Source organism: Mixophyes fleayi, chromosome 6 (genome assembly GCF_038048845.1).
Source record: "Mixophyes fleayi isolate aMixFle1 chromosome 6, aMixFle1.hap1, whole genome shotgun sequence".
NCBI lineage: Eukaryota > Metazoa > Chordata > Amphibia > Anura > Limnodynastidae > Mixophyes > Mixophyes fleayi.
Window position 1 is genome coordinate 201,669,210 of NC_134407.1, and position 544,093 is coordinate 202,213,302.

General features: G+C 42.0%; 9 protein-coding genes, 78 non-coding genes and 1 pseudogene across 92 annotated transcripts in view; 83 read left to right on the top strand and 5 right to left on the bottom strand.

Moving 5' to 3' along the window:
• Positions 1-1,191, bottom strand: part of LOC142160550 (tripartite motif-containing protein 14-like) — a 2,304-nt gene extending 1,113 nt beyond the window's left edge. The window contains exon 1 of the mRNA XM_075215412.1: positions 1-1,191. This exon is cut by the window's left edge and continues 1,113 nt beyond it. Within this exon, the coding sequence (XP_075071513.1) occupies positions 1-979 (979 nt within the window). The 5' untranslated portion in view covers positions 980-1,191.
• A 21,425-nt stretch (positions 1,192-22,616) lies between these two features.
• AMZ2 (archaelysin family metallopeptidase 2) lies at positions 22,617-32,359 on the top strand. 2 transcript variants are annotated; one of them, XM_075178061.1, is made up of 8 exons: positions 22,618-22,722; positions 24,267-24,300; positions 25,942-26,224; positions 28,615-28,788; positions 29,850-29,978; positions 30,690-30,850; positions 31,161-31,337; positions 31,910-32,359. In XM_075178061.1, the coding sequence occupies exons 2-8, from the start codon at positions 24,298-24,300 to the stop codon at positions 32,051-32,053; spliced, it is 1,071 nt and encodes a 356-aa protein (XP_075034162.1). In that variant the 5' UTR covers positions 22,618-22,722; positions 24,267-24,297; the 3' UTR covers positions 32,054-32,359. The 2 variants fall into 2 exon arrangements, with proteins under 2 accessions (XP_075034163.1, XP_075034162.1); XM_075178062.1 differs by lacking the exon at positions 28,615-28,788 and having other exon boundaries at positions 22,617-22,722.
• Positions 32,360-46,446: 14,087 nt separating this feature from the next.
• LOC142095192 (E3 ubiquitin/ISG15 ligase TRIM25-like) lies at positions 46,447-82,831 on the bottom strand. Its single transcript, XM_075178063.1, has 10 exons — positions 82,016-82,831; positions 76,144-76,239; positions 69,134-69,367; positions 61,168-61,306; positions 60,600-60,662; positions 59,672-59,737; positions 58,797-58,850; positions 51,968-52,042; positions 48,296-51,746; positions 46,447-47,953 (listed from the first exon to the last, which is right to left on the bottom strand). The coding sequence occupies exons 1-9, from the start codon at positions 82,613-82,615 to the stop codon at positions 51,217-51,219; spliced, it is 1,857 nt and encodes a 618-aa protein (XP_075034164.1). The 5' UTR covers positions 82,616-82,831; the 3' UTR covers positions 46,447-47,953; positions 48,296-51,216.
• A 4,628-nt stretch (positions 82,832-87,459) lies between these two features.
• Positions 87,460-100,381, bottom strand: COIL (coilin). Of its 2 annotated transcripts, XM_075178064.1 has the most exons (7): positions 100,080-100,381; positions 97,445-98,450; positions 92,569-92,655; positions 91,540-91,587; positions 89,794-89,863; positions 89,621-89,706; positions 87,460-87,767 (listed from the first exon to the last, which is right to left on the bottom strand). In XM_075178064.1, exons 1-7 carry the CDS (start codon positions 100,364-100,366, stop codon positions 87,675-87,677), a joined length of 1,677 nt encoding a protein of 558 aa, XP_075034165.1. In that variant the 5' UTR covers positions 100,367-100,381; the 3' UTR covers positions 87,460-87,674. The 2 variants fall into 2 exon arrangements, with proteins under 2 accessions (XP_075034165.1, XP_075034166.1); XM_075178065.1 differs by lacking the exons at positions 87,460-87,767; positions 89,621-89,706; positions 89,794-89,863; positions 91,540-91,587; positions 92,569-92,655 and adding an exon at positions 94,175-94,360.
• Positions 100,382-100,429: 48 nt separating this feature from the next.
• SCPEP1 (serine carboxypeptidase 1) lies at positions 100,430-110,305 on the top strand. Its single transcript, XM_075178066.1, has 13 exons — positions 100,430-100,565; positions 101,297-101,439; positions 101,843-101,932; positions 102,335-102,490; positions 103,797-103,871; positions 104,307-104,379; positions 105,211-105,248; positions 105,808-105,936; positions 106,738-106,837; positions 106,961-107,074; positions 107,159-107,296; positions 107,449-107,609; positions 109,983-110,305. The coding sequence occupies exons 1-13, from the start codon at positions 100,499-100,501 to the stop codon at positions 110,043-110,045; spliced, it is 1,347 nt and encodes a 448-aa protein (XP_075034167.1). The 5' UTR covers positions 100,430-100,498; the 3' UTR covers positions 110,046-110,305.
• An 11,614-nt stretch (positions 110,306-121,919) lies between these two features.
• RAB11FIP4 (RAB11 family interacting protein 4) lies at positions 121,920-195,388 on the top strand. Of its 2 annotated transcripts, XM_075178067.1 has the most exons (15): positions 121,920-122,254; positions 145,930-146,017; positions 150,214-150,302; positions 186,371-186,594; positions 186,797-186,979; positions 187,125-187,259; positions 187,876-187,911; positions 188,836-188,935; positions 189,221-189,324; positions 189,652-189,792; positions 190,653-190,734; positions 191,478-191,615; positions 192,021-192,179; positions 193,073-193,216; positions 193,788-195,388. In XM_075178067.1, exons 1-15 carry the CDS (start codon positions 122,096-122,098, stop codon positions 193,902-193,904), a joined length of 1,899 nt encoding a protein of 632 aa, XP_075034168.1. In that variant the 5' UTR covers positions 121,920-122,095; the 3' UTR covers positions 193,905-195,388. The 2 variants fall into 2 exon arrangements, with proteins under 2 accessions (XP_075034168.1, XP_075034170.1); XM_075178069.1 differs by lacking the exons at positions 121,920-122,254; positions 145,930-146,017; positions 150,214-150,302 and adding an exon at positions 176,018-176,209.
• A 7,474-nt stretch (positions 195,389-202,862) lies between these two features.
• TRNAT-UGU (transfer RNA threonine (anticodon UGU)) lies at positions 202,863-202,934 on the top strand. Its single transcript has one exon. It is a non-coding gene; the product is annotated as a tRNA-Thr (tRNA).
• Positions 202,935-203,317: 383 nt separating this feature from the next.
• Positions 203,318-203,389, top strand: TRNAT-CGU (transfer RNA threonine (anticodon CGU)). The gene has a single exon. It is a non-coding gene; the product is annotated as a tRNA-Thr (tRNA).
• A 472-nt stretch (positions 203,390-203,861) lies between these two features.
• On the top strand, positions 203,862-203,933 carry TRNAT-CGU (transfer RNA threonine (anticodon CGU)). The gene has a single exon. It is a non-coding gene; the product is annotated as a tRNA-Thr (tRNA).
• A 785-nt stretch (positions 203,934-204,718) lies between these two features.
• Positions 204,719-204,790, top strand: TRNAT-CGU (transfer RNA threonine (anticodon CGU)). The gene has a single exon. It is a non-coding gene; the product is annotated as a tRNA-Thr (tRNA).
• A 472-nt stretch (positions 204,791-205,262) lies between these two features.
• Positions 205,263-205,334, top strand: TRNAT-CGU (transfer RNA threonine (anticodon CGU)). The gene has a single exon. It is a non-coding gene; the product is annotated as a tRNA-Thr (tRNA).
• A 1,418-nt stretch (positions 205,335-206,752) lies between these two features.
• TRNAT-CGU (transfer RNA threonine (anticodon CGU)) lies at positions 206,753-206,824 on the top strand. The gene has a single exon. It is a non-coding gene; the product is annotated as a tRNA-Thr (tRNA).
• Positions 206,825-207,296: 472 nt separating this feature from the next.
• Positions 207,297-207,368, top strand: TRNAT-CGU (transfer RNA threonine (anticodon CGU)). The gene has a single exon. It is a non-coding gene; the product is annotated as a tRNA-Thr (tRNA).
• Positions 207,369-208,108: 740 nt separating this feature from the next.
• On the top strand, positions 208,109-208,180 carry TRNAT-CGU (transfer RNA threonine (anticodon CGU)). The gene has a single exon. It is a non-coding gene; the product is annotated as a tRNA-Thr (tRNA).
• Positions 208,181-208,652: 472 nt separating this feature from the next.
• On the top strand, positions 208,653-208,724 carry TRNAT-CGU (transfer RNA threonine (anticodon CGU)). The gene has a single exon. It is a non-coding gene; the product is annotated as a tRNA-Thr (tRNA).
• A 472-nt stretch (positions 208,725-209,196) lies between these two features.
• Positions 209,197-209,268, top strand: TRNAT-CGU (transfer RNA threonine (anticodon CGU)). Its single transcript has one exon. It is a non-coding gene; the product is annotated as a tRNA-Thr (tRNA).
• Positions 209,269-210,284: 1,016 nt separating this feature from the next.
• TRNAT-CGU (transfer RNA threonine (anticodon CGU)) lies at positions 210,285-210,356 on the top strand. The gene has a single exon. It is a non-coding gene; the product is annotated as a tRNA-Thr (tRNA).
• A 472-nt stretch (positions 210,357-210,828) lies between these two features.
• Positions 210,829-210,900, top strand: TRNAM-CAU (transfer RNA methionine (anticodon CAU)). The gene has a single exon. It is a non-coding gene; the product is annotated as a tRNA-Met (tRNA).
• Positions 210,901-211,372: 472 nt separating this feature from the next.
• TRNAT-CGU (transfer RNA threonine (anticodon CGU)) lies at positions 211,373-211,444 on the top strand. Its single transcript has one exon. It is a non-coding gene; the product is annotated as a tRNA-Thr (tRNA).
• Positions 211,445-211,916: 472 nt separating this feature from the next.
• TRNAT-CGU (transfer RNA threonine (anticodon CGU)) lies at positions 211,917-211,988 on the top strand. The gene has a single exon. It is a non-coding gene; the product is annotated as a tRNA-Thr (tRNA).
• A 472-nt stretch (positions 211,989-212,460) lies between these two features.
• On the top strand, positions 212,461-212,532 carry TRNAT-UGU (transfer RNA threonine (anticodon UGU)). Its single transcript has one exon. It is a non-coding gene; the product is annotated as a tRNA-Thr (tRNA).
• Positions 212,533-213,004: 472 nt separating this feature from the next.
• Positions 213,005-213,076, top strand: TRNAT-CGU (transfer RNA threonine (anticodon CGU)). The gene has a single exon. It is a non-coding gene; the product is annotated as a tRNA-Thr (tRNA).
• A 472-nt stretch (positions 213,077-213,548) lies between these two features.
• On the top strand, positions 213,549-213,620 carry TRNAT-UGU (transfer RNA threonine (anticodon UGU)). The gene has a single exon. It is a non-coding gene; the product is annotated as a tRNA-Thr (tRNA).
• Positions 213,621-214,092: 472 nt separating this feature from the next.
• Positions 214,093-214,164, top strand: TRNAT-UGU (transfer RNA threonine (anticodon UGU)). Its single transcript has one exon. It is a non-coding gene; the product is annotated as a tRNA-Thr (tRNA).
• A 1,016-nt stretch (positions 214,165-215,180) lies between these two features.
• TRNAT-CGU (transfer RNA threonine (anticodon CGU)) lies at positions 215,181-215,252 on the top strand. The gene has a single exon. It is a non-coding gene; the product is annotated as a tRNA-Thr (tRNA).
• Positions 215,253-216,268: 1,016 nt separating this feature from the next.
• TRNAT-CGU (transfer RNA threonine (anticodon CGU)) lies at positions 216,269-216,340 on the top strand. The gene has a single exon. It is a non-coding gene; the product is annotated as a tRNA-Thr (tRNA).
• Positions 216,341-216,812: 472 nt separating this feature from the next.
• Positions 216,813-216,884, top strand: TRNAT-CGU (transfer RNA threonine (anticodon CGU)). The gene has a single exon. It is a non-coding gene; the product is annotated as a tRNA-Thr (tRNA).
• Positions 216,885-217,900: 1,016 nt separating this feature from the next.
• TRNAT-UGU (transfer RNA threonine (anticodon UGU)) lies at positions 217,901-217,972 on the top strand. Its single transcript has one exon. It is a non-coding gene; the product is annotated as a tRNA-Thr (tRNA).
• A 472-nt stretch (positions 217,973-218,444) lies between these two features.
• TRNAT-CGU (transfer RNA threonine (anticodon CGU)) lies at positions 218,445-218,517 on the top strand. The gene has a single exon. It is a non-coding gene; the product is annotated as a tRNA-Thr (tRNA).
• A 472-nt stretch (positions 218,518-218,989) lies between these two features.
• TRNAT-CGU (transfer RNA threonine (anticodon CGU)) lies at positions 218,990-219,062 on the top strand. Its single transcript has one exon. It is a non-coding gene; the product is annotated as a tRNA-Thr (tRNA).
• Positions 219,063-220,078: 1,016 nt separating this feature from the next.
• TRNAT-UGU (transfer RNA threonine (anticodon UGU)) lies at positions 220,079-220,150 on the top strand. Its single transcript has one exon. It is a non-coding gene; the product is annotated as a tRNA-Thr (tRNA).
• Positions 220,151-220,622: 472 nt separating this feature from the next.
• On the top strand, positions 220,623-220,695 carry TRNAT-CGU (transfer RNA threonine (anticodon CGU)). Its single transcript has one exon. It is a non-coding gene; the product is annotated as a tRNA-Thr (tRNA).
• A 472-nt stretch (positions 220,696-221,167) lies between these two features.
• TRNAT-CGU (transfer RNA threonine (anticodon CGU)) lies at positions 221,168-221,240 on the top strand. The gene has a single exon. It is a non-coding gene; the product is annotated as a tRNA-Thr (tRNA).
• Positions 221,241-222,256: 1,016 nt separating this feature from the next.
• Positions 222,257-222,328, top strand: TRNAT-CGU (transfer RNA threonine (anticodon CGU)). The gene has a single exon. It is a non-coding gene; the product is annotated as a tRNA-Thr (tRNA).
• A 472-nt stretch (positions 222,329-222,800) lies between these two features.
• Positions 222,801-222,873, top strand: TRNAT-CGU (transfer RNA threonine (anticodon CGU)). Its single transcript has one exon. It is a non-coding gene; the product is annotated as a tRNA-Thr (tRNA).
• Positions 222,874-223,347: 474 nt separating this feature from the next.
• On the top strand, positions 223,348-223,419 carry TRNAT-CGU (transfer RNA threonine (anticodon CGU)). Its single transcript has one exon. It is a non-coding gene; the product is annotated as a tRNA-Thr (tRNA).
• A 472-nt stretch (positions 223,420-223,891) lies between these two features.
• Positions 223,892-223,963, top strand: TRNAT-CGU (transfer RNA threonine (anticodon CGU)). Its single transcript has one exon. It is a non-coding gene; the product is annotated as a tRNA-Thr (tRNA).
• A 472-nt stretch (positions 223,964-224,435) lies between these two features.
• TRNAT-UGU (transfer RNA threonine (anticodon UGU)) lies at positions 224,436-224,507 on the top strand. Its single transcript has one exon. It is a non-coding gene; the product is annotated as a tRNA-Thr (tRNA).
• Positions 224,508-224,979: 472 nt separating this feature from the next.
• Positions 224,980-225,051, top strand: TRNAT-UGU (transfer RNA threonine (anticodon UGU)). The gene has a single exon. It is a non-coding gene; the product is annotated as a tRNA-Thr (tRNA).
• Positions 225,052-227,147: 2,096 nt separating this feature from the next.
• On the top strand, positions 227,148-227,219 carry TRNAT-UGU (transfer RNA threonine (anticodon UGU)). Its single transcript has one exon. It is a non-coding gene; the product is annotated as a tRNA-Thr (tRNA).
• Positions 227,220-229,315: 2,096 nt separating this feature from the next.
• TRNAT-CGU (transfer RNA threonine (anticodon CGU)) lies at positions 229,316-229,387 on the top strand. Its single transcript has one exon. It is a non-coding gene; the product is annotated as a tRNA-Thr (tRNA).
• Positions 229,388-230,671: 1,284 nt separating this feature from the next.
• Positions 230,672-230,743, top strand: TRNAT-CGU (transfer RNA threonine (anticodon CGU)). Its single transcript has one exon. It is a non-coding gene; the product is annotated as a tRNA-Thr (tRNA).
• Positions 230,744-231,215: 472 nt separating this feature from the next.
• Positions 231,216-231,287, top strand: TRNAT-CGU (transfer RNA threonine (anticodon CGU)). Its single transcript has one exon. It is a non-coding gene; the product is annotated as a tRNA-Thr (tRNA).
• Positions 231,288-232,303: 1,016 nt separating this feature from the next.
• TRNAM-CAU (transfer RNA methionine (anticodon CAU)) lies at positions 232,304-232,375 on the top strand. The gene has a single exon. It is a non-coding gene; the product is annotated as a tRNA-Met (tRNA).
• A 472-nt stretch (positions 232,376-232,847) lies between these two features.
• On the top strand, positions 232,848-232,919 carry TRNAT-CGU (transfer RNA threonine (anticodon CGU)). The gene has a single exon. It is a non-coding gene; the product is annotated as a tRNA-Thr (tRNA).
• Positions 232,920-233,391: 472 nt separating this feature from the next.
• On the top strand, positions 233,392-233,463 carry TRNAT-CGU (transfer RNA threonine (anticodon CGU)). The gene has a single exon. It is a non-coding gene; the product is annotated as a tRNA-Thr (tRNA).
• A 472-nt stretch (positions 233,464-233,935) lies between these two features.
• TRNAT-CGU (transfer RNA threonine (anticodon CGU)) lies at positions 233,936-234,007 on the top strand. The gene has a single exon. It is a non-coding gene; the product is annotated as a tRNA-Thr (tRNA).
• A 472-nt stretch (positions 234,008-234,479) lies between these two features.
• On the top strand, positions 234,480-234,551 carry TRNAT-CGU (transfer RNA threonine (anticodon CGU)). Its single transcript has one exon. It is a non-coding gene; the product is annotated as a tRNA-Thr (tRNA).
• An 833-nt stretch (positions 234,552-235,384) lies between these two features.
• On the top strand, positions 235,385-235,456 carry TRNAT-CGU (transfer RNA threonine (anticodon CGU)). Its single transcript has one exon. It is a non-coding gene; the product is annotated as a tRNA-Thr (tRNA).
• Positions 235,457-235,928: 472 nt separating this feature from the next.
• TRNAT-CGU (transfer RNA threonine (anticodon CGU)) lies at positions 235,929-236,000 on the top strand. Its single transcript has one exon. It is a non-coding gene; the product is annotated as a tRNA-Thr (tRNA).
• A 1,016-nt stretch (positions 236,001-237,016) lies between these two features.
• TRNAT-CGU (transfer RNA threonine (anticodon CGU)) lies at positions 237,017-237,088 on the top strand. The gene has a single exon. It is a non-coding gene; the product is annotated as a tRNA-Thr (tRNA).
• A 725-nt stretch (positions 237,089-237,813) lies between these two features.
• TRNAT-CGU (transfer RNA threonine (anticodon CGU)) lies at positions 237,814-237,885 on the top strand. The gene has a single exon. It is a non-coding gene; the product is annotated as a tRNA-Thr (tRNA).
• A 472-nt stretch (positions 237,886-238,357) lies between these two features.
• On the top strand, positions 238,358-238,429 carry TRNAT-CGU (transfer RNA threonine (anticodon CGU)). Its single transcript has one exon. It is a non-coding gene; the product is annotated as a tRNA-Thr (tRNA).
• Positions 238,430-238,896: 467 nt separating this feature from the next.
• On the top strand, positions 238,897-238,968 carry TRNAT-CGU (transfer RNA threonine (anticodon CGU)). The gene has a single exon. It is a non-coding gene; the product is annotated as a tRNA-Thr (tRNA).
• Positions 238,969-239,440: 472 nt separating this feature from the next.
• Positions 239,441-239,512, top strand: TRNAT-CGU (transfer RNA threonine (anticodon CGU)). The gene has a single exon. It is a non-coding gene; the product is annotated as a tRNA-Thr (tRNA).
• Positions 239,513-239,984: 472 nt separating this feature from the next.
• TRNAT-CGU (transfer RNA threonine (anticodon CGU)) lies at positions 239,985-240,056 on the top strand. Its single transcript has one exon. It is a non-coding gene; the product is annotated as a tRNA-Thr (tRNA).
• A 472-nt stretch (positions 240,057-240,528) lies between these two features.
• Positions 240,529-240,600, top strand: TRNAT-CGU (transfer RNA threonine (anticodon CGU)). Its single transcript has one exon. It is a non-coding gene; the product is annotated as a tRNA-Thr (tRNA).
• A 472-nt stretch (positions 240,601-241,072) lies between these two features.
• On the top strand, positions 241,073-241,144 carry TRNAT-CGU (transfer RNA threonine (anticodon CGU)). Its single transcript has one exon. It is a non-coding gene; the product is annotated as a tRNA-Thr (tRNA).
• A 472-nt stretch (positions 241,145-241,616) lies between these two features.
• On the top strand, positions 241,617-241,688 carry TRNAT-CGU (transfer RNA threonine (anticodon CGU)). Its single transcript has one exon. It is a non-coding gene; the product is annotated as a tRNA-Thr (tRNA).
• Positions 241,689-242,160: 472 nt separating this feature from the next.
• Positions 242,161-242,232, top strand: TRNAT-CGU (transfer RNA threonine (anticodon CGU)). Its single transcript has one exon. It is a non-coding gene; the product is annotated as a tRNA-Thr (tRNA).
• A 472-nt stretch (positions 242,233-242,704) lies between these two features.
• TRNAT-CGU (transfer RNA threonine (anticodon CGU)) lies at positions 242,705-242,776 on the top strand. Its single transcript has one exon. It is a non-coding gene; the product is annotated as a tRNA-Thr (tRNA).
• Positions 242,777-243,792: 1,016 nt separating this feature from the next.
• TRNAT-CGU (transfer RNA threonine (anticodon CGU)) lies at positions 243,793-243,864 on the top strand. The gene has a single exon. It is a non-coding gene; the product is annotated as a tRNA-Thr (tRNA).
• A 472-nt stretch (positions 243,865-244,336) lies between these two features.
• TRNAT-CGU (transfer RNA threonine (anticodon CGU)) lies at positions 244,337-244,408 on the top strand. The gene has a single exon. It is a non-coding gene; the product is annotated as a tRNA-Thr (tRNA).
• A 472-nt stretch (positions 244,409-244,880) lies between these two features.
• On the top strand, positions 244,881-244,952 carry TRNAT-CGU (transfer RNA threonine (anticodon CGU)). Its single transcript has one exon. It is a non-coding gene; the product is annotated as a tRNA-Thr (tRNA).
• A 472-nt stretch (positions 244,953-245,424) lies between these two features.
• On the top strand, positions 245,425-245,496 carry TRNAT-CGU (transfer RNA threonine (anticodon CGU)). Its single transcript has one exon. It is a non-coding gene; the product is annotated as a tRNA-Thr (tRNA).
• Positions 245,497-245,968: 472 nt separating this feature from the next.
• On the top strand, positions 245,969-246,040 carry TRNAT-CGU (transfer RNA threonine (anticodon CGU)). The gene has a single exon. It is a non-coding gene; the product is annotated as a tRNA-Thr (tRNA).
• Positions 246,041-246,512: 472 nt separating this feature from the next.
• On the top strand, positions 246,513-246,584 carry TRNAT-CGU (transfer RNA threonine (anticodon CGU)). Its single transcript has one exon. It is a non-coding gene; the product is annotated as a tRNA-Thr (tRNA).
• Positions 246,585-247,475: 891 nt separating this feature from the next.
• TRNAT-CGU (transfer RNA threonine (anticodon CGU)) lies at positions 247,476-247,547 on the top strand. Its single transcript has one exon. It is a non-coding gene; the product is annotated as a tRNA-Thr (tRNA).
• Positions 247,548-248,119: 572 nt separating this feature from the next.
• On the top strand, positions 248,120-248,191 carry TRNAT-CGU (transfer RNA threonine (anticodon CGU)). Its single transcript has one exon. It is a non-coding gene; the product is annotated as a tRNA-Thr (tRNA).
• Positions 248,192-248,658: 467 nt separating this feature from the next.
• Positions 248,659-248,730, top strand: TRNAT-CGU (transfer RNA threonine (anticodon CGU)). The gene has a single exon. It is a non-coding gene; the product is annotated as a tRNA-Thr (tRNA).
• Positions 248,731-250,864: 2,134 nt separating this feature from the next.
• On the top strand, positions 250,865-250,936 carry TRNAT-CGU (transfer RNA threonine (anticodon CGU)). The gene has a single exon. It is a non-coding gene; the product is annotated as a tRNA-Thr (tRNA).
• Positions 250,937-252,051: 1,115 nt separating this feature from the next.
• On the top strand, positions 252,052-252,123 carry TRNAT-CGU (transfer RNA threonine (anticodon CGU)). The gene has a single exon. It is a non-coding gene; the product is annotated as a tRNA-Thr (tRNA).
• A 579-nt stretch (positions 252,124-252,702) lies between these two features.
• On the top strand, positions 252,703-252,774 carry TRNAT-CGU (transfer RNA threonine (anticodon CGU)). Its single transcript has one exon. It is a non-coding gene; the product is annotated as a tRNA-Thr (tRNA).
• Positions 252,775-254,908: 2,134 nt separating this feature from the next.
• On the top strand, positions 254,909-254,980 carry TRNAT-CGU (transfer RNA threonine (anticodon CGU)). The gene has a single exon. It is a non-coding gene; the product is annotated as a tRNA-Thr (tRNA).
• Positions 254,981-256,095: 1,115 nt separating this feature from the next.
• Positions 256,096-256,167, top strand: TRNAT-CGU (transfer RNA threonine (anticodon CGU)). Its single transcript has one exon. It is a non-coding gene; the product is annotated as a tRNA-Thr (tRNA).
• Positions 256,168-256,741: 574 nt separating this feature from the next.
• TRNAT-CGU (transfer RNA threonine (anticodon CGU)) lies at positions 256,742-256,813 on the top strand. Its single transcript has one exon. It is a non-coding gene; the product is annotated as a tRNA-Thr (tRNA).
• Positions 256,814-257,285: 472 nt separating this feature from the next.
• Positions 257,286-257,357, top strand: TRNAT-CGU (transfer RNA threonine (anticodon CGU)). The gene has a single exon. It is a non-coding gene; the product is annotated as a tRNA-Thr (tRNA).
• Positions 257,358-258,930: 1,573 nt separating this feature from the next.
• TRNAT-CGU (transfer RNA threonine (anticodon CGU)) lies at positions 258,931-259,002 on the top strand. The gene has a single exon. It is a non-coding gene; the product is annotated as a tRNA-Thr (tRNA).
• A 1,115-nt stretch (positions 259,003-260,117) lies between these two features.
• Positions 260,118-260,189, top strand: TRNAT-CGU (transfer RNA threonine (anticodon CGU)). Its single transcript has one exon. It is a non-coding gene; the product is annotated as a tRNA-Thr (tRNA).
• Positions 260,190-260,870: 681 nt separating this feature from the next.
• Positions 260,871-260,942, top strand: TRNAT-CGU (transfer RNA threonine (anticodon CGU)). Its single transcript has one exon. It is a non-coding gene; the product is annotated as a tRNA-Thr (tRNA).
• A 472-nt stretch (positions 260,943-261,414) lies between these two features.
• TRNAT-CGU (transfer RNA threonine (anticodon CGU)) lies at positions 261,415-261,486 on the top strand. The gene has a single exon. It is a non-coding gene; the product is annotated as a tRNA-Thr (tRNA).
• A 1,675-nt stretch (positions 261,487-263,161) lies between these two features.
• Positions 263,162-263,233, top strand: TRNAT-CGU (transfer RNA threonine (anticodon CGU)). Its single transcript has one exon. It is a non-coding gene; the product is annotated as a tRNA-Thr (tRNA).
• A 572-nt stretch (positions 263,234-263,805) lies between these two features.
• Positions 263,806-263,877, top strand: TRNAT-CGU (transfer RNA threonine (anticodon CGU)). Its single transcript has one exon. It is a non-coding gene; the product is annotated as a tRNA-Thr (tRNA).
• A 379-nt stretch (positions 263,878-264,256) lies between these two features.
• TRNAT-CGU (transfer RNA threonine (anticodon CGU)) lies at positions 264,257-264,328 on the top strand. Its single transcript has one exon. It is a non-coding gene; the product is annotated as a tRNA-Thr (tRNA).
• A 25,407-nt stretch (positions 264,329-289,735) lies between these two features.
• LOC142095975 (U2 spliceosomal RNA) lies at positions 289,736-289,824 on the top strand (annotated as a pseudogene).
• Positions 289,825-363,653: 73,829 nt separating this feature from the next.
• On the bottom strand, positions 363,654-370,095 carry COPRS (coordinator of PRMT5 and differentiation stimulator). Of its 3 annotated transcripts, none has more exons than XM_075178072.1 (5): positions 369,969-370,095; positions 368,351-368,408; positions 367,085-367,210; positions 365,822-366,079; positions 363,654-364,940 (listed from the first exon to the last, which is right to left on the bottom strand). In XM_075178072.1, exons 1-5 carry the CDS (start codon positions 369,978-369,980, stop codon positions 364,759-364,761), a joined length of 636 nt encoding a protein of 211 aa, XP_075034173.1. In that variant the 5' UTR covers positions 369,981-370,095; the 3' UTR covers positions 363,654-364,758. The 3 variants fall into 3 exon arrangements, with proteins under 3 accessions (XP_075034173.1, XP_075034171.1, XP_075034172.1); XM_075178070.1 differs by having other exon boundaries at positions 367,085-367,213; XM_075178071.1 differs by having other exon boundaries at positions 368,348-368,408.
• Positions 370,096-450,405: 80,310 nt separating this feature from the next.
• SUZ12 (SUZ12 polycomb repressive complex 2 subunit) lies at positions 450,406-481,463 on the top strand. The gene is made up of 16 exons (XM_075178073.1): positions 450,406-450,696; positions 464,681-464,727; positions 467,127-467,191; positions 468,884-468,952; positions 470,255-470,304; positions 470,382-470,467; positions 471,320-471,551; positions 472,000-472,099; positions 474,895-475,000; positions 475,561-475,738; positions 477,168-477,259; positions 477,477-477,620; positions 478,521-478,678; positions 478,909-479,107; positions 479,423-479,502; positions 479,660-481,463. Exons 1-16 carry the CDS (start codon positions 450,534-450,536, stop codon positions 480,003-480,005), a joined length of 2,115 nt encoding a protein of 704 aa, XP_075034174.1. The 5' UTR covers positions 450,406-450,533; the 3' UTR covers positions 480,006-481,463.
• Positions 481,464-489,336: 7,873 nt separating this feature from the next.
• CRLF3 (cytokine receptor like factor 3) lies at positions 489,337-506,889 on the bottom strand. Its single transcript, XM_075178074.1, has 8 exons — positions 506,664-506,889; positions 499,182-499,389; positions 497,665-497,749; positions 497,338-497,515; positions 496,227-496,449; positions 495,729-495,861; positions 495,394-495,506; positions 489,337-493,066 (listed from the first exon to the last, which is right to left on the bottom strand). The coding sequence occupies exons 1-8, from the start codon at positions 506,781-506,783 to the stop codon at positions 492,810-492,812; spliced, it is 1,317 nt and encodes a 438-aa protein (XP_075034175.1). The 5' UTR covers positions 506,784-506,889; the 3' UTR covers positions 489,337-492,809.
• Positions 506,890-544,093: the final 37,204 nt, after the last annotated feature.

Consider the following 544,093-nt stretch of genomic DNA (forward strand, 5'->3'; position numbering starts at 1 on the left):
ATCCTGTGTGTAATGTCACCGAGATCAGACCCTCATCCAGACAACAAACTGTATAGATCTGTTTATCATCTATCTCTCTATTCTCATTATCTCTTTCCTCTGTATCATGAAAGGTATGCCTATCTGATTCTTGTATGATCGTTAATGGATCAGTCATGTTACACAGATCCTCCATGTAGTGCATCTCCCTGGACAGCTCGTCCTTCTTTATTTCCAGTTGCTGGATCAGCTTAGAGATTGACTGTGAAACTTGCTCTTCCTGCCTGGAGATCTCACTCAGTGTTTTCTTCTCTAGGTCATCCAGCTGTCTCCTGATGTCTTTAAACAGGGCAGTGACTCTTTCTGTTATGCCAGCTGCTTTCCCTTTAATTTCTCTCCTGCAGTCCTGTTGACTCTTAACTCGTTTCTCAGCCTCCTCCGTCTTTGAGGTAATCCTCCTCAGAACATTTCTGAGCTTCTCCCTCTTCCTCTCGGAGACCGCATCGAACGTTTCCACCCGATGTCCACGGTGATCTCCAAACAAAATGCAGGACACACAGACACAGGTATTATGCTCGGTGCAGTAATATTCCAGGATCTTCTTGTGGACTGAGCATTTTCTGTTCTGTAGGGAAGTGGTGGGTTCGATTAGGACATGTTCTGCTGACTTGCTGTGTACTCTCAGGTGGGTATCACAAAGAGAAGCTTCGCACATCACACAGGATTTAACAGCAGGTACAGGAGAGTCCACGCAGTAAGTGCAGAAGATTCCATTGTCATGTTTCTCTGCTCTGTTATATAGATGTATCTGCTTCTCCCGTACAGGACGGTCTGTTTTGCGTTCAGAACAGGTATGACCTCCAGGCCCCTTTTGTGTATCCAACACACAATCAATACAGACCCAGCAGAAGTTATGTTCGCATTTTAGTGCTACAGGATCAGCATTAGTGTTCAGGCAGTTGGGGCAGCTCAGTTTTTCCTCCGTATCAGCAGATGCCATCTTGGAAAGCAGGAACTAGAAATAAAAATGTATCAAAGGTAGCAGAGAGTTTTGTCTTGCTGTCAAACGGTAATCAATTGGACTTTAGCTTGTTCAAATTATCAAAAGCAAACTCCACCTTTAGTCAAGTTTATCTTTCTGGCAGATTAATTTATATTCATTGTCCTTGGATACTACAACAAATAAGCTTTAGTCTGTTCATTGGAAACAATCTACACAGCAGATCTCTTGTCGTATTTTAGGCCAACAAAAATAGAATCTACGTGAAGGCAATTTACTCAGAAGGTGGAGTTCCATTAATGTTTAACCTTGATACATTTAATGAGTTATCAGGAGATAGTGTATCGTAATAAAAAAAAACATTAAAGTATGTATAGTAGGGTAAGGGTGAAATGGTTAGGAAGCTGAAAGGGAGAAGGGAATTAGACTCATACAGCTACAATTTAGATATGCTACTTTGAATGTTGAAAAATTAGATACAAATGATCTACTATATATACACATCTCCCATTCCTTCCCCTAACCCAGTAGTTCCCAAACTGTACGCCGCGGCTTGCTGGGGTTCCACAGTGATCTCACAGGGGTTCCGCAGTCAAGACCGGTGTTAAGCAAGGCGGAGAACTACTTTGTAATTATTTTGAATTAGGGGCGCCATGAAAAAATTATGGAGACCCTAAGTGTACCTGGAGTTGAGAAAGTTTGGGATCCACTGTCCTAACCATTTGTGCCCTCACCCTACCATACTGTTTAACGTTTTCTTAGCAATTGAAGGGTACAAACACCCCTTCTTAAGCCAGTGTTAACTCGTTGTATTTGGCAAATAGAAGAAAAGCTCTATCGCCGGTAATACCCTCTGGAGCTCAAGTCTAAATCTTACCATGTCTGCCTTCTCCCTTATGCCATTCATCACATCAAACATATTTGTCTTTTTTAGGTGATACAACTTTAGTTTCTGTTCCAGGTCCTTTAATGTCCTGGAATGTCACCGACAAGTTTCATGGAGATATGTCTTTCAGAGTATTTCCCAATTGCTGTCCGCTGCTTGAGGTTCTTATGCAAATCCATGTCTATTCACTGTGATGAATCTGATGTGTCTTTGGTAGACAAATCAGCAATGTGTGCCTTATGTCTTCTGCCTTATGGAAACTTCCTGCAAGTTTTGTGGTTCAACTATTGACAGTGAGAGAAATGAGCCTGCTTTACAGCCACAATTTAGATAAATATTCTATTTTAAGGCCACTGTAAAGGCAATATAAGGAAGCATGTTTTTTTTTTTGTTTAGTCAACAATCTGAACTTGTACGTGTGGATTCTCCATCCAGATTTTCCTTGTACTGTAAAATCCAAGCATTTTTGGAGTACTTACTTTCCTCCTGAAAAATGATGGCATCCCAAAAGCCATAGATCTATGTACTTTTGCAAGAAAAACCTGGCAAACTGGCCAAGCCCTGACTATATGGATATAAAACAAAAAGACAGTTGTTGTCAGCACTTGTCCTTACTATTGCAATCCTGTATGTATCTAGTAAAATTAAAGTATCATCATCATCATCAACATTTATTTATATAGCGCCAGCAAATTCCGTAGTGCTTTATAATTGGGAACAAACATTAATACAATACTGGGTAATACATACAGAGAGGTAAGAGAACCCTGCTCGCAAGTTTACAATCTATGGGACAATGGGAGTTTGAAACACAAGGGCATGTGCTACATCATATTGCACATTGGGCCAGCTAGAAATGCAAAGGTAAAAAGTATTGAGTGGGCTGTGTAATCAGTCACACAGCAATGTTGGTCATAGGGTTGTTGTCTTGTGTTAGCTGTGCAGACGGTGGTAATAGGGTAACCTATTAAGATTAAGATGGTGGTTGAGGAATATCATAAGCTTGCCTGAAGAGGTGAGTTTTCAGAGGACGCTTGAAGGTTTGAAGACTAGAGGAAAGTCTTACAGTGCGAGGGAGGGAATTCCACAAAGTGGGTGCAGCCCGAAAAAAGTCCTGTAACCGAGAATGGGAAGATGTGATGAGAGTGGAAGAGAGACGCAGATCTTGTGCAGAACGGAGGTGTCGAGTTGGGAAATATTTTGAGACAAGTGAGGAGATGTATGTTGGTGCAATTTTGTTGACGGTCTTGTATGTTAGTAGAAGAAAAGTAGAAGAAAAGTTAGTAGTTAGTAGAAGAAAAGTATGAGGTATTAGTTACCATATTTTGATCAAAGCATTGAGCTTATACCCAAGCGTTATGCGTCCTTATTATTGCAAGTCCCACACTAACATATATGCTTCAAACAACACTGAACTGCAGTTAAATTCAAATGAACTCATCTCTCAGGTATGGGGGCTGACATGTACACAATTAATTAGGCTGATGGACAGCAGATAGGAGGACAAAATTAGTCAATATGTTTGGAAACAAAATAGAAAAGGAAAAACCCTTGGCTCAGCAAACTGAGCCTGTGGCTCACTGAACAGAGGCTGCACTGCTACAATCCAGAGTTCACAGTTCAAGTCCAGCAGCACCAGATTCCTCCTAGTCATTGGTGGTGTCAGGTGACACAACAAACCCTGTGTCTGTGGCAGTAGAGCTGCCACGTCATGATATAAAACAGGCACACAAATGGTGTCCCCTTCATGCTGACGGTGAGTCTCTTGGGGCTCACACAGTACGGTAAGTCAGGGACTGCACTAGCACAAGACACTATGGTAATCCAAAATGGAAAAAAATCAATAAATCCTGTTCTGTGTTTGCCCAGTACAGTCATCTCATCAACCTCCTTTAGATTTCTAACAACTCTGAAAATTGCCCAGAACACTCTTCATCTCTGTGGACTACCGCCTGAAGTTGTAATGGACCGTGGTACACTATTTGTATTTAAGTTTTGGAGAGCATTTTGTTGAGCATCAGCCTTAGCTGCTATTCTTACACTCACTATAGACAAACTGAGGCTGAGGGAAATAATCAGGATTTAAAGCCAACCCTCTACATTTCAAGGTAACTCACTAACCTATACATTTTTTCAGATCTTCCTGCCATATTCCCTGTACCAGCTTACAAATCCAACACCAGCAGCCACATTGCAATAAAAAAAAAAGCTGCTAATCATCACCCTATTAAAAGTCATGTATATACTAAAAATCTATGTCTTGAGTTTCATTCTCCAAATTGTGCCCTAAATTTGTGGGGTGTTATGTAGGACCTTTTATATCTCCTTTCACACTTCAAAATTCTAAACTCCTGTCTGTAATGGTGAACAGAAGATCTGACTAATGACTGATCGGACTGCCAAATCCATGAGCAGGAGAGCTGGGAAATCAGAGAGCAGGGAAGCTGGGGTTTGGCTAGGTTACTGGTGACAGCTGGGGCCACTGAACGCGAGGACTAAAATTAGGAACATCTAGGAGCATATATATGTTTTTTATAAACTTTATTAAATACAAGACTGAAGAATCGTCAGACACATACCGGTAAATATTAATTTCCAAAGGATTGCTAACAAATTTCAAAGGAATAGCCGCCGAAAAATAGTGGTCATATTAGGATTGTCAACCATCGTTCTATATTTTTCACAGCTTTGGAAGGGGGAAGAGGAGAATACAGAGTGGAAAGGTGGAATGTCAAGGGAGAAGCAATTAAAGAAGCATCATTTTAATATCATGGCCTTGTGTTGTGACACATGCTTTCAATTTGTTTATGGATTCTTGAGAGCCTTTTGTGAATAAAAGAGATTAGATCTGCACATTCTAATTTCCAGAAGGTATAAATAAAATAAAATACAGTAATGCAACTGTAGCCGTCATCTGTTGGTATTTTCATTTTCAGGTCTTCAATATGTACTTGTAATCTCTGCCCTATATCTTTAATTCATATGCAAGACTCAACCACAATTGCCATATATAGATATAGACACAGACACAGACATATATATATATATATATATATATATATATATATACTGCTAATAATTACATTTCTTTAAATCCTCACGTATAATAGAAGTTATGTTAAAAAAGTGGAGATGTTGTCTATACCAACCAATCAGATTCTAGCTTTCATTTACATTCTACAAAATGACAGCTAGAATCTGGTTGCTATAGCTAACATCTCCCCTTTTTAAACCCACAGTAAAAACACCCCCAAGTGTTCTTTACCAACACAAATGATTCAATCTAAAAATCATTTATTAAAATGAACCATCGAATGTGATTGATATGATTTCATTGAAAAAAATAAAATAAATACAAATATAAGATACAACATAAAAACAAGTCCAATTCAGATTGTCATTATGGAGGACCCAACGTAGTATTATTGATAATCTACTGTCTCTACCTACAGTGCACTTGTAGGGAAATAATCCACACTTGTGTTTAAAAATTGACAATGCTCCAATTGATGTTAAAAATTCCTGGGAGAATTACAAATTAATACAGTTGTTATTAGGGACCATCTACTGTCTCTCTCTATGAATGGAACTTTCAGTTGCTGGAACCTAAATACATACAATTCGTTTCATGAGGAAGAAATAGAAGGTGGAACCTGGCAGCTATGTTGATGGTTTAATGACCCGTCTACTACAGCTGCCTCCAGGCCCTTGTGGTTCACTGCCCTCAGCTGAATAAAACGATAGTTCCTTTTACGCACAAACCGCTTGTTCCAATGGGAGACGATCCACAGATTAAATATCAGGTATCAATAGGATATCTTCCATTCTTTTTTGGAACTCTTAGACAAACGTTGGTCTCATCGAAAGTTGGTTTGATCAGAGATATTTTTGCAAGGAGCTGGACTTCCTTTTAAACAACCTTCAGCCAATCAAATTAGTGGACAAAAATTTTTTAATTTTTGACAGAATGTATCCAATTAAGCCCATTCATTGCATTTCTAACTATTTATTTGTGGTGGTCGATTGTGGTCAAAAATATTCTTTTATATATATTTGTTTAATAATAATCCTTACATCAAAAAAATAATTAAAATAACTATCATAAAAAAGAGAGACCTTTATAAATAATTAAAAATTTAATTACAATCCCATTTTAAAAATTATTCTCGCTCAGGATTCAAACTCTTAACCTTCAGTTCTCTAGACAACTCATTAAACCACTCTGCCATTGGTTTTGTTACTGATACATAAGCTAAAAAGAGGATATAAAAACCCTGATAACAGGACCAATGAATATCATTATCTAGCTTCTTAATATTATATATTTCTCATATTTCACATAATGCAAACTTCTTATTTATTAAAAAAGAATGTTTCATATGAACTTACATACAATGAATGGAATAACCAATAAATGTATCTATATTTCAGATACACATATAAACAATAGTTTATCTCTAGAAGGAATTTAATTCAACACAGACATTTAGCCCTTTTGGGTACATTGAATCTAGTAAATAATTTGATTATGACTAACTTAATTGATAATCTCATTTTAAAAATCATTCTTATCCTCCACCTTCGGTTCTCTAGGCTACTCACTAAACCACTCAGCCATAGACAGACTGCTTATTTAGAAGATATACTGAATTCTTACACATTATGATGAAACCAATAATATTAAAACTTATAGATAGCAGTTTCTGACTTTAGTATTATATATCTTATAGTACAGATATTTTGCTTATTTTTATTATTTCTTGTTTTTCCATGTAGTCATACATGCAAGATAACCAGCTTATGAATGTGTCTATAATATGTATATATATATATATATATATATATATATATAGATCTCTCTCTCTCTCTTTCTCTCTCTGTATATATATATATATTCAAGCTATAGTTTATCTAGAACATATTTAGCTCTACACAATCGTTTAACCCTTTAAGGTGCTTTGAATCTAATGAAAAAATCCAGAATGCTTCCCTTTTACACAGGGAAGCAAATCTATCTCCACCTTTGGTGATTTTTCTTATATGTTTTATAACAGTTACTTGCAAACCATCTAAAATACCTTCATGTTTTGTATAAAATGTCTTGTTGACTGTGTGTACAATTTCCTCTGAAAATATTTCAACTTTGTTAAAGGAATCTCACATTTAGGGTTCTCGTAGTACGGCCTACATATTGAGCACCGGATTTATAGTCTAGTAAATAAATCACAAACTTCAATTGACAATTCATGAAATCATTGATCTCATATCTCTCTTCTGTTATCAAGGAGCAAAAACATGTTTGTTTTTTTTATTTTGAACAAACGTACATGTTATGCAAGATTTCTTGCCACATTTAAATTTGATTTTTCAGGAAGCCAGTCTAATTTAATTGATTAAAATATAAAAGTTCTGCCCAGCATACACCAACAGAAGTTCCAACCAGGACCCTAATCCCCCTAAAACCTGGCCAGGATCCAACTGGACTACCGTGCATTGACTTCATCCCAATCGGTGCATTGGTGTCCGAATGCGTAACTGGACAAACAAACAAATAGAACAATGATTTTTATATATATGATTAGAGACAATCTTATTTCACTTGCTCAATTGTATTTCTATCTGACACTTCAGTAGTATGTTCTGCTCAACGGTTACTTTTTCTTTGTTCTCCTCTGGTAGTGATAAACACTCAAAACTCACCTGTTCCTCAAAGCCTACCAACCTTCTACCTAACCCCGCATCTTCTCCTAATGTTCTACCCTCTCTCCTCCCGGTCCTTCTCCCCATACTTCAACTTCCTCCCATTGTGTCTGCTTAGTTTCACCCACCCTTAGGATGTAAGCTCGTATGAGCAGGGCCTTCTTCCCTCTTGTCTCCACACCTGTTCTTCTGCTCCGCCTCTACTGCATTAACCTGCCTGGAGTTTCTGAAGCATTAGTATTTTTGTTTATTGTTCTGTAATGTCTCACCCTGTATAGTCTACTGTTTGCTCTGTGTACGGCGCTGCGGAAATCTTGTGTCGCCTAGCAAATAAATGATAATAATAATAATAATAAACAATTAATTTCAGTACAGACCAAATTTTAAATATTTGCGTATATAATGCATTTTTTTGTTAAATTTGTGATTCAATTTAGGGCATAATTTAAACACTAACAAAGACAGAAACAGGGACAGACAGAATCACCAGACAGATCGATGGCATCAACATGCAGCTGATAGGGAATATTAGTGTAAATAGAGGTCATATCAAGTGTAAGAAAAGCATAATTTTCCTGACAAGTTATGTTTTTGATGAGATTCAACAGATGAGTGGAATGATGCAGATAGGATCTTAGACAGGTCACCCAAGGTTGTAGGATACCATCAGCATAAAAAGAGAGATTAACAGTAAGAGACCCCAAACAAGAAATAATAGGTTGTCCCGGTGATGCAGATATAGATTTTGGGATTTTAGGCAAATTATAATAACAAGAAGAAACAGAAAGCTCCCTTCCTCTCGAGAGATGACGCATCTGTTAGGGTCTTAGCAGAAAAACTTTTAATTTCTTGTAGGGAACTGCTTGAGGGATTACCCCGGTGGTTTACAATAAAAGGTGATATCCGCTTCCATTGAATAATCTGCCACACCCTGCACCACAACTCCCCCAACCATTATCAGCTTTATAATAGTGGTTGGGTCTGTCTTCAGTTCCCTAAGGACTTTTAATTCAGACTTAGAAATATTTGGGTGAATCTTACATAGCGTAAGACACAAAGCTAAACTTTGCCAGCATTAGCTTATAAAAGCTTTCAATATTGGGTCCTCCATATGTGGTGGCAATGTCCCAAACTTGCTCCTCTCTGGATGGAACTTCGGAATTTTGCATCACAACTACTGCAAATTGACATCCCGTACTATTCCAGGTTTATTTCCTCTTCTCTCTTCGGAGTCCATCTGCTACAAGGCATCAAATGAAGATGTTTCGTCACATAGTTTCTGCTGCCGTCTGTCAAATCGGAAGCAGCCCCTCGCGCCAACACTGCAGACGATTATTAGCAGAATATGGTACTCGTATAAAATGGAACACATGACATGTATCATCCGAAATACCTCTAAATCATTTAACAAAGTGTGGGAGCCATGGACTTCATACTTCCAAATTCATATTCCTTTCGCCACATGACTCTTTCCGCCTGGATCCTCGCCTCTATCCTCCTCCTCACCCTTCCTACCTCTCCGTCCTCTTTTTAATCTTCTACCGCACTACTTCCTTCCTTTCACCTTCTGTCGGCTCGCCACACAGCCCCTCCTCCTTTCTACTCTCTATTCTCTAACTTCCTCCTTTTGTTGTTTCTCCTTTGTTTCTTTACTGTAAAATCGGGTCAATGTCTGTACCTTAAATTATTTTGATTTTTTTAATGGACGCTTTACTACCTGTTTGTTCATAATTTATTCATTAGAGATAGGCACTTTATGCCATATGGTAAAACAAAAACTGTTATGACTTCTGATTAGCGCTTCCTATGGATTGCTGCCTCAGTAAACACCTAGGTGCCAGCTCACTTTTTTACAACAACTGAAAAAAAATGTGAATACCTCAGGCACATACCATACACTTACTACTGGTATAAGGAAGCATATTTTCAACAATGTTTTTAATTAATTTACTGTGGATCATATGAACTGATTCTTGATTGGCTGACCGATATACAAAAACAGTGTCAGCTGAAATTTCCGACATACCTGGACAAAACCATAGATGTTTGGTTTGAAACGCGTTGGTACTAGAGCGGAGCACTGATACAGAAGGGCGGTCAGCTGTTTGCAAACCTGGATTTGTTACATCTACACGCTTACCACTCCATATCATTTGGGTAGGAGCATATTTGCTACTTTTAATAGAGGCTAATCACTTGTGAACATACACATTGTTTTTATCATTTTACTTATGAAGAATAAACTGGAGTTTTAAAGGGTATTATGCCAGATTTCGCTTTGTATTTTTTGCTTCATGCTAATTACTGAAAGATAAAAGATTGGAAGAAAGAATAATAATACTGACATTGGGCGTACCTGTTTGCAGTAACAATTATTAAGACATAGAGCTCCGTGCTCACAAACTAAGTGCATTTGAAAGGGGTTAGTGCTCCGTTTTCAATATTTCTTATGAAAAGTCTCTTCACGTGGTGTGGAATAGTGTTTCACCTCTTGACACAGATCATTGGAAGTGTATTGTAAGCATCATCTTGGGATCTCGCTCTATGGAATCTGCTGGCACTATATAAATAAATGATGATGATGATCTTAATTTTCTGGGACTCAGTGTTGTATCTGTATTAGTTGAAATACTGCACCATGATATTTTTGTTCTTTTATGTACCCTTACAGTGGAGGATCATTTTTGGAACAACTGATGGATTTTGTTAGCTAATGTATAAGGAGAAATTGGTTAAGATCAGTCTGTGATTTGTTTTAGAAGGCATGTAAGAGAATTGTAGCTGTACAAAATCAAGTGGATATATCTGTAGTTATATAACTTCCCTGTACAGGTATGTGCCAGAGGTCATTTTTTTTTCCTACTTTATGTCATATATTGGTAGCTTATTCTTTCCTAAAACATTATCTCCATAATTTACTAAGGGTGGCCAGAGCAAACTACCCTTCATTATCTAACACAATGGAGCAAGATCTTGTGACTTCTTCATCTGTTTTGCTGCAATATATTGTTTGTGACAAAGTGAGTGTGTAAATCTGTTCAATTCCAAAAAATAAATATAACATATTTGGTGTGGAGGTTGGAGCAAAATTAAGACCTTTCAACATATTTTTTTCAAGTTGCAGTAAACACCCATGCCCATATTTTTTAGTTTGGGCAAATTTTTCTTGTACCGCTATTTCTCCCTCTTTCTTCTGAACTTCCTCTGCCTCCTCTGAATCACTTTGGAGTGCCTGGATAGAAGGCCTGAAAGGATTCACATGCTCCAGCTACACATTTTAAAGTTGAGTATGGTCTAAAAATGAAGACTAGTAATATAGGTGGGAGTAGAGTAAGCTCTAATAAAGAGATGGGTTTTCAGAGGGCTTTTAAAAATGCGAACACTGGGTAAGAGGGTGATCATAGTAGGGAATTCCATGGGGCAGATTCAATTCAGCCACGTTAGTCTAGGATTAACACGGCGTTAGCACTATTACCTTTAATATGGTAATTTTAACCCAGCTTTTTAATCGCGGCCCCAAGACAGTAATAGTGCACAGGCTGCGTTATTCCTAGAATAATAAGTGTTTAGTGGCATGGGAGAAGTCCTGGAGGCATGAGGTGGGAATGAGAGGTGGTTATTAGAGACAAGATGATATTTACGTCAGAGGTAGAGCAAAGCTAGATGAAAGATGGCGAGAGCAAGAGCATTTCAAGATGAGATTCATGATTTATAAAGGGTTGTTGTTGTTGACGGCTTTGTAGGTGAGGGTGAATCATTTGAGTTGGATTGAGGAGGACATGGGGAGCAGTGTATGGATTTGCAGAGTTATACAGGAGATGTGAAGTGAGAAGAGAGGAAGGTGCAGTAGTCGAGGTGGGAGATGAGAGAATGGATAAGAGTTTTGGTTGCATCTTGGGTAAAAAAATGGCAAATACTAGCAATTGTAGGTGGAATTGACAGGACTGGGAGAGTAAAATCGTCATGTGTGTATCACTTACTTCTTCATGCGCAGTGCCTCCACCAAGTCTTCTTAGTCTGGGTATGTATGGATGTGGATATAATGACCATTGGGGAGACTTGGGGACCCCCTGTAACCACACACACTTAACACAACTCTGACACACGATAAGATTGTTCTTCTATATAAAAATATTTACTTTGAAAATATATATTTTAGATATATTTACAGTTAGGGAATAAATAATAAATAAAATTACAAACACTTTTATGATGTTGAGTATTAGACTCACTATATATTATATTAATAAATGTGGATGTTACAGAATCTATGTAATTTTGATATTATGCTAACTATTTCTAATAGACTACAAAATTCCCTTTATAAACTAATCACCCATTATAAAATATCATGTCTAACACCTATATATATCACCTATATAGATCATATCACACTAAATTACTTTATAATAGCCTGAAACTAATACTAAATTACACTCATTACTTAGAATAAATATTAACTAATTAATATTATAACCATTAAAATTTCACAGTTCACAGTATTGATTCTTGCACTAGCCCTCACTTCCAGGCGAGGCTGACATTGGTGCACTTATAATGCTGTTGGTAGCTAATTCTCACTTAGTTACTTAGTAATATGTACATTTTATTTTCTCCAGATATGTATTTGAAATCCATATCACTAACGATACAGATGATATCTTGAATGGATCTATATCACAGTCTATGAAATAAATATTTATACTGATGCAGATGATATCTTGACTATATCTATATCACAGTCTTTGATATAAATATTTATACTGATGCAGGTGTTAAATCGTTATCTCCAATTCACTTCAGGTTTATGTAATATAAGGATATGATAGTTTTTCAGGTTTACTCACAAGAACCAGGGTTTCCAATGTCGCTTTTCTCACTGTTTCTTTTCCTAGAGGGTTTTTCTTTTTTTCAAAATGCTGTTTCTCCTCACAGACGTTTTGGCTTCATAGATAATTCTCTTTACATATATTTCTTTCATCAGATGCACAAATACAGCCTTTTACATTTACATATCTTAATATATCAATCTCATTAATATATATATGTCTTCTCACAATGAGTCTTCTTGTCTTAATTAGTTTTCTTCTCCTCACACATAGGTCTGTCTACTCTCTCCCTCACCCTAGTGTTCAGTAAAACCATTTTTCGTCCTCTAACCACTGTAACTGACACACTCCTGTGTCAGTTCTGGTGCGATTGCGCAATATCTTTTCAGCCGCCGGGGACTCTGGGATATGTAGTACCAACTTCTATATTTATTTTTAATATCTGTTCAGTGGCAGATGTGATATAAACAAGATAGTACAGAAGGAGAAAGGTCAGGGGAAGAGAGGTAGTTTTGGGTGTCATATCCAATTGTGAGATAATTAAGGCAATCATGGGATAATGTTGGTCAAGCTGGTAGTTTTATTGGCTGTATGAGTACAGGCTTAAAATAGCCCCAAATTAGCACGCCATAATGGAGCAATTTTCACCAGGATCACTTCTGGCATGGGTGAGCTTAAGCCACAGGGAAACAACATCGGAAACAGAGGAAACAACATCGACATTTGTCCCAGCAGCCAGCAATGCTTGAGTCACTCATAGCCAGGCGCATCCTGATTCAGAAAGGCCTGAGGACAAACACCCCCCCCCCACCACCACAAAAACAAATTCAACTTTTGTTAAAAGTAAGGAGTGTCTGCTTATATATTTTAATTAGCAATACATTGTACTTTTAAAAAACAACACATTGTATAATGTGCATTGAGGGCAGCAAATAGATGTGATTTAAAAAGCACATTTTATGCTGGAGGGGTACAAATGTGTCTCCTCCTTAGAAAGTTTGGAGGGTGGTATCTGTCAGGCACCGTCCTCGCACATTCAGGAAGTGCCGGGGACAAACGCCCTCTTCCTCTGAATAGTCGGGCAACGGGACACGTCCTGATCTCCCAGTTGGCTGACTCTCATCGCCGATCTCCCTGCCACCAATGAAAGAAGCCCTGCATCTATTTAAAGCTGACTCTGGCAAGTATCAAGGTCTACCTTTGCTCCAGCTACTTCGTTCTGTATTCTGCATCGTGACTCTCTTTTGGCTTTTTGACCAGGATTGTCTGACTCTTCTCCCGGATTCCCCTTTGGCTCATATTGGATCTCCTGGTTTGACCCCTGCATTCCTGACTCTACTTTTGCCTGTTCCTCTGGTCCTGTATTCTAGCACGGTTCTGGTGGCTACCTTGGAGGGCCGTGACCTGCATGTCCCAGCCTCGAAGCCCAAACTTCCTTGCGGGGGTTCCTGGCGAAAACCTGTGGCATGTTAGACTCCGTGCCTCCTAGGCTAGCTGCGCCAATACCAGTAGGTGAGTCTGTTTCCCACGATTACGTGACAGTAGCTCTTAATCCAATTAAACAATTAAGTACAAAATCACAACTGACCACTATTTGTATGCCGCATGCATTGTGTGGACAGTATGTATTACTTATTCACATTGGTATCACCTGCATTGCGCATATTCTACCATGATTTCAAAGTTCAGCCTGAAGATGTATTTGGTTTAAACATGTAATCAGACCAAATTATATTGCAAACAATTTTCGGCACATACATGAGGAATACTATCAACCGGTCAAGACAACAAAGTCATCCTTTGTTCAAGCCAAATATTTGTTCTATGACCAATCCGGTGATGATAAGTGCCAAATTGTGTGCCGATTCTGGCTCTGTGGCTGCATGTCTGGTTATATATAGGAACATTTTAAAGGAACAAAAGCAGGTAGCCCAGTGTCCCAGACCAAGGTTGCCCACTATGAGACAGGCACAGGGAGGGGGGATGCCCCCCCCTCCCCCAGCCCAGCCAGCCCCTGGGTAATATATTTGTACCTGGCCATAACATATTGTGCTGCAGGGCTGCAAATGTTTACTATTCAACCTATATACTATGCAGGAACTTACAACACTTTGCACAGCTTTCAGAGCTAAGTTTGATTTTACTCTGCAATAATTATTATCCCTACGTGTGCTTCTGTGTGCTGGGACTATGACATTGGTTTTCTTAGTGATTGCATCTTTTTTCTCCACCCCCGTTAATGCAGCATTATTGTCACAACACTTTGATCTCATACAAAGAGCAATGTGGAAGCTATGGTGCTTTTGTTTGCAGTTGTTTTCCCATTGTTCGGCACTGCGGACCTCATATGGACCCTATAAGTAAAGGTTATTATTATTATTAATAATAATAATAATAATAATAATAATAATAATAATTGGGCTGTGTGTAAATTACTACATACAGGTGATAATTACTGTAAACAAATTAAAAGCAGAAATGAAAAATAGAAGTGAAAACCTATATTTATATTTTCTTAGCAATCCCAAGAGTGTGATTTGCTCTATCTCACAAACGGGTTGTAATAAATTGCACAAACAGCAATGGAAAATTAACCAGGTGTCAGATATCTTATGTATCCGACACCTGTGCCATTTACCAGCATTTCTTTTTTTTGCAGAGATCTGAGGCGATAGCTGAAGATATTACGTGAAAAATTCTTTTATTTGTTTCAATAAAGCATTATTTTTAACGCTGAATGGCACCATCAATATTCATTCTGTTCTATCTTTTTTTTTTTTTTTAAATAAAGTTTCATTGAGAATATCTCTGTTCTATATTTTAAACATTTTAATATTTATTTTTTTAATGTGGAAATGGACGCACACTGTGTTGTGTGAACCAGCCAAGCTGTGTCATGCATGTATGTGGAGATGCCTATAGAACTGAGTGCAGAAGCAGTAAGAATCCTCTTATTGTTGCTGAACCGTATTGCTGAGATGTTGAGTATCAGTCGTCTTCCCCAGCGACGTTTTATTAGTCAAACTGCAGCCATACAAGATTTTCTGCGATAGAAAATGTTAGTTATCTATGAATTATAGTTAATATTGGACAAAATGCATAAAAAAGTAGATAATAAGTAGTAATACTAAGATCATGTCCAGTGGTCAGGTCATGATTGTGGTGTAGTGTGCATGGTGGCTCAGTGGTTAGCACTTCTGCCTCACAGCGCTGGGGTCATGAGTTCAATTCCCAACCATGGCCTTATCTGTGTGGAGTTTGTATGTTCTCCCCGGGTTTCCTCCGCGTGCTCCGGTTTTCCTCCCACACTCCAAAAACATACTAGTAGGTTAATTGGCTGCTAACAAAATTGACCCTAGTCTGTGTGTGTGTGATTTGTATGTTACGGAATTTAGACTGTAAGCTCCAATGGGGCAGGGACTGATGTGAATGAGTTCTCTGTGCAGCGCTACGGAATCAGTGGCGCAATATAAATTGATGATGATGATGATGATGAATTACATAATGATCATATACAGTGGTTGAGGGTTGGGGCGTAGAAATATGCTGAATTTTGTTTTAAAGTGGTTCTTCAACTAGTTTGTGGAATTGTTCCTAAAGTTCAAAATTCTAGAGCTAAATAATTGAGCTTTATTTGAGCAAGGCAAACAGGTTCAACCATGTCTAAGCCAGTTTGAGTCTGAGCTTGCTCAAGCTAAAATGGCTACATTATCTAGTAATTTTATGGTTTTGCATGTGAATACTTAATTCAAACAAACGAAGAAGGTCGCCTCTTATATCCGCAGATGCCATCATTGAAAGCAAGAATGAGAAACACAAGTGAAAGCACCAATTTATATTTCTTAGACAATCCCTAAGGCAGCACAGTGGCCTAGTGGTTAGCACTTCTGCCTCACAGCACTGAGGTCATGAGTTTGATTCCCAACCATGGCCTTATCTGTGTGGAGTTTGTATGTTCTCCCTGTGTTTGCATGGGTTTTCTCCAGGTGCTCCGGTTTCCTCCCACACTCCAAAAACATACTGGTAGGTTAATTGGCTGCTATTTAAATTGACCCTAGTCTCTCCCTGTCTGTGTGAGTGTGTGTTTATACTAAGGAATTTAGACTGTAAGCTCCAATGGGGCAGGGACTGATGTGAGTGAGTTCTCTGTACAGTGCTGTGGAATTAGTGGCGCTATAAAAATAAATGATGATGATGAAATCCCAAGGGCTAGATTTACTAAACTGTGGGTTTGGAAAACTGGAGATGTTGCCTACAGCAACCAATCAGATTCTAGCTTTCATTTATTTAGTGCATTCTACAAAATGACAGCTAGAATCTGATTGGTTGCTATAGGCAACATCTCCACAGTTCAGTAAATATACCCCTAAGATTCTTACAGTGTTTCTCTGTTGCTACCACTTCTTCTTACCCTCTGTTCTGGATGAGGGGCAGCATAAATGTAAAGTACAAAAACTCACTCAATACTTTTCAAAGGGCAAATTGCAGCATATTGTCTTCACTTTTTCAAATCCACAGTTTAGTAAATATACCCCCAAGAGTGTGTTTTGCTCTATTTCACAAACAGGTTATAGCACCCTCATTACATTCAAGAGGAAAAGGGACAAAAATAGAGAGACACACACTGACTACCGTCCAGCCCTGGACTGCGTATATCCATAAGTATACCAAGTACTATTACGCTGCATTATATAGCATTTATTCCCACACCTCTTACTGTAAGCTCATTTGGACATGGCAAACTTTACCTTGTGTTTCATGTTGTGTATGTTATTTATTTCTATCATTATCCACTCAATTTACAGAGCCTGTGTAACAATAGTCCCTGAACATGCGACAGTACTAAGTCAGGCTGGGTACACACTACAGGTTTTTCACCCGATTATTGTGTCAATCACACGATAAACGTCCGTTATGTTCGATATCGCATTAGTGTGTACGCTCCTACGATCATGTTTTATCATTCCAAATCGTATCATTTGATTTGATTTTCTAAAGGGACTAAAAATCTCGATAAACGATGGAACGATGTCGTGCCAATCCTGCAGTATGTATGTACTGATGACCAGAATCTCCATAGAGTTTACAGAGTCACAATCTTTTCAGCCAACGGTTATGACAGATGAAGAGCACAGATCGGAAGGTAAATCGTGTATAGTCTGTACATACGAATCGGCATGCTGATCAGGACTTTCAGTCGTTGCTAAAATCGTTAACGATATAGCATGCGGAGAAATTTTTTGTAGTGTTTACCCAGCTTTAGGCTCAGTATTTCAGTTCCTCTATCACGTTAGGATGTTAGCGTGTGTCTTATCTTATTCTACAAATAATGTAAACACATTATTTGGACTTTAGCCTTCATATTGTTAGCACTATGTGTCCATGTCTGCAGTGTACCTAGTAACCATTGTTAGACCATCACTGGGAAGGAGTGATACAAGTGCTGTGTGGGCTGATACTGCTGCCTGAACTGACATCTGAAATATTTATTAATATCATGTAAAGTTCATCTTTTTTAGCTGTACCATCAATGCAGAAATTTCTCATTTCCAATTAAACTTAAAAAATATGTCCCTACTTTTTATTGACTGTGAAAACATTCAGCCTGAGGCTCGGGCTCCCATAATTTTGAAATGAAAAACTCATGACATGGGATGTGAATTGAGGTTTGTTCAGGCCATAAAATGTATTATGAAAAGTGTAATATTTACTACTGCGATAGATGTACATACAGGTGTCACAGTGAACACTTGTAGTGTCACAAGTATGTACTTTTAATGGCCCCATCAGGAAATTTTAAGTGTTGACATATCATAAAAATATAAATATTGCCCAACTGCTGATTAAATAGTAAGTCATTGTAATAAAAAAAAAAACCCAAACACTTGCATTTACTCTATAATTACATTTGGGCCACTACTTTATTCTTAAAAGAAATTGTGCTCCGTACTAAGTCATAATCATTTTTGCCCTTCTACAACAAAAAAAGATGGCTTATTTAAACTCCCATTGTGCCTCCTGTTATATTAACATTGATCTGCAGTGTAACAGTGATGTGTTTGCCAATCTCGCCTTTAGAAAGCAGCATGTTGTTGTTTCTGGCGATCTTGAATTCGCAGCTTCATACATTTGGTGATTTGTTTAGCTAAAATGGCAAAAAATCGGGGTCGCGATTTGTAGCGATTTTGAAAATGGCGATTTTGAAAGAAACACATCTCTGGCGATTTTATATGAAATCGCCGGTTAATAAATCTGCGATGTAAACTCACCCATGAAAATCGCTGGAAATTTAAAATCGCATCTTGATACATTTACCCCCTCGAGTCAGAAAGTAAACAAGTTTTATATACCTATATATAATGATTAATCTTACTGATATATTTGTGAATCTTATTAATAGCTCTTTTTGTATAAGTCAACTTGTATTTTACGTTTAGTAGTCTTAGGTAACTTTTCCCAATGTTATTTGTATTGTTCAGTGATGTTTATAGGAAGCGCAGGATCTCTGCAAGTTTCTAATCTTTCTTACCATACTGCTAAACCATTACAGCGAGTCAAATTACGCAACAGCTTTTTTCTCAACAGACATTGCAATAAGACGAGTGTATTAATCTGTGTCTTCTGACCGCTCTCTGCAGACTCCAGTGACCTGTAATCCTTATGTTTTATGTCATCTTGCTGAGCATTACTACTGACCATATTACATTATGCTGGACATTATTACTGAACATATTACACATTGCTGGACATTATTACTGACCATATTACATTATGCTGGACATTATTAATGACCATATTACATCTTGCTGGACATTATTACTGACCATATTACATCTTGCTGGACATTATTACTGACCATATTACACATTGCTGGACATTATTACTGACCATATTACATTATGCTGGACATTATTACTGACCATATTACACATTGCTGGACATTATTACTGACCATATTTCATTATGCTGGACATTATTACTGACCATATTACATTATGCTGGACATTATTACTGACCATATTACATTATGCTGGACATTATTACTGACCATATTACATTATGCTGGACATTATTACTGACCATATTACATCTTGCTGGACATTATTACTGACCATATTACACATTGCTGGACATTATTACTGACCATATTACATTATGCTGGACATTATTACTGACCATATTACATCTTGCTGGACATTATTACTGACCATATTACATTATGCTGGACATTATTACTGACCATATTACATCTTGCTGGACATTATTACTGACAATATCACATTGTTAGGCACATAATAGCTTTACAGGATTACATCGGTGACAATGAGATCCAGATGAATACAGACCTGAGAAAGGCATGACCGGACCCGTTATTAGTACCCCCTCCCGCTCTCTCTTGATGCCCCTGGCTACGGTGTCCTACTCCCCTCTGCATGGTCCATGCTCTGTCTGACCAGGGCCGGATTAACGGAATGGAGGCCCCTGGGCTAAGGGGGCCCCCATTCCCCCGTGAGGCCCCCCCCCGTTAGCAGACTGGCCCCCCTGTTAGGCGACCGCCCCCCCTCCCAAGCGCTTACCTTCTCCTGTCACTGCAGTCCTCCTTCCGCGGCGCGCTGTAAGCTGCTTACTGAGGAGATCTCGTGACACTCTCACGAGATCTCCTCAGTAAGGAGATTACTGAGCGCCGGAGAAGGAGGACTGCAGTGACAGAGCTCAGCATTGATCGGGCCGGGGGCGCCCCCATCCCTGTCCCGATCAATAATTTTGCTGAGCTCTGTCAAGAGCCCCCTGGATGCCCGAGGCCCCTGGGCTGTAGCCTAGTTAGACCTCGGGTTAATCCGGCCCTGTGTCTGACCTCCAACACTGCAAGGGATTTGCAGCTCAGGAATGCCATGCATGTAAGCTGGCATTCTGGGGCTCCAGAATTACATTCTGCTCAGAGGGAAAGGGAACTCTCAGCAGGAAGTGGAATGCAGAGTACTGGTGCAGAGTGCACCACAGTAAGCTAAGGGAGGGGAACGTGTCCAAAACATTCGAGCCCCTAAAGTCCTAGTTATGTCCCGTGTCCAAGTGTACATATGTGCCTGGCACAATAGATACACGCTGGAATGACATATAAAGCCTCCAAGGTCACCATCATCCACCTCGTTCTTTACCACACAAATAGGAAGAATAACAGAGACATAGGTGCATGTCACAAACTAGAAGCATAATTTTGCGGCTTTGAACTTGACCCTTACAATGACATGTTAAGTCCCCTACAGTAGAGGCGTTTACACAGACTTGGCTTAAAAGAAAATCTGTGTCAAAGGCGTTATCTGGAATTACCTAAGAGCACATACACACCTCATTTGTTCTCCTTTACCCAGGCAGCTATTGAACTTGTTTACACATGTTTGCAATGGACTTTGAAAGGAATTCATGTAGTAACCGCAATGAATACTGTCTATTGACACAATGGGGGTATTTTATGTAAGAGGAGGAATCTGAAAATGTTCTTAAAAATGTTTTGGGTGGAACGATTATAACATTTGAATAAAAAGTGTTTATGTAGGTTGTAAAAATGACATTTTTTATTTGTTAGTGTATATTTATTTCTGTGCGTAAGAAAATTAACTATTATAGTCATCTTCTGTTCTCTTTAGACAGGATAATTTCCTACTTTATTAATATGTTAAGTAAACCACGCCCTCTTTATACTCATTAGCATAAGAAGTGGCAGCAGTAGAGGAAGAAAATGGTGAGATACTGTTATGATTACGGAATGAATAAAGAACAATTTTAAAAACACGACAATTTTTTTTAATAGAATGTGTATTGCTTAATATTAAAACCATACTTTCCAACATTTGAAATATCCCCTCCGGGAGGGGAGATCTCGCTGCCGTGTCCTGGGGAGTGCCCACGGGTGTCATTAGACCCTGCACCCTCTGCTAAATGACTCCATTTTTGGCCTATTACAGCAGGAGGTGGGGCCAGGGTGATTCACCAATAATCCATACTTGCCAACTCTCCCGGAAAGCCCGGGAGACTCCCGAAATTTGGGTCAGTTTCCCGGGCTCCCACGAGAGCTGGCATTTCTCCCGCATCCCGGGACTCCCTTGTCAAAATGAATCACCAAGAATCGCGTCATTTTGGCCCGCCTACTTCTGCCCATTAGTCACGCCCCTCTCCCGGATGTCGCCTACTAAAAGTAGGTAAGTATGCAATAATTGTGTCACTATGCCCCCCCCCAACACACACTTCACTAAGGACGTGGGGAAGTTGCGGGAGGATGCCCTGTGGGAGAACTCACAAAAATTCAGGAGTCTCCCGGACATTTCGGGAGAGTAGGCAACTATGAATTAAACAATTACCATTTTTAAAACAGGTTTCATGCATTTGCCATTTATAAAAAATATGCACAAACAGCATACGTGTCTATGGACCCTAAGTGAGGTGTTTAAGGTCATTTATTAAATGAAAAAGAATACATAATATGCAGGTGGGAAATGAGTGGTGGGTTAAAGGCACAGTTGCCTACTCTCCCCGACTTTCCAGGAGGCTCCCGAATTTCGAGTAGGCATCCTCCCAGGTCATTGTGGAGGCGGAGCTTAATGACGCATTCACGTTATCAAGTCCCCCTTCCCCCCGCTATGAAATGCAGTGGATTTCAGCAATTCATTGCAGGAGGAGGGACAATGGTGACGTGATGGTGCCACCCCCACACGCACTTGTCACGTGATCTTTCCTCAGGGGTGCACGAAAAAACCCAACTAGGCCAAATACAACCCCCCCCCCTCCAAAATGATGCCCATCCCCTTTGGGCATTGAATCCCCACTCTAGCTGTTTCTAACCTTAGCTGGAGGGATGGGGTAGCATATCATTTGCCCCTCAGTGGTGGTGTGGCACGTCTGTAACATCACAGCCAAGTACCACACTCACTCCTAGCCTATCCCAGACATGGAGGAGCAACAGATGGCAGCTTCACAGGTAAGAAGCTGCCAGATGCTTCTCCTCCATGTGGAGGCACCACAGGGGCATTACAATCAATTAACTTTCCATCCCAAAGAGGTTCTGAGTTCTGTCCAGGACACTCCAGAAAAAAGAGTGGAAACCTTAACAAAGTGTCACAAGTGATGAGTTCTATATTAATACTGAATTGCAAAAGACATATGTCAGTCTGCCAGCAGAGGGCGCACAGTCAGCACAGTTACTGTTATGTAAAAGTCTGAAAACATTGACAACTTCCTGCTGTAAGGGATCGTCTAACAATAACATTCACATACTTGTTTTAGCAGGTTGTACATATATGAATCCGTCTTACAGTGGCTGAATCCAATTGCTGGTAAGGGTAGGAGGAAAGCTTAAGTACTATCAGTTTTATCAATGACACATTGAATGTACAAGGGTACGCTAAGGCTCATAAACACATGCAGTTATACAATGACAGTCAGTGCAATCTTACACACTGACAGAAGGATTTATACATGTCACTGATTTACCAGTTGATCGTTTAGCCTATTCTAGAAGCATATGTATACTATGTGGGTCTGCAGATCAGCCATTTAATACTGTACACATGATATGCACAGACTACATTGCTAAACTGCAATTAGTTCAGATGCATTCTGTATGAACATGAATTTTGATTAATTGCAATGGATCTATGCAGGATATGCATTTCATATATGGTCTTTTGTCCTCCAACAATTGTGTTAAATACTTATGATCAGAGTACCCACAACGACTTATTTATAAACAATAGATGACATTTATAAAAATTGTACAAAGTATAGTAGAAACAACATAAATTGGGAGCCTATTCCTAGTTTCCAAGAATATGATATTCTGCAGACTAAACCAGGAGGCAGTCGGTAGATGGAACAGAGCAATGTTCTGCAGATCTCTACGGAGGTCATTAATTAAACAATCTGCAGAATATTTCAATGCATATCTGTCAGAGTGTGGGCGGAACAGAGGAATGTTCTGCAGATCTCAAGAGAAATAAGGAATCTAATAATCTGCAGAATGCATCAATACATATCTGTCAGGGTGTGGACGGAACAGAGCAATACTCTGCAGATATCTAGAGAGTTTAGTAATCGAATAATCTCCCCAGTTGAAGCAGAGCAATGTTCTGCAGTTCTCTAAAGAGGTCAGTAACCTGAAAAACAGCAGAAAAATTAGTGTGTATAGGTCAGAGGGTCGTTAGAACAAAGAAATGTTCTGCAAATTTCTAGAAAATTCAGTAATCTACTAATCTGAATATATTAATATGTATCTGTCAGGAGATAGCACTTTACTTCAGGCTACAGCGGGCAGGAAATTATTACTTTGATCATCATGTTGGGTTATGACATGTTAATTAGTAACGTTTTGTTTTTTTTTAAAAATGCTTTTTATTGCAAATATCGCAAACAACACAAATAACAAATAACAAAGTAGAAACAAATAGACAACCAGAAATAAATATCAACCTGTAACTAAAATTACCAAACATGAATACAAACAACAATATAGGGAGAGGGGATGAGATAACAGTCAAAGGGGTAAATTTATCAAGCTGCGGGTTTCCGGCAGGTTTGAAAAGTGGAGATGTTGCCTATAGCAACCAATCAGAATCTAATTGTCATTTTGTAGAATGTACTAAATAAATGATAACTAGAATCTAATAGGTTGCTATAGGCAACATTTTCAAAACTGCCGGAAACTTGCAGCTTGATAAATTTGCCCCACGGACACCAGGGAACTTTGAAGAAGACAGAAAGGACCCTGGTTGGAATACAGCCTATGACCCCTTTCTGTGAGGCCGCAATGCTAATCACTGTGTAGTGAAATCTTCATACTCTTCACAACTGTTCATGTTTCTCTCTGCTCCAATCATGACAGGTCTGTTCCTGGCTGCCGTAATGAGTAAAATATGGTGAGTATCACTGTGCTTGTTTACTGATCAAAAATGTTAACAAAGTTTAACAACATATCTCCTTTACCATATATTGTTAAACATTTTTTATGGTTATATTCACATACAAACCTGTTAGAGTGATAGTCTTGTGGCAACCAAGAGCTACCCACATAATTTTCTTTCCTTGTCCCAATAAGAAAGTAGCCCTGATCATGGTGTTATCCGTATGGGGTAGATTTATCAAAAGAGAAGTTGTGTTGCCCATAGCAACCAATCAGATTCTAGCTGTCATTTTCTAGAGTGTACCAGATAAATGATAGCTAGAGTCTGATTGGTGCAATGGGCAACATTTCCACTTCTCCTTTTTTATTTTTGTAAATGCCATATATTTGTAACATCGTATGCAAAATCAGGTTTCAGTGGAAATCCATAAATGGTTATATACAAAGAGACAGGGCAAGTATGATTGCGAGGTGTTTCACATAGAGTCTTCAGTGAACATGCCCTAGGCGTGCTCATGCACAAAATACTTGCAGTGTTCTGGATATTATCAGCCGCGATCTATTCTAATATGCATAACATCAGGGAGAAGGAGGGTGAGTAAGGGAGGGGTAGGAGAGAAGGGGGGCAGAGAAAAGGGGATGAGGATTGGTACAGTGAGAAGGGGAAGGATAGAGAAGAAGTGGAAAGTAACAATCACGCGTCTGATGAGTCGATAAGAGAGAAGAAGGCGTCAGTAGGTTAAATCTGCCTGTGGTAAGAAAGCCCAGCTAGAAGCGGAGCAGAAGCTGATTGTGATATGAAGCCCGAGGGGCCCAGACTTTGTGAAAGGATCAGAGGAGCACCTCAGGATGCTGGTGATATGTTCCCACTGGTAGATATGTCACACCCGGTTGCAGACTGAATGGAGTGTTGGTGTTGAGGGATTCTTCCAGGAAGCAGCAATCTGGCAGGTGGTTGCACTTATGTTGTGTCTAAACAAGTCTATGGGTGTGGGGGAAGAGATCAGATAGAGGAAGAAGGACATGCTTGGGGTCAGTGGGAATGGAGACAACGAGGACAGCAGAAGCGAAGGAGAGGACAGCCGTCCAGAACTGACGTAGCTCCACCATAAATGCAGTTCCAGTGTGGTCGCAGTTCCTCCAACAGGCATCGATTACCTGTGGATAGACGCTATGGAGCCTGGAGGGGATATAGTTCTACCTGTGGAGTAGTTTACATTAATTTTCTTTGATGCGAATATTGATGGAGCAGCGGGCTGTCCATTCAAAGATGTCTGACCAGTCCTCCTGGTGTAAGGGTTCTCACAGGTCCGTCTTCCATTCTAATCAGAAATGGTCCTTGGTATCTGTCGTGAGCGGTAGCTGTGCATTGTATAGTGTAGATACGAGGCCACTTCTCCTTTTTAAAAAGTTTGACAATTTAAACCCCCAATGTGTCCCTGTTTTCCAGGTTGTGCTTTTTGACACTGGCGTCTAGCCACTTGTCTAAATGGATGAAATAAACACATGTGGCATGTGTATGTGATTTGGCTTGAATGGCTGATCTAAGTTTTGTTCGATTTATATCGCACGAGACATTCAAGTGCTATTGCTCAGTTTCCTGTAATGTTATGTTATGTGATTGTTCACTGCTCCTGCAATTCCTTCCTATTTCCAGATGCAGGTGCTCAGACATACATCAGATACACTGCGCCATGCCCTCACATCAGAGGACCCCATGCTGTTGGAGCTCTATGAGCAATATAGTCCTGCTGAGAGGAAAATGCTCAGTGAAGCTTTTCGACCAGACAGCGCCCTCTTCAGGCCGGTGACCATCCACTCACCATCAGACTGGATCCCATCTCATTCGGAGCCTACTGAAACCTTCCAAGAGTTTTATCAGAAACCAAACCGTCATATCCCCACCGTTAAGAGGAAGAGTATTTATGTGCAGACTATAGGTAATAGCCCAAACTATTTATCACTTATACTGCATGGTCAGATGACAGGTACCATTATATCAGGGATATAGGACATGTTTCTAAGGGGAACTTATAGTTATAATTTCTTTTTCATTAGGATCATTAAGTAATGCTCGGAAGCCGCTGGTACATTGCCAGGGCTGTTTCTGGTGAATTTATCAGGTCATTAGTCAAGATACAAGTACCTTGTACCCCTTTGTAGGACTTTAATGCAAACCATTAGCCAGTAGAAATCAATTTGATGGTTCTACTAGAGACCTGTCTAAAATCACCCTTAGATGTAATCTAAGACTTCTGTGGTGTTAAAGGACCAGAGGTATGAATCTACAGAAAATAGGGACTATTTGAGCTGCAGCCTTCCTCATTTGTTTTAATTCATATCTTAAAATTGATGATAGGTTGATCTGCACAACTTTTTTTAAATTTATTTTCTACTCCTTTATTGTTCAACTGAGATTCCAATTTTCAGCTTCTCCTGTTTATCTTCTTGTAAGAGTTAAATGTTTTAAACAGCATAAATACATAACTATTTAGGTTTTAAAAAAAAGTCTTACAGTCATCACGTTCAACCTGTCTTTCTCAAAACTCCCAGTTGATCTAGTGGAAGGATAAAAACATATAAAGCATAGATCAAATTGACTTAAGAGGAGAAAATTACTCCCTGACCTTAACTGGCATTTGAAATCCCTGGATCAATATATTATCATATACGTTTATTAATACCAGTCGCTCTGTATATTCTTCTTTGTACTGAAGATGTCCAATCTTTAAATTTATCTACAGTGTCTGCCAATACCAGTTCAGATGTAAAAGCATTTAATTGCTCTTACTGCAAAGAACCCTTTCATTGTTGTAGAAGAAATCTGTTGTATTCAAATTGCAAGTGGTGGTCTCATGTCCTTTGGGGAGATATTATATTGAACAGGTTGCCACATTATTTTTGGCATGAGCCATTAGAACATATGCTATATAATTTACTATACACAATGACTATGTACTCCTTAATCATTTCTAGACTAAATGAGTCTAATTCAGGCAGTCTTTGTTCATTACTGAGATTTCCATACCTATTATTAACTTAGTTACCCTTCTCTGCGTCATATACCCCACTTATAATCTGTGCGTAGTTTGAGTGTGAATCATTGATAACTACAATCCAGACATGGGGGTAAATGCATTAATCTGCGCTTTCGTCGGTGAGTTTTAAAACGGCACTTTTTTGAAAGGCAAAACTGCTGGGTTTTGCCTTTAATAAAATCGCTGTTTTAAATCCCGCTGCAAAAAATCACTGATTTAAAAAAAAAAAAAGAAAAAAGCCAACTGATACATTTACTCCATTATCTGTTACCAGTTTTCTATACAATTCTATATTGCATTTTATAGACCAGCAGTATTTAATTTACACTTCACGTACCTGGGAGGAACAATGTCATCAAATTCCTTTGAAAAATAGAGATCTGCTAAATCCGCTGACAACTCTGTGTCCAATTTCCTAATCATTTCTTCATAAAATGCAAATTTGTTTGACAAGATCATCTTTCATAATTCCATGTTGGCTGTTGTTGCTCATATTACTTTTTAGAACATATTCTTGAATGTGGCCTTGTACAACCATTTCCCCATTATAGATGCTAAAAGTGCTGGTCTCTAGTAACCAGGCAGAGACCTCAATCTGAACCTTGACCTCAGTGTCAATGTTATCTGATCTAAGACCATTTTGCAGCACTGGTTACAATAATGTAAAAAAGTAACACTAGTCCCGGCTGCTTGCCAAGTTTTGCAGTGCATAAGTAAGAGATAGGGACGTCAGAGCTCAGACTACCATCTTTTCAAACGGAATTTTTACATAAAAAGTCCAGCTCACAAGTAAGTAGGTTAGAACAGCTAAATTAATTATTTTTCCCACCAGAAGGCAGCAGAAAAGTTAATTAACAATTATTTCCTAATGATCTCATAAACTTTTTTGGGAATATGAGTTTTCAAAGCACATCATTCAAAGGAGTAGATTCAATTCCCCGCGCGGCGAAGATCATAACTGTTAGTACGGTAATTTTAACACGGAATTTTGCTTGCGGCTCACAGAGCTGTGAGCAAAAATCAGCGTTGAAATTACCGTACTAACGGTAATAACGCACATATATTAACGTAGTAATGATAATAATAATATGCATCCCGCGGTGTTCTTGTTTGGCGTACATCATTATCGTTACTGCACAATTGAAACTACACCAAAATGTTAAACATTTCAGAAAGATATTGATAATTTAAGAAGTAGATAATAACATTAAAACATTACATTTCATCAGTTAATTTATTATGTTCTTAGTGATATATTTGCACTTCTCATGGATGTATTGTCTGTATCTCAGGTCAATTTGGAGACTCGGATAGACACACTCAGGAGTACATTGGGTGGCTGAAAGGTTACTGCCAGGCGTTCTTTCATGGCTTGCCTGTAAAAGTCCAGGGTCCTGTCCCCATCGCAGACACGGGCTGCACTTTTCGAGTAAATGATTCAACTCACAATCTGCAGGTTCATGCAGGTAAAACACACAGCATGTGTACTACATGTGCAACATACATAGGTAAACTTGGAACTAGTTACAGAACAAGGCAGTTATTGAGTTAACGTTCACACATTGTTTGATATTGTACATGTATATGAATCATTCTTTAGAATCATTCCATAGATGTAATTAAAATAATGCAAATTTATCTGAAATAAATCGCTGATTTGAAAACAAAGTTATTTTGCCCTCAGCCTTTCTTATTAGCTGTGCTTTGAGCTACCTGAGTTATAGTGCTACTTGTTTATTGTACCGTACTGTTCTACCTTGCACTGTCCTATTGTTTGTTCCTGTACGTGCGGCAGACACTTTGCAGCGCCCTATAAATAAAAATGAATAGTAATAACTTTCTTAAAATGGTGAATTTAGCAACTTTCTTAAAATATATTTAAAGGAACAGAGTGACATTTAATGCAGGAATATTCTAGCACTGACAGTAAAATCAGTAGCACCAATGTTGACAGCTCATTGTAGTCATTATTTATACTGCATACATATATATATATATAATTGCATCTTACTCATGTAGAAGACCTGGGGGCCATCAGGTAAGCACAAATAGCTTTTCGAGAGCGAGAGCTGATGAAGGGTAAGATCACGGTAACCTGCTGACTCATATTTATTATATTATACAAAGGCCCAGATATGGCAGCCTACTCGCAAGGAAGTTATGGAGAGTGACAGCCAATGAGAGGGATGGAATGTTCAGGGTTAATGAGAGATTGATGTATAAATTTAGGCAGTTGGAACTTTCAGTGCATAGCATGACAGTTGTACCTGAGTTGTTGAGCATTTTTGGATAACAAAATATGGGAGGGTTTTGTGCCAGTGTTGGAGGGCAGTGGCAGTGCTAATATGAAGAACCACATGCTGCAGAACATACATCCCGGACGAACCCCCAATCACTCTCTACGTTTTTACAAGGATAATATAAATTTATATAAAAACAACAACAACAACAAGCAACAGTAATAAGTGAAGTAATGTTTTGTGATTGTTTTAACTCCATGGTAATTTATTATGACTTGCGCCCTCAGGAGACCTACTGAGGTATCTGAAGACGATAAAGCCAGCAGATGCATTCTGTATTGTTGGAGCCACCATGATAGACCTGTATCCTCGAGACTCCTGGAACTTTGTGTTTGGGACAGCGTCTCTGACAGAGGGTAATTAGATTCTGGGAGATTTTTCTCTAGGTGTTTTGTTCAAGTGTCTGGTCCTTACAATATGTGAACTGGAACTAAGTGAATTAGTGCCCTTTAGCCATCTTTGATAGCAGGATTTGTGGGCACAAGAGAAAAGGTTTTTGTTTTACAATTGCTGCCACTTTCCCAGGAAATAGCATATATTTTATATGCAATCATTTTCTATAACGACCATCCAAAAAGTTGTTATCTGCAGTCCATGGTCCTTCATACTGACATGCATACATAGATCTGTCATCTTGTTATTTTTTTTTACATCATTAAGGCAAATTTAGTTTGCTATCTGTCACATCAAGATATCAACAAATGTATGTACAGTATATGCATAGAATAAGGATATATTGGGGTAACTCTTGGAGAAAGGCAAACTTGGAATATCCATTAAGAAAATGTTGTGCTCGCCCCTTTATTGTAGTTACAAGGTCCACATGTATGTAAAAGGCATGTAGTAAGAATTGAATTGACAGCCTTACATGACAACACGGATTAGATATAAAAGGAACGCAACTAAAGCATGTTCCACAGCCTTCAATTCCTAAACGGCTGATTACGTAGACGTGTACGTAGACTCTGATGGCAGAAGATCCCGTCTAATCTGCCACTTTTTGTGTTATTTATTTTTTTGTAGAAAAAGACATGACTCCAGTGTTCCATGATTTTGTTTTCCTGCAGGAATGGGGGTATTTAGTTTTGCTCGTTATGATGAGGATTTTTACAGTCCCAGTTACAAAGGCCGGATAAAAGGGAGAAGACCAGCACAGGGGGATTATTCAGTGTTTAATGGATATTATACACCGTTGATCACGGACTCGCTCCTCCTCAGGTCCTGCAAGGTGAGTTTTGTGTAGAAGAATAGCTGCCTGCTAACCTGGAAACTAAAGCGTTTATTTTATGTTTTTAGTTAAATTCTGGCTCAATGGCCCTTTGCATCTGTGTATTATACAACTCCAATGACTGATAGAACATACAGCATTGGACGACCTGCATATTAACGGGCCCCATGCTCATTGTAATATTTAGTTCTCTTATCCTAGCAGGATATCCATTTCCTTAGAGTGGAAGAGCGAAGGGGACAATATTTTTGAAGAGAGTCTGGAGGGGCAACAACCGTAACACAGGAACTGACGTGTGTTTATATTTCAGACGCTTACCCACGAGATTGGACACATGTTCGGCCTACGTCATTGCCAATGGCTGCATTGCGTGATGCAGGGGTCCAACCACCTAGAAGAGTCTGACCGGAGACCCCTGGACCTCTGCCCTATCTGTCTACGGAAGCTGCAGTCCGCCATCGGGTTTAACATTGCAGAGCGATACAATGTACCATTTTCTGTTCTTGTTCTTTAAACAGTTGATTATCCATGATGATGTTGTAGTAACAAATTGTTCTTCAGCTAGGTCCATGGTCAGTAACTCCCAGTAGGGCTTCTATGTAACCACCCTTTCTGTCCTGACCATATTAAGTTTTTTTATACTGACATTTATTTAAGAGATTACAGTGTCAACCTCAAATGGTTCATTTTTTAGCATTTAAAAAATATTTAGCCACTCGAGCCTTGTTCATTTTAATAATATGTTAGTGGCTTCAATTTACTCAAAAAGAATGTCTAACTGTGGCGAATATGGTTTACTGAGAGCAAAGAGGGTTTTACAGGTCTACAAATCCCACAAATCATTAAAGCACATTCTGTGTGTTCTGTAGTAGTGTCAGGAGGATGTCACAATTTGTGAAAGGTAATCTGTGGATTTCTTAGAGATTTATATTATTTGGATACTTATTTTCATGCGAATAGTCGTTTCTTAAGCCAGTGTTTGATTTCCACACTAGACACTAATGCAACTCACTAACTGAAGTTTTTCCCGCTTTATTGACATATAATTTCTATATTTAGTCTCTGCTCCAGTGGATTGAAGAGGAAGAAAGTAATTCAGATGCTGGGACCAGTGGTGAAAACCAGCATAGGATCTCTAAACCTGTGGATCGGTTCCAGGAGCACAGAACATGGATTAAAAAGTGTTTGGATCTCCTGACGTAAAAAGTTCAGACATTTTCCCTGAAAACAATGACCTACCTACAATATACTGTATTCATGGCTGCATTACCACACGTATACACCAGATTAGGCATGTCGTAGAACGCAGAGTGACTATCCATTTCAGTGATGGCTCTAGAACATGAAAAAGCAACAACCATCCCATCTGGTCACATTTAGAAGTATCCTAATAGGCAGCTTGTTTATTGAACAATATAATTCTTTATTGAATTTATCTAAACAAAATAACAAAAGCAACACAAAGGAAGCAAAGGTACAGATGTGTACAATAAAGATTTGAGGATTCAAGTTGTCCAGTTCATTATTTAGCTACAAGAGCTTTCTCAGAGTATTATAATAACTACTAAACTATGGCCCCTAATTATCAAAGGGCAAAGTACCACATTGTGTATTAAAATTGCCACTACCCGTTTCTTGCAGTCCGCAGAGGCATAAAACGTTTGAGTGTATAGATGACTTTGGAGATGAGTATGCTGTCCTGTGGGTTGGGACTCCTGAAGGAAAACTATCTGCTCACTCTCTCCTGCAGTCTCCCAGGACCACCATGTTATGAGTCGCGGCGGCTCCGGGCACCGCCGCGACTCACTTCCCCTGCAGGCTCTGTGTCCCGGCCGTCGTCATGACGACCGGGACGTCATTTCCCCCTGGTCCCGGCCGTTGCCTAGGCAACGGTCGGGACACTCTCAGTTTAGTAGCGGCTCGTCCCGGCGTCTAGCTAGCCGGGCGCATGCGCGCTGTTAATTTAGTTATTGCCCAGCTGGGCTAATGTTCCTCCTGCTGTGCAGGACTGCTTTCATTGGCTCACAGTCATTTATAAGGCAGGAAGGGACAAGCCCTCCCTGCCGGTTATAGTTCCTGCTTTAGTGCATACTAGCCTGCTCTCAGTGTTACCTGCTTGCCTTTGTACCTGATTATAGTTGCCGACCCATGCTTGGATATCTGACTACGATTTATTGCCTGTGCCCCTTGATCTATTGCTTGGACTCTTAGGCTGCCTTGTTTTGCCTGTGACCTCTGTCCTCAGCTTGTTTAGTGAATACGCTGTTCGCTGCCGGCTCTCGACCCTCGCCTGGACCTCACTCCGCCTTCCTGGGTTCTCCCCAGCCGGTACACATTTCACGACCCTCTGTCTGTCTGCAGCCAAGTCTGTCCCCACCACCAGGGGCAACAGTGAACACCAGACTTTTGTGGAAAGTTTATCCCTACTGAGTTTCCCCTGTTAGAACGCTGGAATGATTTAGAGGGAGACGGGGGAAGTAAAAGAGGGTCTGGTCACAGAAATAGAGATTATTAGAGTACTCCAATCAGATCATCTTGGTCCCTCAGCTCGCTTGGGATTTACATCCGTTTATTCACTTCAGAGTTACAGGAATTCAGTACATTAGTGTAATACATCAAGTGTGCCATAAAGAATAATTAATCAGAAGTATGAGAGATGCAGTTTTAGTAAATGGCCACAGGCTGGCATCGGAGTACTGTAAAGAGTGCAGTCTGAGCAATCTGATCTTTCAAATCGATTTGTCAAATGTGACAGAGGCCCGGGTTGATCAACCAAAGAAGGATATTCACTGCCCTTGGCATCACAGCGCATTCCAACGATGTCTCAAAGATGTCTCAACTAAATCTCTGGGGCAGTGTGGATTGAGGGATACTCTGATCACTAGCCAGGTGTATGTGGCTTTGGAGGGACGTAGCGGATTCCAGGGGTTCCTGTAGACGGATGGATGATGTGAGCAGACAGAGGCATCTTTTTCAGTGCACGCTGGCATCAGCAGGACTGTCCACACTCAGTACAGCCTAACATGGATGCACAGCACTCAGGCAGGAAGGGAGCTCCCCGTCCGGATGAAGGCCATCAAGTGCAAAAGTCCCTCGCCGCGGGCGAGATCAGGTAAAAAAGGGCTGACTAAAAAGGGTGGTAGTGTCTCCGGGGACAGGCTGACACTCAGATTTAAGAAATTATTATTATGTACCGCGACCACCAGTCGCATATAGCGGCTCCTGGAAAGATTTTCTATGGGGTGAAGTGCTTGGGGTCGGTGTTGGACAGAGCCCTGTAGAGCAGCCGCAGTAGGTCAGATAAAGCAGTCGGATGTACAGTTGGAGTCCTACTTGACCAGGCAAATAAAAACTTTGGAAGAGCACGATGTCGGAGCTAGTGTTGGACACGTCCTGCAGTTATGGCATCCAGACCACGCCCCTCTATGGGAGCCTGTTTTACAAATACCATGGTGAATGATGAAGACTGGCGTTGTGGAAAGTAAACTATTACCCCTCCAGACCAGAATAACCAGGCAGCTGAGTAACCCACAGCTGAATCGGACATATTTGTTTGATAAACTTAGGCCATAAGTGATTTTTTTATAACTGTTGGGGCATCCATTTCTGAACTACATACAACTACAAGGTATTACATGTAGGCCTGTGTAGATGAGAACAAGACTGTAAATAATCACCCACATAGGCACCTACAAAATAATAACATTAATGTGCAGTAAATATGCAATCTGTTTAAGGGGGGAGGGTCATTAAATAAGCAGAGGTGCAGCACAAAATCTGGTTATTTTTGTTTCATTATGTTATACATCTACATATATCGTTCAAACAGAAAGGTTGCCATGGTTGTAAGGGGGGCAAAACTTTGCTCCTTATGGGAAGTCCTGGCTAGACAGAAGCAGATCACCCGATTTCATGGCAGATGCATAATGACTTTTTGCAGCAGATGACATCCTGATAAGGGAGTGGTAACTCAGATTATGGTAGGTGCTTCCATTAAAGGGTGTCTGCAGTGGCTGATTACTACCACCTCAAAGACGGCAATAATCTGATCATGGCCACAGCTCTCACTGCATCATTTTTCATTTTGCATAATATAGGAGGAATTAATAATAATGAATGCATTAGGTATAGTTATTTAATAGGTGTGTGCATATACCAATCAAAATTAGAGATGAGCGGGCTCGGATTCCGCTAATCTGAGCCCACCCGAACAGTGCGGATCCGAACGGGATCCGAGCACTGTTCGGATATTTCCGCCGGGCAAAAAATTTAAAAACGAGGCTCTGTCGTCCAAGTCTCGCGTCGAATCTCGCAAAGGGTTGGGAGGGAGGGCCCAGAACAATTCCATCTTGTACCTCTTTTTTTGGCATTATGTGCTCAAGCTACCTCGGTGCAACCTTTTGGCCTAAAGACAATATTGTGAGGTGTTCAGAATAGACTGGAAATTAGTGGAAATGATTGTTATTGAATGTTATTGAGGTTAATAATAGCGTAGGAGTGAAAAAAAAACCCACAAAACTGGTTTTTAGCACTTTTTATGTTTTTTCAAAATAAATCCGAATCCAAAACCTTAAATCCGAACCAAAACCTTTCGTCAGGTGTTTTGCGAAACAAATCCGAACCCAAAACCTCAAGCAAATCCGAATCCAAAACACAAAACACGAGACACCAAAAGTGGCCGGTGCACATCCCTAATCAAAATGTGAAATTGTGACAATTGAACTAAACACGGTTCTGATATCCCCTTATCCTTAGGTGTTAGTTAACACACAAATGGGGCCTAGTGAGCAACATTTTAGGACAAAAAAGAGAAACCGGAAATATGCAATTAGTTAAAAGAACCAATGGTGTTTATTTTTGTTTTGTTTTTGCTGTATTTAGTGACATGTGAGAATCACTTAACACAGAGGTTAAAATGAGTAGGAGCCGGAAGGTAATTAACTTTTTTGGGGTGAAATTAAATATCAGCCTGTAATGAACCAGAACTCAACTGCATAAATAATCATAAACATGGTTGGATTAAAAACAAAGAAACTTAACTTCATGACTAAACTTATGTTATTCAGGATAAAACCTCCAATGTTCTTAAATCAGTTTATTTCAACGATACAGTTCCTTTAAAATTAACATTGTAAAGATCATTGATATTTAATATTATATAACATACTGATTTTTTTAGAACAACCTTTATGGAATAGTTCCTATTCAATGCCTGTGATGTAATGAATCTCCCAATAGATATTCATACTGACATCAGTATTTCTAACTCCTGATTTTCACCCAGGCATTGTACACACGGAACATAGCATGAAGGGGCTCCGTAAAGATGGCAGTGAAGGTGTATATGTGTCTGATTGGGTCACACAGCTCATAAAAGGACAGCTGACCGGCCTCATAATCCAGATAGATTCCTACTCTACGGCATGAAATATTGTCCGGTAATTTGATCTCTATTCCGTCATGCAGCACTGCATACTGACTATAATACCTGCGTAGACCCCAGGACTTGTAACTACTTCCAATCCATGACTGATCCCCACTCCTGTCTATACTAGGGTAGCTCATTCCTATCCAAGAAATCACTAATTCGCTGGTCTCCACTTCCCAGTAATGTTTTCCTGAGGAAAAACTCTTTGAACTCAATACCTGCTTATAATCTTGAAATCTCACTAGTGTTTCTGGACTAATCTGGTTTATGTTTGTGTGAAATACAGTTTTTAAGTCACCTGATACATGCACTTTATGTGCAGCTGTATTTACATCCAGTAACATGTCTGAGGCTTCTGGTACACAGAAAACTGCCTTTATACCTGTTATTATATCAGATAAGCCTGTGTGTAATATTGCTGAGATCAGACCCATGTCCAGGTATCCTAAATTATGGGCCTTTTTATTTTCTATCTCTCTGCTCTCATCACCCCACTCCGATGAACTGTCCTCATCATCACTCTCCTCAGAACTTTCATCCTTCTTATATGTTTCCTCCACAGAACTGTTTTTCACTTCATCATCTGTCTCCTCATTACTTTCCTCTTTTTTATATCCCTCCTCATATTCTTCATCAGAGCTTTGCTCCTCCTTATCATTATTTGCCTCCTTGTTACTATATATCTTTTTATATTCTTGCTTATCATCATTTCCCTCCTCAGTTCTATACTCTCTAGCATATCCCTCCTCCGAGCTATAGTCCTCCTCCTCATCTCCCTCCTCAGTTCTACACTCTTTATCATATCCCTCCTCTGAGCTATGCTCCTCCCCATAATCTCCCTCCTCAGTTCTATACACTTTAGCATATCCCTCTTCTGAGCTATAGTCCTCCCCATAATCTCCCTCCTCAGTTCTATACACTTTAGCATATCCCTCCTCCGAGCTATAGTCCTCCTCCTCCTCATCTCCCTCCTCAGTTCTACACTCTTTATCATATCCCTCCTCTGAGCTATGCTCCTCCCCATAATCTCCCTCCTCAGTTCTATACACTTTAGCATATCCCTCCTCCAAGCTATGCTCCTCCTCCTCCTCATCTCCCTCCTCAGTTCTACACTCTTTATCATATCCCTTCTCCGAGCTATAGTCCTCCTCATCATCATCTCCCTCCTCAGTTCTATACTCTTTATCATATCCCTTCTCCGAGCTATGCTCCTCTTCATCATCATCTCCCTCCTCAGTTCTACACTCTTTATCATATCCCTTCACCGAGCTATGCTCCTCCTCATCATCATCTCCCTCCTCAGTTCTACACTCTTTATCATATCCCTCCTCCAAGCTATGCTCCTCCTCCTCCTCATCTCCCTCCTCAGTTCTACACTCTTTATCATATCCCTCCTCCAAGCTATGCTCCTCCTCCTCCTCATCTCCCTCCTCAGTTCTACACTCTTTATCATATCCCTCCTCCAAGCTATGCTCCTCCTCCTCCTCATCTCCCTCCTCAGTTCTACACTCTTTATCATATCCCTCCTCCAAGCTATGCTCCTCCTCCTCCTCATCTCCCTCCTCAGTTCTACACTCTTTATCATATCCCTCCTCCAAGCTATGCTCCTCCTCCTCCTCATCTCCCTCCTCAGTTCTACACTCTTTATCATATCCCTCCTCCAAGCTATGCTCCTCCTCCTCATCTCCCTCCTCAGTTCTACACTCTTTATCATATCCCTCCTCCAAGCTATGCTCCTCCTCCTCCTCATCTCCCTCCTCAGTTCTACACTCTTTATCATATCCCTTCTCCGAGCTATGCTCCTCCTCATCATCATCTCCCTCCTCAGTTCTATACTCTTTAGCATATCCCTCCTCTGAGCTATGCTCCACATCATTACCTCCCTCCTCAGAATTATCCACCTTTTTATGTTCCTGATCATCTTTATTCTCAAGAATATTTTCTTTCTTTTTATCATCTTCCCCAGCTGATCTGTCATTATCCCCCCCATCATTATATACATTGTTAGAACTTTCCAATGTATTACTTTGCTCTGCACCATCATTTCCCTTCTCAGAATAATTATTTTTCTCCACAACATGGTCCTTCATATTATCATGTCCCTGTACAATACTGACCCCATGATTGTGTCTCTCCTTTTTATCAATATCCCCCTCAGATCTTTGCACCTCCCAATCATTATCTCCATCCTCAAAACTGTCCACCTTTGTATATTTCTTATCATAGTCTTCCTTTTCAGAACTATTTTCTTCCTCATTGACGTCCCCCTGATTAGAACTGTGCTTGTTGTTACTGCCATATGTAACCTCAGTGCAATCTTTATATTGACTGCCCTGTGCATAATCTAGAAGACTGTCCTTTCCATAGTCATTATTACCTTCTTTCTGAGTATCAGAAAAACTATCTATGTCTGCTTGCTGTTCTTTTAATACATTTAATGGATCATTAACAAATGTATTTATATCTACCAATATATCTGTAGATCCGTGCACGTAGATCCCTGCATTTACAGCTGCTATTATATCAGATAAACCTATGTTTAATGTCTCTCTGATCAGACCCTCAACCAGTTTACCTACATCATGTTTCTCCTTAGAACTGTGCTCTTCATCTTCATTGTGAAAACTGTTTTCTTCAACAACATCACGGTCTTCCTCCTGAGAACTATTATTATAACTTTTCCCCTCGCAATACTCATCATGAGCATATTTCTCGTCAGAACTGTCCTCTTCCTTCTTGGAACTGTCGTCATTATCACCATCTTGAAGACTGTCTTCCCTCAGTTCTATCTTAACCCCTTCTACAGAATCACAAACATCATCTCTGTTTGAGCCATGTTCTTCTATGACAGTCACTGGATCAGTCACGTTACACAGCTCCTCAATGTGAGCCATCTTCCTGGACAGCGCGTCCTTCTTTTTTTGTAGCTGCTGGATCAGATCAGAGACTGGGAGTGAACTCTGCTTTTCCTGCTTGAAGATCTCACTCTGCACTCTCTTCTGTAGTACTTCCAGCTGTCTCCTGAGGTCTCTAAACAAGACATTGACCCTCTCTGTTATATAAGCTGATTTTTCTTTTACTTTTCTCCTGCGCATCTGCAGTTCCTGGAATAGTTTCTCAGTTTCCTCTTGCTCCAAGGTCAGTTTCTTCATAATGTTTCTCGGTTTATCCTTTTTCTTCTCCTTCATGGCCTTAATCAGTAAATCCACCCGGTGTCCTGTCTGATCTCCAGGCAAATGGCAGGGAACAAAAATAGAGGCAGCGTCATCAGTGCAATAATAATTCAGGATCTTGTGGACAGAGCATCTTCTGCTCTCCAGGGAAGTGGGGTCAGTTAGGACATGTTCTGCAGACTTTCTTTGTACTCTAAGGTGACAATCACACATAGAAGATTCACATATCAGGCATGATGTAATAGTAGGTGAAGGTGACTGGACACAGCAAGTAGAAAGGAGACTCTCTTTTTTATTGCGTCGTTCGGTATTGCTCTGCGGGACAAGTTGTTCCTGCAATTCTTCTCTGCATTGAGAACAAGTACAAAGTCCATATGCCTTATTTGCACTAAGTACACGATCAGTACAGACCCGGCAAAAGTTATGTCCACATGCCAGTGTTACAGGATCTGTATAAATGTTCAGACAGAGAGAGCAGCTCACCACATCTTTGAAACCAGCAGACGCCATCATTGGAAAGACAACAGGTGAAAGTTAAAAGTTTTCGTTCTGATATAAAGCCAGTTAGATCCACTTACAGATTTCTGTGCACAAGGGTGTGTGTTTGTTTCTAGCAATGGAATATATGTTACTTCCTCATCTGGTCTGAAAGTTAACCCTATAGCGTGCAGTATGTCAGTACTGTCAATAATATTGTAGTCCAGTGGAAACTGGGCATCTTCCCCGTGGATATTCCATGTTACCAGCGCCTTTCCTTTTCAGATAAGCCTCCACGTACTCTGCTGAAGCCTGGTCTTAGGTGAGAAGAACTCAGGTTTAGCCACAGCAGTCACAAGGAGGATTTAAAGAACCTGGAGGAATCGCATAAGAATTCGAATAATCTCAGTCAGAACCGAAGATCAGGTAGAAAATCAGCAGTCCCAAAGCAGGCAGAGTTCAGGGAGGCAACTGTTAATCAGTCACAACACAAGTATGTGTATATTACACAGGACATAGAGTAGCATAGCACCCAGAAACAAAAAACACAAGTGTGGTGTGTCTGTGTATACGTAAGTCTATGCTTTTGACATGTGTGTGTGTTATGATTAGGATTGTTAATTTCTGTGACACGGTCGGTGTTTAAAGCACCGTTAATACGTACTACACCCCTGTGCAAGTAGCATTCAAACATTTTTTTACTACAAGACTAGAGTTGAACAGAAGAAGGGACTCCAGTCCACTACATTTTTTAAAAAAACAAGTTTATTAGTAATATTAAGAAATATATATTTACGTCTCCACACTTGCTAGGCCTATGACGGTGAAATATTTAAAATAAAGACAAGAAAAATTGTGAACAAAGAGAAATTAAGTCATACTTGTCAACTCTCCCGGAATGTCCGGGAGACTCCCGAAATCCGGGTTGGTCTCCCGGGAGAGCAGGCAAGTCTCCCGCATCCGGCAAATACCTGGCCAAAATAACGTGTTTCGTAGTGAATCGCATCATTTTAGCCCCCGTCCCCCACATCACAACAACATTTTTGCCGCCGGGGGGGGGGGAAGAGGGGTCAAAATGACACGACTGATCGTACCCGCCCCCTCCCGCTATCTAGTCACGCCCCCTGTCCGGGATCTCCCGGACTTCAGTCTCTAAAAGTAGGCAAGTATGAATTAAGTGCTGTGCTGAAACTAGGTCAGACCCTTAGATGGGGCTGGGATACATTTGTCTGGTAAACTCAGGTCTATACTGATTATATTAGTCCCATGTATTTTGTCAACTGCATCTAATCTTGTTATAATCGTATATAGTCTTTATAACCTTATTTAATATGTTACTCAGTTTCTTCTTTGCCTAAAATTGCATAGCTGATAAGTCTTTACACTTGTGTTTTCATTTACTTCCTTGTATCTTCAAACAGGATTTAACCTTTGACCACACTTATTAGTCCACATCATTTCTATACCCAAGATAAGGATTTAGGAGAAAATAACTTTTGATGGAAAACAGGTTTAATTTTATGTATGTCACCACTTACAAATGTGGGTATTCGTACATATATATTTATATATGTTCCCAATCTATTGGGACACTAAAATGTATTCCAGAGAAGTGAGAAACATTAAATTGTTTATTATTTTCAACAATATTTGAGAAGTGACAGTAGAGAAAAATATTTATATAATTTATATAATTGTTATTATCTTATTAATCATATAGACCCATACTTTTATTTATTTTATTACAAATGTGTAAACACCTTAGATAATTTAATTGTGTTTACCCAAACATACACTATGATTATAACTGTGATAGTATAGTCTTTCATTACATCACATTTTCAATAGATTTGTGTCTTAATCAATTAAAATGCTTATAGCATAGTGGATCACCTATGTGGTTAGCAGTATGACTATTCTTAATACATATTTATAATATTACTACTGTTTGTCACAGTTATATATTACTGTATCACTATCGGGAGAAAGTAATCAGGTGTCAGGTAAAAGTATTCAGCTATGCCCCAGCAGATGCCAGCGGGGCACTCACCAGATTGGCAGCATGGGACAGGATCATCTCCTGTAGGCGCCTGAGTATCTAGGTCTTCCTATGCTCCAGTTTGTTTCCCTGCTCTCTGACTGACCTCTTGTGTACCGACCCGGCTATCCCTGGTTCTGCTTCTGGATCTCCCTTCGGCCTGATTGCTCCTGCACTATCTGACCTTTGGCTTACTGACTCCAATTTGCCTTACCCTTTGATACCACGTTAGCCAGTACGGTTTGACCTCTGCCTGCACGACCACATCTGCTCACCATCCACTCCACTGATAGCTAACTTGGAGGGCCGCGACCTGCACATTCCTTGCAGCCAACTCCAGACTCCCTTGCGAAGACCGGAGGCGTGTTTAGACTCCGCACCTCGTAGCTTAGCAGCGCAAATATCAACAGGTTGCCATCAGTCCCTGTGACTCGTGACAGATACAATGTCTACAAAAGTTATAGTTATTGTCAATCTGTTTTCTTTTGTGTGAGCGTATCATTAGTTCTCAGATTGCCATACAAGTCTTTCCAGATAGATTTATACAGTAGTCACAGAAATAATCAGAAGGTCATCATGATGACACGCTCACACAAAAGGAAACAGACTAACAATAACTATAACCGTTGGAGACATCCAGATGTCTTATCTTCATTCAAGTGAAGAATGGAAAACTGGTTTATTGTTTAATGTCAATATCGATTATTTGTACATTACATCAAATAATTGTGTATTAGCAAGATATTACTATTTAATAGCTATGAAAGCTGCAGCTTAGATAAGTTCTGTTTCTTTTATTTTAATTTATTGCAAATGCACTACTGGAATAAAAATTGCTTTATTTAAGAGTATACATAGTTAAGTGTATTAACCACTGCCTTACTCCGCCTTTCTGCGCCAGGGGACATATTGTTTTCAAGTCTACTTGAGGGCTAGAACTCCCCTTCCTCACAATTTGTCATCCAAAGCAGCAGTTTGGTGTTGATTTATACACTCATAAGGAGCGCAGATTCCCAATTTTGTTTTTCTACAAGAGAGAATAGTGTCTTGACCGAGTTATCGATAAATGTGAAAGTTGTAGTTAACATATAAAATGTAATTAATTGGAAACACCCTTACATCCATTGTTTACCGCATTCATAAATCCAATTTCAGCAATCTTCTTTCCTCCGGTAGTGCAAATGAAAATAACAAATAAATCTGAATAGAGGACAACGTGAAATATGATAGTCGCAGCGCTAACGAATGAATGACTGTCAGTTGGAGGAGTCAATACGCAAACAGCCAATAAGAAGCTGATCGATAGTACAGCTGAAGTCAAGCATCCATCTCTTACTATGTCACATCTCCAAGGGGTGTGTTCCACTAATCTTTCTTTGCTCCACTTCCTTCTCTCCAGCCCTAAGGTAGAACAAGTCTAAAATACTCTTAAATCTAATTTTGGTGCATATGTGTAGTGTGGAAATGCATATACTTAAGTACAGCTCCTGTGGCTTCCATATCTGCATAAGCAATAAATCTAATCCAAGTATAAAAATTGATTCTTGTAGAGTGGAACCTGACCACAGAAGTATTAAACAGTACAATTATATATCAAGTGTTTGCAGTGGCTCCTGGAAAACAGAAATTAAGTTTGTCACAATATCAGGACAGACCCCGAATTATAACCCTGTACAAGAAAAGAGTGTCACTGTGACTACCCAGCATTGAACAATTAGGGTGCTTATGTTACAGCCCTTTTTCACTGGCCCTGGTACTGTTACACAGGTAAGTATGCACACCCAGGCAAATGTCAGTAAATAAAGGGTAGCTTTTTAGCTACCGCAAAAGGTTATACACCTTTTAACAAATAAAACATCAAAGCCAAACTGTGCAATATTATACATACAGGAGGGAGTGTGGGAACTTTAGCACAAAAGCCATTCTGAATCAGCTGATCAGCATTCCTTCTGCCCTACTGCCAAAGTGGCAGTGGTTCAGCCCAGATGAGGTTAGATGAGATAGAAGCTGTGTTGCCCAGCCAGTACAAACGATCAAATCTCTCGTTGTTTTCCAGGTTTCAGTTCATATGCATCCCTTTGTCCCCACACTGGACTGTTCTTGGTTCACGGGGTAGATAGTCACTGGTATGGATTAGTGGCCTTTATCTGGAGGGGTTGATCAGGAAACCAAGTCTCCAACTTCTTCCCTTGGTTCCCCATTGAGCCTGGCTCCAGGGAGAAGACAGAGGATTCATACAATGGGGGGAACACATATCGGGAACAATAGCCCATAGTTATTTACTGTAGAGTGTGCTATTGTGTGAAATTCCGGGGGCTTGTCTGTAATCCTTTGGTGGCTTCCAGTGATGTCAATACTGATAGATTGGCCGATCATTACCACTGACAGCAATGGCATAATGAAAAGAGGACCCAGGGTTTTATTATTATGGTTTATATATACATACCACTCTTCTGCCTACATTACCTCCCAGAATCATGTGTACACCTCTACACCCCATCACCCTGGCCCTAAATACCGCTCTCCTTCTTATATTACCTTCCAGCCTTTGCCAGTCCCCCCCCCCCCCACCCCATCACCCTGGCCCTAAACACTGCTCTCCATCCTATAATACCTTCCAGCCTCTGCCAGTACACCTCTCCACCCTGGCCCTAAATACTGCTCTCCTTCTTATATTACCTCCCAGCCTCTGCCAGTACACCTCTCCACCCTGTCCCTAAATACTGCTCTCCTTCTTATATTACCTTCCAGCCTCTGCCAGTACACCTCTCCACCCCATCACCCTGGCCCTAAACACTGCTCTCCTTCTTATATTACCTTCCAGCCTCTGCCAGTACACCTCTCCACCCTGTCCCTTAATACTGCTCTCCTTCTTATATTACCTTCCAGCCTCTGCCAGTACACCTCTCCACCCTGTCCCTAAATACTGCTCTCCTTCTTATATTACCTTCCAGCCTCTGCCAGTACTCCTCTCCACCCCATCACCCTGGCCCTAAACACTGCTCTCCTTCTTATATTACATTCCAGCCTCTGCCAGTACACCTCTCCAACACATCATCCAACTAATAAAGTGCAACCCTCTGGCAAACTTAGATATCTACCCGTGGCTCTCCAACTTTTCCCACTCTGGATGATGAGCATGTCAGAAAGGAATTTAGCTGTCCAACAGGTTATGAACCTATCACAATTTTGTTATCATCTGCATGCCAGAATATGTAACATGCAATTTCCTTCTGTGCATGAGAAATGACAAAGAGCTGCAGAGGGCAGCGATACAGCCACTTCCAGATTAGTGACTCGCTACAGAGGATTTGTGATGTGCAAAAGCCCTTAATAATATTGTCACTCCAGACAATCCCAGGCCTCAGTTTACATTTTGTGAAAAACTACTTTCTCTGTGCTGAACCCCTACCACTCATCCCATCTATATAAAACAAATATGTGGAAATAATACTGCCCTAATTAAACCAATGTTTAAAGCAGCAAAATAAATAATGTATTAAACACGTGACATAAAGCCATCCATATATACACCTTTTCTTTGTGTGGGGGGGACAGGACAAGGACTGCATCAGAAAAACTACAAATGAATGTGGCTCAATTGTGTAAGTGTGCAGAGCTTTGAAACAATTATTTTATACCACCAGAACCCAGGAGACATTGAAATCATTGGCCACAAACAGCAGTGTGTGCTAAATGAACAGAACTAAGCAGACAAATGCATTGCTTGGTTCGGTGTGAGCGAGGAATTGCAGACCTTTTATTACAAGCACCGTTACACTAAACAAGAGGCGGTGCACTTTGAGATAAATAAAAAAAAGAATCGGCACAAGCATTGTGATGGATGTTTTTTTTTTAATTACATACACAACAGCAAAAAGATCATTGATTTGCTTGTTACTTTGTTGTTGACTACATAATTACCAGAAAATACAGATTTCAAACAAGCCAAACAAAAATAAACAGTTTATATTTCTAAAAGTTACTGATGTTTACCACTATACTTGAACATACAGCTATTTAGTTCTAGAAGTGCTGTAATACATATGTTAGATAAGCGGGTAATGGAGACACTGTTCCCTTTATACTGAGTGATTTAGAAACAATTGTATTAAAACCTGGGGAAAAAAAATAAATATCCATTGTGCAGAGTTGCCCTGAACAGCAGATTTTAAAAACAGTCCTTCATTGTGTTCTCATTAGGTTGAACTTTTAGTCACTCTAACTCCACAAATCACTCGGCTAAGGGAGTGTGGAAAGTGTATATCCTCTTGGCCTCTAATTACAATAGCAGTTGCAGAGTATTTAAGGGGAGTCTTCAGTTCATCTCTCTGTCCTGCAAACAGGGACTCTAACCTCAGTGAGCTACATAAAACATACTTTGTTTTTGTTTTGTAAGTTGGAAAGATTTAGCCTTCCAGCTGATAACTAGCAAAGTTTACCATATTAGTGATTGGTTATTTTTTTTTTCTCATTTAAATTTTTTTTAAATCCGCATTTTTTAATCAAACTGCTTGTGTGTCAGTACTGTGTCTGCAGTACAGACGTGCTTGGGTTATTGGGGCTCATAGGCTAGCAGTAATAGCACAGATGATATCTGCACAAAGAGAGAGAAATGTAACATTTGGCATCCAGTAATAAGATACCACCAGTTGTGCAGTCACATTTCTGCTGCCAAAATGCTCCATGCAACATAGAAAAAGATAATTGACTAACTTCCCTTTGGTGCAGTATCACTAATATCATCCACAGCTAGACCTGAGTGCCGGGCAACACTTACAGAACCCTGTCCCCGTCACAACTATAGATGGTGAATAGCGGTGAGGTGGAGGGGACTAGAAAGATGGAGGCTTAGAAGTGGACTGTAAGAGGAGAACAATGACGAGTAGAGGACTGCAAGTAGCAAAGGTTCCACCTCACTGCATTGTCCCTCTAAGCGGGGCAGCTCTGATGCTAATAAAGTACAGAACAGTGGCAACAGGTCTGGTCTTGTAAAGCAGAGGAAGTAACATTGCATGGGAAGGTAACAAAACCCTTCCTCGTCTTCTTCCTCCGGGTTAACCCCATAACGACTTGTTTGGGAATAATTTGAGGTCTCTGGAGTGTCCAGTGTGACAAATCACCAATAGAACTTATTGCTTTTGTACCCTGAACATAGCAGTGACCGTTCAATGTCAATAACTTTCTATTACGTGTCACGTGATATACATTGAGTGGTTTCATCTCCATTTTCTGTCACATAACAATGATATGACAGGGATATTTCCCTGCTGTCTTTCACATGACAATGTGGTGACAGGAATATTTCCCGCTGTACTTCACGTGACAATGATATGACAGAGATATTTCCCACTGTCTTTCACATAACAGTTATAGGACAGGGTTATTTCCCGCTTTTTTGTCACATGACAATAATATGACAGGGATATTTCCCGCTGTGTTTCACATGACGATGATATGACACGGATATTTCCCGCTGTCTTTGACATGACATTGATATGACAGGGATATTTCCCGCTGTCTTTCACATGACGATGATATGACACGGATATTTCCCGCTGTCTGTGACATGACATTGATATGACAGGGATATTTCCCACTGTCTGTCACATGACAGGGATATTTCCCGCTGTGCTTCACATGACGATGATATGACACGGATATTTCCCGCTGTCTGTCACATGACATTGATATGACAGGGATATTTCCCGCTGTCTGTGACATGACATTGATATGACAGGGATATTTCCCGCTGTCTGTCACATGACAACGATAGGACATGGTTATTTCCCGCTGTCTGTCACATGACAACGATAGGACATGGTTATTTCCCGCTGTCTGTCACATGACAATGATAGGACAGGGTTAATCCCCTCTACCTGTCACATGACAATGATATGACAGTCTTAATACACACTGTCTGTCACATGACAATGATATAGGAACCTGTCATATAGCAATGATATGACAGGATTAATACCATCTGCCTTTATGCATACTTGCCAACTCTCCCGGAATGTCCGGGAGACTCCCGCATTTTGTGAGAGTCTCCCGGACTCCCGGGCGAGTGTGGCAATCTCCCGAATTCTGCCCACTTCACTAGGAAGTGCCCCACTTCCTAGTGAAGTGGGCAGAATTAGATCCCAAACGCCGCGATTCCCGGTGAATCGCGGCGTTTGGCCCCGCCCCCGCTGTCAAATGACGCAATTTGCGTCATGACGTCACAGGGGGCGGGGCCGAAATGACGCGATTTCGGCCACCCCGCCCCTTCACGCCCCCCTCCACTGGCTGGCTCCCGGAAGGGAGCTGAAGAAAGTAGGTAAGTATGCCTTTATGACACTGGTAGGACAGGGTTAATTCACCCCAGCTGTAAAGTCAAAGATATTGTGTTAATATTCCCTTTTGCCTGTCACATGACAATTATATGACATGATTAATCCCTGTTGTCTATCACATGACAATGAACTGACAAGGTTAATCCCCACAGCCTGTTACAGTGATATGACAGTATAAATTCATATTAGCTGTAATGACAATGGTGTACCTGATTACCCCCTGTTGTCTGTCACGTGACAATGATATGACAGGGTTAATCCCCTCTACCTGTCACATGACAATGATATGACAGGATTTATACCTACTGTCTGTCACATGACAATGATATGACAGGATTTATACCTACTGTCTGTCACATGACAATGATATGACAGGATTTATACCTACTGTCTGTCACATGACAATGATATGACAGGATTTATACCTACTGTCTGTCACATGACAATGATATGACTGGATTTATACCTACTGTCTGTCACATGACAATAATGTGTCAGGTTTAATCTACACTGCCTGTCATGACAATTATATGACAAGGTTAATTCAAACTGCCTGTAACGACAAGGATGTTCTATGATTAATCCTCGCTGCCTGTCACAACAACAATATGACAGTGTTAATCCCCACTGCCTATCACATGACAGTGATATGACAGCGTAAATCCTCACTGCCTGTCACATGACAATGATATGACAGGGTAAATCCTCACTGCCTGTCACATGACAATGATATGACAGGGTTAATTCCACACTGTTTGTCTCATGACATCAATATGTCATCTCATGAGGTCATAGTATGAAACCATTGTTCTAAGGTGGAGGGTCCCTGGAACAGAAATTAAAAGCTATATGTGTTCTGGGAATACCCTCCCAAGTCTTCTTTCTCCACCCAGTAAGTGGAAGAAATTAAAACTGTAGTCTGGAACAAGTAACACTTCTATGTCACAAAGAGTATAGTCCAACAAGTCAGAAATGTGGAATACCATAAGAGAAAGTTTCCACGTGTAATTTCTGATCTCTTTTCTCGCGCCTTGTTACGTACGGATCGCGATGTAAGAAAATCCTCTGACAGTGCTCATCTGAACAAGGCCTAGTCGTGAATCTGCATCAAGCGATGCAGAACTTTGTCCAATTATTAAAAGCCATTGGGGGAGGGTAAAACCTCCTTGTCCCAATACCATCAGTGACGTGTAGTTTCAATAATCAATAGAGGCAAAGGATTTCACTGTAAATCTCAGTGACCCCTAAATACACATCAGCATGGCCTGTGCATTATTATATCATCATTCATCATGTAAATCGATCTGACCACTGTAAGCCCCTCACAGCTGACAGAACATTAGGATACCCTAGAAACCACAGTTCCCAAGAATCCTGGGGAAGGCTGCAGTATATAACTGCCACGTAGCCCGACTGCTATATCTTACAGGACACGGGCCACAGAATAATCAATTTGGGGTCATGCCACAGTTGACCGAACCCCAATATTTCTCCAAAATGGAAGTGGAGAAAATAACATAACAGTGCTACATCTCCTTTAAATGAGACAGAAGCTCATTTGCTGTCTTGATCAACATATGTCTCCAAAACATTACTGGAAAAAAACAATATGTCTTCCAGTGACCATCTCCAGAGACCTCACCAAGTCGCCGTGGCTTCTCGTACCATAGAATGACATCCTCTGGGATGTGACTCTTGAACTTTGGACCTCTGGAATATTTTTTTTTTCGTGGGTGTTGGGCTACTGGGATGTATTTACAGGCTCAAACAGGTCATACAATGTTCAATCGGTTGGAATGGTGCGGAATTTGATTTGAGGTCTCTGTTGGAGGTTCTAGAACTCTGGACATAACCATGGACCTCCCTGTACTATGGATGGACTTCAGTACATTCTGCAGTGAATACTCAGGAACCTGGACTGCAAGCCAGTTGGTTATGGGCCTGTTTCAATCCCACCTAGACACATCCTTAGAAAATGGTAGAGGTTAGGTTTCCAAGTTATATACACCGAGAAACACCTCCTCACCTCCTACCTGGCAAGATAGTCATGCTGGCATTCTGAATTGTGACATCACAAGGGTTCCTACTGATTTAGCTGTATGCAGGAGTATTTATAACCTTAGAACCAAAGGCAGATAATCTTTTGTGGAAAACATTTCAAAATATATATTAAATTTAAAATTAAAAATAGTTTTATATGTTTATTTAAGGTCTCTGTCATTCCATGCGCGATGAATAAATGCATTTTAAATAATTTTGTCAGCCAACTTTATTTGCACACATGCTGCAATATGGTTGCCAGTTTGATTCAGGTATGCGTGGCCATAATGAGCGATAATTCATTAAGTGACAGGATCAGTCTGCGGCTTTTCGCTGCCTTTGCACTAACTCAAATGTACTATTTGCTGATTTCTCACACTGCGTTCCAAACAACACCGCTCACCTGGCTGAGCCCCAATAATTTGTTCACTTTGTACTTTGAACCCACTGAATTACTGCAGTAATAAGGATGGACCTCTTCATCTGCTCCTATGATAGTAGTGATCAATATTTTACAGAAATAGTGGTTTACACGAGAGACAGTAGTCATGGCAGTAAAAAACATTATAGGACTTTTGTTTAAACCTACATGCTTTTTACCGTTTCAGTTGTATGAATAAATCGCAAGCCCCACTACCATAATATACATGTTTATGGTACATATACTCCTTCTACAAAAGGACTTATATACAGGATATATAATATTTTACTTATTCTGTAGATCTCCCAGTGATGTTTCCAACAGAACACTATTATCCCCTCCTAATTATTACAATCACTGCCCCCCTTCCTAATCACAACCTGCACACTCCCAATTATTTTAATTTGGTCACTGGTCTCTGCCAGTTCGTTATTAGAAAGTCTCACTGCTCCAGTTAGGAGAGTGGGCTAAGAGTCATGGTAGTTGGACTAGAAAAAAGCCAGAACGCAGCATACACTGGTTCTGTAAACTGAGCACGGAAACTATAAATTTTGCTAAATTTTTTTCCAATGCAAAAGAATGAGACCATCCCGCCATCATAATTGAGCAGCACCCCAAATTTGTTTGTGTTGGGAGATGTGAGGTCAGTCTCCTTATCATTATGCCAGGCCTGTAGTTTGCCATTACACCACTCAATACACCAGGACACCTTATTCCGCCCAAGACGGCTCTCGACTCCTGAACGAGCGATACTCTGATAGGCTATACCGATTCCACTGAAGTTTCCACCATCTTTACTGACTTCCCAGTAGTGAGTACCTCCTTTGAAGCCCTGATAACAGAGAGCCTGAGAGCAGCTGACGAACCTCTGGGGATGATCGTGGTAGTTTTGGAAGGATTCACTGACATGCAGCTTGGTGAACCCATCAGATACGACAACCTTCCTGTGTACGGAGTTGTGATTCACTGTCAGTTTCGTAGCATCTGATGAGGAACATTGTACAGGAATATAAAAATTGGAAGTAGCAAAACCAGCAAATTACACCAAACTTAAAAATTCATCCTTCTTTACTGATAATAAACGTTTCTACTCTAAATACAATCATCCCTCTTATTACTGAGGATATATAAATCTGAACACTACCAGCAGGCCACACCGACAGTGTGAGGGTGTCTAGTACCCACTGACTTGCTGTAGAACTTACATGTCAGTAGCTGGTCTCTATTATCTGGAACAATTGGAGCTGTTTGCAGAGCTTGTGGCGGTTTTCGTGGCTTAGCTGAAATATAAAAACACAAAGGTGGTCTTGTTAATGACATCTATACCCTTTTGTACTGTCAGATAAAGAAAGTGTTATGATAATGCAAAAACATTCTTTGCGGGGTATTTAAGTGTGTGCAATGTGCCACCGAACATCGCGGGTGTGCACATTTCCAGGTACTACCCTAGCTCAACATCGCGTGTTTCTCCTCGCACCTCTTTGGGATGTTACATCGCCACAGAGTGCTTTTATGACCATTCTGGCGGCAGTCCGTTGCTAATTGAATTCCCCCCCCTTTGTTACTATTTTGCCACTCGATTCTGCATCTAAACTAGAGGTAGTTTAATTAGTACAACCTTCTACACCACCAGCAACTCATCTTCAGCCTGTACACCACCATCAGCTAACCTGCAGCCTGTACACCACCAGCAGCCTGTACACCACCAGCAGCTCACCTGCAGCCTGTACACCACCAGCAGCTCACCTGCAGCCTGTACACCACCAGCAGCCTGTACACCACCAGCAGCTCATCTGCAGCCTGTACACCACCAGCAGCTCACCTGCAGCCTGTACACCACCAGCAGCTCACCTGCAGCCTGTACACCACCAGCAGCTCACCTGCAGCCTGTACACCACCAGCAGCTCACCTGCAGCCTGTACACCACCAGCAGCTCACCTGCAGCCTGTACACCACCAGCAGCTCACCTGCAGCCTGTACACCACCAGCAGCTCACATGCAGTCTGTACACCACCAGCAGCTCACCTGCAGCCTGTACACCACAAGCAGCTCACCTGCAGCCTGTACACCACCAGCAGCTCACCTGCAGCCTGTACACCACCAGCAGCTCACATGCAGCCTGTACACCACCAGCAGCTCACATGCAGTCTGTACACCACCAGCAGCTCACATGCAGCCTGTACACCACCAGCAGCTCATCTGCAGCCTGTACACCACCAGCAGCTCATCTGCAGCCTGTACACCACCAGCAGCTCACATGCAGTCTGTACACCACCAGCAGCTCACATGCAGCCTGTACACCACCAGCAGCTCATCTGCAGCCTATACACCACCAGCAGCTCACATACAGCCTATACACCACCAGCAGCTCACATACAGCCTATACACCACCAGCAGCTCACATACAGCCTATACACCACCAGCAGCTCACATACAGCCTATACACCACCAGCAGCTCACATACAGCCTATACACCACCAGCAGCTCACATACAGCCTATACACCACCAGCAGCTCACATACAGCCTATACACCACCAGCAGCTCACATACAGCCTATACACCACCAGCAGGTCATCTGCAGCCTGTACACCACCAGCAGTTCATCTTGTAACCCCTCAGTAACCATTTAACATTAAGCCGATGGGCCCAAAACCTTATGCTGTAATAACGATCATTACACGCACTAAAACTACAGACATAGAATATAAACACAGAAAAGATGTCCCTCCCTGTCACTAGCCAATTCTCCTGCAATACTGGCCTTTTTCCAACATTTTGGGGGCAGGATCCTTAGGTCATCTAACACAATGAGGACTTTTTCTCAACACAGTGGTCTCTATTCTATGCATATTCTGTTTTTCCTTATTTTCCACCTAGCCTTATATCTTCTAGCCTCTACCTTACATCACTTGCACCTGTCTTACTTGTCTATTTGCATTATATCCAGGGCCGGATTAAGGGAATGGAGGCCCCTGGGCTAAGGGGGCCTCAATTCCCCCGTGAGGTCCCCCCCGTGATCCGAGCTGCCCGCGCCCAAATGATCCGAGCTGAACCTCCCCCCCCCCCTCCTTCTCCGGCGCGCTGTACGCTCTTTACTGAGGAGATCTCGTGAGAGTGAGACTCACGAGATCTCCTCAGTTAGGAGACTACAGCGCACCGGAGAAGGACCGCAGTGAAAGTGCTCAGCAGCACTGATCGCGCCGGGGGCGCCCCCGCACCCGACCGATCAATACTGCTGCTGAGCACTTTCAAGGGCCCCCTGGATGCCATAGGCCCCTGGGCTGTAGCCCAGTTAGCCCTATGGTTAATCCGGCCCTAATTATATCTTTCTTCGCACTGCTTCCTCTCCCCAGCACTCTTGCATGTCTGCTCCATTGATCTTTCTTCTGTAGGCCTCTCTCACACACCCACTTGCCTTATGTCCTACTTTCTTGCATCCCTCATGGCTCTCCTAGTACTCTGCCAACTATATCTTCCCATTTTCTCAGCTAGACCTATGTGGCCTTATATCTTGCTTCCTGTTTGTTACCTCCGTCCCCAAGTGCTGTCTCCTCCAAATGCTTGTGATTTTCATAGTTCCTTAGTACTGCTCTTCCAGCAAAGTTGTAGGGACACATTACACATGATAGCAAATCACATGGCTGCGTGGCGAGAGTTCTGGCCCGCCCTGCCCCCACCGATGACCAGTCGCACGCGCCCCCCCCCCCCCCCCCCTAATGGCGGCACCCCACCGGCGCAGCTCACAAATCGTACCTGAGAACAGTGCCAGTTTAGAAGTGCCAGTATGACATATGACATACCGTCTCATGCCGGCACATTCGAGCACTGAGATATATATATATATATATATATATATATATATATATATATATATATATATATATATATATACGTTAAATGACTGAATTCATATAAACAAACACAGAATTGGCTTATAAAACAAACAAATATTATATATTCTTTATTTTTTAATTTTTAGTGCCAGTATACAGAACAACAATGAAAGGTAAATTTGCATGTACAAGGTCAATTTTGGTAACCAACAGTGTAGACGAATATGAAGTAGAGACAAGCAACCAGCGGGGAAGGCCTGGTCATATACAAGAAAGGGAAAGAATACGACGGAAAGAAGAGGGGGGGGGGCATAGTACTTGGTGTTGAGTTCGATGAATCAACCGAATAGGCAAGGCCTATCATAATATAGCACCCTCTAAACAAGAAGAAGAAGTCACAACAAAAGACCTGGCAAAAATGCAGAAACAAGCAGGACCAATGGAATTTGCCAGCTGGGAAAAACACGGAGCTTAGGAGTCCTGCACAGGACTCTGGATTAAGGAAAACCTTGTTTGCCTGCCACAAGCCTTATATGCTCCCATGATACAAATAGCACATGGTCCAGACCATATAGGAAATGGTCAGACAGCAGCACAAATACTCCAACATTGGATAGCACCAGGCATCTGTACAGCAGCAGAGGCATTTGTAAAACAGTGTTGGATCTGTGCAGAGAACAATCCAGGACAAAGGGTAAAAACACCAACAGGCAATACTTCAAGAGCCACCTACCCCTTCCAAAGACTACAGATTGACTATATTCAGTTACCCAAATGTGGGACATATGAATATGTTTTAGTGTGCACAGATTTATTCAGTAGATGGGCGGAAGCTTGGCCAATCAGCAAAACCACAGCAAAAAACACTGCAAAAAAGCTGATAGCAGAAGTAGTCTGCAGATATGGGTTTCCTGAAGTAATTGAGTCAGACAGAGGAGCACATTATACGGGAGAAGTTATGCAAAATATAATGACATATTTAAAGATCACACAGGCGTTCCATACTCCTTACAAGCCACAGGCCAGTGGGAGAGTAGAAAGGCTAAATGGTACATTGAAACTGAAAATCCAGAAAGCAATGGGAGAAACTGGGAAAACATGGGTTGAATGTTTGCCTATAGCCTTGTTTGCTGTTAGAACCACACCATTAAAAAAACTGAAGCTGAGCCCCTCTGAAATCTTGTTTGGGTCAGTACCAAAAACAGGTTGTTATTTTACCCAAGAGTTACAGCATAAACATGGGGACTTAACAGGGTATATGCTGTGTCTCACTCAGCAACTTAATAATTTGCATGCACAAATGTCCTCCTCTCTTCCTGATTCAGGTTCCCTGATTAACCCTCACCAACTGAAAACTGGAGACTGGGTGTATCTCAAGAGATTTGTAAGGGGAGCCCTCGAACCGAGACATACTGGACCATATCAAGCTGTGTTGACAACCCCCACATCAGTCAAGGTTCTGGGAAGAGACACTTGGATACACGCATCCCATTGCAAGAAGACCAGAATAACGATCCGGCAGGAAAATGAGATGTTATATCCTTTTTTACATTTCAGTAATATGCATAAGTTATACAGGTGAACAGGAAAATTAGCCAATACAGCTGTACTCGGAGAGATATGTAACACTCAGAAGAGTAGAAATATGTTGGCTATACATGTGTCCCCCCAAAATAGATATGAGAAACCAAATCATGAGAAATTGTTGCAAAAATCCAAAACTGTCTATAGTCCCGCCATTAACAAATAGGGTTAAAAGACAAATAGAAAATAGGGATTGTAAACACCTGCCTCCTATTTCCCGCAAAATAGACATGAGAGACCAATGCATGAGAAATTGTTGCAAAAATCTATCCATAGTCCCAGCATCAACACCTAGGGCCACCCATAGGGTTAGAAGACAAATAGAAAATAGGGACTGTAAACACCTGCCTCCTATTCCCAAATGTATCTGTGAGTATTGTGGAATGCCTCCTGAGAAGAGATGCATCAGGTGGTGTAGCTCTCCAAAATGGCATCCGGAAAACTTATTTTTATACATGCATGAGTCAATCAGCATGATGACAAATCGGTCAGATTGTTGGGTGTGTTCCCATTCCCCTGTTTCAGCAAAAGCAATGGCCTGGATGTTTCTCCCCATAACATGGGACGAATGGGTCACATATGATTTCAATGACACCTTACACATTGAAGCTGCAAATAAATACGTTTTTCAAGATCCTCCTCGAATGAAAGTTAAATTACTCAACCAAACCATACCATTCTGCATTACCATTAGAGCCCCCCGCCCAACCATCTGAAAGGATGCTGCATGGAGACCAAGCAATAACTCCTATTAAAAGATATTTGGGAGGGGCATCATGTAGAGAAGTTCCGATCAGGGTAGGCCATAGGTCACGCCCAGGAAGAAATACACCCCCTTTCAATTACACATGAAAAAACAGTCAGTATTTAACGTATGTGCAAAACAGAATACTAATTTGCACCCCTTGCATTGTAACATGGTTTTGTCCAGGAGACAGAAATAAGAAGTTTCTCAAGTTAAGATCCTTAATGAATCAGGCCCAGAGTTTGGAATACACTGCTGTAATTTCATCCCCAATATCACTGATGAAAATCCTGAAGACACCATATCACACTATATAGACCAGGTTGAAATGTTGAAAGAAGAATTTAGAAAAAAACAGTTATCCTGATGTTGTAAATGATGCATGCATTAATTAGAGTCTTAAACTATATTCAGAAATCGTGCTTTGCATGCTTCCATACGTATGTTGTATCTCCTTAAATCTAAAAGTAGATAATTTATGTTCATGTTCGTCTGCAAGAAAGAAACTAACCGCAAGGGGAACTGGCTGAGCACCTGAGCAAGTAACCTTTGCAGAATCAAGAAGTAATAACAGCCTCAAGGACCTCGGATCTCAGAATCGATAAGGAACTTGATGATCGCTACATTGTTTGTATTTTCAGTTTTATGTTACAGAAACTTTCCATTTCTGTGATTGTTGTTTCCATTTCTGTGATTGTTGTGTATAAATATATGAGCTATTTCAATAGTAAAGAAGTTCAGTTTTTACACCAGAATCTGTGTGGTTTCTCATTTCTGGTCTCCGATCGATAGATATTGCTGCTAGCTGCTACTACATCTGATGACTCTAACACTGGCTTGTCAATTGAAGGTAGTTATATTTATCTGTAAGGTCGCCCCGACAGTGCTTGTAATTATCAAATGCCCAAATCCAGAAATTAGCACAGTGCCTGTATACAAGAACCCTTCAAAACTGAGAAAGCTCCACCCCTTATATCCCATTTTAATAACTTCCGCAAATTGAAAATTTAATTTTGCACTTATGGTGCATAATGATCTCACTGCCTATAGGGAACACATTCATTTGCCCAGATCTGTTGATCACCCTTAGCTTAAAGTTGATCCTTCACAAAAGACCCTGTTCTACCAAGTAAGTTTGTGCACCAAAGCATAAAAATGGGCGCAACAGGCCTAAAAGCCGCTGCCTGAAGAGAATCATTGTTAACCAAGATCACAGATAAATAGATGCAGCACAAGTGAGGTGCGTGTTGAGCTCTGAGCCGAAATGACTGATGCTGCTAATCTACCTGGAGCAGCTAATATAATGATCTTCCTTTATCGATCTACTGGACTAGTACTAATACGCCTTCTATTGCCATCTCACTTATATGTTGCTGTGCAAGGAAAATCATTTTTATCAAATGTACTTATGATTTGTAAATTATTAGTCTAGGAACCTCTCTACAGATTTGCAGAACATTGCACTAGACCCACAGCTCTCTGAAAGATTACAGTAATTGTGGATTGCCACTGTTCAGCATCACTGTGGATCAAGGCTGGCCACACAAGTTGTACCATTGCCAGCGTCATAGGGCAATTGGCCTCTAAAGTAGCGCTATGCCCAATACTAATCCAGTCGAAAGTGACAGGATCGTTATTATTGGGCGTGTTGGTAAAAGCAGTCCGACTTACACTAGACCATCATCTTCTGACCACCTTAAGAGTAGAATAAGCCAGAAGCGACGTGGCCGAACGGCACTCAGAACGATTGGCAGGGTCAGTTTGTGTGTCACCAGCTTAAACTCAAGGCAATTATGTGTGTTGTCAGATAATATCGGACAGAAAAAACGCAAACAGATGACACAGGACAAAGTCAGGAATCGTGCACATACCGTGAGGTGGAGCTCCTCCTGGATCAGCCGCTGGTGAATGAACTTTAGGTTTATCTGAAACACAATTTCGCAATTGAACCAAAGAACAAACTTTTCCTTAGGTTATATTTAAAAGATTAGTTGTACGTGGACAAACTCCTTACATTGAGCGCACCAATGAGCAAGGCTTTGGTGGGAGTACCCTCACCATTACCAGATGCCAGTCACAGGAGGAGAAGCAAGGACCTTGAAACATGGTAAACTGATCTTGGAAGGTGTGTAGTGAACATGGGGCTGGATTACATTACTTATATTCCGTCAGTGTCTGCATTCACGATACACCTCCAGCTGGGTGTGAAATAGTGATCGGGGCCATATTTACCATGTGGTCAACTTAGGTATGTGCCTACGGTGTCTCTGTTCAGGGGTATTAGAAATCGTTTTCTGTTAATTATATTATTTTTCCTTTTAACTTTTATGCTATTTGATGTTTATGAACCACCTATTGTTGTAAATAAAAATAATGGAGAAAAGTTTGACCTGTGGGGTGTAGAATTACTAATATTAGGTGCACTCATGCGCAATCCTTAGAGCAACTGAAAATATATCCCTGCTTGTGATCAAAGCTCTCTGATTCTCCTCTTTGTATCAGCAGCTGCAATTCAGGTATATTTTTGCATAAAATGAGGAAATTTCTCAAAAGAGGACAAACCCTTTAAATTATATCATTTAAACTCCACAATGGGTTCGGCAGTCAGTCACAAACATAAACTCATTTCCTTCCCAGCACTCTCAAAGGCTAATTGGGAAAATATGCATTCACGCTCTTCTCACCTCCTACAGCGAGAATTAAACAGAGAATTACAGATATAATATACAGTGTGACTTCAACTTACGTGCTTTGCGTTGCTTTTCTTCATGGAATTTCATAAGAGGAGGAGGTTTAAATTTGCAAGACTCCTCTATAAGGTGAAAAGAAAACTCGATGAAATTGATACATTTCTGCCAAGACTTGTGTGTGCTCTAATAGACAGCAGTAGAATAGAAGCATCTATATACTGTAAGTTACAGCAGACCCACCCACCAAAGGATTCTGGGAACAAGCTTTGTGAAGGTTAATGTTATTGGCTGGTGACTGTTATTGCGCTCACTCCAAACAAAGGGTAAACAATTGCAAGAGACAGTGGGTTATTTGTAAAATAGAATCATGCCAAGATCTGCCTCATCGGCACAAGCAGTTATTTACAGGAATGTCACACAAAAATTAAATATAATTGAGCATGACTCACTGAGCACTAACAGAGCAGGATGCCATATTAGCTTCTGACCTTGTCTGTTCATTCTACAATTAGATGTGTACTTTGGGGAAAAACAGAAGTGCGGCAGTGAGTAACCAAATAAGGTAGAAGAGATAAGGGAGCTTCAGTCTGCCAAGGGCTCAAGTCACCCATAAATCTGTCAATAACTTCCTTTTACATATATACATTATTAGCCGCACTTTTATATACAATCATGTGAAAAAATGCACACCTTCCTTTAAACCTGTGTTTTTACACATAAGGAAATAATTATCAGTCATCTAGTCCTCACCTAGTCCTAAAACTTGAAAAATGTGCTTTTTTACATGACTAAGACAATTGTATGGACAGAGGGAAAAAAAAGAGACTTAACATTTTTGGAAATAGTGCAGCTGTTTGTAATAATTATGCCAGTGTCTAGCCCGTCTTTGGGCACCAAGTATATAAAAGCCCTTGTGATATGGGACAGCTACAATCTGGAGGAAATTTAGCCACTGATTTTACAATATTTAGATTTTTTTCTTACCTGTTTCCGCCACCGATTCTGCCCCAGCCATTTTCTTTGGGGATTTCCATTCTGATGTTTCGTCTACGTCAAAACAGGAAGAGATTAAATTAGTTTACCTCTCTTGGAGCACAACACAGAAGCATATTGATTGGGGTCAGTGTCTAGGGATACAACACAAATAGTCACAGAAATGTGACAGCATACAGTAAGCAATTTGTGAATGAAGAGAAATCTTCTGACATCCAAGAAACAATTAGACAGTAACCTTCCTCTAGTTGTTCTTAAAGAAAATAAATCAGCATTCTAACACAATTATCTATTAAATAACACAAATGAATATTCTGTAGCGCACAGAGATCCACCAGGACCACGCATGGTGGGTGTGTAGCGCACAGAGATCCACCAGGACCACCCATGGAGATGCGTATAGAGATCCACCTGGACCATGCATGGTGGGAGTGTAGCGCACAGAGATCCACCAGGACCACGCATGGTGGGAGTGTAGCGCACAGAGATCCCCCAGGACCACCCATGGTGGGGATGACAAACGTGATCAGTATAAAGAGAAAATTAACAGTTGTCTTACCTAGTTGTCCGATGTTTGATTTGATGGCATCTTTGAGGCATACAGCCTTTTTGTAGATGTTCTGCATTAATTTATCATCAAACTCTGTCTTTGGCTTAAAGGGGTCTTTGGATAGTGTATCATTCACTTTGGTCGCTTGCTAGATTGAAGCAGAACAGAACAGTTGATCAGCCTGTAAACTACTAATGTCAGTTCGTTGCATATTTGATAGAATATTAAACGTATATTTTTGTTTTTGTCTTTGTCATTTTTAATGTATAGATTGAGGGATAAATGTATAAATATTTTCTTGTTATAGGACCTACATTCTATGATAATTCTAGTTCGCTTGCAAAGCTCAAACAATACACAGGCATACTTGCAAGGACATGTTAGAGGATGGATTGGGGAAAGTGTACATGAGGACAGTAGAGAGGAGGATGATAGAGGTTGTGTGGAAGGGATTATAAGGGAACAGAGTGGAGGTGAGAATGATAGTGGATGGGTGTGGAGAATGTAGAGGGAGGATAGTAGAGTGGATGATAGAGGTTGTGTGGAAGGGGTTATTAGGGAACAAAGTGGAGGTGAGAATGATAGTGGAAGGGTGTGAAGAATGTAGAGAGAGGATAGTAGAGTGGATGATAGAGGTTGTGTGGAAGGGATTATAAGGGAACAGAGTGGAGGTGAGAATGATAGTGGATGGGTGTGGAGAATGTAGAGGGAGGATAGTAGAGTGGATGATAGAGGTTGTGTGGAAGGGATTATAAGGGAACAGAGTGGAGGTGAGAATGATAGTGGATGGGTGTGAAGAATGTAGAGAGAGGATAGTAGAGTGGATGATAGAGGTTGTGTGGAAGGGATTATAAGGGAACAGAGTGGAGGTGAGAATGATAGAGGAAGGGTGTGAAGAATGTAGAGAGAGGATAGTAGAGTGGATGATAGAGGTTGTGTGGAAGGGATTATAAGGGAACAGAGTGGAGGTGAGAATGATAGTGGATGGGTGTGGAGAATGTACAGGGAGGATAGTAGAGTGGATGATAGAGGTTGTGTGGAAGGGGTTATTAGGGAACAAAGTGGAGGTGAGAATGATAGTGGAAGGGTGTGAAGAATGTAGAGAGAGGATAGTAGAGTGGATGATAGAGGTTGTGTGGAAGGGATTATAAGGGAACAGAGTGGAGGTGAGAATGATAGTGGATGGGTGTGGAGAATATAGAGGGAGGATAGTAGAGTGGATGATAGAGGTTGTGTGGAAGGGATTATAAGGGAACAGAGTGGAGGTGAGAATGATAGTGGATGGGTGTGAAGAATGTAGAGAGAGGATAGTAGAGTGGATGATAGAGGTTGTGTGGAAGGGATTATAAGGGAACAGAGTGGAGGTGAGAATGATAGAGGAAGGGTGTGAAGAATGTAGAGAGAGGATAGTAGAGTGGATGATAGAGGTTGTGTGGAAGGGATTATAAGGGAACAGAGTGGAGGTGAGAATGATAGTGGATGGGTGTGGAGAATGTAGAGGGAGGATAGTAGAGTGGATGATAGAGGTTGTGTGGAAGGGATTATAAGGGAACAGAGTGGAGGTGAGAATGATAGTGGATGGGTGTGGAGAATGTAGAGGGAGGATAGTAGAGTGGATGATAGAGGTTGTGTGGAAGGGGTTATTAGGGAACAAAGTGGAGGTGAGAATGTTAGTGGATGGGTGTGGAGAATGTAGAGGGAGGATAGTAGAGTGGATGATAGAGGTTGTGTGGAAGGGGTTATTAGGGAACAAAGTGGAGGTGAGAATGATAGTGGAAGGGTGTGAAGAATGTAGAGAGAGGATAGTAGAGTGGATGATAGAGGTTGTGTGGAAGGGATTATAAGGGAACAGAGTGGAGGTGAGAATGATAGTGGATGGGTGTGGAGAATGTAGAGGGAGGATAGTAGAGTGGATGATAGAGGTTGTGTGGAAGGGATTATAAGGGAACAGAGTGGAGGTGAGAATGATAGTGGATGGGTGTGAAGAATGTAGAGAGAGGATAGTAGAGTGGATGATAGAGGTTGTGTGGAAGGGATTATAAGGGAACAGAGTGGAGGTGAGAATGATAGAGGAAGGGTGTGAAGAATGTAGAGAGAGGATAGTAGAGTGGATGATAGAGGTTGTGTGGAAGGGATTATAAGGGAACAGAGTGGAGGTGAGAATGATAGTGGATGGGTGTGGAGAATGTACAGGGAGGATAGTAGAGTGGATGATAGAGGTTGTGTGGAAGGGGTTATTAGGGAACAAAGTGGAGGTGAGAATGATAGTGGAAGGGTGTGAAGAATGTAGAGAGAGGATAGTAGAGTGGATGATAGAGGTTGTGTGGAAGGGATTATAAGGGAACAGAGTGGAGGTGAGAATGATAGTGGATGGGTGTGGAGAATATAGAGGGAGGATAGTAGAGTGGATGATAGAGGTTGTGTGGAAGGGATTATAAGGGAACAGAGTGGAGGTGAGAATGATAGTGGATGGGTGTGAAGAATGTAGAGAGAGGATAGTAGAGTGGATGATAGAGGTTGTGTGGAAGGGATTATAAGGGAACAGAGTGGAGGTGAGAATGATAGAGGAAGGGTGTGAAGAATGTAGAGAGAGGATAGTAGAGTGGATGATAGAGGTTGTGTGGAAGGGATTATAAGGGAACAGAGTGGAGGTGAGAATGATAGTGGATGGGTGTGGAGAATGTAGAGGGAGGATAGTAGAGTGGATGATAGAGGTTGTGTGGAAGGGATTATAAGGGAACAGAGTGGAGGTGAGAATGATAGTGGATGGGTGTGGAGAATGTAGAGGGAGGATAGTAGAGTGGATGATAGAGGTTGTGTGGAAGGGGTTATTAGGGAACAAAGTGGAGGTGAGAATGTTAGTGGATGGGTGTGGAGAATGTAGAGGGAGGATAGTAGAGTGGATGATAGAGGTTGTGTGGAAGGGGTTATTAGGGAACAGAGTGGAGGTGAGAATGATAGTGGAAGGGTGTGGAGAATGTAGAGGGAGGATAGTAGAGTGGATGATAGAGGTTGTGTGGAAGGGATTATAAGGGAACAGAGTGGAGGTGAGAATGATAGTGGATGGGTGTGGAGAATGTAGAGGGAGGATAGTAGAGTGGATGATAGAGGTTGTGTGGAAGGGGTTATTAGGGAACAGAGTGGAGGTGAGAATGATAGTGGAAGGGTGTGGAGAATGTAGAGGGAGGATAGTAGAGTGGATGATAGAGGTTGTGTGGAAGGGATTATAAGGGAACAGAGTGGAGGTGAGAATGATAGTGGAAGGGTGTGGAGAATGTAGAGGGAGGATAGTAGAGTGGATGATAGAGGTTGTGTGGAAGGGATTATAAGGGAACAGAGTGAAGGTGAGAATGATAGTGAAAGGGTGTGAAGAATGTAGAGAGAGGATAGTGGAGTGGAGAGAAGAATGAAAGCAGATTGTTTTAGGTGAGTGTAAGTAGAGAATGACAGAGGATGGTGGGGGGGAGTGTAGGAGAGGACAGTAATGAGGTAGGTGGATGGACAGGCTAGTAAAGAGCAGGATGATAGCAATTGTAGGAGAGTGATTTTAGGGGGCAGTGAGTGGATGTGTGGGGGTGAATGTAAGGGGGTAGTGTAATGGAGAATGACAATGGCTAGGGGGAGGATAGTAGAGAAAAGGATGGTAGAGGCTGTGTGGGATAGGTTATAGGGGAGAAGAGTCAAGAGAAGAGTGATAGAGAATTGATTGAGGAGAGTGTAAGGAGAAGATAGTGGAGAGAATAACATTGGATGGGTGCCGGAGGGTATAAGGGAGGACAATGGTGAGGTCAGTGATAGAGAATGGGTGCGTAGAGGTTAGTAAAAGGTAGATGATAGAGTTTGGTTGGGAGATTTATATGGAGTGGAGAGTGATAGAGTATGGGTGAGCGAGAATGTAGGGTGAGGATAGTGGAATGGTGAATAACAGAATAGGTGAGGGAGAGTGTAGGGGGGATAGCGGAGAGGAGGATGATAGAAGTTGTGCATGATAGGTTATAGGGAAGGAGAAAAGAATTATATAGGATTGGTTTGAGAGAGTGTAGGGAAAATACAGTGGAGAGAATGATGGGTTGGGTGTACAGGGAAGGACCATGGTGAAGAGAATGAGAAAATGGGCGGGGGATACAGGACAGCAGGATAGGTTTGTGTGGGAATGAACATTAACAAAAAATATACTAAGCCTAACTTTGAAATAAAGCCCATGAAAGTATATGTGCTGAAAGAAATTAAAATTTCTACTAAGCCCCCAAACTAAGTACAAATGTCGTCAGTGGGTCCACAAGCGATAAGACAATACATGCAATACACTTGGGGCCTGAGTCATTAAGGCACGCACTAAACGCATTATGCTCCTGTTTTAAATCGCACCTAAATCGGCTCTGCATACCCACGATCTAAAGATACGTGTGGTGATGACTGCAGGTGTAGTTTTACTCTGCTCTACAAGACCAGACACTGCACAATACGTACAATAACTATGCGGAATATAAAATCTCATAGAACGCACAGGAAAAAAAAATATTAAACAATTCCCTGTCAACAATATAGGCATTTAAAAAGTGGGAGGCACAAATAGAAACCGTTGTAATTCCTACACTGTTCACCTGATTTGGATGTAAATACCCTCAAGTTAAAGCTGAAAGTCTGCAGTTCAGGCACATCTTGTTAGTTTCATTTCAAATCCATTGTGGTGGTGTATAGAGCCCAAAATATGAGAATTGTGTCAATGTCCCAATATTTATGCACTTGACTGTATATGTATTTTTGTTATAGTATATATGTTTGTGTATGTATAGATACATATATAATATATAAAACATTTTATTTTTTCACTATTAGGTTTGGATACATGTTAAATATAGATTCCTTTTATGATAGAATTGGTCTGATTGTCTCCTACTTGTAACTTTCTCTTGGGCATGATGACACTATGCTCTTAATTTAGATCTTAGAGGCCCCTTTGTCTTAAGTGCCCCGGGCCCCCCAAAGCCTTAATTCAACCCTGACTGCATGGGAACGCCCTTACTGTATATTGCCTACATGAATCCGCCCATTCATCACAACGTTCACTTCCCTAAATCATAGGCTGTAGTAAATGTCGCTTGCACTCGAAGCTGACTTGGACGTGGCTGCGTTCTGTTGCGTATAGTCTGGATCTGAGCATGCGCAGCATGATATTTGTGAACAATATGCACAAAACTGACAGATACGTTAATTAATGACTCAGGCACTTGGTGTCACTGTATCTACACATGGAGTGATTTTTAGATACAAAGATATAATAAAAAAAAACCTGATCCATTTGTCTAGCATTGGCTGCTATATCACCCTTTTTATATGATTTTCATAAACTAATGCTAAAATGAAACACACAGATGTACAGCAGGTGGAGTAGAGTGGACAAGCAGACACAGAACAGGTGCTGCAGAATGGATAGGCAGACACAGAACAGGTGGTGCAGAAAAGACAGGCAGACGCACAGCAGGTGGTGCAGAATGGATAGGCAGACACTGAACAGGTGGTACAGAAAAGACAGGCAGACGCACAGCAGGTGGTGCAGAATGGATAGGTAGACGCACAGCAGGTGGTGCAGAATGGATAGGCAGACGCACAGCAGGTGGTGCAGAAAAGACAGGCAGACGCACAGCAGGTGGTGCAGAATGGATAGGCAGACGCACAGCAGGTGGCACAGAATGAACAAGTAGACGCACAGCAGGTGGAGCAGAATAGACAGGCAGAGGCACAGCAGGTGGTGCAGAAAAGACAGGCAGACGCACAGCAGGTGGCACAGAATGAACAAGTAGACGCACAGCAGGTGGAGCAGAATAGACAGGCAGAGGCACAGCAGGTGGTGCAGAAAAGACAGGCAGACACACAGCAGATGGCACAGAATGAACAAGCAGACGCACAGCAGGTGGTGCAGAATAGACAGACAGAGGCACAGCAGGTGGAGCAGAATGAACAAGCAGACACACAGCAGATGGCACAGAATGAACAAGTAGACGCACAGCAGGTGGAGCAGAATAGACAGGCAGAGGCACAACAGGAGGAACAGAATGGATAGGCAGACACACAGCAGTTGGCACAGAATGAACAAGTAGACGCACAGCAGGTGGAGCAGAATAGACAGGCAGAGGCACAACAGGAGGAACAGAATGGATAGGCAGACGCACAGCAGTTGGCACAGAATGAACAAGTAGACGCACAGCAGGTGGAGCAGAATAGACAGGCAGAGGCACAACAGGAGGAACAGAATGGATAGGCAGACGCACAGCAGTTGGCACAGAATGAACAAGTAGACGCACAGCAGGTGGTGCAGAATAGACAGACAGAGGCACAGCAGGTGGAGCAGAAAAGACAGGCAGACGCACAGCAGGTGGTGCAGAATGGATAGGCAGACGCACAGCAGGTGGCACAGAATGAACAAGTAGACGCACAGCAGGTGGAGCAGAATAGACAGGCAGAGGCACAGCAGGTGGTGCAGAAAAGACAGGCAGACGCACAGCAGGTGGCACAGAATGAACAAGTAGACGCACAGCAGGTGGAGCAGAATAGACAGGCAGAGGCACAGCAGGTGGTGCAGAAAAGACAGGCAGACACACAGCAGATGGCACAGAATGAACAAGCAGACGCACAGCAGGTGGTGCAGAATAGACAGACAGAGGTACAGCAGGTGGAGCAGAATGAACAAGCAGACACACAGCAGATGGCACAGAATGAACAAGTAGACGCACAGCAGGTGGAGCAGAATAGACAGGCAGAGGCACAACAGGAGGAACAGAATGGATAGGCAGACGCACAGCAGTTGGCACAGAATGAACAAGTAGACGCACAGCAGGTGGAGCAGAATAGACAGGCAGAGGCACAACAGGAGGAACAGAATGGATAGGCAGACACACAGCAGTTGGCACAGAATGAACAAGTAGACGCACAGCAGGTGGAGCAGAATAGACAGGCAGAGGCACAACAGGAGGAACAGAATGGATAGGCAGACGCATAGCAGTTGGCACAGAATGAACAAGTAGACGCACAGCAGGTGGTGCAGAATAGACAGACAGAGGCACAGCAGGTGGAGCAGAATGGACAAGCAGACACACAGCAGGTGGAACAGAATAGACAGACAGAGGCACAGCAGGTGGCACAGAATGAACAAGTAGACGCACAGCAGGTGGTGCAGAATAGACAGGCAGACACACAGCAGGTGGCACAGAATGAACAAGCAGACGCACAGCAGGTGGAACAGAATAGACAGACAGAGGCACAGCAGGTGGCACAGAATGGACAATCAGATGCACAGCAGGTGGCACAGAATGGATAGGCAGACGCACAGCAGGTGGTGCAGAATGAACAAGTAAACGCACAGCAGGTGGAACAGAATGAACAAGCAGACACACAGCAGGTGGAGCAGAATAGACAGACAGAGGCACAGCAGGTGGCACAGAATGGACAATCAGACGCACAGCAGGTGGCACAGAATGGACAATCAGACGCACAGCAGGTGGCACAGAATGGATAGGCAGACGCACAGCAGGTGGTGCAGAATGAACAAGTAGACGCACAGCAGGTGGAACAGAATGAACAAGCAGACACACAGCAGGTGGAGCAGAATAGACAGACAGAGGCACAGCAGGTGGCACAGAATGGACAATCAGACGCACAGCAGGTGGCACAGAATGGACAATCAGACGCACAGCAGGTGGAGCAGAATGGATAGGCAGATGCACAGCAGGTGGAACAGAATGGATAGGCAGATGCACAACAGGAGGAACAGAATGGATCGGCAGATGCACAGCAGGTGGAACATGGTGGAAAGGCAGACATACGATATGGGGAACAGGATGGACATACAGGTGTACAACACTGGAATATTATGGACAGATAGGCATATAGTAGGTGGAATGGGGTGGAAAGGCAGATGTACTGCAGACACAACGGGATGGACAGGCAGGGGTACAGTAGACCGACAGGAATTCACCTTCAGAAACTGGAGGTCATCCTGCTCCTCCAGCAGATTCTGAACTTTTCTCTTCAGTTGCTGATATTCTTTTTTCTTTTTCTTCAGGACACTCTGCGTGTGACTAAATTTTTGGCTCATTTTCTTCTCCTCCTCCTGGACCTTCTCCATTGCTTTATTCCGTTCCTCATCAATTAGAGCCTTGATCTCCTGAAACTCCTCCTCTACCAGATCCTTCTTCTTCTTAGTGATGTCCTGTATATAAAGACATTTCCACACATTGTTTATCAATTATACAGGCACAGGAGCAGTACTGGTAATCTGCTTTACATGACAATTTCCACCCATGGTAATGTCCACTGTAGAACAGCATCTCCACCTAGTGCTTATAGAGGTACATGAACATATAATAACATATGTTATATAAACATCAATGTCTTTGGGCTGCTTAGACCTATTTGTGTAATATTAATGTAGGAGTCACAGAGCATTTATTCAGTATGAAGTGATCTACAATTAAAGATCATCTCTATTGATCATTGGATTCACTCACAATACTTTTCAGTATGAATGATTAGTGAACTCACCAACGCGTTTCTGTATGAATGATTAGTGAACTCACCAATGCGTTTCAGTATGAATGATTAGTGAACTACCAACGGCGTTTCTGTATGATTAGTGAACTTACCAACAAGTTTCTGTATGAATGATTAGTGAACTCACCAACGCGTTTCTGTATGAATGATTAGTGAACTCACCAACGTGTTTCTGTATGAATGATTGGTGAACTCACCAACGCGTTTCTGTATGAATGATTAGTGAACTCACCAACACGTTTCAGTATGAATGATTAGTGAACTCACCAACACGTTTCTGTATGATTAGTTGTCACGACTGATAGTGGGTGTATGACTGATAGTGGGTACCTGCTGTTGTTGGCGCAACTCAGAGGAAGGCGCGGAGTCTAACGTGCCCCTGGTATTCACCAGGAACCCCCGCAAGGAAGTATGGACTCCGCTGCAGGGACACGCAGGTCGCGGTCCTTCCTAGAGTCCACAGCGAGATACAAGGAGGTGTCAGACAGGCCGGGTCAGCAACGTTCAGGTAGAAGAGGTACAAAGGGAAATCCAGAAGAATGGTGAGGCAAGCCGGGTCGGTAACTTTCAGGGAGCACAGTACAAAGGCAGAATCCAGATAGGGGTGGTCAAACGGTCCGGGTCAAAAGGGTCACAAGCAGCACGAGGATAGTCAGGAACAAATACAGCAACTGGTATACACAAACGCTGGAGACAGGAAGACCTGATACTCTGGCACTGGTGAGAGGGCAGGAAGAGGTTTAAATAATGTGGTGACCCAATCAGAATCAGCGCTGCAGCGCTGTCATACCTGCCGCCGGGAATCCTTCATAGCGTCCCGTTGCCTAGCAAGGGGGCGCGTCATACAGCGAGGTGTCAGACGGCAGGGGGGATCCGGAAGTGATGCGTCTGGTTGCATAGCAACCAGACGCGCTGTCAGGCAGACAGGCGGCCGTGCGGACGGCGCCTGACAGTATACCCTCCTCTTCTTCCTCCTGTTTGAAGGAACTTTTTGAGAATTCTAGGAGCGTGAAGGTCCAGCTTGTCCACCCATGATCTCTCCTCTGGGCCAAATCCTTTCCAATGGACAAGAAATTGCTGTTTGCCACGAAGAATGCGAGAGGCCAAGATCCGATTGACTTCGAATTCAGTTCCAGAAGAGGTTTGTATTGGTGGGGGACGACAGGGAGGTCGACAGAATTTATTGAGTACCACTGGTCGTAGTAATGAGACATGAAAAGTATTATGACATCTCAGAGAAGGAGGAAGTTTCAATTTAAAGCATACAGGATTAATAACTTGCATGATGGTGTACGGGCCAATAAATCGAGGAGCCATCTTCATAGAAGGAACCTTTAGTCTTAGGTCCCGGGTGGATAGCCATACTTGGTCTCCCACCTTTAAGAGAGGAGTGGCCCTCCGATGACGATCTGCAAAGATTTTGTGATGCTGAGTAGCCTTGAGTAAAGCCATCTTAGTCTTAGCCCAAATGAGAGAAAACTCCCGATAAAGAGTATCTACGGCTGGAACCGGTGAAGAGGACACTGGAAAAGGATCCGGAAACACAGGATGACTTCCGTATACAATAAAGAATGGGGAGAATCCGGTAGACTCATGAATGTGTTGGTTATGGGAGAACTCCGCTCAAGGAAGGAATTGAGACCATTTATTCTGGTTGTCGGAGGTAAAACAGCGGAGGAATGTCTCGAGATCCTGATTGATTCGCTCCGTCTGTCCGTTGGTTTGCGGATGGTATCCCGAAGAGAATTTCAATTCTATGTTCAATCTCTTACAAAAGGTTCTCCAAAAATGGGATGTGAATTGGACTCCACGGTCCGAAATGATCTCCTTCGGGCAACCATGTAGTCTGAATATCTCCTTGATAAAGATATCTGCCAGACGACTGGCCGTGGGCAGTCCAGTTAGAGGAATAAAATGTGCCATCTTCGAAAATCGATCAATAACCACCCAGATAGTGGTAAACCCTGCACTGAGGGGTAGGTCTGTGATAAAATCCATGGCCACACTTTCCCAAGGAGCATCGGGGATAGGAAGTGGACGAAGAAGGCCTGCCGGAGCTCTTCTACAAGTTTTGTGTTGAGCACAAGTAGTGCAGGAAGCAATAAATTTACCAACATCGGCACGTACATTAGGCCACCAGAAGCGTCGGCAAAGCAGCGATGTAGTCTTCTTTATTCCAGCATGGCCGGCAATGCGGGATGAATGAGCCCACTGCAGGGTCTTGAGCCGGAGATGAGGTTCCACGAATGACCGGCCTGGAGGAGGAGAGGACGTTTTGGTCCTAGTAAGGGCTACGATATTAGAAGAATCAATAATATGCTGAGGAACCAACGGTCTTAAACGATCGGAATCGTCAAATGAGCGAGATAATGCATCGGCACGTCCGTTCTTGGCTCCCGGGCAGAATGTGAGCTTCATGTTAAATCGAGCAAAGAAGGATGCCCAGCGGGCTTGCCGAGGATTAAGGCAACGAGCCTCTTGAATGAACACTAGGTTCCGATGGTCGGTAAACACAGTAACAGGAAATATAGCCCCCTCCAACAGATGTCGCCATTCCTCCAGAGCCGCCTTGATGGCCAGTAACTCCTTGTCCCCTATTCCATAATTACATTCACTTGGAAGAAATCGTCTGGAGAAAAACCCACACGGGTTGTGTGAGCCAGCCGGAGACTCTTGAAAAAGCACCGCCCCAATGCCTACAGAGGATGCATCTACCTCTAAGAAGAAAGGTCGTTCTTGATCTGGCTGGGACAGAACTGGGGCTGAAGAAAATGCTTTCTTTAACGTTATGAAGGCAGACATGGCTTCCGAGGACCAAACCCTGGGGTTGGCAGTCTTCCTGGTTAAAGCTGTAATGGGGGCTATAATGGTGGAGAATCCCTGAATAAATTGGCGATAATAGTTTGCAAAGCCAATGAACCTTTGAATAGCTTTAAGGCCTTGTGGCTGAGGCCAGTCCAGAATAGCTGACACCTTGGTGGGATCCATACAAAGACCTTGACCCGACACAATGAAACCAAGAAAAGGTACCTGGCTAATCTCAAACACACATTTCTCCAGCTTGCAGTAGAGGTGATGTTTCCGGAGTCTACGTAAGACCTCCTTTACTTGTTCCCGATGAGTCTTCAGATCTTTAGAAAATATTAATATATCGTCTAAATACACTACCACAGAAGTGTATAACAGGTCATGAAAGATATCGTTAACAAAGGTTTGGAAGATGGCTGGGGCGTTGCAGAGGCCGAAGGGCATCACCAGGTACTCGAAATGTCCATCTCTGGTGTTAAAGGCCGTTTTCCATTCGTCTCCCTTTTTGATGCGAATCAAATTATAGGCCCCACGGAGATCTAGTTTGGAAAATATTTGAGATCCACTGAGTTTGTCAAAGAGGTCGGAGATGAGAGGTAGTGGATATCGATTTTTGACAGTGATGCGGTTGAGAGGACGATAATCAATACAAGGCCGAAGAGACCCATCCTTCTTCTTAACGAAAAAAAACCCTGCACCCGCTGGGGAAGTGCATTTGCGGATAAATCCCCGTTTCAGGTTTTCTGAAATATATTGAGACATGGCTGACGTCTCTGGACGAGATAAGGGGTAGGTCCTCCCTTTGGGGATGGGTTGGTCAGGAGATAAAACAATAGCGCAATTCCAGGGACGATGAGGAGGCAAGATCTCCGCTTCCACTTTACTGAATACATCTTGGAATTCTATATAGGCCTCAGGAAGGTGGGTTAGCTCGGAATGAGCCATTACTTGACATTTTGGAGGCAAGACTCTAGACAGACATTCAAAGCGACATCCTGAACCCCACGACATAACTTGAGCGTGGTCCCAATCCATCTGAGGAGAATGTTTTCTCAGCCACGGTAGCCCCAAGATGAGGGGATTAATGGACCTCGGCAACACCAAAAGTTGGATCATTTCGCTATGAAGTACTCCTACCATCAACCGAACAGGAGAAGTCACGGAGGAGATGGAGCCGTGAGTGACACGACTTCCGTCGACTGCCGTCAGAGATAACGGTTGGGGCAATGGGTTTAAAGGTATTTGGAGCTGCGAAGCTAGATCTGCCGAAATGAAGTTCCCGGAGGAGCCGGAGTCCACAAAGGCCGTGGTGGAAAAGGTACCCTTGGGGGTGCTCAGGATGACAGCCATCTGAAATTCTGGGGAGTTTTCTTTAGAATAGGGAGCAACTGTGGATTCTCCTAAAACGGCCTCCCCGCCACCGTTTAGGAGGAAGAGTTTCCCGGTTTCTTAGGACAAACTCTTAGCAGGTGTCCCGGATCTCCACAATACAGACACAGGCGTTGTTTGAAGCGTCTCTCCCTCTCTTCAAGGGATAATTTAGAGCGTCCTACTTGCATTGGTTCGTCCACTGGCAGGATGGGATTTTGGAACTGGGGTGCTAGCCGTGGTATGAACCGTTTGCCAGGAGAGCGTTCCTGCGTGCGCTCTTGGTAGCGCAAATCCACCTTGATGCACATGGAGATGAGAGAATCTAACTCGGCCGGGAGTTCTCTGGAAATTAGCTCATCCTTAATCCGGTCCACCAGACCTTGCCAAAAGGTTGCCACCAGTGCTTCGTTATTCCATTTTAACTCGGAAGCCAGGGTTCGAAATTGAACTGCGTATTGCCCCACGGACAGGTCACCTTGGCGGAGGTTTAATAAGCTAGTAGCTGCAGAAGCAACTCTTCCGGGATCATCGAAGACTTTCCTGAAAGCTTCAATGAAAGAGTTGGAGTTATTAAGAAGTGGACCCCCTTGTTCCCATAAAGGTGAGGCCCAGGCAAGGGCTTGACCACTGAGGAGGGAGATGAGAAAGGCTACTTTGGTGCGTTCTGAAGAAAAGGCCCCTGGGTTGCACTCAAATTGAATGGCACATTGGTTCAGAAAGCCCCTGCACTTCTTGGGATCACCGTCAAACTTTTCGGGTGTCGGGATGCGTACACCGGAGGCCGCTGTAGAGACCGTAACCACACTGGATGCTGTGGATGCCGCAGAGGTTATGGCTGGTGTAGCGGGTGCAGCATTCTGAAATGTATCGAAGCGGGTAGCAATACCTTGGACACATTGTAGAAGATGCGCTTGGGCTGTTTCTTGTTGCTCCACTCGTTGAGCCAAATGCAGGAGTAGGTCACGAGCAGACGGTTCACCAGACCCCTCCGTTGTCATGGCCAGAGTATACTGTCACGACTGATAGTGGGTGTATGACTGATAGTGGGTACCTGCTGTTGTTGGCGCAACTCAGAGGAAGGCGCGGAGTCTAACGTGCCCCTGGTATTCACCAGGAACCCCCGCAAGGAAGTATGGACTCCGCTGCAGGGACACGCAGGTCGCGGTCCTTCCTAGAGTCCACAGCGAGATACAAGGAGGTGTCAGACAGGCCGGGTCAGCAACGTTCAGGTAGAAGAGGTACAAAGGGAAATCCAGAAGAATGGTGAGGCAAGCCGGGTCGGTAACTTTCAGGGAGCACAGTACAAAGGCAGAATCCAGATAGGGGTGGTCAAACGGTCCGGGTCAAAAGGGTCACAAGCAGCACGAGGATAGTCAGGAACAAATACAGCAACTGGTATACACAAACGCTGGAGACAGGAAGACCTGATACTCTGGCACTGGTGAGAGGGCAGGAAGAGGTTTAAATAATGTGGTGACCCAATCAGAATCAGCGCTGCAGCGCTGTCATACCTGCCGCCGGGAATCCTTCATAGCGTCCCGTTGCCTAGCAACGGGGCGCGTCATACAGCGAGGTGTCAGACGGCAGGGGGGATCCGGAAGTGATGCGTCTGGTTGCATAGCAACCAGACGCGCTGTCAGGCAGGCAGGCGGCCGTGCGGACGGCGCCTGACATTAGTGAACTCACGAACAAGCTTCAGTATGAATGATTAGTGAACTACCAACGCGTTTCTGTATGATTAGTGAACTTACCAACAAGTTTCAGTATGAATGATTAGTGAACTCACCAACGCATTTCTGTATGCATAATTAGTGAACTCCGCAACACGTTTCTGTATGACTAGTGAACTCACCAACACGTTTCAGTATGAATGATTAGTGAACTCACCAATGCGTTTCTGTATGAATGATTAGTGAACTCACCAACGCGTTTCTGTATGAATGATTAGTGAACTCACCAACCACGTTTCAGTATGAATGATTAGTGAACTACCCAACACGTTTCTGTATGAATGATTAGTGAACTCACCAACACGTTTCTGTATGATTAGTGAACTCACCAACAAGCTTCAGTATGAATGATTAGTGAACTACCAACGCGTTTCTGTATGATTAGTGAACTTACCAACAAGTTTCAGTATGCATAATTAGTGAACTCCGCAACACATTTCTGTATGACTAGTGAACTCACCAACACGTTTCAGTATGAATGACTAGTGAACTCACCAACGCGTTTCTGTATGATTAGTGAACTTACCAACATTTTTGTCTGTTCACATTGGACCTCCTCCATTGTGCTTGTGACTTTCTCTAATTTCTGATTCAGAGATCGCAGCAGATCAATATAGTGCATCTGTAAATAAAACAGATTATTAGAATAAGGAGGTACAGGAGGTAACAACATATTTTTTCTTGTGTGAATACTGATATAAATTTTGACCTGCATATACTTAGCTACTTGGCTTAGGTTATGATTTCTTGATGAACGGGAAAGAACTGGAAGCTGTAATCCAGTGTGCAGGATAAATGTAAACTGACAGATGATTCAGGTTTCAGATCAATGATTCCCATTACAGGGCTGTTCCTACTTGCGGCAAGTTTAAACAGAGCGGAGCGATGACACATGCATGCATGCAGGGATGTTTAAACTAGAACAAATAATATTTTTGTAAAGCAGGATGAGTGTTGCTACATAACTGTTCCTTAAATATTCAGACACCTGTGACTATGTTAGCAGGCCCCATATTCCTGGTCACTAATTTTTAATCAAGAAACTAACTATGATGATGGAAAACAAAAGATAAAAGAAGTGGATTCCTCTCTTTAGCAGTCTTTTCAAAGCCTTGACGCGTTTCACACTTTCACTGCAAATTAGTGTTTACTTCCCGAAACAGATCCCGAATAACACCTTACAAAATGTAATATGTATAAACACCTATATTAAGGGAGATTAGGCAGCATAAATTGTGCAGTCTACATAGAGATTATGCTTAGTATTGAGATTGTTCTTAACTTGTAGCTTTATATTATATGCATTAGATCAATTTTTATTGTTTATAAATTGTACATTAATAAATGTATAATTTTTCAAATAGAAAAGGTGAAAAGGCTTTAATTTTTATATGAATGTAGATTCTTTTCTCAGGTGGCTAGCTCAAACCCTCTACTTTATTTTTTGCTATTACATCCTGGTGTGAGGTTTGCACATAGCTCCAAGGACAGCAGCTGACTATCTAATAGTCTCAACACTCTATTTTATAATTGACACCCAAGGAAACCTTCACACCTGTATATTTCCTGAGGATGACTAATACCACTCCAGTATTTTTGTAGATGTATAATATATATATTTTTTTTGAATCAAACATTGCTGCATGATTGGATCACTTAGTTCCATTAAGAACCTTTTCCCATTGAAGTCTGACTGGACCAATATGCACAAGGTGGCACTTAGCCACATTTTTCTAATTGCTATTTTCCTATAGATTGTATGTTTGAGAGCAGGGCCCTCTTACTTCTACGTCTGTCTATTAATACCCAGTCTTTTTACTGGATTTGATCATGATTGTAAAGCCCTGCTGAATATTTTGCTACTGTGTAAATAAAGGTTAATTAAAAAATTATTATATGGGCTTTAGGAATTGATATTTCAGTGGAGTATTTAAAATGCAAAACAATATATTATAATCAAGTTGGATGAACATGTCATGATGGAGAATGTAGTGCACCATATAGACCCTATCGCCATAACAAGACAGCCTTGACAAAGACCCAGGTGGGGTTGAAACATGTCGGCAAGCTACATAAGAGACTAAAGATGACTACATACCGCACACTATTCTGGCCATAACAACAAAAGTGTGCACGATAGTTCCTGGGTTGCTACAAATTTGTGCATTCTTTATACTGATAGTGCTATTCCAATATTTGGGGGTATATTTACTAAACTGCGGGTTTGAAAAAGTGGACATGTTGCCTATAGCAACCAATCAGATTCTAGCTGTCATTTTGTAGAATGCACTAAATAAATGAAAACTAGAATCTGATTGGTTGTTATAGGCAACTTCTCTACTTTTCAAACCCCGCAGTTTAGTACCTCTTGGTATCCATACAAAGATGTCTCCTATAATGGTGAGATGCTTTTAATCAGATTTAAATTATTTAAGTTTGTAAGTGACAGATTTTTAAATTAAAATAAAGGATAATGCACAAGATCTGCTCTGACCAGTATACAATGCAGAGCCCCAATCTGCTGACCAGTATACAATGCACAGCCCCAATCTGCTGACCAGTATACAATGCACAGCCCCAATCTGCTGACCAGAATACAATGCAGAGCCCCAATCTGCTGACCAGTATACAATGCACAGCCCCAATCTGCTGACCAGTATACAATGCAGAGCCCCAATCTGCTGACCAGTATACAATGCACAGCCCCAATCTGCTGACCAGTATACAATGCACAGCCCCAATCTGCTGACCAGAATACAATGCACAGCCCCAATCTGCTGACTAGTATGCAATGCACAGCCCCAATCTGCTGACCAGTATACAATGCACAGTCCCAATCTGCTGACCAGTATACAATGCACAGTCCCAATCTGCTGACCAGTATACAATGCACAGCCCCGATCTGCTGACCAGTATACAATGCACAGTCCTACTTAGCTGGCCAGTATACAATGCACAGCCCCGATCTACTGACCAGTATACAATGCACAGCCTTGATCTGCTGACCAGTATACAATGCACAGCCCCGATATGCTGACCAGTATACAATGCACAGCCCCGATCTGCTGACCAGTATACAAGGCACATCCCCAATCTGCTGACCAGTATACAATGCACAGCCCCGATATGCTGACCAGTATACAATGCACAGCCCCGATCTGCTGACCAGTATACAATGCACAACCCCGATCTGCTGACCAGTATACAATGCATAGCCCCGATCTGCTGACCAGTATACAATGCACAGCCCAATCTGCTGACCAGTATACAAGGCACAGCCCCAATCTGCTGACCAGTATACAACGCACAGCCCCAATCTGCTGACCAGTATACAAGGCACAGCCCAAATCTGCTGACCAGTATACAAGGCACAGTCCAATCTGCTGACCAGTATACAATGCACAGCCCTAGTCTGGTCACCACTATACAAAGTCGACACCATTTCTAGTAACCTTGTGAAATGCTGACCTCAGTCTGGTAGCCTCTGGCCGAAACGGGGTCCCACTAGACTGAAGACTTTTTATTCCTCACCCATTTTTCACAGTTACTGCCCCAGCCAGGGGTGGTTTCCTCAGAGAGCCACTATTCAATGTAGAGCTCATTCTGGTGACAAGAACATGGACAGAACCTTATCTGACCATAATATTTACCCCACCAGCAACCAGTTCCTCTAGTTCTGTCCTCAACGTTCAGCTTGATAGCAAAAATGTCCCTTATTATAAGAAACCAGCTGTTTCATTAAGTACACTGGTTGCTTTGTCCTTTAATGTACTCCAGCAACTCTTTACTGAGTGGATGCTAAGGGAGTGGGATGGGGAGGGAAGGGCTTAATTGGTGCCTGAGGGTCATAGGGTGCAGCAGACAATTCATTTGTCAGGCGTCACAAAACTCTGCCGTGTTGCTATGACAAATTATACAAAAAACAAATCATGCATAAAACAGAACAGAAAGATACAATGTTTATTTGGTCAACGGTGATAGGGTGACAGAGCTTAATGAACCGAAAAGAAGCCAATGACAGAGTTTTTTGTTTGTTACTTGTTTAAGTTTTGTGTTGTGTTAACTCAATAATTAAATTGTGCTAGGGATTTTTAACTAGAGTGAAATCAGACCTTTACTAGACCATTGTAGGACATTCACATTTTTGTTCTTGGTGTGTTGCATCTATATATAAAAGGCTAACGCTGCTCCTCACCTTTATAAATACACACACAAACAAATTTTGTAAAATGTTTGCAAATTACTCTTTTGTGTACTTTACTATTCCTACTGACTAGAGTTCCCTCATTTCTTGCTTTTTTTTTGTTTGGTTTATATCGTTTTTTGTGTGGCAGTTACCATTTATAACGACCTTTGCTATTTCAAATTGATCTGATTTTCTATTCATTTGTTTTGTTTGCACTTAGTGTTAAATTAATAGGAATATACTAATTAATTTAATTTAAGCAACAAAGTGTAACTGCGAGGCCACCTAAAAGGCCAGTGGTCAGGGAACAGGGGTAAATTACCCCAAATGGGGCAAAAATGAAATTCCTGGGGTTAATGCTGCCGATTCACATGCTGTCAGTTGGATTGTAGACCCCTTTAAATGTGAAATTGCTTTTGTACCAGAAGAGCATGGTGGTGTAGTGGTTAGCACTTCTGCCTCACAGCACTGGGGTCATGAGTTCAATTCCTGACCATGGCCTTATCTGTGAGGAGTTTGTATGTTCTCCTCGTGTTTGCGTGGGTTTCCTCCAGGTGCTCCAGTTTCCTCCCACTCCAAAAACATACTGGCAGGTTAACTGGCTGCTAAAAACTTGACCCTAGTCTGTCTGTGTATGTGTGTTAGGGAATTTAGACTATAAGCTCCAATGGGGCAGGGACTGATGTGAGTGAGTTCGCTGTACAGCGTTGCAAAATTAGTGGTGCTATATAAACAAATGATGATGATGAAGAGCCTTAAGGGTTGGCAGAGGCACTTCTTGAGCCTCAATGCAATAATATAGCACATATTGTATTTCAAAACAAAGCAGATGTGACATATTTTTGGATGTCAACAGCTGCAAAGGCATCAAAATAGCCCATGAGGAGGCAGTCAAAAAGTTGCTGTCTTTTGCAACAACCTACCTTTTGCGAACAAGGATTTTCCACTCTAACAAACATAAAAACAAAGCAGAGAAATTGATTGGACGCTGAAGACTGTATCCAAATTGCTCTGACATCAAAATGCCCCAATATTGATACTCTCGTATCAAAAATGAAGAAATATCATTTCTCCAAAACCTGAAGTTTTGAAGTTGAAGCTTTCAAAGTAATTTTTAATAGATTAAATACAATTTTGAATTCCAATAATTAATAATATATGATTTCCTTCCTTTAAAATCAAGGGGGTAACGTCGGCGTATCTAAATATATTTGGGGGTAAAAGTTAAAAAAAAGTTCCCTGACCCCTGTAAAAGGCAAATCTCTGCTGTGGGAGTAAGTGCACAGGAAGAAGCAGAAAATATACGAAGGGGCGGAGCGGGATAAAGGCCAACGACAAACTATGACTGATGACCAAAGAGAACGCAAACGTGATCGTCACCGCCATGCAAATATACACTTCAACAAATATACTCAGCAAATTGCCCGTCACAGAGATAACATTTGAAGAGCAAACAGGACAGAGGTGATATCACTCCAACACCTACAAAGTCAGCAAACAAGATGCCACGCCATTCTTGATGTAACTTTGATGAAACAAATATTAATGCTCATAACTGTGGTACCATGAACAGTATTTGTGAATTTTGTCACGCTAAGCATTTTAGGGTTGAGCAGCCATCTGACAAACTATTCAATCAATGCTGCCACACGGGTACAGTCATATTAGGTGCAGCAAGGCAGGGCCGTAACTAGGGCTGTGCGATAGGAGCGACTGCCCAGGGCGCAACGCTGAAGAGGGGCGCAGTTTAGGAATATTTTAGGCTCATTTGGTTAAAATTGGGGGCTAGGGGACGGCATTTGACTTTCTCGCCCCAGGCGCTAGAACTTTAAGTTGCGGCTCTGCAGTAAGGTCTGCCCCTGTTATTGAGCACTTAATGAAAGGACAGCACGAACATTCAAAATATTTCTTTGACAACATTAGATCCGTGCGGAATTTAACAGTTACCAAACAATGGCACAACAGGATCTTACTCTTATTTTTTTCTGTCATTTTGACAGGAATTTAACTAGTATATTATATTGGTCATGGCCTGAGCTATATCTCAGCTCTGTGTATTGCATATGTTATATGGCTCTGCATACTTAATATATAAGTCTTAACCAGAATCCTGTTATGCAGGGATTTAGGAACAAAAAACAAAAGGAAAAAAACTAATATGCATACATTATATGGCATTGTATTACATACATTATACAGCTCAGAGTCTCACCTCTTTCTGCCTTTTGCCCTCCTGCAGGCTGAAGGTCTGGCATTGCTTGTGGGCAAGGGCACAGTAGCAGCAGATACATGTGCTGTGGTTCTGGCAGTAGTGGTCTATTAATTTGTTGTGTTCTGCACACTTCCTCTCCTTCAGGTCCCCCAGAGGCTGGCTGAGCTGGTGGTCCAGGAAAGCTGGGCTGTCTATGTGGGGTTGAAGATGCTCCTGGCAGAAGGAGGCCATGCAGGTCAGACAAGTTTTGGAAGCCTCCGTCTTCCTGCAGCTGTCACACATCACAACCTCTATCTTCTGTTTCTCACGCACTTCCAGCTCAGGCTCTTCCTCCTCTTTACCCTCAGTGGGGGCTTCTCCTTTGGCTTTCACCAGCTGGCTGACCAGATTGCTGAGCAGGGTGTTCTTCCTCAGTTCTGGCTTCTCCAAAAATCCGCATCTGCACTGGGGGCAGCTGTAAGCCGTTGTGTTCTCCCAGGTGAGGTCCATGCAGCTGTAGCAGAAGTTGTGTCCACATGGGATGGTCACTGGGGTGGTGAAGAGACCCAGACAGATGGAGCAGGTCAGCTCCTCGGCCATGTCTTCCAGAGACTGTGCCATGTTGGATACTAATGTCTCCTCTGTGAAGGATCAGGAAACAGCTCAGCTTTAGCCCTCCTCTAAATGCTCTGTAGTTTCGTTTCCTCCTCAGCGATGACAGTGGAAGAGGGAGGGGGGAACCAGTGGGTAACAGGAGGGTGAGGAGAGGAGCACATGTGTCACACCTAGTAGCACTGCACTGCAGAAACCTCTGCAGACTGATAAGTTTCATTTCTAAACCAGTAAGTAATTAGAGTGGAGACAGCTGGACACTGTATTTATGATGGGTGGTAGTTATAAATAGTAATGGCTGTCTGGTCATGTGGCTGCTGCTGCTGCAGTCACATTTTACACAGTGGAGGTTGGTTTACTGCTGCTACAAATACTCCTGTTCCTATGAGGTTGCTGAAAGCACTGGAGGAGAGTCAGATAAGAAGGTGGGGTAATGTGGGGCACACTGGTGGAAAAAGAGACATGTGGAAAATGATTTGTTGAGGAAGGGGCACGTGTGAGAAAAGCTGGTGTGCAGAGAGGCATATGAGGGAATAGCTGGTGTGCAGGGGGACATGTGTGAGAAAAGCTGCTGGGCAGAGCGGCATGTGATAGAAATACTGCTTGGCAGAGTGGCATGGAATAGAAACGCTGCTGGGCAGAGTGGCATGGGATAGAAACACTGCTGGGCAGAATGGCATGGGATAGAAACGCTGCTGGGCAGAGTGGCATGGGATAGAAACAATGCTGGGCAGAGTGGCATGGGATAGAAACGCTGCTGGGCAGAGTGGCATGGGATAGAAACACTGCTGGGCAGAGTGGCTTGGGATAGAAACGCTGCGAGTGGCATGGGATAGAAACGCTGCTGGGCAGAGTGGCATGGGATAGAAACGCTGCTGGGCAGAGTGGCTTGGGATAGAAACGCTGCTGGGCAGAGTGGCTTGGGATAGAAACGCTGCTGGGCAGAGTGGCTTGGGATAGAAACGCTGCTGGGCAGAGTGGCATGGGATAGAAAAGCTGCTGGGCAGAGTGGCTTGGGATAGAAACGCTGCTGGACAGAGTGGCATGGGATAGAAAAGCTTGGACAGGTGGGCATGTGAGGAAAATGCCGGTGTGCTGGAGGGCATGTGTGAGAAAAGCTGCTGAGCAGAGTGGCATAGGATAGAAAAGCTCCTGAGCAGAGTGGCATAGGATAGAAAAGCTGCTGGGCAAGGGTGGCATGTGTAAGAAAAGCTTGAGGACAGGTGGGCATGTGAGGGAAAAGCTAGTTGGCAGGCACGGCATGTGTGAGAAAAGCTTCTGGGCATGTAAGCGAAGCTTTTGCGCCCTGAAATTTAGTGCCATACCGCTGTCTCCACTGTTGCTGCTACATGTGACCTATTTGTTTTTAGAACTTTTTTAAAGCACGTTAAATATATTTGTTCCTATTCCTCCTCCTATTAAAGACAGAACGTCTTCTTTCCTTTTTTGTATGTGTGTGAGAGAGTTTGTCACTATAATGATGTAAAACTACCTTATTATTATTTACATGAAGAATGTATCATATTGAATCTAGCATTTCTATTTTATATATGGATTGAAAAGTAAAAAAAAAAATGGTTTATTAATCTTGTCTCATTGTGTTATTTGTTCCACTTCTGTTTAAAGTAAATCTTAAGCCTGTAGATGGTTTTACAATGATATAAATTCCCTCAGCATTACATGATTCTGAGCTTTCAGAAGAGTTCCTTGTCATCACTGTATAGGTTTCCCCTGCAAAAATCTGCTTTACAATAGGCTCATACTCCAGATAATTACCTACAGTACATCGTCCAATAACAATGACTGTATCAGAAACTTAGTGATTTATCACAATTGTCATCTAAATAACAATGCCATTGTGTAATTGTACATGACTTCTATTACCAGTAGCAATAAATACCTGTGACAGGTTGGGCTTACTCTGCCATCCTGTCTCTCTTGTTTATTTCTGGTTTTACCAAATAATCTTAGGTTCTCTCTTTGTACTGTCAGTAACGTATCAGTACTGACCACGTCTACTGGTGTTACTAGACAATCAGACACTCACCGACTGTGAGTACCATCTGCGCACTAGTTGTAGGAGAGTAGACGCTGCCACCACCAGGCTCCTTCATCGGCACCTGGAACCACTTACATCTGGGTGTTGTGATGCTGCTGCAGCACCTCTTTGCTGGTGACTAGCTAGTTCCCCCTGACCGTTACTTACTGCAGGGAGCAGGCAGAGCATTGTCTCTGGGTGCTGGGTTCAACACAGTACAGATGGGGATGGATTAGACGGCTGAACACTTGTCTATAGGTCACAGGATTACAGCAGATAATTGGTGTCATGCAGGATCTTGTAAGCAGAATGCTCATCGGTAGGTCTTACAGTTGCTGTTACACATCACTATGGTAGTGAAGATGACTCAGAAGTACAAGGTGGTACACAGTTTATTGCCCTTTTATAGTTTTTGCACACATATTGGCAGTGTGTAATCCAGACCCATCTGTGCTCTAACGTGAATCTTTGCCTCGAGGGACTCCCAGGATGTTATGTATATTCTGGATTTCTTTGAATCCTTGAACTGCCATTACAAGCCATTCCAGTGGCACTGTACTGCTGCTGCCTCATAGCTACATGCCACAACCAGGTTCAGAGACAGCTCCTGCGGACCCTACAACCCCGGTACCACCAGGAATATGGATCGGTGGACAACCACTGCTGGAGGACTCAGAGATACAGAAATATTCTAGTCTTTTATGGCAACAAGATTGTAGTCTGAAACCACAAGTTTATTTGGTGGCTCATTTATTCAGTCATCAGAAAAACAACATAGCATGTAATTATCAAGCATCTATAATAAATCATTATCTCTAATCATGCCATCATGTTATTTTATTAATTGAAGGTTGTTTCTGTTGATTCACTGAGCTGCTGGACATTGATATCATTCCATTACTGCATAGTGTTAGGTATAACTAAATTTCAGGAAGCCAATAGAGCACATAATATATGCTATTTGTATTATAAGATTCCAGGGAGTGATAATCTGTCATTAATGCTACTCTTGCATGTCTGAAATAGTCCTACTATGGCAGGGGTGGGCAAACCAGTCCTCAAGGGCCATCAACAGTTCATGTTTTTAGGATTTCTTTAATCATGCACAGCTGAGTTAATCTATTTGGCTGGGTCAGTAATTATCCCAGCTGTTTCTACAGACAGAAATCCTAAAAACATGAACTGTTGTTGGCCCTTGAGGACTGGTTTGCCCACCCCTGTACTATGGTCTTACAGATACTAGTACATGTCTAGAATGTGTTGTCTGGGAGCATCCTTTCTACACTGGATGTGAGAATGTACCATGAGCTTTATCCCTCGAACCATTTGGTACATTGTGCCACACTTTCTCCTGAATGGGCAGTGTTGTGAATAGTAGACCATACTTAATTTTAACCAAAGGCAGTAGGAAGCGTTACTGAGAATGTCAGCAGTGACTAGGTGTCTTATCTTGCAGTCACAGATAGACGAATGTTTGGGTGTTTCAGATGGAATGGCTAGGGGCATCAATGCATAAAGTAAAACACACAATGAAACATTTTGGGAGAGTTTTGTTGATTTTGTTTTCCTTTTCTTGTGTATAAGCAAAAAAAGTGACCAGGCCTGGAACTGTATAGATGGTTAAACTATTAAAAAAAAATATAACATGTGAAAACCCTGTTTGGATAGAGACTGGTTTTCACCCAGAGCTGTATTTTGCAGTTTTCAATACATTTTTTCTGCTTTCCTATAAGGAGACGCTCCACTTTGTGACTCCGCCTACCCATAGGACAGGCTCATGTCATTCTGACTCCTCCTTTCTAGGCTCCCTGGTCGAACTTGTGATGTCACCTGACAAGTGACACATCACAACAACCCTAATGTCAAAATAAATGAGGCACACATCCTGAAAACTTCACTGTTTAGTTTAACCTTGGCTGTATTTCATTATAGACACTTAACATAAATGTGACAAGGTAGACCCTTTTACTGTTAAGCACCAGCATCATTTCCAATATTTTGAATAAAAAAAAATCTGTATATTTGTAAGAGCTGTAGGGCTACAACAAAATGGTACCACCCATAGACTCCAACAACATGGCTGACTTTAGTCAGGTCCTACTAGGCTGCAACTGAGGAGCAGAGGGGAGGATATAAATAGGAGCTTTCCAAGAGGAAAAAGCCATTGGAGAAACTGCAGGAGGGAGAGCCTGTGACAGAAGTGTTTGACCAGAGCAGACAGACCTGTTAGAATGAGGAGAGACTTGAAGAGAAGGGAGACCCGTTGTGATGTTCTCGTATGATCAGCTTAGTAATGCATGCGAGGTACCCAGAGTTACACATCCCAGTATTGTATATTCATGGAATTATTTTGGCTCAGTGGGATCTTGGATGACAATGTGTATGTCAGTAGACTTTTAGGTGGTACACCAGAACTGAAGGTCGGAGGAGTGCAAGTTCAACAGGGGGAGAATGTGGCGGGGCTACAACAAAATGTGGCAGCGTTTAGTGATCTATCTGCATTTCCCAGCGGTCAAGCTGCTGGTGGGAGGATGAAACTATGGAGGGCAGAGGCAGCATCACCTTTCCCTCTGATAACCTGAACTGAGAGAGGAGTACTACAAACAGCATTTCAGCAATACCCCATTCTAGATTGGCGTGAGAGGGTGTTACATATTTTTTGTGTATTGCTCCCCTTTGTTAATGCAATAAAGAAAGGTGGCACTTTTATTAACAACTCCCAGCATCCTCCACTAGTGAAGGCTTCGCTTCCATTATGTGCCAATGAGTGACTGGAAATGTTTAAGAAATCGATACTGGAATTCAGGTGCACATATAATGTCAGAAAACATTTTTAATTACATTTCATAACATAAAAACAGCAATTTCCACACAGGGAATATCCCCAGGAGAACACAATTAGTTCTGTGGACTCCAGATTAATATAACATCCAAGGAAAAAAGATGTTTATCTCCCATTGGGAGAGATCTAAAAACAAATTAAACCCATGTTGAAAAAAAAACAAAAAACGTTCCAACACAGGCAGTGTTTCATATGACTGTTGCCGGCTGTGGTAAATTTCTTTCTGGTCCATTTTCCATAACCAGTCGGGGTTCAATCAGAGAGCTCCAGGCTTGAGTTATCTGTAGAGAGATACAGACATATACATATAGCCTATGTGCCTATTATACACATTCATACAGATAGTTGTATGCAGAAGTTTTAGCTCTCGTACTCAAATTACATTTTTCCACTGACTCTCTAAGCACCTCTGCACAATTACTATTTGCTGGATTCACTAGATTGGAAAAAAATAATAATTAAATCAGTGAATAGGGCAGCACGGTGGCTAAGTGGTTAGCACTTCTGCCTTACAGCACTGGGTCATGAGTTCAATTCCTGACCATGGCCTTATCTGTGTGGAGTTTGTATGTGCGCCCTGTGTTTGCGTGGGTTTCCTCCGGGTGCTCCGGTTTTCTCCCACAATCCAAAAACATACTAGTAGGTTAATTGGCTGCTATCAATATTGATGTGTGTGTGTGTGTGTGTTAGGGGATTCAGACTAAGCTCCAATGGGACAGGGACTGATGTGAGTGAGTTCTCTGTACAGCGCTGCGGAATCAGTGGCGCTATATAAATAAATGGTGATGATGATGAATATGGCATGTGCAAAAGTTCAGGCACAGTATTTAGACTTTCTTAGGCAGAAATCCTAGATCACAAATGATTCTTGTAGCCAGCTAGGAGCCTCTTTCTATTCTTACTTAATTTTTCCCAGCAAAACTCTCCTAGCTCAGAGATATCCATATATATTCTTGCATGTATTGTATGTTTTAAATTTATCCAGAGTTACAATAATATTCCAAAACCTCAATCTTTCATTCCTGTTCTGGATCACTGTCTTGCGAAAATACCCAACCTGTTTTTCAACTTCACTTTCTTCACCGACATTAGCTTTTAGCTTTTCTACCCGGACAATATTTCCTGTACCGCTGGCTATGCACAGTAGCAGAGCATAGTAGATCCAAAGATCCACCCAATATGCTTAACAGTTAGCAATGTGGTTTTTTTCTTCAAATATGGAGCACCTATAACCCAAACTACATAGATAAAACCTGAGCGCAGAAAGTTATACAAACTATATACTGATATTATTATAATAATAATAATAATAATAATAATAATAATAATAATAATAATAATAATAATAATAATTAAAATTGCCTAAACAATCCATAAGAATGGATATAGCGATAGTCTAACGGTTTCCACTACATAGATATGTTATGGATGGTTTTAATTATTAATCTGTTGACTGGACAGGTGCCCAAACCTGCACAACCCACATTTACAGATTTGTTTTTTCAACCTGTTAAATTAAGCAAATACATATATTAAAAGGTGCAGAACTATGTTGTGTTTAAGTTTGCAGGAGATTGTGGTAACGCTTTTTAGAACAGAGATTCAGTGAAACTTGGAATTTGACAAGGGTCAAATTGTATATAACTGTATATATCCATTTAGTGCAACCATTTACATTTCTGACACAGCAAGGATGAAGAGGCCACTAACCCTGAAATAGAGGGTTATGGAAAATAGAAAGCACGATTTCAGAAGCAGGGTGCTTTAACAATGGCTGCACATTTTAGAATCGTAAATGAGATGTCATATCAATGATTCATATATGGTGCTAGCAATTAATTAAATTCGCCACAAATGTGAAAGACTGAGGGGCATATTTACTAAACTGCGGGTTTGAAAAAGTGGAGATGTTGCCTATAGCAACCAGATTCTAAGTGTAATTTTGTAGCATGTACTAAATAAATGATAACTAGAATTAGATTGGTTGCTACAGACAACATCTACACTTTTTCAAACCCGCAGTTTAGTGAATATAGCAGAGTTTCTATAATCGCTATTTGCTCCTTTCATACTTGCATCAGATCTGTAATTATTGTTTTGTATTTTTATGTATAAAAGGAAAGGTGTTCTCTACCTTATAATCTTGGGGTACCGCATATTCCACAATGTCTGTCCCATCTGCACACTCATAGACAAGGTCAAATTTACCCGGCTCTTTCTCTGTTATAAGAAAAACACATTCAGATGTAACTTGTTGTTCTTTGTTTAGTACATTCTACCAGAATATTCTGCGTTTCTTGTACCCACTTTTCAGATGCGACAGAATTTCCACCTCCAGCTGCTGAGAGACAGGATCGTAATTCAGAATCCGACCCTCCTGTGTAAACATAAAAAATACAAATGATTTACTATTCAAGATAAGAGACTGTCGTTCACAAAGACATAACATCCTTGATGTACTGTGCTATTTACCCTTATTTGGAAAATTCCCCACAGATATATATATAAAAAAAATAACTACCCCAGCGATCAGGCCCGGAGAGGGCGGAGCCCAGTGGCGTTGCCCCAGCGATCAGGCCCGGAGAGGGCGGAGCCCAGTGGCGTTGCCCCAGCGATCAGGCCCGGAGAGGGCGGAGCCCAGTGGCGTTGCCCCAGCGATCAGGCCCGGAGAGGGCGGAGCCCAGTGGCGTTGCCCCAGCGATCAGGCCCGGAGAGGGCGGAGCCCAGTGGCGTTGCCCCAGCGATCAGGCCCGGAGAGGGCGGAGCCCAGTGGCGTTGCCCCAGCGATCAGGCCCGGAGAGGGCGGAGCCCAGTGGCGTTGCCCCAGCGATCAGGCCCGGAGAGGGCGGAGCCCAGTGGCGTTGCCCCAGCGATCAGGCCCGGAGAGGGCGGAGCCCAGTGGCGTTGCCCCAGCGATCAGGCCCGGAGAGGGCGGAGCCCAGTGGCGTTGCCCCAGCGATCAGGCCCGGAGAGGGCGGAGCCCAGTGGCGTTACCCCAGCGATCAGGCCCGGAGAGGGCGGAGCCCAGTGGCGTTACCCCAGCGATCAGGCCCGGAGAGGGCGGAGCCCAGTGGCGTTACCCCAGCGATCAGGCCCGGAGAGGGCGGAGCACAGTGGCGTTACCCCAGCGATCAGGCCCGGAGAGGGCGGAGCACAGTGGCGTTACCCCAGCGATCAGGCCCGGAGAGGGCGGAGCTCAGTGGCGTTACCCCAGCGATCAGGCCCGGAGAGGGCGGAGCCCAGTGGCGTTGCCCCAGCGATCAGGCCCGGAGAGGGAGGAGCCCAGTGGCGTTGCCCCAGCGATCAGGCCCGGAGAGGGCGGAGCCCAGTGGCGTTGCCCCAGCGATCAGGCCCGGAGAGGGCGGAGCCCAGTGGCGTTGCCCCAGCGATCAGGCCCGGAGAGGGCGGAGCCCAGTGGCGTTGCCCCAGCGATCAGGCCCGGAGAGGGCGGAGCCCAGTGGCGTTGCCCCAGCGATCAGGCCCGGAGAGGGAGGAGCCCAGTGGCGTTGCCCCAGCGATCAGGCCCGGAGAGGGCGGAGCCCAGTGGCGTTGCCCCAGCGATCAGGCCCGGAGAGGGCGGAGCCCAGTGGCGTTGCCCCAGCGATCAGGCCCGGAGAGGGCGGAGCCCAGTGGCGTTGCCCCAGCGATCAGGCCCGGAGAGGGCGGAGCACAGTGGCGTTACCCCAGCGATCAGGCCCGGAGAGGGCGGAGCACAGTGGCGTTACCCCAGCGATCAGGCCCGGAGAGGGCGGAGCCCAGTGGCGTTACCCCAGCGATCAGGCCCGGAGAGGGAGGAGCACAGTGGCGTTACCCCAGCGATCAGGCCCGGAGAGGGCGGAGCACAGTGGCGTTACCCCAGCGATCAGGCCCGGAGAGGGCGGAGCACAGTGGTGTTACCCCAGCGATCAGGCAAGAGAAGGTGTACAGACTATCCCTTTAATTAAATGGGGAGGGGGGGGGGGGGGGGGGAACAGGATACAGATCACCATAGATTAACCAAGTAAGTGGAACGGTGGAAAGAAATGTACACAGATACAATCTAGAAATCATTACCTTGTAATCGGAGACCTCAGGTGTGTAGTTCTCAGTTAATTCAAGCAGCTGTAAGTAATATGGAATATCATTGATATAAAATATTGTAGAGTTGTAAAGTTATAGATCAATATTGGGTTTTGTATTTTATACTTAGAATAAAATGTTCATATTTGCAGATGATACTAAGCTATGAAGGGTAGTTAACACAGCAGGATCATAACTTGCTACATTAAGAGTTAGAGGAAATGGAAAACTGAGCTGTAATATGGCAAATGAAATGTAATCTAGATATATGGAACTAGGCTGTAGTAATAACTATGCTTATTCCATGTTAAATGGAGGTATTGGAGAAAACAGAGGGAAAAGGACTTAATACCAGCAGACAGAAAGCAGAGTAGCAGCACGGAGTGTCAGGCAGCGACTGCAACAATGTATATAATCTGGGATGCATAAAAACAAAGGAACACATTAAAGAGGTTTAAACGTAGTATTACATTGTATAAGTGACTAGATGGACCACACCTTGGATACAGAGCACTGATGTGGGCACCACATACGAGAACTCGAGATGGATCAGAGGCAAGCAACCTTATTAATAAAGGGGATGGAAGGGCTAAATTATAAACAGAGATTACACAACTTAGCTTTCTTTATTTTGGTAAAAGGGCACCTTAGACGTGACCTAATTAGCATGTATAAATATATTTTAGGTCAATACAAAGATTTGTCTAATTTTTCATACCAAGGACCATTCAGAGGACAAAGTCCTCAGATGTAACCATTATGCGAGGGGGGGATTTGTTTTGCTTTTGTCTGGTTGAATTCCATTACAATTTATGAAACCTGATGGACCTGTGCGTTTTCTCACTGTCACCCCTAATTTTACATTCAATTCCTACAAACTTTGCCTTCTCTGCTATCGGCTCACCAGGAAATGACCTGGTGTAAATTGTTCCTCAGGTGTCCTAAGATATATCTTGTTAAGTCCTGTTATAAATAGTGAGGTAATATGTAAAACTGAACGTGGTTGTGAATATCACTTCTTACTTTGAAAGCAATGATCTTTCCAGCCTGCGGGGGAGCTGCAAGCAGTGGGAGGGTGCTGTAATCCTTTCTGGGAACTTCAGGGGGGTTCTGGAAAACACATGACAGACACAAAGTTCCTGAGGTTGGTTTGATGTCAACTGTTTTGCTGGAATCTCAGCCCCAGGCAACGTTGTTTTTTATACAAGGGGCTTTTATAAAGCGATTAACAACACACACACTAATATATATAATATATCATCATCACCATTTATTTATATAGCGCCACTAATTCCGCAGCGCTGTACAGAGAACTCACTCATATCAGTCCCTTCCCCATTGGAGCTTATAGTCTAAATCCCCGAATATACACACAGACAGAGAGAGAGAAACTAGAGTCAATTAGATAGCCAATTAAGTTACTACCATGTTTTAAACCTACTAGTATGTTTTTATGGAGTGTGGTAGGAAACCAGAACACCCGCAGAAAACACGGGGAGAACATACAAACTCCACACACATATTTTAGATTATAAAAAATATATATATATATATATATATATATATATATATATATATATATATATATATCTCTCACACACCATTCCATTACCAAAAATACAGAAATAAAATATCAAGTTTTATGTTTTCCTCAGTATTATTGATTTGCAATCACTGTGTAGGTTACACTGTGTCTCTACAAGACCCTTTCACATCATTCTCTCCTGGTGATATCTCTACTAACTCGATTATCCTTGACTCAAACTACCTATGCTACAGACAATGCTGGCAGTTAAGCTGGGTACACACTACAGGGTTTTTGTCCAATAATCGGCTCAACCAGTCGGCATACGACTGCTCGTTCAAAAGTCGGGTCAGTGTGTGTAGTGACACAATGGTCGAAAGTCTGCCCAAATAGACGATTATCGCCTCATTTGGTTGGTCGTACCGTTAAATATTTTCCTTCCAATCTCGTTTCCGCTGTGTAGGGTGTATAAACTTCCGACCGATCCACGACGAAATTGCAATCATTGCTCACGACAACATGGCTGTAAAAAGTCGCTAAAGGGACGTCCGCTCTTCCCTTTATCTAAAACAAGGCTAGTGTGTATGCAGTCCATGGACTGAGCGATCGGACCATCGATCGCATGTAAAATCGATCGGCATAAAAAGTTAGTGAAAAATTCTGTAGTGTGTACCCAGCTTTAGTTATTGAAATACAACCACCCATTGTTTCACATGACAGTTAGAAGCAAGAAGACAGACAGAAAAGCTACTGTACTTAATAATAACCTTTTTGTCTCCAACAGGCACATTTATTTCAACAAAAAAAAACCTGTACATGCATATTTCAGGATCATGACAAATAAGGTAATTAACAGATCTTTTCTATCATGTTGACATATCTCCAACATTAAATAACACTGAATCAATGATACAATAAATAATAATATAAACCATAAATAAATAATAAAAAATACTTATATTCAAGTGGTGAGAAGATCCATGTCACAATATAGTGGCCATTCCTTCCTTATAGACTTGTAGTGATACATGACATGTAAAGAAGTATAGAATACAAGATAGTGCAACATCATTTGGGTGATATTAATAGTACAACATTGCAAGAAATATAATTCAATTTTTCTTTAGAAAATTGTTTAGTATAAATCCATCTGATTAATACCACCACGTCCCCTCTCCTGTGTGATTCTACTTACTAGACAGTAGATATATATTCGCCTTAAGTGCTCCAAAGATTATAGTGTGTAATATAGGTTGATCCTTCACCATCCAAATTCTTATGCGAGAGCAACTACAAGAAGGAAATTTGAAATAGGCAGGGTATCAGAATGTCATTGCTCCTATCTTGCATCAGGGATAATCCCTCTAAACCAGGGTTTCCCAAACGCAGTCCTCAGGGCTCCCTAACAGTGCAGGTTTTCCATATCTCCTTGCTGGAGCACAGGTGTATTCATTACTGACTGACACATTGTAACAGATCCACAGGTGATCCAGAAAACCTGCACTGTTAGGAAGCTCTGAGGACTGGGTTTGGAAAACCCTGCTCTAAACAATTTTCTTAAGAAAAATGTAATTATATTTCTTGCAATGTTGTACTATTAATATCACCCAAATGATGTTGCACTATGTTGTATTCTATACTTCTTTACATGTCATGTATCACTACAAGTCTATAAGGAAGGAATGCCCACTATATTGTGACATGGATCTTCTCACCACTTGAATATAAGTATTTTTTTTTATTTATGGTTTATATTATATAAATTATTGTATCAAAATTGATTCAGTGTTATTCAATATTTAATGTTGGAGATATGTGAATACACTCAGTAGCGCAGAATACTCTTTATTAATTTACATATAGATCTGCCATTTTGGGAACATTTGTGTGGTTCCTTTAAGAGAAAACAGCAGCAACTAAGAACAGCGCAGTCCACCATCTTTTATACATATTTTTCCATATATACTTTTCTACCATGTTCTCTAGTGTGCTAGATTCCTGGGGAAGTCATGATGTTGCATTGAGTGGAAAATGGTGGGGCTAGACCTCCCAGCCCCTTCAATCACCCTCTCCATTCCTTTAGCATATTAAACCACATTACGTGATTCACACAAATGCAACTGAATTGGACACAAACTGGTAGATTGAAATAGAAACAATTAATTTGCTGTTGAAACATCTCCGCAGTTGTACTATTGTTAGCCCTCAAAAATGACCCCAAACTTAGATTTCCCCTATATGTCACTGATTCCATTCATCTATTCAAACATTATATCGCTATCACATGCTTTGTTATACCCACACCTCACATGCTTTCTACATACACACTCCTAGTGCATTATACAGGTCTAGCCTGGTACAGAATGTGGACACCTGGCTTATTATACAGGTCTTGCCAGGTACAGAATGTGGACACATGGCGCGCTATACAGGTCTTGCCAGGTACAGAATGTGGACATCTGGTGCATTATACAGGACTAGCCAGGTACAGAATGTGGACATCTGGTGCATTATACAGGACTAGCCAGGTACAGAATGTGGACATCTGGTGCATTATACAGGACTAGCCAGGTACAGAATGTGGACATCTGGTGCATTATACAGGACTAGCCAGGTACAGAATGTGGACATCTGGTGCATTATACAGGACTAGCCAGGTACAGAATGTGGACATCTGGTGCATTATACAGGACTAGCCAGGTACAGAATGTGGACATCTGGTGCATTATACAGGACTAGCCAGGTACAGAATGTGGACATCTGGTGCATTATACAGGACTAGCCAGGTACAGAATGTGGACATCTGGTGCATTATACAGGACTAGCCAGGTATAGAATGTGGACATCTGGTGCATTATACAGGACTAGCCAGGTATAGAATGTGGACATCTGGTGCATTATACAGGACTAGCCAGGTACAGAATGTGGACATCTGGTGCATTATACAGGACTAGCCAGGTACAGAATGTGGACATCTGGTGCATTATACAGGACTAGCCAGGTACAGAATGTGGACATCTGGTGCATTATACAGGACTAGCCAGGTATAGAATGTGGACATCTGGTGCATTATACAGGACTAGCCAGGTACAGAATGTGGACATCTGGTGCATTATACAGGACTAGCCAGGTACAGAATGTGGACATCTGGTGCATTATACAGGACTAGCCAGGTACAGAATGTGGACATCTGGTGCATTATACAGGACTAGCCAGGTACAGAATGTGGACATCTGGTGCATTATACAGGACTAGCCAGGTACAGAATGTGGACATCTGGTGCATTATACAGGACTAGCCAGGTACAGAATGTGGACATCTGGTGCATTATACAGGACTAGCCAGGTACAGAATGTGGACATCTGGTGCATTATACAGGACTAGCCAGGTACAGAATGTGGACATCTGGTGCATTATACAGGACTAGCCAGGTACAGAATGTGGACATCTGGTGCATTATACAGGACTAGCCAGGTATAGAATGTGGACATCTGGTGCATTATACAGGACTAGCCAGGTATAGAATGTGGACATCTGGTGCATTATACAGGACTAGCCAGGTACAGAATGTGGACATCTGGTGCATTATACAGGACTAGCCAGGTACAGAATGTGGACATCTGGTGCATTATACAGGACTAGCCAGGTACAGAATGTGGACATCTGGTGCATTATACAGGACTAGCCAGGTATAGAATGTGGACATCTGGTGCATTATACAGGACTAGCCAGGTACAGAATGTGGACATCTGGTGCATTATACAGGACTAGCCAGGTACAGAATGTGGACATCTGGTGCATTATACAGGACTAGCCAGGTACAGAATGTGGACATCTGGTGCATTATACAGGACTAGCCAGGTACAGAATGTGGACATCTGGTGCATTATACAGGACTAGCCAGGTACAGAATGTGGACATCTGGTGCATTATACAGGACTAGCCAGGTACAGAATGTGGACATCTGGTGCATTATACAGGACTAGCCAGGTACAGAATGTGGACATCTGGTGCATTATACAGGACTCGCATAGTACAGAAAGTGGACATCTGGTGCATTATACAGGACTAGCCAGGTACAGAATGTGGACATCTGGTGCATTATACAGGACTAGCCAGGTACAGAATGTGGACATCTGGTGCATTATACAGGACTAGCCAGGTATAGAATGTGGACATCTGGTGCATTATACAGGACTAGCCAGGTACAGAATGTGGACATCTGGTGCATTATACAGGACTAGCCAGGTACAGAATGTGGACATCTGGTGCATTATACAGGACTAGCCAGGTACAGAATGTGGACATCTGGTGCATTATACAGGACTAGCCAGGTACAGAATGTGGACACTTTTTGCATGATAGAGGACTCACCTGGATTAAAATAGAAGTGTTGGTTGCAGGCTCATTTAACTGCTGCTCTTTTAGCATCTGTGTGTCAGAATTGTAAAAGAATTGATTGCCGTCCCCTCTGCCTCTCCCTTGGTTTCTAAAGTCTCCTCTGCCCCTAAACCCACGGCCCCTCCAAGGAATGTTATCAGTCCCTCGTCCCCTTCCTATCCCACGGCCCAATGCTCCGGGATTATGCAGTGGCCCCTGTTGATTTGTACTCTTTGCAACGTGCCCATTAGTTATACAAGGTGAGACAGCGCCTGGCACAGGTGGCACCGCTATTGGCTTCTTGATAACAAAGTTATCAGAGTCTGAGCTGTCAGAGCTGGATGTCACGTTCTTCTCCAGCGGTTTCTCAGATGTACCGGCCAACGGCGTCACAGTTGCCTCCTTTACGCTCTTTTTTGTGTTGCCTTTTTCACTAGAGTCTGAATCAGAAGAGGAACTCTCCTTCCTCACGGTCTTCCCAGAAGAGCTGATCAGAGTCTTTGTTATAGAAACATTGGAAGAGGGTTTATCTTGAGTTTTTAAAGGCTTCTTTAGTACTGTGGTGGATTCACGGTCACTATCCGATGAAGACAAAGAGGAGTCACTGCTGGAGCTCGGCCGCAATCTCTTGTTTTGAGGTTCACAGTTTGGTTTAGGAAGATTTGTCCTGGATTCTTTAACTGGAGATGGTTCCTTGTGTTTCTTATTCTCTTTAACAGACTTTTTCCTGGGACTTTCAGAGACCTGCTCAGATTGCACAATTTTCTTATCGGAAATAACCTTTTTTTTCTTCTTCTTTTCCTTCCTGACTTTCTCCACAATGTCGGTGTCCGAGGCCAGGCTCTGCAGACGTTTCTGTTTTTTGTGCTTTAAGCCGGTATATTCCTCACTTTCATCTTCAGATTTCTGTCTGTGTCTCTTTTTGGACTTCTTAGGTGGATTGGCTTTACTTGGGCTATTGTCCACGTCTTCTTCTGGATAAGTTTCATCCCACTTTACTCTGAGAGAGTGGAGAACACACGTCAGTGCAATCACTGTATTCACAAAGTCAGACAGCTGTCATTTATAGTGAGATGAAGACTGCAGTTTAAAGACTAAGGGCTAGATTTACTAACTGTGGAAGTGGAGATGTTGCCTATAGCAACCAATCAGATTCTAGCTGTCATTTATTTAGTGCATTCTACAAAATGACAGATAGAATCTGATTCATTGCCATAGGCAACATCTCCACTTTTCCAAACCCGCAGATTAGTAAATCTAGCCCCAAGTCTACCTATAACTATGCCTTAATATAGTATCCCCTAACTTAACTAGCATTCCCCTCAGCCCTTATTATTATAATGTTTACAATGCCCTATTGGTGCCTGTTACAACCTAAGCTACCTTATCCATTCCAGCTAATTAAAATAGACTATCAGCAACAACAAATTTACTACATCTAGTAGCTATGGAATAGCACACTCCATGTGCTGTCAGGATCAATAATATCCTCACGTAAACCCACATTAAGGCTTGTTACCCACTGGCAATTAAACACTGTCTGACTAGTGGTTTTATGCAAGTACAAAGCATGTGACCAACTGTTAAAATAAAACCAGTTCTATTCAATGCATATTTGCATTCACATTGGTTTGCATACGATTGTGATGTAGGTGTTTTGGGGGGGACGTTTCTAGTTTAATTTCAGTACATTCATGTCTATGGGAACATATTGTGTACATACCCTCTAGCGGGGAGATTTACTACAACTTCTAAAAAAGGAAAAAAGTGGAGGTGTTGCCACAGCAACCAATCAGATTCTAGCTATCATCTATCTAGTACATTCTAGAAAATAGCGTAAATCCAATGGGCTGCTATGAGCAACATCTCCACTTTTTTAAAAGTTTTAGTAAATCTACCCCTAGGCATTTACCCAAGCGTTTTAACAAGTGTTGTGCTGTATTTTCCTATTGATTTCTATAGCCCATTCATTTCAATGGCGTTTACATGTTGTAGAAAAGCCACTGAAATGAATGGGCCATAGACATCTATGGAGCTGTACAGCTCTAGTAATTGTATTTCCTACATCAAGAGAGATTCAATTAATCTATACTGATATGTGAACAAAGCAGGGGAGTCCCTCCAACCCTCCCTACCACCAACCAATCACATTGCAGCAAGTGTGAGGAAATCACTAGTGATTGTCTGAGGAGCTAAAGGGAATCCCAATCCAAAAATGTAATTGTAATATTTTCTTGTAAATTTCCAGTAGATTACCATTTGTACTAGAAGGAGAAAATTCAGTTTGGCTTTCCCCTTCAGATTTCAAATTAAAGGTAATTCACTTTGATTAAAAACAATAAAAAAAAAAACTTAAAGAAAACATCAGTTCCCATTGGATTATGGCAGGGTAATAAATTGAATTGAAATTAAACTATTTTTTTTATTGTGTGGGTTTAATCAACTTTCTAACACTATATTTGAATATTGGGCATTGGTTTTAGGGACCTGTTAGAAGAACTAGGACCATTGGGTTGGCATTCATGCCACTCCAGGGATGCCTATTGCCGCCTATGGGAAATGTTATCCTAGGACTGCCAGTGTTGGACCCAGAGCTGTTCTCTGGGGCAGTACCTGACCCCCTGGGTACCTGATGGAGTCGTTATCCCGGATGACTCGGATGTTCTCCCCGGGGAGCAGCAGGCAGTCATCCACATAGAGAGACAGCGCCCCCCGGTGGCTGTAGAAGAAGCGCTGGCGGATGATGCTGGTTAAATCGGTCACCACCCGGCAGCGCTGAGTGTCCAGCAGGATCCAGAACATGCAGCTCTCCGGGATGGCGGGCGGCGGGTACTCGAACATTAGCCGGACTCGTACATCACCACGAGCGGCCGCCGCCATCTTACTAAAGGGTGGGACGCGGTCTGATGACGCCATCGCCTAAAAGAGAACCCGACAGCAGGTCGCATAATACCGACTCTGTGTCAGGTGATCAGCTCTTAGTGTGATCATGTGACCCGAATGGGGAAGACGGAACTTGTGACTGAGTCACATGATTAGTGAGAAGAGATGGAGAGCCTGGTCCTTATTCTTCTTATTATCACTCCCTGCAGTCTCTTCTTGTCCCCAGCCCAGGGTGAGTGCCACAGTCACCCACACCCTCCCCATGTCCCCAGCCCAGGGTGAGTGCCCCAGTCACCCACACCCTCCCCATGTCCTCAGCCCAGGGTGCGTGCCCCAGTCACCCACACCCTCCCCATGTCCCCAGCCCAGGGTGCGTGCTCCAGTCACCCACACCCTCCCCATGTCCCCAGCCCAGGGTGCGTGCCCCAGTCACCCACACCCTCCCCATGTCCTCAGCCCAGGGTGAGTGTCCCAGTCACCCACACTCTCCACCTGTTCACAGCCCAGGGTGAGTGCCCCAGTCACCCACACTCTCCTCCTGTTCACGGCTCAGGGTGAGTGCCCCAGTCACCCACACTCTCCTCCTGTTCACAGCTCAGGGTGAGTGCCCCAGTCACCCACACTCTTCTCCTGTCCTCAGCCCAGGGTGAGTACTCCAGTTATCCACACTTTCCTCCTGTCCCCAGCCCAGGCTGAGAGCCCCAGTTACCCACACTTCCCTCCTGTTCACAGCCCAGATTTCCTCTTGTCAGTCAGTACACCAGGATTAGTATTATTTAGCAGTTGAAATGACTGAATTGCTAGTTCTGGTAATTATTAGAAGTACAGGATGACTAGGGACTACGTTACAGTTTCATGTAAATTTAAGAATTTTGTTTTGCTTGTTATAGGTGCTGGCCACTTATTAGTAATGTTTAAATGCTACTTAGTAATCCTCTCAATGGGTTTTATTTTGTGTTTTAGGTGGGGTAATAAAGAAGACTGAGGCGAAGGAAGACTGGAACTATGTGTCTGTGAGGAGTCATGCTTTCATGTTCTGGTGGCTCTACTATGCCGATCACCCCACCAAAAACTACACAGAGGTGCCGCTGGTATTGTGGCTGCAGGTATGAAGGCATCACAGGCTCAGAAAGGTTCCGCTAATATGTGGGCACTTACTTCAAATTAATATTTGTTGTTCACTTTGACTCTATACCTACATGTCTGTTGCCATCTGTATCAGCTCTTATTATTGCTCTACTGTCGCCTCTACGGGCCATCCTCCTTCTCGCCGCTCTGCCGTCGCCTCTACCCGCTCTCCTCCTTCTCGCCGCTCTGCTGTCGCCTCTACCCGCCCTCCTCCTTCTCCCCGCTCTGCCGCCGACTCTACCGGTCCTTCTTTTTAAAGCCCTGACACCATTACCTGTGTTCTTATTCTCTTTCTCTTTAACTTTTTATTTTTCACCCTGATTTACCTTAACATTGTTTTTTGACACCTGCAAATTGTTCATTGTCTATTTTCTTTTCCAGGGTGGTCCTGGAGGTTCTAGTTGTGGGTTTGGTAACTTTGCAGAGATTGGTCCCCTCGACACTAAACTGGTGCAGAGAAATTCCAGCTGGGTATGTAACTCCTCAGTACTGCAGTACTAGAGTTCTTCTGAAAGATAAAATGTCTGGTCTTTGGTTAGAAGTCATGTGGAAAAGTGATCCCAATGACTGTGGCTGAGACGTAATATATAAGGGGGAGTGAGATAATCTTTGTTCTATATATGTATAAAGCTAAACACAGTAGCTGGGATACAATGTAGAGTGTGAAACAATTGTTCATTGATATAGAATATTAACGTGTAGTGTGAAAATGTTTTTGGGCCCCTCTTAATAATATAATACTTAATATAATAGTTTATATTGTGAATGTTCCCACAACACCCTAAGATTTACAAGTCTCTACCCCAACTCAACCTTTTCAGAAGCCTACTTCGTGCTTGTTCATGCACTCTTATCTCCCAATCTGTCCTACAGGTTCAAGTCGCCAATCTGCTCTTTGTGGACAATCCCGTGGGGACCGGATACAGCTACACCACAGATAGTGGAGCGTTCGCCAAGGATGTTGATACCATTTCTACAGACATGTTGGTTCTTCTCAAAGAATTCTTTGAGTCCAAACCAGAATTCCAGGTGAGCAACCAGTGTGATTTGTGCAAATTCTTCCCTCCCCGATTACAGACTTATGTTAAGTACATTTATATCTCCAATATATATATGGCATTTTTACCATTCGGTTTACATGTAAAAGGAAGTGTCCTCCAGCATTGATATTATATCACTATAAAGCACGTTATTCCTGTCCGCCTAGGATTCCTTTTAATCGTTATGTAGTTTCCCTTTTTGCTAGCAGGTAGGTATCACCGGATGAGCCTCACCATGTTATAAATTGTAATTGTTTACATTATAGGTCCCAAGTACAGTTGGATATGGAGGTCAGAGGTAGATCACAAATATATACTTCCCTGGGGAATATTGTGAGTTAAAGTAACCTCTGTCCCCAACCATCCGTCCTTTCTAAAGGTGGAAAACCCCTTTTGACAACACTTCCGCTATATTAACTATCACATTTCAGAATGGCGCTGCTCCCTTTCTGCAGGTGCTGCTCCCCTTCTGGGAAGACACTGTTCACACTTCTTTCTACAATGAACAATTCATTAATAAGGCAGATTGCAAATAATACATTATCAAATTTAATACCACTGCTAAACATAATAATAATAGTATAACACATCTGAGATCTGGAATTGGCATATTTAACATTCTAGCTGTCACTTCCTTTGACCTCTCCCCCCACCCAGTTCCCCACAGGGAGTCCCTGCAGTCAGCCTTTATAATTGGGAACTAGCTGTACTTTACACCATATTATTTCCACTCCAATACTTTGCACAAGGTCAGAGCTGGAGGTGATAGGGTCTCGTCCAGTACTCTTACTGGGGCCTGTTCAGGGTGTATGTGTTGGAAAAGTGCATTTAAAGGTGCACTCAGAGGAATGTAATGGAGAGTTTCACTCACACTAAAGTGCCATAAGTAATAAAGACAGACTCCATGATTCCTCAGTCCATTTATTTAACCCTTCCAATGCTGGAGAGTCATACATATCTCCATATTATGGCTCATCGTCTTACTACTAGAAGCCATCAAACATTCTCCATCCTGGGGGAGCAGAAGTCTCATTGACTTTACAACTAGCCAAACAGGAAGATAAGTATCTCATTGTGCAATGGGTAAAACCGTGGTACACATCTTCCTGCAGAGAGTATTGATATGGGTTATAGAGAGGGTTCTCCCACGTTCAGATCCAGCCACGGAGGACACGGGAGCAGATTAATATAACTTGATGAGGACGTTTGTGTCTACGTTGTGATTGTGTGCAGTTTATCTTTTATTAGCTGAGTGTATCATGGTAATTGTTAATGGTGCGATTTGCTCCCCCCAGAAAATTCCATTCTACATATTCTCGGAATCGTATGGAGGCAAAATGGCTGCTGCAATCTCCCTAGCACTGCACAAGGTAAGACTATTAGGATGATATAGCTGACTGGGTGTGGGATTGTAGGGTTGGAGAAAGTGTCTAATTCAGGTTATGTGGTCTCAGTGTACACTCTGAACTGTCTGTCTCAGACCTCGGTAGCCCTGTGTGTCTCTCAGGCCTCGGTAGCCCTGTGTGTCTCTCGGGCCTCGGTAGCCCTGTGTGTCTCTCGGGCCTCGGTAGCCCTGTGTGTCTCTCGGGCCTCGGTAGCCCTGTGTGTCTCTCGGGCCTCGGTAGCCCTGTGTGTCTCTCGGGCCTCGGTAGCCCTGTGTGTCTCTCTGGCCTCGGTAGCCCTGTGTGTCTCTCGGGCCTCGGTAGCCCTGCTAGGGTCCCAGACCTCGCTTTATGAGGTAACTGTGTGTTCTCTCACGGTCTATGGCTGTGACCAATGAGATAACTGTGTTTCTCTACCTGTAGGCTATGACAGCGGGGAGCATTAAGTGCAACTTTGGAGGAGTAGCGCTGGGAGACTCGTGGATTTCCCCCATTGGTAGGTTGACAGAGAACAATATGTAATAAGGTGTTATGACAAACTAAGTTCTAGATCTGCATTACCTCATACTGTATAAGGGGAGAAGGGAAGTCATGTAATGGTGAAGGCTGGAAGCAGGCAGCAGCTAAGGAGGTTAATGATGTAGATGAGGGATGTGCGGCACATGCACTGAAACATTGCAGGTTGGACACACATGACAGCTGGGAAGGAGGGAGGGGGAGTTCAGTAATAAGAGGCTGGGAGGAGTCAACCTCTCTGCCTCAGTATGACTGATGCAGCTGGAGCATGATGGGTAGCACACACTGGGGAATTCCAGCGTATAAGGGGAATTGGTCGGTAGAGTTTAGTACAGTGATGGGCAACAGGCAGCACTCTGAACCTTCACCTGCAACCACCAGCATCTTCCTGCTTTATTGCCAGGTTTGTTTGCTATAGCGTGTAATACTTGTTTGAAATGCCTGCTGATACGGTATTACAGATAGGTGTCTATTTCTTTGATTAAATGTATTATTTTAACTTATTACTGAGATTAAGGGTAATGTGCCCTAATGGGCCCCTTTTGAAGGTTAGAGGGCCGCCCTTGTGGCTCCCTGAAGTGTAACCGTTTCCTATCACTGGCATAGTAGATGACTTATGTAGGTGGTTTGCACACACTGAGGCCTTGCTGGGGTACACATTGATGGGGGAGGTGTCCTGTCCTGTCTTCCCACATTTAAACATTCTCGTGCAGGCCAGACACTAAGCACAGTGCAGGGGGGTTTTATAAGTCACGTCATTCCCTGCAGGGGGCGTTGGTGACAACAGTGTATTTTATTTTTCTGTTTACAGACTCTGTGTTAACCTGGGGAACCTACCTGTACAGTATTGTAAGTGGATCTGTGTATTGTGTGTCTTACATTGGTGCTGCATAGTACACATTTCATTGTCTGACTCTCTTATGGAACTCTGTGGCCCTTGTCTCCTCTAATAAAATAGGAATGTGTCTGTTTGTATCTGTTGTCCTGTTTTGCAAGCAATTTGTTGTCCTAAATGTTGGATGTGGAGTTAGATTATAAGTTTTAGTGAACTCGCCCTGTAATTATGGTTTTAATAATGATATATTCAATGTGCCCCCCCTCCTTATTATACAGCGCTGCAGAACATGTTGATATAATAATGATATGTTGTAATGAGTGGGGTCCTTTACTTTCTGTACCATTGCATGTCCCTGTATTGGTATTACAGTATATTCAGTATGCCCCCCCCATATTGTATAGAGTTATGGAATATGTTGGTTCTATAGTGTAAGTTATAATGAGCATGGTCCTCTAGCCTTCTATGTCTGTGTATGTATCTCTATTGTTATAATGGTATATTCAGTGTTTCACTTATTGTGAATGAAGTGTAATAATTTTCTGCCGTGTCTTCTTTTTAACCATTGTCTAGTCACTCCTGGATGAACATGGGTTAAAGGAGGTGCAGAGCTCTGCCAATGCAGTGCAGGATGCCCTCAATAAAGGTCAATTTGTCGAGGCCACAGAATTGTGGTCCAGGACAGAGGATGTGATTGAGCAGGTAAGAGGACATCCTGCAGTACTGCCAGTGTCCAGCAGATGTCATGTGTACTCACTCTTGTGTCAACCTCCTCTATTATATTGGACACCTTCTGGGACTTGCTCTTCTTAGTGTATATAGAGGACCCTGCAGACTTTGGGCTAAATTAACAAAGTAAAGTTAAATCAAAAATAGTGTTAATATGGTTACTTTTCATTTAAGTCAATAATCAATGTCTACACTTTTATTTTTAAGATGGTTATAGTCAAAGTGATGTGTTCTTTAAAACTGGGATTAACTTAAATTGCCTTCAAATTTAATGCTAACATTTGTGAATTCCATGCTTGATACTTCTATAGAATTACTCCATATAATTATTACTAAAAAACCTTACTTTAAATCTGCAGTTACTATTTCCAAATTCACAAAAGTATTCTGCAGCCTGTGAGAATTGGTCTATAAGAGAACCCTTAGATCTGACTATCATATTAGCAAATTGCTTTGTTTTTTTGCATTTATATGAATAATATTTACACTGCTTCAGGTTCTAAAACGGTTGCTCTAAGTTGATAGAACTTAGAACACTCTTAGAACCTAAAGCAAGATAGGCTGTTGTTCCATATAATATGTTTAACAATAGTGTACATTAAATAATCATCACAACAGCATGTCCTTCCTCTCCCACCTCTCTTTCTCGCTTAGCGATTGACGTTACCAGTAAATCTCCCCTGGAATGTGATCATGTGTGGAGTGGTGATATCTGTGAATCAGGACCCATTGAGAAAGGATTGCAGGAAATGTTAATTTTGTGTTTTATTTTAGAATACAGATGGTGTGAACTTTTACAATATTCTAACCAAGGATTCTCTAATGGCCAAAAATACTTTCAGGACAAATAGGAAGTTCAGTAATCCATCTCTAGGTGAGTTAATGGGGCTGGGAATGAGGTGGGAGAACCCTGTGGTATAATTGGCAAAATATCCCTTAATTACCCATAACATCTCAAGCTGGACCATCTTCCATATACTGTCTCCTTGCTCTCCAGCCAAGCTGTACCAGCGCCACGTCCTGCATCTGCAGACAGATGACTTGGATGAGCTGATGAATGGACCAATCAGAGCAAAGTTAAAGATCATCCCTGATTCGGTCACATGGGGAGGTAATTGTTCTGGTCACAGGCTGCATAATGAGAGGTGGGTTTGGAGGGTCATACTTAAGATAAGTAATCTCTTCCATTGCTCAGGACAGTCCTCACAAGTGTTTGAAAACATGGTCGGTGACTTCATGAAACCAGTCATTAGTGTCGTGGATGAGCTTCTATCTGCTGGAATTAATGTCACTGTGTACAACGGACAGCTGGACCTCATTGTGGACACTGTGGGTGAGTAGGAATGGGGGGGACCTTGCAGGAACTGGGCTTTCCACACACCGTCATCACTAATTATGTGTCCATTGTAAGAAGCCAGCGATGAGTGCTTCCAGAGTAAATATATCCTACTGAGTCATTCTATGTATCTCGTGTTTTTCTATCAGGTCAGGAGAACTGGGTGAAACAATTAAAGTGGAAGAAACTTGACCAGTTCAAGAGCTTGCAGTGGACGGCGCTGCATCTACCAGATTCCAGAGAGACTGCCGCCTTCTACAAGTCCTGGGACAACTTCAACTTCTATTGGATCATGAAGGCAGGCCACATGGTCAGTCTGGGTGTCCCTAATGCCTTACTTCCAACAATACAACATACTTATGTACACCTTCTATTTTATGTTGGCATTCCCATATCTCCTACAACAGATTGTCAATCCTCTACAAAATTATAGTTCCAGGACTTCATTGATGCAGAGGTCACCTCCACCCTTAGAAAACCTATTTAAGCTAAAATTCATAAACCCCGGTCTAATTTTGAGCTGGCACCTATTTCACTTCATAGGCTTTCAAGGTCTTTGTAGCTCTAATATTCCTGCCTGTCATTGTCTGTATGTGGTACATCTCTGCTCTGCAGCCTACCGCTGGCACTATCTTTCTGCTCTGCAGCCTACCGCTGGCACTATCTCTCTGCTCTGCGGCCTACCGCTGGCACTATCTTTCTGCTCTGCAGCCTACCGCTGGCACTATCTCTCTGCTCTGCGGCCTACCGCTGGCACTATCTTTCTGCTCTGCGGCCTACCGCTGGCACTATCTTTCTGCTCTGCGGCCTACCGCTGGCACTATCTTTCTGCTCTGCGGCCTACCGCTGGCACTATCTGCTCTGCGGCCTACCGCTGGCACTATCTTTCTGCTCTGCAGCCTACCGCTGGCACTATCTTTCTGCTCTGCAGCCTACCGCTGGCACTATCTTTCTGCTCTGCAGCCTACCGCTGGCACTATCTTTCTGCTCTGCAGCCTACCGCTGGCACTATCTTTCTGCTCTGCAGCCTACCGCTGGCACTATCTTTCTGCTCTGCAGCCTACCGCTGGCACTATCTTTCTGCTCTGCAGCCTGCCGCTGGCACTATCTTTCTGCTCTGCAGCCTACCGCTGGCTCTTTCTTTCTGCTCTGCAGCCTACCGCTGGCACTATCTTTCTGCTCTGCAGCCTACCGCTGGCACTGTCTCTACTTTTTACAGCCTGTGCTTGTAGCTCTCTGCTTGGTGCAGCATACAGGGAGCACATAACATTAGAGCCAGCAGGGGGCAGCAGTGTCCACATTACTTTTATACATTGCAAATGCAGATCTACATTGTTGTTCCCATTCATCATATGTAGTTCTTTATCACTAATCAGCTTGTGGAGGAAATTGTTAAGCAGACTGCTTAAAGCCCAAAAGTTTATTGTAATGAACGTCACTTCTTACTAAAATTCTGGAGTCCCACTAATGTATTGGAGCAGAGATGATTTTTGGATTCACTTTCAATATGGATATTCGGCATCACTGTTTATTTATCTAGTGCCAGCAAATTCCATAGTGCTTTACAATTGGGAACAAACACAGTACTAAAACACTGCTGGGTAATACATACAGAGAGGTAAGAATGCTCTGCCCGCAAGCTTACAATCTATGGGATAATCTAAAAACCCAACTATTGCACAGTGACATCGGTCGCCCACACATGCCATGCTTAGTATGCCATTCTTCAATGACCAGCTGTTTAATTGACATCTTAAAAGGGTTCCTCACCTTATTGGCTTGTGCAGGCCCTCCTGCAAATTTTACCAAATATATGTATATTCTTTCTGCCTTGTGATCTATATCTTTATGCTGTCGGATATGTTCACTGACACAGCACATGAAAAGGCCTATTTTTTTCATTATTGGGGGTGTGAGGACCGTTACATTGCCATAGTGGTGCCTTAGCCATACTCACCTCTTCCTCTGTTCCGCCGGATTTTATCTAGGAGTGGTAGACAGTCACACCCCTGACTAGGACCGCGTTCATCTGCCCAATGAGCCATGCGTGACGTTCAGGAATGGAGGACTGAACTGAGGAGGGCGGATTTTCTACACCAGGCATATTATTACAGTACTGTAATAAATAACAGACTGGCAGCATGGTGACGTAGTGGTTAGCACTTCTGCTTCACAGCGCTGGGGTCATGAGTTCACTTCTCAACCATGGCCTTATCTGTGTGGAGTTTGTATGTTCTCCCTGTGTTTGGGTGGGTTTCCTCCGGGTGCTCCGGTTTCCTCCCACACTCCAAAAACCTACTAGTAGGTTAATTGGCTGCTATCAAAAATTGACGCTAGTCTCTCCCTCTCTGTCTGTCTGTGTATGTTAGGCAATTTAGACTGTAAGCTCCAATGGGGCAGGGACTGATGTGAGTGAGTTCTCTGTACAGCGCTGCAGAAACAGTGGCGCTATATAAATAAATGATGATGATGATAATAAATCGGCATAGCAATAAATAATAAAAAGATGTTTGGAAATGGAACAAATGCAAAAAACAAAGGGAACTATTTTGACCAAACTCATGTTCTTATTGAATAGACTTTCTAAAACGTATAGTTTGCCCGTCCATACAAAGTCCCATTTTACTTCTAAATCTCGTGCGGCTGTCTGATCCTCACCAGAACCTCTCTCCTTATTCTGCAGGTGCCATCCGACCAGCCCAAGACATCGCTGAAAATGCTGAGGATGATCACTAACCAGGAGTAACGGTACAAGAAGCCAGCGGGATCCTGGCTAATGGGAATTAAATGGCCGCCGCCATCACACGGGTTTGCTGTGGATCAGCACTGAATTAATCACTGATGAGCATGTCTGCCTGTAGCACTTGTATGTTATATATCGCAAATTATCTTTCATGATTTTTGATGAGTTTTTGTTGAATGCTAATGTGTGAGGCCTGTTTTGTGAATAACTTACTGACCTTTTTTAAAAATGACAATGAACAATAAAGCGTGAAATAATGTCAATTTCACCTGTGTGGCGTCTTTTGTGTTGCAGCGCAAAACTTCATTTCGTGGGCGAGACTATTGAAATAAAAATTTTGGGGTGTTCCTGAGCAGGGCACGGCCTTGTCTATTCTATAAAAGGTGCGTTTGGAATTTTGAGTTGCACATTGTTGGTGGAGAAACGCGTTTCTAATCCTAGTCCAAGCATTGCAACTCAAAGTTGCCAATACACAAAACTGCCACATGTACTAAAGAGTGATGTTCCCTCACTCTCATGATTAAGCCATAAATGATACTAAACCACTGAGTATTTTAAGAGCATAATGTAAAAGTTTAACTGAAGGAAAGGAGTGATTGTAAAGTGGGAGGGGGTTGGACTTTGTGACATATCCTGTACAGTCTGAAAAAGCAAAATGCACCGCACAGAGTGAATAACAACCCCTCTGTTTCTATATAGTCATGTATTCAAATACCCTGGTTATCAATGAGGGGAGGTGCACCCAACAACACAACATTGTAACATTCGAGAAAAACAATAGAGAGAGAAGAAATTATATTTATGGGGCACTCTAATGTTATAAATAAATTATCCACAATTAAAAATAATATCCTTTATTTGTATGCAATAAAAACAATTATAGTGAAATATTAATAAAAAAAGTGATAATGGAGTGTTGAAATAATATATGGAATACAGATAAAAAGGTAGTAAAACTACCCAGCTGCCTCGCTGTTTGAATGTTGCTGTTTTATAGTAATCCAATCATATACAAGTGTGGTCATAAAGGCCAGTCCTTTATTCACCATTTGTCTCCCTTATTAATTTATTTAGTTGGTACCACGATAAGTTGTTATATTAAGGACTATGAACACCCTTTAAGATTATTTTTGGTTCTAAAAGCTATATAATGAGGAGTAACTCAATATTTATGTGATAAGTGTACCTAAATAAAGATTCCCAATTTGGATATATTATTATTTCAGAACTGAGGGCTAATGGGGAATAGATATAATAAATCTTTCTTTATTGGGTATCAAATGTATCAATATGTTAACACACCAAAGATGCCAGTGACTGTTTTTTAAGCTATAGGCAACCTTGTTAAGGCCTATAGCGAAACGCGTGTTGGTCGGACGCCGTGCTCGCTGTTGGTGCATGTTCTAATCATTAATATCCAGCTCATTTTAGATATATGGTTCAGAGGAGTAGTTGGGACTATGGTTTTTATCCCTCATTTTGGTAAATGTGAGGTGCTACTACCGATTTATTAATTCAGGATTTATCAATAGAAAATTGTATCAACAAATCCTTGGTAGACAGCCCATCTGCAGGGAATCTAATGGGCTGGGATTTAGTTACATTCTTGTAAACTTTACAACCTATTAAGACAGTGTAATGTATCTATCAGGATTATCATTACGGCTGATTGGATGAAACACTAGATGTCGTACAGTATTAAATTAGTTGCAGTTTTGTATGGATTGTGACAGTCAATAGGGCATGTAAAGGCTACAATTGTTAGCAGCATTTTACAACTGTACCATTGTGGTTAATCAAGCCGATTGTATAGATTAAATACAACAGTCATTGGCATCTTCGATGCGTTTATATATTGATTCATTTGATACCCCATAAAGGATGATTTATTATACCTATATCCACATTACCCCTCAATTGTGAAATAATAATAAATCTAATATTGGAATCTTTATTAAGGTACACACATCACATCTATACTGAGCTACTGTTCATTATATAGCTTTTTGAACCAAAAATAATCTTATAGGGTGTTCATAGTCCTTTATATAACTTAGCGTGGTACCAACTAAATAATGTAACAAAGGAGACAAATGGTGGATAAAGGACTGGCCTTTAATGATCACACTTGTATATGAGTGGATTACTATAAAACAGGAACATTCAAACAGCGATGCAGCTGGGTAGTTTTATTACCTTTTTATCTGTGTTCCATTTCTTATTTCAACACTCCATTATCACTTTTTTTTTATTATTTCAGCTATAATTGTTTTTAATGCATAACAATAAAGGATATTATTTTTAATTTTGGATAATTTATTGAACACAATTTCTTCTCTCTCTATTGTTCTCGAATACGCTGTACAGTGTAACTTTAAATTCTTCCATCTGTCCAGAAACCTAATCGCAGTTCTAGTTCACGGACGTGTTTGCCGAGAGTGCAGATTGGACATGTACTTTGATGTGCGCCGGATGGTGTGAAGCTCGTCCTAGTTTTCCGCAAAATATTGGCCCATATGAAGGCCTAAACCTTTCATTGCAGAATTGCTTTTACGGGTTTATGTTAAATTACACTTATCTTAACTCCCTCAGTCAGGGGTTATTGTTGTGTTGGGGCATTCTCATATATTTTAAGACATTAATAAACAGTATTTTAGGTGAAAAAGGAAAAGTTAAAATAAAATAAAGGGTCTGGACCTAACGTGGTTTTAGGAAGGAGTAATGTTCCCACCGTGCACATTTCCAGTTGAACTGACAATCCAGCAACAATAGGTACAAATTGAACCCGGGATATTGCCGGGTGACAGAGCCTCCGACCCCGGCAAATTCTTGGGTCGACCGGGTTCACACTGAACATGGATCTGCAAAAAATAAAAAGAATGAAAAAATGTCCACTTACCATTTATTAGATAGGTAGTATTTCATCGCGCTGCTGTCCGACAGCTACAGGAGGAAATTACATTACTTCTAATGGCCAAGGTGAAAATTATGCTTTTAAAGCGACCTTACGCATGTATAATGTAATCCAGGCATAAGGTAAGCTACTACCGTTCACATTGAGCCTAGACCTGGGGTGTCGGGGCTCACCCCGGCAATAACCCGGGTTTTCCAGCCAGTGTAAACGGGTATCACTCTACTACACGTACAAGACTATGGGTGGACATTGAAGCTAACCTTTTAGATATGCTATCACCATATACTCTCCTGTGGATCTCAATTAAAGACAGACCACCGCCCTTGTCTCTTCCCCCCAGCAACACGTTTCTCTCAGCTTATGGGAATATGGCATGTGTACTTATCAGCTTATACGCAACCTTCCCATGATGACCCCTTTATGGAATAACCCCGCCGTCTCTCCAGGTCAAGATCATAAATCCTTTACGGCTTGGCCCCTGCACAATATAAAGTTCCTACCTGACATTGCCGCTCTGCAGCTCTTACCTGAGTTTTCGGATATCCAACTTCAGTTCCATATCCTGCATAACCATTTCTCCAGTTCTAGCAAATTAGACACCTGTATAACTCAACTTAGTTTACTATGTCAGCTAACCTCCTTAGAGACATTTTGTAAATGTAAGTCAAATCTCAGTGGCCTTATAACTACATTTTATCAACTCCTAATAGCTCACAACCAACCAGATAAAGATAGCTGTGAGCTTAAATGGGAGGAAGACAAGGGGAAGAACTTAGAGCTGGAGGAATGGAAAAGAATTTCCAAGAGCTCTTTTTATGTTCAAAAAACGCTTATAAAGGGCTCTACTCATGGTACTTGGTCCCCACTTGACTCCATGTGATTTATCCCAAATCTTCAAAATCTTGCTGTAGAAACTATGGTCAGGACAGTTCTTTCCGTCATATCTGGTGGAACTGCCCCCAAATTCTGAGTTTCCGGCGATGTATCCAGGACTTAATACTTAGGGGCAGATTTAATTAGCCGTGATATTCTTAGAAACATTGCGACTGCGCATTTTTACCGTTTTTATATGGTATTTCACAAAAAAATATAGTATCTCTAGGCCGTTTCGGGACACTGAACTGAACGACATTTTTTTTACAATTGAATCTTCCCCTTAATGTCACTGACTTCCTGTTTCCAATCTGCCCCTCATATACCCTTCTACACCGTTGCCTTCCAGACACTGACAAATACACATCCGCTCTGATTAGACATATTCCTAAAGCAGCAAAATATGCTGTTGATAGCTAAGTGAACTCCCTATTACTGCAGTAGTTAATAGAATCTGGCAGATATATAGATATAAAGAGAGAAAAAGAATGAATGTGCAAATTCACCTCTTATTAACCATATAATCCAAGTTTAATAATATTAGACCATCAAGATCTCACATATCTATACATATAGAGAATAAATGTATACACAGATCTCTAAGTATGTCACCTTTAATAGTTAAAATACAAATACACAGTATCCAATGAGTGCTCCTTAAGATCTACAAAAAACGGACTCTAGCATCTTGACTCCATATTGTACTGTATAGGAAACGTCTCATTCCATACAGACAAATAAGATAAAATCCTGTATTAGTATAGATATATACAGCAACAGTGTGTCTCCTTAATGAATGAGAGATCCAAACAACTTCACAGTTATTACACACGTTGTATCCGGCAGTGTGAAACCTGATGAAAGTCAATGAATCTACAGACAGTCTTCCTCTGTATAAGAGGTATATGAGATCCCGTTTGTTTAGCAATCCTATGGGTAATAGCCCACGATGTATTTCGGGCATATATATAGATATATTGTTTTCAACCAACCTATTAAATATCCAAGCTATATGGACCCCAGGAGGCCACTGTTTAACCCTCTCCTTCCACTCAGATCATTTTTTTTCTTTGTTTGTGCAAAAATAAAAATATATATACTGTAATAAATAAAAATTAGCATCACATTTATTAAATAGATCTATCTTCCTCCCAACCAACCCCAACATTAAATTAATAACATTCACATTTAGTAAATATATCTATATCCACCAAACATACACAAACTTAAATTATTAAAATTCACATTTATTAAATAGACATACTTCCCCCCTACTTGCCCCAGCATTAAATTTATATTATACACATTTAATAAATACACAAGTTTACCCCAAACAGCCCAGCATTTAAACAATTAGTGTTCTTGTTTAATCAATGGTCCTCCTTCTCCCCAAACTCAACCCCATGTTCAATGAATATCCCCCAAAATATCCTAGCATAAAATTAGTAGTCCCATCACATAAATAATCTACACCATTAAACAAATCGCCTCCACCAAGAAATGAGTAGCTCCCATCCACCATTACCCTACCATTAAACTAATAGCTCACGCCCCCACCAGCTCTACATTAAGAGCCCTTTACAACCCTCTCACCACACTTACACTTTCATTGAAAGCTTCTCCCCCGACACTTACCTTCTGCTTTGTGGTGATGTAGCTTGCTGCCATGGATCTTGCTTTGTACCCACATGCTGTCAGCGGGTAGAGATGGGCAGGCACACACAGCGGTGGAGCACACTATCTAAACAATCGATGGCTGGTCTTAGTGGGAGAGCCCATCCACTCGGAAGTATAAAGTGCCCCAACCTGGGTCTTCAAGCATCACATTCCCGATAAGGTGGTGGTGGGGAGGTTCCAGGCAAATGGAACCCCCCCCCCTCCCCCTTTCCCTAAGTGCACACCTGAAAAGTAATGTTTTATTATCTTATTACATAAGAGCTTGAAGTAACAGAAAAAAATCCTAAACACATGTTAATTAAAGTTGCACTTGCAGACAGTCCTGGCTATCTTCTAAATTCAATGTTTTTAGCTAGGAAGAAGTGTAAATTATAGTTCTGGCGTTGCACAGGTTTATCTTAACTATTTTCTGAACATTGGAAGCCATTATATCACTACTGCAGACTCCGCTCTGGTAATAGTCAGTTTTCTGCTCACGGTTTGAGACGAGAAACTGGATTCTGGTTTCTTAGCAACTGGAAGAGCAGAAATCTAGGAATCAGAGCTAGGACCAGCATACAGCTGTCGCGTGTTCCATATCTGCTCTTTGTTTGTTTGCTACCAAATTGTATGTCTGTGACAGTCTGTCAAATCAATAAACAGCCCTGGTAGAAGCAATGAAGTACACCAAGCTTTTTTTTTATCATTTTACATATGCATTTAAAACAATAATAACATTTTTTTAGGAGCAAATAAAAATTCAATTCTTTGGTTTAGAGATCTCAATTTCACAACTTTTAGTTAGGATAAAGAGTATTTTTTCAGATTTAAAAAATACTATCTATTCCTTTTTTGTATTTTCTTCCTTCTCCATCTGAACTTTTTTATTTTAATCCCCTTCCAGTATCCGCCTCTCGTTTTCTACCTCCACCTCTCACCTCTTCTGCCTTCCATTTCCTGCCATTTCTCCGTGTTCCATTGATTCTTCAACCTTCTTCAGATTTTTTCGGGGCCTCATAGAGCTTGACCTCGGGCCTGGAATAATTAATTTTGTTTTCACTATACCTCTGCATTATACTGTAGAGATTTGAGAAGGACATTCTGGGTTGTGTAATAGGAAGAAATCATCTGCAAATAATTACATTTTTAAATTACTTTCCCATATCCGCCCTCCATGTATATCTTATGGAGATCTAATAACTACAGCTAAGGGTTCAATCACCGAAGCAAAGACTAGAGTCAACAGCGAGCAACCTTGTTAAATGCCAATTCAGATACTAACCCTGTTGGATGGAGGTGCCATTGATCATTTTCACTGCTAATGGATCTAAAGTATAGCAGGGGTTCTTTTAGAGGTTATCCTTCTTTATGTTTTGCCTCTCTCATTCTCGCTGTCCCATCCCCTTGTGTCTCTTTGATCCCTTCCTATTGACCTTTATCTCAAACATTCCCTTACATTATCCACCATACCTTATGATCTTCACCTCTTTCCATTTCCATCTCTTTAGTCACTTGCTTCAAATCCCGAGTGCCCTCAATCATTTGTTTCTCCACTTTTCCTTCCCTTCCACATTTTACCTTCCTCTATCGCTACCTCTTTCCTCCATTAATTACATTTTCCACTTTCCTCTATCTCTAACCCTAATCACCGCACCTAAATCCTTCCTTATCTAACTCTCATTTTTATTACTTGAACTCTCCAACTTTCTCCATCAACTCCTCTTCCCTCCATCCCTACTTGTTACTTTACAGCATTCCTCTTCATCTTGTTTTTATTCTACTCTCTACCGTCTTCTATTTCACCTTCTGTCCTCTACTCTCAAAATACTTTCGCAATGTCTGCTTCTATCTTCCGCATTCCTTCCCCTGTACAACTCCCTCCAATGCATCCTGTCTTCATCATCATTTCTCTCCACATCCATCAACTGTCTACATCTCTCCATCTCACTCTTCTTTCCTCAATTATTTCCATTACCAATCTTCATCCATCTCTACTTATATCCTCCATACCTTCTGCTCTTTACAACTCCCTCTATATCTACCCGTTATCCGTTCCTTTTTTATCTATCTCTACATTTTATTTTTCACACTTTCCGCTCTGCAGCTTTCACTATCTCTCTCTTTCACATGTTCTGCTATGTACTTCACTTACTCTCAGTCCTCTTCCATTTTCAAGGAAATATTTTCTGGTGGTCTCCCTCATTCCTTTCTATCCTACTATTTCCTTTCCTTCCACTCGTCATCTCCCTCTAAATCAACTTCTCCCATTCATTACTTCACTTTCCACCGCTCCATCTTCACCTCCTTCCACAATCCTTTCCTGTCAACTCCACCTCCCCTTCATCTCCACCTTCCTACAGCTCACTTATATTTCCACCCACCTACTCTCCATCTCATTTAACCTATACACTCCATCTCCCTCCATCTATCTATTCTTCATTAGGTCACATACATCTTTAACTTCTCCTACAGTTATTCCTGCCACCAACTCAATTTCTTCCTGTCCCAATCATCACTTACTTTTCATCTCATGACTTCCTTCCATTCTTTACACCTCCACCTAGATCCATATTTACAGCTTTCCTCTATTGCTTTATTTACCTCCATCCACCTTTCCTTAAATCCTTTCTCCCCCATCTACCTAACACAATCTCTCTCTTCCTCTCCTCCCATGTTCTACTTCCCTACATGTCATCATCCCTCCATAACTACTACTGTCTATCTCCCAGTTTATTTTCTACCTCCCACTGTTCATCCACCTTATTAACTCACTCTCTGTCTTCCTGACCCCTGCATCCATTCCATTCCTCCTCAACCCATCTCTTCTTAGTTATTCTTCCTATAACCCTAACTCTATCCTCTACACATTCTGCACTCCTACTTCCCAATCTCTACCTCTATTTTTTTTCTGTCAGGTGGCATTTCATCTATCTCTCTCTCATTTCTATATTGAGCTATAACTTCACCCTTCATTTCCTCTGCTCTCCACTACCATGTTTCTTTTCCTCTTTCTTCACTTCCTTTCACCCTCCATGCACCTACAAAACTTAATCTACCTCATTTATTTATCTTTGCTCACACCTCCCTCTATTTCTCTCCTCTTTCTCTCTCTCTGTGCTCACACATCCCTCCTTCTCTCTCATTCCCTCTCTATCTGCTCAGACATACCTCCTTCTCTCTCTCAATCCCTCTCTATCTGCTCACACATCCCTCCATCTCTCTCAATCCCTCTCTATCTGCTCAGACATCCCTCCTTCTCTCTTAATCCCTCTCTATCTGCTCACACATCCCTCCAACACTCTCATTCTCTCTCTATCTGCTCACACATCACTCCATCTCTCTCTATCCCACTCTATCTGCTGACACATCCCTCCTTCTCTCTCATTCCCTCTCTATCTGCTCAGACATCCCTCCTTCTCTCTTAATCCCTCTCTATCTGCTCACACATCCCTCCATCTCTCTCAATCCCTCTCTATCTGCTCAGGCATCCCTCCTTCTCTCTTAATCCCTCTCTATCTGCTCACACATCTCTCCAACACTCTCATTCTCTCTCTATCTGCTCACACATCACTCCATCTCTCTCTATCCCACTCTATCTGCTGACACATCCTTCCATCTCTCTCAATTCCTCTCTATCTGCTCACACATCCTTCCATTCCCACAATCCCTCTCTATTTGCTCACACCTCCCTCCATCTCTCTCAATCCCTCTATCTGCTCACACATCCCTCCATCTCTCTCAATTCCTCTCTATCTGCTCACACATCCTTCCATTCCCACAATCCCTCTCTATTTGCTCACACCTCCCTCCATCTCTCTCAGTTCCACTCTATCTGCTCACACTTCCCTCTTTTCCTCCTTATATCTCACTTCCCCATCACTATCACTATCTCTCTCTCCGTGCCCACATATCCCTCCATCTCTCTCCTGTATTCCTCTCTCTGCTTACACCCCCTTAATATATCTCCTCTCAATCTCTCCTCACACCTCCCTTCCTCTCTCATCTCTCTCTTAGCTCACACAGTCTCCCGTATCTTTCTCCTCTATCTCACTCTTCTCACACATCCCTCCATCTCTCTCCACTATCCCTCCCTCTCTCTGCTTACACCTGTCCTCATATTTATACTCTACACATCTCTCTCTGTACACACCGCCCTCCATTTCTCTCCTGAATCCCTCTCTGTGCTCACACCCCCTTCATTTCTCTCTATACTTCCACCTCCATACATTTCTCTGTTTATTCCATCCTCTATATCTTTCTTCTCTCTCTCTGTTTAAAGCTCCCTTCATCTCACTTACTTATCCCCCCTCTCTCTCTGCTCACCTCTCTTCATCTCTGTACTCTATTTCTCTATCTCTGCTCACCTCTCTTCATCTCTGTAGTCTATTTCTCTCTCTATCTCTGCTCACATCTCCCTCCATCTCTGTACTCTATTCCTCTCTCTGTCTGCTCACACCTAGCTCCATCTCTCTACTTTCTATCTCTTCTCACACCTTCCTCCATATATTTCCTCTCTGCTCAAACTTCCCTGCATTTAGCTCTCTGCTTCCACTTCCCTCGATTTGTCTCTATTTCTCTCTCTGCTCATACATCCCTCCATCTCTGTACTCTAGTCCTCTCTACCTACTCACACCTCCCTCCATCACAGTACTCTATTCCTCTCTCTCTCCCTCTTTGCTCATATCTCCCTCCATGTCTGTACTCTGTTCCCCCCTCTCTCTCTCTGCTCACACTTTCCTCTGTTGTTGCCTGCTATTTCTTTCTCTCTTTGTGCTCACACCTCCCTCCATCTCTCTCATCTGTTTGTCTGCTCACACCACCTCCACCTCTCTCCTCTATCCCTCTCTCTCTGCTCACACCACCCTCCATCTCTCCCCCCATGCCCACACCTCCTTCCATCTCTCTCCTGTACACCTCTCTCTGCTCCACCTCCTTCATCTCTCTTCTAACCCTTTCTCTCTCTGCTCACACCACACATATCTCTCTCCTCTCTGTGCTCACACATTCTTCCATCTATCTCCTCTATTGCTCTCTGCCTGCTCACACCTCCCTCAATCGGTCTCCTCTATCCCTCTTTCTCTGCTCTCATCTCCCTCTCTCTGCTCAAACCTGCCGTCACCTCTCTCTCCTCTATCCCTTTCTTTCTCTGCTCATACCTCCCTTCATCTCTCACCTCCCTCTCTCTTTCTGCTCACACCTTCCTCTCTTTCTCTGCTCATACCTCCCTCTGTTGTTGCCCTCTATTTCTTTCTCTCTTTGTGCTCACACTTCACTCCATCTCTCTCCTCTGTTTCTCTGCTCACACCACCTTTACCTCTCTCCTCTATCCCCCTCTCTCTGCTTACACCTCCCTCCATCTCTCCCCCTATGCCCACACCTCCTTCCATCTCTCCTGTATACCTCTCTCTCTGCTCCACCTCCTTCATCTCTCTTCTAACCCTTTCTCTCTCTGCTCACACCACACATATCTCTCTCCTCTCTGCTCACACATTCTTCCATCTATCTCCTCTATTGCTCTCTGCCTGCTCACACCTCCCTCAATCGGTCTCCTCTATCCCTCTTTCTTTGCTCTCATCTCCCCCTCTCTGCTCAAACCTGCCGTCACCTCTCTCTCCTCTATCCCTTTCTTTCTCTGCTCATACCTCCCTTCATCTCTCACCTCCCTCTCTCTTTCTGCTCACACCTTCCTCTCTTTCTCTGCTCATACCTCCCTCTGTTGTTGCCCTCTATTTCTTTCTCTCTTTGTGCTCACACTTCACTCCATCTCTCTCCTCTGTTTCTCTGCTCACACCTTTACCTCTCTCCTCTATCCCCCTCTCTCTGCTTACACCTCCCTCCATCTCTCCCCCTATGCCCACACCTCCTTCCATCTCTCCTGTATACCTCTCTCTCTGCTCCACCTCCTTCATCTCTCTTCTAACCCTTTCTCTCTCTGCTCACACCACTCTTATCTCTCTCCTCTCTGTGCTCACACATCCTTCCATCTATCTCCTCTATTGCTCTCTACCTGCTCACACCTCCCTCCATCAGTCTCCTCAATCCCTCACTCTTGCTCTTTCTCTCTGTCTTTCTCTCCTCTCTGTGCTCACACAACCTTCCATCTATCTCCTCTATTGCTCTCTGCCTGTTCACACCTCCCCCCATCAGTCTCCTCAATCCCTTACTCTTGCTCTCTCTCTCTCTGTCTTTCTCTCCTCTCTGTGCTCACACAACCTTCCATCTATCTCCTCTATTGCTCTCTGCCTGTTCACACCTCCCTCCATCGGTCTCCTCTATCCCTCTCTCGCTCTGTCTGTTTCTCTCTCTCTGTGCTCACACATCCTGTCATCTCTCTCCTCTATTGCTCTCTGCCTGCTCACACCTCCCTCCATCGGTCTCCTCTATCCCTCTCTCGCTCTGTTTCTCTCTCTGTGTGCTCACACATCCTGTCATCTCTCTCCTCTATTGCTCTCTGCCTGCTCACACCTCCCTCCATCGGTCTCCTCTATCCCTCATTCTCTGCCCCCACCTCCCTCCCTCTGTCAGGCTGCTCTTGATGTCACACATTGTACTATAGAGGGGAGCTGATGATGGCGGCTGTATCCAGTCTCTCTTCTGTCTAGTCTCCCTGATGGAAAGAGGAGGCAGCTGCCCAGAGGACCAGGGTCATGTCCTACAATTTGTGCAGAAGCTCAAGGAGGTCTTTGACGTGTGCGATGAGGATGCTGATGGAGTCATCAAGGTGGAGCATTTCATAAACCTGGGGCAGCAGTTTGCTCATGGAGATGAGGTGAGATGATGAATGCCATTATTGTTATAGGCTTTATTAACCCAGTGATAACCAGACTTGCAGTCATCTCACCTTTAATTATATGTGCCGTTAATAAAGCATTGTATAGTTATAGCTCATTAACCCTGTGAAAACCAGTCATTTTATTGCTGTCTCATTATCATGATCTGCACTGCCTTATTATTACAAGTCTTGTAATATCTTACTAATGTTATATCACTGTTATAACCTAGTAAACACATAATAACCAGACCTCTCATTATGCTCCATAATGTGTTTTATTATGTTATCAATTCATTACAAGTTTGCATTATTATCATGTAATAACCAGACTCTTGTGAATTGCAAATCCTTGGACATTACTATCTGTCCAACATCCATTAATATTTAACCCTTCCTCCCCCTAAGTCAACAACGTTCATTTATGCAAAACAATATGGACTCTTTCCTTTTTTTTTTAAGCTGTTCGAACACAAAGGTATATAGTGAAACATCAATTGTCTTTTACCAGTAACTTTTTGTTTTTGAGTCAAAAGGGGAACAATAAAAGAGGATTAAAAACAGAGAAAAGTGTCCAACAGTGTACATACAAGTTACAATAGCTATGCTAAATTATCTTGTACAGTGGATTCTTTAAATACAACAAGTAGCGAATATAAAAAATGTTCATGATTGTTTTGCTTTCAATATCTCTTAATTGAACTGCTTTTTTTTTAATGAATGTGTCTAATTATATGCCCTGAAAATTTCAAGATGCATGCCCACTTCACAGACTTGGGGGGGTTAAAACGGGCTTGCATTTGCTGGTTTGTGGATAGTATGGAAGATGCACAGGGAAAAATAGTAAAACGTCCATCAAAGACCAACCTACTTACACTTGAGAACCACCCCCCTCCATTCAGTTCAGCTTTTCAGTTATTCTCCTAAAATACTGCTTAGTTGACCCTCAATTTAATCGGATAGTGAGGGGACATCAGGGGGTACATGTATCAATGTGCCCATTTTGCAACTCGCGAATATCGGTGACTTTGCAGGGAATATTTAAAGCGGCAATGGTTTTAAAGGCATTGTTTTGCGCACATTGATACATTTACCCCCGAGGCCTGTTTATTGCATGTGGCAATTTTGTGTTGTGAAGTCCGGTGATGGATCATAGTCTTATGTTGGAGGCATTTATAAAAAGCAATTATTCAAATATTAATAAAATGTCTTACAATCCATACAGATACAATTCTATAAAATATTATTAACAGAAACTGATAGAAATGCAAATGCTCTTATTTTTTTTATAAAATGTGAACAAATGCTTCATTTATTGTTATTCCATTTATATATTTACAATGTTACAATTACAGGAATAATGTATGAAATCGCCATTTTGCTACTAATTAATATGCCGCAAAGTATATTTACTAAACAGCGGGTTTAAAAAAAAGTGGACATGTTGCCTATAGCAACCAATCAGATTCTAGCTGTCATTTTGTAGAATATATTAAATAAATCATAACTTGATTCTGATTGGTTGTTATAGGCAACATCTCCACTTTGTCAAACCCGGTTTAGTAAATATATCCCTGGGTGTTAGCAAACCGATAAATAGTTAAAAATAGATAAATAAGTGTCACATATTACTTATTGCTTCAGCCAAATTACAATGGGAAATGTGCTTATCGGAGCTTCAATCCAGTCACATAGAAACATTGGCAGCACAGTGGCTTAGTGGTTAGCACTTCTGCATGACAGCACTGGGGTCGTGAGTTTGATTCCCACCCATGGCCTTATCTGTGTGAAGATTGTATGTTCTCCCCGTGTTTGCGTGGGTTTCCTCCGGGTGCTCCGGTTTCCTACCACAATCCAAAAACATAGGGATTTTAGACTAGAAGTTCCAATGGGGCAGGGACTGATGTGAGTGAGTTCTCTATACAGCGCTGCGGAATTAGTGGCGCTATATAAATAGCTGCTGCTGATGATAAACGTTGGTTTGAAGAACAAATGGTTGTTTGAGCATAGAAAGAGAATAAACTGAAGTTAGTTTTGAGTGAACTGTGCAGAGTAGTGGTAGATAAGATTAACCTGGGTAGAATGATGGTTCAGGAATATCATAAGCTGCCTAAAGAGATGAATTTTCAAAGAACACCTAAATGTTTGTAGTGTAAGAAAAAAATCTTGTTGTATAAGGTAGAGAATTACACAGAGTGGGAGCAGCCAAAAAAAAGCCCTGTAACTGGCAACGGAAGCAGGTGAGGAGTGTGGGTGTGAGGTGTAGATATTGGGCAGAACGGAGGGGGCGAGTTAAAAGACATTTTGAGACATTTTGGTGAACGTTTGTTAATGACTTTGCATGTTAGTAGAATTATTTTATAAATGATTCATTAAACAGACAACTAATGAAAGAACTGAGAGAGCAGGGCAGCAGTAGAAGACAATTTTGCGAGAAATATTAGTATAGCCGCTGTATTCAAAATAGATTGTAAGGGTGCAAGTCTGGTTAGGTGAAGACTATTAACAAGGGAACTGCAAAGGTTAAGGCTGGAGATTATGAGCGCATGAATTAAAGTTTTTGCAAATACTTGATTGAGAAACATGCATATTCTGGAAATGTTTCAGAAACACATGTAACAGGATTTGGATACAGATTGTATGTGGGAAAAGAGGACACTTCTGAGGATGCAAGTTTTAGGGGCGTTTTTATTGTCGTGTTGTCAGCAATAACAGATGTCAGGTCAGGTATCTTCTGCCGACTGGTGAGAAGATTATTAGCCCAGTTTTTGAAAATTGCGTTTGTGGTGGCTAGAGAACATCCAAGGTGAAATGTGGGCCAACATAGACGGCAAGTGATCCAAACTAAAAAACGTTTGTGTCACCTGAATAGAATTGATTCTGAAATCCAAAGAACCTTATTCATTTTTGAAGAGAAGTATTGTAGATATCAAAGGCCAGAGGGCCTAGAACTGAATCTTGTTGTGCTACAACTGATAGGAGAGGATGCAGCGAGAAGGTTGATGCAGAGAAAGGAACATTGAAGGAGTGGTTTGGTAAATAGGGTGAGAACCATGATAGAACAGTCTTCTAAACACCTCGGAAATTCAGTCGTTTTATAAGAAGTGAGTGGTCAACAGTGTCAAATGCAGCAGAGAGGTCCAGGATAATTAAAAGCGAGTAGTGGCTTTATAGTTATCAGTGATCATTGACAGCCTTAGTCAGTGCAGTCTCTCAGTAGGATGGATGAGGAAAGGAAGTGTGTGAGCCTCCATTATTAATATGTCCCTTTCATGTCTTATGCTGAATTATGACTGTGTGCTGTACTATTTGTTTACTCACATTATTCACACCTGTATCAGTGTAGGCGGAATTGTACGACTCATTCTTGCATTTCTACCTCACATTGCTGCTATGTGTAATTGCATCCATGCATTTATTGTTATGTCTAGTTGTAACCTCATATCTGTTATTATGCTTACTGCATTCATAAATGTCATATCTCTGTGACGATGTCCGGTGCCATAGAATCTGTGGTGCCCTGTACATAATAAGATTGCTGATGATGATGATGTAATTTCAGATCAGACCTTGTCAATCTTGCCCTTGGAAGCAAGCTCTTGGGCAGTGCTGGTGGTCAGAGGGGTTGGTGGGGGAGGCTTATTATAATTATTATCTGTTATTTATAAGGCGTCATATGGAGTCAACAGCACCATAGGAGATTATACAGGAAGACGGGAAATAAAAGGGGGTAAAGTAGCAAAAGCTGAACCTGTACACATAAAGTGGGAGCAAAAAACAGGATCAGAATCCTTAATCGAGATAAGGATCAACAATAGTGGAACAAAGGAGGACACGAAGGAAGAAGGGTTGAGAAGATCTTTGCTTTCTGGTCACATTCCTATACATTAGCCATCTAAAGTGACATTCTTAGACAAATACCTAACTTGCTGACTGCAGAATATGTGGACATGTGTTGTACGCATATTAGTGCACCTTCCACACACATAGATACACATCAACCTTGCGCCACTCTACGTTGCTCCATGCAGACGCTGTTCTCAGTGATTTGCCGAATTACAGGCCCAGATGGAAATATGCATGGTGGAAAGGTTACAAATGTAATTCACAGTCCAGCTAATTATTGCTTTAGGACATAAAACCATAGAACTTGATGGCAGAAAAGAACTTACTGATACATCTAGTCCCCTCACGCTCATGATTTATCACATTTATGTACATTTTAATGATTTTATTACATTAATACTTCTATTATTATTATTATTATTATTATTAATTTTTATTTATAGGGCGCCACTAGGTGTCCGCGGTGCCGTACAGGGACAAACGAAATTACAATACGAGGTGAGACAGCACAGTACAGTAAACAATAATCACAGTAACTCAGTGAGCTCAAGGCACAGCTAGAGGGGCGGGGGAGGGGAGAGGGGAAGGTCTGCCAACAATGGTCCCAAGGAGGGGGGGCACGTATGAGAGGGAGACCCCCAGGGGGAAGAGGAGGGAGCGAGAGGGGACGGGAGAAGAGGGTCCTCAAGGAGGAAGGCAGGGAAGCTGGCGAGCAGAGTTAAAAGTGGAGAAGACAGGAGGAGAGAAGACCCTGCTCAAAGGAGCGTACAATCTAAGGGGTGGGGTAGACTGACAGAGAGACACAGGGGAGGGAGGGAGGGAGGGAAGGAGGAATGGATAGGGGGAGGGGAATGAAGGGAGTGAAGGCTAGGGGAAGGGGAATGAAATATGTAGAAATTGAAATTTCTACATGTTTCACATTAAAATCATGAACTCATATTCTGAATGTGGTCTAGTGACTTATAAAATGGTAATACTAGGTTTGCAGAATATGCATTTATCCCTTTTTAATGCATTCTAAGGTTTTATTTGCTTTTACAGCCACTGCCTGGCACTGAGTGCTGCTGCTCACTCTCTGTCTGTTAGCATTCTGAAGTCATTTCTAACTTAGTTTTTCCCAATAGCATTCCATTTGATGTGTAAGTAGCATAGCTATGCCACAGTCTAGGTGTACACATCTACATTTATCTACATTACATTTTATCTGCCATTTCACGGCTCAATTTACAATTTTGTGTAAATATTTGTTTAGCATGTTGCTAAGTATTCCTATTTAGTTGAATGTCATAAGCAAATATGGACAACTTACATTCTAGGCAATCTACAAGATCATTAATAAAGAACTTGGAAAGCACAGGACCCAATACAGTGGCCCTGTGGTACACTACTAATAAATGTAGTGTAGTGAATATGGTCCATTTTTAACATCCCTTTGTCGTCTTACCTTCAACCATTTCTCTAACCATAAAACACATATAAACACATACTTATTGAAATTGCAGGTGTTTGTGATTTTGTGATGTAAATACTTTTTAACAAAAAAGAGCATCCAAACCTGTCTAAATTTAGAAAAAATAGACATTAAATTACTAAAATCCAGATGGAAAAATGTCTTACACTCTGATGAGCCCAAGATTTAACTTTTTGGATATGTTGGCACAAAGACAACACAGATCATCAGAGAAGACCATATCTACTGTGAAGGATGATGGTGGCAGCATAATGCTGGGAGAGGGGCACTGGTCAGGATATGGGGCATGATACAGAGCTGCAAATATCAAATGTAATGAATGTTTCTAAACAAATTATAGAGCTAGTGTTGTACACAATGGACCCCATGGCTGCATGAGGTTTAACATGATTAGTAAACTGCATCAACTCAGGAATATCTCCAGGAAGGGGCCATATAAAGTTTGTAGATTGCTAGTTGTGCTAATCCCACATGTATTTAAAAACTCCCCCACATGACCCCCAGACATCTTCACATGAATCTCAGATCCCCACATGCCCATTAGACCTATCAACATGCCCCTAACATACACTTTAGGCCTCTCCAGATTCCCCTTATATGTGAATCAGACCTCCACACATGCCCAACAGACCTCTACCACATGCCCCTTACATGCCAATCAGACCTCTCCCACGTGCCCATCAGGCTTCCCCCACATGCCCATCAGACTTACCCCACATGCTCCTTACATACCAATCATGCCTCCCCCACATGTCCCTTACATGCCAATCAGGCCTCTCCCACATGCCCATCAGACTTACCCCAAATGCCCCTTACATGCCAATCAGGTCTCCCCCACATGCTCCTTACATGCCAATCATGCCTCTCCCATATGCCTCTTACCAGAGCCGTAACTTAGAATTCTAGCGCCCTGGGCGAGAAAGACAAGTTGCGCCCCCTAGCCCTCAATTTTAACCAAATTAACCTAAAATATTCCTAAATTGCGCCCCCCTTCAGCGTTGCGCCCTGGGCGGTCGCCCCTGTGGCACATCCCTAGTTACGGCCCTGCCTCTTACATGCCAATAAGGCCTAACCCACATGACTCTTACATGCCAATCAGGCCTCTTCCACATGCCCACCAGACCTCCCCACATGCCCTTCAGACTTACCCCACATGCCCCTTACATTCTAATCAGACCTCCTCCACATGCCCATCAAAATTACCCTACATGCCCCTTGCATACCAATCAGGCCTCCCCCACATGCCCCTTACATGTCCATCAGGCCTCCCCCACTTGATCATCAAACTTACCCCACATATCTCTTACATGCCAATCAGGCCTCCTCTACATGCCAATCAGGCCTCTCCCACATGCCCCTTACATGCCAATCAGGCATCTCCCACATGCCACTTACATGCCAATCAGGCATCTCCCACATGCCCATCAGGCTTACTCCACATGTCCTTTACATGCCAAGCAGACCTCCCCCACATGCCCCTTACATGCGAATCAGGCCTCCCCTACATGCCCCTTACATGCCAATCAGGCTTCTCCCACATGCCCATCAGACTTACCCCACATGTCCCTTACATGCCAATCAGACCTCTCCCACATGACCATCACACTTAGCCAACATGCCCCTTACATGCCAATCCGCCATCGCACATGCACCTTACATGCCCATCAGACCTCTTCACATGTCACCTGTATGACTGGAATGCAGCCCTGGTTATCACCTCTGTGGGCTGGGCCTGTCTGGGGTAGGAGGAGCCACCAACCTGGTGCTCTCACGCCCCCTTCAGCCACTATGGAAGGGGCCCCAAAAGTTGCTGTACTGGGGCCTGAAACTCCTCTTGTCGGTTTTGGAAACAGTACTCCTGTTACTTCTTGTCTATCTGGAGTGCAGCGCTGGTTATGCCCTATGTGCCCGCAGAGCTGCATGCCTCACCTCACAGTCATTTTCTGTGGCCGGGCAGATCATTGGTTGGAACTGAGAGATGAAATTGGATGAGACAGTGCAGAGCTGGGACACCGGCCAAATAACATCTTACTGTTGATTTTCTGGGCACGGTTACAGTACTAAACATTGCTCCCGGGAAATGCAATCACAGAGCACATCTCCATTGGAGGCGCCTTATCGTGTCATACTGTGATAGAGGTGTGCGGAGAGCTTACACTGCCAGGACTGCTTAAGCGGAGCCAAGGGAATGCTTGATGTTACATAACAACTAGGGAGACTGATGCTGCATGACACATAAGTGACAGCTGGTGAACCTGACACCACATACTACACAAAAGTGACAGCTGGTGAACATGACACCATAACTATACATAACAGGAAAGAGACAGCCGGTGAACATGACACCACATACTACACAAAAGTGACAGCTGGTGAACCTGACACCACATACTACACAAAAGTGACAGCTAGTGAACATGGCACCATAACAGGAAAGAGACAGCTGGTGAACATAACACCATAACTATACATAACAGGAAAGAGACAGCTGGTGAACATGACACCATAACTATACATAACAGGAAAGAGACAGCCGGTGAACATGACACCACATATTACACACAAGTGACAGCTGGTGAACATAACACCATAACTATACATAACATAAAAGAGACAGCTGGTGAACATGACACCACATACTACACAAAAGTGACAGCTGGTGAACCTGACACCACATACTACACAAAAGTGACAGCTGGTGAACATAACACCATAACTATACATAACATAAAAGAGACAGCTGGTGAACATGACACCACATACTACACAAAAGTGACAGCTGGTGAACCTGACACCACATACTACACAAAAGTGACAGCTAGTGAACATGGCACCATAACAGGAAAGAGACAGCTGGTGAACATGACACCATAACTATACATAACAGGAAAGAGACAGCCGGTGAACATGACACCACATACTACACAAAAGTGACAGCTGGTGAACATAACACCATAACTATACATAACATAAAAGAGACAGCTGGTGAACATGACACCACATACTACACAAAAGTGACAGCTGGTGAACCTGACACCACATACTACACAAAAGTGACAGCTAGTGAACATGGCACCATAACAGGAAAGAGACAGCTGGTGAACATAACACCATAACTATACATAACAGGAAAGAGACAGCTGGTGAACATGAAACCATAACTATACATAACAGGAAAGAGACAGCTGGTGAACATGACACCACATACTACACAAAAGTGACAGCTGGTGAACATAACACCATAACTATACATAACATAAAAGAGACAGCCGGTGAACATGACACCACATACTACACAAAAGTGACAGCTGGTGAACCTGACACCACATACTACACAAAAGTGACAGCTAGTGAACATGGCACCATAACAGGAAAGAGACAGCTGGTGAACATAACACCATAACTATACATAACAGGAAAGAGACAGCTGGTGAACATGAAACCATAACTATACATAACAGGAAAGAGACAGCCGGTGAACATGACACCACATATTACACACAAGTGACAGCTAGTGAACATGGCACCATAACAGGAAAGAGACAGCTGGTGAACATAACACCATAACTATACATAACAGGAAAGAGACAGCTGGTGAACATGACACCATAACTATACATAACAGGAAAGAGACAGCCGGTGAACATGACACCACATACTACACAAAAGTGACAGCTGGTGAACATAACACCATAACTATACATAACATAAAAGAGACAGCCGGTGAACATGACACCACATACTACACAAAAGTGACAGCTGGTGAACCTGACACCACATACTACACAAAAGTGACAGCTAGTGAACATGGCACCATAACAGGAAAGAGACAGCTGGTGAACATAACACCATAACTATACATAACATAAAAGAGACAGCCGGTGAACATGACACCACATATTACACAAAAGAGACAGCTGGTGAGCATGACACCATAACTATACATAACACTTAAGAGACAGCTGGAGAATATGACACTATGAGCATACGTAACAGAAAAGAGACAGCTGGGGAATTTGACACTATATATAACGGGAAAGAGACAGCTGGGAAATGTCACTGTATATAATGTGGAAGAGACTGTTGGGGGACATGACACTATATATAACAGGAAGAGACAGATTCAGAAAGACACTATATTATTACATGTATATATACATATATATATATATATATATATATATAATACAATATATATAGATAGATGGATATAGATATACTATATATATGGATATATATTAGTAAAGAGGCTGCTAGCAAATATGAGATCGTATATAATGAGAATGAAACTCATGTTAATCACAGCACTATATGTAATGGGTAATACCACTTTCATACTGCCGCCCCAACAATATCCCGGGTTGTTAACTCGGGATATTGCCGGGGCACAGGGCAGTATAGATAAGAAGATTCCCGGGTCGGGCGGGTTCATACTGCACCTGCCCGACCCGGGTTTTACAAAAAAAAAAGTGTAAAAAAATTATTTTAATTAATAAAAAATACATAACAAATGTTTACTTACCTTATTTTCAGCCAGCGGTGTTTCCGGTGCGTTGCCGGCTGTCAAGGGGACCTCTGGGTACTAAAATGACGTAATTTCTAGTCCATTAGAAATGACGTCATTTTTGTACCCAGAGGTCCCCTGAGTCATTAAGGAGAGCAAAAGCATAAAACAGGAGTAACTTTGCCCTTGGGCAAAACCATGCTGCATTGGAGGGGGAGGTAAATTTAAAATGTGGGGACAGATTTATAGTTGGGGTAGGGCATGTTCTAGATTAACTTTAAATTTCACTGTCAAGTATTTGTGTGCTACATGAAAAAACATCCAGTATTTAACTTACTTGCAAAATAATAATCTAATTTGCACCCCTTGCATTGTAACATGGTTTGTCCAGGAGCAAACTTACTCCTTTTTTTTGCTTTGCTCTCCTTAATGACTCAGGCCTGATATGTGTTTCTAGAGTATTTCTGAAAATGGCTTTTTTTTATTTTAATACAACAATATAACTTTATGTGTATTTGAAAAACACAGTGCATCCACCTTCTCTCATAGACCACTGTGACTCCTCCTACTGCGCTGTCACCCTATGAACACTTGGCCTCCTCCAACTTCACTTGTAACAGGCTGACGATAAGGCCATCCAGTTGGAAGGGTAAAATGTGGTCACCTGACAAAGATAGTGAGGAACTGGCAATACAGAGTATTCATTTGAAGATATCACCAAATTTAACTCCTTTCTTCTTATGCTTCATGCTGGCAAACAATTTCTATATTTTAAATACATTATTTTAATTAATTTAATTCGTATATATTAATTTAAACAAAAACAGTTGTCATTCAACCAATAGTGATTTGATTATAATTTAATATATTTATTTATATTTTACAATAAAAAGAATGTTTAAGGATGCAATCCACAACTCGAATAACACAAGTGAATTAATTACTCATTAATTACATTTATTATAAATAATGATGTTAAGTCTCCAACTGGAATTAAACACTCTCTATCTGACAAGAATTGGAGTAATTAAAACAAGCAGCCAGAATTTAGACCATAGATGTCTACAAAACCCCTGATCCAGTTCTTTCCAAAAGGAATAATGTTGTCGTTACAAAAGCGGATATATTTATGCTGCCTGACTATTCGTCAGCTTTATTACAACAACATTAAGATAAATTGGCTAACTCTCTTGGGAAAAAAAGTGGTTCTGTGGTTAGGGGTAAGAAAGTTCTTAGCCCATTCTTCGGAATGTTGGTGATCCAGGTTTGAATACCAGTGCTGGAAGATATATGGGGGGTGATCATAATTTAATTCCAGCATACTGGTTGAAAAAAATAATTTTTATATAAGCAATAAATATAAGGAAATTGAATAATTCACTTGGTTAAGGTGTTTAAATGAATGGTACAATTATTTATTTTGAATATAGAAGATTTTCCGTAAATTGAAAAATACAAATCTATAAAAGGACTGGTCTCATTTCTTTCCTAAATGTTTTGGGGTGATTTTAAATGATTTTGGGTTCATTCACATGATTACTGTTGAACTCACCTGATTTCTGTAAATTTAGAGAAAATGCTATTAAAACAGGACTGGTTTATAAAACATGTTAAGAAGTCATCTGAAATAAATACACAAAAGTGTCCAGCGCTGGGAATCAACCCTCTGCTTATATACAATCGCTCTTTATAAAATACACACTTTGAGTGAAATACACATATTTATTGGAACTTGAGTTCCTGCAAAAATCACACACTTCCCAAATGGGGAGCTAATATATAAAAACAAACAACAATAATGATGTTTATATTGGGCTGAAAGTGCTAACATAGTCCAACCTTTATATAACATAAGCTATATATTTCTTTCCACTTTCATTTAATGTCATTTTATTTGTATTCTACATTCCCTTGGGGAAACTGTTGTTCCTGGTATTATATGACATTCATTACTGGGCATAAATTGCTGGTCATTGTTCTGTATAATATGCAGAGTAATACTGGCTGTAATATGCTGGTCATTGCTCAGTATAATATGCTGGGCGCTTCTGGTTATACTATGCTGGACATTGCTCGGTATAAAATGCTAAGTAATGCTGGTCATGACATGCTGGGCGCTTCTGGTTATACTATGCTGGCCATTGCTTTGACTTGCATGCTGGTCATTGATAGGTTTAATGCCTAGGCACTGCTAGCTATAATATGTTTGCAATTAATGGTTAGAATTTGATGGTTATAATGTACATGTCATTTCTTGAAAAAATGTGGGTTAGAGCTATGCCTAATATGTTTTATGTTGTTTTGATATGCTTGGCATGGATAATTATATTATGCTAGTATATTATGTAACATTATATACACCTGCACCATGTAAAGCCACTTTTTTTGTCAAGAATACAGGGCAGAGGCAGCAAGTTTATGTGTTATTATAAAATAGGGGTGAGACAGCCAGGTAATGTGTTATCATAAAACACAATGGACTATGGACAGGTAAACAATGACACAGTGAAAACAAAATAAATTGACTATAGTTCTGGCCAGACATTAGAGAGGTTAGATTTGGCATTTTATAAATCATTCTATTGTCGCTATGATATGATCACTGTCGTAAACATCGAGAACTTACAGTTATGTATAAGGGTTAACCCATCACCTAATTGTGCGGAATAAGACCTAAATCATAACTGCAGTGTAAATATGGTATATCAAATGAATCCATTGCTAAATTGAGCTACTAAAGTGTAAAATGTGAAGTCAGATAGTCTGTTGTGTGTGTATTCAGTGACTCTGCACTTCCCAGTGTTAGAAGATAGCAGTGTCACCTGTGGCAGCTTCAAAGGGCCCCTACTGTGAGCTATATCCTGACACAAGTTACACAAGTTACACACGTGAATAGACTTTGTGGGGCCGGTCACAGCTTGACATCCTTGCAGCCAAAGACAGCATTTGAAGGCCTATATGTTAGCAGTCGCAGCGGTGCCCGCGGCCGCCGCGACTCTGTAGAGGCTTCTCGTGACGTCCCGGCCGTCTCCATGATGACTGGGGCGTCACTTCCGGTTAACGCGTCGAGATCCCTGCCGCAGCGCCCGGTCAGCTGTCTCACAGCCGGGCGCATGCGCGCAAGTCAGTTTTTCACTCAGCCGTTTAGGGCTGAGTAGGGGGCAGTCAGTGACGTCTCCATTCCTGTTACTGGCTGCATGCCAGTAATTAATTAAGCAGCATCTTGCTGGGCCTTGGTCTGATTGGTCCATTGCAGTATTTAAGGCAGTGAGGACTGAGCCTCACTGCCGGTTATAGCGTCCTGTTTACAGTTCTGCTGCCTGCTACTTTGTTCCTGTGTTGGTGTTTCAACCTAAGACTGATTACCCGTGTATGACCCTTGCCTGTTCCTGGACTCTGAACCTGTGCTTCTGACCCTGATCTATAGCCTGAACTTGGAATCTGAACCTTTGATAGTGACCCTGATCTTACGCCTGTCCCTGAATTCTGAACCTTTGCCTGCGACCCCTGACCTTGGTTTGTTCTCCGGCTACGTTGTCTGCTGCCAGCACCAATTCTGGCCTGGACCCCACGCTGCTGTCTATCATCACGCTCTATTCCTGGGTTCTCCTTAGCCGGTACGCATCTCTCGACCTTCTGTGTGTCTGCAGCCAAGTCTGTCCCCACCACTAGGGGCAACAGTGAATACCAGACTTCAGAGCAGACTCTGGGTTTTGTTGTACTGGCTGGAGGGGTTCCTAACACTATACAGGTATATAGAAATATGAGCTTCAAAAGGAAAATGTCAGCATAGTTTATATTTTGGGAAATCTGGGTGCTACTGCATACTGAGGAGCACATATCACACCAGGGTTGTGAGTTACAGGTACTGGCAATATCCGGGAACAGCTATAATCACCTGTCTGTAGGAAAGGTATGTCACATTGTCATAATTTCCTCATGTTTGATATTTAAATGTGCAGGAGATTAGGACCGGTTTATTGAAGGGGGAGTTATGTCTCTGGGATATATCTGCGAAGAATTACTAAAGGTCAAACTTTTGGAATATTTGTGAGCAAACTATAGTGACACCCAGGGGATATCCTTGCCCCCATTAGCATTTAACACTGCCCCTGTGAAGACCGTCCCATTTAGTTTTGCTTACAAAACCTGTGTTGGGAAGGGGCAAATTGTCAGTCTTTTGGAAAAATCAATCCACATTGATAAGCTGTCCATCTTCCTAGCCAATTTCCCATGGCACAGATTATACAACTCATGTAAGTTATACTCTGAATGTAACCCCTTTTATTTTAAACTGCTTTGCTTGTGTATGTTATGTCAATTGTTTATTCATTGGTTTTTTTATATCTGAAATAACTGTACCTTTGTATATTAAATGTATAAATTTAGTAAGTTGCGTCCTTGATACTCTAAGAATCCATTAACCTGTTAAGAAGAATATAGCTCAACCAAGTTAACCTTTTGAATGCCGGTGTGTGATTTGTTGATACATTTGATAAACAAGCTTAGTGTGTTCTTGCATTTACATTTGTGTAACAGTCTGTAGGTGTGAAGAGTTAACCCTTTGATTGCTGGTGTGGGATTTGCTAGCCTGTGGGTAGCCGGAAGCCTTGTGTGCCAGTGTGGGACAGTATATTGGGGTCCTATTGCCCGTATTCAATAGGTGGTGTTAAAACCTGACGTGTGTGGGGATGTGAAAGCACTGTTGTGGGGGTCGATTCAGCAGGTCTATAACATGTGTGATAGATAGAGAGAGACCTGAGTGCTGGAATCGTGTGTAACCTCATACAGCGAACCCCCAAAGTCACGGCTGCTGGGAGCGTTTTCGTGACAATCACCACAAATAAGAATTAGTTGGGTAGCAGAAAAGAGATGACTTAGCGACAGTGTGTTGTGAAAACTCACTACTGGACTCAGAGCTAGGAAACAGTTTTCAGTAGTTGGCTGTGAAAGGGTTTAGCCACATATGTGAATGGGAAAGATGCAAGCCTGATAATGGTGCAGATGGTCCGTCAATATGGTCAGTCCTGGATGTAAGCTATAAACACTCATCACAGCATATTGTCCTTGTCACAATATTGTCATGTGTGTTACTTTATTTTTCTATTCATGATGTCTGTTCGTAAAATAATGAGTGACAGAACGGAGGAACATGCTTGGTTAATGATCTGTTCACTACTGTACCAATAAACAAGTATTTCCAGAAACCAGACTGTAATTAATACACGTCAGATGCAATTTTTAACATAATTCATTATCCTCTGGGCTCTAGAAATAGGTTTTTATTGAAGAGTAGAGTTTAATACACTACTATTACATTGAGAAAACAAGGCATGATGACACTGGTAGTACTTCAAGGTCCCCCGAAACACATAACCTACATGGAGGCAGCAAAGTGTCCTTGGGAAATATTATAAAATGTTAATTATGTTGGATATATCCACCTGGACAGTGTTTCTGGTGTGCACAGAGTGTAGACGTGTGAAGGAGTGAGAAAATGATCATATTTCCCATTCCTCACTACTCGGATTCGTATCTGCATGTCTGTAAAAAGCTTCCGTGTGCACCTGTTCTAAGTGGTAGCTAAACGCATTTCGCAATAAAAATGTGATTGCCCCTTGATAAATACACTGTAAAGTATAGCTTTATGCAACAACCAATAAAAGTGCAGGAATTTCTTCATCATTATTCCCAGACTCAGATCGATCTATGCTCCAGGCACCAGTAGCTAGACAATTTTAGAGACTAGCGAGGCTTGTATTGGTTGTTCCCACACTGCTGACTGGATGGGCCAGTGGGCTTTTTAGGGACCTTAGGAGAAGTCTTCACATTAATTCATATAATAAGATGTGAGCAGCAGCATGAAATGTTCACCCAGCCTAAACAATAGATAAATTCGTATAGCTGTCTAGTGAAGCTGGTGAGAAGACATCACCATTTAACCATGGATTAACCCTGCTAAATATACTACAGGGGTCATTTATAGAGGTGTATTAATCCACATTTTTTATTCTCCTTGTCAATTTGCGATGATTCGTTGGATTCTCACACTGTGGCATCTGCAGCAGATGTGTAACTCCAGAATCACCCAAAGAGCATTGAAAGCCATATATTGCCCATGGCCAGTCACTCGACTGTTGTGTACAAACAGATTTAGAGATTTACTACCCTATGTTGGTATCAAAATTGGTATATAAATTGGTATATAAAGTTGCTACAGATTTACTTGAGACACAAAAAAAACTAGGTATTTGCTTTTCCAGCTTGTTAAGCCTACATAACTTCAGGCTGGAAGGAATCTCTAGCATTATTCTATATCCCTTTCTTCACTTTGCTTATGGACAACACCTTATTCTTTATGGGCATCACTGGTGGAATCCAGAATGCTGCACTGTTCCTGTCTGAGGTAAGTCATCCTATGCAGGGTAACATTATCTTCTGTGTCTAGTGGTGGTAATGTCATGTTCCCTAGTTTCTTCTTCCACCATGGCAATTTGAATGTCTAGTATGGTATTCCAGAGCCTCTAGGCTACTCAGACAGCTTCTCCTCACCCCAACTTTTGGGTAACATTACTAAAAGGACCTAGAGATAGGGTGGGGTTAACTCATCTCTGCTTATTGACTATTCCTTTTGCCGACCACCTATACTATAAGGCGAGAAATATCCTTCATCATGGCTAGACTGGCTTCAATGGCTAGCAAGGTGAGGCCTCCTTTTTCTCATCCTTTGATCCCTCCAAACACTTTTCCATGGTGACTTCCCCCTTCACATGTCTTGTGGAAGTGGCACATGTAAAGATCTCCAAACTGGCTTGACAGTGAAATTTGGGGACCAGTCCTTTCACTTAGCAACTTTCCCCCCTCGACTCAATGGAGGCAAGATGCATACAGTGAAAGTACGCAATTACTGCCACATATTTAGGAGGACTATCAGTCTTGACCCCTCCAAACCTTTGGTACAGTGGCATATTCCCCTCCTCAACAAAACTCTTGTCTTAAAAGTCCTCTCTGCAAAGACTCGACAGAGTATCTCCTTCATAACAGGAATTTACATACACTTTTATAGATTATTGGTGTGAAATCTCCCCCATAGGCTGCCTTTGTGTGGTACAGTGTGAGGGTTTCCTTTATGTGCACTGTTTGCATAAAAGTGTTACGTGTGCTACAAATATGGTATCCTCCACCTAGTCAGTCGCTGTTTGTGCTTTATATTTTCAAGATCAGGATGTCCAGATTGGTAAGGCAACATACTTATGGCAGAGCTGTGATTGAAGCATGTGGTGGAGGGTAAATAAGGGAATGAAAATAAAATATAGATTAGAATATAAAAATTATTAACAATTGCATCATTTAACCATAAATGTAAATAATTTACTAGTAATAAAATTAGTAGTAAAAATTAACTTAGTAGTAGCACAAGAAATTATAAAATGTAAATAGATAGAGGGGAAGAGATCATTTCAAGGACTATTTTAAAAATTAAGGGAATAAAAGCATAATACATGTATAAGTAGCATACTAGACAGTGTAAAAAGTTGACAATTAGTAGACAATTAATGCAATTAATGTGTGGGGATATACCTTTATAGCGATGGCAAGTTATTAGTCTTTAATGTAGAGAATTTTGTATGGGTACTAATGGTAGTAAGTCAAATATTAGTGTATAAGCTTATACGATTGAAGATCACCACTTGGCAGAACTTTGTAAACAGTTTCTGAAAACCAGTTATCTATTGGAATTTTGTGAAAAATGTTTGCCACATATTACATTTTTTGGATTCTAAATAAATTGGCACTTTTCTTCATTGCCACTAACACTAGCATTGCTTCATTGCTTATAACTTCTTTAATTATACAATGTACCGGGCACATTTAACCTTTTTTTGTATTTACCAGAATTTTGTTTGGTGGCAATTTCAGATGTACTTTGTTTTCTCGAAAACTTGAGCCTAATATATGGGCCTCAAAGTGTGCAAAGGTGTGGCTAAATAAAGAATTCTGTGTGTCACGATTTGTTAAAGAGAACGATAGAGGTTCATAAGTTTCATTATCTCTCTGAACTGCCAAAGGGCTATCAAGCCATTCATTAAGTAACTAACAATCATTACAATAAACTTGAGTGTGGAGTTTACCAGTACAATATCAGTTTCAATTAGTGTGGATGGACAGACTGACTAAATAGTCAGTGCGTTGTAAATACACCAGTTGAGATGACAATATATTGCCTGTCCACAGCGACATTCCCAGTCTGACAAGAGCAGAAGATTCCGTTTCTCCTGTCTGCTAAATTAAGAAGGAGGATTGGAGCGCCCAAGGTGAAGGGCGCTCCAGCCAGCCCTAGTGATGTGATGTTGTGATTGTGGAATATAAACTATTTTTACACCTTTGTGAATATACTTTACAGAATTCACTTTCACTCATTAACCGCAGGTCTTTTTAGTTGTATATAATACTATACAATATCTTATAGTATAACAGAAGTATAATAGAGGGGAGAGGAACCATCCAGCCAAAGTCTTCAATTAGTGTTTGAAATATTTCTCTGGAGTCTTAGGCGGAAGTATGCTGAAAATTGATTTTAATTGACAGTTTCATGGTCTTACTGTTGTCTGAAAGGCAGACAGAGTGGGTTTTATGAGGCTGATCAAAATTTCCCATTATTCTAAAGTGTTGGCTAAGTAGGCACCGAGCCAAGTCATCAATCTCTCTAAAGAAGAGGCTGTTTTGGGAAATGGATAATGGACTCACAGGGAGGGTTTCTTCATAGAACATAAACAGTGAAAGTAGGACACATTTTATATTCCAACCATTAAGCACCTGATGGTTTCTTATATTCTAGCCCTTGACATTATACTGAAATGTTTAATCACAAAAAAAGAATCAATCTCTTGTATCCTGATCATTTGGCTTTATTTCACGCCATTTTTTTACAGTACTACTTCTCTTGTACTTTAGAAGCAAATTACACCCAGCAGATTATCTATCCATGGACAACTGCACAGTAACCCTTCATTTTTTCCCTATAAGCCGAGTGTAATTCAAAGTCTTTATCCTCCTCCTATAAGGTCTTTGTGCTTATTCTATATGTTATGACAATCGCACAGTATCACTTCTCTCTTCCTTTATGCTAGGTGTTAATCTCACTGTTATTCTATTCACACGGACAACTGTCCATTGCCATCTCTCTGTCTCATATTTCTATATACCTGTATAGGTCTTCAAATGCTGCCTTTGGCTGCAAGGATGTCAAGCTATGACCGGCCCCAAAAAGTCTATTCAGGTGTCCAAAAACTAACTTGTGTCAGGATATAGCTCACAGCAGGGGCCCTTTGAAGCTGCCACAGCTGACACTGCTACCTTCTAACACTGGGATGTGCAGAGCCACCGAAAACACACACAACAGACACTCTGGCTTCACATTTTACACTTTAGTAGCTTAACTTATCAATGGATTCATTTGATATACCATATTTACACTGCAGTTATGATTTAGGCCTTATTCCCCACAAATATGTGATGGGTTAACCCTGTAAGTTCTCTATGTTCACAACATTTCAAGTATTGCTGCACAGTGCCTCCTACTCTGTACACTGGATTTTATTCAGTGTTTGTTATGCTCTACATATGCCAAAGTAAACAGTACCACTTCCCTTATGCTATATGCAGGATGCAATTCTCAGTATTTGGTCTTACTATATATGTATGGACAATCGCATAGTAAATTGGATGTTATTCTTAGTAGATGTCTGGGAAAACTGCACAGTTGCTTTGTCCAGTAGTGATTTTGAGTTGTAGCTATGTCATTGTGTTCATCTGGCAGCCAAAACTGCGGACAATGACTTCCTATGTGACAATATAATGTACACAGCCAGGGACGCTGACAAATTACCTGGCACTGGACCCAAAGGCAGTGTTGAGACAACCGCCCAGAGCATGTGTGTGTGTGTGGGGGGGGGGGGGGGTATCGCCTCAAGGTCGCTCTGTACACAGCAAAAGACTTACGGGGGTAATGGAGTTAAAGTAGGAGTGTTATAGTATTATTGGTGATGACCTCATTAGTCTTGTACATCGCGAAGCCAGATGTGGATTACAGCTACATTAACATATTATATAACTCTGTACAGGCTGGATCAGGAAGATTATATATTTATACCACTGAGAGCATAGAAACTGTTAAGAGAACCCAAACACCAGACTCGTTACTGGCTTCTAATTTAGGGAAAGTAGTTGCTAGGCAACAGGAGAGAATCTCATTATTTCCTTGTGATTCTACCACAGACATATGTAAAATAAAGGGTGACAGCAGGATATATGACTGGTCGCTCCCCTTTCCATGTTTACATGCCATCGCCTCAATACTAAGAGTCCAAAGGGGAAATTTAATTTTTTTACCAGTGCTCTACAAATGTCATAATCTCTCTAATTAGAGTTCTACCCTGAAAGGCTGCTATGAGAGTCTGCATTTAATCTGCACAATGGAATCTTTATAACAATATACTAGAATGTACAGAACTCCTTGCTTAAAGGGAACAGCACTGACCAGTTCAGGACCTCCACCCATGAGCAGTATGTAGCTGTTCCCTTTAACCCATGAACAGCGTGTAGCTTCAATACACAGACACCATCCCTGGTGGGGGGCTCTAGAGGGGTTGGATATGAATCACCCTCCAACTCCAAGTTGGGGGTGATTCATTTATTTTGGGTGCAACTAACTCCAAGCAGGTTTTATTGTCAAAAGTAGAGCTGCAGATAGGCGTGGCGATGTGTTAATAGAAGATCCTCTTTTTTTTCCCTTAACAGAAAGGAGAGGGATAATACTAGATTAACTATTAATATAATCCACAAAGTGATCTCTGCAAACCCCGAGAAAGCATTACGCTGTGGTCCTTTATGTCGGCTAAATTAGAGAGATGTGGGTTTTCTGATGATTTGCTTTCAGCAATCAAGGCTTTGCATACCAATCTTCTGCTGAGGTAACCACAAATGGATCTACCTCTGGGCTCATTCATATTGAAACATAAACATAGAATTTAATGGCAGATACGAACCACTTGGCCCATCTAGTCTGCCTCTACCACCTCTGATGGGAGGCTATTCCACTTATCCACTACTTTTTCCTCAAATTTCCTCTGAAATTTAATTATAAAGTTAGTAGTAGTGTGAGTGTATGAGTGCCCCCACTAGAAGAGAGTCTTTTTCATTTTTTCGAGTGCCTATTTTTGTTTAAAATGCCCACTGATATGTTATTACAGATAGGTGTCTCTGTGTTTGATTATTGTATTAACTTAATACAAAGATTAAAGGGTAATGAGCGGCCCGTTTGAAGGTTAGAGGGCCACACCACGCGCCCCCTGAAGTGTATCAGTGTATCACAAAATTAATTTGTGGTAAAACCTCCTTCATCATCACCATTTCTTTATATAGCGCCACTGATTCCGCAGCGCTGTACAGAGAACTTATTCACATCAGTCGAGAGAGAGAGAGAGAGAGACAGACTAGGGTCATTTTTTTTATAGCAGCCAATTAACCTACTGGTATGTTATTGGAGTGTGGGAGGAAACCAGAGCACCCGGAGGAAACCCACACAAACACGGGGAGAACATACAAACTCCACACAAATAAGGCCATGGTCGGGAATTGAACTCATGATCCCAGCACTGTGAGGCAGAAGTGCTAACCACTAAGCCACCGTGCTGCTCCTCTCTTCTAATCTCGGGTTAAGCCCACTTCTATATGATCCATCACCATGACCTCTTACATGATGTTATAATACTGGTTTGTGGTCTGTGATTCTGCTTAACTAGAACCCTGACCCACTGTACGATCATATGATCAGGATAGGGTACAGAACCTGGAGAAAGTGTGCAGTATTCCAAATATATGTTCCATGGTAAACACAGACAGGGACAGCAGTGATGTGATAAACAACCACTGATGCGGCTGTTGCTTTATCTCGGCAATGAATATATAAAAGGTTTGAGTCACTTGTCCCCCGAAGGAGAAGAGCGAGCTTCTGCTATATTTATCTCTTGTGAGATATCTCACGTGGTGATGTATAGCACTGACAATCCATTATATGTAGAGGGCTAGAAGATACAATGATATAATACAGGGTAAGACAGTAAAAATAGCTAATATATCTCTGTATTGCAATCAGCACAATAAAATAAACTACAAAATGAAAAAAGAGCAAACAATTTTTTAGGTGTATATCTATAAATAGTGAAAAAAGGTAAAGGCAGTTGTGTAGCAAGCCGACAGATAAGGGAAGTGATTTAGGGGTATATTTACTAAACTGCAGGTTTGAAAAAGTGGAGATGTTGCCTATGATAACCAATTAGATTCTAGCTGTCATTTTGTAGAATGCACTAAATAAATGACAGCTAGAATCTGATCGGTTGCTATAGGCAACATCTCCACTTTTTCAAACCCGCAGTTTAGCAAATCTAGCCCTTAGAGTTAGAAGCAGATCCATCAGGAGACGGCTGGCAATTTTTTAGCCCGCATGGGGGAGGGAGGGGGAGACACAACTCAGCAGCCTATTAGGAACATTTTAAAGGAAAAAAATGCAGGTGGCAGAGTGACCCAGTCCAAGGTTGCCCACTATGGGACCGGCCCAGCAAGCAGATACCACCTGCCCCCCAGCCCAGCCTGCCCCTGAGATCCATCTACTCGAAAAAAATATTTTGTGTTACAGGAGGTGGGGGTGTAAAACGTGCAACCTGATTTAGAGATGTGAGGGGGACACGGCCCAGACCGACTCTAAAATGTTGTGGTATAATACAGTCCAGTATGTCTACAAGAGCATGCACTATTTGCCCCGCACCTAAATGTAAATCTGCCACCAGGCGTTCCTGGTTAGACACCACATAAGAGGCAGCTGTGTGAAGAAGCAATGAAGACTGGGTTAGTCTTGGGATAGTTCTTACGTTTATGCTGTATGAGCTTATTACTGAATGCTACACCATACCATTTGTCTCCTATATGCACACAATGCAATATTTAGATTTGAAATCACCCTATAAGGTTATGAAGTTAAGATTAATATTAAGATAAGATTAGAATTGAGGTTTGAAATGTTCCATCAATATTGAAAAATAGGGACATTTTCACAGTGAAATATTTAATCTTGAATATCAGGGACAATTTACAAGATGGTAAATTGGCTCTTACATATGTTGCAGTGTGTAAGATAATATATTCTACTAAAATGATAGATGCCTCTGCTCACAACGAACACACTGATCTGCAGACAGACGTATAAAACGGAACGTTAATAAGAGTGAATCCATTCTAATTTAGAACATCCCAGAACATTCCTTCTGATTGCAATACATTCAGTCCATTATAGAGATAAGAGGGCTCAGAGTAAATATTATAATCTGAGGCAAACAAAATGTTGGTCATTACTATGAAAAACTGGGCCACCAATCCAGTTGAGCATTATATTGCTTTGGGCACAAACTATAGTTCATGCAGCAATGTATGAGAGTTGGTTTTGCACATCCATTGGATCTTTTGTTCTCACTTATACCTCACCCCCGTGCAGAAATATGGATTTAGGGAATTTATTGCAATATGCGTCAGGCTACACATGAGCTGTATTTACAATCTCCAATTAGGATTTGGTTACCCCAGTAGTGTAGGGTAAGTCCAGCGTACATAGCTAGAGTCAGAGAGTAGCAGTTAGTGGTCCTCACCCGTGTTAATCATGTGCAGGAGGAAGGATTGGAGGTAACCACATTCTGTGCATAGTCAGATCTTGGAAATGGAAAGCTGCAGGATTGGCTGTTGTAATTACGTGGTCTGCATTTTCTTAGAATTGTATATTAAAATTCTATATTTTCCTTTTAGGTTGAAAAACTTGTTAAATATTTGGACCCCAATGAACTGGGCAGCATCAATTTTAAAGACTTCTGCCAGGGGGTACTTGCAATTAAAGGTAAGAAGCTAATTAATTTTTCCTCTATTAATTAGAGACTGTTTACAAAGGATAGGAACTTAAAAAATCCAGGAAAAATGTAGCTCTCTGCAGATATGTGATATGGCCATGGCACTGAGCAGGAAAAGTGACATAATTCATGCCAGCTGCACTGTCCATTTTATGGTATATACTTAAGGCTGGGGGAACTGCCAAGACTGCAATCTAATTCTGATCTCTCATGACTCAATAAAAGAAAACATGATACCAAAATAAAAGGACCAATCCAATGTTCATAATGTTCATAATGTGATTTGGTGTTTTATCTTACTGTACATCTCTCCCCACCATAAACTCTTGTAATATCTCAGTATTCCGCTCCCACCAACCTAGTCTTCTAATATATTGCTTTTCAAGACTGCTGTGTTCACCTCTCACTATTCAACATCCTTCTCATAAGGATTGGAGATGTACGGGGGAGAGGTTAGGGTAAGTTTGAATTGGATTCTGTAGCGGAGAGGGGGCCAGTAAAGAGAATGACAGAGAGTGGAGGCAGATGGGGAGTGACTCAGGAATATTATACTGACTAGCTGTAGAAAAGATATCAGAGACCTACAACCAGGCCCAGATTTATTTAAATGTTTACCTCCCTCCATCTCTCCCTTAATCACCGCAGTGCTCCATACTCTTCAAAATAAGATATAAATGTATTGATCATCACTTGAACTCACCTCTCACTTTCCTACATACTTCTCCTCATAACTTCATCCAAGACCTTTGCACCCACCTCCCACTGCCCCGAATCATTCTCCCCATTACTTCCGCAGAGACCTTTGTACTCAACGCCACCTAACACATATTTCTCTTCCCATAACTTTCTAAAAGCCCTCTGTGTTTATATCCCATCATCCCACATGTCTTTTCCTATAAAAGACTTCTGTATTTATCTTCCACCATACCACATGTCTTTTCCCAAAAGTTCTTCCATAATCTCACTATATGTTTTATCATCCCACATCCTTCTTCTCATTACCCTACATCTTTCTCCCCATAATTTCATCTGCAACATCTCCCATCAACTCACATATTTTCCCTATAAGTTCCTCCAATACTTCTGCACTCACCTATCAGCATTCTACATTCTTCTTATTATAATGTCCCCTCACTTCTGTATTGATCTCCCACCATCTTTTCCCCAATAACTTCCTCTGAAGCCTCTGTACTCACCTCCCACGTCCTATATTATCATCATCATTTATTTATATAGCGCCAACATATTCCGTACGCTTTACAATTGGGGACAAACACAGTAAACTAATAAACAAACTGGGTAAAACAGACAAAGAAATGAGAAGGCCCTGCTCGCAAGCTTACAATCTATGGTCTATAGCCTTCTCTCCATGACTGCCACTCTATTCACTTCTTAGCATTGTAAATCATTCTCCCAATAACTTCTTCGGAGACTTTTGTATTAATCTCCAACTAACTCAAAACTCTGTACTCACCTCTCACCATCCTTCCTCTAAAAAATTGTATTCATCTCCCACTAACCACCACCTTACTCCCCATAACTTCTTCTCAGACACTTGCACTTACCTCCCATTGTCCAATATTATTCTTCCCATAATTTCCTATATGACTTTTCTAGTCACATCTCAACAAGCCACATGATTCTGTACATTCTGTACTCACATTCTACCATCCTTTGTGCTTTCCCTACAATATTCTCCGCTCACTCTGCACTCACCTCTCACTAACCCACATCCTTCTTACAATAAATTCCTACAAAGACATCTGTACTGATCTCTGAACATCCCTCTCCCCATGAATTCCACAAAAAAAACTGTATTCATCTCCCACTAACCCACTCCCCATACCTTCCTCTGATACACCGGTAATCACCTCCTATTGTACTATATCCTTTTCCCCATAACTTCCTCCATGGCCTCTGTAGTCACATCTCACCATGCCACATCCTTCTTCCCATAACTTCCTCCACGGCCTCTGTAATCACATCTCACCATGCCACATCCTTCTTCCCATAACTTCTTCCATGGCCTCTGTAGTCACACTTCACCATGCCACATCCTTCTTCCCATAACTTCTTCCATGGCCTCTGTAGTCACATCTCACCATGCCACATCCTTCTTCCCATAACTTCTTCCATGGCCTCTGTAGTCACATCTCACCATGCCACATCCTTCTTCCCATAACTTCCTCCATGGCCTCTGTAGTCTCATCTCACCATGCCACATCCCTCTTCCCATAACTTCCTCCATGGCCTCTGCAGTCACATCTCACCATGCCACATCTTTCCTCCCGTAACTTCCTACAAGGCCTCTGTAGTCACATCTCACCATGCCACATCGTTCTTCCCATAACTTCCTCCATGGCCTCTGCAGACACATCTCACCATGCCACATCCTTCTTCCCATAAGTTCTTCCATGGCCTCTGTAATCACATCTCACCATGCCACATCCTTCTTCCCATAACTTTCTCCATGGCCTCTGTAGTCACATCTCACCATGCCACATCCTTCTTCCCATAACTTCCTCCATGGCCTCTGTGATCACATCTCTCCATGCCACATGCTTCTTCCCATAACTTCCTCCATGGCCTCTGTAATCACATCTCACCATGCCACATCCTTCTTCCCACAACTTCCTCCATGACCTTTGTAGTCACATCTCACCATGCCACATCCTTCTTCCCATAACTTTCTCCATGGCCTCTGTAGTCACATCTCACCATGCCACATCCTTCTTCCCATAACTTCCTCCATGGCCTCTGTAATCACATCTCACCATGCCACATCCTTCTTCCCACAACTTCCTCCATGGCCTCTGTAATCACATCTCACCATGCCACATCCTTCTTCCCACAACTTCCTCCATGACCTTTGTAGTCACATCTCACCATGCCACATCCTTCTTCCCATAACTTTCTCCATGGCCTCTGTAGTCACATCTCACCATGCCACATCCTTCTTCCCATAACTTCCTCCATGGCCTCTGTAATCACATCTCACCATGCCACATCCTTCTTCCCATAACTTCCTCCATGGCCTCTGTAGTCACATCTCACCATGCCACATCCTTCTTCCCATAACTTCCTCAGAGACCTCTATACTCACCTCCCACTGACCTACATTCCATTTGATGGACTGGGGAAAGTACTGAAGGAAAGATAAATTATATTAGGGAAGAGGTACACATGTATCATTCAAGATGATTTGACAGCTGGCTCCAAGCCACAGAAGTCACCAAAACAGCTTTGTTGATGGTGTTGCGCTGAGTGTTGTATTAATTCAAAAAATTCCAGGGGTCTGAGCATCACAGGAACTGAGGGGCCAGGCATAAGAAATCTGAATGCCTGTCAGCTGGGTTTGGGGGTGGTGTTTTTGTTTTATTTTGATTTTTAAAAAAGGTATGCTTGAACATGTACTTCCATGTTTAATCAATGTTTTCCCAATTATTGTAGATTCACATGTGAAAGATGCATTTAATGTTGACGATATGAGGAAATTCAAATTGTGAGAAATGTCTGAAATGTTCTTTGTGTGTATATAATATCTGTGTGTCTTAAATTTTTAAGAACCTGTTAAAGGGTTAATCGCACCTTACAAAACATAGTTTCATTTTATGCATTAATAAAAATGAGTGGATTCCATTAAGCTGCTGTAGAGCCTTGTAACTGATTTTGTATGTGTCACAATTAGTGGAGACAGATTGAGATGTATAGTCGTATAAAGCAGATAAAAAGATCGACAGTCTACAAAACTCTAAAAAAATTTTTTTTTTTAATAGTCCATAAAATATAAAGTTTGTTTTTCAGGTAAATATGCTTAATCTCTCTTTTTTAACTTGATGTTGGTCATGCCACAATTTTTTTATCTTTGACTATACAAATATAGAGCATACAATGTCGCCCTCTGGTGGTACTTTTTCAAAAATGCTGCCCATGACCCTTGTACTGATATATCAGTTTAAAGTTGCACAATACCCTTAGACAATCTGTGACTCTCTAATTTGTAGTACTACAAGTTCATAACATGCCTTGCAATCCTCACAGCAGCTGTAGAATGACAGGCTCCTTACCTTTGGTATACAGCATTAATATTAAGACCACTTCTTGTTGGCTGCCCTTGTAGGTCTCACCTACTGTTTAGTGAGTGACTCCCTGATTGAATGATGTAAGTTTCACTGTCTTGTTTCAGGATGTAACGAGCTGCTGAAAGGAGTCCTCGGGGTTAACAGCAAGAAGTCTCCTAATTACCAGGCCCAATATGTTGACTACTATTATCAGGTAAGTCAAAGTGAGGAAAGGGCAGTCATGAGTCTATCTCTTTAGTTGCAGTGGAGTCAAGGGAGGATATAGAAAAGTCACTTGAGACAAATAACTATCAGCTGCAGTACCAGGAATGAACACTAGGTGCCACCAACATACCGATATTGGTAGAGAGATTGCAGTTATTTTATACAGGCTCTATAGTCATAATACAGGACATCACCACAATGCAAGTGGTTTCATGTGATCAGACTTAGGGGTAAATTTATCAAGCTGTGGGTTTGAAAAAGTGGAGATGTGGCCTATAGCAACCAATCAGATTCTAGTTATCATTTATTAAGTACATTCTACAAAGTGACAGCTAGAATCTGATTGGATGCTAAAGGCAAAAACTCCACTTTTTCAAACCCACAATGTGATAAATATACCCCTTAGACTAAGGAATATTATAGCCTAGCTGCAGAAAAGATATCAGAGACCTGGCCCAGATTTATTTAAATGTTTACCTCCCACTATTTCTCCCTTAATCACCGCAATGCTCCATAGCCACAGCCTTCAAAATAAGAAATAAATGTATTGATCATTGTGTGAAAATAAACAATGGCAGTCTAGAAACTACATGACCTTTGCACAAATCCAGACTGTCCAGCAGATTTGGTCACATAGTTTTTCAGATTTACTAGGTTATAGTGACACTTACAGGGCCTGACCCAGAATTGGTTGCAAATTGGGCGTAATTTAAACTGAACAAAATCTGCATGTAAAAATAACATATTTACGCCCATATGATGAGCCATACACATCTAAAGATCTGTGCAGGTCGGCACCAGTACCGTATGAGCCCTGTTTACTCCTGACACATGTCAGGAGGCATCAGTAAAACATTTTTTAAAAAAACCTAATACAGCAGAAACAACTCCGCTCCTTGTGTACATGGAAAAAATGTTTTGCTTACACATGAGCACAAAAGCATAGTATAAATCCAAAAGACGAAGAAATCACCAATCAGCATCAGCAATCACAAACAGCCAATCACAAGGGATTCTCTAGTGTCATCATTATCCGCTACTTGCAAACTGATTTTACTCAAGATACATGATGCAAACGGGTGTATTACTGTGCATCAGTCCCACAATATTTAAACCAGTGATGGGCAACAGGTGGCACTCTGAGCCTTCTCCTGCAGCCCACAGCTCCCTCCTGCGTTATGGTCAGCTTAGTTTGTTATAGCTTGGAACACTAGTTTAAAAGGCCTGTTGATTGTGCTATTATAATTAGGTTTCTCTTTCTTTGGTTAAATGTATTGTTTTAACTCATTACTGAGATTAAGGGTAATGTGCAGCCCCTTAGAAGAATAGAAAGCCAGACAATGCGGCCCCCGGAGGGTAACAGGTTGTCCTTTACTGATCTAAACTGATTTACTGACAAGGTGAAAGGGAAACTTGCTGCTTTGAGCAGTAAGCAGTGTGTATATGTGAAGGTCTACAGAGGCGCATGGTTATGCCTATTTAAACAAGAGAAAGTGCGCCACATTATGTATGTACTTAGTGCTTCTAATCTACCATCTGAACCATGTTATATAGTGTGGGGAATATATAGTCATACATCTCATGTCTACAATATTCCATTGAATGTGAATGACAGGAATAGGTGGATTGTAATACTTACTTGGTGATTGCAGATGTGGTCTACAAGTCTAAACCTCATGGAATTACGTTTCAATTGTAAGGACTACAAGCACCCAGTATAGTCCAGGCTGTGTCACCATAAAGATAATTATAATGTATTCAGGTGGGAGGCCGGAGGGTACAGCTGAAGCAATTGTGTGTGGCCAACATCCCATATCATCATCATCATCTATTTATTTATATAGCACCACTAATTCCACAGCGCTGTACAGAGAACTCATTCACATCAGTCCCTGCCCCATTGGAGCTTACAATCTAACATACACACAGACCACGAGAGACTAACAGCAATTTAATAGCAGCCAATTAACCTACCAGTATGTTTTTGGAGAGTGGGAGGAAACCCGAGCACCCGAAGGAAACCCACGCAAACACGGGGAGAACATACAAACTCCACACAGATAAGGCCATGGTTGGGAATCAAACGCATGACCCCAGTGCTGTGAGGCAGAGGTGCTAACCACTAAGCCACTGTGCTGACACACACACACACACACACACACACACACACACACACACACACACACACACACACACACACACACACACACACACACACACACACACACACACACACACACACACACACACACACACACACACACACACCAGTATCAGTCAATTAGCCCATTATACCAGCATGTGTGGCCTTGAAACTGGTCAGATAATAGCCCATTAATCTATATACTATTGGACATTGTTGGCAATGGTGATTGGAGGATGGCCACTATCGGCCTGTGTGTGCAGTAATCTTCTGACCACACAGGTGACTCTGAAAGAGATCTTGGACAATATGGCCACTTCTGTGTGCAGCCAAATCAGGCTCTGATACTGTTGCTCGACACTCGGGCACCCAATGTGGGTGAAGTACTGTACACAAGGAATCTATTAGTACACGGTGGTTTTATGGGAGAATGTTCCTACATATGCGGTCCTTCTGGTGTATAGCTTGTCATTGGTCCTTCATCTGCAAGGATTATTATTATTATCACCATTTATTTATATAGCGCCACTAATTCCGCAGCGCTGCACAGAGAACTCACTCACATCAGTCCTTGCTCCATTGGAGCTTACAGTCTAAAGTCCCTAATATAGACACACATAGGGAGACAGACAGACAGACAGACACACACACACGACAAGGATGCCTCTCTATCACTAACAGGGGGATGGCATAGTATAGTATAGAACATATCTCTCCTCTCTTGTTTCAAACAGAACTGAACTTTCCACATTGGCCACCTTCCTCTTATACTGTATTACTATAAACTAGGGGGAATGGCTTTTATTACCTTCAAAGACCTTTACCATTCCACCCATCACATCATCCCACACCTTGTTCCTTACATCTTCATAGAAGTCTTTATTTCTCTCAACGCTGATTCATTTCTGCATTATTCACTCCCACTGCTCTCTCACCCTTTAAACCTTTCTCTGATCTCTCATTACCCTTGAACTCCACCTCCTGCATCAAACCTGTCTGAAGGAAAGGAAACCTACTTTCCACATCGCTACAACTATTGCAAATTATTACTGCACTTAACGAATTTTACCAACCCAGCGGTCTGTCATTAGGCTGCAAGCTTTACACAATACTTTCTATATGTAAGAAAATAATATTACATTGTGGTACTGTAGCTGTAACGTATAAACTACAATCCATTCAATGTGCCATTACCATTTATTTATATAGCGCCACTAATTCCTCAGCGCTGCACAGAGAGCTCACTCACATCTGTCCCTGCCCCATTGGAGGTTACAGTCTAAATTCCCCCCCACACACACAGACAGAGACACAGACTAGGGTCAATTTGATAGCAGCCAATTAACCTACCAGTATGTTTTTGGAGTATGGGAGGAAACCGGAGCAAACACGGGGAGAACATACAAACTCCACACAAATAAGGCCATGGTCTGGAATCGACCTCATGACCCCAGTGCTGTGAGGCAGAAGTGCTAACCACTGACCACCGTGCTGCACCGTACTATGCAGTAAGCAGTGTGTATATATGAGAAACAGGGGCTTGCTTATACCTGGAATATGTCTGTAGTCTGTGTTCTTCATTCTAGAGGGGATGTAGCCAATCACAACGCAGAGAGCGGTGTTACCCAACTAAGACAACACTAACTCTAAAGTAATTGACAATTTAAAAGGAGTGGGGGGTGGGTGTGGATGTGTGTGTTTAAACTGTAAGCCCCAATGCGGCAGGGGCTGATGTGAGTGAGTTCTCTGTACAGCGCTGCGGAATTAGTGGCGCTATATAAATAGATGGTAATAATAATAATAAGGTCTTAGGGAAAGGTTGAATATTGATTTCTCAATGGCCTGTACTATAAGTACTTTCAACGGCCCCAAAATTGATTATAATAGTTTGTAATCAATGTTACAGGTTTATACTCTCCCAACTACTGGAACCAATTAAAAATGAGTTAAACCTATGTCCCTTTGAGTTATTTGAACGTCTACTCTGTTTATGAGCAGTCTCAATGCTCAGGAGTAGGGAAGAATAGGAAATGTTGTGTGGGATGTCCAAGTCTGCAGTATTAAGACTTATGTGATCCAGTTGCAGATAAGTGATGGATGATATCCATGACGGCACTCTGACGTATAGTCCAGGTAGAGTTCTCCCAACGTGTTGATCCTACGGGAATTGTTGTCTCTGCAGCACTCTCCAGAAGCGTTGGTTTTGTAACATTGTCTCTGCAGCTTGGTGGTCCAAATGTCCCTATCATAGTCTATCTGTACTATGCGCTATAACCTCTTCTGCTCTCTAGTGACCAGCACCAAGTCCCTTGCTGTCACTCTGCACATTATACAGGCCATGTGAGAGCCTCCCTGACTCTGATTGGTGGCTCATTCAAGCTATCATCATCATCAACATTTATTTATACAGCGCCAGCATTTCTGTAGAACTTTATGATTGAGAATAAACACAGTAATACCACAATACAGGGTAATACAGCCAGATCGAGAGGAAGAGGGCCCAGCTCGCAAGCTAACAATCTATGGGACAATTGGAGGTTGCTACACAAGGGTAAGTACTACACACTACACATTGATCCAGCCAGATTGCAAAGGGAAAAAGTTTGTAGTGGACTATATGATCAAGTCACACAGCAATATTGGTCAAAGGGCTGTTGTCTTGTGTTAACTGTGTAAAGGGTGGTAAGAGAAATAGAGGGTTGAGGAATTTTATAAGCTAGCCTGAAGAGATGGGTTTTCAGAGAACGCTTGACAGTTTAAAGACCAGGGGGTAAATGTATCAAGCTGAGAGTTTTCCGGCGGGTTTGAAAAGTGGAGATGTTGCCTATAGCAACCAATCAGATTCTAGATATCATTTTGTAGGATGTACTAAATAAATGATAGCTAGAATCTGGTTTTTCAAACCCGCCGGAAAACTCTCAGCTTGATACATTTACACCCAGAGGAAATTCTTATTGTGCGAGGGAGAGAATTGCATAAAGCGGGTGTAGCCCCAAAAAAGTCATGTAACTGGGAATAGGAGCAGATAATGAGTGTGGATGAGAGAGGCAGATCTTCTGCAGAACGGAGGTGTCGAGTTAGGAGATATTTTGAAACAAGTGAACATACAGTATGTTGGTGCAGGTTTGTTGATGGCCACAGCAGTGGACAAACAATGTAGCAAAATAAATTATAGGGGTGATTCAGGGAAGATCAGTAAAGAGGGAATTACAATAGTCGATATGGGAGATGATGAGAGTATGAATTAAAGTTTTCGCAGTGTCTTGTGTAAGATATGTGCGTATTCTGGAAATATTTTTTAGATGTATGTAACATGACTTAGATATAGATTGGATGTGGGGAACAAAAGATAGGCCTGAATCAAGGATCACACCTAGGCAGCAAGCTTATGGGGTGGGATTTATGGTCAACAGAAATAGACATGTCAGGTAGGTAACTTCTGTTGGCTGGTAGGAATATTATTAACTCAGTTTTTGAAAGATTGAGTTTGAGTTGGTGAGAGGACACCCAACATGAAATGACAGAAAGACAGTCAGTAACTTTGGACAACACAGATGATGAGAGATCAGGAGAGGATAGATAGATTTGTCTATCATCCGCCTAGAGATGATACTGTAATGCAAAGGAGCTTATTAGTTTTGCAAGTGAAGTGCTGTAGATAGAGAATAGCAGAGGACCTAGGACTATCCTTGGAAGTGGAGCAGAGGTGGATCCAGAGCAACGAACACTGAAAGAGCGATTACATAGGTAGGATGAGAACCAGGATAGAATAAGCCATTCACCTTGATCAGAATTATTAGATTGTGCAGTACTCCCACTACTCTGATTGGTGGATGGCGCTGGCCATTCATCAGTCAGTGTGCTACTGGGGCAGGGACTGATGTGAGTGAGTTCTCTGTATAGCGCTGCGGAATTAGTATGAATAATAGATGATGATGATGATGACACTGTTATAATAACCAGTATGTGTGCAGCCACACACTGCGCTGTTTAAAATGCAATGGTAGAGGCCCAGCAGTGTGCAGCCGCAGGCAGGCAATCAGCCTAAAAACATTCTAATTGAACTGGCCCAGAGGGCAGATGCCAACTTGCCCCAAGTCCAGCCCACCCATGCTCCAATGGTTAGCTGTTGTCACGCTCCTAAATCGTGTCAGGCTCAGAGGCCTTTTTCTGACTGGCTATCAGCATAGTGTGTGTTAGGGAATTTAGACTGTTAGCTCCAATGGGGCTGATGTGAATGACAAAACATTCTTTGTACAGCGCTGAGGAATTGGTGGTGCTATATAAATAAATGATGATAGGAGTGGTGGGAGACTCACTCTTATCATGGGGGAGGGGTTCGTGTATACAGCTTGCAATCCCTTTGCTATGTGTCCGACAAGCTTATTAACACTCCGAATACCTGACAACGTGAAGCACTTCTACATAGAGACATAGTTACATAACTGTGTTAATATATAACAGTAATTTACAATATGATCTAGGGTTTCAATACTCAAACAAAGATTTAAATTGCTATACCCCATATCTACAATATGAACCACTAGTACTAGTATTATGTACAGAGCGCAATAACATACTATAAACCACAACAAACATTAAAACACAATACCATAGTTATCCTTGTGTCTGTTACGTTTTCCTAGCTCTGACCTGTGATCTTTGGTGTAAGTCAGGGTATAGCTTGTGGGATCTCCTCCCCATCCCCCTACCTCTGCATACCTCCTTGTCTACTCTATATTCTGCAGAGACCTTTCCCTGTATCTGGGAAACACAGAGTCTTCCAGAAATGGCCCAGATTTTATAGGTACATAACAGACGGCTCAGTTTTCCTTTTATTCAGATTTGTAATTGCTGTTGAGCAGTTACATGCTGGAGGGATGTCTTTCTGTTCACTTGTAATGTTTTCCCCTCCCTAGCACTCCGCCTGTTACACTGGATTATACAGCTCACTTTATTTTGTATAGAATATCTTTAGATATGCAGATGAGGTCCAGGTGAGGTGCAGGACCACCCACCTGGTCCATTTGTGATTCTGACCCTCCCTGGTTAATATAAAGAAGAAGAAAAAAAGAGCATCTACAGGCTAATATAACAAATGTAGACACACGGCTTTATTAGGGCAGTGAACTACATTTTCATCGTAAATTACAGGCGTGGATGGAAACATTGACCTAATAATGTTTTGAATTTGTCGTGGAATCATTTATCTTTGTACCTCCTTGGTCAATCAGGTTTTATCTTCTCATTAAAAGACTAATACAGACAACTACACCTTAGTAGGGCAGCATTTATTTCTTATATGAAAAGGGACATTTTGAAGGCTTAGTGGGCAGCAGGTTGGCTTAGTGGTTAGCACTTCTGCCTCACAGCACTGGGGTCATGAGTTCAATTCCCGACCATGACATTATCTGTGTGGAGTTTGTATGTTCTCCCCGTGTTCGCGTAGGTTTCCTCTGGGTACTCTGGTTTCCTCCCACACTCCAAAAATATTCTAGCAGGTTAATTGGTGTAAGCCCCAATGGGGCAGGGCCCGATGTGAGAGAGTTCTCTGTACAGCGCTGCGGAATTAGTGGCGCTATATAAATAGTTGCTGCTGATAGTAAATTTAGACAACCGTCAATTTAAGATTTTGTCCGACCCACCACTGTGAGCGGACATAAAGGATGAGGATGAGGGCGCGATTAGGATGAGGAGAAAAATGAGGCTAATTAGCCCAGAACTGTGAAAGCCCCTCACTGTTAGGATCAGACAAGATAGAGGCTGACTTCCAAATGTACGAAGCAGGGCCTAATTTCTAATATTGTGTATGAATGAAGACTATGTCAGAACCCATCAACTCTCAGCGTCCTATAACTCCACAATTACATATATTGGATTTTCCACTCACAAGCGAGGAAACTAGATCCCTGTTGGCGATGGAGAATTCCGCCTAACAAAGCTGACACTAATGAATAGGCAATTAAGCCTTCCAAACCAATAAAGAGATGATTTGATTTCCAGTCTCTGCAAGCAATCAGCATGGTTTCATTTCCAGACTAGTTTCTATGTAAAGAGGGCTGAGTCTGGTTTATATCTGTCCCTAGTGTAAGGATTCTACACTTACCCATTATCTCAGAATAGACAAACATCCAGAAACTAACTGGGAATGCAGCTATCAGTAACGAAAAGTAAATATATACAAGGAGAGGCAGGCTGCATACAGACATACCAGGAAGAATCTCATCCTATATGAAAAACATTCTCCTTTTAATCTTTAATAATTACATCCAGAATACACAAGAATTAAAAAAAAAACCCTTCAATGCAATTCATTTGCATTTTGAAGTTATAGACAATGAATAGAGTTTGGATGGCGGTTAGTTCACAGAGGCGTTAATGCGGTAGGGCTGGAAACAAGGCAAATTCTGTAATAAAATTTTGCAGTTTAATGCAGAATAAGGGGCCTGATTCATTAAGGATCTTAACTTAAGAAACTTCATATTTCAGTCTCCTGGACAAAACCATGTTACAATGCAAGGGGTGCAAATTGGTATTCTGTTTTGCACATAAGTTAATTACTGACTGTTTTTTCATGTAGCACACAAATAGCTTATTTGTACACTGAAATTTAAAGTTTATATCTGTGTGCTACATGAAAAAACAGTCAGTATTTAACTTATGTGCAAAACAGAATACCAATTTGCACCCCTTGCATTGTAACATGGTTTTGTCCAGGAGACTGAAATAAGAAGTTTCTTAAGTTAAGATCCATAATAAATCAGGCCCAAGGTGAGTATTTCATGGAACAGTTTTGAAAGTTTCACTCCTCTTAATCTCATACTTGCCAAGTTTGGAGATCACCCCTCCGGGAGATCTCCAAAGCTGTCGTGTCCTGGGGGCATAACCACGCGAATAACGTCATCCTGGCCCCGTCCCCTCTGTCAAACTATACCAATTTAGGTCTATTACAGAAGGGGGTGGGGCCAGGATGACAATTAGCCCCCCCCCCCCCCCCACTTCACTAAAGAAATGGACAGAAATGCAGGAGGTTGCCCTGTTCTCCTGGGAGAACTCTCAAAAATTCAGGAGTTTCCCGGACATTCCGGGAGAGTAGGTAACTATGCTTTATCCACTGCTGTAACCTATTTACTATATAATGAACTGACTGCTCACACCTAGTACACTCAATTAAGACCGCCCATGTGACTATTAGGGTCTAACTACACGCAGAGAAAAAACAACAACATAGAAGTGTGATATTAAGACTTTCCATGTGGGAAAGGGGAGGGAAAAGATCAAGGGCAGACATTAGGGCTCACCTCCCCGTGGCTCAAATGATTTGCGGGAGAAAAGAACAGGGAGCAGAGCTAGGATGATGCCATTCGATGCGAGTTGTGTCATTAGCCCCGCCCCTTCCCACTTCACAAAAGAAGTGGGCAGATGCAGGAGGTAGCACTACTCTCCCGGTAGTCTACAAATTTGGGAGTCTCCCTTAGTAGACAACCATGATTTATTATTAGATTTTCTATTGCAGCTTACTGCAGTGAGAGACAATCTACTATGGCTGCAATTTAACATGAAAATATTGTCAGAGCAGCTGAGTGATATTGTTTGGCAGCAGTAGGAGGGCACTTTCCGCTTCGCCAGCCATTCCTGGATGCATCTACGCCTACGTCATCTGGCTTGTCTACAGGCAAACCGAGGGGGTTTTCTAGTGCCTGGAAACCCCCATCCAAGCCTGGGGCACTGTATAATTGAAGTGGCTGGACCCTGCCCCTGCTTCACACGGCTCTGCTTGAAAAGGGAGAGCTGTGTGCACCTAACAGTAGTACACGCAGCATTGTCCATGTATATTATGGGGATAGGAAGCGTTGGAGAGCAGCCAAGCACTGTCTAAAATGATAGCCACGCCACCATGTATGCTGGTCACGCCCACTGGCGGCATGGTGTGGAACCCCACCTCTACAAATCCTGCGTTTGCCCCTGTTGTCGGTTCACACAAGAGCAGTGGAACTCATGACCCCAGTGCTGTAAGGCAGAAGTGCTAACCACTACGTCACCGTGCTACTCCATTCAGTAGAAGTGGTACTGTGCAGTTGTACATACATAAAAGCAACACATTTACATCCAGCATATTATTATTATTTTCATTTATTTATAAGGCCCCACAAAGTTTCCACAGTGTCATACACAATACAAACAATAGGCCATACAGGGTGAACAGTACAGAAATATTAAATTAAACATGTAATACAATGACTTCAGAGGCTCCAGGTAAAGTAATTATAGTGAAGTTGGAGCAGAAAAGTAGGTAGAGAGACAGGAGGTAAGAGGGCCCTGCTCATAAGAGCTTCCACCCTAAAGGGTGGGCAACCAGACGGCTGGCACAAAGGGAGTCAGAAGAGGGGAACGAGCGCAGGAGGAGAGAGGTGATGAGAGCGAGCATGGAGAGAGGAGCGAGGAGATGATAGCGAGCATAGAGAGAGGAGCGAGGTGATGAGAGCAAGCATGGAGAGAGAAGGGAGGAGATGAGAGCGAGCATGGAGAGAGGAGCGAGGAGATGAGAGCGAGCATGGAGAGAGGAGCGAGGTGATGAGAGCGAGCATGGAGAGAGGAGCGAGGAGATGAGAGCGAGCATGGAGAGAGGAGCGAGGAGATGAGAGCGAGCATGGAGAGAGGAGCGAGGTGATGAGAGCGAGCATGAAGAGAGGAGCGAGGTGATGAGAGCGAGCATGGAGAGAGAAGCGAGGAGATGAGAGCGAGCATAGAGAGAGGAGCGAGGTGATGTGAGCGAGCATAGAGAGAGGAGCGAGGTGATGAGAGCGAGCATGGAGAGAGAAGCGAGGAGATGAGAGCGAGCATGGAGAGAGAAGCGAGGAGATGAAAGCGAGCATGGAGAGAGGAGCGAGGTGATGTGAGAGCGAGCATGGAGAGAGGAGATGAGAGCGAGCATGGAGAGAGGAGATGAGAGCGAGCATGGAGAGAGGAGTGAGGAGATGAGAGTGAGCATGGAGAGAGGAGCGAAGTGATGAGAGCGAGCATGGAGAGAGAAGCGAGGAGATGAGAGCGAGCATGGAGAGAGAAGCGAGGAGATGAGAGCGAGCATGGAGAGAGGAGCGAGGTGATGAGAGCGAGCATGGAGAGAGGAGATGAGAGCAAGCATGGAGAGAGGAGCGAGGTGATGAGAGCGAGCATGGAGAGACGAGCCAGATGATGAGAGCGAGCATGGAGAGAGGAGCGAGGAGATGACAGCGAGCATGGAGAGAGGAGCGAGGAGATGACAGCGAGCATGGAGAGAGGAGCGAGGAGATGACAGCGAGCATGGAGAGAGGAGCGAGGAGATGACAGCGAGCATGGAGAGAGGAGCGAGGAGATGACAGCGAGCATGGAGAGAGGAGCGAGGAGCTGTGAGCGAGCATGGAGAGAGGAGCGAGGTGATGAGAGCGAGCATGGAGAGAGGAGCGAGGTGATGAGAGCGAGCATGGAGAGAGGAGCGAGGAGATGAGAGCGAGCATGGAGAGAGGAGCGAGGAGATGAGAGCGAGCATGGAGAGAGGAGCGAGGAGATGACAGCGAGCATGGAGAGAGGAGATGAGAGCGAGCATGGAGAGAGGAGCGAGGAGATGAGAGCGAGCATGGAGAGAGGAGCGAGGAGATGAGAGCGAGCATGGAGAGAGGAGCGTGGTGATGAGAGCGAGCATGGAGAGAGGAGATGAGAGCGAGCATGGAGAGAGGAGATGAGAGCGAGCATGGAGAGAGGAGATGAGAGCGAGCATGGAGAGAGGAGTGAGGAGATGAGAGTGAGCATGGAGAGAGGAGCGAAGTGATGAGAGCGAGCATGGAGAGAGAAGTGAGGAGATGAGAGCGAGCATGGAGAGAGAAGCGAGGAGATGAGAGCGAGCATGGAGAGAGGAGCGAGGTGATGAGAGCGAGCATGGAGAGAGGAGATGAGAGCAAGCATGGAGAGAGGAGCGAGGTGATGAGAGCGAGCATGGAGAGACGAGCCAGGTGATGAGAGCGAGCATGGAGAGAGGAGCGAGGAGATGAGAGCGAGCATGGAGAGAGGAGCGAGGAGATGACAGCGAGCATGGAGAGAGGAGCGAGGAGATGACAGCGAGCATGGAGAGAGGAGCGAGGAGATGACAGCGAGCATGGAGAGAGGAGCGAGGAGCTGTGAGCGAGCATGGAGAGAGGAGCGAGGTGATGAGAGCGAGCATGGAGAGAGGAGCGAGGAGATGAGAGCGAGCATGGAGAGAGGAGCGAGGAGATGAGAGCGAGCATGGAGAGAGGAGCGAGGAGATGACAGCGAGCATGGAGAGAGGAGATGAGAGCGAGCATGGAGAGAGGAGCGAGGAGATGAGAGCGAGCATGGAGAGAGGAGCGAGGAGATGAGAGCGAGCATGGAGAGAGGAGCGTGGTGATGAGAGCGAGCATGGAGAGAGGAGATGAGAGCGAGCATGGAGAGAGGAGATGAGAGCGAGCATGGAGAGAGGAGTGAGGAGATGAGAGTGAGCATGGAGAGAGGAGCGAAGTGATGAGAGCGAGCATGGAGAGACGAGCCAGGTGATGAGAGCGAGCATGGAGAGAGGAGCGAGGAGATGACAGCGAGCATGGAGAGAGGAGCGAGGAGATGACAGCGAGCATGGAGAGAGGAGCGAGGAGCTGTGAGCGAGCATGGAGAGAGGAGCGAGGTGATGAGAGCGAGCATGGAGAGAGGAGCGAGGTGATGAGAGCGAGCATGGAGAGAGGAGCGAGGAGATGAGAGCGAGCATGGAGAGAGGAGCGAGGAGATGACAGCGAGCATGGAGAGAGGAGATGAGAGCGAGCATGGAGAGAGGAGCGAGGAGATGAGAGCGAGCATGGAGAGAGGAGCGAGGAGATGAGAGCGAGCATGGAGAGAGGAGCGTGGTGATGAGAGCGAGCATGGAGAGAGGAGATGAGAGCGAGCATGGAGAGAGGAGATGAGAGCGAGCATGGAGAGAGGAGTGAGGAGATGAGAGTGAGCATGGAGAGAGGAGCGAAGTGATGAGAGCGAGCATGGAGAAAGGAGCAAGGAGATGAGAGTGAGCATGGAGAGAGGAGCGAGGAGATGAGAGTGAGCATGGAGAGAGGAGCGAGGAGATGAGAGCGAGCATGGAGAGAGGAGATGAGAGCGAGCATGGAGAGAGGAGCGAGGAGATGAGAGCGAGCATGGAGAGAGGAGCCAGGTGATGAGAGCGAGCATGGAGAGAGGAGCGAGGAGATGAGAGCGAGCATGGAGAGAGGAGCGAGGAGATGAGAGCGAGCATGGAGAGAGGAGCGAGGAGATGAGAGCGAGCATGGAGAGAGGAGCGAGGAGATGAGAGCGAGCATGGAGAGAGGAGCGAGGAGATGAGAGCGAGCATGGAGAGAGGAGCGAGGAGATGAGAGCGAGCATGGAGAGAGGAGCGAGGAGATGAGAGCGAGCATGGAGAGAGGAGCGAGGAGATGAGAGCGAGCATGGAGAGAGGAGCGAGGAGATGAGAGCGAGCATGGAGAGAGGAGCGAGGAGATGAGAGCGAGCATGGAGAGAGGAGCGAGGAGATGAGAGCGAGCATGGAGAGAGGAGCGAGGAGATGAGAGCGAGCATGGAGAGAGGAGCGAGGAGATGAGAGCGAGCATGGAGAGAGGAGCGAGGAGATGAGAGCGAGCATGGAGAGAGGAGCGAGGAGATGAGAGTGAGCATGGAGAGAGGAGCGAGGAGATGAGAGCGAGCATGGAGAGAGGAGATGAGAGCGAGCATGGAGAGAGGAGCGAGGAGATGAGAGCGAGCATGGAGAAAGGGAGCGAGGAGATGAGAGCGAGCATGGAGAAAGGGAGCGAGGAGATGAGAGCGAGCATGGAGAGAGGAGATGAGAGCGAGCATGGAGAGAGGAGATGAGCGCGAGCATGGAGAGAGGAGATGAGAGCGAGCATGGAGAGAGGAGCGAGGAGATGAGAGCGAGCATGGAGAGAGGAGATGAGAGCGAGCATGGAGAGAGGAGATGAGAGCGAGCATGGAGAGAGGAGATGAGAGCGAGCATGGAGAGAGGAGATGAGAGCGAGCATGGAGAGAGGAGCGAGGAGATGAGAGCGAGCATGGAGAGAGGAGATGAGAGCGAGCATGGAGAGAGGAGATGAGAGTGAGCATGGAGAGAGGGTTAAGTGGAAGACTGGTATGCTTTGAGGAACAGGTGAGTTTTGAATGTCCGTTTGAAGGAGAACAAGTTAGGGGACAAATGGATGGAGCGTGGGAGGTCATTTCAGTGCCGGGGGCAGCTCGGGAGAAGCCTTACATTCTGGAGCGGAATATGCATACGGAAGAAGAGAACAGGCATTGCGCAGTTTGTCTGTGTATTCAGAATAAGAACAATTACGTAGAATTACACCCAGGATGTAGAACAAGAGATATGTTACTTGTACCGTTAGCTATTTAGAATCACCACAAACATTGAGATTTGCATAAAGAACAAGAGTGTAGTACTGTACTACAGAAGGAGAAGTGTAATTAACATGTACCCACACATCCAGAATCAACACGTACATTGAATACTGCATAGGAAAAAAATATGTGGTACTGTGTGCATATATAGAGGATAACACATACTGATCATTACATCAAGCAGGAAAGAAGATCACTAGCACTTCATATAATTGCCCGCGTATACGGAAAAATAACTGATATATAGGTTGGACAAACTTTTTAATGTGACAAGATAAGTGATACTGTGCCGTTACCTATACATACAAATAATCAGCACATATCCGGTGTATTCTACAGACTGATGTGAGTTCTCTGTACAGCGCCACAGAATGAGTGGTGATATATAAATAGTAGAGATGCTCAGGCTCGGTTCTCTGAAAACCGAACCCATCCGAACTTAGAGGATCCGAGTAGGCTCACGAGCCGGCTCGATACTTTTGCGCGTCCTCGGATCTCAGAGCCAAAACGTCAATGTTGCATTGACGGATGTCGCGGCTTTTGGATTCCATAAGTACCTCCCTCCCCAGGAGATCCAGTGCCATTGCTCACACAGAAACAGGGGTAGCAGTGTTCTTGTCATTCTCCCTTCTCCAGTAACATTGCTCAGTGCCTTTGCTCACACAAAAACAGGGGTAGCGGTGTTCTTGTCACTCTCCAGTCTCCAGTGCCATTGCTCAGAGCCATTACTCACACAGAAACAGGGGTAGCAGTGTTCTTGTGACTCTCCAGTCTCCAGTGACATTGCTCAGTGCCATTACTCACACAGAAGCAGGAGGGCTAGCAGTGTTCTTGTCACTCTCCAGTGTTATTGCTAGTGCCATTGCTCACACAGAAGCAGGAGGGGTAGCAGCGTTCTTGTCACTCTCCAGCCTCCAGTGACATTGCTCAGTGCCATTACTCACACAGAAACAGGGGTAGCAGTGTTCTTGTCACTCTCCAGTCTCCAGTGCCATTGCTAGTGCCATTGTTCACACAGAAGCAGGAGGGCTAGCAGTGTTCTTGTCACTCTCCAGCCTCCAGTGACATTGCTCAGTGCCATTACTCACACAGAAACAGGGGTAGCAGTGTTCTTGTCACTCTCCATTCCCCAGTAACATTGTTCAGTGACATTGCTCACACAGAAACAGAGTGTTCTTGTCACTTGACAAAAATTGACTGGAAATTAATGATATTGATGTTAATAATAATGTAGGAACAAAAAAAGAGCCAAATTATGTGATTTTAGCAAAAAAAATAGAGATCCAAATCCAAAACACATGAGGGCGGTTTTGTTAAAACCAAAAACAAAACACAGAGGTCAGTGAACAATTCTAATAAATAGCTGATTATAATGATGATGATGAACTCATCAATAAAAACAAAACATGACTTACTATACAGAGCTACTGTCAGCGCTAAAGTGCATCTATCATTGCAGATTGTCGGAGTCTTCTATTTTGTGGACTGAACCAACATTTGTTAAAATATTAGTACAACATGTGTCTCACTCCTGGGTGGTGAATCTGCTTCCTAGTGAATTCATTGGCTACATGCTCATAAGTGAAGGATGAAAAAAATGGCTGCCTTTGTTATGGGCAGACAAGAGGTAATCTTACCTCACAGAAGCCATAATTATGCAGAGTTTACACATCACAACTCCTGACTGCCAGAGATATGAGGAATTCAGACTGATCTATGGGATAGGAAGGAAACTAGAAGCAAAATTAGACCCAGTGACAGTGGTCATATGCGCAACATAGGAGAATTTCCCTTTCAGGCCACTCGCGAGCCAGATCCTATGATAATGTCCGCCGTGATGGACTGACTTTCTCTCTTGGATTTCCTGGACTGTGTTTTTTTGCACAGGAAGTATCGGAGTGAAGGAAGAATTCCAAACATAGCAATCTGACTTCCTCTCATTGTCCCATCATTCAGAACCATGAAAACAAGATAACAGGAATATCTGCAAATTGCTGACTTTGCAGTTTCTGTAGAGTGTTATGCATGGGAGTTACTTGTTGCATTATATATATATATATATATATATATATATATATATATATATATATATATATATATGCATTTTACACCTTTGTACCTCATACATATAAATAGTCCCAGGTGCTTTTTACTGAAGGGATCATGTAGGTACAGGGAAGATATTATTGTGTTTATAGAACTTTTAATACCAGGGCTGCAGGAGGCAGATTGTTCTCTTATCACACCCAGCACAGCTGATAATAGACACACTCTTCATGGTGTCATCACAGCACTAAAGCAACAACTGACCTTTTGTCTCTGCTATTAAATGCCTGGGGTGGGGTTTGAAAGAGCGGGGGAGGAGTAACCCACACTTAGATCAGTCTCCCATAGCACACAGTTTGGAGCAAACAATCACTACACAGCTGAATCCCTGTTAGCAGGTAGATATAGCTATTGCAACCATCCAATCAAAATCTAATCAGATCATCGATAGGCATGTATGAAATTCCGTTTTGTTGACCATGCAATAAGCCCTCGTATGATCTGGCTGCTTGGCCCACAGCGGTCCATATTGACCATCCACAGGTGCAGCAAGCGGGGAAAATATCCCGTCACGGCCTACTCGGCACAATTGCTCCATTAAGTCATTTGCTTAATACCATAGTTGCCTACTCTCCCAGAATGTCCAAGGGACACTCGAATTTCTGGGAGTCCTCCCGAACTCCCGGGAGAGCTGGGCAACCTCACGGATCCCGGTCAGTTTAGTGAAACGGAGGTGGTGGGGCTTATTGACGCAGTTCACGCTTCATTGTGAACACGTCCCCTGCTGGTATAGGGCAAAATGGTGATGATCGCTTAGGGGGCAAGCTTAGTGATGCAATTCTCCAAGCCCCCGTTCCCACCCGTCCCTGGACCACCTGTATGAGAAACTGAAAAAGTAGGCAAGTTTTATTAATACGGAGCTGATTGTTCTGATGCTAAGGGGTCTATTTATCATTGGTGGATATCCGGCGGTGGTAAGCATCATTTTGTATCACTGCAACTGCAGTTGGTATTCACCAAGCCAGGGCTTATTGGCAATCCCTGGCGAACCCCCTTCTCTCCCTCCTAAAGTAACTAAAAACTCCTTCACCGGCAGGGTTAGGTGAAGAAGGCAGTGATTACTTGCGCGGCTAAGTAAGATCATGCATGCGCATTGCGGTGGGACCTAGAGAGGTGGCGATGGAGACCTACGACGAAATCTCGAGATGCCGTTAAGGCTGGCGTCAAAAGCTTGTTAAATAGGCTCAGATCTCGGATTTCTCCTGCTTTAACCCCTTAATAAATTGAAAGAAAAGCTGCGATGGACAACCTCTGAAGAAAACAGCTGTTTGTTGGCACAGCTTAATAAATAGATACCTTGGTCCACTTTTAGATCCAAGGGTCGCGACCCCGGGCACCGGCTGCAAAATAAAATAAAATACAAGAGCGGGTGACGTCTCAGGTGCTGCACAAGTCGTGGATGGACAGATCATGTGAAACGTTCTTCGTTTTACAAATATAACTGAAGCGTTGCTGCTGTGCACATTTGTTTACAGGTAATAATAGGAACATCTATTCTGCTGGGAAAAATACAAATAGAGAGACAAGTGCAGACCAATTAACTCCCGTACATAATGCAATCAATACTACTTGCACGCAATGATTAATGGGTTCTGTAATGACAGATATGACTTTGTCCTGCAGTATTGGAGTGTATATAAAATAAGATATTAATGTGGGCTGTGTACCACAAGAATACTAGTGACTTACTGCAGTAAAAGGCAATACAACATGCAGGACCGGTATGTATGGTCGGACCAGTACTATTCAGCAATGTAATTAATGACACACAATGACCAGGAAGCTTGTCTGGTTACAATGTGACACATTATGTGTGCAGGTATTTGCAGGAGGTCATGGAGTGTTTGGGAGTTTGCTCCATGTTTCCCAGCAACCTGGGGGGGAGGGTGGGAAGACAAAGGGAGGAGGGGGAAGGAGGACTAGGCCTGTGCCCCCCAGTCCCTGTGCCTGGTAAGACAATCTGATCACATTTGCATTAGTGATGTTTCTGCATGGATGCAGTGTGATTACAGTGGACTAGTGTCAGGCTAGACGCACTGCATTGTGGGTCAGGTTGTGAGACCTAACTCTGCTCTGCGTATTACACGGTGTTCTTTTTTACTTCTGGAATAACGTTAGTTACAAGTAATACAGTGATCACACAATAATTCATAACTCGTCAAGCTGACAACATTTTATAATCGTTGGCCATGGGCACTTTGCTCCTGAACTGGGGCACCTAAGCACAGCACATGCCCTACTGTCTGGGGCAGAACTTCTAAAATCCTCATCATGGCAACTTTACAGAACTTATTGGTAATATATATTTTTTTACATTTATAAAGTCCAAAGAATAAGTATAGCTGGTAAGAATGGCATCTAACCTGCAGAAGAATAGGGATTTTATAGTGCAGTACTGTAAAAAATAAGGATTTTTCTTTAGAGCCTAGGAATAAATTGTTGCATATTTCCTAATTTTCAAGTAGCCATTGTGCATATGTTCATATCTAAGAAATAAGTTTTGCAGAGAATTGCATCCATGGCGAAGTGGTTAACACTTCTGCCCTCCAGCACTGGGGTCAGGAGTTCAATTCCTGACCATGGCCTTATCTGTGTGGAGTTTGTATGTGTTTGCGTGGGTTTCCTCCGGGTGCTCCGGTTTCCTCCCACACTCCAAAAAAACATACTGGTAAGTTAATTGGCTGCTATAAAAAATTGACCGTAGTTTCTCTCTCTGTCTGTCTGTGTGTGTATGTTAGGGAATTTAGACTGTAAGCTCCAATGGGGCAGGGACTGATGTGAGTGAGTTCTCTGTACAGCGCTGCGGAATCAGTGGCACTATATAAATAAATGGTGATGATGATGATGATTATGCAGAACAAGGTATGTGGCATTATGCAGTTGTTCATACATACAGTATAATGACATACTGAGCATTGTATCTATCATACAGAAAGAGGGATGTGGTACTGTGCATGTGTCCACAGAGAGAATAATAACATACTGAGCATTGTATCTATCATACAGAAAGAGGGATGGGGTACTGTGCATGTGTCCACAGAGAGAATAATAACATACTGAGCATTGTATCTATCATACAGAAAGAGGGATGGGGTACTGTGCATGTCTCCACACATATGAATACAAACAGACACTGAGCATTACGCACAATGTACAGAATAGTTCACAGTAAGAGAACTGCTACTTTTCACCATAGTGGAGGAGATATAAATGACTATGATTAAATGGGAAGTTGCACAATAGCTACTAAGCCACATTTTAGAACCAGGAACCTACTGAGTCATTTAGGAGAGCAAGGCAAAAAAAAAAAAAAGAGTAAGTTTGATCCTGGACATAGACCATGTTACAATGCAAGGGGTGCAAATTAGTTTATTATTTTGAACATAAGGAAAATACTGGCTGTTTTTTCATGTAGCACACAAATACATGATGGCTTTATTTTTATACTGATATTTAAAGCTGATCTAGGACATGCCCTATCCCAACTATAAATCTGCCCCTACATTTAAAATTTACCTCCCCCTCCAATGCAAAATGGTTTTGTCCAGGTACAAAGTTACTCCTTTTTTAGGCTATGCTCTCCTTTAATGACTCAGGCCATATATTTCCACATAAAGGAATTTCTTTATCTCTTGTGTCATAAAATGGATCATAAAAGTGCTCTTCACATGGCTGTATGTGCCTAGTGTAATGAACATTTGCATTACCATATAACCTGTAGCAGATAAATGCTTTGACAATTATCAGATACAGAACTCCACTTGTAAATACCACTGGAATCTATAGCATACCTGCAAACTTTTATTAGCTCTGAAGTCCGGGTGCAAGGGGGGGGGGGGGGGTGTGAATCACAGTATTGGGCGAGGGAGTCATGACGACATCATCCACCTCACTAGGGAAGTTATTATATAAGAGGGGCTTGTACATATGTATATTGTGCATAATGTGTTTTAGATCAAGATACATTAAGGTATTAATTTAGCGTGGGTTCATGGCCAAGATGGAGGTGTAAGGAATTAGGCATTTCACACCGTTGACCACTCTCTTCCCATACAAACGCTGCAATCCCTAGGGCTTCAAGACATTGTTCTATCCTGGTTCTCATCCTACCTATCTAATCACTCTTTCACTGTTAATTTCTCTGGAGCCACATCTGCTCCGCTTCCTTTATCAGTTGGAGTACCACAAGGCTCGGTGCTAGGTCCTCTGCTGTTCTCCATCTATACCGCTTCTCTTGGAAATTTAATAAGTTCCTTTGGCTTTCAGTATCATCTCTATGCGGACAATACCCAAATCTATCCTCTCCTGATCTCTCGACATCTGTGTTGCCCCGTGTAACTGACTGTCTTTCTGCCATTTCATCTTGGGTGTCCTCTCGCCAACTCAAACTTAATCTTTCTAAAACAGAGTTAATAATATTCCCACCCATCAACAAGAGCATACCTGACATTTCTATCTCTGTTGATAACATGACTATAAATCCCACCCCACAAGCTCGCTGCCTAGGTGTAATCCTTGACTCACACCTATCCTTTGTTCCCCACATTGACTCTATATCTAAATCATGCTACATACATCTAAAAAACATTTCCAGAATTCGCACATATCTCACGCACGACACTGCAAAAACCTTAATCCATGCACTTATCATCTCCCGCATTGACTATTGCAATTCCCTCCTTACTGGTCTTCCCAAAAACTGACTCAAACCCCTACAATCTATTTTGCACGCTGCGGCAAGACTGATTTTCCTTGCAAATCGTTATTCCTCTGTTGAATCACTCTGTAAGTCTCTACACTGGCTGCCTGTTTTGTACCGAATCCAATATAAAATACTCCTACTAACTACAAGTCCATCAACAAAGCTGCACCAACATACATCTCCTCTCTTGTCTCAAAATATCTCCCAACTCGGCAACTCCGTTCTACACAAGATCTGCGTCTCTCATCCACCCTCATTACATCCTCCCATCATCATCATCATCATCATCATTTACTTATATAGCGCCACTAATTCCGCAGCGCTGTACAGAGAACTCATTCACATCAGTCCCTGCCCCATTGGAGCTTACAGTCTAAATTCCCTACTATAGACACACACTCACACAAAGACAGACAGAGAGGGAGACAGACAGAGAAGGAGAGACTAGGGTCAATTTTCGTAGCAGCCAATTAACCTACCAGTATGTTTTTTTGGAGTGTGGGAGGAAACCGGAGCACCCGGAGGAAACCCACGCAAACACAGGGAGAACATACAAACTCCACACATATAAGGCCATGGTTGGGAATTGAACTCATGAACCCCAGTGCTATGAGGCAGAAGTGCTAACCACTAGGCCACTGTGCTGCCCATTCCTGGTTACTAGACTTTTTTCGTGCTGCACCCACTCTATAGAATTCTCTCCCTCGCACAGTAAGGGCTAGATTTACTAAGCTGCGGGTTTGAAAAAGTGGGGATGTTGCCTATAGCAACCAATCAGATTCTAGCTTTCATTTATTTAGTACCTTCTACAAAATAAAAGCTAGAATCTGATTGGTTGCTATAGGCAACATCCCCACTTTTTCAAACCCACAGCTTAGTAAATCTAGCCCTAAAACTCTCCTCTGGTCTACAAACTTTCAAGCGTTCTCTGAAAACCTACCTCTTCAGACAAGCTTATAATATTCCTCAGCCACCCTCTTAACCTCGCTACCTTTAGCCTGTTACACAATTTCACACAAGACAACTACCCCCTGACCAACATAAATAAATAAATGATGATGATGATGATGACACTGAGTGGGCTGGAGGCGATCGTTTTTTAATATAACATATAAATACAGAAGGACACCCCAATATTAACCCTTACATGGCTTTTAATATGTTACGCAGCGCATATTGAATCATTCACATCAATTCTTGCCCCAGTGAAGCTTAAATCCTCTGTCACACAAACACGCACTAATCACCTACCATTGAGTGTGGACAGTGGGAGGAAACCCTGACTGCTTAGCGTCCCTTGCACTTTTATTATCTATTATAATATTCCGGAGTCCTTGCATCATGTGATCTTGTACCACCTCTGTTGGGCGGCTGTTCCATGATCATTTTTACCGCAGATTGAGGCAACGTGTTGTTCCTCAGCTGTTGTGGAACCAGTCCCAGCATGCTCTGCCAGTTAGGGGATGTCAGGTAATACTGGGAATTGTAGTTCTACAACAGCTGGGGAGCCATGGACTGCCTAACGCCAGTAATATATCCCATCCAGGACCTCCAGAAGTTTGGAAAGGAAAATCGTGGACCAAGTTTCTACCTTACTGCAGCCCAGGGGCTCTCCTGTTACCTCAGTAGACTGCACAGGAAAAGGGCTGCTTGGTTCTCCCGTGTAGCAGTTATAAGGAAGCTTTGTAAATTGGGATTAATGTGCAACGATGTTGCTACCCAATGCTCTGGTTACATTTAAGACCTAGGGGTATATTTACGAAACTGCGGGTTTGAAAAAGTGGAGATGTTGCCTATAGGAACCAATCATATTCTAGCTGTCATTTTGTAGAATGTACTAAATAAATCATCATCATTTATTTATATAGCGCCACTAATTCCGCAGCGCTGTACAGCGAACTCATTCACATCAGTCCCTGACCCATTGGAGCTTACAGTCTAAATTCCCTAACACACACACACACACACACACACACACACACACACACACACACACACACACACACACACACACACACACACACACACACACACACACACACACACACACACACACACACACACACACACACACACACACACACACACACACACACACACACACGTCAATTTTGATAGCAGCCAATTAATCTACCAGTATGTTTTTGGAGTGTGGGAGTAAACCGGAGCACCCGGAGGAAACTTACGCAAACACAGGGAGAACATACAAACTCCACGCAGATAAGGCCATGGTCGGGATTTGAATTCATGACCCCAGTGCTGTGAGGCAGAAGTGCTAACCACTAGACCACTACTAGAATCTGATTGGTTGCTATAGGCAACATCTCCACTTTTTCAAACCCACAGTTCAGTAAATTTACCCCTAGGATCTATATATCAAAGGAAAATAAGTCCTAAATCCTGCAAAAATTAGAGTTTTCACTGGCTTTAAGGCTTCTCTCTATTTACCAAACTCCTTGGCCGGTAAAGTATTACCGGCAGTAGCCATAGTCGGCACCTTAAATACACAATGTGATCCACCAGATCACAGGAGCGTAGATAAGTGACATTTTGAATGTCATTATACCTCTCCTAAATCCATGCATAACTACATGTTTAGTTTTGGGTAGAATTATCCTGTCACATCTGAATCTACAGGTTTGCGATGGAATGGATGGCTCAAATTAAATTGGAATCCTGAAATTCTCTGGTCAACACAAATCTAGTAATGACCAGTCTTTGATTACAGTTTACCTGTAAAGTAACCCAACGTCTCCAAGCATAACTGCACAAAATAACGAAGGCAGAAATTCATTATGTAACTAATAATACCTTCCATAAAGGAGGACTAAAAATAAATCTATTACACAACGAGAAAGATTACACAATGTACGCAGTTTTCTTCCACCTAGTACACAGAACCTGGAACATGCAGTGAAAGTGGCACAGGGCATATACATAGTAATTATTGACAGTTGGGATTATTTTCGTCTTATTGTGCTGAATTATAATCTTATATAATATCACAGCCAGAAATAGGTTATAATCATACACTCATCTGCTTGCAGAGCTGCAACTGTCGTCAAATTTCACATAATTTGTGAAATATTGCCCTGGTCATGGGTCATTATGACGCAGATCAGCGCTGTCCACTTTCGACCTGCTCTACATGTTTACAGATCTTATATCATACTAGATGCGGAATAAATTTAATCATGGAAACCAATAAAAGTGGCGTATAGCAGCACAGTGACGTAGTGGTTAGCACTTCTGCCTTACAGCACTGGGGTCATGAGTTCAATTCTGGACCATGGCCTTATCTGTGTGGAGTTTGTATGATCTCCCCGTGTTTGCGTGGGTTTCCTCCGGGTGCTCTGGTTTCCTCCCACACTCCAAAAACATACTGGTAGGTTATTTGGCTGCTATCAAATTGACCCTAATCTGTCTGTGTGTGTATGTTAGGGAATTTAGACTGTAAGCCCCAATGGGGCAGGGACCGATGTGGGTGAGTTCTCTGTACAACGCTACGGAATTAGTGGCGCTATATAAATAAATGGTGATGATGATGATGATGATAATTTAACAACTAACTCCATAGAAGGTGCACACTGGCAGCTAAGCTCCTTCAGTCAAGATCATGTAGAGATTTAGGGCCTGAGTCATTAAGGCAAAAAAGGAGTAAATGTTCTCTGGGACAAACCATGTTACAATGCAAGGGGTGCAAATTAGTTTATTATTTTGCACATAAGTTAAATACTGGCTGTTTTTTCATCTAGCACACAAATACTTGATAGCTTTATTATTACACTGAAATATAAAGTTGATCTAGGACATGCCCTACCCCAACTATAAATCTGTCCCCACATTTTAAATTTTCTTCCCCTTCCAATGCAACATGGTTTTGCCCAGGTGCAAATGTTACTCCTTTTTTATGCTTTGCTCTCCTTAATGACTCAGGCCCTTAGAATGCAAGCTCTGTGGGCAAGAATGTGTATTTGTTTCTTGTGTGCTGTAGGGCTACTGTACAATCCTGCAGTTAATTACCACATGCTACAGGGACAGAACATGAGTACAGCATTATTAAATGTGACTTTGCCTCTCAGATGGGGAATTTCTGTGTAGCCTGTGGAAGTTATGTACAGTTTCCTTTAAGTCATGGTGAGTGGGAGTGTGATCACTGCTTGCAGTGTGTGTGTGGGGAGAGTAGAAGGAGGGGGGTTAACAGAAACTCGACATCCACCTCCCCCCTCCCTTTTATCCTTACACCAAGTCTGATGACATCAGACTTGATAGACAGCCCCAGCCAGTGCTGGTCTCTAAGCAACAGGGACAAGGGGCGGGCTGAGATTTCAAGCCTCTCCTTGCACAGGGTGAGTGTGTTCATTGTGGTGTGGCTGTAGGATCCCAGTACAAAGCCCTCTCTATTGGCTCTTTAGCCTCTGCTCAACGCATCTTGTGGCCGGGATATTATTGCAGTGAGGAGTGAATGTCGGCCTTGGTTACACACAGACATCCATATGCCAGCCCTACCCATCCCCGCACCAAGGTAAGGGACTGCTCACCCTCAGACATCCAGCACTGTCCTGGTCTGCTTCACTGTAATCACACAGATCCTTGTTACACTGTTTAGAGTCACCCACATTCTTTTTACACTGTTTATTGATTCCTACAACACAGTCATATTCTTGTTACATTGTTAATGTTCACCCTGGTTCTTGTTATGCGGATTTTATTCCCGCAGATTCTTGTAACATTGTTTATAAATGCCTTAATACATGCAACACTGTTTGTAAACACCGACATGATCGTTACACTGTTTCTGATCACCCTGATTCCTGATACACTGCTTATATTTACTCAAATTCTTATTTATAATCAATCAGATTCTTCTTATACTATTAAAAATCACCACAATAGATGCAACACTGCCTGTAAACGCCCCGATTCCTGTTACACTGCTCAGAATGGCTTGACAAGTGGCTTCATTTGTATTTAATAGTCCTACAAAAAATAAGATACATGTATATAGTCGGAATATTCTACTATATACTGGAAATACAGGAAAGGTTAATGGATAGACGGGAAGCCTCAGAAAATGGGCAAATATGCAAGTTGTGGGTATGTGTGGTAGGTTGCCTTTTATAATAATCAATAATGTCTTAATAAGCTTACAATCTACTGTAATAAATGGTAGTAATCTGATGTAACAGTCTTCTCATTATGAGAAACAGGAGATCTTTGAATAGCAAATGTAAGATCATGTCTGTGTCGCTGACTCTATTTGTGCTAAGATGTCTCTTATCTAGAATGGAGATTTCTGGAGATTCAAATATATGAGCAAAAGGAGATTTCATTGGAAATGGTTATAAATATTGATTGTTCCAATACTTGTTGCATGTTGTATTGTTGTTGGATGGGTTACAAGGTATATTTCTAGCGGTGTAATGTTCAGACCCTGTCCCAAGGAGCTTACAATCTAGTGATGTGATGCTCAGGCCCCAAAGGGTTTAAAATCTAATGATGAGACTCAACAAGCAAGTGGTCAATAGCTTACATTTATCAATAACTATTGAATCTACAGAATATTCGGAATTATTGTTAAGCACATTTGAATGTGTTATTAGGCTGGTTGACTCCGGGAAATAAACAGATGGATATTTATGGGGTCACACAGCGAGGATACATTGGCAGCTGTCTTGCTGTGGTTTTTAACGTCTTCTGGACAGGGCCTGATTAAAGGGCTAGATTTACTAAACTGCAGGTTTGAAAAAGTTGAGATGTTGCCTATAGCAACCAATCAGATTTTAGCTGTCATTTTAGTGCATTCTACAAAATGACAGCTAGAATCTGATTGGCTGCCATAGGCAACATCTCCACTTTTTCAAACCCGCAGTTTAGTAAATATACCCCTTAGGGTTCAGGCTACCCTAGGCTAATATGCTCATAGCACCCTCTAACCTTCCACTGCAGGCTAATATGCAGTAGGCAAAACGATCTTGTCTTTAGTTTAAAATCTGGATTCCTTCTCCCCCCCCCCACCATCACCAAGGTTTATGTTCCTGTGTTTTTTTGAAGCTCGGGTCCACTTGGCTTTTTAAAAGGGTCAAGGTTACCACATTTTTCTTTCTTTGGAGAACAACTATTCTCTTATATTTTAAAGTGAATTTCAGTTCCTCTCACTGTCACAATTTTGCTCCCCATAAAGCCTTGCGCTCTAGGCTGCTGCCTGGTCAGCCTATTGGATAATCAGTCCTTGCCTCTGTATCAACACAGCTTGTCCATCAAAGACCTAACAAAACCTGATGGACTTGTCAACAATAAATGACCCGAAACTACTAGACCAATGTCACACTAACAGCACCAGATCAGAAAGTGGGAGTATAAAGTGTAATATTTTAAGGGACTGTTGCAGAAAAGTAATGAGCAAAAAAAATGCCTACATTTATAAGAATGTGGTGTCCCTTTGGTCTTGTCCTAAACCAACACAATTTCTTTTGTACCAATTGATATTCACCTTTTTGTCAGTGCTGACCATAAACTCCAAATACCTCTTGTGTTCCAAGGTGCAAGAGACACCTTTCTTGTGCATGATTACAGTCACCATCTTCATTCATATTCCCCCACTACATGACCTGTGACATGTGTAGATTACATGTGCGGATGTGACATGTGTGGGCTGCGTGTTGTGTGAAAGGTGTAGATGCATTTGGAAAGTGTGTTTATACGAGCTGTGTACTGTGGGTTTAGTGGCTGCTCTGGTAAGAGATGGGGATTGGGGAAAGCGTTCACGTATGTAAATAGAGAGAGACGGAAGGTAGATAGAATTAATAGAACATCCAAATAAGTGATCATTGTTTTGATGTCTTCCATGCAATAAGCAGTGTTTATTTATTACTAGTGCAACAGCTAATCAATACCCCTCTAATATAGCCTGATAACTAGGCCACACATCTCATTATACTATTTATAAACTTGCCTGTGAGCTGTAGGGCTTTTCAAGTCTGCAAAATGCCCTTAATAGCTTTCCCAAAGTTTTATTTGCCACTTAAAAAAAAAAAAAAAAAAAAAAAAAAAAGCAGCGTTTTCCAGCATCATTTTAGTGGAGTCGCTGGGTCCAAACTTACATCAGGAGAAAAACGCTGATCAGAGCCTGAAACATTGTGTGTGATAGGAGCAGCTGTAATAACATGGCTTTCTATGCTACACTAGTTCACACCAGGGCACTTGTCTGCAGTGTTTTAAAAAGCTTAAAAAGAATGTAACACCCTCTTAAGAAAACACAGGAAAATATTTGAAAGTCCTTGGTAGCTCTGTCATACTACATTTTAAATCTGTGCATTAAAGACGCCACTCTATAGTATCCCTCTCCCTTCCTCCCAATCATCACTGTTACCTGATACACAAACGTCTCCCAGCTAATTCTGCAATTACAATAGCCAGGGCTGAACTTTGTTAATTGATGTTATAGGCAGAGGTGTTTTTGATATCAGTTAATGAGTGCAGCCCAGGTCACTACAGTTGGAAGGAAGGGGGGGGGAGAAGGTCGGGAATATACCACAGTGCACCAATGGGACAAAATGGAAAATGACTAAGCTACATGTCAGAGGTGTGTTTCTAGGTCAGGTGAGCTATTTTTAAGCATTACATACCACGTGTAGTTGTCCCACTCTTGCTGTATTAGGCAAATGCTGCATTATCAAGTATTTGATTGCACCAGGTATGCTTCCCGGCCACCATGTAGTGTGCACAAGTCTATACATACCTGACTCTCTCGACTGCTTTACTGCTTTTCCCACTTTTTTTTTGTGCTGCAGCTACATTGAATGTAGTTAAAAGCATCTTGCATATGAGTTAGAAGGTGGAAAATCAGAAGCTGCTTATTATAACGCTTTGAAAAAGTGTCGGGTATGTTCTATATCTATTTATTTATACTGCTAACCTGCAAGTGTTCATGCCCTGCTTCCCCGTGAGGACATGTAAGCACTACCTCTGATCATGCAGTGGTATTCTGACATCCTGGCATGCCAGCCATTTACAATCGCAGATTTAAAGTTGCATGTCATCAGGACAGCGTATCTAGATGAGCTATTCAGGGCCTGTGGATCTGCTAACTGGAACAAAGGTGGATTTATCAGTCGCCCCAACATTTGTGATGCCATTTGCGGCCCCAGCTCATCCATGCTACGTGTTCTGTCAATTCTTATATCTGCTTTATTCCCCGATGGTGCTAGCAGTTACTCTCTGCTTTATGCCTCGCTGAGCTTAACCTGCAGCCCTTATTCTGAGGTTAAGGGTAATGTGTGGCCCTTTTGAAGCTTTGATTGCCTCATTTGCGGGCCCTTGAGGGGTATCAGGTTGTCTATAATTGCTCTAACACAGTGTTGGCTAACCTGTGACACTCCAGGTGTTGTGAAACTACAAGTCCCAGCATACCCTTCCAGCAATAAGCTGCTATATATTGGCAAAGCATGCTGGGACTTGTAGTTTCACAAAACACCTGGAGTGTCACAGGTAAGCCAACACTGCTCTAACACCTGTAAGGAGATCCATAAAACGTGTCCTGCTAGGGCAGAGAACTGATCTGTATATTGTAGTAATATAGTATTATAGGTGTACAATTCTCTTTTACACAAAATGTCACATTCCTGTTCATGGGCCCTGTAATTTAACCCCCTGACTACCAGGCATCACTGTTAACCACTTGTTTGAGGCTTAATTACTTAAGACTTGTTCTAAAATTATGCATTTTCAATTCAAACACACTTCAAAAGACAAACTCATCACAGTGGAGTAAAATGCGTAATAATATACAGAGACGATTCTATTCTTACACTTGAGCCAACAGAATTGTATATCGATGCAGATGTAGAAATTAGACACAAAAGAGGGATTGACCCTCTGAAAAGGGGGCATGTAGAAGGGATGTAATCCCTATTAAAGTGCTGGATTTACTGTAGTTCTATGATGGGCATTTCAGATCCTCCAAAGTGACCCTTCCCACCCTGATCTCTCCCACTTTATTTACTATTGTGGCTACCTGGATGGATTTATTTGACTGGTATAAAGGGCATTGTTAAACATTAATTAATTCATCCCAGGTAACAACCTTAGTAAATCAAGAGAGAAGTTCAGGATCAAAGTATTTTTTTACAGGTGGAAGGGGTCCGGTGAGAGGATCTGGAAATATAGACTGTCCACAGGCAGAAACATAATTGTTATATAACGTTGGATGTTCTGCTAATTGAGCAGTGGGCAGAGTTACTCAGTCACTTAAGGGTTATTTAACCCGTATATTACAGAGCAGCTCAGCAGGTCCACAGATTCCCTTCCAAGCCTGCAGGAAGCTACTGAGTCAGCACTAATATGTACAGGAATGTCTGCCAGATACTGAGAACACTGCAATAAACACCTCGCCACACAACTCTCCTCTAATGGTACAATGACTGTCAGCTGTCCTAAATATGCAGCCACTGTCCTTGTTTTTAAGAGTTTACCAATTATTCAATATTTCCATTATCATTTCTCTTGTTTAGTATGCTGGTTGTAATTCTTGGTATCTGTTTTCATTCTGTATATATTGGCAACTGCACACTACTGCTGTCCTCTCTTTGGGGGTGAACAAGTACAAAGTACCGAGATCTACCTGTGTAGTGGGAGGAGCCACAACCTGATGTGATCACGCCCCCATAATCTGTTATTGAATGGGCCTCAAGAAGATGCTGTACTGGGGCCCTGAAAGCCTCCTGGTTGTACTTAGTATATGTCCTTAATTGTTATACGCTTTATAACATACTTTAACTTTTTATACCTCTGGAGCAGAGGTCATGTGACAGAGGGAAGGATCATCATCATCATTTATTTATATAGCGCCACTAATTCCGCAGCGCTGTACAGAGAACTCACTCACATCAGTCCCTGCCCCATTGGAGCTTACAGTCTAAATTCCCTAACATACACACACACAGACAGAGAGAGGCACACACAGACTAGGGTCAATTTGTTAGCAGCCAATTAACCTACCAGTATGTTTTTTTTTTTTTGGCGTGTGGGAGGAAACCGAAGCACCCGGAGGAGACCCATGCAAACACGGGAGAACATACAAACTCCTCACAGATAAGGCCATGGAAGGATGGGGTATGATGACGCTATTGCATCACTGTAGCCCCGCCCCTGCTTTGCAATGCTAAAATTAGCGGCATTTCAAAGGGGCCGGTATTTGATGATGCAAAATTGCATCTTCAAGCCCCAGCCCACGCCACATCCGTGAGAATGCCTGCTCTCCTGGGAGTCCAGGAGGACTCCCCAAAATTAGGGAGCCTCCCGGAAATTCCGGGAGAGTAGGCAAGTATGCTTTATAAAGCGCTCCTACCCAAGTTTCAGTTATGAGGGCCTGTTTATGTAGTGGAAGGATGCCACAGCACTTCTCAGTGTGTATATTGAATGTGATTAGACTGAGTAATTGTAATGAACTTTTGCATTTTTGAACGTGTTTCCCCAAAAGATGTTGAGCAGGAGTGGAGCACCCAGAATACTGCCGTAACAGTCTACCAATGTTACCTACATACATTGTATAATAGTATGGTAGAGATTCAACACAACCCTCTTCATGAAAGTGCTCGTCCAGTCAGCAGCAGACGTTCACATAGCACCGACGGCTAGGGAGGGGATTTACTAGAAATTGTAGCTACAAGTAAAATTTTCAAATCTCTTCCTCAAAATATTTCTTGTTTTGCATGTATCTGTGAAATTTTGCAGCACTAGCCTGTGGAATTTGACCTTCAGCGTTGCCAGTCCTGCCCCAAACCCACCACACAGCATAATTAATTGAGCGTCGTCATCTGCGCTGTATTCTCTAGACTATAAATTACAAGAAACAAATAATTTACAAATGCAACATGGAGAGGTGAAAACAAAAGTGTAATCCCACTATGGGCCGCTCCCATAGTGGGCTACCTTGGCCTGGGTCACTGAGCCACCTGATTTTTCTTTCTCCTTTTAAATATTCCTAATAGGCTGCTAAGCAGAGTCTTGCTCCCCCGGGTTAAAATTTGCCAGCCCTCCCCTGCAGTGACACCTCCTGGTATGCCACAAAAGAATCACAAACCTTCTGCTATCAGTAGTCCCCTGGAGTCTTGTTTCAAGTCTGGACAATGAATGGTGTCTGACACGTAGCCAAACAAATGCCTGCCCCCCCATAGATTGTAATGGGGCCCCTCTAGGAACCATCATAACTAATTGCATTAGTAGCAGTCTGGCACATTGTCCTCATTAAGTTTTGCACTATAAGCCCAGGGGGCTTCAAGGGCCGAGCCCTCTGTGCTGCCATCTAATGGATTACTATAGCTATTGTTATGCCCTTGCTTGTAGACAAACAATGACGATTATAAATACCTTACCCCCCCCCCCCCCCTTCCCCCTTGTACTTCCCCAATTAATAACTTCCGACACAGAAAAACTTTGTTGTTCTGTTAAAGGGACATAACGTTATACAGAATTTTCAACAAAGTAATGCATTTGGGTATACTGCGGTGGCACCTGAGCAAACCAGGCTGTGATGCAAGGAATGCAAATACTATACTACACAGAGAGCGGGCAGCTTGATGTCTACACTGCAAGTTAGAGCTGAGCTAGGATGTGCTCCCACCTCTAAATCTGTTTGGGCGTTTTTAGTTTGTCCAACCAAAGGGGTCTGATTATTAAACAGGGAGATAGGGTTTTTCCCCCATAAGTATCTAAGGCAGGCCTGTCCAACCTGCGGCCCTCCAGGTGTTGTGAAACTACGAGCCCCAGCATGCTTTGCCAGTAGACAACCTGTTGATAGCTGGAAGGGCATGCTGGGACTTGTAGTTTCACAACATCTGGAGGGCCGCAGGTTGGACAGGCCTGATCTAAGGCTATCTTCATGCTATCACTGGTGGTAGACTTAGACTTGCCAGACTAGAGATACGCTGCCTATCTCCAGCAAAAGCTTCCCAATGCAAACCATGGGGAAGCCTAATTCACACGGATGCATGCCGCCGCAATAAGGAACACTATAGCGGAAGATAATGAAAGGCAAAAAAAGCTTCTCTCAATCTATCAAGGGGTAACGTGAGTCTATTTAAGAAGGCCCGTCGGTGGTACATATTGCTATAGCCATCTAATGATAGCGATAGTATGTGTAATATATATTTATATATATATATATATATATATATATATTATATTTTGTTGTTGGAAGTGTAAGCCCAACTCAGACATAGCCAGGTCTTGCACACACAGATGGACGCAGGACTGGCTGGCGAATCGGTACGACTCCCTTGCCAGCCAGTGTCGCGGGGAACGGCGTATCGCCCAGCTGCCCCAGCGACATTTTATTGCTAAATTGCGGGGACGTAAGATAACTCAGGGATAGAAAATCTTAGTTATCGCCAAAGTATACACTATATGTGTTCAATGATGGGGTTTGTGTGAGGGCGGATGCTGCTTGCCTTTGATCAGTAGAGAGGGTAACACAATGCAGAGAGGTAAGTCGGACATGACGGTAATGCTCAGCTACATTGTACTGACATCTCATCTGTTTATGTGACTAATGCACGCACAGGCTTCTAGGTTATGCCCAGGGGTGTGGTGTGTGTATCACAGTGAGATAGGACCTATGTCACTGAGGTGTGTGTTCACTGACGTCAGTCACTGAATGTAAAGGTGACCGTATAGGCACAAGCTTGAGCTTTAACGCCTGAACTGCTGGATTACTTGAATGCCTCTGTGAGTTGGGGTAGTCCCGGGGGGAACTTTATGTCGTTTTGTACTGTGAGTGCCGTGATACAATGGTGGAACTGGAAACGGCATGTTCAATAGTCGCAGGTGCGTTCTTTGATGAATTGAGCTAATGTGTTGCTAAATATAGATGGCGTGTCCTGATTTTCCCTAAATATTGCATGGATGGAGTCATCCAGACCCCACACATTTCACAGGAGATCTTACTACAAGTAGCTGCCAATGTAACCCACAGACTCGTTCTGCGGGTGTAGCCGTTTTGTTGCTTGGCCAATCGCTATCTGTATCCACACAACACATGAGGGATGGCGCTAGATATCATTTGCTGTTTACTGATTCTGAACATTTTGATAGGGAACCGCTTGGAGATGCAGCAAAATTTAGTGAGGATGGGGTTAAATTGAGTTTATATATTTTGTGCAGAGCGTATTTCTTGTTGGTAAATGACACTGGTGTTATAAAAAGGTAAATTACGGTGACGTGAATAATCTCACTTTATGACACCACATACCGATGAGGTCGTTGAGAGATCTATTCATACAGCCTCCGTCACAGAACGCTGTAAAGATTAAAGAGGTTTTATGACTGTTTATATTCATCAATTATGATGTTTGTTGCTTACAGTTTTGCACCGTCACCTCTGCTGATATAAAACAGTGATGTTGGGCCTGATTCATTAAGGATCTTAACTTAAGAAGCTTCTTATTTAAGTCTCCTGGACAAAACCATGTCACAATGCAAGGGGTGCAAATTAGTATTCTGTTTTGCACATAGGTTAAATACTGACTGTTTTTTTATGTAGCACACAAATACTTGATAGCTTATTTGTACACTGACATTTAAAGTTGATATTTGTGTGCTACATGAAAAAAACAGTCAGTATTTAACTTATGTGCAAAACAGAATACTAATTTGCACCCCTTGCATTGTAACATGGTTTTGTCCAGGAGACTTAAATAAGAAGCTTCTTAGTTAAGATCCTTAATGAATCAGGCCCATTATTATTAAATCTGATGTCAATTCTAGTAATACCCTGCCAGTATTTTACCCGAAATTCCCCTCTCAGATTCCCCAGTGTCTAGTGTTTATCTTATTTATTTATGAATGTAACAGAAGAGGAACAGGGAAGTTGGATGAAAAAAAACAAAGTAGAGGGCTTCCAAAGAACTCATTAGTTCCTGTTATCTGAGACCTGTTTTTTGTGATCTGTCTGCGTGAAAAGGTTTATAATAATCTTCTCTGTTTCTGTAACGTGACATAAATTTGTCACGAGTGTCATTGTTTTCTCTCATGCTGAAATAAAGTCCTTGGTCAAGGTTTGCCATAAATAAGGAAATCATTTCCACCAGAATTGAATTGTAGAAAAGTTGTGCATGAGATGGATAATGGAGCTGGAGGTGGGTGTAGATCTGAGATGGACAAAAGGGTGAAACTCTATAGCAGGCGGTACTTAACATGGGTGTCAGTTTGTACTTGACCGATGTTAATAGGTCTGTTCGAAACATCCTCATTTGCCAAATTCATCTAAATTAAGAGACCTATTTTGCAGCATTGAACTATTGGGAGGGGTGGGGGGTCGCTTTCGTTGGTAAATTAATCCAGTCAAGCCAAGCAACCTGATCTGTGTGTGTATGGGCGGATAAACTCTCGGCATCCAGCTAATATTACTGAGAAAACATGAAGGGGTAATACACAACTTTATAGCCTTTGGCTTCATTTAAATTCCCAAAAGACTAAAGTTCAGAGTAAAATCACTTTTTAATTATTTTTTTTTTAAGTCTCCTCTGTACTACAATAGTAATGTTAGTGATTTATTTTTCTGCTGGTTGAGTGAATGTATTGACCTGTTTGTATTCCATGTGACCACCTCTCTAGGTCCTACCTGAAGAACCTCAAGTAGATGTTTTTTATGCAGGCTGCTAAGCCGAACTACTCTTTGTTTTTACAGAGCTCTGAAATTACAGATGGGATGTATGTGGACACGGAGGGTGCGTACAGTGACTCCGAGCTGTTCCCGGACGAGGAGGGTATAACTCTGGGGCACCAAGATGTCCACCACGAATCTGACCTGGACAGCGCTATCGAGAGTGCCCAGAGTTCAGAGGCTTCAGATGAGTGCCAGAGTGATGGGAAGGCTGAAGACCTCGGGGGGCTCTTCCTCCCTGGGGACCCGTAAGTCTATTATGAATAAATGCCCTAGCAATAGATAGGCCAATATATTGTTCATTATTTATTGGTAATGACAGTATGCAGCAATATACTGCCTACCAACTAATGGAATGCAAGGTAAAATCTAGCCTGAGGAATAGAGGGCTTAGGTGGGGAAGGTTGGTGTGATATGTGTTAACCTCTTCTCTTTATCTATTGTCCTCAGGAATCTTCTCAATCCTTCATCTGATATTTCCAGCCGCTCAACCGCTTCGCTGCTCAGCAACGAGGAACAGTTTGAGGATTATGGTGAAGGAGATGACGTTGATTACACCCCCAGCAGCCCCTGTCCTGACGATGAGAGTAGAACGAACGCCTTCTCTGATCTGGGCTCCTCCGTCTCCTCCAGGTAGCCCAAGTTTTACGGTAGCCTATAATTACTGTGCCCTGAAGTAGTTTTCCTTTTATCCTGGCCTAGGTTTGCATGACCTATAGTTCCTGGGCTATTATTTCTATGTGGGTAATTGGTGACACAATCTCTTATTCTCGTGCAGCGCCGGTCAAACTCCACGTAAAATGAGGCATATGTACAACAGCGACTTGCTGGATATGTACTGCACACAGTGCTGCAAGAAGATCACCCTCCTCAATGACCTGGAAGCCAGGCTCAAGAACTTGAAAGCAAACAGGTAACTTGTTCTGTAACCTTGCCTGGCCGAGAATTAATTTCAGAGGAGATGTTCTCAAGTCTAGAACTAATCCACACATATGTCACTGGCGGGTTCTAATAAAAAAGGGTTAATTGATACTTGAAAAAGCTGACCAGGAAAGTAGCTTCTGACTAGCCTGATGTATTCAAACAGGCTACACCGCAGATGGATTTTGCCATTGTGAGACCATGTAGATGGATAATAAATATATATATAGATCTAGATATATATCTCTATCTCTGGGGCCCAATTAACAGTGGCAGAGTTCTAGATAAACAGAGAGATATCTCACCTTCCTGGCAAATAAAGAGTTAAACATGGCTTCAACGATTGTAACTGAAGTTCTCATAAAATGGAACCCAGGTGGGTTAAGAGTTATATATTGGAGTTTAATTTAGATTGCTTAAGGTACACAGCGATGTAAACTGACTGAATCTTGAAGTCAATACTAGGTGTTGGTAATCGTGCATGTCTAGATGCTACATGTTATAAACAGATGTATAACTGTGAACACAGCCTTACTGATCATGAGGGGATAATGAACTTATTTGCAAATTTATAATCGTTTTTCTTTCCCCATGTTTACTACCTGCAGCCCCAACAGAAAGATATCCAGTACGGCATTTGGAAGGTAAGATACTTGTTGAATTATTTCAAAACAATTGCTGCTTAACAAAGAGATAAAAAGTTAATGCAGTTGCTGTTCTGTACATGACCGTATTGTGCTGGCTCGTGCAGCTGCTGTCTGACTCTGAGATGGTTTGGTCCAATATAATCTCATAGAACACATACACAACCAGCTTGTTGATGTGCTTAATGATCATCCTTTTACGTTAATGAAAATAGGCTTAATGTAATACCTGTATGCCCATCCCTCCAGATTAAGTTCATTATTACATTAATAATGTAGCTATTACTAGGAACAGCCACATTATTTTTAATGTTATTTCCATATCCTAAATATTAAAATTTATTGTATATTATATGTTGGGGCATACCATATTGTGTACAAATGTGAATGTTAGAAATCACTGGGTGCTGGATTAAGGTGTATATGTTGGGGTGATGGAATGCTAGATATTGTGTGTGTGTGTGTGTGTGGGGGGGGGGGGTATGGTGTTGGATAATGTTGAGGATGGTAGGAGTTCTGGTTAATGTGGGTACTGGTACAATACAGCACCGCCGTGGACGCTTCTTTGACAGCGCCGCGGCTGCTGTACAGTAAAGTGCCGCTATGTAGGAGCACTGTTTAGCCCCCGTTCTTCGCGGAGGGGAGCGGTTTCTGGTGCGCCCCTGATAGAGGGAGTAATAATTTGTGCTGGTAGTTGTTTTGGGCAATGTGGGGGGATCTTTGGTTATTGAGTAGTTGTAGATAATGGTGGAATGTTAGAAATCACAGGGGTTCTGGAGAACGAGAATGTTGACATCACTGGGGTGATGGATAATGATAAGAAGACAATGGCTGGAGGGTATTGGATAGTGGGTATGGTAGATTGCTTGGTGTAATGGTGGGAATATGAGGGTTCACAGGATAACGGTGTTTCATCATTTACAGGCAGCTTTTCCACAACAGTAATTTGAGCAGCAGTAATGGCAGCACAGAGGACTTGTTCCGAGACAGCATCGACTCCTGTGATAATGACATCACCGAAAAGGTGAGGGCCTCAGAGTGTCTGTCACTGTGTTTGTACATATCCAATGTATGTAGATTGGACACTGAAAATGCGTGTTTATTTTTGAGTCTTTATGAGGAGTTTTTCTGAGTATGCGAGTTAAAATTATATTTTGCGTACTTGTCAATAATTACTATCCCAGGCATAGAGAGAATCCTGTGTTTTTGTGACATCTGCTAAGAACCTTTGTTGAAGGTTGCAGTGACCACTATATTGGCAGTAATACAAATCTGAGCACTAAGTCCTCTCTGTTCTCACTCATGGTAGGTCAGTTTCCTCGAAAAGAAGGTGACAGAACTGGAGAACGACAATCAGACAAATGGCGATGTCAAAAGCAAGCTAAAGCATGACAATACACAACTGGTGCACAGGTAAGAGACAGACATTGATAAGACATCAGTAAACTGCACACATCCTCTATAGGGGAAGAGGTCTTTACAGTAAGAGTATTCAGGGGGAGGTGTTCTTTGCTTCAGGATGGGGTAACAACAGATTTGATAGCTTTTATTTTGCCTCTTCCATTCATTTCGTAATAAAGCATACAGACAGATGTCATGCCACAGAAAAACTTTCCATTCAAATGGGAAATATTTAAAGTATGCGGCAGAACTTCAAATACCAAAGCACGAGTAAATCGGTCTTGTAGTGTAAAGAGGGAGGCCGTGACGTGGTCACTGAATATTGTTTCATGTCTGTAGAGTACATGAACTGGAGGAGCTGCTGAAGGATCAGGAGACCAGATCGGAGCAGATCCTGGATGAGGAACTAAAGCGTCACAGAGAAACATATAGCAGATTGGAAAAGGAGAAGGGTACAGAGATTGAGCTCCTGAACGCCAGGTAACTGTCACTAGATTTTCAGACCTGCTCCTGACTTATCTGGTAGTACATGACTTGTGTCACCTCATGAACGTCTCAGTACCCATTGGTTGAAATGTTGGCGTGTCCTGATCTTCTCCTGGTGGCAAATGCATTCTTTGTGTGTGTTGTATGGTATCCTATTCTGAGGACGTATCTTGGGTAATTAGTGTAAATTACTCTAGATATCCCATCAATCTCCGCATGGCCACTCAGGAAGAAATTAAATTGGCACGTGAATGTCACTTTAGTCCCAAAAGTTATTAATTTCCTTCCTCGGCAGTTAATGTCATTGTAACCTACATTTTCACAGTAATCTGGTTATTTTCACTGCCATTATACTAAGATAGCTCCTCTGTTATTGGATCTCATACATATAAGCCAAAGAGAGAACTCCAAACAATGGAGAGTATTTGTCACCCTAAAATAATGAAGTCAGTGATCATCATGGGGCTCTAGGGTGAGTCATCCTAAGATTTTATCCCTGAATACCTGGAGTCTTGTGGTCACATAATGGCAGCTGCCAGACAGGCTTACATTAAGAGAACATGCTAACAGGACGTCTGCGCCCACTGAGCAACCGCACTCTGAGACACCCAACGCTGACTATACACAAGAGCCAAATGGCTAGATCTGTCCGATATGGGCGCACAACGGACCAATTTTATAGAAAGATGAGGAAATTGCCTGGTTTAGAGCTGTCCTATTTTTATTACATACCCTTAAATATCAGTGTAAGTTCATCCACGAATTATCCTTGTTACCAACAGGAAGTTGATGAACATATCGGTTGTCTTACGGCTTTCATCTCCTCTGACACTGTCCTTCTGTTTGATTTTTAGGGTTCAGGAACTGGAAGAAGAGAACGATGAGTTATTAACCACAATAACCAGACTGAAATCGCACACAGAGAAAATAGATGAGGTGAGGAAACGTAATGTGCAGTCTGATATATTCCGTATACAACATGTACAGACAATATATTCTATTTAGCTATATTTGTGGGTTATTGTTTGTAACATTTATTCATATAACTCCAGCATACTTTGCAGCACCTGTAGTAATTTGTATATGATATATACATATAATATACTTATCATGTACATAATAACTTTGTTAAAATAATTTCTGTGCCAGGATGGGCATACTCGTGCCACCCTGTCAGTTTCCAGTAAGTTTGGAGTTTTACCATCAGCCAACAACCTGTTTCACGGGCAACTTCAGTAGGTGCCACTTAGCCACTGTGGGTCAACTGTGCACTAACTTGGTGCCCCTAGTTGGGGGAGGTTATTGCTGCCACCACCAGGCAGCACTTGTGCTTCTTGGTGTATAGCTGCTGCAGCACCTCTTGGCTGACCACTTACTTTGGATGAAGATTGTAGGGATGTGGACAGGGTGATGGTGGGCTCAATGCAAGGACAAGTGGGAAAGGATTAGCTTTACTCTGTCACAGGAACAAAGCAGGATAGCTCTTAGCAGTGATTTATATTACAATGGTTACTTCACACAGACCTACATCAGTACATGTGAACGAGCATTATACCTTATAGATCTATCAATACCTTTTTATATGCACAAGGGACTCTGCGTCATATGATTAAAACATCTCCCACATTCTGTGCGGGAGGGAGAACCAGCTACAAATTTAACTTTGGTTTGTGCCTCAGGAGAGACAGAGAATGTCCGATAAACTGGAAGACACCAATCTACGGCTTAAAGATGAGATGGATCTGTACAAGAAAATGATGGACAAACTGCGTCAAAACCGACAAAACTTCCAGAGAGAACGGGAAGCTACACAAGAGGTGAGTTTTACCAGATCATGTGTTTTTGACGTAAAGCTCTCCTATCTTTCTTTTTTTTTTTTTGTTTTTGACTGTTTAAATTAGGATTATTCCTATATCCATTATTTTTTAGTAATGCTATGGAAGATTTGGGAAATCATAGTTTGGCCACTGGGTGGCACTGTTGCATTTTATAATAATTCCCAAGAAGTAACTCGTACAATGAAATACAGATTATTTCAGAAAGTAGTTTATGATGCAGATGCAGTCCTATTTACTTCAAACCTTCAGGGGTTAATAATCAGTTTAACAGAAGTATTTTGGTGTGTGTCCCACACAGTGCAATATTAGGGCTAAATAGGCCCCAACACTAGGTATTCCTCATCGGTATCTGATGCTGAGCACATGGAAACTCTTCTCTTCCAGCTCATCGAGGACCTGCGCAAGGAGCTGGAACACTTGCAGATTTATCGGTTAGATTGTGAGAGGTCAGGCCGAGGAAGAAGCTCCTCATCCGGACTTCAAGAGTTCAACACTAAAACCCGAGAGTCTGAGCTGGAGCAGGAGATCAAACGCCTGAAAATGGTAATGATTAGTTTCCTGCTATAGAAAACACGGCCATTTAAATTTTATGTACTTTAGAGAGAAAACGCTGAAGTGCACTGGCAGGTGATTGATACATGATGGTACTCCCATAGTTAATGCATTCAAACATTCCAAACCCAGTGAACAATTGCATTCAGCTGTAGGGTATCTCTGGCCTATAACCATTCTGTAGGGTCAGCCCGCTTACATTGGCTGGTTCCTGATCTTGGTTTTTTTTTTTTTTTTAAACAGTGGTAAACTTACTGTTGGGTTAACGTTTGTGTGGTACAACATTTAGACTGTAAGCTCCACTGAGACAGGGACTGTTGTGGATGATTATATGTTCTCTGTAAAGGACTGCATAATATACAATAAAGATAGTGTTTGGTGTTCACAGCTGATGCATGATATTGCAAGTGATAGGGCATGGTACTGGGTACAGTGCTCCTATATGGTTGCCTTGGTGGTCTTGGATTAGGGCAGTATATTACACTTGCTGAACAAAAGCAGAGATTAACCTCAAAATGATGGTGCTCTGTGTGGGTCAGGTCTTATCATAACAGGTATTGAATTATTCCTGCCTCTGTTCAGTAAGAGTAATACACTGATGGAGTCTCACGGGCCCACCTATGTAAATGGTTACCAGACAGGTCTCTAGTATATGGACAGAGGAGTGGATCCTCAACATTGCAGAATGCAAATGATCCCTTTTCCCAGAAGCCTCTCTGGAGTTGGAGCACAATACAAGGGCAAAGCAATCACTGCAAATGGCTGTATTATGTCACCAGTGCCATGTGCATCATAAAGTAACAAGTAAACATAAAGTGATCAGCAAATGCAGTATGGTTATGTGTTTTTAAGATGGTTTTTCTTGCGTTCTGTTCCTTATCCAGGTTAACCAGAATCTACGGGACCAGAATGACGATCTTAGTGGTCAGATTCTCAGCCTCAGCTTGTACGAAGCAAAGAGCATCTTCTCCACCCAAACAAAGGCTCAGTCTCTGGCTGCAGAGATAGACTCAGCCTCGAAGGATGAGGTAAAGCCATTAGTGTCCTTGATATAGACTTTCATTTAGATAGGCAGTATAGTAGCGGCCTTGGTGGACATTCACAAGGCTAGCAGCAAAGACTTATTATGGCTATAGAAGGGTAAGTAAAGAGAGTTGGGAGACCAATTCTGCTTTTTTAGAACTCAAGCAGGGGAACTGTATATAGAGGAGTCTGAAAAATTAGTTCTCTGGTCTAGGGGTCAAGAGGTATACATAGAAGAGCTTGAGAAGCTGACTCTTAGTGATGGGACTTGAGAGGTGTACATGGAAAATACTATAATACAAGTTATCTGCATGAGGACTCAAGAAATACATATAAAAGATTAATATACCTGTCATCCATCCCGGGACTAGAAAGGTATATTGTAGAGTAGAATGAGATACTGAGTCTCTAAGATAGGCCTTGAGAGGTACAATATATTCTACTCATGGAAGGTTAGAGTGGTCAACAGGCTATGACTCTATAAATGGGATTCTATGCTGAGACGTTTAGGCCTCTACTACGTCCTTATCTGAAACCAATGCAGATAATACTGATTTGTATTCTATTTCCTTTCAGCTTATGGAAGCCTTAAAAGAACAAGAGGAGATTAACTTGCGTTTACGACAGTACATGGACAAAATCATTTTAGCCATCCTGGACCACAATCCTTCCATACTGGAGATCAAACAATGACGTGGATACGGAACTGAAACTATTGCAGCTACTTCTCGCACTCTGGATCCCTTGAATTTACTGTGATTGTTTAGAAATATAGTTTTATATATTTGATCGCCTTGTAGGTGTAATGTGTTCCTATGGACCACCCTATATGTTCATGTTCACGTTTCTCTTGAAGACACTTTAAGACTTAAAGCTGCTACAGCAGACCTGGATTAAACTGGAAGACCTGAAGTTCATACAAGTAAACTGGAAAACATGGAAGTCATGAATCATGGCATGACGGAAGACATGGATGTACCGGATCATGACATGACTCTACCTCTTGCTGGACAACATTAAAATTAGGATGGAAATTTTGAGCTTCTTGGATGTCCCACAGATTTGCCTTTCCTGGACTAATGTCTGTTTACTTATTTAACTGGTTTATTGATGCACCTGTTCAGAAGCGGTAAAAGGTGATGGAAGAGATCCTAGTACAGTCGGTAGTTTTCACACGTATAGGAACAGCGTTGCGATGTATCTTGTGAACAGATAGATGCAGTTTGTGACACCATTAACACCTCCTGGTTTTCGAAACGCTATCTCGGTATCTAGTAAGGAACTATGAAAGGACAACTTAACTTAAAATAAAATCTCCTCTACCCAGGTGGAGAAGATCAGTTCTGGTTCATTTTTGGAGCAGAACTGCGTAGTATTAAAAAAGCAAAATAATATTATTTGCATATGATGCTGCTTAGCTGCAAAATAGCACTAAGGTGGGCCAGGGGATCTATATACTTAAGTACATAGTAGTCATCTGGTTTTTAAGTCTGTTAAAGATCAGTGCAGGTTACTTCTCAGCCTGATCTGGCAGCTAACCTAGAATAATCGATTACGCTTAAATGCACAGCAAATGTTAATACAGTGAGATGCCTGATAGTGTACAGGAGAATAAAGAGGTGGGTGGAGGGCCTCTAGCAAGATATCTTTGTCCAATAGCACGGGTGTAATGGCTCAGCCAATGTGATTACACTGTGCCTCCTAAACTTAGGGATCTAAATAAGAAAAGAGGTAGAGGTTTGTTCTGCATGGGTGCTTTCATGAAAACCTTCTCTGACAAATTAAGAAAAAAAAAAAAAAAACAGGAGGTGATCTATTTTCTTAAACAATCTCACAACTTGAACACCACACACGCACACATCCCTCTAGATGCACTACTAGCCCACTACCACAAGAGGGGGATCAAGGACACGCACAACACCCAACGATACCTGCAATAAACAGGGTTATATCACGGTGAGTAAACGGATTATTCCAATATAGTGTATATAGAAACGGGCAGTATGTTTAAGTACTGAATTTAAAGAGGAATTTACTCGTGTCTCACACACATTATTGTTATTGAGTCCATTGGCACTGTGCCTTCAGACTGTACTTTGTTAGATATATTACACTCCGTATGGTGCCATCTTTCACACGCTGTAAATTTGTAAATAAACAGAGATTTGTACACCTTGTGCCACATGTATAATTTCGGAGAAGCTCTGTTGTGTTCTTTTTACTCATTCTGTTTGATGTTGCATATGAGACGTCTAAGTTGTATCACGGTTGGGTGTCCTGAATGTTCAGTCCAGCCCACTTCATATACTTTTATATGATACAAGGTATATATTTCTATAGCATCTGCCAGCTTTGGTAGAAATCCATTCTCTGGAGATTTGGGAAGTGATCATGGATTTATAAGAGCTGCCACCTGCACATATTTTTATTTTATTTTATTTTTTTTAATTCATATTCCCCAGATCAGAAAGGTATTGTTAATATTTCATGCAGCCTAAATGTGTCTGTCTATAGCAGTGTTGGCTGACCTGTGACACTCAAGTCCTTTGCTTATTGCTTGAAGGGTATGCTTGGACTTGTAGTTCCACAACACCTGGAGTGTCACAGGTTAGCCAACACTGGTCTATAGCCTCTCATCCCTTCCCCATTCACTACAATAGGACTGGGCAGGGAACCAAGTTGTATTTACTTAAATAATTTTAAACCATGATAGAGTTTTGTTGCACTCTGCAAATCAGTTAACCCTTAGTGCTACAGAAAGAAGAATACATTTAAGGGTACGTCCAGATTGAAGATCCACTCGATTATCCATTCGATAAATAAAATGCAACAAATTAAAATTTTCACTCATCTGCCCCCCCCCCCACACACACACACACAACCCCTACAACAAATGTGGGGCTCCCACGTGGGACATTTCAAAACGACTCTCTGCGATTATTTCGCACACAGGTGTTTGTTTGTTTTTATATTTGCACCTTCTCTTTAGCCTGCTATTGATATATTTGGCAGAGGGCCCGATAAAGTAATGGTAGGGGTGAGTACTCCCAAAGGTCGGTCCTCCACAGTTCTGTCGGTTGATGGATAAAAATTAACTTGTGACTTGATGTATCCTTTAAAAAACAAACAAAAAAAAAAACCCACACCATTTCGGTATTCTCATGCTGCATCCAGGAGTCTGGAAAATGAGGACACCGTTGTACCTGACGTGCTTTAGAATCCCATTCAAGGGCGTGGAAGGAACTTCTCGGAACATATCTGAGCATGAAAGTGCTTCATGTAGGCTACATCCCTGTGACCTTTCTGTCTATTAAGCAGCAGAAAATTGAACAAAAGTGTTTGTCGTCTGTGGCCGTCATTCCCAGGTCCTGTCTCAACTATGGTTGTTTTAAAACTTTAACCTATCGCTCTTGTCATCTCAGGATGGTGATAGCTGGGGAAGGGGGAGTCGGTACAAAATAAAGTGTATTTTAATAACGCATTTTTCTCAAGATAAATGTATGAAAATAATATATATATATATATATATTAAATATTTTTTTTTTTTTTACTAGTGTTGTTTAACATGCTATTTTCATTAGGGGTTTAGAAGACATGTTGGCTGAATGTAAACTGCATAATTATCTAATTACCTATAAACACTTCTCTCTGATGACAGCTGCAAAATGACCCCCTTGGTTTTAATGACTGTGTTGTTACCCTATTCATGTGAATGAGACAAGTGTGTGTGAAATGCGTGTGTTGAGGAGGATGTTACCAGAGGATGATTTGTCTTGAATTGCTCCCCTCTACGCTCTCACAGATTTAGCGCACATTTGTATTGCTCTCATTTGCTAAATAGATCTACAAACGCGTTTCACACTTATGTCATGCTTGCAATTTTCCTCCATTATTGTGCAGGATTTGAAAAGTTCACGTCTGTCAAACTCCAGTTTTACCCATTAGAACAATCGCGTCTAATTTACTGAACTGTTTGTGCTAATGACAACATTATACACCATGACATCACATGGTGGGCAGGGCCGCCGAGAGGGGGGGGGAGCGGGTACTAATTACCCGGGCCCGGCATGTCAGGGGGCCCGGCCCGGGCCCTTGCGCTGCTGATTTTTTTTAATGTTTTAATTTTTTTTTAAAACGTTTTTTTTTCCTTTCCTTTTTTTTTTTTTTTTTTTTTTGGCGGGGGGGGGGCTCGGTCGTTGGTGGGGGGAGCAGGCTAGTTTAAAAAAAAAAAAAAACATACTCACCTGATCGCGGAGCCGGCATCCCTCCTCTCTGCTGCTCTGTGCTCTATTCAGACTGTCTGAATGCTGGGTGTGATGTCATCATGTCATGCCCAGCATTCAGTCAGTCTGGAACAATGGAGCACAGAGCAGCAGAGAAGACCAAGAGAGGAGAAAAGGTAAGTGAAGGGAGGAAAACGAGGGGGGCACAGAGGGGTTAAAAAACGGGGGGGGGGCAGCATGACAGAGGGGTTAAAAAATGAGGGGGAGCACAAAGGGGTTAAAAAACGGGGGGGGCAGCATGACAGAGGGGTTAAAAAATGAGGGGGCACAAAGGGGTTAAAAAACGGGGGGGCAGCATGACAGAGGGGTTAAAAAATAAGGGGGGGCACAGAGGGGTTAAAAAACGGGGAAGCAGCATGTCAGAGGGGTTAAAAAATTAGGGGGAGCACAGAGGGGTTAAAAAACGGGAAAGCAGCATGTCAAAGGGGTTAAAAACGGGGAAGCAGCATGTCAGAGGGGTTAAAAAATGAGGGGGAGCACAGAGGGGTTAAAAAATGGGAAAGCAGCATGTCAGAGGGGTTAAAAAATGAGTGGGGGCACAGAGGGGTTAAAAAATGGGAAAGCAGCATGTCAGAGGGGTTAAAAATTGAGGGGGGAGCACAGAGGGGTTAAAAAACGGGAAAGCAGCATGTCAGAGGGGTTAAAAAATGAGAGGGGCACAGATGGGTTAAAAAATGGGAAAGCAGCATGTCAGAGGGGTTAAAAATTGAGGGGGGAGCACAGAGGGGTTAAAAAATGGGAAAGCAGCATGTCAGAGGGGTTAAAAATTGAGGGGGGAGCACAGAGGGGTTAAAAAATGGGAAAGCAGCATGACAGAGGGGGTGAAAAAATGAGAGGGGCACAGATGGGTTAAAAACGGGGCAGTATGGCACAGTGGGGTTAATAAACAGGGGTCAGCATGGCACAGTGGGGTTAAAAAATGGTGGGCAGCATGACACAGTGGGGTTACAAAGGGGGGGGGGAGGCATGGCACAGTGGGATTGAAAAAGGGGGGGAGCAGCATAGTATAGTCTGATGAAGGGGAGCCAGATGAAGGGGGCAAAAACAGCATGGAGGGCACAGTGTGATCATAAGGCATGGCGATGATGAAGGGGCACATTATTGTAATATTGGAGCTGGAGGAAGGCCTAATTATTAATCGTGGGTGCTATTGATTTAACGCTGGGGCTGGCTGTAATTTTCTAAATGTAGCCATTTTTTTTTCAAAATAGGTCCTTCAACATTTCTGGATCCGGACAAGCCACAACTAAAGAAAGCAGCAGCCACAGGTGGAGAAAGTGGAGAAGAACAGGTAGGAGAGAGCAGCACAGTGTGTGAAATGTTGTGATTCTAGTAGGGACAATACCAATTTTTGGTGAATGTTGTGTCCAATGTAAGGTGTAGGCCAAGACTGAACTGTTTGTGTACACACTGCATTGTTTGTATACTACCCTGTGGTGGTAGATGTCCTGAAAGTCAGGAGTGCTTAAACATATGTGACGCTCCGGCGAATTGAGAGCCTAGTGGTTTTTATGTTAGCCACGCCCCAATGGCACGTTTGCCACGCCCCCAAATGCATGACCGCACCTCCCAAAATTTTTGCACTGCCGTTTGGCTAGCCACGCCCCTGAATATATGACCATATACCTAATCTTTTTTGCGCCGCCGTAAGGCGGCGCAAAAAAATTTTGGGGCTTACTTCACTATGAGGGGGGCCCCATGAATTTGTTGTACCCGGGCCCTGAATTCTTCTTGGCAGCCCTGATGGTGGGATGCCTTGTGCATGTGGTATGTTTATGAAACGCTTTTCTCTTGTTTGGTTTGCTGGAATCCTGTATGATCTGTGTTAATAAATTACTTTATCCATGAGCTGAGCTTGTATCATTTTGTATTGCATGAGAGGGTCTACATATAGTGATATTCTTAGGGAATGCAATTATCCTTATCAGGAATGGGCAGTTGGAAGCTATTAAATATTATTAAAGTGGCATCTTTAACAACAACAGCAAAGACAGTTGACTGTTTCAAAGGTTGATTGGCCATTCATGGCAGATCCAGAGGTGGGTGATCAGGGTGACTGTCACTAACGCCTCCACACTAATCCAATTATTGCTTTGCAATCTAGAGCAGATTATGTGATTTGAGCATGGGCGGGGGGGCTTTTGTGTAATGGGAACTCCACCTAAGTGTGTGTCTGTGTCTATAGAATATACATATATAAAATGTACACGATACATATAAAAAAATAAACTAGCATATCGGAAACTTCTTGAAATTGTGCCACACAGCTTTAAATCAGGCCTGTCCAGTGGCGGATCCAGGGGGGGGGGGGGGGCGATCGCCCCTGCCGACAGCTGCACACTGTGCAGGTCCGTTCGGTAGTGACAGTGTGCTGCCCGGCTGCTCTGATTGTGTTTTAAACACAATCAGAGCAGCGGGACAGCACACTGCGGCCACGCAAACATTTTCAGAGGTAAGGTCATGCATTTGGGGGTGCGGAAAATGCACCATTGGGGCGTGGCTAACACATCAAAATCACTAGACTCTCAATTCACCCGAGCGTCACATATGTCCAAGCACTCCTGACTTTCAGGACATCTAGCACCAAAATGTAGTATAGAAAAAATGCAGTGTGTACACAAAGAGTTCAGTCTTGGCCTCCACCTTACATTGGGCACAACACTCACCAAAAATTGACATTGTCCCTACTAGAATCACAACATTTCACATACTGTCCTGCTCTCTCCTACCTGTTCTTCTCACTTTCACCACCTGTTGCTGCATGTTTCTCTAGTTGCGGCTTGTCTGGATCCTGGAATGCTGGGGGCCCTATTTGGGAAAAAAAAGAGCTACATTTAGATAATTCCAAACAACCCTGGCGTTAAATCAATACCATCCACGATTAATAATTAGGCCTTCCTCCAGCTCCAATATTACAATAATGTGCCCCTTCATCATCGCCATGCCTTATGATCACACTGCGCCCTCCATGCTGCTTTTGCCCCCTTCATCTGGCTCCCCTTCATCACACTATACTATGCTGCTCCCCCCCCCTTTTTCAATCCCACTGTGCCATGCCTCCCCCCTTTTTAACCCCACTGTGCCATGCTGTCCACCATTTTTTAACCCCACTGTGCCATGCTGACCCCTGTTTATTAACCCCACTGTGCCATGCTGCCCCGTTTTTTAACCCCTCTGTGCGCCCCCTCATTTTTTAACCCCTCTGACATGCTGCTTTCCGTTTTTTAACTCCTCTGTGCCCCCCCTCATTTTTTAACCCCTCTGTCATGTCCCCCCCCGTTTTTTAACCCATTTGTGCTCCCCCTCATTTTTTAACCCCTTTGTCATGCTGCTTCCCCATTTTTAACCCCTCTGACATGCTGCTTTTCCGTTTTTTAACCCCTCTGTGCTCCCCTCATTTTTAACCCCTTTGTTATGCTGCTTCCCTGTTTTTTAACCCCTCTATGCCCCCCTCATTTTCTAACCCCTCTGACATGCTGCTTTTCCGTTTTTTAACCCCTCTGTGCTCCCCCTCATTTTTTAACCCCTTTGTCATGCTGCTACCCCGTTTTTAACCCCTCTGACATGCTGCTTCCCCGTTTTTTAACCCCTCTGCAGCAGAGAGGAGGGATGCCGGCTCCGCGATCAGGTGAGTATGTTTTTTCTTTTTTTAAACTAGCCTGCTCCCCCCGCCGCAAAAAAAAAAAAGAAAAGGAAAAAAAAAAACGTTTTGAAAACGTTTTTTTAAAAAAAATCAGCAGCGCAAAGGCCCGGGCCGGGCCCCCTGACATACCGGGCCCGGGTAATTAGTACCCGCTCCCCCCCCTCTCGGCGGCCCTGCACATACTGTGCAGCCGCCGGCAGCCGTAGAAATAAAAAAGGGGGCGGGGCCTAAATCGCCCCCCTAAAATCGCCCAGAGTATATCAATAGTCTAGATCCGCCCCTGGGCCTGTCCAACCTGCGGCCCCCCAGATGTTGTGAAACTACAAGTCCCAGCATGCCCTTCCAGCTATCAACTGGTTGTCTACTGGTAAAGCATGCTGGGGCTTGTAGTTTCACAACATCTGGGGGCCCGCAGGTTGGACAGGCCTGCTTTAAATTATCTAACACTATGCTAACACCTTAACACATTCTATTAACTTGACATATTCTCCTATTATAACTTATTAAAATATGAATTCATCACTTTACTGCCATCATTACCACATGAATGCCCCACAATAACTGTTCACCCACATCTCACAACAGGGACTGACTGGCAAATTTTAGCCGGGGGAGGGGGGGGGGGGCAAGACTCGTCTCAGCAGCCTATTAGGAACATTTTAAAAGCAAAAGAATGCGGGTGGCCCATTGACACAGCCCAAGGTAGCCCACTATGGGACCGAACCAGGGGCAGATGCCCCCCAAACCAGCCTGCTCCTGCCTCCCATCTGTCTCTATTTAGGCAGGACAGTTCTGATTTGAGGGCCGTCACAATCGAAACATTGTCCCTCAGGTCACAAATTTAGGAAGTATGTCATGTTAACTGAACATGTCATGTGCGCATACTTCATGGGGTGTAACAACACACCCATTGTGACATGACCATGCCCCCTTCATTTCTGTCTTCATCTGAACAGATGCAAATTTACCGCTCTACAATGCGATGATCGTCTGCTAGTCGATCCCCTAAAGTCACAAGACTAAGTGATCATGTAGGAGGAGATGATCCGCATCTCTGTTTAGTCTAATTTATACATGTGATCATTTATAGTATTATACACTACATTATTATTGTAGTGGACCAGCAGAGGGGGTTGCGGGCAACTTACAGCCCTCTTAATGCCCACTTATAAAGTGAGCAGCATTTTAAACTCCACACTCTTGTTATAGTGGAAACCTGCCCTGACTCTCTAGAGCTGGGGCTGGTTAAGGATTTGGGGAGAAAGCATGATGCCTGTTTTTTCACTTGTACTTTGATTTATATACCTATAGAAAACTTGTCTATAAACTGTATCATCTGTCAGACACCATCACTATAGTCAGTACATTACTTAACGTACCATGCACAAACAGGTCCATACCTACCACTGCCTATACAATCAAAAGTCTAGTCAGATGACCAGATATCACCAGCAAATTGGATACTTAGTGGCCAAGTGGTAAGACGTCGGTCTCGTAAACAAGGGTGCGATCCACGTCTGTGCCTGAGGTTTTATACTCAAACAGAATTTATACTGTTTGTTGATTTATATACCTATAGAAAAGATGTCTATAAACTGTATCATCTGTCATACACCATCACTATAGTCAGAACATTCCTTAAAGTACCATGTACAAACAGATCTTTAACTATCACTGCCTATACAATAGTCTAGTCAGACGACAAGACAATACCAGCAAAATTGAGGCGCAGTGACCAAGTGGTAAGGTGTCGGTCTTGTAAACCGAAGATCATGGGTTCGATCCCCATCTGTGCTTGAGGTTTTATACTCTAATAGGATTTATAGTGTACGTTCACAAACAAGTCTATACCTAACACTGCCTATACGATCAAAAGTCTAGTCAGAAGACCAGATATGACCAGCAAAATGGATGCTTAGTGGCCAAGTGGTAAGGCGTCGGTCTCGTTAACATGGATTCGATCCCCGTCTGTGCCAGAGTTTTTTTACACAAACAGCATTTATACTGTTTGTTGATTTATATACCTATAGAAAACATGTCTATAAACTGTATCATCTGTCATACACCATCACAATAGTCAGAACATTCCTTAAAGTACCATGTACAAACAGATCTTTAACTATCACTGCCTATACAATCAATAGTCTAGTCAGACGACAAGACAATACCAGCAAAATTGAGGCGCAGTGGCCAAGTGGTAAGGTGTCGGTCTCGTAAACCGAAGATCATGGGTTCGATCCCCATCTGTGCCTGAGGTTTTATACTCCAATAGGATTTATAGTGTACGTTCATTTATATACCTATAGAAAACATGTCTAGTTACTTTATCATCTGTCATACATTATCTCTATAGTCAGTACATTACTTAACGTACCATACAGAAACAGGTCCATACCTACCACTGCCTATACAATCAAAAGTCTAGTCAGACAACCAGATATCACCAGCAAATTGGAGACTTAGTGGCCATGTGGTAAGGCATCGGTCTCGTAAACAAGTGTTCAATCCCCGTCTGTGCCTGAGGTTTTATACTCAAACAGCATTTATACTGTTTGTTGATTTATATACCTATAGAAAACAGGTCTATAAACTGTATCATCTGTCATACACCATCTCTATAGTCAGAACATTCCTTAAAGTACCATGTACAAACAGATCTTTAACTATCACTGCCTATACAATCAATAGTCTAGTCAGACGACAAGACAACACCAGCAAAATTGAGGTGCAGTGGCCAAGTGGTAAGGCATCGGTCTCGTAAACCGAAGATCATGGGTTCAATCCCCATCTGTGCCTGAAGTTTTATACTCTAATAGGATTTATAGTGTACGTTCACAAACAAGTCTATACCTAACACTGCCTATACGATCAAAAGTCTAGTCAGAAGACCAGATATGACCAGCAAAATGGATGCTTAGTGGCCAAGTGGTAAGGCGTCGGTCTCGTTAACATGGATTCGATCCCCGTCTGTGCCTCAGGTGTTATACTCAAACAGCATTTATACTGTTTGTTCATTTATATACCTAAAGAAAACATGTCTATAAACTGTATCATCTGTCATACACCATCTCTATAGTCAGAACATTCCTTAACGTACCATGCACATGGGTTCGATACCCCATCCAATAGGATTTATAGTGTACATTCATTTATATACATATAGAAAACATGTCTAGTTACTGTATCATCTGTCATACACTATCTCTATAGTCAATACATTACTTAACGTACCATACACAAACAGGTCTATACCAACCACTGCCTATACAATCAAAAGTCTAGTCAGGCGACCAGATATGACCAGCAAAATGGCTACTTAGTGGCCAAGTGGTAAGACATCGGTCTAGTAAACATGGCTTCGATCCCCGTCTGATCCTCAGGTGTTATACTGAAACAGCATTTATACTGTTTGTTCATTTATAAACCTAAAGAAAACATGTCTATAAACTGTATTATCTGTCATACACCATCTCTATAGTCAGAACATTCCTTAACGTACCATGCAGAAACAGAACTATAACTACCACTGCTTATACAATCAATAGTCTAGTTAGACGGCAAGACAAATGCAGCAAAATTGAGGCACAGTGGCCAAGTGGTAAGGCGTCAGTCTCGTAAACTGAAGATCATGGGTTCAATCCCCATCTGTGCCTGAAGTTTTGTACTCTAATAGGATTTATAGTGTACATTCATTTATATACCTATAGAAAACATGTCTAGTTGCTGTATCATCTGTCATACACCATCTCTATAGTCAGTACATTACTTAACGTACCATACACAAACAAGTCTATACCTAACACTGCCTATACGATCAAAAGTCTAGTCAGAAGACCAGATATGACCAGCAAAATGGATGCTTAGTGGCCAAGTGGTAAGGCGTCAGTCTCGTTAACATGGATTCGATCCCCGTCTGTGCCTGAGTTTTTTTACACAAACAGCATTTATACTGTTTGTTAATTTATATACCTATAGAAAACAGGTCTATAAACTGTATCATCTGTCATACACCATCTCTATAGTAAGAACATTCCTTAAAGTACCATGTACAAACAGATCTTTAACTATCACTGCCTATACAATCAATAGTCTAGTCAGACGACAAGACAATACCAGCAAAATTGAGGCGCAGTGGCCAAGTGGTAAGGTGTCGGTCTCGTAAACTGAAGATCATGGGTTCAATCCCCATCTGTGCCTGAGGTTTTATACTCCAATAGGATTTATAGTGTACATTCATTTATATACCTATAGAAAACATGTCTAGTTACTTTATCATCTGTCATACACTATCTCTATAGTCAGTACATTACTTAACGTACCATACACAAACAGGTCCATACCTACCACTGCCTATACAATCAAAAGTCTAGTCAGACGACCAGATATCACCAGCAAATTGGAGACTTAGTGGCCAAGTGGTAAGGCGTCGGGCTCGTAAACAAGGGTTCGATCCCCGTCTGTGCCTGAGCTTTTATACTCAAACAGCATTTATACTGTTTGTTGATTTATATACCTATAGAAAACAGGACTATAAACTGTATCATCTGTCATACACCATCTCTATAGTCAGAACATTCCTTAACGTACCATGCACAAACAGATCTTTAACTATCACTGCCTATACAATCAATAGTCTAGTCAGACGACAAGACAAAACCAGCAAAATTGAGGCGCAGTGGCCAAGTGGTAAGGCGTCAGTCTCGTAAACCGAAGATCATGTGTTCAATAACCATTTGTGCCTGAAGTTTTATACTCTAATAGGATTTATAGTGTACGTTCATTTATATACATATAGAAAACATGTCTAGTTACTGTATCATCTGTCATACACTATCTCTATAGTCAATACATTACTTAACGTACCATACGCAAACAGGTCTATACCAACCACTGCCTATACAATCAAAAGTCTAGTCAGACGACCAGATATGACCAGCAAAATGGCTACTTAGTGGCCAAGTGGTAAGACATCGGTCTAGTAAACATGGCTTCGATCCCCGTCTGTGCCTCAGGTGTTATACTCAAATAGCATTTATACTGTTTGTTCATTTATATACCTAAAGAAAACATGTCTATAAACTGTATCATCTGTCATACACCATCTCTATAGTCAGAACATTCCTTAACGTACCATGCACATGGGTTCGATACCCCATCCAATAGGATTTATAGTGTACATTCATTTATATACATATAGAAAACATGTCTAGTTACTGTATCATCTGTCATACACTATCTCTATAGTCAATACATTACTTAACGTACCATACACAAACAGGTCTATACCAACCACTGCCTATACAATCAAAAGTCTAGTCAGACGACCAGATATGACCAGCAAAATGGATACTTAGTGTCCAAGTGGTAAGACATCGGTCTAGTAAACATGGCTTCGATCTCCGTCTGTGCCTCAGGTGTTATACTCAAACAGCATTTATACTGTTTGTTCGTTTATATACCTAAAGAAAACATGTCTATAAACTGTATCATCTGTCATACACCATCTCTATAGTCAGAACATTCTTTAAAGTACCATGTACAAACAGATCTTTAACTATCACTGCCTATACAATCAATAGTCTAGTCAGACGACAAGACAATACCAGCAAAATTGAGGCGCAGTGGCCAAGTGGTAAGGTGTCGGTCTCGTAAACCAAAGATCATGGGTTCAATCCCCATCTGTGCCTGAGGTTTTATACTCCAATAGGATTTATAGTGTACGTTCATTTATATACCTATAGAAAACATGTCTAGTTACTTTATCATCTGTCATACACTATCTCTATAGTCAGTACATTACTTAACGTACCATACACAAACAGATCCATACCTACCACTGCCTATACAATCAAAAGTCTAGTCAGACGACCAGATATCACCAGCAAATTGGAGACTTAGTGGCCAAGTGGTAAGGCGTCGGTCTCGTAAACAAGGGTTCGATCACCGTCTGTTCCTGAGGTTTTATACTCAAATAGCATTTATACTGTTTGTTGATTTATATACCTATAGAAAACAGGACTATAAACTGTATCATCTGTCATACACCATCTCTATAGTCAGAACATTCCTTAACGTACCATACACAAACAGATCTTTAACTATCACTGCCTATACAATCAATAGTCTAGTCAGACGACAATACAATACCAGCAAAATTGAGGCGCAGTGGCCAAGTGGTAAGGCGTCGGTCTCGTAAACCGAAGATCATGGGTTCAATCCCCATCTGTGCCTGAAGTTTTATACTCTAATAGGATTTATAGTGTACGTTCATTTATATACCTATAGAAAACATGTCTAGTTGCTGTATCATCTGTCATACATTATCTCTATAGTCAGTACATTACTTAACGTACCATACACAAACAAGTCTATACCTAACACTGCCTACACGATCAAAAGTCTAGTCAGAAGACCAGATATGACCAGCAAAATGGATGCTTAGTGGCCAAGTGGTAAGGCGTCAGTCTCGTAACCAAGGGTTCGATCCCCATCTGTGCCTGAGGTTTTATACTCTAATAGGATTTATAGTGTACGTTCATTTATATACCTATAGAAAACATGTCTAGTTACTTTATCATCTGTCATACATTATCTCTATAGTCAGTACATTACTTAACGTACCATACACAAACAGGTCCATACCTACCACTGCCTATACAATCAAAAGTCTAGTCAGACGACCAGATATCACCAGCAAATTGGAGACTTAGTGGCCATGTGGTAAGGCGTCGGTCTCGTAAACAAGTGTTCGATCCCCGTCTGTGCCTGAGGTTTTATACTCAAACAGCATTTATACTGTTTGCTTATTTATATACCTATAGGAAATAGGTCTATAAACTGTATCATCTGTCATACACCATCTCTATAGTCAGAACATTCTTTAAAGTACCATGTACAAACAGATCTTTAACTATCACTGCCTATACAATCAATAGTCTAGTCAGACGACAAGACAATACCAGCAAAATTGAGGCGCAGTGGCCAAGTGGTAAGGTGTTGGTCTCGTAAACCGAAGATCATGGGTTCGATCCCCATCTGTGCCTGAGGTTTTATACTCCAATAGGATTTATAGTGTACGTTCATTTATATACCTATAGAAAACATGTCTAGTTGCTGTATCATCTGTCATACACCATCTCTATAGTCAGTACATTACTTAACGTACCATACACAAACAGGTCCATACCTACCACTGCCTATACAATCAAAAGTCTAGTCAGACGACCAGATATCACCAGCAAATTGGAGACTTAGTGGCCAAGTGGTAAGGCGTCGGTCTCGTAAACAAGGGTTCGATCCCCGTCTGTGCCTGAGGTTTTATACTCAAACAGCATTTATACTGTTTGTTAATTTATATACCTATAGGAAATAGGTCTATAAACTGTATCATCTGTCATACACCATCTCTATAGTCAGAACATTCTTTAAAGTACCATGTACAAACAGATCTTTAACTATCACTGCCTATACAATCAATAGTCTAGTCAGACGACAAGACAAAACCAGCAAAATTGAGGCGCAGTGGCCAAGTGGTAAGGTGTCGGTCTCGTAAACCGAAGATCATGGGTTCAATCCCCATCTGTGCCTGAGGTTTTATACTCCAATAGGATTTATAGTGTACGTTCATTTATATACCTATAGAAAACATGTCTAGTTGCTGTATCATCTGTCATACACCATCTCTATAGTCAGTACATTACTTAACGTACCATACACAAACAGGTCCATACCTACCACTGCCTATACAATCAAAAGTCTAGTCAGACGACCAGATATCACCAGCAAATTGGAGACTTAGTGGCCAAGTGGTAAGGCGTCGGTCTCGTAAACAAGGGTTCGATCCCCGTCTGTGCCTGAGGTTTTATACTCAAACAGCATTTATACTGTTTGTTGATTTATATATCTATAGAAAACAGGTCTATAAACTGTATCATCTGTCATACACCATCTCTATAGTAAGAACATTCCTTAACGTACTATGCACAAACAGATCTTTAACTATCACTGCCTATACAATCAATAGTCTAGTCAGACGACAAGACAAAACCAGCAAAATTGAGGCGCAGTGGCCAAGTGGTAGGGCGTCAGTTTCGTAAGCCGAAGATCATGGGTTCAATCCCCACCTGTGCCTGAAGTTTTATACTCTAATAGGATTTATAGTGTACGTTCATTTATATACCTATAGAAAACATGTCTAGTTGCTGTATTATCTGTCATACACCATCTCTATAGTCAGTACATTACTTAACGTACCATACACAAACAAGTCTATACCTAACACTGCCTATACGATCAAAAGTCTAGTCAGAAGACCAGATATGACCAGCAAAATGGATGCTTAGTGGCCAAGTGGTAAGGCGTCGGTCTCGTTAACATGGATTCGATCCCCGTCTGTGCCTGAGTTTTTTTACACAAACAGGATTTATACTGTTTGTTGATTTATATACCTAAAGAAAATATGTCTATAAACTGTATCATCTGTCATACACCATCTCTATAGTCAGAACATTCCTTAACGTACCATGCACAAACAGATCTTTAACTACCACTGCCAATACAATCAATAGTCTAGTCAGACGACAAGACAAAACCAGCAAAATTGAGGCGCAGTGGCCAATTGGTAAGGTGTCGGTCTCATAAACCAAAGATCATGGGTTCAATCAACATCTGTGCCTGAGATTTTATACTCTAATAGGATTTATAGTGTACGTTCATTTATATACCTATAGAAAACATGTCTAGTTGCTGTATCATCTGTCATACACCATCTCTATAGTCAGTACATTACTTAACGTACCATACACAAACAGGTCCATACCTACCACTGCCTATACAATCAAAAGTCTAGTCAGACGACCAGATATCACCAGCAAATTGGAGACTTAGTGGCCAAGTGGTAAGGCGTCGGTCTCGTAAACAAGGGTTCGATCCCCGTCTGTGCCTGAGGTTTTATACTCAAACAGCATTTATACTGTTTGTTGATTTATATATCTATAGAAAACAGGTCTATAAACTGTATCATCTGTCATACACCATCTCTATAGTCAGAACATTCCTTAACGTACCATGCACAAACAGATCTTTAACTATCACTGCCTATACAATCAATAGTCTAGTCAGACGACAAAACAATACCAGCAAAATTGAGGCGCAGTGGCCAAGTGGTAAGGTGTCGGTCTCGTAAACCGAAGATCATGGGTTCGATCCCCATCTGTGCCTGAGGTTTTATACTCCAATAGGATTTATAGTGTACGTTCATTTATATACCTATAGAAAACATGTCTAGTTGCTGTATCATCTGTCATACACCATCTCTATAGTCAGTACATTACTTAACGTACCATACACAAACAGGTCCATACCTACCACTGCCTATACAATCAAAAGTCTAGTCAGACGACCAGATATCACCAGCAAATTGGATACTTAGTGGCCAAGTGGTAAGGCGTCGGTCTCGTAAACAAGGGTTCGATCCCCGTCTGTGCCTGAGGTTTTATACTCAAACAGCATTTATACTGTTTGTTGATTTATATATCTATAGAAAACAGGTCTATAAACTGTATCATCTGTCATACACCATCTCTATAGTAAGAACATTCCTTAACGTACCATGCACAAACAGATCTTTAACTATCACTGCCTATACAATCAATAGTCTAGTCAGACGACAAGACAAAACCAGCAAAATCGAGGCGCAGTGGCCAAGTGGTAAGGCGTCGGTTTCATAAACCGAAGATCATGGGTTCAATCCCCATCTGTGCCTGAAGTTTTATACTCTAATAGGATTTATAGTGTACGTTCATTTATATACCTATAGAAAACATGTCTAGTTGCTGTATTATCTGTCATACACCATCTCTATAGTCAGTACATTACTTAACGTACCATACACAAACAAGTCTATACCTAACACTGCCTATACGATCAAAAGTCTAGTCAGAAGACCAGATATGACCAGCAAAATGGATACTTAGTGGCCAAGTGGTAAGGCGTCGGTCTCGTAAACAAGGGTTCGATCCCCGTCTGTGCCTGAGGTTTTATACTCAAACAGCATTTATACTGTTTGTTGATTTATATATCTATAGAAAACAGGTCTATAACCTGTATCATCTGTCATACACCATCTCTATAGTAAGAACATTCCTTAACGTACCATGCACAAACAGATCTTTAACTATCACTGCCTATACAATCAATAGTCTAGTCAGACGACAAGACAAAACCAGCAAAATTGAGGCGCAGTGGCCAAGTGGTAAGGCGTCGGTCTCGTAAACCGAAGATCATGGGTTCAATCCCCATCTGTGCCTGAGATTTTATACTCTAATAGGATTTATAGTGTACGTTCATTTATATACCTATAGAAAACATGTCTAGTTGCTGTATCATCTGTCATACACCATCTCTATAGTCAGTACATTACTTAACGTACCATACACAAACAGGTCCATACCTACCACTGCCTATACAATCAAAAGTCTAGTCAGACGACCAGATATCACCAGCAAATTGGAGACTTAGTGGCCAAGTGGTAAGGCGTCGGTCTCGTAAACAAGGGTTCGATCCCCGTCTGTGCCTGAGGTTTTATACTCAAACAGCATTTATACTGTTTGTTGATTTATATATCTATAGAAAACAGGTCTATAAACTGTATCATCTGTCATACACCATCTCTATAGTCAGAACATTCCTTAACGTACCATGCACAAACAGATCTTTAACTATCACTGCCTATACAATCAATAGTCTAGTCAGACGACAAGACAATACCAGCAAAATTGAGGCGCAGTGGCCAAGTGGTAAGGTGTCGGTCTCGTAAACCGAAGATCATGGGTTCGATCCCCATCTGTGCCTGAGGTTTTATACTCCAATAGGATTTATAGTGTACGTTCATTTATATACCTATAGAAAACATGTCTAGTTGCTGTATCATCTGTCATACACCATCTCTATAGTCAGTACATTACTTAACGTACCATACACAAACAGGTCCATACCTACCACTGCCTATACAATCAAAAGTCTAGTCAGACGACCAGATATCACCAGCAAATTGGAGACTTAGTGGCCAAGTGGTAAGGCGTCTGTCTCGTAAACAAGGGTTCGATCCCCGTCTGTGCCTGAGGTTTTATACTCAAACAGCATTTATACTGTTTGTTGATTTATATATCTATAGAAAACAGGTCTATAAACTGTATCATCTGTCATACACCATCTCTATAGTAAGAACATTCCTTAACGTACCATGCACAAACAGATCTTTAACTATCACTGCCTATACAATCAATAGTCTAGTCAGACGACAAGACAAAACCAGCAAAATCGAGGCGCAGTGGCCAAGTGGTAAGGCGTCGGTTTTGTAAACCGAAGATCATGGGTTCAATCCCCATCTGTGCCTGAAGTTTTATACTCTAATAGGATTTATAGTGTACGTTCATTTATATACCTATAGAAAACATGTCTAGTTGCTGTATTATCTGTCATACACCATCTCTATAGTCAGTAGATTACTTAACGTACCATACACAAACAAGTCTATACCTAACACTGCCTATACGATCAAAAGTCTAGTCAGAAGACCAGATATGACCAGCAAAATGGATGCTTAGTGGCCAAGTGGTAAGGCGTCGGTCTCGTAAACAAGGGTTCGATCCCCGTCTGTGCCTGAGGTTTTATACTCAAACAGCATTTATACTGTTTGTTGATTTATATATCTATAGAAAACAGGTCTATAAACTGTATCATCTGTCATACACCATCTCTATAGTAAGAACATTCCTTAACGTACCATGCACAAACAGATCTTTAACTATCACTGCCTATACAATCAATAGTCTAGTCAGACGACAAGACAAAACCAGCAAAATTGAGGCGCAGTGGCCAAGTGGTAAGGCGTCGGTTTCGTAAACCGAAGATCATGGGTTCAATCCCCATCTGTGCCTGAAGTTTTATACTCTAATAGGATTTATAGTGTACGTTCATTTATATACCTATAGAAAACATGTCTAGTTGCTGTATTATCTGTCATACACCATCTCTATAGTCAGTACATTACTTAACGTACCATACACAAACAAGTCTATACCTAACACTGCCTATATGATCAAAAGTCTAGTCAGAAGACCAGATATGACCAGCAAAATGGATGCTTAGTGGCCAAGTGGTAAGGCGTCGGTCTCGTTAACATGGATTCGATCCCCGTCTGTGCCTGAGTTTTTTTACACAAACAGGATTTATACTGTTTGTTGATTTATATACCTAAAGAAAATATGTCTATAAACTGTATCATCTGTCATACACCATCTCTATAGTCAGAACATTCCTTAACGTACCATGCACAAACAGATCTTTAACTATCACTGCCTATACAATCAATAGTCTAGTCAGACGACAAGACAATACCAGCAAAATTGAGGCGCAGTGGCCAAGTGGTAAGGTGTCGGTCTTGTAAACCGAAGATCATGGGTTCGATCCCCATCTGTGCCTGAGGTTTTATACTCCAATAGGATTTATAGTGTACATTCATTTATATACATATAGAAAACATGTCTAGTTACTGTATCATCTGTCATACACTATCTCTATAGTCAATACATTACTTAACGTACCATACACAAACAGGTCTATACCAACCACTGCCTATACAATCAAAAGTCTAGTCAAACGACCAGATATGACCAGCAAAATGGATACTTAGTGTCCAAGTGATAAGACATCGGTCTAGTAAATATGGCTTCGATCCCCGTCTGTGCCTCAGGTGTTATACTCAAACAGCATTTATACTGTTTGTTGATTTATATATCTATAGAAAACAGGTCTATAAACTGTATCATCTGTCATACACCATCTCTATAGTCAGAACATTCCTTAACGTACCATGCACAAACAGATCTTTAACTATCACTGCCTATACAATCAATAGTCTAGTCAGACGACAAGACAAGACCAGCAAAATTGAGGCGCAGTGGCCAAGTGGTAAGGCATCGGTCTTGTAAACCGAAGATCATGGGTTCAATCCCCATCTGTGCCTGAAGTTTTATACTCTAATAGGATTTATAGTGTACGTTCATTTATATACCTATAGAAAACATGTCTAGTTACTGTATCATCTGTCATACACCATCTCTATAGTCAGTACATTACTTAACGTACCATACACAAACAGGTCCATACCTACCACTGCCTATACAATCAAAAGTCTAGTCAGACGACCAGATATCACCAGCAAATTGGAGACTTAGTGGCCAAGTGGTAAGGCGTCGGGCTCGTAAACAAGGGTTCGATCCCCGTCTATGCCTGAGCTTTTATACTCAAACAGCATTTATACTGTTTGTTGATTTATATACCTATAGAAAACAGGACTATAAACTGTATCATCTGTCATACACCATCTCTATAGTCAGAACATTCCTTAACGTACCATGCACAAACAGATCTTTAACTATCACTGCCTATACAATCAATAGTCTAGTCAGACGACAAGACAAAACCAGCAAAATTGAGGCGCAGTGGACAAGTGGTAAGGCGTCGGTTTCGTAAACCGAAGATCATGGGTTCAATCTCCATCTGTGCATGAAGTTTTATACTCTAATAGGATTTATAGTGTACGTTCATTTATATACCTATAGAAAACATGTCTAGTTGCTGTATTATCTGTCATACACCATCTCTATAGTCAGTACATTACTTAACGTACCATACACAAACAAGTCTATACCTAACACTGCCTATACGATCAAAAGTCTAGTCAGAAGACCAGATATGACCAGCAAAATGGATACTTAGTGGCCAAGTGGTAAGGCGTCGGTCTCGTAAACAAGGGTTCGATCCCCGTCTGTGCCTGAGGTTTTATACTCAAACAGCATTTATACTGTTTGTTGATTTATATATCTATAGAAAACAGGTCTATAAACTGTATCATCTGTCATACACCATCTCTATAGTAAGAACATTCCTTAACGTACCATGCACAAACAGATCTTTAACTATCACTGCCTATACAATCAATAGTCTAGTCAGACGACAAGACAAAACCAGCAAAATTGAGGCGCAGTGGCCAAGTGGTAAGGCGTCGGTTTCGTAAACCAAAGATCATGGGTTCAATCCCCATCTGTGCCTGAAGTTTTATACTCTAATAGGATTTATAGTGTACGTTCATTTATATACCTATAGAAAACATGTCTAGTTGCTGTTTTATCTGTCATACACCATCTCTATAGTCAGTACATTACTTAACGTACCATACACAAACAAGTCTATACCTAACACTGCCTATACAATCAAAAGTCTAGTCAAACGACCAGATATCACCAGCAAATTGGAGACTTAGTGGCCAAGTGGTAAGGCGTCGGGCTCGTAAACAAGGGTTCGATCCCCGTCTATGCCTGAGCTTTTATACTCAAACAGCATTTATACTGTTTGTTGATTTATATACCTATAGAAAACAGGACTATAAACTGTATCATCTGTCATACACCATCTCTATAGTCAGAACATTCCTTAACGTACCATGCACAAACAGATCTTTAACTATCACTGCTTATACAATCAATAGTCTAGTCAGACGACAAGACAAAACCAGCAAAATTGAGGCGCAGTGGACAAGTGGTAAGGCGTCGGTTTCGTAAACCGAAGATCATGGGTTCAATCTCCATCTGTGCATGAAGTTTTATACTCTAATAGGATTTATAGTGTACGTTCATTTATATACCTATAGAAAACATGTCTAGTTGCTGTATTATCTGTCATACACCATCTCTATAGTCAGTACATTACTTAACGTACCATACACAAACAAGTCTATACCTACCACTGCCTATACGATCAAAAGTCTAGTCAGAAGACCAGATATGACCAGCAAAATGGATGCTTAGTGGCCAAGTGGTAAGGCGTCGGTCTCGTTAACATGGATTCGATCCCCGTCTGTGCCTGAGTTTTTTTACACAAACAGGATTTATACTGTTTGTTGATTTATATACCTAAAGAAAATATGTCTATAAACTGTATCATCTGTCATACACCATCTCTATAGTCAGAACATTCCTTAACGTACCATGCACAAACAGATCTTTAACTACCACTGCCAATACAATCAATAGTCTAGTCAGACGACAAGACAAAACCAGCAAAATTGAGGCGCAGTGGCCAAGTGGTAAGGTGTCGGTCTCGTAAACCGAAGATCATGGGTTCGATCCCCATCTGTGCCTGAGGTTTTATACTCCAATAGGATTTATAGTGTACATTCATTTATATACCTATAGAAAACATGTCTAGTTGCTGTATCATCTGTCATACACCATCTCTATAGTCAGTACATTACTTAACGTACCATACACAAACAGGTCCATACCTACCACTGCCTATACAATCAAAAGTCTAGTCAGACGACCAGATATCACCAGCAAATTGGAGACTTAGTGGCCAAGTGGTAAGGCGTCTGTCTCGTAAACAAGGGTTCGATCCCCGTCTGTGCCTGAGGTTTTATACTCAAACAGCATTTATACTGTTTGTTGATTTATATATCTATAGAAAACAGGTCTATAAACTGTATCATCTGTCATACACCATCTCTATAGTAAGAACATTCCTTAACGTACCATGCATAAACAGATCTTTAACTATCACTGCCTATACAATCAATAGTCTAGTCAGACGACAAGACAAAACCAGCAAAATTGAGGCGCAGTGGCCAAGTGGTAAGGCGTCGGTTTCGTAAACCGAAGATCATGGGTTCAATCCCCATCTGTGCCTGAAGTTTTATACTCTAATAGGATTTATAGTGTACGTTCATTTATATACCTATAGAAAACATGTCTAGTTGCTGTATTATCTGTCATACACCATCTCTATAGTCAGTACATTACTTAACGTACCATACACAAACAAGTCTATACCTAACACTGCCTATACGATCAAAAGTCTAGTCAGAAGACCAGATATGACCAGCAAAATGGATGCTTAGTGGCCAAGTGGTAAGGCGTTGGGCTCGTTAACATGGATTCGATCCCCGTCTGTGCCTGAGTTTTTTTACACAAACAGGATTTATACTGTTTGTTGATTTATATACCTAAAGAAAATATGTCTATAAACTGTATCATCTGTCATACACCATCTCTATAGTCAGAACATTCCTTAACGTACCATGCACAAACAGATCTTTAACTACCACTGCCAATACAATCAATAGTCTAGTCAGACGACAAGACAAAACCAGCAAAATCGAGGCGCAGTGGCCAAGTGGTAAGGTGTCGGTCTCGTAAACCAAAGATCATGGGTTCAATCAACATCTGTGCCTGAGATTTTATACTCTAATAGGATTTATAGTGTACGTTCATTTATATACCTATAGAAAACATGTCTAGTTGCTGTATCATCTGTCATACACCATCTCTATAGTCAGTACATTACTTAACGTACCATACACAAACAGGTCCATACCTACCACTGCCTATACAATCAAAAGTCTAGTCAGACGACCAGATATCACCAGCAAATTGGAGACTTAGTGGCCAAGTGGTAAGGCGTCGGTCTCGTAAACAAGGGTTCGATCCCCGTCTGTGCCTGAGGTTTTATACTCAAACAGCATTTATACTGTTTGTTGATTTATATATCTATAGAAAACAGGTCTATAAACTGTATCATCTGTCATACACCATCTCTATAGTCAGAACATTCCTTAACGTACCATGCACAAACAGATCTTTAACTATCACTGCCTATACAATCAATAGTCTAGTCAGACGTCAAGACAAGAACGGCAAAATTGAGGCGCAGTGGCCAAGTGGTAAGGCATCGGTCTTGTAAACCGAAGATCATGGGTTCAATCCCCATCTGTGCCTGAAGTTTTATACTCTAATAGGATTTATAGTGTACGTTCATTTATATACCTATAGAAAACATGTCTAGTTACTGTATCATCTGTCATACACCATCTCTATAGTCAGTACATTACTTAACGTACCATACACAAACAGGTCCATACCTACCACTGCCTATACAATCAAAAGTCTAGTCAGACGACCAGATATCACCAGCAAATTGGAGACTTAGTGGCCAAGTGGTAAGGCGTCGGGCTCGTAAACAAGGGTTCGATCCCCGTCTGTGCCTGAGCTTTTATACTCAAACAGCATTTATACTGTTTGTTGATTTATATACCTATAGAAAACAGGACTATAAACTGTATCATCTGTCATACACCATCTCTATAGTCAGAACATTCCTTAACGTACCATGCACAAACAGATCTTTAACTATCACTGCCTATACAATCAATAGTCTAGTCAGACGACAAGACAAAACCAGCAAAATTGAGGCGCAGTGGACAAGTGGTAAGGCGTCGGTTTCGTAAACCGAAGATCATGGGTTCAATCCCCCATCTGTGCCTGAAGTTTTATACTCTAATAGGATTTATAGTGTACGTTCCTTTATATACCTATAGAAAACATGTCTAGTTGCTGTATTATCTGTCATACACCATCTCTATAGTCAGTACATTACTTAACGTACCATACACAAACAAGTCTATACCTAACACTGCCTATACGATCAAAAGTCTAGTCAGAAGACCAGATATGACCAGCAAAATGGATGCTTAGTGGCCAAGTGGTAAGGCGTCGGTCTCGTTAACATGGATTCGATCCCCGTCTGTGCCTGAGCTTTTATACTCAAACAGCATTTATACTGTTTGTTGATTTATATACCTATAGAAAACAGGACTATAAACTGTATCATCTGTCATACACCATCTCTATAGTCAGAACATTCCTTAACGTACCATGCACAAACAGATCTTTAACTATCACTGCCTATACAATCAATAGTCTAGTCAGACGACAAGACAAAACCAGCAAAATTGAGGCGCAGTGGACAAGTGGTAAGGCGTCGGTTTCGTAAACCGAAGATCATGGGTTCAATCCCCCATCTGTGCCTGAAGTTTTATACTCTAATAGGATTTATAGTGTACGTTCCTTTATATACCTATAGAAAACATGTCTAGTTGCTGTATTATCTGTCATACACCATCTCTATAGTCAGTACATTACTTAACGTACCATACACAAACAAGTCTATACCTAACACTGCCTATACGATCAAAAGTCTAGTCAGAAGACCAGATATGACCAGCAAAATGGATACTTAGTGGCCAAGTGGTAAGGCGTCGGTCTCGTTAACATGGATTCGATCCCCGTCTGTGCCTGAGTTTTTTTACACAAACAGGATTTATACTGTTTGTTGATTTATATACCTAAAGAAAATATGTCTATAAACTGTATCATCTGTCATACACCATCTCTATAGTCAGAACATTCCTTAACGTACCATGCACAAACAGATCTTTAACTACCACTGCCAATACAATCAATAGTCTAGTCAGACGACAAGACAAAACCAGCAAAATCGAGGCGCAGTGGCCAAGTGGTAAGGTGTCGGTCTCGTAAACCAAAGATCATGGGTTCAATCAACATCTGTGCCTGAGATTTTATACTCTAATAGGATTTATAGTGTACGTTCATTTATATACCTATAGAAAACATGTCTAGTTGCTGTATCATCTGTCATACACCATCTCTATAGTCAGTACATTACTTAACGTACCATACACAAACAGGTCCATACCTACCACTGCCTATACAATCAAAAGTCTAGTCAGACGACCAGATATCACCAGCAAATTGGAGACTTAGTGGCCAAGTGGTAAGGCGTCGGTCTCGTAAACAAGGGTTCGATCCCCGTCTGTGCCTGAGGTTTTATACTCAAACAGCATTTATACTGTTTGTTGATTTATATATCTATAGAAAACAGGTCTATAAACTGTATCATCTGTCATACACCATCTCTATAGTCAGAACATTCCTTAACGTACCATGCACAAACAGATCTTTAACTATCACTGCCTATACAATCAATAGTCTAGTCAGACGTCAAGACAAGAACGGCAAAATTGAGGCGCAGTGGCCAAGTGGTAAGGCATCGGTCTTGTAAACCGAAGATCATGGGTTCAATCCCCATCTGTGCCTGAAGTTTTATACTCTAATAGGATTTATAGTGTACGTTCATTTATATACCTATAGAAAACATGTCTAGTTACTGTATCATCTGTCATACACCATCTCTATAGTCAGTACATTACTTAACGTACCATACACAAACAGGTCCATACCTACCACTGCCTATACAATCAAAAGTCTAGTCAGACGACCAGATATCACCAGCAAATTGGAGACTTAGTGGCCAAGTGGTAAGGCGTCGGGCTCGTAAACAAGGGTTCGATCCCCGTCTGTGCCTGAGCTTTTATACTCAAACAGCATTTATACTGTTTGTTGATTTATATACCTATAGAAAACAGGACTATAAACTGTATCATCTGTCATACACCATCTCTATAGTCAGAACATTCCTTAACGTACCATGCACAAACAGATCTTTAACTATCACTGCCTATACAATCAATAGTCTAGTCAGACGACAAGACAAAACCAGCAAAATTGAGGCGCAGTGGACAAGTGGTAAGGCGTCGGTTTCGTAAACCGAAGATCATGGGTTCAATCCCCCATCTGTGCCTGAAGTTTTATACTCTAATAGGATTTATAGTGTACGTTCCTTTATATACCTATAGAAAACATGTCTAGTTGCTGTATTATCTGTCATACACCATCTCTATAGTCAGTACATTACTTAACGTACCATACACAAACAAGTCTATACCTAACACTGCCTATACGATCAAAAGTCTAGTCAGAAGACCAGATATGACCAGCAAAATGGATGCTTAGTGGCCAAGTGGTAAGGCGTCGGTCTCGTTAACATGGATTCGATCCCCGTCTGTGCCTGAGCTTTTATACTCAAACAGCATTTATACTGTTTGTTGATTTATATACCTATAGAAAACAGGACTATAAACTGTATCATCTGTCATACACCATCTCTATAGTCAGAACATTCCTTAACGTACCATGCACAAACAGATCTTTAACTATCACTGCCTATACAATCAATAGTCTAGTCAGACGACAAGACAAAACCAGCAAAATTGAGGCGCAGTGGACAAGTGGTAAGGCGTCGGTTTCGTAAACCGAAGATCATGGGTTCAATCCCCCATCTGTGCCTGAAGTTTTATACTCTAATAGGATTTATAGTGTACGTTCCTTTATATACCTATAGAAAACATGTCTAGTTGCTGTATTATCTGTCATACACCATCTCTATAGTCAGTACATTACTTAACGTACCATACACAAACAAGTCTATACCTAACACTGCCTATACGATCAAAAGTCTAGTCAGAAGACCAGATATGACCAGCAAAATGGATGCTTAGTGGCCAAGTGGTAAGGCGTCGGTCTCGTTAACATGGATTCGATCCCCGTCTGTGCCTGAGTTTTTTTACACAAACAGGATTTATACTGTTTGTTGATTTATATACCTAAAGAAAATATGTCTATAAACTGTATCATCTGTCATACACCATCTCTATAGTCAGAACATTCCTTAACGTACCATGCACAAACAGATCTTTAACTACCACTGCCAATACAATCAATAGTCTAGTCAGACGACAAGACAAAACCAGCAAAATTGAGGCGCAGTGGCCAAGTGGTAAGGTGTCGGTCTCGTAAACCAAAGATAATGGGTTCAATCAACATCTGTGCCTGAGATTTTATACTCTAATAGGATTTATAGTGTACGTTCATTTATATACCTATAGAAAACATGTCTAGTTGCTGTATCATCTGTCATACACCATCTCTATAGTCAGTACATTACTTAACGTACCATACACAAACAGGTCCATACCTACCACTGCCTATACAATCAAAAGTCTAGTCAGACGACCAGATATCACCAGCAAATTGGAGACTTAGTGGCCAAGTGGTAAGGCGTCGGTCTCGTAAACAAGGGTTCGATCCCCGTCTGTGCCTGAGGTTTTATACTCAAACAGCATTTATACTGTTTGTTGATTTATGTACCTATAGGAAATAGGTCTATAAACTGTATCATCTGTCATACACCATCTCTATAGTCAGAACATTCTTTAAAGTACCATGTACAAACAGATCTTTAACTATCACTGCCTATACAATCAATAGTCTAGTCAGACGACAAGACAAAACCAGCAAAATTGAGGCGCAGTGGCCAAGTGGTAAGGTGTCGGTCTCGTAAACCGAAGAGCATGGGTTCGATCCCCATCTGTGCCTGAGGTTTTATACTCCAATAGGATTTATAGTGTACGTTCATTTATATACCTATAGAAAACATGTCTAGTTGCTGTATCATCTGTCATACACCATCTCTATAGTCAGTACATTACTTAACGTACCATACACAAACAGGTCCATACCTACCTCTGCCTATACAATCAAAAGTCTAGTCAGACGACCAGATATCACCAGCAAATTGGAGACTTAGTGGCCAAGTGGTAAGGCGTCGGGCTCGTAAACAAGGGTTCGATCCCCGTCTGTGCCTGAGCTTTTATACTCAAACAGCATTTATACTGTTTGTTGATTTATATACCTATAGAAAACAGGACTATAAACTGTATCATCTGTCATACACCATCTCTATAGTCAGAACATTCCTTAACGTACCATGCACAAACAGATCTTTAACTATCACTGCCTATACAATCAATAGTCTAGTCAGACGACAAGACAAAACCAGCAAAATTGAGGCGCAGTGGACAAGTGGTAAGGCGTCGGTTTCGTAAACCGAAGATCATGGGTTCAATCCCCCATCTGTGCCTGAAGTTTTATACTCTAATAGGATTTATAGTGTACGTTCCTTTATATATTTATATAGAAAATATGTCTAGTTGCTGTATTATCTGTCATACACCATCTCTATAGTCAGTACATTACTTAACGTACCATACACAAACAAGTCTATACCTAACACTGCCTATACGATCAAAAGTCTAGTCAGAAGACCAGATATGACCAGCAAAATGGATGCTTAGTGGCCAAGTGGTAAGGCGTCGGTCTCGTTAACATGGATTCGATCCCCGTCTGTGCCTGAGTTTTTTTACACAAACAGCATTTATACTGTTTGTTGATTTATATACCTATAGAAAACAGGTCTATAAACTGTATCATCTGTCATACACCATCTCTATAGTAAGAACATTCCTTAAAGTACCATGTACAAACAGATCTTTAACTATCACTGCCTATACAATCAATAGTCTAGTCAGACGACAAGACAATACCAGCAAAATTGAGGCGCAGTGGCCAAGTGGTAAGGTGTCGCTCTCGTAAACCGAAGATCATGGGTTTGATCCCCATCTGTGCCTGAGGTTTTATACTCCAATAGGATTTATAGTGTACGTTCATTTATATACCTATAGAAAACATGTCTAGTTACTTTATCATCTGTCATACACTATTTCTATAGTCAGTACATTACTTAACGTACCATACACAAACAGGTCCATACCTACCACTGCCTATACAATCAAAAGTCTAGTCAGACGACCAGATATTACCAGCAAATTGGAGACTTGGTGGCCAAGTGGTAAGGCGTCGGTCTCGTAAACAAGGGTTCGATCCCCGTCTGTGCCTGAGGTTTTATACTCAAACAGCATTTATACCGTTTGTTGATTTATATATCTATAGAAAACAGGTCTATAAACTGTATCATCTGTCATACACCATCTCTATAGTCAGAACATTCCTTAACGTACCATGCACAAACAGATCTTTAACTATCACTGCCTATACAATCAATAGTCTAGTCAGACGACAAGACAACACCAGCAAAATTGAGGCGCAGTGGCCAAGTGGTAAGGCGTCGGTTTCGTAAACCGAAGATCATGGGTTCAATCCCCATCTGTGCCTGAAGTTTTATACTCTAATAGGATTTATAGTGTACGTTCATTTATATACCTATAGAAAACATGTCTAGTTGCTGTATTATCTGTCATACACCATCTCAATAGTCAGTACATTACTTAACGTACCATACACAAACAAGTCTATACCTAACACTGCCTATATGATCAAAAGTCTAGTCAGAAGACCAGATATGACCAGCAAAATGGATGCTTAGTGGCCAAGTGGTAAGGCGTCGGTCTCGTTAACATGGATTCGATCCCCGTCTGTGCCTGAGTTTTTTTACACAAACAGGATTTATACTGTTTGTTGATTTATATACCTAAAGAAAATATGTCTATAAACTGTATCATCTGTCATACACCATCTCTATAGTCAGAACATTCCTTAACGTACCATGCACAAACAGATCTTTAACTATCACTGCCTATACAATCAATAGTCTAGTCAGACGACAAGACAATACCAGCAAAATTGAGGCGCAGTGGCCAAGTGGTAAGGTGTCGGTCTTGTAAACCGAAGATCATGGGTTCGATCCCCATCTGTGCCTGAGGTTTTATACTCCAATAGGATTTATAGTGTACATTCATTTATATACATATAGAAAACATGTCTAGTTACTGTATCATCTGTCATACACTATCTCTATAGTCAATACATTACTTAACGTACCATACACAAACAGGTCTATACCAACCACTGCCTATACAATCAAAAGTCTAGTCAAACGACCAGATATGACCAGCAAAATGGATACTTAGTGTCCAAGTGATAAGACATCGGTCTAGTAAACATGGCTTCGATCCCCGTCTGTGCCTCAGGTGTTATACTCAAACAGCATTTATACTGTTTGTTGATTTATATATCTATAGAAAACAGGTCTATAAACTGTATCATCTGTCATACACCATCTCTATAGTCAGAACATTCCTTAACGTACCATGCACAAACAGATCTTTAACTATCACTGCCTATACAATCAATAGTCTAGTCAGACGACAAGACAAGACCGGCAAAATTGAGGCGCAGTGGCCAAGTGGTAAGGCATCGGTCTTGTAAACCGAAGATCATGGGTTCAATCCCCATCTGTGCCTGAAGTTTTATACTCTAATAGGATTTATAGTGTACGTTCATTTATATACCTATAGAAAACATGTCTAGTTACTGTATCATCTGTCATACACCATCTCTATAGTCAGTACATTACTTAACGTACCATACACAAACAGGTCCATACCTACCACTGCCTATACAATCAAAAGTCTAGTCAGACGACCAGATATCACCAGCAAATTGGAGACTTAGTGGCCAAGTGGTAAGGCGTCGGGCTCGTAAACAAGGGTTCGATCCCCGTCTATGCCTGAGCTTTTATACTCAAACAGCATTTATACTGTTTGTTGATTTATATACCTATAGAAAACAGGACTATAAACTGTATCATCTGTCATACACCATCTCTATAGTCAGAACATTCCTTAACGTACCATGCACAAACAGATCTTTAACTATCACTGCCTATACAATCAATAGTCTAGTCAGACGACAAGACAAAACCAGCAAAATTGAGGCGCAGTGGACAAGTGGTAAGGCGTCGGTTTCGTAAACCGAAGATCATGGGTTCAATCTCCATCTGTGCATGAAGTTTTATACTCTAATAGGATTTATAGTGTACGTTCATTTATATACCTATAGAAAACATGTCTAGTTGCTGTATTATCTGTCATACACCATCTCTATAGTCAGTACATTACTTAACGTACCATACACAAACAAGTCTATACCTAACACTGCCTATACGATCAAAAGTCTAGTCAAAAGACCAGATATGACCAGCAAAATGGATACTTAGTGGCCAAGTGGTAAGGCGTCGGTCTCGTAAACAAGGGTTCGATCCCCGTCTGTGCCTGAGGTTTTATACTCAAACAGCATTTATACTGTTTGTTGATTTATATATCTATAGAAAACAGGTCTATAAACTGTATCATCTGTCATACACCATCTCTATAGTAAGAACATTCCTTAACGTACCATGCACAAACAGATCTTTAACTATCACTGCCTATACAATCAATAGTCTAGTCAGACGACAAGACAAAACCAGCAAAATTGAGGCGCAGTGGCCAAGCGTCGGTTTCGTAAACCGAAGATCATGGGTTCAATCCCCATCTGTGCCTGAAGTTTTATACTCTAATAGGATTTATAGTGTACGTTCATTTATATACCTATAGAAAACATGTCTAGTTGCTGTATTATCTGTCATACACCATCTCTATAGTCAGTACATTACTTAACGTACCATACACAAACAAGTCTATACCTAACACTGCCTATACAATCAAAAGTCTAGTCAAACGACCAGATATCACCAGCAAATTGGAGACTTAGTGGCCAAGTGGTAAGGCGTCGGGCTCGTAAACAAGGGTTCGATCCCCGTCTATGCCTGAGCTTTTATACTCAAACAGCATTTATACTGTTTGTTGATTTATATACCTATAGAAAACAGGACTATAAACTGTATCATCTGTCATACACCATCTCTATAGTCAGAACATTCCTTAACGTACCATGCACAAACAGATCTTTAACTATCACTGCCTATACAATCAATAGTCTAGTCAGACGACAAGACAAAACCAGCAAAATTGAGGCGCAGTGGACAAGTGGTAAGGCGTCGGTTTCGTAAACCGAAGATCATGGGTTCAATCTCCATCTGTGCATGAAGTTTTATACTCTAATAGGATTTATAGTGTACGTTCATTTATATACCTATAGAAAACATGTCTAGTTGCTGTATTATCTGTCATACACCATCTCTATAGTCAGTACATTACTTAACGTACCATACACAAACAAGTCTATACCTACCACTGCCTATACGATCAAAAGTCTAGTCAGAAGACCAGAGATGACCAGCAAAATGGATGCTTAGTGGCCAAGTGGTAAGGCGTCGGTCTCGTTAACATGGATTCGATCCCCGTCTGTGCCTGAGTTTTTTTACACAAACAGGATTTATACTGTTTGTTGATTTATATACCTAAAGAAAATATGTCTATAAACTGTATCATCTGTCATACACCATCTCTATAGTCAGAACATTCCTTAACGTACCATGCACAAACAGATCTTTAACTACCACTGCCAATACAATCAATAGTCTAGTCAGACGACAAGACAAAACCAGCAAAATTGAGGCGCAGTGGCCAAGTGGTAAGGCATCGGTCTTGTAAACCGAAGATCATGGGTTCAATCCCCATCTGTGCCTGAAGTTTTATACTCTAATAGGATTTATAGTGTACGTTCATTTATATACCTATAGAAAACATGTCTAGTTACTGTATCATCTGTCATACACCATCTCTATAGTCAGTACATTACTTAACGTACCATACACAAACAGGTCCATACCTACCACTGCCTATACAATCAAAAGTCTAGTCAGACGACCAGATATCACCAGCAAATTGGAGACTTAGTGGCCAAGTGGTAAGGCGTCGGGCTCGTAAACAAGGGTTCGATCCCCGTCTATGCCTGAGCTTTTATACTCAAACAGCATTTATACTGTTTGTTGATTTATATACCTATAGAAAACAGGACTATAAACTGTATCATCTGTCATACACCATCTCTATAGTCAGAACATTCCTTAACGTACCATGCACAAACAGATCTTTAACTATCACTGCCTATACAATCAATAGTCTAGTCAGACGACAAGACAAAACCAGCAAAATTGAGGCGCAGTGGACAAGTGGTAAGGCGTCGGTTTCGTAAACCGAAGATCATGGGTTCAATCTCCATCTGTGCATGAAGTTTTATACTCTAATAGGATTTATAGTGTACGTTCATTTATATACCTATAGAAAACATGTCTAGTTGCTGTATTATCTGTCATACACCATCTCTATAGTCAGTACATTACTTAACGTACCATACACAAACAAGTCTATACCTAACACTGCCTATACGATCAAAAGTCTAGTCAGAAGACCAGATATGACCAGCAAAATGGATACTTAGTGGCCAAGTGGTAAGGCGTCGGTCTCGTAAACAAGGGTTCGATCCCTGTCTGTGCCTGAGGTTTTATACTCAAACAGCATTTATACTGTTTGTTGATTTATATATCTATAGAAAACAGGTCTATAAACTGTATCATCTGTCATACACCATCTCTATAGTAAGAACATTCCTTAACGTACCATGCACAAACAGATCTTTAACTATCACTGCCTATACAATCAATAGTCTAGTCAGACGACAAGACAAAACCAGCAAAATTGAGGCGCAGTGGCCAAGCGTCGGTTTCGTAAACCGAAGATCATGGGTTCAATCCCCATCTGTGCCTGAAGTTTTATACTCTAATAGGATTTATAGTGTACGTTCATTTATATACCTATAGAAAACATGTCTAGTTGCTGTATTATCTGTCATACACCATCTCTATAGTCAGTACATTACTTAACGTACCATACACAAACAAGTCTATACCTAACACTGCCTATACAATCAAAAGTCTAGTCAAACGACCAGATATCACCAGCAAATTGGAGACTTAGTGGCCAAGTGGTAAGGCGTCGGGCTCGTAAACAAGGGTTCGATCCCCGTCTATGCCTGAGCTTTTATACTCAAACAGCATTTATACTGTTTGTTGATTTATATACCTATAGAAAACAGGACTATAAACTGTATCATCTGTCATACACCATCTCTATAGTCAGAACATTCCTTAACGTACCATGCACAAACAGATCTTTAACTATCACTGCCTATACAATCAATAGTCTAGTCAGACGACAAGACAAAACCAGCAAAATTGAGGCGCAGTGGACAAGTGGTAAGGCGTCGGTTTCGTAAACCGAAGATCATGGGTTCAATCTCCATCTGTGCATGAAGTTTTATACTCTAATAGGATTTATAGTGTACGTTCATTTATATACCTATAGAAAACATGTCTAGTTGCTGTATTATCTGTCATACACCATCTCTATAGTCAGTACATTACTTAACGTACCATACACAAACAAGTCTATACCTACCACTGCCTATACGATCAAAAGTCTAGTCAGAAGACCAGATATGACCAGCAAAATGGATGCTTAGTGGCCAAGTGGTAAGGCGTCGGTCTCGTTAACATGGATTCGATCCCCGTCTGTGCCTGAGTTTTTTTACACAAACAGGATTTATACTGTTTGTTGATTTATATACCTAAAGAAAATATGTCTATAAACTGTATCATCTGTCATACACCATCTCTATAGTCAGAACATTCCTTAACGTACCATGCACAAACAGATCTTTAACTACCACTGCCAATACAATCAATAGTCTAGTCAGACGACAAGACAAAACCAGCAAAATTGAGGCGCAGTGGCCAAGTGTTAAGGTGTCGGTCTCGTAAACCGAAGATCATGGGTTCGATCCCCATCTGTGCCTGAGGTTTTATACTCCAATAGGATTTATAGTGTACATTCATTTATATACCTATAGAAAACATGTCTAGTTGCTGTATCATCTGTCATACACCATCTCTATAGTCAGTACATTACTTAACGTACCATACACAAACAGGTCCATACCTACCACTGCCTATACAATCAAAAGTCTAGTCAGACGACCAGATATCACCAGCAAATTGGAGACTTAGTGGCCAAGTGGTAAGGCGTCTGTCTCGTAAACAAGGGTTCGATCCCCGTCTGTGCCTGAGGTTTTATACTCAAACAGCATTTATACTGTTTGTTGATTTATATATCTATAGAAAACATGTCTAGTTGCTGTATTATCTGTCATACACCATCTCTATAGTCAGTACATTACTTAACGTACCATACACAAACAAGTCTATACCTAACACTGCCTATACGATCAAAAGTCTAGTCAGAAGACCAGATATGACCAGCAAAATGGATGCTTAGTGGCCAAGTGGTAAGGCGTCGGGCTCGTTAACATGGATTCGATCCCCGTCTGTGCCTGAGTTTTTTTACACAAACAGGATTTATACTGTTTGTTGATTTATATACCTAAAGAAAATATGTCTATAAACTGTATCATCTGTCATACACCATCTCTATAGTCAGAACATTCCTTAACGTACCATGCACAAACAGATCTTTAACTACCACTGCCAATACAATCAATAGTCTAGTCAGACGACAAGACAAAACCAGCAAAATTGAGGCGCAGTGGCCAAGTGGTAAGGTGTCGGTCTCGTAAACCAAAGATCATGGGTTCAATCAACATCTGTGCCTGAGATTTTATACTCTAATAGGATTTATAGTGTACGTTCATTTATATACCTATAGAAAACATGTCTAGTTGCTGTATCATCTGTCATACACCATCTCTATAGTCAGTACATTACTTAACGTACCATACACAAACAGGTCCATACCTACCACTGCCTATACAATCAAAAGTCTAGTCAGACGACCAGATATCACCAGCAAATTGGAGACTTAGTGGCCAAGTGGTAAGGCGTCGGTCTCGTAAACAAGGGTTCGATCCCCGTCTGTGCCTGAGGTTTTATACTCAAACAGCATTTATACTGTTTGTTGATTTATGTACCTATAGGAAATAGGTCTATAAACTGTATCATCTGTCATACACCATCTCTATAGTCAGAACATTCTTTAAAGTACCATGTACAAACAGATCTTTAACTATCACTGCCTATACAATCAATAGTCTAGTCAGACGACAAGACAAAACCAGCAAAATTGAGGCGCAGTGGCCAAGTGGTAAGGTGTCGGTCTCGTAAACCGAAGAGCATGGGTTCGATCCCCATCTGTGCCTGAGGTTTTATACTCCAATAGGATTTATAGTGTACGTTCATTTATATACCTATAGAAAACATGTCTAGTTGCTGTATCATCTGTCATACACCATCTCTATAGTCAGTACATTACTTAACGTACCATACACAAACAGGTCCATACCTACCACTGCCTATACAATCAAAAGTCTAGTCAGACGACCAGATATCACCAGCAAATTGGAGACTTAGTGGCCAAGTGGTAAGGCGTCGGTCTCGTAAACAAGGGTTCGATCCCCGTCTGTGCCAGAGGTTTTATACTCAAACAGCATTTATACTGTTTGTTGATTTATATATCTATAGAAAACAGGTCTATAAACTGTATCATCTGTCATACACCATCTCTATAGTAAGAACAGTCCTTAACGTACCATGCACAAACAGATCTTTAACTATCACTGCCTATACAATCAATAGTCTAGTCAGACGACAAGACAAAACCAGCAAAATTGAGGCGCAGTGGCCAAGTGGTAAGGCGTCAGTTTCGTAAGCCGAAGATCATGGGTTCAATCCCCATCTATGCCTGAAGTTTTATACTCTAATAGGATTTATAGTGTACGTTCATTTATATACCTATAGAAAACATGTCTAGTTGCTGTATTATCTGTCATACACCATCTCTATAGTCAGTACATTACTTAACGTACCATACACAAACAAGTCTATACCTAACACTGCCTATACGATCAAAAGTCTAGTCAGAAGACCAGATATGACCAGCAAAATGGATGCTTAGTGGCCAAGTGGTAAGGCGTCGGTCTCGTTAACATGGATTCGATCCCCGTCTGTGCCTGAGTTTTTTTACACAAACAGGATTTATACTGTTTGTTGATTTATATACCTAAAGAAAATATGTCTATAAACTGTATCATCTGTCATACACCATCTCTATAGTCAGAACATTCCTTAACGTACCATGCACAAACAGATCTTTAACTACCACTGCCAATACAATCAAAAGTCTAGTCAGACGACAAGACAAAACCAGCAAAATTGAGGCGCAGTGGCCAAGTGGTAAGGTGTCGGTCTCGTAAACCAAAGATCATGGGTTCAATCAACATCTGTGCCTGAGATTTTATACTCTATTAGGATTTATAGTGTACGTTCATTTATATACCTATAGAAAACATGTCTAGTTGCTGTATCATCTGTCATACACCATCTCTATAGTCAGTACATTACTTAACGTACCATACACAAACAGGTCCATACCTACCACTGCCTATACAATCAAAAGTCTAGTCAGACGACCAGATATCACAAGCAAATTGGAGACTTAGTGGCCAAGTGGTAAGGCGTCGGTCTCGTAAACAAGGGTTCGATCCCCGTCTGTGCCTGAGGTTTTATACTCAAACAGCATTTATACTGTTTGTTGATTTATATATCTATAGAAAACAGGTCTATAAACTGTATCATCTGTCATACACCATCTCTATAGTAAGAACAGTCCTTAACGTACCATGCACAAACAGATCTTTAACTATCACTGCCTATACAATCAATAGTCTAGTCAGACGACAAGACAAAACCAGCAAAATTGAGGCGCAGTGGCCAAGTGGTAAGGCGTCAGTTTCATAAGCCAAAGGTCATGGGTTCAATCCCCATCTGTGCCTGAAGTTTTATACTCTAATAGGATTTATAGTGTACGTTCATTTATATACCTATAGAAAACATGTCTAGTTGCTGTATTATCTGTCATACACCATCTCTATAGTCAGTACATTACTTAACGTACCATACACAAACAAGTCTATACCTAACACTGCCTATACGATCAAAAGTCTAGTCAGAAGACCAGATATGACCAGCAAAATGGATGCTTAGTGGCCAAGTGGTAAGGCGTCGGTCTCGTTAACATGGATTCGATCCCCGTCTGTGCCTGAGTTTTTTTACACAAACAGCATTTATACTGTTTGTTGATTTATATACCTATAGAAAACAGGTCTATAAACTGTATCATCTGTCATACACCATCTCTATAGTAAGAACATTCCTTAAAGTACCATGTACAAACAGATCTTTAACTATCACTGCCTATACAATCAATAGTCTAGTCAGACGACAAGACAATACCAGCAAAATTGAGGCGCAGTGGCCAAGTGGTAAGGTGTCGCTCTCGTAAACCGAAGATCATGGGTTTGATCCCCATCTGTGCCTGAGGTTTTATACTCCAATAGGATTTATAGTGTACGTTCATTTATATACCTATAGAAAACATGTCTAGTTACTTTATCATCTGTCATACACTATCTCTATAGTCAGTACATTACTTAACGTACCATACACAAACAGGTCCATACCTACCACTGCCTATACAATCAAAAGTCTAGTCAGACGACCAGATATTACCAGCAAATTGGAGACTTGGTGGCCAAGTGGTAAGGCGTCGGTCTCGTAAACAAGGGTTCGATCCCCGTCTGTGCCTGAGGTTTTATACTCAAACAGCATTTATACCGTTTGTTGATTTATATATCTATAGAAAACAGGTCTATAAACTGTATCATCTGTCATACACCATCTCTATAGTCAGAACATTCCTTAACGTACCATGCACAAACAGATCTTTAACTATCACTGCCTATACAATCAATAGTCTAGTCAGACGACAAGACAATACCAGCAAAATTGAGGCGCAGTGGCCAAGTGGTAAGGCGTCGGTCTCGTAAACCAAAGATCATGGGTTCAATCCCCATCTGTGCCTGAAGTTTTATACTCTAATAGGATTTATAGTGTACGTTCATTTATATACCTATAGAAAACATGTCTAGTTGCTGTATCATCTGTCATACACCATCTCTATAGTCAGTACATTACTTAACGTACCATACACAAACAAGTCTATACCTAACACTGCCTATACGATCAAAAGTCTAGTCAGAAGACCAGATATGACCAGCAAAATGGATGCTTAGTGGCCAAGTGGTAAGGCGTCGGTCTCGTTAACATGGATTTGATCCCCGTCTGTGCCTGAGTTTTTTTACACAAACAGCATTTATACTGTTTGTTGATTTATAGACCTATAGAAAACAGGTCTATAAACTGTATCATCTGTCATACACCATCTCTATAGTCAGAACATTCCTTAACGTACCATGCACAAACAGATCTTTAACTATCACTGCCTATACAATCAATAGTCTAGTCAGACGACAAGACAATACCAGCAAAATTGAGGCGCAGTGGCCAAGTGGTAAGGCGTCGGTCTCGTAAACCGAAGATCATGGGTTCAATCCCCATCTGTGCCTGAAGTTTTATACTCTAATAGGATTTATAGTGTACGTTTATTTATATACCTATAGAAAACATGTCTAGTTGCTGTATCATCTGTCATACACCATCTCTATAGTCAGTACATTACTTAACGTACCATACACAAACAAGTCTATACCTAACACTGCCTATACGATCAAAAGTCTAGTCAGAAGACCAGATATGACCAGCAAAATGGATGCTTAGTGGCCAAGTGGTAAGGCGTCGGTCTCGTTAACATGGATTCGATCCCCGTCTGTGCCTGAGTTTTTTTACACAAACAGCATTTATACTGTTTGTTGATTTATAGACCTATAGAAAACAGGTCTATAAACTGTATCATCTGTCATACACCATCTCTATAGTAAGAACATTCCTTAAAGTACCATGTACAAACAGATCTTTAACTATCACTGCCTATACAATCAATAGTCTAGTCAGACGACAAGACAATACCAGCAATATTGAGGCGCAGTGGCCGAGTGGTAAGGTGTCGCTCTCGTAAACCAAAGATCATGGGTTCGATCCCCATCTGTGCCTGAGGTTTTATACTCCAATAGGATTTATAGTGTACGTTCATTTATATACCTATAGAAAATATGTCTAGTTACTTTATCATCTGTCATACATTATCTCTATAGTCAGTACATTACTTAAAGTACCATACACAAACAGGTCCATACCTACCACTGCCTATACAATCAAAAGTCTAGTCAGATGACCAGATATTACCAGCAAATTGGAGACTTGGTGGCCAAGTGGTAAGGCGTCGGTCTCGTAAACAAGGGTTCGATCCCCGTCTGTGCCTGAGGTTTTATACTCAAACAGCATTTATACTGTTTGTTGATTTATATACCTATAGAAAACAGGACTATAAACTGTATCATCTGTCATACACCATCTCTATAGTCAGAACATTCCTTAACGTACCATGCACAAACAGATCTTTAACTATCACTGCCTATACAATCAATAGTCTAGTCAGACGACAAGACAAAACCAGCAATACATTACTTAACGTACCATACACAAACAGGTCTATACCAACCACTGCCTATACAATTAAAAGTCTAGTCAAACAACCAGATATCACCAGCAAATTGGAGACTTAGTGGCCAAGTGGTAAGGCGTCGGTCTCGTAAACAAGGGTTCGATCCCCGTCTGTGCCTGAGGTTTTATACTCAAACAGCATTTATACTGTTTGTTGATTTATATATCTATAGAAAACAGGTCTATAAACTGTATCATCTGTCATACACCATCTCTATAGTCAGAACATTCCTTAACGTACCATGCACAAACAGATCTTTAACTATCACTGCCTATACAATCAATAGTCTAGTCAGACGACAAGACAATACCAGCAAAATTGAGGCGCAGTGGCCAAGTGGTAAGACGTCGGTCTCGTAAACCGAAGATCATGGGTTCAATCCCCATCTGTGCCTGAAGTTTTATACTCCAATAGAATTTATAGTGTACGTTCATTTATATACCTATAGAAAACATGTCTAGTTGCTGTATCATCTGTCATACACCATCTCTATAGTCAGTACATTACTTAACGTACCATACACAAACAAGTCTATACCTAACACTGCCTATACGATCAAAAGTCTAGTCAGAAGACCAGATATGACCAGCAAAATGGATGCTTAGTGGCCAAGTGGTAAGGCGTCGGTCTCGTTAACATGGATTTGATCCCCGTCTGTGCCTGAGTTTTTTTACACAAACAGCATTTATACTGTTTGTTGATTTATAGACCTATAGAAAACAGGTCTATAAACTGTATCATCTGTCATACACCATCTCTATAGTAAGAACATTCCTTAAAGTACCATGTACAAACAGATCTTTAACTATCACTGCCTATACAATCAATAGTCTAGTCAGACGACAAGACAATACCAGCAAAATTGAGGCGCAGTGGCCAAGTGGTAAGGTGTCGATCTCGTAAACCGAAGATCATGGGTTCGATCCCCATCTGTGCCTGAGGTTTTATACTCCAATAGGATTTATAGTGTACGTTCATTTATATACCTATAGAAAACATGTCTAGTTGCTGTATCATCTGTCATACACCATCTCTATAGTCAGTACATTACTTAACGTACCATACACAAACAGGTCCATACCTACCACTGCCTATACAATCAAAAGTCTAGTCAGACGACCAGATATCACCAGCAAATTGGAGACTTACTGGCCAAGTGGTAAGGCGTCGGTCTCGTAAACAAGGGTTCGATCCCCGTCTGTGCCTGAGGTTTTATACTCAAACAGCATTTATACTGTTTGTTGATTTATATATCTATAGAAAACAGGTCTATAAACTGTATCATCTGTCATACACCATCTCTATAGTCAGAACATTCCTTAACGTACCATGCACAAACAGATCTTTAACTATCACTGCCTATACAATCAATAGTCTAGTCAGACGACAAGACAACACCAGCAAAATTGAGGCGCAGTGGCCAAGTGGTAAGGCGTCGGTCTCGTAAACCACAGATCATGGGTTCACTCCCCATCTGTGCCTGAAGTTTTATACTCTAATAGGATTTATAGTGTACGTTCATTTATATACCTATAGAAAACATGTCTAGTTGCTGTATCATCTGTCATACACCATCTCTATAGTCAGTACATTACTTACCGTACCATACACAAACAAGTCTATACCTAACACTGCCTAGACGATCAAAAGTCTAGTCAGAAGACCAAATATGACCAGCAAAATGGATGCTTAGTGGCCAAGTGGTAAGGCGTCGGTCTCGTTAACATGGATTCGATCCCCGTCTGTGCCTGAGTTTTTTTACACAAACAGGATTTATACTGTTTGTTGATTTATATACCTAAAGAAAATATGTCTATAAACTGTATCATCTGTTATACACCATCTCTATAGTCAGAACATTCCTTAACGTACCATACACAAACAGATCTTTAACTATCACTGCCTATACAATCAATAGTCTAGTCAGACGACAAGACAATACCAGCAAAATTGAGGCGCAGTGGCCAAGTGGTAAGGTGTCGGTCTCGTAAACCGAAGATCATGGGTTCGATCCCCATCTGTGCCTGAGGTTTTATACTCCAATAGGATTTATAGTGTACATTCATTTATATACCTATAGAAATCATGTCTAGTTGCTGTATCATCTGTCATACACCATCTCTATAGTCAGTACATTACTTAACGTACCATACACAAACAGGTCCATACCTACCACTGCCTATACAATCAAAAGTCTAGTCAGACGACCAGATATCACCAGCAAATTGGAGACTTAGTGGCCAAGTGGTCTCGTAAACAAGGGTTCGATCCCCGTCTGTGCCTGAGGTTTTATACTCAAACAGCATTTATACTGTTTGTTGATTTATATATCTATAGAAAACAGGTCTATAAACTGTATCATATGTCATACACCATCTCTATAGTCAGAACATTCCTTAACGTACCATGCACAAACAGATCTTTAACTATCACTGCCTATACAATAGTCTAGTCAGACGACAAGACACAACCAGCAAAATGGAGGCGCAGTGGACAAGTGGTGAGGCGTCGGTCTCGTTAACATGGATTCGATCCCCGTCTGTGCCTGAGTTTTTTTACACAAACAGCATTTATACTGTTTGTTCATTTATATACCTAAAGAAAACATGTCTATAAACTGTATCATCTGTCATACACCATCTCTATAGTCAGAACATTCTTTAAAGTACCATGTACAAACAGATCTTTAACTATCACTGCCTATACAATCAATAGTCTAGTCAGACGACAAGACAATACCAGCAAAATTGAGGCGCAGTGGCCAAGTGGTAAGGTGTCGGTCTCGTAAACTGAAGATCATGGGTTCGATCCCCATCTGTGCCTGAGGTTTTATACTCCAGTAGGATTTATAGTGTACGTTCATTTATATACCTATAGAAAACATGTCTAGTTGCTGTATCATCTGTCATACACCATCTCTATAGTCAGTACATTACTTAACGTACCATACACAAACAAGTCTATACCTAACACTGCCTATACGATCAAAAGTCTAGTCAGAAGACCAGATATGACCAGCAAAATGGATGCTTAGTGGCCAAGTGGTAAGGCGTCGGTCTCGTTAACATGGATTCGATCCCCGTCTGTGCCTGAGTTTTTTTACACAAACAGGATTTATACTGTTTGTTGATTTATATACCTAAAGAAAACATGTCTATAAACTGTATCATCTGTCATACACCATCTCTATAGTCAGAACATTCCTTAACGTACCATGCACAAACAGATCTTTAACTACCACTGCCAATACAATCAATAGTCTAGTCAGACGACAAGACAAAACCAGCAAAATTGAGGCGCAGTGGCCAAGTGGTAAGGTGTCGGTCTCGTAAACCAAAGATCATGCGTTCAATCCCCATCTGTGCCTGAGATTTTATACTCTAATAGGATTGATAGTGTACATTCATTTATATACCTATAGAAAACATGTCTAGTTACTTTATCATCTGTCATACATTATCTCTATAGTCAGTACATTACTTAACGTACCATACACAAACAGGTCCATACCTACCACTGCCAATCAAAAGTCTAGTCAGACGACCAGATATCACCAGCAAATTGGAGACTTAGTGGCCATGTGGTAAGGCGTCGGTCTCGTAAACAAGTGTTCGATCCATGTCTGTGCCTGAGGTTTTATACTCAAACAGCATTTATACTGTTTGTTGATTTATATACCTATAGGAAACAGGTCTATAAACTGTATCATCTGTCATACACCATCTCTATAGTCAGAACATTCTTTAAAGTACCATGTACAAACAGATCTTTAACTATCACTGCCTATACAATCAATAGTCTAGTCAGACGACAAGACAATACCAGAAAAATTGAGGCGCAGTGGCCAAGTGGTAAGGCGTCGGTCTCGTAAACCGAAGATCATGGGTTCGATCCCCATCTGTGCCTGAGGTTTTATACTCCAATAGGATTTATAGTGTACGTTCATTTATATACCTATAGAAAACATGTCTAGTTGCTGTATCATCTGTCATACACCATCTCTATAGTCAGTACATTACTTAACGTACCATACACAAACAGGTCCATACCTACCACTGCCTATACAATCAAAAGTCTAGTCAGACGACCAGATATCACCAGCAAATTGGAGACTTAGTGGCCAAGTGGTAAGGCGTCGGTCTCGTAAACAAGGGTTCGATCCCCGTCTGTGCCTGAGGTTTTATACTCAAACAGCATTTATACTGTTTGTTGATTTATATATCTATAGAAAACAGGTCTATAAACTGTATCATCTGTCATACACCATCTCTATAGTCAGAACATTCTTTAAAGTACCATGTACAAACAGATCTTTAACTATCACTGCCTATACAATCAATAGTCTAGTCAGACGACAAGACAATACCAGAAAAATTGAGGCGCAGTGGCCAAGTGGTAAGGCGTCGGTCTCGTAAACCGAAGATCATGGGTTTGATCCCCATCTGTGCCTGAGGTTTTATACTCCAATAGGATTTATAGTGTACATTCATTTATATACCTATAGAAAACATGTCTAGTTGCTGTATCATCTGTCATACACCATCTCTATAGTCAGTACATTACTTAACGTACCATACACAAACAGGTCCATACCTACCACTGCCTATACAATCAAAAGTCTAGTCAGACGACCAGATATCACCAGCAAATTGGAGACTTAGTGGCCAAGTGGTAAGGCGTCGGTCTCGTAAACAAGGGTTCGATCCCCGTCTGTGCCTGAGGTTTTATACTCAAACAGCATTTATACTGTTTGTTGATTTATATACCTATAGGAAACAGGTCTATAAACTGTATCATCTGTCATACACCATCTCTATAGTCAGAACATTCCTTAAAGTACCATGTATAAACAGATCTCTAACTATCACTGCCTATACAATCAATAGTCTAGTCAGACGACAATACAATACCAGCAAAATTGAGGCGCAGTGGCCAAGTGGTAAGGCGTCGGTCTCGTAAACCGAAGATCATGGGTTCAATCCCCATCTGTGCCTGAGGTTTTATACTCCAATAGGATTTATAGTGTACATTCATTTATATACCTATAGAAAACATGTCTAGTTACTTTATCATCTGTCATACATTATCTCTATAGTAGGTACATTACTTAACGTACCATACACAAACAGGTCCATACCAACCACTGCCTATACAATCAAAAGTCTAGTCAAACGACCAGATATGACCAGCAAAATGGATACTTAGTGTCCAAGTGGTAAGGCGTCGGTCTCGTAAACATGGCTTCGATCCCCGTCTGTGCCTCAGGTGTTATACTCAAACAGCATTTATACTGTTTGTTCATTTATATACCTAAAGAAAACATGTCTATAAACTGTATCATCTGTCATACACCATCTCTATAGTCAGAACATTCTTTAAAGTACCATGTACAAACAGATCTTTAACTATCACTGCCTATACAATCAATAGTCTAGTCAGACGACAAGACAATACCAGAAAAATTGAGGCGCAGTGGCCAAGTGGTAAGGCGTCGGTCTCGTAAACCGAAGATCATGGGTTTGATCCCCATCTGTGCCTGAGGTTTTATACTCCAATAGGATTTATAGTGTACATTCATTTATATACCTATAGAAAACATGTCTAGTTGCTGTATCATCTGTCATACACCATCTCTATAGTCAGTACATTACTTAACGTACCATACACAAACAGGTCCATACCTACCACTGCCTATACAATCAAAAGTCTAGTCAGACGACCAGATATCACCAGCAAATTGGAGACTTAGTGGCCAAGTGGTAAGGCGTCGGTCTCGTAAACAAGGGTTCGATCCCCGTCTGTGCCTGAGGTTTTATACTCAAACAGCATTTATACTGTTTGTTGATTTATATACCTATAGGAAACAGGTCTATAAACTGTATCATCTGTCATACACCATCTCTATAGTCAGAACATTCCTTAAAGTACCATGTATAAACAGATCTCTAACTATCACTGCCTATACAATCAATAGTCTAGTCAGACGACAATACAATACCAGCAAAATTGAGGCGCAGTGGCCAAGTGGTAAGGCGTCGGTCTCGTAAACCGAAGATCATGGGTTCAATCCCCATCTGTGCCTGAGGTTTTATACTCCAATAGGATTTATAGTGTACATTCATTTATATACCTATAGAAAACATGTCTAGTTACTTTATCATCTGTCATACATTATCTCTATAGTAGGTACATTACTTAACGTACCATACACAAACAGGTCCATACCAACCACTGCCTATACAATCAAAAGTCTAGTCAAACGACCAGATATGACCAGCAAAATGGATACTTAGTGTCCAAGTGGTAAGGCGTCGGTCTCGTAAACATGGCTTCGATCCCCGTCTGTGCCTCAGGTGTTATACTCAAACAGCATTTATACTGTTTGTTCATTTATATACCTAAAGAAAACATGTCTATAAACTGTATCATCTGTCATACACCATCTCTATAGTCAGAACATTCTTTAAAGTACCATGTACAAACAGATCTTTAACTATCACTGCCTATACAATCAATAGTCTAGTCAGACGACAAGACAATACCAGAAAAATTGAGGCGCAGTGGCCAAGTGGTAAGGCGTCGGTCTCGTAAACCGAAGATCATGGGTTTGATCCCCATCTGTGCCTGAGGTTTTATACTCCAATAGGATTTATAGTGTACATTCATTTATATACCTATAGAAAACATGTCTAGTTGCTGTATCATCTGTCATACACCATCTCTATAGTCAGTACATTACTTAACGTACCATACACAAACAGGTCCATACCTACCACTGCCTATACAATCAAAAGTCTAGTCAGACGACCAGATATCACCAGCAAATTGGAGACTTAGTGGCCAAGTGGTAAGGCGTCAGTCTCGTAAACAAGGGTTCGATCCCCGTCTGTGCCTGAGGTTTTATACTCAAACAGCATTTATACTGTTTGTTGATTTATATACCTATAGGAAACAGGTCTATAAACTGTATCATCTGTCATACACCATCTCTATAGTCAGAACATTCCTTAAAGTACCATGTATAAACAGATCTCTAACTATCACTGCCTATACAATCAATAGTCTAGTCAGACGACAATACAATACCAGCAAAATTGAGGCGCAGTGGCCAAGTGGTAAGGCGTCGGTCTCGTAAACCGAAGATCATGGGTTCAATCCCCATCTGTGCCTGAAGTTTTATACTCTAATAGGATTTATAGTGTACGTTCATTTATATACCTATAGAAAACATGTCTAGTTGCTGTATCATCTGTCATACACCATCTCTATAGTCAGTACATTACTTAATGTACCATACACAAACAAGTCTATACCTAACACTGCCTACACGATCAAAAGTCTAGTCAGAAGACCAGATATGACCAGCAAAATGGATGCTTAGTGGCCAAGTGGTAAGGCGTCGGTCTCGTTAACATGGATTCGATCCCCGTCTGTGCCTGAGTTTTTTTACACAAACAGCATTTATACTGTTTGTTGATTTATAGACCTATAGAAAACAGGTCTATAAACTGTATCATCTGTCATACACCATCTCTATAGTAAGAACATTCCTTAAAGTACCATGTACAAACAGATCTTTAACTATCACTGCCTATACAATCAATAGTCTAGTCAGACGACAAGACAATACCAGCAAAATTGAGGCGCAGTGGCCAAGTGGTAAGGTGTCGGTCTCGTAAACCGAAGATCATGGGTTCGATCCCCATCTGTGCTTGAGGTTTTATACTCCAATAGGATTTATAGTGTACGTTCATTTATATACCTATAGAAAACATGTCTAGTTACTTTATCATCTGTCATACATTATCTCTATAGTAGGTACATTACTTAACGTACCATACACAAACAGGTCCATACCAACCACTGCCTATACAATCAAAAGTCTAGTCAAACGACCAGATATGACCAGCAAAATGGATACTTAGTGTCCAACTGGTAAGGCGTCGGTCTCGTAAACATGGCTTCGATCCCCGTCTGTGCCTCAGGTGTTATACTCAAACAGCATTTATACTGTTTGTTCATTTATATACCTAAAGAAAACATGTCTATAAACTGTATCATCTGTCATACACCATCTCTATAGTCAGAACATTCTTTAAAGTACCATGTACAAACAGATCTTTAACTATCACTGCCTATACAATCAATAGTCTAGTCAGACGACAAGACAATACCAGCAAAATTGAGGGGCAGTGGCCAAGTGGTAAGGCGTCAGTCTCGTAAACCAAATATCATGGGTTCAATCCCCATCTGTGCCTGAGATTTTATACTCTAATAGGATTTATAGTGTACGTTCATTTATATACCTATAGAAAACATGTCTAGTTACTTTATCATCTGTCATACATTATCTCTATAGTCAGTACATTACTTAACGTACCATACACAAACAGGTCCATACCTACCACTGCCTATACAATCAAAAGTCTAGTCAGACGACCAGATATCACCAGCAAATTGAAGACTTAGTGGCCATGTGGTAAGGCGTCGGTCTCGTAAACAAGTGTTTGATCCCCGTCTGTGCCTGAGGTTTTATACTCAAACAGCATTTATACTGTTTGTTGATTTATATACCTATAGGAAACAGGTCTATAAACTGTATCATCTGTCATACACCATCTCTATAGTCAGAACATTCCTTAAAGTACCATGTATAAACAGATCTCTAACTATCACTGCCTATACAATCAATAGTCTAGTCAGACGACAATACAATACCAGCAAAATTGAGGCGCAGTGGCCAAGTGGTAAGGTGTCGGTCTCGTAAACCGAAGATCATGGGTTCAATCCCCATCTGTGCCTGAAGTTTTATACTCTAATAGGATTTATAGTGTACGTTCATTTATATACCTATAGAAAACATGTCTAGTTGCTGTATCATCTGTCATACACCATCTCTATAGTCAGTACATTACTTAACGTACCATACACAAACAAGTCTATACCTAACACTGCCTACACGATCAAAAGTCTAGTCAGAAGACCAGATATGACCAGCAAAATGGATGCTTAGTGGCCAAGTGGTAAGGCGTCGGTCTCGTTAACATGGATTCGATCCCCGTCTGTGCCTGAGTTTTTTTACACAAACAGCATTTATACTGTTTGTTGATTTATAGACCTATAGAAAACAGGTCTATAAACTGTATCATCTGTCATACACCATCTCTATAGTAAGAACATTCCTTAAAGTACCATGTACAAACAGATCTTTAACTATCACTGCCTATACAATCAATAGTCTAGTCAGACGACAAGACAATACCAGCAAAATTGAGGCGCAGTGGCCAAGTGGTAAGGTGTCGGTCTCGTAAACCGAAGATCATGGGTTCGATCCCCATCTGTGCCTGAGGTTTTATACTCCAATAGGATTTATAGTGTACGTTCATTTATATACCTATAGAAAACATGTCTAGTTACTTTATCATCTGTCATACATTATCTCTATAGTAGGTACATTACTTAACGTACCATACACAAACAGGTCCATACCAACCACTGCCTATACAATCAAAAGTCTAGTCAAACGACCAGATATGACCAGCAAAATGGATACTTAGTGTCCAAGTGGTAAGGCGTCGGTCTCGTAAACATGGCTTCGATCCCCGTCTGTGCCTCAGGTGTTATACTCAAACAGCATTTATACTGTTTGTTGATTTATATACCTATAGGAAACAGGTCTATAAACTGTATCATCTGTCATACACCATCTCTATAGTCAGAACATTCCTTAAAGTACCATGTATAAACAGATCTCTAACTATCACTGCCTATACAATCAATAGTCTAGTCAGACGACAATACAATACCAGCAAAATTGAGGCGCAGTGGCCAAGTGGTAAGGCGTCGGTCTCGTAAACCGAAGATCATGGGTTCAATCCCCATCTGTGCCTGAAGTTTTATACTCTAATAGGATTTATAGTGTACGTTCATTTATATACCTATAGAAAACATGTCTAGTTGCTGTATCATCTGTCATACACCATCTCTATAGTCAGTACATTACTTAACGTACCATACACAAACAAGTCTATACCTAACACTGCCTACACGATCAAAAGTCTAGTCAGAAGACCAGATATGACCAGCAAAATGGATGCTTAGTGGCCAAGTGGTAAGGCGTCGGTCTCGTTAACATGGATTCGATCCCCGTCTGTGCCTGAGTTTTTTTACACAAACAGCATTTATACTGTTTGTTGATTTATAGACCTATAGAAAACAGGTCTATAAACTGTATCATCTGTCATACACCATCTCTATAGTAAGAACATTCCTTAAAGTACCATGTACAAACAGATCTTTAACTATCACTGCCTATACAATCAATAGTCTAGTCAGACGACAAGACAATACCAGCAAAATTGAGGCGCAGTGGCCAAGTGGTAAGGTGTCGGTCTCGTAAACCGAAGATCATGGGTTCGATCCCCATCTGTGCCTGAGGTTTTATACTCCAATAGGATTTATAGTGTACGTTCATTTATATACCTATAGAAAACATGTCTAGTTACTTTATCATCTGTCATACATTATCTCTATAGTAGGTACATTACTTAACGTACCATACACAAACAGGTCCATACCAACCACTGCCTATACAATCAAAAGTCTAGTCAAACGACCAGATATGACCAGCAAAATGGATACTTAGTGTCCAAGTGGTAAGGCGTCGGTCTCGTAAACATGGCTTCGATCCCCGTCTGTGCCTCAGGTGTTATACTCAAACAGCATTTATACTGTTTGTTCATTTATATACCTAAAGAAAACATGTCTATAAACTGTATCATCTGTCATACACCATCTCTATAGTCAGAACATTCTTTAAAGTACCATGTACAAATAGATCTTTAACTATCACTGCCTATACAATCAATAGTCTAGTCAGACGACAAGACAATACCAGAAAAATTGAGGCGCAGTGGCCAAGTGCTAAGGCGTCGGTCTCGTAAACCGAAGATCATGGGTTTGATCCCCATCTGTGCCTGAGGTTTTATACTCCAATAGGATTTATAGTGTACATTCATTTATATACCTATAGAAAACATGTCTAGTTGCTGTATCATCTGTCATACACCATCTCTATAGTCAGTACATTACTTAACGTACCATACACAAACAGGTCCATACCTACCACTGCCTATACAATCAAAAGTCTAGTCAGACGACCAGATATCACCAGCAAATTGGAGACTTAGTGGCCAAGTGGTAAGGCGTCGGTCTCGTAAACAAGGGTTCGATCCCCGTCTGTGCCTGAGGTTTTATACTCAAACAGCATTTATACTGTTTGTTGATTTATATACCTATAGGAAACAGGTCTATAAACTGTATCATCTGTCATACACCATCTCTATAGTCAGAACATTCCTTAAAGTACCATGTATAAACAGATCTCTAACTATCACTGCCTATACAATCAATAGTCTAGTCAGACGACAATACAATACCAGCAAAATTGAGGCGCAGTGGCCAAGTGGTAAGGCATCGGTCTCGTAAACCGAAGATCATGGGTTCAATCCCCATCTGTGCCTGAGATTTTATACTCTAATAGGATTTATAGTGTACATTCATTTATATACCTATAGAAAACATGTCTAGTTACTTTATCATCTGTCATACATTATCTCTATAGTAGGTACATTACTTAACGTACCATACACAAACAGGTCCATACCTACCACTGCCTATACAATCAAAAGTCTAGTCAGAAGACCAGATATGACCAGCAAAATGGATGCTTAGTGGCCAAGAGGTAAGGCGTTGGTCTCGAAAACATGGATTCGATCCCCATCTGTGCCTGAGGCTTTTTACACAAACAGCATTTATACTGTTTGTTGATTTATATACCTATAGAAAACAAGTCTATTTACTGTATCATCTGTCATACACCATCTCTATAGTCAGAACATTCCTTAACGTTAAAACAAGTGTTCGATCCCCGTCTGTGCCTGAGGTTTTATACTAAAACAGCATTTTGACTGTTTGTTCATTTATATACCTAAAGAAAACATGTCTATAAACTGTATCATCTGTCATACACCATCTCTATAGTAAGAACATTCCTTAAAGTACCATGTACAAACAGATCTTTAACTATCACTGCCTATACAATCAATAGTCTAATCAGACGACAAGACAAACCCAACTAAATAGAGGCACAGTGGCCAAGAGGAAAGGTGTTGGTCTCATAAACATGGGTTCCATCCCCGTCTGTGCCTGAGGTTTTTTACACAAAGAGCATTTATACTGTTTGTTGATTTATATACCTAAAGAAAACATGTCTATAAACTGTATTATCTGTCATACACCATCTCTATAGTCAGAACATTCCTTAACGCCCCATGTAAAAACAGAACTATAACTACCACTGCCTATACAATCAATAGTGTAGTCAGACGACACGACACAGCCAGCAAAACGGAGGCGCAGTGGCCAAGTGGTAAGGTGTCGGTCTCGTAAACCGAAGATCATGGGCTCGATCCCCATCTGTGCCTGAGGTTTTATACTCCAATAGGATTTATAGTGTACATTCCTTTATATACCTATAGAAAACATATCTAGTTACTGTATCATCTGTCATACACCATCTCTATAGTCAGTACATTACCTAACGTACCATACACAAACAGGTCCATACCTACCACTGCCTATACAATCAAAAGTCTAGTCAGACGACCAGATATCACCAGCAAAATGGATGCTTAGTGGCCAAGTGGTAAGACATCGGTTTTACACCCAAATAGTATTTATACAGTACATTCATTTATACATCAACAAAAAACATATACTGTATCGTCTGTCATACACCATCTTTATATTCAGAACATGAGGTTCTGAATATACAATTATGTATATGTTTAACTTCTTATACAAATCTCAGATGTACATTCATTTAACATATAGACAAACACATATTTATATACTGTACAAAAATCTCCATTGTATCCACTGCCCAATGTAATGAAACTATATCTCTATATAGGCCATGATCTTCATGTGGAAAAGTGATATACAAAATTCTACTCAGATGTTGAGACGTCACAGAAGACGTCACCAGCGAGCTGACGGCGCAGTGGCCAAGTGGTAAGGCGTCGGTCTCGTAAACCGAAGATCATGGGTTCGATCCCCATCTGTGCCTGAGGTTTTATACTCCAATAGGATTTATAGTGTACATTCATTTATATACCTATAGAAAACATGTCTAGTTGCTGTATCATCTGTCATACACCATCTCTATAGTCAGTACATTACTTAACGTACCATACACAAACAGGTCCATACCTACCACTGCCAATCAAAAGTCCAGTCAGACGACCAGATATCACCAGCAAATTGGAGACTTAGTGGCCATGTGGTAAGGCGTCGGTCTCGTAAACAAGTGTTCGATCCATGTCTGTGCCTGAGGTTTTATACTCAAACAGCATTTATACTGTTTGTTGATTTATATACCTATAGGAAACAGGTCTATAAACTGTATTATCTGTCATACACCATCTCTATAGTCAGAACATTCCTTAAAGTACCATGTACAAACAGATCTTTAACTATCACTGCCTATACAATCAATAGTCTAGTCAGACGACAAGACAATACCAGCAAAATTGAGGCGCAGTGGCCAAGTGGTAAGGCATCGGTCTCGTAAACCGAAGATCATGGGTTCAATCCCCATCTGTGCCTGAGATTTTATACTCTAATAGGATTTATAGTGTACATTCATTTATATACCTATAGAAAACATGTCTAGTTACTTTATCATCTGTCATACATTATCTCTATAGTAGGTACATTACTTAACGTACCATACACAAACAGGTCCATACCTACCACTGCCTATACAATCAAAAGTCTAGTCAGACGACCAGATATCACCAGGAAGATGGATGCTTAGTGGCCAAGAGGTAAGGCGTTGGTCTCGAAAACATGGATTCGATCCCCATCTGTGCCTGAGGCTTTTTACACAAACAGCATTTATACTGTTTGTTGATTTATATACCTATAGAAAACAAGTCTATTTACTGTATCATCTGTCATACACCATCTCTATAGTCAGAACATTCCTTAACGTTAAAACAAGTGTTCGATCCCCGTCTGTGCCTGAGGTTTTATACTAAAACAGCATTTTGACTGTTTGTTCATTTATATACCTAAAGAAAACATGTCTATAAACTGTATCATCTGTCATACACCATCTCTATAGTCAGAACATTCCTTAACGTACCATGCACAAACAGATCTTTAACTACCACTGCCTATACAACCAAAAGTCTAGTCAGAAGACCAGATATGACCAGCAAAATGGATGCTTAGTGGCCAAGTGGTAAGGCGTCAGTCTCGTAAACATGGTTTTGATCCCCGTCTGTGCCTGAGGTTTTTTACATAAATTTATACTGTTTGTTGATTTATATACCTAAAGAAAATATGTCTATAAACTGTATCATCTGTCATACACCATCTCTATCGTCAGAACATTCCTTAACGTACCATGCACAAACAGATCTTTAACTATCACTGCCTATACAATCAATAGTCAAGTCAGACGACAAGACACAACCAGCGAAACGGAGGCGCAGTGGCCAAGTGGTAAGGCGTCGGTCTCGTAAACATGGATTCGATCCCCGTCTGTGCCTGAGGTTTTTTACACAAACAGCATTTATACTGTTTGTTGATTTATATACCTATAGAAAACATGTATATTTACTGTATCATCTGTCATACACCATCTCTATAGTCAGAACATTCCTTAACGTTAAAACAAGTGTTCGATCCCCGTCTGTGCCTGAGGTTTTATACTGAAACAGCATTTTGACTGTTTGTTCATTTATATACCTATAGAAAACATGTCTATAAACTGTATCATCTGTCATACACCATCTCTATAGTCAGAACATTCCTTAACGTACCATGCACAAACAGATCTTTAACTACCACTGCCTATACAACCAAAAGTCTAGTCAGACGACCAGATATCACCAGCAAAATGGATACTTAGTGGCCAAGTGGTAAGACATCGGTCTAGTAAACATGGCTTCGATCCCCGTCTGTGCCTCAGGTGTTATACTCAAACAGCATTTATACTGTTTGTTGATTTTTGTACCTAAAGAAAACATGTCCATAAACTGTATCATCTGTCATACACCATCTCTATAGTCAGAACATTCCTTAACGTACCATGTACAAATAGGTCTAAACGTACCATACAGACACAGGTCTATACCTACCACTGCCTGTACAATCAATAGTCTAGTTAGACGACAAGACAAAACCCACAAAATTGAGGCGCAGTAGCCAAGTGGTAAGGCTTCGGTCTTGTAAACATGGGTTAAATCCCCGTCTGTGCCTGAGGTTTTATACTCCAATATGATTTATAGTGTACATTCATTTATATACCTATAGAAAACATGTCTATTTACTGTATCATCTGTCATTCACCATCTCTATAGTCAGAACATTCCTTAACGTATCATGTACAAACAGATCTTTAACTATCACTGCCTATACAATCAATAGTCTAATCAGACGACAAGACAAACCCAACTAAATAGAGGCGCAGTGGCCAAGAGGAAAGGTGTTGGTCTCATAAACATGGGTTCCATCCCCGTCTGTGCCTGAGGTTTTTTACACAAAGAGCATTTATACTGTTTGTTGATTTATATACCTAAAGAAAACATGTCTATAAACTGTATTATCTGTCATACACCATCTCTATAGTCAGAACATTCCTTAACGCCCCATGTAAAAACAGAACTATAACTACCACTGCCTATACAATCAATAGTGTAGTCAGACGACACGACACAGCCAGCAAAACGGAGGCGCAGTGGCCAAGTGGTAAGGTGTCGGTCTCGTAAACCGAAGATCATGGGTTCGATCCCCATCTGTGCCTGAGGTTTTATACTCCAATAGGATTTATAGTGTACATTCCTTTATATACCTATAGAAAACATATCTAGTTACTGTATCATCTGTCATACACCATCTCTATAGTCAGTACATTACCTAACGTACAATACACAAACAGGTCCATACCTACCACTGCCTATACAATCAAAAGTCTAGTCAGACGACCAGATATCACCAGCAAAATTGATGCTTAGTGGCCAAGTGGTAAGACATCGGTTTTACACCCAAATAGTATTTATACAGTACATTCATTTATACATCAACAAAAAACATATACTGTATCGTCTGTCATACACCATCTTTATATTCAGAACATGAGGTTCTGAATATACAATTATGTATATGTTTAACTTCTTATACAAATCTCAGATGTACATTCATTTAACATATAGACAAACACATATTTATATACTGTACAAAAATCTCCATTGTATCCACTGCCCAATGTAATGAAACTATATCTCTATATAGGCCATGATCTTCATGTGGAAAAGTGATATACAAAATTCTACTCAGATGTTGAGACGTCACAGAAGACGTCACCAGCGAGCTGACGGCGCAGTGGCCAAGTGGTAAGGCGTCAGTCTCGTAAACCGAAGATCATGGGTTTATCCCCATCTGTGCCTGAGGTTTTATACTCCAATAGGATTTATAGTGTACATTCATTTATATACCTATAGAAAACATGTCTAGTTGCTGTATCATCTGTCATACACCATCTCTATAGTCAGTACATTACTTAACGTACCATACACAAACAGGTCCATACCTACCACTGCCTATACAATCAAAAGTCTAGTCAGACGACCAGATATCACCAGCAAATTGGAGACTTAGTGGCCAAGTGGTAAGGCGTCGGTCTCTTAAACAAGGGTTCGATCCCCGTCTGTGCCTGAGGTTTTATACTCAAACAGCATTTATACTGTTTGTTGATTTATAAATCTATAGAAAACAGGTCTATAAACTGTATCATCTGTCATACACCATCTCTATAGTCAGAACATTCCTTAACGTACCATGTACAAACAGATCTTTAACTATCACTGCCAATACAATCAATAGTCTAGTCAGACGACAAGACAAAACCAGCAAAATTGAGGCGCAGTGGCCAAGTGGTAAGGCGTCGGTCTCGTAAACCAAAGATCATGGGTTCAATCCCCATCTGTGCCTGAGATTTTATACTCCAATAGGATTGATAGTGTACATTCATTTATATACCTATAGAAAACATGTCTAGTTACTTTATCATCTGTCATACATTATCCCCATCTGTGCCTGAGGTTTTATACTCCAATAGGATTTATAGTGTACGTTCATTTATATACCTATAGAAAACATGTCTAGTTACTTTATCATCTGTCATACACTATCTCTATAGTCAGTACATTACTTAACGTACCATACACAAACAGGTCCATACCTACCACTGCCTATACAATTAAAAGTCTAGTCAGACGACCAGATATCACCAGCAAATTGGAGACTTAGTGGCCAAGTGGTAAGGCGTCGGTCTCGTAAACAAGGGTTCGATCACCGTCTGTGCCTGAGGTTTTATACTCAAACAGCATTTATACTGTTTGTTGATTTATATACCTATGGAAAACAGGACTATAAACTGTATCATCTGTCATACACCATCTCTATAGTCAGAACATTCCTTAACGTACCATACAGAAACAGATCTTTAACTAGCACTGCCTATACAATCAATAGTCTAGTCAGAGGACAAGACAATACCAGCAAAATTGAGGCGCAGTGGCCAAGTGGTAAGGCATCGGTCTCGTAAACCGAAGATCATGGGTTCAATCCCCATATGTGCCTTAGATTTTATACTCTAATAGGATTTATAGTGTACATTCATTTATATACCTATAGAAAACATGTCTAGTTACTTTATCATCTGTCATACATTATCTCTATAGTAGGTACATTACTTAACGTACCATACACAAACAGGTCCATACCTACCACTGCCTATACAATCAAAAGTCTAGTCAGACGACCAGATATCACCAGGAAGATGGATGCTTAGTGGCCAAGAGGTAAGGCGTTGGTCTCGAAAACATGGATTCGATCCCCATCTGTGCCTGAGGCTTTTTACACAAACAGCATTTATACTGTTTGTTGATTTATATACCTATAGAAAACAAGTCTATTTACTGTATCATCTGTCATACACCATCTCTATAGTCAGAACATTCCTTAACGTTAAAACAAGTGTTCGATCCCCGTCTGTGCCTGAGGTTTTATACTAAAACAGCATTTTGACTGTTTGTTCATTTATATACCTAAAGAAAACATGTCTATAAACTGTATCATCTGTCATACACCATCTCTATAGTCAGAACATTCCTTAACGTACCATGCACAAACAGATCTTTAACTACCACTGCCTATACAACCAAAAGTCTAGTCAGAAGACCAGATATGACCAGCAAAATGGATGCTTAGTGGCCAAGTGGTAAGGCGTCAGTCTCGTAAACATGGTTTTGATCCCCGTCTGTGCCTGAGGTTTTTTACATAAATTTATACTGTTTGTTGATTTATATACCTAAAGAAAACATGTCTATAAACTGTATCATCTGTCATACACCATCTCTATCGTCAGAACATTCCTTAACGTACCATGCACAAACAGATCTTTAACTATCACTGCCTATACAATCAATAGTCAAGTCAGACGACAAGACACAACCAGCGAAACGGAGGCGCAGTGGCCAAGTGGTAAGGCGTCGGTCTCGTAAACATGGATTCGATCCCCGTCTGTGCCTGAGGTTTTTTACACAAACAGCATTTATACTGTTTGTTGATTTATATACCTATAGAAAACATGTATATTTACTGTATCATCTGTCATACACCATCTCTATAGTCAGAACATTCCTTAACGTTAAAATAAGTGTTCGATCCCCGTCTGTGCCTGAGGTTTTATACTGAAACAGCATTTTGACTGTTTGTTCATTTATATACCTATAGAAAACATGTCTATAAACTGTATCATCTGTCATACACCATCTCTATAGTCAGAACATTCCTTAACGTACCATGCACAAACAGATCTTTAACTACCACTGCCTATACAACCAAAAGTCTAGTCAGACGACCAGATATCACCAGCAAAATGGATACTTAGTGGCCAAGTGGTAAGACATCGGTCTAGTAAACATGGCTTCGATCCCCGTCTGTGCCTCAGGTGTTATACTCAAACAGCATTTATACTGTTTGTTGATTTTTGTACCTAAAGAAAACATGTCCATAAACTGTATCATCTGTCATACACCATCTCTATAGTCAGAACATTCCTTAACGTACCATGTACAAATAGGTCTAAACGTACCATACAGACACAGGTCTATACCTATCACTGCCTGTACAATCAATAGTCTAGTTAGACGACAAGACAAAACCCACAAAATTGAGGCGCAGTAGCCAAGTGGTAAGGCTTCGGTCTTGTAAACATGGGTTCAATCCCCGTCTGTGCCTGAGGTTTTATACTCCAATATGATTTATAGTGTACATTCATTTATATACCTATAGAAAACATGTCTATTTACTGTATCATCTGTCATACACCATCTCTATAGTCAGAACATTCCTTAACGTATCATGTACAAACAGATCTTTAACTATCACTGCCTATACAATCAATAGTCTAATCAGACGACAAGACAAACCCAACTAAATAGAGGCGCAGTGGCCAAGAGGAAAGGTGTTGGTCTCATAAACATGGGTTCCATCCCCGTCTGTGCCTGAGGTTTTTTACACAAAGAGCATTTATACTGTTTGTTGATTTATATACCTAAAGAAAACATGTCTATAAACTGTATTATCTGTCATACACCATCTCTATAGTCAGAACATTCCTTAACGCCCCATGTAAAAACAGAACTATAACTACCACTGCCTATACAATCAATAGTGTAGTCAGACGACACGACACAGCCAGCAAAACGGAGGCGCAGTGGCCAAGTGGTAAGGTGTCGGTCTCGTAAACCCAAGATCATGGGTTCGATCCCCATCTGTGCCTGAGGTTTTATACTCCAATAGGATTTATAGTGTACATTCCTTTATATACCTATAGAAAACATATCTAGTTACTGTATCATCTGTCATACACCATCTCTATAGTCAGTACATTACCTAACGTACCATACACAAACAGGTCCATACCTACCACTGCCTATACAATCAAAAGTCTAGTCAGACGACCAGATATCACCAGCAAAATGGATGCTTAGTGGCCAAGTGGTAAAACATCGGTTTTACACCCAAATAGTATTTATACAGTACATTCATTTATACATCAACAAAAAACATATACTGTATCGTCTGTCATACACCATCTTTATATTCAGAACATGAGGTTCTGAATATACAATTATGTATATGTTTAACTTCTTATACAAATCTCAGATGTACATTCATTTAACATATAGACAAACACATATTTATATACTGTACAAAAATCTCCATTGTATCCACTGCCCAATGTAATGAAACTATATCTCTATATAGGCCATGATCTTCATGTGGAAAAGTGATATACAAAATTCTACTCAGATGTTGAGACGTCACAGAAGACGTCACCAGCGAGCTGACGGCGCAGTGGCCAAGTGGTAAGGCGTTGGTCTCGTAAACCGAAGATCATGGGTTTATCCCCATCTGTGCCTGAGGTTTTATACTCCAATAGGATTTATAGTGTACATTCATTTATATACCTATAGAAAACATGTCTAGTTGCTGTATCATCTGTCATACACCATCTCTATAGTCAGTACATTACTTAACGTACCATACACAAACAGGTCCATACCTACCACTGCCTATACAATCAAAAGTCTAGTCAGACGACCAGATATCACCAGCAAATTGGAGACTTAGTGGCCAAGTGGTAAGGCGTCGGTCTCGTAAACAAGGGTTCGATCCCCGTCTGTGCCTGAGGTTTTATACTCAAACAGCATTTATACTGTTTGTTGATTTATAAATCTATAGAAAACAGGTCTATAAACTGTATCATCTGTCATACACCATCTCTATAGTCAGAACATTCCTTAACGTACCATGTACAAACAGATCTTTAACTATCACTGCCAATACAATCAATAGTCTAGTCAGACGACAAGACAAAACCAGCAAAATTGAGGTGCAGTGGCCAAGTGGTAAGGCGTCGGTCTCGTAAACCAAAGATCATGGGTTCAATCCCCATCTGTGCCTGAGATTTTATACTCCAATAGGATTGATAGTGTACATTCATTTATATACCTATAGAAAACATGTCTAGTTACTTTATCATCTGTCATACATTATCCCCATCTGTGCCTGAGATTTTATACTCTAATAGGATTGATAGTGTACATTCATTTATATACCTATAGAAAACATGTCTAGTTACTTTATCATCTGTCATACATTATCTCTATAGTCAGTACATTACTTAACGTACCATACACAAACAGGTCCATACCTACCACTGCCAATCAAAAGTCCAGTCAGACGACCAGATATCACCAGCAAATTGGAGACTTAGTGGCCATGTGGTAAGGTGTCGGTCTCGTAAACAAGTGTTCGATCCATGTCTGTGCCTGAGGTTTTATACTCAAACAGCATTTATACTGTTTGTTGATTTATATACCTATAGGAAACAGGTCTATAAACTGTATTATCTGTCATACACCATCTCTATAGTTAGAACATTCCTTAAAGTACCATGTACAAACAGATCTTTAACTATCACTGCCTATACAATCAATAGTCTAGTCAGACGACAAGACAAAACCAGCAAAATTGAGGGGCAGTGGCCGAGTGGTAAGGTGTTGGTCTCGTAAATCAAAGATCATGGGTTCGATCCCCATCTGTGCCTGAGGTTTTATACTCCAATAGGATTTATAGTGTACGTTCATTTATATACCTATAGAAAACATGTCTAGTTACTTTATCATCTGTCATACACTATCTCTATAGTCAGTACATTACTTAACGTACCATACACAAACAGGTCCATACCTACCACTGCCTATACAATCAAAAGTCTAGTCAGACGACCAGATATCACCAGCAAATTGGAGACTTAGTGGCCAAGTGGTAAGGCGTCGGTCTCGTAAACAAGGGTTCGATCACCGTCTGTGCCTGAGGTTTTATACTCAAACAGCATTTATACTGTTTGTTGATTTATATACCTATGGAAAACAGGACTATAAACTGTATCATCTGTCATACACCATCTCTATAGTCAGAACATTCCTTAACGTACCATACAGAAACAGATCTTTAACTAGCACTGCCTATACAATCAATAGTCTAGTCAGACGACAAGACAATACCAGCAAAATTGAGGCGCAGTGGCCAAGTGGTAAGGCATCGGTCTCGTAAACCGAAGATCATGGGTTCAATCCCCATCTGTGCCTGAGATTTTATACTCTAATAGGATTTATAGTGTACATTCATTTATATACCTATAGAAAACATGTCTAGTTACTTTATCATCTGTCATACATTATCTCTATAGTAGGTACATTACTTAACGTACCATACACAAACAGGTCCATACCTACCACTGCCTATACAATCAAAAGTCTAGTCAGACGACCAGATATCACCAGGAAGATGGATGCTTAGTGGCCAAGAGGTAAGGCGTTGGTCTCGAAAACATGGATTCGATCCCCATCTGTGCCTGAGGCTTTTTACACAAACAGCATTTATACTGTTTGTTGATTTATATACCTATAGAAATCAAGTCTATTTTCTGTATCATCTGTCATACACCATCTCTATAGTCAGAACATTCCTTAACGTTAAAACAAGTGTTCGATCCCCGTCTGTGCCTGAGGTTTTATACTAAAACAGCATTTTGACTGTTTGTTCATTTATATACCTAAAGAAAACATGTCTATAAACTGTATCATCTGTCATACACCATCTCTATAGTCAGAACATTCCTTAACGTACCATGCACAAACAGATCTTTAACTACCACTGCCTATACAACCAAAAGTCTAGTCAGAAGACCAGATATGACCAGCAAAATGGATGCTTAGTGGCCAAGTGGTAAGGCGTCAGTCTCGTAAACATGGTTTTGATCCCCGTCTGTGCCTGAGGTTTTTTACATAAATTTATACTGTTTGTTGATTTATATACCTAAAGAAAACATGTCTATAAACTGTATCATCTGTCATACACCATCTCTATCGTCAGAACATTCCTTAACGTACCATGCACAAACAGATCTTTAACTATCACTGCCTATACAATCAATAGTCAAGTCAGACGACAAGACACAACCAGCGAAACGGAGGCGCAGTGGCCAAGTGGTAAGGCGTCGGTCTCGTAAACATGGATTCGATCCCCGTCTGTGCCTGAGGTTTTTTACACAAACAGCATTTATACTGTTTGTTGATTTATATACCTATAGAAAACATGTATATTTACTGTATCATCTGTCATACACCATCTCTATAGTCAGAACATTCCTTAACGTTAAAACAAGTGTTCAATCCCCGTCTGTGCCTGAGGTTTTATACTGAAACAGCATTTTGACTGTTTGTTCATTTATATACCTATAGAAAACATGTCTATAAACTGTATCATCTGTCATACACCATCTCTATAGTCAGAACATTCCTTAACGTATCATGTACAAACAGATCTTTAACTATCACTGCCTATACAATCAATAGTCTAATCAGACGACAAGACAAACCCAACTAAATAGAGGCGCAGTGGCCAAGAGGAAAGGTGTTGGTCTCATAAACATGGGTTCCATCCCCGTCTGTGCCTGAGGTTTTTTACACAAAGAGCATTTATACTGTTTGTTGATTTATATACCTAAAGAAAACATGTCTATAAACTGTATTATCTGTCATACACCATCTCTATAGTCAGAACATTCCTTAACGCCCCATGTAAAAACAGAACTATAACTACCACTGCCTATACAATCAATAGTGTAGTCAGACGACACGACACAGCCAGCAAAACGGAGGCGCAGTGGCCAAGTGGTAAGGTGTCGGTCTCGTAAACCGAAGATCATGGGTTCGATCCCCATCTGTGCCTGAGGTTTTATACTCCAATAGGATTTATAGTGTACATTCCTTTATATACCTATAGAAAACATATCTAGTTATTGTATCATCTGTCATACACCATCTCTATAGTCAGTACATTACCTAACGTACCATACACAAACAGGTCCATACCTACCACTGCCTATACAATCAAAAGTCTAGTCAGACGACCAGATATCACCAGCAAAATGGATGCTTAGTGGCCAAGTGGTAAGACATCGGTTTTACACCCAAATAGTATTTATACAGTACATTCATTTATACATCAACAAAAAACATATACTGTATCGTCTGTCATACACCATCTTTATATTCAGAACATGAGGTTCTGAATATACAATTATGTATATGTTTAACTTCTTATACAAATCTCAGATGTACATTCATTTAACATATAGACAAACACATATTTATATACTGTACAAAAATCTCCATTGTATCCACTGCCCAATGTAATGAAACTATATCTCTATATAGGCCATGATCTTCATGTGGAAAAGTGATATACAAAATTCTACTCAGATGTTGAGACGTCACAGAAGACGTCACCAGCGAGCTGACGGCGCAGTGGCCAAGTGGTAAGGCGTCGGTCTCGTAAACCGAAGATCATGGGTTTATCCCCATCTGTGCCTGAGGTTTTATACTCCAATAGGATTTATAGTGTACATTCATTTATATACCTATAGAAAACATGTCTAGTTGCTGTATCATCTGTCATACACCATCTCTATAGTCAGTACATTACTTAACGTACCATACACAAACAGGTCCATACCTACCACTGCCTATACAATCAAAAGTCTAGTCAGACGACCAGATATCACCAGCAAATTGGAGACTTAGTGGCCAAGTGGTAAGGCGTCGGTCTCGTAAACAAGGGTTCGATCCCCGTCTGTGCCTGAGGTTTTATACTCAAACAGCATTTATACTGTTTGTTGATTTATAAATCTATAGAAAACAGGTCTATAAACTGTATCATCTGTCATACACCATCTCTATAGTCAGAACATTCCGTAACGTACCATGTACAAACAGATCTTTAACTATCACTGCCAATACAATCAATAGTCTAGTCAGACGACAAGACAAAACCAGCAAAATTGAGGCGCAGTGGCCAAGTGGTAAGGCGTCGGTCTCGTAAACCAAAGATCATGGGTTCAATCCCCATCTGTGCCTGAGATTTTATACTCCAATAGGATTGATAGTGTACATTCATTTATATACCTATAGAAAACATGTCTAGTTACTTTATCATCTGTCATACATTATCCCCATCTGTGCCTGAGATTTTATACTCCAATAGGATTGATAGTGTACATTCATTTATATACCTATAGAAAACATGTCTAGTTACTTTATCATCTGTCATACATTATCCCCATCTGTGCCTGAGATTTTATACTCTAATAGGATTGATAGTGTACATTCATTTATATACCTATAGAAAACATGTCTAGTTACTTTACCATCTGTCATACACTATCTCTATAGTCAGTACATTACTTAACGTACCATACACAAACAGGTCCATACCTACCACTGCCAATCAAAAGTCCAGTCAGACGACCAGATATCACCAGCAAATTGGAGACTTAGTGGCCATGTGGTAAGGTGTCGGTCTCGTAAACAAGTGTTCGATCCATGTCTGTGCCTGAGGTTTTATACTCAAACAGCATTTATACTGTTTGTTGATTTATATACCTATAGAAAACAGGTCTATAAACTGTATTATCTGTCATACACCATCTCTATAGTTAGAACATTCCTTAAAGTACCATGTACAAACAGATCTTTAACTATCACTGCCTATACAATCAATAGTCTAGTCAGACGACAAGACAAAACCAGCAAAATTGAGGGGCAGTGGCCAAGTGGTAAGGTGTCGGTCTCGTAAATCAAAGATCATGGGTTCGATCCCCATCTGTGCCTGAGGTTTTATACTCCAATAGGATTTATAGTGTACGTTCATTTATATACCTATAGAAAACATGTCTAGTTACTTTATCATCTGTCATACACTATCTCTATAGTCAGTACATTACTTAACGTACCATACACAAACAGGTCCATACCTACCACTGCCTATACAATTAAAAGTCTAGTCAGACGACCAGATATCACCAGCAAATTGGAGACTTAGTGGCCAAGTGGTAAGGCGTCGGTCTCGTAAACAAGGGTTCGATCACCGTCTGTGCCTGAGGTTTTATACTCAAACAGCATTTATACTGTTTGTTGATTTATATACCTATGGAAAACAGGACTATAAACTGTATCATCTGTCATACACCATCTCTATAGTCAGAACATTCCTTAACGTACCATACAGAAACAGATCTTTAACTAGCACTGCCTATACAATCAATAGTCTAGTCAGACAACAAGACAATACCAGCAAAATTGAGGCGCAGTGGCCAAGTGGTAAGGCATCGGTCTCGTAAACCGAAGATCATGGGTTCAATCCCCATCTGTGCCTGAGATTTTATACTCTAATAGGATTTATAGTGTACATTCATTTATATACCTATAGAAAACATGTCTAGTTACTTTATCATCTGTCATACATTATCTCTATAGTAGGTACATTACTTAACGTACCATACACAAACAGGTCCATACCTACCACTGCCTATACAATCAAAAGTCTAGTCAGACGACCAGATATCACCAGGAAGATGGATGCTTAGTGGCCAAGAGGTAAGGCGTTGGTCTTTACATAAATTTATACTGTTTGTTGATTTATATACCTAAAGAAAACATGTCTATAAACTGTATCATCTGTCATACACCATCTCTATCGTCAGAACATTCCTTAACGTACCATGTACAAACAGATCTTTAACTATCACTGCCTATACAATCAATAGTCAAGTCAGACGACAAGACACAACCAGCGAAACGGAGGCGCAGTGGCCAAGTGGTAAGGCGTCGGTCTCGTAAACATGGATTCGATCCCCGTCTGTGCCTGAGGTTTTTTACACAAACAGCATTTATACTGTTTGTTGATTTATATACCTATAGAAAACATGTATATTTACTGTATCATCTGTCATACACCATCTCTATAGTCAGAACATTCCTTAACGTTAAAACAAGTGTTCAATCCCCGTCTGTGCCTGAGGTTTTATACTGAAACAGCATTTTGACTGTTTGTTCATTTATATACCTATAGAAAACATGTCTATAAACTGTATCATCTGTCATACACCATCTCTATAGTCAGAACATTCCTTAACGTACCATGCACAAACAGATCTTTAACTACCACTGCCTATACAACCAAAAGTCTAGTCAGACGACCAGATATCACCAGCAAAATGGATACTTAGTGGCCAAGTGGTAAGACATCGGTCTAGTAAACATGGCTTCGATCCCCGTCTGTGCCTCAGGTGTTATACTCAAACAGCATTTATACTGTTTGTTGATTTATATACCTAAAGAAAACATGTCCATAAACTGTATCATCTGTCATACACCATCTCTATAGTCAGAACATTCCTTAACGTACCATGTACAAATAGGTCTAAACGTACCATACAGACACAGGTCTATACCTACCACTGCCTGTACAATCAATAGTCTAGTTAGACGACAAGACAAAACCCACAAAATTGAGGCGCAGTAGCCAAGTGGTAAGGCTTCGGTCTTGTAAACATGGGTTCAATGCCCGTCTGTGCCTGAGGTTTTATACTCCAATATGATTTATAGTGTACATTCATTTATATACCTATAGAAAACATGTCTATTTACTGTATCATCTGTCATACACCATCTCTATAGTCAGAACATTCCTTAACGTATCATGTACAAACAGATCTTTAACTATCACTGCCTATACAATCAATAGTCTAATCAGACGACAAGACACACCCAACTAAATAGAGGCGCAGTGGCCAAGAGGAAAGGTGTTGGTCTCATAAACATGGGTTCCATCCCCGTCTGTGCCTGAGGTTTTTTACACAAAGAGCATTTATACTGTTTGTTGATTTATATACCTAAAGAAAACATGTCTATAAACTGTATTATCTGTCATACACCATCTCTATAGTCAGAACATTCCTTAACGCCCCATGTAAAAACAGAACTATAACTACCACTGCCTATACAATCAATAGTGTAGTCAGACGACACGACACAGCCAGCAAAACGGAGGCGCAGTGGCCAAGTGGTAAGGTGTCGGTCTCGTAAACCGAAGATCATGGGTTCGATCCCCATCTGTGCCTGAGGTTTTATACTCCAATAGGATTTATAGTGTACATTCCTTTATATACCTATAGAAAACATATCTAGTTACTGTATCATCTGTCATACACCATCTCTATAGTCAGTACATTACCTAACGTACCATACACAAACAGGTCCATACCTACCACTGCCTATACAATCAAAAGTCTAGTCAGACGACCAGATATCACCAGCAAAATGGATGCTTAGTGGCCAAGTGGTAAGACATCGGTTTTACACCCAAATAGTATTTATACAGTACATTCATTTATACATCAACAAAAAACATATACTGTATCGTCTGTCATACACCATTTTTATATTCAGAACATGAGGTTCTGAATATACAATTATGTATATGTTTAACTTCTTATACAAATCTCAGATGTACATTCATTTAACATATAGACAAACACATATTTATATACTGTACAAAAATCTCCATTGTATCCACTGCCCAATGTAATGAAACTATATCTCTATATAGGCCATGATCTTCATGTGGAAAAGTGATATACAAAATTCTACTCAGATGTTGAGACGTCACAGAAGACGTCACCAGCGAGCTGACGGCGCAGTGGCCAAGTGGTAAGGCGTCGGTCTCGTAAACCGAAGATCATGGGTTCGATCCCCATCTGTGCCTGCAGATATAGCGTTTATATTATAATTTAAATAGCTACAGAAAACATGTTGCTAATAAATTATATACCTATAAAAAAATGTCTATTTACCTTATCATCAGTTATACAGCATGTCTTTATTAGGCACGTTTCTAATTGTAACTTTCCCCTACTACCTATACAATCTTGTGTATATTAAAATTATTATAGAAATTTAAGATGAGAATTAATATATATATATATATATATATATATATATATATATATATATATATATATATATATATACACATATACATATATATATATATAACACCTTTATAGACTATATTACACTGCATTATCCATGTTACGCAAGCACTTCTACTCAGACGTCACCCAACACGTGATTGAGGCAAAGGCGGCGCGGTGGCCAAGTGGTAAGGCGTCGGTCTCGTAAACCGAAGATCACGGGTTCGATCCCCGTCCGTGCCTTGTGTCAATACCGATATTTTAAATAAACCCCTATATACATAATCCTATAATATATCCACATTCCTATGAGTGCTTTAAAGAACTTCTGAGCTTTTAGAGACAAATAATCTATATCCATTCTTCTCTAATATACACACCATGATAGCTCTTAATACATAATACTCTCTTTGTCGTCCACCAATAGGTTGCAACCAGCTTTTTTATTTTACTGCAATCAACGAACAACCTGTACAGGTGCGGGTTAAACCCCTCACAGGCAGTGACAGCAGTTGAATTATGTCTCATCCTATGTTAGATCTCTATTGTATACTGCAAATTGCACAATAAATTATCTATATACTGTGGAGCTCAACAGGAAAAAAAAAAAGAAAAAGTTGCCTACTAGTGTTATTCTGACTGCGGCCAGCAGAGCGCGCTCTGCTCCCTCCATTGTGTCTGAGCTGCAGGCAAGAGTGCTGTGGTGAATACAGAAGGAGCTATAGGAAGAAAGCAATATGTGGGACTCTGCAGCATGATGAATGTATGGGGAGAAGAACTGCAGTGTCTGAGCCTGCAGATCCCAGAATCCCCACCGATCATGTGGGGGAGAAAAGCTGACCAGCCCTTGCTGAGTCAGTGTGGGTAAAGGGGGTGTGGGCTGCTGTAGGTGTCTCCCCATTTAGCATCTGCACCAGCACAGTGGCCACTGGCGATAGATGTGTCATTTAACACGTGGGAAACTTTGTAGGATCTGCTGTGCTCTGCCCCCAACCCTCCTGCAGGACCCCAGCGAGTGGAGACCCCCAGCACCTGCCTGCAGACACATGGAGAGGCACAGAGGACAGTCATGTGACTTAACAGGAGCCCCGACAAATCTGCTTTTTTTGGGGGAGGTGTCCCTGCACCCCTACCCCGTGTCATGGAAGAAAAGATCCAGTATGGAAAATAATCAGTGTGTTGTGTAAGTATTAGCAATGAAGAGGTTAACTCTTAAGTTACTTAACTCGGGAGCACGATAGCTAAAGTGTGAAGTAGACACCCAGGACAAGGTAATTGTGTTGTGCTACAATTGTATCACCACAATACAGTTGTGTGTGTGATAGGTCCAGTCTTGGACAGTAGTTGTGGGGTAATATGTTTTTGTGGCCTGGGGGACACAACCGGTTTGGGTTGGGCTTTCTTTTGTCTGGTTTATTCCCATATTGACATGAAAATGGAACAGCAGAGGAAATTGAAGATATAGATCAGACTGGTACTGAATGCTGCAAATCACAGGTGTGTACTGCACACAGTTGTGTTATGCCACACTCTGTGTTGTTGGGGGGCTTTTGTGTGCTTTTAAACATCACAAAAAAAAAGGGATGAAAGAAGCACTTGGTTATCTAAGTCATTTAAATGGTATTAGAGAGATCACCCTCCACCATAGTACACACAAACGGGAACACATTGGGCTTTCATGATAGAACACTGTTGAACAGGCGCCTTAGTGTCTAAATTTAGGAGCCCAGGGGATTGGATACGAGGAGTATGATATCAGCAATATGTTCTAGAAGACAGTGACAACATATACAATGCTCAGGTATTATAAATAACAAAGTTTAAGGGTAAAGTAACGTTGCACCCGGAAAAAAAAAAGTGCTTTGCCCACTATTACGATAGAGACAGATTGGTTTGAGGTTAGACTGAATGTCAGAAAAATTGGTTTATTTGCAGTTTGTTTTTGAGGATGAGACATAGACTCCAAGATTGCATGCTGTGAAATAAATACGGCTCTAGTGACCTGTGCTGACTGTGACATTTAATATCCACATTTGCCGTTTTCTAGGTGACACTGGTGGCCCTTTGCGGAGGAAGAGAGTTAGGAGCTGGGTCTTTGCGGGCGAGGTGCGTGCCATTTCCAACTGGCCTACAAAGTCCCAGTTCTGACCTTTCCTAATCAGCAGTCCTGACTCCCTAACATCTCAGCCTGGCCTGTCTACAGTCCTATTGTATCTCTGCTTGATATACATATATACTGCATATGTAACACATACCGATCAATAGGTCCCCGATCTCTGCCATGTGTAGATATTTTTTTTTTAGAAAAAATAAATATTCACTTATTGACACAATTTAACAAAAAGTTATCGGGTAGAGATTGATATTCAGTTGCCTTAGTGAGCAGTAAGGGTTAACTTAATGCTTCACCAGACCAGTTTTGCAGATGGGGGCGCGAGCGTGATTTGGGCTGTCAATGTGAAAAAGTGTATAGTTTAATAATAAATACAATTTATTACAAACAAAAAAATGAAAAACATATTTCAAAACCTTTTATTTATAAAGCATTTGTAAAATGTTTTTTAATTGTTTCATTGCCATCCTGAGATGACGACAAGAGTACAAAGTTGATTTACCCCAATTCTTTCCCATGCAAACGAAACTTCGGTGGGGGATATTGCTGTATAGGGCGAAATGAAAAAAAAAAACCTATGGTCAGTAAAAACTCCCGTTATTGCTGGCAAAAGCAATTTGATAAAATAACCCCATAGTTTCCAAAATTTAGTACAACTTCCAGGTTTTTATACACATCACCTGTTGGACTTTGTGAGCCCAAAATGTCAAAAGTGGATTTATAAAAAACATTTTTAACACACCCACCCCCTAAAAAAGACAAAACGAGTTCTCAATTAAAAAAGTGCCCCCCCCCCCCCCCCCCAGGTAAACCTAAAAATTGTTTATTCATCAATAAGCCCCAGAAACGTGCAGTATATGCGGCTTGCATACCGGCCGCACTGAGTCTTGTGATTATGTTATTAATTATTACACCTATTTTCATTTGCAATAACACAGAATTAATCTTTGCTGCAAATTCTATTCTGAGCCATCTGTTTAATGGATTGTATTACTATTTCCTAGTATTGGATTGTCCGCTAGTAACACATGTTGTGTAATGGTTTAATTTTATGCCTTATTTTGTTCTTTGATTTGCGACTTAGTATAAATTTCAGAAGCTTAAGCATAGTGGTCCGGGCCAGGGTAATGACTGTGTATTTTGTTCTATTTAATACAAATAACACATTTAGCTTTTATTTATTAATAGCCTTAAACTGCAGCATTTGCCCCGTGACGTTTCGTCACAGTTGCTATGAGTCTGAGATCAATGAAAATAATTCAAAGTTGATTTCCCCCCCTGGTGTATAGTGATTTCAGTGTAATTTTGGCTTTGCTTGGTATAAGTAGGTTTATTGTCTGATTGACTATTATACAGTTAGAGTCATTAGATTGTACCGCTGGCTTTATGCCCCAGTATAAATCATTCCATGCATGGGGCTGCTATTATCAAGTTGAGCGAACCTTGACAAAAATAAGTTTTTGATGATGACAATATAAATGACTTAACTCAGCCCAGGTTATATCTGGGATGCCTCATATCTTCAATTAGTTTTAGGATTTCATATATAAAGGGTTTTTAGTGAGATTCAGATGTGACCAACAGAATCCATCTCCTGATTTTCTTGGAATTTTAGTGTAAAACTGCTTCAGAATTCTGTGAAATCCTAAACAACACAAATACGCGTGTGTGTGTGTGTGTGTGTGTGTGTGTGTGTGTGTGTGTGTGTGTGTGTGTGTGTGTATATATATATATATATATATATATAATTACTCAACTTGCTGAAAAAGTTAATTCTGGCTATGATAGAAAGGTGTCAGAACACACAAGTACATCACGGCTTCCTGAGTATGGTGCTGCATAGCCACAGACCGGTAAGAGTGCCCATGCTGACCTGTCCACCGCCAAGTGTGCGCCAGAACTAGACCGTAGAGCAATGGAAGAAGGTGGCCATGTCTGATGAATCACGTTTTCTTTTACATCATGTGGACGTCCAGGTGGTTTACCTGGGGAAGAGATGGCACCAGGATGCACTATGGGAAGAAGGTAAGCCGGCGGAGACAGTGTGATGGTCTGGGCAACGTTCTGCTGGGAAACCTTGGGTCCTGGCATTCATGTGGATGTTACTTTGGCATGTACCACCTACCCAAACATTGCTGCACACCAAGTACATCCCTTCATGGCGACGGTATTCCCTGAAGGCAGTGGCCTCTTTCAGCAGGATACTGCACCCTGCCACACTGCAAAAATTGTCCAGGAATGGTTTGAGGAACATGACAAAGAGTTCAAGGTGTTGACTTGACCTCTTAATTCCCCAGATCTCAATCCGATCGAGCATCTCTGAGATGTGCTGGAAAAACAAGTCTGAGCCATGGAGGCCCCACGTCGCAACTTACAGGAGTTAAAGGATCTACTGGTAACGTCTTTTAATGCCAGATACCACAGGACACCTTCAGAGGTCTTGTGAAGTCCATGCCTCGACGGGTCAGAGCTGTTTGTGGCACAAGAGGGACCTACACAATATTATGCAGGTGGTATTAATGTTGTGGCTGATCGGTGTATATATTGCTCTAGATATATATTTTTTTAGTTTACAAGTAAGACATGTCAGCCAGCATATATATTATTTTAGTTGTGTCTATGTAAGTCATACATGCTGTGTGCATAGCATAAGAATTTGTCTTCAGAGTTTGCAATTTCTATCTAGTGCTCAGAAATGTAATTATTATTAGTCTGTTTCATCACTGCACTATGTCTTACATAGCCAGCCAACCCTGATGTTATATGTTTGAAGCCGTCTTTATATGTCTAAATTTGTACATTTTGCAACTAGTTGTAAAGGGTTAACCTGTAAATATGGCCGCTGTATTCTCCACTACAAGGAAGTGTAGAGCGAGGCCCGATTTATAATGAGGTTTGGAGCTTTGGCCATGTTAAGATTTTGTCTTTTACTTGTGGATCGTTATCTTTGATTATTGTCATTATGTTTGTATTACATACTCAGAATCCCGGCACAACAGTAAATAATTCATTTAATAACAGAGTATTTTGATTGAAGTTTTGGTATGTGGCTCAGTAATGCTAATTGTACAGAGATCATTGGAAATAAAATCCATGTCTACATAGTTCTATCAATAAACTCCACTGTTGACATCCCTGCTGCCATATTACTTGTCAGATATTCCAGCATTACTACCCCTAATATCTCTTATCTGGTCTATTGGTATCACAAATCCCCCCTCCTAAATCTCACTTTTTCCAGGCCTGTTGTAGGAATCTTTTAATGAAACTATTACTTGTATGGGTTAAACAGAGCTGATCTTGAGTCGTATATCCTATACCTCTATGTAATATACACAGGGATTCAGTATCCTATAACTTTATGTATACAGAAGGTATATCATATACCTCTATGTAATATAAACATGGATCCATTATCCTGGGAGTATATCATATACCTATATGTAATAAATACAGGAATCCAGTATCATATAACTTTATGTATACAGAAGGTATATCATATAGCTCTATGTAATATAAACATGAATCCAGTGTCTTGGGACTATATCATATACATCTATGTAATAAATACAAGGATCCGGTATCATATAACTTTATGTATAAAGAAGGCATATCATATACCTCTATGTAATATAAACATGGATCCATTATCCTGGGAGTATATCATATACCTATATGTAATAAATACAAGGATCCAGTATCATATAACTTTATGTATACAGAAGGTATATTATATAGCTCTATGTAATATAAACATGAATCCAGTGTCTTGGGACTATATCATATACCTCTATGTAATAAATACAAGGATCCGGTATCATATAACTTTATGTATAAAGAAGGCATATCATATACCTCTATGTAATATAAACATGGATCCAGTGTCCTGGGATTACATCATATACATCTATATAATATACACAAGGATCATGTTGCCTGGGGGTATATTTCTTACCTCTATGTAATATACACGAGGATCCTGTGTCCTGGGGGTATATTTCATACCTCTATGTAATATACAAAAAGATCCTGTGTCCTGGGGGTATATTTCTTACCTCTATGTAATATACACGAGGATCCTGTGTCCTGGGGGTATATTTCATACCTCCATGTAATATACAAAAAGATCCTGTGTCCTGGGGGTATATTTCTTACCTCTATGTAATATACACGAGGATCCTGTGTCCTGGGGGTATATTTCATACCTCTATGTAATATACACGAGGATCCTGTGTCCTGGGGGTATATTTCATACCTCTATATATCTATATATATATATGCCTAGTGGCGTGTGTTAGTCTGTGTGTGTGTGTGTGTGTGTGTGGAAAAAATAAAACCAAGCTGCAGCGCCACCTGCTGGGCGGAGTTATACACTGACCTATTAAATTCTTAGTGTGTGTGGAAAAAAAAATTCAGAAAGGGCTGAAATTTGGTATACTAAGATGTTTTTAATTTGTTAATTTAATTTGTTAATTGTTAAAAGTGTTTATAAAGATTTAAAAAAAATATATATATATTTCTTGAAGGAGAAGTGATAGTGGGGAGTGGTTGGTGGTTGCCAGGGGTGACAGTGGGGAGTGGTTGGTGGTTGCCGGGGGTGACAGAGTGAGAGGAGTGTAATACTCAGGACCGCTGAGAGAGATCCCTGTGTCTGGATAGACATCTGGATAGATGTGGCGATGAAAATGAAGGATGAGGTGATGGAGAAGAATGATGAGGTGGTGACATGTGGACAAAACCACGTTAAAAAAGGGCGCTTACGTCGGGAAGTAACGCTCTTCCCCTGAGGAGGCCTGGGCTAGGCCCAAATGCATGACAAGAACCTTTTTAACACCTTAAGTAGCTTGATTTGACTAGTATGCATGAGTATCATGCACGGGTTAACTTGTGTAATATACACAAGGATCCTGTGTCCTGGGATGTGTCCTCCTATTTCAAATGCACAGGCCCAGTGCCTGTCTTACTGCAGCAAGAAAAGTAATAAGCCAGTTCACTAGGCTTTAGACTCTATACAGTTAAATAAGATAAATCACTACAACTTCTAAAGAAAATTGTAAAACCGGCCACACACATGCAGATTTCATTAGCAAAGATGAACCTTTTTCAGTGGAATGTCGGGTGGCTTTACCGTCACCGTGAGCCTTAACAGCAGATGAGAATTGTATGGAGTCAGATTGGAATGTATCTGTCAGAGTGGTCAATCCAAGTGGCAGATGACCTCCATTGATGCATGTGGGAGGCCTATAGCAGGCTCAGAAATTAGGAGAATCTCGTAAAGCCACATGCAGAGTACAAAGTTAGTCCTTGTCTGTGGAGTGTATTTCTGCATCTTAATTCCAAAATCCCGAAAATTTAGTTTTTTTTGGATATGAACTATGAAGGTAAAATACATTGTTTAGTGTCATCCTGACATTCCACTGCAGCTATGTTATAAAGTCTTAACCTAAATTCATTACAGACAGCTGAGATCCATTTTTTTTATATCTTTAGAGCAGTGTCCGGATGGGATCTGACACTGAGCTGCTATGACATCACTGAAACTAACCCTGTGTGTGAACCAACCAATCCACACAGTGCATATATATGTTAGAGAGTGACTTTACTCACTCTTTATAATGTTGGCAGCACACTCTGGTATGAACTTCAGCCACAGACACTTGGCTGTTACAAAAACCAAGCTTGGTAATATACAGGTAAGCTCCCGTACACCACAATGTTTATTTTCATTCACAGCCATAAGACTCAAATTGTTCTAAAATATATAATAATAGTAATAATAATAAGATTTGTGCAGATTTGGGGGACAGGAGACTGTTTCGTACTTTATATCGCCTCGTCTATAGTAAGCCATGTGCATTAATGTGATGTTTCTATGGTATATCATGAACAGAGTCTGCGAGCCCCCCCCTATAGTAGATGATAGGAGGAAGCGAGAGGCCGTGTTGAGTTGTCAGTACCTGTTACAAACTACAGATGATCCGGTTACCTGTGGTTGACGTATATCTTGTACCTGGAGGGTGAATGGAAGAGATCACTCTGCAGACTGGATACCGGGATTATTGCTGAGTCTGGAACAGCAGTACAAGTGATAGCGTGTTTATAATGTATGATGTATATCTCTTGTTAACACTATAACAGCCTGTAATACGGCCTGTGCTTAACCCCTTGTCACGTTATCTCCCAGCTAACACTACATACAAGCCCATAACGCTGCCCCCCCTCCCGCCCATGGGCTAAAAATTGCCAGACAGCCCCTGACACTGGCCTAAGATTATCCCTTTGTAACTATGATGTATAACTTAACCCTTTGATGGCCGGTTTACATGGAGCGCTGTTTAACAGCATATATCATGCTGGCATTTAACCCCTTGTTACTCACCTGTTATAGGCCAGGTTTTTTAAATACTTTTAACAAGCCTGCAAATTCCGCCTGGCGTTAAAACATTTAATCAAGAGTGTTACTTAACCCCTTGATGCAATGCTGCTCTGGTGTTTAACCATCTATAAGCGCTGGAATTAAACCTCTTTACAACCCTGCTATCTCACGCCATTGGTTTTTAACCCCTTGTTATTCCAGCTAATACAGACCAGCGTGTGTTTTTGTTTTTAACACCCTGGAAGTCTTTAATATTGGCTCGAGATTAACCCCTTCAATCCATTCTAACACGATGCCATCCATTGATAGCTTGTATTGGCATTTAACCCTTCCTGCTCTACTACATTATTTCATAGCATACTGCCATGGTAAGTGCTTGGTAGGCATTTTGCAAGTACAAATACGTAACCACTTATAAATCTAATTTAATGTTTGGGTTTAAATTATTGCGCCTCTGTTAACCCAGTGATTGCTTTAACCCACTGCTTAACCCTTTGCAGCTGTACAAACAGGGTGATTAACCCCTGGTAGCTCAGATGACATGCGCTGGCGCTTAACCGCCTGCAGGTGAACCTACAGATTATCGTTTAACCCCTTGTAATCCAATGCACACAGGCAGATGTTTAACCTCTTGTTGTATGTAACACTTTATATTATCATTATATTCTACTTAGAAAGTGCCAACATATTAGATAGTGCTGTAAAGGCATCGTGCATTGAATTGCATGGACCAAGGGTAAAGATTGCCCTGCACAAATGAGTTTACAATATAAAGTGTAGGATATACTTGATACATAAGGTTATGAATATATGTGAATACTATCTTAGTCTCTTCGGTAGTTAAACAAGTGGCTAATTGTAATCCTGTAAAGACACAATTAATCCCTTATTTCTTTTCATTTTAATTCACTTTTGTATAAACCAGTTTGGGTGATTTAGCAGAAGACCAATCTCTCTTCTATGATCCTGTTTGTGTTACGGTACCTTATAACTTCACTGAGTACAGAGGTGAAAAGTTCTCATGATCTCTCCACAGAGAAAGGCAAAACATTAGCAGATGCACAGATCAACCACACATTGTTTTCTGCATATGTATAACAGGGGGATACAATTGTAAGGATACTTTTTCCTTTACGGACCTACCTGAGGTGCCGGAGCAGAACCATGTACATATTGTTTAATTGTTGAATTTTCAGACCAGGGGATACATGTATCAAGCTGCGAGTTTCCTGGTGGGGATTGAAAAGTGGAGATGTTGCCTATAGCAACCAATCAGATTCTAGCTGTCATTTTGTAGAATGTACTAAACAAATGATAACTAGAATCTGACTGGTTGCTATAGGCAACATCTCCACTTTTCAAACCCGCCTGGAAACTCTCAGTTTGATACATCTGTCCCCAGGAGTGATGTGACTGTCATTTAATGTTTCAGTTTGCAGTATCAGAACCAGAAGTTGTGCCTGATGACTCCATGTATCGCCAGTGAAGCATTTCAGTACTCCAGTGACCAGCAAGAAAAATAAAGGACTTTGAGGGGCAGCTGTGTTTAAGTAAACCAGTCATAATGCCCCTAAAAATCCTTATTGTTCTTGCAATATACAACACTCTCCAGTCAACAAGACCACTGTATTGGATTTTTCAGCATTACCCAGAATCCTTTTGAGTGATGGAATTGTCCTGTGTATATGTATAAATCTTTATATAACATGTACATCTGTCATAACTTGCTGCATGTAATATCATTTTACAGCGCTATCAACCTGCGTAATAATTGGTTTTGATGCTGATCTGCCCTTTACTTTGGTTCAGATTTCAGGATAACATCTTCCCTTATTTCTCTGTATTGCCCTGCGTGACAAGAATGGTTATAGGGGCAGTGATGCCATCTATAGAGAGAAAGGAGGATAGATCCACCTTACCGACCTAGAGTTCTAGCGCTGTTTGAGGTTTAGGCTCGTTAGGGAAAGAGGTGACTACTATGGGGACAAATTGGATCTGGAATACACCATAGCCTAGCCTTGAGGTGATCAGCACTCTGGGGCTCCTGAAAATTTAAGGACTGTGTGACTTGTCCTATAAATTATGGACACAAGATACAGTGTGGGCATCCCCCCAATCCTCATTCTTGGTCTAGATTCCCAACATAGTGCCCCTGGTCATGTGCACCTCAAAGTGACCAATCACAGAATACCATTGGTCTAGTGGGTCCCTAAATTTCTAATTCTCACTCCAAGCTGAAGAGCAAGTGGGGAACAGGACTGAGTCATACTGTAGTCCGCACATTAATATGATGAAACAATGATTAGCGTGAGTCTGTAAAATGTGACGGGTTAATGAACAAGGGCCTGATTCATTAAGGATCTTAACTTGAGAAACTTCTTATTTCAGTCTCCTGGACAAAACCATGTTACAATGCAAGGGGTGCAAATTAGTTTTCTGTTTTGCACATAAGTTAAATACTGACTGTTTTTTCATGTAGCACACAAATATCAACTTTAAATTTCAGTGTACAAATAAGCTATCAAGTATTTGTGTGTTACATGAAAAAACAGTCAGTATTTAACTTATGTGCAAAACAGAACACTAATTTGCACCCCTTGCATTGTAACATGGTTTTGTCCAGGAGACTGAAATAAGAAGTTTCTCAAGTTAAGATCCTTTATGAATCGGGCCCCAAATGAACATTTAACCAGGGCTGACTTCTGAATTATGAAATAACTCACCTTCTTGTGAATGTCTTAATTGTAAGGTAAAACGGATACTGTACTTGGGGTGTGCAGAATATTAGTCCAAGAATGACTTCTGTCACCGAGACAGCAGTAAATGAATACAATGATACCCTAAACCTATAGGAGTGGATCATTGTGGGTATTTGTGTGTAGTTCCTACATATTCCGTAAAACACATGTCATAATATTCAGCGAGTATAAGCTTGAGGTAAAGGGCAGGCTGGAACGTGGTAGGGAACACCGCTGACTCAGGTAAGACTAGACTTGGCACGATAATTGGGAGACTGACACAGTTTGGGGGGGAGGGGGGGTGTAACGTGATGTTCATGCTTCAGAGTTCGAATTCTATTCCTTAACTTTTGCTTTTTGCAGTGAGCTTCACTGGGGTCATCCATTGCAACTGGAAGAGAGGAAATGTCATTTTCCATACACAAAGGGTAGAAAGGAAGTTGGCTGTGTGAACAGCGTAGATGATATCTTCACCCTTGGGTAGCTTAAGAAAAAAAAAAGCGTGGCTGCTTTAGCTAAACTCTAAGGGGGTTTTCTGGATCAACCTGGGATTAAAAGACCTTTGAGAACTTATTTTTAACAGCCTAAAGAATGCTGTGGTTTTTATAATTTTACAGTACTGTGTTGTTTACTTCATGCTACAGAAAAGGAACAAAATTCTGTAATATTAAATATTTCAAAAGCGAAACGTGTTGTTTTGTGCCTGTCTTCTTACTGAGTAAATGGAAGGTATTCTCATGCTGGTGATTTGTCTAATCGTTACTCCTCTACTTCCATGTCAGATTAATGAGCCAGTGGAGGGGGGGGGGACTATTTTATTGAACTTAATATCCCACTCATGTTCATAAATATAAGTAGGAAGAAAAATTAATTTCTCATACAAAATGACTTCCGCCCATGTCATGTAATAAACATTTATGCCATGCATATTAAATGGATGTGTTTAATACTGGATAAGAACATCATCATTAATATTTATTTATATAGCGCCAGCAAATTCCGTAGCACTTTACAATTGGGGACACCGTAATAAACAAACTGGGTAAAACAGACAGAGGCAAGAAGGCCATGCCTGCAAGCTTACAATCTATGTACATGCTTGATCAAATAACATCTTAAATTTGGTGTAATCATCACCATTTATTTATATAGCGCCACTGATTCCGCAGCGCTGTACAGAGAACTCACTCACATCAGTCCCTGCCCCATTGGAGCTTACAGTCTAAATTCCCTAACACACACACAGACAGAGAGAGACTAGGGTCAATTTGCTAGCAGCCAATTAACCTACTAGTATGTTTTTGGAGTGTGGGAGGAAACTGGAGCACCCGGAGGAAACCCACGCAAACACGGGGAGAACATACAAACTCCTCACAGATAAGACCATGGTTCGGGAATTTAACTCGTGACCTCAGTTCTGTAAGGCAGAAGTGCTAACCACTTAGCCACCGTGCTGCCCATCTAATTTCATGTCATCTAATTTCATACAGGAAAACCTATTAGGAAAGCATCTATATTGTTGGCAATGATTATGAGACATTAAATGTACACATGTATATAATGCATCAGGTGTTTCCCTTCTGCCGGGAATCTCACAGTGTTATAAGCGTGGTGTTTACATAAAGGAAATTACTTTCCTGAACATTGTATTGTTCTCTTTCCTATTTACATTATATTTTTCATCTAATTCTTACTCGGAGAGATCTTTCTGAATCGCCGTAATTCACACTTAATAACTTCTGTCCAGAAAACACCAGGGGGTATATTTACTAAGCTGACAGTTTGAAAAAGTGGAGATGTTGCCTATAGCAACCAGTCAGAGTCTAGCTGTCGTTTTGTAGAATGTACTAAATAAATAACTAGAATCTGATTGGTTGCTATAGGCAACATCTCCACTTTTTCAAACCGGCAGTTTTAGTAAATATACCCCCAGGAAGTTATTTGACTGTCTTAATTAGTCCTGTTACTGCTGGTTGTGCATACTGACTAGTGCATGTATTTATTAAGGTCTAATGGAGAATTTGTGTTGTGTAAACGAAGGCTGAGATATTCTTGTTGTAGGAAAAGATCACACATAAGGTAAAGTATTTTGTTGATTCTCTAGCAAGCCTGATTCATCGGCTCTTGGCATCCAAAGACGGTAGCCATGGCTTTGAAAAGGGTGGGAAATACAGAACAATAAGGGAGCCCTAAGACTAAGGTGAGTCACATAAGCATCTGAGACTGGGAGGTAATACGGTAAAGGAGACATTGCGGTGGGTGACTCAGTCGTTGACTGGGATGTCTGGGATCAAGGATAGCCAAAGGTATTATTCACTCTAAACAAAGGTAAACGGCTAAATCTCCGGCAGAATCCTCCACTTCTGTTCTAGAAATTCTAAAATGCTTTACTTAACCCATAGAGACCCTGAGATAATGCCGATGAATCACTATCCCTGAGTGAATCTCCATAGACTGTATCACAGATTTGGAAAACGGTTTGGGAGAGGTCTTCATATATGGACTGCTTTACATTAGTTCAGTAAGCTTTTGTTAACTTAATAGATTTAAATTAAATTTGGGATTTGTTAATATTAATTAATCTTTTTCCACAATGTAAAGTTCCCACATTGTGTTGGTGGAGTGTCTTAATCTTGGGTATATTTGAACCATTAACGTATAATAATATATAGAAGCACAAGTTAACCCGTGCATGATACTCATGCATTCTAGTCAAATCAAGCTACTTAAGGTCTTAAAAAGGTTCTTGTCATGCATTTGGACCTAGCCCAGGCCTCCTCAGGGGAAGAGCGTTAGTTCCCGACGCAAGTGGCCTTTTTAATGTGTGTTCATGAGGTAAAATTACCTCACGAAAATGAGTTTGACCCCTCAACTCGTAAATTTAGCCTTTACTACCCCTCCCACGGGGGGAAGGGGGGATGATGGAAGTTAACCGACTTGACTATTCTAATTTTTTTGTCAAATAATGTCAGTATACCAAATTTCAGGTCAATTGGATGAGCCCTTTCTGAGAAAATAGTTTTTTCCACACACACACACACACTAACGCACGCCTCTACACATGTGTGTTCATGAGGTAAAATTAGTTTGAGCCCTACCAAATTTCAGCCCTTTTTGAATTTTTTTTCCCACACACACTAAGAATTTAGTAGGTCAGTGTATAACTCTGCCCAGCAGGTGGCGCTGCAACTTGGTTTTTTTTTCCACACACAGACAGACAGACGCCACTAAGCATTTATATATTAGATAATCATCTCCTACAGCCACTAAGTGGCACCTCAACATAGTATTATTATTCCTGCTACTTGTAATAAAACAATTCTCATGTACAGTGCACTGTGTGAAATCTATAGATATAAAAAAAGTTTGTTTGTTGGCGAATATCTTCCACAAATCTTACATAGTTATTTAGTATCTAAAAAGTAACCTATTAAACCACATAGCGATAGAGCGACAAATAGTGAAAACATTTTTTGCTTGTAAACAATTGACAGCGCAAGAAATCTTATTTTCCAAATAGCATTTTTGATCTATTTACCCAATAATTTGCTAATATATAAAATTTGCTACACATTACAAATCGGATCCGCGCAGCACCGGCTGCCTCTACTAGTAAGTAATAAATGGGCAGAGTGTTCTGTGCCAAATCCTTAACAAGCCACAGCCCTAGACGGCCTGGACTTGCTTCCGCTACAACAAGGACCCCACAAGAGTGAAGTCTAACCTCAGGCTGGTGCCTCTTTTGGGGAGAGAGGACTCAAAAAAACAGGACCACACTTTAATTCCCAGAAGTTACCAGTCCTGTGCTGAAAAGCTCTTCCTGACCCCCTGAGCTGTGGAGACTGGGGCAATTAACAGTGTTGTTACCCCTCTAGTGGCACCACACTGGAATAGAAGTCCACCCCCAAATATGAAAGTGCCATATATAAAAAGATAGCTCTGTTGTCTTCTCTGACCCATGAATATTTTAATAAGTATACTTAATATATGGTATTTTTGGAGTGTCTCTTCATCATCATCATCATCATTTATTTATATAGCGCCACTGATTCTGCAGTGCTGTACAGAGAACTCACATCAGTCCCTGACCCATTGGGGCTTACAGTCTAAATTCCCTAACACAAACACACTAGGGTTAATTTGTTAGTAGCCAATTCACCTACCAGTATGTTTTGGGTTTTGTTGGAGTGTGGGAGGAAACCGGATCACACCCACAAAAATACGGGGAGATCTGGGGGATTTGGAGGCCAAGTCAGCAGCTTTAACTCTTTGTCATGTTCCTCAAACCATTTCTGGACAATTTTTGCAGTGTGCATTATCCTGCTGAAAGAGGCCACTGCCATTAGGGAATGCCGTTGCCATGAAGGACCCAAGGTTTCCCAGCAGACTATTGGCCACTGCATCACACTGCGTCCGCTGGCTCGCCTTCTTCCCATAGCGCATCCTGGTGTCATCTCTAATTGATGCTCACGTATCTGAGAACCTGAGTCATCAGACCAGGCCACCTCCTTCCATTTCTCCATGGTCCAGTTCTGGTGTTCAGGTGCTCATTTTAGTACTTTTCAGCGGTGGACAGGGGTCAGCTTGGACACTTGTAACGCCCTCTCGCCTTCCCCGTGAGGCTAATACTTGGTTGGTAAAAATGAAAGTGTCCTTAATTTAATATTTATGTTCCTGTATTTCTAAAACTTAGCTCTACATCAATCTTAGTCGCTGTTTTTGTTTTCATTAAAATCAGAACTGTATAGCAGAACGGAGGCACAAATGAGTGCTTAGGGTGAATATGTGAATGGGGAGGGCCTGACATTTACACCTGTCGCCATCCTTGACTCTTCTAAATATTTATCCTCAAGCGGCTGGTCATGATCATTGTCTTCAGCCTTCACCATGAGCATACATCGAGATTAAAGCCTTATTTCATTTTAGTTTCTTGTTTTCTTTTTACTTTGGAGAACAACAATTCTCTTATATTTTGAAATGAATTTCAGTTTATACCTTTTCCATGTCACAGTTTTACACCCCCAAAATCCATGCGCCCTAGGCGGCAGGCTAGTCGGTCTATTGGATAATCAGACCCTGCCTATGAACATAATCAGATGTAAAATGTGTACGTTTTCTCATGGACATTACCATGTTACAATGCAAAGGGTGCAAATTAGTTTATTATTTTGCAAATAAGTTAAATACTGTCCGTTTTTTCATGTAGCACACAAATATTTGATAGCTTTAGTTTTACACTGACATTTAAAGTAGATCTAGGACATGTCCTAACCCAACTATATATCTGGCCCCACATTTTAAATTTACCTCCCCCTCCAATGCAACATGGTTTTGCCACAGTGCAAAGTTACTCATTTTTTGTTTGCTTTACTTTCCTTAATGAATCAGGCCCAATGTGATTTTGGTCTGTCAGTTCTCTTTTACACTGCTTAGAATGCTGCCAAATTCGAGCTATTAAAAAAGACTTGACCTACTTCTATCAGAGTAATTAGTTCAGCTTGGCCCCTGGTGGGACAGCAGTGAAAAAAATAAATGTCTTTTTCCTGTAAGAAAACAACCTAATATTCTTCACCTATTTTTCCCACGCATCACCCGTGTACTGACAGGATATAAATGCCCCATCATGTGATTCACACACATATAGGATTCATGTGTTTAGCTTGGGAAAAAATCAGTCAGATTTCGAAAATTCATCTGTGCATAAAAATCACAGCACATTTTTGTAACGTTAAGGTGGTAATGTGAAATGACAAACTGAGCTATTAATCCGTTCATGTGTGTCTTTCCTATTCTCCGGGCCCGATTCATCAAGACGCGTATCCTGAGCGCATCCCTCGTTCAGTATTATACGCACGTATTCAGACGTTGCGTCCTCCTGAATTCATCAAGGCGTGGATCTCTAGATACGTGTGCTGTAGAAATCAGGGGGCAGGTCTGCTGTGCTCTACTGCACCGGACACTGTAGGATACGTCCAATACCAATGTGCATTATAAATCTGCAAATGAATGCGCAGGAAAATAAAATAAAAATATTGAATTAATGTCATATGTAATAAAGGCATTAATGATAAAGCAGTTAAAAAGGTGTTTGTTTTCCATGAATTACATTTATTAGATTGCTGTTAATGTCTACTGAACGTAAAATACATTTTTACAGTTGCTCCTCATTGCAGACACATGTTACAGTGTGCATCTGAGACTGTCCTCACTAGTACTCAGGACTTAGACTAGCCCTGTAGCTGGAGCAAGAGGTATGGCATACTTGCCAACTCTCCCGGAATGTCCGGGAGATTCCCAAAATCCGGGTGGGACTCCCGGAAGAGCAGGCAAGTTTCCCGCATCCGGCAAATACCTGGCCAAAATAACGTGATTTGAGGTGAATTGCTTCATTTTGGCCCCGCATCAAAACAGCATTTCTGACAGAGGGGGCGGGGCCAAAATGACGTGATTGACCGCACCTTCCTGTCCTCTAGTCACGTGACCTGTCCGGGATCTGCCGGATTACAGTGCCTAAAAGTAGGCAAGTATAAGGTATGGCAGAAAAACAAGTAACTTTGACACACTTGAGCGGGATTTGGACGTAAAATTCTGGGCTGTAGTAAGTGTACTTTGCATGCGAACACGCAACAAACAGGACTGCATTCACGGACATATCCCCTGATTCTGGGTATGCACAGAGTGATTTTCCGGACAATAAGCTAAAAATTGTCAGATACTCGCCTTGAAGGATCAGGCCCTATATGTCTGCATAGTACTTGCCTATAGAGGAGATAAAATGATCCTTGGCCTAGACAATATTAAACCATATTTATGTGTGCACTCTTCAGTAAACTGACATTTTTGTATACATTCTCTTTTCTCATCAGACAGGATCATTTCCTACTTTATGAAAGTAGAGGGATGATTTAGTAGGAAATGACGTGTGTACAAGGTAACTAGATTGGGCGTCATTTGCCATGTTGCCCTGCAGGGGGAGGCACATTTTTAATCTGTGGACAGATTTAGAGTTGGAAGGGTGACGTGTTCTTTCGCAATTGTATGCCGCGGTGTTAAAATAAAGCTGCCAGAGTTTTGTGCCCCATGCAAATGCAGGCAACATTTCCCTGCATGCCAAAATAAAATGGCATTTGCTAAAGCAGGGGTCAGGGACTTTTTTTACCTTTTACCCCCAAATATATTTAGATGCGCCGACGTTACCCCCTTGATTTGAAAGGATGGAAATCATATATTCTTAATTATTGGAATTCAAAATTTTATTGAATCTATTCAAAATTTCTTTGAAAGCTTCAACTTCAAAACTTCAGGTTTTGGAGAAATGATGTTGCTTCATATTTGATACGAGAGCATCAATATTGGGGCATTTTGATGTCAGAGCACTTTGGATACAGTCTTCAGCGTCCAATCGATTTCTCTGCTTTGTTTTTATGTTCGTTAGAGTGGAAAATCCTTGTTGGCAAAGGTAGGTTGTTGCAAAATGCAGCAACTTTTTGACTGCCTTCTCATGTGCAATTTTGATGTCTTTGCAGCTGTTGATATCCAAATATATGACAGATCTGCTTTGTTTTCAAATGCAATACGTGCTTCATTATTGCATCGAAGCTCAAGAAGTGCCTCTGCCAACCCTTGAGGCTCTTCTGGTACAGCAATTTCACATTTAAAGGGGTCTACAATCCATCTGACAGCATGTGAATTGGCAGCATTACCCCCAGGAATCTCATTTTTACCCCATTTGGGGTAATTTACCCCTGTTCCCTGACCACTGGCCTAAAGAAAGGGGCCTGAGTTACATCTGTTTGTTAAAATACGTCCACAACCTAGCCACACAAATACATATATACATTATATATCGCAAATAGATGCATCCAGAGACAGTCATCCTAATCACCGACAAGTAAACTTGAATGGACAGAGATACATATCCAAAACAGACAAACAAACTAGTCAAAATTGTAAGCATCACAAAGGGTTACTCTGGAGCGAATGGTTTCTGGATGATGTTCGGTTTGCAAACAAACGATTTGGGTCTTTTAAAACTGCCACACATTGGATTTAATTTTACCCAAACTGCAGATTAATAAATACTGGGGAGTGTGTTTGAAAACCACATCCAATTTTGTTTTAAAACTGCATAATTAACCACTATTTAATGCATCCACACATGACTTATGGATCCCTTATTTGTCAGAGGAGACGGGCGTATCCGTTCTAAGGACCCTGCAAAAAAAATATAGAACTTGAGAGTCCTGGGGCTAGATTTACTAAGCTGCGGGTTTGAAAAAGTGGGGATGTTGCCTATAGCAACCAATCAGATTCTAGCTTTCATTTATTTAGTGCTTTCTACAAAATTACAGCTAGAATCTGATTGGTTACTATAGGCAACATCCCCACTTTTTCAAACCCGCAGCTTAGTAAATCTAGCCCCTGGTGTTGCTCTTTCCCAAAGCTGCGGCTAAGAATTAAACACTGTTTCTCATGTCCTATATAGTTCTCCCATTTGCCTTCAAAATAGAGTATAACGAAGACCAGGTAGAATGCAGAAGCTGTCCTAATCATCTATCCCAATAAAACACTAACACATTAATCATGTCCAAACGTAATGGTCTGCCATGTATTCACAGTCATCACGTGCTGGAAATCATCTACCCAGAGACTGAGAGACTAGCAGAAAGCTGCTTGCAGCATCGGGGTCGAACGCAGAGATTGGTACAGTGTTTTTATATTGCTTGGCTAAGCTTAAATGAGATGTCATTGATAGGCAGCAATGAACGATCCGACCTGATTATCACAAAAAAATTACCAAATGTCAACCTTTCACAGAGTTTGACTCATTTATTGCTACTTATATTTGATTCCAATCACGCTGCGTTATTGATCTGTCACTTTATCTGTTTCCACATAGATCATCATCCTCTTTTATTTATATAGCGCCAGCATATTCCGTAGCGCATTACAATGGATTACACCCTTTTAATGCTCCCACCTCTCTATGCTCTGTTACGCTGCCTCCTACCATCTTGGCACTACTACCTGACGCAAATGTACCACCACCTAACACTACCACTTTAACACCGACACAATTCCACTTGTTATTGATATTTCACACAATTTTCACATTGCCTATCACCCGGATCCAGCCCAACTATCCATTCATCTAGAATTCCTCTTTCCTCTACTTTCCAACCTTTTGTCTTTTTAACTTTCCCAGTAGTATTTGTTATCTCTCTACTGTAGAATTTTAATTTCTCTATTATATCCCAGTATTCTATTGTACTTTACTTTGCATATTTATTTATTTATTTATTTATTTATTGTTCCATCAGTTCTATTATTTATTTTCACAGGCATGCTTCTTTTTCTACATTATTTAAATTTTATTTTGTATTCTTTTATTTTATTATTTCTATCTCATCTAATTTTTTTTCTATATTCCATGTTCCACATTTTTACTTTTCAGAAAAAATATAATGTAAAACATTATATTTTTTCTCTATATCATTATTTTGTTACTAACCTATTTTTTTTTAATTTTCTAAACATTGCTTTCATTATTTTATTTTCTTCTATTATTATTTTATACCTTTCTTTTTTAAATCTACTTTTATACACAATTTTAATATATTCTTATGCTAATATTGGGATTTACACTGCTCTCAATTGTGCTAGTATACTATTACTTTTATGACCTTTTTGCCATCCACAGGTATAGACACCTCTGCTGCACAAGACAACTACTGACCAAGATCGCATCTCCTTTTAAACAATATCTTGAAGGCAAGGAATCTGCCTCAGGGTATATTGAGAAGAGTTTCGCTTCTAACTAGTAAGGACATTGCTCCACTTCAGCTTTGGAATTCCTTCGGGATAGGTTAAATGGAAGAAAATATTTATTTTGATATTTTAAGCAACAGCTGCATGTAAGAGGCAGTAGTTTAGGAGATGCAGTTGGAGGTGTGGGTGAGCAGTGAGGGCAGTTATAGGAAGAGGGGACACAGTGGGTGTATGGGAGATATGAGTAGTAGGGCAGTTATAAGAGGAGAGGACACAGTGGGTATATGTGGGGCAGTTATAGGAGGAGGGGACACAGTGGGGGTATTGGAGATGTGAGCAGTGGGGCAGTTATAAGAGGAGGGGACACAGTGGGTATATGTGGGGCAGTTATAGGAGGAGGGGACACAGTGGGGGTATTGGAGATGTGAGCAGTGGGGCAGTTATAAGAGGAGGGGACACAGTGGGTATATGTGTGAGCATTGGGGCAGTTACAGATGGAGGGGACACAGGTATGTATGTGAGCAGTGGGGCAGTTACAGGAGGAGGGGACACAGTGGGTGTATGTGAGCGTTGGGGCATTTGCAGGAGGGGAACATAGTGGGTGTATGTGAGAAGTGAGCGTTAGGGCATTTACATGAGGAGGGACACACTGGGTGTATGTGAGCGTTGGGGCATTTAAATGAGGAGGGACACAGTGGGTGTATGTGAGCATTGGGGCAGTTATGAGAGGGGGACACAGTGGGTGTATGTGAGCAGTGGGGCAGTTACAGGAGGGGACACAGTGTGTGTATGTGCACATTGGGGCATTTACAGGAGGAGGGACACAGTGGGTGTATGTGCACATTGGGGCATTTACAGGAGGAGGGACACAGTGGGTGTATGTGAACATTGGGGCAGTTACAGGAGGGGAACACAGTGGGTGTATGTGAGCATTGGGGCATTTGCAGGAGGGGAACATAGCGGGTGTATGTGAGCAGTGGGGCATTTACATGAGGAGGCACACAGTGGGTGTATGTGAGCAGTGGGGCATTTACATGAGGAGGCACACAGTGGGTGTATGTGAACATTGGGGCAGTTACAGGAGGGGAACACAGTGGGTGTATGTGAGCGTTGGGGCAGTTATGAGAGGGGGACACAGTGGGTGTATGTGAGCAGTGGGGCAGTTACAGGAGGGGAACACAGTGAGTGTATGTGAGCGTTGGGGCAGTTACAGGAGGGGAACACAGTGGGTGTATGTGAGCGTTGGGGCATTTGCAGGAGGGGAACATAGTGGGTGTATGTGAGCAGTGGGGCATTTACATGAGGAGGCACACAGTGGGTGTATGTGTGCATTGGGTCAGTTATGAGAGGAGGACACAGTGGGTGTATGTGAACATTGGGGCAGTTACAAGAGGGGAACACAGTGGGTATATGTGAATGTTGGGGCATTTACAGGAGGAGGGACACAGTGGGTGTATGTGAATATTGGGGCAGTTACAGGAGAGGAACACAGTGGGTGTATGTGAATATTGGGGCAGTTATGAGAGGGGGACACAGTGGGTGTATGTGAGCGTTGAGGCAGTTATGAGAGGGGGACACAGTGGGTGTATGTGAGCATTGGGGCAGTTACAGGAGATGGACACAGTGGGTGTATGTGAGCAGTGGGGCAGTTACAGGAGATGGACACAGTGGGTGTATGTGAGCAGTGGGGCAGTTACAGGAGGGGAACACAGTGGGTGTATGTGAGCATTGGGGCAGTTATGAGAGGGGGACAGAGTGGGTGTATGTGAGCAGTAGGGCAGTTATGAGAGGGGGACACAGTGGGTGTATGTGAGCATTGAGACAGTTATGAGAGGGGGACACAGTGGGTGCTTGTGAGCAGTGGGGCAGTTATGAGAGGGGGACACAGTGGGTGTATGTGAGCATTGAGACAGTTATGAGAGGGGGACACAGTGTGTGTATGTGAGCAGTGGGGCAGTTATGAGAGGGGGACACAGTGGGTGTATGTGAGCATTGAGACAGTTATGAGAGGGGGACACAGTGGGTGCTTGTGAGCAGTGGGGCAGTTACAGGAGAAAGGGACACACTGGGTATATGAGAGTGAGCAAAGGGGTGTGGGCTGCAGTGAATGTATCTTTTGTGATCCTTTATCTATGGACAGAAGAGAAACACGTCTACTGATCTGTAAGCTAACAAATGATCCATACAAGAGCCGTACAAGAGCATGCAGCCAGAATTAGACATTAGACCTAGTTACCAAAATAGATTCCGATGAAACACAGTAACTCTGCTCCACCATGGATTGTGGCGTGGAAGCCTTTAATAAACTATTAACCCTTTCCCTTGAAAGGACCTTACAATCTAGTGGCGTTATGAACACAGCCTGTTCCAAGGAAATGATCAGTGTGTGGAGTAATAAGTGGGCATGATTTGAAGTGTGATGTCAACATTTATAACCTAAAACTGAATATAATTGGGAGGAAAAGCTTTAGTTGAAGCTGCCTAGTTAACAAGGATGAAGATCTACACCCTTCACATTATCACCCAGAGACTTTAGTATAATCCAACAACCATAAAACTCAGATGTCTGAGATAGTGGGGGGTAAGTGTACCCACAGAACTTGATTAAAGGGGAATATGGAGAAGAAATCTTTGCTATGAAGAGCTTAGTTATTCCACTCTTGTGTCCTTAAAATAAAGCTATCCTAACCAGTGTCACCTCATAGCTGAGCTCCAAAAACAATTTAAAGTTTTCGGAACAAAAAGCGCTATCCCAAAAATGCTCGTCTAAATGCAGCATTGAATAGGTAAAGGAAGTTGCAACAAGAACCTTCCCAATCCAGTTTTCAAAACCAACATCGAGAAGTAAATGTGTTTTATATGCTTTCACGGATTCCAACATTCCCATTGACAACCACACCCAAATCCATATGCACTCAGCGACCGCTAAATGCTTGTGACCTTATTCACTTCTCATCTTTACTAAAACAACTCCGTTTTCTTATAACTACCTTGTCCTGACCCGATCTTGCAGCATGTTCCTTAATTGCACACTCACTTCACTCCTAACAAGGCATCTTCAGCCACTACACATTTTCCAGCAATCCACACCTCCACTGTGACATACCAAAATAAACCCGCCACATACAAAAGGGCTCTTGCGCTGCTAGGCGTCTCTGGAGAATTTTAGCTTCAATGCCAAATTCCTAGACTATAAATTCATCCTTTTGTTTTACAATATTGTCCTTCACTTGCCAATCCAACCTACTTCACTTATATAATATTCACCCAGTCTTCTAACCACCAATGCCCTTGCCACCTTCAACTTCTCTGCCCACTTGCACCACATATTCTATGACTTTGCCACCTTGAAAAAGATAAAATCAACTTTTATTTGTTTGATATCTCCTCAAGTGGGGCCCTGCATGCCCCACCCACCTTTTCCAGTACTTCCCAATTCAGCCTTAGGGCTAGATTTACTAAGCTGCGGGTTTGAAAAAGTGGAGATGTTGCCTATAGCAACCAATCAGATTCTAGCTGTCATTTTGTAGAAAGTACTAAATAAATGAAAGCTAGAATCTGATTGGTTGCTATAGGCAACATCCCCACTTTTTCCAAACCCGCAGTTTAGTAAATCTAGCCCTTAGTCTTTTCTCCCCAGTATCCGAGAGTGAAGTAATTGCACTTATCTCAATATATCTCACCACAACCTGTCTCCGCTTTTCTCACAACTTCTCCAAGTCCTTCTCTCCAAATGCATGCCGCCAACTCACTTTTGAAACCTGACTTTCTCCACTGGCATATTCCCATTCTCCCCTTTAAACACACACTAATCCTACAGAAATCATCTCTTGACCCAGTCTCTCTCAAATTACCACCTTAATCCCGTCCACCCCTATGACTCCAAATTATTGGGAGTAACTTTTCCCACCTATCTGGTAAAGTGGGGACCCACAAGGCTCTGTTCTTGGCCCTCTACTATTTTTCACTGCACCTCTTCTTTTGGTGAATTCAATCAGTGTTTTTTCCTCCAGTATCTCCTGTATGCTGGTGACACCCATGGTTTTGTGTGACCAACTGTGATAATTTCAGATGGATGTCCCAACACTACATGTTCGTAACAGAGCTTCTCATCCTCCCTCCTCCCAAATTCACCACCTCCCCTCAAATATTCCTCACCATGAAGAACACTACGATTGTTTTGGTTTTCTAAATACACTTGATGTACCTCTTGACTTTTCTTACCCATGATGCAACCAAAACTGTTATCCATTCTCTCATCTTCTGCCTCGACTACTACAACTTCTCCTATTGGACATTATATTCACCCAGGTCCCCACTTCAATCCATCTACCGCTCTGGCAATTAACCATCTGCCACACCACAGTGCAAACCCTATGCTGGCTCCCCATATCCTCCAGAATCCAATTTAAATTGCTCACACTTATCCACAAAGCTGTCAACACCATCCCATCACACATATCAAACCTCATCTCGAAATACTCTCCTCACACCCTTTTAGATTTAGCTCTGATCTACACCTTCCTCCTTGCCGAAAACATCCTCTCACTCTCACATACAAGACGTCTCGCATGATGCAAACCACCTACTTACTAGCCTAATCCCACTTATACTACTCACACTGGTACACTCATTTTCCTGTCACAATCTTCAACATCGCTTCTTGGCCTTTTGGCTAAGATCAAGTGTAGTACCTGTCCTGGAAGGGGTGGATCCGGCCACCCTGGAAGGGGTAGGTCTCCTTGGTCTGATACAAGAAGGTGACTTGGCAGCTCGAGGTGTCTGTGCCTCCCGGGGACAGGGCCCAGAGGTGACCTGAAAATGTACGGGTGTTGGTGGCTCACTATCACGTGCATAGAGTAAGGCACAGAGCACAATACACTTGAGTGAACCCTGCACCACTTTTTATTTCTTGGTCCCGGCCTTTTGGCTGGACCAGAATAATTTTTTCACCCTCCGGTCATGCGGCTGGGGCCTATGGGCACATTTTTTTTTTTTTCTATCATATAGCACTTATGCACTTTTTGCACGGATCTCACTTAGTTTGATTTTCGTTTGCACGGTTTGAGTTTGGGTTTGACCTTTAGGGGCACTCCTCTCCCTAAGTTGTCTGAGACTTTCTCCTTCTGGGGGGAGTTGAAAAGCTAGTTCCCCAGGGGAAAGCTTTAGCCAACCTCGGGGTAAAGGGGACTGCCCGAGCCTTGCGGCGAAGGCAGTCCTGAAGACCCTTGCAAGCTAAGGGGCCGTAAAGAGGCCCCCCTAGGTTTGTTGAAAGGGGGGTCCGAAGACCCTTATCTCCCTAAGGGGCCTTCTGGCTCCGCGGGATGGGAAGTAACGGGGCCATTTCCCTTTTGGGAAGGGTCCAAAGCCCAAGCCCCCAGCTCTGTTTTTTTCACGGCACTGGGTAATTTGGAGCACCGCACCTCGGGCTTCATTATAAAAACAAAATCTTCACTATGAACCATACTCGCTCCTTTCGTCTCAGCTCTGACATTTTACCATTAGCTTGTGAGCTTTCAAGTGCAAGCCTCTCCTTAACCTTTGTCTTCACGATTGTACGGTTCAGTGGTTTCACATATGGTAATTTTTGCTAATCAGCAGTAACTGCTTCTTCTTATGCATCTGAATTTTACAATTTTCATGAAAGATGGGACCTCTGAATCTCATGGCCCTTGGGATGTTGGGTATTAGCAGGGCCGCCGAGAGGGGGGGGGGAGCGGGTACTAATTACCCGGGCCCGGCATGTCAGGGGGCCCGGCCCGGGCCCTTGCGCTGCTGATTTTTTTTAATTTTTTAATTTTTTTTTTCCAAAACGTTTTTTTTCCTTTCCTTTTTTTTTTTTTTTTTTTGGCGGGGGGGGGGGGGGGGGGGGGGGGGTGGGGGGGGGCTCGGTCGTTGGTGGGGGGAGCAGGCTAGTTTAAAAAAAAAAAAAAAACATACTCACCTGATCGCGGAGCCGGCATCCCTCCTCTCTGCTGCTCTGTGCTCTATTCAGACTGTCTGAATGCTGGGTGTGATGTCATCATGTCATGCCCAGCATTCAGTCAGTCTGGAGCAATGGAGCACAGAGCAGCAGAGAAGACCAAGAGAGGAGAAAAGGTAAGTGAAGGGAGGAAAACGAGGGGGGCACAGAGGGGTTAAAAAACGGGGGGGGGGGGGGCAGCATGACAGAGGGGTTAAAAAATGAGGGGGAGCACAAAGGGGTTAAAAAACGGGGGGGCAGCATGACAGAGGGGTTAAAAAATGAGGGGGCACAAAGGGGTTAAAAAACGGGGGGGCAGCATGACAGAGGGGTTAAAAAATAAGGGGGGGCACAGAGGGGTTAAAAAACGGGGGAAGCAGCATGTCAGAGGAGTTAAAAACGGGGAAGCAGCATGTCAGAGGGGGTTAAAAAATTAGGGGGAGCACAGAGGGGTTAAAAAACGGGGAAAGCAGCATGTCAGAGGGGTTAAAAACGGGGAAGCAGCATGTCAGAGGGGTTAAAAAATTAGGGGGAGCACAGAGGGGTTAAAAAACGGGGAAGCAGCATGTCAAAGGGGTTAAAAACGGGGAAGCAGCATGTCAGAGGGGTTAAAAAATGAGGGGGAGCACAGAGGGGTTAAAAAATGGGAAAGCAGCATGTCAGAGGGGTTAAAAAATGAGTGGGGGCACAGAGGGGTTAAAAAATGGGAAAGCAGCATGTCAGAGGGGTTAAAAATTGAGGGGGGAGCACAGAGGGGTTAAAAAACGGGAAAGCAGCATGTCAGAGGGGTTAAAAAATGAGAGGGGCACAGATGGGTTAAAAAATGGGAAAGCAGCATGTCAGAGGGGTTAAAAATTGAGGGGGGAGCACAGAGGGGTTAAAAAATGGGAAAGCAGCATGACAGAGGGGGTGAAAAAATGAGAGGGGCACAGATGGGTTAAAAAACGGGGCAGTATGGCACAGTGGGGTTAATAAACAGGGGTCAGCATGGCACAGTGGGGTTAAAAAATGGTGGGCAGCATGACACAGTGGGGTTACAAAGGGGGGGGGGAGGCATGGCACAGTGGGATTGAAAAAGGGGGGGAGCAGCATAGTATAGTCTGATGAAGGGGAGCCAGATGAAGGGGGCAAAAACAGCATGGAGGGCACAGTGTGATCATAAGGCATGGCGATGATGAAGGGGCACATTATTGTAATATTGGAGCTGGAGGAAGGCCTAATTATTAATCGTGGGTGCTATTGATTTAACGCTGGGGCTGGCTGTAATTTTCTAAATGTAGCCATTTTTTTTTCAAAATAGGTCCTTCAACATTTCTGGATCCGGACAAGCCACAACTAAAGAAAGCAGCAGCCACAGGTGGAGAAAGTGAGAAGAACAGGTAGGAGAGAGCAGCACAGTGTGTGAAATGTTGTGATTCTAGTAGGGACAATACCAATTTTTGGTGAATGTTGTGTCCAATGTAAGGTGTAGGCCAAGACTGAACTGTTTGTGTACACACTGCATTGTTTGTATACTACCCTGTGGTGGTAGATGTCCTGAAAGTCAGGAGTGCTTAAACATATGTGACGCTCCGGCGAATTGAGAGCCTAGTGGTTTTTATGTTAGCCACGCCCCAATGGCACGTTTGCCACGCCCCCAAATGCATGACCGCACCTCCCAAAATTTTTGCACTGCCGTTTGGCTAGCCACGCCCCTGAATATATGACCATATACCTAATCTTTTTTGCGCCGCCGAAAGGCGGCGCAAAAAAATTTTGGGGCTTACTTCACTATGAGGGGGGCCCCATGAATTTGTTGTACCCGGGCCCTGAATTCTTCTTGGCAGCCCTGGGTATTAGCTAATGGGACAATTGAATGGCAGATCAGGTCACATTACTACATAAATAAAAGATACTTTGGTGACTGTTTTATGTAGATTGATACATGACACAGTCAGTTGCATGGTTTCCTGTGTCAATAGAATCAAGCTACTACTTCTGTACCACAAATTTAAACTTGGGACCGCTTGGAACGAGTTCTTAGAAATAGTCCACGGTAAGAGGTGGACAATACTGTCTCTCTGCACTCCACACAGATCACTACTGTGAGCTATCAATGTGCTCATTTTATGCCATTTATAAGCCTTATTTATAAACTATAAGTGGACACATTGCACTTTATCCCAGGAGGTCATGAACAGAGTCAAAGCTATGATACAAAATGAAGTAATGAGGCTGCAGAATTTCAGCACAAGCTATGTTTAAAGAAATGAAAGCTCTTTCCTCTTATTTCACCCTCCCCCCTCAATATTCTCAGCACTGGGGCTGGCAGGATCAGACATAAGTTATGGATCAGTTCTTAGAACAATAAAAAAAACATGGCTGGACTTCTGCGCCCTTGACACTCATACTCCATGAGACCAATAATCCATTGTTCAATAAAGTTTTATTTATATTTTATTCATCTATAAATATGTTAAGGGACTGTTAAATCTTTTAGATTTTTTTTTTTTTTTAGCCTACATAAAATATTAGTAATACAAAACTGTTCAGAAACTGAAAGAATATGTTTCAAAATACCAATCGGTTTAATCAAATCAAAACGTGAAAAAAAATAATAATGGCAGAAAAAAAAAAAATGAAATGAAAGAATAAAGAAAAGCAGATTTAATAAAATTACATTTTATGAGCGTATTATAGCTAACATAATTGTAATGTAGTAATTACTCTCGAGGGACGCTGCAGAGATATTAACAACAGCAGCGAAAAAAATAAAAAATGCTGGAAACATCTGGTAAGAGGATTAAAAAAAAGTATAATTGTTGTGTCAGATAAAAAAAACCAGAATGTAAAAATAAAAAGATAGAAATGCTGAGCGGGGGAAGATCTGATTACTCTGCCGCCAGCCTCTAATGGAGGTAGCTGGTGACCAAAGCCAATATCAAGAGACGGAGATTCAAGGCAACAATTTTTTATATTCAATCATACAACTGTGGGGCCGATTGAATCTACTTATTGTTTTTTTTTATCCCTCTTGCTAAAGTTTACACACAGATTCCTTGTTCCTGGGGTTCACTGTAATGTGTGGCGGGTCTAGTCCCAAGTTCCCTGTCCCAGGAGCTTGTCTCTAATTTTCGTAAAGTTGACCCACAAGTATATCAGCCAAGAGTCCCGTTTTGAGGTCCCTGTTCCGCCATCCCGATCAGGACAGCTTTGACCCGCGGGTGGGAAATTTTGCAGGTACGTCTGATTCTCTGAACGGATGTGTAACAGATTCTGGATACTTCTACTACTAATCTTGATTAGCGCTGGCTTACCTGAGGTGCGGAGTCTAACGATCTCCCCGGTGTTCGCCAAGAACCGCCGCAAGGCGGGTGGGCTTCGCTGCCAGGAGTCGCAGGTCGCGGTCCTCTGGTTCGCCCCAAGATGTAGTACAGCGGGTAGGAGCGGAGGTAGCAGAGTCTGACAAGCCGGTTCGGTACACAGGAATGGAGTCAGGCAGAATCAGAAGACAACTCGGAGTCAACAAGCCAGGTTCGGTACACGGGTCACAAGAACAGAAGAATGGTGAGCAAGCCGGTTTGGTACACAGGGATAGGAGAGCCAGGGTAGTCAAGCAGGCAGAGATCAGCACACAGGAAGACAGTGGAGACTGGAAGACACAGCAATCCACGAAGAGCAGGAGCCAGGAACAGGTAAGTGTTGCTCTGACACTCAGCAAGTGTCAGAGTGAGGTTTTTATCCTGACAGGGATTCAAAATCCCCGCCTCTAGGTTGAGGTCATGTGACCGCCTCCGGGTGCGGTCACGTGGTCCTGGATGTGGAAGTGCGGCTTCCGGATGGAGCGGCGGGGATCAGGTAAGTCCGTTACAGTACCCCCTGCCATAAAGGTGGACTCCGAACACCTAATAGGGTTTCAAAGGAAATTTTTTATGGAAGGATTTAAGTAGACGGGGAGCATGCAGATCAATGGCTCTTACCCATGAGCGCTCCTCAGGGCCGTAACCCTTCCAATCCACCAAGAATTGTATGGCACCTTGAACTTTACGAGAATCTAGAATAGTTTTAATCTCGTATTCGACTTGATCCCGATCCACAACAGGAGGAGGGGTTCTGGATGAGATGGAGAATCTGTTGGTTACCATCGGTTTTAACAAGGAGACATGAAAGACATTGGGTATGCGTAAGGAGGGAGGCAGACTCAATCTAAAGGCTACGGGATTAATAATCTCAGAAATAGCGAATGGACCAATGAACTTGGGAGCAAATTTTTTACTGGGACCCTTTAAACGAATGTTCTGGGTGGATAGCCATACCCTGTCACCGACTGAAAAACTTGGAGTCATTCTCCTCCTTTAATCGTAGAATTTTTTGGAACGAGTGGTTGCTTTCTTTAAATTTATCTTGGTCTGTTCCCAAATAGCCGAGAAATTACAAAACAGAGAGTCCACTGCCGGAACTTCAGAAGATGAGATTTGAGAGAAGGTGGGTAGTCTAGGGTGGCAGTCATAAAGAACAAAAAAGGGGGAGTTAGAGATGGCCTCATGGAAATGGTTGTTATGAGCAAACTCGGCCCAAGGGAGAAGATCCACCCAGTTATCTTGGTTACTTGAGATAAATATTCTTAGAAACTTCTCTAATTCTTGGTTAGTTCTTTCAGTAGACCCTTTGGACTGGGGATGATATGCGGAAGAGAAGTCAAGCTTAATTCCGGACTTATTGCAAAAAGACCGCCAAAATTTTGATATGAATTGTGATCCCCGATCGGACACAATATGTTGAGGACAGCCATGGAGGCAAAATATTTCTTTAATAAAAATATCGGCTAAGGAGGAGGAAGAAGGAAGGCCTTTAAGATCAATAAAGTGAGCTGTTTTAGAGAAGCGATCCGTGACCACTAGCACCACAGTACAGGATTTGGAAGGAGGAAGATCCGTGATAAAATCCATGGAGATCTGTGACCACGGGTAATCAGGAATGGGTAATGGGAGCAACCATCCATAAGGCTTCTTCCTAGAGGTCTTGTGTTGAGCACATTTGGAACAAGCCGAAACCAATCTCTTCACATCGTCCAGCAAAAAAGGCCACCAGTAACTTCGGGACAACAAGTCCCAGGTCTTGCGGATGCCGGCATGCCCAGAGAAGAGAGAGTGATGAGCCCAGTTAAGGAGCGGGGTGCGTAGACGTGGCAAGATGAATGTTTTACCCGAAGGACAACCCTTGTTCAGGTGTGTAGTTGCCAATACTTGACAGGGATCTACAATGAATTTATTGTCTTCCAGGGATTCCATGTCGGCTGGATCAAAAAAGCGAGATAAGGCGTCTGCCTTCGTATTCTTGGATCCAGAGTGAAAAGTGATGTTGAAATCAAAGCGTGAGAAGAATAAGAACCACCTTGCTTGCCGAAGGTTTAGACATCGAGCGGTGCGTAAGTAAAGCAGATTCTTATGGTCGGTATATATGGTGATAGGAAATTGCGCCCCTTCTAGTAGATGTCTCCATTCGGAGAGAGCCAGCTTGATGGCCAGGAGCTCTTTGTCGCCAATCCCATAATTCCTCTCAGCAGGTAATAAGCGACGGGAAAAGAATCCGCAGGGATGAAGTTTTCCAGAAGGGCTTCGCTGTGACAGTACGGCTCCAGTGCCAACGGGAGAGGGATCTACCTCCAGGACAAATGGACGTGAACAATCCGGCTGTTGAAGAATGGGTGCAGATGAAAAAAGAGACTTTAATAATCTAAAGGCTTGGATAGCCTCAGTGGACCAAATACTAGCGTCAGCAGATTTACGGGTCAATGCCGTGATGTGAGCAACGAGAGAAGAGTATCCTTTGATAAATTGACGATTATAGTTGGAGAATCCTAGGAAGCGTTGGGTGGCTTTAAGACCCGATGGTTGGGGCCAGTCAAGTATGGCTTTCAATTTCGTGGGATCCATCTGTAGACCGGTGCCAGAAATAATATATCCCAGGAAGGGAATTTGTTTTTGCTCGAAGGTGCATTTTTCTAATTTACAAAATAGATGATTTTCCCGGATATGAGAGAGAACCTCCAGTACATGACTGCGATGAGATACTATAACTTGAGAAAAGATGAGAATGTCATCCAAGTAGATGACTACGGATTGATACAAGAGGTCTTGAAAAAGCTCATTCATAAAGCCCTGAAAGATAGCCGGGGCATTGCATAACCCAAAGGGCATGACCAGGTATTCAAAGTGGCCGTCTCGGGTATTGAACGCCGTTTTCCATTCATCCCCCTCCTTAATGCGTATGAGGTTATACGCTCCTCTGAGATCAAGTTTAGAAAAGATGGTGGCACCCTTAATCCGGTCAAACAATTCGGAAATTAGTGGCAGAGGATACCGATTTTTAACGGTAATGGCATTCAGGCCTCTGTAATCAATGCAAGGGCGGAGGCCCCCATATTTCTTTTTTACGAAGAAGAAGCCAGCCCCAGCTGGGGAGGCAGACTTGCGGATGAAGCCCCTTTTTAGATTTTCTTGGACGTACTCCTCCATAGCCTTAGACTCTGGGAGGGAAAGGGGGTAAACACGGCCCCTGGGAATGGGTTTACCAGGTATCAGATCAATTCCACAATCCCAGATTCTGTGAGGAGGAAGTCTAGTGGCTTTTTGTTGACAAAAAACATCAGAGAAGGTTTGGTATGGTTCAGGCAAAAGAGTCACAGGAAATTCTTTGGAACGTCTGGAACTATTCGGAGGAACCACTCTCTGAAGGCAGTGAGAGAAGAAGGACTGTCCCCAGGACAATATGTGATCTGATTTCCAGTCTAAGGTGGGGGAGTGGAGACGAAGCCATGGAAGTCCTAGGATGACTGGGTTGGTAGATTTCTGAATTACTAGGAAAGAAATCTTCTCCCGATGAAGCGCTCCTATCTGAAGCAGGAGGGGAATAGTGCGTACCAGAATGGACCCCTCAGGAATTCTTCCCCCATCAATGGCCATCAGAGAGATTGGGTTGTTCCAAAGCTTGTGTGGGAATAGCAAATTGTTTAACTACTGTTGCAGAGATGAAATTTCCTGCGCCTCCGGAATCAAGAAGAGCCGACTGCGGGAAAGTCTTTTGTGCTAACTGAAGGGAAATGGGAATAGACAGGCAATCATTACTACTGGGAACTGACTGACACTGAGAGAAGAGGCCCAACGATACAGCTCCTGAACTCGTTAGGCCCTGTTGTTTCCCGAGCGTTTAGAACAAGAACTCAGAAGATGGCCGCTCTCTCCACAATATAAACACAACTTGTTCCGAAATCTCCTCTCCCTTTCTTCGGCTGACAGGCGGGTCCTCCCCAGTTGCATGGGCTCTTCAGGAGGAAGGACAGGTCTGGAAGTTGGGGGCCAAGCGAATCATACTACGCCGAGACTGTTCCTTCTCGGAATTACGTTCCTTGAAACGCAAATCAACTTTGACACAGAGAGAGATAATATCATCCAAAGACGTAGGGAGTTCCTGAGATACCAGCTCGTCTTTGATTCGGTCAGAAAGGCCCTGCCAGAACGTAGCTACTAGGTTCTCATCGTTCCAGCGAAGTTCAGAGGCCATAGTTCTGAAGTGGACCGCATACTGTCCCACAGACTGGTTTCCCTGGCGGAGACGTAATAAGCCGGAAGCGGCATTGGACACCCTTCCTGGCTCATCAAATATTTTCTTGAAAGTGGACAAAAAGACGTTGAAGTTATGTAGAATAGGGTCGTCCCTCTCCCATAAGGGGGAAGCCCATTCTAAGGCTTGACCGGACAATAAAGAAATCACATAGGCCACTTTCGTTTTTTCGGAAGGGAAGTTCCCTGGTAATAGCTCGAATTGTATGGAGCATTGATTTAAAAATCCTCTGCAATACTTGGGGTCCCCATCGAACTTGGGTGGGTTAGGTAACCGTAACTGTGAGGAAGAAGCTGGTGCTGCGGCCTGAGGTACAGGGGCCACTGCCGGCCCAGGTGGTCCACCAGCCACTAGGGTGTTCTGGACAACATCCAACCGAGTAGATAGACTATTGAGGAATTTTAAAAGTTGCACTTGGTTAGCTTCTTGCTTATCCATCTTCCCCACTAAATGCTCCAACAGATCTTTAGCTGCGGCATCCATGGTCAGAGCAAACTGTAACAGATTCTGGATACTTCTACTACTAATCTTGATTAGCGCTGGCTTACCTGAGGTGCGGAGACTAACGATCTCCCCGGTGTTCGCCAAGAACCGCCGCAAGGCGGGGTGGGCTTCGCTGCCAGGAGTCGCAGGTCGCGGTCCTCAGGTTCGCCCCAAGATGTAGTACAGCGGGGTGGAGCGGAGGTAGCGGAGTCAGACAAGCCGGTTCGGTACACAGGAATGGAGTCAGGCAGAATCAGAAGGCAACTCGGAGTCAACAAGCCAGGTTCGGTACACGGGTCACAAGAATAGGAGAATGGTCAGCAAGCCGGTTCGGTACATAGGGATAGGAGAGCCAAGGTAGTCAAGCAGGCAGAGATCAGCAAACAGGAAGACACTGGAGACTGGAAGACACAGCAATCCACGAAGAGCAGGAGCCAGGAACAGGTAAGTGTTGCTCTGACACTCAGCGAGTGTCAGAGTGAGGTTTTTATCCTGACAGGGATTCAAAATCCCCGCCTCTAGGTTGAGGTCATGTGACCACCTCCGGGTGCGGTCACGTGGTCCTGGATGCGGAAGTGCGGCTTCCGGACGGAGCGGCGGGGATCAGGTAAGTCCGTTACAGGGTGCCATGTGCACAGGTGCGCACAGCAATGGATGTGTTTGGAAGGGAGGACAGTTCGGGGCAGCCTAGCACTTCAAAAGCGCTAGGGACGTCCGGGGTATGACCTCGCCCCAATGTGACGTGACCACGCCCTCTGCCCCGATGCTGGATTCCCAAATGTTGGGAGGTGTGCAAAGGTTCCTCTCCCCTGGGCATCTCTATAATGTGTATTTAGTTTATTTGTTATTAACATATATTAATATTATAATATATTATAAATATATTATATTTATTTATATAGCGCCTACATACTCTGCAGCAATTGGGAATTGTCCCCGATCGGCTCTCTGTCAGGTGAACAGATCATCTTAATAATACAAAAACTAAATGCCTTTAGCGGTGTACAAGACAAATCCCGACAGACGCACAGGGCCAGGTTTATAATGCAGGACACTGGCCCCACAATGGGGCTCACAAAGACAGCCCCGTACTTTTCCAGTTGGAAGCAGGAAGTGCGAGGATACAGGAGGCCTGGGGACATCTACACGACAGAATGCAGTTTGCTTCCAAGTTTAGATTTTTTTTTTTTCTTTATAATTTATCTGGCCCCGATCTGCATTTTTCTCGGTACTGATATATCACTGTTGACAGGCATAATGTAACACAACGTATGTAACACAGCTCTGCAGAACTGCACGCTACGCATAGCCCTGAACTCCTAGCCAGCCGCTCCTGATGCACATATGGTTATGGTTAAAATAACTTTCACAATCTGACTTGTTACAAATATGATCACAGACCTACTGGTGATAATAACCTTGATGTGTGCACAGCCAAATGGTCTAAGTGTTCATCCAAAGGCATTTTTACACTCCTAATCATTAGAACACACTTCCAAGGGTGACGGTACAGGATACACACCTAGGGGTGGCAATATGAGGCATAGATACCTGGGATCACAGTATTTAAGGGTAAAGTATAGGATGCCCTCCTGAAGGTAACATCTCAGAATATATACATTTCTACCTTGGGGGTTTTATCGCAGGATACATATCTGTGGTCAACGTATAGGATGCCCTCCTGAAGGTAACATCTCAGGGTATATTACAAAAGGAGTAAGTACTGGTTGCCCATCTGGATCATCATCATCAACATTTATTTATATAGCGCCAGCAAATTCCGTAGCGCTTTACAATTTGGAACAAACATTAATAAAACAATACTGGGTATTACATACAGACAGAGAGGTAAGAGAACTCTGCTCGCAAGCTTACAATCTTTAGGGACAGTTGGAGTTTGAAACACAAGGGCATGTGCTACATCATATTGCACAATGGACCAGCTAGAATGCAAAGGTAAAAGTACTGAGTGGGCTGTGTGTGTGGCAATGTTGGTCAGAGGGTTGTTGTCTTGTGTTAGCTGTGTAGAGGGTGGTAATATGGTAACCTAGGGAGATTAAGATGATGGTTGAGGAATATTATAAGCTTGTCTGAAAAGGTGGGTTTTCAGAGAATGCTTGAAGGTTTGAAGACTAGAGGAAAGTCTTACTGTGTGAGGGAGGGAATTCCACAAAGTGGGTGCAGCCCAAAAAATCCTGTAATTGGAGGATGTGATGAGAGTGAAAGAGAGACGCAGATCTTGTGCAGAACGGAGGTGTCGAGTAGGGAGATATTTTGAGACAATTGAGGAAATGTATGTTGGTGCCTTATGTTAGTAGAAGAATTGTATATTGGATTCGTTGAAATACAGGCAACCAATGTAGAGACTGACAGAGTGGCTCAGCAGAGGAAGAACGGTTTGCAAGGAAATTCTGGATATCCCAGGATAAATATCTGGGGGTGAAGTACAGGATTTGTTGGTGCATTAACTGATCTTACACCCAGGGGTAAGCGTTCTAGTGCCAAGGGTCTGGAACCGTCAAGGAAGTCCAGAGAAAATCTATAGACCTGGAGGTTGATTTGTGGTTCATCTTTTCTTACCTCCTCTAAGTTTCCTTATCAGATCACTGATTCAGGATGTATATTACTCACTACTAAGCCAGCAGTGGATATAATTATCAGCAGATTCTGGGATCTCCCCTTATAATACATACAGTAAAATCTCTGCAAAGGTGACAGATTAAGGATTGTATCAGACTCGGAAAAGATTGAAATATCCCAATAGCCCGTTCATTATAATACACAGCACCCTGAGAAGCATCATCCAAGTAGTACTACGGGGACCCAGACAAATTTATTTGCTTTTCCAGAGGGTAAGGGCCCTAAATAGTAGAGTAGATTAACCGAAAATGTCCAGAGTGCATGCTAACAGTAAAGGTCCAAAAAAGTGTTTAGAAAACAGATCTTCAGATGTTCCTCTAAAAAAAAAAAAAGGAGATCCATTTACACTCCCAAAAGATAGAAAGATGAGAATCATTCCCATACCACCCACTCCAGTGAAAATATTCAAGACACAGTGAAGTAAACGGACTGTGTGTTCATTGTTAGTTGGGTAGCATGGTGGTTAGCACTTCTGCCTGACAGCACTGGGGTCATGAGTTCAATTCCTCACCATGACGTTTGTATGTTCTCCCGATATTTGATTGGGTTTACTCCCACACTCCAAAAACATACTGGTAGGTTAATTGGCTGCTATGAAATTAACTCTAGTCTGTCTGTGTGTGTGTTTAGGGAATTTAGACTGTAAGCTCCAATGGGGCAGGGACTGATGTGGGTGAGTTCTCTGTACAGCGCTGCGGAAATAGTGGCGCTATATAAATAAATGATGATTGTTAATATATTTTATTTCTATATCTCCGAAAATTCACAGGATTAATCGCTCACATCCGCACCTGCACCAGTGGAGCTTACACTCTAATTTTCATACCACAGGCACACAAACACACACACAGGTGGTTCAAATTAGTCGGGAGCCAATTGCCCTACCAGTAGGTCTTTGGACCATTGGAAACAACAGGAGCAAAGAAGAATCCCATGCAAATGCAGGGAGAACACAAACTCCATGGTTAGCAGCATACCCAAGCTTTGAAGCAGCAATATTCACCATTGCGCTACCATATCCATAAGACCCTTACCTTATCAGTAAATAACAAATTACAGACAGAATACACTGGCTTATTTTTGGAGAGCTCATCAGGTATGTAACTGAGCTGTTTTGATAATATTAATTTTAAATTAAATAGATAATTTGACAATGAAGTCCTGGAAACAGGTCTATAAGGGGTGTTCTACTGTTATGGACTGCAGTGTCCCGCATACCCCCTGGATAGTTTGCATGATGTTGGAGATAGCTGCGGTAGCTGGGACCAGTGGAGCTTGTGTCCAATCAATGACAGAAATATCTCTGCCCTTTGGGCGTCAAGCAGCTAATCCACACGGATTACTGAGGTCTTTTTATATTGGTTTATTATACTAGTCAGGCATTTCCAATAAATGGTCCCCAGAAAGATTTTATTATAGTCCTTGTTACAAAATAAAATAGCAAATTGTATATTTGTAATTTAATCGACATATAAACAGAATCATGCTTCGTTAGTGGGTATATCCCACATGAGGCAGATTTTCTTTCCGTTAGGAAAACACTTCCTAACAGCATTGGGATTGGCTTCTGACACAGCCAATCCTATTACATTACACACTGAGGGCATGCAGACAACTTTAACATTACTCCTCATTGACAGAGCTAATAATGATGTCATCATTGAAATCATTTATGCAACGCAAACTGCATCAGGCCCAAAGTAAAACTTGTACATTCCACTGAGCTTATGTTCCTGTTCTGTATTGAAATAATATGTTGTGTTATTACACTATGGGGCATATTCAATTGTTGGCGGAAACGCCGAAAATCTCGCGGTCCGAACACTATTACCGTTATTATGGTAATAGTGCGCGGAAAAACCATTATTACGGTAGTTTTCTCGCTGGATTTCAGCTCGCGGCTCAGGGAGCCGCGAGCTGAAATGCAGCTAACTATTACCATAATAATGGTAATAGTTTTAATGCGCCGCGGAAACCGGACAATTGAATATGCCCCTATGGGTGAGAGCGTTAAAAGGTAAACTCAGAGAGGATTTGTAAGATTTGCGAGTTTTACGGTTATTGATAGGCCAAACAAAAAATATAGTGGAGTGGGGCTCCAGACATATTCGGTTAATACCCCTGTCACCTCAAGCATACCTCTGCTTACCACAGCAGTACCTAGTACACCATCAGCCACTGTCGAACGATATTCACAGCTACTCCACAAATGACCGCTCACAGAATTGTTAGTCTTTAAGCACTGTGAAATAGTTTTTCGAGGAGTGCTGTATAGAGTTTCTTCTGTTGCAATTCCTTGAATATTTGAGCGGTGTGGTAAATCAGCCAGGTTTATATCTGTCCCAGAGCTAATGCTACAGTTTAATTGCAAGAAGTAAGAAACATTTAAAATGTGCATTACAAAAGTCGGAACACACGCTTGTGCCTACTGTGCGTCAAGCACGCTTCTATTATACCTTCACATAACACCATACTACATGCTTCTGAGAGACCCCAAACACACAAACATTTTGTTGCCCCTGGGACTTTGCCTCAAGCCGTTATGCTATATACATTATACTGATCTGTTATTTTTAGAAGATAAATATTTAGAATATATGAAATTACTTGATTTCTTTTGGGTTAACTCTATTTTTACTTTATTATTCTGTGTAACAACACTTTGCAGTGTAGGAGTGGGAATAAGGCACCTGCAGGATTAGGGGACAGGGGTACGGAAGAAGAACTTATTGGGGCTTCTGAGCGGGAGTTCCAAGAGGAACAAGTAGGGAAGTTGAGTGTGATGGTAGAACATGTGCCGACATCGGGGAGAAGGATAGCATAGAGTGCAGCTGAACCTAATCTATATAGAGAGTTTCATGGGTGCATAAGATAATTGTGTCCGCAGGGGCAGGAGATCTTCTAGGACAGAGGTGCTCAAACCCTGTCCTCAAGAGATACAGTTCATGTTTTCAGGATTTCTTTAATCATGCATAATCATAAGTATTCTTTAATCATAATTTCTTGGTCAGTATTTATCCCACCTGTTTCTACAGACAGAAATCCTGAAAACATGACCTGTTGGTAGCTCTTGAGGACTGCGTTTAAGCCCCTCTGTTCTAGAACGTTCAGTGCATGTATTGCTAAGTGGGGAGAAAGGTATTTACTGCCGTTCATTGTTTTGTTTGCAGGGGCAGGAGATATTCGAGAAATCTTTATATGTTGCAACACATCAACTTCATACTGCATAGTTAATGCAAATGGTGAATGCACTCTAAGCTCTCCTTTTTTCTGAAGTCGTCATATGTTCTGCCATAATTATCCATTTCCCTTTCTCGACCCTCTCCTCTCAGGACCCCCTTAGTTCCTCTCCAGCTCTCTACTACTGTTCTACTGCCACCCTCCCTCTAAAAGCTTGTCACCTGCACACCGAGCTGTAAGTTTATAAAGCTGCAGGTTTGAAAAAGTGGAGGTGTTGCCTTTAGCAACCAATCAGATTCTAGCTATCATTTATTTAGTACATTCTTCAAAATGACAGCTAGAATCTGATTGGTTGCTATAGGCAACATCTCCACTTTTTCAAACCCAAATCTTGATAAATTTACCCTCTAGCCTGCAAGGGAGTATTACATCTGTAGTTCTTCCGTAAAATTTTCTCTGTATATTTCTCTTTTGGTGACTAGCAATGACAAAGATAACAGTATTTTTTTTTTTTACTACAGTGTCTGTTTCAGGACATCATCATCAACGTTTATTTCTATAGCGCCAACAAATTCCGTAGAGCTTCACATATATTAGCCATGCCAGAAAGTGACATATATAACAGTATAGTTCATGCTTCTATACCATACACCAGGGCCATCTTTCCCATTGGGCACAATGGGCAGGTGCCCGGGGGCCCTGCAGCCCAGGGGGGCCCGTCGGAGGCAGCAAAAAAAACCAAAAAAAAAGGCGTGATGTCATCACGCCCGCCCGACATCCATTGCGGAGCGCGACGGAGGAGGAGACCATGGAGGGAGCCGGATCGCCAGCTGATCGCAAGGTAAGTATTTTCTTATTTTTTTTCAGGTTTTGTTGTTTTTTTTTTGCTGCCTCCGACGGGCCCCCCTGGGCTGCAGGGCCCATATATATAATCATTTTTATTTTTTTTTGTATATATAGGGGTCCCGGTGCACTGCTGTGCCCGGGGGCCCAAGAGGTTCTTAAGAGGGCCCTGACATACACTATGGTAGAGCAATACCTACAACTTCTCTGCTTCAATCCTCTTTTCATCCATAGTAGTTACAAGAGCCAGGGATCACACTCCCTAGAATATACCCAGACATGATTATAACAAGTATAATCGCTGGTAAAAATCTGATTATAGGCTATAACTTTACCAGTTTAAATTAGTCATTTATTAAGAGAGACACATTGTTAAACTGTGGGTTTTAAACACAGTGACAACTGCACTGTCCCTCAGGATACTTGGTCAGTACGGGGTATGAAAAATAATATTCTCAGCTCATTCTATGCCTGACTTCACGTGGCCTCAAAGCAATGAACATGACTTGGAGAAAAGAGGAATGATTATAATTCTTAGGAATTTGGAGCTGAAGTGTCAAAGCTTTTTTGGCTTCCAGTGAACACATAAGATTCAGTAGATTGTGTTCCCGAGATCCCGGGCTTAGTCAGGAAATATTTACATCCTCAAACAAATCTCAACATATGTTAGTTTCTATCAATGTACAGGGAAACACAGATTATGTGGTCTTCTGAGAAAATGCTGCTTGCCCGGCTAGCAAGAGCACAGACTGTTCATTAGATGTATGTTAGTGTCATAGATTGTAGCAAAGAATCCATCACAATCTATGTACAAATTTCTTCCAGAATTATTGATTCTCTTCACAATTTACCATTTTATTAATGGCATCCAATTTTTCCTTATAAAAATGAGCAGAAAGAGCCAAATTCAGCATCATCTTAAATTTTAAGCATAAAGTTTCAGTGGGGTCGGACATGACAAAACGTAATGAATGATAGGAAAAAAATATTACAATGACATTTCTTGACTATGCAATTATTACATACTTGCCAACTTCTTCTAGTTGGCGTCCAGGAGCTGCCGGGGGGAGGCGGAGGGCGGGACCCAAAAAAATCACGTCATTTTACAGCGGGGGGCAGAGAATCACAGCATTTTGGACCTAATTCTGCCCACTTCACTAGGAAGTGGGCAGATGCGGGAGACTGTCATACACACCCGGGAGTCTGGGAGACCCACCCGGATTTCAGGAGTCTCCCGGACATTCCAGGAGAGTTGGCAAGTATGAATTATTACCAAAATGTCAACATGATTCATTTAATCTGGGATATATTTGTCTGATCCTGTTTTTATCACTGACTTTCTGTTCTGACCGTATTAGCCTAGACTCAACAAGTTTTTTTTTTTTCCGATTAGGATAAAAGATATTCTGGAGGGTAACGGGCAAATTTGGTATTTGTCTTCTTAACGGTTAAGAAGAGCAATGCCAATAAAATATGTCACCTTGTTTGTTGTTATGTTGTCGTGCAAAATTAATTTGTGAGTTTTCAGCTGTGGACAACAAAAAGTAATTTAGATTTAATGGTACCGCTCCTCAAAATCAAATAAATATTCACGGTGAAAGGCGGACTAAAACCTGTATAACGTTTATGAACGTTTATGAACAACGATGATACGTGACAAACTGCAGCATCAGCTAAGTGTCAATCCAACTGACTTGTTTACTTTGCTGCAACAAGTTTAAATGTTTTAACTATGAGACAGCAGGACAATTAATAGCTCTGTTTGCAAATCACTTTATTAGCTCATGATTAATGGGAATGAAAATTGATGTACATGTCAATCGGGCATGTCACCAGATCCGTGTCATTCTTTCATGTGTGTACATGTTTCCCACAGAACCTAGTTTGCCCTGTATAGTATACAGCACAGTATGATTGCTCCCATGCAGACACACACAGCTGTGACGTATAGAGAAGCCAGAATCAGACTGAGCATGGTGTAATTTGGGGACATGTCCACCATATACTACTACCATTAGGTGAACCTGGGAAGTTATCTGTGACACCAATGGTTAGTGGGACTCCTAAAACACCCCTCACACAGAGCGCCACACTCCAACTGAGGAACAGAGGATGCCATCCCACCTCCCACCTGGTAAGGTAAGAAGCAGCAGGGGTAGTCAAGACACAATCCCGCAGGTTGAATTGGGCACTATTTGTATATAGTCAAAGCTGCACGAGGGTATTATTATTATTATTATCATTTTTTTGTTAGTGCTACAAGGTTTCCACAGTGCCGTACACAGTACAAACAGTAGACCATACAGGGTGACATAGTACAGAACAATAAACACAAAGTACCAATACTTCAGAAACTCCGGGCAGACATATGGGGTAAAGACGGAGTAGAAGCACAGGTATGGAGACAGGAGGGGAGAGGGGCCCTGCTCATACAAGCTTACACCCTAAGGGAGGGTGAACAAAACAGGAACAATAGGGAGCCATCGAAGTAGGGGGGAGAGAAAAGAGGGGCCAGGGGAGAGAGGGGAGAACGAGCGGAGGAGGTTAGGGGTCAAGTGGATGATTGGTAGGCTTTGAGGAACAGGTGAGTTTTAAGTGCCCGTAAGAAAGAGCACAGACTGGGAGAGAGACGGATGGAGCGAGGGAGGTCATTCCAGTGCAGGGGGGCAGCTCGGGAGAAGTCTTGGATTCTAGAGTGGGAAGAGGTAATCAGAGTGGAGGAGAGACGACGGTCATTGGTTGAGCGCAGGGAGTGGGAGGGTACATATAAGTCAGTGTGTTAAAGTAATCTGAAGGAGGAAACCCCCTTAAAAAATGTAAGCATTTCTAGTTTTCAAATAAAAATCAGATGTGCATTATTTTGCAGAATGTAAATAGCGATTACCAGACTTACTGGTAATCCCAATTACTTGGGATTCACATGAGTATTTATACTGTCATGTGTGTGAAGAGTCATTACTTTTGCATTGGAGGACATAATCAATTTAGAAGGCAGATCGCGGTTATACACGACTGCACACTTCCCGTTGCCGCGGCATCGCAGATTCCCCTTCAAACCCCATAGGGTTGCGAAGGGAAATCTGCGATGTCGCAGTATCGTATTGGCACATAACTGCGATCTGACATCTTAATTGATAATTATTTCATAATTTATATTGTTGTCATATGATACATCACTACATATATAAATCAGTCACTACCATCTCTATAAATGGATGATAACGTTGGGGTTATACAAGGTTCTTCACCGGTTTAACCATTTCTTGTACCGGAAACATCCTGCCGGTAATATTTCTCTGTGTGACTAATCTCACAAACAGTTTTAAAATCCTGTTTTTGTAGACACTATCAGAAATGAATTTAGTTTATATTGACAAAGAGATTTTTTTTTCAGCCTGGTATGATTTCCTCACCAGCCTCTCGGCAGTGAATGGCCGCTGTGTGGGGATGTGACAGTTCATCCCTGTTGTGTCTGGTGGTAAAAGTGATGAAGCAAACACTGGCCAGGAGCCAGACACAGAACTACTGTCTGAGACTCACTTCACCGACTCATTTCTGGGGAGATTACAAACGAAGAGAGGAGAGAAGCAGGAAATCTCCTACGTCCATCTAATAGTATTGCTAAATGTAACAATGGAGCAGAGGTTTAGTGCGGGATGAAAACATAGAATTCCTTGGCAAAAAAGTCCCTTGCAAGTATTTTTTTAAAAAATAAATAATTAAATGTAAAAAAAAAACACAAAAAAACCTGCCCCTTTATCCCTCCCCAAAACATGGGGAGTGGGATAGGTGTGGGATAATAAAGTTAACTGATCTAAATGTATTTTTTTGCTAGTGCCTTACTGGTTCCAGCACGCCGCTTCCAACTGCCTGGGTATGCTGTCACTGGCAGAACTACAAGTGTCAGCATACCCATGGCTACCATAGAGCATGCCGGTGCTTGATATATTTTATCAATGAACTACATTGTATCAATATATCTAGTTGAGGTTAGTACAGCAGCTTTACTACACTCTGACCAATTAGAACAAAGCCATTCGGTGAATCGCGTCGCGGCTTCGCAAGGAGCAGAGTGTCGTCATACATGTGTTGTTCTTTTTATCCCAAGTTAATAGCTGGAAGAAAGACGAGGACATCCAACGGATTTAGGTGAGCACTACCTGGTTAAAACAGGCTATGTGTAGGCGCATCTTTCTAAATTTTAATAGAGGACTTTATCGCTTTATTAGGGTGTGTGTGTTTATTTCAGTGTATTTTTCTACAGGAGCTTGCATGCTCTGGCAGACGTGGGTAGGCTGCCACTTCTAGTTCTACAAGCACCAGCACACTAAAGCACTTTAGGGCTGCCAGGTCTTGCTGGGACCAGTAGTACACCAGCAAAAATATACTATTTAGATCTACTAACTCTTTACTACCCCAGACCCACTGCCCCAGGGGCGTGGGAAGAGCCTAGTGTTTTCAGCACAGAGTAGCATGCAGAGACACAAATATATACTCTTTTTTTTTTAGGTAAAATGCTCTCAGATCTACATAATGGACTATGAGAGCCTATGATTTACGATGGCAGACTCAGGCCACGATCTACATTTTGTTGCACTATGATTGAAAGGCCGGCATTTCCTCTTCGCCCACCAGGCTGTCACTGACATACAAAGTAATGTGCCAGGCAGTCAGTTTAGTCAGATTTTGGGCACACAATAAGTAAAAGTACAGCGCTGTGTTCCCGATGGGGAAGTTGAACGTCTGCATGGGAATCAGTTTGACATCTCCAATTTGTATATAGTCAAAGCTGCATGAGGGTACATACAAGTCACGTTGTTTAAGTAATCTGAAAGTGGGGGGAAAACACCACCATCACCACCACTACCATCCCTTAAAAAATTAAGCATTTCTAGTTTTCAAATAAAAATCAGATGTGCATCATTTTGCAGAATGTAAATGGCAATTAACAGAGACACCTGTGATTTCACATGAGTCATGTGTGTGCAGAGTATGACAAGTGAGGCAATAAGCTGAACGCGCTTAAAATCGTGTGTGTGTGTGTGTGTGTGTGTGTGTGTGTGTCTGTCATGAGCATTTGGGGTTAAGTCTTCTGCATTGTCCAGCCCATAAGATCCATAGATGGGACCATGGTTTTCTCTATATATTTTCCCTCTTTTGGCAAGCTGGTCAGTATGACTCTCAAGTTACATTGTCTGCACGCACACACAGTTCACCCATGTCAACAACTAGCAAGAACTCGTTGGAATTAGAACAAGGCACCACGCAAGCTCCGAATTTTTTTTACATGCGCAAAGTATCTAGGACACTAGATTCAGCAGCAGTCATCCTGCGATGGTGGGTGGAGCAATGGTACGGTGCGAGAACACAGCACTCCTGACCTAGTGTCCGGGATAAGATACAAAAGGGTTATTATGTGGATATGTTTTACCTTATGGAAATGTCCAAAAAAGAATTCACGTCAGCCTGCGCAAAAGCGGTTACCAGTGAAGAATTGTACTGGAGTTTCCCTAACTGGTTAACAGGCTTCTGCGTCTTTGTGGGGTGCTACCTTGAGACTAGACCCTCGTCAAATATAGACGTTTGGCAATATCTTCATCCCATCCCTTTGTATGGCGCAGATATGATGAAAGTTTTTGGCGGAAGGTTACCGGGTTATTAAGCCCTTTGCTTCAAGGACGTAGCAACCTGGATGGCCCTGATGTGGCCTAGTGCAGTTCCCACGCCACCAGCCAGTGACACAAGGTTTCAGACATCGGGGAGGCGAGGCCCTCTCCAAATATCTAGGAACCACTGTTTTGCGTTCAATAACGCTACATAGAGGCGGGGAGAGGCTAAGCAGGTGGCTTAGTCTTTTCCCCAATGCTGCCCAGGCTCACTTCTTGGAACAGGGCTTTCGATGCGGCTTCTGTATCCCAATTAGCAGGGAGGTACGTGTGGTCATATCGCGGAACCTTCAAACAGCTTACTTGTTGCCGGCAGCGCTGGCTGAAAAAGTTTGCAAGGAGGCTTGCCTTGGACGCATGGCTGGCCCTTTCCCTTTCTTCCCCCATAGCAAAGTTAGTGATTTCCCCAGTAGGAGTAGTTCTTAAAAAGACAGAAGGCGAGTTTCAGGTTAGTCGAATATTTATCCCACCCGCCCCGGGGGCTCGGTTAACAATGCTATCGAGGTCAGCTAAAGCTCTGTAGTTTATCAGTCCTTCGATCACACCCTTTCACTAGTGAAGAAATATGGGAAAGGGGCGCTGTTGGCGAAATTAGATATTGAGTCTGCATTTCGTCTTCTGCCGCTACACCCGGATTCCTTTAGGTTTATGGGTTTTCGGCTGTAGAGTGTTACTATATTGACAGGTACCTTCCCATGGGATGCGCAATCTCGTGTGCTTATTTCGAGACCTTTAGCTCCTTCTTGCAGTAGTGTGTACAGGCAGGAACGGGCCACCCAGGAAAAGCACACTAGCTGGACGATTTTTTGTTCATGAGTCCTGCCACTTCCCCTATATATTGAAACCATGGATGGTGCTGCAGATTACCCAGGGACAAAATTTAGAAGCTGGTAGATCTAATAGTGCATGTTCTTACAGCTCACTCTAGCTCGCTGAGGCACATTCAATTCCTGCTGGGTTCCTTGAATTTATTATTCCGATAGGTAGAATCTTTTGTAGGAAGCTTCAGTTGACCACAGCGGGTCTAAATAGGCCACATGCGTGGGTGCGTTTGAATGGTGAAATAAAACACGATATGCAAATTTTAGCTGAAGTTCCTAGAGGAATTCAACGAAGTTTGCCTATGGCCTGCCCCAGTAGTATCTACTCTTGCACTAAATCGTCATACAGATGCCTCTGGTGCCAACGGCTTCGGGGCCTTCTTCCACGGGGAAAGGCGTGTGGCCCCTTGGCTGGCCTCATGGCAGCAACGGTTTGATACGGAACTTGCTAGTCTTAGAATTATCCCCTATAGTGATCGCCATCGAGTTGTGGTCTCACAGCCTCTATGTTCACTGCTCTGTCGGGCATCTCATTTACGGCTCGTCTTCGAGGCAAGGCGGATCCCACAAAATCATTCATCATAACAAAGGCCCTAAAAGGCTGGGCCAAAATAAGTAATGTATAAAAGAAGACCCACTCACAGTAACATCTAAAAACAAATGATTAGAGTCTTGCCATCAATAACAACAGACACATACGAAGCCCTCCTGTTTAGTGATGCTTTCTTCCTCGCGTTCCACGGAACCTTTTGGGCCAGCAAATTAGTGGCTCAGTCTACGGATCGCTGTGACGCTGCGCTTTTGGCTAAAAACATCCTTTAGTTCTAGTACACATTTACCTTGTAAAGTGACTAAATCCAAGAGAGATCAATTCGGTAGAGGTTGTATTTGCTCGTCCAGGATGACCCAGTTATCTGTCCAGTCAGCAGATTGGTAGGAGTACACCCCAGGGGGGAGACATGTGGTTGTTACACGCCGATGATTACCCCCTTACCAAATTCCAATTCAAGGCTCTGAAGAAGCTATCTTTAGCCCGTGTGGGTCTAGACCCTAAGCTCTACGGTACCCATTCATTTAGGATTGGGGCAGCTACAGCTGCAGCCGAAAGAAGATCAAGATGTGTATCATGGACCGCTCACTCATGTACTGGGCATCCAGACACCGTTTTGCCCGAGACTGGACCTCTTTTTCCTACCCAATAACCAACAGGTGGGCTGGGTAGAGTGGATTAACATGGGCGTCACTTATACCCCTTTTGATAGAGTAGGTGGCGGTCAACAGTCCCCCCGACATCTTAGTCATACACCTCGGGGGCAATGACCTTGGTAAAGGCAAGTGGCGAGACCACCTTATCTCCATTTGGGACCATTCGGGCCCAGTGTCCAACTACATTGGATTGGTCCAACCTCATTCCCTGCCTGTCGTGGAGATCATCCATACGACATAACATTGTGGATTCCATTCTCAGGAAGCTAAACAGGTCCACAGGGCAGGTCATACAGGGGTTAGGGGCATAGTAACTGACCACCCTTTAATAAGAGTAATGGTCTGAACTTCCACTGTTTGACTTTGCATTTGGATTGCTGACTGTCCTGCTCTCGCCCCCATCAATTAGTTTACTGCCATTTAAATAAAATAAACATTGACCTTTGCAAATTTATATCTGTGTCTGTGTGGTTATTACATTGCAAATACAGTAATAATAAATAACATATGAAGGAGGTTGGGTGCATGAAAGAAAGACCTCTACACTATGCAGTTTAATTAACTTAATATAATGTGTTTTAACCTGAACAAACCTTATCCAAGAAGTAAATGCCAGTATGACCTACATCACATACTGGTCAGAAAGAGGCCACATATTATAAGCTATTTAAAGCGTACTTATTAGCACCTGAGCGCTAATCAGTTATAAAGTTATAGGTGTCATCTGTGAAATATGAGTGGATGTAACCGATTATCACGCCGCTTTTCGTATCAAGTGAAGTCAGATCTGGTCCCCCATAGATTTAAAGAAAAGGCAGCAACAGGAATGGGGGGGAGGGGGGGATTACAGGTTGGCTTAGTACAGACAATCGCTGCAGCTACAAAATGCTCTATTGCAACCCAACCTCAAGTTTGCAGGTCCGTCACCACTTTGAAAAACAATGGGGCCAGCCATACCAGTTTCCGCAATATCAGTAAAGGGTTCACTCCCTCCCCTGCTGTGGTGGAAGAGCACAATACCCGCTGGGTGGGCGTTCCTTTATAACGCCATCTTTTATTTTATTTTCTACTGGGGGCTAACATCATTAGGTTTGGCTTTAGTCATGATTCAAATTTAGCCAAACTAAAATAAAAGCCGGGACCTTTCACCATATCCAAGTATCTCTTGGTTTATTTCACGCAAGAGTGTTGAAGGGTTAAGGCAGGGGTCAGGGAACTTTTTTACCTTTTACCCCCAAATATATTTAGATGCGCCGACGTTACCCCCTTGATTTGAAAGGAAGGAAATCATATATTCTTAATTATTGGAATTCAAAATATTATTGAATCTATTCAAAATTTCTTTGAAAGCTTCAACTTTAAAACTTCAGGTTTTGGAGTAATGATGTTGCTTCATTTTTGATACGAGAGCATCAATATTGGGGCATTTTGATGTCAGAGCAATTTGGATACAGTCTTCAGCGTCCAATCGATTTTTCTGCTTTGTTTTTATGTTCGTTAGAGTGGAAAATCCTTGTTCGCAAAGGTAGGTTGTTGCAAAAGGCAGCAACTTTTTGACTGCCTTCTCATGTGCAATTTTGAATTCCTTTGCAGCTGTTGACATCCAAAAATATGACAGATCTGCTTTGTTTTCAAATGCAATACTTGCTTCATTATTGCATCAAAGCTCAAGAAGTGCCTCTGCCAACCCTTGAGGCTCTTCTGGTAAAACAGCAATTTCACATTTAAAGGGGTCTACAATCCAACTGACAGCATGCGAATCGCCAGCATTACCCCCAGGAATCTCATTTTTACCCCATTTGGGGTAATTTACCCCTGTTCCCTGACCACTGGGTTAAGGCCAAGGGAAAGGGTACAGTAGCCATTTGGCATCTATGAGAGACGCCATAGTTAGAAGCCAGGTGAATACAGAACTGAAAACGTTCCTTATTCTTTCTCAGGCAAAAGCGAATTAGAGATAGGTAAAAGAAAACATTCAGTAAAGATTGATAACTAAACCAGCTCATTATATGCAAAGTAGCAATGATGCTGTTGGCGTTTCTGATACTTCTGTGACTAATGCTATGAAGGTAAAAAAAAAACAGGCAAAACTGAAACAACATGTATTGCACACCAGCCCTGGCAGTCTAAGGGGTTAATTAAAAGCATAATTATCATGTTGTGGGATACTTGGAAATTCCTTTTTGGTGGTGCCTGGAAGAAAGCTCCAGAAAACTGATGACTCATGACTTTGTGTCTTGTGTAGAATTACTGTGCAATAAAAGGAGAGCAAGCACACAAGACATAGCCAGCCTGTAAATCAAACACCTTCTGTCTGATTTATACACAAAGCCGGAGCCTAACTGCTTATTCATGTTTGATGGAGAACAATAAAGTCTTAATATTTACCGTAAAAGAGCATCAAAGGCTGGTCACATGACAGAGTCTGACATACCCCTCTAATGTTCCGGCTGGATCAAACAAAGGGTAACTAGGCAACACAACAGTCTCTGTTTCCACATATACAATGTATTATGCATATAAACACACAATACAAATATATATATAAAGATCACATTTTTACGGATGATCCCGAAGAGCATGTGGGCAGTTCCGTTTTACAAGATTAACCTTCTCCAATATATATATATATATATATATATATATATGTGTGTGTGTGTGTGTGTGTGTGTGTATATATATATATATATATATATATGTATATATATATATATATATATGTATATATATATATATATATATATATATATATATACACACACACACACACACACATATATATATATATATATATATATATATATATATATACGCCTCCTGATGAAGTCCTAATGGATGAAACGCGTAGAGGTGACTATGGATACTCTCTGATTTCGAGCTGCTGCAGATAGAGCTGTTTGTATATGGATATCAGATTTGAGCTGTTATACTATTTATGCCTGAATATTTTTACCATCTGGTACGTGTATTTTTATTGTTTGAAATAAAACTTTTAAACTTGGATAATACACGTCCCTTCTTTTGTGATATTTTAGGAATATATATATGTACATATATATATATATATATATATATATATATATATATATATACATATGTGTCAATCCACTATACTTTGTTGTGCATTTGGGGTTAGGACTGGTAATTCTGGGTGTAACAAAAGCAATGGGGGGAATATTTAAGGGCAAATTGTATCAGAGAAAAGGCCAAATATTCTGTGGAGCAATTGGGAAGATTTTGCTGAACTCTGTTTAGCAGAATCCAAATAACACAAGGCACAACACAATAAAATACTAAACTGTTTCAATTTTGTGATCAGTGGTGGAAGTGGGGTTTTAAATGGTGCTATGCTATACTGCCTCTTCTCCTACTGCCTTCATTGTAAAACTATCATAATCTATTCACGTACATTTTCCATACCACCACTTCTAAATTCCCTCTTCGTCCATCGATGCAATAATAAGAGGTCTTTTGCAGGCTGCTGAAACCACTTAGATTGCACAGCAATTCTGCTGGAATGAAATGTGGAGATGTTAATTAGGTCCATTGATATGGTTAGTGCCTAAATCTGTATGTGTGAATAAAATCTCATTTTATATAAGATTCTGCGACAGTAGTTAATTCATTTTTAATTACATTTCGATACATATTTTCTTTTGTACATCCCAATTGCCAGCGCAGTCATCTTTTCCTCTGTCCGTTCCAAGTATTCTTTTTTTTTTTTTGTAGAAGCTCCACATCCTCTATTGACAGCAGCTGGCATTTGGTTTATATAGCGCCCAAGGAAAAATACACATATTTTTATGCGTGAGGGTCTCCTTTCAAAAGTTCCACTCACACGTTCATATACTCCGTTTTGTAAAAAAAAAAAAATTACAATATAAATTAGATGAAATATACTGATGTAAATGTACAATAAAATTTACAATAAATTGTAAGTTGTGATTTTAAGGCTCATACACCCCAGAAATTAAAAACAAAACTAGTTTAAAAAAAAAAAAAACCCTTTGATCTTTGTACTCCCCTTGAGAGCTCTCAAAGCCTCCTGCAGCCATGTACCATGTACCTAAAACTAGCACTTCCATGTAACTTTTCCATTGCGTTTTACCAAGCGTTAATGCTTCTGGACAATGGTGAAATTGCAGCAAAGCAGACGCTTGTCACCAAGCGTGTTTGCAGGTCTATTTACTTAGATTATTATTAGACTATCTGTGTCAAAGCATGTTTACCGGGTTTTAAAAATGTGTGTTAAACACCAAGGGGCTCACGTAGCTTGGAACACACTTGTACCCTGGGGTACACAAATACAAATTACATTATATGCCAGCATTTGTTGCTTTTCCCAATAAAAATCAAATAGCAATCTTTTTCCTGTAGTAGTCCGAAAGGCCAATTAAGCAATGCGAATAGACATTGTATAACTAAGTGGTTAGCACTTCTGCCTCACAGCACAACAGCACTGGGGTCATGAGTTCAATTCCTGATCATGGCCTTATCTGTGAGGAGTTTGTATGTTCTGCTCGCGTTTGCGTGAGTTTCCTCCGGGTGCTCCGGTTTCCTCCCACACTCCAAAAACATACTGGTAGGTTAATTGGCTGCTATCAAATTGACCCTAGTCTCTCTGTGTGTGTATGTTAGGAAATTTAGACTGTAAGCTCCAATGGGGCAGGGACTGATGTGAGTGAGTTCTCTGTACAGCGCTGCGGAATCAGTGGCGCTATATAAATAAATGGTGATGATGATGATAACAGAGCCATGATGCTATTGAATTACAACTGGTGGGAGGGGTCAAAACGCAATCAGCCAATCAGAAACAACTAGATAGTGCTGCTGATTGTCATGGAAGTGGGTATATTATGCAAAAAATATATAGATTCACCTGACTCTATATGAGCGTCTTAGAATTAACATGCGTGTGTAATATATAATGAGACACTGCAATATAGCGGAGTGTCTCAATATTATAGTATTTAATATACTACTATTTAGTAGTATATTAAATACTCATTAGATTATATCTGGATGCAATAAAAAGTAATAGACACTAATATATTACATTTATTAAGGCAATATATTAAGGAAACAGACACAAAATCCGCCAGCAAATTGTCTCTTATTTATAAATAAAATGCAGAACTCACATTTGCATATATATATTAAGCCATCTGCCACTTCTGCTAAAAGTGTCCTAACCCTAAGCAGTGAGTGTGTCCATATTGGGTCAAACATTTATGTGTTTTTTTTTAAATTGAGAGCAAACTTACCAGGAGGTACTTTGAAGCCTCCAAAAAAACAAAATCAGGTACAACGAGAGCCACTACTCCCTGTGAACTACTGATGTCATTCAGGCCTCACAAGTGCAGCACAAAAAATAGTAAGTTTCTCAATCAATTTAGCAAATGCTATTTATAAATAAAATGCAGAAATACTTGGCTGATGGCTCATCAGTAAATGTGTGTAACTAAGACTTCCGTAGTCTGTTTATAAATAGGCCGTTCTCATTAGTCTGAAGTTACAGTATTATATGTACACAATATACTTGTATATATACAAGAGATAATACATCCTTGGGCCCATATAGAACTAGGTGCATGTCAATTTTACGCATTTGCATAGTGGGCAGGCAGATCCAAAAATGGTCATTCATACGTTCGAGTCTAGATTTTTGCATAGTGTTGGCGGCGGGCAGCAATATATAGCAGCTTCTAATTAGCTAATTGCATCTTGGGGCAGCACAGTGGCTAAGTGGTTAGCACTTCTGCCTTACAGCGCTGGGGTCATGAGTTCAATACCCGACCATGGCCTTATCTGTGAGGAGTTTGTATGTTCTCCACATTTTTGCGTGGGTTTCCTCCGGATGCTCCGGTTTCCTCCCACACTCCAAAAACATACTAGTAGGTTAATTGGCTGTTATCAAAAATTGACCCTAGTGTGTGTCTGTGTGTATGTTGGGGAATTTAGACTGTAAGCCCCAATGGGGCAGGGACTGATGTGAATGAGTTCTCTGTACAGCGCTGCGGAATCAGTGGCGTTATATAAATAAATGGTGATGATGATGATTTTGACCCTTCCAGCTATACATAAATCAATAGAGCCGGCTATATTACATCAAGTCGCGGCCGTTCACATGACTTAATTGACATTTCCATACTGGAAAGAAAATTTCCTTTTATATTATGTCGTGTATAAATAGAATAATTCCATTTTAGCCTTTACAATTGCTACGAACACTGTCGAGCCGCATCTATACGCTATCCCTAGGCATAAGTATATGCATTAGTATGCCTGTCACGAATACTACTGGTATGTACGCTTTTGTTTTTCGCTTTGTTTTTCTGCATATGTTCGGAGCGTAAATGTGCCCAATTATAAATGACCCCCTCGTCTATGAACATTATAATACATCTATGGATATTGTAATGTTTCAAAGACAAAAAAATAGATAATTTTAAAAATAATAGAATAAAATGTAATCTAAACTGTTACAATATTTAACACACAGATGGGGGTATTCAATTGTCAGTGAGTTGTTTTTTTTTACCATCGTTAAGTCATTTTAACGCTGTTTTTTTTTATCATTTTCGAACGGGTTAACTTTACTCGCAATTCAATTCCATTTTTAACGCTATGTTTTTTTTCAAGAAACGGTCCTCTCGCGCTCCAGTAGAAGGTCTATTGAAAGTATAGGGTGTGCGAGAGGCAGCAGCGTTAAAAGCTATTCAATTGTTTTTTAACGCAACGGGTAAAACAGGAAAATATGCTGTTTTATCTCGCACCTCATTGGGGTGTGTTACAAATAAAAATCCTCTGAAAAGTATTTGAAATCATGTAATAATGTGCAAAAAAAAGTTAAATTTATGTTTATCACTAATGCCTAACTTGTGTAAGTTGGTTTTCTTGTAAAAAAAAATAATGAAATAAAAAAAAACATAAAAAAAAATAAAAATAAAATCACTAATTAATTAATCACTAATATGAATGTAGTAATGTGTTTTGACATGGTATAGATGATTGTTTGGCAAAAAATAGTTCAATAATAAAATATGCTAAAGAAAGTACTGTAATGTAGATATTATCAATGTGTAATGCAATCTAATGTATGAAAATGTATGCAAAACCTTTTTTTTGTGTTATACATGACCACATTAAAACTCCCCTTCACTCCCCTAAAATCTCGCGAACACAATTTTTAACCTGCGGGGGCAGCGGTCCCTCTTTTATCAATTGAATTGCACAAATTTTCCCGCTGTGCTATCTCAAAACGGTCGTTATTGCCGTCAAAAACCTGCGGGAGCTTTTTCTTTTTTGTTTATGCGGCGGGGAAAAAAAACTCGCTAACAATTGAATACCCCCCAGAATATCAGAGTAAATATCGTAATTCATTTCAGAATTAGAAACGAATCAGTTGCAGTTCCTAATATTCAATTATACACAGATACAATCGGGGACATTTAATAAGTGCACAAATCTGTGTTCGGGTGGCTTTTATCTGTGTTGGTGAATAGCGAATAGTTTTAAAATTTTTAAAGATGCTGAAAGTAGACTTATAGCCATTATTGTGGTTAGTATTCTCGTAGAAGGTTGCAAAACAGTTAAAAAATGTCAAAAATGAAGCAGGCAGTAAGCCAAGTTAAAGTAGTCGTTATTTCTAACAAAATATAAGTGCTGAGTAAACTCATGTAGCTTCTAAGATTGTTGTTGCTGAATTGTGCTGACTGCTAAGAGGAGCAGGTTTATACGTTTACACTTTTTCTTCACCTTATTAAATAAGCCTGTATGTCTAATTGCCATAAAGCAGTATATCACAGTATACAATAGCATTACAATGTATAGTTCATAAAATATACAGCAACCAATTAAAGGAAAATAACATAAAGAATGTGCCAGAATATTATAATATAAATAAAATATGTCTGAATACTGCACAACATGTAGACAGAATAATGTACAGTATATTGTACAATATTGTAATCATAATGTGTAAATACTATTTTTAAAATAGAAAAAATATATTAGGAATTTTAAAATATATAACTCAATACATTTCTGAACACTATAAATCATAGAGTAATATATTACAATTTGTGAATTTTTGAATAGATAGTGAACAATGCATATGTGGATATTGCCATTTATAATATACATAATATACATAATATAAAAGTAAATCTTCCAATTAAACAATACTGTTAATGACAGACAATTAGGAGATATATATATATATATATATATATATATATATATATATATATACATATATATACACACACACATATATATATATATATATATATATATATACACACACACACACATATATATATATATATATATATATATACACACATATATATATATATATATATATATATATATATATTCACACACATATATATATACACATATTTATATATATTCATATATATATATATATATATATATATACATATATATATATATATATATATATATATACATAACAGCAGATATAATAAATAATGGCACTCAGACACCAAATAAGTGAGTTGAAAACAATATAGTCCAATAGAAATAAACACTTGTTTCATAAAAGAGGCAGCCTTCCTCCCAAATATCGGATGGTATTCTGATCAATAGATCATCAATATATACAAAGGTAGGAGGAATAGTGTACACATATATATATATATATATATATATATATATATATATATATATATATATATATATACATATACATATGTATATATTCATACATACATATAAATATATATTCATATATACATAAATATATATATATATATTTATATATATATATATATATATATATATATATATATATATATATATGTAAATAAATCCATATTAATTAATAGTGGAAGGTGACAAATGATAAATTTGGTAGTAAACAACTGTTGAGAGCTCTGATATTATTCCTATATCATTACTGTTCTATTTATAGTTGGTGGGATAATCAATAGATTTGACAATACTTTATAATTATTACTGATCTGTTTATATGTTATAATATGTATTTTTATCAGTGTCACAACGTCTGTATATTTAAGTCCCTAACTTTCTCCTACTTATAATATTAGTTATCACTGCTTAGAGAAGAGATTAATATGCAAGGATAAGTGTAAATATTTAGCTGATCATCATCAACTATTTATATAGCGCCACTAATTCCGCAGCGCTGTACAGAGAACTCACCCACATCAGTCCCTGCCCCATTTGTGCTTACAGTCTAAATTCCCTAACGTGCACAGACAGACACACACATAGACCGAGAGAGACTGATGAGGTTAAACATCAGTATAACATTGTATCGCAGGATAATCGACTAGTGATATGAAACGACAAATAATTTAAATGAAGATGATACAGAATGACGTGAATTTCCCTGAGGCACAAGACTTGGATCCACATTGTGACTAGTATCAAACAGTAAAAGCCCCTGCCTACTTGGCATTCAGATGATATATTCTCTGTTGTAAAACATGGTATGATTATTCCTGCTGAGAGCAGAATTATTAACAAATAAATACTACATTATTGTGCGCTCAGATTCCTTGAGCCCACGAATATGGAGCAGTTGAAGGGGATTCTGCTAACCTGCTGGGGGTTACAGAGTGTCTTTGGGGGGAGTTGAGTACTAAACTAAGTGCTTCATTATTCCAGTCTCTCAATTTATGCTGAATATTGATGGACTTTGTATTTAGTTTTTTTTACATCTCACTACTTATTGCCAGTTGTAACTGTTTATTGATTTGTGGTATTGTGAAAAATTGTAGGGTACACTATAGATTATTTATGAATATATACAGGAACATTTTGAAACATTTCACTTTCATTTTTTAATGTACGGTAAAATTTCTTTCACAATAATAACCCATTTAATTGTGACTTTTTTTAAAAAAAAAAATATATATATATATTTTTGTCTTATAACAAAACGGGTACAGTATATGCCATATCCAGTTGGCCTGTAGAACTATGAAGGCTGCCATCTTGGAATTATCAGTATTATTATTATTATTATTATTATTATTATTATCTTTTATTTATGAAGCGCCACAAAGGGTGCGCAGCGCCGCTACTACTATGTGTGGATCACACGGGATATTGTGGCGACTCTTGCTCACACAGCTTTGCACAGTAGACTTCAGTAGACTATTACTCAATAAACGGTGGTGAGATGCAGCCATGTAATCTCATTTGATGTGAAGGACAAGGCTTCACAATAGTAAGGGCTTGGAAGGTTTGCTGTGAAACATTTTTTTCATGAAGGTAAAGATGACACTACCCAAAGGAGCTTACAATTTAAGAGGTGGGGGAAACTTATGATACACAAGGCAGTGGAATAACGATTGTAGTTGTTGGAGGAGATGCATGTTCACTATGTTAATGCTTGGGTTCAGGCACTTGGTGGATACAGGTACGGTGCTAGTTTGTGGCTATCCGTTGCTGGTAATTGCAGGTACAGTGCTGATTTCTGGATATGAGCAGTTGGTAATTGCAGGTACTGTGCTAATTCCTGGATCTGAGTAGTTGGTAATTGCAGGTACTGTGCTAGTTTCTGGCTCCAGAGACTTGCCAATTGCAAGTACTGTGCTTATTCCTGGATCTGAGCAGTTGAAAATTGCTTGTACTCTGCATATTCCTGGATCTGAGCAGTTGGTGATTACAGGTAGTGTGCTAGTTTCTGGCTTCAGGGAGTTGGTAATTGCAGGTACTGTGCAAATTCCTGGATCTGAGCAGTTAGTGATTACAGGCAGTGTGCTAATTCCTGGATCTGAGCAGTGGGTAATTGCAGGAACAGTGCTAATTCCTGGATTTGAGCAGCTGGCAATTGCAGATACTGTGCTAGTTTCTGGGTTCAGGGAGATGGTAATTGCAGGCACTGTGCTAATTCCTGGATCTGAGCAGTTGATAATTGACAGTACAGTGCTATTTCCTGGATCTAAGCAGTTGATAATTGACAGTACAGTGCTAATTCCTGGATCTAAGCAGTTGATAATTGACAGTACAGTGCTAATTCCTGGATCTGAGCAGTTAGCGATAAGAGGTTTAAGTAGCGTCAGCTAGACAGGTCAATCAGAATCTGCTAGCTAATGCACCTGATTGTCATCATTATCATCCTGTCTCGTTGCACCAGCCCTTAAGAGATATGTCTCCTGACAGGTGTGTCTGCCTTCAGGTCTACTTCATAATTGTGCCCTTACTGTGCATGGCCTACACTTGCACGCCCCTTCCCTCTCCCCTTCTACCTCTCCAGTCATGAGTCATAAGTGTAAGATGCGGAAAAAACTGCGCATGGACATAGGCTTACAGTTTCTTGTGCGCATGCACAATAAGAAAATCCAAATTTATGCAAATAAAATATACATGGAACTCTATTGGATGTTAACCTATGGTGTATATTGCTGCAACTGGCGGTAGCACAGGTGAATCTAAAACATTTACTTATTGCTTATACATGGAACTCTACACAAACCTTTAAGTGTCATTTCTATGATGGAAAAACTTACCAAGCATGAACCCTTGGATTTATAAACTCTTACAGAGTACATCTCATGCTACCTTAAGTGATTACATATGGTTCCCATAGTATACCTATGAACAGTGAAGAAATGGGTTTACATGACAGCTCTGCCTTCCAAGGCACCTACTCCCTACATCTTGGCTGGGTGTCACATCTCAGAAATTTTTTAGCCCTCAGTCCGCTTCTGTACAGGTAAAAAGTTCACCAAGATACTGATTTGTGGCCTCCTGAATAGATACTTCTTCAAAACCAAACATATTTGCCCCATGATTTTATCTCAGCAACAATAGAACACCGAAAATTTAGTAGAAGCTAAGCTTTGTCCTTATTGTCCTGTGACATGAGTTCAGAGTGTCATCTCACCTGTACATTTTCCATAATACTCTGGTTGAATATATTATAACTAGACGAATTAAAGCTATGTCAGCCTGTACTGAAAATCCAAGCCAATGTCTCTGGTGCGATATTTTGTGTCCATATGTGTAATGGACAATATGGATTCACTCAGTCTTGCGCTTTACTGGAATGTGAAGATTTATAATCCCTTCACTGTAAGGTCTGGAAGTCAGCCAATCAGATTACTGCATGAGGAACAGAATAGAAATTAAAAAATTCTCGTTTATTTGTGAGGCCAGGAATTGACATGTCCGATGTAGAAGCAGCCATCAGACAATAATCCCACCTCTTTCATGTTTTGTCATCTCTTAATCTGATAAATTAGGCCGCTACCTGGAAAGAAAGGTTCAGATCTTTCTTGGGAACTCAGCATATAAAACATCATCATTTAATTAAATTCTGCTAAACCTTGTCAGAACTCAGCTTCCAGTCTTACAAATGCTTGTATATCACATAATCCTCAGTAAAGCATTATGCAAGAAGCTGTAATACGAAGGTATTCAAATGGCTGTACAAAAAAAATATATACGAAGCAATGAATGGGGGACTCAAAAAACAGGGACTTTTACTAAAAATATTCTTTGTACAGTACATACAGTGTGTATCAGTTTAAACGTGTCCAATATTGGTGTGTGAAGAACAATTGCATAACGTAGTATGGGAAACTTGCTTTAACTGGGCTGTCATCTTGAATGGAACAAGATGACTCAAGCCTCTTTGTCTCACCATCAGACAATCCTTAAATAATGATTTAGACAGGTGGTTCATTTCTTCTCTGAAATTGGCACGGCCCATCTGCCCAGTGCACATGTCCAACGATGAAGGTGTCAAATGAGTTCTGAGTACAACCTGCCATGGTGGAACAGGTGGCTGAATGGGCCAATAACACATGAGATATAACACCTATCAGGTGTCAGGCTCCAACAGGATACTGCAAATATGGATTACTCCGATACATAACAGACCTAAGATATTATTAACATATCTCCATGGACATTGTGTCCACCATTTGTAGATCTTCTGTGCTGAGCTGCGTCAAGTCAAAGAGAGTAAACAAAAATGTTTTCTTTAATTAGAATATGAACTTGAGGTAGAAACACAAAATACTGTTTCCAACATATTATAGTTGCTACATAAAAGTGCAAAATAAAAATTGACCTCTATAGATCGGTCAGATCTGGTACAGATGTCAATGATGTAATGGGTATTATTAACAATAGAAACATTGTTGCTCACTGCTCCAAACATAATGAGTGAGGTGACTGGTAGATTCCACAAGGTAGGAACATGAAGATACATTCATAATGACCAGCACTCTCAAATCAAAGATGACAAACAGATTCTTTATTCCAACGATTGGCAAGGATGGAATAACCAGGAAGACACTGTGGTGGATGGAATAGCCAGGAAGACACTGTGGTGGATGGAATAACCCATAAGACATTGTGGTGGATGGAATAACTAGGAAGACAGTGTGGTGGATGGAATAACCAGGATGACAATGGGGTGGATGGAATAACCAGGAAGACACTGGCATGGATGGAATAACCTGGAACACACTGGGGTGGATGGAATAACCCGGAAGACATTGGGGTGGATGGAATAACCAGGAAGACACTGGCGTGGATGGAATAACCTGGAACACACTGGGGTGGATGGAATAACCCGGAAGACATTGGGGTGGATGGAATAACCAGGAAGACACTGGCATGGATGGAATAACCTGGAACACACTGGGGTGGATGGAATAACCCGGAAGACATTGGGGTGGATGGAATAACCAGGAAGACACTGGCGTGGATGGAATAACCTGGAACACACTGGGGTGGATGGAATAACCTGGAAGACATTGGGGTGGATGGAATAACCAGGAAAACACTGGTGTGCATGGAATAACCAGGAATACACTGAGATGGTTGGAATAATCAGGAAGACACTGGTGTGGATGGAATAACCTGGAAGACATTGGGGTGGATGGAATAACCAGGAAAACACTGGCCTGAATGGAATAACCAGGCAGACAATTGAATGTTTAAAATAACCAAAAAAACACTGGTGGGGATGGAATAACCAGGAAATCACTGATGGGGATGGAATAACCAGGAAGACACTGGGATGGTTGGAATATCCAGGAAGACACTGGGATGGTTGGAATAACCAGGAAGGCACTGAGATGGTTGGAATATCCAGGAATACACTGGGATGGTTGGAATAACCAGGAAGGCACTGGTGGGGAGGGATAACTAGGAAGACACTGAGATGGTTGGAATAATCAGGAAGAAACTGGGATGGTTGGAATAACCAAGAAGACACTAGGATGGTTGCAATAACCGGGAAGACACTAGCATGGAAGGAATAAAAGAACATGCGGGAGGTGTGTACCAGATCCTGTTAAGGACGTCAGAGGATCCAGCATGTGCCACTACTATTGCGAAATATTACTATATCACTTTCTTAAAAAATACATCAAACATTAATTGCCATGTTCTTGTAACATCTGTGTATTCTCTTGATAAGTCTAATCCTATATTGTCCCACTATGATCAGTCTGAGGACAGTAAAAAGCCAGTAACTCAAAGCCACTGATTCAGATGGCCTTCATGAGTAGTTTGTGCAAGAACATATTAGACAGGTAGCTTTTCCCAGAAATATATTTCATACATTTGAACTGTCCATCAATCTATATTCACTCTATATCCAAAAAAGAATTATCTGTCTCTCTGCAGTCTGACAGTCGTCTCTGGGATCACATTTGTAGCTCTTCACTCCACCGTGTCCCGAGAGAGAAGACTTTATAGGAAGAGAAATGTAAACACATTTTGAAGGAATAAAAATGGGTTTCGATCTGAGTTTGGTACTTGTTATAATAATAATAAATACAGTGATATAGGATGCGCATTAGGAATTTTAGAAAGTCAAATTGTATCGGAATTTGTTGACCACCATCTCACAGCTGGAAAATGTCATTAAGAAATGTCACTATCAATCAGGATAATATATACATAAATCTTACAGATACACAATACATTCATAATGAGCAATTATATGTCAATGCACATATAAACTCGCTTATAGGTATTTGATAAATTTAGTACATGTGTTTGCCACTCTCCAGTATATTAAAGAGGCCTCTCCATTAAGACTTGAATTTATTAACTCTAATGTACCTTCTTTGCATTGCTTTATCTCTCTCTTGTCTTTCTGTGTTTTTCAACAAAACCTTTATCTGATGTTGCCAGAGTTGTTTATTTTGGATACTTTTAGACACAAAGCGACAAAATCAAACCACTTTGTAATGTATAATATATTAATATAAAAAAAGGGTTTGCTGAAAACATAAAAGAATGTCAGAGAGATATGTAATGTATTTAGAACAAATAGAAGGAGTGTACATGCAGGCCCATAAAGTAAGTGATCTGAAGGTAGACAACTTCGACATTTTATAATTGTGTCTCACCAATGCATGCATGCAAGAAACACTATTCATTTGACTCACCATAATCCCAAGAAAGAGAGGGAGAAATAAAAGAAAGTGAGGAGAGGCAAGGAGGGGAGAGAAACGGGAGTAAGGAGAAAGGAGAGAGAAGTTGAAAATAGAGGAAGGAGCAATGAGAACAAAAGGGACAAATAAAGAGGGGGAGGGAGTGAAGCAGAGAGAAGAAAGAGAGTGGAAATAGAAAAGAGAAAGCTGAGAGGAAAAGGACTGTGAGAAAAGAGAAAAGAAAGTGAGAAAGAAAGGAGAAGTGAGAAAAAAGACAGAAAAGGGATATGAAAGGGCAGAAAAGAAGGAGAAAGGAGAGTGAAGGAAAGGGAGAGTGGAGAGAAAGACAGTAGCTAGAAGATGGAGGAAGAAAGATAATGGGAGAGAGAGAAGGGGAAAGGAGGGTGAGGGGGCAGAAAGAAGAAAAAGAGATGAGTGAGACAAAGGTTAGAAGAGAGAAAAGACAGAAGTAATAGGAAGAGGGGTAGAAGGAGCAAGAAAGAAGGAGAGGAGAGAGAAAAGAGAGGAGGGCAAAGAAGAAAAGGGACAGGAGGACAGAGAAGAGAGAGAAGATAAAAAGAGAGAGAATGACAAGAGAGGAAAGAGAAGGAGAGGTGAGAAAGATGAAAGAGGAAAAGATAAGAGACAGGAGGGGGTGATATAAAGGGGTGAGAGGGGGGGAAATTTGGGAAATGGGGGAAAGGAGAGAGAGAAAGAAGACAAAAGAGCAGGAATGACAGAGATGTGGATAGAAAGGTAGTGAAGAGTGAAGGGGTAGATAGAGTGTGGAAGTGAGTGAGTAGAGAGAGTGGGGATGGGAAGGCAGAGAGAAGAAAGAGGAGAGAGTAGAAAGAGAGAAAAGAGTGAGAAGAGGATAGAAAATAAATAAAGGAAAGAGAAAAAAAAATGTGAGAGTGTGAAGAATTTAAAAATAGAGAGGAGAAAAGTCAGAGAAAAGAGAATAAAGGAAAGAGAAGACAGTGAGAGGAAAAAGAGGGGAAGAAAGATGAGGAGATGAAAAGAAGATAAGAAAGAGATACGGGTGTCAGGACTTTGAAAATAGGTATTTAGCTTGTTGGAACACCTATTCTCAAACAAATTGTATTTAATAGTGATTGGATTATAGTGTGTTAACCATGTATATATGTATTTTATGTCTATTTTATATTTTGTAAATGTTGCCAGGTGGGGATGCACACTGCCACATGCCTTTTATTTGTGTGCTGTAAAATGCCTCCTGGCTAGTGCGTCTACATAGGCAGCAGGCCGGAGCCACACATTGCAGGGTGTCTGCAAGTGAGCTGAGGACTAGGGGAAGTCCAAGGGCAGCCCTGGTATGTGTGAGTGGTTTAATAAGACACAGACACATGGCAGATGGGTCTCTCTTTAGTCAGTGCTAAGTAAGAGTCACTACTCCAGTCAGACTGGTCCAAGATCTTGCCTGTGTGGACATCAAAGTCTCAGCGAACTGTGTTTTCTTTGTGGACCTGAATCATTTGTAAACTTGCCTGATGAAGGGGCCTCTGTGCTCTGAAAGCTAGCAAATATATAAAAAATTAGCCAATAAAGATATCACTCCTATAATACTTTTGTCTTTTTTTTACACAAAAGAATTTAACATCACATAGACTTTGTGAACCTGGAAAAGCAGGAGGACATCGAGCCCAGTCCCTACCATGTGGGTATAAAAATGAAGAGTATGGCACAGCAGCTGGGATTGCACTTTGAAGTGACTGAAACAAAGCCTCTGGTGAGGTATAGGAGAATGTAGTTTGCTGAAACCTTTGGTATTGTCTCATGTTTGCTATTATTTTGCGTGCTGTGTATTTTATAGATATAGTAAAAGAGTGAGACATCAAGGTACTGGGAAGGCCACAGCTGACCTATAGGCAGACCAGTTGGCAGGAAGGGCAAACAGGGCTTAATATTACACCAGTATCCTCACAGAGAGAAGAAACTGAGAGAAGCAGAGACAGAAGAATAGGAGAGGAGAGAGAGGAAAGTTGAAAGAGGAAAAGATAACATACAGAGGTAGAGGGGTGAGAGAGAGGAGGGAAGAGAGGAGAGAAGAGAGAGAGAGGGAATGGAGAAAAGAGAAAGAAAAGAGAGGGTGAATGAGAGAGAAGTGACAAGAAAGGGGATGTCGAGAAAGTGATGGGGTTGATTGAGGGTGGGAGTGAGAGAGAGAAGAGAGAGTATGGAGAGGCAGAGAGAACTAAAAAAGAGAGAGAAGAGAGAAAGGAAAGAGAAGAAAGAGTGATAGAGGAGAAATAAGAAAGAGACAGAGAGGGGAAGAAGAAGAGGAGGAGAAATAGAGATACGAGAGAAAGATCAAAGAAAGAGAGAGGAGGGAAATAAAAGACAGACGACAGATTAGAATGAGAGAGAGGAGATAAGAATGAGAGAGGAGAGAGAAGGAGAGGGGATAGAGGAAATGGGAGAGGGGAGAAGGAAGTGAGCTGACAGAGTAAAAAAGAAAAAAGACAGTGGGAATGAGAGAGAGGGAGTGAGAGAGTGGGAGAGATGGGAAAAGAGGGGAGAGACAGAGGGAGAAGATAGAGAAAAGAGGACATACATGGTAGATAGAAGAAAGAGGTCAAGGAGAGAGAAAGAGAGCGAGAGAGAGAGAGAAGAATAGAGAAAGGAGAGATAGAAGAAAATGAGAAAAAAAACACAGAAGAAAGAGAGTGATGAGAGAGAAGAGTGTAGAAAGAGAGAGGTGCAAGAAAGAATAAAGGGATAGAAGAGGTAAGAAAGAGACAGATGGACAGGAGAGAAGAGAGGTAGGAAACAGAGGAGAGAGAGGAGATAGAATAAAGAGAAAGGGCCCTATTTATTAATCTTCTGCTGTCGCTGCTTGTAACAGTGACAGAAAATCTGTTATCACCATAATTTTTAGCGGGAGCACAGTCATAGCCGTTAATATATCTCAGGTAAAAACACCCATGTTTAATCAATAGGCTTAAGAGAGAGAGAGGAGAAATAGGAGGAAGAATAAAGAGAGAGAATGACGACAGCAAGGAGGGAGTGTTACGAGCCGCGGCGGTGCCCAGCCGCCGCGACTCACTCACCTGCGTCCCGGCCGTTGCTATGGCGACCGGGACGTCACTTCCTCTCATGTCCCGGCTGTTGCCGGGGCAACGACTAGACGCTCCAGCGCTGCGTCCCGGCATTGAGAAGCCGGGCGCATGCGCTCTACAGAATTACTAGCCTGCGGGTTAATGAAGTTAGGGGGCTGGTTTCTATCTGAGGCAGGCCCTGATTGGCTGTCTCAAGTATTTAAGGCAATGAGGTCTGCCACCTCATTGCCGGTTATAGCTTCTGTGTTCCAGTCTGCTGACCTGCTAGTTCCTGTCCTGTATCCTGATATCTCTATTTGACTCCCCGTGTATGACCCTTGGCTTTGATTTGGACCTTGCTCGTGTTTCCTGTGACCCTGATCTTTGGCCTGTTTACCCGTTCTGATATTTGCCTGTGACCCCTGACCTCAGCTTGTTCATCGATACCGTTGTCTGCTGCCGGCCCTTGACCTCTGCGTGGACCTGACTCCTCTGGCCTGGGTTCTCCCCAGCTGGTACGCACTTCACGACCCTCTGTCAGTCTGCGGCCCAGTCTGTCCCCACCATCAGGGGCTCCAGTGAACACCTGACTGGCAGAGTAGATTCCGGGTTGTGTTGTGCCGGCTGGAGGGGTTCCTAACATTATAACCGGCCCACTCACGGAGACGAGGTTGGAATGGATGCAAGTGGATCCTCACCGTCTCCGGCACAAGCCCTAGCAGCCCATGTTGAGTCCTTATATCAGATGATCCAGGCATTGGCTGAGCGTCTGTCTGTTCAAGAAGAAGCCGCAAAAGTGTCACAACCCACTCCAAGTTCCGTCTGTGCACCTAAGATGAACTTGCCGGATCGCTTCTCTGGAAATAGGTCCCTGTTTCGGAATTTCAGGGAGAGCTGCAAGCTCTATTTCCGATTGAGACCCCGCTCCTCCGGGTCAGAGCAGCAAAGAGTCGGGATTATCATTTCCCTTCTACAGGGTGACCCCCAGTCCTGGGCGTTTTCCTTGCCGCAGACCAGTCCTGCCATGCAGTCAGTAGACGCTTTCTTCGAGGCGTTAGGTCTACCATATGACGACCCGGACCGTACTGCCTCCGCTGAAACTCATCTACGGGTCTTGAAACAAGGCCGGCGCTCGGCAGAGGAATACTGCGCTGAATTCCGTAGATGGTCACCTGATAGTGGATGGAATGATCCTGCCTTGCGGAGTCAGTTCCGTCTTGGCCTGTCGGAACAGGTCAAAGACTCTTTGGTGCAGTACCCATCTCCTACCTCTCTGGAAGATCTGATGCACCTCTCCATTAAAATCGACAGGAGATTTAAAGAGCGGAAAATCGAAAAGGAGACATCATCACCTCTATCCGGCTTCATTCCTGTTCCCACGGATGGGGAGGAACCCATGCAATTGGGGGCGTATCGTCTCTCCCCTGAGGAAAGAGACAAGAGAAGATCACAGGGCCTATGTCTCTATTGCGGCACAAAAGGCCACTTCTCCCGTTCCTGCCCGAATAAGCCGGGAAAAGAGCATGCCTAGGGAACGAGGGGAAAGTTCACCTAGGTCTGCAGATTGTCTCCCCGAAAAACGCCGTATTGATCCCTGCACAGCTCATGTTTAGTGCTCGTTCAATGGACCTGTCCGCCTTCATTGACAGTGGAGCTGCAGGCAACTTCCTGGACATCGGGTTCGCCCGCGTTGCTAAAATACCGATGGTAAAACTCAAGTCCGCTATTACTGTCTGTGGATTAGATGGAGGTCCGTTGCCTGGTGGCAAAATTTCCTGGGAGACCTCGCCACTACAATTAAAAATCGGAGCTCTCCATTCAGAGTCAATAACTTTCCTTCTTATCGATTGTTCATCAGTTCCCTTGATCTTGGGCCACCCATGGCTTTCCCGTCATAACCCCGTCATAGACTGGGTAAAAGGAGAAATTGCCCAGTGGAGCTCTTACTGTACACAGTCCTGCTTGTCACTGCCCCTGCGGGTGATTCAGTCTATTCCGGAGCAGCTTCCCTCACAATATCATGAGTTCTGGGATGTGTTCTCCAAGAAAGCTGCTGACACCTTACCACCTCACCGTGACTTTGACTGTGCCATCGAGCTTATTCCTGGTTCCAAGTTGCCTAAGGGTCGCCTGTACTCTCTCTCTGGTCCGGAGACCAAGTCCATGCAGGAATACATTGAAGAAAATCTGGAGAAGGGCTTCATCAGGCCATCTAAATCTCCCGTAGGAGCAGGATGCTTCTTTGTATCCAAAAAGGACGGAGGACTAAGACCTTGTATTGATTACCGGGGATTGAATCTTATTACAATCAAAAATACCTACCCCCTTCCGCTCATCTCCGTATTATTTGATCAGCTGAGAGGTGCTACTGTCTTCTCAAAAATCGATCTTCGTGGAGCGTATAACCTCATCCGTATCAAGAAGGGAGACGAGTGGAAGACGGCATTCAATACGCACTCTGGCCATTATGAATACTTGGTCATGCCGTTCGGTCTTAGCAATGCACCTGCAGTATTCCAGGACTTAATCAATGAGGTTCTTCGGGACTTTCTTGGTAGTTTCGTGGTCGTCTATTTAGATGATATCCTCATCTATTCCAGATCTCTGTCTGTACATCAGAATCACGTTAAACAAGTTCTACGAAGACTGCGAGAGAATCACCTTTACGCCAAACTAGAAAAGTGTGAGTTCGAGGTGCAGAAAGTATCCTTTTTAGGTTACATAATCTCTTCTGAGGGATTCTCCATGGATCCAACTAAGGTTCAGGCTATTCTAGATTGGGTGCAACCAAACAACCTTAAGGCGGTGCAGAAGTTTCTGGGCTTCTCCAATTATTATAGAAGGTTCATTCCAGGTTTTGCGGACATCGTGGCTCCCATTGTCGCCCTAACCCGTAAAGGAATGGATCCAACTAATTGGTCGCCTCAAGCAGTAGCCTCATTCGAAAGCCTGAAAAAAGCCTTTATCTCCGCTCAGGTCCTTAGACACCCGGATCCAGCTAAAGCATTTGTTCTTGAGGTCGACGCCTCTGACGTCGGTGCTGGGGCTATACTATCACAGAAGGACCCTCATACTACTCGTCTACACCCGTGTGCCTATTTCTCCCGCCAGTTCTCTTCAGCAGAAGCCAACTATGATGTCGGGAATAGGGAACTGTTGGCAATCAAATGGGCCTTCGAGGAGTGGCGACATTGGCTGGAGGGTGCTCCACATCAGATCTCTGTCATTACCGACCACAAGAACTTGCAATATATACAATCGGCCAAACGTCTAAATCCCAGACAGGCCCGTTGGTCGTTATTCTTTACTCGGTTCAATTTCCTGATCACCTATCGACCGGGTTCCAAAAATGTCCGGGCAGATGCTCTGTCCAGAAGTTTCTTGGCACACCACGTTCCAGTTTCGAACCCAGAGCCTATTATTCCTCCTTCCATAATCCATGTTGGTCTAACCCAAGATCTGAGTATCACGCTTCAGAGATTCCAGAAATTAGCCCCGGATACTACTCCGGAACAACGTCTTTTTGTTCCAGTCCATCTAAGGAAGGCGGTTCTTGCAGAGGCGCATAATAGTAGGTCTGCTGGACACCCTGGAGTTTATAAGACGCTGGAGATCCTTTCCCGTACGGTCTGGTGGCCATCCTTGTCCGCTGACGTCAAGAGTCATGTCCTCTCGTGTGAAATTTGTGCCAGGAACAAAGTCCCCAGGACTCGCCCGGTGGGTCAATTGCTTCCATTGCCCATTCCTGCAAAACCTTGGACACATTTGTCCATGGATTTTATTGTTGATCTGCCACCTTCTGCAGGACATAATACTATTTGGGTTGTGGTGGACCGTTTCAGTAAAATGGCACATTTCATCCCATTAACCAGGCTTCCTACAGCTCGAGATCTGGCCATTCTCTTCATACAACATGTTTTCCAGCTCCATGGACTTCCTTCCGATATTGTTTCTGATCGTGGTTCGCAATTCATAGCACAATTCTGGAAATCCTTCTGCACCCTCCTCGGAATCCGGATCAGTCTGTCATCTGCATACCACCCTCAGTCTAACGGGCAAACTGAAAGGGTTAACCAAGCACTTGAACAGTTCCTCCGATGTTACTCCTCAGAATTCCATGACAACTGGTCATCTTTGCTGCCTTGGGCAGAGTTTGCCTACAATAACTCATCTCACTCATCTACTCAAACTTCTCCGTTCTACTGTAACTTCGGTTTCCATCCCAGGTCTAATTCTCTGTACTCTCTCAAATCTGCTGGTATTCCAGAGATTCATTCCACAGCTGCTGATCTGAAAGTAATTTGGGGGAAGGTTCAGTCCTCCTTGAAAAAATCCTCATTATCGGCCCAAAAATTTTCGGATCGCCACCGTTCCACCTGCCCATTCAAAGTGGGTCAGAAAGTATGGCTATCAACTAGAAATCTTAGGCTCAGACAGCCTTGTAAAAAACTAGGGCCTAAATTTATTGGGCCGTTCATGATTACCAAACAGATCAATCCGGTAGCTTTTAGATTGAAGATTTCTAGTTCACTAAAAATTCCGAACACATTTCATTGCTCATTGTTGAAGCCGGTATTGTATCCTAGTCAATCCTCAACTGTGCCTGGGGGAAGTTCGAGTAAGCCACTAAGATATGTGGTTCAAAGGATTTTAGATTCCAAAAAAGTGCAAGGACAGGTGCACTTCCTGGTGCAGTGGAGGAACCGCGGAGTAGAAGAGCGATCTTGGGTTCCGCGAAGACAACTCCATGCTCCTAAACAATTGAAGGAATTCTTCAGGAGGTTCCCAAGAAAACCTGGATGTCGGGGTCCCTCGACCCCTCCTCAAGGGGGGGGTACTGTTACGAGCCGCGGCGGTGCCCAGCCGCCGCGACTCACTCACCTGCGTCCCGGCCGTCGCTATGGCGACCGGGACGTCACTTCCTCTCATGTCCCAGCTGTTGCCGGGGCAACGACTAGACGCTCCAGCGCTGCGTCCCGGCATTGAGAAGCCGGGCGCATGCGCTCTACAGAATTACTAGCCTGCGGGTTAATGAAGTTAGGGGGCTGGTTTCTATCTGAGGCAGGCCCTGATTGGCTGTCTCAAGTATTTAAGGCAATGAGGTCTGCCACCTCATTGCCGGTTATAGCTTCTGTGTTCCAGTCTGCTGACCTGCTAGTTCCTGTCCTGTATCCTGATATCTCTATTTGACTCCCCGTGTATGACCCTTGGCTTTGATTTGGACCTTGCTCGTGTTTCCTGTGACCCTGATCTTTGGCCTGTTTACCCGTTCTGATATTTGCCTGTGACCCCTGACCTCAGCTTGTTCATCGATACCGTTGTCTGCTGCCGGCCCTTGACCTCTGCGTGGACCTGACTCCTCTGGCCTGGGTTCTCCCCAAGCTGGTACGCACTTCACGACCCTCTGTCAGTCTGCGGCCCAGTCTGTCCCCACCATCAGGGGCTCCAGTGAACACCTGACTGGCGGAGTAGATTCCGGGTTGTGTTGTGCCGGCTGGAGGGGTTCCTAACAGGGAGATAGATTAGACAGAAGAATGAGAGAGATAAAAGATAAGAGGGGAGAGAAGAGAGAGAGAGATGAAAAAGAGAAGAAAATAGATGGAGAAAGAGAGAGAGAAATTTACACAGGATAGATAAGTCACTAATATTGTAAAATAAAATCAAAATAATTTGTGTATTACTCTTTTTGTCCCCAATGATCCCATAGGCAAACCGAGGGGGGGTTTCCTAGTGCCTTGAAACACCCCTCCAAGCCTGGGGCACTCTATAATTGAGGTGGCTGGACCCTGCCCTCACTTCACACGGCTCTGCTTAAAAAGGGAGAGCTGCGTGCACCTAACAGTAGCGCACACAGCATTGCCAATGTATATTTAGGGGATAGGAAGAGCTGGAGAGCAGCCAAGCACTGTCTAAAATTATAGCCAAGCCCCAATGCATGCTGGTCATGCCCACTGGCGGCATGGTGTGAAAACCCCCCTCTACAAATCCTGCGTTTGCATCCCCTCCCACGTTTCCACGCCAGTTGGTCATTTGCTTATGGAGGCAATCAGAGACCTGGTGGACAAGGCAGCAATAAAGCTTTCTAAAATACTTTGTAAAATAACACTCTGAAATATTATGAACAATTCTGCTGAGATTAGAGCTTGTGAAAGTGATATAAAGATCAGCTACAAGAAAACAACAGCATCATATGGTGCAATAATACGATGTATGCTACCCTTCACCAGACTGCTCTGCCAGAATAAACTCTCCCAGGGCCCTATGTCACACTAAATCTAGTCGTCACTTCAATTGTCAATGAAATTCAGGCCCGGAGGCGTCTGCATAGGAAAGATTCAGGTACTTGCCAGCAGTGTGGAAAGCCGGCAAAGAATCTTGAGTTTACCAGGTTCAAAAAACTGAATAGTGAAAACTTCATATCTGCATTTTATGCACAGTTGTGTCTTGTTTTGTAGAGCCATATTAATACTGCCTACATACAAGTAACCGGACACTGTTTTGGTGCTTAAGGTCGAGGACTGAAAGATTTCACCAGCAACATCCTATGAATTGGGAGCAATACCGTTGTTAATGGTGTATGATAAAGCCAGAGGGTTTAAATTACACAACATATACCGATTAATAGAAGACAACCAGAAGAAAGACATAAAAGATGTGTACGAAAGACAGTTCTGTGTCCTAGACCAATCTGTGAGTCAGATCCTGCTCATCTCTAGTCAGCAGCATTTTGATTCCAAGCGTACCTTCCAGTCTCATAAAAGATGGACTGACAGAATTCTATTGATGAGTAAAATGAATGTTCCGCTAGGAAGGGACAGAGCAGACATTCTTGGGCAAGGGATGAGACTCTTTCACTGTGTCCTTGTTCTATTTTTGCTCCCATCATGGCGTTCTCCGTTTAATTAAACTTTATGATGTGCAGATTGTGTTTTATTGCCAGTCTAGAAGAAATAGGCAGAATCCAGGCTGGATATATAAGTTAACCACAAGCGTTGAACAGCTGTGTTTAGACTGTGTGAATTAGTGCTTATGTGTGTATGGTAGGTGATATACTGCATTTCTATTAAATATTATTTTGCAGATGTATGTTGGTATATTCTGTAGATTATCTCAAACTCTGACGCCTGAAATAGCCCCAAAACTTATTTTACTTTAGCCTTCTGCTTCCTGAATAATGGTTCCAGAAAATAATAATCCCCCCGAAACAGTTCAAACCCATTTCTCCAGGCATACAAAACTGTACTGCAAACAATTATCTCAGCAAGTAATAGAAATTATTTCTGCCACACCCCACTTTGCCTTGACAAAGCCAGTGTTAGCGAAACGCGCTTCGGCGTTACACGCGTCCACAGCCCTCTCTGCAATTAATCTTTAAAAATATTATGAGAATACATTTTAAGGCATAGGGAGTTTTCTTTCTTTGCGATATAGCTTAGACAGGTGGATCCCTTCTACTAGACGAATAATAAAGCCGTCATAGCTTTGATGAGGAATACTGGATATAATACCTGTGTTTCCTTATATGTAGTGACTTAGAGTCACCCGACTATAAAACGGGTCATCAAGACTTATTTTAATCTCATTAGGACATGTCGCGTTACATAGTGACATGCCCTGTGGATTTTCTTTGTGAACTATTATTCCTGTGTTTTTCTGGAATATAGAAAGGAATGAACACTTATCCTAATATTTTTTAGGTCTTATATAATATAATGAGTGATATGTATGACAGGGTTTATTGTCCGGATAATGCATAATAGCTTTGTCATATAATTCATACAGTTTCAGACCAACTAAGATAGGGATCTTATTATAACTCTGTTGTATTAACCTATAAGTGTGCAATATTGTACAGAGAGCTCACTTACATCAGTCCCTGCCCCATTGGGGCTTACAGTCTAAATTCCCTAACACACACAGACTAGGGTCAATTTGTTAGCAGCCAATTAATCTACCAGTATGTTTTTGGAGTGTGGGAGGAAACCAGAGCACCCGAAGGAGACCCACGCAAACACGGGGAGAACATACAAACTCCTCACAGATAAGGCCATGGTCGGGACATGATGTCATGGCCCCAGTGCTGTAAGGCAGAAGTGCTAACCACTTAGCCACCATGCGGCATATGTTTTTACTCATCTAGAAGCCACGTGTTATGTGTCTGCATCTACACACCATTTTGTCTATCTGCTCCTTGGTTATCAGGTTTCTGATTAATATATGTTTTGTTCTGTGTGGAGTGCCCTTGAATGCTCATGTACAATGATCAGGTCATATTGGGAGGTGTATGTGTTCTGTGGGGGAGATTCAATTAGCTGCGAAGTATCTCTGGAACGTCTGCGAGACACTTCGCAGCAGAGATTTTACAAAAATCTCTGCTCATTTTTCTTCGCCCCCCATAGAAGTGCGAGGGAGAATGAGCAGAGATTTCTGCCATAATTACCAGCAATGTACGCGATTCGATGTCTGCACGCCACATCGTCAGCAATTGAATTTCCCCCTATGTGTGAAAGTGCAATGTAATTGTATAATGATCATTTATATAGGTCATATTGGTGGTATAGTAAAATGTTCTAAGGGCTCCTTTATACAATTCAAGGTTAAATATACATATGGGAGTTTTACAGATGAGGTGCCACAGCCTCAACTCCTGCTACTGTGGTAGCTGCTTCGCCTTTTAGTGTAGCGTTCTATGTCTGTAGGATTTGTAATAGAATTGTATTATGAACAAGCCCAGTTGTCCAATCTTACTGGGAAGGTTTAATGTCCTCTGTCTACGAAGAGTGTAACAGAATTGTATTATGATCATGTTCAGTGGGCAGACGATGTTGGGGATGTAATGTCTAGGTGTAGCGTTTTATATCCATTTAACATTTTTATTGAGAAGTACCCTATAAACTTTGGATTTTGGATACTGTCGTTCATTGGGTTAAGCAGTTTTTTTTAGGAAAAAGAAATGCGCATATAGAGTTCAAGCTGCTTGGTCACATATGAAAAGATTGGTGGGTCTTGCTCTGGGATCCTATTTGATGAATTTTGACTGAAGTAGAGGGTCAGTGGATTGTAGTGTTGGGTCCTTGAATACGTTTCTATGGAGGTCAGTAATTTCCATTTGTGCACCCACATTTTGCCTGGTAATGTGGTAGGACACCCACATTTTTCCTGGCAACGTGGTAGGACATCCACATTTTGCCTGGCAACACAGTAGGACACCCACTTTTGCCTTGTAACGTGGTAGGGCACCCACACTTTACCTGGTAACGTGGTAGGACACCCACATATTGCCCGATAACATGGTAGGACATTTCAAGCATGGAACCTAAGTGTCAATCATTCACATTTAAGTAACCATTTCACTATTGCACTGTGCTGCCAATTCCAAGCTCCTCTATCAGTGAAATGATTAATTTGGAATAATGTGATGATGAACAATATCTGTCGTAATTATGTCCTGAGTGCATCGGCTGTAGTGGGCTTCCAAAGAACCTGGTAGGGAGATAAAACAAGTTACTGCAGAAAGGTACTGCTTTTAATTACTATCTGCTTCCACTCGGGTACAAGTGCCAATATAAAACCAACCAATTCTGCAGAGGAACACACAGGTTTCAGACATGCAATAGACAAAACGGCCTTGACTACAACCATTTCTATGCTGCTGTCTGGGTTTTTCACCTCTGGTTTTAAATAGAAATGGGAATAACTGTCTGGTACTGAGGTTTAGTTGTTTGCACTTTCCAAAATAATTAAAGCTATAGAAGCAGACAGAATACTGTAGAATACTCACGAGAATTTGAAAACAATATTAATTTACCATAAGATTGGGCAGCACAGTGTCCTAGGGGTTACAGCACTGGGGTCATGAGTTAAATTCCTAAACATGGCTTTATCTGTGTGAAGTTTGTATGTTCTCCCTGTGTTTGCGTGGGTTTCCTCCAGGTGCTCCAGTTTCCTCCCACACTCCAAAAACATACTGGTAGATTAATTGGCTGCTATCAAAATTGACGTGTGTGTGTGTGTGTGTCTGTGTGTGTATGTTAGGGAATTTAGACTGTAAGCTCCAATGGGGCAGGGACTGATGTGAGTAAGTTCTCTGTACAGCGCTGCGGAATTAGTGGCGCTATATAAATAGCTGATGATGATGAAGATAGAAAATGCCCGTAACATTCTAGGGACAAGCAAAGTGCTGTTCTGAACCAAACACTTTAATTAGTAAGATAGAAAGACCAATTTGGCCAATTGGTCTTTATGTTCCGTTAATATTTTGCACAGCGACCATACCCAGGAATTGATGTACCCCTGAAAAAGTACAAAGCACATTTACATGCATATGCCCCTCCCTCCCCAACATCCCTGGTGTGGAGGGTAAAAGCGTTAAATCCGTTTCATTATAGTTACATTTTTATTTATTATATTTTATTATTTATGAAAACACAAGTCAATTTATAAAACATTAACAATAAGAAATAAAAAAAATACCAGTGAAATGTTATCATATTATGATCACCAGTTGCTCGGAGTCCTTGTGACGAGATGACGGTGCAGGGCTTGCTGTGGATAAAGGGTAATCCCGCTGGGCACCCCCTTTACCACAATGTAGTAACTCCATGTATTAATGAATTGTGTTGCATGTATTTCAAAGTTGGCTGATTTATGTATTCTTAAATATGGCCAGGTGGATTCACAGATATAAAGTTATTCCTATTATATCAGTACAGCGCGCCTGGTATAGCGCTGTAATGCAATAACTGTATTGTAGCTACTGACATTTATAAGAGCGCCTGTAACATAGAAAAAGCCCATGTTAAATAAACATTTGGTCTAAGGCCAGATTTACCTCTAGATTCCTTTGTTTAAATGCACGTCAGGGGATCTGTGTGTTAGAGATAATAGAGAAACTGTTAAATGATGAAACAAGTAATTTGGGGAAATCACAGGTTGTGGCATATTGTGTCTACATCCTAATTTTAGATTGCCCCTTGTGCCCTACTCTCAGATCTACCCCAGCCCGATGCTAAACAGCAATATGCTATATCCCTGTGAATATAGATGGATAGATAGATAGATAGATAGATAGATAGATAGATAGATAGATATGATTAGATAGATAGATAGATAGATAGATAGATAGATAGATAGATAGATAGATAGATAGATAGATAGATAGATAGATAGATATGAATAGATAGATAGATGTGAAATGGATAGATAGATAGATAGATAGATAGATAGATAGATAGATAGATAGATAGATATGAAATGGATAGATAGATAGATAGATAGATAGATAGATAGATAGATAGATAGATATGAAATGGATAGATAGATAGATAGATAGATAGATAGATAGATAGATAGATAGATAGATTGATATGAATAGATAGATAGATGTGAAATGGATAGATAGATAGATAGATAGATAGATAGATAGATAGATAGATAGATAGATAGATATGAAATGGATAGATAGATAGATAGATAGATAGATATGAAATGGATGGATGGATAGATAGATAGATAGATAGATAGATAGATAGATAGATAGTCATGAGATGAATAGATAGATAGAAATTAAATGGATAGATAGATAGATAGATAGATAGATAGATAGATAGATAGATAGATAGATAGATATTAAGTGGATAGAGAGATAGATAGATAGATAGATAGATAGATAGATAGATAGATAGATATTACCATAAAGTACACTTGTACTTTCCAGTGATTCCAGACTCGTAGAGTTACCTGTTACTCTCAGCTGGCTCATAAGGCTGCCATAGAACAATGCTTGACTTTATTGTGAGTATCGGGCAATTTGGTATTTGCATTCAAAAGATCATCTTTATAGGTATCTGTAACAGAACCCAGTGAATCATAGGTGACCCTGCTGCTCGTTGTGAATGTTCAGCAGACAGAGTTTATCCAAAAAGTACAGCGGCCCTCAGCCATAGGGACAGGATGGCAATGTGTGTGGCCAGTTTAATAGAGAGCTTTATAGAGACACATAGTACACTATGTTTATGGCTGTACAGCAGAAAACAATTGTGTCTCATCCTCTAAGAGGGCAATGTGAAGTATTACTAGTGAGGCTGGAAGCCTGCTGTATCCGCCTGACAATGTATATTGAGTAACACCACCATCCAGCAACGGCTCTCGCAGACAGTGAGGCAGGGGTCAGATTCAGCTCATATTCTGGCTCCATTCACTGTCAGACAAGGAGCCAAGACACATTGTACAGAGAATCAGACCTATTAGACTGCACTTCAAAGTCAGTATAAGTCTGTAGCCTACAGCATCCAACCTGGAAGCTACAAGATAAACAGGCTAAGAGTTACATAGCTAAGCATGCATGCTTGCTGAGAGACAAGTCTTATTATGTTTCTCAGCCAATTATAATTCTACCTAAACTCTGTGAAATGCATTGCTCCTGTGTAAGTGACATGCATATAACAGAAGATTCCGTTACTATATACCAACATTCCGTTATTATAAAGAAACAAATCATGACCTCACAAATACAATGAACCTGCCTCAAATTATGTTCTCAAGTAAATAACATTTAGTAATAAAGGCAAAATCGATTTGTCCCCTTCGAAATCAACCCCACAGGAAACCAAATTGATTCCATCTATAACACTGACCTTGGAGGCAATTTAATACCAGGCGGCACAGAGAATAGTTCATTGGGCATTACCGTATGCATTTCACAACCCACATTATTGTAACTTTTCCTGATTTCTTGTGGGCAAAATGAGTGTGGCCCATCAGACCAGGATGCAGTCACAGACTGGTGTCATGGCCTTTATCCTCAACCCCTCAATGTATAACATAGGCTAGATAGTATTAGCAAAACAATTTTAAAAGTAATGTCTCCAAATGTCCTTTGATCAGGGGTGAAATAAAATAATGAAATATTTATATTCACAGTGAAACTGGAACTGCTTTGCACATATTCCTGCATTCAGACAGTCAGTTTCAACACTGCACTAGAAATAATCAGATGACTTTGACATACATTTCTCCAGGGGGGGTTTCTAGAGACTCAGAAACCCCCCTTGCATGCGCCACTGCTCCTATATAAGACTGCAGGGTAAATAATGACATATGATATATACTATTCTCTTGATACTGAATTTATATGGTTATAGCTTGTTCCTAAATCAAATCAAATGGACTCCTCTATGCAGTTTCAGATGTTCACTCTTGTATATATATATATATATATATATATATATATATATATATATATAGTATGTTGCAATAGAGAGCGCTAGGTAAAAGATGTAGCAAATTTTAATATATTTATGCACTTACAGTAGATAGATTACAGCTTAACTTACACGACTGTTCCACTAACAATATGATAACTTGTCACTTTGTATAATAATTCTCCCGCAAGATGTGCAGTTCCTATTATTGAATAAAACCACAACTGGATAATATACAACTGAGCTTGGAACATTGGATCTACATGCATGGATTCCATCATCACTGAATTGTGGTATTTGATTGGTGTCTGCGATACTTCTCTTTATTTATTTACCTAATATGATTATTATAGTGCTCTTTATAACAGCAGCTTGCTATTCTTATCAGGTAATTTTCCTTAGTGACAATAGTGTAAAGATGGCATAGAGAAAGCATGGAGATGTAGACTGACAGCTGCAGGACTAAATGCTAAAGTCACATTACCATATTTGTACACAATATAATGATATAAAGAAGAGTTGTAAACTCAAGAAATAATATTTTCTTTTTTACCTATAAAATGTAATTAAATACAAACAAAAAAATTAAAAAAAATGGGATTTTTGTACTTAAATTAAATCCTTTTCTTTGACATCCTATAGGGATTACTGGATACTCTGGGGTATAGACAAGAGCTTGGGTATTTTTAAAAATACCACTAAAAACTTAAGTCCCCCCCCCCCCTCCCTATACCTCAGAATCCTGCCAGGAACTATTTTTCTAACACAGTCCCAAGAACAGAACAAGTGGGAGAGGAGAGAACAAAGTTCACAAACAAAACAACAGCAACGAAAAACTGAACAATGATAATAGTAAAGAACAAGAAATTATAAAGCGTGGACATTCAATATAGCACTGTGGTCTTTCCTGCAATGCATTTTTGAGACTTGTATTTTTGACCCAACTTACTCACATTTCATTAAATACTTATACAACAACCTGACAAAATAAATAATAAAAAAAGAGTCTATCACCATGGCCAGAGAGACTCATCAAGGTTGACCTTATCACCCTGATTATTTAATCTAGCCATTGACACCCTAATTTGTATACTCCAGACCTGGGATGTATTCACATAAGCAACACTGCCATAAACCCACTGCCTTTGCAGATGGCTTACTTTTACTTATAGCCAATCCCAAGCAAAGCCTACAATGATATTTGATAGAATATAATTTGGTCTTATACCAGGATTTTCTATAAATCTTGCTAAATCTATAGCTATGGCTTTTAGGGAATCTTATCCAGCTTAAAATGGAACAACAAGTCCACCTTCAATGGGCTAAACACCAAATAACTCACCTGGGTATACAACTGGTTAAAAATATTTATCATCTTTACAAAACCAATATGGAAATATTCATAACATTGTCATTAGACGAGCTAAAGTCTTGGCACTATTTGCAACTATATTTTTGGTTAGGTCCAACCTTACGATCACCTTCACTAAAATATATTATGCCATATAACAACAACAAAAAAAACAAAAAGTAGCCTGGTAATGCTGCAAAAATCCAAACCGAAAGGAGGAATACATTTTCCTAATATTAAACTGTATAGCCAAGATGCGAATATGCAGATATATTAAGGACTGGCTTCATTATCAGGATACATATAGTGACTATTCAGTAGAGTAACAGTTCAAACCCAACATAACTCAGATATCCACCCTGAACTCCTACCGATGACTGGTTGTCCTGGCACAAAATATGAAAAACAAACAGGACTATAATCACGTGTCTCGCCCTTTAAATGCATGGGCGGAAGCAAATATTATACCTACATATGTTTTCTCTAACACAACCAGAATCCTTGAACTTCCAGAACTTGAGAACCAAACTTGAAACCACACAAACCCCTACACTAGCAAATCTATAAGACTAACATTATACAACCACAATTCAATGTACACTCTCTAACTCAGATTAGCCCAATCTCTTAGATGCACCACTCAGCAATAACAGTCTCTCGACAAAAGCTAATCTTTTATTTTGTAAACTATCTACCATATCCCCCATTTCACTCCTGAAAGGAGAACCTGGACGCACAGTGGCTGGTGTACTCCTCACAACTTGTAGACAACTCAGCATAAGGCCCAACATAGCTTAAATCGATGTAAATCAAGTCTTGTGATGAATATTATTGTAATAAATCAACTTATTTGTTACAAAAACGTGTACAATGATCAACTTCTTACTCTATGCAAAACTATATTGTATAAAAAAACAGAACAAATAAACATAATATAGTGTAGTAACTTATATAACATATTAAACATCAACACTATCACAAAATGTGTTCTCCTATGTCTATTCACCAAAAAAAAGTGAAATAACAGTTTATACTCAATCCAAACGTGATTCTTCCATAATCCTGGTGAAGAAAAATAACATTCCTGGTGAGCCCCATTTGTAATTGCACTCACTTGACATAAGGTATCGAGAAGCTTATAAATCCCTTTCTCGTAAAATCACAGACAGCCTCATCCTAGAGTGTATACGTACGGTCACATTCATAACATCCATTGTCCATTCGTCTTGTATTAATCTCATAAAGGAGAACAGAAAAGACGATCCTGGCATATTACCTTTTATTAAACAGTATAAACCTAATAAAATGCAGTCACATATTAAAAATTGCAATACGTATGTAAAATCCCCTGCTGGTTGTTCTCATAACCCTTATAAGAAACCCCAAGATAGATAAACTCTTTTCCACAGCAGTCTTTTCTGTGCCGTTCAGGGCACCTGGTACCACCAACGTCAACAGCCACCTGGCAGATGGGAGTGTCAATGTTTATGCTTTTTAGTTATACTTAAGTGTTTAGATGAGGTAGCACTGTTAGTATTGATAAAATAGCACTTCATGGAGTGCTTAGAAAGTATTTATATTTATAGAGTAGCTTAGCCAAGGGAATAACTCCATTTCTGGCTGTACTGTTTTATAGATTATGGACGTGGGAACTCTCAAACATACAAAATGAGTACGACGAAGTAAAATACCCCCAAACAATACTCTTATAGAAACTCCCCTGAACACACCATTGAACACTTGAGGAATAACAACTACCTGCATCAAAGGTAAAGCTGAAAGAAAGATGTCCTTGATCATAATGCCGCAGATTGAAAAATAAAAAAAGATAACATTCAGTCATTTATCAATACTGTTGTCTCTCATCTAGAATCCAATACTAAACGTATAATAGAACACAAAGATCCAGTGATACTAACACTTCAAAACATAAACACAAATCGAACTCCAATCTAAAAACATATACAATCTTACAAATAACCTGGATGATTTGGAGAATCACCAACAGATGAATAACCAGAAATATATGTACAGGGTCCATTGTGTTTCAATTAATCATTTTAATATTGCCCTGTGGGACAAATTCTACAAGATATATACAATCTTCACATAAAACACACTATAAAAACAATGACTTCTAATCATCTGAGATTTCCTCATGGAATGTAGTTGGTCTAAATTCAGCAGTCAAAAGAAAGTGGGTAATATTCTTAAATCATTCCATCCCAACATTATATACAGCTATTTAATAAGCAAGCACCTTTAATATACAGTAACAACTGCTGCAATTGACTCTGAATGAAAGTTTATTTTATTACATATTACAATACAAGAGCTAAGTGGTTAGCACTTCTGCCTCACAGCGCTGGGGTCATGAGTTCAATTCCCAACCATGGCCTTATCTGTGTGGAGTTTGTATGATCTTCCCGTGTTTGCGTGGGTTTCCTCCGGGTGCTCCGGTTTCCTCCCACACTCCAGAAACATACTGGTAGGTTAATTGGCTGCTATCAAAATTGACCCTAGTCTGTCTCTCTCTGTCTGTCTGTGTGTGTGTATGTTAGGGAATTTAGACTGTAAGCTCCAATGGGGCATGGACCGATGTGAATGAGTTCTCTGTTCAGCGCTGCGGAATCAGTGGCGCTATATAAATAAATGGTGATGATGATACAAGACAAAAAATTCACTGACCTTAACACACCTAATTATGCTTTCTATGCAAAAATCTAATAGCTATTTATGCAATCTGAGACTCCAATTCTGATCGTAGGGGGGATTTCAATTTAACTTGCGATCTTAGATTGGATAAATCCATCCCCACCTTCTTAAGGCCTTCGCATTTACAAGAAGGTATATCTCGTATACTCACAAAACTTACACCTCAGCGGAGGGAAAGAGTGGGTGAGGATATCACTGAGGAAGAAGAAGGCTATTATATAGCTAAACTTACATAAGTCTCCAAACCCAGATGAGTTTAATGGAAATTATTATACACTCTTAAAGGATGATCTTGACACACCTATTTAAAAAATCTCACAAAGAAGATATACCGTATCCTAGCATCAATGAAGCATTTACACAATGGTTACACCTTACCCTAATAAAGACACAGAACTAATGACCTCACGGAGACCTAGAATACTTATTTGTATAAATGTTTTATTAGAGGTTTACATTGTGGTCAACAAGCGTAAATTATACAACATATGTAAATATAAGTAAACTGTAACATACTGAACAATAACATGTAACAAAGTTGTAACAATAAACTATGTAATGCCTGTTTAACCAGTCTGGAGCAAATAAAACTGAATGAACTGTTGTTCCAGATTAAAAGTTAACTAATATTTTGAAGACGGTCACTGATAAAAGAAGCCAGACTTATTCAATTTACATCTAAAACAAAGATTTATAGGGGCCTTCTGCCTGCCAATATTTCTAAATTGTACCACGACGTAAGCTGAAAACTTTTTCAATATAATATATATATATATATATATACACAAGTGAACCCGTGCATGATACTCATGCATTCTAGTCAAATCAAGCTACTTAAGGTGTTAAAAAGGTTCTTGTCATGCATTTGGGCCATAGCCCAGGCCTCAACCACCAACCACTCCCCACTGTCACCCCCGGCAACCACCAACCACTCCCCACTGTCACCCCCGGCAACCACCAACCACTCCCCACTGTCACCCCCGGCAACCACCAACCACTCCCAACTGTCACTTCTCCTTCAAGAAATATATCTATATTTTTTTAAAATCTTTATAAACACTTTCAACAGTTAACAAATTAAATTAACAAATTAAAAACATCTTAGTATACCAAATTTCAGCCCTTTCTGATTTTTTTTTTCCACACACACTAAGAATTTAGTAGGTCAGTGTATAACTCCGCCCAGTAGGTGGCGCTGCAGCTTGGTTTTATTTTTTCCACTTACACACACAGACTAACACACGCCACTAGACATTTATATATTAGATATATATATATATATATATATATATATATATATATATAATATACACACACACACACAAACACACGTTTGTGTGTGTGTGTGTGTGTGTGTGTGGTCAGGTATTAAAACAGCTCTGGTCATTTTCGTTACTATTGATTGTTTAACTCCAACCCTTATTGAATACATATGAGGGACGATTAGCCATAATACTTAGGTTAGGAATATCTGGCAGGATCCACTGAGACAGAATATTTATTTTTTACGCAGCTGTTTTTAGTTTCCTTTTATCAATTTATGGTTCATAACTCTCGTGTGGATGTTCCAGATTGCCCAATCGCATGTTATATTAAATTAAATTTAAAGTGATGACTTTATATAATCCTCTACATATTCTCAAAATTCTTGGATCTTGAGACACAGTCATAGACAATGCCGCAGTTCTGATACTTGGCATTTATAAGAATTAGTGTCTAATGTAGCACCAATGGTAAATATCAATTTAGGTGTAAGATAAGCTCTGTGTAATATCTTAAAGTTTATTTACTCGTATGAAATAGACACCATGGGCCTGATTCATCTTGGAATGCAACTTGCATTTAATAAAACTGCACATAACTAGCATGAACATACACCCGTACAAGCAGATTTCAAGAAACATTTCCATATGAATCTGGGTTTAAGTACACTCTGGCTATACGTTACGTGCTGTATGTTAACAGACAGAACACAGTGCAGGATACACACATGCATATGTGCAATATAAAGTATCATCAAAAAGCATGCAAAATAAATGATGAAGAATAGGTTAATATCTAAAAAGATGATGTTGAGTTTGGATGCTGACAAAGTGATAGATACAATATGAAGGACAGTTTAGTATGTAGAGGAAAATAGTACATTGGATCTTCTACAAAGAATACTTATTCCCCTCTAGAAATCTCGTCCCTATCCCAATTTCCTTCACTGTAAATTCATCCTTTCATTTTACAGCACTGCCCTTTCAACATTATCCAAATCTCTAATATCCACCCAGTCTTCTAACCCATGTTGCCTCTTTGCTACCTTCAACTCATCTCTCTGCCCATCTGCATTTCCTCCGACTTCCTCACTCACAGCCCATGAGTTTGCCATCTACTTCAAAGACAAAATTGACACCATTCGACAAGATATATACTCATGCCAAATCCCACACACTCGACCCACCTTCACCTACACTCACCAATCCACCCTTATTGCATTCTCTCCAGTAACAGAAGATGAAGTCTCTGCACTCATCTTATCATCTCACCCTACAACCTGTCCCCTCGATCCTAATCCCTCCCAACTTCTCCGCTCCCTCTCCTCCACTGCATGCCCACCTCTAGCTCACCTCTTCAACCTATCTTTCTCCACTGGCTCATTTCCACCCTCCTTTAAACATGCGCTCAGCTCACCAATTCTAAAGAAACCAACTATCGATCCAGCCTCTCTGTCCAAATAATGCCCAATTTCTTTCCTCCCCTTTGCCGCCAAACTACTTGAGTGGTTAGTGTACAAACGCCTGTCTCACTTTCTCTCCTCTCACTTCATTCTCAACTCTCTGCAATCAGGCTTCCGTTCCCAACATTTCACTGAACCTAGCCTCACAATAGTGATCAATGATCTGCTTACAGTCATTTCTCCATACTCATTTTCTGGGACCTCTCTGCTGCTTTGGACACTGCTGATCACCCTCCTCTCCTACACACCCTTCACTCCATTGGCCTTTGTGACTGTTAGGAACCCCTCCAGTCAGTACAACACCCGGAGTCTGCTCCGAAAGTCTGGTGTTCACTGTTGCCCCTAGTGGTGGGGACAGACTTGGCCGCAGACAAACGGAGGGTTGTGTGATGTGTACCGACTGTGGAGAACCCAGGAACAGAGAGTTATGGCAGACAGCGTATCCAGAGAACTAGCCGAGGTCAGGGGTCACTTGCTTGATAGAATAGTCAGAAAACAAGCCAAGGGTCGGGGTCACGAGCAAATCAGCAGTATCCAAGGTTCAAGCCAGAAGGACAAGGGCACAGGCAGAAGGCAAATCCAAGGTACAGCAGGGGTCATACACGGTAAACGAAAGTCCAAAGGTTTTCACACCAACAGCACAACAGCAGGTAGCAAACAGGAGTCTGGAAGCTATAACCGGCAGGGAGGCTAAGCCCTCCCTGCCTTAAATACAGAAATAGACCAATGAGAGCCTAGCTAGCTCTCTAATTGCGCTTAGACTGTTCCCATTATTATATTAATCAGCCCACAGGCTTGTCGAACTGTTGCGCACGCGCCCGACTGCCCCATAGTGCCGGGACGTGACGCTGAACTGCAAAGCGTCCGACCATTGCTACGGCAGTCCCGGTCGTCACAGCGACGGCCGGGACACCTGTGAGAGAGTCGCGGCGGTGCCCAGTGACAGTGACATAGTTCTTTACTGGTTCACTTCCTATATATTGAACCGCTCCTTTAGTGTTTCAACCTCTGGCACACCCTTCCCTCCACTCCCGCTATCTGTTGGGGTGCCACAGGGTTCTGTTCTTGGCCCTTTACTTTTTATTGTACACCGCTTCTCTTGGAGCACTAATTTGCTTGTTCACCATCCAATTCCACAGCTACACTGATTAAACCCAAATCTATATCTCTTCCCCTGACCTCTTCCCTGTTGTAATATCTTGCATAACCAACTGTCTTTCTGATATCTCCACATGGATGTCCCAACGCTAACTAAAGCTCAACATGTCCAAAACAGAGCTTATTATCTTCCCTTTTGCCAGAGTCACCACCTTCCATCAAATCTCCCTCACTGTCAATAACGCTACAATTTCCTCAGTCTCCCAAGCCCGCTGCCTTGGTGTCACACTTGACTCTGCCCTCTGCTTTATTCCTCCCCTCCAAACCCTCTCCCAGTCCTGTTGAGTCCACCTTAAAAAGATTGCCAGAATACACCCTATTCTTACTCAACATGCTACCAAAACGCTTATCCAATCTCTCATCATCTCCCGTCTTGACTATTGCAACCTCCTCCTATCTAGTATTCCTGCCACCCATATATCCCCACTTCAATCCATCCTAAATGTTACTGCAAAACTGATCTTCCTCTTTCACCGCTCGACAAATGCTGCACCACTTTGCAAATTCCTACATTGGCTCCATGTGTCCTCCAGAATCCAATTCAAATTACTCACTCTTACCTACAAAGCCCTCAACACTACCATCCCTTCATACATCTCAAATCTCCTATCAAAATACTCTCCATCCCGACCCTCTTAGAGCTACCTCTGACCTGCGTCTTGTCTTGTCTGTGGTAACCAGCTCTCAGTCACCTACAAGGCTTCTCCCATACTGCTCCCCACTTATGGAATTCCCTACCATGACCAATCTCCACTCTGAGCCACACTCGCTCCCCTAGTTTCAGCTGTGTCCTCTTCCATTTAGAATGTTAGCTCTTTAATGAGCAGAGTCCTCCATACTCTTTGATTTCATGCCTAAATTTATTTTGTCTACCTTGTATGTCCCTGTTTTATGTATGTCCTGTTTTCCCTACTGTACAGTGCTGAGAAACACTGTGGTGCCTTACAAATCTATGATAGTAATAATAATAATAATAATAATAATAATAATAATAATAATATGCATGTATGTATGATTGAAAATACAACCCTGTTACTGTAAACCAAACCCTTTTTACTTTCTGCATCCCCCCCTACCTGATGCCAATTTATTTTCAATCAATAAAAAACAGATTATATGTATAATAATAATATATTATGAACTGGGTTCATTTTTGTTCCACTGTTCCCAGAGAGGATTGTTTTGGACATTCACAATACCACAGCCAGACTTTCTAAAGGTACCCACCAAGATGGATATTACAACTCAGGACACAATATAATAAACCAGGCCTGTCCAACCTGCGGCCCTCCAGATGTTGTGAAACTACAAGTCCCAGCATGCCCTTCCAGCTATCAACAGGTTGTCTACTGGCAAAGCATGCTGGGGTTTGTAGTTTCACAACACCTGGAGGGCCGCAGGTTGGATAGGCCTGTAATAAACCCACTTTTATCGCCTATTTAAGTAAAATTGGTTGGAAACAGCCAGTCTGTAACAGCTATAGATTGTCAATTACAGTTAAATAACAAATATAAATTGCTTGCAATATACAGAATAGCATGAAACCAGAAGCTTTCTACAAGACCTCCTATCTCTAATTAGATAGTGTAGTGTAAATATGGTACTTAACTGTATTGACTGAGAGCCACGCTGGAAGCTACCAAACTGAAGATACCTGACTCTCCCATTCTAATCACCCTTGTTATAATGTGATTGTATTCATTGTATGTAATAGCTATAACCATAACCATATGGGCAAAGATTACACTATCTACATCAATGTGATTTACTTTGCAATGATTCTGCAATGATGTTAATGTCACATTCTTTGCGATTGAGTGATAACTTACTTACCCACTCCTCCTCCTTGTATTCCTTCTCTACTCTCCATTTAAGTTCAATAAAAAGAAGTAATCTAAATAACAGGAGAAGTCAAGAAGTATACTCTATACTCTACAATGAAATTAGTAAAGATATATACTAACCGAGGCTGCAGGACTAGGGGGTTATAAAGGCTGCAGTAATGTGGTAATCAGACAGGCTCCAGAGACTGAACTGGGTTCTGTCATGGGGGATTATAGTCAGGTTACAGCACTGAGACTGTCATGGGGGTACAGTCCTGGTTGCAGGACTGGATATGTCATCGACAGGCAGAGACGACTGTAGGACTGGGACTATCATGAGAGGTCAGACAGTCCCAGTCCTGCAACCTGTGCCTAAGCCACAATGAGACTGCCTGTCCTGCACCTAGTCTCTTACCCCACATCTATGACCTTACCAGTTCTGCAGCCTGTGTTTTGTCTCCCTTCACAGTCCCAGTCCTGCCACCTGTGTCTGCCTCCCTTCACAGTCCCAGTCCTGCCACCTGTGTCTGCCTCCTTTCATAGTCCCAGTCCCGTAACCTGTGTCTGCCCCCCTTCACAGTCCCGGTCCTGTCCCCTGTGTCTGCCCCCCTTCACAGTCCCAGTCCTGCCCCCTGTGTCTGCCCCCCTTCACAGTCCCAGTCCTGCCCCCTGTATCTGCCTCCCTTCACAGTCCCAGTCCTGCCACCTGTGTCTGCCTCCCTTCATAGTCCCAGTCCTGCCACCTGTGTCTGCCTCCCTTCACAGTCCCAGTCCTGCCCCCTGTGTCTGCCTCCCTTCACAGTCCCAGTCCTGCCACCTGTGTCTGCCTCCTTTCATAGTCCCAGTCCTGTAACCTGTGTCTGCCTCCCTTCATAGTCCCAGTCCTGTAACCTGTGTCTGCCTCCCTTCACAGTACCAGTCCTGTAACCTGTGTCTGCCTCCCTTCATAGTCCCAGTCCCGTAACCTGTGTCTGCCTCCCTTCACAGTACCAGTCCTGTAACCTGTGTCTGCCTCCCTGCACAGCCTCAGTCCTGCAGTCAGTCTATGTTCCCCATGACAGTGCCAGTACAGCAGCTCTTTTCTGACACCGCAATGACAGTCCCAGTCATGAAGCTAGTCTCTGACACCGCGATGACAGTCCCAGTCATGAAGCTAGTCTCTGACACCGCAATGACAGTCCCAGTCATGAAGCTAGTCTCTGACACCGCAATGACAGTCCCAGTCATGAAGCTAGTCTCTGACACCGCAATGACAGTCCCAGTCATGAAGCTAGTCTCTGACACCGCAATGACAGTCCCAGTCATGAAGCTAGTCTCTGACACCGCAATGACAGTCCCAGTCATGAAGCTAGTCTCTGACACCGCAATGACAGTCCCAGTCATGAAGCTAGTCTCTGACCGTCATGACATTCCCAAAACTGCAGCGATTATCTATCCCAATGATAGTGCCAGTCCTGCATCCTGTCTAACTCCCCAGGTCTGCAGTTTGTCTCTCTCCCAAATGACAGTTTTAGTGCTGCAGGATTTCTCTGACCAACATTATAGTCCTAGACCTTCAGCCCATCTCTGACTCCCATGATATTCCCAGTCTAGCAGCCAGTCTTTGCCCCCATCGTGCAGCCCATGAAAGTCAGAGCCCTGCAGATTTTCCCCGGTGCCCATGACAGTGCCATTGCTCCAGGCTGTATCCATCGCCATGGAAGACCCTGTCCTGCAACCTGTCTATGAATCACTTATGATATTCCTATCCCTATCGCCCAGATGACCTCTCCCTGTCCTACAGTCCACCTCTAGACTACCATGACATTTCCAGTCTTGCAGCCAGTCCTTCCCCCACTTTGTGAGTTCCTGTGTGGCTGCATTACTGGGGAGACAGATGAGCTGTAGGTCTAGTACTGTCATTGGGGAGGGGATACAGGTTGCCGGATAGTAATTATCACCAAGGTATGAGATAAATTGTGGGATTGGGACTGTCATGGGGGCAGAGACTGGTTTTAGGAATGGGATTGTAAAGGAGTCAGTCTCTGCCCCCATGGCAGTCCCAATCCTACAGCCTATCTCATACACCCATGATAGTTCCTGTCCTGCATCCTGTATTTGCCACCCCATGACAGTCCCAGTCCAGCAATCCATCTTAGGCCCCTTTGGGAATTAAAGTCCTGCAGCCTGTCTTTGTCTCCTTGACAATCTCCTTCCTGCAACCAGAGATGGGGCTACTGGACCGAGACCGTCATGGGGGAGCAAACATGCATTGCTGGAATGGGACTATGATAGAAGTTCAGAGACAGGCTGCAGGATTGGGACTGTTATGGTGTACCAGAGCTGGATGTTGGACAGGGGGGACAGATTTGCTGTCATGGGGATTCATAGAGACTGTAGAACTAGGGCTGTCATGGACAGTTAGACAGGTTGAAGGACTGGGGGGGGGGGGGGATCAGCCAGACTGTAGGATTTGGGTGTGTCTATAATAATATCAGGCTTGGGACTGTCAAGAGGGGGGAAAAGACAGGCTGTAGTATTAGGAATGCCAAGGGGGCAGGGGACAGGAACTGGCTACACAAATGCTACTTTCAATGGGTGGCAGACAGGCTGCAGGACTGGGGTGGAGGATGGGTTGTAGAACTGAATCTGTCATTTGAGGGATAAGTGACAGGCTATACGAGTGGAAATGTCATGGGGCCACAGACTAGTTTCAGTAATGGGACTGTCATATGGGAAATTGGCTGCAAGCCTGGGACTATCGAGAAACAGGTACACTCTGGCTGCAGGACTGGAACTGCCATGGGAGGGCAGAGAATTCTGCAATTCCGCCATGGGGGGCAGAAACAGGCTGTAGGACTGAATGATTGGCACAGACACTTGGGGGAGTCAGAAACTGGCTTCAGGACCGTCATGATGAACGAGACAGGCTGCAGGAATGAGTCTGTCATTAGGGAGCAAAGACTAGCTGCACCAGTGGTAGTTGTGGTGCTTGGAAGGCCGACACCTAGTATAACGACCAAATAATTCCGACTGCAGTAATTCCGATATATAAAAAAAGCCTACTTACTATAATGAATAGTAAATTGGCATTTTAGATGTATCAGAATTACTGCATTCTGAATTATTTGGTCTTTATACCGGGTGTCGGCATTCCAAGCACCGGTATAACATACCCAACCCACCTGCACATCTAGGACTGCCGTGAGGGAACAAAGACAGGCTACTGGATTGCCATTGGTGGATCAGAGACAGGCTGTTGGAATGGAAATATCATGTTTGAGGATCAGAACCCAGACTCGCACTTTCATGTGGGGGGAGGGGCCGTCATAGACTGACTGCAGGACTGAAATTTGACTATTCGTTATCTATGAAAAGCCACATGAGTGAAGATAGATTTAAGTGCCTAATTAAGACTTGCAAGAAAACTTATAATTTGGAGTTCAGTAACTTACCATGTACCAGGTACTCTGCAGAGCACTGTTCCAACTTTGTGTTAGGTGCTCAGTACAAACAAGTGGTACATTTACTGTCAGTCCATGTTTACACTCATGACACAGCAGCATATAGCAGTGACAATCATTGTATTGTCTGGCTGCTACCGCAGGGGAGCCCGGGGTATATTAAAGTCTTCATAAATAAAATCTTCCAGTGCTCAGGAATACTGTACATGAAATGTTTGTGGGTTTAGCTTATACTTCAATTTACATAAATGTAAATTCCTGCTGAACTTCATGGTACTTTATTTTACTGTACTCCGAAACTTTATCATTCTGGAGTACACAGGGGCAAACTAGCTGTCACAACTACTATTTACCCATGATGAAAATGTACTTAACATTACTATGACAAATTCAGTCTTCTTCACTGCATAGCCGAGAAGTAGTCGACATCAAAAACTACCGTGATCTACTTTGCTGTCAGTAAAATATGTAAGAAAATAAATGTTATCTATCTCTATATTCCTAGAATATAATATAGAATTGGGAGTCTGCCACTCCGAATGACCCCTTTCACTTCTATGACATGCCTGACCATCGTTAAGTTCTATCTCATGTAAGTTTCTCATATTTATAAAACAGTATAAAACTCCAGGATGTGACATGAATTTACAGGACTAAAAAGTATCCACAAACAGAATGGGTTAAACCAGAATACTGTCTGCCCTATGGGTCAAAACTGAACGTTACAATTGTAAAACCCGAATGCCTACATACTTGAGTGATCAAAAATTCTGTTTTTCTAAAGATACATCTTTCAGACAAAAATTTTACTTGGCCGCTCAAATCTATTGAATGCATGGAGAGGGTAAAATGGTTATACATGACCGGGTCACATTTCTCAGTCCAGCTCAAGGATGTTCTTCACTTTGTAAAAGACTTTTTAAATATATAATTATGGGATTGCACCTTTAAGATTTCAGCGAGGGAGTAACCTAACTCTCAGAATAATGGAATTCCTAGAAGTGGCTGCAGCTAAACGTAACACAGCAGTTCTGAGAATCTAAGTCTGTAAACCAGATGTATCCGTGTTTGCATAGCGCAATAGGTTACAGCGGGAACAGGCTGCGCCATGACGCCATTTGTCTGGAGAAAGTTACTAGTACAGAGAGAGGGATCCTTATATTAATACATTATAACTTTATGATAACTTCAGTCTGGATAGATTTGCCTAATAAATATATATATATATATATGTGTGTATGTATATAGAGGGTACCCTAGCATTACTGTAATTTATATATGATAACTTTAGAACGTCAGTCTGGACGGTTTTGCCTGTATATAATGGAGAGAGCATATCCTAGCATGGCATTACTGCAATTTATATAATGTTTCATATGACGCAGTATGGGAGTAATAGTATTGTCCTTTTGACATTATAATTTTACTAGACATGAACTTTTAAATTACACTACAGAATTTTTTCAATGATCAGGAATACTTAGTACTTGCCTTCAAACTAAAATAACATGACCCTCCTGGTGTACACGGAGCTGTATCTGGTATTTCATCTGGTCACTTCATATTTTACAGTCAAACACTGTTTTTGTGTCCATCTAACCAATACTTTACTATACCCTAAATGTAAATTATAAATGTAGTAAAATGTGTGACGAGAGCAAACGCCATTTTTCTCCATTTGTATGACAGCACCATTTATTAAGGGTACAGACATAGGTTAGATCAAGAAAATAGGTTGGTTACTGCTGGTGTATACAGTGTTGTTCCTTTGGATAAGAATAATTTGGACTTTTCCAGGTATTGCTTTGTGTAATGCGTTCTAGACGCAAGACGAGCTTGATTATATGGCCAGCTGCAAATAGGAGATTTCTTTATGGAAGGAGAGATACCTTAATCAACTTAAAGGGGTGAAGAATGATGATTTGGGGCTGCATTGATGGTTTACTGGGTGTCCGCAGAGCATTTGAAAAGGCAAAAAATGTATTGGTTTTTGTATGTCCCGCGAGATGGCAATAATTAGGCAGCTGCAATTACTTTTGATAGGATGTCTTTTGCATCTTCTAGGTGTCCAAATATATTATACGTTGTCCATCTATATTATACGTAAAAGCAAATGTAAAAACATTAAAAGGTTCAATAGTGACATATGTAACCAGAAAAGACCAAAAAAATATTATAAATTAAGGTGTGGTTAAAAAGTGATCACAATCCTCTCCCAATACTGTTTGATGGCTACCCTCACCTCCTCCTACACCCCCAAATAAAATAAAAAATAATTGATGTGTGTGTGTACTGTGAACGATTTCAAAACTAATGGTCTTATACAGTCTGTCAACTCCCTCTACTGGCACAATGAAGGATTTACACAGCAAATGTGTCAAGACATATAGATCTAGTAAAGAGTGATACCATAAAGGAACAACAGTGGTATAAACTGTGTAATATGGTCATAAAAACCTCACAAGCTATAATAATCGTATTCTAAATACTTCACTATTCAGTCACAGATAAGGGGGTATATTTACTAAACTGTCGGTTTGAAAAAGTGGAGATGTTGCCTGTAGCAACCAATCAGATTCTAGTTATCATTTAGTATATTCTACAAAATGACAGCTAGAATCTGATTGGTTGCTATAGGCAACATCTCCACCTTTTCAAACCAGCAGTTTAGTAAATATACCCCAAGGAGTATGTAAGGCAAACAGTGACTCGTTTGCTTTAGCAGTCCCCGGATGGTAGGAAGTCTGGTTTATCACTTCCTCAAAAAAAAAATCTGAGCTGCCCAAAGAGTCCATCCACCAAATAGATCCAAATAAATAGCATGTGAAAATAGAACATTTATGTGTCAAGCAAATAGATCCAATTGAAATAGTATCTGGAATATAAATTTGCATTTGTCCAGCAAATAGAACAAAATAGATAGTATGCAGTACATTGAACATTTCAATATGTCCAATGAATAAATCCAAGTAAATAGTATGTAGTATGTCTAGGGGCCTGTGGACATAGAGGGGCCCGAGTTACTGCAACCCGTTTTTTGAGGGGGAGAGAGTCAACAGGAGAGAGGAAGAGTTAGAGGAGAGAGAGAGAGAGAGAGAGAGAGAGAGAGAGAGATCTGACCGGTCTGTGGCTACTCAGCAAGCTGTGATGCACTGTGTGTTCTGACACCTTTCTATCATAGCTCACTGTTCCGTAATTTGTACTAAAGTAGCTCTTCTTTGGGATTAGACCAGACTGGATAGCCTTTGCTCCCCACGTCCATGGTTGATCCTTGGGCGCCCATGACATTGTCACCGGTTCACTGCTTGTCCTTCCTTGGACCACTTTTGTTAGGTACTAACCCCTACACATCGGGAACACCCCATAAAAGCTACCGTTTTGGAGATGCTCTGACCCAGTCGTCACGATTTGGCCCTTGTCAAAGTCGCTCAGATACTTACGCTTGCCCATTGTTCCTTCAAGAACTCACTGTTGACTTGCTACCTAATATATCCCACCCCTTGACAGGTGCCATTGTAATGAGATAATTAATGTTCTTCACTTCACGTCAGTTGTGGCTGATCTTTGTATATATGCTCTTTCCTGCACAAATTGCTATAACCAACAGTACTTTATTTTGGACATATTTTATGTAAAAAATAAAGCATAATCGTTTTAAAAGATTGCATTGGTAGCAAATATACTGGAATTGTGGTCTATGAGTGCTATCAGTGTGCAGTATATACAGAACTGGCTAGGGCCTCCATCAATCGTACGCTCTCTTACTTGCTAACTACCTCCTTTGCCAAATCGACTTGGGGATAGGAGTTCCCATGGCATGAACCTAGCCCCTATGTGACAGTGATTAAGCTCACAGCACTAACAACTCACTGCAAAAGTCATTGATGCCGCTGAAGATGGGGGAAAACAGACAACATAAGGTACCTTACTCGCTGACATTAAAATAATGATTTAACAATAGTTTGTTTATTTTTTGTTTTGTTTTTTAACGCCAGTAAAAGCATGTAACCTTTATACCCACCTACACCAATGCTAGTGAGCAACGCAGCAGCATTTAACAGCGCCTGCTCCCTTTACTCGCATTCACCAAATATGTTCTCAATTCACCCCCAATTTACCCACAACAGGGTATCTGGTGTTAGACATAACAAGCTCTGCTTCTTAGCAGAGAATACCTTGTACCAGCCCTGCTATACGATGCTGCGAGTGTTCTTGTGATTTACCACCAAAAAGAGAAAGTATGTGTCTGGACAATGCATGGACTATGGGTGAGACAGGCGGCATAAACGTGACACTGGTTTTATTCTGACAATGGTAACTGTGTTTTGTGGTGAACACCAAGCAAATAAACTAAAATTTAGATGCACAAAAAAGAAATAAGTTAAGTTGTAATCAGATTTTTCGATAGAAACCAGCAAAGGATCACATTGACCATGTACAGTTATCCTTGACCTCGTAGGTCATCTACCAGCTGTGTCATATCCAGTGTAACCAGTTTATTAGATACGAACGCTCACACTCACACTCAAAAAGATTTAGTTGACTTTGAATGCTGCATGAACACGGGTGGCAGATGCCCAAAGTTTCAGGAAAGCACCGGTGTACTGAGAATGAGCCATCACCTTAGTAATGTACAGCTAACAGCAGTCAGTTGTTGAAAGGGGGCAACAGAAACTCTCATGACTTGTAGAAAGGAACAGACTGACTACAGTCAGTGAAATGACAGATGCTGTGCGATGCTAAAGGAGATATCAGAATGCACAACCCATTGAATCATATCACAGGTACGCAGATGGCAAATATAAAAATAATTTACAACTTATAAAAATTCAATTAGGTAGATGGCCTCATACCAGACATAAGAGAATTCTGGCTTATCTGTATATAAGTTTCTGAAAACTGGTCTTATATATACTGGTCAGCAACCTCAAAGCGGTATAAAGAAAAAAGTTCACCAGGCGCCCTCCTTTGTTGCATTATTGTTATGAATTTAAATGTGTTTACATGTGACAAGGTAAAGTTATTTGTCCTGGTGTGCTGAGTGACCAAATGACTTTATCAGTAACGTCTAAGAGTCGTGTGATGATTGTACCTACATGACGGAGTCTTGGAGGACTTCTTTAGGAATCCATCATATTTAGTAGGAAACAGCCTGTAGCCTGCATTCACAAGTGTTAATAAAGCTTATAGCACTTGACCTCAAGACACTTGAAAAGCCCTCAGGGAATCAGTTGTTCTTGAGCAATCCTGCAGGTCCTTTTAGCACAGGGAACATAGACAGACAGTCAGGAAGTCATATATATGATGTTTTATCAGTCTGGTTTTTCTGACATTACCACATATAGGCTTGGTCACATCACATTTTGTATACAGCATCATCTAGGAGCACATTATAGAACACAAAAACAACGACAATTTGTCCTTGCCCAAAGGGCTTACAATCTAGTGCAAATAATATAACATTCATTTTAAAACTCCTTATGTTTAACTCTTTAAATACTGACCAGACACATAAATCATACAAAGTGGTGCCATCTTCTTACGGTCAATGACACCTCAACGACCAGCCATCAAGCAGACTCACATTATAAATTAAGACCGTATTTACAAATGATCATATTGAAGATGGATGGAGAATATCTCAATGTATGGATACTTAGGCTCTTCATCCAGGACCGTGTTTACTTTCTGCACCTGTACCCGGCTTTCTCTGAAGACAAACACTCATAAGTATTTGAGCATATTTTTAGAATCACATTCATGTTAATAAAGAGTTGTTGGGGTAGCATAAAAATCCTCAAAAAATAAACAAAATAAAGCCCTTCGGTCTGGACATAAAATAATAAAATAAAAAACAATCCTGTTCCTACAGTGTTAGGTCGATGCTTTTTGTTAAAAAAAAAACTATAATGGAAAAACGAAACAAATATTAAACGAAGTAGACAAAAACGGTTAGCGACTGCTCAGTAAAACAGATCTCTTTGACAGAGACTATTGCAACAGCTTTCACAACACAAGTCATTCACCCAGTGCACGGGAATTGCGGGTAAAGCTTCATTACTACAGAGAAATGGACTACGTCGGTACCTTGCCCATTAAGGAAATGTGATGTTATACTAATCCCCATCAAAAATGTCAAAGATGGCCAGATGGGATGATAGCCTCGGGCTTACAGGGAATGAGGGTTTCTTGGGACCTTTGTCAAGTGTGAAATGCCCACAAGTGGTAGGCAAACAGTGGTATCTCAAAAAAAAAAAAAAAAAAAGGCCACAGTTGCTGGAGCGCTAGGTAGCCACATAAATTTGGGCGATGGTCCCAGATGCAGAGTCATCTGCACAAACTCTGTTGGATGAACTGTATTCACCTTCACTCATATACCACACCTTCAAAAGAGTCAATCACTGCTCAGCATCGTCAAACTGTCCAGCCTCAGTGTCTAATTCCCCAACATAATTCATTTCGTAACATTCTATAGGAGGGACGTGATGTAAACTGGGGATGTAAGACCCTTCACTCCTTGACTGGTAACCACAGAGAGTAATGTGCTGCTCACAGGCATCATCAGCCAGGTCTTCTTCATCTAGGCCAAGAGAAATGTGGATATTCAGTAACCACTTAGGAAAACGTTTCTACAACCCAAACCCGGTTAGAATTGTTGATTACAGTGTTTTAAAATCTCTGTTTAGCCACTTCAAGACAACCCTTAGACACACACATTTTTGGTCATTGCTTAAATAAAAATAAAATAACCAGCTCATTCAGATAGAAATGTGACCCTACTTGTTTTGGGAAAGGATGCTTTCAGTTAAATTCCTAACTTTTATTTAGATGTGCTCAGTTTTAGGCTCTTCTTTGGTCAATGCTTTTCAAATACAAACTGAACTGTAGTCGTTTACATGGCATCCACAAATAGCCACTGACACGTAGATTAAATGGGTCATCTTCCTCCCACAGTAAAGCAAGGAAAAAGGCGAAGCAAGGGAAGGTCTGCCGAGGGGTCAAGGAAAATGGCGAAACGAGGGAAGGTCTCCTGAGGGGTCAAGGAAAAAGGCAACGCGAGGGACGGAAGGTCTGCCGAGGGGTCAAGGAAAAAGGCAACGCGAGGGACGGAAGGTCTGCCGAGGGGTCAAGGAAAAAGGCAACGGGAGGGAAGGTATCCCGAGGGGTCAAGGAAAAAGGCAACGCAAGGGACGGAAGGTCTGCCGAGGGGTCAAGGAAAAAGGCAACGGGAGGGAAGGTCTCCCGAGGGGTCAAGGAAAAAGGCAACGGGAGGGAAGGTCTGCCGAGGGGTGAAGGAATAAGGCAAAGGGACAGAAGGTCTGCCGAGGGGTCAAGGAAGGCAAAGCGAGGGACATTGGTCTGCTGACATGTTAAGGGAAGCTGTCTATATACTGCAATAGATACATTTGAAAGGATAAACAATATTTTGGGTAACCCAATTTATGTCTTAAAGATTTTTACCATAAGGATTTTCACATGCCAGCATCTCCGCATCCCAGTCTTCTTGCTCATAATGATAAGTCCGTGGCTCTGTAGGTGCGGACTCATTATTGAAATCTTTATCATCCTCCTCAGATGAGCCGCCCCTCCAGTAACGCCTGTCCACTGACCAAGCTTCTGAAGTAGCCTCTGATGTGTCACTCTGCCCATCATCCTCTTTATCCTCTGTTCTGGAAATTTCCTCTTCTTGTGATACGAAAGAAACAAACCCATTCATGCCTAGATATTGTCAATACAGACAAGTTTCAGTTAGAGACTGGGGTGTTATAGTACCACTGTGTTCCCAAAACTGGAGGTTCTCACCACAGCGATGCACAAAAGCGCTGCACGTATGTTGAGCATAGCCTAAGGCAACACACCAGATAAAGGGACATCCCACTTGTTACTTGTGAACAATAACTGATTACTATACACTCCATGCCTAGTGATATGTGGACAGACAGAAACATAAGGCACTGCAATCATATACAGAATGAAAATTTGGGGAGGGGTGTTTGATCCAGAAGAAGGTAAAACAAAAAAAAACCTCTAAGGTCTCAGGCCAATCAAGTACCTTCCACTTAGAAAAAGTTAAAATCTCATAGTGAAGTGAATAGTGCAACAAGACTGTAGATCCTAAAGTTTCATATGATTTGCAAGCACGTCTGTTATCCGCTACCTCCTCTCAAGAGTGTGGGGTGGTCCCTTCTGGCCTAATCCTTTCTCACTCACCTCACCATAAAATTCTCCCCTGATAACTTGGTGAAGAATGAAATGCCTTTCCCTAAAGTCTTGGTGGCAGCCTCAAAACAACCTTTCTACTTTAGCCATCAACGTACCTTCCCTATAAGTTGAGGATCACTGGTTTGCCAAAAGTGGCCTGTCATGTACCCTAGCTCTAGTCCTCAAATCTTGTCCTCAACTATGTGCAGAAATTCAGGGTCTTAATCTTTGTGGCGCTGATACTTGTACTTTCCCTTCAATAGGTATCTGAAACCCCTCCTTAAATCCATGTGTTATGCTGTGAATCAAGTCTATGTATATGTGCTGCAAACCACAGCATATCAGTCATTTATTTGCTGAAGGACTACTTGTCCTCTCCTTTTGCTGCCATATATATTCTGCCTCTTCCTGCTCCTTACCAATTGCTTGCTTATGCCCTTATCAAATGCTGTGGTAATTTCAGTAATGCTGAAATAGCCCTCCCTTGATTCGCAAGCACATTTTTTTTATCACTTTACTCACCAGCATCGACGCCGTTTGAGAGCACTGGTATTTCATCCTGGCTTGTTTGAGCACTGCCTGTCCCGTCAATTCTGCTCTTTGCCGTGCCACTTCCTTCTCCATCACCGTCTGCTGCAGAGTTTAATGCTTCTGGAAAAAGACACACATCAGCAATACCCTCCCTGGAGTAACAAGCCTTGGTTTGGAAAAGGGATAACTGACAAGCTGGTAGGGTTGTGGGAACAACTGGGGGGTAATTGGATGACAGTGAAGGCTTGTGGATGACGAAAATCCTGGCTTGTCTGGGTCTCCCAGTGCTGAAATGGGAATACCAGGCAGGGTGTTAGTATACAGTGGGAATAAACAGGAGCCTGTTTTTGGCTGCTATATATGTCTAAACCCCTTTCCCCTTCCTGCCTTGCAAAATTCCTGTGTGCAATCAGCAAGATTGGCATTAACAGGACAAACTTAGATACATTCTGTACATGTGTGAGAGGTAGCAGAGCTTTAAGGGAAGCAATGTTATATTTTGTATTCAAATAAAATTCCTGTTAGGGAAACCCGTGAGAAACGTGGACATATATAGAAAACTGTATAAACCGTTCATTAAAGAATTCTACTTACAAACTGCTAAAGCGCTATGGAATATGCTGGCACTAAATAAATGATGATGATGGCTGCACAACCCACAACAGAATGAAATGCCTAGGTGACTAAGTAACGGATATCTGAAATTACAATGCTTTGTTAAGGCATAGACCTAACAGCTATTGCTAAGCACAATTCAATAATATGCAAGGGTGCAGAGCGAAAATGTCAAAGTATTTTGCACAAGGGTTTCCCTCTGGGATTCCTGGAGTATTGGGATGCACTTTAAAAATATGGAAATGTCATTTACATGAAGACATTATGGCTGTCAACACTCAAACACCTAATAAAAGAAACAAACAAATGCGCACACACACATACACATACACGCACGCACACACACACACACACACACACACACACACGTAATGTTAATCATTCTAGGCTCACTACAATAACTGAGCAGGTTTACAGATAAAAAAAGGGAAAGCAATGCAACCTTTATGTAACATATGCTTATATCTTGTGTAGTTCTGACATGACAGATGGTCGTGAGAGGTTTCAAGTTCTATTTTAGGAGGAGGGGGGAGGGGGTTGGACCTGTCAGGGAAATATTGAATATAATAATTAAACTAATGATAACAATAAATGACTAATAGCTGCACTCTAGTAAGTTACTCTCCTGACATGTGGAACTTACTGTTATGACGACATCTCTCTGCCAAGGTCTCCGTTCAGGTAATTTTCCAGCAACTATCTAACAGTTATACTTATTACTTCATAATACAGATATAGAAATAAACCTCACACCCGTCATTTACCCCCACTGCTTGTCCCTCTCACTAACTCTGCACACTTGACTCTACTCACTACATCGCCCACCCCGTCACTCACTCTCTACACCCCACTCACTCCCCGGGCTCTACTCACACCGCCTGCCCCTCTCACTCACTACGCTCTACTCACACCATCCGCCCCCTCCCTCACTCCCACGCTCTGCTCACACCGTCCGCCCCCTCCCTCACTCCCCACGCTCTGCTCACACCGCCCGCCCCCTGCCTCACTCCCCACGCTCTGCTCACACCGTCCGCCCCCCTCCCTCACTCCCCACGCTCTGCTCACACCGTCCGCCCCCTCCCTCACTCCCCACTCTCTGCTCACACCGTCCGCCCCCTCCCTCACTCCCCACTCTCTGCTCACACCGTCCGCCCCCTCCCTCACTCCCCACTCTCTACTCACACCGTCCGCCCCCTCCCTCACTCCCCACGCTCTACTCACAACCGTTCGCCCCCTCACTCACTCCCCACGCTCTACTCACACCGTCCGCCCCCTCCCTCACTCCCCACGCTCTACTCACACCGTCCGCCCCCTCCCTCACTCCCCACTCTCTACTCACACCGTCCGCCCCCTCCCTCACTCCCCACGCTCTACTCACACCGTCCGCCCCCTCACTCACTCCCCACGCTCTACTCACACCGTCCGCCCCCTCACTCACTCCCCACGCTCTACTCACACCTCGCCCCCTCACTCAACTCCCCACGCTCTACTCACACCGTCCGCCCCCCTCACTCCCCACGCTCTACTCACACCGTCCGCCCCCTCACTCACTCCCCACGCTCTACTCACACCGTCCGCCCCCTCACTCCCCACGCTCTACTCACACCGTCCGCCACCTCACTCACTCCCCACGCTCTACTCACACCGTCCGCCCCCTCACTCCCCACGCTCTACTCACACCGTCCGCCCCCTCACTCCCCACGCTCTACTCACACCGTCCGCCCCCTCACTCCCCACGCTCTACTCACACCGTCCGCCCCCTCACTCACTCCCCACGCTCTACTCACACCTTCAGCCCCCTCACTCACTCCCCACGCTCTACTCACACCTTCAGCCCCCTCACTCACTCCCCCACGCTCTACTCACACCGTCCGCCCCCTCACTCACTCCCCACGCTCTACTCACACCGTCCGCCCCCTCACTCACTCCACACGCTCTACTCACACCGTCCGCCCCCTCACTCTGCACACTCTACTCATACTGCCAGCTTCCCCTCACTCTACTCACACTGCCACCCTCCCTCACTCACTACTCTACTTACACTGCCAGCTCCCCTCACTCCCATATTCACACTGCTGACCTAACTTACTCCACACTCTACTTATACAACTAACCTCACTTACACTCTACTCACACTGCTAAACTCATTCACTCATAGTGCGAGTCCTTCTGACACCCCCACCACCTCATTATCTTACACTGCTCGCCTCCGGCCAGACTTTCAGTCAGAACGCCTCACTCCCTCCACACACTCACCCACCTGTCTCTTCATGCTCACACTCCCTCTATCTGATGCCGGTGACGTCACGTCACCCAGCGCTGACACCGCGTCACTGGAGCGTCTGGCCCCTCTGCTGCCAGCGCAGAGCGCTACCACGCCCACCGCGAGTGATGCCACGCCCACCGCGGGTGATGCCACGCCCACCGCGATTGATGCCACGCCCACCGCGACTGATGCCACGACCACTACGAGTGATACTGATGTGTATAAATCTCTGCGTCATTATCAGTACACTTTGAATAAACACAGTGTATTTTACATCGACTGTTGTAGGTAAGACCCATTATTATAGCTATGGGGGTCATAACAAGACAATGAGGGGGGTGGTCAGAGAGGAAATGAAGGGGGGATAAGCTATGAGCTGTAGAAGAGGTCAGGCTTATTTTTATTTTTGGCCTGTATATCATCATCATCACCTATTTATATATTTGAAAGAGTCACAGGTTGTCACTGTAGTAATTGTGGCATAATATTACTTTTGAATGGGAGAAACAAGATTTAATTTAGTTAGTCTAATCAAAGGCAAGATGTAAATGTGTGCACTAAGGAGAGTGTGGTTGGGTTTCATACAGGGTAGGGCCGGAATATTTTAGCCTCTTGGGGGCTGGGGGGAGGGATTGGCAAGATTCGACTCGGCCTAGATTCAGGCCTAGATTCAGAGATTCGGCAGCCTATTAGGAATACAATCTGAATAATGGACCAGTCTATGGCGCTTCACTCAGTCTGCTGTATACACACACACAAACATCTAAATAAACAAATTGGTATACATACATCAGGCGCTCCCTTTTGACACAAAGCAATGTGAAATCCTCTCTGTTTGCAAGATGCCGGCAAGAGTGGATATTCTTTTTAGTGTACTTGGGGGCCGATTTATCAAAGGTTTAACCCCTGTAAAATCCCAGAAAACAAAAGTTTTCGGGGATTAAACACTAATTTGCTATTTATGATATCATCATCATCATTTATATAGCGCCACTAATTCCGCAGCGCTGTACAGAGAACTCATTCACATCAGTCCCTGCCCCATTGGGGCTAACAGTCTAAATTCACTAACACACACACACACACACACACACACACACACACACACGATAGTAGCATAGCAGCAGATATCATAGATATATGCTGCTTTGCATCTCCTATAGTTTTACTGTGCACTCCCCATAACAATGTATGGGGAGTGCTCAGTAACGCTATTTAACAATAAATGTAATTAACTTTTCAAACATGTTAATGTACGTCAGCTGAAGCTGGCGTACATTATCATTAATGAAAAGTTTCAGTGCTGTCAGCTCCGCTACGAAGAGCAGAGCTGGACAGCGAATGTGTGGAGGGATCACATGATCCCTCCCTGTCACTCAGCGCGCTCACTCTGCAACTATAGTTGCAGAGTGAGAGCAGAGATGTCTGTGCGCATGCCCGAGGGTTTCACTCGGCGCATGTGCACTGGTGTAAGAAGAGGAGCCCCGTTGACCGCATACTGCTTCGGGAACGAAGCAGCAGTGGTAGGTATGTTTTCCACTTCACAGCAACAGTAGTTTTTCGGAACTGCTGTTCCTGTGTTGCTTTTTTAATAAATATGAGAAATAGTTCAATCCTTATCAATGCGCTAAGGATTGAAAACTATTTTTCATATTTTGCGAGTTTTGATAAATGTGCCCCTTGGTCACTGTACCTTGTCTACAAAACAAACTCACAACACATATGGTATAACATAGTGTAGTATGTATAGCTCAACAGTCCAAGCAATTGCTGTAAATAATGTATCTGTTCTTTTCCACCGTGCAGGATTATGGTAACTTATAAGTTATCACCCGTGACCTTCATATACTTTTCAAACCCTATTGGGTATGTGCTTACAAGAATTCAGATCTTTACAGGCCTTAAACAGATCTCCAGTTCATCAGAAATACCGCAAGATCCCAATCAGGGAATTCACGATACTCAAAAAAATGGAGATACAAAAAGTGCTAGTGCATTATCCTTTTAATGAACCATAAAAACACAATAAAAAGTAAAAATGGACTTGTACCGAACTGATCCATTGCATTGGCTTATAGTGGTGAACAGTCAGTTCTTATAAACCCATCTTAAATCTTATCCTCCAACTCCGTATGTCAGGACCAGGTGAAATTACCCAACGCGTTTCAACTTATACAAAGTCTTTTTTCAAGGCTAAGTTATTATCACAATTCCGAAGACTTTATATCGTAACATACTATCAATGCCTCCTTTCCACTTCCTGTTCATATGAAAGCGATGCTTGAATACGAGGTATGTCTGTCTATTAAATAACGAGACTGATTAAATAACTCACTTTTATTTATTGGTATTGCAAATTTAATGTTTGTGCCCTTCATTATACTCCTCATTTGCACTAATACATCGCTGTAGTTTTGTTTTCCACTGGTCGAAGGCATGGAGCAAATCAATTTCTGTCACTTTCAACATATCTGCCGTTTTCTTCTTTACAATATCAACTGACTCACAATGTGTCCCTTTAAGCACTGATTTAACTTTTGGGAAAAGATAAAAACCGCAAGGTGCTAAATCGGGCGAATATGGAGGATGTTCAAGTGTAGTAATGTGTTTGTCGGTCAAAAACTGCTTCACAGAAAGCTGTGTGAGCAGGCGCATAGTCCTGGTGAATGAAACCATTTTTCCACAGTTGCGGCCGTTTCTTTTTGACTCTTTAAGCTTTTGCAAAAGTTCCTTATAATAATGCTGATTAACTGCTGTGCCTTCTGGAACCCATTCTTCCAAAATTACACCCTTGATATAGAAAACAACAATGAGCATTGCTTTGAATTTTGACTTGTTTTGAGAAGCTTTTTTCATTCTTGGTGAGGACGGTGTTTTCCAGTGCATTGACTGTCTTTTAGTTTCAGGATTATACTGGAAGATCCAGGTTTGATCACAAGTGATTACTTTATGAAACAGGTTTGGATCTGTGTCAAGTTGCTGCAGAATGTCAACACAACATTCCTTACGACGTTCTTTTTGCTCTTGTGTGAGAACCCTTAGGACCATCATTGCACAAACTTTCGCCATGTTAAGATCCTCACGCAAATTTTTCCATACAGTCTTTGTCAATGTTCACGGATTCAGCTATCATTCGAACACAGTCGGCGGTCTTTCCGAACAATCTGACTGAGGAAGATTGAGTATCAACATCCCAGGAAGAAAGTTCATAATTTGACTAATACAGAAAGGAAAGCTATTAAATCCCTTACTGAAAATCATCAGATCGTCATAAAACCTGCAGATAAAGGTGGAGGGGTGGTGATTATGGATACTGAAAAATACACACAAAAGATCCATAGTCAATTGAATTCTGCGGGGACATAAAAGAAGCTCAAAATAGACCCTACAGAGAATATTACTAAAGATTTGAAGATTTTGGTGGAGAGATTTGAGAAGACTGGTGTTCTTGATAAAGACACAGCAAGTTATATTATTGTTCCACACCCAAGAATCCCTGTTATTTACACATTGCCAAAGATTCACAAAAACAAGACAGATCCGTCCCGAAGACCCATTATCTCAGGCACAGGGTCCATCACCATTAATTTATCAGAGGTTATAGATTACCATCTACAACCTATAGCACAACAATCCAAATCCTATTTAAAGGATACCAACCATTTTCTTAGTAATCTATCCACGATTGCCTGGGACACAGACTATATATTGGTAACGGCGGAAGTGAAATAGCTCTATGCCATAATTTGACATGACTTAGGGATGGAAGCCATCAGTTCAAGTCTTATGAACACGACCTACTCAGAGGGCCTTAAAGAATTTATCTTAGAAGGGATTCGATTTATCCCGCAATTATTTCAGGTTCCAGGGTTGTTATTACCTACAATGTATCGGTATGGCAATAGGCACTAGGTTCGCCCCTAGCTATGCCAACATATTCATGGCTCATTGGGAAGAGTCATGGATGTGGGCCAGGCACGACTATGGGGCGAGCCTGGTTTCCTGGAACCGATACATAGATGACATCTTTATCATTTGGAGAGGATCAGAGGAGAACCTACAAAAATTCTGTCACCACCTCAAAGCAATCATCACCGTACTTGGCTCAATAATGTACCTCTGGGTTAGATGAAAAGAGTGAAGCGGAACTGTACAGAAGATCATACATTCACTGAACAAGTTAAAGATATGAAGTCAGCCTTTATTTCTAGGGGATACAAGAAAGAGTTGCTACACAGGGCCGAAATTGAGGTGATGTTGACAAACAGAGGTGATCTTCTGGTCCCAAAGGAGACCACGTCTTCTAAACTATCGAATAGATATGATTGGGCCTTCATCTCTCAATATAACACCAATTTTAGACAAGTTGAGAGTATTTTTGAGAAATATTGGAATATTTTGAAGAAAGACAAGACCATTGAATTGTCCTTAAATTGGCATCAGTTAAGCATTGATCAGTCATGCAAAAAATGTGTTATATGCCATAGAATGTAGTTATAAGAAAGTCTATATGTGTTGTGAGATTGTTTTGTAGATAAGGTACAGTGACCAAGTGCACTAACAAGAATATCCACTTTTGCCGGCATCTCACAAACAGAGAGAATTTCACATTCCTTTGTGTTAAAAGGGAGCGCCTGATGTATGTATACCAATTTGTATCTTTAGCCTATTAGGAACATTTCAAAGGAAAAAAATGCAGGTGACCCAGCCCAAGGTAGCACACTATGGGATAGACCCGGGGGGGGCAGATGCCCCCCAAACCAAGAGGTGAAGTGGAAGGAAACCACTGCTCCAGTCCTGAGGCTGTTCCTGGTGCCTGCTCGACGCTGTGAATGTTGCACTGACTAGGAATAAAAATGTCACCCTATCCTTATTCCTAAATAGCCTTCCTACCGCAGAAAGCTGAGCTAGCAGTAGTAATAAAGACTAAGGCCTCAATCGGGGGTATGGCAAATACCAGTGTATGGGGCCCGGACTGAGCAAGGGACTTGCAGTCCGAAGCAAGGGGTTTTTTTCTTCTTCAATAATCTGTTGCGGCCCTCACTCATTCTGAATGGGGGCCCAGGTTTGAAGATGTAGCAGGGGAGCTGTGTGGCATTATCAGGGCCAGCCTAGTCCAGTCCTGAAGAGGGCAGACCTCGCCATTGCTGTAGTTCCTGGTGGCGGAGGCTGTCTTCTTTTCTAGTCCAGCCACTCCCTTCTATCTCCCATCCTCCACCTCTATTCTCCCATCTCAATCATCCCCTCCTACTTCCCCTCTGCTCTACCCCTCCCCTCTCTGCATGTGGCCGTGTTGTTGCCTCCATCAGCGTTGCAAGATAGGTAAATGACATGAGGTAATTAATGCTATGTCGATTTGTGTGTTTTTTTTTATAGGTAGAGTGGGTATTATTGCTAAGGGTGGGTATTATTGTTAATTATTTATAATATGTGGTTTGGGTATTAATGTTACGTGAGGTCTGGTGGGGTTTTAATACCATTCTTGACGACTTTTTGATGTTCACCTCCGGGAGGGGAAGTGGGGTGTATGGGCGAGCCTTGGCGAATTGTGTCATTTTTGGCCATGCCACTGCGGTGGCCTGACTCTTACGCGTCATTTTATAGCGGGGGAGGGGCCAAAATGGCACGATTCCCTGAAAATCTTATCCTGCCCACTTCACTAGGAAATGGTCAGATGTGGGATGATGCCCTACTCTCCTGGGAGACCGGGAAACCTACCCGGAATTCGAGAGTCTCCCAGACAAATATGGTTAATACTAATAAAACCTTCCCCACAGTAAATATACAGGATATTTCTCTCTCCCTCTCAGTATCTGTGCTGGGACTGAGGGGGGCGGGGTGGTTTAAGAGAAGGGGCGGGGGCTGCCTCTCTCATTTGTAATGTGTCCCACAATTTCTGATGGCAGCCCTGATAAAGACATCTCCACTGTCCCCTCACGCCGGATTAATTTAAGCCATGACTTAAACTAAACCAAACAGTATTTTATAAGAGAAACTGGAAAATTTAAGTAAATTGGGTGATCCTAAAGTGTCAGTAATTTGGAATGTGACATTTTACTGTTCCCAGCGCCTTTTTAGGCTTATCCATCAACCCCCGTAACTAGATTAAGGGGTATATTTACTAAACTGCGGGTTTGAAAAAGTGGAGATGTTGCCTATAGTAACCAATCAGATTCTAGCTTTCATTTATTTAGTGCATTCTACAAAATGACAGCTAGAATCTGATTGGTTGCTTTAGGCAACATCTCCACTTTGTCAAACCCGTTTAGTAAATATACCCCTTAGACTGCTTTAATATGGGTGTTGGCAAAGACCATGAAGTGTGCGTGCACCTTGAAATGCTCTTGAGGAACAAGTTCCCACACTTGTATACATAAAGAAGCATTGTGGGTGCCGTTGTTTTGCAGTTGTTAAATGTTGCTTAGAGAGACTCATCAGTTGCATATATCACACAAACTAAAGACAGGTGACAGACAGAGGCATGTGATGGAGCACTATGGCACAGGACGGGCCTGGTACTTAGCTCATCTCTCTATCTGGCTCACACATATATATATCCTCAGAGACTGGCCCAGCGAAGCAATAAGTATTGCCAGGTCAGTATCACTCAGCAATATTTTCTTGATAAATTGCAGTGATAAGTGATTTTTTTATTGTCATGATATGTGGTGATTAAAAAAAATCATTCTTAGGCTGGGTACACACTACAGAAAATTTCTCCTAATGCGACATCTTTAAACAATTTTACAAACGACTGAAGAAAAAAAGTCCGGATCAGCATGCCGATTCCTGTGTACAACCTATACACATTTTACAACATTTACCTTCAGATCTGTGCTCTTCAACTGTCATAACCATCAGCTGAAAAGATTGTGACTCTGCACACCCCATAGAGGTCTATGGACACTGCCGGTCATGAGTTTATGTACACTGCAGAATTGGAATGACATTGTTCCATCGTTGAATTACATTTTTTGTCCAGTTTAAAAATTAAACTCTGCGATGTGCTTTTGAACAATAATTGTTCTTCGTTGGAGCGTACACACTAATGCTATATTGGGCCGATCGGTCGTATATCGTCTGATTGCCCAATGATCGGCTGAAAACCCTGTAGTGTGTACCCAGCCTTATTGCAATATTGTGATAAATACGCCCCATAGAGAGAGTAGTGAACTCTAGATTGTGTCAAAATAAACAGTGAATAGCATTAGTGCCTGACAGAGTACCTATTCAAACAAAAGTGAAACCACCCTTCTTGTATTGGTGACTTCCTTATTGACTTACATAACGACTAAACAGTGGTTTGTGCTAGGTTCCTGCTACTGATCAGTGAACAGGAGGGGAGATTTGTCAGCAATTGTGGGACCATCAGAGCTTTGATGAGTAAGTGTACCACGGACATTCCATAACAATGTTCCTCTTATCCATCAATCTGTCACAACCATACTACTCACATTATAAAACCCACCTTTTCTTAAAAGCCTTCCAGTTTCCCGCTTACCTTAGCTACCCACGTTGTCGTCTACCTCTCCCACCTTCTTCCCCCTTCCTTGATTCAATCTCCGTTCCCCCCTTCTCTCCCTCTCACCTTTGTGTCTCTCTGTCTGTTTACCCCTCCCCTTAGATCAGTGTTTCCCAACTCCAGTCCTCAGGGACCCCTAACAGTGCAGATTTTACAGGTCACAAGTGAAATAATTATACCACCTGTGGATCTTTCAAAATGTGTCAGTCAGAAATGATTACACCTGTGCTCCAGCAAAGAGATATGGAAAACTTGCACTGTTAGGGGTCCCAGAGGACTGGAGTTGGGAAACAGTGCCTTAGATTGTACGCTCCTTTGAGCAGGGCCATCTCTCCTCCTGTTTCCACCACTTCTAACTCTTCTCCAGCTACTCAGCCCTGCTCCTCAAGGACCTTCTGCCCTTCGACCCCTCTCGCTTTTCTCTACACCCCTCTGTGGCTCTTAAAAGTCATCGTGCCCCCCCTCTTGGGCTAAGGCTACCAGCGTTTGCGAATTATCCCTCTCCCCCACCCTCCCTGCCTCTCTCTCTTCCTGAGTTACTGTGCTTATTGTTAATTGTACCGTGCTGTCTCACCTTGTACTGTGATATTGTTTGTTATTAGTAATAATAATAATAAAAAAATTATAAATGGGTGTATGCATTTTAAGCATATTACTTCACATGGATTGTACTATATTCCTTAGACACATTTTAGTGTTTTTAATGAATTTTCTTTGTATTGTTTTTTTTACTTAACTGTAGTTTAGATATACTTTTAACAACAGAAAATCTTTCTCAATATCTGCAGTTAAGATGTCCTTTCCATTTTACAAAGAAATCCAACTTGCTGAATCAAAACTGTATTTTTTATGGGAAAAAAAATAGATTAAAGATTAAGATAAAAAATATTATAAAGGAATGGCCACTGAAGTTTAAACACACTTATTCAAACACTCATTGGCATCTATTGTTTATACAATACATATATAAACTGGAGACAGTATCATGACTGTATATATATATATAAACATATATACACTGGAGAGAACAAGCTGATATCATTTTCACTATTCCACTCTATTGCTCCCTGAACAGTTTATAAATGTTTACTTTATAGCTGGATTGTTACCAACTCTCCAGGTATCAAATTGTGCAGCTTTCATTTCTGTACCTAATGGCTAATCTAATGTCTCTGCCTATGGTTAGGAACTAGACACTGGCAAATAGTTCTGGTTTGGCTGAAATGATAAAATGCTGCTGTATTGTGTTCGTAAAATTATTATCTGCGGTTTTGGTCTGACTGGTGTACTTATACTGATAGCGTAATTTACCTGGAGTCAGTCTTAAATGGTGCAGTACATTTATATCTGTCCGCTTGCAACTTCTTTTATGAGCAGTGGTCAAAGTGGGGATGTACGGTGGTATGATATACCGCCACTTCTCCTATTGCTTGTATTGTAAAACTATCACATTCCATTCACTTACATTTTCCATACCGCCACTTCTAAATATTCACTTCAACCCAGTGGCGGATCCCCGATCGCCCCCCTAGCAGACACTTGCTGCCGACGGCTGCACACTATGTGCAGGTCCGTCCAGCTGTGACGGGTAGGGACAGTGTGCTGCCCGGCTGCTCTGACTGTGTTTAAAACACAATCAGAGCAGCCGGGCAGCACACTGTCCCTGCCCGCCACGGCTGGACGGACCTGCACATAGTGTGCAGCCGTCGGCAGCCTAAGATGCTAGAAAGGGGCGGGGCCTAAATGCCCCCCCCCCTAAATCGCCCCGGGTACAGCATTTTTCTAGATCCGCCCCTGCTTCAACCACTGTCCACGGTGCAATACAGATATTGTTCATATCCATGTTGAGCTGTGTCGTGGTCCATCTGTGCACCCGGGGTCTGGTTAATCAAGAAATGCAAAACAACCGTATTGTGCGTTATTGTAAATTGCACATATATCAGGTATACGCACGTTCGTATTCAACAAGGACTGGATGTGAAGATACGTCTGTTGATGAATACTGGTCTAGGTCCGCTCTGCTCTAACAGGCAATACACAATAGGAGACATATGTGAAATATAAATTCCCAAAAGAACGCACAGAAAATAAAAAACTATTCAAATAATGTCACCTGTTAATAATACATTTATTAGGATGTTATGAATGTCTACTGTACATAAAATACACTTCTACAGTTGCTCCTGATTGCAAACACATGTTCTAGCATGGATACACAGCCGTCATCACTAGTAATCGGTACTTACACCCAACCTGTAGCTGGGGCAAGGGATATGACGGATGATCAAGTACCTTAGAGATGCCCAATTAATTGAATGCTGCTGCATGTGCTCGAGTTTGGCACGCCCTTACTACGTGCATACGCCCAATCCCCTCCCCGTTCCGCTCATGAAGTCATAGGCTGTAGTAAGGGCCCTTTGCGCTTGAAGATGAATTGGACGTTGCTGCGTTCTCTGGCGTATGGTGCGTTTCTGGGTATGCACAGAGTGATTTTACACAAAATACGGCATTTGGGATAAATAAAGGGGACCATGGCAAGGCAAGCCCAGCTAGTCTCCAGCAACACAACCAGCAGCGGATTGGCCATGTTACCTACCAGGAAACAGTCCTGGTAGGCCGATGGCCTCAGGAGGTCGCCTGGAATCTTTTTAGAGGTTTTTTTTTTTTTTTTTTTAAAAAGGAGGAGTGTGGGGGGAGGGGGGGAGGGCTGTGTGGTGCTAGTTGGCCAGCCCCAGCAATAGACTCCTTTCTGATTTAGTCCCTCCCCTTCCTGCTTCTCACCGCCCTATACTCATTCAGCATGGGCTGTCAGTGTATGGAGAAGCCTGCTGTTTCTCCACTGTCCAAAGCACTGGGGAGGAAAACACAGAGGAGGAAAACAAACACTGTCACACATAATCTTTGCCTGCACTGCCAGGGAATTTTAGGATCTACAAGGTGGGAGTTACCAGACACCTTGTTTCCTCCTCGTTCCCTGGATGATTGGTCACAGGGAACAGCTAAGTCTGTGAAAGTTTACAGGACAGGCAAGGTTCTTGCACAGATAGCAGTGTGTTGGGCACAGCTTACATTCCTTTAAGAATGGCTATATTATATTAAACCCTATCCTTAGTCTGAGTCTGTGTAGGAACATACATGCTTTTATACACTAAATATTTTGAACTAATGTTTGTTTTCTAAGATTGTATGCTGGTTCTAAAATCACTAAAGTAAAAACAGGGAGGGGGTCATTTATGGTTTACAATTCAGCACAAGAGTTGAAATACACAGCACAAAATACAATACACCTGCCTAGCACACATAGGAAGATGCAATTGAATGTTTACAGTATAGAAAAAGCACAGATTAAAAGTGACAGGTGCCTATTGTATTTACTTTTAATGGTAAATGACCGGGCAGACCCTGAATAGTTGCATTTAACATAATGCAGAGCTGAAAATTCTTTTCATAGCTAGATAAAGTAGGAACTTAGCCATAGATTCAAACAGCACAGTTTAGTTAAAATTTACTAACTGCAAAATTAACAAAAGTATATGTCAGCCTGGAACATGGGGGACTGCCCCTGTAAAATTACTCTATGTCTATTTTTGTGACAGTTGAAAGGTTAGTTTCCGATGGTGGAAAGTATTAAGAAAAAAAATAAAAAGGTTCCTTTTGACTGATAACTACTATCTGTTTAGTACTAACCTTGTGCCAATGGGTATTTGCAGGGCCATCTTAACAACAGTGCATCGGGGCCCCTAGATATAGATATAGATATATAGATGTATACAGATACAGATATAGATATATAGAGATAGAGATATAGATGTACTTGCTCAGTGACCCTTGTAGGTTTTTTTTGCAGGTTTTTTTTCTTTTGCAGGATTATTTATTCTCATTAAGAGCTGTGCCTATGGGGCCCCCTTGCCCGTGGGGCCCCCGGGCAGCTGCCCATCGTGCCCAATGGAAAAGATGGCCCTGGGTATTTGCACACATATTGCTTATAAATGCCGTCCCATGTCTGGATACCTTTGTAGGTATATGTTGACTTTCCATCTCCAGCAACAGTAAAGAATAAGTAATTTTTCAGGGAAAACTAACATCCAGTAAACCAAAATGTACCATTTCCAGCCTGTGAATTTCATATAAACATCTGGTCCATGCATACAATATAGTGCTTAGGTGCACCTATCCCATACTTGCCAACTCTCCCGGAACATCCGGGAGACTCCCGAAATTCGGGTCGGTCTCAAGGACTCCCGGGAGAGCTGGCAAATCTCCCGCATTTTGCGAGTGTTTTCCCAAAATGACGCGATTAACGGCGAATCGCGTCATTTTGACCCTGCGACAAAATGCCATTTTTCCCATGGGGGGAGGGGCCAAATGACGCAATTCGCTCTGACCCCTTCCGCCCTCCAGTCACGCCCATCTCCCGGAAAGGACTTCGCAAGAGTAGGTAAGTATCACCTATTCTATATTCAGCTACAGACCAATCTGCAACTTCAATCACTACTAACAACTTCACAACTACTACCACCAGAGGCCGCAAAAATGTTACACACTTTTTAACAAAGTAGTAGGTGTAACGTTCCTTGTTTAATTCAGCAAGGAAAATTCTTCAAACAGATCCTTTTTGTCAGTCAGAAGCCTGCACTGCTTTTGTGTATGCAGCTGCCAGTGCAGGACGGCTTAATCTATCCACTCAATATAAGTGCTGTATATCTAAGTTACACTGTCCTTCTAGACTGTATCAGGGCAAGTGCTTGTTCAATTCAATAGTGTAAAGTCATCTATTAATTAGTAATCTATCTTAGAGGTGGGAAACTAGGCACCTGGCTTGGGAGAGTCAAGTGTTTATTGTTGCTCAGCCTTTCAAGAGGTGAATAGTATCTAACCCTTTTCCAAATAGGGCCCCAACATTCCAGAATCCGGTCAGACAGCAGCTGGCAGTAAAAGTTGCAAGAACGGTTAGGAGAGACTGTCTGCAAACTGTTTGTAGTGGGACTGTTTCGCACACTCAGGACTATAGGGAAAGACGGGAAGTATGACCTTCTTCCCTCTGGTTTTCCTTAAGGGGCAGCGCATGCAGCTAACAATGGTGAGTGCAGCGTTGCCAGTGTGTTTGAAGGGAAAGTGGCTGAAGGATGGCCTAACACTGTCTAAAGCGGTAGCTACTCCCCTTGTGCACTGGTTACTCTCACATCCGGGTCCATGGTGGCACTAATAACGGTGGCCCACCTTCTATTGATTTGACCCCGCCTACTGATCATTTCGCTACACCTACCATATGAGGCTGATTTCATAAGATTTACCGGGGCCACTTTAAAATAATTCCCAATCCGCCTCTGGTGACTGCTAAAGTGTGTGTGTGGCTGCTAAAATGTGTGTGTGGCTGCTAAAGTGTGTGTGAATGTCTCTGCTAAAGTGTGTGTGTGTGAGGGAGTGGCTGCTAAAGGTTGTGTAGTACAGGAGGGGGGCTGCTAAAGGTTGTGTAGGATAGAAGGGGGGTTGCTAAAGGGTGTGTAGGATAGGAGGGGGGTTGCTAAAGGGTGTGCAGGATAGGAGGGGGGGCTGCTAAAGGGAGTGTAGGATAGGAGGGGGGGCAGCTATAGGGCGGAATTTGAGGGTCTTATTATATTGTGTGATGTGAGGGAAGGGAGAGGTGTTGTCTTAATAGTTCATGGGTGGGAGGTTGGGTATTAATTTAATGGTGGAGCTTAGGTTGGGGCTAATTATTTAATGGGTGCTATTATTTGTGGGGTGATGATGGGTCAAATTAACTTATTGGTGGGGCAATTTCATTTAATACTGGGGCCTATTAAATTAATATGGGGTGAAGGGACCTTTAATTAAATGCTGGGGTGGTTTGGAGCTATTAATTGAATGTGGGGCTGAGTTTGGGGAGGAGAGCTATTTATTAAATGTGAATATTAATTATTTAATGCCATGATGTTTGTTGGAAATGGTTATATTAAACGTAAATGCTATTAATTTATTGCTGGGGCTGTTTGGCGGGAGGTTTATTTTTTAAATGGGAATACTATTACTTTGATGTTGGTTTTGGTTGAAGGAAGAAAAATATATTTATTAAATGTATATACTATTAATTTAATGTTGGGGCTGGAGGGAGGCCTTATTATTAAATGTGGGTGCAACTGATTAAATACCAGGAATGGTTGGAGTTTTCTAAATTTCATGTACCCATTTTTTTCCCCAAATAGGGCCTCCAACATTCCAGGATCCAGACAAGCAGCAACTGATCCAGCAGCCACAGGTGGTGAAAGTGACAAGAACAGGTAGGAGAGAGTAGGACAGTCTGCCAACTGTCCTGAGTCTGGTGGGGCAGTCCAGAATTTGGGTGACTGTCTCGCTTAGTCAGGATTTGCTCCGACTGAAAGTACAGTTGGGAGGTATGTCCCGCTTCACACTGTACTGCTCGTGAAGGCAGAGCTGCGTGTACCTAACAGTAGTGCACACAGCTTTGCTGTGTATTTGTCATAAATGATAACCCACCTGTCTTAAGCACCCGGGCCCCCAGAGCCTTATTCCAGGTCTAGCTATACTTTAGTGGTTCTTGCATTGATTCCATTGCCTGCCTTCTACCTTGCACTGGTCCAATTCTCAGATCACTTTGTTGAACATATGGACAGCCGCCATTGCACTGACAATATCATTATTCCTGCCTCCTTTGCACTTAGCATATCACCAGCAAACCCTTGGAATAGCTCTCCCCTTCACTTATACCATTGTCTGCCAACCCTCCCTGAACTGTTATTAAATCAAACCCCCACCACCACCAATCACAGGGCACATTTAGGACTCTTACACAATTGTTACAAAATAAGTGTTTTCTTATAGATGCTTGAAGCATTTTACCTTTGTGGTGATCGCCCTGGATAGCCATTTATTAGAAGGATTATTATTAATTCATTTTTTGAAACACACAGTACACATTTTTATATATTAAAGAGAGAGATTTGACTGGTAGTTTACAGCTCAATGTCAGGGAAAGATGCAACAGTGCAGTGAGGTGCTTATATGCTGCTGTGGCAGACTGATCAAATTGGATTCTGCCAACACGTTTCTATAAAGGGAATTTTGGAAGGATGTGTTAGTAGGCAACTAAACAAGTTTGAGCACAGAGGCATAAACCAGTCGCAGATAATGTAAAAGGATTTATGTATTTTTATAGCACAGGACTGGCAGCTTTTTCCCTGCTTTGCTTTAGAAATGACCCAGTGTCTTAAGTTATCACATCCAGGTTTTCCTGAATGTTACTACAACCGAATTCCAGTAGTTCTAAATTCCGCCTACTTTTGTGTTGGGCCCCACCCACAGTTGATTTGGACCCGCCCACATGAGGCCACTTCAAGATTTTTTTCCAGGGCCACTTTAAGTTCCCAATCCGCCCCTGAACACAACGGACTGGGTGGCATAGGCCATCCATCCTGTCACAGTGCTGTCTTAATTTCTAGTGAAAAATCTGAATTTCCTTCAATTAAATACATTGGTTTACAACTGCATATCTATGTGAATTAAAACTTCCGCTGTATGCACCAAGGGACTGAAGTAAAAATTTTCCTCCACCTCCGAGTGGTGTATGTTACTGGTAATTGTTTTGCCTTCCTAAAAGCGCTATCCGCACCATTAGCCATTCATATAAATATGTTATGCTGTGAGAGAACATCTTGTTTGTTGCAGGTTTTGTACATTGTGAGATGCATCACTGAGCTTATCCTGCATTGATTAGATACTGTATGTCTATATCCACCCATCATGCTGTGCATAATCTACTTACTCCGCAGTTTGATGAGCAGAACCATTTACAGCTCCATAGAAATAGACCCTAGGTCTGCGGACAGATACTTCTTTCAAAATGCTATCCTTATGTCTTTATATTAGACCAAGGGGTAAATTTATCATGCCTCGAGTTTCCGGCAGGTTTGAAAAGTGGAGATGTTGCCTATAGCAACCAATCAGATTCTATCTGTCATTTTGTAGCATGTACTAAATAAATGATAACTAAAATCTGATTGGTTGCTATAGGCAACATCTCCACTTCTCCAACCCACTGAAAGCTCGCAGCTTGAAAAATTTACTCCCAAGACTTCAATGTGCAGAGCGTCATTTACCATAGACATTTATGTTACATTGCTATATAGCACGAAGATGTTCATAGAATTTAAGATAAAGTCGGACAACATTCTAATATGTTATCATAATAACTTAATGAATGAATTGTCCCTCAGGGATAGCATGATGGAGTTTCTCCTACACCAGATTCAGTGCGTTACCATCGGGCAAGTATGTGCAGTTGTTGTCTTTCTGTTGGTCCTCTTGATCGTTCGGTACTTCAAAAATATCAGAAATCTGCGGAGAGAATACGGGCAGCTGCTGTACGATGTAGCGTATCTGTCGATCGAGAAAGAAGAACTTGAAGAGGACAGCTCATATTTAATGGCAGAGAATTATAATCTAACACAGAACGTCACCACCCTGAGGTAAGGTCAGTGAACTGCAGCTCGGTGAGTGTAACATTGTCTTCATTCATCAATTATAAATACAGGTGGACCTGCTGCTTTCAGTGTGTATAGGAAACTGTTTGTCCATGTCTGACTAAGCCCTAGTTGATCCAGTTATTCTGCATGTATGAAAAACTGACACTTGCTCGCTATGGCAAGGTAGCACCTAATTCATTTTACCAACAGCCACTTGAGTCAATAATTGGAGAAACTAGCGCGTTTCTGTAGGGATCTTCCTATTTATTATATTATTGGAAGATTTATTAATGGTGTCATGCAATAATTTGTGTAGTACCTTCTTCTGGCCTGCATGTGTCACTGTTAATGTTGCTGTCTTTATAGAGTTCTTTACAGCAATTATACAGTATTGGGGGACATTTAGGAAATAATGTTTTACGGGTTACTTTGTAGAAAAGGTTGTGTTTAACATAACAACAAATCACAAATACTGGAAAAATGACAGCTAGAATCTGGTAGCTGTGGGCAACACATCCTTTTTTATTACAATATTTGTTTTTATAAATGTTCCATTAACATATAAGATCCCATTAAAAACAAATTTTATATGCTTAGCATGGTAAAAACAGCAATGTAGCTTTGCCCACCTCTCTCGCTCTTTTCATATAAATGCTCTCTTTTATGTGGGCATACATTCCATTCCATTCCAAAGCAGTCTAGTTCATATATGAATACCAGCATCCATCTTATATGCTGTAGAACTTTCAATATAGGTTCAACACTAGAATTGGTTAACACAATTTCAACTCAACATTCTGGGTTCACTCACATACATACCCCGTCACACTGACATGTGCTCCCAAGCTCACACCACACTCATATGGCTAACAAGGCAATGGCAATATTAATGCTAAAACTGTACTATTAGCGTGGGGTACCTTGGTGTACGTAATGTTGGCAACCCGGGTTACCTGGCAGGTGTATACATTATTATAACCTTAGGAAATCCACCAGTGTGACTCACTAACATTACATGTTGAGGAGTAATTCTTTCAGACCTAAATATCACACCCACAAGTGGCTGAACGTGGATAGAAAAATGGTATATAAGTCCAAAGAGCTACAGTGTGAGAGAAATGTGTGCAAATAATTAACTTTTTTTTTATGTATTTAAAGATTTTCATTCCCACATACTATGTTACGTTGGTAATCAGGGTTACTTGGTCTTGGCAGATGTATAATAAATTATTACAATCTTAAGCAGTCCTTCAATGGGACACACTCATTTTGTGAAGATAATAAGATTAATCCCTGTTGGTAGGTTTCCAGGGCCCCTGAAGGGGTGCACTACTCTCAGAGTAAATGTGCAGTCTCTAGCAACCCTCTCACAGGCGTGAATTTTCTAATGTCTCTCAATAGCAACACACCTCAGGTGTGTGTGCACAGGTGTCTGTACGACTCAGTCTATCGGGGTTAAATGTATTAAGCAGCGGATCCGTTAAATCGCTGATATCCGGCGATTGTGATAGCCATATTAAAATATATTATTTTATTAAAGGCAAAACCCGTCGAGTTTTGTCTTTAATAAAATTGCCATTTTAAATATGGCCGTCACAATTGCCAAATATTGGTGATTTGACGGATCTGCTGCTTAATACAGTGACCGCTAGGAATATAGCACCTAACACTGGATTACACAAAGGATCAACTTATCTGTTAGAAGCGGTTTCAGCAAAGGTGCAAGGGAGCAACAGATTCTTGTGGCTGATTGGATCTTGACTGCAGTCCTCCCAGCTCACACATAATTCGCCCAGGTCAAGAATCTCCCTCTCTGACTAGGGACTCACTTTAAACTCTCAGTGGCACACACCAGCAAGTTTCTCAATGCTGACTGGCTGCAGATAAAACAATCCCCACATTCTGAGCAATAAGATACAGTCTCTACCTCTATTAATAAGTTGCTGTTAAACACTTCCCACGCTCAGGGCAATAATGTATAATCTTTTCCTTCACTGTCACTCTCACAGTCTCTGGTATGTTTCGATCACCAATGGACAGGTGCACTCTCCTTTGGTATTCTCCCTCTGTACACAGCATTCAGCACTCTCCTCTGCGAAGTACTCCCTATACCTGATGTCCCTGGCAACCTTAATGCAGGTGGACTGTTTCACTTCTTTCCACACTCTGACTCTGCTCTCACTCTTAGGTTCCAGTCCCCTCTTCTCTTTAGTGGTCACTATTGGGGCTCTCTGCTGTTTGAGTATCTATTTTTCCTGTGGAGCACAATATGATTGAAATGTGGTTTATTTGCTGATATAGCGTTTTATATTGTCGTGTCGGAATATCCTTCAATTTTCAAAATGCATCAGTTAGATCTGCACTTCCAGGTAAGAGTTTGATTGATTTTTATTATACTGTACCATGTAAGAAATGATTTCTCCTCTAATCACTGTTGTCGCTGCTTGCCAAAACAGAAGGGGATTTATCCCTTGCATATGATTGCATAGCTGCATCTAACATGTTTACAAAATCTTGTGGAATTTGCTAAATATGTAGGAAATCTCCACTATTAGTGCAGTGCCTTAGTGTCTGGGTTCCCAATTACCACCCAAATTAGAGCATGTTCAGATGGACTTATCGTTTCAACGGAAGTGTTACCCATTATATTTATGAATGACGTGCAAATTAATACATAATCAAGTCTTGATAGCAACTCATGGGTTTTGGTCAGACATATATTATAGATAAGTTGGATTTCTTGTTCTCCAGATATCAACTGATTGTTGAGCTTTCACAATTGTATCAATTTCCCCTTCCTATCCAGTTGTGTTGAAGCAACTATATTAAAATCTCCTCCTATTATTCTTTTGGAGTCTGCATATGTGTAGATATATGTTGGAGGATTGATTTATCATAGGTATTGGGAGCATACAAGTTGCATAATGGTTTTAATTAATGATACGTTTAAAATAACATCCCTGCTCTCATGCTACAAGACTTTTGCACACATTTTGACACCGCATTTACTTTCTACTTTTAATTCGGTCCTTCATGGTGGGAAATTTCATAAAGACACTACACGTTCCACTATTATAATTATACCCAAGCCCAATAAAGATCCCACAATTTGTGCCAATTATCGGCCTATTTCTTTGCTAAACGCAGATATCAAGCTATTTGCTAAGATCCTGGCCAACAGATTGAACAACCATCTGTCACAAGTTATAGACCCAGATCAAGTTGGGTTTGTTCCTAACAGGCAAGCCCTGGATAATACAATAGATTTGATTTCCTTCATAAATAAATCCAAACTTCCTTCTGTAATTTTTAATATTTGACACGGAGAAAGCCTTCGATAGGCTCTCTTGGCTATTTATGTTTCAAACTCTTAAAACCTTTGGATTCTTTGGTAATTTTCTTCAGGGCATTCAAGCTTTATACCATAACCCATCCTCCTCGGTCTCGACAATGGCTTGAGTTCATCCGTGTTTGGCATTAGTAATGGGAAGAGACAGGGATGCCCTCTCTCCTTTCTCATCTATGCGCTATGTATTGAACCATTGCCTGCTCGGATTCGACTGAACCCGGATGTGAAGGGAATCCAGGTTAGTGGTAGTCAATATAAGATTTTTCTGTTTGCAGATGACGTCCTACTCACTCTATTCTCACCTCAGACCTCCCTCCCTAATCTATTTGTGGAGTTGCATAATTTTGGTTCTCTCTCCGGTTATAAAGTGAATAATTCTAAATCGGAGGCCCTGGCATTACACCTTCCATCTCACAGGAAGAAGTTACTGGAACTTAAGTTTGATTTCCAGTGGCGCCCTTGTGGTATTCGTTACCTGGGCGTCCTTCTTACCACTTTCTATGAAACTTTATTTCAGGCTAACTATCCCCCTTTGCTAAATATAATTAAACAAGATTTGCTCACCTGGAATTCCCTTTATATTTCGTAATTCAGGAGAATTAACACTTTTAAAATGAATGTCCTACCTAGGTTGTTATATCTATTTCAGACCCTTCCTGTCAAAGTTCTATATTCCTTCCTGAACTCTATTCAATCTCTCTGTGGCAAATTTATGTGGCAGGGTAAAAGACCCAAATGTAGTAGGCTTTGTTTAGCCAAATCCAAATGTAATGGGGGTCTGGGACTTCCTTTATTTGATAAATATTACCAAGCCACACAATTGACTCACCTTATCTCTTGGCTCTTGCCTGTAGGACTTAAACAATGGGTGGACATCGAGGAATTGTTGTCCCCTGATATGGGTGTGTGTTTTTTGTCCTGGATTCCTAGGGGTATCAGACCAGCCTCAGCCTTTGCTATCCCCTCCATTTGTTTCACGTTGGAAGTCTGGGATAAATTGAACAAACAATACCTCCTGGCCCCTTATCCATCACCACTCACTCCGCTGTTTCCTCGTTTCCTGTTCATCCTCGTTTCTCACAGGGGTGCATTAAGGCTTTTGCTTACCCCTGGAGGAAAGCAGGTCTTGACCGTTTTTTTCACATGCACCACGTTCCTTGACGGACTTAAGTGAGAGATATGATCTTCCGAACAATCTATATTTTCATTATATGCAAACAAAAAGCTTTATACAAGCTCAGTCACAATCATCTAAGCTCCATCCACCAACGCCTTCTGAACATTATTGCATTTATAGCCCAGGTCGTCGTGGCTACATATCAATCCTGTACAGTTCTCTCATGTCCTCCTCATCCCCTTCCACAGAACCGTTTGAGTGGGCTTGGGAACAGGATCTTGGAGTAACTTTGGATGAGGAGGGATGGTCGCTCATACGATAAAGGATCTCAGGATCTTCCATTAATACAGCCATTCGAGAAAATACTTACAAAATTTATACTAGATAGTTCATGGTTCCTGTGAGATTGCATTCTATCGACCCTCACACTCCGACTTATGTTGGTGTAATTGTGGGTCAGTGGGTACTTTCCTCCACATATGGTGGGATTGCCCCCTAATATCATGATTTTGGGATGATGTATTGTTACTGGTTAAACAGATTACTTCTATTAATATGCCTAAGGACCCGTTATGCTCATGTACCAGCCTACCAAAGGAATCTCTAAGTCTTTGGACAAACTTGTTCGACACAGGAGTACCATTGTTCAACTTTTTTTTACCATCTGCATTGAGAGAACTATCTTTCTTCACCTGATTCTTCACAAGGCCATCAACAAAATTGCACCGACATACACCTCCTCACTTGTCTCAAAATATCTCCCAACTTGACACCTCCGCTCTGCACAAGATCTGCACCTCTCTTCCACTCTCATTACATCCTCCCATACCCAGTCACAGGACTTTTTTCAGGCTGCACCCACTCTGTGGAATTCCCTCCCTCGTACAATAAGACTTTCCTCGGGTCTACAAACATTCTCTGAAAACCCACATCTTCAGGCAAGCTTATAATATTCCTCAACCACCCTCTTAACCTCCCTAGTTTACCCTATTAGCACACTTTGAACAGTTCGCACAAGGCAACAACCTTTTGACCTACATTGTGTTGTGTCTGGATCATATAGCCCACTAAGCACTTTTTACTTTTGCATTCTGGGTGGACCAATATGCAGGGTCGGACTGGCCTGCCGGGGAGCCGGGGTATTGCCGAGTAGTTCCTGACGTCTGACGGCTCCACCCCCTTCGTTGGTGGGGGGAGAAGGAACTTTGAAAAAAAAATACTTCATTTCGGCATCGGCGCCCCTCCTTCCTCCTCCCTGTTCCGTTCGTATTGAATGTCGGGCATGACGTCATCACGCCACGCCCGACATTCAGTGAGGAACTGCGCAGAGAGTAGCCAGCACGCAAGAAAGAAGTCAGAAGACAAGAAGAGAAGAAAAGAGATGAAGGAGTAAAGCAGAAATGGACAGAGTGATAAAGAGGGGAGGAAAGCAGCATGGCACATAGTGATGAAGAAGGGGGATGACAAAAAGGCACAGAGTGATGAAGAGGGGAGGAAAGCAGCATGACGCATAGTGATAAAGAGGGGGGGGGCAGAAAGGCACATAGTGATGAAGGGGGGGGGAGAAAGGCACAGAGTGATGAAAAAGGGTGGAGAAAGGCACAGAGTGATGAAGAAGAGGGGTAGAAAGGCACAGAGTGATGAAGAAGAGGGGTAGAAAGGCACAGAGTGATGAAGAAGAGGGGTAGAAAGGCACAGAGTGATGAAGAAGAGGGGTAGAAAGGCACAGAGTGATGAAGAAGAGGGGTAGAAAGGCACAGAGTGATGAAGAAGAGGGGTAGAAAGGCACAGAGTGATGAAGGGGGGGAACAGAAAGGCACAGAGTGATGAAGATGGGAAGAAAGCAGCATGGCACATTGTGATGAAGAGTGGGGGGGCAGAAAGGCACAGAGTGATGAAGAAGGGGGGCACAGAGTGATGAAGGGGGGGAGCAGCATGACACAGAGTGATAAGGGGGGCAGCATTGTACAGTGTGATGAAGGGGGGAAAGCAGAATGGAGGGCGCAGTGTGATCATAAGGGGGCACAGTGTGATCATAAGGAGGCACAGCGTGGTGATGATGAAGGGGCACATCAATGTGTATGTGATGGCACAGGGGGCTTGTGGCAATGTAGTGTGTGTGTGAGGTAGATGGTGGGTAATTAATTGGTGCTCTTTTGTTTGTGGGGTGATGGTGGGACACTTTAGTTTTATAGTGGGGACTATTAATTTAAGATGGGGTGATTTGGGGGCTATTTATTGAATGTGGGGGTGAGTTTGGGGAGAATGAGGTCTATTTATTAAATGTGAATATGAATTCTTAAATGGCAAGCGATGGTTGCAGGAATGAGGTATATTTATTCATCATCACCATTTATTTATATAGCGCCACTGATTTCGCAGCGCTGTACAGAGAACTCATTCGCATCAGTACCTGCCCCATTGGAGCTTACAGTCTAAAATCCCTAACACACACACACAGACAGAGAGAGAGAGACTAGGGTCAATTTTGTTAGGAGCCAATTAACCTACCAGTATGTTTTTGGAGTGTGGGAGGAACCCGGAGGACCCGGAGGAAACCCACGCAAACACGGGGAGAACATACAAACTCCACACATGTAAATGCTATTAATTTATTGTTGGGGCTGTTTGGAGGGAGGGAAATAGGTATACTTATTAAATGGGAATACTATTACTTTAATGTTGGGTTTGGTTAGAGAGATATAGATCTATTTATTAAATGGGAATGCTATAATTTTAATGCTGGGGCTGGAGGAAGGCCTAATTATTAATCGTGGGTGCTATTGATTTAACACCAGGGTTGGTTGGCATTTTCTAAATGTGCCAATTTTTCTTCCAAATAGGGCCCCGAACATTCCAGGATCCAGACAAGCCGCAACTAAAGAAACCAGCAGCCACAGGTGGTGAAAGTGACAAGAACAGGTAGGAGAGAGCAAGACAGTCTGCCAAATGTTCTGATTCTAGTTGGACATTCCCAATATTTGGTGACTGTTCTGCCCAATCTAAGGGGGAAGGCCAAGACTGTGTACTCTTTATATACACCCTGCATTATTTATATACTACACTATGGTGCTAGCTGTCCTTCGTGGACTTGCCACACCCCCTCTAGTAGTTTGGTTACGTCTCTCTAGTGACTGGCCACACACCCTCTGATGGGCCCCTACCATTGTATCCCCCTGTGGGCCCTTCATGTCTCAGTCCGACACTGCCAATATGCAATATGTAGCACTTAACCTCATGTATCAAACTCCCATTTTCCCTTAGATTGTTACCTTTCTGTCTGTCTGTATTACCCAGTCCTGTTTTATTACTTTGCTTGTTCCCAATTGTAAATCACTACGGAATTTGCTGGTGCTATATTAATGTTGATGATTGTTCCAATAACATGACTCAGGTGATCCAAAAGCATGTGGTCATAGTTGTGGTCTATGCACCTAAATAGAGAAGACAGCACAAACAAAAGGAGGGGACATAATCGGGAGAGAATAATATGGGAATAGAGAGAATATAAGGATTGCAAAGCAAATTATCTGAAGACAAACAGTGTTTCAAACTTTCAAGTACTAAACATGAGGGTAATGTGGATTTCAAGATTTTTTTTATGTAGGGTGTAATCCGTGGGACTTTCAGCTATTTTTCTTCCTCTTCTTCCTTGAAGAAACCATGCGCATCTTCTGCCGAAAGGATGTCTGTGTATTTGTTACTTTTAAAGTCAGTTGATACAACACTATACTCTGAATTGTTTTTTATGTTTACAGCCACATCACAGCCACAAGTAGCAAAATGTGAATGGAAAAAGGGTATATAGGTTCAAAGACGTGTTATGTCCGCAGTATGGTATAAAATAAAGATTCTCTGTTCTGATCACTTTGGTTTCAAAGCACAAAGGTTTTATTCACACACTAGATTTCAGGCAAAGTATCACATGCATACGCTTGTGCAGTTGGCACCAACACAAGCTTCTATCAGAACACTCTGGTTTCCAAAGCCAGAGGTGAACAATTTGTACACTGTACACTCAAAAAAAGCAGTTATACAGTTACAGTATTAAGGTCCACATTCATAGGTCGATGGGCCATGATCTCCCAAGAACTCAACCCTCCATTGGTTCATTCCTCTGGTCAGTGTTCCTTGAAGTGGCCAGGTGTCCTTTCCTCAGGCTTCCGACCTCTAGACCTGTATATACCGGTTCTTTTATGGCATCTCTGGAGTTGCTATTTGGTGTATGAAAGTAATAGTAGTTATAACTAGCATTCGCAATGTGCGAACGCTGAATAAACAATACCGGAAATGTTCTCATGCGAACAGAATGAGACCAAACTCGGTGCAATTAATATTTTGGAAACATTACTTAGCTTTTTCACCACATTATATTTTAGATTAAATGAGAGAAATACATTAAACTTATTCACATGTTGGTACGATAATTAGGTTGTGTATTAATCGCATTGCAGCCGATTGTAGTGTACAGAAATTATTGATTATCACCTTCGTCCAATTATTAAATTTCAACAGAGGGATAGTTTGGAAGAAATGTGTGCAAATAATTAACGGTTTTTCATGTATTTAAAGACATTTATTCTAATATACTACTGAGAGTATCCCTTATCTGCCCTCACACCCATCTTCCCTTAAGTAGATTCAAAAATGATGGTTAATATCCAGCAAACCTGAGACAAGACATGAATGCAATCTGGTTGGTCATTCAGAAGTAGAATACCTGTTGTATCTTGTTGTTTATTGTAACAGGAAGAGAAACTTGGACGACGTCAATGAGGAGAACAATCAGCTGTTTCATGACGTTGCTATGCTGACATTGGAAAATAAAGACTTTCAGGAGAAGAATGAACGCCTGGCACAGGAAAACTGTGATCTGCTGAATAATATCACACAGCTGAGGTATGACATGTAATATGCAGACTGTTCATTGTATAGGTGAGCTATGACATGTAATATACAGACCAGGGTATTAGCACCAGGGCATAGTCATACTGAGTGGCCCTGTGTGTGCCACAGAGGATGAATGGCCAAGGAGGAGGTGTATGCCCGCTCACCAGGCAATATCCCCATAAATTAACCCTGTCCATCTGTCAAATATAACATTAATATCTCTTACCGCAAAACAAAATTTCACTTTTGCATAGAGACACATCGGGCCTGATTCACCAAAGCAGCCATTCTGGACACAACGTGCGTTTGTTTTAAAATGTCCCTAAATTGGCTCTGCGCACTTCCACATTCAACAAGGAGTGGATCTGAAGATACGTGCGCTGATAATTCAGGTGTAGGTTTGCTGTGTTCTACTACACAGAACACTGCAGGATACGTACAATACCTATGGGGAATATACATTTGCAAAAGAACACACAGAAAAAAAAACTATTGAATCAATATCACCTGTTAATAATATAAGCATTAATGACATAGCAGTTAAAAAACTCTTTTCATACTTTTTATTTTTCCACAAAATACATTTATTAAGATGATCGTAATGTCTAACAAACATACAATACATTTTTACAGTTGCTACTGATTGGGAACATATTATAGCATGCACACGAGATTGTCATCACTAGTACTCAGTGCTAGGACTAGCCCTGTAGCTGGAGCAAGAGATACGTCAGAATAACAAGTAACTTTGAGATCCCAAAGATTGATTCAGACGTGTCTGCCTGCGCATTGAGTTATGCAGGCCCTTACTGTACATACGAACGCCCCTTCCCCGCCCACTCTCAGGAATTGTAGGCTGCAGTGAACATTGCTGCATTCACTGGCATATGTCTTGATTCTAAACATGTGCAAAGTGATTTTGCGTACGATACGCACAAAATCGGCAGATACGTGCCTTGATGAATCGGGTCCATCATGAGGTACATGAATATACTAAATGCTACACCCCCGCAAAAACTGCCATTTTCATATATACAAACCGAATGTGTCCTCCAAAAATGAGCGCATTCATTTAAAAATGGCAAATGACAACAACACCAAACATCTCCTCTTGGATGTCCTCACGCTTTCTCAAAATTAACATTTCTAAAACCGATCTCATTGTCTTCCCTCCTTCTAGATTCTCATCCCACCTTGATTTCTCCATCACTGTTAACACCACCACCATCGCTTCTATCCCCCAGCTCAGCTGCCTGGGTGTCATCCTTGACTCCTCCCTCTTTTGCCCCCATATTCATAGTGAATCGCGTCATCCTAGCCCCACTCCCGGCTGTATTATCCCACCAACTGTGGCATTTGAGCAGTGGGGGTGGGGCCTAATGACGCAATCCGCACTGCCACACCCCTACAGTCGACACCAGGATCTTCCCTCTGGTATCTCCCAGAGGGAAGATCCTAAAAGTTGGCATGTATGAGATCCATAGAACAGCAGTAGTAGTTATGACAACCAACAATTGCTGTTATATAGCAAGGTATTGTTGGTACTGTTATATAGCAACAGAATTGTTGCCCATCTTAGATATCTAAGAGGGGTGTAATATTCTACACACAGAACTGGTTTTACAAGTAGGTGCAGATTGGATATTCTTTAAGAATATGTAATATAGAGACTGTGAAACAGATGAGATATGACATGTAATATAGAGACTATCACACTGGTATATGTAATATGCTAAGTATCACACAACTGAACAGACATTCACCTGACTTGGATTATTTATAATAGTACTACCTATGCAGAATGATTCTCCTGGGAAGTAGTTTGTATTTATTATTGACGTCTGTGTGTTTTCTAGTGACAGAAAATTCCCTAATACAAGTGAGGCGAACCAACAGCTCTCCCAGAAATATGCCAGCCTGCAAGAGGAAAACAACTTACTGAAAACGAAGTATAAAAACTTGGAACGTCAGACACACCAGGTGCCGCAACATCACAACAATAGGGACAGCCAATGTTTCATTTCTTGAACCATCTCCGTTCCTAATTCAAATATCACATGTCAACCAGTCTCTAGATGGAGTGTGCCATATCTTAACCTGTCTCTAGATGGAGTGTGCCATATCTTAACCAGTCTCTAGATGGAGTGTGCCATATCTTAACCTGTCTCTAACCTGTCTCTACATGGATTGTGCCATATCTTAACCAGTCTCTAGATGGAGTGTGCCATATCTTAACCTGTCTCTACATGGATTGTGCCATATCTTAACCAGTCTCTAGATGGAATGTTTCACATCTTAAACATCTTCCTCTCTAGATGAAATGTCCTATATATTAAAAAATAATTTCACTTTGAAACAAGTGGCTTACATTAAATATATTCGGTCCAAACATACAAATTTGTCAGTGCATCCTGCTCCCTGTAATTAACTCTGTTACAGTCATGAGGCCTCATTTAGAGTTGGATATATGTAAATTTTTTTGGGGGGAATAAAGATACACATTTGTATTCTGTGCATACATATCAAAATGTACCTCTATCTAGATATGTGCGTATCTTCACCCGATCCTCCACCCGCTCTCTCACCTTGCCTCATCTGGCTCCCCTTGTGCCTGTTCTGTTTACCCTCCCTTAGGATGTAAGCTCACATGAGCAGGGCCCTCTTCCCTCCTGTCTCCCTACCTGTTCTTCTGCTCCGTGTTTATTGCATTAGCCTGCCTGGAGTTTCTGAAGTACTGGTATTTTTTTGTTTATTGTTTTGTACTGTTTCACATTGTATAGTCTACTGTTTGTACTGTGTACGGCGCTGCGGAAACCTTGTGGCGCCTAACAAATAAAGGATAATAATATAATATCTTAGAATTGCGCCACTTACACCTGAAGAGGTGGAACAAGGGAGGACAAGTGTGAGTTGTCTACAGTAAGAACGTCTACAAGTAAGCGCAGAACGTTTCCAGGAGATGCGGCCTAATGAAACGTTGACATTCCCAGAAATGCTTCTTAGGAAGTGTGACTTTTGCAGGTTAAGGAGGCCTGGTGTACAGATACATAATGATGATGATAGCAGCACTATCTACTGATTGGTTGCTTGTGTACTGATGCATCCAGCTGATACTACTTCATTCATTAGCATTGCGGCTATACTATTCTGTATACGATGGTCAATTCATGGTTATCTATTCGGATTAGTAATTTGCCATTTCCATTTGGATTTTTGCAGGAAAAAAAGATTTCAATTCGATTTATAAAGTGGTAAATGACTGGGATGGGGTTTTTGACACATGACACAAACAAATGACATATAGTGACACAGACGGTAAAGACTGCCTAAATGAGCTTCCAATCTCAGAGTTGTGGGAAACACATGATACAGACGGTAGCAGAATAACAATTGGTCGGGGAAATTCTTTCAGAACACATAGGGCTATCATTTGGTAAATATATATCAGGAAAAAAGTCAGAACAAATACACTTTTTACCTCACTTGGAGTGACATCTAGTGATTATTTATGTTTGATTTTTTTTTATTGTAATGCTATAGATGGACGTCCTTTTGCGCTAAGAATTGCGGTGAGAGCTGACTCTCTAATTAAGGTGCTATAAGAGCATATTAGAATTAAAAAAGGATCAGCCCCTTTTATACTTCTCTGAGCTGATCTTCTAACCACAAACACCTGTTTAACACATTTAAATCTCTTCTCAACCCTCTCACCTCAAACCCTCCAACTACCATTTGTGCCCAGAATCTTGTTTCCTACTTCAAGGACAAGATTAATAAGATCCGACTTGAAATGGTATCATCTTGGTTGACAAGCAATGTGCTCAATACCGTCCCTGCATCCTCTGACACTCTCTCTTAATTTGATCTCAAAAATGAAGAGGAAGTTTCTACTCTCTTCTTATCTTCCTACTTTACCTCCTGTCCTCTTGATCTCATTCCCTCACACATGGGTAGGTCCTTGTCTCCTGTGCTCAGTCCACCTCTAATTAAAATCTGTAATCTCTCTCTCTCTACTGGTATCTTTCCATCACTATTCAAGCACACAGTGATCCTCCTATTCTGTAGAAACAAAATTCTGACCCAAGCTCTTTCTCAAATTACCGCCCCATGCCCCTCCAAGCTTCAAGAGACTTGCCTACACTCGCCTCACACTCTTCCTTTCCACAAACAACCTATCGGATCCTCTTCAGTCAGGCTTTTGCTATCAACACTCCACAGAGACTGCATTGACCAAGGTTGTCAATGATCTGATCACTGCTACAAACCGAGGGCCATTGCTCTCTTGTAATTCTCCTAGATCTCTCTGCTGCATTTCACACTGTTGACCACTCTCTTCTCATACAAACGCTACAATCCCTAGGTCTTCAAGAAACAGTCCTATCCTGGTTCCCATCTTACCTTTCTAATCGCTCTTTCAGTGTTAATTTCTCTGGATCCACCTCTGCTCCGCTTCCTTTATCGGTAGGAATACCACAAGGCTCAGTCCTCCGTCCTCTGCTGTTCTCTATCTACACCATTTTTTCTTGGAAAACTAATAAGCTCCTTTTGGATCTCAATATCATCTCTATGCGGATGATATAAAAATTTATCCTCTCCTGATGTCTTGCCAACTGTGTTGTCCCGCGTTACTGACTGTCTTTCTTAATAATAATAATAATAATATACCCACTGACCAACAAAAGTTAGCTACCTGACATTTCTATTTCTGCTGATAACATGACCATAAATCCCACCCTGCATGCTCGCTGCCTAGGTGTAATCATTGACAACTATCCTTTGTTCCCAAAATCGACTCTATATCTAAATCATGTTACATACATCTAAAGACATTTCCAGAATACACACATATGTTACAAGACACTGCAAAAACTTTAATTCATGCACTCATTATCTCCCGCATTGAATATTGCAATTCCTTCCTTACTGGTCTTCCCCTAAAATGACTCTCACCCCTTTGACCTATTTTGCATATTGGTTACAATGCACTGTTATCTTTGTGGCATAGAGTAGGAGGGTGTAGGGACATCCTCCAACACCAGTGGGAGCTCTCCTATGATTTAAATTAGTTAATTTATATATTTATTCATGTTCCTGGTTTATGTTATTATCTATGCCAGTTCTAAACTAGTAATTTAATTAGCAGCTTCCTGAGGCTGATTGTCAGCCCTGTCCTCCTCTTTTCTGATTGGCCCATCAAAGTATTTATGGCAGGGAGGGCTTAGCCTCACTGCTAGTTATAGTGTCCAGTTTCCTGTTAGCTTACCTGCTCCTGTGCTGTGTTTGGTGATAGCCTTTTGGATTGATTTCTGTGTATGACCTCTGCCTGCTTTCTGGATTTTGATACTTGCTTGTTGCCCTGATCTTCTGCCTGTACACAGACTCTGAACCATTGCCTGTGACCCTGATCTCCTGCCTGTACCCGGACGCTGAACCAGTGCTTGTGACTTTGACCCTGCTGGTGTCTGACTTCTCCACCGGTGCTCTGTCCAATCCGCAGACCCTCTGGCCTGTCCTAGTCTGTGCAATACCTTCTGTATCTGTGTGGCGCTGAGCAGGCATAAACTTGTACTACTCTGAGCACAAGTCCTGGGGGCATCTTAGTACCTGTGAACATAACCATTCTCTACAGGAAAGGCGGCTGCTAAAGGTGAAGACCTCTATCCCTTGTTCTACAAGTGTATGCCACAATGGTGACCATAACAAAATAGGTCTCGTAAATTGGTTACTAAAACCGAACATTTAAAAAGCACTGGGACTAAAAGCTGTATAAATGAAATCACAAATGATGTCTATAAACGGACTAAATTAATGAGTATGTCCGTATAGCACTAATAAAAATATAAATATATGGTAGTACATATAAAGATATAGTCACAATAAAATCCCTACAAGATTTCCAGCAAAACGTCCCATAAGTTGAAAGATGTACAACAATCAAAGTAATGCTGGTATATTAATGGTATTTCACCTCCAGATCCTGATGGAACTTCACTGGCAGAGGACTTGTATAGGAAATAAATTATATAGTGCAGCCGTTCCAATGCTGCAGCTCCCTGCTAATGACTCTGTCCGGGTTCTCTGAACACAATCGTCGGAGAACATTACCCAGAATCACAGAGGTATGTTTCCTCGCCATCAGTGACGTTAGTATTAGCAAAGTTGAGTAGGTCTTCACATGCAAGGAACTGTAGAGATTGATTTCAGCATTGGTAGCAAGTTCCAATTAGATTAATTAGGAAACATAAATCCTGGAGGGACAAAAACCGGTGCCAGTGTAAATATAAAAAATTACTCCAATATCAGATAACTGAAACAGTGATCCAAACAGGGGCAGGCTGGGCAGGGGGGCATCTGTTCCAGTGCTAGCCCTATAGTGGGCTATCCTAAGCTGTGTTACTGGGCCACCTGCATTTTTTTCCTTGAAAATAGGCTGCTAAGTCAATGCTGACGCGTTTTGTCTGTTGAAGCCAGACTTTATCAAAGATAGAATGAGGTTCACTGTATTATAACCTCCTTTATATAGAGCAAATCCATCCAGCTCTTGTCAGTCAACCTCACTTACAAAGGAACAGCTGATATGAAATAAAAAGCATACAAGCCATAAACAGAGTACTAAAAATAATAGAAACAATCTATAACTGGTTATAACCAATATAAAATGAGAAGAGAAAAAAAACACATATAACGAAAATCCAATATCAAAAAGTATCGATGTTATAAATCCAATTCACATATATAAGTGGCGGCCATGTAATTGTATGAGATTAGCAGCAGCTGTGCAATTATATTGTACCAAAAAACGCATAGTGAGGCAACACTTGTGTAATTATATAGTATCACCATGAGGCAGGGGCGCACGCAGGATTTTTAAGGGGAGGTTTCCCCCCCCAAAAAAACATATAGAGAGAGCTGCTGCGCATGTGGCCACGCATGCGCAGCAGCTCCATTTCGGCGGCACTGCACTGAACAGCAGCCGCGGCGCTGTCAAAGAAGCATCCGCGGCGGTGCTGTATAATACTGTACAATACAGCACCACCGCGGACGCTTCTTTAACAGCGCCGCGGCTGCTGTATAGTACAGTGCCGCTATGTAGGGACACTGTTAATCGCAGAGGGGAGGGGTTCTGGAGAACCAGAACCCCCCCTTTGTGCGTCCCTGATGAGGCACATAATCTACACTATAACACATCTCTTATACCACATCAATAGACAAACATTCAAAGTAAATTAGAGACATAGAAGGATATTCATATATTAATAAAAATACATATAAAGTAAAACCCAAATCAAAAATACAATCTCTCCAGCATTGAACTATAAACAGATAGTATGGATCCAGACATAATAGCTGCTCAAACAACCACAGCAATACTAATAATAATAATGCATTTTAATAATAAGAAAAAAATTAAATAATTGATCAGCATATAATGCTAAAAATTGTTTAAAAAACCCCACTGATATTGACTAAATGCAAAAGTAATAGCTCACTGTAATGGAATGGATCAAATCTAATCATGATTACGTTAGCACTTCAATTCTCAAAAAAATCCAAAGCCTCATTTAGTTCTTCTGGAATGAGTGTTTGTAATCTAAATATCCAACGGGTTTCTGCTTCACATAATTTCCTAAAACTATCACCTCCCCTACGTGTTTTTTTAATTCGCTCAATTCCCATTAGCTGTAAACCTTTCGGATCCCGATTATGAACTAGAGAGAAATATCTTGAAAGGCTATGAGTTTGTAGACCTAAGATTATGTTGCGTCCAGGGCCGTAACTAGGGCTGTGCGACAGGGGCGACCGCCCAGGGCGCAACGCTGAAGGGGGGCGCAATTTAGTAATATTTTAGGTTAATTTGCTTATAATTGAGGGCTAGGGGGGCGGCATTTGTCTTTCTCGCCCAGGGCGCTAGAATTCTAAGTTACGGCTCTGGTTGCGTCTATGTTCTCTAAAACGCATTTTTAGAGGCCTGCCAGTTTTGCCTATATATTGGTATCCGCAAGGGCTCTGCAGCGCATATATCACATAATCCGATTCACAATTTATATATTGTCTTATTGAAAACATATCTTTAGAAACTGTAGAAATAATCTCTTTGTCTTTATTCACTATAAATGTGCAGGTCATACACAGATTTTTGTTACACCTATAACCGGTGGTAGTCAGCATATCGATGCTGACTACCCCGACAAGACCTACCCCGACCTGAGGATTCCGAAAGGGCTGCTTCCCAACCTTGACCGATGATGACTCCTATTCACCCCGACTTAAGCCAATGACGATGAAGCAAGAAGGCGGCAGCAGTTGATGACGTCATTGAGCATGCCGACGCGATTATCGCTGTTGTTAAGGGGGTAATGTAAGTATGCACCCATGAACAATGTAGATTCTTTTGTAAACTACATTGTACATGGGTGCTTACTTACATTACCCCCTTAACAACAGCGATAATCGCGTTGGCATGCTCAATGATGTCATCAACTGCAGCCGCCTTCTAGCTTCATCGTCATTGGCTGAAGTCGGGGTGAAGAGGAGTCGTCTTCGGTCAAGGTCAGGAAGCAGCCCCTTCGGAATCCTCAGGTCGGTGTAAGTCTTGTCGGCCTTCTCGGGATCGATATGCCATACCCCACCCCCTATAACAACCAAATTGCTGTGGTGGCCATTTGTTATTATTGTCTTATTAGATTTGCAATAACTAGGGGCTAAGAAACTCTTCAAATTTTTATTCTTTAGAAAAATTACTTTAGGCTTATCACCCAACAAAGGTGCTAAGATTTTGTCTTGTTTCAATATTTTGTAGTTACTAATAATCATAATTTAATAATATACAATAAGTTTCATAATATATATCGATTTTGTGTTATATTTAGGTATAAATAAGGGTAAATCTTGCCCTTGACTACTCCCATTAGTAGGATCAGTCCCTAATTGGTCAGTCTCACATTTTGATTTGAGTAATGTTGATCTTTCTACTTGCGAAATAGTCTCTTTGTATGAATTCCTAACACATCTTATCTGCCTGTATAAAAGAAATCTTCATCTAACACACAGTTACATCTCAGGCGGTTCAATTGGCTCTTTGATATAGTCTTAATCCAGGCTCTATGGTGACCATATTGGGTGTAGTACGAATTAACGAAACTGACTATCCCAACAGTTACTACAACAACATTGTAAATCCGAAGACTCATACCCCGACATGACACAAACAGCGACTTACCATTAGACAGATTAATGTCACGACCCGATCTGTTGCCAACTGCTGAAAATGACGTCACCGAAAAACGTGACTAATCTTAAAGCAGCAATGCACATACTCAGCTTTTAACGGTAGGGCTAACCCGAACCCCTAACCCCTAAAATACTACTTATATCAGATGACTGTTAGGCGGGTCCGTGCATTGGTGCTTTAAGATTAGTCGCGTTTTGAAGTGATGTCATTTACAACCATTGTGTAAGTCAGGAAAGTAATGCAAAAAATTGTTGGTATTCACAGGTTTATTATAATTTGTAGATATAATTTTATCATCTCAAACAAAAATGGTAACATCAAGATAATTCATCTCAAACCAATCAAATGTGTACGTAAATGTGAGGTTAAAAGTGTTAGTGTTAAGAAACAAAGCAAAGTCACGTGCCAAATCAGGGCCCCCTTTCCAAATAACAAATAAATCATCTATATACCAGCCATAGAACACCAGATTTGCACCATATGGGCCATTCCAAATCAATTGTTCTTCTAACCGACCCATATATATGTTGGCAAAGCTGGGGGCAAATCTGGTTCCCAAGTCTGTCCCAAGTGTCTGTAAGTAATAAGTGGTGTCAAATAAAAAATAGTTGTGAGTAAGAATAAAAAAAAGTATCCAAAATAAATGAACAGTGGGGGCCACAGATATTCCCATCAACAGAAAGCGCAAACCTAACTGTTTCAACACCCAGAGAATGGGGAATATGGGTGTACAGTGCTTGTACGTCAAGAGGAAACCCATCTCTGGTCCCCAGGTAAATCCATCCAAAAGAGCTAATAAAGACATAGTGTCATGAAAGTAAAGAAGGAATGTGAGGTTGCAAATAGTGATCAACATAAAAATATAAATTAGAAGTTAATGAGTCGCTCCAAGAAATGATAGGTCTCCCCGGTGGGTGTGTTATGAATTTTTGGTAAAAAAACAAAAAACCGGTGTACTAGGGTGATCAGTAACCAAAAGTGAAAATCATCTTTAGATATTACCCCCTCATCCAAAGCAGTTTGTAAATGTAATTTCAATGCCTGTCTATACTGTGATGTGGTATCTGCATCCAATATTTTATAAAAAGATTGATTATTAAGTTGCTGTAATGATTCTGAGATATAGTATGAAGTATTCATAACCACAACATCACCTCCTTTATCAGCTGGTTTTATAGTTAATGACAAATCCTTTGCTAGTTGTTTTAGGGCCAGTCTTTCCCCTTTGATTAATGCTTCATCTGAAAATTATTCTTAGGGTGTGTCTCACATAATCTTTTAAAATCATTAAGTGTTTTTCTATAAAAACATTGTATAGCGGGACTTCTATGGTTATTAGGAAATAATTTGGGTTTCCTTTTAAAGGCAGATGTATTCAAATTAGTCAGACCATTCGTACTCGCATTAATATCAAAGATAGAACATGACTCATCTCTCACATTAGAATAAGTATTATTTTCTTCCCATAGGGACTCCAAAATCTCTAGACCAATTGTATCATCATTATCAAGAATAATGGGCATTATATCACCATCCATCTTTTTAGTCTTAGGCAAGGAAATACTAATACAACAACAGTTCAACAATAGCAGTAATGAAAATAGAACTTAGCTAGTCCGAAAATGGTAACTCAGAGCATAGTAGGTGAATCACTGATACAGCGGCAGTTCAGACAAAGGTAGTGGTAAAGTAGAACTTAGCTGATCCGTAGGTAATAACTCAGAGCATAGCAGGAGAATCATTGACACAGCGGCAGTTCAAACAGAGTCAGTAATGGAATAGAACTTAGCTGATCCGCAGATGATGATTCAAAGCAACAGGTGAGTTACTGGTACAGCGGCAGTTTAATATATAGAGGTAACGGAAGAATAAAACTTAGCTGATCCATGAATGGTGATTCAGAACAACGGGTGAGTTACTGGCATAATGGCAGTTCAGTGTAGAAACAACGTAAGTTTCCCTTGTAAAGGGAAACTTGGCTTTACAAGGCAGCGCCGCTTTAAATTTTAGCTGCCAACTCGTCGATTCCCGGCGAGTTGAAAAAAACGGACTTTAATACATTTACCCCCTAATTTCTTATTATTTAAAATAACAAACTTCTGTATTATAAATAACACGCTATAAAGTGCACCACCGATAATATAATATAGCATATAAATTGCACAATATATGATGAAATAGTGTAAAATTGAAAATACAAATAAGGAACTATCTCATGGACTAAGAACTAGTCCCAAACAATCCAATCTATAAATGCTTAGGATTCCAAAACTTAATACAAAGATATTGACTTCGGAATCACTGTTCCAGTGAGCCCAACAAAGTTCTAAGCTTTGTTATACTGCAGTTCAAACATATGACCTAAATGTGTATTAAATAGCACCATTCACTGTGTATAAATGATATATTGTGGGGGTCCCATGATGATGTTTTGTTATCTGGATCCACTAATCTAATGCTGGAGCAGGATTCTGTTGACGTATATCGTGAATGAGGGATGTTAGCAGGCTGTCACGCCTGAGGATGTGTCTGTATCCGGGCTGGGTTGTGTCTCTGTAGCAGAACTGGTGACTATGTGTAAAAAGGTGGGTTGCATGGAATAAAAGGACTGATTCAGATAGTGGTTGCTGTGGGTTCAGGAGACTAGAGAATATGAATGGCACAGAAGACTGGCAAGTAGAGAAGAATAGCAAGACGGTAGTCAAAATTAGCAAAGGAGACCAGATTGGAACCGGAATGCCGGACCGAACTGGAACCAGAATGCTGGACTGGATTCATGTTTTGGACTGGACTGGAACCAGATTATTGGACCAGACTGGAACCAGATTGCTGACTGGACTGGAAACGGAATGCTTGACCGGACTGGAACCAGAATGCTGGACTGGACAGGAATCAAATTGCAGACTGCATTGTCTGAGCAGGAATAACTGAAAAGACTGCAGACTGCTGGGAACCAGGGTGGTGTTTGAAAAATCAACTTTGCACTGGCAACAGGTTAGGGCTACAGGAAATCCTTTTATACTAACTGCTATCACCTGATTGGTGGCTGCGGTCAGTTGAGCTGAAGCAGCACTCTAACTGGCTGATAGGTATCAGGTGACCCAATTAACACAATAATAAACCAAACGATACTGATAAATATAGAAAAGTCAGTCATACTGATTAGAAAACATCTATAAAACATAAAACACATTGTTACCAATAACTTTCTAAACATTACTTCTCAATAAAAATACAAACTAGTATTAACTGTAACATCACAAACTAAATTAAACAAATCAGCATAGCTATAGCTAAATATATGTAAGTGTAATATATGAATAATTGCTTTATGGAGAATAATATATTAATGTAATGTAACTCCCCTATTCTAACCGATCAATCATAAGGATAATATATCATTATGCAAAATACCACATATTCTATATCCTAACACTTTATTATTATAAATGATAAAATCAAAAGCTATTATTATAAATCCTGATAAATATATTTCATAATGATTCAAGTAGAATAAATGAAGACTAAATCACACATTGGTGTAAATAACATAAATAAATCAATTTTTTATATATTTAAAACATATATACTGCACTGAGTACAATTAATTCACATAACATATTATAGCCCTAATTCAGACCCGAAAAATAATATCAAGAAACTAAATGACTTATTGGCATAAAATGTCTTAGTTTAAATATTATCATATAGAATATTTTTCATCTCCATTGCTTAATTGAGACAATCTGAATGAATTAAAATAATTGCGCATCCAATATACTTCTTGTCTATATAATAGTCTAAATCTATCCCTTCCCCTATCAGTGTTCTGAGCATCAATTGCTACCAAACAATTTGAATTTCCACTATGGACAGTTGCATAGTGTCTGGAAACTGTGGGCAGGAAATATGTTTAGAATGTTGTATCTATGGTTTGTAATTCTCCTTTTTAATGACCTTGTAGTCAATTTACAGCAAACAGATAGGTTGTAGTAATATATATATATATATATATATATATATATATATATATATATATATATACACAAATAGAACCCATTCTTTGTATTCTCATCTGTCAACCACATTAGGTTTTTGTTGTTTGTATTAGATTTCAGGTTGCTTGATACTAATTTCAACCTAATATTAAGGGGGGGGGTGGTTTGGTCTCTTTGGCAGTATTTGGGACAGGGTCTCTTCTTTCAACAATATGTGCCAATGTTTTCGGACAATGTTTCTGACTGCTTTTGCAGAGTCCGAGTACTGTGCTGTAAAGAGGACCCCTATTTCCCCGTTCTTATTTTTTGTTTGATCTGTCTTTTGTTTTTACTTTTAAAGACGCTTTCTCTACGGTAGTTATATAATAATTTTTCCCCAAAAAGTTTTGTTTTAGCACTTTGCCCTGTTCCTTAAATCTTTTTAATTCAGAACAGTTCCTTTTTAGGTGGGTGAATTGACTCAAGGCTCAATGCTTCCATCATGTAGTCTTCCCTATTATGAACCACTGTCCCCCTCCCCCTTTGCTGGTTTGATGACAATGTTAAGGTTCTTTCATAAGTCAGAGAGTGTGAGTCTTGTTGAGGGAGACATGGTAATAGCAGATCATTTTAATAGTTATTTGTGATCAGTGTTCGCTACAAAACGAGAGGGGAAGGGGCCACAGTTAAGTTGCAAGTTTATTCATAAAAATGATGTAATAGTAAATACCAGTACATTTACCAAAGCTCTCAAAACTGAAAATGGATAAATCAATGGGGCCAGATGGGATACATCCAAGGATGCTAAAAGAACTTGAAGGGGTGCTAGTAACACCACAGAATTATTCAATCAGTCACTAGCTGCAGGTGTAATTCCAGAGGACTGGAAAAGAGCGAATGTAGTTAAACTACAAAAAAGTGGAAGCAAGGAAAAGGTGAGCAACTACCGACCAGTGAGCATCAGTAGTAGGGAAATTGATAGAAACACTTTTAAAATAAAGAGTTGTAGAATATCCCAAATCCAGTAACTTTCAGGATCCCAAACAACATGGATTTACTAAAGGGAGATCATGTCAAACAAATCGTATTGATTTTTTTGACTGGGTGACTAAAGTAATAGATCAAGGGGGGCCGTAGATGCAGGGCCGCCGAGAGGGGGGGGAGCGGGTACTAATTACCCGGGCCCGGCATGTCAGGGGGCCCGGCCCGGGCCCTTGCGCTGCTGATTTTTTTTAATTTTCTAATTTTTTTTTTCCAAACGTTTTTTTTCCTTTCCTTTTTTTTTTTTTTTGGCGGGGGGGGGGGGGGGGGGGGGCTCGGTCGTTGGTGGGGGGAGCAGGCTAGTTTAAAAAAAAAACAAAACATACTCACCTGATCGCGGAGCCGGCATCCCTCCTCTCTGCTGCTCTGTGCTCTATTCAGACTGTCTGAATGCTGGGTGTGATGTCATCATGTCATGCCCAGCATTCAGTCAGTCTGGAGCAATGGAGCACAGAGCAGCAGAGAAGACCAAGAGAGGAGAAAAGGTAAGTGAAGGGAGGAAAACGAGGGGGGCACAGAGGGGTTAAAAAACGGGGGGGGGGGGGCAGCATGACAGAGGGGTTAAAAAATGAGGGGGAGCACAAGGGTTAAAAAACGGGGGGGCAGCATGACAGAGGGGTTAAAAAATGAGGGGGCACAAAGGGGTTAAAAAACGGGGGGGCAGCATGACAGAGGGGTTAAAAAATAAGGGGGGGCACAGAGGGGTTAAAAAACGGGAAAGCAGCATGTCAGAGGGGTTAAAAACGGGGAAGCAGCATGTCAGAGGGGTTAAAAAATGAGGGGGAGCACAGAGGGGTTAAAAAACGGGAAAGCAGCATGTCAGAGGGGTTAAAAAATGAGTGGGGGCACAGAGGGGTTAAAAAATGGGAAAGCAGCATGTCAGAGGGGTTAAAAATTGAGGGGGGAGCACAGAGGGGTTAAAAAACGGGAAAGCAGCATGTCAGAGGGGTTAAAAAATGAGGGGGAGCACAGAGGGGTTAAAAAATGGGAAAGCAGCATGTCAGAGGGGTTAAAAAATGAGTGGGGGCACAGAGGGGTTAAAAAATGGGAAAGCAGCATGTCAGATGGGTTAAAAATTGAGGGGGGAGCACAGAGGGGTTAAAAAACGGGAAAGCAGCATGTCAGAGGGGTTAAAAAATGAGGGGGAGCACAGAGGGGTTAAAAAATGGGAAAGCAGCATGTCAGAGGGGTTAAAAAATGAGTGGGGGCACAGAGGGGTTAAAAAATGGGAAAGCAGCATGTCAGAGGGGTTAAAAATTGAGGGGGGAGCACAGAGGGGTTAAAAAACGGGAAAGCAGCATGTCAGAGGGGTTAAAAAATGAGGGGGAGCACAGAGGGGTTAAAAAATGGGAAAGCAGCATGTCAGAGGGGTTAAAAAATGAGTGGGGGCACAGAGGGGTTAAAAAATGGGAAAGCAGCATGTCAGAGGGGTTAAAAATTGAGGGGGGAGCACAGAGGGGTTAAAAAACGGGAAAGCAGCATGTCAGAGGGGTTAAAAAATGAGAGGGGCACAGATGGGTTAAAAAATGGGAAAGCAGCATGTCAGAGGGGTTAAAAATTGAGGGGGGAGCACAGAGGGGTTAAAAAATGGGAAAGCAGCATGACAGAGGGGGTGAAAAAATGAGAGGGGCACAGATGGGTTAAAAAACGGGGCAGTATGGCACAGTGGGGTTAATAAACAGGGGTCAGCATGGCACAGTGGGGTTAAAAAATGGTGGGCAGCATGACACAGTGGGGTTACAAAGGGGGGGGGGAGGCATGGCACAGTGGGATTGAAAAAGGGGGGGAGCAGCATAGTATAGTCTGATGAAGGGGAGCCAGATGAAGGGGGCAAAAACAGCATGGAGGGCACAGTGTGATCATAAGGCATGGCGATGATGAAGGGGCACATTATTGTAATATTGGAGCTGGAGGAAGGCCTAATTATTAATCGTGGGTGCTATTGATTTAACGCTGGGGCTGGCTGTAATTTTCTAAATGTAGCCATTTTTTTTTCAAAATAGGTCCTTCAACATTTCTGGGGTTCCGGACAAGCCACAACTAAAGAAAGCAGCAGCCACAGGTGGAGAAAGTGAGAAGAACAGGTAGGAGAGAGCAGCACAGTGTGTGAAATGTTGTGATTCTAGTAGGGACAATACCAATTTTTGGTGAATGTTGTGTCCAATGTAAGGTGTAGGCCAAGACTGAACTGTTTGTGTACACACTGCATTGTTTGTATACTACCCTGTGGTGGTAGATGTCCTGAAAGTCAGGAGTGCTTAAACATATGTGACGCTCCGGCGAATTGAGAGCCTAGTGGTTTTTATGTTAGCCACGCCCCAATGGCACGTTTGCCACGCCCCCAAATGCATGACCGCACCTCCCAAAATTTTTGCACTGCCGTTTGGCTAGCCACGCCCCTGAATATATGACCATATACCTAATCGGCGCAAAAAAATTTTGGGGCTTACTTCACTATGAGGGGGGCCCCATGAATTTGTTGTACCCGGGCCCTGAATTCTTCTTGGCAGCCCTGCGTAGATGTAGCTTATCTAGATGTTAGTAAGGCTTTTGACACTGTCCCACATCGCAGACTATTAAATAAACTTGAAAGCTTCAGATTGGATTCTAAGATGGTTGAATGGATAAGATCTTGGTTGCAGGACAAAAAACAGAGAGTTATAGTAAATGGAGTGCATTCACAGGAGGGAAAGGTTACCAGTGGAGTACCCCAGGGATCAGTACTTGGACCAGTGCTTTTCAATATCTTTATTGAAGACATTGCAAATGGTTTTGAAGGGACAGTATGCCTTTATACAGATGACACAAAGATATGCAACAGGGTAGACACACCAGGAGGGGTAAAACAAATGATGGATGATCTAGGTAGACTAGAGGAATGGTCAAGAGTGTGCCAACGACAGTTGTATGCCGAAAAATGCAAAATCATGCACTTGGACATCAAAAACCCAAAGGCTAAATATAGTATTAATACCACTATAATGGAAACTACTAAGGAGGAAAGGGATCTAGGAGTCACTATTTCAAGTGACTTAACGGCAGGTTAGCAATGTAACAAAGCAATGTGGTAGGCAAATCAGATGCTTGGGTACATAGGGAGAGGAATCAGTAGCAGAAAGAAAGAAGTAATAATGCCACTGTATAGGTCATTGGTACGGCCTCATCTAGAATAGTGTTCAGTTCTGGAGGCCATATCTCCAGAAGGATATAAATATATTAGAGACTGTACAAAGAAGGGAAACTAAAATGATGCATGGCCTACAGCACAAAACTTACCCGGAAAGACTTAAAGATCTTAATATGTATAGTTTGGAGCAGAGAAGGGAAACGGGGGACATGATAGAAACTTTCAAATATATAAAGGTTTTAACAAGATAGAGGAGAGAAACATTTTTCAAAGGAAGAGACGTACTAGAACACGAGGACATGCACTGAGACTGGAGGGAAGTAGGTTCAGAAGAAATTTGAGGAATAACTACTTCACCAAAAAAGTAGTGGATAAGTGAAATAGCCTCCCATCAGAGGTGGTAGAGGCTAATACAGTAGAGCAGTTTAAACATGCTTGGGATACACATAAGGATATCCTTACAAATAATATAGGATCAAATAGGGTTTGAGATTACCATAGGTTAAAAATTGGGCATACTAGATGGGCCAAGCGGTTCTCATCTGCTGATAAATTCTATGTTTCTATGCTCTACTCTCCTGGGAGTCCGGAAGACCTAATCGGAATTTGGAAGTCTCCCGGACATTCCGGGAGAGTTGGCAAGTATGGTTAATAATAGTGAAACCCACAGTCAGTGGGAGCATATTGTTATTCTGGGACCAAGGGGCCTGGGATGATCAAGGAGAATGGGGGAGCTGCCTGTTTAATTTGTAATCTGCCCCACAATTTCTGACGGCAATCCTGATAAAGACATCCCCACTGTCCCCTCACTGTTATGATTAATTTAAGCCATGAATTAAGCTAAACCAAACAGTATTTTACAGAGAAACTGGAAAGTTTAAGTAAATTGGGTGATCCTAAAGTGTCAGTAAGTTGGATTGTGACATTTTACTGTTCTCAGCACCTTTTCAGGTTTATCCACCAACCCCCTTAACTAGACTTAGATTTAACATGGGTGTTAGCAAAGACCGTGAAGTGTGCGTGCACCTTGGAATGCTCTTGGCGGACAAGTTGGCGCACTTGTACACCTAAAGAAACATTGCGGGTGCCGTTGTTTTGCAGTTATTAAATGTTGCTTAGAGAGACTAATCAGCTGCATATATCACACAAACTACAGAGAGGTGAATGTCAGGGATCATGTGATGGAGCACAGTAGCACAGGACGGGCCTGGTACTAAGCTCATCTCTCTATCCGGCTCACACATGTATATATCCTCGGAGACTGGCCCAGCGAAGCAATATTGCCGGGCAGTATCACTCAGCTGTCCCAGCAATATTTTCTTTATAAATTGCAGTGATACTTGCAGTGATAATCGCTCTATACTCAATGCGGCTGCAAGACTCATCTTCCTCTCACGCCGCTCCTCCTCTGCCCTCCCCTTTCTGCCTTGCCTTACACTGGCTCCCCTTCCTCTATAGAATCCTTTTCAAACTCCTCACTACCACTTACAAGGCTCTCTCCAACTCTACTGCCCCCTCTAACCTCCTCTCCATTCACACTCCTGCCTGCTCCCTGCGCTCGTCCAACGACCGTCGCCTCTCCTCCACTCTCATCACCACTTCCCACTCCAGAATCCAAGACTTCTTCGCGCTGCCCCCCTTCACTGGAACGACCTCCCTCTCTCCATCCGTCTCTCTCCTAACCTGTGCTCCTTCAAACGAGCACTCAAAACTCACCTGTTCCTCAAAGCCTACCAACCATCTCTCCTCCCAGCCCCCCTTTTCTTTTCAACTGCCTCCCCTTGTGCCTGTTTTGTTTACCCTCCCTTAGGATGTAAGCTCATATGAGCAGCGCCCTCTTACCTCTTGTCTCCACCCCTGTTCCTTTGCTCTGTCTTTACTGCATTAGCCTGCCAGAGTTTCTGAAGTATTGGTATTTTGTGTTTATTGTTCTGTACTGTCTCTCCCTGTATAATCTACTGTTTGTACTGTGTACGGCGCTGCGGAAATCTTGTGGCGCCTAACAAATAAACGATAATAATAATAATAGTGATAAGTGATGTTTTTATTGTCACGTTAAGCGGTGATAACAGAAATCATTCTTATTGCCACATTGTGATAAATAGGCCCCATAGAGTGAGTTGTGAACTCTAGATTGTGTCAAAATAAACACTGAATGGGAAAAGTGCCTGGCAAACAGTTTCACTTTCAAACATATAGAAACCCCCCCTCCTTGTGGTGATGACTTCCTTGTTTACATATGAAACACCGAGGGCTGTGCTAGGTTCCTGCTACTGATCAGTGAACAGTAAGGCAGATTTGTCAGCAGTTGAGGGACCGTCAGAACATCGATGAGTAAGTGCACCATGTTCATTCTGTGTTCCTCTTATCCATCATCTGTCACAACAAATGTTAAAGGGTGACCCCCTGCCCCATCACTCTTTCATACTGCTCACTGACATTATAAACTGTTGCATGTGTTTAAAGCATGTTACTTCACATGGATTCTACTATATGTCTTAGACACATTTTTTATGTGTTTTTAATGCATTTTATTTGCATTGTTTTTTTTACTTAACTGTAATTTAGATATCTTTTTAACAGCAGGAAATTCTTCTCAATATTTGCAGTCCTTTCCGTTATACAAAAAATGCAACTTTCTGGATCAAAATTGTATTTTTAATGGGGGGGAAATAAAGAGATTACAGATTAATAGATAAAAAGAATAAAAAGGAATGGCCACTGAGGTGCATTTAAACACACTTATTCAAACACACATTGGCATCTATTGTTTATACAATACATATATAAAGTACACTGTGGAGAACAAGCTAATATCACTTTCACTATTCCCCCTGAAGAGTTTATACATGTTTACTTTATAACTGGATTGTTACTTTATATTTTCCACGCCATCTCTAAGGGGGGTATTCAATTGTTTCTTTTAACGCGCTAAAACAAAAAAAAATGAGCGCTCTAAAAATATTACCGTTAATACGGTAATTTCTTGCTAAATTTCATCTCGCAGCTCCCTGAGCAGCGAGCTGAAATTCAGCCCGCTGGCAGCGAGTAAGTACCGTATTAACTGTTTACGCGCGCAAAATTACCGTATAATATGAAGTTTTTTTCGAGCGCTCGTTTTTTTTTGTTTTAGCGCGTTAAAAGAAACAATTGAATACCCCCCTAAGTATCCACTTTGACTACTGTTCATGGGGTAATACGTACGTACCCACGATAAGCTGCGTCATGTTCCATCTGTGCAACCCATATACAGAATCTTGGGACTATATTAGCAATTAGTCTCTCCCAGCATGCTGCTTGTTTCCCACTAATTCATGTTTCCTATAAAATTATAGGTGCTGTCTTAATTTCCAGTGAAAAAGATCAGAATTTCCTTTAATTAAATACATTGGTTTACAACTGCATATCTATGTGAATTCAAACTTCCGCTGTATGCACCAAGGGACTGAACTAATAATTTTTCTCCACCTCCGAGTGGTGTATGTTACTGGTAATTGTTTTGCTTTCCTATAAGCGCAATCCGCTCAATTAGCCATTCATATAAATATGTCATGCTGTGAGAGAACATCTTGTTTGTTGCAGGTTTTGTAGATTGTGAGATGCATCACTGAGCTCATCCTGCATTCATTAGATACTGTATGTCAATATCCACCCATCATGCTGTGCATAATGTACTTACTCCGCAGTTTGATGAGCAGATCCATTCACAGCTCCATAGACATAGACCCTAGGTCTGCGGACAAATACTTCTTTCAAAATGCTATCCTTATATATATCTTTATATTAGACCAAAGGGTAAATTTATCAAGCTGCAGGTTTGAAAAAGTAGAGATGTTGCCTATAGCAACCAATCAGATTCTGTCATTTTGTAGAATTAAAGTGCTACGGAATTCGATTGCGCTATATAAATGTTGATGAACATGATGAGTGATAACTATAATCTGATTGGTTGCTATAGGCAACATGTCCGCTTTTTCAAACCCTCAGCTTCATACATTTACCCCCAAGACTTCAATGTGCAGAGCGTCATTTATGTTACATTGCTCTATAGCATCAATATGGTTATAGTATTTAGTCAGACATAAAGTCAGACAGCATTCTAATATGTTATCATAATGACTTAATGAATTGTCCCTTATGGATAGCAGGATGGAGTTTCTTCTACATCAGATCCAGTTCGTTACCAAGGAGCAACTATGTGTAGCTGTCTCTCTGTTCGTCAGCTTCATCTTGATCTCACGGTATTTCACAAATATCAGAAATCTGCGGAGAGAATATGGGCAGCTGCTGTACGATGTAGCGTTTCTGATGCTAGAGAAAGAAAAACTTGAAGAAGACAGCACATATTTAATAGAAGAGAATTGTAATCTAACACAGAATGTCACCACCCTGAGGTAAGTTCAGTGAACTGCAGCTCGCTGAGTGTAACATTGTCTTCATTCATCGGTTATAAATACAGGTGGACCTGCTGCTTTCAGTGTGTATAGCAAACTGTCCATGTCTGACTAAGCCCTAGTTGATCCAGTTATTCTGCATGTATGGAAAACTAACGCTTGCTATGGCAAGGTAGCACCTAATTAATTTTATCGACAGCTACTTGAGTCAATTACCGGAGAAACTAACGCGTTTCTGTAGGGATATCCCTGTTTATTATATTGCCAGAAGATTTATGAATGGTGTCATACAATAATTTGTGTAGTACCTTCTTCTGGCCTACATGTGTTACTGTTAATATTGCTGTCTTTATAGAGTTTTTTGCAATAATTTTAAACTATTGGGGGACATTTAGGAAATAATGTTTTACAGGTTACTGTGTATAAAAGTTAGTGTTTAACGTAACAAGAAATCACAAACACTAGAAAAGCTACAAGCTGGTTGCTGTGGGCAACACATCCTTTTTATTTTTATTACAAAATGAGTTTCAGAAATGTCCCACTATCTGTACCACGTCTACATGTACAACATAAGATCTAATTTTAAATGCTCTCTTTTGTGTTCACTTAGATTTTTATAAATAGATTCCATTCATTTCAAAGCCGTCTAGTTCCTAAATGAATAACAGGATCCCTCCTATGCGCACAGTAAGCTGCGGTTATGATCATTTATATCGGGAAATGGGTGTAGGGATATTCTTGAACATGTGTAAGAGATCATTTATATAACAAATCTTAAAGGATTTTCCACTAAAAAATAAAATGGTGGGTATTATATTAATTACATTGTAAAATGAAAATAGTCCCAGCTGTCTCCACCATTTGTTCAGTTTCACATACTAACGGGATTGAAGTGGTTTTTGACACCTAAAGAGACACCCCTGACTCCGGCACTGAGAGGAGCGCTGCAGATCTGCGGTGTGTGTATGCGCCTCTTCTCACTTGATGACGCAGTGTCTCCACCTGAACCTTCTCTCACGCTTGTGTAGATGTGGATAGTGGCCTCTTCCACCAGGGAACGACTCGGGAGTCTTGAATATTGGGCACACACATACAAACTCGCTTTCTGTAAAAGCCACCTTGGTACCGTTTATTAAAGGGTGATGAAGGAAGGTAATGGAGATAGAAAGAGGAAAAGAGACCTGTACATCATACCCACAAGTGGCACAATGTGGATGGAAAAAGGGGATGGCGAGCTCTCACCTCACACTTGGCTGCTAGTCCCCCTTTCTCTTTAGGAGTCGCTCTGCTGTTTTTTTCATTCACTCTTGCTGGTTTCTTCAGCACCAGTCACCACCTTATCCTGGGCCCCTCTGCCAGGTTCCTATTCCTGCTGGCATTTCAGGCCATAATATATTACTGGTGCCTTTACACCTACCTGCTTCACGGCGAAATCCCCCCGAACACTGAGAAGACCCAGGAATGGGTCTCATACCCCTACAACAGAGCGGGGGTTATAGTCTACCCCTGGAGGATTGCCACCATTTTTTCAGATTTCAGTGCAAATGCAGCACTTGAAAAACAATCTTATGTTAATGCATCCTGGCTACCAATGCACCAACCCACACACACACTCTGGCTATGACACTGCACATTATGGCTAAAAGGGGACATATCCTTACAATATTAAGGTGTATGGTTATTGGAACATCAAATACTCCCATTGTCTGTGTATAGGTCCTTGAGTCGCCCTCCTCTCCCCCTGGTACTTCTTACCCGATGTAGTGAAAAGGGAGGAATTACAGTTATAAGGATTAACCCATAACATACCTGTGGTGAATAAAGCATAATCAGAAGGGACTGAATTGTAAATAATGTATATCAAATGAATCCACGTATAATTTGTGTTACTCTATAACCTAGAGTGGGGTGCAAATGACTCCAAAGCAATGATCTACCTCAATGTGTAAAATGTGAGGCCAGGAATAGTGGCCTGTGTTTATTCTGTGGCCCTGCAGGGGGCTAGAAGACCCAAGAACTACAAGATAACATGAGGTGAGCTATGTCCTGGTATTGGAGTGTTTTTTGACACCTAAAGAGACATCAGGGAACCGTCGTAGCAAGGGGTCTTACACAAAGAGACATGGGTTTTGTGACCACATGATGGCTTGCTATATTTTATACAGACAAACATAATTCCATTTCCAAAATACCACTTACAATCAATATAATTAGTGATCAACCACATATTCATAAATAGGATGATAAAGACAACCCACACGTCGAATAAAGCTGTCTGTTACAAGTGTAAATGAGTATCGGCTTAACTAATCCACTTGATCTCTGTTTGCACCTGTAGATTGGTGAATTTGTATTGAATTTATTATTGATATAATTGGGTCTGTGTGACTTTCCCCAGAAAAGATATGTTACATTTTAGCATTAGGAATTAAACAGGGAAGTTGTAAATTGTGGTTGTAAAACTTGTCATAGGACTCCCATGGAGACCATCCCCAGTAGGAGGGGAAAGGTTAAAAAGTGTCTATAAAAGATAAGACCACTTATGATATATTGACAGACTATTAGGAAATGAATCCACACTGATAAGCTGTCCCTCTTTCAAGCCAATTTCCCTTGGCACAGATTATACAACTCGTATGTAAGTTATATACGTTTTTAAATTTTTTCCTTTTTATTTTATGTTTTGCTGTGTTATATCATCTTTTATTGTTTTTATAATTCTGTAAATATTGTACCCTTTTTTCCTATATTAAACTCCAATTTATTTAATAAGTGCTGTCCTTATTGCTTGAAACAAATTCACTGCCTGTTTAGAAGAGGTTGATTGCTTGGCTGTGTTAACCCTTTATATACCAGTGTGGAAAGCAGTGGCGGATCCAGGGGGGGGGGCGATCGGGGCATTCGCCCCCCCTAGCAGCAAAAAGCTAGGTCCCAGCCGCCGATTAAAACTGGAGGGGCAGGGCTAAGTGCGATCGGGGGGGCGGGGCTAAATGTGGGCCAGCCAATCAGAGTGGTCCCAGCCGGCGACCACAATGGGAAGGGCGGGGCCAATAGCGGGCGGAAGGCGGGGTTAACGCAGGCCAGCCAATCAGAGCAAAGGAGGGGCATGATAATGCAAAATCGCCCCCCCTAAACATAAAGTCTAGATCCGCCCCTGGTGGAAAGCGTTAACTCTTTTAGGTATCGGCGTGCAGAACGTGTGCAATTGGGTAATTAAGTCATAGGTTTTCTACGGGCCTTATACATAGATGGTTGCAGTTCAGAGATGTGGAAGTGGGTGACTGTGTTGGAGAAGGGACCAATTAGACCTTAGGGATAGGTGAGTGCAAGATTGAGTGCTGGAATCCTGTGTGTCCTTTGTGTGAGGATACTGTACTTGTTGTATAACTCTAAATTTTGATAACACAGTAGCAACTCAACAGTCCCCAATGTGACTCACTAACATTACATGTTGAGGAGTCATGCTTTCAGACCTATACATCGCAGCCACAAGTAGCACAATGTGGATGGAAAACGTGGATATGGGTCCAAAGAGGGACAGACTTGGAGAAATGTGTACAAAACAATTAACTGTTTTTCATATATTTAAAGACATCTATTCCAACATAATAGTAAAAGTATCCCTTATCTGCCCTCACGCCCATCTTCCCTTAAGTAGATCCAAAAATGATGGTTAATATCCAGCATTCCTGAGACAAGACATAAATGCAATCTGGTTGGTCATTCAGAGGTAGATCACCTGTTGTATCTTGTTGTTTATTGTAACAGGGAGAGAAACTTGGTAGACGTCAATGAGGAGAACAATCAGCTGTTTCATGACGTTGCTATGCTGATGTTGGAAAACAAAGACTTTCAGGAGAGGAATGAACGCCTGGCACAGGCAAACTGTGATCTGCTGAAAAATATCACACAGCTGAGGTATGACATGTAATATGCAGACTGTTCATTGTACAGGTGAGCTATGACATGAAATATACAGACCAGTGTGTGCTCCAGAGGGTGAATGGCCAAGGAGGAGGTGTATGCCCACTCACCAGGCAATGAACCCATAAATGCACCGTGTCCATCTGTCAACACAAAATATTGAAACTGCACGCATGTCATGCAAAAATGAGCGCAATCATTTATAAAGGGCTCATGATAACAACACAAAACATCATTTGAACTGCATACCTGCAATTTAGTGCATGGTCCTTACTACTTCTGTTAGTAACAAACTGTCAATAGATGATGATATGTGGGTGTGTTCTTTCCTTGTCATATCTGGGTCCAGGTCTATGACCAGAAAGAAGTGGAATGGCGTATATAATAATTTTATATCGCTATTTAAGCTGAGCAAGCAGCTTTCTCCATTGAATAACCACTGTTACGTGTACACAGCATGCCCTTCCCTATCTGTCTTTGCAGCTTTGAGTAACTGATGCTGATGGAATTTTAAGCTGAGTTCCTGCTTGCCTGAATCATGGAATGTTGGAATCTTAATTGGAAAACATATAAGTGTTATTTACCATCTGAAAATATGAGAAAGAGAAACGAGTGAACACTCTAGGCCTATATCTACCGTAACTAAACCTGACACTAAATCTCCCTCCACCCAGCCAGCACAAACATTACATAATGTGCATTTACATTTAATAACTCCCCCAAGCCTAAAATAGCATTTACATTTTATCATACTTGCCAACTTATGGCAAGTATGATCCGGGAGCCTGCCGGGGAAGGTGGGTGTACAGGGGGCGGGGCTCCGAAAATCGCGTCATTTTGGCCTCGTCCCTGTAACGTAATGATGCAAAAACGCGTCATTTTACAGCCGGGGCAGGGCGAATCGCAGCGAATCGCGGTGAATCGCAGCGTTTTAGACCCATATCAGCCCACTTCACTAGAAAGTGGGCAGATCCGTGAGATTGCCACACTCTCCCGGGAGTCAGTGAGACTCACGCGAAATGCGGGAGTCTCCCGAACATTCCGGGAGAGTTGGCAAGTATGCATTTAATAGATAAGCCTATGTACACCCAACCAGCCCCGGCATTAAATATATAGGTAGATATAAGATAGGTAGACAGAGCAGCAGTAGTAGTTACATAGCAAGGTATAGTTAGGTTTTAGCATTCATAGTATACATAGACCATAAATAGTTATAAAGACAGCAAGTGTGAGATTTTCTTTGTCCAAATATTTATGTAAGTGGTACCTGTACTTTTATTTGACCATGTTAGCAATTCACAGAATTGTTGCCCGTCTTAGATATCTGAGAGGGGTGTAATATCCTACACACAGAGAACTGGTTTTACAAGTAGGTGCAGATTAGATATTATTTCACAAAATGTGATATAGAGCCTATGAAACAGATGAGATATGACATGTAATATAGGGATTATCACACAGTTGAGGTAGTAAATGTATTACACAGACCATCCCCTGGCTTGGATTATTTATAATAGTACTACCTATGCAGAGTGGTGCTTCTTGGAAGCAGTTTGTATTTATTATTGACATCTGTGTTTTCTAGTGACAAACAATTCCCTGACACAAGTGAGGCGAACGCACAGCTGTGGCAGAATTATACCAACCTGCAAGAGGAAAACAACGTACTGAAAATGACGTATGAAAACCTGGAACGTCAGGTGCTGCAACATCACAATAGGGCCATATCTCAGCGACAGAGCCAATGTCCCATATCTTGAACCATCTCCGTGACTAATTAGAATATCACATATCTCAACCTGTCTCTAGATGGAATGTTTCACATCTTAAATATCCCCCTCTTTAGATGAAATGTCCCATATATTAAAAGATAATTTCACTGTGAAACAAGCGGGTTATGTTAAATATATTAGGTCCAAACATTCATATCTGTCAGTGCATTATGCTACCTGTAATTACCTCTGTTACTGTCACGAGGACTTATTTAGAGCTGTGGGGCATAAATATACACATTTGTATACTGTCAATGCGTATCAAAATGCGCCTCTATCTAGATTTGTGCATATCTTAGAATTGCGCCATTTATGCTAGAAGAGGTGGAGCCAGGTGGAAGTAAAAATGTGTACAAGTAAGTGTAGAATGTCTCCTGGAGATGTGGCCTAATGAGACGTTGACATTCCCAGATACGTTTCTTAAGAAGCGTGACTTTTGCAGGTTAAGGAGGCCTGGGAGTAAATTCATCAAGCTGCGGGTTTGAAAAAGTGGAGATGTTGCCTATGGCAACCAATCAGATTCTATTGATCATTTATTAACTACATTCTACAAAGTGACAGCTAGAATCTGATTGGTTGCTATAGATATATATATCTCCACTTTTTCAAACCTGCGATTTGATTTACCTCCTTGTGTACAGATACACAATGATGACAGCAGCACTATCTACTGATTGGTTGCTTGTGTATTGACGCATCCAGTTGATAGTACTTCATTCATTAGCATTGCGGCTATACTATTCTGTATACGATGGTCAAGTCACGGTTATCTATTTGGATGATTAATTTGGCATTTCCATTTGGATTTCTGCAGGAAAGAAGATTTCAATTCAATTTATAAAGTGGTAAATGACTGGGGTGGGGTTTTTTTGTATTTCATTAAATTTTGGGGGAAAAAAAATGTTATTTTCATACTTATTAAAAACATTGTGAAGACACTATTCTGTCTTGTGTATATGACACTGCATTACATTATATTGGGCACAAATAGCCTAATGCGAGTTTTCCTTTACGACTAGCGCTGTCAGGCTGCATCCCCATGCTATCATTGGGTGCAAGTATATACATTGGTATGCCTGATGCAGAAATACTGCTGATTTTTGAGATGGAAATATCTTGAGATACGAATGACTCAACATAAACATTGTTTTTTTATTTATAAAAGCGTTGATATTACACAGCACTGTACATTGAGGGGATCATGACATGACACAAACAAATGACATATAGTGACACGGAAGGTAAAGATTGGCTAAATGAGCTTCCAACCTAAGAGCTGTGGGGAACACATGATACAGACGGTAGCAGAATAACAATTGGTCGGGGAAATTCTTTCAGAACACATAGGGCTATCATTTGGGATCACATGGCAACTATATGGAAAAAAAAGTCAGGACAAACTTTTTACCTCAATTGAAGGGACATCTAGTCCTTATTTATGCTGGATTTTTGCAGGCCTACACAGTGCATTTTTTTTAATGGACTGAGCCCTCTTGCGCTGAGAGTTTCGCTGAAAGCTGGCTCTCTAATTAAGGTGCTATAGGAACATGTTAGGATTAAAAAAGGGTCAACCCCTTTTACGCTTCTCTAAGCTGATTAAATTTATCCTTAATTTATCTAAAATGCATTCATTTTGTAGCTTTCCATCTGATCTCTCATTGTTTGACACTAATGGCAGCCATTTTGGTCAACAACCAGAGTTACATGTACAAGACTAGGGGCTAGATTTACTAAGCTGCGGGTTTGAAAAAGTGGGGATGTTGCCTATAGCAACCAATCAGATTCTAGCTTTCATTTATTTAGTGCTTTCTACAAAATGACAGCTATAATCTGATTGGTTGCTATAAGCAACATCCCCACTTTTTCAAACCCGCAGCTTTGTAAATCTAGCCCTAGGGGACAATTAAGTAAACACATTAAGTTCTATGGGAAAGGCAGCTGTTAAAGGCAATAGAAATAAAACGAAATACTACAGTGCTAATTGGACTACAAGGTCCCTCAAAAAGCACCAAATCAGATCTAATTTCTTATCATTTAAAAAAAATAAAATCTGTATTATGAATAATACACTATCTGTAAAGTGCACAGAGGATAATATTATAATATAGCATATACATTCATGGCCAAAAGTATGGAGAATGACACAAGTATTGTTTTTCACAAACTTTGCTGCTTCAGTGTTTTTAGACCTTTTTGATAGATGTTGCTATGTTATACTGAAGTAAAATTACAAGCATTTCATGAGTGTAAAAGGCTTTTATTGACAATTACATTAAGTTTATGCAAAGAGACAATATTTACAGTTTAGACCCTTCTTTTTGAAGACCTCTGCAATTCGCCCTGGCATGCTGTCAATCAACTTCTGGGCCACATACTGACTGATGGCCGCCCATTCTTGCCCTTCCTCCTTATATGATAGAAAAATAGACCTCACATTTCTATGTATCTTGAGTGTGCGCCGTCACAATCAGCACTTTCTTCTTGTGTTCAATATTCATTGTTTGGCTGAGTGGCAGCACCTAACATTAATATAAAACCAAAAAGGAAAAAAAAAAAAAAGATAATATCTCTAAAAAGTAGAAAAAAAAAGAAAGAAAGAAAAATACATTTAACAATAAATAATAGTCTCCATAACTCATACTAGTGCAACCAACTCTTTTTCTTAAACTTCTATGTATCCATCAATGGTTCTGTATTTATTATTCCTGCACATTTCAGGCCTTTCATATGACTGCGTATTTTGCCTGCCTTCTTTTTGCTTTTTTTTTTATATGTTCTCCAGTGTAATAACACGGGGTGCCATACAGCCATTGCCAGTAGTTTATAATGTCACCTATCCTGGTCTATTTTGGCTCTTACTTTGTATGTATACTTTGTGTAATTATATTCTATAAATAAAGTTATTAAAAAAAAAAAATGATATTGACTTCGGAATCACTGTCTCAATAAGCCCAACACAGTTCTAAGCTTTGTATTTGGACGCTTGACCATTACACCAACAGAAACTGTAATGACATTGTATTCAAATACATATACTTTAATATGGAGTTGGTCCCCCTTTTGCAGTGATAACAGCTTCCACTCTTCTTGGAAGACTTTCCACAACATATTGCAGTGTTTCTGTGGGAATTTGTGCCCATTCATTCTGTAGAGCATTTATGAGGTCAGGCACTGATGTTGGACGAGAAGACCTGGCTCACAATCTCTGTTCCAGTTCATTCCAAGGGTGGTCGAGGGGGTTGAGGTCAGGGCTCTGTGTGGGCCAGTCAAGTTCTTCCACACCGAACTCATCAAACCATGTCATTGTAGTCCTTGCTTTGTGCACTGGGACACAGTCATGTTGGAATAGAAAAGGGCCTTCCCCAAACTGTTACCACAAAGTTGGAAAAATAGCATTGTCGAAAATGACTTGGTATGCTGAAGAATTAAGATTGCCCTTCACTGGAGATAAGGGGCCTAGCCCAAACCCTGAAAAATAGTCCCATACCATTATCCCTCCTCCACCAAACTTCATAGTTGGCATAATGTAGTCAGGCAGGAAACGTTCTCCTGGCAGCTGCCAAACCCAGGCTCGCCCATCTGACTGCCAAACAGAGAAGCTGGTTTTGTCACTACACAGAACACGGTTCCACTGCTCTACAGTCCAGTGTCGGTGTGCTTTACACCAAACTATCTGACACTTGGCATTGGTCTTGGTGATGTGAAGCTTGCATGCAGCTGCACGGCCATGGAAACCCATTCCATTAAGCTCTTGCATATCCACAAGTCCTGCATTGCACTTCAATATCCACAAGTCCTCTCCCAACTAAGTTGGAACTGATGTACCAGGAGGGGGAGTCTGCAATAACCATCCTCATCTCAAACCACACTGTGGTGTGGAAACTGTTCCAAATTTGTGTCCGTAGAGTGCAAGGTAGGAGATAAGTGAAACTCTCCCATGTTTCAAAGAATTGTTTTACTCTAGGGTTTTTCTGCAAGGACATTTCAATCCAATCCATGCGAAATACATGGTGGGGTTTTTCCCTAAAGAGGGAAAACATGGAAGGGGATTACTGGGCCCAGACCTGGAGAATACTTTTCCTGGCCTGCAGCCGATATTGCTAGCAATAATTTTCTGCATCCCTTACCAATTTTGCAGTTAGTTGGGAGTATTCCAAAGATTGCCCATTCCAAGGAAAGAGGCGCATAATTCACCAAATGAGTTATAGAAAATCTCCAGATCTGGGTCCAGAAACATTTAATTGGAGGACATTCCCAAAAGCAGTGTGTCAGGTCCACCCGGGGAGATCCACACTCTGGACAGTGATGAGAGTCCAATAGCCCAGTTTGAAAGTGACGGGATGGGGATAGGAATGCACTATGATAAATACTGAGAAACCTTTCTGTGTAGGTCATGGCATATTCTATATCCAAGCACTTTATCATTATAAATGATTAAATCGTATACTATGCTTATAAATCCCGATAAACTTACTGATCATAATGATTCAAGTAGAATAAATGAAGACTAAATGACACACTTGTATAAATAACATTAATAAAATTAAAAAGAAGAGGATTTTTGTACTTGCGTTACATCCTTTTCGCTGATTCCATCTGGGGGACACTGCTACCATGGGGTTGTATGAGGAAGCATGGAGTTGCCACTTAAATAGTTAAGCTGTTAATGTAACTGTTGACAGAAGCTCCTCCCCTCTGCAACCCCTGTAGTTCCTCAGTGTAATTGAAAAGCCCTAAGGAAGGGAAACAGAATAACATGCAACCAACAAAAGCAACAGAAGAGCAAAGGCGGAAACGCAGTGTCCACCAGATGGAATCAGAGAAAAGGATTTAATGCAAGTACAAAAATCCTCTTTTCTCTTTCATCCAATCTGGGCAACACTGCTATCATGGGGACGTTCTAAAGTAGCCCCTTGAGGAAGGGAAAGCTCTGTCAACCCAGCCTGCATAGTACAGGTCAATCCGAACAAATATAAGCCAGCCTGACAGGGAACATTATCCACCTAGCAGCAGTTTGTTTTGTAGCCAGGCAGCCCCTCTTGTAAGCATCATACAAGAAAAGGGAATCCGACCTCCGCATAGTGGACATCCTGTACACAAACGTTCTTAGAGCATGGACCACATCCAATGAAGTTAAGTTACTTATCTGAAGAGACAGTCCCCTCCTGGAAGACTGAAAACAAAATCTCTTGATTAGATGAAAACCAGACCACTTTTGGTTGGAAGGGAGGTTTCTTGCACAATATGGCCATGTCAGTATGGAATACCAGATAAGCTGAACGACAAGAGAGAGCCCAAAGTTCTGAAACTCTCACCGCAGAAGCGATAGCTGGGGAAAAATCACCTTCTAAATTAGGAGTTGTCGACTCCAACGATTCAAAGAGAAATGATTTAAGATCCCTAAGTACCAAATTCAAGTCCCAAGGTGCCTTAGGTGGTACATAAGGAGGCTGGATGTGTAGAACCCCTTGGGGGAAAGTCTGTACCTCCAGTATAACTGCTAGCCTTTTCTCAAAATATATATCGAAAGGGCCGATACCTGCACCTTCAGGGAAACAGCGAAAGTGCACCTCCAAACCATCCTACGAAAAACCTAAGAACCTGGAGAATCGAAAGGCTGCCATATGACAAGTCCTGCGTTTGCACCAACTGATGTAGTTCTGCCTCACTATGATAATTTATGGCAGAGATTGTTTTTTTTTGCCTGTAACATGGCATCAACAACAATCGGGATCAGGGTGCTGAAATGGCCCTTGAAGCAAAAGATTATCTTGATTTTTGTAATTTTTGGTTCCAGCACTTGTTTGAAAAGCAAAAGACGGAGCCGGAGGATCTGATCAGAGTTCGCCTTTACTAGGCGATGGAGACTCCCAGGGTACACAACCATGCTGACATGACCGCCATGCTATTTGTAAAGACTTTGTAAAGACTTATGGTCTCTACAAGGCACTTAAGGAGCCTTGGAAAGGCTTAACTGAATTGAGAGTAGGAGTCCCCCCACTGCTTACCTCTATAAGACCACGGTTTAAAAAGCCACCCTAAGAGGGTAGACGAAAGGAACCAAAACAAGGTCCACGTGGCTTCTGGTCATTAACAGGGAGGAAGAAACTTTTTCGTCCTGAAGCCTGACTTATGATGTCGTATAGCTTTACACCTAAAAAAACAGAGCTGGCATAAGGAAGAGATTCCAAGGACTTTTTGGATTTGTTATCCGCGTTCCATGAACACAACCACAAAATTCTTCGATCTGTAACTACTGATGCAGAGATTGAAGAAGACACTGAGGCTGCATTCTGAGCCGCCTCATATAGATATTCTGAGGCTTCTTTCAGATGTAATGCCAGAGGAAGCAAATCAGATGATCTGCCCAGGTATCTATCTCTCTAGCCACTGAAGTGGAAGATAGCATGGTCTTCAAAGAACTTTCTATTTTACGGTCAGTGCTATTTTTCAAGTAGCCGAGCCAGGTACAGGCAGAGTGGTAGGGCATGCCTAGCGCGTTACAGGTATATCCACCTTATGATACCTGTTCCCATTGGGCCATCTCATCCAGCCGAAGTGAAAAGAGGCTAGGAAACCTACGCGGTACAATCAATTTTCTGTCTGGCTGTTTCCATAGTGACTCAATGAGATTCGTCAGCTCTTCAAAAGGAGGGAAGCAGACTACACACCTCTTCTGCCTCTTACCCACTGAGCCTCTGAATCAAAGACCACTAAGAGAGGATGAGCAGACCTATGCGTTTTAAAGGAAGTCCGAGTTCTTGTGGACTCAAGAAATGACCCCGGATCCTACCATCCACTGGGTAGTTTGCTTTTACATTTTGCAGAGGTAAAATATTCTACCTTGGTTTTTTTTTACCTATGTCAGAAATGTTTCACAATATTTATGATGCAACAGAAATAGGTAACCTGCAACTCTATATCAAAAGTTGCAGTTACACTACGTCTGCCTGAGGCAGCGCGGACCTGTCAGGTGAAATCAGTGACAGCCTCGTCAGCGTGCAGCTGTCACTGCCTCTAAATGAAGAAATCTTCCAGCGTAACTGAAATGAACGGAGTGGTGCTCCATTTAGTCCAATGGGTGTAAGTGCTGCTTACAGCACTTACCCCATCCTAAGTAAAAGTAAACAATAATAAGAATAAAGAAAAGAAAATCTAATCTAACAGCAAGCACTGCAGAGCAGTACTGAAAACAGCCCAACTCCTATGGGCACTTAAATAACACTGATAAGCTACAGGGGTTGCAGAGGGGAGGAGCTTCTGTCAACAGTTACATTAAAAATTTAACTATTTAAGTGCCAACTCTATGCACCTTCATACAACTCCACGGTAGCAGTGTCAACCAGACTGGATGAAAGATAGAAATACATATATTCAAAACATATATACTGCACCGAGTACAATGTAAAATCATATAACATATTCTAGCTCTAATTCAGATCTGAAAACATCTGCAGAAATGCTAAAAGGTGCCTTCTTTATGGATACACTATCAGAATGGTCAAGATTACACATAGCACTCACGGATAGACTCTGATCAGGGATTTGTGTCATTTCTGAATCTGAACATACATTTTCCTCTAATGCCTTACCATTATCTTCCAGCTCGCCTTTTACACATAAAAGTATTTGGACACCACTTTTGGAGTCCGAATGACAAGGTCTTGCTTGGTCACGACTGACCTTACAAGAAGATGCCTCAGCAACAGTTGCAGAACTAGCACTCATAGAGAAAGACGAAGGCCTCATTCTTTCCTTGCCACTGCGTGTGTAGAATGGCATTTTGGCAATTTTATTTTTTTCTGCAGATAACTTTGCCTGGATTACAGGTCTTTTTTTCTTGATCAAGGTGAAAGGTGTTTTTTTTACATTTTTGTTTCCGACTTACAAACACTATGCACTTTAACATAGGCTTTACCAGATGATGTAGAGGGATTACTATCATCATGACTGGTGCCAGCAGCTGCTTGGTGCTCATGCTCTTCTGTGACTGCTGTGAATCCATTTTGATAACATTGTACAATTTGACTGCAAATTCAGAAGACCAAGCCTGGCAGTCCTAGTATTTCTATTTCAGCAATGACAATTAGCAATGGAGCGCTCCTGAATATCACTGGAGCCTTTGAAGAACACTGCTAACCCTCCTGTTTCTTTTCTACCTATGACGCTGCCCAACTGTTCTAGAGACTGCCAAGAACTGTGCTACCCCTTCTGTGTCCATCTGTGAAATGGCGATGGATCGCTGTGGAGGGCGGTACTTCTAGAATCCAAAATTCGCAAGATCTGACGACGCAACAATGACATTTTGCCTTGTTTTCAATTCCGAGTGCGCGCAAAAGTACAGAGCTGGCTCGGCTCGGATATGCTAAGTTGGGGTGTGTTCGGATCTCGGGGAACCGAGCCTGAGCATCTCTAGAAATAACTGTGAATCAATAGGTTTATATTTTAAAATGAATCACCCTATTACTGCATATGGTATATTCTATATTTATCTGCAATTTTTACATTTTGGGCGGAAATGGAATTGTACTTCACCTCTTCATATAGCCCACAACCCAATGCACTCTGAACGAGCTAATGTTGGTTATAGGCTAATTTGATTTATTCATTTTTTATTGCAATTTTCCTAAAAATGTCATGTTAAAAAGAAAATAATAAGAATGTGTTTTAGACTGTGTTCATTATGCTAGTACAAATATTTGGACAGTTTAAGTGATTTGAAGGGAAGTAAGAAATCAGAAAGTATGTCCATTATTGTATAGGAGAAAAGAAGTGTCTCCATTAAACAATACCTTACCTTTGGGAGGAAGTCTTACCTCGTTAGGCAGCCATCTTGTTCGTTTTAAGTTAGAATCTGTTGTACACACTTGAAGTTCTAATAACCTACTGCCGGATGCTTTGCAGAAGTAATTTGTTTCAGGGCCAGAGTGAAAGATATCTATATGTAGATCTGGGCTGTATAGGATAGATGTCCTTGTTCTCAGACAGTAAGGTGCCATTGTACTCTGACAGGCATTTAGACATTGGGCTGGGAGTGAGAAAGAATCAAATAACGTATAATAGTGAAAAGAATAGGGCTTGAAGAGCCAGGCAAAGAAAAAGTCAATAGGATCTTTAACTGCTGCCAAAAGGTAAAAGGAGGGGTATCCAAACCTCCTAGATCGAAAGTTACAGCATAAAAGTATTACAGTATAAAAAGATATAGTCTGTCACTGTTGTATATCCGTATATCCCAAATAATGCTTATTTAGTTTGGTGCATTATTTTGAGGCAAGAATGCTTAATATTCTCATATGATGCCCTGCAAATTGTATAAATGTCAGCTCACACTTATGGTGGATATTCTAGTGATGGGACATGCTGAGCGTTTCCTTCCTGTTTGATATTTCAGAAATGCTTAGCAATAGGTCTTTAATTTCCTGCTTGACCTCCCAATATATTGCAAACCACAGGGGCACGTAACCATGTAGATGACATTTTGTGTCACACATATTTTTTCTTTGTGTTGAAGGCTGCAAATTATTTAACTGGTTTTGTACTCACAGTGTTCATGGTTTTATACCCCATACATGTTACAGTTGAACCCATTCTTTGTATTCTCATCTGTCAACCAATTTATTTTTTTGCTGTTTGTATTGGGTTTCAAGTGTCTTGATACTATTTTCTGCCTAATATTTGGTGCTCTTTTAAATATGGTGTTTGGTCTCTTTGGGACAGGTTCTCATCTTTAAACAACATGAGCCAGTGTTTTTGGACAATGTTTTCTGACTGTTTTTGTAGACTCTGAGTACTGGGTTATAAAGAGGACCCCTATTCCCTCTGCTCTTGTTTTTTGTTCAGTCTTTCTTTTGTTTTTACTTCTTGCAGTCTTCCCTATTCTGAACCACTACACCCCCCCCCCCCCCCTCCATGTCTATTGGTTCGATTACAATGTTAAGGTTCTTTCATAACTTTTCCAGTTATTCTCTTGCATTCCGTATAAGATTAGATTAAGTGGGCTTATTCCCACCATTTTTTGAAAAGTTGTTATGAAATGTCCTTTTGGATGGGCAGGGTAGAAAGTGTATGGGTGTTTCAGTCATGTATGTCTGTATTATACCCATTATGGGTTGGCTTATCATTTCAGTTTTGGTTTTCTGGAAAATTTTTTTGAAGGTCAGATTTCTTGTAAACAATTGAACATCTATGGATGTTGGAAATGTATTTAACCTGCTATTGGGTGCAAACATTTTTAAGAATCGATTTGTGTGTGTTGGTAATGGTACCATTTCCAAATCATCTACTATACTGCCCCTGTCCTGTGATATTTTGGATTTAGTAAACTTGTGTGTACGAGGAAGTGAATGTATTTGTGAGTCAATATAGTGACATCTGCAGGGATGTAAAGGTATGCACAAGTCCATGCATGGATAATAGCATTTAAGGGGCCTTCCAAGTTGAGAACAGATTAGACCAGTGTTGGCTAACCTGTGACACTGCAGGTGTTGTGAAACTACAAGCCCCAGCATGCTTTGCCAATATAAAGCAGCTTATTGCTGGAAGGGTATGCTGGGACTTGTAGTCTCACAACACCTGGAGTGTCACAGGTTAGCCAACACTGGATTAGACACATGAGTGTATCTACCTTTGCACCAACATGCAAAAATTATATTTCATTTTGAGGGTATGAGATTTTTACTTAAAGGTGTGGAGAATGTGTAATAAGGGTGGAGTTCCCATCTTTACGACTGCATGCACAGACTTGATTCCCCCCCCCCCCACCTCTAAGATGGCGGAGATAAAATATTTTCTTATACTATTAAAGAGACACATTTGCACTTCTGCTGAAAAGCTACAACAATGTAAGAATTCATCCAGAGAACTTTAAGAGGTGAAGTAAGGTTACTGGTCCTCACAGATTCAAGCAATTTATTCTCCAACACCTTGACTCTTCCTCACCATTGGTTCCTTCAGGTTACAATAATAGAATGGAGAAACAAGAAATAATACCACCCATTATACTGAAGAATGTAAAGTGAAGATATGCCATGTCTCACTTAAATCAAGTTATATACCATTCCACTGAACGAGTGAAGTCAGAATCTACACTAAATGATCCCACCACCATTGAATGGGTAGCAAATCAAAGTATTTCTATTGACATAGGTCAGCAGTCATTTTAATAGGACAAACTTTATCTTGTAAAATGTATAGCTAATGCTTTGTTCTGTTGTAATCATTAAGCACCGGGTACAAAATACCATAGCAAAAGAAATATTTGACTGATTAGACCAGAGCACATAAGAGGAGATTGTTCCATGAATAAATAGGAATGTTGTTTTATTTATAACAAGCTAGTCAATGAAGTGTTGTGACATTTTTAGACATTCATGCACTTCATGAAGACTCGAAAATACTAAATTAGAACATTCATTATGGTTAAGACTCAGAATCATTGTCAAAAGCACAACATCCTGTACTGGTCTACACAACGTGACATCATTCTTATAGTGCTCATTTAGTATAGAATGGATGATTATTCTCTTCTATGATGAAGTGTTATTGAGATAAAGGGTTATGGGTTGTCATCGAGACTGCTAATTGAACGAGGGCTCATAAGGACTTCACTGATCTCCATACTGCTACCCAGATGCTCTGTATGGGGAGAGATGCTAGGAGTCATGTGATTTCGTAATAGCGAATCCACAAACCCAAACAACCACATATCAAGTATTTATTAGAAATTGTCACTAAAACAGCTACACACAATTCAAATAATCACACACAGAGTGTCAAATAGAACAGGACAAGAACCAGGAGTCTAAGGATTATAATGAGCAGGAAGATGAACATCGTAAACTCTGCAGTTCTTTTGGCTACACTGGTGCTTTGTAGCGTGACAGTACACTAAATATATGCAGGGGCAGCATGGGCTGGGGGTCATGTGCTCCCCCGTCCGCTCCCATAGTGGCCCACCTGTATTTTTTTTTTTCTTTAAAATGTTCCCAATAGGCTGCTGAGTCGAGTCTTACCCCCAAGGCTAAAATTTGCCAGCCCTCCCCTGGCAAGGATTGTTCATAGCTGTCAGATGTGAAACAAAGCAGATCTTTGATGGGAGTTATAGTTCAGGATTATTAGCAGACAGATCTTAATTTAAATGATTGTTCAGAAATATGATCATTGAAGTTTTAAAATGTTGATACTAGAAAATATTTGTATTGGTAAGGGTGTGTCCAGTTAGAAGGATCATAATTAAATGTTTTTTAATTGAACGATTTGTACTCGTACAAAAGTATCTGAAGCAGATATAAATGAAAGTTCTTTTCACAAATTGTATTTCATGGAATCAATGCGAGTGTGAGCACCTTTAGCTTGGTGGAGCCCTTTCAGTCAGAAATATGGTATCTGTTCAGGAGTAAAGCCTGGTGTGGAAACAGAGCAATTTCCTGCTAGGCTATGACACTAGTATTTGGTAGATGTTATCGTTCAGAAGAGCCTGGTGTGTTAGTTGCATGCTTTGACCAAAATATTATACTACTGCCTCATATTTTAATTAGCTAACTATACAGATTTATACTAGTGAGGGAAAATCTAACAAATAGATATATTGTTTTTGGATCCTCATTGTGCAAGTACTTTGCTGGCATCATAGTTTCAGTTAAGGTAGAATCCCACCATGTTACATACATGCATCCAGTGGCATCATAAATATTAAATGGTCTATAAATGTTTCTTGTCAAGGGTTCACATTAGGCTGTTACCTAATTTTGTTACTGGTTACATCTATGTGCTATGAAATTTTAATTAAAACCCAGAAACGTCACCTCTGAGTTTGCTAAAGTGGCTTATATCATCTTCCTTCTTTTGGATGAAGTTGTTGCCAGGGTCGCATCACTCTGGGGATGACCCTTTAATACATAAGCTGAAATTAAGGCAGTAGTATTTTCAGAATCTTGGATAAGCCACTTGGGCCTCTTCTGCCTATGCGACAAGATACCATCTCAGTTGGTCAGAGCACCACTCATGTATGTATGCTGGCTTGAGAACTTGGGTAAAATGATGAAGCACTGATAGCCACACTTTGACAAGGCCTTTTGGACAAGATAATGGTTCTTGCTGTGATGTTCCAGGGTCCCTTGACAAGTTTGTTATCCTCCTTAAGACTGATAATTGCTTCAGAGAACAAAATCAGGAAAGAGAATTCTCAAAAAAGCAAAAGCAAACCAATATATGGGTCCAAACTTCCAGAGACCATTAATCTCATCGAATGAAAGTGTATCAAGTTCATCTGAGGATGTGCTCTTCTTTGGAAAGTTGATTAGGACAAGTGTATAGTGTGGTGTCAGGGCCTACTTTGTCAGTGAGTGCTGCTAGAGCCAGGAAACATCATCTTCTAGGTCAGGGCTTTTCATCTGATGTCCCGCAGGCTGCATGCAGTCCAAGAGAGCCATCTGTGCAACCCACTAGCCTTTTCCCTCTTTTGGGAAGTAGTGTGGTCCCTAAAGAATCTTCTTAAGAGAAATTTGCTGCAGTACTAAGCCCCCATTTGACATTTTTTTTAATGAGATCTTGGATGGTGCCACATTTGATGCGGCCACTACCAGAGCTAACATCATTGTCAATCCAAAGCCAGGGAAGGACCCAACTCTGCTCTAGCTATAGACCAATATCCCTCCTCAATGTGGACCTAAAAAATTATGCAAAAATTTTGGCCTCTAGATTGAATCCCCTCCTCCCTTCCCTCATCCATCCCGACCAGGTGGGATTTATCCCGGGGCGTCAAGCCCCGGACAACACTAGGAGAACAATCGACCTGATCCATACAATTCACAGGGGTAAGCTCCCCTCCCTCCTTATGTCACTAGATGCTGAGAAAGCGTTCGATTGCATCTCCTGGTCATTTATGGTTGGGGTGCTGGGAGCGATGGGTTTCTCTGGCAAATTTATGACTGCCATCTCAGCCTTGTACCGCTCTCCGTCGGCCACAGTCTCTGCAAATGGTCTGACCTCGGCCCCCTTCACTATCGGCAATGGCACACGGCAGGGCTGCCCCCTCTCTCCGCTCATTTTTGCCCTTATCATAGAGCCATTAGCAGCTAGAATCCGGGCTAACCAGCAGATATTAGGCATCCCGGTGGGTAGTTCTTCCCATAAGATAGCTTTATATGCGGATGACGTCTTGTTAACTATTGCTAATCCAAATCTTTCTGTTCCTCCTCTTGTAGACGAATTAAATATCTATGGCCACTTCTCGGGATATAAAGTTAACACTGACAAGACAGAAGTCTTGGATTTTTAGGTTTCCTCAGCAGATAAGGTGTCTCTAGAAAGTTCCTTCCCATTTAACTGGCGTCTTCAAAAACTCAAGTACCTGGGGGTATATTTGACTAAGCAACTTCACCAGCTTTTTCAGGCCAACTTTCCTCGCATTCTTGCTCAAATTAAGTCGGATCTTGTTTCGTGGTCGCAGTTATACATCTCCTGGATAGGTCGTATTAATGCGGTCAAGATGAATATACTCCCTAGACTCCTTTACCTTTTTCAAACCCTCCCCATCTGGGTCCCCCCCTACGTTTTCATGTATCTAAATTTATCTGGGCGGGTAAGCGCCCCCGAGTCCGTTTCAAGCTTTTACAGAGAGCCCCGCGGGGAGGGGGACTGGGAATCCCTGATTTTCAACGCTACTACCTCTCCGCTCAGCTAGCTCAATGCGTTCTGTGGTGTACTTTAACACCCTCCAGGGTCTGGGTCGAGATTGAGGCTGAAAGTCTGGGTATGCTATCCCTATCTACTCTCCTATGGCTCCCACGGGCTCGTCGACCAAAACGTGTCTCACTTTATCCGGTCATTACACATTCCCTGGCGGTCTGGGACTCATCCTCTCAGAAATTTGGCCTCTCCCCCTAATTCCTTTATTTAACTCCTCTGACTTCGCTCCAGGCCTTACTCCTAAAGCATTCTCCTCGTGGACCTCACAAGGGGTCCGTTTCTTAAATGATCTCACCTCTACGGTTGTGTTCCCCTCGTTTATCGACATTCAATCACGAATAGATATTCCCTCTAAATTATTCTACCAATTCCTCCAGCTCCGCCATTTTCACCACATAGCCAAAACTCGTCTCTCTTCCCCTCCCCTTACCACGTTTGAAAATCTGTCTCCGTCAGTCCTCTACGAAAGGCCTTATTTCAACATTATACTATGAACTCGCCCCACCTTCCTCAGACCTTAGAGTTTCGCATGAACTGGCCTGGGAACGTGACTTTGGTGAAACCCTTTTGAGCGAGGAATGGTCGGAGATATATAAGAACGCTGCCTCCAGCTCAATCTGCGTTAAAATAAAAGAGAATGTCTATAAGGTATTGTACCGATGGTACTACGTTCCCTCCCGGATTCATAAAATTCTCCCAGACTCTTCTGATCGCTGTTGGCGCGGGTGCTCCCATGAGGGCAACTTTATCCATATATGGTGGACATGTTCCAAATTATCAAACTTCTGGGCTGAGATTAAACACCTGATTCAATCGATACTCCAGATATCGATACCATTAGAGCCTAAATTTTTTCTCTTGCCCTTGGGAGCGCCTGCGGCGACTCGACACGAAAACAAGTTAGCTAGGCACATCTTATCGGCAGCTACCTGCCAAATTGCAGCAGACTGGAGGCAGCAGTCTCCACCATCACTTCAGGCCATGAGTTTGGCAGGTTCAGCGCCTGGAATATATGACCAGCATCATCAATAGGACATCAAGATCGTTCACTAAGGTATGGAGCCCATGGCTCTTGTTTTTTCAGGCTTATTCCCCTGTCACTTGACTCTATACCTACATATATCCGTCCTCTTTTCGAGAACCCTTCTTACTTTCCTTTTCTGCTCTGTTCTAGTCTCTCTTCTCCTCTCTCCCTGCGTTATGCCCACCTCTTTCGCGGCATTTCGCTCTCTCCCTTACATCTTTTAAAAAAAAAAAATTCTGGTCAATCTTTATACACGTAACTTGACCTCTTTGCACTGATTTTTTTTTTATGATATTCTGTTGATTTTATATCATGTTTTATGTGATGTGTTTTTTTTTTCCTTGCTGACATTGCATATCGGTTTTGTGTTATTTGACCTTAAAAAAAAAAAAAAAAAAAAAAAAGAATCTTCTTAAGAGCAGGCCTTCCATGCACACTGCCTACCTCTGTTCTTACTCGTCTCACTCCCACTGTGCTTCTATTAGTTAGGTGCTAGAATCAAGCCTTCTTTTAATCTCTTAATTCTGAACAGTCCACTCCAATCCACGACACCTCTTCGCCACCTTTAACACTCTCCTATGCTCCACCCTCCTCCCTTACCGTCACTGACTTTGCCTCATTTTTCTCTTCTAAATTTGAGACCATCAGGCTTGAAATCTCCCCCTCCACTCATTCCTACTCTCCCACCAGCCACCAACTCCTTCTGCCCAACCTCGGGTGATGAAGTTCACTTTCTCATTTCATCCTCTCCCCTTCTCACCTGCTCCACTCCCTATCCCCACATTTTTAATCTGTCTCTCTCCACTGGCATCTTCCCCTCCTCTTTTAAACATGCTCTCATCAAACCCATTCTAAAAAAACAAAAAAAAACAAAAACACCTAATCTTGACCCTACTTCACTCCCTAATTACAACCCCATTTCTCTCCTCCCCTTAGCCTCTAAAATACTTGAAAGGTTTGTCTGCAACCATCTCACCACTTACCTTTCTGAACACTTCCTCCTTGATCCCCTCCAATCTGGCTTCCACCCCCTCCACTGAACCTGCCCTGGCTAAAGTCACCAACGATATCCTTGCAGCCAAAGTAAGAGGCCATTTTTCCCTTCTTATCCTCCTGGACCTTTCAACAGCATTCAATGCTGTTGCCCACCCCCTCCTGCTTCACACCCTCCAGTCCATTGCTCTCTCTGGCACCGTCCTTTCCTGGTTTACCTCCTACCTTGCCAACCGCTCCTTCTGTTTCTACTGCTGGCTCCCTACCCCCCCCCCCCCCCCTTCCAGTTGGGGTCCCACAGGGCTCTGTTCTTGGCCCTTTACTCTTTTCCCAATACACCTCCTCCCTGGGTGAACTCATTAGTTCCTTCTGCCTCTAGTACCACCTTAACACCAAAGGTCATCCAACTCTACCTCATCTCCTGATCTCTCTCCATCCCTCCTCTAGGGTGTCCACCTGCGTCTCTGCCATCTCCTCCTGGATGTCCTCTAGATTTCTAAAACTTAACATTGCTAAAACCAAACTTATTGTCTTCCCTACATCTAGAACCCCCTTCCCCTCCGACACTGTTGACAACTCCACTATCTCATCTATTCCCCAACTTCGCTGCCTGGGTGTCATCCTCGACAACTCTCTTCTTTGCCCCCTACACTTAATCTCTTGCCAAATCCTACCACTTCCAGTTATGCAACATTGCTCGCATTCGGCCCTTCCTCTCCCAGGACGCCACCAAATCTCTTATTCACTCCCTGATCATCTCTCAGTTGGACTACTGTTACCTACTCCTCACTGGCCTCCCCCACTCTCATCTTGCTCTCTTCTTTCTATACTCAATGCCGCCACTAGAATCATCCTCCTTTCTCGCCGCTCCACATCTGTCTCCCCCCCCCCCCCTCTACCATGCCCTTCACTGGCTCCCCTTCCCCTACAGAATCCCTTTCAAGCTCCTCACCCTCATACAAGGCCCTCACCAACTCCACTGCTCCCTACATCTCCAAACTCTTCTCTATTCACACCCCTTCCTGTCCACTGCGATCAGCCACTGATGGTTGCCTCTCTTCCCCTCCGATTACCTCCTCTCACTCACTTCTCCAGCCTGACCCCCTCCATTAAAACGATCTCCCACGTGCTATTAGAACCTTCCCCAATGTTAACAGTTTCAAACGGGCATTAAAAACCCACCTATTCTTAAAAGCCTTCCATGCATCTGCCTAACTACCCACCTATCGGCTACCTCTTTCTCTCATACCTTCTCGCTCCAGTTGACCCTGTCCCCATTTCACTTTGTTGCTTCAGTTTGTCTGTTCCTCTCTTTAGATTGTAAGCTCCTCTGAGCAGGGTCCTTTCTTCTCCTGTTTCCACCACTTTTAACTCTGCTCTACAGCTACTCTGCCCTCTTACTTCTTGAGCCTTCTGCCCACCAACTCCCCTCCTGCTTTTCTTTGCACCTTTTCATTTGCTCTTAACCTGTTAGCTGTGCCCATACTCTTGGGAACAGCAGGCTTCCTGCGGTGTCGACTCTCCCTCACCCTTTCTTTCCTGCTGTGCCGACTCTCCATCATCCTTTCTTATTAGCTGTGCTCTAAGCTACCGGAGTTATTGTGATGCCTGTTTACTGTACAGTAATGTTATACCTTGTACTGTCCTGCTGTTTGTCCCTGTACGGCGCTGTGGACACTTTGGGGGTGTCTTATAAATAAAATAAAAAATAGTACTAATGATCAAAAGGAGAAGATGAAACTGGGGAGGATTGGTTTGGTTCAATAGCTAAACTCTTACATGAAGCCTTCAATTACTCTCTGACCTGTTCTCAAATCACAATCAAAATTTTAATCAGAGTCATCATTAACCAAGTAATACCCTGTATTTCAGTTATGTAGCATTATAAATGACAAAGCTTATCTAGCACATAAATTTGTTAAGAAAACAGAGACAGAACGTTATTATATTGGATTTAATATGGCAGAATATCCATAAGTTAAGCTATACAATAATAAGTTAATACATACAGTAATATTATGGAGAAAATACAGAAACAGAAAACTCAATTTCTTATTTTGATTGTGAGAACGCAGAATTATGGATCATAACTGCAATCAGATTGGTCTCCAAGGTAAAATGAACAAAGATGCTTTACCCTAATGGTAGTTTTAGGTCACTTTGGAAAGGTATCCTGCAGTGTATATACGAATAGGGAGAACTTCACACCCAGCACCCATTTCCTGGGTGATCCATCCAGCTGTTTTTACTGGCCACTTGGCTCAGAGTCCTATTATAATAGAATAAACCTTTTTTTTTTTCTCCTATTATAACAGGTTCTAAGTGAGCACTACAGCCAGCAGTGTGTGTTAGACCACTGACCACCAGGATGACCAGTTCTAGCAGGTGTGGGTAATAACCTTCAACATTTTTCATTATTATTGCAAAGTATTACAACTTCTTCCACCCAGTTGCTTCTTAGTGCCACCCGGCTGGCAAAATATTCTGGGGAGAACACTGCACAGTATATAAAAGAAACACCAGAAATTCATATCTTGAACAACAGAGAATAAGAATATATGCAATCAACACAGTATAAATTTACCTCTGTGTAGATATGAAACATTGCTATAAAATATAAATCTATTAGGGAAATATTAGGTTACTATAGATCACCTTGGAGACTAGTGTTTATGTAGGACATATTTGACCTGCAATTATGCACTTATACAGTTGTATAGCGACTTTTGCAAATATGAAGGCCAAAACATTTTTTTTGAGGATACATCTCCTTACCAGAAAGATTATAGGAATTTGACCATGTGGAGAGCGGGAGCAAAGGCTGGAGTCAGCAAGGCTTCTGAACATAACACCCCAGCGATGAGACAGGATACAGCAGAATGATAGGAGAGAGCAAATGGCCATTGGGGATGTCAGCATAGAAAGACTGACCCCTGAGGTACCTGCACCCACATACTTTACTCTCTGATGACGGTGTGAACACAAGCAGATAAACCCAAAATGAAAAACTTTGCTCCTGCAAAGGTTTGGTAGAACTGAGGGAGTTTATAAAAAAAAAAAAAAAAAAGTGATTAGTGGAAGAAATAAAGTGACAGTGAGTACACTTTAGTCACTATAATAAATAAAATGTGTGAGTTTACTTTCCCTTTCCCCCCCACTTCATCCTTACCTCCCCCCCCCCCCTTTCTTAGGGAAAAAAACACACCCCCTATTCAATTAGTAATACAAAGAAAATGCACTAAAAGACCTAAGGTGTGCGATTAGGCCTTCATAATACCATTATACTGTTTATTTTTCAGGTGAAAATTAGTCAGACTGGTGACAGACATGGTTTGTTTCCATCATTATTTATTTATTTACATAAAAAATTAAATAAAAAAAATACAGTTTGAATGTATACATTCCCAGGGATTTCTGTGACCAGCCTAAGTGCAAGTGATCCAATAGTCAGTGGTCATGATTAGAATAATAAAGTCACAAATCTCTTGAGGGCCAAATGACCACGCTTTAGAATCTCAATGTTCCCCCATTAATTAGCCAGTGGTTCCCAAACTTTTCAGTTCGCGGCACCCATAGGGTCTCCATAATTTTTTCAAGGCACCCCTCCAAAATAATTACCAAGCAGTCCCGTTTTATAAGTAACTGGGTCAAAATAACGTAATAAGTATTTAGGTCAGGACAGAAATACTTAGTAAGTTGTTTGCAAAAATAATACACATAAATCCAAGAGAAAAGAATATTTATTATATATTTTTTCAATAATATTTCTGCCAAGGAAACAATTTACAACAACTATCATTAAGAGGAATAATATCAAACAAAATAAAACAAATATGTGCAAAAATCATCACTGTTCCCCTTCATCCTCACATTGTACCCTCCTTTCTTTTCCCCTCCATCGCTGTTTCCCATCACCATTTCCCCTCTGTTCCCTTATTTGGCCTTCTTTCTTCTAGCTTCTCTCTGCGTGGCTCCTCACTGAATATGTCGGGCATGACGCCCGACATTCAGTGAGATGAAAATAGGGAGGATGCTGGATCCCGGGCGCCGCCGGATTGGTATTTTTGTTTGACCTGACCGCGTCACCCCTGCGACAGTGTCACAGGACCCCAAGGAGCAGCAGCGCACACCTAGGAAACCGCTGGTGTAAGCAGCCAACTGGGGCATAAGCTTTACTGATTTGAAATGTGTTTTTTTTTAGCCATTTAAAGGCAGAAATGTAATCAGTTTCAATTCCTCCAAAAGGTGTTCAATGGGGTTGACGCTAGAAATGTGTGAAAGCCAAAAAAGTTCTTCTAACCCCAAACATTTTTTCTTTTTAATCGACCATGCTTTGTGCACACATGCTTTAACAGAATAGGGCCGCAAAGTCGAAAGCACACAATTATATACGTTATTGTATATTGTAGCATTGAGATTTCCCTTCACTAGAAGAGGACAGACCGACCAAACCATGATGAACAGCCCCAAAATGTTACTAGCGTCATAGTAAGCAGAACGCATTCTGATAGGAAGCGTTCTCCCAGCATCCACCAAATCCAGATTTGTTTATCAGACTGATGGTGAAGCATGATTCTTCACTCCAAAAACCGTGTTTCCACTCCACCAAAGTTCGAGTGGAGTGGTGTAAAGCACATCACCACTGATGTTGATCATTGAGCATGGGGATCCGAGACGTGTGTGGCTGCTCCGTCATGGAAGCTCAATCCATGAAGCTCCCGACAAACCGTTCTTGTGGCAATGTGGTCTCCAGATGCAGTTTGACACTTGTTTGGAATTTTGCAATCGAGGATGGAATATTTTTTCTTGATGCGGGACTGTTGTATTGAGTCACGAATACTAAAGGTCTGCCTTCATGTTTGGATTTAACAGGATGCTCTAGAAGACTAGATCTTTCTAATTCGGTCGCTTCCTCATATGCTTTATCTAGAATGTGACAAGGATATTCCAATTGAAGAAAAGATTCATACAGTTTGGCCGAATGTTTCTCAAACTCTTCCCTTCTAGAACAGTTCCTATGAATACGGCAGAACTGGCCCTTGGGTATGTTAGTTTTCCAAGGTCTATAATGGTCACTCCCAAAGTGTAGATAACTACACGTATCCACATCTTGACGTATATATCAAATTATTAGTCTTGGTAAAAAGACATTCATAAAAATCACTGACGGGGAATTTGAGTCTCCTCCAGTTATTGTATAATTTGCAACTTGAATGTATAAGTCTTCAGAATGTTATTATACATTTTGTATTATGATAAAGGGTTTTAGAAGTTTAATATATATTATGTGTACAAACAAAGGACTGTTTCTAAGAATATTAATAAGAGAGATATCCACAAATAAAGACCTAAAGCAATGTGTACCAGCTTGTATAGCGAGATCACTATATCCCTCTAATTAGAGGTGTTAATTAAATCAATTGGAGCTGTGTGGGACTATATTAAGATCATAGTCGGAACATATGCCAATCCTGCTTCTGAGGAAACGGCTTGTGCAGCCGAGAAACGCGTCAAGTAATACACCGGCCATATTACTAGTGAAGTCTTTTCATGTAAGAGCCAAGAGGACCCTATTACGGACAGCACGGACGGATTCGATATTCTACCTATGCCTTCAAGCGAGACAAGTGCAACATCATTTCTCCGACAATGTACTTTTCAGCTCATATGGAACAATTTACTCACCATGTAAGTGCTCATGAGCGGAACTAGTACGGATATCTGTGAGATTCACAGGCTGCATTAATGAACAGGTGATAACCTATATGCTGATCATCTTGAGCTTTAAACTATCAAATGCTCAAATAACTCACTGATACACTCTATTGCGTTAATTTTTTACCAACTAAAGGAGAGTTAAAGAATTACCTTATCTGCATATAATTATCGGAACAAAGCAGATTGTATCTGGGGAATTGGATTAATCCCCGCTTCAGGGGCTGAAGCTCAAAGAGACTGTGATTCTTTAATTAGTTCCGAGAGGATAGATCTCTCCAAGGTGCAAATGTGATTACTGTGGAAATTGATTCCATTTAATAGAGCTGTCTATATCAAGATATAATTTATCTATCTAATATTCATGTTGTCATTTGTGCTTTTCTCAGTATGGTAAATATTCCTCCTGCAATACTATATGCAGTTTGTATTCTCGATGTGCTGCATGTTTCAATCTTTAAGGCCAAAGTTATTTATATACATATATATGTTATTTTTATTTATATGTTTTTATTTGTGTTTAATAAATGTGTTTTAATGTTATATCAAGCGCCCACTATCTGTTTATTTATTCTATAAATCATTGTAGGTTGGATGCCTATAAGTGGTGCAGCTGATATATACATTCTTTAGGTCTTACTAGCGCCCATTTGTTTATTTATATTTGTTTATTAGATATATGTGGCCTGTCTTGACACCTGTTGCTAAACCAAAAGTGAATTGCAAACTCCATTCATGCTGCAGTAATTAAATGTAGGGGTGGACAATATAATAATGTTAGAGAGAGTGGGCATGAATAATACAGATGTAAAATAAATATGAAACGCTGGTGTGTGGTTGATTATTGAGCGAGATGAAGTGGTATGGGGATCCTGGACAAGTGTGAGATAGTAGGTTATCATGGAGCCTTCATCTAGTATAACTAACCTAGTTATATATGCTGGGCAAGTCTAGACAATAAGCGCAACAATTAACTGTCTACAGGGCAGGGAGATCACTATACTAAGGCTGGGTACACACTACAGGGCTTTTCAGCTGATTATCAGGACAATCACACAATAAATGACCATTCGGACAGATATCACATTAGTGTGTACACAGCAACGATGCACGATTATCGTTCCAATGCACATCGTATTGTTTCATTTTTAAACCTAACTAAAAATCTTGTTCAATGATGGAACAACATTGTTCTAATTCTGCAGTGTGAACGCACACAGGACAAGCAGTGTCCATAGATCTCTACGGAGATGGGGCAGTACAGTAGCTTAGTGATTAGCACTTCTGCGTCTGGGTTCACGAGTTCAATTCCTGACCATGGCCGTATGTGGGTGAAGTTTGTATGTCCCCCCTGTGTTTGCATGGGTTTCCTCCCACACTCCAAAAACATGCTAGTAAGTTAATTGGCCGCTATTAAATTGACCCTAGTTTCTGTCCGTTGGGGAATCTAGACTGTAAGCTCCAATGGGGCAGGGACGGATGTGAGCAAGTTCTCTGCACTGCTCTATGGAATTAGTGGCGCTATATAAGTAGCTGATGTGTGCAGAGTCATGATCTTTTCAGCCGACGGTTATGACAGATGAAGAGCACAGATCTGAAGGTAAAATGTGTTTAGTGTGTACACATTGGGGGGTTATTCAGCGTTTAACGTATTACCGTTACTACGGTAACATTAACCCGGATTTCTGCTTTTAAAGCCAGCATTAAAACTACTATAATAACGGTATTTACACACACTGTAACGGTAACATGGCCAACTGAATTCCCCCCCATTGATCAGGACTTTTTTTTCTCTTTTTGTCAATCGTTGGTAAAATCGTTAACGATCACATCAAGAGAAATTTTCTGTAGTGTGTACCCAGCCTAAACCCTGTCATTCAGTCATGAACATGCCTACAGTGCAATATAAACACATTAGTCACAAAACCCTTTTACCAGGAACGCAAATGTAATAAAATTGTATACAGTAAACAGTATTATATATTACAGTAAACAGTATTTATTTTAGAACTTCTACCCTTACATTCAAAGACCCATCTGTTTCACCAAAAGACACGTTTGTCACACGCTATATGTTTTAAAGGAGAAGTGACTCATGAAAATGTTTTTAATAATATGCTTTTCCATTTTAAAGAGGTGTTTACATGATATTCTCTAATATCTTTTGACATTCAGAGATAAAAATTAATACATTTGAAAACTTCACCACTTTCAGCAGTGTGAGCAAAAATCAGAGAATTACACATTTTCACAGGTCATAGATTTGAAATGCAGAAGAATATTGCATGAAGTCAATACGGAAAATTTGCATCTAACTGAAATGTCCCCAGAATGTCATACAATCCAAACGACTGTTTATTGATGACAGCATTGGTTGTAAGGGCTATGCAATGTATATCTAGTCTGGATACCAAATTGTATTGTCTCCTTTGTGAACAGATACCTACCATTACTAACTAGCTAACAGTGGTTGTTCTTCCGTAATAAACACTGGTTGTTGTTACTTGTTGCATTTGACTCAACGTGCAAGGAGTAATCCCATCACTATATCTGCAAACTCAAAATCAGTATCTAGAAGGTATGGTATATTATACCAACTGGGATTCCCATGGAGAGTGGAAATTGTAGTCATTAAACCTATTCATAGTTACATAAGCACTTTGAAATGTACACATTGAAATAGAATCACCTGCCCTCAAATATCTCTCACTGTCAATAATACCACAATTTTCCCAGTCTCCCAAGCCAGCTGCCTTGATGTCTCACTTGACTCCACCCTCTGCTTTATTCCTCACATCCAGACTCTCTCTCAGTCCGGTCAACTCCACCTTAAAAACATTGCCAAAATACGCCCTTTTCTTACTCAACATACTACAAAAACTCTTATCCATTCTCTCGTACCTCCCGTCTTGACTATTGCAACCTCCTGCTAGCTGGCATTCCTGACATCCATATATTCACACTTCAATCCATCCTAAATGCTGCTGCAAGACTGATCTTCTCTCACAGCTCCACCACTTTGCAAATCCATACACTGGGTCCCCGAGGCCTCCAGAATCAAATTACCCACCCTTACCTACAAAGCCCTCAACAATATTACCCCTGTAAACATCTTAAATCCGTATCCAAATACTGTCCCTCCCGCTATCTTAGATCTACCTCCAACCTGCGCCTTGTCTCGTCTCCGATAACCACCTCACTCCCGCCTACAAGACTTCTGCTGTGCTGCTCCCCACTTACGGAATTCCCTACCACGCTCAATCAGACTTTCCCACAGCCTTCAAATCTTTAGACGCTCTTTGAAAACCCATCTCTTTTTAGAAGTCACCTTATACCCGAGAACACTATTCACACTAATGCACCCTCACAACTGTCCCAATCTCCACTCTGAACCACATTTGTGCCACTTGTTTCAGCAGTGCACTCTTCCACTTAGAATGTAAGCAGTCTAATGAGCAGGGTCCTTTATACTATTTGTTTTCATGTCTTTGTTTGTTTTGTCTACCTTCTATGTATGAACTGTTTTCCCTACTGTATGGCGCTGCGAAGCACTGTGGCGCCTTACAAATCTAAGATAATAAATGCTTTATTAAAATTTAACTGCTAACTCCACTCATCACATCTGGATGTATCCAAAGCAGCAGGTTTTTTGTTTGTTTTCCAGCTCTCAACGATTCATATTATGAACAGTTCCCTCTGTACAAACAGGTGGGATAATTACAGACCTTGTCAAATAGATTAACTCCAAGATTAGCTGTCCATGACTAAAGAAATCCTCAAAACATGACCTGTTCTGTGCTCTTTAGGACTGGATTTGAGAAACCCTTGTCTAAATGACTGTGTAGAAGGGATGGTTTTAAAACTACAGCATACTTGCCAACTTTGAGAAACTCCCCTCCTGGATCTCCCAATTGATGGTCAGGTGGCAAGTGCAGGAGGGGGCATAGTGATGCCATCAAGTTACCACAGCCCCACACCAATCTATGTAATGCTCAAATTCACCACATCGCATAGCGGGGCCAGATTATGCAAATTGCATCATTAAAGCCTCCCTTCTCCAGGATTCTGTAGGGAGCCTAATCTATCAGTACTCAAAATTCATGAGCAGTGGCAATTTTTACATGTAATCCACCTAGGACATGTTAGGCTGAATGCATTATAGTGGGCTGGTAAGAGTACAGCAACAGGTCTTGATATGCTTGGCGAATGAGATGGCTGTAAGCCTGGGGGGTCACTTGCTTTACCATAGGGGAGGGTGTCCCATAACCCAGGACACCAACAGAAATTACAGCCCCAGTACATCATTTATTTATATAAATAAATGAGAACTCACTCACATCGGGCCCTGCCCCATTGGGGCTTACTGTCTAAATTCCCTAACATACACACAGACACACACACACACACTAGGGTCAATTTGATAGCAGCCAATTAACCTACCAGTATGTTTTTGAAGTGTGGGAGGAAACCAGAGCACCCACGAAAACACAGGGAGAACATTATACAAACTCCTCACAGATAAGACCATGGTCGGGAATTGAACTCATGACCCCAGTGCTGTGAGGCAGAAGTGCTAACCACTGAGCCACCATGCTGCCCATACAGGAACATCTTGTGTTACCCACCCACCTTTATGGCTATATATGAGGACACAAGGTGGGTGACTCCTCCCACTACAGGGTCAGGCCAGTGGCCCCCAGGAGTAATTTGCTCCCTCTTGACACATTACCCAATAAATACGAACAATGTATGAAGATGTCTGATATCAATATTTCTTGAGGCTCTCTGGAATTTGTGGTGATATTTCTCATTAAATGAACTCCAAATACCAACCTGTGACAGCTGGAGGAATCGCTTACATGGAGTGCCGCCGGCATTAGGGAGGAGCGTGGATGAGGCTAGTGATGGCGCACACTCTCCACCCGGTATAACACTTACCGGCATTCACTAATAAGAACCAGCGAATAACACCAGCTGTAACTGCCGCAGTGACCGGTAAAGAGAAGTTCGGGTAACTCCTGGCACAGTGACGTCGCTGCGCTGGCCGCCATCGCTGATGACGTCGAACAACCGCCTCCGCCTCCCAGAATGCATCGCGCCCTCTTCCCGCTGTTTCAGTTTGAAGAAGAGAGCGGGCGCGCGGGTGACGTCGAGCGGCGGGTGACGGGCAGGAGGACGGGCCAATGAGCGCGGCGGCTGGGTCGGCCGCTGGCCTGTGACAGCAGAGGGGCGGGAGGTGTGAGCAGAGCGCGGTATAGCAGGGCACACCGGGTGTGTGTATCCTCCCCATGCCGCTCCCCCGGCCCTGAGGCCAATGGCTCCTCAGAAACACGGTAACAGCTCCGGACCGGGGGGTTTTGGTGCTCCCTCCTCTTCCAGCGGCCATAACAACAGTAGCGGAGGTGTCCCCCCGGTAAAGAGACCCAAGATGGAGCTGATCCAGGCCGACCATGAGCTCTTCCTGCAGGCCTTCGAGAGTCAGTATATATTATATCTCTAATGCTAATAATCTGCCCTATAATATACACTGTACAGGCCATGATCATCTCCTGCAGACCTTCCAGAGTCAGTATATATTATATCTCTAATGCTAATAATCTTCCCTATAATATACACTGTACAGGCCATGATCATCTCCTGCAGACCTTCCAGAGTCAGTATATATTATATCTCTAATGCTAATAATGTGCCCTATAATATACACTATACGGGCCATGATCATCTCCTGCAGACCTTCCAGAGTCAGTATATATTATATCTCTAATGCTAATAATCTTCCCTATAATATACACTGTACAGGCCATGATCATCTCCTGCAGACCTTCCAGAGTCAGTATATATTATATCTCTAATGCTAATAATCTGCCCTATAATATACACTGTACAGGCCATGATCATCTCCTGCAGACCTTCCAGAGTCAATATATATTATATCTCTAATGCTAATAATCTGCCCTATAATATACACTGTACAGGCCATGATCATCTCCTGCAGACCTTCCAGAGTCAGTATATATTATATCTCTAATGCTAATAATATGCCCTATAATATACACTGTACAGGCCATGATCATCTCCTGCAGACCTTCCAGAGTCAGTATATATTATATCTCTAATGCTAATAATATGTCCTATAATATACACTGTACAGGCCATGATCATCTCCTGCAGACCTTCCAGAGTCAGTATATATTATATCTCTAATACTAATAATGTGCCCTATAATATACACTGTACAGGCCATGATCATCTCCTGCAGACCTTCCAGAGTCAGTATATATTATATCTCTAATGCTAATAATGTGCCCTATAATATACACTGTACAGGCCATGATCATCTCCTGCAGACCTTCCAGAGTCAGTATATATTATATCTCTAATGCTAATAATATGTCCTATAATATACACTGTACAGGCCATGATCATCTCCTGCAGACCTTCCAGAGTCAGTATATATTATATCTCTAATACTAATAATGTGCCCTATAATATACACTGTACAGGCCATGATCATCTCCTGCAGACCTTCCAGAGTCAGTATATATTATATCTCTAATGCTAATAATGTGCCCTATAATATACACTGTACAGGCCATGATCATCTCCTGCAGACCTTCCAGGATCAGTATATAGTAATAATGTGTCTAATAAGATACATAATACAGACTAGAGTCTCTTCCTGCAGACCTTCCAGTCACTAAATGCGCGCGCGCGTGTGTGTGTGTGTGTATATATATATATATATATATATATATATATATATATATATATATATATATATATATATATATATATATAATAGAGACCATGATCTTCTACTACAGACCTTCTATGGTCTATAAATTTCTCATTTACCTAATATTGCAAAGCGCTATGGTATCTGCTGGCGCTATATAAATGTTGATGATATATAAGCTCTCCATGCAGATGTTCCAGATTCTGTATACAATACATTAGACCATGATCTTCTACATACTTTTCCAGAGTTAGTATATATTATTATTTTACCTCATAATGCAGGACCTCTAGTCAGTATATTTTATTAATAATTTAACTCATACTTTACATAGTAGATCACAGTATCTTCCTGCAGACCTTCCAGAGTCATAGTATATTTTATATGAATGTTTACCTGTTAATATCAATCATGATATTCTGCAGACATTTGAGAGTCAGTATAGATTAATAATTCACCTCATTACATATTGTAGACTGTCCTTTTCCTGCAGGTCTTCCATAGTTTGTATATACTAAATCTGCAATGTTAATAATTTGCCTCATAATAGAGGATGATCTTATGCTAACTTTCAAAGGTCTGTATATTATTAATGTACCTAATACTATAAGATGCAAAATGTCCTACAGCAGACCTTCCAGTCATTAAATATGAATAATTAATCTCATAATATGTAATAGACCATGATCTCCACCTGCTGACCTTAGTGTCAGTATATATTAATAATTTACCTCATAATGTATGATCTGGAGATTAGCAAAACTGCCAGCAAATAGTTCCACAGAGGTATGAAGTTCTAGTAATACGTTCATTCAACACTGTATATGTAAATTCTCAGAATTCATAATCTGCGGATGAAGCTAGGGCGACATCAATCAATTAGTTCAGCTGTGTAGTCCATTTTGCTTAGGACTGGCAAAACTCAAGGCCAAATCCCACCGGTGACATCCGCAAAATGTGATTGCCAAACGCATCGTGAGGCAAACAGTTTTCAAAATATTGCTCATTTCTAACTGTTATGTTAAGTAAGGGTGCACAGGAGTGTTTGTCTTTTTTTTAAACCCGCAAAGCACTCTAAGAAAGGAAGACGGGGCATACACTATTGATAAATACAAGTTTGATACATACTGTTTAATTAAGAAATTGCTCTGCAGCACTTTCACAGTGGCCTCGCAACTACTCTGCTGCTGATGTCTAGATGCTTCATTTTGCTACATGTTGGCCTAACTTCCCTACCATTTAAGTTTTGCCCACTCCTGGACATGCCGAGCTTGGCTGAGCTATGACTTTTGGTGAAAGGGTCAATAACGTTTTTATTTTCCCGTTGTATTTGTCAAATGTAAATGTTACTTGATGATATCCTGTAACAGTTTCTATGGTTGTGCCAGTATGTTGCCTCCAGAGCATTCAATTTAGTACAGTTCCATTGTTTGTCATCTTCCTATGGCTATCTTCAAGGGTTGGTGTTGGAACTGGAGGTGAGCCCAGAATGAAAGAAGATGGTTGAATTGTTTTGTGTTCCTGCTGCCAATCCTGAAAAAAAAACTTGCTCGTGCTATTGACCAGTTAACTGGAGGTCAAGTAGTGGATAATAATACACTAACTCTTAGAGAATGAGTGGTGAAATGAGACCCCACCAGCAAGGGCCAGAAGTTATCTCAGATGGGGATAAACTATATATATATTGTTAGGAACCCCTCCAGCCGGCACAACACAACCCGGAATCTACTCTGCCAATCAGGTGTTCACTGGAGACCCTGATGGTGGGGACAGACTGGGCTGCACACTGACAGAGAGTCGTGAAGTGTGTACCGGCTGGGGAGAACCCAGGCAAGCGGAGTGAGGTCCACACAGAGGTCAAGGGCCGGCAGCAGACAACGGTACCAGTAAACAAGCCGAGGTCAGGGGTCACAAGCGGATAGCAGAAACGGTAAACAGGCCAGAGATCAGGGTCACAGGATACACAAGCGAAGTCCAATTCAAAGCCAAGGGTCATACACGGGAATTCAGTAGAGGTTCAGAAGACAGGAACGGGAACAAGCAGGTCAGCAGACTGGAGTGCCGAAGCTATAACCGGCAATGAGGTAGCAGACCTCATTGCCTTAAATGTACAGGTGAGCCAATCAGAGCCTAGCTCGGCAACTACTCCCAGGAGCTGACTAATAAAATAATTACAGCCTAATAGCCAGCATGCTATTAGGTCCTTCTGCGCACGCGCCCGGCTATTGCCGGGACGCGGCGCTACACTGCTGGGCGTCCGGCCGTTGCAACGGTCGGGAGTTGAAGGGAAGTGACGTCCCGGTCATCATGGTGACGGCCGGGATGCTGGGGCAGGCAGGAAGCGAGCCACGGCGGCTGTGAGTACCGCCGTGGCTTGTGACATATATATAATTACATACACACAAATAAGGCCCTACGAACGCTATTAGTTGGAAATAGTGGATGGATATGGTATAGAGATCAGGCGGTAGGCAACAATGTCACTGAAATCTAGAGGATGCGTATAGACAGTTAGAAAATATGTGCCAAGTTAGTATTTTTAGAAATATCTTGTTTCTAGCAAATTGCAATTCAAAGTCCGTTGACAGCTTGGTGTGTACTTTCACGTTGGTGGGTTGTGATGTCTCATTACAGGTATGGGGAGAATAAAGCACAGGAGAAAGACAACATAGTGATCTACCTTTTATTGAAATGTATAATTACAATGTAGCACTCTCGTTTGGTTGTCCTTGTTGAGATTGATCATACTCCATCCATTATACAAACATTTGAATGTCAGTGCCTCGTCTAGCTGCTGTTGCACCGAATATAGCACAATCGGGACCGTGTCCTGTCATTGTTCTAATAGACCTCTGCTTGACTGTTTCCTCCCAACTAGATTCTACCACTTGTAGTAGTCACTATTTCACATGACTGTTTAAGCTTCCAACATACCTAGGAGATAATCTATTCTATAGTAGTTATAGGAACACTCTCAAGTCCATGTTGTGCCTCATAGAAATTCCTACAGGGTTTGAGAACAAGCTTATGATTTTGTGCCCCATTTATTCACACCCTGAATCGTTACTCTGGTCCAGAATAGCAAAGTTTATATTGGAAATCTTGGTTAAATACGGTATCGAGCCACAATAAAAAAACAAGTTATTTGGCTATTGTCATTCTTTTGCTTAGTGTGTTGCAAGGAATCAACTTGTCTTTGCATTTACATTTTTTTAAAGAATCCAGAGATGCAGTTGATTTAAATAGTGGATTAAATGGGCAGATTTTATGTTGGTGTCATGAAAGTGTGGGAATTATATCACATTAAGGAAAGGTTTCAGGAAATCAATTAGTCGAAAATCTGTGGACTGAGAAACAATTTCTGTGTCCCCCCCAGGATCTCGCTCTATGAAATTATGCGATATGCTGGATGTCCACAAAACTAGGTTATGGAAGGTGACAAATGTAATTGTTGAAAAATGTACATGCATGCATACATGTAATCTTTTATTTATAGTAGGGCTCCATACAGCAAGTGCTCTTAAAATGTCCGCGTGTATGGCCATGGAACAACTGCAAGTGTCTGCTGCACGAGAGTGTTTCATACGGTGGCAAGTTCCAGCAAGTCTTCGTCTATAACAAAGATAGTATCATGACAATAACCTATGCTGTTTTAAAGTAAAAAATCGCTATAATGAACATACAGGTTAGCAGTAACATCAAACTGCCTCTACAGGATAACAAGCTGCTAATAGCCAGCACAGATCTGTGAACGTTTGTGCTCGTGAAAAAAAGGTTAGAAGTCTTCTGCTTGTATGAAGATAGGCCAACAGTTCAGCCTTATAAAAGAATTCCTATTATTGAGCAAACTGCAGGGGTTAATGAAAGTCTTCTGCTTCCGTCCTCACTTTGAATGGGGAGGAGGAAGCACCTTTCTGCACAATAGAAGAAATTGTCTCGGTTAATCCACCTTTCAGTTCAGGAGCATATTGCTGCTTGCTACTCCCAATTTCAATTTGTCAATCGCTCCTCAGTCATTAAGGAGAGCAAAGCAAAAAAAAAGTAAGCTTGCTCCTGGACAAACCATGTTACTATGCAAGGGGTGCAAATTAGTCTATAATTTTGCATATAAGTTGAATACTAGCTGTTTTTTCATGTAGCACACAAATACTGTTGGCTTTCTTTTTGCACTGAAATTTAACGTTGATCTAGGACATGCCCTACCCCAACTATAAATCTGTCCCCACATTTTTACCTCCCCCTCCAATGCAAAATGGTTTTGCCCAGGTGCAAAGTTACTCCTTTTTTATGCTTTAATTTTCCTCAATGACTCAGGCCCTACATGTGCCTCATAAGAGCAGTTGTTACAATACATCCACGTGACCAAACCATAATTAAAAGGGAAGACTACATGCATGCAACAAATTTAAACCAAATTTGTCAGCCTGCAGAATAATCACAGAAAACCACCCAGAAAAATGTAAAGCTCAACAAGCAGCGGCGTATTAGGTGATGTCAGCAAAGGGCTACAGTTGACTGAAGTACACACTCCAGGATCATGATGTCGTCTCATTAATCCAAAGAGCAAGATAGAACAGAGGTGCAACTGCAAATTAAGTGACCGCAACTTTCAGCCTGTGGGGCAAGACTGTTTCGTCAAATATGGTTCAATGAGTACTCCACAGAGCAGGATATCATAGTTGGGTTGCGGTGAATAAACCGCCCAGAGGAAATGGAATACCGAGAATTGCAGGAAATATGGTCAGATCAATCTTTTTACAGAGTTTTTGGCAAAAGGACAAGTGCAAATGTACTTGCTCTAAGAGGCCTTTATCAACAGTGGAGGGTACTGCTGATTCTCTAATGTTCTGGGGAACATTTTCCTGGCATGGTTCGGGTGCAGTCATGGAATCAAGCTAAACGCTATTTGCTACATAGTGGTTCTAAGTGATCAACTGCGTTTTCCAGAATGTTAATTTTTCCCATCCACGGAGGAAATGCTGTTGCCCAATAGTTTGTCCACGGTACGAATGTTCGCCATATGTCATGGCCTTGGTCACCAGATCTGAACCCAATCTTGGATATACTGGAATGACTGATTTCCTACCATCCGTATCAGTTGAGTGACCTTGTGGAAAATCTGCGCTGTCTTCCTCCTGCAAAACTGCAGACATACACTCAATGTCACAGTGCATACAGGTGCATGTGGTGGCCCAAAACTCATTGAAGTGACTTTATATTTGTGTCTTCAGTTTATTTACCATACACGGGTTAACAAACTAATATGCAGATTACTACATAGCGAATTGGCTATAGGGACTTCATGTCATACAGTGATGTGTTTAACACCACTATCTACTGCAATGAAGGTGACTGGAGTATTACATTACTACTACTACTACTACAAAGGAAAGGTCTGCCTCTTTATGTATTTGTAAGTTCTAAGTTTTTAATCCTAAACAAGATAAAGTCCCAGGGCCTGATTTCATTAAGGATCTTAAATTAAGAAGTTTCTTATTTAAGTCTCCTGGACAAAACCATGTTACAATGCAAGGGGTGCAAATTAGTTTTCTCTTTCATCCAGTCTGGGGGACACTGCTTACCATGGGGTTGTGGAGGGGAGCTCGGGAGTTGGCACCTAGCTAGTTAACTTTAGCACTGCTGACAGACCCCTCCCCTCTACAATCCCCCTGCCTCTTCCTCTTCCTTTTTTTTCTAGGTGCCCAAAGGAGTTGGGCTTGTTTAGAAACAGCTAGTGATTTATTTTAATATATTTTTAATAACTTTAATTTTTCTTTTATTTTTAGACATAGTTAGATTAGGGCAGAGCTGGGAGTGTGTTCTTTTAATAGAGAACACACTCACAGAAACTGGCCAGTGGTGACCGGACTCTGTCAGAGGGAGCAGACTGCTCTCAATGGCAGAGCATTAGCGGTCACAGTACAGAGTGACAAGCGGTCTCCCGGACCGCTGTCACTCTTGGAGGCTCCAACGATAACCGGCGCTGCCATTATAGGCATAGAGCACCGCTTATCGCATTACCTCGCCGGCGGCCATGATGCCGTCATCGGTCTGCGGAGGTGCACAGAAGGAGGAGAGTCGGGGGCCATACCAAGATCCCCCCTCAGGAAAATAGGAGGGGGTATTCAACGCTGCAGGAGACCTCTTCAAGGGGTCTCCATAACTCTGCCAGAAATAAGGATAAGTTCCTTTTAAAAAAAAAAAAAAAGAGAGAGACAGAAAGCTGCAGAGGGGGAACTGTTACAGAGCTCCCCTGCTCTGCAGCACAAGTGGTACAGTCCGGACTTCTGGCGCCAAAAGAAGCCCGGGAAGGAACTTATCTTGGAGGGAGCAGGCACCAGGACACTTCTGTTGGACTTCTTCCCTGAGTGTGGCCCTTTTGGCTAAGTACCAAAACCTTTCTTTAACCATTTACAAACTGTATTTTGTGGTTACAAGAGGGAGGCTAGTAAGCATTATTGTATTTTCTTACTTGCACATATATCTTTTTATCTGTTACACACATACAAGTACAACTTTTATTACAGATTAGTTGGTTACTTGTTGTTTACTCTGTCTCTCTCAAAATTATCTAAGTGTGTTTGGTATGCTTTTCCTTTTAAAATGTCAGAAAAGGGAAAAGGCTCTATGGCTAAAGATTTTACATGTTCCAGATGTAAAGTTAAATTACCATGTGGGCAGAAAGACCCGTTGGCAGTGTGCGAAGGAGAGGTCCCCTCTGCGCAAACCCAGCTCCTTCCAGCCCCACTGACGGAGGAACCGGCCTGGGTGGCTTCCCTGACACAGTCGGTTTTCTCTTTAGCACAGATGATCTCCCAATCTACTCAATTGTTATCTAGTGTGGCAGCCTCTGTGACTAGTAATGCTATTACACCTGTGGGGCTCCCTGCTGCCACGGTTTCTACTGAAACGGCTATAGCAGGACCTTCCTCTTTGCTTACGGACCAGCCACCTGTACCCACAGAACCTGCATGGTCCTCAGCATTTATAAAGGGTTTGGACAGACTTAACCAATTACTTGAATCCCAAAACCTGCCCCCAGCTAAAAGAAAGCGGATTAGATCCGCTAATCCTCTCATGGTCCTTTCAGATTCGGAGGGATTTTCAGAAGAGGAAAGAGAATCAAATTTGGATTCTGACCAGGTTCAATCCTTGAAACAGGAAGAAAACACTAAATATCAGTTTATTGATGATTTGGTTTTAGCGGTGAGGCAGGCGTTGGACCTCCCAGAAATGGAGGATCCTAGTCCTAGAGACAGAAGTCTCTTTAAGAAGGCCAAAAGGAAGGTTATTCGATTTCCCCCTTCTGTAGAACTCAGAGATATTGCTGAGGGAGCCTGGAAACAGCCTGATAAAAAAGTTCTCTGTTCCAAAGAGGTTCTCTTCCCTGTATCCATTACAGGAGGAGGACGTGGCTCGCTGGGAGGAAATTCCGAAAGTAGATACTCCAGTAGCCCGTTTGGCCCGACACACTCTCCTTCCAGCCCCGGGCTCAGCAACTCTGCAAGATACCACTGACCGCAGAGTGGAATCTCAATTAAAATCTATATTTGTAGCAGCGGGTTCTTCCTTTAGACCCACTTTTGCTTCAGCTTAGGTTGCTAAAGCCATGGAAGCATGGCAGAGTCCTTACATATTCAGAATTGATCACCCTAGCTTTACATTTAAAAGAGGCATCAGGGTACATTTATGAGGCGGCTCAGAGCACAGCATCTGTGTCCTCCTCTATTCAGGCTGCGTCAGTTTCAGCTAGAAGAACGTTATGGCTGAAATCCTGGGAAGGGGATTCAGAATCAAAGAAATCCATGGAATCCATTTCTTTTACAGCAACAGGTCTGTTCGGCCCGGAATTAGATAATATGATTTTCCAGGCAACGGGGGGCAAAAGCACCTATTTGCCGGTCCTCTCCGGTAGAGGCCGGGCCCCACGGTTTGGCTCCTTTCGTCAGTCCTTTCGGGGAACCTCCTTGCCCAGGGGACAGTCGTTTAAAGGTAGACAACCGAATTCTCGAGGCAGGTCCTTGTTTGCAGCTAGGCGCCAGGCCTCCAAGACTCTGGAGAAGCCTGCGTCCTAACTGCCACTCTATTCTCCAAGAGATGGCGCCGGTGGGGGGGCGTCTCTCTTTTTCAGGAACAGTGGGCAGCGTCATCCCAAGACCCTTGGATTCGGGGCATTATATCAAGAGGGTACATGATAGATCTGCTGGGGCCGATACCACAGCGCTTCTTTGTAACCCCGCTATCCCGAGATCCACAAAGAAGACAGGCAATGCAGGACTGTGTAGCCTCTCTTCTTTCGCAAAGAGTCATTTGCAGGGTCCCAGACAACCAGAAAAGGAAGGGATTTTATTCGAATCTTTTTCTGGTCAAGAAGCCGGACGGGTCCTTTCGACCCATTTTAAACCTAAAGAGCCTCAATGTTCACTTACGAGTGGACAAATTTCGTATGGAGTCCCTGAGGTCGGTGATAAACGGCCTAGAGAAGGATCAGTTTATGGCGTCCATAGACATAAAGGACGCATACCTCCACGTTCCCATTTGGAGAAATCATCAGTCTCTCCTGAGGTTCACAGTAAGGAACTCCCACTATCAGTTTCGGGCTCTTCCCTTCGGCCTCTCCACAGCTCCAAGGGTCTTCACGAAGATCATGTCGGTGATGGCAGCGTGTCTTCACCTAAAGGGAGTTCAGGTAGTTCCTTATTTAGACGATCTACTCATCAAATCCTCCTCAGAGATTTGCTTGTCAGCACTTATCACTCACCATAGCGGTCCTCGAGAGCCATGGGTGGCTGATAAACTTAAAGAAATCCCAGGTGGTTCCGTGCCAACGCATGGTCTTCCTAGGACTTATCATGGATACCAGTCAGCAGAAGGTGTTCCTGCCTACCGAGAAGATCAGTTTAATCCGAACTATAACATTTCAGGTCTTGTCAACTCCTCAATTCATTTGTGCATGCGGCTGCTTGGGAAGATGGTGGCCTCCTTCGAAACGATCCCCTTCGGTTGGGCTCATTCTCGATGCTTCCAGTGGGATCTGTTAACAAAATGGTCAGGATCCCACCTACGTTTGGATCTCCAGAGGATCTCGCTGTCTCCGGGGGCGAGAGAATCACTCCAGTGGTGGCTGAATCAGGATCACATGTCGGTGGGCAGGTCTTTCGCTCCATGGTCATGGATCATAGCCACAACAGACGCCAGCCTGAGAGGTTGGGGGGCGGTAATCCTGCACCTTCGGCTCCAGGGACTTTGATAAGGCCGATTCCTGAACAGACCAATCAACACGTTGGAGTTGAAGGCAATTCTTTTAGCTCTTCAGGGGGCCGTTCAGTCGACAATGCCACGGCTGTGGCATATGTCAACAGGCAGGGAGGAACCAAGAGTGCAGCCGCAATGCGTATTGCAGCTCAGATTTTTGCTTGGGCAGAACAGTATGTTCCAGCAATCTCGGCAGTGTTCATTACGGGGAAAAAGAATTGGGAGGCCGATTACCTAATTTGAAATCCAATGATGCCGGGGGAGTGGTCACTCCATCCGGAAGTATTTCAGTCCTCTAGTTCAGAGGTGGGGTCTTCCGGATATAGATCTCATGGCCTCAAGACACAACAAAAAAAGTTCACAGGTTTTGCGCAAGGGCAAGAGACCCCTTAGCGGTGGACGTGATGACCATGTCATGGGAATTCAGGTTGGGATACCTGTTTCCCCCGATTCCCATGCTTCCTCGCGTGCTCAGACGAGTGAGGCAAGGTTGTCTGCCGGTAATTCGAATAGCTCCCTCATGGCCGCGTCGAGTATGGTACGCGGATATAATCTCCATGGCGGAAGGACAAGGATATTGTCTTCCGTCATGAGATGACCTTCTTCTTTTAAGGTCCCTTTCGTCACCAGAATTTACCTCAGCTCAGTTTAACGGCATGGCTGTTGAAGCCAGCCTCTGGAGGGCTAGGGGTTTCTCCCCCAGTGTAGTGAACACTATGCTGTGAGCTCGAAAGCCGGTTTCGGCTCGCATATATCATCGTATTTGGCGAGCCTATATCAGATGGTGCGAAAATAAGTCCTGTCACACGTCTTCTTTTCGCCTCCCTCGCTTATTGGCCTTTCTTCAGGATGGGCTGGAAGCAGGGCTCCGTTTAGGTTCATTAAGAGTTCAGGTATCAGCACTTTAAGTTTTCTTTCACCTGAAATTAGCGGATTTGCCAGATGTCAAGACTTTTCTTCAGCGAGTCTTACATATTCAGCCTCCCTATGTTCCACCTACAGCACCATGGGATCTTAACCTGGCACTGGATATGCTTAAAGGGCCTCCCTTTGAGCCTTTGAGCCTTTACTTGTGGCAGATTTTAGATGTTTGACCTGGAAGGTCGTCTTTCTTTTGGCAATTGCATCGGCATGTAAGGTGTCGGAATTGGGAGCTCTGTCTTGCTGGGAACCATATCTGTTTTTTCACGAGGACAGAGCGGTATTGAGAACACTCCCTTCCTTTGTTCCAAAGGTAGTGTCGGCTTATCATTTGAACCAGGAAATTGTAGTTCCGGTCTTTTCATCTACCTCATTCTGATCAACAATCTATGGAAAAGTTAGATGTGGTTAGGGCTCTCCGTATTTATGTCAAAAGAACTCAGATTAGACGTACCGATTCTCTGTTTGTTCTTTATGATTCTAACAAAAGAGGCTGGCCAGCCTCAAAACAGTCCATTGCGAGATGGATTACGGCAACCATTAAGCAGGCTTACTTAAGGGTTAACCGTCATGTGCCAGAGAGACTTACGGCCCATTCCACCAGATCGGTAGGGGCGTTATGGGCAGAGAGAAATGGGGTTTCTGCCAACCAGCTTTGCAGGGCAGCCACCTGGTCTTCTGTCCACACATTTACCAAATTCTATCAATTTAATGTATTTGTGCCCTACGAGCGGGGTTTTCAGAGCGGTCCCACCCTTAGGGGGCTGCTTTAGAACGTCCCCATGGTAAGCAGTGTCCCCCAGACTGGATGAAAGCGAAGAGGATTTATGTACTTACGTTAAATCCGTTTCTCTGATTCCGTCTGGGGAACTCTGCGATCCCTCCCTTCTGCTTTTCCTCTGTATGCTCTTGGTTGATTGACCTTTCTCCTTGGGGCTTTTTAATTAACTGACAGGAAGAGGCAGGGGGATTGTAGAGGGGAGGGGTCTGTCAGCAGTGCTAAAGATTAACTAGCTAGGTGCCAACTCCCGAGCTCCCCTCCACAACCCCATGGTAAGCAGTGTCCCCCAGACGGAATCGGAGAAACAGATTTAACGTAAGTACATAAATCCTCTTTTCTGTTTTGCACATAAATTAAATACTGACTGTTTTTTCATGTAGCACACAAATATCAACTTTACATTTCAGTGTACAAATAAGCTATCAAGTATTTGTGTGCTACATGAAAAAACAGTCTATTTAATTTATGTGCAAAACAGAAAACTCATTTGCACCCCTTGCATTGTAACATGGTTTTGTCCCGGAGACTTAAATAAGAAACTTCTTAATTTAAGATCCTTAATGAATCAGGCCCCAGTCTTCATATTATTCCCCTTTTATGAATAATGGATCTAAATCAGTCAGTTTGTTAGTGAGAACTAGTGATATTAATATGATTGTGGACAGTTGGGTATAAATATTTATTACTCATGTTTATTTTGCTATAGGGTAGATGGTGACTTAATGAAAAACCTTTTGACTGTGTTAAATGCAAAGTGTGAGGTAAGACAAATGCCCATATTTTGCCACTGTTCTTTGTCTCTAGGTGAATTACCCAGATGTAGTTTTATCTAGGTCTTCTAGTGATAGCGTCTGGCTGTCTCATCCCTTTATGTGGGTGTCTTGGTGGAGCATGCCTTACTTTATTTAGACAATGCTTTTCTTGGAATATTTGGTAGAAATGGAATCTATTCTGGATGAAGTCGATCCTTTTCCGCTCTTGATTTCAACCCCTTCAATTAATCACTTTGGAAAAGGCAAATACCTGGGCATTTGCTTTTTCAGTGAGAAGCCATGTTCTTACCCTTATTGCTCCATTATCAGATACCAGAGTCTGGTTACTACTGTAGGTCTAAACTTTCAGTTTAAGGAAGTGAATCTCATGTGTATGAATGATATGTCACATGAGGATTTATAGTAAGTGTTCTTATTAAATATTATTCCCTCCTGTTTCTGATTTCCTTGTGTTTTCTGACTGACTTTATTTAATATGAAGCACAACGATTAAAAAAAAGTCCCAATCAGCATGCTGATTCATGTCTACACACTAAACACATTTTACAACACTTACCTTCAAATCTTTATTTTTATTGGTCCTAATGATTGGCTGACAAGATAGTTACTCTGCACGCTCAATAGAGATCTATGTACACTGCCGGTCATGAGTGCATACACACTGCAGAATTGGAACGACATTGTTCCATCGTGGACTGAGATTTTTAGTCTGGTGTAAAAATCAAATGAAATGATGCGATGTGCTTTGAAATGATCATTGTTCACCGTTACAGCGTACACACTGATGTGATATCGTGTCGAACGGTCGTTTTTCATTTGATTGGCCTGATAATCTGCTGAAAACAATGTAGTATGTACCCAGCCTTTGACTATAGTTGTTTTTTATTTTTTATGAAACTGTAAATGTCCAAATGGTCTTCTGATGAGAATAATATAACTATTACTTGAATTTTGTGTAGCCGTTAAGTTAAAGGTTTTTTTTTTTCCTTTTTCAGAGCCAACTCAAATTTATCGGTTTCTGAGGACAAGAAATCTTATTGCTGTAAGTTACTTTAACATTTTTATTTTTTTTTATTATTATTTTTTTTTTTTTTTTTTTTATCTCTTTACCACCTCTTCAACTGTTGTTTTTGTTGACATTGCATGAAAGAATTTTCTGTCTGCCGATCTCTGTGCTTATAGTGGGCTGAAGACCAGATTTTTTTTTTTTTTAAATTGGCCGTCTCCCTCATTGAGAGGGATTTTAATTTGTGTGTAGAATCATGTGACCATCTATAGTGAGTAGAGTCTTAGATGGTCACTGTAAAATGGTTACTTACAGGTGGATGTCCCAAAAACATAAAGTATTGGAAACTAAAGAGCATATCTGCAAGCACTTTAGAGGAACAGGTGTGTTTTATGCATTCAGAGCAAAAACAAACAAAAAAAGGCAAAAAAAAAAAAAGTTAATAGAAAGCAAACTGTACAATTTTCATGTATCTAGCAGTGCTAGCTGCTAGGAGAGACCCAGAGGTAGCAAGTGACTCCATCTTTGGTTATTTGAATTGGGTAGTGGTCAGCCCCAGCTCCTGTGACTGAAAACTTCCATTTTGAGTAGAGGCCGTTTCATTGCCTGAATCCTTGCTCTTGTGGTTTACTCGGCAGCAGTGACTTCTTATCCTACTCCTTATGCAGTATCTGTAAAACCGTGTTTGAGTAGTTCAGCAGTCCTTATTTTAAGAGAGCGTATTATCGACCAGTCAGCTGAGACAGTCGAACCACAGAGACCTGCTCAGGGCCACCGTGGGAGAGTACCTTACCAATGGCAGGGTTTTCCCCAGTTTTAGTAGCTGAAAGTGGGGCTTGGCTAACAGAAGTGTTATGACTGGATATGTGGTTTTCCACCTTGTGTGTCTGGTTAGAGTTTCTTTTGTTCTGAATGCAATTGCCTTTTGACCATAAATAAAAAAACTCAAAAGAAAGGATAGAAAACAGATATAGTAAATGAAGTGCATTCACAGGAGGGAAAGGTTACCCTTTCACTAGACCAGTGCATTTTAATATCTTTATTGGAGACATTGGTATTGAAGGGAAAGTATGCCTTTTTTCAGATGACACACACATATGCAGCAGGGTAGACACACCCGGAGGGGTAAAACAAATGATTCATGATGTAGGTAGACTAGAGGAATAGTCAAGAGAGTGGTAACTACAGTTTAATGTCAAAAAATGCAAAATCATGCACTTGGGTCTCAAAACCCAAAGGCTAAATACAGTATTACTGGCACTATAATGAAAACTACTAAGGAGGAAAGGGATCTAGGCGTCACTATTTCAGTTGACTTAAAGGCAGGTAAGCAATGAGATAGGTAAGTCAGATGCTTGGTTACATAGGGAGAGGAATCAGTAGCAGAAATAAGTAGTAATGCCACTGTATAGGTTATTGGTACGGCCTCATCTGGAATAGTGTTCAGTTCTGGAGGCCATATCTCCAGAAGGATATAAATCTGTTAGAGACTGTACAAAGAAGGGCAACTAAAATGATGCATGGCCTACAGCACAAAACTTACCCGGAAAGACTCAAAGATCTTAATATGTATAGTTTGGAGCAGAGAAGGGAAAGGGGGGGGGGCATGATATAAACTTTCAAATATATCAAGGGTTTGAACAAGGTACAAGAGAGAAACATTCTTCAAAGGAAGAGAAGTATTAGACTATGAGGACATGCACTGACACTGGGGGGAAGTAGGTTCAGAGGAAAAACTACTTCACCGAAAGAGTAGTGGATAAGTGGAATAGCCTCCCATCAGAGGTGGTCGAGGCTAATACAGTAGAGTGGTTTAAACATGCTTGGGATAGGCATAAGGATATCCTTTATAAAGAATAAAGGATCATATAGTGTTTGATGTTACCATAGGTTAATATAACAATGAGCAGACTGGATAAACCGAGCAATTCTTATCTGCCGTCAAATTCTATGGTCCTGTGTGTTTCTTACAGTCTTACAACAGAGTTGAATTGGTGTGAGTTGTATATACAATTTAATTGTCCCCAATATTGGCACTGCTAGCCATCTCGCGTGGTTACTGCAGTACTAGGCGAGATTGATATGGGGGTAATTGACCTTATCCTGTAATGACAAAACATTATCACTATCCTTAGTATAATGTCATTGTTATTGTGCTTATTTAGTGCCATCAGTGCAGCATATCCAGAGGAAAATAATGGTCATTACTTGTATGGACTCTTAGTATAGTGATCAATAATTCATCTTGAGTTTTGATGCGGCTGTAGTAACTGTCTACCTCCCCTAACACATACTCATACTTAATGCTGCTCTCATTGATAAGTGCCAGTGGTAGATATGTCATAATCGCTTCTAACCTTGTGTATAAATGCCTGGAACGTTATTTTTAATTCAACATTAGTGAGATAATTCATCATTAACTTTCTTCTTTGTAGCCAATATTTTTGCATCGGACGCTCACGTACATGTCGCATCGCAACTCTCGATCAAACGCCAGAAGGTAATTTAGTCGTATTGCGTCTGGATGTGAGTTTTCTATATGGGGATTGTGTAGATTAACAAGTATGAAAGAATAAAACACTAATGCATGTTATGCTAGACCAGTGTTAAACTGGATTTTTATATCCAGTCAAGGAACAGGCTTAATTTTGTCATTTCTATTTCTATTATTATAACATTTTAGGAGTTCCTCCCCATATAAAATATATTATATAAAAATGTTCACAGACGGACTTGAACTGTGCCTATGTCATCTGTTCTGTGCTCCTGACAGCGCCGTCTAGTCCTTATCTACTGCTACAACAACATTGTTTTTACCCAGCTTCTACCTTGTATCATGTTACATGTTGCATGTGTGTTATTTCTATGTAATGATCCAGCAATAGCTGTATACGTAATACAGATGTAAGAGAATATGTCTTTTGTGCAGACACTGTTATCACAATGTCTGTCATTCTGGCAATAATAATAGAGGACATTACTATTTGTTGGTCAGGTGGAGCTGTTCCTAGTGTGGTTGAATCTTATAAGTGAGAAATATAGCCTTATTACCAGCTAAACCGAATATTGCCACACCATTATCACCAATTATTAGTTTTGTGAACTGCTGGTTGCTAGAAATTATATAAAAAGCACAGCGACTTTTCTTTCTTAATTTTGTTTTGTACATTTGTCTGTCTGAAATAATCCTGTTGCTGGGTTTACCAGTCTTCTATCACTGTGGTAATTACATTAACACCAAAACATTGTCTTTGTTGCAGTAATCTCCCTGTTTGTCATCCTATAGCCATCAATTGGCCGCGTTACTGTAAAGAGTAACGCGGCCTGCACACTATTACCGTTATTATGATAGTGCGCTTAAATACCGTTATTATGGTAACTTCAACGCTGGCTATTTGCTCACCGCTCCCTGAGCCGCGAGCAGAAAGCCGTGTTGATTTTACTATAATAACTAAACGCGGCGCTAGTCTAGTGGGAGTTGAATTCCCCCATTAATGTGTGATCTTTCTGTGATAAAACCATATGAGGTTATGGCTGGCAATAGTGAGGTAGAATAGTATCTAACAACGGCAGCGTAGGCAAAGGAGATATAGACGCCATCCCTAAAGTTAGCTGGTATATTTGCATTCGCGTGTACCAAGAAAAACAGCTCTCCTTGTATTTAAGCTGGTAAAGTCTCATACACAAGTCATAGTTGAGTAAAAGGTTGTGTTTTAATTTTCCTAATATTGGTGCTATTGAAGGATGATGCCATTTTAATTAATGGCTTCCATTAAATATCTACCCAGAACATATATATTTGCCAATGCACCATGCTACCTGTAGCACTGCATGGCCTCCTATGGTTGCTCTAGGTAACAGATAATGCTATGCAGCTTTGGGACTGCACCCTTTCCTCTCACTCTTCTCGTAGTGTATTCTGTGTTGCTAACGTACCAGTCCGTGTACTGGGCAGCATGGCTGATGTACTGCGTGATGTGCTGAACAGAAATGATAATGTGAGGAATGTGCCAGTTGATGAACAGAAAGGTGGATTGTGGTACATGGTGGTTTGGGGGGTATGCTTTCCAGGTGCCTATCTCTCATGATCAGGCTATACCTATTCTGACTGTTACACATGTATAAAAGAGTACTGTATTCTGCTAAGCGTCTTCTCTAATTTGACCTAATAACTTGTCTTTCACTCCTGTAGGAAAACATTTAAAGTTAATGATATGCTGTTAAAAGTGGAGAGAATGAGAGGAGATCATGAAACTGACAGGTAATCCTTCTCCAGTGGTTCTCAAGCCTGTCCCATACAAACCCCTGTTATCCTCAGCTCTTTGAACATGTTACTTCGCTATGTATATTTCTCCATCTCGACATGTCTGCTAAATGACAACCTGAGCCCGGGCAGCTGGAGACAGATATTTATGTAAAGGCTGATTAAGTTCTTGCCTTGGCCTACCTCCAATAGTTAGGTCAAGGCAGACTTGCCCATGGCATCACCAATTCATGCCTAAAATAAATGTAACCTTTCCTGTCATTGCTTTGTTACCGAGTCCTGGCTGGCAATGCATGTGTTTAGAGGGAATTTCCACTTTAAAATGCCTTATTAATTAACTTGTACATGCTCCCTGCTGCTTCTACTAATTCTAGTGTTGCTTTTATTGGTGCTTTTTAGCATGTCTTTTTCTCTTACATACTATGTGGGACACTGTTTGTTTGTAGGATTCTATTCCCCAGTGTTAAATACCTCACAGAAATGAACACCCCACAAAGATTTTGCTGTAGTCTCTGTGTCTGACTGTTTAGATGGGCTTTCCTCTGAGGGAAAAGCCGCAAGGAGGAGATTCTGAAGGCTCTTGTGCAAACCATGGTTTACCGGTGTAGACAACGACTTAAAATTCCTTTCTGCGGGTGGGGAGAGAGGAGTTGCGTACCTTTAGCTGTGCCTTCTGAACCTGGCCTTGGTGCTGAATATGTCCTGCGGTGGTAGCAAGGATCCGTGGTCACTGTGGTGGTAGTGACCGGTTCCCCCTCCGGAGACAGTCCAACTTAGAAAGTCTAGTGGCAGCAGGAAGTGCACTTCCTCAAATGCTTTAAAGACCTATACAGTATTGAAACTGTATTACAGCTGCTGTAGCGGTAGACACATTCTACCTATTAAATTAATAATATAAAATAAATCCTAAGCTGTCAGAGAGCACCGAGGCAAAACCCACACTCCTGTGGGGATATAGACAGGGAAGAGTTCAGACTGTGTATCAATTTCTTAAAGTGCCCAGCGCCTGGCTGAGCCTCTATATTTCCAAGGTTCCAGTGTCCCCCAGTTGAATACAAGAGAAATCCTGTTGTAAAACTACATTGCTCAAATTGGTGATGTGGTGTTTTTGTTTTGTCTTTTTTGTAATGTGCCCTGTCCCTTTGTACTGTAGGTTGAGACTAGCACCTGGTCCTCCATAGTGTCAGATCAAATTTAGATTTTGGCCTTTTGTTTAAATACTTGAAAGTTCCTGCATATATGTGTAGAATATTCTCAGCAAGCTACAAATAAAACAATAATTTTGTTGTTCCCTTTCAGTCTGTCTGCTCACCTGCAGCTGACATTCACCGGCTTCTTCCATAAAAGTGGTATGTACCTTGTGTCTGATCGACGTTTCATGTGCCAGGTTTTCTAGTCTGTGGCTAATGTATTTCCTCTCCCTTAGATAAGCCATCTCAAAACTCTGAGAATGAACAAAACTCTGTAACACTGGAGGTTTTGCTGGTGAAAGTGTGTCACAAGAAACGCAAGGTAACTACTATATACAGGTCTTGCTGCTTCATTTTTTTTTGGTGAGTTAATGGCTTGCATTCACCAGTGAATAATCAGGGATGTCTATTATGGCTTACTGGAGGCTCATATTTAATAGGAGAGAGATATTGACTGTGCTCACACTAAAAAGACTATTGATTATCGTGGAACATTAATCGAAGATTTATTTAAAAAAGCAACTTGTTCGTATAAAGTGATCTTATATCAAAACTAAGTACATAAAGCAGCTTGTATTAAAGTCACTACAGGCTCTATGATGCAGCTCATTGTACACTCCTTTAAAGATATTTTGTGTAGCTGCAAAGTTGGACATAAATAGCTACAGCTGCAAAATCTAGTATCAAGTCTCTGCTAGATTGCGGGACTATAAGGATAAAGATAAGATGAGATAATATTTGGTGAGAAGATTTCACCATCCGAGCTCTCGGTATACAAGGAAGTGATCTCCCACTGAGGTTATAGATCCAAGGTTTAACTGCTCTGTCAAAGCTACACTGTTCAGAATAACCGGCTCCTTGTCAATAGGAGATGGTTTCTTACTTCTAAGTTTTGTTTTTTGTGTGTGTGCACAGCCAATACCTTTCTCTACTGTTTAGATTTCTCTTTAGAGATTAGAGTCTCTGTTTGGAAGCTGCTCACTCTTGTTTAGAGGAGGTTTTTATTTTTAAATTCCGTTAACGGTTAGTGTGTTTTTGGTCATATTTAAATCTTCCTTTGCTTGATGTTGATGTCCACTTTTGTTGATTTATACATGCATGATAAAGTTTGCTTGCAAGGCGTTATGTCGGTGTAAGTAGTTGAATGTAATGTAAGCCTGTCTTTATTGTGCAGGACGTGAGCTGTCCCATAAGACAGGTCCCCACGGGAAAGAAATTGGTGCCTTTGAATCCTGACCTCAATCCTTTGAAAGTCAGCAACTTCCCCTCGCTGGCTGTGTCCAGCAACGAGTTCGAGCCCAGCAACAGTCACATGGTGAAATCCTACTCTCTGCTCTTCCGAGTCACCAGTCCTTGCCACCGAGACTTAAACGGCTTATCTAATGGAGAGACCGATGAGAACATAGGTGTGTATCTAGAGACCGAACATGAGTAACGTTGCCATTTTTCCCATTATGACTGATTTTATACGAATACTCAAGTTATATCGGTAAATTATCCCACCTTTGGCTTTGTATGACCAAATAGGAAAAGACCAAACCATCCACTCATTTCTGTAGATCCAGTCCTCTTGCTGCACCGTAGGCTGGATCTCTGTGAAGATTAGTTGATGAAACACCTACAAGCATTGGGATGTCTCCACCTGTTTCCAGGCATCACTGCAAACATGTAGGGACACACCTATGTGTTTTGAAAGGGTTAAGTGTCAGGACATTTCAACACATTGATTATGAAAGTAACACCTGCCCTTTTATTTTGGTCTGTTTTATAATCCAACCTTTAATACAGCATTTATCCTTAATGTGTTCAGCATGTGCTGGTGTATTAATGAAAACTTTTCTTTTCGTATACTAGACGTCACGGAGGATCCTCCTGCCAGACGGAAAAGAAATTCCTCAAACCGGGATGAAGAGAAGACTTTTGTGGCACAGATGACCGTATTTGATAAGAACAGGTGATAACAGAACATTATTTACTTTTTTTTCTGCCTAATATTGTTGCTAAACCGTTGTGCGGAAACCACCCTTAGCTGGGGTGGTGTATACCATCCGTGAGATTCAACTCGCTCAGTCAGACAAGAATATATCCAAAGTAAGGCTTTATTATGACAGCACAACACCATGCAGCCGCCTCACCAGACACCTCTCGGTCAACTCCCTCCTTGACCCCCTCCACTCCACTGAAACTGCCTTGGCCAAAGTTACCAATGATCTCCTATCAGCCAAAGCCAAGGGTCACTTCTCCCTACTCATCCTCCTCGATCTCTCCGCGGCCTTTGACACTGTAGACCACCCCTTCCTGCTGCAAACTCTTCTCTCTCTCGGCCTTTCCGGTTCTGTTCATGCCTGGTTCACCTCATACCTTGCTAACCGCTCTTTCTCTGTATCCACGTCTGGTTCTTCCTCCACCCCCTCCCCTCTCCCTATTGGAGTCCCTCAAGGCTCTGTTCTGGGCCCTCTACTATTTTCGCTCTACACTTCCTCCCTTGGCGCTCTCATCTCCTCTTTCGGTCTTCAGTATCCCCTTTATGCTGATGACATTCAACTCTACATATCTTCTCCTGATCTTTCCTCCTCCCTCCTCTCTCGTGTATCTGACTGCCTCTCGGCCATCACCTCCTGGATGTCCTCGCGCTTTCTCAAAATTAACATCTCTAAAACTGAACTCATTGTCTTTCCCCCGCCTCGACTCCCTTCCCACCATGACCTCTCTATCGTTGTTAACAACTCCACCATCTCCTCTGTCGGCCAGCTCCGCTGCCTTGGGGTCACTCTTGACTCCTCTCTCTCTTTTGCCCCCCACATTCAATCCCTCGCCCAAGCCTGTCGCTTCCAACTCCACAACATTGCCCGCATCCGTCCCTTCCTCTCTCAGGAAGCCACCAAAACTATCATACACGCACTCATCATCTCCCGCCTTGATTACTGCAACATCCTCCTTACTGGCCTCCCCCACTCCCACCTCCCACCTCGCACCCCTCCGCTCTATACTCAATGCGGCTGCAAGACTCATCTTACTTTCACGCCGCTCCTCCTCTGCCTCCCCTCTCTGCCTTGCCTTACACTGGCTCCCTTTCCCCTACAGAATCCTTTTCAAACTCCTTACCACCACGTACAAGGCTCTCTCTGTCTACGGCCCCTTACATCTCTAACCTCATCTCCATTCACACTCCTGCCCGCTCCCTACGCTCAGCTAATGACCGCCGCCTCTCCTCCACTCTTATCACCACTTCCCACTCCAGAATCCAAGACTTCTCCCATGCCGCCCCCCCTCCACTGGAACGACCTCCCTCGCTCCATCCGTCTCTCTCCTAATCTGTGCTCCTTCAAACGAGCACTCAAAACTCACCTGTTCCTTAAAGCCTACCAACCTTCTACCTAACCCCGTATCTCCTCCAAACGTTCTACCCTCTCTCCTCCCGGTCCCTCTCCCCACACTTCAACTTCCTCCAATTGTGTCTGTTTCGTTCACCCACCCTTAGGATGTAAGCTTGAATGAGCAGGGCCTTCTTCCCTCTTGTCTCCATACCTGTTCTTCTACTCCGCCTCTACTGCATTGACATAACTGGAGTTTCTGAAGCATTGGTATTTTTGTTTATTGTTCTGTACTGTTATACCATGTATAGTCTACTGTTTGCTTTGTGTACGGCGCTGCGGAAATCTTGTGGCGCCCAACAAATAAATGATAATAATAATAATAATGAGATGTTCACAATGTACAGGGTGTAAATGGTAGCGTGGACTCGCCAGCAGCCTCTTGCAGTCAGCACTCCAAAGTAATAATCTCAGTATCCTTCAGAGTCTTAACATCTCGCAGTAATATCGCCATCGTTTAGCTAGACAGTTTCTATGTTGCCCAGCCTGGGATACTCACTCACACAGACCCTGTCCTAGTAGGGTTTCCTCCGTTGGCACTACGATACCTGGCCCAGAGTCCTTTGTCCTGGTGACATACACCAGGATAGAATGAATCCATTGACCTACTGCTCTCCTTATATTCCTGGCTGTTAAGGGTCCATGTGTCCCCATCCTCCCCCTTCTAGTAAGGGTTTGTCAGTGGACACTTAAATTATTTAATTGTTAGACATACTGTCACTTTGATTATACAATAGACAGACATGACTGAATTAGCTATTTGGCTGGATACACTTAGAGTTACAATATTGCATTAAGGAATGACACTTCACGCTTGCGTGAAACATTAAGACATTAGACACATTGTATCTGCAACATTACATGATTTGAGTCTTGATACATTTTGATACCATAACATTTATATTGATACTTAGTAATACATTTTCCAGTGCTATTTCAGCCAGTATAGAACAGTGGAAGACACATTGCACATCATCTGACCTAATTACCTGTTGACCTAGATAACTAACTTGGACTGCCAGCTAGCTCTATTACCAGTCACTCAGACATTGTTCTGATTACGAACAGCCCAGATCTATAATGCACCCCATAACAATGGACATTTAAGTCCCGTCCTTTAAGGCTGTCCTGCTATTTTTCACACCATATGGCAACAGTCGTTATATTTCTAATACGTACAATATTGCAGCCAATAACAAGGCCAAATGTACCTAATAACATAATGCACCGATGCTCTGTTGTATGTACTTAGACTGGGCCAAGGATTAAAAAGTACAATAAACTGAGAAACAGGTGATGAATAAAGTCCTCAGGCCAGTAGGACCCCGTTTCGTCACAACCAGTCAGTGTTAAGCTAAGATTTCCTTGTCTTTAGGCGTTTGCAGTTACTTGATGGGGAGTATGAAGTTGCTATGCAGGAGATGGAAGATTGTCCTGTCAGCAAGAAGAGAGCTACATGGGAAACCATTTTGGATGGCAAGGTATAGGTTATGTTTAAGCCCCACTACCCATTGGGTCACAGCTTCTAACATAGAGCTCAAATTACTTCCGATAAAAGGAATGATTTGTTCTTTACTGGTCAGCAATGACTTGCTCAGCCTTGTGCTGTCTAATCTATATAAACTTTTGTAAAAGCAATTTTTTTTTATGTTATTTTAAAACCGTACTTGTGGAAAATGCAAGCTTATACCTGTTCATTGTACTATGAAAACCCGCTAAATTAATGGTGTTTTATATATATCTATTTCTCTCTTTATCTCTCTCTATCTCTATCTCCATTTAATATGAAGGACAGTGACCTGTGCTGGCTCTCGCCTTAATCTGGATTGGTACCAATGTTAGGATAGATCAAGGTATCTTGTAAAGGGGCTTTACCACCCATCATATAATTCAAAATCAATGGCCAGTACTCTATCTATAGTACGCTGGACCTCAGGGTCTGCTCCAGAGCAAATTTTCACCTCCCCGATTTTTATCCTGTCTTTTCTTTTTTCTTTTTAATGCATGCTGCCAATAATGCTATTTTAATGCCCACTTTCAGAGGTTGCCACCATTTGAGACCTTCTCCCAGGGTCCAACCCTACAGTTTACTCTTCGATGGACAAGTGATGCAACAGATAAATCTACTGCACCAATCGCTAAACCTCTGGCAACCCGTAATTCTGAAAGTGTCCCACAAGAGCACAAACCCGTTGCTGTGAAGCCCGTACAGACTATAGGTAAGGACCAAACTCGGTGACTAAAATGTTGTCAAGGTTGTTGTTCACTCTCTTCCTGTGATTGTGTTCTATTCCTGTCCACTTTTCTATCTCTATTTGTGAAATGTCAATCAAAAGGAGTAGTGCTAAAGCATCTTCTGGTGGGGTGTTTTCAAGGACATTTTTTACATGTTCTAAATGTCACGCCAAATTATCAAGTGGACAGGCAGGCGCTGGTGGCTTTTGTCCACTTTGTGAAGTAGAGGCTCGTGTTTGACAGAAGTTGATGGCGTAAACTTGGCTGGCCTAAGTCATTAGCAAAATCTGTTGCTGAGCAGACTCAGCTTGTAGATAGCCCTAAGATGCTGTGTTAGGGGAATAGTCCTTCAGTCTCCACCCTCATTTCACCCCATTCCAGGACAGGATAGGGAAATTCCAGGCTGCCAAAAACCATAACCAATCCTATTCTAAATGCTACCTCACTAATGGATAGTTTGCATAAGAAATGTGATGCTATTTTTAAGTTAGTATCCTTGGACCCATTTTGGCTTCAGCTTGGGTTAATGTTCTATATCTGAACAGCTATCTTACAACTTTTTTCCATCAGACCTAGGCCTAAATTAATGTGCTTAGTGAGTCCTATCCAGGAGGCATCTGACAACTTAGGTGATGCTGTGTTCGTTGGATGCTGATCTGATATTTCTGTCTTTGATTCCTGACCAGAGTCCTGTGTGTGGAGTTTGTATGCTTGTTTGCATGGCTTTCCTCTGGGTACTTCAGTTTTCACCCACACTACAAAGATATATTGGAAGGTTAACCGGTTGCTGACTAGAATTGGACCCTAGTGTGTGTCTGTGCTGTGGAACTTCAACTGTAAGCTCCAATGGAGTAGGGACTGATGTATATGACAGTTATTTTCTGTACAGCGCTGTGTAATATGGTAGCGCTATATAAATAAACTATAATAAACTCTCAAGCAAACTAGTAAAATTGGGCATGATTTTAAGTGCCTTTTTTTTATTTTATTTAGAATTGTCTCCTAGATTACTTTAAACAATAAAATCTAATGCTAGAAGTTTCTCCAAAATGGAAATTCTGTAGTGTTTGTTTTGGAAGCTACAAATACTCCCTTTTACCCTTCCTGTTACTAAACATTCCAGTCTTATAATATAATATAATATAATATAATATAATATATAGTGCTTCTTTTACCATACTCTAGTTGTCCATTTTAGTCCACAAAAGAACCACCCATTGAAATACATTTAGTAGTCGGTCATCAGATGTAAAACAATGTGAAATGCACTAGAGGCTGAATGGGAAGGTCTTGAAGTATAGTTAAAGTGGGTATTGAGGAAGTAATAAATGATGAATGGATCTGAATCCGTGTTCAAGTTGTAGAGCATTTTGGGCTGCATGATGAGAACTTGGTGCTTTCCTGTTCTTCCAGCTGTAAAAGAGGCTCTGTCCGCTGATCTGCAGACAAAGAAAGAGAAGGATCTCTCTACTGAACCCCGACAGAAACTGCGGATATTTTATCAGGTATTTATTTGTTTTCAGCACAATGGGACGTTCTCCTGATTTTCAAATGCTTGCTGGAACATTGCCATCCCTCTCACGGTGACCATGTAGTCTGAGTTGTAAGCTATATAATCGCGCTCTCAGCCCACCAGTGTGTGTGTGTGTAGGGCAGGTGCTGGTTTTATTAGCCTGCATTGTCTGGAGGCATAATTATAATCTAGAAATCTTTTGCTTATAGTTTTTGTACAACAACAACACCCGGCAGCAGACGGAGGCCAGAGATGACCTACATTGTCCGTGGTGCACGCTGAACTGCCGCAAGCTGTATAGTTTACTGAAGCACCTGAAGCTCTGTCACAGCCGATTCATATTCAATTACGTGGTACAGTACAAAACCATTAAGCTTTTCCCAGATTCTTCACTACTAGAAGTTTACTACTCGGTTGTTGATACAGTTTCTCTTTATTAGCAGCATACGAAGAGCTTGAAAATAAGTGTTTTATGATCTTTTTTAATAGTGATTTGGTGTTTAGTTAATGTTTTGTTTTTTCCTGATTTGGGAACACAAGAAATGTGGAGTTAAAGGACAACTGAACCCAAAAATGTAAATATGTGTTTATTTATTACTTAAAGAATGGAGGTTATTTGCCTTGATCAGGTTTCTCCTGACTCTTCACTTTTTAGCTTTTGTTTAAAAAGAAAATGTTTTTTCAAACCCCCACAACCTAATGCAGAAGTTTTTGGATGTTTGTAAAGTGGTGTTTATAAGACAAGGCCATTCAGTCTACTGCTCTTTGTGACATTACTGGACCTGGTCCTGTGTCCGCACAGCAGTTTGTTACCTTTCACTCGACCTTCGCTGTGCTAAAGTGATGCCACTTAGACTGTCTGTACTCACACTTTAATATATTAAGCTGACCACTTGGAAGCACACATGCTGCCTATATAGGCCAAACCCGACCTACTAGAAGGAGTGTTCCAGGCTTCCTTCTATTGGCAGTTGATGGGCTTGCACACTAATAGGCATTAATATTGTTTTTATTTATATTTAAAATGTTTTAGTTGTCTATATGATGTTTTGGGGATATGGTTTCCTGCACTCCCTCAGTGCTTGCCTATCCTGTGTTTTTTAGTATTTACCTAGACCAGCCTGCCAGGGATCATGTAACCTGTCGATATCCTATCTACAGTAAGGAAGACCACACCTCTTCCTGCAGGAAACAAGGAGGTATATGCATTAATATGCCTGCTGTCTGTGCTTATCAAATTACTTTTCTCACAGTATCACCCGAAAGGGGCTCGCATAGATGTCTCCATCAATGAGTGCTATGACGGATCCTACGCAGGGAACCCGCAGGACATTCATCGCCAGCCGGGCTTTGCTTTCAGTCGGAATGGGCCGGTGAAGAGGACTCCTATAACTCACATCCTGGTGTGCAGGTGAATATCAGTGCTGGCCTTTATCTCCGCTGCTGTAGTCTTCCATCTCCTGCTTTTATACTACTGTACGTAAGTGTGCAGCGTAATGCCTGTAGGGACCGTACACTCAGCTTGTTTGCCCGCCTCATGGCAGTGCAATGTCTGGTGCTACTTGAAAATGTTTAATTTTTGGACTAGATACTTTTGTTTATTACATAGAACATTTTCCAATGTTCTGTTTCTTTTTAAAGGCCAAAGCGCACAAAAGGTGGGATGTCCGAGTTCTATGAGTCGGAGGATGGAGAAGTGGAGCAGCAGAGGACCTACACTAGCGGTCACAACAGACTGTACTTCCACAGCGACACCTGCCTTCCTCTCCGGCCTCAGGAGATGGAGGTGGACAGCGAAGATGAGAAGGATCCTGAGTGGCTAAGGGAGAAAACAATAACTGTGAGTTACAAGTGAATCACATTTCGTTTTCATTAGTTTTAAATAAACGCCAGGTTTTTAATGCCCTCAAATTTGCATACCACTTATTTCCCTTGTGTACCACTATGTAAAGATGGCGGTCGTACCTTGTGACCATGGAACAGACCTAACCGGTGTTGAGGCACAGGGTGATGATTTTTTACCAAGCTCTTTGTGCACCATGTATCTCCCCCCTAAACTTGTTCTATTCCCAGGCTGCCGTCCCCTCTGAGCTATTCTCATCTGTCGTCACTGCCACCTTTTACCTTCTCTTTAATTCTGTTTCTTCTCCTCCAGCAAATTGAGGAATTCTCTGATGTCAATGAAGGGGAGAAAGAAGTCATGAAAATGTGGAACCTGCACGTCATGAAGCATGGGTAACTGGAGCTGGGGTTGTGTGGAACATTGCAAGTTGGTACAGCGTTAAGACACGGGGGTGTAGTAATCTGAGGGCATGGCTGGGTGACTGGTTGGATTTAAATTCCCAAATTTTGTCCCAAAGTAGTACAATTATTTTTTTATTTTATTTTGCAGGTTTATTGCAGACAATCAAATGAATCATGCTTGTATGCTATTTGTGGAAAACTTTGGACCCAAAATCATTAAGAAAAACTTGTGCCGAAACTTTATGCTTCATCTAGTGAGTATGCACGACTTTAATCTGATCACCATTTCTACAATAGACAGAGCAGTGTCCAAACTGCGGGACATGCAATACAAAATGGAAAAAGGAGAATCTCCCACCTCCGCTGTGGAGGAGCCTCCAGAGGAACTGCACGGAATTGCCAACGGCTTTGCGGAAACCAACGGCAGAGAAAAAGCTTTAGAAAATGACAGTGGGTCAGGTTTCTTGAAACATAGCAAAAAGCAACGCCTGTGAAGACTGGATAAATAGGTGTACACTGAACTGTGGCTGAGCAGAACTTCCACCCCAGGAGCCCGAGCAAGAGTCAGGATCCTTGTGTGAGGGCGCCCTGCAAAGCAATACATCACAAACTTTTCTACGCAATTTCTCGACTCCAACTCCATTCAAGGCATGAAGTCTATGAAAATGTCTTTATTATTTTTATTTTTTTTCTACACAAACTCTGGCTTTTGTATCCTTCCCTACCACCGCTTTTGCAGTGGTACCCGTGTATCTATTTTTATTTTATTTTAAATGTAAAACTTCTGTTGTTGCTTCCAGAATTGACTGTTATTTTTTATTTTTTATTTTTTTATGACAAGTGAGGTTTGTATTTTGCCTCACAATTCAGCAGAATTTGATTTTTGTGGGGCAATAAAATGAGTGTGCTTGATTTCTGCCACATGAATGGCAAAAACTATGAATTCTGCCCCAAACCACCTTAATGAAGTTAACTTTTTTTGGTCAGTTATATGTATGAATTGTTTGCTGTTCCCCACCCACAGAAAAAGTGCATTGTGTCTGCTCCCATTTATTTCTTTGGGCGAGATTAATTAATGACGTTTTTCAATAATTCCTATGGATTTAACTGATTTTTACTTCTGAAGAACCACTTTATAAACTAGTTGTAAAAAAAAAAGGCTGATGAGATGTTGCCCTCTGCTGGCTGTGTTGTGCACTGCGTCCTAGCTTTAGAGTGCAACAGTGTCCCCCACATGTCACGCCTTATTTTACAGGTCTTTTTTTTTTAATCATGATGATCATATATAACTGGCGTTCTTTTTATGTCCCAGGAAGCACTGCTAATACAAAAACATCTTTTTTTTAAATATTGCATTTTCATAGTTATTTATAAAGGAATTATGCTGCTTGAAGTACAGGTATCTTCATCCACCATTTTTTTTATATCATCTATCTTGGTAAAATATCATCTAAATCTTTGTAATTGTGACTTCAGAAATGTATACAATTGTACATATAGCGAATTGGTTGGTCGTAATTGTATGTTAATTGTGATGCTATTTAATGAATTGTGTGGATGTTCAGTATAAAGGTCCGGGTCACTGATATTTGTGTAAAAAAAAATAGGAAGAAGGGTTTTTTGTTTTTTGTTTTTTCAGCTTTTTGGATACATTTGCAGATTATGCTTTTTATCTTGCTAGACATTGATGAGATTTACTTTAACCCGTTTTCTCCCTGTCACGCTGTACCCCATCTACTGCAGCCTCTGGCAAGCATCAGCACATATGTAAAGACATAGGCTAAATGTAGGTAGATGCTTAGTGAGCAGTTCTGCTTTTATTTGGCTTAAAGACTGGCATTGTTTGCACAAGATATGGTGATTGGCCCCCTGCACCCCCTCTTGAAATAGTCATGAATTCCTGTGTCCAGTTAACTTGTCATGTCAATTTCTAATAAACTGTAAAATGGAAATCCTTGTGGCTTGTCTTTTCTGTGTACATTCTTCTACTCTTAGACACCTTTACTTTGGGGTTTAGCTCCCTCTACAGGAGATGTAACCAACAGAAAACCTAAGTGTAATTATGTAATCTTAAAGTCTACACTCAGTTGTTCTTTGGGGAGGCTATCTAGAAGGGATTGGGGGGGGGGGGGGTTATATCCCAGGAGTTGTTATATGGTTTGATTTTGGGAAAGTGCTTTTAAAGCCAGAGAATATCTATTAGGTGGCTGAACAACTGTTGTCCAGTCTGAGGCTAAAGAGGTGGGGGAGAGCTGTCCGCAGTGGACCCGGTTTCAGACGCAGCGTCGTTTTGCTCCTATTAACTCGGCCCATTGATTTATCTGAATGACTGATTAACAGTGTGATCAGTAGCTCATGGATCTTATACTTTGCCAAAAGATAGAGTGGAATCTTTCTGCATGTAATATACTACATAATGTCTGCCGTACACTGTTAATTACTGCCTTGGAAATGTGTAGGGGGATCTAACTTTTTTCAGCAAGTCACAATCTGACCATTTCCTGCATTAAAGATGCATTTGATTAACTTGTTTGTGTAGCAGTCCACCGTTTGGAGAGGTAACATGATGTTTTGGGTAGCTCGGAATAGTAGGTGATACTTGGGCCTGATTCATGAGGGCTGCAAATGAACATAGTGTGCGTTTTTGTTTTTAAAACACACACAAACCTTGAATACGCACATCCGCATTCAACTAGAAGCGGATCTGAAGAAACATCATGTTGAATATGGATCTTTGTGCACTCTGCTCTAACAGACATTACACTGTAGGATATGTCCAGTACATAGATAGACCCAGTAGGACGCACAGAGCAAAAATATATTTATATTTATCGTCGGCTTTTAAGTCAATAATCACAAAGTATTCCAGAATTTTTTTTCATGAAATAGATTTATCATGTTGTTCACTAATGTCTACGATACATAAAATGCATTTTTCGGTTGCTCTTGTTTGCGAACACATGTTCTAGCTGTATACACGATCGTCATCACTATCACTCGGTGCTTACACCTGACCTGTAGCTGGTGCAAGTGATACAACAGAAAAACACGTACCTGAGAGATGTCCATAGCTTGAATGGGATGCTGCAGCGTACACTCCAGCTTGGCATGCCCTTAATGTACACTGAATCCCCGGTCTGCCCATGAAATCTTAGACTGTTGGAAGTGTCCTTTGTTTTAAAAAATTAGTTGGATGTCAAATCTTTTCCTGGTCCCAAAACAGGATGAGCCTTTTCTTAAATCTCAAGGGGCTCAATCGGCACTTGCGAGTGGACAAGTTCCGGATGGAATCTGTTCACTCCGTCATCAGTGGACTGGAACCCTGGGAGTGTTTGGCGTCGATAGACATCAAGGACGCCAATCTCCACGTTCCCATTTGGGAAGGGCGCCGGTCTCTCCTTCGGTTCTGATAGGGAGGGACCATTTTCAATTCAAGGCGCTTTCTTACGGTTTGTCAACATTGCCCTGTGTGTTCACAAAGATCATGTCTGTCATGGCTGCTCGCCTGCAAGCCATGGGTGTGAACATTATCCCTTATTTGGACGATCTCAGCAAGGCTCCTGCAAAGAACGCCCTGGATCAACATCTTTTTCTGACCATTCGGATTCTGGATCAACACGGATGGATAGTAAATTAACCGAAGTACCAGTTGGTTCTGTCTCAGAGGATGGTGTTCTGTTGACTGGTGTCCATGAGAAGTCCCCGAGAAGGTTTTCCTTCCGGAAAACAAGGATTCTACAATCAGAACATCGATGCAGAGGCTTCTCCGGTCTCCTCAGCCTTCCATGTTGATGGGCATGAAGCTCCTGGGTCAGATGGTCTCCTCATTCGAGACCCTCCCTTATGGCCAGTTTCATTTGCGTGTCTTCCAGTGAGACCTCTTATGCCAATGTTTTGGGTCTCCCTTCCATCTAGAGTCCCAGTGTTTTCAGTTGTCCAGGGCAGCCCGCCTCTCCCTTCGGTGGTGGGCGTACTCGGAAAACTTACTGATGGGCAGGTCGTTCATTCCATGGTCATAGACTTTGGTGAACTTTGGTTGTCGTCTTTCCGTTTGTCTCGTTTATTAGAGTACCTCCAAGATGGTTTGGATGTTGGGCTCTCTCTTGGCTTGCTCAGGGTCCAGGTCTCTGCGTTATCTGTGGGTTTTTATCTGTGGTTTTTTTTTACGCCGTCTGGCTATTCTTCCAGAAGTTCAGACCACCTTACAGGTGGTGTTGCGCATTCAGCCTCCTTACGTTGTGTCGATGGCGCCCTGGGATCTCAATTTGTTTCTGGGTGTTCTCCAGAAACCACCTTTCGAACCTCTGTGGTCAGCTGATCTCAGATTTGTGACTTGGAAGGTAGTATTCCTGTAAGCTATCGCGTCAGCTCGCAGGGTGTCCCAACTCGGGGCCTTATCATGTAGGGCTCCCTACCTGATTTTTCATGAAGACAGGTTGGTCTTGAGGACGATGCCTTCTTTTCTGCCAAAGGTTGAGTCTGGTTTCCACGAGAATCAGCATATAGTGGTTCCTGCTTTTCATGAGGGTTCATTGTTGGATGTTGTGCGGGCTTTAGGCACTTATGTGGATAGGACCTCTGCTTATCGCAAGACTGACTCTTTGCTTTTTATGACTCTTTAATAAGAGGAGTTTACCGGCATCCATGCAAACCATTGCCTGTTCGATTACAACTACGATTCGGCACACTTATGCGAGTTCTAGAAGGCCGGTGCCAGAGAGCTCACAGCTCACTCCACGCATTCAGTGGGGGTGTCCTGGTGCCTCGGCGGATCAGCTGTGCAGGGCTGCTACATGGTTCTCTGTTCACACCTTTACCAAATGTTACCAATTTAATGTTGTTTGCTGCTTCGGATGCTTTCTTTGGCCGTAGTGTTTTGCGTGCAGGTGCTCCAGAGCACACTCCCCCCTTAGTGGCTACTTTAGAAGTTCCCCATGGTAGCAGTGTTCCCCAGATTGGATGACTGAGAAAAGAAGATTTTGCTTTCGTCAAATCTTTCTCTGAATCCATCTGGGGGACACTGCGTTCCCTCCCTTTTGCTCTTCTGCTGGATGTTTGTTTTGGTTCCTTCCTTGGGTCTTTTGTAGTATACTGAGGGTAGCAGGGGTTACAAAGGGGAGGAGCCAGCAATAGTTAACTATTTAAGTGGCAACTCCGTGCGCCCTCATACAACCCCATGGTAGCAATGTCCCCCAGATGGATTCAGAGAAAGAGATTTGACGTAATTACCAAAATCTTATAGATAGTTTCTGGGAGTGTGCTGTGCAATTTAACGCAAAATCTGGCAGGTATTGGTATTTACATTGGTTAATGAATCAGGCCCTTGATGTGTTAAATTTCTAGGGGCATATTCAATTAGGGTTCTGGTTCGCAGTAATGCACGTTACCGCGAAAAGTGCGTTATTGCCGGTATTACGGTACCGCAATGAAGCGATCCCGCAAACCGGAACCCTAATTGACTATGCCCCCTAGTGTCTAACAAGAATTTGTTCAGTTTTGGACATTCCCACCATGTGTGCAAAAGGCTGCCACTGAGAGGAGGGAGCCAGGTGCTAATGAGCAAGTTTATCTTGCATCCATATTTCTGACCATTCCTCTGAATCCAGTGTCTTTCATAGATCTGTTTACCAGAAAGCTTGTGGACAGCCTTGTATCATGCTTGTATTCAGGGCCTATCGGAGTTAGTCGTACACTATAGATTACGCCTTTTAGAAGAAGCATTTGTTATCTAGTAATTGGTCGAGTGTCTACTTGAAGATGGGTGTAGGAATGACAGAGAAATGTCTAATTTGAAGGTATTTAATGCATTTGAATTGGGATGCAAACCTATATTGGACGTCTGCAAATGTTAGAAAGTTGTCTCTTGTTGCTGGACTGTAAAGGACATTAGCCAGTGTTCGAAGCCTTGTGGATGGGTGATGATAATGGGTTATGCTATATGCGTATAAGTTGTGAGCAATTTAAATTATTTATTCCTATTGTCCCATATTGAAAGAGAGAAGTCTGATGAGCTTTTGTTGAGTGTTCCGCTGTGCTGGGTATCCACAGTAATGAGCCTATGCTATCCACTTCTATGTTGACCCAGAACTTTATAAGTGAAGGGGTGTTCCAGTGCATGCAATTGTGCCATGTGCAATTCATAATTTTTTGGGGTACTTGTAGATTGCTGCCTTGGGAGTGTCAGTGGATGGTAGAATTCTTCATTTGCATTCATTTTCTAGACCATAATTTAGAAGGTATATTGATTCCACACAAAAAATTAGGGAACGGTGTGGGTATTAGTTAGTACAAAATAGTGATGTTCTACTTATACTGTGTGTCTTATTAGTAGGGTGATTATTGGATGAAAGTCTCCCTGCCATTGGATACATTGAATGGTAGGGAGAAATCTTAGTTTGTTGCTACTGTGGCTGAAGTGTTATGATACAGGTCATTTTTTATTTTAAGAATTAACCTTTAAGCTTCTGTCCACCCAGACGAAGTTTATCCATTTTATCACTAGGACCTTATTGATTACTTTCATGTTGACATTTAATATTGACACAGGAAGAAAGAAGCTACACATATTAGGTTATTTGCCCAATTTGGGGATTACCTCTATTCTAGCATGAGATTCAAAGCTCCCCTAAGATGGGGGAACTAACATGGGTGACAGCATTGCAACAGTTGGCGACACTAGTTCAGTTGCTCGCCCATCCTGCAGAGATACCCACAGTGGATGCGACTATCACTCCAGCTCAAAATTTATCAGTTCAGCCTTCTACAACTGTTGCCTTTACGACATCTTCAAAGGTTGCAGGGGAAGGTTCTTCTGTCCTCTCAGCTCCCCTTGGTTCCCAAGGTCAAATCCAGGCGAACCTTCCTGGTCCAATTCATTGGTACAAGGCTTTAAAAAAATAAATACATTACGCAAACTCAGACTTCCTGTAAAAGACATACACTATATGGACAAAAGTATTCGGATGCTTGACAATTACACCAACAGGGACTCTAATGACATTGTATTCTAATATTTTAATATGGAGTTGGTCCCCCTTTTGCAGCGATAACAGCTTCCACTCTTCTTGGAAGACTTTCCACAACATATTGCAGTGTTTCTGTGGGAATTTTTGCCCATTCATTCTGTAAAGCGTTTACGAGGTCAGGCACTGATGTTGGACGAGAAGGCTGTGCGGGCCAGTCAATGTCTTCCACACCAAACTTATCAAACCATATCTTTGTAGTCCTTGCTTTGTGCACTGGGGCATAATCATGTTGGAATAGAAAAGGGCCTTCCCCCAAATTGTTGCCACAAAGTTGGAACCATAGCATTATCCAAAATGACTTGGTATGCTGAAGTATTAAGATTGCCTTTCACTGGAGACAAGGGGCCTAGCCCAAACCATAAAAACAGCCATACAATTATTCTTCCTCCACCAAAATTTACAATTGGCATAATGCAGTCTGACAGGTAACGTTCTCCTGGGATCTGCCAAACCCAGACTCGCCCATTTGATTGCCAACCAGAGAAGAGTGATTCGTCAATCCACAGAACACTTTTTCACTGCTCCACAGTCCAGTGTCTGTGTGCTTTACACCACTCTATCGGACGCTTGGCATTGGTCTTGGTGATGTGAGGATGGCATGCAGCTGCTCGGCCATGGAAACCCATTCCATTAATGTCCAGCCGCACAGTTTTTGTGCTTACATTGATGCCAATGTAAGTTTGGAACTCAAGGAATCGGCAGAGCGTTGGTGACTTATGCACCATGTGTCTTAGCAGTCATTGACCCCGTGCTGTGATTTTACGTGGTCTTCCACTTTGTGGCTGAGTTGCCGTTGTTACTAAACTCTTCCACTTTCTAATAATGACTTAACAGTTGCCCATGGAATATCCAGCAGGCATGAAATTTCACATAGTCTTATTGCGAAGGTGGCATCCTATCACGGTACCACGCTTGAAGTCACTGAGCTTTTCAGAATCACCCATTTTGCATCACAAATGTTTGCAAATGGAGACTGCATGGCAAGTGGCTTGATTGTATACACCTCTGGCAACGGGTGTGATTGAAACACCTCAATTCAATAATTAACAGGTGTGGCTAAATACTTTTGTCCATATAGTGTAGGTCTGCACATCCTCACTGATTCAGAGGGGTCTTCAGAAGAAAATGCTGAAGTACTAGTAGAGGCAAGTAGTCTGCCCTCCTTCTGAAGAACTGACAAATCTCATTGAGTATGGAAACAGCCAGACAGAAAATTAATTGTACCGTATACGTTTCCTAGTCTATATCCACTTCAGCTGGATGAGATGGTCCAGTGGGAACAGGTACCTAAGGTGGATCCATCTGTAGCGTGGCTCGACTACTCTTAAAGATGGCACTAACCATAAAGTGGAAAGTTCTTTGAATGCCATGCTTAGGCCCATGTTTTCTTCAGCTTCGGTGCCTAGAGAGATAGAGACCTGGCAGATCAGCCTGCTGACGGTCTACAGTATTCTGATTTGCTTCCTCTAGCACTAAATCTGAAAGAAGCCTTAGGATACCTATATGAGGCAGCTCAGAATGCAGCCTCAGTGTCTTTTTCCATCTCTGCATCAGCAGTTGCAGCTCTGAGAACTTCGCTATTGCTTTCATGGAATGTAGATAACAAACACAAGAAGATTTTGAAATCTCTTCCTTATGTCGGCTCTGTTCTTTTTGGACAACATTATATGTCGGGCTACAGGATGAAAAAGTTTCTTCCTCCATGGAAGCTCGCCACGAGGACCTTGTTCATTTTCCTCTTGTCAACCCTTTCAGGGTGGCTTTTCTGACCGTGAGCAGTCTGAGAGGTAAGCCTTTCACATCCAGGGTTCAGTCACAGAAGGGCAGGTTGTCCTATTCCAACAGGCATCCAGGGCCTGAAAACTGACGGTATTCCTCTCTGCGTTGCGGACCGATGGGATGCTTCTACATAGGATAGGTGAAATACAGGGATCATGCAACGTGGTTACATGATAGACCTCCAAAGACAGTCACCTCACCGTTTCTTTTCCACCATTCCGCGAGACAAAGTAAAGAGATAGTCAATCACTTTGCTTCTTTCTGCGGGAGTTATCTGCCAGGTCCAGGAGGGGCAAAGGAGCAGAGGTTTCTATTCAAATCTCTTTCTGGTTTCCAAGCCAGACTGCTCCTTTCTCCCCATTCTCAATTAAAAGGCCCTAAATCATAATCTCTGTGAAAGTTTTGTTTGGAGTCCCAGAGTTCAGTGATCAATGGGTTGGAACCAAACGAGTTACTGGTCTCCATTGACATCTGAGATGCTTTTCTTCATGTGCCTATCTGGGAGTGGCCTCAGTCACTTCGCAGATTTGCAATGAGGGTCTCCCACTTTCAATTCAGGGCGCTTTTGTTCAGCCTTTCCACAGCACCAAACTTCAAAGTCTGCATCGTCTCATACCTGGATGATTTGCTAATAAAGGCAGACTTGGGTCAGACCCTCTGACTCCATCTTTCACTGACCAAACAGGTACTGGAACCTAAATGTACAAAATCCCAATTGGTTCCGTCAGAGGATGGTTTTCCTCTGCTTTATACTGGACACCAGACTACAGAAGGTGTTTCTACCACTCAACAAGGTGTGCTTTCTTCAGTTCAAGGTGAAAAAGGTTTTGAAAGAGAGACATCCGTTCAGTAATCACAATATATTATTCTCCAAAACTAATGAATAAAGTGGGAATTCTCTTCTAAGCACAAGGGCCACAGGTGCATATCAAAACTGAACACCCCTCAATATCACGCAGAACAACTTTTAATTTAATTTTTTTTTAAAAAACGCAGACAATAACAGGTGATCCGAGACATATTTAAAGTAAAATATTTTATTAATATTAGTAATACAAGACAGTCTGACCTGGAGGCCGGTCACTAGCTGGGGTCACAAGAACCTTGCCAGCCACTTTGGTACAGTGGGGTTTAAATTATATATTCACAGTGTGGAATAAACCTGGTTCAGTCACATCTCCCTGTCAATGTTGGCAAGCACACAGAGGAGGGATGACCAACTGTGGGAAACCATCGCTTTAAGATCATAAAAGAACAGAATTTCATACCCTGGAAAACGAGACAAAAAAAAAAGGAGAAATGTGTGCATTTCTGTCATTAAAAGGGTTTAAACTGGAGTACAAATAGCCCAAAAAAATATAAAATAAGGGTACCCCTCATCTGAAAAAAGGAGATGCTAAATAAATATATCTGCACACGGCAACAAAATATTATTGTCCAATCACAGTAAAGCATCGGTAGTACAGAGGAGTCGCATACACAACAGTCATGGTGCTTCACACAGAAATATTAAATCCAGGCAGGAAAGGTTTCGGAATGTTCACGTTTGAAAAATCCATAAACACATGTAAAATCCAGCACGCTGCGTTCTGAACCGTCAAGGTAAAGCTTTGTCTTAACATTTTAATGGATCTTCGAGAATGTTTAAGTTTCTACACACAGCTCTGTGAATTCATCTATCAAAGTACAAGTCAGAGTTTGGTGGCAGCAGATATGTTACGTAACTACATATATTGCAAACATTTATGGATGTTGGACATGGACATCAAAACAGGCTTAAAACATCCTGTAATATAAATAATCCATGTTAAACATGGGGGGGGGGGGGGGGGGGGGGAGTATTTTATTGTAAAAGAGTAATGTATGTGTTATATACAGTGCAATCTTTACACTGTGGTTGCCATCTATTTATGTTTATCGTCATCCTCATCCACATGGAACTGTTCATACGTTAGCGCCATAGGGGATTTTAAAAGGACATACTGAAATAGAATTAAAAACAATGCGGCTGATGCAGAGTACACTCAAATCACTCTGCATGTGCCCAGGAACATGGGGGCACACCTATGTAGATTTACATGAAGCTGGCACTTACGCCCAGAAAGGTCATCCTGATGAGCATTAGAGACGTTTTTGAAGTTTATTGATGCCCAATAGTAAATACATATTTTATAAGCAGGGGTGTGAAGTCTGCCTGTTGCAAACCTACTTGTATTTTGCAGCTTTGCATATGCTCATATTGCAGCTTTTTTTAGTGAACAAAATTTGTGCCTACGTTTTTGGGAGCAATCGCAGTCAACTCTATATCGGCTCCAATAGGTCTATCTTAATAAATAGTTTTTGAAACTGAACACGGGATACCTAAATATCTATTTCCATAATCTTGTTCAGGTTCATGAGGGTTCTAAATTGTTCAAAATAAATATTTTGAGCTAGAGGACACTATTCTCAAACTCCATTAGTCTGCTAAGCCTGAGTGATCAGTCCATAATTTTACATGAGGAGACTGCTGGACGCTCTGGTAGAATTTAATTGCCATTCCTGGTAATAAATACATTTATGTTGAGAAACTAGCTTCTCTGTATGCAGGTGAGATTATAAACCAAAACAATTACATATTCTGCATTCAAATTACGAACTCTAACCGGGCAAACCGTTTTAGAACAGAAAATGTGACGCGTTTTGCCATATTGTGCCCACCCTGGTCACTTGACCGATTAGTTAAATTAATGGGACATTTCTCCCATCTGCCTGGACAATATAGAATAATACAGTACCACAGCTGAAAGTAACATGCACATTCTAAAACATAAAACAATGATAGAAAACCACTATAGAAACATACAGTATGTAAAATAAATCTTCTTTCTTATCTATAAAAAATACATTTGTTCTCACAATAATAGATTTAAAAAGCCCTGAGCTACAATCTGGAGACACACCAGAAGGAGGAGTCCCAAGAGCTGTTAATGCTGGAGGTAAGAGTGATAAGGCACTTGTATCGTATCATGTATATTAACGTGTGGGGGGGAAACTGGATCACAATACGACTAAAAAAAAAGAACACGATATCAACTCTTAAATGTCATCTGTCACCTACACACAGTTAGGGTAGCCCTGCTCTTTGCAATAAGTTAACATGAATATCTATTAAGCAAAGTAATTTGTATGCAAGGTAAATTAACAGAACCTCAACCAAAAATGGAAGAAAAAAAAAAAAAGTTGTATGTGGAATTAGGTTAGGTAAATAAGAAAAAAATGCGCTACGGCATTTGCTGGCACTATATAAATAAATGTTGATGATGAAGAAAATGTCGCAATCTGCAATCCTCCAATCTAGCAGGAAATCCTCTTCTCTTTTTAAACTGCATGCAAAGCTGTACTCAGAGCATTACAGGAACTTCAGAAAAAGGTGATCGGAACATCAAAGTAAAGCAATTTTCTTCTTTTATTTTGATTGCTCCTTGTGGCCTATGGCTAACCTATTCTTGACGCAACCAAGGAAACAAAGGAAAGCCTACAGGAACAGCGAATCTTTATCTGGGGCTAATCACAATCACTTTCCCTGCTGGTAGATGTACGCCAATTACCTTTGGACATGAATTTGATTGGTTAACTCAGAACACCGCTACAGCCCCATTATACAAGGGTGTGCATACTTATGCAACTAGGGTAACTGTTGGTTTTTATTTCTATTTCCCTAAACAGTATCTATTTGTTTTTTTATTTGAGATCTGTTGGTTGAAAGGTCATAAAAGGTGAGAAAGGTCCGACTTGGTTTTATCCGGATTAGTCCCTAATTTAAATATATTACACTGGTCATTGATCTATTCATTTTACACAACACCTAGAAAGATGGTCTTTAAATATGCCAGTTACACTAAGGTGTGGCTTATTTTTACCCAACACGACATTGTTGTGTTACTATAGTCTGCATCCGTTTTTTTTCACTTTATGTCCATGAAAGACAGATGATCATTTACTATATCTACTTTAGAATAGTGCTGGATCTCATCTAATGAATGAGGTTATGGAAGAGGTTACAGTCCTAAGAAAAGTCCTGGGGGTAAATTTATCAAGCTGCGGGTTTGAAAAAGTGGAGATGTTGCCTATAGCAACCAACCAGATTCCAGCTGTCATTTTGTAGAATGTACTAAATAAATGATAGCTAGAATCTGATTGGTTTTTCAAACGCACCAGAAAACTCTCAGCTTGATACAGTTATCCCCAGGACTGTATAACACACACTGCCTCTATGCACATAAAATAAAAACATCCATCTATTTATGATGTGATCAGTAAACAGCTGTGGATGAAATGATCGGCTGGACTGGTTGCTAACCAGAATCACAGTGGAATTGCAACTTGTAGAAGGATTATCACTAATTAGGAATAGATCCGATACGTGCGACTTTTCACAGCTGCTCTGATCAACAAAGAAAACCCAAAAATTCTCAGGACAGATCGATGGGCCTTATGTGAAATATCGGCCTATTAAAACACCAGAACCTTCCAGCAGGGGTGAAAAAATGAACATCCAAAATAGAGAGAGTCACATGACTGCTCCAGCAGCCAATCGAAGACCACCTCCCGATTGCTGGAACCAATAGTCACCCTGTGTTTCTGGTACAGACTATCGTTGTTGTTCGTAGGGCCCAAGTTGACTATTTCCATGTCAAATGTGATGGTGGATCCGGGGGAGACCGGAGGCAGCTGATTGGTCATCTCCTTACCATTCACATACACAGCCCCTATAAGAGACACAATTACATAAATAAATAGTTGGACGGCACAAATGAAACACAACTTGCGGGGGGGGGTGTCTAGTGAAGTTTAAAAAAAAAAAAAGAACACATTTAAAAAGGGCATTTTCTTTTTTCATAGTGCCATGCCTTCTTTGTTGTGATTAAAACCTAGGAGTCAGGACACTGTGAATTAACCAATGACTCCTCTCCCTTATAACCCACCTCCTCAGTTCACCATTAGCCAAACAAAGAGAGGAGCTCAATAAGGAGCAGCGTAGAACAGACAGAGCATTTCTTCTGAGCTGGTCTATGTCCACCTACAGAGGCAGAGAACTGGATTTGAAAGACTACCTTTCAAGTGAAGCTTGGGGTACCAAACTAAGGGGCTGAAATGGAGTGCCCTCTATAGCCTTCAGAACAAGTTTAAGGTCTCGAGGTGAAGCACCAGAAAACGTGCACCTTGAGTTATCCCAGGGACAGGAGATACAAAAACCATGTTATAAAGCGTCTGTGCTCACAGCACTGGGGTCATGAGTTCAATTCCTGACCATGGCCTTATCTGTGAGAAGTTTGTATGTTCTCTCCGTGTTTGCGTGGGTTTCCTCCGGGTGCTCCGGTTTCCTCCCACACTCCAAAGGTTAATTGGCTGCTAACAAATTGACCCTAGTCTGTGTGTGTAAGGAAATTTAGACTGCAAGCCTCAATGTGGCAAGGACTGATATAAGCGAGTTCTCCGTACAGCGCTGCGGAATTAGTGGCGCTATATAAAATAATTGGTGATGATAACTAGATCCTGAAATATCTCAGGATGGAAAGGCCGTTCACGGTGGTTAAGGCTACTCTAGAAATCTGCCTCCGAATTGTACTCTTGAAATGTTGATAGCTAAAATGACTGGACTGAACCTCTTTGCCCACCGCAGAACCAGAGACACTTAGTCAGGTAGGACACTGCAGTAGTATTGTCTGTCTAGACCTTGGCTACTTTGTGAAAGGTACCAAACTCCAAGACATTGATTAATAGAGTGGACTGGGGATAATAACCTTCCTTCCTCCCTGGAAAGGCAACTTCTGCGACACCTACTAAGAAGAAACCGAGAAGAATGTTCTCTCCGATAGATGGGACTGATCCATCTTTAACCTAAGGGAGGCAAGAACCCTTGGAGGGAGACAAATAGGGTTTGCACAATACCATAGAGGCCTGCACCACAAGCACGAGAGCGGATTTGGAATGAAGATCATATGGAACTGCATGTAAGGAACTGTTTCCAGAGTCAAGACCATAGTCCTCAGGCACATGCATGGATTATAATCTATAGGGATGTGCGGATGTGTCCAAGTCTAAGGATGCCCAAATCCTCCCCTTCTCTCATGGCCTCGACCACAGACCAAAATGATGCACAGGCTTCATTTAAAGAAACCGTTTCTTTGGGGCAACAGGAAAAGATTAGAGTAAAAACACCTTCCTTTTTGTGTCCCCAGACTAAACAGATTACAGCTTCCTTGAAAAGCCTCTGGACAGTGACAAACAGGCTTTCCTGCAAACCGTGACAGAGAAAGGGGAGCTCAGAGAATGATAGACAGTACCCCCAGATGATGACGCTGAGCAACCAGAGATTATACAAGAAAAAGCAACCAGGTGTCGCTAAATAGGAGCGGGTGAACTCCCATCTCTCGGACCTCCAGGTAACTGGATGGACTTGCTGTGTTCAGAGTTCTTCAAGGCTTCCCTCTAAATTCCCCCAAAGCACTTGGGTCACTGCGTTACTGAGGGTCTATCCCGCGGATGCGGCCTGAGGCAGTGGGGGACACAGCTAGAAATGAAGAAATGAGGGGGCCCAGTTATCCTACAGGTAATTTATTCTGGCATTCCCCCAGATGTAATGGTGTACCAACAAGAAGGGAATCTTAGCACATCCCGTCTTAGATGCAGACTCCTGCAAGACAGACATGTCACACCCATGCAGAGACCCCGGGAAAAGGAAGCGGAAGCTAATATAAAGACTAATTTCTTGGGGACATCCAAGTTTATAAGTAAGCATCACATAGGACAGGTGAGAATATTTCTCTGTAGACATACTATCAAGCACTGTAAAAGTGTACAAGGATGCCAAAGTAAATAAATACATAAAAAAACAAAACAAAAAAACAACATTTTTGCCCAGGGCCCTCTGCCTTTTTAGATACAAGACATCTGTGAACTTTACCATTACTGAATGGTAAAGTTCATCGCTTTGAAACATACATTAATACATTTTACTAATGCATAAAAAACAACACTGTATGACCAGCATGATTAGTAGCTACACCCAGAGGTTTCCCAGATATGCACTCACCACTTGTGCTAATACACACAGCCTTGTCTCTCTGTAAGGAATCATATCCACTCTCCTTCTCCACACAAATTCCAATGCTGTCTCTCTTATCTAGCTGTCCAGCGGTCTCAACCCTGCGCATGAGAGGAGGGGGGGAGGGGGATAGGTTATTAGATGCAAGGGACATCAGACCTTGTCTCCTCCGGTAACACCCTCAGACCATTGCTCTACTGCATTAAGTTGGTCAATAGGGACGGAGCTTGGCTTGGGCAAGTTAGGAACTCCTGATGAAGGTGGAGCAGTAGAACACCAAACAGCCTCTTAGGCAACGAGGTAAGTGATCCATCAGCTTTTACCTGAAAGTCAGCGTTTGACCAGGAAAGTATGTGGCAGTTTTGGAGTAGAGGACGCCATGGCACGATGTATCGTTTCGCAGAGCGATGTTCCTCCGGCTGCTCAAACTGTAGCCTTCTAATCCAGGGTTCCACTCTACCAGAGAAATACCAAACAATAACCAAACATTGTGTGTGTCCATTGCATCGTGGTAAAGGCAGGGGGTGTAGAACAGTTCATTTTTCATTATAAACACCCCCTCAGCATCTAACAACCGACAGGTCTTGTCAGGCTCTCCGAAGACTGCTCCATTATTAGTGTCTGACACTTGATTAAGGAATTTGCAAAAACCTACACTAGGTTTCACTACCAAGCATTTAGAATGTTTATTTTTACACTGACACTTACCCAGACTACAATAATGATTAACTATTTCCCAGCACCAGTCTAATCACCTTGAGAAAATGAAAAAGTAGTTTCCCGTTAGCGGAGAAATTAGCAGGATCAGTATCAGGACTTACCATGTGGGATTAGACAGGTGTAGCCAAGCTGCGGCACACTCCATGGGCTCCATTCCTGTCGCCCATCTCCTCGGGCGCATACCCTGAACTGATAGTCTACGTTGGGGTCAATCTGTAGCACTATGAACTCGCACTCGGAGCCCACGTAGGCTTCCTCAAAGTGGCCGGAGGAATTCTTGCGATACTGCAGTCGGTAGTCCTGGGCCACAAAGTCATCGTCCACCTGAGACGAACAGATAACAAAGATGTGACTCCTTACTGGTCTTCCCAAAAAGACTCAAACCCCTACAATCTATTTTGCACACTGCGGCAGGATTGATTTTCCTTGCAAATCGTTATTCCTCTGTTGAATCACTCTGTATGTCTCTACACTGGTTGCCTGTTTTCTACCGAATCCAATATAAAATACTTTTACTAACCTACAAGGCCATCAACAAAGCTGCACCAACATACATCTCCTCTCTTGTCACAAAATATCTCCCAACTCAGCAACTCTGTTCTGCACAAGATTTACGTCTCTCATCCACCCTCATTACATCCTCCCATTCCCGGTTACAGGACTTTTTCCGGGCTGCACCCACTCTATGGAATTCTCTCCCTCGCACAATAAGACTCTCCTCTAGTCTACAAGCTTTCAAGCGCTCTCTGACAACCCACCTCTTCAGACAAGCTTATAATATTCCTCAAGCACCATCTTAACCTCACTACATTACCCTATTACCACCTGTTATACAACTACCCCTTGACCAACATTGTTGTGCAACAGGATCATTTAGCTTATGAGTCACTTTTACCTTTGCAATCTGGCTGGGCCGACTGCAAATGTAGACTTAACCTCATGTGTCAAACTCCCATTGTCCAATAGATTGTAAGCTTGCGAGCAGGGCCGTCTCACCTCTTGGTCTGTTTTACCCTGTATGTTTATAAGTTTACTATGTTTGTCCCCAACTGTAAAGCGCTACGGAATATGTTGGCGCTATATAAATAAATGATGATGATGTGACAAAGCGATAATGACCAACGAGGTGGACTGTAATGTGCTGGTTTCTAGTATCACTCATGATGGGAGGTTTATCCCTGTGAAAAATGTACTTATTCATAATGTACAAACCTTGCACCACTTCACCAGAATACCCCCGGGCCTCTCAATCAACTCTTCTATCTGTACCGGAGGCCTCGATGCCACAGTACCGTGTTTGGAGATGTTATCTCTAGCTACAGAGAGGAATGAGTCATCCAGCTGAGCAGAGAGACAGGGGACGTCCACCAACAAGGGAACTTCTGGTAAACTGAACAGACACAATATTGTTAGAGTAAACAATTGACAAACTGCCCAACCTCCGCCCACTGGTCCAATATTCAGGGATGTTTTGTATCACCCGCCTCAGGTCAAAACCTGAAAACCTGGGAGAATCCGAGTTTTCTACAGCAATCTCACCTGTCCAGCTGGATGTGAAGAGCTTTGTTGGTGAAATTACACAAATTCTCAAGTTCCCCAGTTTTACAGGACACAGCGACCTCTCCTGGAGAGAAAATGAATTGCACAATATTAATTAAATTATATCCAGCACATAAACCCTTTTCACCACAAACCATGATCTATATAATGAGATCAATCTCACACCTAATGAACCCTAATCTGCTAGGGGCAGGTGTGATAAGGTTAACCGTACCCAACTATGGATGAACAAAGTAAAGACTTTGGTCAGGAGTATTTTTAATTTTACTCCTTCTGTCCCCCACCAGATGCCCAGGTTAAAGGAGAGGCAGGTATCTGACAAGGTCAATGAAGGTTAAGCCCGCCGTGACTCACTCTCTTCCGGTTATTCCCTCCAACTCACCCCGTGATCCTATGTATGTATCCTGTAAATTTTTACTCTGATTGTTTTATTGTAAAAGTAAAAAAGAGCTGTAAAAGATGCCAAGACTGATCGTAGCGCACCCTGCTTCATATTTGTGCTGTGCCCGCCTATAGCAAATGCTGGTAGCGGCACTGTGCAGAGGGCCAACGAACACACACAAAATATACTATTACGTCCGGAGCTCTATATGTCCCTAAAGACTGGAAGGGGTTAGTACAAAGAGGTTTACAGAGTAAAGTTAATCATCAGAGATTGAACTCTATTTGTTGAGAACCATTCTGCAAGTTTGTTATCCCCAGACATTGTGGAGCTAGTGCCAGCAAGTGGTCCATAAGCGAGAGGACAGCTGCCAGTCCCTGTCACACCCGGGAAATAAGGGCTGCCAGATTGGTCCTCTCTATACCCAGAAGCCTTGGCTGTTCCAGGAGGCCCTGCTCTGCTCTTCTTAGTATACATGGGGCACTGGGCATGCACTGTGATGGAACCAAGCTCAATCGGTGCTTCACTGAGCACGTGCCAACCCTTAGGCATGCTCAGATGAGCAGAGTGGTCATTAGATGCACATTGCCAGGCCTCACCGATATTGTGCTCTTCTGTTGTTGGATTTGACCATGACAGGTAATGAATCTTAGATTCAAGTTCTTGGGGCCCAATGTATAGTCTAGAACAAAAGGTGTCCAAGTTCAATCCTCCAGTGCAACCAACCGTTCGTGTATTCAGCATTTCTTTAATCATGCATAGGTGAGTTCATCTATTTGGCTGGGTCAGTAACTGTCGCACCTGTTTCTACAGACAGAAATCCTGAAAACATGACCTGTTGGTATCCTTTGAGGATTGAACTTGGACTTCCCTGTTCTAGAGCTAGTTAGGCTCCTGCTCAACACACATTATTTTGTTCAATGTGCACCAGTCATCTACCATCTGCAAGTTCCTGAGGTTTATTTAGATGAAACAGGAGAAGGTCTGTTCTCCAGAGAGACAACGGTAACATGATCAGTCAATGAAGAGGAACTAGTATGATAAGCATCTATAAACCGAACTTCTGAATAAAGTTCCAGCAGTAGGAAATGAAAGAATTCCTGCCCATACCCACCGTCTCTGAGCAGATCCTCCGCTGTGCTGACCCCATGTTCCAGCAGCTTCTGACAATCATCCAGTGGTTTAATATTCTCACGCTCAATGGCTTCCACCTGTTGCAGGAGAATGACCAGCCTTTCGTCCATCATCTTGGACACCCCGCTCTTCATGTCCTGGAAATGTTGCTGCAGAGTGTCCCGTGTCTGAGCCGCGCTCTCTTTAATCTAGGGAGACAACGTTAGAACTGAGACATACTTCAGAAAACACACAAATATATATTTTACTTTTTTCTTTTTTTTTAAACAATAACAACATCATCACGACTCTACAAAGGTATTAGAACATAAACCGCAGCCATTCTGAGACAAAACTGAATATGGTCAAATGTTCAATAAACCTGAACGGTAGAACCCTGGGATCATACAGGCGCTATAAGCTGATCACTCATAAATTCTGGATTATCACATGTACAAACAGGTTAGAAATCAGGAGACGGACCGCCACACTGCGCCTTCAGAGCGGACAGTCAGCGAGACATAGCGAGCTATTAGGCTAGGAGTACCAGCTGTCCATTTCTACTTCACGGAATAAGCGGATAACGAATACTTAGACTATGTGTCCACATTTTGACATGTCCTTTTCAAAATGCACAAGTCCCAAAAAAACAAAAAACAAGAACACACTACACTGAATATACAAGGTACTTTACATGAGAGTTCATATTAAATATTCACAATTATAACATGTAAAATATTGAGGCACAAGGAATAATTATCTTAATTAAAAAAATAAATAAACAAACTATATGTTCTCTTGAAGCCTCATAATAGAAATAGGGGAAATGTGACATTAATTTACTGGAAATCTCTGTCTCTATAATTCTGCATATCCTTAAATTGTGGCGTGTAGGAATCAGCCTCGGAGATGGGCAGCTTACAGGAAATGATGAAAGGCGCTCAGAACTTTCATGATTTTACTGAAACTTACACAGGAAGGAGTCTGGTTAAGCAAAGTTTCCTCCCTGGGGGAGGGGGATGGTAGATGAAGGCGAGTTTGTGCAAGAGGTGAGAGCTGGGCAATTCACCTGACTTGGCGCACAAGACAGCCAGTCACTATGTATGTTACATTAGCACAAGGTGGGTGCTTAAAGAGCGAGTAAAGCCACAATCTGACATAATATATAAGAAAGGCTATATATTGCTCAGCTTCATAGCATACATGAAATAACTCAAGTGTTAATGCTTAAGTATGGCCGCTCTGAAGCTGCCATGTTATGTGGAGAGTGAGCGACAGCTTTGCAGACTAGCTGTGCACAAATGAATGCATAGAGATTCATACAGAGGGGCGGGGCCAGTGAGGTCACTGCAGCTTAACAGCAGTTTCCGCTTTTTCACTTGCATCAGATATCATTAGGAAAGTATGGGGGGCTGGAGTTAATACTGTATTAGGCCTATAGGAATCCAGGGGAGGCTGTGGTGAAGTAGAGGGGAAGGGGGTGTTCATTATAGACACAGAAAAGATGGGGACAACTCATCATAGAAACACAGAAAAGCAATTACCACCTCAGTGAGAGTTAATCATAAATTAACCAAATGCAGATTGTATGAAAAATGACAATGAAATGTTTTACATTAACCTACTGTTGTATTCCAACCACATATGCAGGAAGTCCGACCCAAGCATCTACTACTCTTACAGTAAAACTTTATTTTTAGGGCAGCACAGTGATTAACACTCCTGCCTCACAGCACTGGTGTCATGAGTTCAATTCCCGACCATGGTCTTATCTGTGAGGAGTTTGTATGTTCTTCCTGTGTTTCCTCCCACACTCCAAAAACATACTGGTAGGTTAATTGGCTGCTATAAATTGACGTGTGTGTGTGTCTGTGTGCGTTTGTGAATTTAGATTGTAAGTTCCACTGGGGCAGGGACTGATGTGAATCAGTTCTCTGTACAGCGCTGCGGAATTAGTGGCGCTATATAAATAGCTGAAGATGATTTTTTACTCAATTCTAAAGAGATGCCTAGTTGTTGCCTTAATAATAGGATTACAGTCTCCTCCTAAACAGTGTTGAGGCTATAAACGTTTTTAGCAGTTTCAGTCATGTGAGCAGATCACAGACGAGTCAGACATTTTTCTTGGTTTAGATCACAAGCTCAACAAATTTATCTCAGGGCTTCATGCGAAATATGACACAAATGTCTGTCAACATGTACACATAAGACCTATAGGAGTGGTGCAACAGGGGAAACTTTTTATCAAAGTACCAATAAGAAGGAAAAATAACTGATGAAAACCTAGAATTTTATGTATTTAACCACAAACGGGATTAAAGACTCTTTCAAAACCTAACTAACCTCCTTACTAGAAAAAAAAAAATCATGTTCCCTTGTTTAGAAACACCCATCTGCACAAAGTAATTAAAATAAATAAAATTAAGAAAAAAAAACCAAGTAGACTACATCCAAAAATGTATCATGCCGTTCACAATTCTAAAACCATGAAAATAAAAAAAATGTGTATATGTATGGAGGGAGAGAGGGGGAGAGAGAGGGGGGGAGAGAGGGGGGGAGAGAGGGGGGGAGAGAGGGGGGGAGAGAGGGGGGGAGAGAGGGGGGGAGAGAGGGGGGGAGAGAGGGGGGGAGAGAGGGGGGGAGAGAGGGGGAGGGAGAGGGGGAGGGAGAGAGAGGGAGAGAGAGGGAGAGAGAGGGAGAGAGAGGGAGAGAGAGGGAGAGAGAGGGAGAGAGAGGGAGAGAGAGGGAGAGAGAGGGAGAGAGAGGGAGAGAGAGGGAGAGAGAGGGAGAGAGAGGGAGAGAGAGGGAGAGAGAGGGAGAGAGAGGGAGAGAGAGGGAGAGAGAGGGAGAGAGAGGGAGAGAGAGGGAGAGAGAGGGAGAGAGAGGGAGAGAGAGGGAGAGAGAGGGAGAGAGAGGGAGAGAGAGGGAGTCCAATTCGATTCTGGAAAATGACATATGACAAGTAAATATATAAACTGATTCATGTAACCTGTAACTGATGGCAAATAAACAAATATTTGTTCACATGAATGCTCTAAATAGTTTATATGTGAAAAATGTTAACTGTATGGTCACTATAACAAAAACTATTTCCTAGGGGTTCAAAAAAACAAAAACAAAAAAACAAAAACACAAATGCAATTCATTAAACCTAAAAAATAATTCATGAACGTTCTTGCCCGGCTACACTACCGTAAAGTAATAAAGTCAGTGATCAGTTCCAGTGAACAATATCCAGCTAATAAGTAATTGGCAAATAAAAATAAAATAATAAATAATCAAGGCTGTGAACAACTTGGGTTTCATTAGTGTGTTTTCATGGCCAACAAGGAGAGGCCTGGAATGCTGAAGCACATGGTCATCGAATTTAGGAAGCTCCTGGCAATCCCATCATCAAGTGGAAACACTTACCTAACATCATAGGTGGGTGGGTTTTGTTTTTTTTAAAAGATAGCATGAATTTTGCTACAATAAGAAGCTTAATTTGGTTTGGAGCCACTAAACATGTTTGTTGGTGAAATAAACGTATATGTTCTAATCGATGGGTAATTTATCCTTCTGTTTGGCACTCTTAATATTAGCGCACAGCAGAACGTTCACGTTGACTGTCCGGATTACATACTCTAGAACCTTATAATGCTAGTAGCACTTCCAGGATTTTATTTAAAAAAAAAACCAGAGGGCAGGATATTTGGTGCTAGAGCAAGACGTGATTGTACAAATGCTACGTCATGCGTGGCCATTGTGCTCGGTTATCGCAAATGAACAGTGCAATTTCTGGGCAGTTGAGCAAGCGGCGATCTCTATTGAGACTTTTTTTGCCTTCTGCCCTCTGTTGTGCTGTGAATCCTGCAAGAGAACACAGCAGCACTGACTGACAGGTGCGGAGGGGACTGTGCTCTATGGCCCTTAGTAGAATCAGTGTCCCAATAGAACACACACTACTCAGTTATACAGTGTGCGTGTAGGGTGATAACAATACCACAGTAGAGTCTTTTTACAGCAACAGCAACTGACAGGAAAACACAAAAAAAGTTTGTATAAACAATTCAGAGTGACAGTGGAAGACAGGAAGCCAGGCTGTGACTGTATTACATGGTTATATCTCATCTCAGCCTACGCTGGCTGCGCTATATATACTACCGTCCTTGGGGACTTGTAGCAAAACCACACACATTGTGTTTAATGGAGAACTGGGTCTCTTTGTCCAAATGAATCAATATTGTGCTGAGTAGGAGGATTATCTGTATCAACTGCATTTGGAAAGACCTTCAAGCTATGCATTCTGTAACCAGGTAAAATAAAACAGATATTATAAACAGACTAATCTCCCTGATCTTGCACAATAGCTGGACCAGCACTTGGCTGAACTCAGCTTCATACTTTCATTCTGCTGGAATGGAGAGAGCTTGTAGCAACATGACTGACAGCAATACTCTGTTATAACTAAACTCCCAGTACACAGGTACAACTGAAACGCTGGGCGACGAGATAATGGATAGCTGTATTAGATTGTGACTGTAGATAAGCGGATGTGTCACTAGTGCCGTTTCTTTAGACGATTTATCCTGATTACCAGTTGGAGGGGGGACACACACACAGGGCTCTGTCTGTAACATCAGGACAAGTATTAATCTACTCAGTGTCAGACACCAGGTCTGCAGCAGGGAAGTCACTGCGGACGTCAGTGCCGAAATTCCGGGGTAACAGGCAGGATCTGTCCTAGTTACACCCAGCATTCAACAGAAGATAACATCTCACTTGTCTCCTATTGTCTAACAACAGTATCATCAAATTCAATAGCTATTACCTAATAAAACAAGACTTGCTCCCATACATAAAAGGTTCCTTTATTGAACATAATTCTTTGTTAAAGAATAATTTCTAGTCTATCATTCCATGGATAGTATACAGGGGACTTTGTCCTATTGAAGCCTACGTCTGATATTATAATTTTATCTCAGCTAAGTAATGTATAATGGAAGCTCACTTTGCCGACTAATATATGGATTGACCAAATAGATCTAGACCCTTTGGCAAATCAATGTAAACGATAGACTGAGGAAGGGGGTCCAGTCATGGGGGCATGGAACCATCTTATTCTGTTCCCTGTCTCACAATCTCAGAGTGAACAAAATTGAAAATTGTTGAGACTAGTTTATAAAGCAAGATTGTTTGCCAGTGTTGGCTAACCTGTGACACTACAGGTGTTGTGAAACTACAAGTCCCAGCATGCATTGCCAATATATAGCAGCTTATTGCTGGAAGGGTATGCTGGGACTTGTAGTTTCACAAACACCTGGCGTATCACAAGTTAGCCAACACTGTCCTAGATGGTCTGCATCCCACACATCAAGGGGCACGCCTACTTCTCTAGTTTCAAGCGATGCTGCCACAAGTTAAGTCACTTCTCTGCGCCTGGGTGTGCAAAGTGGAAAAATCTAAAGAGGCGTCATGTACAAAAGTAGTCACCTCAAAGTCTGACCTCTTACCCCTCTAGAACAATCCTTTCACTATTTTAGGTTTCCCCTAAAATACTGCTTGGTTCAGCCTCACTAAGTAATCATGAAAAAGGACATTGGAACTGGCATTATTACATTCCTTGGAGGGCGCCTAAAAATGCACTTTGCAAATAGAGATGCACAGCGGTTCCAAAGCCACTTTTGCACTGCGCTGTCCTCCTTGATTATTCTAATGCAGAGTGTATAGGATACCCGAGCCTATGCCAATCTGCACTAGTAGATACAGGAAAGCTGCTTACTTGTTATTATTATATCTTGATTTCAATGGATCTATAATTGCTGGCACTAGGGCAATCCATCGGTAGTTTTTCCCCAACTCCTGAAGGACTCCCCTGGTTGGCTTTAAACATAATGATAAAGAAAAAACCATTACATTTAAGTCTATATAAATATACAAATAAGTTATATATGTATAATAAATATATATTTGCTATCTCTACCTTGGGAAGAGTAGCCAAAAATGATTTGGGGTTGGCCTATTTGTGTGAATGTAACTAATGTTACATTCTAATGTGAAGTCTTCAAAAACTTTTCTTCCCATGTACATTACAAAGATATATTTAGTTCAATATTCTACAAAGCTTTTGTCCCCCCTCCTAATAAAATTGACTATGGTATATTTCAAATTAAACAGTTATTCCCAGTAAATTTGACACATCACAAATACATGAAAATGGGTCTGCTCCCTATGGTGCAAATATATCTGGATGTTAAGGGGTTAAAGCCATGTAAACTGTATTAGGAATAGCACATAGGATATCCCAAAAATAATGGTGATAGATGCAGCATTTAAAGTGTGTTTATTAATACCAATTATGTTTTTTTTAACAAATTACTCACAAAAACATTAAATAGATAGTTGGCTATATGTAGCAATATGTGAAGCAAGGTGAAGGATGTAATTGGGCTCTCATATACAATGTGGTTTAATTCTCCATCATTATTATGTAAGCTAATCAGGACAGTATGGGGAATGGTATGTCCAACATCGAGCATCCCCACTTGAGGCCATCTGATAAGTGTTCCCATGTGTGCATACTCTGCTCTCTGATACATGCTGGCTCTAGTCTGTTTCCTGATAGAAACGTAAGCCGCATCCCTGACACAGACATTAAATGACCGGTAGGTTAATATTAGTGTGTTAGATCATTTAGGTTGTAAGCTCCACTCTGTCTGGGACTGATGTGAATGATAAAAAAAAAAAAAAAAAACTTAAACGTAAAGGCAGAGTAATATGTTGATGAACAGTCAGGCAGTACTCCACCAGTCACACATAATGTATAATGGATGTTTATAATGCTGTAGCTGCTGTGTCACAGAGAAATGAGAGCTTTTCTGACAAAAATAAATAAATAAATATATATATATATATATATATATATATATATATATATATATATATATATATATATATATATATACACACACACATACACACCAGCCTAGTTTTACACACATAAAAGGCTCTGAACATGACCCACCAGTAGAGCTCTATTTATGAGCCCCTGAAGTCTCTGCTAAGCTGATATCTATAAAAAAATATATAGGTACATGCTCTAAAAATAGGGGTTAAACCAATGTAGGAGAAAGTGGTTTTAGGGGAGTAACAAGTTAGTGTCTACAGCCATTGTTTGGCATAATAAGTTACTGTAATACAGGGGGTCTCATATCTCCTGAGAGGGGGATCTCTGATATTGGGGTTTTTCAGCAATACTGGAAGTCTCTTAAACAGATTAGAGTGTGTTACCTAAATCACCACTGCAGTCTATGCTGCAGCTGTGTCTTGTAGTTTCTGAGGGGGGGTCTCAAATTAATTGGGGGCGTCTACCCAGATTCCTGGGTCACACCTGCAGTCTCTGTTGCAGCTTTCTCTCTCAATACCTAAAATAGGGGGCTCTGACATTAGGGTTACCCTATAAGAGGGAGGGGAGGGGGTCTCTGTAATATATCGGGTGTATCACCTGTCTCCTAGCCTGGGTCAGTCCCTGCAGTCTCTGTTGCAGCTCTTTCTTGTAGTTCCTGGCCGCCTCCATGCTCTCCTTGGCCTCCAGTAGGAGCTCATCCAGCTCGGCTTCCTCCATCCCTCTCTGACAACTGACTGCGCTCACTACAGCTACCAGCTCTGATCCGTGTCCCGCACTGCCCTGAGCTGCTCTCAGCGACGGAAGCGGCAGCTGGAACTACAAGTTCCATCATCACCCGGGGCACAGACAACTGTTTACTGAACGCGCTAACTTTATTAGCAAGTGACAACTACACACACACGCATTGACGACAATATTAGAGGCAGAAGATCGGTTAGCAGGCTCATGAGGAGAGTGACAGAAGAAGCACAGTTACTTAACCATTGGTCATCGGTCACGTTTTATTACCCACTGTTAGCTACCGCTATTTGTACTGCACTGCAAACCGCTATTTACAACTTCTAAACACTTTTGCTTTATTGAAACATTTGACCTGCTGCAGCCTCCGTACCCAGAAACGGTAGAGCAGCACTGCGTTCCATTTGCGTTCCACCAACTGGTTCTTGTCTATCGGTCACCACCACGTTTATTTGTAAATTGGTGTCGTGAATATCTAGAGCTTACAGCTATTTATAAGGGATCAATCATAACTGCAGTGTAAATATGTTATATCAAATGAATCCATTGATAAGAGTCTGATGTAAATGTATTTGACGGCAAAAGAAATGAAGGAAATGAGTGTAAGCTCTGCGAATGCACTATTTAGGCGTGTTTGATATCAAAAGATGGACAGAGTCATAGAGGATTTATTAATGATAAAATTGGATCGATATAACACTCTACAGAAAAATTAGATCACATAGTAGAATTGATTAGTAAATCAGGCAACATGCAAATAATGATTAAAAAGTGTCCCAGGCCACAACCCCCTATTAGCATTAAACGCTGCCTCTGTGAAGACCACTATCCTATTTCATTTTGCTTAAAAACCTATGTTTTGAAGAGACAAACTGTCAGCTTCTTGGGGATCAATCTAATTGAAGGACTGTCCATCTTTTCTGCTTGCCCCCAGGCATACAGATTATTATATGTAAGTGATGCTCCGTACTTTCATCCCATTTGTATAACTTTGCAATTTTTTACTTGTATGTCAAATCATTATCTGTTTTTTTTATTCTCTGTAAGCATTGTACTTTTTGTATATTAAATCTAAAATGTAATAGTTCTGTCCTTATTGCTCTAAACGAATCCAATACCTGTTTAGAAGAGATAGATTGCTTGGCTGGATTAACTCTTTAGAAACCAGTGTGTGAAGGGTTAACTGTTTAGCTACCAGAGCACAGAGTGTGCACAATTGGGTGATTAAGTCATAGGTTTGCTACGGGCCTTATACGTAGCTGGTGGCAGTTGCTGAGAGGTGTGAAGCCTGCGTTTGTGTTGGGACAGGACCAGCGAAATCTGTAGCATTAGAGAGAGGTGAGTGTTAGATTTGGGTTGGAATCCTGTGTGTTCCCTTATAGTAAGCTTCCAAGTCACAAGTGCGCAGAGGGCGGTTTGTGACCGATAAAGGGGTTCAGGAGCAGTTTCCTGACAAAATAGAGGTGATATATTGTATGACTGTTGGACTATATGATAAGATATCTAATCGGAGTAGCTAGATGGGCTTATCCCTGATAATTGGGGACACCAATAGAATGGACTTTGAGGGTTTTTTTTCTCATCCGTACCACGGCCTAAATAAAGAGTGCCATGATTTTGACTTTCAGGAAACCTGTTTATTTTTTGTAATTAAATTTATTGTCCGCACTTCAATGAATATTCAAAGTACAGTTTTAGATTTTATTTAGATATTATTTACATTTTTTTCAGATACTTTTTTATATTCAATAAATGTATCCTTTATAATTTGTTGTGGAATGTTCTTTTTACACATCCCCTTATTTTACTATATTGGGGTATATTCATTTTACTTAATCCTTTTTATTCCAATTATACCTAACACATTATAATAATTATTATTCCTATAACATTACTTCCTCTCATATATCTTCAGTGGGATGGAAGGAGCACCAAAGTTGGTTGCCGGAGGGAGAGGATGTAGGAGTGGTGGGGATAGCAGGATAATGTTGTGAGTCAGTGGTATTAAGCCTGATGGCCTCAATTTTGGAGGAGATAAAGGAGGCAAATTCAGTGGCAGAGAAGTAGAGGGGGATACTTGGGGAGGGGAGAGGAGGGGGGTTATGTGACTTAATGCATTTACTATGAACAATATCAAGCCTCATCTCTACACTATCGTGGGGTGTAAGTATACACACATGTACTCCATGAATACGTCTGGCACAAATGCTACTCTTTTCCAGCTGAACGGATCTTGACAAGCGTCTGGTTGAACATATGCACTTAAACGCAATTGTTCTTGCATGCTTCTTTTCCTAAATAAATTGGGACGCAAATGCAACAAGCCCTATGGTATGGAGAAAAATATCTGAAAATATGTGCATAGTTTGTGTAAAAGTTATTCTGAACAAAAGTGATATTGGTCTCGGTGCTATATGTGCACACCATAACCAAGCCCCCCTACTCTATCTTCTCAGCACTTATATTATGCAGGATTCTCTTATTACACATGCACAATGCTCTATAGAGCTCAGCACTGTTTTATATAAACCATAATGCAGAAATCCTTGTGCCCAGCCCTAGGCATGGGATATGGTGGCTCAGTGGTTAGCACTTCTGCTTCACACGGCTGGGTTCATGAGTTTGATTCCTGACCAAGGATTTATCTGTGTGGAGTTTGTGCGAGTTTGGGTTTCCTGCAGGTGCTCCGGTTTCCTCCCACACTCCAAAATATACTGGTAGGTTAAATGGCTGCTGGCAAAATGACCACTAGTCTCTGTATTTCTTTTTCTGTGTGTGTGTGTGTGTGTGTGTGTATGTGTGTGTGTGTGTGTGTGATAAGGAATTTAAACTGTAAATTTCAATGGGACTGATGTGAATGACAAATATGCTCTGTACAGCGCTGCGGAATTGGTAGCGCTATATAAATAAATAGACAAATGATGATGATATGCTGCATGTTGCCAAGTAGATAGAGACATGGCTGGAAGACTGTTGAATAAATGCCTAAAGTAGACTCATTCCCCAGTAGGGACACAGCTATGAGACAATACTAAAACAGGAAGAAGACAGGGAACATCTATCCAATGACACAATGTCTCTCTCTCTCTCTCTCTCTCTGTGTATGTATATATATATATATATATATATCTATATCTCTGAAAGAAGTGTGTAAACAGACATGCAAAGAATTTTACTGAAAATAACTCGTATAAATGTAAACAGGAAGATGATGTTTGGCCCCTGGGACAATACAGACATTCAAATCCACTACTGTCATTCTCTGTCCTATTAATAACACACAAGAATTGAAAGTTTCACCTCAAAGCAGAACAGTATTTGTGCGGCAGAATTCTATTTAACATGCTGTGATTAATGACGCACTATTGTACAGCACTTAGTCAGTAGCTACATCCTGTTTCATCTGAATAAAAAGAGCACAAACAATTGATTGTTTTATTATATACATATATATTTTCAGTCCTTCAGTACTGTACACAGAAGATCCAGGTAATTTATGCACATAAAAGACTATTGGAACTGAGAAGGTAGTGGTGGTCACTGGGCTATGTGACATTAGTGGTACTGGGTCAGAAGGGGAGGCCCAATATGGATATCTTTGTTTGTTGTCACAATACCCAGGAGATCAGGGCCTATCCCGATTTACATTAGGCAAGTGTGTCCGCAGTGACTACAGAAGACTACTCTTTTCTTCTCAACTGGATTCTGCAAGGGGCTAATTTAACGTAGCCTCTAAATACTGCAGTGCGGATGGTAATTCACACCTAAATAGGGAATCTAAAGGGAAAATATAATACTTTATTGTGTAAACCACCAAATTTCACCACACTACATATACGTAAAATAATACATAATAATAAAACTGAGTTCAGTTGTAACATACAGAGGACATACTAACATTGAGAAAATGTTCCGAAACTGACTGGTGGAGAGAGAACCAAGAGTTAACCCGTACCAAGTCAGGGAATATTGGGCTACCTTTCAGCTGGTCACCTGCCTCCAGCACTGTGGATATGGGAAAATACTTTTACACATAGGCAAATATCCAAATAGAAAAAGTTACGTTTATTAAACACAACTCACCAACAGAGTTATACTGCTTTTCTGGAGTTTAACCATTTGGCAGACTCAATATACAACAGGTTTTTATGATCAGTGAAGACTGAAATTGTATAAACTGCTCCCTCAAGCCAGTGACGCCACTCCTCGAAAGCCCACTTGATTGTCAGGAGTTCCCGATTGCCCACATCGTAGTTGACTTCGGCAACAGAAAACTTGCGTGAAAAGAAGGCACATGGATGCACTTTATGATCACCGGGGTCCCTCTGGGATAAGAAAGCACCAGCACCTACTTCCCAGGCATCCACCTCCAGGATAAATGGCAACTGTGGATTAGGATGCTTGAAGATCAGAGCAGTAGTGAATGCATTCTTAAGAGCTTTGAATGATGCAATGGCCTTCGGTGACCAATTACTGGGATCCACTAAATCAGAAAAGGCCTGAATGAATCTCCGATAGTAATTTGCGAAGCCCAGGAATCTTTGGATTGCTTTCAGATACGTGGGATATACCCACTCCAGGATGGCTTGGACTTTACTAGGATCCATAGAAAATCCATCGGGGGAGATTATGCATCCGAGGAAGGATACTCTTTGGACATTGAATTCGCACTTTTGCAGTTTGGCGAAAAGATGATGCTCCCTGAGTTTTTGCAGAACTTGTTTGACATGATTACGATGTTGAGGGAGAGACTGAGAATATATCAGAATGTCATCCAGATATACTACCATGAAGTGTCCCAGGAAATCACGGAGAACCTCATTGATGAGATCCTGGAAGACTGCAGGCGCATTACACAGGCCGAAGGGCATGACCAAGTACTCATAATGGCCAGATTCAGTGTTAAAGGCTGTCTTCCACTCATTACCCTCCCTAATGCGTATGAGATTGTAGGCACCACGAAGATCAATCTTGGTGTATATGGTAGCATCCCTCAGCTGATCAAACAGGACAGAGATGAGCGGGAGCGGATATGTGTTTTTGATGGTGATTTTGTTCAGACCACGAAAGTCGATACACGGGCGTAGACTACCGTCCTTTTTGGACAAGAAAAAACACCCCGCTCCTACTGGAGACTTTGAAAGTCTGATGAACCCTTTCTGCAAATTTTCCTCCACATAATCTTGCATTGCCTTAGTCTCAGGACCAGAAAGGGAATATAACCTTCCTTTGGGCAATTTGGATCCTGGAAGTAGATCAATGGCACAATCGAAGTCTCTGTGCGGAGGTAACTAATCAGCCGCCTTCTTGGAAAACACGTCCTGGAATTCACGATAAGCGGAAGGCAGTTGTTCCGGTAGCGGCTGCAGAAGCCGAAAAGACATGGCCAAACAATTTTGAGAACAGTGGGTACTCCAGCGAATAATTTCTCCAAGATTCCAGTCGATTACATGGTTATGGAGGTGGAGCCAGGGATGACCCAGAATTAGCGGAACGGAAAGGCAATCAATGAGGAGGAGAGACAGGGTTTCGGAATGAAGAGACCCAACTGTAAGTTGTATTGACGGAGTCGTGAAGGAAATCCTGCCTCCGGGTAAGGGACCCCCATCCAAACCACAGACGGTGATAGCAGAATTCATTTTCATGAAAGGGATTCCAATGGACTTGGCAAAACTGATATCCACTATCAATGAACGCTGAGATGACAGATGAATGTGATCCACAGGAAATGTGAGCGGGAACTAGTAATGCATTTTTGGAAGAGATAAACTGCAGACCTAGATGAATTTCTTCCACATTCTCTAGGTCTGATCTTTTCCCGACTTGTTGGGACAGGAACGCAGAAGGTGACCTTTGGTTCCACAATATAGGCAGAGGCCTAAGGTGCGTCTCCTAGTTCTCTCTTCCTGAGAGAGGCGGCAGGTCCCTAGCTGCATAGGTTCCACAGGTTCCATATTAGGAGGAGGCACTGACAGAAATGTACAGGGAGTAGGTGCTTCCTTCTCAGCTCTTCTTTCCTTAAGGCGTCTATCAATTTTGATAGTGAGCTGCATAAGTCCCTCCAGGGAGGTAGGTAAAGGGTACTGTACCAGGGAGTCCTTAATTTGCTCCGACAACCCCAAAGGGAACTGGCTGCGTAAAGCTGGGTCATTCCACTCACTGTCAGTGGACCAGCACCGGAATTCGGCAGAGTATTCTTCCGCAGAGCATTGGCCTTGTTTTAAGAATCTGAGGTGGGCCTCAGCGGAGGCTACTCGATCCGGGTCGTCATACAGGAGGCCTAGGGCTTCGAAGAAGGAATCCACTGACCTCAGCGAAGGACTGTCAGAAGGCAAGCTGAAGGCCCAGGACTGCGGAGGAGCTGGGTCAAAGACGGAAGTAAAGCTTACAACTCTCCTTAAAGTTGCGGAACAGATTTCTGTCCCCAGAGAATCGGTCAGGTAAATTCAGCTTGGGCTCCATGGCGGGAGCTGACGGGTTTTGCTGGACTTGCGCAGCCCTGGTGGCCTCTTCCTGAGCAGATAAACGTTGAACCAGATTCTGGACCACTTGTGAGATGGACTGGATCTGACTTGCCAGAACTTGGGCTGGACAAAGGTTCGCCCCGTTATCATCCATGGAAGCGAATTCTCCAATATTTATGGCCGGTTATAATGTTACGCTGACAGTCAGTACACAAACTCACAGAACTAGTAAGCGGAGGTCTTCACCTTTAGCAGCCGCCTTTCCCATAGAGCTTTATAAGCTCACCGGTACTCAGATGCCCCCAGGACTTATCTCCAGATGTAGTGTGAGTTTGTGATACTAAACCGTAGCGGCAGGCCAGGAGGCAGCGTAGAAGGCAGCGAATGGTCAAACGGGAGCCAAGGTCAGGGGTCACTTGCAATCAGGAATAAACAGGAAACACGCCGAAGGTCGGGGTCACGAGCAATATAGCGGGGTCCAAGGCACAGGCAAAATTAATCAGGGTCACAGGCAAAGAGGCAAATCCAAGGTACAGGCAAGGGTCGTACATGGCAAAGACAATCCAAAAGAGGTATACACCAACATCACAGAGCAGGTAGCAGGCAGCAAACTGGTAGCTATAACCGGCAGGGAGGCTAAACCCTCCCCGCCCTAAATACTGACTGTGGCCAATCAGAGCCTAGCTCTGATAATCACCCCCAGGCTCTGCCTAATTAAATATAGCATTAATTACCCCACAGACTAGTCGGTTACTTGCGCACGCGCCCGGCTGCCTCCTGTTGCCGGGACGCGTTGCTCACTGTTACAGCGTCCAGACGGTTGCCTAGGCAACGGCCGGGACGAGCCTTGTAAGTGACGTCCCGGTCGTCATAGCGACGGCCGGGACGCCTCTAAGAGAGTCGCGGCGGCTGGGCACCGCCGTGGCTCGTAGCATGAAGCACTATTTTGACGACAGGTTCAACTGGGGGAGATAATCCATCCTCCCAATCCACTTACACTATCAGAGTATTTTTCCTCATGTTTGCCCACTATTGTGAGTTATACAGTAAATTACTACTATATTCAAAGATGTTGGTCCCAGTGAAGTGTAAAGGGGGGAAAGGCAGCTACCATCCCTAACTGATAGGCCTTCCCACTGAAATCATTGTTTGGTGGATCATCAAACTCACACTTGAAGTGCAATCATGTGATAAGAAGTGTATAAGACTCTGGACCAGACAAGGTGTATGGCCATGCAGCCAAAGCTCTCCTGTGCTCCTTATAGAGTGGCTGATTATAGCTACCTAACAGCTGACTTGCCTTCCCTCCTGCCGCAATACTACCATCTTGCCCACCCGAGGTGTGAAGATAGCAGACCCAGTGTCTTTGGGCCACTTCTGATGGAGACAAACAACACCGGTCTGGCTCCTGCAGAGGCAAGCCATTCTCGTAGAGCGCACTCCCCTCTGTACGTCTGTACGTTGAGTGCCATTATCTGCTGCACCTGTTACATACACCAGATCCCCTCTAGGACGACAAACAGCAAATGTGGACATTTTTGGGAGAGTTGGGAATAGGAATTGGCACAAAATATTCGCCATTTTGAGCCCCCTCATTTGGCTGTGCATGAGTTACCAAGAAGGTATTTCCTCTCCATCTTCCATCACACAGCACAAAACCATGTAGTGGAGCAGCTCTCTCTGCTCCTTCTACGGAAAATCACTTGTCAATTTTCAGGTTTTAAGCTTCACAGCCATTATTTTAAATTGACTTTATCCTATTGTATTTCCTGGACTGTATCTCATATCCATTTTCTCTTTTTTGACCCTATTGGATTAATCTTGAGGTACTGCTTCACATCCACAATTGCCTTGATTGTTTTGTCTGACTGTTCTCAGCTTGCAGCATTACATTGACATTGCTTTTCATCCTTTTTCCTTTTTTGGAAAGCCATTTTCATATTTCAAATACTACGCTGCTGTCTAGGGGTTCTATCATTCCTTATCATCTCCTTCCACTCACTGAAACTGTATTACTTGCTTCTTATCATAACGTCCCTAAGTTCCAGATTCCAACTATGTAACATTTAATTTGAATATGGTCCCTATCTCCATTCTACAGTGCAAAATAACAGCGCAAATATAGCTCTTTATTTTTTTTATTTTTTTTTATTTTTGCAAGGTCAAACAATAATATAACCAACACAAAACGAGCATTTACAAAAACAGAGAACATGAGATATGTCCAGCGTAACATCATAGGTAAACAGTGCAATGGTATCAAGTATTATGTATTTGAGATTAACCAGGATTTATTTATTTTTTAAAAGGAGTGAAAGAGAAAGAAGAATGTTATAAAAGAGTGAAAAACGAAGCAGGGAGTAAAGAAGAGAAACTAGCTGTTAGGAGTAGCGGCTCCCCGACGGGCCGCCGCGACTCACTTCCGATGCCTCGGCCATCCGGGCCGTCTCCATGACGACCGGGACGTCACTTCCGCCTCCCACGTTCCGGTAGCCTGGGCAACAACCGGGACGCTCTGGCGCCTGCCGCAGCGCCCGGCCACCTATCCTACAGCTGCGCGCATGCGCGCAGTAGAAATATAACAGTCGGTAGGCAAGAGGAAAGTATGTGCTTTAAGTGAAGTGAGGTTGTCATTAAGTACCAAAAGGGTACTTGAATATTTATGTTGGAAGTAAAACAGCTGTATCTTGTAATAAAGTGGACATATATTTATACTCTTCCATATAGTCTGGCAGATGCCTATACTGCAGCTGTTCATTCAGGCTAGATAGCCTGATATGTATTGGGAGGAGTCTCGCTGCACACTGCTCTGATTGGTTCCTCTCGCTACTTAAGGCAGTGAGGACAGAGCCTCACTGCCAGTTATAGCTCTAGTGTAGCTAGGCTCCCTGTTCCCTGCACCTGTGCTGTGTTCTAGATCTGATTTCCCGTGTATGACCCCTGGCTTGTTTCTGGACTCTGTTGTATTGCCTGTGACCTCTGACCTCGGCTTGTTCTCTCGTTACGTTGTCTGCTGCCGGCCCTCAACCTTTGCCTGGATTTTACTCTGCTGTCTGCTATTACGCTCTATTCCTGTGTTCTCCCCAGTCGGTGCACATCTCACGACCCTCTGTCTGCAGCCAAGTCTGTCCCCACCACTAGGAGCTCCAGTGAACACCAGACTTTCGGAGCAGATTCCGGGTTTTGTTGTACTGGCTGGAGGGGTTCCTAACACTAGCGCATACTAGAGTGGGGAAGTAAGGAAGAAGGGGAGAGGAAAGATTAATGGGAAGAGGACGGGCTAAAGGAGGTATGAAGTCAAGTGAAAGGGGAGTAGGCCTGAAAGAATGAGAGCAAATGTAGGTTCTAGCAGTACAGCTATGTAGTACCGATTGGATCAGCTGTTTAATCTCTGCCCAAAAATTTGTCAGTTTGGGACAGGTCCACCATATATGGATAAAATTACCTTCATGGGAGCATCCCCGCCAACAGCGATCAGAAGAGTATGGGAAAATTTTATGAATCCGGGAGTGAATATAGTACCATCGATACAATACCTTGTAGACATTCTCTTTTATTTTAAAACAAATTGAACTGAAGGCAGCATTTTCATATATCTCTGACCATTCTTCGCTCAGGAGAGCCAGCTCTTTCTAAACTTCACAGAACCCAAAAGGGAACTCAGGGATCAGATATCTCAAACTACCAAACAAGTTACTGTTAAAGAACTGTTAAGATATCTTTACTGTAAAACAACAAGTTTCCTCTTTACACATGACGCAGAAACAGATTGAAAATAAAATCGTCGATTTGGAGAACAGATCCCATCGTAATAATCTATGTCTAGTTGGTCTCCCTGAAAGTGTCAACCGGATCTCCTTCCGCTTGCTCTTTATGACAGATCTCCCTAATATTCTGAACACGAGGGGCCTAGAAATTGAACAAGCTGATCGCTTGTGTCCATTGAGGGACAACGTCGAAACAAAACCACTGTCCGTAATTTTCAAATGTTTAATTTACGTATACAAAGTTCGTTCATGGACTCCCGCTAAACAAATTGGTAAAAGTACAGGGATGGATAGCCATCTCCTACTATTTTCCGACTGCTCTTCATAGGTCTCCAGGGCATGCCGAGAGATGTCCCCTATCTGCACAAAACTTGTACAAATGGGTCGTACATTTGCACTCTTGTACCTGGCAAGACTGCGCATGTTGAATGGCAAGGACGACTTTAAAGACTTTAATTCTGCAGATGATGCTCAGGCATTCCTAGACAAAGAGGAATCTGAGAGGGCGGCTTTATCATGAAAATCCCTAAATATGTGATGCCTACTTGGTTTCCAATAGCTAAGTATACACTGATATTTACCTTTTTGTATGTGCATTTGAAACATTTACAAATTGATGCTGGAGACTATTTTACTGGTGTCCTCTTTTTAGATTGGCAATGCTTGTGCAGTCTCTAGGAGTATTATTGTGTTAAGACTGGACTATAATGGCCTCTCGTGTTATATGGTATCAGAACAACAGCATGGGGTGGCGTGGCCTAGCAGTCATTCTGAGCAGACGTGCTTCAGTGGAGCTCTTCGCACTAAGGGGCACATTTATCAATATTCACATAAAGTGAAAAGTAATTTTCAATCCTTATAGCAATGATAAGGATTGAACTACTTCTCACATTTATGTACAGCCCTGCACAGAAACAGCAGTTCCGAAAAACTGCTGTTTCAGTGATAAAAAAAATCATACCCCCCTCTTCGGAAGCGCTGTCTTCGGGTCTTCTCTACACTCTTCAATTGCGCATGTCCAGTTCCAAGAACTGCACATGCGCACACAGATCCCCTCTCTGTCTCTGCAACGATAGCGCTGAGTGACAGGGAGGGATCATGCGATCCCTCCACACATGCGCTGTCCAGCTCTGCTCTTCGGAGCAGAGCTGACAGCATTAGATTTCTTCAATTCGGATGATGTACGCCAGCTTCAGTTTTTTCGGGACTTGTTAGATTGCGGCCAGGAGCAGTCACCATTCTGTTGAATGGTGACTGCTCCCAAAAACGAAATGGAATGCAAAGCAGCAGATATCCATGATGCCCCCTTAATAAATTTGCGGTGGACACTGTGGGACCTTAATGACCCGTTAAAAGCACTATCGTGCTTTATTAAATATGCCCCTTGGTACAAAAATCACCGTTGATCGGTGCCTTATTGTCACCTTAGCCGCATAAAAACACCACAAAACTTAAGGAGGACACTACCTGCTCGTCAGGCTACTCTGATACCTCCCCAGCAGCTGATCCGGTGACCCGACGGTACCTGAGCCTACTCAATTGATACCGCTGGCTGTCCTCTATTGATTATGTGCTAGCTCTCGCCAGAACTGAGCTTCTGATGGTCTCCTCGTGAGCTGCCTACCTTCTATGACACACCACCTTGGAGACGCAGTATCGCCACTGGCGGCTGTGAGGTGCCGTGATCGGATCCCTGCTGTGCCGGCCACACCTGACCAGAAGCTGCGGACACCATCGCTGCCTTCTCATCCGGTGGTTCGACCTGCGCAGTGCCTGCTGGTAATTCTGCTGACACTGAGGTGGGGAGCAGCGTTGTAGTTGCTGAGGCAACTCATCAGCGCTTACCTCCCTGACTAAACTGTGGGTCTGAGGGAGAAATTACCTGCATATCGTTGCAGCTACTCGATCAGAGCTGGACTTCCCCTTATAAACCTCCGGCTGTCTCTGCCTCTGTAATGATACCTAACATCTTGTTTCCAGCACCTGTATAATTATAGCTGTACATTGCTGACACCTAGTGCCCAATATACTGCAATACAGCTTGTGTCTATTAAATCTACATATGCTATTACACTGAGGCTTCAGTGGTCGCACCTGTTTGAGAAATCAAAGTGCACATAACATTGCATACCTCCTCATCCTGTGCATCCTGGGTCGCCATCGGGCCCTCCCTATCCACTCCGTACTGAGTGCAATGCTGACAAGGCCCATGTGTCACGATTTGCACTCTGCAGCTGCTGTCTACAGTGACTCTATTGGATTTGGTGTGCTTTCCACTTGTAGTACCACTGCCCACCAAAGGGGCCACTGTGCTACTTGATTATTCTCCTTGATCACTGGGAGTGGTTTCAGCTGCATGAGGCCTATTTATACCTGCCTGCTTCAAACAGTCTGGGCCAGATCATCAGGTCATTCCGAGGAGCATTCCCTGTGCTCAGCTTCTATCTGCTATCTGGACTCCTGCATATTTCTTCGTTGAAATCTACTATTTGCTGTTACCTGTGTCCTGGACTCCTGCATCTTCAACCATTATACCTGGTACTTGTAGTTCTACGCTGTCTGTTGAAATCCACTATTTGCTGTTACCTGTGTCCTGGACTCCTGCATCTTCAACCATTATACCTGGTACTTGTAGTTCTACGCTGTCTGTTGAAATCCACTATTTGCTGTTACCTGTGTCCTGGACTCCTGCATCTTCAACCATTATACCTGGTACTTGTAGTTCTACGCTGCCTGTTGAAATCCACTATTTGCTGTTACCTGTGTCCTGGACTCCTGCATCTTCAACCATTATACCTGGTACTTATAGTTCTACGCTGCCTGTTGAAATCTACTATTGCAGTTACCTGTTTCTCATCTGCACTTTGAACTGTCTCATGAGTTACCTTGTCATCTCTGTTTATTAATAAACTCATTATAACCACTTATCTCCTCTCCGTGGTCATACCTGGGAAATCCTGACAGTATGATCTGGCCATAAAACCAAGCCTGCTGCTGCACGGCTTTCATCTCTTTTGGAAAGGATTTCCAGGGAAGTGACCTACTCCGTTTTCAACATTAAGACCATGGCTGCTATTTCCTCAGAAAATTCCCTGTTCCAGTTGCTCCAAGTGGACATTCTTCAACTTCGCACTCAAATAGCGCAAGTATCTTCCTTGCTGAACCAAGTGCTTAAGCAACTTCCAGTTTCCACCCCTAATACATCCTGCTGTAAGGAGTCTAACTATGCTGCTAACATTTCATTACCAAATTTGTCTGCCTTTGACTCTCTGCAAGCAGTACCACCCAATATTCCTGTAACAAATTCCAGGTTTTCAGGTGCTCCACGCCCTCACCTGACCGAAGAGGAGCGATGGCGCAGGATGACCTACAAACTGTCTTTACTGTGCCAGTGATGTACATTTTTTACAGGATTGCCCGCTCCGTAGACTCCGACCATCTTCAACCTCTATCTCCAGCTCTAAATTACAAGCTTCTGTCTTCATTCCAGACATGTTATCTGCTCCCATGAGAACCCAGGTTCCCCAGTTCAACCCAGAGGGGGCGCTGCCCTTAAAGTCTGCTCCAGAGGGGGCGCTGCCCTTAAAGTCTGCTCCAGAGGGGGCGCTGCCCTTAAAGTCTGCTCCAGAGGGGGCGCTGCCCTTAAAGTCTGCTCCAGGGGGGGCGCTGCCCTTAAAGACTTCTCCAGAGGGGGCGCTGCCCTTAAAGACTTCTCCAGAGGGGGCGCTGCCCTTAAAGACTTCTCCAGAGGGGGCGCTGCCCTTAAAGACTTCCCCAGAGGGGGCGCTGCCCTTAAAGTCTGCTCCAGAGGGGGCGCTGCCCTTAAAGTCTGCTCCAGAGGGGGCGCTGCCCTTAAAGTCTGCTCCAGAGGGGGCGCTGCCCTTCCAGTCCTCTCCAGAGGGGGCGCTGCCCTTCCAGTCCGCTCCAGAGGGGGCGCTGCCCTTCCAGTCTGCTCCAGAGGGGGCGCTGCCCTTAAAGACTTCTCCAGAGGGGGCGCTGCCCTTAAAGACTTCTCCAGAGGGGGCGCTGCCCTTCCAGTCCGCTCCAGAGGGGGCGCTGCCCTTCCAGTCCGCTCCAGAGGGGGCGCTGCCCTTCCAGTCCGCTCCAGAGGGGGCGCTGCCCTTCCAGTCCGCTCCAGAGGGGGCGCTGCCCTTCCAGTCCGCTCCAGAGGGGGCGCTGCCCTTCCAGTCCGCTCCAGAGGGGGCGCTGCCCTTCCAGTCCGCTCCAGAGGGGGCGCTGCCCTTAAAGACTTCTCCAGAGGGGGTCCTGTCCCTCCAGTCTGCTCCAGAAGAGTTGCCAGTCCATGCGGTCCAGCCCGAGTTGCCAGTCCATGCGGTCCAGCCCGAGTTGCCAGTCCATGCGGTCCAGCCCGAGTTGCCAGTCCATGCGGTCCAGCCCGAGTTGCCAGTCCATGCGGTCCAGCCCGAGTTGCCACTTGGTGCTGTCTGCCCTCAGGCTTCTCAAAGTGCTGTCTGCCCTCAGGCTTCTCAAAGTGCTGTCTGCCCTCAGGCTTCTCAAGGTGCTGTCTGCCCTCAGGCTTCTCAAGGTGCTGTCTGCCCTCAGGCTTCTCAAGGTGCTGTCTGCCCTCAGGCTTCTCAAGGTGCTGTCTGCCCTCAGGCTTCTCAAGGTGCTGTACCTGCCAGGCCTGCCGCCTAGTCCGGGCCTGCTCCCAAGTCTGCGGCCCAGTCCGGGCCTGCTCCCAAGTGTGCCGCCCAATCCGGGCGCCCTGCCAAGTCATCTGCCCAGTATGGATTGTCTTCTGCCAAGGGGGTCCTACCCAAGTCCCAAGGGATGTATGTTCAACCCGAGCTGGCCGAGTCTCATGCTAATTCGAATTCACCTTCTGTTCAAGTCTTCCAACCACCTACCTTCAATGGGGATATTCAGCAACTTCGTGCCCTTATTAAATTCTGTATATCCTATTTTCCCTCTGTATCCAACCTCCTTGATACTCAACGAAAGCAAGTGTTTTACATGTTGGCCAACTTTACAGGGGAAGCTCTGGAATGGGCAGAGCCCTTAATGGAAACCCAAGATCCCATTCTGTCTGATTTACAGCTTTTTACTGAGGCCGTGATCAAAGAATTTACACCAGCACCTGCTATTCTCACTCCCAGTGCTTCATCTATGCCACATGTTCTATCTCCAGCTACTCCCACTTTGAGATTATCGTTTTCTTCACTCCATTTCCAGCAACCCTCTAAAAACCATAAAAAGAAAGTGAAGAGGAAGAAGAAGAAGAAAGATTCTCCTGGATCTCAACTCCCCTGTGGTGTGGTTTCTATACCCTTCCCGTCCTTGCATGAAGACTTCTCAAATACATGCCCAATTCTGGACTATGACTCTGACTTTTCTGACCATTTCTAGTATTTGGGCGTCTGGAATCCGCCCTTTAAGGAGGGGGTACTGTCACGATTTGCACTCTGCAGCTGCTGTCTACAGTGACTCTATTGGATTTGGTGTGCTTTCCACTTGTAGTACCACTGCCCACCAAAGGGGCCACTGTGCTACTTGATTATTCTCCTTGATCACTGGGAGTGGTTTCAGCTGCATGAGGCCTATTTATACCTGCCTGCTTCAAACAGTCTGGGCCAGATCATCAGGTCATTCCGAGGAGCATTCCCTGTGCTCAGCTTCTATCTGCTATCTGGACTCCTGCATATTTCTTCGTTGAAATCTACTATTTGCTGTTACCTGTGTCCTGGACTCCTGCATCTTCAACCATTATACCTGGTACTTGTAGTTCTACGCTGTCTGTTGAAATCCACTATTTGCTGTTACCTGTGTCCTGGACTCCTGCATCTTCAACCATTATACCTGGTACTTGTAGTTCTACGCTGTCTGTTGAAATCCACTATTTGCTGTTACCTGTGTCCTGGACTCCTGCATCTTCAACCATTATACCTGGTACTTGTAGTTCTACGCTGCCTGTTGAAATCCACTATTTGCTGTTACCTGTGTCCTGGACTCCTGCATCTTCAACCATTATACCTGGTACTTATAGTTCTACGCTGCCTGTTGAAATCTACTATTGCAGTTACCTGTTTCTCATCTGCACTTTGAACTGTCTCATGAGTTACCTTGTCATCTCTGTTTATTAATAAACTCATTATAACCACTTATCTCCTCTCCGTGGTCATACCTGGGAAATCCTGACAGTATGATCTGGCCATAAAACCAAGCCTGCTGCTGCACGGCTTTCATCTCTTTTGGAAAGGATTTCCAGGGAAGTGACCTACTCCGTTTTCAACATTAAGACCATGGCTGCTATTTCCTCAGAAAATTCCCTGTTCCAGTTGCTCCAAGTGGACATTCTTCAACTTCGCACTCAAATAGCGCAAGTATCTTCCTTGCTGAACCAAGTGCTTAAGCAACTTCCAGTTTCCACCCCTAATACATCCTGCTGTAAGGAGTCTAACTATGCTGCTAACATTTCATTACCAAATTTGTCTGCCTTTGACTCTCTGCAAGCAGTACCACCCAATATTCCTGTAACAAATTCCAGGTTTTCAGGTGCTCCACGCCCTCACCTGACCGAAGAGGAGCGATGGCGCAGGATGACCTACAAACTGTCTTTACTGTGCCAGTGATGTACATTTTTTACAGGATTGCCCGCTCCGTAGACTCCGACCATCTTCAACCTCTATCTCCAGCTCTAAATTACAAGCTTCTGTCTTCATTCCAGACATGTTATCTGCTCCCATGAGAACCCAGGTTCCCCAGTTCAACCCAGAGGGGGCGCTGCCCTTAAAGTCTGCTCCAGAGGGGGCGCTGCCCTTAAAGTCTGCTCCAGAGGGGGCGCTGCCCTTAAAGTCTGCTCCAGGGGGGGCGCTGCCCTTAAAGACTTCTCCAGAGGGGGCGCTGCCCTTAAAGACTTCTCCAGAGGGGGCGCTGCCCTTAAAGACTTCTCCAGAGGGGGCGCTGCCCTTAAAGACTTCTCCAGAGGGGGCGCTGCCCTTAAAGACTTCCCCAGAGGGGGCGCTGCCCTTAAAGACTTCCCCAGAGGGGGCGCTGCCCTTAAAGTCTGCTCCAGAGGGGGCGCTGCCCTTAAAGTCTGCTCCAGAGGGGGCGCTGCCCTTAAAGTCTGCTCCAGAGGGGGCGCTGCCCTTCCAGTCCTCTCCAGAGGGGGCGCTGCCCTTCCAGTCCGCTCCAGAGGGGGCGCTGCCCTTCCAGTCTGCTCCAGAGGGGGCGCTGCCCTTAAAGACTTCTCCAGAGGGGGCGCTGCCCTTAAAGACTTCGCCAGAGGGGGCGCTGCCCTTCCAGTCCGCTCCAGAGGGGGCGCTGCCCTTCCAGTCCGCTCCAGAGGGGGCGCTGCCCTTCCAGTCCGCTCCAGAGGGGGCGCTGCCCTTCCAGTCCTCTCCAGAGGGGGCGCTGCCCTTCCAGTCCTCTCCAGAGGGGGCGCTGCCCTTCCAGTCCGCTCCAGAGGGGGCGCTGCCCTTCCAGTCCGCTCCAGAGGGGGCGCTGCCCTTCCAGTCCGCTCCAGAGGGGGCGCTGCCCTTCCAGTCCGCTCCAGAGGGGGCGCTGCCCTTCCAGTCCGCTCCAGAGGGGGCGCTGCCCTTCCAGTCCGCTCCAGAGGGGGCGCTGCCCTTAAAGACTTCTCCAGAGGGGGTCCTGTCCCTCCAGTCTGCTCCAGAAGAGTTGCCAGTCCATGCGGTCCAGCCCGAGTTGCCAGTCCATGCGGTCCAGCCCGAGTTGCCAGTCCATGCGGTCCAGCCCGAGTTGCCAGTCCATGCGGTCCAGCCCGAGTTGCCAGTCCATGCGGTCCAGCCCGAGTTGCCACTTGGTGCTGTCTGCCCTCAGGCTTCTCAAAGTGCTGTCTGCCCTCAGGCTTCTCAAAGTGCTGTCTGCCCTCAGGCTTCTCAAGGTGCTGTCTGCCCTCAGGCTTCTCAAGGTGCTGTCTGCCCTCAGGCTTCTCAAGGTGCTGTCTGCCCTCAGGCTTCTCAAGGTGCTGTCTGCCCTCAGGCTTCTCAAGGTGCTGTACCTGCCAGGCCTGCCGCCCAGTCCGGGCCTGCTCCCAAGTCTGCGGCCCAGTCCGGGCCTGCTCCCAAGTGTGCCGCCCAATCCGGGCGCCCTGCCAAGTCATCTGCCCAGTATGGATTGTCTTCTGCCAAGGGGGTCCTACCCAAGTCCCAAGGGATGTATGTTCAACCCGAGCTGGCCGAGTCTCATGCTAATTCGAATTCACCTTCTGTTCAAGTCTTCCAACCACCTACCTTCAATGGGGATATTCAGCAACTTCGTGCCCTTATTAAATTCTGTATATCCTATTTTCCCTCTGTATCCAACCTCCTTGATACTCAACGAAAGCAAGTGTTTTACATGTTGGCCAACTTTACAGGGGAAGCTCTGGAATGGGCAGAGCCCTTAATGGAAACCCAAGATCCCATTCTGTCTGATTTACAGCTTTTTACTGAGGCCGTGATCAAAGAATTTACACCAGCACCTGCTATTCTCACTCCCAGTGCTTCATCTATGCCACATGTTCTATCTCCAGCTACTCCCACTTTGAGATTATCGTTTTCTTCACTCCATTTCCAGCAACCCTCTAAAAACCATAAAAAGAAAGTGAAGAGGAAGAAGAAGAAGAAAGATTCTCCTGGATCTCAACTCCCCTGTGGTGTGGTTTCTATACCCTTCCCGTCCTTGCATGAAGACTTCTCAAATACATGCCCAATTCTGGACTATGACTCTGACTTTTCTGACCATTTCTAGTATTTGGGCGTCTGGAATCCGCCCTTTAAGGAGGGGGTACTGTCACGATTTGCACTCTGCAGCTGCTGTCTACAGTGACTCTATTGGATTTGGTGTGCTTTCCACTTGTAGTACCACTGCCCACCAAAGGGGCCACTGTGCTACTTGATTATTCTCCTTGATCACTGGGAGTGGTTTCAGCTGCATGAGGCCTATTTATACCTGCCTGCTTCAAACAGTCTGGGCCAGATCATCAGGTCATTCCGAGGAGCATTCCCTGTGCTCAGCTTCTATCTGCTATCTGGACTCCTGCATATTTCTTCGTTGAAATCTACTATTTGCTGTTACCTGTGTCCTGGACTCCTGCATCTTCAACCATTATACCTGGTACTTGTAGTTCTACGCTGTCTGTTGAAATCCACTATTTGCTGTTACCTGTGTCCTGGACTCCTGCATCTTCAACCATTATACCTGGTACTTGTAGTTCTACGCTGCCTGTTGAAATCCACTATTTGCTGTTACCTATGTCCTGGACTCCTGCATCTTCAACCATTATACCTGGTACTTGTAGTTCTACGCTGTCTGTTGAAATCCACTATTTGCTGTTACCTGTGTCCTGGACTCCTGCATCTTCAACCATTATACCTGGTACTTGTAGTTCTACGCTGCCTGTTGAAATCCACTATTTGCTGTTACCTGTGTCCTGGACTCCTGCATCTTCAACCATTATACCTGGTACTTATAGTTCTACGCTGCCTGTTGAAATCTACTATTGCAGTTACCTGTTTCTCATCTGCACTTTGAACTGTCTCATGAGTTACCTTGTCATCTCTGTTTATTAATAAACTCATTATAACCACTTATCTCCTCTCCGTGGTCATACCTGGGAAATCCTGACACCATGGAGCAGGAAACCAGCGCACAGTCTAGTGACTAGATGGGTTGCTAATGTATAAGGACACAGGGGAATCCATGGCGTACTAGCTGTCACGGGCACTAGGAGTCTTGCCCAGGATTTCACCAGTTGACTATGCTTACCAGAGAGGTGGAGTTTGCACAACGGTCCTCTGGCAGCAGAGTGAATAGTGGAACGTATATAACAGCAGATGGAGAGAGGATGCCAATGGAAATGATGATAGTCAGTGACTTGCAGCTATACTGGTAAATGAGTCAGCGACTTGCAGCTATATTGGTAGATAAGTCAGTGACTTGCATCTATAGTGGAAAGGCAGGTTTGAACCACGGAGACCAGGTTGGACGTGAGCTGGTGAAGGAAGGTAACAGGAGAGTCAGTGGTCTGCGTACAGCAAGTTGTACCACTGCTATGGTGAGAAGACTTGTCCAGGTGCAGGTAGATAGCGGGGAAGTCAGTGGTCTGCGTACAGCAAGTTGTACCACTGCTATGGTGAGAAGACTTGTCCAGGTGCAGGTAGGTAGCGGGGAAGTCAGTGGTCTGCGTACAGCAAGTTGTACCACTGCTAGTAAAGGAGGAGTAGATCAGGTGCGGATGAGTGGAGGCATGCAAAGAGTCAATAACGGTATGAAGACACTGAGAGCACAGAGGAACTTGTTCCAAACAGATATGTAGCATTTACAGCTAATAGTCTATAACGGTATGTATACCGCTGCTGAGTAGAGAGGCTTGCACAGAGCGGATATGCGGGATAATAACTGATAGTCAATCACAAGTATGCATATCACTGCTGAGTAGAGAAGCTTGTTCCTAACAGATATGCAGCGTAACAACAAATAGTTTATAGCGGGTATGGATACCGCTGCTGAGTAGAGAGGCTTGTCCTAAGCGGATATGCAAGGTAACAGTTGATAGTCAATAACAAGTAAGCATACCGCTGATGAGTAGAGAAGCTTGTCCACGAGAATATGCAGGCACAGCAGGGACGCTGAACGGTTGTAGCGGGTATGGGAACCACAGGTGAGCAGAGCAGGTAATCAGAAGCCAGCTGAGGACACGAGCAGGATACAGGAGTCTGTAGCGGGTATGAGAACCGCTGATGAGCAGAGCAGGTAATCCAGAAGCCAGCTGAGGACACGAGTAGGATACAGGAGTCTGTAGCGGGTATGGAAACCACCGATGAGTAGCACAGGTAATCAGCAGGAAGCTGAAGACACTAGCAGGACACAGGAGATACCTTCAGAGACTCACAGGGAATGAGACTCAAGATCAGGCAACGAGGTAATGAGCACAGGTGCCTTAAATAGGTAGAGGTGCCTGATCCACCAATGAGATTAAAAGCAAAGGTCATAAGTTTTAGGATGCTGCGCATGCGCAGTGCATCAAGATGGCGGGCGGCCGCGGCTCAGGACAGGCGCCGGCAGGAAGGCTAGGGAACCACGCACCAGCACAGAGGCACTCACGGTCCGGTGAGTGACACTAGCTATATTATGCCTTCTGCAAAGCCACGGGAGAGAGAAATCTAACTAACTGTTAACTGAGCCCATCTGTCCTATTTGCTGGATCTAGGGGAGTTTGACAGCCTTTGAGGCCACACTATCATAATGCCACACAGAAATAAAGAAAATCACCACTCTAGGAACGGCCTCTAATTTCACTCAAGCTAAAAAAAAGAACTGCCTCTCAACCGATAACATCCTCACCGTTGCGTCACTCTTACTCAGACAACGAAGCCTCTATAACCACAGAACTGAGAGATATTATCAAGTCTACCATCCAGTCAGAAGTTTGCACCGTTATACAAGAGGGAAAATAAAAAAAGTAGTGACAGAGCTGTAAAAAGGTGTGTGTGTGGGGGGGTGTCCCGGAGCTATACTCACGGAAGCGGGTCTACTACGGCGACTACCTCTGTCCCTGCTACTCCAGGGAGTTCACAAACGCGGGGGTCTTCCCAAGCCCTTGTCTGACAACCAATGCCTGTAAAACAAGGGAGACAAAGCCACACAGAACAATCCCTTGCCCAACACCCCAGGTACTCACCCAATCCTTAGGGACCACTATGACACGCACCATACCTTTCTTCTCCTCAAATGGAATCCACCTACTCACACATCCCCAGCCGCCCGGGTCCACTGGAACTCAGTCACTCCACAGGCCTCCGCCCGCGGCCCGAGCCCCGCCTTGTCTTGTGGCTCAGGACTTTAGGTGCCTATTCGGACGGGTTGAGGGGCTTTGTATGCCACTCTCAGTAACTTATCCACTTAACTATCAAGGGACCAAGTGTCCCCTACACTAGCTAGGGACCTAGTATCCTGCTAAACCAGGGCCTATCATCTACTACCAACTATAAGGACCTACTGCCCTGCTAACAACCAGGACCTACTGTTCCTCTAACCACAAGGACCCAATGTCCTTTAAACAACTACAGGGCTGCCGCCCTGCTACTCTGTCAGGAGCCTAACTTAGAGGCATTCGCCTCTCTACACTGAAGGGCCATGCACCCTGCTACGCTCAAGGGCCTTGCACCCTACTACGCACAAGGGCCTCTGCCCAAATACTGCTGCTGGGGCCTAATGCCCCACTCTCTCTACCTACGGAGCCTAGTGCCCCACTGCTCCAATGATGAGGCCTGGCACCCAAGACAACCCTACCTAGGCCCTATTGCGCACAGGCCTTATGCCCCCTACTGGTGCCACAGGCCTAGTGCCCGACTTTGCCCCTGGGACTTGTGCCCGAAACAGCCCTACCTAGGTCCTAACTGCGCCCGGGCATGTGCCCACTAACTGTGCCACAGGCCAAATGCCCGAATTGCCCACGGGCCTGATGCCTGACCTAACTGAGGGTTTTATACTCACCCGCTCCGCGCAGGACTCTCAACTTGCCCCAACATCGTCATCTCCGGGTCCTCCACACCCTCCAGCTGGTGGCGCCTTTTCTCCGGTTCAGCGCTCTGCTTCCCACTGTCTTCATGGCGGGGGTGCTCTTAGCCCTTACAAGGGCTTCCAGACGATTTCCTAGCTGGCTCCTTCTCTTGCCGCGTTGTCTTCTCGTGGCAGGGTAGCTCCCAGCCCTTACAAGGGCTCCCTGCCACTTCCACCGGCGTCTCCGGCTTCTCCGCCGCTAGACGTCCCACGACATCCTCTTCCTTCTCCTCCGCCAGCGAACTGTCCTCAACATGCCGGCGCCCGGAAGACATACCTTGCCAGTCAAGCTGTCTTCTTCCCTTTTACTATCTCCCTAAGCTCCAACTAACCCTTTTCTCCCCCCTCTTAACTTTCCCCCCTCAGCCTGGCATCTTGCTCCTCCAACTACACTATCACAACCGATCTTGATCTGAGTATCACTGGTATCAGCCATGACTTTTTCGGTTCTGATCATTAATGTTAATGGTCTCAATACTCCACAATATTGATTCAGTATCTGAAACGGCCCTCTTTGCAAGTTGTAATGCTCCAAGAAACGCACTTCAAACATACTCACTCAAATCTGCACTGTAAACAATACCCACAGGTATTCTATTAAACCTCCTCCGGAAAGGTCAAAGGTACAACTATTCTTCTTCACCATACTCTTCCGCTGACAATTGAGTCAACCTATGTGGACCCCCAGGGTCGATTCAACATTCTAACGGGCTCCCTCTCACATGCACCTATCACTCTGGCCACAATATATGCTCCCAATACCTCCCAAAATACTTTTTTCACTCACTTTTTTGCCAGACTCTCACAATCTAGGATGGGAAGAGTAATAATAGGAGGCGATTATAATACTGTCTTAAATACACTTATAGACCGCTCACAACCAACGTTGCATAGCAGTCGTACTACTCGTGAAGGGTCTAAACTGCAATCCTTGCTCACTCACGCTAACTTATATAACACATGGAGAGTGCTATACTCTAATGATATAACCTATACGCACTACTTGATGCCGCATGTCACCTACACCAGGATAGATATGCTCTTAGTAGATGCTCAAACGACGCAGAACCTGAAATCGACTGGCATTGCACCAGTTCCTGACCACTCGTTTATGACTTTACAGCTTGACGTTTTGCCATCTTTCATGCCACGCTACAGATGGAGATTGAATGATCATCTGTTTCTAAAAAAGGAAAACATCAGCACGATACAACAAGCCCTATTTGATTTTCAGACGGACAATAGAAGATGAAACCACTCCCACTATTAGATGGGAAGCCCATAAGGCAACTATTACAGGCTGTTTGATCAGCCTTGGCTTGCTTGAGAAAAAATTAAACAGACAGACAGTAACTAACTTGGAATCTCAAATATAAACTCTCACTGCTCAACACTAAAAATACCCCAAACGCACAACCTATTATTATTATTATTATCATTAATTTGTTAGGCGCCACAAGGTTTCCGCAGCGCCGTACATAGTACAAAGACCACACAGGAGACCATACAGGGTGACATAGTACAGAGCAATAAACACAAAGTACCAATACTTCAGAACTCCGGGCAGACATATGGGCGAAGATGGAGCAGAAGAACAGGTATGGAGACAGGAGGGGAGAGGGGCCCTGCTCATACGAGCTCACATCCTAAGGGAGGGTGGACAAAGGGGCACAAGAGGAAGCCATTAAAGTAAGGGGGAGAAAGGCGGGGCTGGTGGAGAGAGGGGAGAACGAGAGAAGGAGGTTAGCGAAGGAGCAACAAGGTAAGGGTTAAGTGGATGGTTTGTAGGCTTTGAGGAACAGGTGAGTTTTAAGTGCCCGTTTGAAGGAGCACAGACTGGGTGAGAGACGGATGGAGCGAGGGAGGTCCTTCCAGTGGAGTCGAGCAGCTCGGGAGAAGTCTTGGATTCTGGAGTGGGAAGAGGTGCCTACCTTAAACTGTTAGACCTGAGAGGACAACTTGGTAAGTTACTTGTCACAAAACTGGCTAGGACTATTCAATGGCTTCAACTATGAAAAAGGAGACAAAGTCAACTCACTGCTGGCACGTAGGCTCCAGATCAAACGTGCTCGCAACCGCATTGTGGCCATCAGATATCAGGAGCAGCAATTACTATACGACCCTCAGGCTATAGCAAATAGATTCCGCACTTATTACAATTCATTATATAATCTCCCCCCACCTACAGACCCTCCGGACATTTTTCATACCCAAATACACGACAATCACTGGCATCCAGGCAGGCAGGACTGACTATAAGATCTCTATGTATGCAGACGATATCCTACTTACAGTTACCAACCCCCTACACTTCCCTCCCCTCCCCACAGAGCGATCTTATTGAACATGATGCTATATCTAATTTTAAAATCAACATGGACAAATCCTAAATCCTCCCTCTTAACTTACCTTCCCGCTTCTGGACTCTCTCAAGCATCAATCAAATTTCAGATGACAACTAGACAAGGAATCTACTTGACAGGTCAATATAGTCAATTATATGCTGCTAACTTTCCCCGACTTCAACTCACTTAAACGAGACCTTGAGAAATGGGATAGATTATACATCTCTTGGCTGGGCCGCATAACAGCAGTAAAAATGAAATTAATGCCATGGATTCTTTATTGTTTCAGACGCTTCCTATCCGAGTACCGTCACTCGCACTTAAGACCCTTCAGAAAGAAACTGCCCGTTTTGTCTGGGCAGACAAATGACCCAGAGTACAAGCCCTTTCACTTCATCGCCAAACCTCCGAGGGAGGGCTGGGTCTTCCAAATATCTCTAAATATTAACCCTAGTCCTAGTCCTATTTCACTCCCCATCTGACACGAGGTTATGGATCGGCATAGAAGCTAACCTTATGCAACTGCTCTAACCTTACACCCTCTTATGAATCTCAATCAAGCACTGTCCACCACTCTCCCTGTTCCCACTGTGGAATAACCCAGCCTTCTCCCCTGGGCAACAGCAATCTTTCTTCCAGCACTGGTTTGGTCGTGGGCTTTGGTTCCTGACAGACATAGCTCCTATGTGAATTTTCCCTGATTTTGCGGACCTCCAACGATGGTGGCATATTGTCAGTCTGTCAAAGATCACTATGAACTAAAGTGAGAGGAATACCTTGGTGTGGTGCTGGAAATGGATGAGTGGTCCAAGATCAGGACACGAATAGCAAAGAGCTCTATCTGCGTACGGACCAAAGAGAATGCATATAAACTACTAAACTACTATAGATCTGATACATAATTTACTATTTATACAATTAAAAGCACCAAAGAAATGTTATAGGAAGGACTACAAAAGAACAGACATTCACATATGTTGCTTAATCAAGAATTGAACATAGCTGAGCTCTTCTTGTCCAAGATGTTGCTACCACTCGTGTTGAGTGAATCCTCAGAATCTCTGGCACCTTATGCTCATTCCTCTAATATGCCTATATAATTATTTCCCTGATCCACCTGGAAATGGCTTGTTTTGAAGGGGCACACCCTTTTTGAGGTTCTGCAAAAATAATGAAAAGTTGTTCCAAGCTTCTAAATCCTTCAGTCCTAGATAAATATATCAAACTGCCCTAACCAAGTCCAATAAATGCAGTTTTCTTAGCATGACTTTCTGATTAATGTAGAATGCTTGTAATTCTCCAACCCTGTGGACATAATTAACCGCTACTAGGACCACCACCTTAGTGTCATCTATCTCCGAGAAATCTCTTGTAGTGGTTCAGAGGAGTCAGACATCAGAGTGTTGAGCACTAAATAAAGGTCCCGTAGAGCCAAAAAGGAGAGACGGTTCATGGCTTGGAAGAAACAAATAATAAATTGCTCTGAGCCTACTCTGGTATCTAATAAGACACTCAGTACTGTTACTTGTGCCTTGAGTGTAGAACTGTAGATAAAGCAAGACCGTTGCTAAATCCTTCCTGAAGGAAATCAAGGACATGTGGAATACTTGCAGCAGTTTAGACTCACACCATGTGATAAACTTCTTCCAAATTCTTATTTCACTAAAGTGTGTTGATTACTGGCTCGGAGACTCCCTCCTCTCTTAGCAGTTCCCGCTCAACCTCAAAGCCACTAAAGCTAGTTGCTCCAGATATGGATGAAGAATTGGGCCTTTGTGCAGGATATTTGCGCAAACAGGTAAAGGCCATGATCTCAAAAAGAACATAAAAAAGGTAGTCCAGAATATATACGTATTATTAGAGTCCCAAAAAAATGTCTTCAATGTTCATATGGTCTCAACAAAATTTGATCCCAAAGGGAGGGTGTTGTATATCCGGATATTGTTTTCCACCAATGTTCATACATATAAATAAGCAGAAAAAGATTGTGTTACTCTGTGTTCACTTATATTCTACTACGATCAAGAAAACCTTATAATACCCGTGTAGTATAAAAGGTATTTTAATTATCACCATGTGTGGCCAGAAGTTCCCCGCTGAAAAAAAAATACACTTACACAGGAGGATATCTGTGATTCCAAAGACGGTAATGGATTACACTTGTAGATCTTCAATTAAATCCACGTAATTCTTTGAGTATGAGCTCAAAAGAAAAATAAAAGTGCTCCAAATGGTGCATTACCGTAATAAAAATGAATTTATTCTAAGCACAATATAAAAACAAATAAAAGGTATGATCTGAGTGAAATCGCTGCTGAACCTGATACGGTTGGACTCTTACCCCATGTGGGATGATCTTGCGCATGTAGGGAAACCTTTATATCCCTCTCCAGAGATCGGGTTGCCGGCTAGTTACCACTGCATACTTCCCAACACTTGGGTTTGAAATCCTCTCCTCTCAGGGAATCAGCGTGTTTCCTCTCAGTCCTCCTCGTCACCGCCTCTGCCAACGCGTTTCAATTTGAAAAAATCTTTATCAAGGCCTTTTTCAAATTGATCTCTGGAGAGGGATATTTTTTTGGGACTCTAATAATACGTATATATTCTGGACTACCTTTTTTATGTTCTTTTTGAGATCTAATAGAGTATAAGCGCCATATCTGTTTGCATATATTTTTAGGTTTAGTTCATTTGTACATACGTATATAGGTTGTATGTTAGCACACAGAGGCAGCTAAGATACTAGTCAGCGCAGACAGATCCATTTTTGAAATCACTTTTAGGTAAAGGCCATGGTTGTTCCTGGAGCATCTCCCAGGCTACTAGAAACAACAGATGAATGGCCAAAATGGAAGGATTGGCCAAACCAATCAAAATTCTGATGACGCCACTGTCCTCAGGTAACTGATGTCTTTTATGTCTTTTGGACATGCCCAGTGCTTCAGCTACTCTTGGGCGAGCTATTTATCCTGATCTTCCCTGTTTTAAAAACCACCGTTGCTCCAGACCCTGCCTTAGCTCTGCTTCATGTATACCTGACTTCCATTCCTAAACAAGACTGATATCTTTTGGGGCACACAGGGCCGGATTAAGGGAATGGAGGCCCCTGGGCTAAGGGCGCCTCCATTCCCCCGTGAGGCCCCCAATGTGAGCCACCCGCCGCCCCCCCCCCCCCCAAGCGCTTACCTGTCAGTTTAGTCCTCCGTCCCCGGCACGCTGTAAGCTCCTTACTGAGGAGATCTCGCGAGAGTTCATTCACGAGATCTCCTCAGTAAGCAGATTACTAAGCGCCGGGGACGGAGGACTACAGTGACAGTGCTCAGCAGCATTGATCGGGCTGGGGGCGCCCCCGCCCCCGGACCGATCAATAATGCTGCTGAGGACTTTGAAGGGCCCCCTGGATGCCCGAGGCCCCTGGGCTATAGCCCAGTTAGACCTCGGGTTAATCCAGCCCTGGGGGCACATATTGATAACTGCTAGAGCGAAAATAGCCCAAGACTGGAAGTCCCCCGCCTCGCCTACTATTACCTGAATCATTTCCAAGATTCAGTACAGATTTGAGATGGAAACAATGGATATGCCCTATTCCACATCTGTATCAGCTCCCATTATGAGATGGTTTAGATGGCATGAATGTCTCAGACGTCCCTGGGACACCGCGGACTCCCCACAGTTTCCCTCTCCAGTGGCCCTCATAGAATTCCCCCAGCCCAATGAACAGGCCAATGAGTTTTGATGTATAGTTGCACGCTTCTGTATGTATATTGCTGATTTTTTGAGCCTTGCTTCAACTGAGTGACTCCTTCCCCCCCCTGCGTGGGGGTCCCCCATGTGTTCCTCCTTCTGTGATTTCCCCTTTCTTTTTTTTGTACCCCAAATATTTTTGAAAAGTTTCAATAAAAATATTGATAAAACAAAATGGAAGAATTGCTATCGCTTCTGCTTTCTCTTTTTTTTTTTTTATAATGTGTGGAATTATTGGAAACAGAGGGAAGACATACACCAGGTGAAATGTCCATGAAATTGTCAAAGCGTCTATTCACTCTGACCCTGGAGCTTTGTGTTGAAAGAAGAACCTGGGTACTTTGATATTCTTATTTGTTGCCATAATATCCACTTGAAGAAGCCCGATTTTTTTTTTTATTACTAGCTGGAACCCTTCCTAATGCAGAACCCACTCCACTGACTTAAATTGATTTCAGCGAAGATAATCGGCTATTATTATCTGTTTGCCTGCTACATGAAATTCTAAGAGTGACTTGAGATATTTTTTCTGCCCAAAACATGACTCCCACTACTTCCTCCTTCATGGTTCTGCTTCTAGTATCTCCTTGGTGCAATGGTACCTCTGTTGTCTGACAATATTCTGGGGTGCTTCCCTATTATTTGAGGATGAATTTGTCGAGCTGCATTTCATACTGCTCTCATTTAAAAAAAAACTATGTGCAGCTTTTTCTTGTATTGCGACCAAACACTTAGTGCCTGAAGGCGGACTTCCCAGCCTACGTTACTGAAGTTTGTTGTGAGTATTATACACTCTAGTTCTAAAAGTGACACTCCTCTAATTTTAGATTGCCACTATCTGAGAGACATCTTGGTGGTTGTTGACTGCGTCACGGTATGATTCAGGTAACTCTTTGTGATACCAGTGTTTGTAGTTCCAGCTGGAGACTGTGCATGTGTCACCTTGCTCAGGGGATGAGTCCTATTGTCGAAGAAAACATTCCCAACAATCAATGTCTCTTCCTTATCGTTGTTTGGTGATGGGTGTAGTTGATGTGCCAGAGCCTGGATCTTTATACACCTTGCTTCTGAGATACCTTGCTTTATATGGTGTTTATCTGGACCCCCGGAAACTTTATTTGCTGTGATGGAATGAGATGAATTTTTGTCTTGTTCACAATCCAGCCATATTCTAACAAAGAGGCTGTCACTTGAGCTGTTCTGCAGTTAACAATGTGCTCCGAACTCCATACCACAAAGATGTCATCCAAATAGGGTTATTTTATGACTCATTGCTTTTTCAATTATGTCACCAGAGTAACTAGCACTTTGGTAAAAAAATCTTGGAGACATTGCTAGGCCGAAGGGCAGGTGTTACAGTCTCATCTCCTCGTTCCAGCACCGTCCTCATTCTCTGCATCTGACAGCCCTTCTGGGTATCGGCGGTCACATGACCAAATGCTGGGGCGGGGAATTTGAATCACTGTGTATATAAACTTAGCTCTGACACTTGTTCAGTGTCAGAGCAACTTGTGTGTATCCTGCTTGATTCCTGTGTACCAGTTCCTGCCTGTCTGACCATCTCTTCTCTCCTGCGTTAGTGTACTGATCCTGGCTTGCTGACTATCCGTTGTCTCAGTGCTATCTCTTCATTGCCACCCGTTACCTCTTCTTCCGCAGTATTACATCTAGAGGTAGTCCTGTGGGCCGCAACCTATGAGCTCTCCGCAGCACAACCCATCCCGCCTTGCGGTGGTTCTTGGTGAACACCGGGGATCTCGTTAGACTTTGCACCACAGGCGGGCAGGCGCTAATCTAGATTGGCACAGGGATTCCATTCTGCCTGTTACAGTTTGCTCTCACCAATGGATCCTGTGGAGGGATCTCTCCCCTAAGGACTTGCTACAACACCTTTTAGGACGTGTGGAGAAGCAGAAAGCTAATAAAGAGCAAGTTCTGAAATTCCTTCAAGGCCTGTCAGCCTGTATTGATACTTTGCAGACAACACTAGCAGCATCTGGAACTTCGACACCTTCCTCTAATGCTACACCTGCATTAACTACAGTGCCTCTAAATTTGATAGGGACCCTAAACACTGTAGGGGTTTATTAAATCAAAGCACCATACAATTCAAACTCCTTCCTGAGAACTTTGCCTCAGAAAAAGTGAAGGTCGCTTATATTATTTCACTCCATTCGGCCAGGTGGTAGCCTGGGCATCACTGCACTGGGAGAAGAATTGATCCCTTGCTGCACAATTGTGCTAACTTTTTGTCTACCTTTAAGTAGATATTTGACGAACTAGGGATGGCGTCTAATGCCGCTACCGGAATTCTTCATCTTCATCAGGGTAATCAATCTGTCGGGCAATATGCCATGCAATTCAGAACCATGGCATCAGAGCTTCGCTGGAATAAGGAGGCATTGGTTGCCAGCTTCTGATAGGGTCTTTCAGACTGAATTAAGGATGAACTGGTGTCACATGAATTACCTTCTACCTTAGACAAGTTGATATCACAATGTGTCTGTCACGAGCTGCGGTGGTACGCTGCCTCCTGGCGTGAACTAGCAGCCGGCCACGTGCTTTAGTTTCTGTGCTGATTTTATCCTTGTGGCATAGATGTAGGAGGGTGTAGGGACATCCTCCAACTCCAGGGGGAGCTCTCATATTATTTAAACTAGTTCATTTATATTTTTATACATGCTTCCTGGTTTGTGTTATTACCTATGCTACTTCTAGCTAGTAATTAATTAGCAGCCTCCTGAGCCTGATTGTCAGCCCTGTCCTCCTCTGTCCTGATTGGCTCTTAGTACTATTTAAGGCAGTGAGGTCTACAGCCTCACTGCCGGTTATAGCTTCTGTTACCAGTCTGCTGACCTGCTCTGCTTCTAGCTCCTGTCCTTTGGATATTCTGTTGCATTGCCCGTGTATGACCCCTTGCCTGGATTTGGACCCTGCCTGTGTTTCTTGTGACCTCGACCTCCGGCGTATTTACCGACCTTCCTGTTTGCTCGTGACCCTTGACCTCTGCTTGTTTATTGGATTCCCTGTCTGCTGCCGGCCCTCAACCCTTGCCTGGACTTCACTCCACTTTCCCGGGTTCTCCCCAGCCGGTACGCACTTTACGACCCTCTGTCAGTCTGTGGCCCAGTCTGTCCCCACCACTAAGGGCTCCAGTGAACACCTGACTGGCAGAGTAGATTCCGGGTGGTGCAGTATCGGCTAGGGGGGTTCCTAACATTATAACCGGCCCAAAAGACATTCTGGAGACGAAATTGGGATAGATGAAAGCGGAACTAAATCGTCTCCATTCCAAGCCCTGGCGGGTCATGTTGAGACTCTGTATCAGATGGTCCGGGGATTGTCCCAGCGTTTGTCCGGTCAAGAGGAGGACTCCCAGACTACACTAGCCATTTCCGGTTCCACCGATGAACCCAAGTTAAATTTGCCAGATCGGTTCTCCGGAAATTTAGCCCTGTTCCGGAACTTTAAGGAAAGTTGCAAGCTCTACTTTCGGCTAAAACCTCAGTCTTCCAGTTCAGAACCACAGAGAGTCGGGATTGTCATCTCCCTCCTGCAGGGTGACCCCCAGTCTTGGGCCTTCACCCTGCCACAGTCTAGTCCTTTCTTGCAATCTTTGGAAGCTTTAACGCATTGGGTCTGCTCTACGATGACCCTGACCGAATTGCCTCCGCTGAGGCTCATCTACGGGCTCTAAAGCAAGGGCGACGTCCTGCAGAAGAATACTGCGCTGAATTCTGCAGATGGTCACCTGACAGTGAATGGAATGATCCAGCGTTACGCAGCCAGTTTCGCCTTGGACTGTCAGAGCAGATCAAAGATTCACTTGTGCAGTATCCTTTCCCCACCTCGTTGGAAAGCCTTATGCAACTCGCCATTAAAATTGACAGGAGAATCAAGGAAAGGAAGACAGAGAAAGAGGCATCTTCCTTTTCATCTGCATTTATCCCGGTTCCCATGGATGAGGAGGAACCGACGCAGTCGGGGGCCTATCGCCTCTCTCCTGACGAAAGAGACAGAAGACAGTCACAAGGCTTATGTCTTTATTGTGGTAATAAAGGCCACTTCTCCTGCACTTGCCCTTACAAACTTGAAAAAGGAGTATGTCTGGGAAAGGTCCACTTAGGTCTGAAAGTTGTTTCCCAAAAGAATGCTGTCCTGATTCCCGCACAAGTCACTTTCGGTGCCAGTTGGCCTTCATTAATAGTGGAGCTGCAGGCAACTTCCTCAACATCGGGTTTGCCCGCTCCACGGGAATTCCGACTTTGAAGCTTAAATCTGCCATTACTGTTTGTGGTTTAGATGGGAGTCCATTGCCTGGTGGCAAGATTATTTGGGAGACCCCATTACTGCAACTGAACATTGGTGCTCTCCATTCAGAGTCAATGACCTTCTTCCTTATCGACTGTCCGTCAGTTCCATTGATCCTGGGCCACCCTTGGCTTTCCCGTCATAACCCTGTCGTGGATTGGGCAAAAGGAGAAATTGTCCAGTGGAGCTCTTATTGCACACAGTCCTGCTTAACTCTGCCTCTGCGTGTGATTCAGTCTATTCCGGAGCAGCTTCCCTCACAGTATCATGAGTTCTGGGATGTGTTCTCCAAAAAGGCTGCTGACACCTTACCACCGCACCGTGACTTCGACTGTGCCATTGAGCTTATTCCTGGTTCCAAGTTACCCAAGGGACGCTTGTACTCCCTCTCTGGTCCAGAGACCAAATCCATGCAGGAATACATTGATGAAAACCTGGAGAAATGCTTCATTAGGCCATCTAAATCTCCAGTAGGAGCAGGATGCTTCTTTGTATCCAAAAAAGACGGAGGACTAAGACCCTGTATTGTATACCGAGGACTGAATCTCATTACAGTCAAGAACACCTATCCCCTTCCTCTCATCTCCGCTATTTTGGATTGCCCGCAACCCTCAGTTCTCAGGGCTACGCGACTTTTCTTAGCATTTTCTAACTATTATCAGCATTTCATTAAAGGATATTCCTCTTTGGTAGCGCCAATTACAGCACTCACTCGGAAATTAGTCAATGCTAAAAATGGTCTCCAGCCGTGGGGGGCCATATTCCTCATCCCCCCTAATAAAGTGGTTTTCCTGGCATGTGTATTCTACAGAGGGAGAGGGGGCAGTCAGTGCTCGAACTGATTCATTACTTCCCCTTTCACAGTTTACCTTGAACGAACCCTTGTCAGAATCCACATTGTTTTCTGATGGGAATGGCCCACTGGGAGTTAGATCTCTCTATTGTTATAGGGGTTTATTTTTTATTTATTTTGCTTTTCTTCTGTTGAACTACTGTCCTACTGACCTGATGGTCTCTGCTATGTTATGTACCGTGAATTTTGTCGCGATGTATCATGTGTTCCCTACTATGTACCCTCCCCTTTCTCTTTTCTGGTCTTCCCTCCCCCCCCTTTCTTTTTTTTCTGTATCCCTTAAATTTGAAGTTTAAAATGGTCTCCAGAGGCCACTAAAGCTTTTAAAAAACTTAAGTCTCTATTCTCTACTGCTCAAAATCTACTGCAACCAAACTGCCAACGCCCTTTTCTTGTGGAAGTTTATGTGTCTTCCATTGGTGTCAGAGCTGTTTTGTCCCAGCAAGAAATTTCACCCCAGCGCATTCTTTTCGAGTTATTTCTCACCTGTGGAGAATTACGGCATCAGTGACAGAGCTTTTAACTATCAAGCTAGCCCTTTCTGAATGGAGAAACTTATCAAAAGGTACTCAATTCCCAATAATCATTTACATAGATCACAAGAATCTTGCTTTCCCAAAATTATTGGTGGCCTTCTATACGTAAGGATGTGAAAGATTTTGTCTCTGCATGCATTAGAGTGTGCCCAACATAAGGTCCCTATGAAAAGACCTTTTGGCCCTATCATTCCACTGCCAGTTGCTGAGGTTCTGTGGTCTCAAATTTCGATGTTCATGCTTCTAAGATTTGTACGGCCATTTAGGTCATCACTAACCGTTTATCTGAAGTTGCTCATTCTGTTCCACTTGGAATTCTTTCTTCATCTTCCACCGTGGCTGATCTTTTCATCAAAGAAGTCTTCTGACATCATGGATGCCCCACACATATAGTATCTGACTGGGGGTCTTAATTTATATTTAGGATCTGGAGAGCCTTTTGTAATAGTATGGGAATCAAGCTTGATTTTTCTTCTGCATACCACCTCCAGACAAATGGTTTGACTAAGAAAACAAACCAAGAGCTTGAATTTTGTTGGAGGATTTACATCTCTGCCAATCAAATAAATTGGGTTGGCTTACTTCTCTGGACAGAATTTGCCCACAATTATCATCTGTATGAGGCGAGTTCCAACATTCCCTTCTTTGTCTTGTATGATTGTCATCCCAGACTACCCACCTTGTCTTCACTTTCTCCATCAGAAGTACCAGCGGTGGACTCTCTCTTTTGCAGGTTTTCGACCATCCGGGATCAAGTCAAGACCAGCCTGAGGAGGTCCGCTAACCGCGCTAAGAAGGTAAATGACAAGAAGAGGAGGGCAGTTTCTCATCTAGTCTTGGGGAGAAGGTATGGTTATCCTCAAAACATTCGGCTGAAGGATCCCAGTAAAAAGTTGGCTCCTAGATTCATCAGTCCTTTCGAGATTTCTGAGACCATCAATCCTGTGGTCTTTAGATTTAAACTTCCTTCTTCCTTACGCATTCTCAACATTTTCCACATTTCTCTCCTGAAACCTGTGGTTATCAACCAATTCTCCACCACGCTCAAACCTCCACCTCCTGTGGTAGTTCAGGACCAGCCAGAGTATGACGTCAAGCAAATTTGGGACTTTCGTCGTTCCAGAGGGGTCTTACAATTCTTGGTGGACTGGAATGGATACTGCCCAGAGGAGCGCTCTTGGGTGGTGGCTGCTGATATTCATGCCCCTCGTCTCCTCAAATCATTTACATTTTTTTTTCCTAACAAGTTTTTATAGGGGTTCAGAGTATACCCTTAAGTTAGGGGGTACTTTTACACTTACCTCTCCTCGTTCCAGCACCGTCCTCGTTCTCTGCATCTGATGGCCCTTCCAGGTATCAGCGAGATGTGGAATTTGAATCACTGTGTATATAAACTTCGCTCTGACACTTGTTCAGTGTAAGAGCAACTTGTGTGTACCCTGACTCTGTTCCTGCGTGCCTTGCTTGTATCCTGCTTGATTCCTGTGTACCAGTTCCTGCCTGTCTGACCATGCCTGCTCTCCTGCTTTAATGAACTGATCCTGGCTTGCTGACTACCTGTTGTCTCACCTTAAAGTGTTACAGACCTTGGCAACCCTGATTCTGCCTGTCATTCCTGCTGCCAGATAGTATTACCAGACCGGGCTAGTTCAGACCTGGCTCCTGCCTGCTGATTCAGTACTCCGTTGTCAGATTGTGTACCAGACCCCGGCTTGCCTTCACTCTGGTTTGCCTGTTAACTCTGTACTTCGCTGCCAGTTTGTGTATCGGACCCAACTGTCTGACCAATCTCTACGTTGCCATCTTTTGGCCACCTGTTACCTCTTCTTCCACAGTGCTACATCTAGAGGCAGACCTGTGGACTGTGACATGCAAGCTCTCTGCATCAAAGCCCATCCCACATTGCGGCGGTATATGGTACACCGGGGACCTCGTTAGACTTTGCACCACTGGTCGGCGCTAATCTAGATTAGCGCAGGAATCCCATTCCGTCTTTTACAGCAGGCAGGTAAACTGATAGTGCTGAACCATGACCCAGAAACTGAGGAACTGTGACAGGGATATAACAATAGGAATCCTGAAGGGCTATGGATAATAGAAAATACCCTTTGCTGATGGCTAAGAGGCTAGGATTCACAGATTCCATACGAAAGTGTCTAGCAGACAAACCTGCGGAGTCTCTTTAAGTCCAGAACACTGCAAAAGACTCCTGATAATTTTCTGATGAGGAATAGTCTGGAATAAAAACCTGTGCCCTTCTGACCTGAAAGAACAAGAGAAATTGTTGGAGCCCTTCTTAAAGTTTGCAGAGTGTTTATTATGGGCTTCCAAGTTCTGCTGGGGTTGATGGAATCATGGGTTGAACAAAGAAGTTCTCCCTGGAATACTGATGAATCTCAATCTTTTATACATTTCTTACAATGTCCAAAACCCATTGATCTGTGATAGAGTGGGTCCATTTTTCTGCATATTATGTGACTCTGCCCCCCTTCCGGTATTAATGGGGACTGATCCTGGCAATAATCATTTTACTGGTTTTTCCTCTCTTCTTTAAGTCTGAATGTTCAAAAGGACTGTTTAGATGTAGTGGAAATATTCTGTCTGGTGTTCCATCTTCCTGGCAGACTTCCAGTGTTCGTACATGGGTCCAGTGCGCTGCTTGGGGTCTGCTCACCAGTCACGCCAGGCAGTCTGCTCCTAGCTACTTCAGCTCCTTGGTGACTGTCATACTGGATCATGGGTGC

Bases quoted from the DNA above. Each gene is read 5' to 3' on its own strand.
- AMZ2 (XM_075178061.1), top strand. The intron at 28,789-29,849 runs GTAAAACACACA...TTGCGCCCTCAG, and splicing joins CAATCTGCAGGTTCATGCAG to GAGACCTACTGAGGTATCTG. The intron at 31,338-31,909 runs GTACCATTTTCT...TTCTATATTTAG, and splicing joins ACATTGCAGAGCGATACAAT to TCTCTGCTCCAGTGGATTGA.
- LOC142095192 (XM_075178063.1), bottom strand. From the start codon at position 82,615: ATGGCACAGTCTCTGGAAGACATGGCCGAGGAGCTGACCTGCTCCATC. The intron at 60,663-61,167 runs GTAAGACAACTG...GTTTTGACGTAG, and splicing joins ATCAAACATCGGACAACTAG to ACGAAACATCAGAATGGAAA. The intron at 59,738-60,599 runs GTAAGAAAAAAA...TTCACCTTATAG, and splicing joins AGAATCGGTGGCGGAAACAG to AGGAGTCTTGCAAATTTAAA.
- COIL (XM_075178064.1), bottom strand. From the start codon at position 100,366: ATGGCGTCATCAGACCGCGTCCCACCCTTTAGTAAGATGGCGGCGGCC. The intron at 98,451-100,079 runs GTACCCAGGGGG...CCACTCTCTCAG, and splicing joins CGGGATAACGACTCCATCAG to AGTAAAGTGGGATGAAACTT. The intron at 91,588-92,568 runs GTAAGAAGTGAT...TATTACTTACAG, and splicing joins GAAAGATCATTGCTTTCAAA to CTGCTTGAATTAACTGAGAA.
- SCPEP1 (XM_075178066.1), top strand. From the start codon at position 100,499: ATGGAGAGCCTGGTCCTTATTCTTCTTATTATCACTCCCTGCAGTCTC. The intron at 105,937-106,737 runs GTAAGAGGACAT...GTTTTATTTTAG, and splicing joins CAGAGGATGTGATTGAGCAG to AATACAGATGGTGTGAACTT. The intron at 107,610-109,982 runs GTCAGTCTGGGT...CTTATTCTGCAG, and splicing joins TCATGAAGGCAGGCCACATG to GTGCCATCCGACCAGCCCAA.
- RAB11FIP4 (XM_075178067.1), top strand. From the start codon at position 122,096: ATGGAAAGAGGAGGCAGCTGCCCAGAGGACCAGGGTCATGTCCTACAA. The intron at 187,912-188,835 runs GTAAGATACTTG...CATCATTTACAG, and splicing joins TCCAGTACGGCATTTGGAAG to GCAGCTTTTCCACAACAGTA. The intron at 191,616-192,020 runs GTGAGTTTTACC...CTTCTCTTCCAG, and splicing joins AACGGGAAGCTACACAAGAG to CTCATCGAGGACCTGCGCAA.
- COPRS (XM_075178070.1), bottom strand. The intron at 367,214-368,350 runs TAAGTTCCACAT...GTCTTTTTCCAG, and splicing joins GAGAGATGTCGTCATAACAG to AAGCATTAAACTCTGCAGCA. The intron at 366,080-367,084 runs GTGAGTAAAGTG...GACAATATCTAG, and splicing joins CTCAAACGGCGTCGATGCTG to GCATGAATGGGTTTGTTTCT.
- SUZ12 (XM_075178073.1), top strand. From the start codon at position 450,534: ATGGCTCCTCAGAAACACGGTAACAGCTCCGGACCGGGGGGTTTTGGT. The intron at 470,305-470,381 runs GTATGTACCTTG...CCTCTCCCTTAG, and splicing joins CGGCTTCTTCCATAAAAGTG to ATAAGCCATCTCAAAACTCT. The intron at 475,001-475,560 runs GTATAGGTTATG...GCCCACTTTCAG, and splicing joins AAACCATTTTGGATGGCAAG to AGGTTGCCACCATTTGAGAC.
- CRLF3 (XM_075178074.1), bottom strand. From the start codon at position 506,783: ATGGAGGAAGCCGAGCTGGATGAGCTCCTACTGGAGGCCAAGGAGAGC. The intron at 499,390-506,663 runs GTGATACACCCG...TTGTCTCCCTAG, and splicing joins TGACCCAGGCTAGGAGACAG to ATTAAAGAGAGCGCGGCTCA. The intron at 497,750-499,181 runs GTGGGTATGGGC...TTTTCTCTCCAG, and splicing joins GGAGGATCTGCTCAGAGACG to GAGAGGTCGCTGTGTCCTGT.